Here is a 414,837-nt window from a genome sequence, read left to right as displayed (position 1 = left end):
TACATTTTCCCTGAATCTCCCTCCTAGATTAAGTGGGAGTGTGGTGATGCAAGGCTGGGTTAACGTGTGAGGGTAACAGGTCCTGAGGTCCAGGAAGATCTGAAACACAAAGTCGGAACAAACTTGGCGGAGAGTCGAACCAGTGTGCATGTTTGCTGAGTTTGTTGCTAGCCAAAGCGGCAATGAGAAGGGGCACACAGAGCAGAGCATGGTGGGAATGAGGCACAGGCTGGGAATCAGATGCACTGAGTGGAACAAGCCTGTGCATAAGAGAAAGTAGGATGGAGGTGCCTACAAAGACTTTACATGGGGCTTGAGGATAGCCATGGGAGCTTCTAATAGGACCACTGAGGCCCTATTCCTCATTGGTCACTTGGATGGAATTCCCCATTCCACTTGGATGGAATCAAAGTGGCTCAGGACATAGAGAATGCTTAAGGGCATTCATTCAGCCCGCAGTGGTTTTACACTTCCACCGAGCCAGGTGCAGGAGATAGAAAGAATTTAAGTCTTGTTTTTGGTACATTAGAGAGGTATTATTTGATATAACATAAACCTGTTTGGGTGAAAACAAAACTTAAAGCTTTTTAAGAACATCTTGTCTCTACACTTAACCTGGGACCCATAAAATGTCTTATTAAAAACGTGAAAATAGGAGCACCTGGGTGTCTCAGTTGGTTAAGTGTCTGCCTTGGACTCAGGTCATGGTCCTGGCATTGGGCCTGAGTCAGACACCCTGCTCAGCGGAGAGCCTGCTTCTCCCTCTGCTGCTCCCCCTGCTTGTGCTCTCCTTCTCTCTGTCAAATATATAAAATCTTTTTTTTAAATGTGAATATACTTATAGAAACTATTGTGAATTTTTGCAGCAAATATGGTTTCTTATTCCTTATATAAATCATTGAAATGCTTCTTCAATGGATAATTGCCCTTGACTAGAAAGAATAGATAAACTTTGACAAGTGGAGCACCTGGGCGGCTCAGTGGGTTAAAGCCTCTGGCTTCGGCTCAGGTCATGATCCCAGGGTCCTGCGATGGAGCTCAGCAGGGAGCCTGCTTCCCCCTCCCTCTCTCTGCCTGCCTCTCTGCCTACTTCTGTCTGTCAAATAAATAAATAAAATCTTAAAAAGAAAAACAACAACTTTGACTAAAGTAAGAACATGACAAGACAGGGGCATCTGGGTGGCTCAGTCATTACGCATCTGCCTACATACAGCTCAGGTCATAATCCCAGGAGTTTCTCCCTGCTCAGTGGGAAGCCTGCTTCTCCTTCTCCCACTCCCCTAGCTTGTGTTCCCTCTCTCGCTGTGTCTCTCTCTGTCAAATAAATAAAATCTTAAAAAGAAAACAAACAAACAAAACCATGGCAGGACATTTAGGGAAAGGTAACGTAAGCTGTGTGTATGTTGAAGGCATGTATTTATTATGGCCCAAAAAGGGATCTTAGAATTTTGTTGGTTTCCTAAAGCTATTAGTTCACACTTAGTATCCAGGAAGTTATTGGAAACCAAAAATAGAAATATAATCCTACCTGCTCTAAAACCATGTTACATCTTTACTTGAAATGTTTCATTTCAGGGGTGCCTGGGTGGCTCAGTGGGTTAAGCCGCTGCCTTCGGCTCAGGTCATGATCCCAGGGTCCTGGGATCAAGTCCCACATCAGGCTCCTTGCTCGGCAGGGAGCCTGCTTCTCCCTCTGCCTCTGCCTGCCATTCTGTCTGCCTGTGCTCGCTCTCTCTCCCTCTCTCTCTCTGACAAATAAATAAAATCTTAAAAAAAAAAAAAAAGAAATGTTTCATTTCAAATAAGACTATAGTGATCATGATCAAAAAAGGGAACCCAAACCGGACAGGAGATAAAGACAGATTTTTAAAAAAAAATTCTTGTTTACTTTAGAGAAAGAAAGATTTAAAAAGATGGATCTTAAGAAGCTAAAGCTGAGTACAAATACTGAATAAATTCCAAATACTAAAATTAGGCTGCATCTTTTAAAGTAAAAAGAGGTGAATTGTAGGATAAATGACTACTCCATAGCATTTGTTAATGTAGCTAGCTATTGCATTACAGCAATGTTTTATTTATTTATTTTTAGATTTTTATTTATTTATTTGAGAGAGAGCTAGAGCGAGACAGCACATAAGCAGGGGAAGGGGCAGAAAAAGAGGGAGAGGAAGACTCCCCACTGAGCAGGGAGCCTGACTCCACTGGAGGTTCCATCCCAGGACCCTGGGATCATGACCTGAGCTGTAGGAGACGCTTAACTGATTGAACCACCCAGGTACCCCTGCAGCAATGTTTTAAATCTCAATTATATGTTGTTATTTTACCTGATGTTAGTGCTGCCCAGATAACTGTTTTTCTGACTTGTACCTCTATAAAGAGTCATGGAATTCAATCATCATGGGCCCAATAAACAGTGCTGAATGACTAGCACAAAATGAAATTAAGTATAAATAAATAATTTCTGTATATCAAACTAAAAAGGAGACAATTCATTACAATCTCATGTTGAAGATTAAATGAACATTATTTTTAAAAATAGCACAAACTGGTTTATAGACATTCATTGACAAAATGAATTAGTCAACAAATACTTTTCATTAAACTCAGTGTATTATTCATTTGACTTTTAAGGATAAATAGAAAGGGCAGTGTTTTTATTTTTTTTTTATTAAGTATTATTTTTGTGTAATCTCTATGCCCATGGGCCTCAAATTCACGACCCTGAGATCAACAGTCCCATGGTCCACTGACTGAGCCAAACAGGCGCCCTAGAAGGGCAATGTTTTTAATTTTGGCCAATTCAGTCATTGAGATTTGTTACCAAGTTTGCATCTAGGTTTTAGGGTCAAAGTCAGCCCAGTTGATTCCACGAGTGATGCAATGTCGCCACCTACTGTGCAGAGTGTGGTAATAATAATGATAAAGGGAAAAATTAGTTAAAAGTTTCAAATAAACTATGAAGTACAAGCTCTATTACAAAGCTGCCATCATCAAGACAGCATGGTACTGGCACAAAAACAGACACATAGATCAATGGAACAGAATAGAGAGCCCAGAAATAGACCCTCAACTCTATGGTCAACTAATCCTTCGACAAAGCAGGAAAGAATGTCCAGTGGAAAAAAGACAGCCTCTTCAATAAATGGTATTGGGAAAATTGGACAGCCACATGCAGAAAAATGAAATTGGACCATTTCCTTACACCACACACAAAAATAGACTCAAATTGGATGGAGGACCTCAATGTGAGAAAGGAACCCATCAAAATCCTTGAGGAGAACACAGGCAGCAACCTCTTCAACCTCAGCCGCAGCAACATCTTCCTAGGAACATCGCCAAAGGCAAGGGAAGCAAGGGCAAAAATGAACTATTGGGATTTCATCAAGATCAGAAGCTTTTGCACAGCAAAGGAAACAGTTAACAAAACTAAAAGACAACTGACAGAATGGGAGAAGATATTTGCAAACAACATATCAGATAAAGGGCTAGTGTCCAAAATCTATAAAGAACTTAGCAAACTCAACACCCAAAGAACAAATAATCCAATCAAGAAATGGGCAGAGGACATGAACAGGCATTTCTGCAAAGAAGACATCCAGATGGCCAACAGACACATGAAAAAGTGCTCCATAACACTCGGCATCAGGGAAATACAAATCAAAACCACAATGAGATACCACCTCACACCAGTCAGAATGGCTAAAATTAACAAGTCAGGAAATGACAGATGCTGGCGAGGATGCGGAGAAAGGGGAACCCTCCTACACTGTTGGTGGGAATGCAAGCTGGTGCAACCACTCTGGAAAACAGCATGGAGGTTCCTCAAAATGTTGAAAATAGAACTACCCTATGACCCAGCAATTGCACTACTGGGTATTTACCCTAACGATACAAACGTAGTGATCCAAATATTTATAGCAGCAATGTCCACAATAGCCAAACTATGGAAAGAACCTAGATGTCCATCAACAGATGAATGGATAAAGAAGATGTGGTATATATATACAATGGAATACTATGCAGCCATCAAAAGAAATGAAATCTTGTCATTTGTGATGACGTGGATGGAACTAGAGGATATCATGCTTAGCGAAATAAGTCAATCGGAGAAAGACAACAATCATATGATCTCCCTGATATGAGGAAATGGAGATGCAACGTGGGGGGTTTGGGGGGTAGAAAAAGAATAAATGAAACAAGATGGGATTGGGAGGGAGACAAACCATAAGTGACTCTTAATCTCACAAAACAAACTGAGGGTTGCTGGGGGGAGGGGGGTTGGGAGAAGGGGGGTGGGGCTATGGACATTGGGGAGGGTATGTGCTATGGTGAGTGCTGTGAAGTGTGTAAACCTGGAGATTCACAGACCTGTACCCTGGGGATAAAAATATATTATATGTTTATAAAAAATTAAAAATTTTAAAAAATAAATTATGAAGTAAATATTAAGCTAATTTTTGGTGTAATGTAATTACACCACTGTTCAATTGTATTGCCAGTAAACTGCACTACACAGAATCAATCAGTTCTGCTAGGAGTCTCATCAAGCTAGGCCTTTTTTGTAGCTGTGGACTTTTAAGATAGATTTTCTGTCAGTACCTTTCCTTTTTTTTTTTTTTTAACTCAAGTACAGTTGACACAATGTTACATTAGTTTCAGGTATACAGTTTAGTGACTAGACAGGTTTATACATTATGTAACGTTCTTCACAAATGTAGCCACCATCTGGCCTGTTATATCACTGTTGTAATATCACAACTGTATTCCTTATGCTGAGGGTTTTATTCTCTTGATTTCTACTATTACTGTATCACAATCAATTTCTCTCTTTGTGTCCATTAATATTTGCTTTCTGTGTTTAGGCTCTCCAGTGTTGGGTGTGTAGATACTTAGAATTGTTATATTCTCTTGTTGGGTTCACTCCTTGTCATTATGTAAAAACTTTGTATCTTTTTACAGTCTGTTCTAAAGTCTGTTTTGTCACATACAGGTATTCTTATCCCAGTTGTTGTTGTTGTTGTTTCCCTTCCATTTGCCCAGCGAATATTTTTCCATCGCTTTCCTTTCAGACTGTTCTGGTCTGGTCTTTTAAAGTGGAGTGGGAGAGTGTGTCCCTGCGGCTCTTCGGTCCTTTAAAACCGAAGCTCTTTCCCCCCCACCCCATATCCCAGTGCTACCTGGGATGGTTTGTGGACCCTGGCTTGCTGGGATTATAAGCTTCCTGTGAAGACCAGACCTGGCAGTTAAAGCACTGGGACCTGCCAGTTATGGCATCCAGATCTGCCCATTATGGTGTCCAGACCCTCACTGGGGTGGGTTTAGGTGGGAACAGAAACTTTCGTTCTCCAATCCCCCTGACCTGATGAGTTTTCGGGTAGGTCCTCCACCTCTTGGTGAAGTTCTAGTGTTGTCTTTTTTATGTACTAACTGCTCTTTTAAACCACTGCTTTTGTTTTTCTGTGACCAAGGACAGAGGGATCTGTTTCCAACTCAGTACTAACCCTCCCCACTGCTGTTTGCGACATAAGGGGCAAGGGTTCCCCTTGTCACTGTGACTTGTTCTCTCTTGCTGTTCTATCTTTGGTTGTTCAGTAGCTGCTCAGTCAGCCCTCAGGTCTTCCTCAGGAGGAATTTTTCTATTACTGGGTGTATTTTGGTGAGTTCCATGGAGGAGGTGAGTTTTTCTTACATTGCCATCTTGGGCTAGAAATCCTTAATACCTTTAAAACACATACATACATGTGCACACACACAATTTCCTGAATTTGTGCATCTTTTTCTCTTTTCCAGCCCTTTTTTTTTTTAAGATTTTATTTATCCATTTGACAGAGAGCGATCACAAGTAGGCAGAGAGGCAGGCAGAGAGAGAGGAGGAAGCAGGCTCCCTGCCGAGCAGAGAGCCCGATGCAGGACTCGATCTCAGGACTCTGGGATCATGACCGGAGCCGAAGGCATCGGCTTAACCCACTGAGCCACCTTGACATGACCTTTTAACGTTATCGTTGTTTCCATTTATCCTTTACTTTTCCGTAAGTTGATTTCCAGTGTGATCTTTTTTCCAAACTGTCCATACAGTTTCTTTTTATTTTGTTAAGGATCCAATCTATCCAATTTGTGAGAGTTTAGTTTGAGATACATCTTATTTATTTATTTATTTGACAGAGAGAGAGAACAAGATCACAAGTAGGCATAGAGGGAGATACATCTTGTCAATTACAGTCAGAACCATTACCAACACCAAATTTGTTGGGCTAACTACCCTCCATTAGGCAACTAAAATACTTTAAATGTGTACATACCAAAATACTGTTGTTCTATTTAGCCAACACTTGGTATTTTTCTTTTGCCTATGTAGTCTGTTAATTATTTTCATAAATGACCACTTCCATCTGAATAGAACTCATTTGCAGACAGTTATTATATCATTTTCCTGCCCCTCCATCATCAACTCTTGCCCTACCACTTGTATTTTGCAAATAGTAGGCACCTAATGTCTACTATATAAATGTGAAAAAAACAATGTATCTGAAAGATGCTTTTATCCATTGTGAAGGAGAGGAGAAAATAAAGTAACACAAAGAAATGAAAAAAGCAGTAAGAATTTTATTGGATATTTGGGCACTTCTGTATTCTTTTCAGCCAGCTACGGGAGAACAGTGGTGAGGACTGGAAGGTGAGAGGAAGGAATTAGAGAGGTAAAGGACAAGTAATCAATCAAACATAGGGCCAGTCAAGTGTGTCTTAGCTCAGGCTGCTGTAACAAAATACCAACAAAATAGACTGGTGGTTTATAAACAACAGAAATTTCTTTCTTTCTTTTTTTTTTTTTTTAAGATTTTTATCTACTTATTTAACAGACAGAGATCACAAGTAGGCAGAGAGGCAGGCAGAGAGAGAGGAGAAAGCAGGCTCCCAGCTGAGCAGGGAGCCTGATGCGGGGCTCGATCCCAGGACCCTGGGATCACGACCCAAGCCGAAGGCAGAGGCTCTAACCCACTGAGCCACCCAGGCACCCCCAGAAATTTATTTCTCATAGTTCTGAAGGCTGGAAGTCTGGAATCAAGGTGTCATCATCATGTTCTGGTGAGGATCCTCTTCTGGGTTACAGAAGAGGATTGGGTTGAACATGGGTTGCCATGTTCTTGTGGTATCCTCATATGACAAAAAGACAGTGAGCTAGCTCTCTGGCTTCTTCTCTTATGGGCACTAATCTTATTCCTGAGGACTCCACTCTCATGACCTAGTTACCTTTCAAAGACCCCACTTGCAAGTATCATTCTATTATGGGTTAGATTTCAAAGTATGAATTTGGGGAGGGGAGCGCAAACATTCAGTCCTTAATGTAGTGTTTATAGTATTCTAAGTAATGGGATAGTTTCTTGGGAGGGGAACAGGAATTGAAAACCACACAGATCCTTATATTGTGCTCTTGGAGAGTTACAACTATCATACTCAATAGGTTAAAAGAACATTATGTGCTAAACAGTGCAGTGCTGACCATGTGTTCAGTAAACATTTCAGGGAAGTGGAAGGCCTATGGATTGGGACCAACAGAGGAATGCTTCTACAGAAGATGGGTTTTGAATCAGATCTTAAATTTCCAGATGTGAAACAAAAAGAGGCAAAAGATGAAGATGGGTAAAAGAAGAAAGCATGCATTTTTGGAAAGTGGAATATCATAAAGCACATGTAATACTAACAAAATACGCTTCTATTTCTCCTTCAACTGGTTTTCATGGTATTATCTAGTGCTGCTCTAATATACCAGTCACTGGCCACATGTGGCTATTTAAGTTAAAATTAATTTAAATAAAATAAAACTTAAAATTATTTTCTTTAAGCACTAGCCAATTTCAAGGGCTCCATCAGCCACAGGTGGCTAGTGGTTACTGTATTGAAGAGAGCAAATGTGAGACAGATCCATCATTGCAAAAAGTTCTTTTGTGCTTCAATAAGTGCTTTTGGGAACTTACTATATGAGAAGCTCTCATGATCCCATTTACTCTTTATAGCAAACTTAGGAAGTATATACTTACAGATAAGAAAACCAAGGTTCCTAGAACTTAAGTACTTTCCCAAAGTCACATAGTAATTGGCAGGGCTGTGACTTGAAGTTTCATCTGACTTCAAAAACTGATGCATTTAAGCCATGGAAAATAAGGTTCCTGGGTAAGGAAAAGTGAGTTCTTCAGCAGAGACAAGGACATTCTAGACTGCACTGTTTGTGGCAGGAAAAATCTGGTAGGTTCTTGAGTAAAGGAACAAAATCATAAAAATGGTGTTTCAGGATCATTAAATTGGCTTATGTGCAGGGCTAGGCTAGGCATATGATGTTTTTAGAAGAAAAAAAAAGATACTTTCTGGGAGAGATGCAACCTTATGGGCTTGTGACTTGATTAACAAAGCAGGAAGTAGATCCCAGCCCCCTTTGTATCCTCTACATTTGGTGCCCTTTCTCAACAAGAATTGGAAGGCATGGTGGAAACAACAGCCTGGGATATAATGGAAGCAATGGAAGGAAGAAAGGGGGAAGGGAAAGGTAAACAAATTTTGAAAAAGTTAAAAAATTAGGCTTAAAAAGTTGGAATAGCAGCAGATTTAGAGCGCACTTCAAGGTTTGTAGTACATTGGTCCAAAACACTGTGGTACTTATTCTCGAACAGAGGGAGGAAAAGATATAGTACAGTTTCTTCCAGTTTCTACTGTACCATCTAAGGAGTTTAGAAGCTGTTTCTTCCCAGAGTGGATAAAAATACAAAACTCCCCTATATGTTGACAAAAGGAGACTCATTTCAGACCTAAAAACATCTCTAAATTGAAAGTGAGATGAATAAAGAAATATTTATCATGCAAATGCATGTCAAAGGAAAACCAAGGTAGCAATACCTATATCAGACAATATAGAATGAATTTATTTATTTATTTATTTATTTTCCTAGTTTGTCTTTTTTTAAGATTTTGTCTTATTTATTTGAGAGACAGAGAGAGAGCCGGAACAGGGGAGAATCAGAGGGAGAGGGAGAAGAGACTCCCTGTTGAGCAGGGAGCCCAAAGCAGGGCTCAATCCCAGGATCCTGGGATCAGGACCTGACCCGAAGGCAGATGCTTAACTGACTGAGCCATCCGAGCACCCTTGTTTCAAGTTTTTATTTAAATTCTATTTAGTTAACATACAGTGTGATATTGGTTTCAGGAGTAGAATTTACTGATTCATCACTTACATATAACACCTAGTGTTCATCACAAGTGCCCTCCTTAATTCCCATCACCCATTTAGCTCATCCCCTACCCACCTCCCTTCCAGCAGCCCTCAGTTTATTTCCTATAGTTAAGAGTCTTGGAACTGGGCGCCTGGGTGGCTCAGTGGGTTAAGCTGCTGCCTTCGGCTCAGGTCATGATCTCAGGGTCCTGGGATCGAACCCCACATCGGGCTCTCTGCTCAGCAGGGAGCTTGCTTCCTCCTCTCTCTCTGCCTGCCTCTCTGCCTGCTTGTGATCTCTCTCTGTCAAATAAATAAATAAAATCTTTTTTAAAAAAAAGAGTCTTGGAACAAAATATACTTTAAAATAAAGACTGTAACAAGAGGCAAAGAATAATACCATATAATAATAAAGGGGACCATCCAACAAGAAGATATAACAACTGCAAATATTTATGGACCCCACCTGGGAACACCCAATACCAAAAACTGTTCATGACAAACATAAAGGAACTAATTAATAGCAATGCAATAATAGTAGGGGACTTTAATTTTTTTATTTAAATTCAATTAGCCAACATACATACATCATTAGTTTCAGATGTAATAGTAGGGGACTTTAACACCCCACTTACACTGATCATCCAAACAGAAAATCAACATGGGGAGAGTGGCTTGGAATGACACACTGGACCAGATGAATTTAATGGATATAATCAGAACATTCCATCCTAAAACAGCAGAATATACATTCTTTTCAAGTGCACATGGGACATTCTCCAGAATAGGCCACCTATTAGGCCAAAAAACAAGTCTCAACAAATTCAAAAAGATTGAAGTCATTCCAGGGATGGCTGGGTGGCTCAGTCGGTTAAGCTGCTCAGGTCATGATCCCAGGGTCCTGGGATTGAGTCCTGCATCAGGCTCCTTGCTCTGCAGGGAGCCTGCTTCTCTCTCTGCCTTTGCCTGCCACTCTGCCTGCTCACTCTCTCTCTCTCTCTGACAAATAAATAAATAAATAAAATCTTAAAAAAAAAGATTGAAGTCATTCCATACATCATTTCCAACCACACCAATATAAAACCAGAAATGAACCACCAGAAAAAAACTGGAAAGAGACCAATACATGGAGTTAGGAAAGATGCTACTAAACAATGAATGGGTCAATCAAGAAATCAAAAATTACATGGAAATACATGAAAATGAAAACACAATGATCCAAAATCTTTGGGATGCAGCAAAAGCAGATTTAAGAGGGAGTCTTACAGCAATACAGGTCTACCTCAAGAAGCAAAAAGCTCTCAAACTACCTAACCTTAAACCTCAAAGATCTAGAAAAAGAACAATACACAAAACCCCAAACCAGCAGAAGGAAGGAAATACTAAGACTAGAGCAAAATAAATGAAACAGAAACTAAAAATCAAAGGAACACATCAGTGAGACCAAAAGCTGGTTCTTTAAAAAGATCAAGAAAATTGATAAACCTCTACTCAGACCCAGAGAGAAAGAGAGGACTCAAATAAACAAAATCAGAAATGAAAGAAGAGAAATAACTGATATTACAGAAATACAAAGGATTATAAGAGAATATGATGAAAAATTATATGCTAACAAATTGGGCAACCTAGAAGAAATGGATACATTCCTAGATGTGTATAATATCCCAAAACTGAATCAGGAAGCAATAGAAAATTTGAACAGACATTACCAGCAATGAAATTCAATCAGCAATCAAAAAACTCCCAACAAGCAGAAGCCCAGGACCAGACTGCTTCACAGGTGAATTCTATCAAATATTTAAAGAAGAAGAAACCTATTGTTTTTGGACTATTCCAAAAAAAAAAAAAAAAAAGGAAAGCTTCCAAATTCATCCTATGAGGCCAGAATCACCCTTATACCAAAACCAGATAAAGACACCACAAAAAAAGAATTACAGGCCAACATCTCTGATGAACATAGATGCAAAAATCCTCAACAAGCTACTAGCAAACTAAATCCAACAATACATTTAAAACATCATTCACCACAATCAAGTGGAATTTATTCACAGGATGAGAGTTTGGTTCAATATTCTCAAATCAATCAACATGATACGTCTCATCATTAAAAGGCAGGATAAAAATGAAATGATCATTTTGAAAGATGTAGAAAAAGCATGTGACAAAGTACATCAATTCATGATTCAAAGAAAAAAACCCACTGTAGGGGGTGCCTGCCTGGTTCAGTTGGTAGAGCATGTGACTCTTGATCTTGGACTCCAGAACTCAAGTCCTCCTTTGGAAAGTAGAGCTTACTTAACAACAAAACAAAGAAAACAAACAAACAAACAAACAAGGGGCGCCTGGGTGGCTCAGTGGGTTAAGCCGCTGCCTTCGGCTCAGGTCATGATCTCAGGGTCCTGGGATCGAGTCCCGCATCGGGCTCTCTGCTCAGCAGGGAGCCTGCTTCCTCCTCTCTCTCTGCCTGCCTCTCTGCCTACTTGTGATCTCTCTCTGTCACATAAATAAATAAATTCTTAAAAAAAAATTTAAAAACAAACAAACAAACAAACAAAAGTCTCAATAAAATAGATTTAGAGGAGGCATACCTCAACATAATAAAGGCTATCGATGAAAAACCTATAGTAAACATCATAGTCAATGGGGGAAATCTGCAAGCTTTCTCCTAAGGCTAGGAACAAGATAAGGATGTTCACTCCCACCATTTTTATTCACTTTCTTCAACACAGTACTGGAAGTCCTAGCCACAGCAGTCAGACAAAAAAAAAAAAAAAAAGGCATTCAAATTGGTAAGGAAGAAGTAAATCTTTCACTATTTACAGATGACACGATACTACATACAGAAAACACTAAAGATTCTGCCAAAGAACTACTAGCACTGATAAATGAATTCAGTAAAGCTGCAGGACACAAAATCATTGTTCAGAAATCTGTTGTATTTCCACACACTAATAATGAAGCAGCAGAAGTTGAAATTAAGAAAACAATCCCCTTTGCGATTCCACCAAAAATAATAAAAAACCTAGAAAAAAATGTAACCGAAGAAGTGAAAGACTTGTATTCTGAAAGCTATAAAACAGTGAAAGAAATTGAAGATGACACAAAGAAATGGAAACAAATTCCATGCTTATGGATTGGAAGAACAGATATTGTAAGATGTCTATACTGCCCAAAGCAATCTACACTTTAATACAAGCCCTATCAAAACACCAACAGTGTTTCTCACAGAACTCGAGCAAATAATCCTAAAATTCATATGGAACCACAAAAGACCCTGAATAGCCAAAGCAATCTTGAAAAAGAAAAACAAAACTGGAGCTATTATCCAGACTTCAAGTTTTGAAACAGTACAAAACATTACAGTACTGGCACAAAGATAGACACACTGATCAATAGAACAGAACAGAAAACCCAGAAATAAACCCCAATTATATGATCAATTAATCTTCGGCAAAGGAGGAAAGAATATGTAGTGGGAAAAAGATACTCTCTTCAACAAATGCTATTGGGAAAACCAGGCAGCTATATGCAAAAGTATAAAGCTGGACCACTTTCTTATACCATACACAAAAATGAAGTCAAAATAGATTAAAGACCTAAATGTGAGACCTGAAACCATAAAAATCTTAGAAGAAAACATAGGCAGTAATTTCTCTGACATTAACTTTAAAAACATTTTTCTAGATATGTCTCCTGAGGCAAGGAAAACAAAAGCAAAAATAAGCTATTGGGACTACATCAAAATAAAAAGCTTCTTTCTGCACAGCAAAGAAAACAATCAACAAAACAAAAAGGCAGCCTACTCAATGGGAGAATATATTTACAAATGACATATCTGTTAAAGTGTTAGTATCCAAAATACATAGAAAAGTGATACAACTCAACACACACACACACAAAACAAATAATCCAATTCAAAAATGGGCAGAAGACATGAACAGACATTTCTCCAAAGAAGACATACAGATGGCCAATATAGACAAGAAAAGATGCTCAGCATCACTCATTATCAGGAAAATGCAAATCAAAACCACTGTGAAATATCACCTGACACCTGTCAGAATGGCTGGAATGAAAAGCACAAGAAACAACAAGTGTGGGCAATAATGTGGAGAAAAGGAACCCTAGTGCACTGTTTGTGGGAGCGCAAACTGGTGCAGCCACTATGGAAAACAGTATGACAATTCTTCAAAAAGTTAAAAATAGAACCAATGATCCAGTAATCACACTAGTATTTATCCAAAAAATACAAAAACACTAATTTAAAGGAAGACATGCACTCTCTGTTTATTGCAGTATTATTTACAATAGCCAAATTATGGAAGCAACCCAAATGTCCATTAGTAGATGCATGGATAAGTAAGATGTGGTGTACATATATACAATGGAATATTATGCAACCATAAAATCAATGAAATCTTCTATTTGCTACAACATAGGTGGATCTAGACAGTATAATGTTAAGTGAAATCAGTGAGTCAGAGAAAAACAAATACCATATGATTTCATTTATATGTGGAATTTAAGAAACAAAACAAACAAGCAAAGGATAGAGAGGGAGAGAAACCAAGAAACTGACTCTAACTATAGAGAACAAACTGATGGTTACCAGAGGGGAGATGCGTGAGGCAGGTGAAGGTGCTTAAGAATACACTAATCCTGATGCACTGAGTAATGCATGAACTGTTGAATCACTATGCTGTACTCCTGAAACTAAGATAACACTGTATGTTAACTATACTGGAATTAAAATTAAAAACTTAAAAAAAAAATTGTCACTCCCATCCACATGACAAGGGAAAAAAGCCGAGTTGAAAATCAGCAATTCTTAGATCCATCAGAGAACTGAGGACACAGGGTAAACAGCTTGCCTCAAAATTGGAGACAGATAAGCAGATATAAAGAATCACAACTTACTGGAGCAGAAATTAGGAAAACCGGTGCTAGGGTAGGGAAAGCTAATCTGTCACTGAGGAATTACTGGAAGCTCAATGTGGACAAATCTGAGGGTTAAAAACTTAAGAAGGAACCAGGCAATGGGGAAAGAGCACACATTTTTGTGTGTTACCTCCAGGAGGCCTACCATGTTCCCACAGTGAAAATATGACAAAATGCCCTGGTGTTTCTGGCTGGAGGAGGGGACATGTAGCTGTTATGAAAGAAGTCATGAACAAACATTCTCTTCTTAAGGAAGCCTGACCTGCAGAGAAACTATTTTATGAGAGCCTAATCAACTAGGGTTTTACAAAAGCCTACCTAACTGGGGGAAAGGGAAATACCCAAATACCCTCTAGCCTTCCTGTCTTACCTAGAGGGGAAGGGGCAAACCCATGAAGTTTGTGTGAAGGTCATAGGCCAGAAGCACAAGCTCAATAAAGACTGAGACCTAATCATAGGACTATAGAATTATTCTTGCCCAGGACCTCACATGAAGAGGGCTCCACTAAAACAGTGGGCTACAGTGGAAAGAACTACACACCTCAGACCTTATTTAAGAAGTCTTTGTGGGGGGCACCTGGGTAGCTCAGTCGGTTAAGCATCTGCCTTCAGCTCAGGTCATGATTTCAGAGTATGGGATCAAGCCCCATATTGGGTTTCCCTGCTCAGCAGGGAGTCTGTCTGCTTTTCCCTTTCCCTATGCCCCTCCTCCTTGTCCATGTTCTCTCTCTCTCTCTCTCTCTCCCCCTCTCAAATAAATAAATAAATTATATATATATTAAAAAAAGAAGTCTCTCAAACAAAACAAAACAAAACCGCTCAGGTGGTGGAGTGTTTGACTCCTGATTTCAGCTCAGGTCTTGATCACAGGGTCATGACTTCATGCCCTGCATTGGGCTCTACAATGGGTATAGAGCCTACTTTAAAGAAAATAAAAAAGAAGAGGAGGAAGTCTCTCAAGTCTCTCAAGTCCTTGCTTTCAAACTATATTACAAACCTATGGTATCAAAACACTATGGTATTAGCATAAAAGCAGACATATACCATCAATGGAATAGAATAAAGATATATATATATCTATAGATACCTATATATATAGATGTCTATATATTCAGAGAATAAAGAGTGCAGAAATAGACCCAAGCATATATGGTCAATTAATTTATGACAAAAGAGGTAAGAATATACAATGGGAAAAGGACAGTCTCATCAATAAATGGTACTGGGAAAACTGGACATCCACATGCAAAAGAATGAAACTGAACCACTATCTTACACCATATATAAAAATTGACTCAAAATGGATTAAACTCTTGAATTTAAGTCCAGAAACCATAAAACTCCTAGAAAAAGACTTAGGCAGAATGCTCCTCACATCACTCTTGGGATATTTTCTGGATCTGACTCTAAGGGAAATGGCAACAATAGCAAAAAAAAAAATCCAAATGGTACTGCATTGAACTAAAAAGCTTCTGCACAGTAAAGGAAACCATCAACAAAATAGAAAGGTAGTCTACTCAATGGGAGAAGATAATTACAAAGGAAATATCTGATAAGCGGTTAATACCCAAAAAACATATATACAATGAAATACTACTCAACCATATCTGATAAGCAGTTAATATCCAATATATATATATATATATATATATATATATATATACACAATGAAATACTACTCAGTCATAGAAACACAGCCACATGTTTGTGACGACATGGATGGACCTGTAGGGTATTACGCCAAGTGAAATAAGTCAGAAAGAGAAAGACAAATAGCACAGATTTTATTTAAACATGGGATCTAAAAAAGCAAAACAAACTAATATACAAAACAGAACTCAGAGAATAGATTGATTGGTAGTTGCAGGGGACAGGCAAGGTAGGGTGAAAGGGATCAAGAGGTATAAAATTCCCATTATACAATAGGTAAGTCATGGGGATGTAATATACAGCATGATGACTATAATCAATAATATTGTACTGTAAATTTGAAAACTACAAAGAAAGCAAATCTTAAAATATTTCTTGTCACAAAAAATGTTCTAAATTTGTATGGTGACAGATATTAACTAGATTTATTTATTTATTTATTTAAAAGATTTTATTTATTTATTTGACAGAGAGAGATCACAAGTAGGCAGAGAGGCAGGCAGAGAGAGAGGAAGGGAAGCAGGCCCCTTGCTGAGCAGAGAGCCCGATGCGGGGCTCGATCCCAGGTCCCTGAGATCATGACCTGAGCTGAAGGCAGCAGCCCAACCCACTGAGCCACCCAGGTGCCCCTTAACTAGATTTATTATGGTGACTGTTTTGCAATGTACACAGATGTGGAATCACTATGTTGTATACCTGAAACTAATATAATGTCATATGTCAATTATACATACATATATACATACATACACACATATATACATATCTAAAACTACTGATTCTATCAGGAACCCAAATACAATAGGGCAGACACAAGGACATTAGAGTAAATTTAGTCTCTGATACCTACAGTTACAGCCAACAGTAAACACAGCCTAACCCCTAGCTAGATAAACAGGCATCAGAACTAAACTCAGATATGGCAGGGATATTAGAATAATGATACCAGGATTTAAATTAATTATATTAATATACTAAAGGTGCTAATGGAAAAAGTGTACAACATGAAAGAACACATGGGAAATTAGATGGTAACTACACGTCTAGTGGTCAGCATTTTGTAATGGATATACAGTTGATCCTTTAACAACAAGAGTTGAACTGCACAGTTCCACTTACATGCAGACTTTTCTACAGTACTGTAAATGTATTTTCTTTTATGATTTTTTTAGAAGATTTTAGTTATTTATTTGAGAGAAAGAGAGTAAGTGTGAGAGAGAGAGCACAAGCCAAGAGGGAGAGGTGGAGGGAGAAGCAGACTCTCTGCTAAGCAGGGAGCCTGATATGGGGCTCAATCCCAGGATACTGGGACCATGACCTGAGCCAAAGGCAGATGCTTAACCAACTGGGCCACCCATGTGCCCATTTTCTTTATGATTTTATTAATAGCATTTTCTCTTCTCTAGCTTTATTGTCAGAATACAGTACATAATACATATAAAATTTAAAATGTGTTAACTGCTTATGTTATTGTTAAGGCTTTTGGTTAACAGTAGGTGATTAGCAGCTAAGTTTTGGAGGAGTCAAAAGTTATTTGTGGATTTTTGACTGTGCAGGGTGTTAGCACCCCCAATCCCCATGTTATTCAAGGGTCAACTGTAATTGTCAAATCACTGTATGTACACCTAAACCTAATATGTCATCGATACTTCAACTTAAAAAATATATAATGGGTAACTAATCAGAGAGATGGAAACCCTAAGAAAAAATCAAGAGGCAATACTAATTAATATTGAAAATACTGTAAAGGGGGCGCCTGGATGGCTCAGTGGATTAAGCCTCTGCCTTCAGCTCGGGTCATGATCCCAGGGTCCTGGGATCGAGCCCCGCATCGGGCTCTCTGCTCAGCAGGGAGCTTGCTTCCTCCCTCTCTCTCTGCCTGCCTCTCTGCTACTTGTGATCTCTCTCTGTCAAATAAATAAATAAAATCTTTTTTTAAAAAAAAGAAAATACTGTAAAGGAAATGAAGAATGTTTTTAACGCGTTCATCAGTGGACTGGACATGGCTGAAGAATCTGTGAGTTTAAGAAATGTCTGACATCTCTGCCATATCTGAGTCTGGTTACGATGCTTGCTCTTTCTGCTGTTTCATGTTGGTTTTTGTCTTTCAGTATGCCTTGTAATTATTGGTTGAAAGCCAGACATGATATGCTTAGTAAAAGAAAAACAACTGAAGAAAATAGGTATGTAGTGGGAGATTCTACATTTGACCAGTTAGGGGTTAGGCTGTGTTTTGCAAAAGACTTACTAAATAAGAAACTATAGAATGAGGTCCAGCAATTAGTGTTTTTAACAAACCCTCCCACTGGTTCTCGTGGATGTAAAATTTGAAAACTACTTCTGTACCATCATAATTACTAAGACCATGGTAAACTGGGGGAAAGTATAGTTAGAACGGCATGCACTGGCTTTTATAATAGCTCTAGCATTTGAGAAAGATAAGGACAATTCTAAGAACTGTAGAGTTGGTTGGTTGTTCCTAATTATTATTAATGTGTTACAGGAAGGAAATGACAAGCTCATGTTAGCCAGCTATCTACTCAAGGCATAACACAAAAGCTAGAAACCACCCATGGCAGCCTTTAAAGAGACTTTCAAAACCAAGGTTCCTTTGAGAAATGTTTCACTCTAAGACTGAGACAGAGAAAATACAAAGTGAGACTGAAGCATTATGATACCAGAAAGTGAAGAAATGCTCAAAAAAAAAAGAATAGGGGCATATCAAAGGGACATGGAAGGTAAAGCTTAATTCCCTCCCCTCCCTTTGAGGATGGCCTAGACTCTGTAACCTGCTTCCTTGAAGTAGGGAAAGGGAAAATATTAACTATGAAATGGAAGTGCTGAACAGTTACCATCACCAGAAATCAGGTGACTATCATGTACCCCCTACAATGACGTGATGAGGACACCTTCTTTCCAAACCCCATAACACCCATCAAAGCATGAGAAAGTCATCAGACAAATCTAGATTTGGGGACAGTCTATAGGGTATCTGATCAAGGCTATCAAGGTCATGAAAAACAAGACTAAGAAATTGCTACAAATCAGAGGAGACTAGGGAGACATGACAACTAAATGAAATGTACTACCTTGGGGGCGCCTGGGTGGCTCAGTGGGTTAAGCCGCTGCCTTCGGCTCAGGTCATGATCTCAGGGTCCTGGGATCGAGTCCCGCATCAGACTCTCTGCTCAGCAGGGAGCCTGCTTCCCTCTCTCTCTCTGCCTGCCTCTCCATCTACTTGTGATTTCTCTCTGTCAAATAAATAAATAAAATCTTAAAAAAAAAAAAGAAATGTATTACCTTGGTATGCAGAAAAGAGTTAACAGAAATGCCTGGGTGGCTTAGTCAGTTGGGCATCTGCCTTTGGCTCCAGTCATGACCCTGGGGTCCTCGGATCGAGTTCTGCATCAGACTCTTTGCCCAGTGTGGAGCCTACTTCTCCCTTTGCCCTTCCCCCAATCATGCCTGCTCTCTTTCTCACACACAAATAAATAAAATCTTTAAAAAAAGAGTTAACAAAGCAGTCTTGAGATTGCTGTCCTTGGAAAGGCCTGTTTGCAAGGCTGGCCCTTGACTGGTGTCTGGGAACTTAGATTTTGGGACAGTTCCCACAATTCCCTTATAAGAATGGTTCATGGTGCCTAAACTGTTCATGCAAACAATACAGTTCAGTAAAAAACACTTTTTTGCTTTTCCTCTGAGAGTCTAGAAATTTGGGTGCTTGTTAGCTAGAAGGTACCTGTGTGACTAGCTCTTGATAGAAATCCTAGGCACTGAATCTGCAGTGAGCGTACTGGCAGACAACGTTCTAGTTATCACAATTTGTTCCTAAAGAAATTAAACATGTCCTGTGTGACTTGACTGAGACAGGACTCTTGGAAGCTTGTACTTCTGAACTTTACCCCAGATTTTGCTGATTTTGTTTTGTATCCTTTCACTGTAATAAATCATAGTCATGAGGATGACTATATGCTGATTCCTGAGTCCTGGCAAATCATTAAACTTGGGGGTGGTCTCAGAGAACCTTGACACAGCTGGATTGGATCCCTGGGAAAAAAGAGGACGTAATGTAAACATTGGTAAAATCCAGATAAAGTTTGGAGTTTAGTTAATGGCAATGAGTCAATATTGGTTTTTTAGCTTTGCAAATATTTCATGGAACTATAAGATCTTTTTTTTTTTAAGATTTTATTTATTTATTTGACAGAGAGAGATCACAAGTAGGCAGAGAGGCAGGCAGAGAGAGAGAGGAGGAAGCAGGCTCCCTGCTGAGCAGAGAGCCCGATGCGGGACTCGATCCCAGGATCCTGAGATTATGACCTGAGCCGAAGGCAGCGGCTTAACCCACTGAGCCACCCAGGCGCCCGGAACTATAAGATCTTAACAATGGGAGAAACAGAGTGAGAACTCTCTGCACTATCTTTGTAACTTCTCTGTAAATCTAAAATTATTCCAAAATTAAAAAAAATAAAAAAACTCAAACAAAATGCTTTAGAAATTAATTTAAAAAAAGACTAAACCATTCATGTACCATTCATCAGAAAGAGAAAGAGAGATTATCTAAACTAAAACACAAAGGAAAAAATGAAAAAGCGAGAGAGAATGCAAGAGCTTTATTTACTGTAGCCACAGAGACAGATTATAGTTTAAACAAAAAGAAATCAAACTCAGGTCCTGACAGTGAGAGTAGTGAAATTAGAAGTTTGAATTCATAACCCACAGCATGTCTCCTAAATTGAAGTCAGGGCCGGGAAGGGAGAATCATGAGACCTTGAGATCTAGGATGGAGAAATCATGGTGGAAACTCTTGAGAACATTGAGCTGATAGGTTTACCTCAATCCTCTGGACAAGGTGCACTTGCCTTTGCTGTAGGATAGTGACCTCCCTTTGAAAACCATGCAGAAGTTTCACTGGAGAAGAATGCCTTCCAAGATGCTAGATTCCCTTAAGATTTGCCACAACTATCTCCAGTGTTTCTAAGCCAATAACTAGGGTCAACTTCCATCATGGCCTTACTGGGGAAGCACTGTCCCTGTTTTGGAATATAAAAGATTATTCACCAAACACATACTGGCAGAATTGGAAGAACATACCTGGCTGGGGATGGATCTTGGTATGTGTTTAGGGAATGCTCTGAGATAAGGATATTCTAGATCTGTTGAGTGTAAATCCAAAATAACCAAGAACTGAACTGAACTGAACTTGATAAGATTATTTTCTGTTATCAGGGAGCCCCTGTTATAGGGGCCCAAAAGATGTTGTATCACAGAAAAATATAAAAGCTATATTTCTTCACACGGCAGAATTTGTGAGCTGCCATTGACGTATCTTTTAATTCTTCAATAACTTCATCAGGGGAAGTTGCAATGAACAATCTCTGTATCCTCTGGTTTCTAACAGAATCTGGCTCTTAGGGACTATTAAGAAATTTGCTAATTGGACAAACTCACCAAGAGGCTGAGTACACACAGAGAAAAGTAAATACTTAGATTCTTGAGTATGCTTGGCATTCAAGGTGAGAAATGTCTTTAAAATGTGAATACTTGAGGCACCTGGGTGGCTCAGTGGGTTAAAGCCTCTGCCTTTGGCTCAGGTCATGATCTCAGGGTCCTGGGAAGGAGCCCCACATCCGGCTCTATGCTCAGCAGGGAACCTGCTCCCCGCCCCCACTCTCTCTGCCTGCCTCTCTGCCTACTTGTGATTTCTGTCTGTCAAATAAATAAAATAAAATCTTTAAAATGGGAATACCTTCCAAAGGCTAATCCTCAGCCTTTTGTTCTTAATACGCACTCTTCTACTATATCCCTTTTAATGGCTTTCAAGCGCTGCAATAACCTGCTAAACTGTTCTGAGATTCTGCTACTTCAGACACATGTGCCCACTGATGTCAGATTACTATCCAGATACTTTTTTTTCTTTTAAACTATGTTACTCTGCTGCTCAAAATCTTTAAATGAGTATTTAGGGCCTTATATACTGAAATTAAAATACTTTAGCTTCTTGAAAGCTCTTCCCAATCTGTTTCCTCTTTATTTAGTCCTGTTTTCCATTCCAACTCTAAGTCTTAATCCTAGGAAGTCTCCAAACGTAACTTTTTGAAAACCATTTCCCTTCACCTGCAAATCTTTCTCATTTGTGTACCAGCTTCATAAAACATGCAATCACCTTTCTGAACTATTTTATGTGCAAGGGATCTGTGGTTGCAAATGCTTTTATTTGACCCATTGTTAAAATGTGGAAATAATTCTTAACATTTACAAATTGTTGAAAAACTGTAAGTTCTCGTAGGGCCCACACTTCAGCAAATGACTCACGTTCACTAGCAGCTGCCACCTTTGGATATGTGTTGTTCAGTTGGACAGTCATAACTACACTGGGAAAGTATTTACTGAGCACCTACCACTTGCCAGACACTCCTTTGGATGCTGGAGATAAAGCAGTGAACAAAACTGGTCACGGAGTTTCTATGCTAACGAGGAGACAGAAAACATGACAGTTAAGTTTAGGAAGCGGTAACTGCTATAGATAAAGCAAGCAGGGGACGGGGTTAAAGGGGTAGGGAAGTTGTGGTTGGGAAGTGCACCTGCACTTCCTATTCACGTAAATAACTGGCTGGCTCCTACGGAAACTTCATTTGTGGTTCCTATCAGGATCGCTATACACGGTCTTGCTCATGCTACACTGGCCCTAAAGGACTGTCAGAACTTGAAGGTAGGAAGTATGTGCCTCATTCGTCTTTGGAACCCCAGAGTCGAGCAGTGTTTTCAGGGCGAAAACTGATGGAAAGCGAACAGTTAGGGAATCCCCACAGAGCGATAGTCACTTCGACCACTGCTTTCCAAGGGTGGTTATTCCAGCAGGGATTAGAAGCCGAGCCTCCATCCGTTCCCGGGGCAACGGGACTGTGACGCAACGCAGCCACTGGTCCGCCCTCGAGGGATTAGGCTGCGAGTTTAGGAACGAATTAAGTGAGCGAGAATTAGATCCTCTGAACGCGGAACACCCCGCACGACCGCGCCCCTTCAATGCCGCCGACCGCACGGTGGCTTCCGGGCTTTTAGGGTCGCCCAGTTCTAGGAACGACAACTTCCGGCCCCGAAGGCCCCCTGCTCCGTGGCTTGCCGGGGTCCTAGCGATGGAAAGGTGGCCGCGGCGGCCGCCTGACCCCTCACGGAACACGGCGACAAGGGCTGCTGCCTTTTCCCGGGAGGCGGCGGCGACAGGAGCGCTGAGAGGATCCGCACGCCGGCGGAGCTCGTCCGGGGAAGAGAATTAGGCTGGAACGCGGCGTGAAGTGCGGACCCGGAGTGGCCCGTCAGGCGGGAGCCGGGCAGGTGCTGGGGCGGAAGTGCGAAGACGCGGTCGGAGCGGAGCCGTCTAGGAAGCGCCGGCCGCGGGTCACCCAATCTGGAACGGCGGCCGCGCTACAGCCAGACCGCAGCGATTAGGGCTCGGGGCCGGCAAGATGCCTCTGTTCACCGCTAACCCCTTCGAGCAGGACGTGGGTAAGTGCTGGGCACGGGCTCGGTCCGCTGCCGCTGTTTGTTGTGCTAGAAAGTGGGCGGCGGCGACTCCGGGGACTGGAAAGCTGAGCTAAGGGAGGGAAGGGGGCGGCGCCGCTGTCTCGTCGCCCGGAGTTTTCGGGGGGATACCTTGACGCGTCGCTAGCGGCCTGGGGAATGCCTCTTGCACACCTGAGGTCGGAGACCCGGAAAGAAGATTCTTCCCCTCGCCAAGCGTAGAATAGGGAAGAGCCTGTGGCTCGCCGGGGACTGGACCAAGTAAGCAATCGCGGAGTTGATGATACAAACTTCCTGCTCCGTCTACAGTTGGTTCATCACACCACCACCCCCCAACTTGTGGATGATGCAGCGTAGAAAGACCCTCCTGTCTGAGGCCGCCCAACACGAGAGACCCCGACTTGCCTCCATTCGATAGGAAAACCCTCTTTCACCTCCCTCCTCTACAAACGCGTCCAAGCTCGGTTAGCTTCAGGATTTACTCACAATGGTTTGAAGTGTTACTCTCTATCCCTGGATGGCGCAAGTGCTCCGAGATGTTCTGTCTTAGGGTATGAAAAAGCTCTAGGATCTCAAAACAGTTTAAAACTGCTGTTTTATTTGTTGGAGTTATAAGAGCGATGATGTTTTGAGTGACTGTGGAACGAGAGAAAAGATGTTAGGGTATGCGAACTTACTTTGGGCACTAGAAGAACAGTAAAATAAACTGGCTTTCCCCTCAGTGATTCCTAAAGTCCCTGTATGGCGTAGTGGATCCCAGTTTAATATTACGGGAGGAAAGGAGGCACTGCTGTTCAAACAGAAAACACTGCCGTGTATGGATTATTTCATTGGCAATGCCACCAGTCACAGCTTCAAGTACTTGTTAGTTCAAGTGTGATTGAAGTCACTATCCAAAACACAGTTTGAGGATAAAAGAGCGAGTTTGATTGAGGCCCACCAGCAACAACAACAACATCATCTACTACTTTTTCTTCTTTTCCATGAAGGGAAGTGGGGAGAGAGAGAGACTATCTCAAGTAGGCTCTGTGCCCAACACGGCCTCGATCTCATGACTCTGAGATCATGACTTGAGCTGAAATCAAAAGTCAGATGCTCAACCAACTGAGCCATCCGGGTGCCCCCCACTAATAACTTCTTTTAGACATGTGAATGGGTGGCACCTAAGTGACTCAGTCAGATGGGCCTTCAGCTCAGGTCATGATTTCTGGGTCCTGGGTTCCAGCCCAGCATCCAGCTCCCCACTCAGTGGAAAGTCTGCTTCTTCCACTCCCGCTCCCTCCCCACTGCTCACTTGCTTTCTCTCTCAAATAAATAAATAAATATCTTTTTAAAAAATAGACACGTGAATGGGATTAATAGAAAAAGTGGAATGAAATTATATGGAGTTTAAATTGCCCTTAAATCCATATCACAGAAGAAAAGTTATATGTTAACGTTTTTCAGAACAGAAATTTCCTTTTAATTTGAAATAGTTAAGTAATATAAGCAATTTGTTATTTAACGTGAGATGTCTAGAGTATGTTCCTTTGCAGTGTCATTGCCTTTTCACTTACCCTTTTTGTTTCAGTCTGATTTTTATTACCATTGGAGTTTTTTCTGGTCATTCTTCTGTTCACTTTTCATTCAGAAAACATCATTGAATGATTAGTGTGTGTATCTGTATTGTGTTAATTTCTGGGGACACAAAAATTTAATAGACTGAATTCTTGCCCTCGAGGAACTCTTAGTCTAATGGAGGATACATACATATGTAAAATGATAATGTAATATAATGTAATAACTATATTGCTGGAAATACACAAGGTGCCTTACATTCTTTCTCTTTAAAAGTCATCTTCCCTTTAAAGACAACAAGGACTTTCAGGCACATGCTTTCTTTGTAAAGATGTTAACATTATCCTATCTCTCTCTCCCTCTCCTTTCTTGACAGTAATTCTGCCTGCAGGAAGTAACCACCTCTAACTATATGTATATGGTCATTTTATAATTAAGGGTTTTTAAAGATGAGCATTCCTTTTTTTTTTTTTATTTTAAAGATTTTATTTGTTTATTTGACAGTCAGAGATCACAAGTAGACAGAGAGGCAGGCAGAGAGAGAGAGAGAGGGAAGCAGGCTCCCCGCTGAGCAGAGAGCCCGATGCGGGACTCAATACCAGGACCCTGAGACCACGACCTGAGCCGAAGGCAGCGGCTCAACCCACTGAGCCACCCAGGCGCCCGAGCATTCCTTTTGTAGGTGCAGTTTCCCTGGAGGTCGAGCATTCTTGTCCTGACATCATTCATGTCAGAAAGAAATTCTTCCCTCAGACCTTGAGAAAAAGCTGTAGTGGGTCAAGATGTCTACAAAGGCATTCCTAAGTTGTTGATGGTATATGACTTGTCAAATGGAAGCAAGCCAAAGCCTAGGAAGTAAGGATCTCCAACAGGTTCCTGTTTTTTCTTGGAATCAGATCGTACAAACCCTGAAGGGTGTGTTAGCAATGTGAGCTCTTCAAGTATTTTATTTGAGTTCTTCAAATCTGGATTTTTGTTTTGTTCAGTAAAATTCCTTTGAAACTGTGTCAAGCAAAAAAAATAAAACATATTGGAGCACCTGGGTGGCTCAGTGGGTTAAAGCCCCTGCCTTCGGCTCAGGTCATGATCTCAGCGTCCTGGGATAGAGTCCTGCATCAGGCTCTCTGCTCAGCCAAGAGCCTGCTCCTCCACACCCCCCACCCCGGCTCCTGCCTGCCTCTGCCTACTTGTGATTTCACTCTGTCAAATAAATAAATAAAATCTTTAAAAAAAAATATCCACATACTTCCCACCATCCTCCCCTACCTCCACATCTTAAAGTGGTTGTATAGGGTTCTTGAGGTGGAGCTTGGTTGGGTCAGCCATTCTGAGAGATTTCAAGGGAAGGTGAAATAGGGACAGAGCTACAGTAAGAAGACTGAGAAGATAATATTAAAAAGGAAGATGTCATTTTCTTATATTTTATGCCAGTTTTTCCAGTGTCATTACATTGCTTCCCAGGTCACGACTTGGCTTTTCTCTCCCCTACTCTAGCTCAGTTGTGACTTGCACATCTTTTTTCTCCCTACTCAAGCCAGACAACCTTTTTTGCCGGGGGGAGGGGGTGGTATTTTCTGCCTTTGTGCCATTTTCTATTACTGATATCCTTTTTCTTTTTTTAACAACTTTAGTATTGCCTTCCTTATAGATATACTAACTTGTGCCCCACAAAGCTGAGCTCAGATTCTACCTCTATAAAACACTTAATGACACAGTGGATTGAAGTGTGAAGTTTTATCTTGAAAGGAGACTTCTTAAAAAAGAAAAGATTTATTTGAGTTTGTGAGAGCGGTGGGGGAGGGGCAGAGGGGGAGGGAGAGAGAGAGAACCCGAAGCAGTCTCCACACCCAGTGTGGAGCCCAGCTTAGGGGCTCAGTCTCACTACCTGAGATCATGACCTGAGCTGAAATCAAGAGTTGAATGCTTAACCAACTGAGCTACCCAGGTGTACCGAAAGACATTTTTTTTTTTTAAGATTTTATTTATTTATTTGACAGACCGAGATCACAAGTAGGCAGAGAGAGAGGGGGAAGCAGGTTCCCTGTTGAGCAGAGAGCTGGACGTGGGGCTCCATCCCAGGACCCTGGGATCATGACCTGAGCCAAAAGCAGAGGCTTTAACCCACTGAGCCACCCAGGCTCCCCTCTTAAGACAATTGTTGAACACAGTGAGGTTGCTGTAAATTTTGCAAAAAATTAGTAAATTTATGGATGAGAGTGATCTCTTATTTATTTATTTATTTGTCATAGAGAAGCGAGAGCAAGCATAGGCAGACAGAGTGGCAGGCAGAGGCAGAGGGAGAAGCAGGCTCCCCGCCAAGCAAGGAGCCCGATGTGGGACTCGATCCCAGGACGCTGGGATCATGACCTGAGCCGAAAGCAGCCGCTTAACCAACTGAGCCACCCAGGCGTCCCATGAGAGTGATGACTTTAATAGTTAATTTCTTTCTGTATTTTGTTTATAACCTTAAGTCTTCACATTCTTAACTAAAATTTTAATTGATGTATTTTATTTTATTTTTTTTAAAGATTTTATTCATTTATTTGATAGAGAGATCACAAGTAGGCAGAGAGGCAGGCAGAGAGAGAGGAAGGGAAGCAGGCTCCCGCTGAGCAGAGAGCCCGATGTGGGACTCGATCCCAGGACCCTGAGATCATGACCTGAGCCGAAGGCAGCGGCCCAACCCACTGAGCCACCCAGGCACCCTAATTGATGTATTTTAACATAAAGTACAGGATATGATATAAAGTCCTTTTCCTATTAGCCAACTCTGTCAAGCCTAACATTGCCACACTTTTTTTTTTTTTTTTTTAAGAAAACATTCAAGATAGGTTGAAATTCTTTGGAACATTTAGCAGCTATTCTTTTCCTGTTTTATTCCTAATCCTATTTTTTCTCCTCCTTTCTCAGTGTTAAACACTCTCCAAAAAGATAAAACTGTATTTTATAATAAAATTAACACATACACAAATACACTATATGTATTGTTTTACGTGTTTTTAAACTTCATAAAAAATAGTCATTCTTTGTCATTTGTATCTTGTCATTCAGCGTTTTTGTGAATTATTTCTGTTACTTGTAGCTCTGGTTCATTAATTTTAACAGTTGTGGTGTGGTATTCCACTGTATGAATATACCACATTATTTGTTAATTCTCTTATCGATAGACATTAAGTTTTTTTTTCCAGGTTTTTGCCATAGACAACAGTGTGTGAAAGTTCTTACCCAGGTTTTCTTGTTTACATGAGTGAGAGATTCCCTAGGAGTTATATCTTGAAGTAAAATTCCTTACTTAAAGGATAGATAATGCAGACTTGCAAATTATTAGTGCAGAACTGCCTTTCCAAGTGCTTGTGGGAGATTTTACTCCCACCAGCAGTGGCAGTAAAGTTCTTTCTTGTTCATCATCTTTATGAACACTGGGTGTCATATTTTTAAATCTATGTCAAGTTGATGAGTGTGAAATAGGGCAGTTTTCATTTCAGCTTCATTGCTAGTCAAGTTGAGCATCTTTTTACTTATTTCTTGGTTATTTTGTTTTCTTTTTCTGTACGTTACCTGCTTGTTACTTCTACTTATAACTCTGTTGGATTATTTTGTCTTACTGAATTTTAGAGTTCCGTGTACATTCTCTACTAATCTGTTGGTTGTGTGAATTGCAGATATGTATCAGTTTGTTGTTTTTTATTAAGAAATTTAAGATTTTTTAAAAATTTTTTTAAAGATTTTATTTATTTGCTAGAGAGAGACAGTGAGAGAGGGAACACAAGCAGGGGGAGTGGGAGAGGGAGAAGCAGGCTTCCCACTGAGCAGGGAGCCACCCAGGCGCCCCAAGAAATTTAAGATTTTTAAAAAAGATACCATTTAGGGGCGCCTGGGTGGCTCAGTGGGTTAAGCCTCTGCCTTCGGTTCAGGTCATGATCCCAGGGTCCTGGGATCGAGCCCCGCATCGGGCTCTCTACTCTGCAGGGAGCCTGCTTTCTCCTCTCTCTCTGCCTGCCTCTCTGCCTACTTGTGATCTCTGTCAGATAAAGAAAAAATCTTTAAAAAAAAAAAGATACCATTTATTCATTTGAGAGAGAGAGAGAGAGCGCGGGAGTGTGCAATACACGGGCTCATGCAGGGGTGCTGGAGGGGAGGCACAGAGGGAGAGGAAGAAGCTGACTCCCTGCTGAGCAAGTGGCACTCAGTTCCAGAACTGAGAGACCATGACCTGAGCTGAAGACAGACGCTTGAACAAGTAAGACACCCGGGCGTCCCAACAAAATTTAAGTTTTAATTCATTGATACCGTCTTTCTTGATTTCATTTTTCTCATTTCAAGAAAGCCTTCTCTGGCCACCTGGGTGGCTCAGTGGGTTAAGCCGCTGCCTTCGGCTCAGGTCATGATCTCAGGGTCCTGGGATCGAGTCCCACATCGGGCTCTCTGCTCGGCAGGGAGCCTGCTTCCTCTTCTCTCTCTCTGCTTGCCTCTCTGCCTACTTGTGATCTCTCTCTCTGTCAAATAAATAAATAAATAAATAAATCTTTAAAAAGAAAAGAAAAGAAAGAAAGCCTTCTCTACCCTGAAGTTATAAGGATCTTGTCATATTTTTTCTGAAAGATTTTTCATTTTGATTTTCACAGTTAGGTCTTTAATCCACCTGGACTTGATCTTTGTGCAAGGTCTGAGGAGGAATTTGATTAGATAATCAGCTGTAGTAGACAATAATTTATTGTCTAATCACTACCTACTGAATTGTCTGCCCTTTCCCGATGATTTTGGGACACTTTCATACAGTACATTCCTTATATGAAGCCTGTGTCTGTACTTTCGGTCCTTCTACACTGTTCTCTGTCTAGTCTGCCAACAATACCACATTTAATTGTCAGTGGCCTTGGACAAGTTCCCCTGTTTTTGTTTTCCTTCATTTTCATAGTCTTAGCTGTTTTTAGACTTTGTTCTTTCATACAGGTTTATGGATCAGAGTGGTATAATCATAAAAGGGAATCTCTTTTATGCTCTTTAAGCATTTAAGATAAAGGCATTGTAATTTATATTTTTGTTTCCTGTGAACTGATGATTTTGATAATTAAAAGTAGATGTTTTTATTCCTTTTAATAATAATTAGTTCTAAGCTTACTTAGATTATAGTTTGAAAATAAGGCAAGAGGGCAAGAGGATTATTTTTCTACAAGTAAATATGCAAAATAATACTGTAGCTGTGTTCTTGGGTGGATGCGTCTCTATGCTGCTTTTTTTTTGTTTGTTTAAATGAAAGAACCTTAAAGGAGTTCTGAGGGTTAAAAGAGTAGACTTTGCGGATGCCTGGGTGGCTCAGTTGGTTGGACTACTGCCTTCGGCTCAGGTCATGATCCCGGAGTCCCGGGATCGAGTCCCACATCGGGCTCCCAGCTCCATGGGAAGTCTGCTTCTCCCTCTGACCTTCTCCTCACTCATGCTCTCTCTCACTGTCTCTCTCTCAAATAAATAAAATCTTTAAAAAAAAAAAAAGAGTAGACCTTGTTTATAGTATGTAGTATAGAACATCAAACTCCAGTGACTTGACAACTTATAATTCTAACCATCATTTTTTTCTTTCCTTGGTTACCTTGCCTCCCCAGATCTAACCACCTCCTTCTCCCCTCCTTTTGGCTTTTCACTTTGTCTTTTACAAAGTTTTTTTTTTTTTTTAAAATTTTATTTATTTATTTGAGAGAGAGCATGAGAGGCGAGAAGGTCAGAGGGAGAAGCAGACTCCCCGTGGAGCTGGGAGCCTGTTGCAGGACTCGATCCCAGGTCTCGGGGATCACGACCTGAGCTGAAGGCAGTTGCGTAACCAACTGAGCCACCCAGGCACCGCCTTTTTTTTTTTTTTTTTTTAATTTTGTTTATTCCTTTGAGAGGGCACAAGTTGAGGGGAGGGGTAAAGGGAGGGGGATAAGCAAGCGGACTCCCCACTGAGCAGCTGCAGGGCTCAATCTTAGGACCTCGAGATCATGACCTGTGCCAAAGTCAGATGCTCAACCGACTGAGCCTCCCAGGTGCCCTGTCTTTCACAAAGTTTCTAAAAATATTTTTGCTCATAGTATGCCTTCCTGTATCGGTTATATGTCAAGCAGCAACATTTGTCAAACCCCCTTAGTGAGAATATTGTTTCTAGAAACCTGAGACATTTTGGTATTGCTCATCCTTTTCCCTTATCCTTTCCTTTTTAGGACTGAAGTTCACATTAGTTTATTGGCATCTTCAAGTCTTCTTTTGGAGTAATAAATCTTGCTCCCATCTTTTAGACTACCCTTAACGTTGTTATTTTTTAATTTTTTCAGTCAGTTAACATACAGTGCAATATTGGTTTCAGGAGTAGAATTCAGTGATTGATCACTTACATACCACACCCATTGCACATCCCAACAAGTGCCTCCTTAATACCCATCACCCGTCTTGCCTGAATCCTACCCACCTCCCTCTGTCAGCCCTCTGTTCTCTGTTAAGAGTCCCTTATAGTTTGTGTCCCTCTTTTTTCCCCTTTTCCCCCTTTCCATATGTTCATCTGTTTTTGTTTCTTAAATTCCGCATATGAGTGAAATCATATGGTATTTGTCTTTCTAACACTTTTTAATGGACCTATAACTGCTAATGTCTGAAGAATAAGCGCCTCTCCTACGACACTCTGTGGAACACTTAATAGTTCTTTACCATTGAAACTTGTTTGTGACAGCTATCACTGTTGCATTCAAAGATTTTCCTTAGAGTCCTCTAGTTAAAGAATGTTGAAAACTGAAAATCCCATGAAGTATTTACAGTTCTTTTTTTTTTTTTTTTAAGATTTTATTTATCTGGCAGAAACAGCAAGAGAGGGAACACAAGCAGGGGGAGTGGGAGAGGGAGAAGCAGGCTCCCCGCTGAGCAGGGAGCCGATCCCAAGATCCTGGAATCATGACCTGAGCCCAAGGCAGATGCTTAACAACTGAGCCACGCAGGTGCCCCGAAGTATTTACAGTTCTGACTGTCTTTTAATGCAACAGCAGAAGTTGTATTTAATAGGTCTTATATAAAAACATGAAGGGAAATGACAAAGAATTAAAAATTATTATGTACTGGGGCGCCTGGGTGGCTCAGTGGTTTAAAGCCTCTGCCTTCAGCTCAGATCATGATCCTGGGGTCCTGGGATCGAGCCCCACATCGGGCTCTTTGCTCAGCAGGGAGCCTGCTTCCTCCTCTCTCACTCTCTGCCTGCCTCTCTGCCTACTTGTGATCTGTCAAATAAATAAAATCTTCTTAAAAATTTATTATGTACTATATCCCTATTATAATTTTTAAATGATAGTAACATATAGGATGAAAAAATTTGCTAGTGAAATTTTTATTGCAACTAAAAACTTGGCAGACACTTTGGTCAGTAAATATTCTTTAATGAAGCATTTGTTTATTTTCACATGAAACATGAGAATTGTTTAGGCTCAGGATTTAGGTTATGTGAACTAAAAGGGATTTTTTTTACTGTTCTCTGAAGCAGATTCTTTTGCTTTTATGTGCCATGGGATGAAGTATCCTAACATTCTCTTCTAAAAGCTCTGCCTAAATCTAGCACTGCAGGTTTTGGTTTTCCTAGTAGTGCTATGCCCTTGAGGGTTGAAGGGAAAGTGTTTTGTTTTGTTTTGTTTTTTATGTTGTTGTCTTACTTGGCTCTGTTACTCCACTTGATAGTGAATAAATCTTTGTATTTAGTTTAGGGATTGAACCCAAGAAGGTCAGTGTGACATATATCAGACAACGCCCTCTGAAAATCAGTGTTCTGAAGTGTCCCACCCATCTACTTATTTTTAGCTCATATTGCTTCAATTTCATGTCAGGAATTTGTCAGTACCTAGTGCTATACTTTTAAGATTTTAGTTATTCTAGTGTTATCTCATTGTAGTTTTAATATGTATTTATTTGATGACTGTTGATGTTGGACACCTTTAAGTAAAGTTATTTGGGGGGCATCTGGCTGGCTTAGTCAGTGGAACACACAACTCTTGATCTTGGGGTTTTGAGTTCAAGCCCCGTGGTGGGTGTGGAGCTTGCTTACTTACAATCAGTCAGTCATTCAATCAATCATAAGCAAACGAATAACCTCTTTTTTGAAGTACCTAGTTTTAAGTGTTTCATCCATGTTTCTTTTCACTTAATTTTCACAACTCCTCTTTTAAGTATGGCAGCCATTTTAATCTCTCATAATCTGAGTCAAGGTGAACTATGTAGAGACCTTGGGCTAGTAAGTTAGTTTCAGAGCTGTATAGAAGTATAGAAGGCAGGTCTTCAGTGTTTAATGGGCGGTATGTGTACCTCACAGATGCATACAGAGTGTGCATGATGATTTCCTCAGTTTGCAGAGGTCATGTGATTGCCTGTCCAGTCTAATTGCTTTTGATTTTCCATCTTCGACATCTTAGCTACTTTGGAGATTTCATTTTTCCTTTTCTCCAGCTATCTTGCACATGAAGCTTCCTGATAGGTCTGTTACAATAAAAATTATGCTTACTACATTTTTGTTTCTTCCCTATTCCCCAGTGTAAGAGTGCAGAAATGAGCATGCCCATTTTGTGGAGTTGGGAGGGAGTTGGTGAAGCGTGGGTTTAGAGAGAGCATGTTGGGAGTATCAGCCAGGAAAAAAGTGAACTTGCAGAAATACAAAGGCTGCTCGTATACCTTTTGTCTTTTTAATAGGTGGTTTACAATATTGCAAAGCAGTAAAAGATGATTTTGATGTGGTTTTCCCCCTCCTTCCCAACTGTCCTACATGCCCCCCCAAATTCTAATAGTGATGTGTGAAATCAAAAGAGGGTCAGTCACTTTTCTGTATTCTACCAGATCAAGAAGCTCTTAAATAGATTATATTTTTAGATGATGTGGAGGTAGATTAGATGATCCTTTATTTATTTATTTATTTATTTATTTATTTGACACAGAGAGAGAGAGAGATCACAAGTAGGCAGAGTAGCAGGCAGAGAGAGGGGGGGAAGCAGTCTCCCTGCTAAGCAGAGAGCCTGATGTGGGGCTAGATCCCAGGACCCTGAGACCATGACCTGAGCTGAAGGCAGAGGCTTAACCCACTGAGCCACCCAGGTGCCCCCCGATCCTTTTCTTTTAGATAGGACTTGAATTTACATTTGTCCTATTCAGTATGTGTAAAATATTCGTACATAGGGAAACTGAAAACTAACTTGTTGGGAAGAGTTACTTAAGCAGTTTTGAACAAAAATTGCACTTAAGCAGCAGTTTGTCTAATACTCAAACTAGGGAGGAAACCCTGAATCAGATGTTCCACATTGAAGTCCCTGTTTAACTACTTATTAGTTGTATGTCCTTATGCTAGTTACTTTTCTGTGTCTGTTTCCTCATCTCTAAAATGGAGAATCCTTACTTCAGTTGATTGAAGTATAAGTGGTTTAGCATATATAAAATGTTTGAAGCTATTACTTACTGTTGTTCTTAAATTATTACCTACCATTCAGTACTCAGAGCTGTAAGTTGATTTTCATTTTAGAAGATAATGAACAGTATGAAAAAAAAGATAATGAACAGTGTATTTTAAGGTAGAATTTACATTACTGCTTTCCCCAGAGTAAACTGAAGATTCGCATCAATGAAATATACCCAAACAAACCAAAACATTAAATGATGAGGGAGGAGTAAATGAGAAAATGTACATTAAACCCAGATATTCTAGAATGCTAGAAGTTTGGTTGTTATTAAGTCATAGAAAGAGGTGAAATATTATCTATCGGGTTGAATTTTTAAAAGATTTTTTTTTTTATCTATTTATTTGATAGAGAGAGATCACAAGTAGGCAGAGAGGCAGGCAGAGAGGGGGAAGCAGGCTCCCCGCTGAGCAGAGAGCCCGATGCAGGGCTCTATCCCAGGACCCTGAGATCATGACCCGAGCCGAAGGCAGAAGCTTAAACCACTGAGCCACCCAGGCACTCCTTTGAATATAAATATTTTAGTCAAATTTACACAAAAGTTGTGTGACCTAGAAACTTAATAAGTATATATCATTATTTTTATTTATTTATTTTTAAAAGATTTTATTTATTTATTTGACAGACAGAGATCACAAGTAGGCAGAGAGAGAGAGGAAGGGAAGCAGGCTCCCTGCTGAGCAGAGAGCCTGATCCCAGGACCCTGGGATCATGACCCAAGCAGAAGGTAGAGGCTTTAACCCACTGAGGCACCCAGGCGCACCAGTATATATCATTATTTTAATCATTAAACACGTATGACTTACTTATAAACTAGAAAAATTTGACTCACCTACATTTTCAATAATTATTTAGTTCATAATGAATTGGTCCAAAGAAAGAACATTTTTATATCTTTAGTAAAAGCTGTCAGCTCTGGTTTCTTGTTAGATACCAAAAATGAATTCTATTTACTTACTTTCCATTTTCTAGTTTATTTCTGCTATTGAAAAAATTTTTTTTTCCGGTTTTCTCCTCTACTCCTACTATAATTTAAGGTATAAAAATAATTGGTGTTTTTCTTACTAATATATAAAAGACAGTTTTTCCTCTAAGATCTAAGCATTGCTTTAGTCATGTCTCAAGATATTGATATGTTGGGACACCTGGGTGGCTCATTCAGTTAAGCGTCTGCCTTTGGCTCAGGTCATGATCTCGGGATGCTGGGATTGAATCCCACATGGGGCTTCTTGGTCAGTGGGGAACTTGTTTCTCCCTCTGTCTGCTGCTTCCCCTGCTTGGGTGTACATGTGTGCTCTCTTTCTCTCTTATAAATAAATGAAATCTTTAAAAAAAAATTGAAAAGATACTTATATGTTGTATACTAATTACAACAAATTTGTATATTGCCCTCTGTTATAATCTTAATTATTTATATATCCCGACTGTGAATTTCCATGTGGTTGAGTATTATACTTGGTCTAATTAAAAACAAAACAAAACATTGTATGTATGTATTTTTTTAGAGATTTTTAAAAAAATTTATTTGACAGAGAGAGAGAGAGATCACAAGTAGGCAGAGAAGCAGGCAGAGAGAGAGGGGGACGCAGGCTCCCCACTGAGCAGAGAGCCTGATGCAGGGCTCAATCCCAGGACTCTGACACCATGACTTGAGCTGAAGGCAGAGGCTTAACCTTCTGAGCCACCCAGGCACCCCAAAAACATTGTATTTAGAGAATATACTGTGTATATTGTCCTGGATTATTTCCAGGTTTTGATAGTTCCATGCACATTTGAGGAAAGATTTAAACTCTGCTTTAATGTACAGATAGTCTTCTCTTTGTATAGTTCCAATTTATGTGAATTTAGTTACCATGTTTTAGTTAAGTAACACCAAACCCCCAATAAGAAGTCTTAGATTACTCTGAGCATAGAAACCAGCCAAGCATACCTGGATTTTAACTATAGGACTATGAGGTAATAATGGATGGTGTTTTAAACTACTAACTTGTAGTAATTTGTTACATAGCAAGTTTTTTAAAAGTTAGTATTACACTGAGACTCTCCAGTTAAAATTTTTTTGTTCTTCAAATTTGAGAATTGCTATTGATTTTTCTTTACATTCACTGTTTCTCCAGTCTCCGGTCTGTTTTTAAGCTCGTCTAGTGAATTTTTTTAGTTGATAATCTGACTTTTTAGTTCTAGAAATTGTAATTTTATAGTTTCCTTTTCTCTGCTGAGTACTCACCATCTACTTACTTATTATGATAGTCTTTTGCTTTAAGTTCCTGGTAATAACTGCTATAAAGTACCTTTTTTGTGTGTGTGTGCTAATTCTGATATTTGAAGTATGCTATTTTCTATCAATTACTTATATTTTACTGGTGATTTTTCATATTATGCTATTCATATGATTCTTTTTAAGGAGGCTAGATTATGTTGTCTTTGTTTTTTTGTTGTTTTTTGTTTGTTTGTTTTAATATTTTATTTATTCATTGGACAGAAAGAGATCACAAGTAGGCAGAGAGAGGAGGAAGCAGGCTCCCTGCCAAGCAGAGAGCCCAATGTGGGGCTCGATCCCAGGACCCTGGGATCATGACCCGAGCCGAAGACAGAGGCTTTAACCCACTGAGCCACCCAGGCGCCCCTCTGTTAGGTAATTTTGTTATGAGAGGATCTTTTAGGTTTTCATTAGGTTTGGTTTTCTTTGTGAGGCAGGCCTGTTTTGATCTTGAACTAAATTACGGGGACCCTTACTCACTTTTTGTGTTTCAGTTGAATGCCTGAAATGTTCTCTCTACTCTAGTTGGGTGAAGTATTAGTTCACTTGGGCTTCTATAACAAAAAACCTTGAACTAGGTGAATTCAACAACAAATTTTTCTTCTTATGGTTGTGGAGTCCAGGAGCAAGGTGCCAGCAGGGTTGGTGTCTGATTAAATGTCTCTTTCCTTGGGTTGCAGATGGCTGCCTTTTCACTGTGTGCTCACATAACCTCTTCTTTGTGCTTGTATGGAGAGATGGTGAGATATAGTAAGCTCCATGTTGTCTCTTCTTATTAGGATACTAATCCTCTTGAATCAGGGTTCCATCCCTGTGATCTCTTTTAACCTTTAGATAAAGGCTCAGTCTCCAAATATAACAACACTGTAGGTTGAGTCTTGAATATCTGAATTTTGTGGGGATATAACCGTTCAGTCCATAATAAGCAGGAACTCCAAAGACTTCCTGCACTGCCAAACCTTTCAGCCCCATAGTAGGTGATGATCTCTGCTAGACTTCATAGAGACTCAAGTAGCCCACCTCGCCCTTGACCAAGGACCCATGTCAAATCCCAGAACTTTGGTGCTCAGAAATATGGTCTTTTTATCCCAGCTGCTCTGCTTGGGCTAGCTTCCCTTGTGTTGGGACAGGAAAGTGTTCCCAAGCAAAAGCTTGGGCCATCATGGGGCCTTCATATTTCCCTTCCCTCAATGATCTCAGACCTGCACTACCTATTATTCATTTCCTGAGCACAGTTGCCTCATATATTGTGGCCTGTTTTGTACTTGTTTTTGGTAGAATAACAAACTGGTAGCAGATACTCTGCTGTGGTTGGAAGCAGATCAGTCATGACTTTTTATTTCCAAAGTAGGAGGAGAATTATAGATGTCTTATGAGCATTTTTCTTTTATATAATTAACTTTTAAAAATTACTGGCAGAGCCTATTTCATTAAAAGTTTTATGGGTAGACTTGAATTCTTTTTGAAGTTGTATGCTGAGCATAATCCGCTGTGTAGAGGGGGCGCCTTTTTGTGCTTTATAGGTACTGATGGACTGAATATGATATTGTTAGAGTCTTTGTGAAATATTTCAGTGTATTGAGTCTCTTTATATGCAGTAATCAAAACCTGGTGATGAGACGTTATGACTTACACCCACCAAACCCTGGAAATTAAGCATTTAGGCCCCAGGAGGGCTTTTTAAACTCTCCCCCTCCTCTATGCGTTTGACACAGCATAATGTGAGGTATGGCCCCAACACTGGGCAGAGTGACAATGCTGTACAAGAATGATTCCTTAATTATAATATTTAAAATTTTTTCCAGGATTTAAAATACTCCTAAGTACATAATTTAACTGTTATTTAGTTCACTTGAAAAATAAAATCCTTTTTGGCAGGCCATTATAAAGTCTTCAGATTTTACACTTTTTTAAAAGAGTAATTGCAAATCCTGTATTTGTAGAGCATAAACTATGCTGGATAGAGCATTCAAATCAGGATTTTTCCATTTTCTATAAAAATTAAATCAAGCAAAAAATATCATTTAAATGTTTTTCAAATTGTTGGAAGCATTTTTGGTATGTATTAAATAGGTTTCACATTTAATTGTATCACAGGCTGAAATCGAAAAAATAGTCATTAAAAGTTCAGTTTTATCAGTAATAGGTTATTAGATGGTCTAAAATCAGACTCAACTCTTTGTACTCATGCATATGGTGTTCTGAAAAAATTTGGTAAATGATTATGCTGGGTTCTGAGGTCAAAGAAGAAATGATAGATTCTTAAAATTGGAACTACTGACAAATAATTAGTAAAAATATTTTTCTGTCCCTACTTCATTCCATGTGCCAAATGAAATTCCAGAGAGACTAAAGATTTACCTATAAAAGAGAAATAATACATATACAAAAGATAATGTAGGTGAATATTTAATCTTCAGGTAGTTCTGAATACTGTACCAGATGAGACTATAGAAAGGATGATAGATCTGTACAGCAAAAACCAAGCCTTATCAAAAACAGGAAAAACTTCAAAGCAAAGAAAAGATGAGCCTAAAGTTGGCAAGTCATAGGTAATACACGGGATTGCTCTTCAGACTCTAGATCAAAGTTACCTATATATCACAGCACGGGAAGCCCTTTGCTTCCCTCTTGAGACATTCCCTCCCTGACTGACGACGTCTGTCTCTTGGTTGAGAGTCCCAAAGGTATCGTCATTCCTCTTCAGTAAACAAGCAGGGAACTGGAACCTCATAAAGCCCTCTAGTGCTATTGCCTTTTGTTGCCACATGATGTTGCTAGTGAAGTTGGATGCTGTGCAGCCCGTTTGGGTGTTTGCTTAGTAAACTTGTTGGTCCAGAAGCTCTTGCTGGTCCAAAACTTTGTACAGACTTTAGTGGGACTACATGGGGCATCGTTGTGCCCAGGGTAATAGGATATGGAGGAGTAACCATCATTCATTTATTCATCAAAGCACTGTTTGGTGAGTACCTGTGTGGTCCAGATACAGGTCTATGCACGAGAAATAATAGTAAACAAAACAAAAAATTCCTGCCTTCATGGAGCTTATGTTCATTCTGGGCATAGAGGAGAGAAAGAGAGGTGGGACAGAGACATTCAGTAGACAAAGTATTTATGCTATGCAACATCTGCAGAAGGGCCTCTGCATGAAATCCTGACCTCTTTTAATTATGTTACGTTTATTCTGTGGGGGCATCAATATGTATAATACCAGTGAGTATAACAGAGAGGCTGAGGGATTTAAAATCATGGTGTATTGATAACTTCACACTATCTTGTAGAGGTACTTTGTGGCTACTTTCTATATAATGGTACAGCAGCAGTTATTAAAAAGTATTGGTATAGGTATATATTTATGAACATAGATGGTTATGTAAGTGGAAATGCAGGTTAGCAAGTGATACATCTAGAATGATGACAAGTATTGGGGGAAATTTTTCTCTACCTCTGAGGTTTTCTTCTTGAGAAAGAAATTCTGTTAGTGTTACCCTGAGTCTGCTCTGGCTCCTTTAAATCACTTCATTTTTGATGTAATGACTTACATGATTGGTAAATTTGAGAGCATTTAGCACTACGGATGCACTTCATTGACATGTAGGAGCTAGCTCGTCTTTCCACAGCTGTTGAGTGATTTTCATCTCCTTCTCTATCTTGTAAGCTGCGCAGGGGCGGCTTACCTATGCAGGGAGAGGTCAGCCCCCATCTAGTGCTGAAGCATGTCCATGTTGGAAGTTCACTGTCAGCAAGCCCATTTGTCTAGTATACCTACTGCTTCTATTAGTAAGAGAAGTCATATTTTATTATTTGTTTCGTTTCTCAGTTTGTTCATAACTTTGGCAGAGAAGGAGTTAGCAGCTTTTGGGTGCTCTCTTTGGAGGTACCTCATATATGATTCTGTTTTATTTGGTTTTATATGTATTTTTAGTAGTTTTCCATATACATGTAGAAAAAAGTCTGGAAAGATAAGCATTATAGTTTCAAAAGAAGTTAGTAGAATTAGGAGTGGGGTTTTTTTTGTTGGTACTTTGGAATTCAATTAATTTATTAACGTGTAATTAAGATGTAGTTAAGTATTTTAAACCTGTAAAATATACAGTATAGTCTGGACTTCCGTGTAGAAGAATTGGGCATCTTTGTATAAGAGAAAAAGCTGGACCTGAGTAGATGTTTCCACCTCATAGCATGGCGCTTGAGTCTAGAACTTATGGTAGGCAAAAATATATTTCTTTTCTAAAATCTCTGGCTTGTCATTTCAACACATATGTCACAATAATTGCTTTCCATCCACTAATAGTTTGAAGCAATTTGCATGATTTTTAAAAGCAAGTTCTAGCATTTAACTGAGGTTAACTGGATTCTGTATTTCTCTTTCCTACTTGCAAAGTTTGCTAAGCCTTTTTATTTTGTGGCTTCTTTTATTATTCCTTGCTTTTAAAAAAGGAATAGCTCTAAATTTCTACCATCCTTCCTGCTTCTCAGTGTGATAGGCCTATATGAATATAATACTCAGATTTGGCCATATTTGAAATTATAAATTTATTAAAAAGGAAAAAGATTAAACAGTGTTTTTAAAGTGGTTTAAAAAAAGAAGTATTTCTTGACTTCAGAATTTTATAAAAGTTACTAGAGTAGAGTAGGGACATCTGGGTGGCTCAGTCAGTTAAGTGTCTGCTGTCAGCCCAGGTCATGATGCCAGAGTTGTGGAATTGAGTCCTGCATTGGACTCCCTGCTTAGCAGGCGGGGAACCTGCTTCTCCCTCTGCCTGTCACTCCCCCTGCTTGTGCTTGTTCTCTCTCTCTGACAAATAAATAAAATCTTAAAAAAAAGGGGGGGGGGAGAGGAAAAATGCAACATAACTTAGTCATTATAGTCTCATCATGCTTTTTTAAAAATTTACTTTTTAGTATTTATTTCAGTTAGGAAATATTTCAGACCACAAAAACATGCTGAGAATAAAGTAATCTCTAGATATTCCATGCCCAATGTAATAAAACAAAACTTTTTATAAATACAAGTAAGTCCCTGTATACCTCCATCCTACCTCCAATTTGATGTTTACCATTATTATGCATATATTATTTCTACTACCTATAAAAGTGTCATGAATATTGGGTATTTTTAAGTATTTTCAAACTTATTATGAAACATTAATATAGACTGAGAATGTAAAATGGAACAGCTGCTTTAGAAAACTGTTTGTCAGTTCCTGAAAAAATTAAGCATAGAATTACCACACATCTCAGCACTTTTCTTAGTTAGATATATACCAAAGAAAGAAGTGTGTAATTGTACAAAACTTGTACACAAATGTTCATAGCAGCATTGGATTATTCATATTAGCCAAAAAGTTAAAAAACGAAATAAAACCAAACAACAACCAAATGTTCAGCTGGTGAATGGATAAATAAAATGAGATGTATCTACAATAATATTCAGCGGTAAAATTAACTGAAGTACTGATACATGCGTGTGGATGAACTTGAAAACATTCTGCTAGATAAAAGAAGCTAGTCACAAAAAAACATATATTCTATGATTCTCTCTATATGAGAATTCCAGATTAGGAAAATTTATAGAAATAAAAAGCAGATTCATGGTTGTCTAGGGAAAGGGTTATGGGGGGGACATTGGGCTGTAACTGCCAGTGGGTATGGATTTCTTTTTAGGGTGATGAAATGTTCTAAAATTAGATAATGGTGGTAATTGTACAAGTATGTGAATATGCTAAAAAAAAGAATGAAATTGTACTTTAAATGGGTGAATTGAGGAAATGGTACACTTTAAATGGGTGAATTGTATTGGGATGTGAATTATATCAGTAAAGCTATTTAGCAAGTTTATGTGATTGTTTTATATTCTCCTATTAACTTTTTAAATTCAGTATAAGCCAAATCACTGTATTTTGCGATTTATATATTTTTGTACATTTAGTTCTGTATAACTCTTTTCACATTACACTGTATGAATTTACTGTATTTTATTAATCCTTTTCCTTTTTTGCCTTCAAAAGCAATGCTTTTGTGAACAGTCTAATCCATATTTCCTTATACGATGATATATTTTTATTTTATTTTATTTATTTATTTTTTTTAAGTTCAACACAGGGTTAAACTCAGAGCCCTGAGATCAGGACTTGAGCTGGTATCAAGAGTCAGACACTTAATTGACTGAGCCACCCAGGCGTTCCAGTGATGATACATTATTAAGGCTTTATTCCAAACTAGAATTTGGTAGGATTAAGGATGATTTGTAATTTATTTAGTGTTATTTAACTATTTAGAACATGTTTTATTGGTGTAACTTAGAATATTTAATTCATATAATAATAGTTCTACAGTTTAAAGTTGAAAGTAGTAAAAGTGCTCTGTCTTCTGAAGTTCTTCAATGGTTCTTTTGTATTTGGCAAAAGAAAAGGGCTTCTTAACTACTGTTCCCTTCTTGGTATTTTTTTTTTTAATCTTTAAGGATTTTTATTTATTTATTTGACAGACAGAGATCTGTCTCTGTAGGCAGAGAGGCAGGCAGAGAGAGAGTGGGGAAGCAGGCTCCCTGCTGAGCAGAGAGCCCGATGCGGGGCTCGATCCCAGGACCCTGGGATCATGACCTGAGCCGAAGGCAGAGGCTTTAACCCACTGAGCCACCCAGGCGCCTCAACCTTTCTTGGTATTTTACTGTTAAATACGACATGTCTTAATTTTTGTGTATGCTGATATTTTATAGAAAAAGCCACAAATGAGTACAACACTACAGAAGATTGGAGTCTTATCATGGACATATGTGACAAAGTTGGAAGCACTCCTAATGGGTAAGATTCCCAGCAATGCCCAGAACATGCCTAGGAGCTTAATAACCTGTGTCTCTTTTTCTGGTGTAACTTTGAAAGGAAAATGAAATTTTACTATTTACTTTTGGGGGACAAAAGTTAAGAGATCCTGGTGGCCAGATTTATGAGACAAGCCTTATCCTGAAAGAACTAGGGGGAAAGAGTTCAGCTGAAAACCTGAGATATCTAAAGCTTTGATGGAGGTGTGGACACATGTTAACAATGAAAAGACTAGGGCGCCTGGGTGGCTCAGTGGGTTAAGCCGCTGCCTTCGGCTCAGGTCATGATCTCAGGGTCCTGGGATCGAGTCCCACATCGGGCTCTCTGCTCAGCAGGGAGCCTGCTTCCTCCTCTCTCTCTCTGCTTGCCTCTCTGCCTACTTGTGATTTCTCTCTGTCAAATAAATAAATAAATAAATAACAATGAATAGACTAGTTATTTAGGGAATTCCCCTGTGACTTAGAAATGTATGGGAGCCTTTTAATAATGAAGTATATAAATATAATAATGTAGTACATAATAGACTGAAGAAGCCATTCAGTAATGAGTAGGTAAATATAATAACATCATTATGAAAAAGTGAATATAAAAAAAGGGTGCTTTGGGGGGAGAATGCAGCAATTAAGCTGAACTGTTTATACTTTAGTAGACTGGTAAAAGCATTTAATGTTACAACTTCTCAAGGTGCCTTCATCCATGTTTATACTACACCTTTGAAGACTATGACTATATATCTTGGGGGTTATGTTTTTAAGATAAGAATTTGCCATCTGTGAACACTAAACTTGTCTTGAAGAAACGAGAAGATAATTTATATGACATAATTTTTTGTGTTGATATTTTGGAAATTATTTGACTATTCTAAAAAAATTTTTTTAGAGTCAATTAATTAACATATAAGGTATTACTAATTAGTTTCAGAGGTAGAGGTCGGTGATTCATCTGTCTTACATAATACACAGTGCTCATTAATTATGAGCCCTCCTCAGTGTCCATCAACCAGTTACCCCATTCCTTCATCCGCTTCCCCTCCAGCAGCCCTTTTTTTTTTTAAAGGAAACTCCTTGTCTTTTATTATTTTTTTTAAGATTTTATTTATTTATTTGACAGACAGAGATCACAATAGGCAGAGAGGCAGGCAGAGAGAGAGGGAAGAAGCAGGCTCCCTGCTGAGCAGAAAGCCCGATGTGGGGCTCGATCCCAGGCCCCCGGGATCATGACTTGAGCCGAGGGCAGAGGCTTTAACTCACTGAGCTACCCAGGCGCCCTGCCTGTGTTCTCTTTTAAGGGAAATTATTTGGCTCTTGATTTTGGAATATACAATCTTTGCAACAAGCACCTCCTTTTTTTTTTTTTTTTTTTTTTTATGAGTTCCATAGTTCTATGAATCATTTTACAGATGTAGTCCTTTAATGATAGGAAGTTTGCAGGATTTTGTTCTTAAGTTTAAAGTTATTTGGTAATAGAATGCCTTATATTTTTAGTGTTTAAGTTGAAATTCTGAATAAATACTTAATATTCTTCGTTTTTTTTTTTCCCTTAGGGCAAAAGATTGCTTAAAGGCCATAATGAAGAGAGTAAATCATAAGGTTCCTCATGTTGCTCTGCAGGCATTAACTGTAAGTAAAAGTCATGTTATTATTTGACCCAAATTTTAAATGTGTATTTATTTTAGTAAGTTAAGTAAGATAATATCTCAACATTTGTATATTGATTTTTATTTTAATTAATAGCTTCTTGGGGCTTGTGTGGCAAACTGTGGAAAGATATTTCATTTAGAAGTATGTTCCCGTGATTTTGCAACAGAAGTACGTGCTGTGATAAAAAATAAGGTAAATTTTAAAAAGAGAAGAAATTTAAGTCATTAAAAAGTACATTTACTGTCTGTCATTTTAATCATTTTAACTATATATAGCATTAATGAAGTTGTATTATGAATGAAATCACTTTTAGCTAAGTTTGAGATGAAATAAATTTCCTGTTCTAAAATTTGGTATTTTCATTCATAGCACCAAAAACTGTTTTCCTTCGCAAAGCATATATACCAGTGATAATAGCTAATCTTTATTTAGAGTTAGTAAGCAGTCACTGCTTTTAAAATTCTACATATACCGTCTTGTTTAATGCCCTTAATAATCCTTAAAGGTTAGATTCTCTTACCATTCCTGATTTATAAATGCAGAAGCTGAGGCTTAGAGATAAGTTCAGTAACTTATCCCAGGTCATGCAGCTAGTAAATGGCACAGCTAAAGTTCAGATCCAGGTTTCTTGAACTTCAGAGTCCAAACCAACTACTAACCTGTACTGATTCACACTACAGATGGCAAGGAAAGAGAAACTTTATTTTAGAGCTGAGTTGGGGGGAGGTCTTCACAATAGAGTTTCTGGTGCTGATTTCTTTGGGACAGAAACTCTGAAGCTTCTTTTGCTATTAGTGGCAAAAATCCAGAAATTTTAGCTTAATTGATACAAAAAACTTAATCTAATATTGAGCATATTTTAAAAAAATAGAAGAAATAACTTCTGAGTATAAAAAGATCATCATTGTAGTGAAAGTTAGGAATTATTGTTTAAAAGGGTAATTTTATAAGAAACAACTCTATCTTATAATGAAAATAGGTATTTATGAAGCGCTCATCTAGGCTAGGGTTTGCTGAACTTTAGTTGATGTTTATATAATTAAAGAGAATTTTGGTGGTAATAATCTGTTAAATAATTCAAGTACTTACTTTAACCATTACCTTAACCACGGTTGTATTTCTTTCTTTGCATTGCCTTTAAAAGGCTCATCCTAAAGTATGTGAAAAACTGAAGTCTTTGATGGTAGAGTGGTCAGAAGAATTTCAGAAGGATCCTCAGTTTAGTCTAATATCTGCAACTATTAAATCTATGAAAGAAGAAGGAATTACTTTTCCTCCAGCAGGTTCTCAGGTAAGAGATTCATTTAGATACATGATTGACCTTACACTATTTTGAAGGTATATATTTTATATAAAAGCTAGGCAAGGTCTGTCTTAATCATCCTTTCCCACCTGTACTCTCCAGGTGCCTATCTGAGATAGTGCCTTACATTTAGTAGGTGTTCTAATTGTTGAGTGAATGTGTCTTCTATATATCAGAACTTTGAGAATTGAATCAGCCATAAATAATCTGTTTAATGCTGCTCTAAGTCTAGAGTCATGCAAAAGGCATAGATGTATGAGGGAGCCCTTATGTTTAAGAAATTTATAGTAAATTTGGAGGGTAGCTACATACATGTGAAAAATAAATTGTAAGTGACACATACAGGTGAGGGAGGGGTAACAAAAGACTAGATGTGAGAAGAGAGAGGTTAATACAGACTGGGATGGTAAAGAGGTTGAATTTTTAGACTGGAATGCATTTCAGTAGATAGGTGGGAAGAGGTCCTATTAGGGAAGGGATGTTGTGGACAAATTCATGGAATTGAGAAAGCTCAAGACCTGTTTGTTGAAGAGTGAATTTGCCTGGAGTGAACAGTTCGCATACAGATGAGTGGAACTATAAGACTTGAAATTTATTTTAGGAGATAGGGAAAAGCTTTAGTAGGACAGGGGTGTAGGTAGGGATAATGAATCACAGAGTGGGCTATTTAAGTATTAGAGAAGAACACTATCTTGAGTTTGCTTCAGTGCCTCTTGCCTTCCACTTAATATTAGGATATGGGCTAGGGAAAGAAACTAAGAGGAGGAGTACTGTATATTTTATTTTAATTTAGACTGTAGACTAAACAGAATCTTTAGAGTTGACCAGAACGGATTCAAGGGGGCATTTGGGGACAAAAATCTTACCTGTTATGAAAGCAAGCATTTTTCTGCTCTGTCTTCTGCATGTCAAAAACCTATGTCTAAAGAACTGGTTGATGGTTCAGAATCCTGGACATCTCTGTCTTCCATGCCTTTATTTATTTATTTATTTATTTTTAAATATTTTATCTATTTGAGAGAGAGAGCGCGCACACAGGAGCTGGGAGAGATGGAAAAGCAGACTTCCCACTGAGCAGGGAGCCCAACGCAGGGCTCGATCCCAGGAGTCTGGGATCATGACCTGAGTGGAAGACAGACACTTAACCAACTGACCCACCCAGGTGCTCCTCTTCCGTGCCTTTAAATTTAAGCGTGACCTTCCTAAGTCCTCTGCTGTTCCCAGAGAAGCACCATGGTTCAAGTACAATGAGTATTAAATAACAGCTTAACATGTATTCCTAGAATTGCACCTGTTGTCTCTGTCCACCATCTCTCTTCAGTAATTATCATGGCTTCTTGCTGCTGCTTCTCATGGAGCTTGATGCCCCTCCCTGAATAAAAGACCTTGGGCAGTTGAGATCAGGGAAGTACAGTTAGGAGAGATTCATATTTAAGTACTTTCTCTATGACATGTTCTGTGTTAGATATTAAGATGGAGGCAAAATGTAAGCCAGTCCATGCCTTTTGTGAGTTTATAGTGTTTTCTTGAGAACTCCGATGTTTTATTTTAGTATTTGAAAACTGCTACTTAAAATTTTTACAAAGAACTTCACTTTTAAAAGAAACTCATCAGTTTTTTAAAAATTAACATGTACGAGTAATTATAGAGCTTGTGTTTTCTTTGAAACGGTGGCTGTGTTCATTTTACTCATACATTACAGACTGTCTCAGCTGCTGCCAAGAATGGTACATCATCGAACAAAAACAAAGAAGATGAAGACATAGCTAAAGGTAAATGCTCAAGCATGTATAATTTAGTGTTGCTTAAAACATCCTTGTTAGAACAATTTATTTAAATAAAAATTATAATCAAACTGGGTATACTTTTAGTATTATACCTCAAATCTAGTAGGGTCTGAAAAGTAAGGAAAATAATCAATATGATAAAAGATTGATTTAATTCATAATCCCTGTCAGTAATATGTATTTAATGTCCTACCTTCGGAGAGATTTCATTTCACCTTTTCTTTAATGCCAAAGTTATGAGTCAAGCACAGAAATATGTTCACGGCTTGTCCTATATGGAAAGCTACCCATATTATAATGTCACAATCTGTTTGCTATAAAAATAATAGCTGCTGTATATGACAGACTGTGATAATATGGAATGAGCAAAAACTTTATTTTAAAAAATGTCATGATTTTCTGCCCTGCCCTCCCACATTCCAGGAAAGTTAACTGTGTAGAATTTAATTGGACAAATAAAATATTAACTTCATTTATTCTTATTAAGTATTACATTTTTAAATATTTATTTTTAAACTTTAAAAAATCAGAATTAATTCTGGCTCTCTTGTTTTTTACATTTCAATTTTTCAAATTAGCTATTGAATTATCATTGCAAGAGCAGAAGCAGCAGCATGCAGAAACAAAATCCTTATATCCCTCTGCAGAAATTCAGTTAAATAATAAAGTTGCAAGGAAAGTGAGAGCTTTATATGATTTTGAAGCCGTTGAGGACAATGAACTCACCTTTAAACATGGTGAAATTATTATTGTTTTGGATGACAGGTAAGTTTTATATCTTTATTTCTGGAATATTTTGAAGTTATTAAGTATAATATTCTTTAGAATCCTGGATATTCAGGTCTTTGACTTTGGTATATCTAAATCATAATAGAGCCTTTTCATACCTTAATTTTTTTTTCTAAAATAGAAGTTAGACTAGGTAATATGCGTTCTTTATTGTTTTATATCTTAGATAAAAGGTGTATTAAATAATATTGTTGCTTATCATAGTTGTGAAGCATAAATATTCAGTCATCTGAATCCCTTTACATTGGGAGTTGTGTATATTAAAATTACTGGCAAAGAAAACAACTTCAGGAAGAAATACACCCATATTACCCTTTTTTTTTTTTCCTTAAGTGCGGGAGAGAGAGGAGGGGCAGAGGGAAGAGAGCATGTGAGAATCTCAAGCAAACTCCATGCCCAGCTCAAACCCAGATGCCGGGCTTGAGTTCACAATCCCGGGGATCATGACATGAGCTGAAACCAAGAGCTGGATGTTTAACTTGACTGAGCTACCCAGGTGCCCCAGCTATATATTATCTGATAAAAGCAACCAAAAGCTATGCTCAGTTCTTCCCCAATTCTTAACGCTACTATACTCTCCCTCACAATTTCTCTATCATTTAAAGTTAGAGTAAAGAATAGAGGGCGCCTGGGTGGCTCAGTGGGTTGGGCCGCTGCCTTCGGCTCCGGTCATGATCTCAGGGTCCTGGGATCGAGTCCCACATCGGGCTCTCTGCTCAGCAGGGAGCCTGCTTCCCTCTCTCTCTCTCTCTGCCTGCCTCTCCATCTACTTGTGATTTCTGTCCGTCAAACAAATAAATAAAAATCTTTAAAAAAAAAAAAAAAAAAAAAAAGAATAGATCTGTGGGGCGCCTGGGTGGCTCAGTGGGTTAAAGCCTCTGCCTTCAGCTCGGGTCATAATCCCAGGGTCCTGGGATCAAGCCCCACATCGGGCTCTCTCCTCAGCAGGGAGCCTGCTTCCTCCTCTTTTTCTCTGCCTGCCTCCCTCTCTGCCTACCTGTGATCTCTGTCTGTCAAATAAATAAATAAAATCTTTAAAAAAAAAAAAAGAATAGATCTGTTTTACATCTGAAGCTAATATAATATTGTATGTCAACTACACTTCAACTTTTTTTTTTTTTTAAAGATTTTTTATTTATTTATTTGACAGAGAGAGAAATCACAAGCAGGCAGAGAGGCAGGCAGAGAGAGGTGGGGGAAGCAGGCTCCCTGCTGAGCAGAGAGCCCGATGCGGGACCTGATCCCATGACTCTGGGATCATGACCTGAGCGGAAGGCAGCGGCTTAACCCACTGAGCCACCCAGGCGCCCCAACTTTTTTTTTTTTTTAAAGATTTTATTTATTTGACAGTTAGAGATTGCAAGTAGGCAGAGAGGTAGGCAGAGAGAGAGGAGGAAGCAGGCTCCCTGCTGAGCAGAGAGCCCAATGTGAGGCTCGATCCCAGAACCCTGGGATCATGACCTGAGCCGAAGGCAGAGGCTTTAACCCACTGAGCAACCCAGTCGCCCCTACACTTCAACATTTATTTATTTATTTATTTATTTTTAAAGATTTTATTTATTTATTTGACAGAGATCACAAGTAGGCAGAGAGGCAGGCAGAGAGAGGAAGGGAAGCAGACTCCCTGCTGAGCAGAGAGCCAGATGTGGGGCTCGATCCCAGAACGCTGGGATAATGACCTGAGCCGAAGGCATAGGCTTTTACCCACTGAGCCACCCAGGCGCCCCACTTCAACTTTTAAAAAAGGATAGATCTGTCTCTATTGGGCCTAATTCTGTTTTTCACTTTACTTTTAAAAGAAGTTGCTGAAATTTAGCAAGGGTGATACCTAACAGCCTGTTACTATGAACAGAGATTGCAGATGCATTTGATGTCTGTTATAAATAACTTAGTAAGGATATATTAGTGTAATGCATTTTTAAATGAGTAGATATACAAAATGGTTTTACTTTCACACAGTAAATAGTTACTGAGAATATGTTATGTAATGGGCTCTATTTATATAAAAATTGAATGAGGACACAGTTGTGTCTTTTAAAATCTAGACTAATGGGAGTTAAAATCTCTATTGATGTTTGTATGAAATACAGATTGCAAATGCCATGAAAGAGGTAGTGTTGGGGTCCAGAAGAGAACAGCTTTGTACCAGGTACAAGCATCTGGGAAAGAAGGCTTAACCAGAGGGTTCATTTCAGGTGAACGTTGGTTTTGACAGGATAGGAAAAATTTTGCAAGAAATCAAGAATAGGAAAAGAAGGTCTCCTAGGCAGTCAAGAAAGTAATCATTTTTCTTCTTTAATTTTTTTTTCTTTTTAAATAATCATTTGGAGTGGAACACATGATTCCTGAATGAAAGTAAATAAATATTAAGGTGCAGAAGTAGTGTGGGCTCTGAACACAGTCTGAAAGGTCAGGCTTTTTAGCTTGTGTGTTTTAGTTGGAATATTTACAAAAGAACGTAGATTTATACTTCAGGTACTACTATATAACTAGAAATTAAATTTATAAAATAAATAGAGACTAAACTACAATACAAGTAGTTTTTGCTCTAAGATTCAAATTTTGAGTGTTTTATTTAGTGAGAAAATATTCTAAAATAAATTGCTGTTTGGGGCCCCTGGGTGGTGCAGTTGGTTGAGCATCTAATTCTTTTTTTTTTTTTTTTTTAAGATTTTATTTATTTATTTGACAGACAGAGATCACAAGTAGGCAGAGAGGCAGGCAGAGAGAGAGAGAGAGAGGAGGAAGCAGGCTCCCTGCCCAGCAGAGAGCCCGACGCGGGACTCGATCCCAGGACTCTGAGATCATGACCCGAGCCGAGCAGCGGCTTAACCCACTGAGCCACCCAGGCGCCTGAGCATCTAATTCTTGATTTCAGCACAGGTTGTGTTCTCAGGATCATGAGGTCTAGCCCCATGTCAGGCTCTGCTCCGTGGGAGTCTGCTTCAGATTTTTTCTTCCTCTCCCTCTGTCTCTCCCATTCATGTGCATGCTTGTTCCCTCTCACGCATGCACTCTTGTCTCTTTGAAATAAATAAGTCTTTAAAAAATAAATTGCTACTTACAAGGTAGAATACTAAGTAATGACACAGGTACTTTATCACTTATCTTCAGCAGGCCTGTACTACCCTGTGCTGTGATAACTCAGTTCTCTTTTTCTTTTGTGCCTGTTGTGAGTCTTTCATACAGGCCATATCCCTTGACATCACTGGATGTTCACGTGGCGTTACACTCTTATTGTAGTCTGTAGGCTTGCAGTGAGGGAAGGGTTATGTTGCTGGGCTGCATGTGTCTTTTCACACGTGTTGAAGCTCAAAGTCATTGAACAACTTAGACTCTTATAAAACTATTTTCAGTTGAGACTTAACACTGCAAAAGAGAATCTTTTTCTTTATAACTTCTAAGAGAATTCAACATGAATATACTAGAATATGTAGGTTGATTGCTGTCATTTTAATGATAGAATACCCTAATCTTAAAGTTGCTATAGACATGTTTATTAACACCTATAGGTTAAATGTTGTCATTCTAGGTGATGGATTATCACTGGCAAGATTTTTAAGCACAAATGCAAACTGGGATCCTAACATTAAATGGTAGTCTTCGGTTAAAAGGAGGTTCGTCTCGATGATCCTATTCATTGTTTTCATATTGCTGTGGAAATGAAAGCACAAATTAAAATTTTCATATATAGAACTTAAAGTGTCTGGAAGATACATCATTCTTGGACTTCAACTTAAGAAACAGCTAATAGAAAAGGGACGCATCTCTTATTTACAGGAGATACCAAAAAGAGGTGCCTGGGTGGCTTGGTGGGTTGGGGCCTCTGCCTTCGGCTCAGGTCATGGTCCTTGAGTTCTGGATCGAGCCCTGTATTGGGCTCTCTGCTTGGCGGGGAGCCTGCTTCCTCCTCTCTCTCTCTCTGTCTGCCTCTCTGCCTAGCTGTGATCTCTCTCTCTGTCAAATAAATAAATAAATAAAATCTTTAAAAAGAAGAAGAAGAAGAAGGAGAAGAAAATCTTTTCACTTTCCACATTTTTACCTTTATCTCACCACTTCTTATTTGTTCTGTATGTGCTCTTCCAAATAATCAAATAGGATTGGTTGCCTAAATTAAATAATAGGTATTTTAAGGAAATGACACCCCCCCCACACACAAGATTACCAAGATTTCCACATTTACTATTTGTATGTTTGTGGTTTTTTTCACATGACTGTCATATTCGTAAAAAAGGCATCAGTTATCTTTAGCCATTGTCATTATAAAAGTCAGCAAAGGGGCACCTGGGTGACTCAGTTGGTTAAGCATACAGTTCATGATTTCGGCTCAGGTCATGATCTCATGGGTCATGGTATTGAGTCCCATGTCAGGTTCCACACTTAGTGGGGAATCTACCTGGGATTCTCCCCCCTCCTTAGATAAATAAATCTTAAAAAACAAAAGTCAGCAAATAAGTTGTTTTATTTGAGAAGTTAATGGCCTAAAGGGGAGACTCAGGTTTTCATTTATTTTGAGACCTGAAATGAGCCAGGATAACTTAGTTTCTTTTTAGTGTGCAAAGTTTTCTGTTTATATTTTAATTTTCTTGTTCATTTATGATGGCAGCAGGGCAGATGTCATTTATATTTCCAAAGCCCTGATCTCCTTTGTTTCCTGGAAAATGCCTGTTTAATCCAAAACCCATGTAGACTTCACGTCTTCTGAGAAGCCTTTACTCTCTGTTACTAGTTTCCAGTAGTCAGGAGTTCTTTCTATGTGCTGCTATAGCTCCCTGAACATAATAGCATTGCTCATCCTGTACTGTAATCACATCTCTACATATGTCTCTCCGGCTACATGATTCTGAAGAGGGTCGGTACTTCCTTGGGTGGGAGGAAGGGGGAAGGAGAAAACAAATCCCAGAAGTTTAGTAAAGCAAAGTAACATGTTCTTAGTAACAGGAGGGTTGAAAAATACTGCACTAGATTTTCATTCTTGAAGGCAGAAACTCTCTCCATTAGCTTTGTAACTTCAGTGCTTAACCTGATTTACTTGTCCCTCTTTGGTAGGTTTTCATAAAGTGTTTGGTGTATAATCAATTAATTGATAGTAAAGTTTCTGTCTTTATCGTTTTTCACTCAGCTGTGATTTTTTTTCTTAATATAAAAAGCTCTAAGTGTAAATGCTGCATATAATTATCAAATGATTTATGTAAAACATAGTGCTGAATTACTTGATTTAGAAGTTTAAAATTGAACGGTATTTTGTGTCATTAACATTCCAAAGAATGAACAGATTGTCAGTGGAGGGAATATAGAGCTGAATTAGGGCTCGGTTGATTAGAGCTGAATTAGGGCTAGAACAGCCTTTGGTTGTTTTGCCTACTTTTATGCTTCATTAGAGAGTTTGTAGTAGTGGTTGGGAGGGAAATGATCCTACATTAGTAGGACCACTAGAGAAGGCTACACATAAAATTGTCGATAGGTTCAAATAAAATCCACATGTCCATTTCACAGGTTTGGCTTTTCTGGTTTTATATAAATTTTTCTCTGAGTTCAACTGTCCTTTTTAAAATGGGATGCTTAATTTAAAAAGCATGTAAGAGAATTCCTCATTTTATATAGACATCAGCAGACATGATAGATAACGTATTAGACATCTATATATTAGAATTGTCAGTACATCAGTTATTTTCTGATTTTAAGAATTTGGGTGATATATAGCTCACATCTTTGTGGTACTTTTTAAATGAAATGGTATTTCAGAGTCATAGGAGTTAATTCATCCTCAAGTTTCATTTTTAGGAATGTCTACTCAGTAAGTCAAATTTTGGAGAGGAATAGACAAAATTATCATTTCTACATTCTGTGATTGTTCATATAGAATGTTCAAGGAAATCAGTGGACAAATTATTAAAATTGGTAAGAGTTCATCAGGGTTGTTGGATATAAGCTCAACAAAAATCAGTGGGTACTTTAATCGCAGCTATTTAGAAATGTAATAGAAAAAAATTGCTATTCTCAATAGCAATAAAAATTATAAATGATCTAGGGCTAAATCTAATAAAGAAATGTGAGGACTTTATGGAGAAAGTTAAAAATTTCCTTGAAAGATATGAAGTTTAGAAGTTTAAAATTGAACGGTATTTTGTGTCATTAACATTCCAAAGAATGAACAGATTGTCAGTGGAGGGAATATAGAGCTGAATTAGGGCTAGGTTCTTTTTTTTTTTTTTAAGATTTATTTTTTTGAGAGAGAAAGAGAGAGCATGAGTTGGAGAGGTGGAGGGAAAGAGAGAGAAAATCCCAAGCAGTCTGTGCTGAGTGCAGAGCCCATTTCGAGACTTGATCCTGGGTCCCTGAGGTCACGACCTGAACTGAAACTGAGTCAGAGGCTCAACCAACTGTGCCACCCAGCCACCCCTATGACATATTAAATATAAATGGAGAGAAACACATATTCAGGGTAAAGAAAACTTTAATATTGTAAAGATTTCATTTTCCCCATATTAAGACATAAATTCAGTGCATTTGTAATTCAAATCCCAATAGGACTTTTTTCAGAGACCTTGAACATGTTTTAATTTTAACATTAATATGGAAATATGAAAGTAGGGTACTTTCCCTGCCAAGTATCAAGGCATATTAATAAGCTGTAGTAAATAAATATATAGATAGTTCAACAGAATGGAATCCAGATTCGTCTGCTCATGAACAGATAGCAGCCTGCTGTTTGAAAGATAGGATATCATAAATCAGTAGAAAAAACTATGAACTATGCAATAAATTTTGGGGATGAATGGCTGGGATGAATGGCTCTTTATAGAGTATAAATAAAACTGACTCAGTATCACATAGTACATATGGTTTCATTCCAAATGGATTAAAGAGTGGAGTGGGGTGCCTGGATTAAGCTTCCAGGTCTTGGATTCTGCTCAGGTCACAATCTCAGGATTGTGAGATCGCGTTCTGTCCATGCTCAGCTCAGAGTCTGCTTGAGATTCTCTCTCCCTCTCCTTCTGCCCCTCCCTGTACTTAACACACACTCTCTAAAATAAATTAATCTTTTTTTTTTAAGATTTTATTTATTTGACAGGGAGAAAGAATACAAACAGGCAGAAGGAGAGGGAGAAGCAGGCTCCCCATGGAGCAGGGAGCCCCATCTGGGGCTCAGATCCAGGACCCTGGGATCATGATCTGAGCTGAAGGCAGCCGCTTAACCGACCAAGCCACCAAGGCGTGCATAAAATAAGTGAATCTTTAAGGAAAAAAAAAAAAAAAAAAAGATTTAAACATAGGGAAGAGATAAAAAAGAAAACCAAAGCCACTAAGTGTATTGGAAAACAGATTTGGGAGTTCAGGGATAGAGAATGATTTCTTTTAAGAAAGCTATATAAACCATAAAAGATTGCTAAATTTGATTACATGGAACAAAAAACACCATGCAGTAAAAGAAACTATAAACATATGTTAAAAGACAAGTGACAGTTTGAGAGAAGGTATTTGCATAATTCAGACAAACAGTTGCTATTCAGAATATATAAAGAACTCCTACAGATCCATGAAAAGAAATAGCCCCATGGAAAAGAAAGGTAGACAGAAAAAATGAACCAGCAGTTTATAGAAGAGGCGGTCTAAATGGCCAGCAAAACGTGTGGATGCCCTGGAAGTGCAAATGAGCATAGCCTTGAGAGATGATTTCTCCCCTGTCTAATACCAAGTATGGCTTGGACAGTTAACAAGCGTGAGGGAAAATGACATTCTCACATGCTGCTGAGGGAAGGAGGATGGTGTATGGCCATAACCACTTAGGAGATTATTTGGCACTATTTGGTAAAATGGAAAATATTTTAATCCTGAGGCCCAGCAAGTCCACAGCTGTGGGTAGGCCTAAAGAATTGTTGCTTGTGTGCCCCAGAATCTAGAATGATCATTACACCAGTCTTTATAAGGTGAAAGAATTTAAGTATGGGGATGGATAAATCAAATATGCTGTATTCGGATGAGGGATCTTTAAAAGGGATAAACAAGATATGAAAGTATTAACATATAAAATGTAAAAATCTATAATGATTAATGTTTCTATAGACTTTTCTGTAGGTATATGTAAACAAAAAATACACTTGCAGGAAAACTACATACCAACTTTATGCTAACGGTTTGGTAGGCTGGATGTGGGGTTGGGACTTGGGGTTGTTGATAAAGGGGACTTGATTGTGACCTGTAATGTACTTAAAATGTAGAGGAACAAGTGACATTTTTGTACTATATTTTCAGTGATGCCAATTGGTGGAAAGGAGAAAATCACAGAGGAATAGGACTCTTCCCATCTAATTTTGTAACAACTAATTTAAACATAGAGTCTGAGGCAGGTAAGTTAAATTTTAGGGAAGGTTAAACCTATTGAAGTTTTTTACACTTGAGTTTAATCGTTCAGTTTATCTTTGTTGATTTTTAAGTTATTTCTGTGCCTATCTTAAGGCTCAAACTCACAATCCTGAGATCAAGAGTCATATGCTCTACCAACTGAGCCAACCAGCTGTGCTGGTTCAATTTTGAGTATAAAGTAGATTGACAGTTAACTTCATTTTAAATTATTTATAGATAATACAGTTTAATTTCTTACAAATTAAAGGGTTAACTTCAAGTCAATTCCATTATTTTTTAAAATCTGAGAATTAATGTACATAGTTACATATAAGGCATAAAATAATCTATGATGACCATGCAGATATTTAATTCAACCTGATTATGGTTTAAGAGGTAGTTTGTGTCTTTAGTATAAAGAATACTGATTTTATTCATCACTGAACCACAGTATCAAGGGGAGTAGGTGGCAGGGTGGGGGCTGGTTGACAAGTGCCAAGTATGATTACAAGGGTTAGGAGTACTCCTAAATTTTAAATTTTTCTTCACCTTGATTCTAGGGAACTTGAAGTAATAAAGCAGGGTAATTAAGACAGTGGGTTCCTGCTTCAGATCTTCTGCTGTCAACCATGCAGAGAAAGCTTCCATTTGTTAGGCAGGCAGGAAAATGGGGGTTGCTGAGTGTAAAGAACAGCTAATAGTATTACTAACAGAGCTCATGATCAGAAATAATGCAGTTCAGTGGTGTTTGAGTACTCATTTATCAGGTATTATGCAAAGTCAGTGGCTTGCACTATTTCATTTAATCCTCGTAACTCTGTTAGATAGGTACGTTTTTTACCCATTTACAGATAAGGAAACTGAAGCTGGGAGTTTATATGACTAGTAGGCGATAGAGCCATGATTCTGAAGTTAGCCAGTCTGCTCTTAGACGTACTGACACTGATTCACTGCAGGACATGTCCGTGCTAGATTGTATTATCAGTGTTAAAAGAAGAGCTTGAATTGTGAAGGCTGTGTGCATTATGTGTAACATCATCTTTGTATGAGTGGAGCAATGGCATTCCGTTAAAGTAAACTTGAGAGACTTGAAGACTCATGTAAAGACTAAGTACTTTCCCAGTATTTATACTTTTTATTCCTCTAGTCTGACTCTCTAAGTAGTTGTGAAACTTGAAGACGCCGTTTTTAATAATATCAGAAGACCATCCTTGGGGGATTCTGTATGGAAATTTCCCCTTGGCATAGGCTAGAGCACCTGAGCTGTAGTTTTAAAAATAAAAACTAATCTAGGTTTTCAGTGTATCTTTATGTTATGTTGAGGTTTGCTCCTTAGGCAGTGTTTGAAAGTTAGCCAAATATTTGAAACAAGTGGCTAATTGTTGGGACTTAAAAATCCTTTGGTTATAGAGATTTTTTTCTCTGAGGGGTGTGCATTTTATTGGGAATCATAAGTACTCTTCAGCCAGAACACAATGTCTTCATTCAAAGCTCTCACATGTCCTACATGAGATTTTTGGGTTAGAGGCAAGGTAGACTTTTATTGTAATTTTATTTTTATCAAAATTTACTTTATTAAAATATAGTTCATTACAGCAACACTCCAGTGAACATTTAAGTTGTGTTCTAGATGTATACATTTATAAATTATCTTTCAACCTTCTCATTATGAAAGGTAGGGGGGTTGTTTGTTTTCTTTGACTTTAAAACTTATCAAAGTTAGGTTGAAATTGAGTATTTCTTTGTTCATTTGGGAAATACATTTTTATAGCAAGGAAAGCATAGAAGGAGCTCATATAGTTAACTCTGAATTTAGCTGTTCAGATTACGCTCTACTGTCTTGTGTATTCAGCCTAGTGGTAACCCTCAGTTTTTCAGAAAATGCTTATAATAACAGTTCTCGTTAATATTGCTCACTTGTTCCACTAGAAGGTAAGTTCCATCAGGGCAGAGATTCTTGTCTGTTATACTCAACTGATGTATTTCCAATGCCTGGCTCATAGTAAGGGCTGAAAAATGTTTGTGGTATGAGTGAATGAACGTATGTAATAACCTGTATTAATTATGAGATGTGATGACTAAAGGGTTTCCTTTTTTTTCTTATGGATAATCACAGGCTACTTACATATTAGTGACTAAAATACCAAAGTACATGCTGAGGAACTTAAAGTTTACTTTGTTTCCATAGCAGCTGTGGACAAATTGAATGTAATTGATGATGAGGAGGAGGAAATTAAGAAATCAGAGCCTGAGCCTGTTTATATAGATGAGGTAGAGTTTTTCTTTCGTTTAATAGTTAAACTATCAATACTTTTAAAAAACCTGTCCTTGAAAATGCTTGGTAAGAGTAATTTCTATGTTCATTGAAATGAAAGCTTTTGAATTTCTAAATGTGCATTTACTTTTTTTAGGATAAGATGGATAGAGCCCTGCAGGTACTCCAGAGTATTGATCCAACAGATTCAAAACCAGACTCCCAAGACCTCTTGGATTTAGAAGGTACTTAGTGAGCGTTAGGGATTAATTTAATGTCTTTTCACTATTTTAGCAATTTATAATGTCTTAAATGTCTTCTGCCTTGTATTTGCTTCTAGAAATTAAGAGATCTCTGTTGGGAAGCAGACTAGTGTAATAAAATAGTAAACATATAACTTGGAAGATGTTGTTACAAACCTGCCTAACATGTTCAGGAGGGGAGCCTTTATTTTTCTCTAAGCCTGCTAGTGATACTGGCTGAAGAGAGTTGGAATTCAGAAAAGGACAGAATTAAAAATAAGACCATATTAAATTAATTGAGTCAAAGTTTTAGAAATTCTTATTTAGAATTCTCTTGATTTTAAAGGGCGAAATTATACGTGATCGGTATTAACTTTGTAATGTAGTCATTTGATGCCTGCTGATGTGTCTTTTTAATCCACAAGAAATTTGAAGTAAAAGAAATGTTTTTTCATGCCTTTTTTTTTTAAATCTTTTGGGAGAAAAATATCTGATAAATGGATAAATCTTAGGGTGCCTGGGTGGCTCAGTGGTTTAAGCCTCTGCCTTCAACTCGGGTCATGATCTCAGGGTCCTGGGATCGAGCCCCACATCGGGCTCTCTGCTCAGCAGGAAGCCTGCTTCCCCCTCTCTCTCTGCCTGCCTCTCTGCCTACTTGTGATCTGTCTCTGTCTACCAAATAAATAAATAAAAATCTTTATTAAAAAAATGGATAAATCTTAAATCTTTTTATAGAATAAACTCTGGTTATGAATATAGGATACTATGCTATCCACTTTATTCTGTGTTTACATTTAGAAATAACACAGAATGTTTAATTTTAAAATGGTTTAAGCACTTGAGAAATGTTCTTTTATAATCTGTACACAATTATGTATTTGATACACTGTGACTCAAGTTCATTTACTTGGCTAATAATTTTCTAGGTTTTGAGGTAGATCCAAATTTCACAGTTGTAAACTTAGTACTTCAGAGAACATGGTCAGATTTCTCTTTTGATTTTGATTTTGCCTTTGGTCAGATATATTAACATCGGTGCTGAGTATTATTAAAATTAAGTCTTTTTTTTTTTTTTTTAAAGATTTTATTTATTTATTTGACAGACAGATCACAAGCAGGCAGAGAGGCAGGCAGGCAGAGAGAGGAGGAAGCAGGCTCCCCGCTGAGCAGAGAGCCCGATGTGGGACTCGATCCCAGGACCCTGAGATCATGACCTGAGCCGAAGGCAGCGGCTTAACCCACTGAGCCACCCAGGCGCCCCAAAATTAAGTCTTTTATAGTCCTTCTTCTAGCATAAACTTCATTTTTGTGTATTATGCATGGTGTTGTGTATTGGTATGTTCCGTTGTTAAAAATTGTCGAAATTGATTTAAACTGGTTTAAGTTTTAAGGTTCAAAATTATTTTTGTGTTTACAGATATCTGCCAACAGATGGGTCCAATGATAGATGAAAAACTTGAGGAGATTGATAGGTGAGATTTTTTTGTGCAGGGAATAACATGTATGGTTTCCTTCCTTCCTTTCTTTCCTTCTTTTTTTTTTTCTTTGCTCTAAAATACATACTTTATTATTTTTTTCAAAAACCATACTTTTTTTTTTTTTTTAAGATTTTATTTATTTATTTATTTGACAGAGAGAAATCACAAGTAGACAGAGAGGCAGGCAGAGAGAGAGAGAGGGAAGCAGGCTCCCTGCTGAGCAGAGAGCCCGATGCGGGACTCGATCCCAGGACCCTGAGATCATGACCTGAGCCGAAGGCAGCGGCTTAACCCACTGAGCCACCCAGGCGCCCTCAAAAACCATACTTTTGAAAGATTCCTACAAGATGAAGTTAAGACAAATTACATTTTTTTGTGTATAAGCATTGGTTTAGGAAATGTGTTTAGAAACTGGTGACTTTGCATGGCTCTAAACAAGAAACATCATAATTCAGCCAATAAATAACCTTCTCATTCACAAATCTATGAATATTATTAAAATGCAGAGAATAGTAAAGTTCCATGTCACATTACTACTGAAAAAAAAAAAAAAAAAACTTGGGTTTCATTTCTAATATACTTTGGAATTTTTTTAGTAATGCCTGTCTTCCTTCCTTCCTTTCTTTCCTTCTTTCCTCCTAAGATTTTATTTACTTGTTTGAGAGAGAGCACGCACATGATCTGGAGGGAGAAGAAGGGAGAATCTGAGGCACACTCTATACTGAGCACAGAGCCTGACATAGGGCTCAGTCTTGCAACAGCAAGATCATGACCTGAGTTGAAACCAAGAGTCAGATGCTTAAGCCACCCAGGCACCCCAACAAGAATAGTTTTCTTGTGGATTACTTGTTTTTTGGCAAAACTTTAAAGAGTTTTGTGGAACTGTTCAGTCTGTTGAAATTGTCTCTCAGTTTCCAAAACTCTTACAAACGGATAACAAGCTGGTACTTTTTACTTTGGTAGCATTTTTTTCCCCTGTGGCAGTATGGTATTGCCTAGAATGATGGGCTCATGCTCTTATGGTACTAGTCTTCATTTTCTTACTTGGACTGGAACTGAGGAATAATGAGTACTGAGGATTAAGCTGAATAAAGCACAGAATGAAGACTGGGTCTTGTTAGGTGATTAGAAGTAGTATTTGTAAAACTTTCAAATGAAATTTCCCTTGTGTTTGTGAAGCTAAATCCAAACACATTCCTCTCCTTGTTTTTCTTCTTGTATTTCTGTATTTCTCTTGTCCTTTTAATTTCTTTATCCCACATAGTCTTACTCTCCTTAGAAAAAGCAGCAGCACTGAAGGATAGACTCAGCATTTTGAACTTTTCATTTCTTTTTGTCTTTTCTGGCTCTTCAGCTTTCTGTTTGAAGCCATAGTGAATGGAAGACAAGGAGAAGGCTTTAGTGTTCCATCATCATCCCTTTCTAGATTCTGTTTGTTGAACTACGGTATCAGACGTCACAAGAAGATGGAGCACCTGGGCGGCTCAGTCGGTTAAGCATTTGTGTTGGGCTCAGATTATGATCCTGGGGTCCTGGGATCAAGTTCTTCGTTGGTCTCCCTGCTCAGTGGGGAGCCTACTTCTCCCTCTCCTGCTTCTGTTCCCCCTGCTTGTTCTCTCTCTCTCTTGCACTCTGTCAAATAAAAGAAAATCTTTTAAAAAAATAAAAAAACAAAACCCTGCACGAGAAGAACAGGAATTACTTTACTTATCTGCCTTTATCAGAGAAGGGTAGGAACCTCCAGATTTTTTTCTAGTCACTGAAGATTATAACCTTTTTCCATAAGATGTTTTTTTATAAATCCCTTATATTTTCTACATAAATGAGAAACAAATCCCTATCCACAATTAATGAAATAGGATGGCTGGGTGGCTTAGTTGTTAAGCATCTGCCTTCAGCTCAGGTCGTGATCTTAGGGTCCTGAGATCAAGCCCCTCGTCGGGCTCCCTGCTCACAGGAAGCCTTGTTCTCCCTCTCCCACTTACCCTGCTGGTGTTCCTGCTATCACTGTCTGTCTCTCTGTCAAAAAAATAAATAAAATCTTTGGTCGGGGGAAGAATGTCAAGATGTTTTTTAAAAAAAATTAATGAAATGATGGTGGTAGTTTCATTTTTGTTCTTATTTTGGAGAAAGCATTAAATATCTATGTATCTATCTACTGTGGTTTCAGTGCAGGAATATTAATGGTCAGTGAGTATTCAAACTGGAAATGATTGGAAAGAAAAATGTCAGTATTACCTTAGGGCTAGGAGTACAATCACTATAAACCTTTCTATATCTTAAAAATAATCCATATACTTTAACCCAGCAAATCCAGGCCCATACTAAATATACAAGGATATATGCAAAGATTTACCTCTTAGACGATTCTTCTCAGTATTATTTATAACAACAAAATTGGATTTATAACAGCAAAGTTGGAAGTAACTAAAACATCTTTCAGTGTAAGATTGATTTCTAAAATAAAATTACACATCTATACATTGTACAGTAAAAAGCATTTCATTGATAAATGTCTGTTGACATGGAAAGGGTGCCTGGGTGGCTCAGTCGTTAAGCATTTGCCTTTGGCTTAGGTCATGATCCCAGGGTCCCGGGGATCCAGCCCCACAGGCTCCCTGCTCAGTGGGAGGCCTACTTCTCCTTCTTCCACTCCCCTGCTTGTATTCTCTCTATCACTGTCTTCTTTCTCTCTGTCAAATAAATAAAATCTTTTTAAAAATAATAATAATAATAGGGGCACCTGTCTGGCTCAGTGGGGTAAAGCCTCTGCCTTTGGCTGGGGTCATGGTCCCAGGGTTCTGGGATCGAGCCCCGAATCAGGCTCTCTGCTCAGCAGGGAGCCTGCTTCCTCCTCTCTCTCTCTCTGCCTGCTTTTTTTGCCTTCTTGTGATCTCTATCTGTCAAATAAATAAAATCTTTTAAAAAAATTAAAAAATAATTAAAAATAATAAAAATAAGTATTGACATGGAAAAATATCATACTATGTAATGCAAAAGCAGAGAATATTGGCAGTATAATCTTATTTTTGTTGATAAAAAGAGAATCTTCAAAGAAATAGATCTAGCACAGTTAAAAATCAGAGTGACCATTTCTGATATGAGTTTTTTGAGTCACCGCTCACCTGTTAGTTCAATTTCAGTTTCTGAATAGGCCAGTTGGCATTTTCTGTTCCATGGCCTCTGACTACAGATGCAGCTTCTATTCTGGAAAATACTTGCTGTTCTTCAACAAATTTTTATTGACTATTTACCTTTATCAGGCATTCAGAAATGAATAAAATACCATTTTTTTCCTTGAATGGATCATCATCAATTTGTTTTTCCTAGGCGTGCCTGGATGGCTCAGTCTGTTACTGTCTTTGGCTCAGGTCATGATCCCAGGGCCCTGGGATCAAACCCTGCATCAGGGTCCCTGCTCAGCGGGAAGCCTGTTTCTCCCTCTCCCACTCTCCCTGCTTGTGTTCCCTCTCTTGGTATCTCTCTGTCAAGTAAATAAATAAAATCTTTTAAAAAAATTTTGTTTTTCCTCAAACTGCGGGGTTTGAAGTGGCGGGGGGGTGGGAGGTTGGGGTACCGGGTGGTGGGTATTGTAGAGGGCACGGATTGCATGGAGCACTGGGTGTGGTGAAAAATAATGAATACTGTTTTTCTGAAAATAAATAAATTGAAAAAAAAATTTGTTTTTCCTAATAAGAAAAACAACTTTACTGTCAGAAAAAGAAATTTTACATTTTTTTTCTGCCATTGTTTGGAATGAGTTTTTTTTTAAAGATTTTATTTATTTATCTGAGAGAGAGCAAGAGAGAGCAGGAGCAGTGGGGAGGGGAAGGAGGAGAGGGAGAAGCAGGCACCCTGCTGAGCAGGGAGCCGGAGGAGGGGCTTAATCCCAGGACCTCGGGATCATGGCCCAAGCTGAAGGCAGATGCTTAACTGACTGAGCCACCCAGGTGCCCCTGGAATGAGATTTTTTTTTTTTTTTTAAGATTTTATTTATTTATTTGACAGACAGAGATCACAAGTAGGCAGAGAGGCAGGCAGAGAGAGAGAGGGGGGAAGCAGGCTTCCTGCTGAGCAGAGAGCCCGATGTGGGGCTCGATCCCAGGACCCTGAGATCATGACCTGAGCTGAAGGCAGAGGCTTTAACCCACTGAGCCACCCAGGTGCCCCTGGAATGAGATTTTTTAACATTTATCACACCAAGAAATTATACTGGGCAGACACGTAAATTGACTCCAAAAACGTTATATAGATGTACTGAAGAGTGATCCATGCATGGTCTGAATTTAACAATGTTCCAGATTAGATTACTCTTTTTTTTTTTTTTAGAGAGTTGCAGGACTGGATCTCACCATCCTGAGATCATGACCTGAGCCAAAATCAAGAGTCAGATGTTTAACCAATTGAGCCCTTGTTCTAGACTATTCTAAGCTTATTTCCTATTGCCCTCCAAAAATCGTTTTCTCCCACCTTGATTAAATTGCCCTTTTCATTCTTCCATTGTGTACCCTTCTCATTCCTTTTGCCTGTTTTTTTTTTTTTTTTTTTTAAGATTTTATTTATTTGTTAGAGAGAGAGAGAGCGTAAGTACAGGCAGACAGAGAGGCAGGCTAGAGACAGAGGGAGAAGCAGGCTCCCTGCCGAGCAAGGAGCCCGATGTGTGACTTGATCCCAGGACGCTGGGATCATGTCCTGAGCCGAAGGCAGCCACTTAAACAACTGAGCCACCCAGGTGTCCCTCCTTTTGCCTGTCTTAATTCACACTGTCTCACTGACCTGACCTACTCTTCCTTTTTGGCTTGGGCCTGTCTACCCTTCCTCAGGTACCAGTTTAAGTCCCAGCTTCTCCATAAAGACTTTTCAGTCTACCACTACCCAAATTAGTCTACTTTTCTAAACTCTTCTGTTCCTTACCTTTTTGAAGGTAAGGAAATTGAATTTTTAATTCAATTATATGCCATCTTACATTGCTTGCTATTTTCCATGTGCTTAGCTTTGTCCCCCCAATAGATTGTAGTCTCTTTGAAAGAGAAAACTACATCTTCTCCATTTTCTTTGTGCTAGTATTGTGTTTGGGCACAGTTAGTAAAAATTTTTTGTTTTGGGGTTGTGTCCCAAATCTTTGAAGGTGATTTCTATGTTCTTCTGGTGTTTCATCAGTATTCTGAGTTACGTGGACCAAATGCCTATGGTTAATTCTTAGTCACCCCTTTATCAGCATGGACACTAATTTCTGAAGCTTTCTGTGTGGCATACAAATGATACTCTGAAAATAGTTTGACTTGCTTTATATAGTCACACCGGCAAGAGAGGAAATAATACCTTTTTATTGGTTTCAGACATAACATTATAAAGGAAACATTATAGAGTAAAGGTGACAAGTCTTGATAAGATTCAGTCCAGGTCATTTATTTGGTAGTCCTGCGTCTGGTCATCCACCTCTGTTGCTTGTCTTTTGATCCTCTCTGTGCGTATATAAAAAGCTACATTTAATATACAGGCCGTGGGTGCCCCATGAAGTGCCCTCTAACTTGTATGAACTTGTCAGTTGCAGTGGAAGTTCTTTATTACTCCCCAGGGGAACAAACAAAATTATACCAAGTCAGAAGGGTTTGCACTGGGGTTCCTTTGGCAAATTTGAAAAATGCCGTTACCTGGATTGTTTATACAACAGAGTATCTGATTTCACTCACTTTCTCAAAAGAAACCAGCAAACAAGAGCAATAGGGACTAGTTTATATATACATTGTTTTTATTTGCATTTTCAAGGATAATTGTTAGATTTTTTTTTCATTTGATTCTCTATATAAGCAAATGAAAATCATTTGATTTTGTTCGTGTATGTGTTTTTATTTCAGTCATATCATACTACAAAACAGGCTACTGACTTGCCTTGAGTACTTCTTCTACTTCGATTTAATTAAGGCTTGGGTTCTTCCAAAATTGAGAAATTATTTTGTTTAGTAATTGAGTTTTAACAGAAGCCTATAACATGTGAAACAGAATTGTCCTAGCACCAAAATTACGAATTGAGTGAATTTTTATGAGGTATGGAACGGACTTTTCCTAATATTATGAAGTCCTATCAGCCTAGTTATTACAAGAATTAAGGAATTCCTCCTCCCATTTTCCCATGGTGAATATTCTTTCATTGTATATAAAGAATCTTTTAAAATATGAATAGAAAATGTGCTAAATTGACAAAGTAATTTATGTTCCTAAATACATGCTTAAAAGCATTGAAGAATATTCAAGTGCTTTTCTTCTCTATCAGGAAGCATTCAGAATTGTCTGAATTGAATGTAAAAGTCTTGGAAGCCCTGGAACTATATAACAAGTTGGTGAATGAAGCACCGGTATATCCAGTCTATTCAAAGCTCCATCCTCCGGCACATTACCCCCCTTCATCAACCGGGATTCCAATGCAGGTGAGCATATTTTTTAGAACATTTTTCAAAATTGGACAAAAGTTTTAAAGAAAATGTTTTAAAGTTTAGTATTAAAATTTCTATGGTCCATGTATAAAAATCATGAAATTCATCTTCGATGGTCCAAAAAGTATGGGCTAAACAGTTAGTGTTCGACAAATGAGATACAGGTATTTTATAACTAATTTTAGTTCTTATTTATTTATTTATTATTTATTTTCAGCATAACAGTATTCATTATTTTTGAACCACACCCAGCGCTCCATGCAATCTGTGCCCTCTATAATACCCACCACCTGGTTCCCCAACCTCCCACCCCCCCCCCGCCCCTTCAAAACCCTCAGATTGTTTTTCAGAGTCCATAGTCTCTCATGGTTTATTTTAACATGAACAAAGAGACCATTAAATAGATGATGGGAGTCCAGGTTCTTCATTTGCTTTTGTAAATGTAAAGCAAAAATCCCTTAAGTAAAAAGTTCAAGTCCTCTGATTTAGGACAATGCCTGACCTACCAGAAGTTCCCTAGCTGAGGCACCAATGCTGTTCCTGTTTCTCAAAAAGCAAGAGGTAACATTTCTTTAAAAAATTTCTCTCAAGGGGTGCCTGGGTGGCTCAGTGGGTTAAAGCCTCTGCCTTCGGCTCAGGTCATGATCACAGGGTCCTGGGATCGAGCCCCGCATCGGGCTTTCTGCTCAACAGAGAGCCTGCTTGCTCCTCTCTCTCTGCCTCTCTTTCTGCCTGCCTCTCTGCCTACTTGTGATCGCTCTGTCAAATAAATAAATAAAATCTTTTAAAAAAAAATTTCTCTCAAGATTTCTTTGATTTACATGATGAGTAAAAGGCTTATTAGTGAACTTCTTTTGTCCTCTGGTCATGCCGTATATTTTTTCTTTGATGCACAACTTAAATGTTAAAAAGTCACGCGCAGCAAGGACGTGATGTAAGCCTTTCAGTGTAAGGTCCAGAAGCCATTAATAAACAGCCTCTTCTCCCAGGACTGTACACCTTGTTGTGCTTCCTGCTGAATGAATACTTAATATTTATCTCTAGCAAGTATTCTGAAACCTTTTTTAAATTTCAGCCAGTTAGCAGTTGAATTCAGAATGGATTTGGATGAACAAAATTCATGTTAATTTATGAGAACTGATATATAAAGGAGCATGTGAAGGAGACACCAAGGAGAAAAGATAGAATGTGGGTGCATAAGCTAGATAACTTGACACGCCATAATTGTTAAGTAAAAATGAAGAGTTTCTATGGTAACTGTCACATCAGACAAGATGCATTTATCAAATATGCTATGTCCCGAACTTTTGAAAGTGGAGAAAAGAATCATTGCATATGAGGGTAGAAAGGATTTCTGGGTGCAAAAGATAGCTGGAGTTTATTCAGTATTGCTTCTGTTTTCAATGAGTTTATTTGCTGCTGCTGTGAAAGTGGAACAAAATAGAAGTATCTCCATCATTGTATGATAGAACTATGTTATATTTGCTTCTTTGTGTGTGTCTGAAGGGTTATTTATCATTCCTGTGTCAGGTTTTTCTGTTCAGTTGCATACTGTTTATAATCTGTTTTGGTAAGCATAACTCAGGTTTCTAAAAAGTTAGCTTTCTGTCTGTCTGATTCTTCACATCCCTTCTATCTATACAGTTCATGTATAATAGCACTTAAAATATTCAAAGGTCCTATTCTCATTAGAAAAAAATTTCTTACTGAAAATGTTGGAGTAACACACCATGAGTTAAATCTGTGAAGTCTACTCAGGAACCCTGCACTGCAGAAGAGGTCCGTTCCCAGGCTCAGCCTGTTGTCATTGGGTTGGTATGTGTTGGCCAAGGAGGTGATATGATTGCGGCTACATTAAAGTCGATTTGGCACTTCCAGCATGCTAAATTTTCATGTCCATGCTCTTTTTTTCTTTTCTTTTAAGATTTTATTTATTTATTTGCCAGAGAGAGAGAGAACACAAGCAGGGGGAGTGGCAGAGGGAGAGGGAGAAGCAGGCTTCCCACCGAGCAGGGAGCCCAACTTGGGGCTCCATCTTAGGACCCTGGGATCATGACCTGAGCTGAGGGCAGACACTTTAACTGACTGAGCCACCCAGGTGCCCTTCCATGGTCTTTGCTTTGCACATAGCTTTGTTTAAAACTGGAGTGATGATAGTTACTGTATGATACTTAAGTATGTGCACTATTATACTGGTAGGCAGATGGAGATATTACCAAAAGCATTAGGTAGGGCACATAAAATAATACAAAGAAATTTAGACCATTTTGCTGTTTCCTGAGGATACATCTCATTTACCTAAATATCTTCTTTACTTTTTTCCTATTTGTTGTGAAGGCAGAAAATAAAGGAGACATTGCCAGAGAGGGTCTGCGCCCTGCCCTGATACCATTTATTCTTACTCTCCCAAGTTTCATTCTTAGGAGTTGAATAAGTCATCCTGGGATAGGGGTGAAGAAGGTTGTCATTGGGTTGGTGACTTGAAGTGATAATGGGCTGTCCTTCAAGGGAGTATGTAGTTTCCTGGGGGCTCTGCAGCAAGACATGTTCTTGAGTAATAGGCAACCTGGATGGATTCCAGCCTGCTGCTTAAAAATATGTCATCTCCTGCAAAGTAAAAGAACAATCAATTAAATCATAAATTTCCATAGGTTTGGCACTGTGATTTGGAAGTTCTCCATTTTTTGTACTAGGGTGGATAGGTTGGTAGAACCAGATTGTGCTCTAAAGAACTATAACATTTTATTCCATTTAAGTCTTTTAAAGTATTAAATATATTGTTAGATAGATGTTTGGGAAATCAGTGAATCAACCTTTTCTCTTTGTTTAATAGACATACCCAGTTCAGTCACATGGTGGAAACTATATGGGTCAAGGCATTCACCAAGTCACTGTTCCCCAAAGCTATAGCATTGGACCAGATCAGATTGGTCCACTGAGATCTCTGCCTCCAAATGTCAATTCCTCGATGACAACACAGCCTGCACAGACTCCGTATTTAAGGTAAGTTTTTGGGACCTGTGTTAATTTTGTAATTGTATACGTAAATTTTCACAGAATTTCATAATGAGAATAAACTGATTTTTCTTTTTATAATAATAATAATTGAGATAAAGTTGTAGAACTGCTCATTCCTAATGCTGTGCAGTCAGAATGCTCTTAGCTTTACTACCCCTACTAAAATGGTTGCCCAGACATGGCTTATAGTCTGGGTCTCTGGGACAAACTAAAGCTAACTGTCCCTTACAAGGAGAAGTCCATGATATACTTAGCACTCTTGCTATAATCAGCCTAGTAGAGGCATATGTATCAGGCATATGTATCTGCATGCACTCCTGAATATCAGAAAGCTTTACTTTGACTCCCAAGTGCTTTTGAGCTGTGGAATTTGTGGTCTAATTTTTTTTTTTTGAGAGCAAGAGAGCATTAGAGGGGAGAGACAGAATCTCAGGCACACTCCATGCTGGACTTGTGGGCTTGGAGCCAAACGTGGGGCTCCATTTCATGACCCTGACCCCAAGATCATGACCTGACCTGATGCTTAACTGACAGAGCTACCCAGGCACTCCTGTGACCCAGTTATTTATACTAACACTTCTGTTAAGTTTGAAAATGATGTTTAAATATTGCTTTTTATTAACTGGTTAGCAATACGAAATGTTCCCTTCAGTGTAGTCATGACAGATGATATTTAAGGTCTCTTTCCACTCAAATTCCATGAATATAAATTTTAGGTAGTATCCAAAAACTAAGTAAACCTGTTCACATTGGTGTTTAGTTCAGTTAAAATGTAAAATTTTGTTACTCTGTTTGACGCTAGAAGTTATGCAGAAAAAAAATTGGAGGAGTATAGACATTAATTCTCATAATAAACAGTATATTTGGTATAATTTGAAATTAATGTCTTTTTCTAAAAAATGTATGTTTAGGGGCATCTGGATGGCTCAGTGGGTTAAAGCCTCTGCCTTCGGCTCAGGTCATAATCCCAGGGTCCTGGAATCAAGCCCCCCATCGGGCTCTCTGCTCAGCGGGGAGCCTGCTTCCTCCTCTCTCTCTGCCTGCCTCTCTCTGCCTACTTGTGATCTCTGTTTGTCAAATAAATAAATAAATAAATTTTTAAAGAAGTATATTATAGTAATTATAGGAATAAGCAGGATTTCTGCAATTTGGTGTGATTTTTCAATTCGTTTTTTTGTTTTGATCTAGCGTTAGTAAGTAAGCTGTATAGGTCAAGACTATCTTGAGGGTGGGGCGCCTGGGTGGCTCAGTGGGTTAAAGCCTCTGCCTTCGGCTCAGGTCATGGTCCCAGGGTCCTGGGATAGAGCCCCCCATCGGGCTCTCTGCTCAGCAGGGAGCCTGCTTCCCTCTCTCTCTGCCTGCCTCTCCGCCTACTTGTGATCTCTCTCTCTCTGTCAAATAAATAAATAAAATCTTTAAAAAAAAAAAAAAAAAAGACTATCTTGAGGGTAAATTCAGGGTCCTGTGTGGATTACACTGTTCTCCCTGCCTTTATTATTTTTATGTAGAGATTCAGGTTCAGTTACCAGGGACTTTGAAAGTGTCACTATCGAAGGAAAGTGTAGAGCATGTGAGGAAAAGAGGCGGTCTCCTCTGTGCTGGATTGAGAGCTAGGAGAAGGGAGAATATGGTCCACAGGTGTACTTTGGAGGTTTCTGTGCTCATTGTAGCTGGCCAAGGATACCCCTGTGAGAAACACAGTCTGCATCTCCTCAAAAGATTTTTAAATATTTGCAATAAGAGGTTTTGGAGAAAACAAAATTAAATAGGCCTTAGAATCTTACAATTTTTGTTTTGTTTTGTTTTATGATTTTATTTATTTATTTGAGAGAGAGAAAGGGAGCATGAGAGGAGAGAGATCAGCGGGAGAAGCAGACTCCCTGCCGAGCAGGGAGTCCGATGCGGGACTTGATCCCAGGACTCCAGGATCATGACCCGAGCCCAAGGCAGTCGCTCAACCAACTGAGCCACCCAGGCGCCCTGTTTTTTGTTTTTTTGAGTACTTTCTTCTTAGCAGATATAAAGATTATATTAACAGTGTTGGACAGTTGGAATAATTAAATTATAATCAGAACAGCAGTAATATAAACTTAAAAAGATAGAAAGGCATTTTTATTGTCTCATGATGATTGACCATGACCTAGATAGTACAAAGTAAATATGGTTTTCTTTTGAATATTTTGTTTGTAGCACTGGACAAGACACTGTTTCCAGCCCTGCTTACATGAACCAGAACTCGAACCTTCAGTCAGCTGCTGGTACTGCTGCTTACACACAGCAGATGGGGATGTCTGTGGATCTGTCGTCTTACCAGAATGCTGCTGCTTCCAGCTTGCCACACCTGGCCGGCTTTCCAGTGGCCGTTCCAGCTCATTCAGTTGCACAGCAGCAAACAAATTACCATCAGCAGCCTCTTCTTTAGAACAAACCAAGCATTTTCTTGAAAGCCTTCATATGTGTATTACTTGACCCTTGTGATTCTCATCTAAAAATATTTAAAAGAAAAAATTTTTTTTCTCAACTTAAAAAAACCATGAATAAATAAAGCACAAAAACTTATCTTACTGTGCTAGGCCATGAAGGGCTTTTTCAGTCCAATTTGTTTGAAGTGCAACTTCTGATCAGAGGCAGCTTCAGGTAGATTCCAGTTAATTTTGTCTTACTTTCAAATCTCTCTACGCAAACCTGGACGCCCAGTAAGTAGCCTTATGACACTAAATAGCATGAGCTAGGAGTATGAAGTTTTTGCTTTAAAGACACCACTGTTTATCCCTAAAACATCATGGTAACTGGGAGAGCACCAAAACCTTTGAGTATTTTATTTATTTATTTTTTTTGTCTGCTTATTTTTTTCAGCGTCCGCCACAAACCATTCTTTTAAAAAAGGCAAACTTCTTTTTGGGTGAGCATTTAGTTTGCCAGTATATTTCCCTTTGGTTCCTTAAATTGCAGTTGTGTTTGCAGTACTGTCAGTTTTGCTCTCTGTTCTGTTGAGTAATAATTAGCATATAATTGTCTATAGAAGCAAGAGCAATTTGGAAGGAACAAAAATGTTTTCTGTTATTAACGAGAAGACTGTAGAAATGCAGATGTGTGCGATAAAGCGTTTAGCTACTCCCCTGTCATGGCGGCTGTGGGCTAAGGAATGCCCCACAAAACATTTCCATTCCCCGAAGACAAACGTTTTTCTTACAAGGCTCCCTTGTATTTAGTATTGCCACTAATGACCTTCTAAAGTGACTTTGGCCATTCTCTAATGAAGATAATAAGGTTCCCTTGTTTTCCTTCCTGAAGTGTGGTGTGCAGAGATGCTGCATTTTCTTTTTACGGATTACTTGTCAATTTGACCCATGAGACATTCCTAGTAATTTGATGTGATCTATCCCAAGCATGAATAATAAGTGTGTTTTTATAGATGTGTTGTTCAAGTACCATTGCTGTGCCAGGCTATTGAGAAATTTGGCCATTCCTTTCAGAGATAATTCTAAGCCTGTGGGATTGATAGGGTAGCTATCAGGACAGTTTTTCTGAAGTCTGCATTTTATAAATTTGCAGTGCTAATAGATTCCATATACTATAGGAATTACGTAGTAAACCAGTAGGGATTGTTTTCTCCTAAAAATACATACACTACTGCATCATCTACCAACTTGTTAGATAACGCAAAATAGAAGATGGCGAATATATATGCTTACAGATACACGGTACTTAGACTGGGAGAAACAAAGGACATAAGTGAAGTTACTTGCCTGGGAGCAAGATTTCTAAATTGTTTTTTAAAGAGAACCCTTAATCTTTCTGCTAAGAATCCATTTGAAGACAGTGCTCTGAAAATTTTTGTCATTTATCTATTTACAGAAATTTAATTACAAGTATGTTCTTTTTCCAAAGAAACTGTGTCCTAGAATAAAATAGTCTATATACTACTTGGTCTACATTTAAAGGAAAAAACAACAGTATTTGAAAGCCCAGTTTCTATCATTGTCTTAGTTCAGATAAAAGTAACTGAGAAAGTTTTAACCTTGAATGTCTCATATTCTTTTTTTCACCCAGTATTTTCCTTCCGTGTGAATTCAATTATATATTTACAAAAAATGCTAAAAGGGTACCTTATTTTTTGGAAACAAATCTTCTGTTCTTTAAAGAAAAAACATAAAAAGCATTTATAAAGCTGCTCTTGATAATGTTGGCATATATATATCAAAAATCTTACATCTTTTCCTCCCAGTGTTTAATAAGGTTATTTTAATGTTTGTATAAATATTTCATGTATAATTGTGATCAGAATTGTAAAAGCTTAACTTGAGTAAGTCTTTGAACTAGTATAAATACTGTACACCCGCTAAATTGGGATCAGCCAATTAAGTTGACCAAATGTAGTTTTGGAATAATATAACATGCGACATGTATATAAATCGTGTATATTGGCATTTATCTGTGAAATTTTATACATCCAGAAGTTTCTTCTCCCTCTTAAATTAAAAACAATTTTATTTTGGCCACACTGTAATGAATTTTGTGTTGCAGGTTGTCAGTAGTATAAAATGTTATTAAATCTGTGTACTAAGATGGTATTTTTCGTGTTAATAGGAAATAACAGGGTTGTTATTTTTCTTTCTTTTCCATGATCTTATGGGTTGTATTTATTTTAAGACCTCTTTATAATTAAATGTTTTCTGCCAAAGGAATTGTCTAATATCAGATTTCTACACTGGGTTCATACTTGCTATTTTATAAAAAAAATAAAAATAACTTCTATTTCATATGAAATCTCGATACATTAGAAAAATTTTCTGAGAATTTATAATAAAATTACTTTTCATCAATGTAGAAAGAATTTCCCTTGGGTGTTAAAATACAGGAAGTGGATTATGGATTATCTTGTAGTTTGGAAAATGTACTGTCTGCCAGCATTGTCTTATAATTTGGTAATCTACAAAATTACCTGAACATTAAATAATTATACTACTTATCAATTAGGATTTGAAATTATTTGCAAATACATTGTCCTCTGATGTTATTTCAAGGAGTTGATACTTGACCACATGACAAATTTTCACTATGTTTTACAGAGGATTTATAAAGTTTCACCTTCCATATTTTTTAAACATTTATTTTGAATGTTCAAAATATTATGGCTTAGGTATTTTTAAAATTTCTCATAGAAATCGCAAGTGTCTAGTCTTTTGGCTTCTGGGGAGGATTTACTGAATTGTTATGAGAAAGCTCAAGTTATTTTTGTAAGTAATAAATTATAAATAATATAGCACCAATCTTTCATGCTTTGTTTCTGTGAGAAGACATTTTTCTTATTTACTTATATCAGTCTTAGTCAATAAATAAAAAGAGGACTCAATTCTAGAGATTTAATTTTTTTGTTGTTAGTACAATTTAGTTTCTTTTGGAGATTAAAGATTCAGATTTTTTTTCAAGTTTTTTTCCCAGAAGAATTATTCTAATTTTACCAAGCTAAATTTGAGTTAGAGTTTTCTAAAAACCTTACTGTGTCAAAAAGAGAAATTATGTTGCTTCTTACAAAGTGTAGTGGGAGGACGTGTGTCCCCCTCCCTCCAAAAAAATTCATGTTTGCCTAGTTTGTCAGGATGTGACCTTATTTGGGAAAAGACTTTGCAGATGTAATTAAGGATCTTGAGGTGAGATTATCCTAGATTTAAGGTGTCCTTTTAAAAGAGAAAGCATACAGATACACAGCAAGCGGGACCTGTAAAGATAGAGACAGAGCCTGGAGTGAAGGTGCCACAAATCAGAGATGGCTGGGGGCTACCAGAAGCTGGAAAAAGCGTGGAAGGATTCTCCTCTAGAGCCATCAGAGAGATCACAGCTTAGCTGATACCTTGATTTCAGATTTATGGCCTCTAAACATGAGAGAGAAGACATTGATGTTGTTTCAACCCTAGGAAACGAGTAAACGCGGATAAAAGTGTACAGCAAACTCCTGAGTACCAACGATTTCAAACTTTTATAAAATTGGTTAAATTTGTTACGAGAATTTGGAGACAAATGGCTATAGTCCAGAAGTAGCAGTCTTATCTTTTCTAAATTCTAATGAAATTGCATGGATTAATGAAAGATCCCTGGTGATTCCATTATCCCATTTTTACTTTTTTTTTTTTTTTATGATGTCACATCTCAGTAATTTCCTATGCCAGAGAAGTTAACAGGATGACAATTCATGCGTTTTCTATCCAGTCTTCTATCTTCTGTCTACCCACTTTTCTGTAGTGGGTATTGACTGGACTGAAGAAATGTTTAAAGGCAGGCAGAGGAACAGAAGAAACAAAACTGGTGGGTGGGTATTTGCAACAAAGGCTACCAAAGAATGGAGTTTGCTTTTCTTATTTTACACCATTTGCTGTCCTGATAAGGAAAATAAAGGCTTTCCAATATCTATTCAGCAGGTCTTTGACTTCTACTGATTACCTGTTGGTCTAGGGAGCTGGCTACCTTTTTTTAAATACTGAAGTGAACTCACATAAAACTAGCTGTTTTAAAGTGAACAACTCAGTAGCATTTATTATATTTACAATGTTGTACAACCACTACCTCTAGTTCCAAAATTGACCTTTTGTGTCTGCTCTGACTTACCATATATTTTTTGAGCTTTAACTCCACATATACCACAGTGTGTGTGTGTATGCCTTCGCATATGTGCATATTTCATATTACCACAGTTTATCCATTCATGTGTTGGATACTTGGGTTGTTTTCATCTTTTGGTTATGTGCATAGTATTGCTAGGAAGGTGTGTATATGTATTTGAGTACTAGTTTTCAGTTCCTTTGGCTATATATAAGGGTGGAATTAGTGGGTCAAATGACAATTCTATGTTTAATTTCTTGAGAAATTACCAAATCCCGCAGCTGAACCATTTTTATATTCCTGCCAACAGTGCAGAAAGATTCCAATTTATGTCCTCACCAGCACTTATTTCTAATTTTAAGAAATTCTAGCCATCTTTGTATATATGAAGTTGTACCTCATGATTTTTATTTCCATTTCCCTAGTGATAAATAATGTTGAGTGTTGTTCATGTGCCTTTTGGCCACTGTATATTTTGGAGAAATATCTGTGTAAATCCTTTGCTCATTTTTTAACTGGGTTGCCTTTTGTTGCACTGTAAGAATTCTTTATGTTCTGGATACTAGACCTTCAATAGATGCATGCCTTCAAATACATTCTCCCATTCTGTAGGTTGTCATTTCACTTTCTTGATGCTATTCTTTGATTAACAGAAGTTTTTAATTTTGATGATATCCAGTTTACCTATTTTTTCCTTTGTTGCTCCTGCTTTTGGTATCCTATCTAAGAGTCTGTTGCAAATCCAAGACATGAAGATTTTCTCCTGTTCTAAGAGTTCTATGGTTTTAACTCTTACAATTACGTCATTGATTGATTTTTTAGTTCATTTTTGTACATGGTATGAGGTTGGAATCTAGCTTCATTTTTTTTTTTCATATGGATATCCAGTTGTCCCAACACCATTTGTTGGAGAGACTGCTTTCACCAGCTGCTTTTGAACACCACTACAACCTACCCTATGGTCGTCAGTAGCCACAGCTGCAGTGCACCCCCTCCATAGCTAGAGAGTTTGCAGTCTAAAAAGTAACAGCCTTGTTCTCTTCTCTTGTCATATACCTAAAGAGGAGTCCATGCCATCTAGTTAGGATAGAGCTCCCCAAGGTGAACAGATAGGATAGGTGTCAATGTAGTGATGGTTTCTAGCTGTCAGAGACTCTTGTCCCTCCAAGTAACTTCAGACAACTATATGGAAAATGCATTGTCCAGATAGCAAAATGAGACTTAGAACCCCAGCCAAAAATAATCTTTATCATATTTCCTTTCTGGGAAACTCTCCCCTCACAATTTTCACCCATATGTTATTGGTCAGAAATGTCCCCAAAAGCCACCATTAGCAGCAAGTGAGTCTGGAAAGTGAGTATTTTGCTTTCTAGCCTCTAGAGAAGATAGGGGAGAAGATGATTGGGAATGAGTGTAGTGTGGGCTGTACTATAATCTGCCACAGGGACAGACATGTCCAAGTGTGTTTACAACCTGCTGTTACTATTTGTGTGCCTAGTAAATAAATTCAAAGTTAAGTTCGCCTGTTATTCCATGGTCAAATAAGCTCTTGTTAAGATTCTCTAATATGGGGCGCCTGGGTGGCTCAGTGGGTTAAAGCCTCTGCCTTTGGCTCAGGTCATGATCTCAGGGTCCTGGGATCGAGTCCCACATCAAGGCTCCCTGCTCATCAGGGAGCCTGCTTCTTCTCCCTCTCCCTCTGCCTGCTGCTCTGCCTACTTGTGCTCTCTCTCTGTCAAATAAATAAATAAATAAAATCTTAAAAAAAAAAAAGATTCTCTAATATGAGGGGCGCCTGGGTGGCTTAGTTGGTTGAGCATCTGCCTTCGGCTCCGGTCATGATCTTGGGGTCCTGGGATTGAGCACCCCCCCAGCAGAGAGTCTGCTTCCCTTTCTCCACCTGCTGCTCCCCCCCACACTTACACTCTAATAAATGGGTAGTCTTTAAACAGAATAAAGATTCTCTAATATGAGCATGTTAGGTCCCCAATGTTGGGTCCCCCAATAATGGGTCCGTGATTAAAAGAGCGAGATTGATACAAAGCGAAAGTCAAGCAAAGCTTTATTTCGCGCCAAACATCAAGAATCAAACGGACCGGTCAGGGCCACGCCTCTTACAGAGAGCGCAACCCCTCCCTGCCTCACAGACTAACTTTTATAGAGCAAAGGCCATGCGGTTGAGCCTGGCCACACACAGGTAGCCAGTGAGATTGCAACACACAGAGAAAGCTGCACAGTCATGCTAGGTCACACACGGGTGGCCAATTGAATTACAATTCACCCCATAGTAGCTATTTGAACTAGCCTATCACCTTAGTCAGAATGGGCGCCCAAAAGGTACACCAAGGGCGGGGCCCATACTTCTTGGTAGCTAGGAGACAGTTTGGGCCCCCACTGATTGAATGTCTCCACCTGACCTGACCCACCCTTGTGCTTTGTTACCTGGGATGGTTTCCTGGACTTGCTTTTAAGTTCCCCTGGTGGGGGCAGGGTCAATTTAAGTTTTACTGCATAAACAACAAAATGGCAGTTCAACCGGGGTGGGGCCGCTCTGGCTGAGTTGGTCCTTACAAGCATACCATAGTTTCAGTCAGTAAAGGCTAGATTTAATATATTTACATCTGGGGGCGCCTGGGTGGCTCAGTGTGTTAAGCCGCTGCCTTTGGCTCAGGTCATGATCTCAGGGTCCTGGGATCGAGTCCCGCATCGGGCTCTCTGCTGAGCAGAGAGCCTGCTTCCTCCTCTCTCTCTCTGCCTGCCTCTCTGCCTAATTGTGATCTCTCTCTGTCAAATAAATAAATAAAATCTTTAAAAAAAAAAAAAAAAATATATATATATATATATATATTTACATCTGTCCTAATGGTTAAAACTAGGACTTTTTTTCTAACCTCATGAGAGATTAAAAAAAAAAAAAGACCCTGGAAATGGGGATGGGGATAAAAGCTACAACTGCTCCTGTTTCTTCCGTTTAGAAACATGAAAAAATTAAAGATGTATTAGCATTCAATAACGTAATTATTATATGGTGGGGATGCTAGGACTTGAATTTCCAAGCCTGAATTGTATTTGTGGCTTCGCCATGCGCTAGTTGTATAATGTCAGACATTGCACTTTGGCTTGATTGAAAACCATTTTCATATACATGGTCACTGAATTTTAACACTCGTTAGGTAGAGCGGTAAGCGAAGAGGGTACGGTCACACAGCTAGTAGTGGCCAAGCTGGAATTATAAACCAGGTTGTATCTGATGCTCAAATATGTGCTTTTCTCCACTACATGGGTATGACTCATGCCTAGAAATAATTTGTGTGTTGTGTTTGTCAGGTAACAACTATAACAACTTCATTTCCCACACATTACTGAGATAGATGGGGTCCCAAGGGCTCACATGGTTACAAAATGCCTTCAGATGTGAGAATGCTCATGTGAGCAGCTGGATCTGTCTAATGTGTGCACTGTAGTACAATTAGTTCTGTCATAAGGGGAGGGGGTGTGGCTGATGAGACCAGAGCCTGATGTAAACAGACTGGCTCTTTACGAGACTCCGTGTGGAGGAGGGGTCAAACATGGGGGAAAGGAAGTGCACAGAGTTCTGTGGTTTCTTTTTCAAGATTTTATTTATTTATTTGACAGAGGGACAGTGAGAGAGGGAACACAAGCAGGGGTAGTGGGAGAGGGAGAAGCAGGCTTCCCGCTGAGCAGAGAGCCCCATGCTTGATCCCAGGACCTTGGGATCATGACCTGAGCCAAAGGCAGGTAATTAACGACTGAGCCACCCAGGCGTCCTGAGTTCTGTGTTTTCTGACCAGAAAAGAGCATAATCCAAGGGATTTCTAAGGAAAACAACAGGTGACAACTAGTTGAGGCTGATTTGAACAAGAGTGGTTCTGAGTTGAAGCCTAAAAACCCGGGAAGCCTAAAGCCCTCAAAACTGTCAGAATCCTAAAAACACAGACTGATTTCTCTAAGAACCAAAGTTACTGAGAGAAATCTTCAGCCTGAGCTTGGGTTTCAGTTACATTCTGTACAGGGCCAAACCTTTTTTTTTTTTTTTTTTTTTAAGATTTTATTTATTTATTTGAGAGAGAGAGAGAGAGAGCACAAGCCGGGGAGGGTCTGAGGGAGAGGGACAAGTAGCCTCCGCACTGAGCAGGGAGCCTAATGCAGGGCTCAATTCCAGGACCCATGAGGTCATGACTTGAGCCAAAACCAAGAGCCAGACACTTAACTGACAGAGATGCCCAGGCGCCCCAAGGCCAAATTCTTCAGAATCACATAACTAGGTAGGGCCTTCACGGTCTCACCCTTGACAGTCCTTCTAACCATTTCCACTTTCTTATATACACACTGGATTCCAACCCCCAAACCCTAAATTATTTGTGTGCCAATTTGGCTTTTTCATACCTGTGCTTGGCTCTGTTTCTCTGCCCGAAATTCTTTTGTCCATTGGATACTGTCATTTGGCTCATTCAACATGCATTCCCAACCACCCTCCTCTATATGGAAACCATATATTCCTCTACATGGGAGTCAGTAAACAAGATGCTTTCCAGAACAGCAAGCTCATTTCTCCAGCCTTAGCCCAAGGGGTTGCAGCAGAGGCAGAAGCATAGTGAACATTTCTTTCTGACTTGTGGCAGGAAAGTCTAGATCACAGACCCTTGCAATGGTCTGGAGGAAGGCCAAATGGTTGTGAAAAGTATTCAATAAGGGAGTCACCTAGAAAGGGGAAAGAAAGGTTACAGTCAGACTCTGGGGCAGGGGACATCAGCAAGAGACACTGCAAGACCATATGGAGATGAAAGAAAAAGCAAATTCTATGTGGGGTCCCAACAGTACAGGATATCTCAATCTCCATGTCCCACACTTCATATTTATACCAGTTGTGAGCCGCCACTGTAGGATTATTCAAGGTCTCTTCCGCCTTTAAGTGTCTGTAAGCCTATGTTCCTCACTGGGAACAGAATGTGAAGATTATTTGGAATCTGATTTACATCGTTCAATCCCTTTCTATGAACTTTAAAAAGAATTCTTCCTTTAAACATTATAGAAAGAATTAGCCTAATTTAAGCCATCAAAAATGTCAGAATGAAAATGAAGGACAGGGATCAGATTTTGTAACTGTCTTGTTAAGTTTCCTTCATGCAATGGCCTGTATTGTTTTTTTGTCTTTTTTTTTTTTAATTTGTTTTTTGATTGGGGGGGGGTGAAGGGCAGAGGGAGAGAGAGAATCTCAAGCAGGCTCCATGTCCAGGGCAGAGCCTGAGGCGTGGCTCAATCTCAGGACCCTGAGATCATAAGCTTAGCCGAAATCAAGAGTCAGACGCGTCACCCACCCAGGTGCTCCTGTTTGTTGGGTTTTTCTTCCCCTCCTTTCCTGTAAGAGAATTGGACATATCTATCTGTCCATGCCCTTGACTCTTAGAGTGTATTGTCCCCACTTGGTGATTTTCCTATTGATTTGGTCTTTGAATGATTAATTGATTTTTTTTATTTGTAAAAGATTTTATTTATTTATTTGACAGAGAAAGAGCACAAGCAGGGGGAACAGCAGGCAGAGGGAGAGGAAGGAAGAAGCAGACTCCCCACTGAGCAGGGAGACCGATGTGGGGCTCCATCCCAGGACCCTGGGATCAGGACCTGAGCCGAAGGCAGATGCTTAACTGACTGAGACAGCCGGGCACCTTTGGTCTTTGATTTAGAGTTCTTTTGGCTCTGCCGGCTTCTAGACTTTCCTTGTTTTTGATGACTTTGACAGTTTTGAGGAGTACCAGTCATATATTTTGTAGACTGTAGATTTGTATGGTGTCTTCTCATGATTAGTTAGAGGTTTGGGGGAGGAAGCTCACAAAGGTCAAGTACCCTTCTCACGTGGTATCAAGGGTATGAATTATCAACCAGACATCACTGTTGTTGTTCTTCTTAATCACGTGACTAAGGTAGTGTTTGTTAAGTTTCTCCAATTCCTCCATTTCATGCTGTACTCTTTGGAAGAAGTCCCTAATGTGCAGCCTACACTTAAGAAGGGGGAATTATGCTTTCCTTCCTTAAGTGTGGAATATCCACATAAATTATGTAGAATTCATCCACATGAGAACCTTGTCTCTTCTCTTTTATTTATTTATTCAGTCATTTACTTTTGTCACTAAGAGCTCATGGAAACTTATTTTACACTGGGATGTATTCCAATAGTACCTCATTCTGTTGCTCAAATTGTTCCAACTTTGGGCCTGGGGAGCCCTTTCAGTTTGTTCCTGTGTCCCCTTGACATCCCCCAGTCACTGCGCTTTTTGTTTTGTTTTGAAACATTCTTTACATTCTGGCAGTGTAAGATACTCTGGGCTAATCTTGTGTATTTCCTGTCCAGACTTAGAATCAGCCACTTCTTCAAGGTGCCCTGGTTGCTTTTATTAGAAGATGGTATTAGAGACCAAGACCTGAGTATTAGATGTATTTGTTGTTACTGACATGTTGTGATTTCTAGGTCCTGGCTGAGAGCAAGAAAATACGTCTGTAGACTAACCTGCACATATACACACAAATTTATAAATATTTCTCTGTGTAGCTACCTATATCTATATTAAGCTACACGTGAATTTATGCTGCTGTTTCTTTTTTAATCAGTTAATTAATTTTAAATTTAAATTCAATTAATTAGCATAGAATGTATTACTGGTTTCAGAGGTAGAGGTCAGAATTCCTCTGTCTTTTATAGCACCCAGTGCTCATTATATCACGTGCCCTCCTTAATGTCCAGCACCCAGCTATCCACTCCCCTCCAGCAACCCTCACACACTGATGTTTCTAACTCGAATCCATTACCACATGGGTCATCCTAGCCTTTTTGCCTTACCTCCCTGTAACTGTCCTCTCCAACAGTAGGAAACCTGGCTCCCACCATCTGCCATGGACGTAGTTAATTGTTCAATTCCAAGATACATGTATCTTGACTTCAGAATTGTTAATCCATACCTCAGGTAGCAACTTTATCAGAGGCCATAGAGTACTTATGTACAGTTCCTTTTGTCTTTAGTCACAGACCCCACTCATTTCTAAAGATAGTTAGGGGGCGTCTGGGTGGCTCAGTGCATTAAGCTTCTGCCTTTGGCACGGGTCATGATCTCAGGGGCCTGGGATTGAGCCCCACATCGGGCTCTCTGCTTGTCGGGGAGCCTGATTCTCTCTCTCTCTCTGCCTATGTCTCTGCCTACTTGTGATCTCTCTCTCTCTCTCTGTCAAATAAATAAACAAAATCTTTTTAAAAAATTAAAAAAAAATACTTAAGCCACCACCTTTTATCCCCCTCCAATCTCCTTCAGGGAGATAGTTTCCTATATCTGTAATAGAGTTACATGCTTTTGTTACATTCTGCATTCAATCCTGGAACCTCCCAACTTCCTATATGACTTTTTAAAGATTTGCACACATTAAGGCTTAAGTTTGTGCTGGAAAGTTCTACAGGTTTTAGCAGATGCATAGCATCATATATCCACCATTAGAGTATCATGCAGAATAATTTCACCACCCTAAAAAAAAAACCCTGCTATGCTTCACATAATCAACACTCCCCCTCCCGAACCTCTGACCTTTTACTGTTTTTACAGCTTTGACTCTTCTAGAATGTCACAAAAATGTAATCTTTTTTTTTTTTTAAAGATTTTATTTATTTATTTGACAGACAGAGATCACAAGTAGGCAGAGAGGCAGGCAGAGAGAGAGAGGAGGAAGCAGGCTCCCTGCTGAGCAGAGAGCCCGATGTGGGACTCGATCCCAGGACCCTGAGATCATGACCTGAGCCAAAGGCAGAGGCTTAATCCACTGAGCCACCCAGGCACCCACAAAAATGTAATCTTAAAGTATAGCTTTAAGTGACTGGCTTCCTTCACTTAGCAATATGCATTTAAGGTGTATCCATATCTTTTTTTTTTTTTTTAAGATTTATTTATTTGACAGAGAGAGATCACAAGTAGGCACAGAGAGAGAGAGAGAGTAGAGAGAAAGAATCAGGTTCCCTGCCGAGCAGAAAGCCTGATGCGGGACTTGATCCCAGAACTCTGAGATCACGACCTCAGCTGAAGGCAGAGACTTAACCCACTGAACCACCCAGGCACCCATGTATCTGTATCTTTTTATGGCTTGCTAACTCATTCTTTTTTCACTGAGTAGCATTCCATTGTACAATTATACCACACTGTATCCATTCACCTATTGAAGGACATCTTGGTTGCTAACAGTTTTGGGCAATTATGAATAAAACAAAATAAATATATAAATATATAAATTTATATAATGCATAAAAATACATAAAAATATAAATGTATACACATTTTGTGAGATGGTTTTTGGGTGGTGTAAGTTTTCACATCCATCATGTAAATACCTAGGACAATGATTGCTGGCTTGTATGGAAAGACTATGTGGTTTATTAAGAAACTGACCAGGGGCACCTGGGTGGCTCAGTAGGTTAAGCCTCTGCCTTCGGCTCGGGTTATGATGCCAGGGTTCTGGGATCGAGCCCCACATTGGGCTCTCTGCTCGGTGGGGAGCCTGCTTCTGCCTCTCTCTCTGTCTAGTTGTGATCTCTGTCATAAATAAATAAAATCTTAAAATAATAATAATAAATAAAATTTCAAAAATTTGGTCCTTTTTATTAAAAAAAAAAAAAAAAGAAAGAAACTGACCAACTGTCTTCCAAAATGGCTGTACCATTTAGAATTCCCATCACTAATGAATACGAATTTCTGTTGCTTCTAATACTAACAACTGGTATTGTCATCTTAAAAGAAAAACTTTTGCCATTCTGATAGGAGTGTAACAGTATCGTATTGTTTTATTTGTGCTCCCTTGATGATAAATGATGTTAAGCATCTTTTCACGTGTTTATTTGCTATCTAGGTGTCTGTTCAAACATTTTCTCAATTTTTAACTGGGTTGTTTTCTTATTGCTGAGTTTTGAGTTATTTTTATATTTTGTTCACAAGTTCTTTTTTTTTAAGTTTTTTTTTTTTTTTTTTTTTTTTTTTTTTTAAAGTAATCACTCTATCTAACATGGGGCTTGAACTCAGGATCCCAAGATCAAGTACTACACCCTCCACTGACTGGAGCCAGCCAGGTGCCCCTTTGTTTACAAGTTATTTATTTATGTATTTATTTATTTTTATTGTATTATGTTAGTCACATACATCATTAGTTTTTAATGTAGTATTCCAAGATTCATTGTTTACATATAACACCCAGTGTTCCAGGCAACACGTGCCCTCCTTAATACCTATCCCTGGGCCAACACATTATTCTCCCCTCCTCCTCCCCTCCAAAACCCTGTTTGTTTCTTGAAGTCCACAGTTTCTCATGGCTCCTCTCCCTCTCCTATTTCTCCCCACTTCAATTTTCTTTTCCTTCTCCTAATGTCCTCTATGTTATTCCTTATGTTCCACAAGTAAGTGAAACTGTATGATAATTGACTTTCTCTGCTTGACTTATTTCACTCAGCATAATCTCCTCTGTTTATAAGTTCCTTATCAGATTTGTGTCTTACAACTATTTTTCTTCCAGTCTATGATTTGTCTTGCATTATTTTCACAAAGTCTTTCACAGAGCAAAAATTTTAATTTTAGGGCGCCTGGGTGGCTCAGTGGGTTAGGCCGCTGCCTTCGGCTCAGGTCATGATCTCAGGGTCCTGGGATCGAGTCCCGCATCGGGCTCTCTGCTCAGCAGGAAGCCTGTTTCCTCCTCTCTCTCTCTGCCTGCCTCTCTGCCTACTTGTGATCTCTGTCTGTCAAATAAATAAATAAAATCTTTTAAAAAAAAATTTTAATTTTAATAAAGCCCAACATACCAGTTTTACTTTCTTGGATCATGCTTGCATCTAAAACCTCATCTCCAAATCCAAAGTCCTGTAGGTTTTCTCTGAGAAGTTTTTATAGTTTTGCATTTCACACATAGATTTATGATCCATTTTGAGTTACTTTTTTATAAGGTCTGAAGATTTTTTTAAAATAACAACTTTTTCCCCCCTCAAGTATAATTTAAATTTTCTGAAAAACTTCAAACATCCTTTGTAATTTTAAACAATATCCAAACATTTTAAGTATATAGGATAAAAATGCTTCTAATTAAGTGTTTTTCTTGGTGAAACATTTGTACTATATGGGCGCCTGGGTGGCTCAGTGGGTTAATCCTCTGCCTTTCGTTCAGGTCATGATCTCAGGGTTCTGCGACTGAGTCCTGCATTGTGCTCTCTGCTCAGCAGGGAGCTTGCTACCCTGCCCCCCACCCCTGCCTGCCTCTCTGCCTACTTGCAATCTCTCTCTGTCCAATAAATAAATGAAAATCTTAAAAAAAAGAAAAGAAAAGAAAAACATTTATGGGCACCTAGGTGGCTCAGTGTGTTAAGCCTCTGCCTTCGGCTCAGGTCAGGATGTCAGGATCCTGGGATAGAGCCCCGCATTGGGCCCTCTGCTCAGCAGGGAGCCTGCTTCCCTCCCTCTCTCTCTCTCTGTTTGCCTCTCTGCCTACTTGTGAGCTTTCTCTGTGTGTCAAATACATAAAATATTAAAAAAAAAGAAATATTTGTACTATATGAAAGTATATCAATTAAAATGTGCCCTCTCCCTACATATATAGAGTGTATGTGTATACACATACACATTATTTTACACAAATGTGATCATTGGTTATAAAACCATTTTTTTTCACTTAATATACTTTAGATGTCTAAATCTGTGCCTATACTCTCACCTCTCTTTAATAACCATGGATTTATTTAGTTATTTTTAAAAGTAAGTGGTAGACCTGGGAAATCAACTCCATTCACTTTATTTTGTAATTTTGTAATTTTTAAAAATTCCAATAGAGTTAACATACAGAATTAAATTAGTTTCAGGTGTACAATATAGTGATTGAACAGTTGTATAGGCTACTCGATGCTCATCATGGTAAGTGTACTCTTAATCCTCATCTCCTGGTTAACCCATTCCCTGCATCCATCTCCCCTCTAGTAACCATCTGTTTGTTCTCTTTTTTCCTTTTTCTTTTGTTTTGATTCTTCCACACATGGGTGAAATCATATGGTATTTGTCTTTCTCTGACTGGCTTATTTTGCTGAACATTATACTCTAGATCTATCTATATTGTTGCAGATAGTGATTTCGTATTTTTTTTAATGTCTGAATAATATCCCATTGCATATATACCACATTGTCTTTATCCACTCATTTATTTTTATTTATTTATTTAAAGATTTTTCTCCACATGCTTGACAACACCTGTTGTTTCTTGCGTTTTTAATTTTAGCCATTCTGGCAGGTGTGAGATGATATCTCATTGTAGTTTAAAAAAATTTTTTTTTTAAGATTTTATTTATTTATTTGAAAGACAGAGATCGCAAGTAGGCAGAGAGACAGGCAGAGGGAGAGAGAGGGAAGCAGGCTCCCTGCTGAGCAGAGAGCCCAATGCAGGACTCGATTCCAGGACCCTGGGATCATGACCTGAGCAAAAGGCAGAGGCTTTAACCCACTGAGCCACCCAGGCGCCCTCATTGTAGTTTTTGTTGGCATTTCCCTGATGATGAATGATGTTGAGCATCTTTTCATCTGTCTGTTGATCATCTGTATGTCTTCATTGGAAAAATGTCCATTCATGTTTTCTGCCCATTTAAAAATCTGATTATTATTATCATTATTTGATGTTGAGTTGTAAAAGTTCTTTATATATTTTGGATACTAATCCTTTATTGGATATAGCATTCGTAAATATTTTCTCCTATTCAGTAGATTATCTTTCAGTTTTGTTGATTGTTTCCTTTGCTGTGCAGAGCTTTTTATTTTGATGTAATCACAATAGTTTATCTTTGCTTTTGTTTCCCTTGCCTCAGGAGACATATCTAGAAAAATGTTGTTGCATCCAATGTAAGAGAAATTGCTGTCTGTGCTCTATTCTAGGATTTTTATGGTTTTACTTCTCCCATTTAGGTCCATATAAAAATAACAGCTTTATTGAGAGACTCCAAATACCATACAATTCATCCATTTAAAGTATACTCTTCAGTGGTTTTTAGCATATTCACAATATGTGCAACCATCACTATAATCAATTTTAGAACATTTTCTTCACCTCAAAAAGAAGCCTTGTATTTTTTTCCTTTTTTTTAACTTAAAATTTTTTTCTTTCTTCACCCCTCCTCCCCCCAAGTTTCTATTTCAATTCTAGTTAGTTAATGTATGGTATAATATTGGCTTCAGGAGTGAAATTTAGTGATTTCTCACTTCCATACAACACCCAGTGCTCATCACAAGAGCTCTCCTTTATACCCATCCCCCATCTAGCCCATCCCCCACCCACCTCCCTCCAGAAACCCTCAGTCTGAAGGAGCCCTGTACATTTAGTTATCACCTCAATAATTCCCAGCCTTCCTAGCCCTAAGAAGCTACTAATCTACTTTTAGTCTCTAAAGATATCCCCATTCTGGACATTGTATATAAGTGGAATCATATAATATATAACATTTTTTTTTAAAGATTTTATTTATTTATTTGACAGAGAGCGATCACAAGTAGGCAGAGAGACAGGCAGAGAGAGAGGAAGGGAAGCAGGCTCCCTGCTGAGCAGAGAGCCCGATGCGGGACTCGATCCAAGGACCCTGAGATCATGACCTGAGCCGAAGGCAGCGGCTTAACCCACTGAGCCACCCAGGCGCCCAATATATAACATTTTGTAACTGCTTTCCTTCACTTAGCATAATATTTTCAAGGCTCACCCATGTTGTAGCATGTACCGGTGCTTCATTCCTTTTTACTGAAGAACAATACTCCATTGATAGATATACCACACTTTTTTTTTTTAAGATTTTATTTATTTGATAGACAGAGATCACAACTAGGCAGAGAGGCAGGCAGAGAGAGGAGGAAGCAGGCTCCCTGCTGAGCAGAGAGCCCAATGCGGGGCTCAATCCCAGGACCCTGGGATCATGACCTGAGCTGAAGGCAGAGGCTTTAACCCACTGAGCCACCCAAGCGCCCCTGTACCACACTTTTTTAAAACCATTCATCAGCTGGTACACATTTGGGTTGCTTATGGTTTGGGCAATTATGAATAATGCTGAACATTCTTGTGCAAGTTTTTACATGGACATACTCATTGTCTTAGCTACACACCTGGAAGTAGCTTGTTGCATCATATGGTAACTCAGTGTTTTACTTTTTGAAGAACTGTCAAGTGTTTTCCACAGTGGCTGTACTGTTTCATAATCCCATCAGCAGTGTAATATAGTTCCAATTTCTTTGTGTCTTTGCCAACACTTGTTTTTGATTATAGCTATCCTAGTGGATGTAAAGTGGTATCTCATGATTTTGATTTTCATTCTCCTGATGACTAATGATGTCAAGCATCGTTTCATGAGCTTATCAGTCATTTGGATATCTTTTTTGGAGAAATGTTAATTCGGATTCTTTGCCGAAAGAATATTGACAGAGGGAGAGATCACAAGTAGGCAGAGAGGCAGGTGCCCCTGCCCATTCTTAATTAATTAATTAATTAGAGTGCTCAAGGGTATGGATGGGATGGTGTGGGGTAGGGGCAGGGGGGAGGGAGAGAAAAATTCTCCAGCAGACAATTAGCTGAGTGTAGAGGTCCATGCACGGCTTGATCCTACTACCCCAATATCATGACCTGAGCCAAAATCAAGACTCAGATGCTTAAATGACTAAGCCACCCAGCAGGCACCCTTCTTTGCCCATTTTTTTTTTAAAAGATTTTATTTATTTATTTGACAGAGAGAGAGATCACAAGCAGGCGGAGAGTCAGGCAGAGAGAGAGAGAGAGAAGCAGGCTCCCGCCAAGCAAAGAGCCCGATGTGGGGCTCGATCCCAGGACACTGAGATCATGACCTGAGCCGAAGGCAGTGGCTTAATCCACTGAGCCACCCAGGCGCCCCCTTTGCCCATTTTTAAAATCGGATTTTTTGGGCGCCTGGGTGGCTCAGTGGGTTAAGCCGCTGCCTTTGGCTCAGGTCGTGATCTCAGGGTCCTGGGATCGAGTCCCGCATCGGGCTCTCTGCTCAGCAGGAACCTGCTTCTCTTCCTCTCTCTCTGCCTGCTTCTCTGCCTACTTGTGATATCTCTCTGTCAAATAAATAAATAAAATCTTTAAAAAAAAAAATAAAATTGGATTTTTTAAATTACTGAGTTGTAAGATTTCCTTATATAATATTATAGATAGGAGTCCCTCATCTGATATCACTTTGCAAATATTTTCTCCCATTCTGTGGGTTGCCTTCACTTTCTTTTTTTTTTTCCCCCCAAAGATTTTATTTATTTATTTGACAGAGAGAGAGATCACAAGTAGGCAGAGAGGCAGGCAGAGAGAGAAGGGGAAGCAGGCTCCCTGCTGAGCAAGGAGCCCAATGCGGGGCTCGATCCCAGGACCCTGAGATCATGACCTGAGCCAAAGGCAGAGGCTTAACCCACTGAGCCACCCAAGCACCCCTGCCTTCACTTTCTTGATAGTGTTTTTAATTCTGGTGAAGTCCTATCTCTCTCTATCTATTTATTTATACTTTTGGTGTCATATCTAAGAATCCACTGCCAAATCTGAGTCATGAAGACTTACCCTTACATTTCCATCCAATAGTTTTACATTTTTACCTCTTTCATATCGATCCTTGGTCCATTTTGAGTTAATTCTTGTATGTATATAAAGTAAGGGTCTGGTGCTGGGAGCAGGGACAATGGTGTACCTCTCTTTGAGTGACACCCCCGCTTTAGGAGCTGAGCACTTGGTAGGGAGAGGCAAGAATCCCAGATCTCCAGGCTTGCCTCTATGTGAGTAGTCAGGGCCCCAGTGTTCTCAGTGGCACCATGCCAAAGTTAGAGCCTCCATCCCACGAGTGGGGGCTGGGCCAAAGCAGGGAGCCCATTCTCTCCACTGTATTTGATGGGAATTTAACCCCAGCAACAAGGATGTGGGATAGGATGATAAATGCTGATGTCCTGTCCCTCCAAGGAAGAGAACCCTCCCACTGGAGCTGATGGAAGAGGAAAGGCTGTGTTCCAGGGTGCACCAGTGTGGAATGGAGTTTCTCTGTCGCTTCTCTGTAGGAAGCAGGGGAGGAGGGAGTGGATCCTAGTCAAATACCACAGACTTTCACTTTTCTGCCTGAGTTTTAGTGAATTTTCTTGAATAAATGTTTTTTTATTTGTTGTGTACCCTTAGGAGCATTCCAGAGATTTAAATTAAAGAAAAATAGCCATCTCACCAGTGTTGCTGGAGGGTAGATGCAGAGAGCTCCTCACTGTCAAGCTGCTATAGGTTCTTTTTTCGTAACTCAAAGTCAGTGACTTTTGGCAGTGGAAAACGAGAAAACACAAATTTTGGTGCCCATATAATAACTCATTCTTTCTATATATTGAAGAAATATCAGCTATTAAAATGGCTCAGAGCTAAAAATGGACCGAGTCGATGGTAACTAAAGCAAGGAGTTCTGCATTGGCAGACATACCACTACTCATAAACTTGAGAAAATATCTACTATATGTAAGGTATAAAAATACAAGATAAAAAGCTAAACATCCATTTTGGAAATTAGGCGATTTTCATAAAAAGAGAATAAACCGAGGCAGTCTATACTAAATGTCCAGGGAATAAGTACTCCAGTTTTTCATAGGCATGGAAACTCTCCAGGACTGGAGTGATCAGAGTGGGTTTGTGTGTAGGAAGCGTCGGCAGGAATAAGTTTGGGGGAAAAGGTAGGATTCCACTGGGTGGGTGGCCTGGAGGGAGGACACATTCCAAGGCAGAAGCTCTGAAGTGGGATTGCATTTGGTTGCTGAAGTGGGATTGAATTTGGTCTGTTTGAGCAATAATGAGTAGACCTGCCTGCTTGCTGGAAGATCTGTACAAAGATTTAAGTGAGAAATGGAGTGGTGACCAGAAAAGCAGCGGGGAGAGGAGGGGCTTGGTTGTTGGACCCTGTCTTGTGGGCTGCTGACAGCAAGGAGTGCTTTTTAGAGAAAAATGACTTCAGCCAAGAGATTTTAAGAAAATGACTTTGCCTGTAGTGTGTAGTTGGAATGAAGTGTGTGTGGCAGAGCCACAGGGCAGAGCCCTGAGGCAAGAAGACTACTTATTAGACTGTTACAAAGAAATGAAGGTGTGGGGACGCCTGGGTGGCTCAGTTGGTTAAGCAGCTGCCTTCGGCTCAGGTCATGATCCCATCGTCCTGGGATCGAGTCCCACATCAGGCCCCTTGCTCTGCAGGGAGCCTGCTTCTCCCTCTGCCTCTGCCTGCCATTCTGTCTGCCTGTGCTCACTCTCTCCCCCCCACCCCTCTGATAAATAAAATCTTAAAAAAAAAAAAAATGAAGGTGTGGATTAAGTGAAAACGGCAGGAATGGAAAGTAAGTGGTGGGTGATAAAATATAAATCAGGGCCTGGATAAGCACCCAATTGTTAAGACAAACATGGCAGTTTCCATCAAAAATAATACTAGAATGTGAGGTGACATGGACTGATTTAGCAGTTTGAGATACTATGTACATTTTATTGACGGGTTTCCCATGCAATAACTATAAACGGGTCTCCTTAGTTTTGAATTCTCATATATTTTTCTTCCCTCTTCTTAGTACTTCAAATTCCTCTTCTCCACAGTTTGCATTTAATTTGACTTCAAATTAATCTCTTGTATGTGCGGGAGGAAACCAAGCTTTGCAACAATGGCACGGGTTGTGTACGGTTTTAAGGATGAGTTTCCTCCCTTGAAAACAGCTATCCGCGTAGAAATGGGAGGCACGTGGCCAACTCTTGCTTTTTAGCAGGTCGAACATGACCTTCAAAACTCCCTAGGACACGCTAATCTCCTGCCGGGCTGCATCTCCCTTCAGACTCAGGCTGGCAGGGTCTCCCGCGGCCGCCTGGATGTGTACGGCTCGGGAGTTGTGAAGCTATAGTTGACAAAACAATACAAAAACACGCACAGAAAACAAACCACAAACCCACATGCCTTACCACACTGGGCTGATGAGTGAAGTTGCGGAAGGAAGGTTCTGCTCTTGTCCTTTTAAAATTCCAGTGCACCAAACACACACGCGCTTATACACACAGACACACGGACATACGGACACACAAACACACACACACACACCCAGTCCGCGCATCCCACTCCCTGCCACACTGCACCAGCATCCCTCCCCAAGTCCTGATTCATGAACCGTGCCACCTTTGTCTCATCTGAAACTGTGCAGACTATTTTAATCCTCCCACCCCCATCCCAGATTTCCCCCCTCCCTTCATCCTCTAGAAAGCTCTGATGTAAGGCGCTCGCTGGGGGGGAGCGCTTCTCCGATCAGCGCCGGTAGGCGAGATCCCCACAAGCCCCCTCCGCGGGACCTCCGTCTGCGGGGGCCGCTGCTCGGGACCCCGCTGCGGAAGCGCCTAGGTCCCTTTAAGGTGTCGCGATCTCCGAAGTGAGCCGGCGCGGGTCCCGCAGCCCCGCGGAGAAGTCCTGCCGCCCTCCTCTCCTCCCGCTCGCGAGCCTCCGGGGCCTGCCCGCCCGCCGCGCACCGCCCACCGCCCACCGCCCACCGCCCCCAGCGCACCGCCCTCCGCGCACCGCGCGCCGTGCACCGACCCGCCATGCGGCCCTGAACCATGTCCTCCTCCTACGCCAAGAACGGGCCCGCGGACGCGCCGCACTCCCCCACTTCTCAGGTACCGCCCTCTCCTCCCCCCGCCCTCCTCCCCCCGCCCCGGCGGCCCGAGAGCGCCCCGCCTTTCAGCTGGCCGCGCGGGGCCCCCAGTCCTGGGAGTCTGTCGCCCCGCGCTGCCACCCCTCCTCCGCGTCCCTCTCTCCTCCAGCTCCTCCTCTGTCTTCTCCTCCCCTTCCTCCTCCTCCTCCTCCTCCTCCACCTCCTCACCTCGTCGGTCTCAGCCCTCCCGCTCTGGAGCCCGCAGCCTTCCCCAGCCGATGTCGGGGACTCGGACCCCGCACCCCAAGAGTCTTTGTTAATGGATGTGGTGGGTGCTCGCGGGCTGCTCTTCCCGGGCATCTTTTCAGCCGTCGAGGCTTGTGCTGGGTGGGTGGGGGTGGGGGCTGTATGTGGGGACCACGGAGGAGACCGGGGTGCGGGCTCTGGGAGACCCCGGCGAGCTGGTCCGCAGGCGGACTCTAGCCCGGGGTGCTCGCCCGGCTCCACGCTTCGGTCCTCACCGGCTTCTCTCTGGCCCCGTGTGTCGAGTCCAGGTGGCCCGAGGCACCACGACCCGGAGGAGCAGGTTGAAAAGATCCGATGGCAGCACCACTTCGACAAGCTTCATCCTCAGACAGGTAGGAGGCGGACTCGGGGCGGCGGCGGGGGGTGTGGGCAGGCTGGAGAGAAGGCCCGGTGCGCCGCGCTGGGGTCCGCTAGCCCAGCGCTGCCCCCACGAGCCGGAGCGGCGGGTCGCGTCCCTGCGCGCCTCTCTCCGGCCGGGGCGGCGCGCTGCCGCTGCGTCCTTCTCCAGCGGCCCCCCGCGCCCCAAGTCTTCGCGGCCGGGAGGCTCCGCGCCCCTCTGCAAGTTCGTGCGTGCGGACGCGAGTTGCTGGAGACCTGGCTTAGGGCAGGGATACTGAATTTGACTGAGAAGTGTTTCTAGTTGCACTTTCTGTGTGTGGAGACACGTCGTGTGCTTGAGTTTGAGTAACCAGAGCCCCCGGCGCCCGGCACACGGTTGACTGGGCGGACAGTCCGTGGTCTCTGCGATTTCTGCCCTATTTCGAGCACTTCTCTCTCTAGGTCTTGAGAGAGACCCGCGGGCTCTGGTCAAATGAAAGACACTTTGAGCACAAAGTTTGGTGTCACTTGGGACCTATTCTTGGCTTCGCTTAACTAGGCAAGGACTGCCCAGATCTGGTTAAATCAGAATAAGCCTAGGCAGGCACTCAGTCCCGGGGTCTGGGTGGTCCTACACTTCGTGTTTGTTTTCTTAGTGATGGTTTTCTTCCGCGTACTTCTGGGGAGTGTTCTGTGTGCTGACGATCGCCGCTTACACGGAATGCTTAGATCTCTTTCACCTTGACACAGGAGATGGGTCCTTAGTTTTTGTACTGCCCATGTGCTGTAAATGAAAGCATCTCTCCACAGCTGCTGGGTGCTAGCGAGATCTCGAAAAAGTGAATCACCTTGATCTTTCTTTGGAACAGAAACTGGAGGTGTGTGCTTTCCGGGTGACTTAGGAAACCTTAGGTCGTCGCCCCAAGACGCCTTTATCCCGGGCTGTGTTGTGGGCTGCTGGAGTGACCTTGGGAAGTTCTTTTCCCTCTAGGTCACTCAGAGCATTGTGTAATGTGTTCCTAACCAATGACGGCAGCAGTGGTGTGTTTCTTTAGTGAATATCATCAATTTAAACAGATTATCCATGACAGATGGGTTTTAGATTCAAAATTGGGCTCAGACTTCTCCTAAAGAGTTCCTAAAACCTATTTAGATAATATTTATTATGCAGATACTAATTTTCTGTAAACAAATTATTACTACTATTTAATTCAGTGAATACCAAGCATTTGCATTATTAAAATAAATATATTTTGAATCCTGAATTCATCCTAAAAGTGCATTCTATCCCCTTTGAAATGCTTGCTTCAGTCATTTGTGTATTTGATAAAGCAAAGACATTTCTCATCTTTAAAACATTTTTGACTTATGTGACTGAGATTTTGTTGATGTTTATTTTGTATGTGCCTATTTTTGGTAGTGAATTTTTTGTTGTGAATTCTTAGAAATACTAATTATACAGCAGTGTAGTCCCTGAACTGTCTGACTAAAACTTTTGAGTTCATCTACACTATCACTTCACTAATGCTTTACTCTTCTAACCACAAACAAAACAATCTATATATTTTTTAATATTTCTATTCTTTCCTCAATTTACTCTGATAAATGATTGAGATTAATGCATATATACGTTCTTGTTAAGAGTGTTGTTATTTATTGTCTTAAAAATGTAAAATATTGCATGTTAATAATTTTGGGAGTTATTAAAACAATGTAGATTTTTATTTTATTTTTATTTTTAATTTTTATTTTTAAAGATTTTATTTATTTATTTGATAGAGAGCACAAGCAGGGGGAGCTGTAGGCAGAGAGAGATGCAGGCTCCCCACTGATCAGGGAGCTGGATGTGGGGCTTGATCCTAGGACGCTGGGATCATGACTTGATCCAAAGGCAGATGATCCAAAGGCAGACACTTAATCAGCTTAACCTACTGAGCCACCAAGACACCCCAAACAATGTACATTTTTAGAATAAATATATTTCATTAGTTTTTCTGAAAGTGGGATTTGTTGATTTAATAGAATGGTCTAATTTAAATTCAGATGTTATCTGTATTTGCACATTATACACAACCTTCCTGTTTTTTTCTGTGTAAAAATAATGGATAATTTTTGTGAGCACTTACAGTTCAATAAGTATCTTACACATGATCTTGTTTAAATGGCATAATGTAGACTTCTCTAGTGGCTACAATAACTGGGATTTTTGTTTCTTTGACAAGAGACAAAAAGTTATTGCAATATTAGAATTTAACAGTATTTTTTGAAGTAAAATTGAAGAGTTTTTACCTGAGTGCCAAAAAAAATTTTTTTTTAAAAAGCACAACAGCGGGGTGCCTGGGTGGCTCAGTGGGTTAAATCCTCTGCCTTCGGCTCAAGTCATGATCCCAGGGTCCTGGGATTAAGCCCCACATCGGGCTCTCTGCTCCATGGGGAGCCTGCTTCCTCCTCCTCTCTCTCTGCCTATCTCTCTGCCTTACTTGTGATCTCTGTCTGTCAAATATATAAATAAAAAATGCTTAAAATGATCTCTGCCTACTTGTGATCTCTGTCTGTCAAATATATAAATAAAATATTTCCAAAAAATAAAAAAAATTTAAAAATTAAAAAAAAAAACGCTTAAAAAAAAAAGCACAACAGCTGTTTATGTTATTAGAGCCTCATTCCTCTAGAATGACCAGTGACTTATTGTTTCTGAATTCTTGATATACTGGAGTGATGGCATTTCTTGGTGATATTTTAGTCGGTGTGGTGCCTTCACACATGAAGAAGATAGTGGGAATGCCAGCAAAATAGTGCTGCTCATTTCTGGTGTCATATTATTTGTAAAATTAGGGGAAGTGTTCCCCTCACAAAAAAATATGTCACATCAGACGGGTAAGATGGGGCTGGTGGTGAAGAACAGGGGACAGTTGGCAAATTCACCTAGTAAAGCTGTTTTTTCTTTAAACTGACAAAAAGTTTTTGTGTTTGTGTGTGTGCACATGTGAGTTGACCTGAAGACAAGCAACCTGAGAAAACGAGCCTGCTGTCCTCTGTGGACTACTGCTCACAGAGCCCTTTAGGCGTCTTTGACCTTGTTTCGTGGGCTCCTAGATCGCTGGCCTCCACAATGAAGGAGGGATGGAGATTTTGGAATGAGTCCAGGGAACAACTACATGGTTTCTTTGAGGAAAGGTGAGAAGATGAGGTATTTTGCCACTGAAAGAATAGAGAGCTGGGTGACCCAGTAATGATCTTCAAAGTGTACACCAAAGGCATTCTTTGGAAATGTGACGGACGGCTCTCCGTCTCCACTGAGGATGAAACTCAAGAACTGCTACAGTCAGGAGAGGAATGATGTTTTACAGCACGGCTTTCTTAATTAAGAGGGTTGCTATCGTTGGAATGGCCTTCCAAATGAGCTTGTAGAATTTTCTCCTAGGAGATCACTTCTGACAGACTATTTGTGAGTGGACTATTTAGTCAGGTTTTCTTTATTTATTTGATTTTTTTTTTTTAAAGATTTTATTTATTTATTTGAGAGAAAGAGAGAGACAGAGAGAGAGAGCATGGAGCTGGGAGCCCGATGTGGGACTCGATCCCAGGACTCCGGGATCATGACCTGAGCCAAAGGCAATTGCTTAACCAACTGAGCCACCCAGGTGCCCCTGATTTATTTATTTATTTTTAAAATAATTATTTGAAAAAAAAAATAAATAAAATAATTATTTGAGAGAGAGAGAGTGAGCGAGCAAGTGAGAGAGCGAGCACGCACACAAGCAGGGGGCAGAGGGAGAAGCCAACGCCCCTGCTGAGCAAAGAGCCGGATTTGGGCTCGATCCCAGAGGACCCTGGGATCCTGACCTGAGCAGGAAAGCAGACACTTAACCGACTGAGCCACCCAGGGACCCCTATTTATTTATGTTTCAGAGTTTTAGGAAACATTTATTAAACCTTTGCTATGTGCCCAGCACTATGCTAGATACTATGCAAGAGGAATGAAAAGATGAATGAGACAGAGCCCCGAGACCCAGAGCATTTTGTAATCTACTTATGGAGACATAGGTGTGCACACATAATATAGTGAAATGTAGCAAGGAATGAGGGTGTGTGCGCTGCATATTGAAGTACTTTGGGTGTCATTGTACATAGAGTTTGTGTGATGGAGTCCTCCAGTTTACTCCCATTTTTTTTTTTGGAAAGATTTTATTTATTTGACAGAGATCACAAGTAGGCAGAGAGGCAGGCAGAGAGAGTGAGAGGGAAGCAGGCTCCCTGCTGAGCAGAGAGCCTGATGCGGGGCTCGATCCCAGGACCCTGGGATCGTGACCTGAGCTGAAGGCAGCGAGCGGCTTAACCCCCTGAGCCACCCAGGTGCCCCTTACTCCCATTTTTCAAAGTGATCAAAGTATGATTGGTTTGTTGATCTTTCCTTGTTAAGGCTGCCCTAATGACGACTGCAAGTCTTACAAGACCTGGACCCTCCTAGTTTCCAGCCTCATATTGAACCATGATCTTTTAGCTTTGGACATAGATCTTGAATACACCATCTTTCCTTCTGCCATAGGCTCTTTGCACATACTGAACCTTTTGTGTGGAGGGCTCTTGTTCTCTCGTCTGCCTACTTAACTTATAATCTTCCTTGAAACCTAAGTTTTGTCTTTACTTCTTTTTTTTTTTTTAAGTTTTTTTTTTTAATTTTTAAGTAATCTCTACACTCAAGGTTGGGCTCAAACTCACAACCCTGAGATCAAGAGTTGCATGCTCCACCAACTGAGCCTGCCAGACACCCCAAGTCTTTACTTATTTTTCTCATCTCTCTGATTATGCCAGTTCCTTAACCACCTACCTCATTCCAGAGTACATTTTGCCAGTTCTCAATAATTAGATTTCTGTTAATATCTGTCTCCTCATTCAGATAATAAGCAAGGCCAGTCTGCATTTGATCTCCTTTGTATCCTCAGCATTTAGCGTAGTAGGTGTTCAATAAGTATTTATTTGAATGAACGAAGGAACGGATGGATGGAGAACCAGCTTGATATTTTAGGCATGGGGTTCCGCTCTAACATTAAACTCTGTGTTTAAGGGGTAGAAATTGCCTTCTAACAAAACTTCCCCAAATTTAGCATCTTAAAGCAACAAGTTTTTTTTGTTTTGTTTTGTTGTTGTTGTTTTTTTTAATTTCAGTGTGCTGACCAGTGTGTGGTATTTTCCGGGCACTGGCATGGCTGAAAGATCTAAAATAGCCTCACACGTGTGGTTGGCAGTTGGTGCTGGCTGCTGGCTGAGAACTCAACTAGGGCTTTTGGCAGGGGGCTCAGTCTTCCTCCACCTGGGCTCCCAGCATGGTTGCTTGAACTTCCTTACAACATGGTGGCTGGGTTCCAAGAAGGGGCATCCCAGGAAGTAAAGGGTGAAGCTGCAGATTTTGTAAAACCTACTGTTAAAAGCTGCATGACGTTGCTTCTGCTACAGTCTCTAAATCAAAACAAAGAGCTAGCTCAGTTTCAAAGGGAGAGGAAATAGACTCTCTTTTGGTGGGGTGTAGCAAGGTCACCTTACAAAAGAGCATGTTATTGTAGTCATCTTTGGAACCATCTACTTTAGATCACAGAACCTTGGGCTTTTTTTAAGTATGCTAATCAAATGATCGTGATCATAATTCAGTAAACCCACACTGTGTTTAGAGATTGAAAACATATTTAGTTACTAAGTTGGTACTATAATAAAACAAGCTGGCAAAAAATTCTTTGGGTTATAATTCAGAGACACATTTCTCCAATAAAATGCAGATTCATCAACAGAAGGTGTATACTTTGTGCATAGTTCCAAGAATAATCATATGCTTAGAAGCGGGTATATATGCAAAATTCATCCATAAACTTAGAATTACAAAATTTTAGAACAGGAAGACATTGCAAAGGGAAAGTACGTCAGTTCCTCATTTTCAGATGAATGAGGAGACCCAAGGACATAAAGGCTGTACCGACATCACATCAGTAGTAATAGAACCAAGACAGGGGCAGGGGACCTTCCTCAGATTCTCCAGTTTTTCCATCACAACACACTTCATCCCTGAAATATCAAGACAGACATAAAAACACAGAAATGTGGACACATGAAAGGACATATGGAGCTTATTCCTCTTAGATCCTAGAAATAGAATTTATTTTATTTTATTTTTTTATTTTTTAAAGAGAGAGAGTATAGCACAGAGGAGCAGATGGAAGAGGAGAGAAAGGATCCCAAGCAGGCTCCACGTTCACTGAAGAGCCTGATGGAGGGCTCAGTGTCATGACCCTGAGATCACAACCCAAGCTGAACTGAAGAGTCTATCTTTTATTTATTTATTTATTTTTAAAAAAAGATTTTGATTTATTTATTTGACAGATAGAGATCACAAGTAGGCAGAGAGGCAGGCAGAAAGAGAGGAGGGTGGAAGCAGGCTCCCTGCTGAGCAGAGAGCCCGATGCGGGGCTCAATCTCAGGACCCTGAGATCAAGACTCGAGCCGAAGACAGAGGCTTTAACCCACTGACCCAGGCGCCCCATGAAGAGTCTATCCTTTAAGTGAGAGAGCCAACCAGGAGCCCCTGAACCTGGAAGTATTCTTTTTTTTTTTTTTTAAATTTTTATTTATTTATTTATTTGACAGTGAGAGAGAGAGAGAGAGACAGCGAGAGCAGGAACACAAGCAGAGGGAGTGGGAGAGGGAAAGCAGACTTCTTGCCGAGCAGGGAGCCTAATATGGGGCTCGATCCCAGGATTCTGGGATCATGACCTGAGCCAAAGGCAGGTGCTTAATGACTGACCCTGGCGCCCCCCTGGAAGTATTCTTAATTTATATGGTTACTGCGAAGAACAAAGCAACAACTAGAGAACCTTGAGATTGTAGTTTTCCCCCTCATTTTACCATGAGATGGAATTTTGGTTTGGATGGTTCATGGAAGTTTGTTTAGTAGTCATTATATTAGCCATGGTCTACCCAGGAAACAAAACTCCCTGGGATTTTACAACTGAGGGACTTGAATGTAGAGACATGTTAAACAGGTGATGGAAGCGTTTGGAAGCTAACCCTTTAGTTTAGCAACAGCTGGGAGCCACTGCGACCTCTAGGCTAGCAGGAAAAGGAAGCTGTTCTGGAGCCCAAGGGCCAGAGTCACCTGGTAGACGCTGGAGCCCTTGGTGTACTGTTTTGTGGGAGCAGGAAACACAGAGGACATCATCTTACACTTGTTAGGATGGCTACCATAAAAAAGAGAAGAAATAGCGTGTGTTCGTGAGGATGTAGAGAAATGGACACCCTGGCGCACTGTCGGTGGGAGTGGATGTTGGTGCAGCTACTGTTGAAAACAGCATAGAGATCCTCAAAAAATTAAAATTAGAACTATCATATGATTTATCAATCCCAGTTCTGGCTATTTATTTGAAGAAAATGAAAACACAAGCTTGAAAAGATATATGCAGCCCATGTTAATTGCAGCCAGTGTTTACAATAGCCAGGGCATGGCAAGAACCTAAGTGTTCGGGCGCCTGGGTGGCTCAGTGGGTTAAGCCGCTGCCTTCAGCTCGGGTCACGATCTCAGGGTCTTGGGATTGAGTCCCGCATCGGGCTCTCTGCTCAGCAGGGAGCCTGCTTCCCTCTCTCTCTCTGCCTGCCTCTCTGTCTACTTGTGATTTCTCTCTGTCAAATAAATAAATAAAATCTTTAAAAAAAAAAAAAAAAAGAACCTAAGTGTTCATTGACGGATGAGTGTATTAAGAAGTTGTGGGGTGTGTGTATAGAGGAGTGTTTGTGTGTGTGTGTGTGTGATTCAGCCATGAGAGAATGAAATCTTGCTATTTGTGATAACATAGATGGACCTTAAAAGCATTATGCTAAGTGAAAGAAATCAAATAATAAGATAAATACTGTATGATCTCACCTGCATGTGGAATCTAAAAACCCTCCCCAAACCAAAAAAAAGCCAAAAAACCCCACAAAAAAACAACCACCACCAACAACAAAAAAAACAAACCAAAAACAAAAATTGAGTTTATAGATACAGAGAACAGATTGATGGTTGCCAGATGCAGGCAGGGGTGCGGGAATAGGTGAAATGGGTGAAGGGGGGTCACAGGTACAAGCTTTCCGTATAAAATAAGTCATGGTGGGTGTAATGTACAGCAGGGGACTGGAGTTTATAATCTATTGTGTATTTGAAAGTTGGTTAGGGAATAGATCTTGAAAGTTCTCATCAAAAGAAAAAAAATACGTTACTACTTATGTTGATGGGTGTTAACTAGCCTTGTGATTATTTTGCAATATATGGAAATATTGAATTGTTACATTGTACACCCAAAACGAATATCATGATCTTTGTCAATTATACTTCAATTAAATAAAGAGAGAAAGAGAGACAGACAGGATACATAGCTTCCACTAAAGAAGCCACTTGAGGGCAGAGAAAGGGGAGGAATATTCTGCCCTCCCCATGCCCCCCGCCCAGCTAGTCCCCCAGTCTCCTGATGCACCAGCCCTTGGCGGAGCCCAGCTGGAAGCCGGCTGACTGGGAGCCTGGGAAGCAGCCTGCAGACCCTTAGCCCTCTTGAGATAGGGAGCAGCACAGAGGAAGGGGAGAATGATACTGAGGGAAGTGGGACAGGACCAGCACAACCATTATATTGTAGCTGCATGAGAATAGGAATGATTCGTTTTCATTAACAGAATCCGAAGTTGACTTGCTCTTTAAGTAAACTTCCTGGCTAAGTGGGATAATACAGTTACAGTGAACCTGAGGGGAAAGTTCACACCTGTTTCCTGTGTGAATTTTATCTGGAATGCGTCTTCGCAAATTGGGACCAAGAAAGAACTCTGCCTCTCGTGGCAAACTGCTTTGTTTTCGCTCTTGGGCTTGAATACATGGAACTGAATTTACGACGTTTCTTACTGAGAAATCCAGTTCCTGGGCAGCTAACCTGTGAACTAGTCCCTTGTGCTCTTCTCCAAGACCCTGTTCTTGGCGCACAGAGTTCCCTAAAGTCTCATTTTTGTGGAATAAAGAACTATTTATCCTTCAGTTTAGGATGGTGAGGTTTTATTGAAACTTAGAGGATTCTGATTGAAATTTTAATCTTTCTAGAAAGTTATAGGATGCGGTGTGGATCCTTAAGCTGGAAAGGACCTTGGTGTTACCGTGGCCTTCTCTCTTTAATGACTCCACTGCTGCCTCAAACACTGCTGTCCCTGGGTGTTAAGGAGCAGAGACTCCTTGTTCATTCATCAAGGGAAAAAGCAAGGGTGGCGCTGAAGAGAAGGTAGCTAAGTCACACCATGTGGTGTAGCTAGTTGTAGAAACCAGTCCCTCTGCTTCTGGGGAGTCAGTAGCTGAGCCCAGGCAATCTAGTTCTGAGCCATCTTTTCTGGCTGATGCTGTAGCATTAGCCCAACTCCTCACCTTCCTCCTAGTTTGGCCATTTCTTGGTGTTATTTCTGCAGCTCGGACTCCGAGAAGGCATCGGCCCTGACCAGGGACAGCAGGCTTGCAGTTCACTCACATTGACTGACGACTTGAAGAAGTGTCGGCAGGCACAGGCGCAGAGGGGCACGCAGGCCCCGTTCTGCTGTCTGGCCTCTGTGTGCTTTGTTTCAGGCAACACTTTGGAGCAGAGTGTTCCCTAGAACGGTGCCGTCCTCCGTGTCGCTTGCTCTTTGCTGGACCTTCCTTCCCAGCAGGCGTGTGTGCCCCGAGAATGGGTTACAGGCCTCAGCAACATGGGTCCTCGGAGTCTGTCCTTCAGCAGGGTGTGCCCCCCAGAGCCCCTGGATGGTTTGCACTCCCCTGGAGCCCAGGGCATTGCACCAGTATCTCCTCTGTGGGGCGGTGCAGAGCATTTCCTTCACCCTCCCCCGTCACACAGGGTCTTTACAGTACCTCTCCAGGTTCGAGTACAGCAAGGTGCTGAGTCCCAAGGGGAGCTAGGCTCTTAGCCCCAAAGAACCCCTACAGAAACCCATTCTGCCCTGCATCACAGTTGCCTGCCCTTGTCCTTCGTGACCCAGGAGAACGTTGAGGTAAAATACAGCACCCTTCATTCTAGAAGAGTTGTTCCGAACTTGATTACATAGCGACACATCAGCAATTGTACGTGGCTTTAACCACATAAACTGGGGCAGGGCGTGGGGGTGGGGCTAGAGCTAGAAGCCGAAATGAATGTCAAGGCAGAATTATTCAGTTTTCAGGGGGTACTTTTAGGGCTTTCAGGTAACAATAATGACAAGCTGTGAGCTATGGCAACCTGCTTTCAGAACCAGAGAAGGCTGATGTTTCAGGAACAGCTGGCTGGAGTATAGAGCAGGCTTTGAAATTCCTTGATGAAAGCTCTCATTTTCACTGGTGTAAACATGCCCGTCTGCAGGCTTCCCTACTTTCTTGAATGTGTTCTTTCTTGTTACACACATTCATGCACAGAGAAGAGGTGGTCCCTTGACTCTGAAGGAATGCCATTCAGGATTCGTGCTTTATGTCCCGAAAGCATTAATTAGACGGGGGCTGTACAGCTTCTGCGACATCCCCTGACTCTCTCTGGTCATTTCCCTGTAATCATTGGATGGCGGACAGGGCCGATTCTATTTCTCAGTTTATGTTCTTTGTTGGTGGAGGCATCTTTGTCCAGGGCTGCAGTTTAATAGCTGTGGTAGTAGTCTTTTTGTTTTGAGAGGAAATATTTTGTAAACGTAAACCCGAGAAGAATCTGCATTTTTCTGGGTTGTCAAAATCACGAGAAATGGTGACTTTTTTGTAGTGCTCACTATATCATATTATAATACTAATTTTAAACTCCTTAGGAAGACTTTTTTGCAATTTCTCTTTTAGCACTGGAAAGACCAGCAGTAATGGAAATTCATAGTAGCTTAACATGTAGATGGATTTATCATACCCTTCTACTTTCTTCTCAAATAGCCCAGTGCTGGTGTCAGCAACTCAACGTGCTGATTGTGTTTTCCAGTTACACAGGTGGGTAAAATGATCGCTGTTAGGGTTAGGGTGTTCAAAGGCATGACTTTCTTATTTGGCCTCTGTGTGTGTGTGTGTGTGTGTGTGTGTGTGTCTGTAACAGAGAGGAGGAAGTCATTTTTTCAGGAATTTAGAGGATGTACTCTGTTATCATCATAATCTCATTTTAGAACATTTTCATCACCCCCAAAAGAGACCTTTTACTCATTATCAGTCCTTCTCCACACTATTCCCCAATCTTAATCTACTAGTCTCTATGTCTATAGATTTGCTTATTCTGAACATTTCATATAACTAGAATAATACAATAAAATGTGATCTTTGTGATTTGCTTTAGTTTTTGTTTTTTGTTTTTTCATTTACTTATGCTCTACAGCAGGCTGAAGGTTTCAAGTTAGAGCCCCTGGTCCAGGGGCGCCTGGATGGCTCAGTGGGTTAAAGCCTCTGCCTTCAGCTCAGGTCATGGTCCCAGGGTCCTGGGATCGAGCTCCATATTGGGCTCTCGGCTTGGCGGGGAGCCTGCTTCCTCCTCTCTCTCCGCCTGCCTCTCTACCTACTTGTGATCTTGCTCTCTGTCAAATAAATAAATAAAATCTTAAAACAAGACAAAAAAAAATACAATAGAGCCCCTGGTCCACATGTGCAGCTGTTGGTCCATCTGTGTAAAGGGACTTGGCTTTCCTTAAGCCTGTGTTTTAGAGAGCTTTTCAAGTCATGGTAGAACATATTTATATTCATTAGAGCTACAGTCTTAGGTCATAAAGATGAATTTTGTGGGGAACCAAACTGTTTGACCCGCATGGAAGTCAAATCCCTGACCTTGGCCTCCTCGTCATCAGGATTGAACAAAATTGAGTGACTCTCATCTATAGAAGGGGCTTTCTATAATAGGATGAGATTCCTGGGATTAAAAAAGTGAGCAACAAAAGTAGTTATTGCCTTCATTTTCAATAATTTTTCATCATAGAAGTGTCTTAGATATTTATAATCCAAAGTACTTTAAAAAATTTTATCTAGATGCTTATAATAAATCAGCTCTGGTTATAATGTTTTTTTCCTTGGGAGATACAATTAAGAAGAAAGCAGAGTGCTCGAGTCCCAAGTTAAGTACAATATTTATGGGAATTACTGGGTATATAAAACTGAACTCTCTATGTGGCAGGTGCTGCTCAATTATATTTGAGCACTTCCCTGGGGGACAAAAGTCAATTATCAACACAGTCGTGTGGGAGAGAAATAGGTCAGCTGCAAATATTCTCTGCTAATTTCAGAAAGCTGGAGGGGTGATTTAGTTTGGGGAACATGTTTTTTTTGTTTGGTCTCTGTGCCATAGGGAGACCTTCTGGTAGGAAAGACTCAGTGTTTCATTTGGTGTTGGTTGCCATATTCATTTACTTTAGCATAAATATTTATTTTGGTCCTAGAAAATGAAAATTAAACCGAATAATATCAGTAAAAATGATGTCAAATACACACTGGAAGAGTAATTGTACTGTAGGTGTTATTATTACTATTGCTACATTAGTAGCTATCTTCAGGGTTTAAACTAACCCAATAAAATGCAGATTTCATATTTCCAAGTATTTTGTTTTCTATTTCTATATAAGAAGAGTAAATAATGTTAATTGTGGAAGAAAAAAAGAATAAGGAAGGACATTGGGTTTTTAAAAAATTATGCTTATTTATATTTTTATTGTGGTAAAATATACATAATGGGAAATTTACCATTTTAGCCAATCTTAAATGTATAATTTGGTGGCATTAAGTACTTTCACTAGTGTAATTTTTTTTTTTAGTGGATGTGCAGATTATTTAAAATGTAAGCAGACAAAACCTAAATATATCCAACTTATAAATGTGCTAAAAACATTCACCTGGATAGGCCTCCCACCACGACTGTGGCCTTGTTTAAAGTGCAGGCAGCAACAGAAAACAGCCCTTGGTGTTTCATGGAGCTCTGGCTTCTGAAGTTGAGAAGAACCAGGAAGCAGTCCAGAGGCAGGATGTGGCCTGGAAACTGCCTGGGGCCGTTGGGTGGGCTTAGGAAGCTGGGGCTGGGGCAAGGAGCCTGGGCAGGGTGGGAGGGTGGGGTTTTGCTCCTGAATACCTGTTTTTTTTGTTTTTGTTTTTTTGTGTTTTTTTAAATTTTTATTCTTTTTCTTTTCTTTTTCTTTCTCTCTCTCCTTTTCTTTCTTTCTTTTCTTTTTTCTTTTTTTTTTTTTTTTTGGGTTTTTATTCATTTGACAGAGATACAGCAAGAGAGGGGACATAAGCAGGGGGAGCAGGAGAGGGAGAAGCAGGCTTCATGCTGAGCAGGGAGTCTGATGAGGGGTTTGATTCCAGGATCCTGGGATCATGACCTGAGCTGAAGGCAGACACTTAACGACTAAAGCCACCCAGGCGCCCCCCCCAATCCTGTTTTAACACGCTTGAATGCTTTTCTTCTTCCTCTGAGGTCCAGTTTCAAATGATTTAGGTTAATGAGCTTCCTATTTGAAACACGTGCTTGTTCCCAGGAGTCTTCAGGGGCTCTAGTCATTCACACAGTATTGTAGCTTGACTTACTGTTTACAAACAGGCTCATCTTCCCATCCTTGAAAGGTGTGCCACTACAGAGTAGACATGCTCTCCAGTGATGACTTCCTGAGTCTGTCCTTTCTCACAGTCTCCCCCACTTTCCCATCTAAACTTGTCTCTTTCTGCCCTTGCTCCTAGCACACACCCCAGACTTGGACTCAAACCATGCTTTCTCCCCTCTGCCCATTCAGTCATGCCATTCCTTCTCCTTGAGGAAGGTCTCACCATTTTCCATGATGATGATCTTTCCATCTGTCAAACCCCTCTAGAACCTTTATCCACAAAGCTCTGTAATATGGCTCTAGATTGCCTTCTCTTGGAACTTTTTTTTTTTTAAGATTTTTATTTATTTATTCCAGAGTGTGAGTAAGGGAAGGGGTGGGGGGGGGAGAGAATCTTAAGCAGACTCCCTGTTGAGCATGGAGCCTGATGTAGGGCTCTGTCCCATGACCCGTGATATTATGACCTGAGCTGAAACCAAGAGTCAGATGCCTGACCAACTGGGCTACCCAGGTGCTCTTCGCTAGCCTTCTGTTTTGACCGTTCACCTATTAGATTCTACCTTTGGGTAAGCTGGATGTCCCTATACCCCACCAACCTGTGGTGCTGTATGGACAGGTACCACATGGGACAAAAGGAAGAAGGAGCCGAAGTTGTAAGGAATCAGCATTAATAATTCGCATTTCACTTGTTCACCTTCCTACCTGTAGGGAGACATAGGACCTCAACATCTGCCTCCTAATATCTTGTGCATTATTTCTTTGAGTCCAGTGGGTGCTCACAGCTCTGTCCCTCATTATGTCTGCTGTGACAGCTTTTGAAGAAGGCTTCTCCTGCTGCATTCACTCTGCCTCTTCTGTGAGAATACTGCTTTCTGCCAACTTAGGAAGCTCCTTCTCAGGCAAAACACACAAGGTGACACACAGCATTATGTTCTTGAGCCTCTCTGGATCAGCTGTATTGCAGACCTCCTCAGCTCTGGGTCACACTCTGTGTCCTGGGCACTTGAGTAGCACTTCCTGTGCCCTGAAGGTCCAAGAATCCCTTGTAAAGCCTGCATGCCTCTGTAGGGTCCTACAGGGGAACAAGCATTATTCTGAACCTGCCCCAGGACTGTACATGGAACTTGGTTCTGTAAGCAGCTCTCGTGCTTTGTTGACCTGTGCAAATTGTTGTACATGCAGACAAACTTCGAATCCCTTTTTAGGGTCTTCTATAACATACTCATAATAAGTGATGTAGTTTTCTTTATTTTTGCTTTATGAATTTGTATTTGAGGGTGAGTAGAAGGAGGAAGAAAGGGGAAGGTGATGTTGGGGACTGAGTGTCTTTGGGAGTTAGTGCAGGTCTGGGTAGGGTATCAGAATGGAGACCTTTGGAGAGAAGGAGGGTCCTGGGTGCCTGAGAAGAAAGACAGTGACCCATGGGAAAGGGTTTCGGAAAGGGAGGTGAATGGGGATCAAACTGGGTCGAATTTAAGCTTTGTTCTGGAATGTATCTGTTAGGACTCTTTCAGTCACAAATAAACAGGAACTCAGCACAAATTGGCCAAGGCAAAATACAGAATTATTGGCTCATGCAGTGAAAAGTCCAGGGGTGGGTATGACTGGCTTCATGTATGGCTTGTTCTAGAAGTTCATGACTTCCTCAGGACTCCCTTTCTTTGCAATTCTTCCAACACCGCATGCCTTTCTCTGCTCACCTCTCTGTGCTGGCTTGGACCTCAGCCTAGCCCCTGTTGTGGTGGCAGCAGGAGCTCAGGATCTCCCATCCACCCCTGCCCTGTTCAGAGGAGCAGAGAGCCTCTCTTAGGATAGCTCCAGCAGGAAGGAAAAGGGTTTTTGTTTGCTTGTTTTTTCAGAGCACCACCCTCCCCCTGAAACACGGCGCACAGCGTGTGCACACATACACGTTTTGTGAATCTTATTGGCCTGAAATAGCACATGAACTAACATTGTGGGCTGAAGTCAGTAGTTGGTACCTCCTAGGGATGAGATTGGGATTACCCCATCATGGCTAAGCACTGGAGACCAGTTTCCTAAGAGAATTTTGAGAGCTAGTGGTGGAGAGGAAGTTGGATACTGAAAAAACAATTAGCCAGACATTTACTCAAGGAAGGACTTTTTATGCAGACCCAGGCAAGATGATCTGAATTTCTTCCTTCTGCCCCTCCTTCCTCTTTTACCACATTTAACCATGTCATGGATTAAAATGGAATTTTAAAAAATTGTTGCATACATATAACCCTAAAATTTACCATATTAACCATTTTTCCATGTATGGTCCAGTGACTTTAAGAATATCCCCTTTGGGGGCACCTGGGTGGCTCAGTGGGTTAAGCCGCTGCCTTTGGCTCAGGTCATGATCTCAGGTCCTGGGATCGAGTCCCGCATCGGGCTCCCTGCTCAGCAGGGAGCGTGCTTCCCTCTCTCTCTCTGCCTGCCTCTCTGTCTACTGTGATCTCTCTCTGTCAAATAAATAAATAAATAAAATTAAAAAAAAAAAGAATCTCTCCTTTGTTGCCACCAGCTATCCTAAATACAATTTTGTAGGTAATCTGGAGTCTTTCTGTTGTAACATTGTTTCTTAATGAGAAAATATATACCAAGTTTCAAATAACTGACTCAACAGTGAATTTCTGGGACACAAGTATTAATTCAGGAATGACTACTAAATGAATATTTCCTAGTAACCCCATTTTTCTGTCTGCAAAATGGGGGTTTAAGTGGGGAGGGCTAGTGACCTCTGAGGTTCCTTTAAGCTCTAGTATTATTAGGACTTTATGCCTGTGTGTGCAGATGTGTGTGGTCAGCTCATACATTGTGCTAGACACCACTGTATTTTGTAGTTTTTGCATTTTTCCTGGGTCGCCTAGCTGCTGAGATGAACTCATAAAATGTAGGGTCATTTGATATCAAATATTATTGAAAGTATTAGATGACAATATCCTTTTTAGAGGGTAATAAAGAGATGATGTGGAGAAGCTTACAAGAAGAAAGATAATTTGGAATAGAGCTGGAATTTATAACTCTTTCAAGCATATGCATGAGGCATGAAAGAATATGTGGAGAATAGAGTGGGTTGTCAAGAATGAAGTATTTGTGTAATGTGGTAAGATGTTTGGCAGATGTGCATCCTGGAGGCTATTAAGAGGAAATCGGCTGAGCAGTGGGGTAGCTCCTGCTGCTGTGATTATTACAGCAACCAGGAAGAGCAAGTAGCTAATGGGGATTTAAATCTATAATAAAGAATAACAAAAGTTGCTATATTGAAACTTTGCTGAAGGTGAGTGGAACCGCAAGATTGATTTATATAGTTCGAAAACTGCATTAGGAGCTTTCAGTATCGACTTTCCTGCTTATCCCTCGTTTCTCGGGGGCATAGTCAGCTTAGGTTCCCATTTTCTGATAAATAAGACAGGAATGTCTGTTTTTAAGCGATATTAACTATTTAATAAGTAGATTACGGTGGATATTTTTATAACAGATCTCATGTGTTGAATTGCTTGGGTAAATTCCTGCACTTAACTATTTTCTTTCTCTTTTCCAGTCAGTGACACATGTTCTTTATTTATTATTTAAAGATATATTTATATCCTGCCTTGTTCTAGAAATGACTTACATTAGCTTATATGATATCACAAGCCAATAAAATCAATTAAGGAGAAAATAAGGGTAAGAATGTATGCTAAGTCCATAAAAAGTATGCCAAGAAAACTCCAGTCACTTACTAGTTGGGAGCCTCCGGTTTGACTCTGAACTTTCTGGGAACGGCCTAAAGAAGAGAGCAAGATCAGTTACAGGATTTACAATGCCTTACGGTAAAAATAAAGTTGTTCTTTAGGAAAAACGCACATACCTCCCGCACCGAGACTAGAGAAAGTTCTCCCATGTTCTCATAGAGTCAACACTGTAAGACAGTCAGTTAAGCCATGAAGTGATACTTGGTCATAATTCTGGAGCTGTTTGTTATAATTATCCTTCCGTGTAGAGATGATGTTCCTCATCACGCTGGAGGACCGTTCAATAAAAACAACTGTGTGGGAGCCATTGATATATGGTCCCCACATGTCTGTGATTCTCAGCCTTGGCTGCATATTAGGATCACCAGGTAAATATGTAAAAATCCATGGGCCGCAGCTGTACTCCAGCTTGATTAAATTAGAGTTTCAGAGGCATCGGTGTTTTTCCAAACTCCCCAGGTAATGGATGCTGCTCTCTGATTTCATGTAATCCAGGAGATTTTAGAGCAGCTGTTTTCAACCAGGATGTATTAATCAGGATAGGTCAGATGATGCTGCGGTAATAAAAACCTCCCCCACAGGGCTCCTGGGTGGCTCAGTGGGTTAAGCCTTTGCCTTCGGCTCAGGTCATGATCCCAGCATCCTGGGATAGAGCCCTGAATCAGGCTCTCTGCTCAGCAGGGAGCCAGCTTCCTCCTCTCTCTTTGCCTGCCTCTCCGCCTACTTGTGATCTCTGTCAAATAAATAAATAAATAAATAATAAAAAAACAAAACCAAAAAACCTCCCCTGAACAAAAACTACAGCAACAACACTTGTTGTGCACTCATACCCCATCTGTCTCCTGAGTTGGCTGGGGGCTTCCTTGCTGTTGTTCTCATTCCAGTAGAGCAGCCATTCCCTGGCACATTTCCGTTTGCTGCAGAAGAGGGAATGAGAGACATAGTGGATCATACATTGGCTGTTGCAGATGCTAAGCTCCTTTACCACTGAGACAAAAAATACAATGTATATTTCTTTGTCACTTACCAGTCCAGAGGTAGGTGGGCAGTTCAGAGTGGTAAATAGCTCTATTCTGAGAGATCATTGTTCCAAGGACCCAGGCTGGGGGGCAGGCTCTGTCATTCTCAACATCTAGATTTCATCTCTGGGTCCAGCATGACTGCTCCAGTCATCACTGTTTCCTCAGCAGCTCAAAGGGGAAAGAAGAGAATAAGCATTTCATTTTTAAAGGAATGACCTAGAAGTTAAACATATTTCTTGTGCTCCAAACCCATTGGCCTGAACTTTGTCGTGAGGCTACATCTGCCTTCAAAGGAGACTGAGAAATGTGGTCTCTAGCTGAGTAGCCATGTGAATGCTAAAAATTGTGATGGCTCTATTTCTGGTAGGAAAGAGAGGATGGGTATTGGGGCCAGTTAGGCAGACTCTGCCTTGTCACAATAGTGGTTTGCGAAGTTTGGCTTTAACATAAAGATTTCTTCAAATGAAATTGTGGATGTTATCTTTGGTGATGTAGTCAGCATACGTGAAGGTGCTTTGATGGGAGAGACTACATCTGGATCACCCTCCCAGTCTCCTCCTCGTGCCGTCTGCACAGTTCACCTGAAGGATGTATGGACGTCAGTCCTACAGATGAACCGATGGCTCACATGCGCTGCAGGCTGTCCCTCTGAAATGTTGTTCTTTTTTTTTTTTTTTTTAAATATTATTTATTTATTTATTTGACAGAGAGAGATCACAAATAGGCAGAGAGGCAGGCAGAGAGAGAGAGGAGGAAGCAGGCTCCCTGCTGAGCAGGGAGCCGGACACGGGACTCGATCCCAGGACCCTGAGATCTTGACCTGAGCCGAAGGCAGCGGTTTAACCCACTGAGCCACCCAGGCGCCCTGAAATATTGTTCTTCATGGAAGAATTTTGGGGTGATATTGAAATGGTGGGTCTGAATAGTTCTTGCAGTCAGTTCTAGCTCTGAAAGCCGCCACAAATCCATCCACTTCTCTCCATCTCTCTTGCCACCAGCCTAGTTTCTAGGGTGAGCCTCCAGCATCTCTCCTCTGGTCTGCTGGAAGTTTCCCTGCTTCCATTCAGCACCGCGTCCACTCTTCACACAACTTGCAGAGCTGTCCTTTCAAAAAGGACATCAGGTCATTCCCCTCTTTTAAACCCTCCAAATGGATTTCAGTTGTGTGAGAGTGTGATCTAAATTCTTATTGTCTGCAAGGCTCTGTAATGATAGAACTCCTGCCAGACTCCTGTTTAGCTGCCACACCCCTGCTTACTATCTCCACTCCCCCTGCAGCCCCTTCCCCCAGCCCAAGGCCTTCTTTATGTTCTTTGAATAAGCCAAGTTTTTTTTTTCTTTTTTAAGATTTTATTTATTTGACGGAGTGTGCGTGTGAGCACAAGCAGGTGGAGCAACGGGCAGAGGGAGAGGGAGAAGCAGATTCCTTGCTGAGCAAAGAGCCTGACATGGGGCTCAATCCCAGGACCCTAGGATCATGCTTTGAGACGAAGGCAGACGCTTAACTGACTGAGCCACCCAGGTGCCCCTGAATAAACCAGGGTTAATCCTGTCTCTGGGCCTTTACACCTCTGTCCTTTTTTGTCTTGGGATGCTTTTCCCCCAGCTCTGTACATGGCTGCTTCCTTCTCCCATCTGAACCCAAACGTGACGGTCTTAGACCTCCTCTGGCTGCTCATTGAAGGCAGGACCCCCCTCCCCCCTGTGCTCACTTGCTATCACATTCCTTTACTATCAGAAATCACCTTAGTTGCATCTTCTTTTTACTTATTCATTCCCATCAATCCTCATAGGAACATAAGCATCAAAAACGCGGGGAACTGCTATGTCCTTGTCATTGTGCATTCCACATAAACAGAATAGGCATCTGACCCAGTATGAGCATTTAATAAATACTGATTCGTAAATGAACAGAATGATAGTGATTTGGAGATTCAGTATCTGGCTAAGAACCAGAGTAGGGCCTAGTATTTGTTGTTCGTTAAATGAGACATTGTGCTAAGGATAGTCTTGGTGTTCTCTTTTAAGACTTGAGGTATCTAAGAAGAACATGTTCCTGAAAAGGAGGTCTAGAGAGGATCTGTGGACTGAGGGTCTTCTCAGAAAGTGGTTGGAAGTTTTCTCAAAAACACACAGACAGCTGTTTGTGGACCCACAGGGTCAAGCTAAAGACACAGCTGCAGTGTTTTTGGCTTGGAAAAAAAATTAAAGCAGGTGTGGTCCCGTGGCACCCCTACCATGGCACCCTGAGCTTCAGACTGTTCCCTTTCTAATCTCCTTCCCCAGTAGACTTTACAGCGAAATATATGCCCCGAGCACTGGATTGCAAGACTTGATGTCAGAGATATTGGTTACAATTTGGTGACACGCAGGTCAGCAACAGCTTTACTCTCTCGGTGGTTTCCTTTGGATGCTGCATCCTGAATTTGCTTCAGGACAGTTTCTGCCTGAATGGAGGGTATCGAAGAAGCCTCTTGATCAGCACCGACTGACGAGCACGTGGCTTCAGCAGTTCCTCACCTTGTGGCTGATGCTTTGGTCTGGGGCTGCAGACTGGATATGCCTGAGTCCTGCTGACCAGCCCTTTCATCCCAGACTTCCTCAGGGGGCAGCAGGATGTGCTGGACTCTAGAACTTGAGCCAGAGTTAGGAAAGCTGAGACAGGTGTCTGTGCATATGGCCGAGGGGGGTATGGCTCAGTGCCTGCAAAGAGACAAGCTGGCAGCGTGAGGGGAAGCTCTCAGTCAGGCCAGAGGTCAAATATGGGAAAATCAGCAGAGCCAGCAGGAGGGGTAAGTAAACACTGCGGCTGTCCTTCACATCTGCTAGCACTCCACGTGAATTGCTCTCCCCTCCACTGCTTTTTCTGGTGAACTCCTACTTCTATTCTTCACGGCTGCATAAATGTCACATCCTCTGTACAGTCTTCTCTTCCATCCCTGAGCAGAATTAGTTGTTTCCTCTCCTCCCCCTCCTCCTCCTCCTCCTCCTTTTCTCTTCTCCCTCCTCCTTCCCCTCCTTCTTCTTCCCTTCTTCCTCCTCTTCTTCTTCTTCTTCTTCAATATTTTACTTATCTATATATCAGAGAGAGAGCACATAAGCAGAGGGAACAGCAAGCCAAGGAAGAAGCAACCTCCCCACTAAGCAAGGAGCCCAATGCAGGACTTGATCCCAGGACCCTGGGATCATGACCAGAACCAAAAACAGATGCTTAACTGACTGAACCACCCAGGAGTCCCCAGAATTAGTTTCTTCCTCCCCTAGTACATTTGAAGCATTACTCATATTGTTTTGAAATGATGTGTTTACAGGCCACTACCAGTGAACCCCTTCAAGGACTTGACTCTATCGTAATTTTCTTCAGAGATGCAACCAGCAGAGCTGTTAACAGAATCAGCTGTGGAGTCAGGTGGACTGGAATGTGAGTCCAGGCTACATCGCCTTCTAGGCGTATGACCTTGGGCAAGTCGTATTGACTCTGAGGCTCATATTCCTCCCTCATGAAATGGGGACCACAGTATCTGCCTCATAGGGCGTTATGAGAATTTTGAGAAATGAGATAGTATAGGTGTATCTCGGGTACAAATTATTTCATTTAAAAGCACTACCTGGGGCACCTGGGTGGCTCAGTGGGTTGAGCCTCTGCCTTCAGCCCAGGTCATGATCCCAGGGTCCTGGGATCAAGCCCCGAGTCGGGCTCTCAGCTCAGCAGGGAGCCTGCTTCCCTTCCTCTCTCTCTCTGCCTGTCTCTCTACTTGTGATCTGTCTGTCAAATAAATAAATAAAATCTTAAAAAAAAATAAAATAAAAGCACTACCTACTGTAGCTGTTCTGCTTCTGAGGCAGGGTGGGGGCTGTAATTTGTATCAGTACTGCCCCCTTCTACTTTCAGAGACTGGTGAGGAAGGCTGACATTTCAGAGCCTCTACCTGTTCCTTTGTGGTTGTGAAGAGAACATCTTAGAGAGATGGTGGTTATGTGGATCGCAGGGCTCGTGGTGCTGATGGTGGCTGTGACAGTGGAGGTGGTGGTTCTGGCCATAAAATGGCAGTGTTGGTGCCGTAGGCATGGCCGGTGGTAGGGATGCTGCTAATTGTGATGGTGGTAGTGAGGATGCGTGGGTGGTGGTAGTTGTGGGGCTGAAGGTGGTCAGTGTAGGGAGCTCCGAGGGCTTTGGGAATGCGTTAGTTTCTGGCGCTTCCTCTGGGCTCCTCACTTCTGCTGCTCAGACAGCTCCTAGGGTGAGTGCCCACACAGCTTTGTGTTCTCTTGTCTTGTTGCCATTTTCTTCTGCCTGCCTGCTTTATTCTAACTCTGTCCACATGTGCGTTCTTGTGGTTCGTCACCTGGCTTAGCCCTTGACTCTCCCCATACACTAGCCTTGGGGTTGGTTTCCTGGATCTAGCGTAGACTCCCAACCTACCTGCCTCCACAGAATCTTGTCTTTGGTCCTACATCCCTGCTCTTCACCCTGGAGCCAGAGACATGCCCATAGTAGATTAGTCCTTTGAGTTGCTTGTCAAACGAGAGATTTTATTTTATTTATTTAAAAAGAGTTTATTTATTTATTTGACAGAGAGAGAGATCACAAGTAGGCAGAAAGGCAGGCAGAGAGAGAAGGGGGAAGCAGGCTCCCCACTAAGCAGAGAGCCCGACGTGGGACTCAATTCCAGGACCCTGAGATTACAACCTGAGCCGAAGGCAGAGGCTTAACCCACTGAGCCACCCAGTTGCCCCCAAATGAGAGATTTTAATGTTTGAAGACTACATTTCTTGGTGAAGGGGACATCCCAAGTTTTGGGAGCCCCCTGTTGGAGAATACAGCTGGTAATGGACTTTCTTTTAAACAGTGACAGCAGATTGACAAATATGCCCACAATTACCTCTTTTATTCTGTTTCAAAATGTATCTGTAATTATTTTCAGAGTTTCTATTATCCTGCACTACATTCTAATCTCTTTAACATTCTTTAACCTGTTTGCTTTTTAATCTTTTTAAATTATTTATTTTATTTTTAAAAAAGATTTTGTTTATTTATCTGACAGAGAGATCACAAGTAGGCAGAGAGGCAGGCAGAGAGAGAGGGGAAGCAGGCTTCCTGCTGAGCAGAGAGCCCAATGCGGGGCTCGATCCAAGGACCCTGAGATCATGACCTGAGCTGAAGGCAGAGGCTTAACCCACTGAGCCACCCAGGCGCCCCAACCTGTTTGCTTTTTTAGTTATATATTTAGCAATTCATTTGTTTACATTTCTGTATCAGCTTGTTCAAAATTCATAATAATCTCATTCTTCTGCTAATTTAATGCCAGACTTGGTGATGGCACTAGAATCTGGGGGCGGCGGCTGAATTCTCATGGAAACATAGTACAAGCATGATTGCCAGCTTACTACACTGGGAAAAGAAACAGCATTGAGCTAAGGTCCTCTCCACTTCAATGGAGAGGATACTTCCAAGTGTGTTGGATTTGGTGCAGGAGTAGGGGGTAAAGGGGTGGGGTGGGTGCATTTTTTGGACCTTCCATAACAAGAAGGAAGGTCACTTTCTTAAGGAAATCATTATGCGGACGTGATATTTGCATATACTGATGGCTGACATTCTCAGTTCTCCTGGCCTTACTCTTCTGCCAATTGCATGAAGAAGATACATACAGATTTCTTTCAAGGACCAATAATGTTTGTGATACATTGTTCTGTGAGCGCTTTTCCCTGTACTTTGTAAAAACCCTTAAACTGGCACAAAATTCTAGTCTAGTAGAAAGAGCACAATATTTACGGCAAAAGCCAAAGGACAAGGTCTAATTTAACCCTTTACTAGATCTAAGGTATGTCACTTAATCTTCCTTTAGTTTCCACCTCTATATAATGGAAGTAATAACTGCTGTACTTCTTCGCAAGACTTTGTAAACCTTAATGAGAGATATTATCTGTGAAAAAGGTTTACAGCATTAAAAAGTTTCTATTGCTATTTTTATATTTGACTTGTGATACTTATCATAAGGCAAAAATGTTCTTTAACCAGGAATTTTGCTGTTTAGGAAAACAAATTCACCTATCACAGATACTTATGAAGATAATTAGACTTTCAAATCAACTCACATACACACTTTCCCTAAAATTTCATATTCATTAAGCCCTTCTCATGACATTGGATTTCTCATGTTGTCTTGGAGCTGTGAAAGGAAATCCAGCTCGGTGACAGACACTCTCCAGATTTCTGCTACCACACTGTGCTCTCTTAGACTTGAATGTTGCTCCTGTTCCTGTTCCCCTGTGAAGGCTCAGCTCCAAAGTCTCATCTTTGGTGTCTTCATCTAATTGCTCCTGGCAGAAGGAGCCATTTCTATCATCTTAGGGCGTCTTGTTCTTATCACTAAACTGCCCCTCTGAGTTACTGTCCTCTGATTGTAAATTACACCTGTGCATGAGCTGCATTTTTGTCGCTCTTGACCACAGCGTGATTCCCAGCGTCTGCAAATGTGCTTGGCACACTTAGCGAGTGCTCAGCAAACCCTTACTGAATGAATAAATGGGTGAATGAATGAAGATAAGTCACCTCCTTCAGTCTCTTACAGACACGAACTGCTTTATGATAGTTCTTGTGTCTTCATCTCAGGCAGGGCTTCATGCCTACTAGGTTTACAAGTTGCTGTGGGAATAAATTTCTGAATTATGCACACATATCTAAAAAACAGAAGAGAAAGGCTAAATATTATAAGGTCCTAAAGATGTCGTTGTACCTTCACATCATAATTGTTTAAAGTGCCTAATTTTTGTTTTATAAAATCCTGTGAGCATTTTTAAAAAATCAAATTAACCAAATCATAGGCTTCCTTGGACTAGATTTTAATACACATTCTTAATTTTTTTCCCTAAGAAATGGTGTAAACATTAGCACAGAACATGCCAAAATATGTTTTACATTTTTGGTATTCTGATGTATGGATATTAATAGTTTCCCCTTAATGAGAATTACTGAAAATTCATGGTTAGTATCAAAATAATGATAGCCCAAATTTTTGCAAATGGCCCTTTGCCAGACTTTTTGTAGCTCCCTCCCCCCTACTGTGTTTGAGGAAGTCTTTCTCATAGTAAGGCTTTTAAAATTCTACTTACAAAATTTTATATCCTTTTCAGCAGATGGGCTGACCGGCTTACAGTCTCCATGGTAACAAGGTTTCTGTATTTTTTCCCCCCTTTTAAAATAGCCTAAAGTCACAGAAGGGAACTTAGATATTAATAGCATAAGAAATTTCAGTGTGAACAACAGTTATTAAATATGCAGCTTTTGATTACTTGTTTCTTGATCCAGAATCACTTATGATATATAGCAACTATGATTAAGCAGGTATGAATATAATTTTAATACTCATGCAGATTAGAATATGGCACTTGGTTTGCTGAGATAATTAACTGTTGGACAACCTGTTTAAATTAGCTTCTACGTCCCAATTTGCTTTTCCCTAGCCAAATGAGATTACATACTGTCCTCCAATTAGGAGTCAACAACATAGTAATAATGGATTAAATTATTTTAACATCCATGCAGAAGTCAAAACCAAGGCTCTTTTGTTGCTGTGCAGTTTCTGTGGACAGTCATTTTTGTGGTAAGCATATGTGTGCTGTTTATGCTAAATATAGAAAAAGCATGAATGGTTTCTGGGGCATAGCCCATGTTGGCTTGATTGGGTTTTGGTATCTTTGACTGACATGCAAAAAGCATTGCAGCCCCAAACCCAGCTAGTGCATAAATAATTCTCTAAGCCTAGTATACTAGAGAATCATGAAAAGATATATATATATATATATTTTTTAAGATTTTATTTATTTATTTGACAGACAGAGATCACAAGTAGGCAGAGAGGCAGGCAGAGAGAGGAGGAAGCAGGCTCCCTGCTGAGCAGAGAGCCCGATGTGGGGCTCAATCCCAGGACCCTGGGATCATGACCTGAGCCGAAGGCAGAAGGCTTTAACCCACTGAGCCACCCAGGAGCCCCATGAAAAGATATTTTTAAAAGAGGGGTATAATCAGCTTGCTGAAATTCTGGCTTTTTCCCAAGAAGTGCCCTATGTCTGATATAGCATGGTTGGGCCCTGCACAGAAACATTGATTCTTATTTTGGGGGCTACTGATAAGTATTTGTTTTTTGAGAAGTCATGACATATTCTTGCTTGTTTAGCTGCAGTTGTTGGCATAGATGGTTATTCTTTCAAAAGGAAGATCTAAAATAAAGGATACATTTTTCTCTAAAACAGCAGAAATGTATTAAGCATATCTAGAGCATATCTTTTTATTAAATTATTTGAGCTAAAATCCTATTACAAGAATGTCAGAGTTTCATTTAAGCATCCACTAAAACCTTCTCCCCCCTGTGTTCCACTGTCCTATCTCTGTACTCACTTTCTTTTCTGTAGCCAATCAGGCTGAGGTATAAAGGACCCTGTGTGGAGGGTATGTGTGTTAGTAGCGTTTGATCCCCCTGAAAAAGAAAAGAAGGATAGATAGAGATTCGGTGGGAGGTTGGTTCGAGGTGGGTACGTGCCCTCCTGAAGCAATTGGGTTTTGTTTTATCCAAAGTTCCTCTGAAGGCTTTGGTGCCCATGGTTTATCTGGGAAATGATTTCAGGGAGCAGGAATGGAGAGAGTGAAAGCCATTATCAGGATGTTTTCACACAATGACCAGTGCTAGGAGCAACTTGTGATTGATGACACCAAGCCCTCTTAAGGAGCCTTGTGAGATGCATGTCAGAGCTCTATGTCCTGGACAACAAAAGGGAGAAGCATTGCCAGCTTTTGCCCCTCCTTGATCCAGGGTGGCCCCTCTGGCGTTGGCTCTTTCCCCCTACCAGACTGCATGTGTGAGAGTTCAAATATCCTGCTCCTCATGGTCCAAGGAGCCCAGGGCCAGGAAGCTGAAGGCCCATGGACAGGGCGAGGCCAGGCCCTGTCAGATCACACTCATGGGAAGCGGGTCACAAGCCTGGGCAGAGCCGATCTCTGCAGTGGTGATGGGAGGAAGGGATGGCAACTAGAGGGGGTGAAGTGGCACCTTAAAGGCACCAGTGTGCATCCCCAAGATATTGGTTCATTTCTTACTGCCTTGGGGAAGGGAGACTTCTTTTCTATGCCTTCCCAGGAAGCATAGGTGGTGGGTTTTTCAGTCTCAAGAAGTGAGTTCATGTTCACAGTCTTACCTACCTGATTCTCCTGATCCGTTCCTCACTTTGGCTTCTCCACCTTATTCCCAGCAAGCTGCTGTCCTGTCCAAGCTTCCTGGCGCTCTTCCAGTTAGGATGTTGATGTCCTGGGGTCCTTGCGAGACCTTTGAAGCTGGAGTCGTAGGAGAGTGCTCCCATGTCAATCAGTTATTCTTTATCGAGCCTGGTATTTGGCACTCCCTGGTCTAAAACCCTTAGGATCCACTCCAAATTATCTTCCTCTGGCTCCTGCTGGTACATGTTGCTTTGATGAATGAGCAGTTTATTTCTACAACAGGAACTGTGTTTCCCTGCTTGGGCTGTGCTGAGATTGGATTCTTAAGTTATTGGTTCATAAGAGGCAAGGAGATGATGGGTCAGCAGATCTCCCAAAAAAGGACAAGAATTACCTTGTTGGGCACCTACCTTACTTGAGGACTTCGCAGGGTCTCCCGGGGCGGGGGGGGGCAGGGCGGGGCAGCTCTCCTCGTTCAGGTACCACAACTATGTCTCAGTTCAGTGCTTTGTAGTCCATCTGCACCTCATCCCAGTCCACCCCATGTGAGAGCCAGTAAGATGCTACTGCATGCCTGAGATTATCATCATCCTGCTTACCGCCCGCAGTGGGGTGAGTAATTGAGAGGGTCTGTTTCCAAGCCCACTTCCCTAGGAACACTTGTAGCTTAGATGCCCAAGAAAGCAGAGCCTGAGACAAATGCTTCTATGCACGTAATTTATTCAGGATGTGGTCCCATTTGGAGTAGAGGACCTAGGAAGGGAAAAGGAAAGCAGGGAAGCCAAAAGCAAGTAAACATTGTCAAGCTGACCACTGCTGTGGGCAGTAGGGTGCTTGATCCTTGGTGCTTTGAGGAGCCTTACAAAATGCATCTCAGAACTGTCTGCCTAGAGGCTGAAATGAAGAAGCATGTCCCATTGGCTTCTGTCCCTCTTGGGTCAAGAGTGGCCCAAAGGTGATGACTTTCCTGCAGGTGCATGGAGTTGGGTTGCATATGCATGAGTATGGAGTAGATCACCATGTGCCCCTAAGCCTTGGTCGGAATTAGAAAGCTTTGGAGCAGGAGGCGAAGGGTGTTTGGAGCAGGAGAGGAAGACAGAGGCTTGGTGCTATCATATAATACCTGCTTGAATCTGCTTGACTCTTGCATGGACCCGATCCCCTCAACAAGCACTGGAGTAAGATGTGGGGCTGAGACATTGAGAAGTGGTCAGTGAAGGAGCTGATAAAGGCTTTATCTCACTTGATTGATCCATTGACTAAATGGATTAATTTATTATGTTCATTAACAAAATCCATTTTCTTTTTATTTTCTATTTTTCTCATGTGAATATGTTTAACTTTTGTAATAGTGACTAATGTTACTTAAAATATTACTTCTTCTTAAAAAATAAAATATATATCATCAGGGCACCTGGGTGGCTCAGTGAGTTAAGCATCTGCCTCAGATTGAGTCCCGCATGAGGCTCCCTGCTCAGCAAGGGGTCTGCTTCTCCCTCTCCCTCTGCTTGCTGCTCCCCTGCTTGTTTTTTTCTCTCTCTCTGTTAAATAAATAAACAAAATGTTAAAATAAAATAAATACTGTAGTCTTAATGTGAGGATATGTAGGACTGCCTGGGGGAGAGGACAAGTGAAGAAAGGAGAGAATAAATTATGTCATTAAATTGTTGCATGCTGTTACTTCCCAAGTGGAATGTAAGGAAGTCAAACGTTATAGCAAAGAGCCTGAAAATTACAGTGTGTCAAGTCCTTGAAGACCTGGTCAGAACAGCTCATTGCTAAGACTCCGCTTTCTAGCACTCTCCCTTTCCCTCTTAGGAGGATTATCTGTGTGTTTTTAACAGACCTAACCAAACCTTCAAATACATGTTATCAGCCAACGAACTTAGCAGAAGTGAAACTCATGGAAAATCTGTAGATAACCCCTCTCAAAATTGTCACTATCTTGTGGATCAAGGTTGGAGGACAGATATGCAAGTCAAGAAAGTTTACTGCACAAGCAAGAGTGTACAGGAATTGTCTGCGCTGTGCTAGACAGCGGGCCCTGAAAGGAGAAGTAAAAATCAGCCCTTGCCCTGAGAGCAGTTCCTTCAGTTGGACCTGATTTCAGAAGAATGCTGCTGTGTAGCAGCTGACTGGGGACTGGAGAGTCAAGCTTTTTGGCTTAATATACAGTTTGTTTGTGAATTCCCTGTATGACCTATATGCTTATATAGACTGCATTTTTTGGATTTCATGACCATGTATATAGAAAGAATTTCTTGGATTTTATGATCTAGTTTCTTTGCGTTAGTATATTCTCAAGCCAGTGTTGGTGTAACTGTCATAGCCAATTATTATAAAGTTGTCTGTTTTTTTAATGCATATCTGTTATTTGAAGAATAGATTCATGTACTCCTTTAAAATTTATTATGAATGCTATAGTCCATAAATAAAAGTGTAACTTTAAAAGAATAAAGAGTAGAAATATAAATGCAAGTATTTTCTTCCTGCACCTCAATGGATGTTTTTCCACACCAGCTGGAGTGTCTAAAGTCCACTTTGGGGACCCTCAACTCAGATATCCGTGGCTTCATTCACATACTACACCAGGGATAAACCTTAGGAGTGTTTGCATTCATTTCCTTGCCAATAGACATAACCAGACCAAAACCAACCTGGGTATAGTTACATATTAAAGACTGTCTTCTTGGGGCACCTGGGTGGCTCAGTGGGTTAAGCCTCTGCCTTTGGCTCAGGTCATGATCTCAGGGTCCTGGGATTGAGCCCCGCTTTGGGCTCTCTGCCCAGCTAGGAGCCTGCTTTCCCCTCTCCCTCTGCCTGCCTCTGTGCCTACTTGTGCTCTCTCTCTCTCTCTGCCAAATAAATAAATAAAATCTTAAAAAAAAAAAAAAAGAAAGACTGTCTTCTTAACATTTCAGACTCTGCCATTAGAAGACCATGATTATATTGTCGGTTGAGAACTGCAGTGAATCTAGAACCGAAGGGGGAAGCCCAAGTTTGCAGGTGGGTTTTGTTTGGTTCATCATTCAGAGAAAAATAATTTTGAATGAGTGCCAAGATTTGAAAGTTGGAGAGATTTTGTACAAAAATCTGAATTTTCAACTTTTCTTTAAAAAAATACAAGAACCTGCAAAACGAGGTCTTTATTCTTCTGGGGAGATGATTGTCTGGGGATACTCCTTTAGGTAGGCATTTGTTCTCTTGGTCCTTACTAACTCCATCTCCCCACTTCCCACTGTCTAACACTTTGCATGCTTTACTCAGTTATGCCGTATGTCTTGTGTGGAATTTAAGTTGTTAATTTTGATCTAAATTTTGCAAATGGTTAACATTAACAAAGGTTTCTTGAAATTATACAATGAGCATAAAACCTATTCAAGCCTCATTCTGTAAGGAGAGCTGTAAGGTTTACTTGGTTTATGCCCTCAGAGCCCCAGAATTTGATTTTGTGCCCCAGTTGGAATTGGCTTGGTATAATGTGGTTTATTACAGTCTGCTGGTTACAGCACAGCCACTGGAATGAGACTGCCTGGGTTCCAGTTTTGGCTCTACTATTTCCTGAGAGCTCATGCATGTTGCTTAACCACCCCTGCCTCAGTTTCTTCATCTGTAAAATGGAGATAGTAACAAATGGACAGATGTCAAATAACTGGCTGGTAACATAGCTTAGCATGTAGTAAGTGTTGGTTGGCTGTTATAATATCTTTAATTTACCAATTCCTTTGATGATGATGAGGAGGCTTGTAATTGTCTGACAATATCTAAACTCATTGAGACTAACTAAAACTACAATGTGGAATTGTCTATATACAGTTTACTGAACAGTTAACTAATCATAAATATGTATGCACTAAATTCCCCATAGCATTCTGGTGTGTCTGATATTAAATCCAAACGCTTCTCAATGAATTCCTTATTGTGGAGTAGTTTGGACATTGTTTCTGTTCTGGTCCATCTGGAATGAGTCTCCACATATCTATAGATCCTCTCCCGGGTGGCTGGCTGGCCCGCACCCTCATGCTGATCTAAGTCCAAAGGGGCACTTCCTTGTCCCAAAGCAAATATGCTAATTTCAGAGAAGTGCCAGCCTTTCTGTCTAAAATTGCTCACAGTTCACACCTTGCGTCCTGCCTTCTGCTCTGTTTCCTCCCTAATTTGTCATTGCACAGGTCTGAGCAAAGCCAGACTTTAAGGAAGTTCTGTCTCCTCCCCTATGTCCTTTGCCAAATGCCTGCAGTGTGTCTTGCTATGCTGCTCCAAGTTCAGTGCTCCCTGAAGAGCCTCCTTCACTATTCAGTGATGAGGAGATGATCGATTCTGTGGCATGTCCAGTCCCACTTAGCCACAAGGGGTCTTCTGTTTCAGTGGCCCATTCTGGTTATGTACCACTATTGCTGGCTTCATGAATGCATGGATCTGTCAGAAACACTTTTTCTGAGTATTTCTTTGTTGTGCTTTAAACCGAACTACCCTCAACAGCTGATAATATAGATAAAGGGACTGGCTCAAAACTAAAGTAAAATGACTTGAAAGAGCGGTCAGCGAAGCACTGGTCAGTGGGGATCACAGCTCCACAGGGTTGTCAAGGCCTCTGGCTGGGTAGATGGGGACTTCGTGTGCCCTGCCCAGCATCTTTATTGCCTGAATACTGTTTTTCTTAGACTCTTGGTTTGGCTTTTTCTTTCCACTTGTCTTGATGCATTTAGAGTTCCATATAGTGGCCTGTGCTTATTTGCAGGACCAATGAATGGAATAGTTAACTAAAATTGTCAGAAGTTTTTCCAAATAAGACAACATGGAAAATGAATTTATCTGGTAGTCTTTGGTATTTGCTGAGAAAGAATTATAGTACTCAGGATATCAGAATATCTGCAAAACATTCTTGTTATTTTTGTGACCATTATTTGAGATGACCAGCAGCATCTGGAACCATTTATAACATTTGCTTTGGAAAGCAGAAACCCTAACCTCTACATCTGGCTCTTTTAATTTACTTCGTATATGACTTGAACAAGTCATTTAATATTTTTAAAATGGACTTAATAAGCTCTTTCTGCTGCATAAAGTTTTGGGAGGCTCAAATGAATCTGCTTATTTAAAATTGCTTTTAAAATTAAAGTGTGATAGATTATGTTGGGTGCTTTTATATTCCAGAATGTTAATTTAGCACATATTCGATTGGTAGTCCACATTTGCTAAGCTGGGATAACATTAATTGAGTCTCTTCTCTGCTTTTAAACACTTTTAAATATTTTAATTAAAAAGAAATACATGCTTGCTACAAAATATCTGAGAAAGAAAAGTATAAAGATCACCAATAGTGTAGTAACTGTTGGTATTAACATTTGGGGGTATATCCTTCCATGTTTCCTCTATATATGTATAGGTAAATATAGTCAAGTGCATTTTTTACAAAAATTTACATACATTTACCTACATATATTACATTACCTTTTTACAAACCTTTATATACATTGTTACTCTTCATACAAGACAACATTGTAGACTGTTTCTGAGCTAACAAATGAGATCTAGGTCATCTCTTTTAATGCCCTGTGCGAATGTGTCATGATTTACTTGCCCCTGTTGCTGCATGGTTGGCTTTCCAGTTTCTCACTTTAAAAAAAAATAATGCTGATGTTTTACTCTCTTATTCTAAATTTCTACACTTGCAATTTCTGAGTAATTTTTTTCTAAGCCCCAGATCTAACAAACTCCCCCATGAGTTATGGAATATCTAGTGATGTAGAACACATGTTTTTTTAAAAGAGCATTTAATTAATACACTTGAGCCCCACAGCATGCTCTAATACCGGATTTATCAGAGTAATAGTTTTTTCTTGAACCAATTTAAAGAGTTCTAGCTATTTGAAATATCTGAGGATCTTATTATAGTGTGTTTTACTTGTTGCCAAGCACAGTGGTTCTCTGATTTAATAATGCATTAGTAATTACTTTCAAATTTAGATCTTTTAGTGTAATGCTATGTAATGAATACACATTTAGCAAATATTTACTGAGTCCTCACTCTTTAATCAACTTTGTATAGTGCACGGGGGATGTAAAGATGAATGAAACTCAGTCACTTTTCTTGGAAAACTGAGTCTTGTGGGGGAGAAATACATGTACACAAATAACTATAAAACATCATATAAATTGTATTTTATTTATTATATTATACTATACCCTTAGAAAAATAAAGGGTCCTTTCTTTACCGCCTGCCTTAGGCAGGAATTAGGGAGAAAAAAGGTACCTTCTCAGTGTGCTTTGTTAGGACCTATCGGGGAAGATAATTTCAAAATCTCTTTCCTATGTGTGTGTATTTTAGATATTTATTATATAGTATTTAGATATTTATTATTTTATTATTTATATTTTTATTATATATTTTATATTTATCATATTATCATATTATTGTATTTAGATATTTATTTAGATAATTTGGATTGTTTTGCATGAGATAGAAGATGTCACGGAGGATGACGGGGAGAGGCTGAATAACTCAGTGGGGTGGCTAAATGATTGTTATAAACTAAGTGTCCAGTTTTCAGCTTTATTTTTTAGCATTTCTGTGATGTAGAGCCTCTCTGTCTTCTGAACCATGAGTTAAGTCTTCCATACACACAGCAATCCCCAGCTGAATGGGGCTGTTTATTTGTTAGGTTCTTGTGTTAGTTATCTGTTGTTGCATAAACAGCACACATTTGTTAGTCTTATTTTCAGGGGCTCGGGGAGTCTCGGCGTGGCTTAGCAGGGACCCCCGCTTTACCTGCATTGCAGGATCACTCAAGGTGTCTTCCAGGGCCAGGGTCTCATCTGAGGATTTGGTAGGCAAGGATCTGCTTCTGAGCTTATTTACATAGATGGTGGTAGATTCAGTTCCTCGCCATCTGTCACACTGAGGGTCTCAGTGGTTTGCTGCCTCTTGACTGGAGACTAACTCCAGTTCCTTGCCACATGGGCCTCTCTAGTCAGTGAAAGGGCGTCTGCTAGCAAGACCAAATTACAGTATTTTGTTACCCAATCACAAAGTGACACCCCTCCATGTTGTTCCATTCTACTGATTCGAAGCACTTTGCTCACGGAGAGTGAATTGTGCAAGACAGGGGTACCAGGGAGCAGGGATCATTAGTAGCCATCTAATGGGTTGCTTACCACACTTTTCAGTGGAAATCAGCAGGAGGAGTTGAGGTCCATATTTGTAGATGCAGGAAATCGTCACAAGACTCAGAGCCCAAACTGAGAACTCAGTGGAGATAAAAACAGAAGTGACAGGATCTGCAGGGATGGAACACCACTCTCCCTTATATTCTGGGAATTTCAGAAATCTTGGATGGGTATTAAATTTTCCACAGAATGTGAAATTGTGGTGCAAGCCAGTGGTAACTAGAGCATAAAGGGCAGGGTGAGTCCAGCTGCCATCTGGGTTATAATAATAATAGAATTATGAAGAAAATACTGAGCCTCTCACACAGGGTTACATCTGTTAATTGCCTGGTGAAGCTGGGAAGAATTCACCAGGGACACAACACCGTCTGGGTCTTCACTCAGGAGTAGGAGTCTGCTCTGTGGAGAAGGACGAATGTGCATATGAGAGCAAAGGAGGTTTTGGGGATCCAGTGGTTTTGGTAAATAGAGGAATTTCATAAGGTGTGAGTATGGGAAACCTGGGAGATCATTAGAGCCGATGAGCTGAGGAAGCATTTGGGAACCTGAAACTTCTGACTTCTGAGAATTTCTGATATCTGAAAACCCTCACACATATCAATGAGACAACTGATGTAATCAGATTTTTGAACAGGGCCCCTCTGGGTGTGGTGTGGTAGGTCATCAAAGGGGGTGGTGGTGAAAGTGAGTAATTATATCAGGACATGAGGCTTTAATTGCCCCTACCCTGCCATGTGCCTTGACTTCTCTTTGTCACTCTTTGCCCAGTTTCTGTTTCCTCCCTCCTTCCTCATCAGGGTTAGAGAATTTTAGAGGTTGGAGTTAATCAATAAAAATTATTTGTCTTTGTAACAACTTATTTTTTTTTAAAGATTATTTATTTATTTGACAGAGAGAGAGATCACAAGTAGGCAGAGAGGCAGGCAGAGAGATGGGGGGGGAAGCAGGCTCCCTGCTGAGCAGAAGGCCCAATGTGGGGCTTGATCCCAGGATCCTGAGATCATGACCTGAGCTGAAGGCAGAGGCTTAACCCACTGAGCCACCCAGGCGCCCCTGTAACAACTTCTTAATTGTCTTATCTGAGAATGGCAGTGGCAGGGGGTTGGGGGTGGGGATCCCCTTCCTTCCTACCCTTCACAGCTATTTTAAGTTGTAATTAAAAATTCTGTAAGCCCCCAGAAGTCTAAAAGCCCTACACAGATGCATGAGTGTTCCATAATAATCATAGTCATAATCAGAGAGCAGTAGGACTCAGTGGGGTACGAAAGCCCACTCATGTCTCGCTTTGCCTGTGGTCGGCTGTGACTGCATATGAGGGAGGTGGGCCAAGGAGAGGTCCTGCTGCTATAATGGAAACAAAATCAATGGTTGGGATTGAGCAACACAAGCTGAAAAAAACCTTATTTAAAAAGGAAGTGGATCTTACGATGTGACATCAAAGCACAAGTAACCAAAGAAAAAAAACAGATAATTCAGACTTCATCAAAATTAAGAACTTTTGTACTTCAAAGGACACTACCAAGAAAGTGAGAAAACAACACATTGAATGGAAGCAAATATTTGTAAATCATATATCTGATAAGGGACTTGTCTCTAGAATATAGGAAGAACCCTTTCAACTCAATAAGAAGATAATAACCTACTTCAAGATACACAAAGGATCTGAAAAAACATTTCTCCAAAAAAGTTGTATGAGTGGCCAATAATCACACAAATCAATACCATTAATCATTAGGGAAATAGGAATCAAAACTACAATGAGATACTGCTTTATACCCACCAGGATGGCTGTAATAAAAAAGATAATTTTTAGCAAGAATATAGAAAATAATGCGGAAAATGCTGGGAGGAAAGTAAAATGGTCTACCATCTCAGAAAATAGTTTGGTAGCTCTTTGAAAGGTTACGTTTAGAGTTAAATTTAGATTTACCTTATAACCCAGCAATTCCATTCCTAGCTGTCTACCTAAGAGAAATGAAAGCATATGTCCACACAAAAATCTATACAAGAATGTTTATTGCAGCCTTATTCCTAATAGCCAAAGTGTGGAAACAATCCAAACATCTGTCAGAGAGGAGGGAGAGAGAGGGCGAGTGAAATAAAATATGGTATGTGCATAAATGGAATGTTATGTGGCAATACAAAGGAATTAAGTATATATCCACGCTGCTGTATGAATGAACCTTGAGAACATTGTGTTACATGGAAGAAACCAGACAAGACCCTCCTCCCACCCCATATTTTGTCCGGTTCCATTTATGTGAAAAGTCCAGAATAGGCAACTCTACAGAGATGGAAGGATAAGTGGTGGCTCAGGGATGGGAGGGATGGGGGTCAGGGAGGGAGTGCTAAAGGGAATGGAGTTTCTTTTTGGGGCAGTGGAAACATTCTGCAGTGTGGTGATGGTTACCCAACTCTGGGAATATACTAAACCCACTGTATCGTACACTTTAAATGCATGACTTGAATGGCATGTGAATGACATCTCAATAAAGTTGTTACCAAAGGAAAAAAAAAGGAAAGAAAAAAAAAAAAAAAGTGGTAGTAGAAAGCCAGAGGGGGAGCTGGGAAGGCGCCGTTGAGTAGAGACAGGGGTGGTCAAAGGAAACGACTTTAGAAGGTAGACTTCTCAGCTGTCACGGGTCTTCACATCATGTGATTCTGTGTGCTTTTTAAAGAAGTGGATATGCCTGCAGTGTTCTTTTCCTCGCTGTGCTAGACCTGGCCTCATTTGCTTGTTAAAAGAGCACCGAGCATTGGTGGAGCCTCAACGGTCTGAATGATATTAACTTCCCATCTGGCTATTACTCTCCAGGAAGTCTCTTTTTGTTTGATTGTGGCTGATGAGAGGTTTTGTTCATGTTCCATTTGTGCTGATTTGCTCATTTAGAGTGAATCTAGTGTGTGGTGTGCCCTCCTCCCACTGTCCAGCATTCCAGAAGGCTCTCCCTCAGAGGCTGTGTTCTCTACATAAATAGCAAATGGTGCTCTCACTGATCAGCTCGTGTGGGATAAGGATTGGGGGAAGCTGAAGGTTGTAGCTGGGGGCGGGAGAGCCCTGGACCTTTCCTGGTGTCTGAATGCAGGGCAGCAGGCTCAGCACCGTGCGTCCCTTTGGAAAGTCACTTTCCTGGCTCGGCTGTATTTTACCAAGGAATCTGTGGCCTTCATCCAGCTTGCCCCATCCTGGAGTGGGACCCGCTCGGTCAAGATATGTCCACACAGCACAGGCAGGCTCCTACTGGGGTTCTGCAGGCCAGATTAAGAGAAATGAAGCCATAGTGCATCTTTGTATTGTGGCCTGGCCATGTCAGACACAACTGCCTTGCAGTCAAGTCGACACATTTGGCCTTCACCAGGAGCTCCTCACCTGAGGCTGATGACAGTCGTTTGTAAACATCGTCCAGACTCGAGTCCTATAAAAGGAAACACGATAAAGTTGGAACTTAGCAGGTGGAAGCTTCATCCTTCAGGACACGGTTTGACTTTCTTTCTATAGATCTGAATCTTTTGAGGAGATGGAATCTAGGGCTGTGGCTGGTAACCTACTTCCTTCTGATGAAGAAGGTCAGGGAGAGAGAGGGAGAAAGAGGGAAAGAGGGAGGGAGGGGAAGGAAAGGAAGGAGGTAGGGACAGAGAGGGTGAGAGAGAAGCAAGAGAGCCACAGGGAAAGAACCATCGCAAAGAGTAAACAGAAATGAAGGGACCTGAGTACAAAACAGGGAGAAAGAAGGAGAAATCAGCTTGTAAAATAAGAGGGAAAGGGAACGTAAATGGGGGAGAGAGGTTATAGAGTATGAACAGAACCAGTTAGGACAGGTAAACATGTAGGAAGTGCTGAAAAATACAAATATAAAAAAATATAATTATGTAAAATTTAGATACAAAAACTTGTATTTTTAAAAAAATTATTGAAAGATTTTTATTTATTTATTTGACAGAGAGAAGATCACAAGTAGAGGGAGCAGCAGGCAGAGAGAGAGAGAGGAGGAAGCAGGCTCCCTGCTGAGCAGAGAGCCGGATGCCGGACTCGATCCCAGGACCCTGAGATCATGACCTGAGCTAAAGGCAGAGGCTTTAACCCACTGAGCCACCCAGGTGCCCCTAAAACTTTTTATATAAAATATAACATATAAAAATATAAAATATAAAAATATAAAAAGCTACTTCCTATGACTTCTTCATGTCCTCAGAATTGCATCTGATTAGTGCTGGCCTTCGGCTCCCCAACTTTTCTTAAAAACTTAGCCCGTGCCTTCTCTTATGCATTCTGTGCTCTCATCTGAGAGGATTCTGTTGCTTTCTTGGCTGCTCTTCCTCTGTCTTCTACCTACCTACCCCATTCCTGTGCCCCTGCCCAAGCACTGGGCCCCTAAAATCATGTTCTAGATCTAGAAGTACCTTCAGAGAAGGTCTAAAAGATTTGGCTTTTTCATTTTACAGCTGAGGAAAAAGAAATTCAGAAAAATTAAATGACTTATCTAAGGTCACATAGTGATCTGGTTGCCAAGCTGAACTAGGATGCCTGCAGAGCTTCTATCCCATGGACACCTGGGAGCTCCGGGTGGGCCCCCTCTCTGTGCAGAGAGCTGTCTTCCTGTCGCTTCCGGGAAAGATCTGGTGGGCTCGGGAGAGGGTGGGAGAGAAGGCTGGCCGAGGAAGAGCTAGCTTTGTCAGCTTCTTTCATAGTTGGGAGACAGAGGTTATTTCTGGTTACTTCTTGTTCTCTTCTTTCCTTCATTGAGCTTGGACTTTGAAATGGAGACCTGTTGGTTTCCACTTGGACAAATTCTCACCCATTCTGCTTTGGGTCCAGCTTGGTGCCTGCTGATGGACCTTCCTGGACCTAACACATGGTCTCTGGAGTGGAAGGGGGTGGGGAAATGGAGAGGATTGTTCAGATTCAAGTTTCTGATGGTGGTGGGGGGGGCAGTGCCTGGAGACATTTTTGGTTTTCGCATCTAGAGGGTGCCACCCGTGTCTAGTGGGTAGAGGTCAGGAATCCAGCCGAGTATCCTACAATGCACGGATGACTCCCCACAGCAGTTACTTATCCGGCCCACAGGTTTAATAGTGCTGAGGTTGAGCAACTCTGCTTGACCTAATCTTTTCTTAACAGAAGCTCAATACCCAGGGCCCAGGATAGACAGAGACACTTTTCCTAACGGAGTGGAAGCACCTGGGGACAGTTTAGTCCAGATATCTGGGGGCTCGGGCAAGCTGCCTGAGATGTTAAGCTGACTAGCATTTCTGGGTTAATTAATTTAATTAAAAAAGTCAAGGTTTGATGAAAAGCAGGCAGAATTCTCATCTCCTTTTGAGATGCCTACAGCCCAGCAGGTGTATTTTAACTGTTCCCATCAGAGGCCTCTGCCCAGGGTGACATCTTAAAAAGGCAGAAATAAGGGCTCACTTAAGATGCAGGCCTCCGGTAGTGGAAGTGTGGCCCTGAATGGGCTTAGCTGACCGTCAAGAAGGGAAGCGAGGTAAGACTGAAATGTGAGAGACAGATTTTTCAAAGGGCAAAAGAGACTGTCCTGTTTACCATAGTCAAGTTGAAACCAGCTCTTGCTGAAGAAGTTGTGGAGGGAAGAGAATCCCATTAGCGATTGTTCTATGAGATTGCTCTAGGCCAAAAGTGTTTTTATGTAACTTAACTTCTTTTTACCTTGTTGAGCCACAGACTGTGTTTCTGTTCCTAACATCCCTTTGTCCTCTGGGAAGGAGTTGTTTCTGCCTGTGGTCAGAAACCCTGAGAAAATGGATGCCCGGTGACCTCACCTTCCCTGAATGGATAGGCAGACCCAGGGAAATAAGAAATAGACTGTCGCAGAATCCCTTTCCAGGTAGCAAGTTGCCTTTTTCCTTCTTGACAGCTCATTTCTTTTTCCATTTTATTAAAAACGCTAACTCAAGTTGATCCTAGTTACACAGGATTTATTTTTTCCCTGTCATGATAGAAGTTGTCACTAAAGAGTTTCCCATCCTTTCATTGATTCACAGTTCCTCTGGAGAACAAGACATGTTCATTCCTAACCTGTCTACATTCTAGTTGATTTATCAGAACCTTTTACCCCTCCTATTCCTCTGTTGCAAAAAAAAGAAAAAAAAAAATCCTTCCAACTGTTAATTACCTGTGGGTTGTATTTTTTTTTCCCCCTTTCCTGTAAATCTGCAAATGTTCAGTGAATCCCTGCTAACTGCAAGTCACTTCCATAGACTGCGGATCTTCCGTTATGAGGGCACCAATCCCGACTCTCTTGGAACCAGGAGGGAGAATTCCTGGGACCGGAGTTCTCAGAATGTGTTCCCATGGGGTGTGTGAAGGAGGGGGAAAGAGGTTACCTCTAAGTCTTTGAGCTTCACCTTGGATCCTCTTTCCCAATCCTTATCTTTTCTTATTGTAGTAAAATTTATGATTTTAACCATTCCTAAGTGTGCAATAAAGTGGCATCAAGCACATTCGCTTCGCTGTGCGACCGTCACCACCATCCCTTCCAACAGTGACTCTCCTGACCTCCTCCCTCAAGCTCCTGCTAACCACCGTTTACTCTCTGTCTCTGTGAATTTGACCTTTCTAGGTTCCCGGTGTGCGTGGACTTACACAATATTTGCCCTCGTGTGTCTGGTTTGTTTCACTTAGCGCAGTGTTTTCAAGTATTGTAACATGTATTAGAATTTTGTTCCTTTTTAAGGCGGAGCGGTTTCCCATGGTAGGTATCCGCCACATTTAGTTTATCCATCCATCTGCAGAGGGACATTGGGGTTCCCACCTTTTGGCTCTTGTGAGTAATGCTGCTATGAACATTAGTCGACTCCCAGTCCTTTTCTTTTAAAGCACATTAAATAAAACCTCATCTGCTCTGTTAAAGCACTGAAAAGAAGTTGGCAAATAATACCTCTCCAATATCCGTTTATATCCATATGTGTATCTAGTTATATGTTCTGGGAATAGTTACATGGTGGGAAATGATTTTTCTGGCCTGAAGTCCTGAGTTGGAATAATACCATTTCATACACTTGCTTCACATTCTTTCCTCTTTCTGCCATGTCCCTCCCTCCCTCTTTCCGCCACCATCTCTTCCCCCCGCCTTCCCCCCACGAGATTTTATTTACTTGTTAAGAGAGAGAGTGAGCACCCCCAGATGGAGGGTGGGAGGGAGAGGGAGGAGCAGGCTCCCTGCTGAGCAGGAAGTATGACCTGGGGCTCTATCCCAGGATGCTGGGCTCCTGACCTGAGCCAAAGACAGACGCTTAAACACTGAGCCACCCAGGTACCCTGCTCTCCATCTCTTCTTTCTCTTAATGCAGTTCCATTGAGCAAACTTGGTTTTTTTTTTAGCATGATTTTAAATATTTTATTCTAAGTAAATCTTACATTTGGTAGCCCAAAATGATGGGGTGTAAGTAAAGAGCCCAAATATTTATCTGATTAGAAATGGAAGACAATTTCTCTGGAGCTGAGATACCATGTAGAGGTCCATGAAGAAAACAACAAAACAATATAATATACAGTTTATATTTTAACATAATATATACCAATATAGCATGGGTAACTTGCTAAAGGCAGGTAACTTTAAGTCTAATATTACACATGTTTTCAGAGATAAAAATTTAGGTATTACAATATAAAATAGAACATTGAGCAGAACTGCATTCAGTGCTCCATCTTTATAATTTCTCTGAATGCTCCAAAGAAAGATTATTTCAAACTACTTGTTATCAGGCCATATTATATCTGTATAGTATCTTTGTATAATAATAAAAATTCTGAGAATAAAGACATAAATTAATTCTATATTTGAAGTTTCTCCTAATAAAATGTTAAAATCATTACATTATCAAGTACTACATCATCACCAAAATTACGTCCAATAAGGAGTTACCAAAACAAAAATCTCCTCAGAATCTCTTCTATTTTTTTTTTTTTTTTCCAACTCATGCGTTTGATTTTTGCTGATTAGCAGACTTTCATTATTGGGAACTTCATAGATGCAAGGTGTTCTGAGAATCTTGAAGAATAGAACTTCCCTTGGGTTGTTCCTAGTCTCTTACTGTAGACAAGGCCCACGATACCTAGGCTGTGAGCCAGGCCATGAGCCTGCTGTGGTGGCCAGGCTTTCCAGGGGCCGGCAGGCATGAAGGCAGATGGGTTCCTGCCAGAGGAAATGTCCAGAGCAAGGATGTGGGATGTAAGTGTTGGCAATGCTTCATTTGAAGTTGATTTTATTGTATGTGGCCTTTGCATGTTTTCCATTACTACAGTGTGCTTGTTCAGTCCTCTACCTGAGGGCGACACTGATTTCTTCTAAACACTGTGTGGTAGATTTGATACAGGAAGTGTCCCTTCAGTAATTTTGTTTTAAAAGGAGTGCATTTGTGTTTGATGTAATCTTAACAGATAGTCTCCATGGTTCAAAGAGAGGAGCACATTTTGTTTCTAGTATATTTTACATCAGTAATTTATTTTGATCTTCTCTCTACAGTTCTGTTGTTGCTCTTGTTTTTTAACATAAGTCTGATTGAATCCAATGTTTACAAATGGAAAAGGAGGCACCTCAATTTAATATTTGAAGAATGGATGTTGTTCAGTTGAACAGTTTAATATACTTTAATATTTGAAGAATAAAGAAATTTCTCTTGATTTATTTAATAAAAGAAACAAGTGATTTCTAGATATTTTTCCACATATATGCAAAAACCCCAGCTGTGTGTATTATCTTTATGACTATAAGTATATTCTATCAGAATATATGTACATACCATAAATATAAATGCGCACGCGCGCGCGCGCGCGCGCGCACACACACACACACACACACTTCATTCTAAGTGTGAAGCTGTAGAAATATTAACCACACTTTTTCAGCCAGAAGGAACAACCAAAGATGTAGAATACCATTTTTTTCTCCCTCTTAATCATCCTCCAGTGATTATCTGCTATTAGCAGATGGCCAACAATATGAGCAATAAATAACGTAGTAAATTTAGCTGGTGTTTCTGGTCGATAGTTCTGCCAGTCTAGCTCCTTGGACCTCAGCCTGACTTGGAAGAGTGAGTTTCTGGTCTGTAGGACTTAACTCAGGAAATCGGAGAGGTTGCAGGCCTTTCTCTAAGCAAATGGGTCTGAGAGATAAGAGTCTGGGGCTCTGGAAAACCACAGACATGTTTTCCCCCAGACAGGGCCTGGGGAGGAGCAGATGGGAGGAGAGGAAACAGAATTAGACAGCATTCCTATGGTTGTCAGGGAGCAGGAACAGATGCTGCTTGAGACCTTGTAGGTGACCCCAGAAGAAGTAGTAGGAGGATCCCAAAAGCATCTTTGCCTCACCACCCTAGCAGCAAGTAGTTTGGGAGCTTGTCTCTTACAGAGTCATCGACCCGGCTTTGGGTGTGGGGGAGATAGAGTGAGGCTTCTGGAAGCAGCAGCTGCTCCATCCATCCCTGTATTGGGGAGAGGTTTGGCTACAGGAGTGGTGCACTGAACAGATTACATAGATTACTCATTCATCCATGCATTCAGCTAATATTTATTGAGCACCTATTATGTGCCAGGCATTACTCCAAGTGCTGGCACGATGGAGTGATCAAGACAAAGGCTTTGTATGGACTTTATGTTCCCACAGATTTTTTAAATTTGATACATGTGTGTATTGTGAAATGATTACCACAATGAGGTTAGTTGACACACTCATCACCTCAGATAATTATAATATATATATTTTTTTATAAATGTTTGTGATAAGAACTTTAAGACTTACTCTTTTAGCAACTTCCAAGTATGTAACATAATATTGTTAATTATAGTCCCCATGCTGAATATTAGGTCCCTAAGACGTATTCATCTTTCTGATGGAATCAGTTGGAGAATTAATGGTAAGAGCTGGCCTTCTAACTTCTGGGTGAATATTCCTTCTGTTAACACTGGACAAAACACTATCTTTGAATCACTTGCAAAGTATCTACCTTTTTGATGGTGTTGGAGGAGCAAAGAGAAGTTCTACCCAGAGCTGTTTCTTGGTTCAGTCTTTTTCAGAAAATTAGAGGGTTTCTGAAGGGGAAGTATTTCCAGTGATAGATCTCTAAGCATTGTGGCCGTGGCCAGATTTGTCCAGATTTTTCTTTCTTTCTGCAGGGTCTCCATGGCCGTCCCCTATGCGAACCCTGACCTTTCATGATAGTGATTTTAGTAAAGTCTCTCAAATCCAGCAATAGATTCCCTGCTGCCCCACTCCGGCCAATTGCCTACATGTATGTTTCTCCCATTGTCACATTAATTCTGTTTTTTTGTTTTTTGTTTTGTTTTGTTTTTACTGGATTTAATCACTCGTGGCACATTTAAATAGAAATTTATAGTCCCCATTACAGACTGCCCTTTGCCTTATTCCAGAAATGTTTCCCTTGAGTATTCAGTTTATGCAGCTAGAAAATGATGATGTCTTATAAATTCAGGGTTTATTAAATAGGTTCTTGAACCTGGGAACACAAACATATCTGTGCACAGAGAATTCCGCAGCGAAGACTTCCAAAGGGGAAAAAAACAAAATAGTTTGGGCCTAGCTAATGAGACAGGGAAAAGTCACCTGTCTTTCTTAGGGTTTCGGAATCCTTATGTTGGATGCCAAGAGTTTGTTGAAAAACCAGAGGACTGTCTGTGAGGTTGAAATCCTTGTGCTCCTTTCATGGAGGTCACAGATTCTGCTCCAGCTGCCCCGGGGCCTCTACCCTGAAAGTCTGAGATCGGTGGTTGTCATCACCCCTCCACGGCCAGGGGTCTTTAGGACGTTACTGGAACAGACCACCATGGGGATTGGAGAGTAATGCAGTTTTGCTTATGTGGACATTTTCTCACTAGGAAATTGTCCTGCAAATCCCAGTTTGCTTTACAAAAAATATCAACTAGAGGTTAATTACCATCATTTGGTGATGGCAACGTGGCCATTTACGTGTGAAGAAAGGGCCCGATTCTTAGGTAAGATGGAAACATTTTCGAATCTTCAGAAGTTCATTCTAAATGTAATTAGCAGAAGGAAATATCCGTGAAATATGAGACCTCGGGTAGACATGGCGTCATAGGCTTTGGTTCCGTTCTCATCTGAGCCAGACTCAATTATAGGGATTTAAAAATTTGAAGGTTCTAGATGTTAGTGAGTTCTTTTTAAAATGTAGGAGTTAAATACCATGAAATAGGAAATTCGTGAACTTTCTGATAGAGCAGATATATAAAATTCTACTTTTTTACTAGTATATGGGTTAGACCTCTTGGTATTTTTGAGACTTAAAAAAATCTTTCAGCTAATTTATTCAGAATAACCCATAAATGAGAGACATAACCATTTAGCTGCAGTGAAAACGGGGAGGGGGTCATCATTTATTAGCCAGTGTAATTTTTGTAGAAATAGAATATGAAATTAGAATTCATTCACGGATAAAGTATATTCATTTCCCTAATACCATTAAGAGACTTTAATCTTTGTCAACAATTTATGCCCAAAGTTTGCACAAGCCTAAATATCTTCATTTTATTCTCTGTTCTTAATCCTTTATTTTAAATTCTTTTCCGAAATAGATGTTATTTTATATATCTTCAGGTTCAGCACTCACTTCACGTCTCCAGCTAGGTTTCTGAGGATTCATTTCGTTTTCTTTCCTCTGCTTTCAGAGCTCTTTCCAGAGCTTTCCTCTGCTTGCCCAGTGTCCTTTTTTTTAAAGATTTTATTTATTTATTTGACAGAGATCACAGTAGACAGAGAGGCAGGCAGAGAGAGAGAAAGAGGGAAGCAGGCTCCCTGCTGAGCAGGGAGCCCAGTGTGGGACTGGAGCCCAATGTGGGACTCGATCCCAGGACCCTGAGATCGTGACCCGAGCCGAAGGCAGTGGCTTAACCCACTGAGCCACCCAGGTGCCCCTGCTTGCCCAGTGTCCTAAAGGACTTTCTGGATCTCTGTGAGCAACCCTGGTCTCACTCTTCTCCCTTGCTCTACGTGCCTGCCATGGCCAGAGTTATCAATCAGATGTTTTCATTAAGAGATAGAAGCATAAAACAAAGCTATTCTCAGCGAAGAGCAAACAGTAACTTTGGAAAGGTAAGATAGAACCTGGGTAAAAACAATTAGGAATATCCTCGGGCCCTATATGTTCTTTGGCTAGTGAATAGAATGAAAAAGTGGAAGCTTTCTGTAAAAACTGGTCAAGGAAAGATTTGGGTTCAACATCAAGGAATAGTAAGTTTTTTAAATGGGTAGAGAAATAAAAAAAACTATGTTTCTTTTTTTTTTTTTTAAAGTTTTTTTAAATGCAAGACAACGTTAGCTTATACAGCTAAATCTTTAAAAAATGCGATTTAATTGCTCCCGTATAAACGAAATAAGAGACGTCCGTTCTGGATTGGCTTCTTATCTTCCCTCTGTACCTGTCCAGAGCTCTCACAAAGGCGCTGGCAAGGAGGCATCTCCAGGGAACTGTCATCGTGTTCTCTTGAGGTGGGGACATTGGGCCTGGCGAGAGACTGGGCGTTTCTTTCCTACCCTCGAGGGGGACAGAGGCAGGAGGCAGAGGCCTGGGCTGCTGTCTCTGTCTCCCACAGACACACCGTGTGACCTCTCAGGACCTCTGCGTCTGTCTGGGAGGCACCAAGCTCCCACCCTTCTACTCACATCACGTTCTATGAACCTTTGAAAATGACTGAACTTGCAGCCTGTCCTGTCTTTGATGGCCTGACTCTTTTGTGGAGAGAGATTCAGGGAGAAAGGAAAGCCTCAGCCTCTGATGTTAATTTGCTGCAGGAGACCCTGGTCAAAGGTCAAGGGCCAGGCAGAGGCAAGGGTGGCCTTCCCTCTCCTTTGTCTCTGGCTGCTCCCTCACCTCTCTCCACTTCCGTCTCCGAGTCAGATTCAGGTCCCGAGGTGGAAGTCCCAAGTGCTCATCACCTCTGCGAGTGCGCTCCCTCATTATCCGCAATCAGGCAGCGCTCCAGCTTCTCCCCGGCCATTAGCCAAACCCCTGTTGTCCTCAGGAGAAGCCAGATGGGGGATATGCGGTCTGAAGTTGGCACATTGGGTCAAAGGCAGACCGCAGAACTTGGAAAGGGGCTGGGAAGGACTGTTCCCCTATCCCCAGCGTGCACACGCTCTGGTGGGAGAATGAACAAACCCCAGGATTACAGGCCCACCAACCTCTTGTCTTATGTGGCTACTTCTTCTGTGTTCCCCCTGCAGGCGAACATCCTCGGTGTTTCAAAGAATTTAGGAGCTTTGCCCTCTGCAGGATTTATGCGAGCAGCCAGCCCCACCCCCCCAGCACAGCATGGTAGATCACAGTAGGTTCCTGACACGTGATTTTTTTGGGGTGGTGTTGGGGGGACCCCTCTGATCCTCCACACTTTTTCCTGCCAGCCTGAGCAATGAGCAGATTCCCTGGGCCCTGCATTTTGTCACAGCCTCTTTGGGGGTCATTGGCTTTCGCATCCACTGGGTAAAGCCAGACTCTGTCTTCCCTGCAGTTTGGGGTGCTGCCAGCTCCCTGCTGTAGCATTTGGCAGGGAGCTCCAAGGATGAGGGGCGAGCAGTGATACTGCAGGCCTCCTGAGGTCCTGGCTGCAGGGTGGCCTCTCTGGCTGACTTTCATCCAACGGAGAGAAGAAGAACCTCTCTGGCAAAGCACCTCCTCCCTTTAGGTCGCCAAGAGAAGCTATGGCCGGTCCCACAGCATTTCTTTCCCTTCCTGCCATCTCAAGAAAAGAAAGTCATCCTAAGTGCTGTGCCCTCACTTAGGAGGGGTGAGGTGCTTTTGGTCAAAGCAAGGACAATGAGAAGCATGTAGGTTCATGAGGAGTCAGAGGGTCACGTGGTGTTGTTCATGGATACTTGAAAACGTGTTAGCTGGTATTTCTTTTCTTGCTTTGAAATACCTAAATCAAGAAGTCATATATGCCAGCATTTGCAGAACTAGGCTTTATATGGACTCAAGAACAGCAGGATTCCTTGTAATGTCTGCAGATGTATTTCTTTAGCAAAGATTGAGGTTTGGGCCCAAGCAGGATTTATTTTTCTTGGAATGACAGTGGGACACAGTGGGATATTGTAGATCAGTGGGATACAGAATACCATGCAAGCACCTTCTCGGGTTCATACCTACAGGAGAGAGCCTCATTACGTTATTAGATATAGTGTTACTGCAAGATACATCTTAAGAGTGTTCTTCAAAGAGGGTGAAGAGGGTATTATTCTTATTCATGCCTGAACCAAGATTCTCAGACATGACTCATTGAGAAGATAACAGGATGGAAGCTCAGGGAAGAAGACCCTAAGTAGGCCCTGGGAAACCTACTCTTTGTCCCCCAAGAATTAAGTGGTCAGGGTTAGCAGGTGTGCAGGATGGTCTAGGAGCTCCATCTTGTGGTAAGGCTAGCATCACTGTTTTGAGATAGAACCACAAAAAAGGATTCTGCCCAGGTTCTTTAGTTTTTGTTTTGTTTTGCCTTTTTTTTTTTTTGCCAACAGTTAATGATAGTGGATTTTTTTTTAAAGCATCTATAGCAGTTCCTTGTGCACTAAGTTAATATTTGTCAAAAGCAACTTTTGATGGGATTTCTTATTGTGACCAAGGATACTTGCTCTATGTTGTAACTGAAGGCATAGCCAAGGCTCTGTTTGACGTTTTGCCTTTCAGCCGTGGTCAATCCATAGGCCACTGGGTCCACAATAAGCTAGAAACTCTAAACATGGTCTAAGTGGGCTAAAGTATCCTGGATTTATCACTTCCCGTGCTCCGGAAACTACTTCTAGAAGTTGACAACCTCATGAAATCTATCCTTCATCACATTTAACCTTATTTTCATTGATATGATGGGGTTGAAATATTTTCTGGAGAATTTGAAATACTCGAAGTTGTAAACGTAGAAATGCTTGAGGGAACAAGCTTGAGGGAACATTTTATTTTTCTTTTTAAAAATTGAGGTATAACTAAAATACAACGTTGTAGTAGTTTTAGGTCTACAACATAATGATTCGATATTTGCATATATTGCAAAATTATCAACACCATGAGTCTAGTTAACACCTGTCATCATACATCATCACATAATTTTTTTTCTTATCCTGAGCACTTGTAAGATTCACTCTCTTAGCAACTTTCAAATATTTAATACAGTATTAGTAACTATATTTGCTCTGCTGTACATTGCATCCCATTACTTTTTATTTTGTAAGTAGAAGTTTGTACTTTTTGGCCCCCTTCACCCGTTCCATATCACCCACTCCCCGCCTCTGGTAACTACCAACCTGTTCTCTATATCCATGAGCTTGGTTTTTTAAAAACTTTATTTTTATTTTTTAATAGATTCCACATATAAGTGGGGTCATATGATGTTTGTCTTTGATTTACTTCACTTAGCATAATGCCCTCGAGGTCTATCCATGTTGTTGCCAATGGCAAGATATCAACATTTCTTTCTTCATTCATCCATTGGTGCATGCTGAGGTTGGTTCTGTATCTTGGCTACTGTAAATAATGCTGCAATGAACCTGAGGGTTCAGAGGTCTTTTCCAGCCAGTCGTTTCCTTTTCTTCAGATAAATACCCAGATGTGGAATTGCTGAATGATACGGTAGTTGTGTTTTTAATTTTTTCAGGAACTTCCATACTGGGAATTTTTATTGATTAAGCTGAGGCAAAATAATCTTGTGATTTATCTCACAAAGATATTCTTTCTTTCTTTTTTTTTTTTAAAGATTTTATTTATTTATTTGAAAGAGAGGCAGTGAGAGAGAGCATGAGCGAGGAGAAGGTCAGAGGGAGAAGCAGACTCCCCGTGGAGCTGGGAGCCCGATGCGGAACTCGATCCCAGGACTCCAGGATCATGACCTGAGCCGAAAGCAGTCGTCCAACCAACTGAGCCACCCAGGCATCCCCAAAGATATTCTTTCTTTCTTTTTTTTTTTTTAACAAGGACAGTCTTAATCCGTATTAGATTCACTCTAACATTCTAGTATTTTGGGAATTCAGATAATTTTGGGGAGTAGGGGTACCTGGGTGTCTCAGTCGGTTAAGTGTCCGACTCTTGGTTTTGACTCAGATCATGATCTCAGGTTGGTGGGATCGCCCACATCAGGCTCCAGGCTCAGCCTGGAGTTGGCTTGAGAGTCTCTCCCTCTGCTCCTCCCACTGTGTGTGTGTGTGTGTGTGTGTGCATGTGCTTGTTCTAACATAAGTAAATCTTTAAAAAAATTTTTTTTGGAACAAGGACGGGAATAAATATACAAAATAAAGAGTCCATTTAAGAGCATTCTTGCCTCCCGTGAGACATTTGGACATTGCTTGTTGGTATGGTGGAGACAACGTTGGACATTGATTTCTCATTGGAAACGAGACTTCCCTTCTTCCTTCCCAGAGGTCTGGGATGTTAGAGGGCATTAGATTATAAAACAGACCAGTCAGTTTAGGGTTAGCTCGGGACGTGGGAAATTTGTTCATTTAACAACAGAGGGGCCATTTGTCAAGCACTGACAACATTTTGTCACTGCGTTCCCAGGACTTCCAGCCACCTAAGTGGTTCCTTGGGTCAGCTCCTCTGTCCTGGCCCTGCTGTCGATCCATTTAGGACAGGAAGTCAAAACGAGCTAGTCCCATTTCAGCAGCACCACGCAGTGGTTAGTAGACAATAAGAGGACCAGGGGGAACTCTTTTCCCCATATTCCCTTTCCCTTACTCTTGAAGGTTAGCTGTGTTTGGAAGGACGTTGTGCCAGCTCCATTGGAGAAAGCAGCAACTTTATATATGATGTGATCCCCTGGTCTTTCAAAGCAGACTGGGAACACCTAGAGAGCAAATATAAAGTCCACACCCTTCTACCTCATATGCAAAGCATTAAGTAAAAATAGGCATTTATGTGATGCTTTTCATGACAGGAGGCTTTTCTGTAGGGAGGCTGCCTGCGGTGGCCCCGTTTTTTTGGTCATGGGGCTTCAAATAACGGAGAGGGAAGGCCAGAGGAGGCTGGGAGGTCAGCTTGTTGTCCTTGCTCTCAGTTCCCCTGCAGGGTGGTCTCATCCCGTCCTTGGTGTCCCCACTGCTGCAGGCGCACGTGACTGCCCTGATGGAGGCTTCGGGAGTGTCCAGTCCATTGAGTGTTGCCGTCCCACTCTCCATTCCCACCTCCCCCGCAGAGCTCTGTTGCCCCGCGTGGACGTATTAAGACCTACTTTTTGGGTGACCTGACTTCTGTTGGGATTTTAATTTGAAACGAAACTTAAATGCACTGACCCTGTGCGTTCTCATAATTTCATAGCCCTGTTGGGGACAGTAATGACTCAGAATGTCACTCGGAGTCCATCTTGCTCCTAAGCCTGACAGGTTTTATTTGGAAGATCAGCCTCTTAGGGAGAGAGAAGTGCTTTTTTTTTTTTTTTTTTTTTTTTTTCCTTCCTGCTTAAGGAGCTGACGAACCTTATTTTTAATTCCAGGTGTAAGGAAACAGGAATTAAAAATAGTGTTTGACCCAGACACACTGAGCAATAAAAAGTTCTTGCTTCTCTCATGTTGCTGATTACCTGCACCTTGTGAATAAGGAAGAGAAGTTCTGTTACCTAAAAACAGAAGGAGTGAATAATTCTATTTGGGGAAGTTTGAAATATCAGAGGGATTAGAGTTCTTGCAAAAGGGCAAAAGCTTATACTTTTCATTTTTCTCCTTAATTCATGTGACTTTTGCCTTGAGGCCCTCCTCCCTACTTCCTTCCGCCCCCACTAGCTAAATGTTGTGTCAGATCATTTAGAACTTTCTAAATAGGGGAGGAAAAAAAAATGCTTCCAAGTTTGGCTCCTCTGTCCTTTGAGATTGTACCGTCTGTGGAGGAGAATTTATAAAAAGACGGGAGGTTTGGGTTCCTGTTACTTTTGGAAATGGTATTTACCCAGATCGCACTGAATCTGCCTCTCGCCCTGGATGGCAGATGCCGACAGGGAGCACCGTCACGTGCTGGGAAGGCAGCGGGAGGCTGTGCGAGGACCTCAGGAGACCCCAGAGACCTCCCCCCAGGGAGGCTGCCCTGCTCCTCAGGGTGTCCGGCCTCGCTCTCGGCACCCTCCCCCTTGTTCTCAGCCACTTTAAAGGGCCGGCAGCCCATCCGCAACACGTGGGGGGTGCAACCCCAGAGTGTGAGTGCACCGATGAGACATCTGCGTAGACATCTGCCCTTTTGCGAAAGCATTCGTCTGTGTCGCTCTTCATCCTCATTCCCTCCATTCTCCCCGGTTGTTATTTAACCAGCCACAGGGGCCCCTTTCTGGTCCTCAGACACACCCAGCTCCTCCCCTGCGTGGCCTGGTCTTTGCCTGGCTCCCTCCTCCTCATGTAAGCCTGAAGGAAAGGGGGCCTTTCTGCATCAGCCTTGCCAGTCATTTTTCTGTTTTCTGTCTTCATCGCATTTTCGGTTCCAGGAATGGTCTTAGCCTCCTGTAAGAGCAGACTGGCATCACGCCCCTCGGGTGTATCTCCGTGCTGCCGCTTACGTGCTGGATTTCTTCTGTGTGCCCTTCCCCATCTGGCTGCTGCTCTCCTCCACCTGGCCCCGGGCCCATCCCTGGGTTTCTCCCCTCTGGCCTGCCCGCTGTACTTGTGGTTGGGCCAGCCGGTCGGGGAGGCAGGAGGAGGGCAGAGGCCTTTGCAGAGCCTGGCTTTGTCCCTGGCTTGGCGCCTGCACCCCTCTCGGGAAGGCCATACCCTGCCGAGAGGTGCTGTCCATCAGCCATCCTCTCCGGCTCCTGCACTAGCCCCCTCAACTCACTCCCTCAGAGTGGAGTGGACCTGGCCTGCTCTGTGCCCTGGAGTTCTGCATTACCTTGCTGGTTTCCTTTAACCCTTCTCCTACCTATGAGAAAAGAACATTTATTAAACTCCCTTGGAATCACTCAGTTTGAGAATGCCATTTAGTTCCCAAAGAGGGGTATAACTTACAGCTATGTGAACGTGACGTAGTTAATTAACCTCTCTGCCTCAGTTGCTACATCAGTGAAATGCACCTACAATAGAACCTTCCTCATAGAGTCATTGTAGGATTAAATGGGTTAATACGTGCTAATGCTTAGTGCGGTGTCCTGACCGCAAATACCTAAATAGCAAATACCACAACCATTTGCTATTTTAATTGCCGTTGTTGTAATAATTGTAATTGTTATTTTGTGCTTGTTGACCATGTATTCCCTCCATTTTCCCTGCTAGAAGGCCTGGGGGCAGAGGCTGTGTCTTGCCGCCTTCCTGGGTTCTAGAACAATGCCTGCTTCATAAGGCATTCACATGTGTTTGTGTTTGTATGCTCTCTCTCTCCACAGAAATATGGATAGATCTGTTCTTAAACTGGCTGTCAGGTAACGACAAAGCTGTATTCCATAATAAAGTTCAAGTCAACTTGGCATCTGTCAAGTTTTATTATTATAAAAGTTAAAAATCAGTTACTGATTATAAATGAACTTTAACTGAATCCATAATCTTAAAAACTCTTTAAACACTTTTAAAGTATCAACTTTATGAATTTTAAATTTGTTAATTTTCAATTTAGTAAAAAATGCTTCCCAATTTATGCAAGTTTCTCAATGTCTTAATCAAACTTTTTATTTAGTCAGACTCTGGCCACCACCTTGGAAAAAATAAATAAAGCTAAAAGCATGTTTTTAGGGGGAAGGTTTCTCTTTGGGGTTTAACATAAACCCATCAATGAGGAAATACAACAACTTAAAAGGTTGTATCTGCCTTTGGCTCGGGTCATGATCTCAGGGTCCTGGGATCGAGCCCCACATCGGGCTCTCTGCTCAGCCGGAGTTCTGCTTCCTCCTCTCTCTCTGCCTGCCTCTCTGCCTACTTGTGATCTCTGTCTGTCAAATAAATAAATAAAATCTTAAAAACAAAAAACAAAATAGACACGCAGATCAATGGAACAGAATAGAGAACCCAGAAATGGACCCTCAACTCAGTGGTCAACTAATCTTCAGCAAAACAGGAGATAATATCCAATGGATAAAAGATAGTCTCTTGGGGTGCCTGGGTGGCTCAGTGGTTAAAGTCTCTGCCTTTAGTTCAGGTCACGATCCCAGGGTCCAGGGATGGAGCCCTGCATCAGCCTCTCTGCTCAGCGGGGAGCCCACTTCCTCCCCTTTCTCTGCCTGCCTCTCTGCCTACTTGTGATCTCTGCCTGTCAAACAAATAAATAAAATCTTTAAAAAAATTTCTTAAAAAAAAAAAAAGACAGTCTCTTTAACAAATGGTGTCAGGAAAATTGGACAGCAACATGCAGAAAAATGAAATTGGGCCACTTTCTTACACCATACACAAAAATAAATTCAAAATGGATGCAAGACCTAAATGTGGGACAGGAATCCATCAAAATCCTAGAGAACACAGGCAGCAACCTCTTTGACCTTGGCTGCAGCAACTTCTTTCTAGACACGTTGCCAGAAGCAAGGAAAACAAATGCAAAAATGAACTGTTGGGACTTTATCAAGATGAAAGGTTTTGCACAGCAAAGGAAACAATCAACGAAACTGAAAGGCAGCTGAAGGAATGGGAGAAGATATTTGCAAATGACATATCAGATAAAAGGCTAGTATCCAAAATCTATGAAGAACTTAACAAACTCAACACCCAAAAAACATAATCCAGTTAAGAAATGGGCAGATGACTTGAATAGACCCTTTTCCAAAGAAGACATGCAGATGTCTTTCATGTGTCCAACAGACACATGAAAAGATGCTCAACATCACTCATTATCAGGGAAGTACAAATCAAAACTACAATAAGATACCACCTCACACCAGTCAGAATGGCTAAAATCAACACAAGAAATAACAGGTGTTGGCGAAGATCGGGGAGAAAGGGGAACCCTTTTGCACTTTTGGTGGGAATGCAAACTGGTGCAGCCACTCTGGAAAACAGTGTGGAGGTTCCTCAAAAAGTTAAAAATAGAGCTACCCTATGACCTAGCAATTGCACTACTAGGTATTTACCCAAAGGATATAAAAATACAGATTCCAAAGTATACATGCACAGTAAGTAGCCAAACTATGGAAAGAGCCCAAATATCCATTGACGGATGACTGGATAAAGAGGTGATATATACATGCAGTTGCCATTTGCAACAATAGGGGTGGAGCTGGAGTGTATTATGCTAGTGAAATAAGTCAGAGAAAGACAGACACCAAATGATCTCTCCCATATGTAGACTTTTAGAAAGAAAACAGATGAACATGTGGGAAGAAGGGAAAGAAAAGGAGAGAGGGAAACAAACCATGAGTGACTCTTAATGGTAGGGAACAAACAGGGTTGGTGGAGGGAAGTGGGCAGGAGATTGGCTAGATCGGTGATGGGCATTCAGGAGGACACTAGCGATGAGCACTGGGTGTTGTACGTAAGTGAAGAATCCCTGAATTCTAGTCCTGAAACCAGTATTGCTCTGTGTTAACTGAAATTTTAAAAAGTAATACAATAAAAATCAGCTGAATTGCAAATTTTCAGAGAAGGGGCACCTAGCTGGCTCAGTCAAAAGAGCATGCAACTTTTGATCTTGAGGTCGTGAGTTCAAGCCCCACATTGGTAGAGAGATTACTTACAAATAAATACATGAATAAACTTAAAAAAAAAAAAAACCAGACACGCAAATTTTCAGAGGTTTTGATTGCTTTTGTGTTCTTTGAGCGTCTTGGTATCACTTAATGGCGGCGGCAATTGGATTACTTAGTAAAGGTACCCAATCAATCCTTAAAATTTGGGGGGCCCAAAAGCCCTCTTGGTATTTAGCAGGAGAAATAAGGCTTTCTTGGTTTTTGTCTAGAGCATTTACTGGACTGTGGAGTGTATGAGGAGAGGGGGTAAGAAGGGTGAAGAGGACCTGACCTGAAAGAAATAGGAACCACACAATCCTCCCTTCTAGCACTTCACCGTCTTGCCCTATATGTGCAAAAGGAAAAGGCTTGAGGCCATTGAGAGATGAGATGAATATTTAATATATATTCATATGTGTATATATGTCCTTCATATATGAATTCAGTCCGTTTATACAAGGCAACTGCAAAAAACCAGTACCTTACATTTGTTGTTTTTTTCTGGGGAGTTTATCTTAGGAAACATCATGGAGCCTGTGGTCGCAACACTGGTACTTCCTCCCACAGCGGTCAGTGCTCTGTTACACCAGGTTCAAAGAAACTCTGGGACTGCTTCCAGTGAAGACAAACTGACAAATTTCGTCCCCACCGTGGTCTCTTCAGCAGGATTTCTGTGTGACAGAAGGGGAGGCCGGCCCTGAAATCTTTCTCTGGTGGGATTTAGCGAAGCTGGGTAGTGCAACGGCTCCAGAACGAGCCTTCTAGGGTTCCCCCATCCAAGTGCCATCTCCTGCCATCTGTGCCTCTGTTTCCTCATCTGGAAAAGGGGGTGAGAGTGGCCCTTCCTCATGGGTTGGAAGGATTAAATGAATTAATAACGTGCCAGAGGGAGTTCTGTGCTTGCTGGTATTATTTGACCCGGTCATTAATCTTTCCACAGAAATACCAAAATCTTCTGGAGGTGGAAAGGTGGAAGGTCCATTGAGCTCATTGACGAGACCAAATTCATTAAGTGAAAAAAAAAAATGCTTAGATTTTAAAAATTCTCTGTAATGAAAAATGAGGTTTAAAAATTTTTTTAAATTAAAAAAAATATTGTATTTCAGTTAACATATAATGTATGATGGGTTTCAGAGGTACAGGTCTGTGGAAAAATGAAGTTTCATCAAGGCATCTCAGGAGTGTGTGATTAAACAAACCCTCGTCTTTATTTGCAGTCCCTGTAGCATTTGTAATTCATTACAGCATTCTTAAAATCACGACCCGCTGAGTTAGAAGTGCCATCTTTAGGCGTTGATGGGTTAAATGAGTTGCAAGTGTAGCAAGTCAGTGTTGGTCTCTGGGCGCTGCAAAGTACGCTCGGGCCCAGGGAGTCTTACGGGAAAGAAAGGTAAACTGAGCGTCGGGAAAGCTGGCTTCTGCCCCTTGCTGCCCGTGTGGTCTGAGTCCGTGCTCTCCCTCCCTCGGCGTATTCCTTAAATGTGACAAAGATCCCGGACTAGTGGAAAGAGGATTCCTTCCAGCTCTCACAGTGTTTGGATCTATATTTTGAAACCATCTGCTGGGCAGTTTGAACAGAATGACTGAAAAATCAGACTTGGTCGTGGGCCTCCCGTTCCATTTTCTTCTCCCGTCTTTGCCTCATTTTCTGCACCTTGAGGGATGCGGGTGCTTGAATCATCAAGGCTGTGCTGCGCTCTGCTCTTTCCTGCACATGAAATGAAGGAGCTGAACCTCCCCTAATTGAGTCTTAGTGAAAACACGGCTCGGGGTACAAAGCTTTAAGCCCCTGGCTTTGCAAGACTGTCTTCATGGGGTTTACCTTTTAGACTGCTGGATGTTGATAGAAAGGGCAGATTTTTAGTAATGGAGGGAGAGAGCCATTTTAAAAAATGGATGGTTATTGAGCATTCTTTTCCTTCCCTATGACCTTGTTCTCTGCCATTAGCCTCTTGTCTCCTTCAGGGTTTCCCATTCTCCACGGACTCTCCTCTAGCCCCTGGAAGGCTGGCAGGGCTGAAACCTGAGGACCGGGAGCCCCCGGGAAGGGCGGGTCGCAGGTGACAAGACCAGATAAGGAGACCTGGGCTTGTCTGTGAGCCGTCTCCTGCCCAGTTCCTTTGGGAAAGCGCTTGGTCGTCTCCCTCAGGTAAGGCGGTCCTGGAGGCCACACAGCGCACCTGTCTGTAGTGGGAGGTCACTTACCCTGCGTCCACTCTCATCCTCATTGTCCGGTGCTTCCAGTTTCTGGAGTGTCCTCCTACCATCCTGAAACGCACATCCCGTGTAACATAGGGCTGCGGTTTAAGTCACAGCTCACCCTTAGACTTGTACCCTGCCCTTACTTCATTGCCACGGGACCTTAGACTCATTATGTGCTTGGATTTAATCATTTGTGAAGTGTCCTTGATGGGGTGACCATCTTGGGGCCTTGGCGGTCCAGGACATGGGAGGGATATTAGTTGGCTAAAACCCGAGACAGTTCCAAGGCTGACCGGGGTGGTTGGTTATCCTTTCTTTAGGCTTTCTTTTTCTTTCTGGCAGTGGGTTTCTCAATACATAGTAATTTCTTCATCTTTAAATATCCTGTTACCCCGTGGTGATACCTTTCTGGTTCCTGGGGACTGCTACACCCTGTCTTCCCTCGTTACTCCCTCGTAGGGCCCAGACCTGAGACCTCACAGTGAATGAGCCGTCTTCCCCAGATGTTGTTCAACCCCAGTCTCAATCCCACAAGTTGTCTCTGAAAGAAAATGAGGCATCTTGAACTTAAACTTGGGTTTCAAGGATCTCTACCCTTTTCTGTGATTTCCTTTTTACCATGATATGTGCCTTTGCCGTCATGTGACCAATACAGTCCCTCTCCTCCGCCGTAATCTCTCCCTCTCAGATGGGATGTCCTCTCCCAGACAAGGTGGGTTTTTCTCCTCAAGGCTGCTTAGTGCCATCCTTTCTGAACAGGCAGCTTCCCTGGCTTCCCATCTCTAGCGCTCATGGGTGCGTTTTTATGTATTTATTTTTTTCTTACTGATACCCACTTGTGTGAGTTCCCTGTTGCTTATTAGAGTCTAAACACCAAATGCAGGGATCTGCTTTTTTCCCATGACTCCCCCAAAGCTCCCTGCAAGCTGTTCAACATGTGGTTGAGCATGAAATATTTTTGACCAACAGATTGCTCATTTGGTCTCGGTCTTGGTCAGATGCCAAGGAGATCCAATTAAAATAATACTCTGTAAAAAGACAAACAGAAATGATCTGGTTATCTGTATTGCATCATGGCCATGAAATGATTGCAATGATATCTGGAAATTACATAGGTTACATATTGAGGGGGCCGGTTGCAGTGAGGCTGATCTGTAGACCACGGGCCACCCTTGAACTGGTCAGGTTCAAGTACTTGTCCATTACGAAGTGCTTGTCCATTACCATTTATACGTTTTGATTGGCTTTAATTTTGTAATGCAGGTTTTCTGGTGGTGCTCTCTGATGATCTGAAGATTTTCATAACAGTTAACCTATCAGTAACTGTTTGGTTTAGCATTTGCCATGGGAATTCCTTAAATTCCCAGGCTTATCTGTTTTGGGGTTTGTTTTTGTTGTTGTTGTTTTACGTTTAAAGGGGATCATGTGCCATACCCTCATGTGCCCTTTGCTCATGCCCTCACTTGATGTGGGTCTCAGCTCAGAGGACCTATTTCTTATGATTGCACTGGTGGGGCAGGAGGATCCAAAATGTGGTTCTGATGTCAAAACTGGTGATGCCCCATTGATGATGCGTGAAGAGAAAGGAATTAATCACTCAACAAATGGTGGTCTCTGGGGGAGCAGGCAGGCTCCCAGGCAGGTCTGAAAATGGCTTAAGAGAGCAGGGAGGGGCAACTGGCTTTGGCTTTTACAGTGGTTAGAGGTTTGGGCTGAGGTGGGATGTGTGCCTTGGGTTTCCCAGCACAGTCAAAGGAGACAGCACATGGCTTTCCTACCCGCTTTACCTGAGGTGGGTCAAGAGGGGCAGGAGGAGGCATGGGACTTGAAAGCTTTCAGCACCCAAACACCAAAAATGGAGACAGCTCCTTTATTACAGCTCTTCTTAGAGAGGCTTTCTCTGATCACTACTTGACATACCTGATTTTATATTAAAAATTTATCTGATTGTTGTTTCCCCCGCTGGATATAAGGGCTTTTTGTCTGTCTGATTTGCTCAGTGCCCAACTCCTAGGAACAAGAACTGTGCCAAGCAGTGGGCAGCTTTCAATGTGTCTCTGCTGAAAGCAGGCTGTGGTGTGGACACATCCCACCCCTGGTGACTGGCCGTATCCCGGACCCTCCCTCTGTGGCATTCTTCTTTATTCCTGCCTGTCTGTGGCTCCAACTCATTAAGTGGCCTCTCCCTTCTCTCCTCAAGTTCATCTACATGGACTTCGTTGTCACAGTGACATGTGTTTCCCTAACGATTTGGAGAAGTGATTAATCTTGGGATTGGCAATTATCCTCACTGTCTTCTGGTGGTTAAGAGTCTACACTTTGGGATGATACATATTTGGGCTTATCTCTGGACTGCTTAATAATTGCACAATATTGACAGTTGTGTAACTCAACAATTCTGTGTTCTTTTTCTCACATGTAGCATAGAGACCAAAATAGAAGTTAGCTCTTAAGCTGGGTTTGAGGCTTAAGTAAGCTAATCCACGGAAGCTCATTATAGTGCCTGGTGTATGGAAAATACTTGGTAAATATTAATGATTATAATTATTGGTCTTCTTATTCGTTCATTCAATTCCTAATTATCAAGAGATTACTATAAGACAGGCATCATTCTAGGGGCTCCTGGGTCACTCAGTCAGTTAAGTGTCTGACTCTTGATTTCAGCTCAGGTCTTGATCTCAGGGTCATTCATTCAAAGAAAAAAAAAAAAGAGAAAAGAAAAGAAAAAGGTACCATTCTAGATGCTGGGGATCAGTCGGGAGTAAGCAAAATGGACCCAAATCCCTGCCCTCATGGAATTTAAATTCCAGTAGGAAAGACTGAAAATAAGTTAAATAGGAAAAACACATACTATGTTAGAATGTGGGAAATGCAACGAAGAAAAATCGAGTCAGAAAAATGCTGCAATTTTATATAGTGTTGTTAGGAAAAGACTTCAGTAAGATGACATTTAAGTAAAGACCCAAAGGAGATAAGAGTGTGTCTGGTGTGTTTGAGGAGCAAAAAGGGCAAGAAGCTTGTGATCTAAAAGGTCACAGGGAGCTGACTCTTGTTGTGCCCTGTCTTTTGCTCCTAGTGAGAGGGGAAGCTCTTGGGAAGTTGGGAGCAGCAAGTTACATGTCCTCTGGTATGGGTTTAACAGGATTTCTCAGGCTACTGATTTAAGAGTAGGTTTAAGGGGGGAAGAAAAGGGCAGAAGCGGAGACACCAGTCAGGAGGCCGTCGCAATAATTCAGGTAGGAGATGATGGTGGCTTGGACTGGGGAGGTAGAAGAGGTGAGAAGTGTCTGTATTCTGGGTGTATTTTGAAGGTAAAGTCAGTAGGATTTGCTGATGGATTGAATGTGGGGAGTGAGAAAAAGGAGTCTTATTTTTTTTTTAAACATTTTATTTATTTATTTGACAGACAGAGATCACAAGTAGGCAGAGAGGCAGGCAGAGAGAGAGAGGAAGAAGCAGGCTCCCCACTGAGCAGAGAGCCCTATGCGGGACTCGATCCCAGGACCCTGGGATCATGACCTGAGCCGAAGGCAGAGGCTTTAACCCACTGAGCCACCCAGGTGCCCCAAAAGGAATCTTATTTTGGATGACTGAAGGTTTTGGCCTGAGCAAGTGGAAGGATGGGGTTGCCCTTTTGGGAAGATTAGGAGAACAACAGTTTTGGTGGGGGAAGGGAGTATATCAGGAACTCTGTTTTGGACATGTTAGATGTGGGATGCCTATTAAAAATCCAAATTTGTTATGTGAGCCTGGAGTTTGGGGGAAGGTTAAGGATAGATATATACATTTTAGAGGCACTGAATGTGGCACCAACCTCAGGTACCAGTTGGCCCACCTTTCATGTCTGCCATTAGGCAGTCCCTGTGAGCTCAAACTCACCTCAAGTGCAAAGTGCCTGTCTTTCCACTTTCTGTTGCTTGGCGTTCTCTGAGCTTCACTGCAGCCCAGAAGTGCAAGGAAGTTAATGCCTCCAAGGAAACCCTCCATAAATGGGAAGTGAAGCGAGTAGATAAATGCTTTAGGATCCCAGGGGAGGGTGGTTCTATACACTTCTCAGGAGGCCCAGCAGAATCCAGGCCAGAACAGTGACTCTGAAAATGCACATTATATTGGCTTTTCCTTACCCATTCTCTTATTCTCCCTACTCCCTCAACTCCTAATTAATGGGATCATGTTCTAGATAACCTCCCTGCACCCAAGTCCTTGGCGTAGGCTCTGCTGTCAGATGAACTTTGAAAACTAAGAGATCAGTTTGTACAAAGTATTTAAAGTCATGAAACTGGATGATGAGATCTCCCAGACTAAGTGTGGACAGGAAGAGAAGTCTGGAAACTGAGCCTTGGGGCATTCTAGCATTTAGAGCAGTGATCCTCAGTCCTGGGAGAACATCTAAATTGCCTGGGGGCAATCTAAAAGCCCACCTGTGCCTGGGCATGGGGGGTGGGGGCTCCCCTGAATAATTATATCAGAATCACTAGGAGTGGGGCTCCGGCATCTATCTCATTCCTTAAAAAGCTTCCTGGGTGATTCCAATCTACAGGGAGGGTTGAGAGCCCCTGGTTTCTATAGAGGTTGGGGAGGTGAGGATCCAGCAAAGGAGACTAAGAAGTGGTCAGGAAAGTGGGGGAGATGCATGGAAGTGAAAGGAAGACAGCATTCCAAGGAGAAAGGAATGGTAGTTGTGTCAGATGTGGTTAGTGGGTCAACTTAGATGAGCCCGAGATTCACGGATGGATTTAATCACATGGAGGCCATTGGTAACCTCAATGAGACCAGTGTTGGTAGAGTGCTGGTCCAGAAAGCCTTACTAGAATGGATTCAACAAGGAGGGGAGTTTGTTACTGCAACTCTAGGAAACAAACTACAACTCCCATGTTTTTTGTGAAAATTAGTGGCAAACTAAAGTAGCCCCATAAAGACTAATGACACAGGAATGTCATCAATAAAGTTTTAAGCCACTTTAGCAAGCTGAGAATCATGGTTAACCAGAGATGGAGGGATGGATGGAGGCTGGGGAGGGAGAAAGAGAGAGAGAGAGTGGGAAGATAGGAGAGGGGCTTTAGTTAACATGAGCAACTCTTTCAGGGACTGTGGCAGGAAAAGGGAGTGGAGAAATGCGGAGTTACTTGCAGAGAGAAATGGGGCCAAGAGAGGGTTTTTATGATAGCGTGTTGCTATGTTGATGCTGGTGGGGAGAGTCCAGTGGCTGGTGCAGGAGAAAAGACACAATTGCTGGAGCCCTGTCCTTTGGTCAGACCCAGGGCATGACTGAAGGGGCTGGTTTTGTCAGGAGCTTGGGCAGTTTGTTCATCGTTGGAGAAGAGGCAAAGCACTTGACCCGTTGCAGTGGAAGTGTAGATGTGGAGGTTTGCTTCTGATGGCTCCTGGGAGTCTCTTCTGGGCAGTCTTGCCAAGGTTTGGCTCGTGGCGGACTGGCTGCGTCAGCACCTGCAGCGAGTGCCTTTCTCAAGTTCTAGCCTCACATCCTCCTCTTTACTAAGCAAGAGATAGATGGAACAAGCCTTCCTGCTCTAAACGCATGGATGTACATTTTTTCTGCAATGCTCTAGGCTCAGCTATGATCACATGAAAACTAGAAACCAAAGTGCACGTAAGAAAAATGCACCGTTTTGCAGGATAAGAAGTGTGACCAGTGAGACAGCGCTGACCATTTTCTGAAATCTTATTTAAAAAACCACATGGGGGCACAATTCCTTTAAAACGACAGTGTATCTGATTGTGATCATTGAAACCGTGGCCACTTTGCAGTTTAATTTCCTGAAGTTTATTTTCCTATTAAACAAGACACTCCCGTGTCTCAATAACAGAATGTTTTCTGCACGTCACAGAGCATTTGAAACGTCCCAGAGACCCAAATTTTTCATTTAATCTGGTCCTGGAGCAATCTTTCTTTTCCTGCTGCAGCCACTTCTCTCGCCCTGATGACTCAATGCCTGTTTTTCTCATTTCTGCTTTTTCCCCTTTTTTAACAATACAGGCTGCGGGCTGGGAACTAAACAGTTCATGATCATATCTGGAATAAGGTAGATTGAAGTAGACAGTTTGGGAGAACTTGGTGAGAAAGTCCTTGTCTCTCTGGGTTCCCACCTCACCATTCCTGGCTCTTTAGCTCTGTAGCTGCACTGTTGCACTTATGATGGTAGGAAAGAGAAAAGGTTTTTGAACCATTTCCTGTTTTCAGTGAAGTGAGCATTCCTAACTTGTACAAATGAAAGTCAAGATTTTGGAGGTGGGGTACGATTGAACAGTAAAAATCAGAGCTTGCTTACCTGTCTGGCAGCATAGGAGCTAATGGCTGCGAATAATTAGTGCAAATGACAAATTGACTAAAAGTTAATATTGGGTGTTAGATTTCTGGTTTTGTGATTTCTTTCCTTTTGACGATTTTATTTATTTGACAGAGAGAGAGAGACAGTGAGAGCAGGAACACAAGCAGGGGGAGTGAGAGGGGGAAAGCAGGCTTCCCGCCGAGCAGGGAACCTGACGTGGGGCTCGATCCCAGGACGCTGGGATCATGACCTGAGCTGAAGGCAGACACTTAATGACTGAGCCACCCAGAAGCCCCTGGTTTTGTGATTTTTAGATGAGCACTGCCTTGTGCTTTGCTCCCGTGACAGGGTGTGCAGTGTGCCGCACTCTGCAGGTGTGTAATGGTACGCCTGTGGGCAAAGACGCAACGACGCCTGTCATGGTTGGTATGCTCAATTAATAAGCAATGATGGAGGCAATATTTCTGACCTCTTTATTTCACAGTTCAAAGCTTAAAATAGCATATAATCTTTTAATGCCATTTTTAAGACTGTCCAAGAAGAAAATTGGAATGTTCCTTATGTAAAGACTTTATGGAAGTTGCTTAAATAGAAAATGGGCAAGAAAGTAGAAGTAGCTGTCATAAGCTATGTCATTACAAAACCCGTGTCTACAAATATTTGTTTTTAGCCATTTTGTGTTTTTCTCAATTTCCTTGAACTGGGAAGGAGTTGGTTCTTAAACTAGACATGTCAGCGCATTCCTGACATTTTATGTACAGCTGTCACGGTCCATCTTGACATCTTGGAGGTCACTTGTTACCATAGCAAACAGGTGTGTGTGTGTGTGTGTGTGTGTAGGGCAGTTTAACTTACCTGTGCTTTTTAAGGTTCTCTTCTTGGTTTTGTGATCACAGAAGTGCTTTCAGTTCTTTAAGTCGGACCCTTAGGTTGTTCTTTGGTACTGTTCTCCTTCCAGGCTTATAGTGGCCTTTATCTGGAGTCCATTGTCTTTTCATTTTTTTGGTCCAAACTTATTTTCTTGGACCTCCTCAGCATTTCCAGGTGTCAACACTGTCAACAGAAACTCAAGCAACCTCAAAACAGCCCTGAATTCCTTTGCCTTCATCACCTGGGTCTCAGTGATCACAGTGGTGAGGTCCGTACATGATTCAGTAGATGAGTCATGGAAACATGATTCAGTAGATGAGATGCTGTGGATCCCAACAGAGCATTGAGCTTTCTGTAATTCTTTGGCTTCATGCTACTCCGTTAAAGCAGAATCATACCAAATGTTGAATTGCATGGCTCTGTAAGGAGCCCTGAAGCAAAGGCAGAGGTTGCTCATCATTAGAACAAAGTCCATGCTTTCATAGCACAAGTCAAGCATACTAACAGAATACAGATCTGTGGCATGCTACCATTTCTTTAGAAAGGAATATTGCGGGGCGCCTGGGTGGCTCAGTGGGTTAAGCCGCTGCCTTCGGCTCAGGTCATGATCTCAGGGTCCTGGGATTGAGTCCCGCATCGGGCTCTCTGCTCAGCAGGGAGCCTGCTTCCCTCTCTCTCTCTCTGCCTGCCTCTCCATCTACTTGTGATTTCTCTCTGTCAAATAAATAAATAAAATCTTAAAAAAAAAAAAGAATAGAAAGGAATATTGCACTTCTTCTCTAACTTAATAAAACCAGGAGGTTTGGGGGAAAATTGTATATAGATATAATTCTTGATTACTGTTCATGTTTTTATATTGCATTTGGACGGAATTAACTGCTTTTTGCAAAGCACTCAAACACTTTGCTTTTGTATGATTTGAGCCACCGATTGTGCCCTTCGTAAAATAGTTATTGCTGTCAAACGTCCTCCGCCACTTCTCCATAATGCCTATGGACCATGCAGTTCATCTCCACCATTCCCTAAGTGTACCAGCGGGTGAAAGCTAACCTAACTGGGTTCATTAGTAGGAGTTAAAATAAGCGAGGCAATTTGAGTGGTGTCTATTGGGATGCAGAGGTGGTTAGAGGGGAGAGGAGCACATAATAATCAGATTGCCGAAGAGTTTGTCTGCGTTTTCTGCGGCGGGCTCATAGGTCACCACAGTTGCGAGGGAGCTTGTCCGTAATCGTGACGTGTTTTGGAACATTGTCCACTGGATCAAAATGATGTGCTTGAAGATAAGGAGCTTATACTTCTTGAATGTATACAACCTTAACTTTAAATCCATATCCTACTCGAGAGAATCTCTTCAGGAAGAAGACAAAATGTAAAAAGCCAGTGTTCAGTAAGGGAAGGGAATTAGCTGTATCTTTTCTTTAAAAGGTGAAAATTGAAGAAAGAGTAAGAAAGAAAATCAGGTCACTTTCAACTTTTTAGTTTTCTTTCTTTCAAGACTCAATGTAAAGTTCCATGTGAGTTGTCTCTAATTCTGTGAAGTCTTTAAAAAGAGTGATATTTTTACACTTGATAAAACATCACTGATTCATAAATGAATATATGAGAAGGGGAAATAGGCACTGTTTTAATATTTTAAAAGGGTGTCAAATATTCTCCTAAATTTTGACAACATTCTCAAAAGAACAGTATTTTCATATTAGGAGACTTTTTACCTTGCTTTTACTGATAGCCTTTTGACATTTCTAGATGAGTCAAATGTTAAGGGAGGATGGGTTGAAGCAATTAATACACTTTGGCTATCTGAAGGGTAACATTTCTCTTTTTTGAGCCCTTTAACCCTTTAACTACCAATCTAAATTTTATTTGAAGTCATTCTAAAATGGATTATGTATTTTTCCTCTTTCTTAAAAGAAGGTACAGAACATCATTTGGAAAACATTGTTTTAAGGTCTCAGAGTTATTTTGTGCATTTTGAGGATAAGCCACAAATGTAGGTGGTAGATTAAATCTATGCATTTATAGAAAACACATTTTAGGTGCCCCAGTTTGGGCTTTTGACTCCTTCCAGTACTATTTTAGACAAGGAAATACCCTATGCTTTCTTTCCCCAATTCATTCTACTTTCTCCAGAGTGTCTTTGGGGAGGCCAAAGACAGAATGGTCTGTTGATTTCATTACCCAAGAAATCACAACTCACTGGTCACTTAGAAGTGTCCTTCCAAACAAGACCATTTTCCTCTTTGAAACGGTTCTTGTTCAACAGGAAGCAGTGAGTGGTATTGAAACATTGTCACTGGGTGTTAGACATCATAGTGGCTAAGACTTGTGTCACTGGGTGTTACTAAGATATTTCATTGGCCAGAGTTCATCTTTTTACCTAGTTTCATTTTTCATGCCATATCCAAATGTTTTTCTTCTGATATTCTTTATTTCCCACCTTATTCCTGTGTGAGATTTGGAATCCCACTTGACCTCTTTGATAGCTCTTTCATTATTGCTCCTGGGTTAGGCCTCTTGTACAAGCTTCCATTGTCTCTAGTATAATGTATGTATTACGGCTTAACCTTTCTCTTTACTATTATACATAAAGGGAGGCACTCTGTTTTCTCCTTGCCTTTGGAATCAAGAGGAATATACACCAGGGGCAACCAGAATACTTATAACATTGGAAGGTTACAGTCACAAGGACAGTTTCTGGGGCCATTTTTAGCTTCTAGATTCTTATTAACTTTTCAAAACAATGGAGATATAGCTTGCTCTCTCTGTTCCTGAGTCCTGGCCAGTTCTTACCTGGGAGCCTCAAAGATGAGACACCATAGGAGGGGAAGAAAAATGCCACCACCATCGTGATTTTGCCAGAATCCAAATGGACGTAGAAATGCCTGTTAAGCTACCATGGCCCTGGCATCTTACATGAATGCTATTGGGTGCATTTCCGTCCGAAAAGGCTCTCCTTTTTCCGAAAGGGTGTGGGATTCAATTACTAAAACTAGGGCTTCTAAGCTCTAGAGACTTTAACTTGAGGATGGACATGAATCAGTACTCTGGGCTGCAGGAATAAGGATCTTGAGTTGAGACAAATAGAAGCACAGTGAGGAGTACCTCCATTCTTGCATAAGAGCATATACATATGTGCGTGCCCATATATTTGTGGTCATTTAACTATATTTGGTCCGCTTGTAATTTTAACCTTCTTAAACCATTATTAGCAATATTATTTTGCTGGGGAGATACAGTCTTTGTATTATCAGAAAAGCTCTTCATTCATTTATCTGTTTATCTGTTCATTCTTCCAAACACTCACCTATTTATTTATCCATCCCTCTATCCCTTTACTCCTTCATCCATCTTTCCCTTCATCCATTTCTATCTGTCTGTCCATCCATCTATCCTCTCATCAGTCTGTCTGTCCATCCATCCATCCATCCATCCACCTATCCATTCATCCGCCCATCCACTCATCCATCCATCCATTCATGCATTAAACATGTACTGAGGAACTATGTTATGTCATTGCTGCTAAATATAGGGAACTCAAAAATCTGAGAATAATTTTCCTTCATTTTGTTATCTCTCTTGTCTGCCTGTCTGCCGCACATATACATCTAACTTTTTGAATCAGTTCTAATTAGTCGTCAGGAGTAGAAGCGGAATAGAAAAGAAGCTTGTATATAAAATCATATTCCCAAAGCAATGAGATAGCCAGTATGATCTGAAATAACTTCTATCATCCAATTTTACTAAAGGAAAGGAGTCTGGTTGAAAATTACCATCTGGGTGAGTGTCCTGAAAAGCCTGCACTCTAGTAAGAAATACTCCTAAGTGCCAGTACTAACACAATACCAGTCTTTGTTCAAAACACACTGTGGTGTGTGTACCCCCCATCCGCCAAACCCAGGTCCTAATCACCAGCCAGCTCTTTTCCCCTTGGCTTCACTAACCCCCACCAATAAATTGCTTAACATCTTTCTAGCCCAACAGAAAGAGAATGGTCATGCCAGCTTTTAAGTACCCCTATTTTTACTTTCATTGGTTTTAAGTGGCAAGTTTCCTCAACTATTTGATATCATTGTCCTTTAAAAACAGTATACATTGGGACGCCTGGGTGGCTCAGTTGGTTGGACGACTGCCTTCGGCTCAGGGCGTGATCCTGGAGTCCCGGGATTGGGATCGAGTCCCACATCAGGCTTCCAGCTCCATGGGGAGTCTGCTTCGCTCTCTGACCTTCTCCCCTCTCATGCTCTCTCTCACTGTCTCTCTCTCTCAAATAAATAAATAAAATCTTTAAAAAAAACAAAACAAAACAAAACAAAAAAACAGTATACAGAAAGCATTAACTCCCCTTCCTTTTTGTTTTTGGATGACCGGACATCAGGAATATACATTTTTACCATGTTCTGAGAAACAGACCTTCCTCCAGAACACCAGTGCTCCCAAGCTTCTTTGAAGGTGCTTTAAACATTTCCCCCGCCTGTTCTTTGCTTCCTTTCTTTCTACCTGTCTTCATTCATTACTGCCAGTATTTCTGCCTTACTTTCCCTTTTATTTTTGCTTCTAATCTTCTCTGATCTTCAAACTAGGTAACTGTATGCTTTTTAGAAATAAATAGATTCTGATCAAAGTCTTGAGGAGAATGCTAAAGAATAAAGGACAAGAGATTTATTGTTTTAAGACTTTCATTTTTGGCTTTCCTATCCACAGAGGGGTTTTGTTGTTGTTGTTGTTTTGTTTTTGGTTTTTTATTCCTCCTTAAGGCAGTCTTCTGTTTCTCAGCTTTCCTCTCAGCAGGTGACGTTGCCTCATCTATCCTCAGCGGTTCCTCAGCTGAATTCAGTGAGGTCAGTGTTTTTCAAAGTGTGACCTGCAGAACACCTCCATCAGAATCACTAGGGATGCTATTAAAATGCAGGTGATTTGGTTCCACCCCCTGACATGTTGAATCAGAGTTTGGGGGGGGGTGCCCAAAAATATGCATTTTCATTAAGTTGCCCCAGCTAGTTGTATGCTCTATAGCTTGAGAGCTTTTGGAATGGGTACTATGCCTGTGTTCTTAACTTGAGCTAAGCTTGCCTTGTAGCTGCACGTTTCTGAGATGTTAGAGAAGCAGAAGAGCCTAGTGGTCAAAGTGCAGACTCTGGAGCCATTGTCCCTGGTCCCAGTTCTACCTCTAACCACTACATAATGTTGAGCAACCTCTGCAAATGGATTGTGCCTCAGTTTCCCTATCTATAAAAAGGAGGTGATAATGGTACCTACCTTATAAGGTTGTGACATTAATATAAAGATAGAATTAAAAACAGCACACAATAGGGGCACCTGGGTGGCTCAGTGGGTTAAAGCCTCTGCCTTCGGCTCAGGCCCTGATCCCAGGGTCCTGGGATCGACCCCTGCTTCTCCCTCTCCCTCTGCCTGCTGCTCTGCCTACTTGTACTCTCTATCTCTGTGTCAAATAAATAAAACCTTTTAAAAAAAGAGCACACAATAAATGTTAGCTATTGTTGCTACCCATTTTTGTCAAGTGGTTGTATCATAGCTTTTGTGGTTTTTCTGAAGCACATGATTGCTGCTCTACATAAAAATATTCTCCCTGTCCACCCTCGTGCCTGAACACACATACAGAGATGGGCATGCCTGGTACCAGCAATGATATATTATGACCTGGTTTCAAAGGGCGTAACTGTAGGTCACGGTCGTGTTGAGTTACTCTTCTTTCTTTGGAAGCAAAATATGTAAGTTTGAAGGAGTATCATTTTCATGCATCTTATTTTTTATAGATGGTTTAGCCTCAAATTGTGAGATTCATCTAAGGATTCAAACTGGAGTCGTGACTTTGTTTTAAGTTTAGTTGGTGAGTTGGGGTTCTTCTATGGGCACCAGATTATGCAGCAATGATGAAGGAGTCCCATCCAGAATTCCACTGGTTTCCGTGGCAACCTGAATTCAAAATAGGATCTTAGAATCCTCTTCAGTTTGGGAGGGGGGAGCAAGTTTCATTCCTTCTATAGTTATGGAGTATGTAGTTTGTGCAAAGCATTTGCTAAGTGGAACTTTTGTCTTTTTCCTTATTCTTGCCATTAGTAATTTTAATGTTGTTGTAGTACTACATTGCTAAATTCTTCTGGTGTCTTTGAATGGGAGTCTCAGGGCTCCCTAAAGTGCTCATTTTGCCAAGAATAACTGATGTTTTTCTTTGTTGCTCATGACAGATGCACGATGTATTTTTGACTTTTCTGACTAATACCGTAGTAATTAGTGAGAGGAGAGAGCGACTGTTACAGAGTTCCCAGGTTAGCAAGTCAACCTATTTTTAGTGGCAACTAAAAAGCTTTTGAGTAAATGCCTAATTTTTGAAAAAGACGCATTTTCGCAGGTGTCTGTCTCCACGATTCTAACATTGGAGCTCGCGATCACGATCACGAAGACCCGTGCCTTTGCAGGCGCCGACTAACTGATGTGGCAATTACCCATGTCGCGGGGAGGACCCACGCGCTTTGGCCGTGCTAATGGACACACCGCAGAGCCTCCGTGGCTTACGACAACAAGTGTTTCTTTCTCATTTGTGCTTCCTGCCCGTTGCAGGTTTGTTATAGTTCCTCTCTGCCCACTGCTCCCTACCGTCTTCGCCCTGGGAGCCGGGTTAGTACAGAACAGCCCCTATGTGGCACTTTGTCCATTCTGTGGTAGAGAGACAAGAGCATGGTCGCGCTTAAAGCTTCTATCCAGAAGCAACACACATTTTTGTTTACAACGTATTGTCTGGGCCTGAATCCGCAGGTTGGGGACACAGAATCCCTGTGCCCCACAGTGAATATGGTATCCCCTGTGGTAGTAAAATTCATCACACCAGGGACATCAGAGCTTGGCGATAATAGATTTTTTTTTTTTTTTTTTTTTAGGGGTGTTGATGGTGAGAGAGATAGGGTAATCACAGATATTTTGAGTGTGGTGAAATGATCTGAGAGGAATTTGTGACCTCCTGAAATCCTTGCAGCCATTCCATGGCTGAATGGACACTAAAACCAAGTCTCTCTGTGCCAAGTCTAGTCTTCTTTTCTCTCTAAAATGAGGAGATTTGGTTGCATGGTTTTGACGGATGAGCGCTTTGTCCCTGCTAGCAGTGTATTCAGCCTTGGGGTAAAGCACTTTCTCTTCCATTTGTTTTTGTCCTTTGGATTAATGTTACTTCGGATAATCAAATTAAATTAAACATTTTAATTTCTGATAGTGGAACCCAGCAACTGCATAAATGTTTTTGTAATTGGTTCCTGGAGGCATAGGACCTTTAAGAAGTGAAAATGGCCAGTAAGACATTTTTCCAGTAGTAGTTTTTCCATATTGATTTGGAATTATGATTCCTTGGGTTGCACCCAAATCATCAGAAAGAAGAAGGATCTGGAAAGAGACCTGTACTGGACCAAGAAGGACTTCTTTGAACCACAGGGCATTGCTTGTTGTCCTGTGTTTACTCTATACCTCATTACCATTGATGCCAAGGGGCGCTTGGCATCAATGAGACTGAGACTGAGCGTTAGGCTCACTGTTGACAGGAGGAATTGATGATGTTTGCCACATCCCATAGTCTCACAGGATAGCGTAGCGTTTTTCCACTGGTTAGGGAAGGTCTGGCTGGCTTAGCCAGTGAACTTACCTACAGAACAGATGGGGAGACACGTGGAAGGGAGTAGTGGCCCAGGAGGATTGAAGCAGTCTATAGTGCGAAGTCAGGAAGTCTGCAATAGTTCTGCTGTGAAGGTTCTGTCCTTTTGAAGGAAATAATCAGCCTATCCTGTAATGCATAATAGGAGGGCAAACCTCCTTGCTGCAGAGTTCTGAGTCTTTGTGATTACAGGCCGACATTTGCCACATTCTTGACGATTCCACACTAACAGTTGCATGAAGAGATTCAAAGATGATGTCTTCAGTATGCTGGGGGAAGTGTATGCTTTCCTGAGGGGCCTGGTGCTTGATAGGGTCTCCTCTTTAGGGCCTCTCTGGTATGTGACACTCCAGGAATTCCATCACGGCAGCTCACCAAGGCCTGTGCAAATGGACCCCTTCATGACTAGGCCTGAACACATTTCTCATGGTGCTTATTCTTTGCAGCCTGACACTTTTTTCTCACTGATTTATCTGTGGCACCTGCTGCTTGAGGACATTTAATATTCATAATGATGTCCTCCAAGGGCCGACAAAGACTTCAACACATTTGGTGTGAATTAGACATATTTTATGAAAACATGTAGTCCTTATACGGCCTGTGTATATTCTGTGTAAGCAGACTATATGGTAAAATTCTGTATCAGGGTAACTAAGTCCCAAGTTTTAGAGTTAGAAGGGATCTTAAAGTCTATCTGGAATTCTGTATCACTGTTCCTGTAGATCATTTGTGGCCTCTTGCCTGTTGGGATACAGACCTCACTGTTCCATGAGACAGTGACTCTTCTGAAATAATTCTGCATTCTTCTTTTTTTTTTGAACGTACATCTGTCTCCCTCTAGTTCTGGCCTTCTTTTGCCCTAGTGCTGCTTTCTTTGATCACCCAGAATGTCTATCCCCTTTCCTACACAGTAGTTCTTGAAATGTGTTTCCCTGCTTCAGGGCTGAGTTTCTTCTCTCACCATTTCTCACAGAAGATGTTTTAATTTCCCTTCTCTTTGGTTGCTGTCCTTGGGCTGTGTTCCCTTGGGTCCCTAGGCCCCATTTTACAGTGCAAGGTCTGGAATCAGTGTGGGATTCCAGCTGTGGCCAAACCAGTTGCCTGGGCAGAGTGATCCTAATGAAAACGGCATGAGCTCAGCCATCGGATGCCCTTGGGCTCAGAATCCAGCTCTGCCACACTCTGGCTTTGGGACCCGTGTGCCATATTCTGATCTTCGAGTCTTGAGTTTATCCATCTTGTTAAATGGAGACTATAATTCCATCATCCAAAGGGTACTGTGAACAATAAATGGATGACATATTCGAAGTATCGAACATCAGTGATGACATGTGATCTGTTTTTGTAAATGTTTTTCCCCCATTGTTTTGGGTATTATATTTTTATTAATTCAGGATAATACTGTCAGTTTTTTGATAGCCATATCATTCCAGTGCCACACTGAACTTACAATGATCACAAGTTCTTTTTTTTTTTTTAAGATTTTATTTATTTATTGAGGGATGAGAGAGAGAGAGAGAGAGAGAGAGCGCAAGCACACGCAGGGGGAGCGGCAGAGGGAGAGGGCAGCAGGCTCTCCCCTGAGCAGGGAGCCTGATGCAGGACATGACCCCATGACCCTGGGATCATGACCTGAGCTGAAGGCAGATGCTTAACCAACTGAGCCACCTAAGTGCCCATGTTATTTATTTTTTTAAAGTAAGCCCTACGCTCAATGTGGGGCTTGAACTCATGACCCTGAGATCAAGAGTCACATGTTTCTCCGACTGAGTCAGCCGGGCGCCCCATTGTGGCACATTATTTAAATATGGTATAGAGAAGAAATGTAATGTATCGGAATAATGTGTCATTTGTCATTGTACTAATTGGTTTACTGCAGATTGATTTTTTTTTTTTTTAAGATTCATTTATTTATTGTTGGGAAGGGCACAGAGGGAGTGGAAGAGAATCTCAAACAGACTCCTTTTGGAGTGCAAAGCCCCACATGGGGCTCCATCCCATGACCCTGAGATCATGACCTGAGAGGAAACCAAGAGTTCTAGGCTTAACCGACGAGCCACCCAGGCACCCCATACTGTGGATTGATTTTAATGGTGTTTACTTCCCTAAGGTCAGTATTTTGATATAAACAAAATATGACCTATTCAGTGAAGAAGCTTATTTGAGGAGTAGGAGAGAAAGAAGTCATTTCCCTAGAAAGAATAGAAAGGGTCGGTGCAGTGCCTGAACTTAGTAGCCCGTCAGGAAAACTTAGTTGCTGTGGCTCTTGACTTTAGTTACTGACTTGACATCAGTAGTTTCTTCTAATAATTGACATGACTGAGATTTTTCATCTCAAGAAAGCACATATCAACCCAGCAAAGGCAGATAAAATAGGGCTGGGATAGTTCTTAGTATGTACTATGTCCTGTCCCAGGCCCAGCAGAGAGGCGCTGGACCTCTGTCAGAGTCAAAGGCAAGCAGCTCCTGACTGTCCTTCCTCTGGGCTGTGAAGATGTCCTTTTGACAACGTAAGGCCGTGGAAGCTCCAGCAATCCCCTAATAGGAAATTAATGACACAAATGTTACTTCCTGTACTTCCGCAGCTGTCATTTTGATGCCCTGCTTATTCTCTGCTTCCCTCTTTTTTTTTGAATCATTGTGCTTTTCTTAATTGGCTCCCAAATAATAAAAACCTATTTAGTTGGGTTAGTTCTTCGTCTTCTCCCCCACCCCCACGTCTTTTCTCCCTCCCCTCTCTCCTCCTTCCTTCCTTTCAGTTCTTCACCCATTCCTGCTGGGAGCAACTTTTCATTAATTTCAGGACAGTTTTAAATTTGAATTCCTCTGATGCAGGAGACATTCAGGAGAGCGTTTTTAATTCTAAGTACTTAAGACTTTGGAAGGTATGCTTTTTCATGTATTTTTAATTTTGTTGCTCTGGCTGCCTCCCTCTTTTAAATAAATTTTATTTTATTTACTTATTTCTAAATATTTAATTGAGAGAGAGCATGTGAAAAGGGGGTAGTGGCAGAGGAAGAGGGAGAAACAGACTCCCCGCTGAGCAGGGAGCCCTGAGTGGGTCTCCATTTCAGGACCCTGGGATCATGACCTGAGCTGAAAGCAGACAGTTAACTGACTGAGCCACCCAGGCGCCCCTAAACTTTTTATTTTAGAGTAAGTAGTTTTAGATTTACAGAAGTGTGACGGTAGCACAGAGAATTCGCATATCCCCCACACCCCATTTCCCCTGTTAACTACCATCTTGCATTACTGTGGTTCATTTGTCACAATGTATCCATACATGATAATGAACTGAAGTCTGTACTTTATTCACATTTCTTTTTTTCTTCCCCCCAATGACCTTTCTCTGTCCCAGGATCCTACCCAGGATTGCACCTGCCATTTCATCATGTTTCCTTTGCTCCTCTTGGCTTTTGAGTTTTCTCTGCCCTATTTTTCAACCTGCTTTGAACTACTTTTCAAGAGATGTTCTTTCACAGTTGTGATCAGTGCTTGATGCTGAGTGTTAACGGGGCTGTTGATTTTCCTCATGAACCCCCCACCCAGGCAGCATACGTTTGTAAAGCACCAGCAGGATGGAACCTGTGGACAGAACGAAGGTCTGTTGCCTTCCCCTCCTCATAGTGAGGCTCCGCCCCTCATGTGCTTGGTAGGGGGCAGGGAGGCAGGAGATTGTGTTAAAATGCAGATTCTGGTTTGGTAGTTTCAGGGCACAGCCAGAGTGTCTTCGTTTTTAACTAGCTCCCAGGTGGGTCCATACCGCAGGGGATCACACTGGGAGGATCACGACCCAGACTCGTGCATAGAGAAATTGTCCCAGACAGTCTCTGCCACCAAGAAGCTTGTGATGCTGTGAGGGGGGAAAACATTAAGCCACAGAACGGAGCAAAAAGTAAAGTGCGAAGTGGAGATTACGGCGATAGATGGTAGACCCTTCACACCATTAAGGTGGCTACTGTGAGAAGAACCAACCAACCAACCTAAAACAACATGTGTTGAGGATATAAAGGAAATCTGTGTGTGTTGCCTGCGGGAATGCAAAATGGGGCAGCTGCTGTGGTAAACGGCATGGCAATTCCTCAAAAATTGACATGTAGAGTTGCCATATGATTCAGCAGTTCCACTGCTGGCCAGATATCCCAAAGAACTGAAAGCAGGGACTTGACCAGGTAGGGGTTTGTCCACCGGTGTTCACAGCTGCGTGGCTCACAACAGCTGGAAGGTGAAAGCAACCCAATTGTCTATCAACGGTTGGGCGGACAAACAAGATGTGGGGTGTACATACATGGGGACAGTAGTCAGCCTTCTAGAGGAAGACAGTTCCAACACATGCTATGACACACGTGAACTTTGAGGACATTATGCTCCATGAAATACGGCAGTCGTGAGAGGACAAATTCTACACGATTGCACTCGCAGGAGGTGCCTAGAGTAGCCAGATTCAGAGACAAAAAGTAGAGCCTGGGAATGAGGAGGGAATGGTGAGCTAGTGTTTCATGGGTACCGAGTTTCAGTTTGGGGAAGATGAAGAAGTTCCTGAAATAGGCGGTGGAGACGGTTGCACAACGGTGTGGATGTAATTAATGGCACCGACCTGTGTACTTAAAGTGGTGAGAAGCAGGGGTACGTGAGTGGTCCAGTGGGTTAAGCGTCTTCCTTCGGCTCGGGGTCCATCTCCCTGCTCAGCGGGGAGTCTGCCTCTCCCTCTCCCTCTGTGATCTCTCTTCCTCTCAAGCTCTCTCAAATAAATGAATAAATATATTTTTTAAAATGGTGACAAGAAAATGGTCAGAAGAAAAAAAATTGTAACTGTGTGGTGATGCATGTTATCTAGACTTTTTCTGATCATTTCACAGTATCTACAGATACTGAATCATTATGTTATAGGACTGAAACTGGTGTGTTACATGTCAATGATCTCTTAATTTTAAAAATGGTTAAAATGGGGACGCCTGGGTGGCTCAGTTGGTTGGACGACTGCCTTCGGCTCAGGGCGTGATCCTGGAGTCCCGGGATCGAGTCCCACATCGGGCTCCCAGCTCCATGGGGAGTCTGCTTCGCTCTCTGACCTTCTCCTCGCTCATGCTCTCTCTCACTGTCTCTCTCTCTCTCGAATAAATAAATAAAAAATCTTTAAAAAAAAAAAATAAAAAAATAAAAATGGTTAAAATGGTAAATGTTTATGTAATGTATATTTTACCATCATTTAAAAATTGTTGAGAGGGGCGCCAGGGTGGCTCAGTGGATTAAGCCTCTGCCTTCAGGTTGGGTCATGATCTCAGGGTTCTGGGATTGAGCCCCACATCGGGCTCTCTGCTTGGTGGGGAGCCTCCTCCCCTCCCCACCCCACCCCTCCCCCGCCTGTCTCTCTGCCTGCTTGTGATCTTTGTCTGTCAAATAAATAAATAAAATCTTCGGAAAAAAAAAATGTTGAGAAAAAGTCACATGCACCAGAAGCACACGAGGTGGTAGAGTTACCAGGTGGGAAAAACGAAGTGGTGACAGTAGGACCTCGTTTGTGGAGCACACGTTATGTGCCAGGTGCGAAGTACTTAGTCCTTTTGCCTACAACCACCACCGTAAGGAAGCTGATTAGCCCTCCTTATAGGTGTCAAAACAAAGAAAAGGAAGAGATTATTGAAGGCTATTTCAGTTAGGGAAGTCTCTTCAGTTAGGCTCTTCAGTTAGGGCCTGGAGGAGAGATAGGATTTTGGTGGAAAGAGTCTGGGAGGGAGCATTCTAGATAGATAATAGGAACCGGGTAAGGACAGATAGACTGGACAGGTATCCGGCCAGCCAGATTGTGACTGGCGTGAAGGGGTCATTGGAATAGAACATGACGAGAAGGGTAGACCACGAAAGGCCTTCATTTCTAGGATAAGAGATGTGGTCTTTCTTTTAGTTTTTGAGCAGGGGAACCAAACTGGGGTGTTTTCAGAGCCAGCAGCCAACATAAATGGGAGAAGTGGCTTAGTGCAAGGTGCCAGGGAGTGGTATAGACTGTGGCAAACTGAATAGACCACATCCCTGCCTAAGACATTCAGCTTTTGCACATAAACCCAGAGCAGTGAGGCACTTTTGGGCTTTCAGGCAGGTTCGTCCCCACATCCCTGCAGGTAGGAGGGGGATGTCAGGGACATGCAAGACCACATGATACTCCAGGCACATCTTTTTAGCTGAGTCAACAGTACTACAAGATTGTGGGTAAAAATTAATGCGGTTTTGTTAAGTGTTTAAAGATATTTTTATGTTATGACAAAGACAAATGGAATACATTAGAATACTAATGTAGCCAACCAATGGTTATGTTCCAAATATTTTTTTATGTTCCAAAATTTTTAAATATATTTTATCGATGAAAATAATGGGAAGCTAATACTAATTGAACACTTGCTATGTGGCAGGTGCCCTTCTGAGTACTTTGCATACATTATGTCCTTCCATCCTTGTCACAGACCACATGCTCAGTGTTGTTCTTACTCCTATTTACAGAAGAAGAAAGATAGAGGTGTGAAGAGGTGATTGTGGCAGAAATCTAGGACACAATGGTTGCCACAGTTGTACTTAAAATTAACTCTGAGTTTCCTCAAAGTTATCTTTGATTTCTTTTTCATGGCACTGTTGTCCGAGAGTAATTTACTTATGGACCACTAGATGTCACTAGCCGGCGCTCCTTAAAAAACAGACAAGGAACCCCGTGACTCCCCATGACTTGAAGAAAACAGAAAAAAAAAAAAAGAAAAGAAAAAAAAAAGCCACATAACCGCTGGTATTTGCGGTGTTCCTGTTGGAAACTGCTGACATGACCCAGTTGCCATGGCACCTCTGTTTCCTTCCCTCCTGCCCCCTCAGTCCAGCCCAGCTAGCTGGGTGCTGTGTATAATTTCAGGAAAGCAGAAGGGACTCTCACTTCATAAGTCAGTTGCCTCCTGTGTGAAGGGGGTGCAGGATGGGCTGGGAGGGTTTTGTTTTTTGTTGTTACTCTGTGTGTGTGTGTGTGTGTGTGTGTGTGTGCATGCACATCTGTAAGAGACAGAGAGAGACTGAGTTGTGTTTTTTCCCATTTTGAATAACTTGGGACTAGGGCTTTCAGTTATGACCTTCTCCACCACAGTGTTTGCACAGAGTAGAAGTGTGACAAACACCTGCTGTTAAAGGACACAGAAGGGTAGGAGTGGGGCTTGTGCACAAGCCACCAGCAAGTGAGAGGAGGATCTGGAGAGGGAATAGGGAGGGTCCAGGGCCTCTCGGGGGCAGTGAGTGCTGGAGGAGATGAGGGGAATGTGCCAGGGGCTCAGTCAGAGGGAAAGGAAGGGATGGAGTCAGGGCCACCATGCCTTCCTTGTAGGTGTCCAGCCAGCACGGATTCAGGATACAGCTACAGAACTTACACCTTCTTCGGTGCCTACAAAGATTTGCCAAGAATGAGCAAATTAGGGTCTCCTGGGTGGCTCAGTTGGTTGAGCATCTGACTCTTGGTCTCAGCTTGGGTCATGATCTGGGATCGTGGGAGTGAGCCCTGTGCGGGCTCTGTGCTCAGCTCGGAGTCTGCTTGTCCCTCTCCTCCCTCTGCCCCCCTCCCCAATAAATAAATAAATACATAAAATGTAAAAAAAAAAATGAGCAAATCAGATATGTAATATTTATTTTTAAAGTCTTTCTTCCTTGAACCCAGCATTCTTTAGCTAATTTTGAAGTCTTTCTTCTCTCCTGTAAACTTCTGGAGATTTCTCTGTATTTATATCTCAATACAGTTAATGGAATGATGAATTTCCTTTTTATCCCAGTTCATTTGAGGTGGGAAAATGAAGAGAAGCTTCTCTAAAACACAGTGTTTATATAAAAATAGAGCCGAGAAGGGGGAAAAACTGCTGGGAGAAAAATGTAAAGTTTGTACTGAAATGTGTCTCCTTTCTTTTGGAGAGGAGGTCAGAATATAATAGTCCCGTCAGGAGCTGTTTTGAAAAATGGGGCTGCATAAGTTATGAGAACAGCTGCGGAGATCTTTTAAAAAAAAATCTGGCTAATAAAGCAAATAGTACGGCTGATTGTCTTTAAATTATAGGAGGAGAATGTCATTATCATGCAGAACTTTATGTTTTATGTGGGTCCTGGAGGTTGAGGTTCATTTTCACAGAAATGGAAAGCATGTTCTGTATTATGGTCATTGATAAGATGTGTTTGGAAATTTTGGAACATAGGGACGCCTGGCTGGTTCAGTCAGTGGAGCGTGTGACTCTTGACTTGATCCCAGGGTTGTAAATTTGAGCCCCACATTGAGTGTAGAGATCACTTAAAAATAAATTAAAAAAAAAAAAACTAAAAATAATTTGGAACAAAATAATTGATGCTTTCAAGAAGCTTTTGCACCTTTTTTAATTCAACAGACTTCCTACTAATCACACAAAATATAAATGCTAATTTCTATCACATAGGAATACTATTGATTAGCCTTCCCTCTTTACTATATGTAACTGAAAATGCTTCTATGTGAGTCCTGAGTCATCACCAAAACCACACAGGACAGCCGCATGTTCATTTGGATGCTGCTACATTTATTTAATAATGGTAATAATTGCTATGCGACGCCTTTGAATCCCCCTTTATTGTACGTGGCAACATTTAATTCTTAGAGCATCCCTGTATGGTATGAGGTACACATTGTTAATTATATTTGATAGGTGATAGGTGAACAAACCATGGCTCAGAGAGGTTAATTAACTTGCCAAGGCTGCAATGAATGGGTTGCTTAGGTGATATAATTGTTTGCAGAAGAATTCTTACTAAAATAAATAGATCCCATTATTAGACTTGTGCTCTGGGGAAGTACCTGCCAAATCTTCCACGGCTGATATTTAGAGCATTGTCACGGTCTATGCTCGCTGTTATTTGTTGTGTATAGGTCCAGAGAAGAAGCCAAGCAGGTCCATCTTATTTCTGTCCACATTATAGGATGTTAAAAAAAAAAAATCGTCTTCCTAAAAGAAATCATATTTGTAATTTGTTGACTCAAGAAGTGCCATCTTTTTGCTTTGTTTTTAAGCAAAGGGAAGAGAGAGAAGCACTTTCATAGTGAAATACCTTCTCTTTAAAATATTGCTGCACTGGGAGTTAGCCACTTGGGAGACTGAAAGAGTTTTGTTCTTGAAGATTCCTGGGACTTGGAGAGAGTGAAGGTGTAGGCACGCCTGTGATGGTGGCTGAGGCAAGCAGAGAAAGGCGGTGGCCGTCCTGTGGCAGTGGCCCACAGTCTGTGCGGGCTTCAGTGCACCACGCACCCCTCCTTGGGGAGCGGGGCATTGGCAGTGTCTTTTAAGATCTTTGCCTGGCAGGACAGCACATGCCAACTTTCAAAAACACCTCTCACAAAGCTCCTTAGTATCTTTTGCATTGTCATTCCACCAGATTTGAAAAGCTCCCCGTGACCCTTTGCATGGGCTCACCTTCTCTTCCACAGCCCATCCCACGCTCTTTCCTTGAAATCTCAGCCTGATGCAAAATTCGTCCTCCACAAACACGTATACCGGTCTGACTCACTTTGTAACTGACTGGATACTGCCTTGCCTCATGATGGCTTTGTTCAGGAACATGCATGTTTCATCTCCCCGATGTGAGCGTCACATTCCAGAGGGCAGGAACTGGGTGTTGCAGCCCCTTCTTCCACCTCCTCCCGGCACCCAGCTCTGGGTCAGGTCCCATTTGCCGAGAGGAGGGCCTCTGGGGATCAAGGACACGTCCTCTGGGCCTGATTTCTTGGGTTTCGGTGCTGACTGATGCTTCCTGACTATAACCTTTGGCATCCCAGCCTCTTTCTCTAGAAAATGGAAATCTTAATGGTATCTACCTCGTGGGGTTGTTGAGAGGTTTCAGTGAGGTGTGGTGTGAAGAGTGCTTAGAACAGTACCTGGTGCCCCCAGTAAACAGGAGAGAAGCCTGTTACTGTTATTTTTTAGGAAATGTCTGCAGGTGGAAGACTGGAGGCCCATGAAGAAGCCTCCAGTGAGGAATGGAGGGGCTGGCTCTGGGCCTCATGCACCTTTCCCCACACTCTGCGTGGCCACAGGTGTCTGGCCCGCCTCAGCTCAGGCCCCTTCGCCACCACTGTCTTGCTAGGAGGGGAGAGTAGATAAAGCGTGCTGTTGCTGAGAGAGTTCCGAGGTAGAGCGGAAGGGAGCTGCTGCACACACGGGCAGATGTAGGGGAGGTATGAGGGGAGTCACACACCGGCAGATGTAGGGAAGGTACGAGGGGAGTTAAGGATGCCTTCCAGGTTTCCAGCTTGGATGTCAAGGTGGACGGTGATGTTACTCACTGAGAAAGGGATCTGGGAATGGAACTGATGAGAGCGGCAGGTGAGGAGCTCAGTTATGGACGTGCTGAGTCGGCAGTGTCTGGGGTGCACCCAGATGAAGCCACCCAATGGTAATGACGCCGTAATGACGCCGACAGATAATGGGCAGCAAAAGAATATTATGTTCCCCTGTCACAGTTCAAGCGCTTCACTGGTTCTAATCCACTTGGTCTCACAACCACGCTATGAAGGAGGTTCTGTTGTTATTCTCATTTAGCCACCGTTGTGCACAGAGCCTGTATCTGTTGTCTTAGAGGAAGATGAGTCCGGCCGTGTAGACGTGGTAAAGCCACAGCAGTGATGGTGCTGCTCAGAGGGAGACCGTCGAGTGAGGTGCGTGTTCGCTGACAGAAACGCATTTGCTGGCCTCAGTGAACATCATCTTAGAAGATACAGGATCAACATAAGGAATGACTGGGAGGAAAGGTCAAGTGACAGCATAACACTTGCTGTGGACTCAATGTTGGTGTCCCCCCAGAATCCATATGTTGAAGCCCTGACACCCAGTGGGAAGGTATTTAGAGATAAGGCCTTTGGGGGTGATGTCATGAGGGTGGAGCCCTCACGATGGGATTCGTACCCTTATGAGAAGAGACCGAGGAGAAAAGACCTCTCAGCTGTCGGAGGCCACAGCAAGAAGGCAGCTGTGCTTGAGCCAGAAGAGGGATCCCACCAGAGCCCTGATGGTGGACTTCTAGAATCCCGAACTGTGAGAAAGAAATGTTTGCTGTTTAAGTCACCCAGTCTGGTATTTTGTGGCAGCCTGAGCCAATACTTTTCTTAAAATCTCCAAGAAAAGGCTACAGGATTGATGACACAGTGATTTGATACAACACTGATGTTGCCCACGTCGGTCAACAAGGTTTGTTTGAACTGCTTTCAAATTCTGTAAATTAACCCTCTTGGGAAGGAAGTAAGTAATAAGTGTTATTATTGAGGGTACATGGGAAGAAATGCATATGGGAATAGAATCCTCGCTAGACACTCCCCACCAAGCATTTTATTTAACAAAGCACCCACTGAAAGAGGGTTTAGATTGCAAAGTACCGGTTTTGTCCTGGAGTTGGGTTAGCGATTTTCAATTAACGTTTAGGGTGGCATAGCCTGGTACCTAAACAAAATGGAGTGACTGCTAATGATTTATTTTGCATTTTACTTGCTGCCTTAATTACACCAAGAAGTTGAACTCCGTGGCTCTCAGCTCTGACTTTGCTTCAGAATCGCTGGAGGAGCTTTAAGAAACGATGCACTTGGGCCCCAGCCCTGTGAATTTTGGTTCAGTAAATCAGGGTGGGGTAGAGGAGCCGACTATGGCTTTTTAGTTTTGTTTGTTTTTTGGACCAGTGAGTTTCCAAAATAGGTGTGTGTTTGTTAAGATGATGAAGTGACTTAAGTATTGATTTCCTCTTTACCCCACAATCTCATTGAAATTATTGCCCCCAAAAAGATATAAAGGGAAAAAAGAGCCATTATAGAGCTGGCAAACAGGAAGGGGAGCAATCAGTGGCTCAGAAATGTTGAGGCTTTTCTGGAAGATACCAGCAGATGGGATTGGATTTAAAAGGGTAACAAAGTTGAAAACTCAAAAGGATCTGGAATGACTTGGTACGCCACAGGGCCCTGGAGCTGGGAAGAAATGCCACTGCGCCATCTAGTGGTGACCAGGGGCAGACCTTGGAGTGATTGATTGTCAAGGTAATTAATTAAGACACCAGCTTTCTCATGCTGAGCAGGTGGTGGCAGCGTTTGTCCCCAGGCTAGAGCTGCAAGAACAGTTCTCTGAATAAAAATCGGACCCTGTCTCGCGGTGAGCGTCCCCAGCATTGGCACTGAGGTGACAGAGAGAAGCAGAAGGTAACTGGACTTTGAGGGGAGCTCGTCCTCCTTTGGTGGAGGGGTTGGTCACTTGCTTTACTGCCCCACTCACACACCCAGTGGGGAGCCTGGCAGACGGCTTGTCTGCCCCCTTCGGTGCCGATTCTCGCAGACTCGGGTAGGCAGTGCAGGAATTCAGGGGAGAGGCCAGCTGTGCAAATAGATCTTCTGGGGTGTGTGCTGAATAAACCACATCCTCATCCGGATTTGGCACGAGCAGCCCTTGATTAGCCATATCCATCGCTGATTCTCTCAGATGATTCCTCAGTGCCTCCGTTTGCTTGTCTGCGGAGGGGAGATGACACAGGGAGAGAGGGGATAACGGGCCCTGTTGATTTCTACACAGTCCTCAGTTACCTTCACATCTACGATCTGAGCCTTAAAACAACTCAGGAGGTATTGGTACTTTTGTTCTTACATGACAAATAGGCAACTGAGGGTCAGAGGAATGAAGGGACTTTGGGACATTCATACAGATAATATGTGGCCGAGTTGGGGTACTAAAGTAAGTTTGGGGAATCAGGTTATGTTCTCTTTTCCCTTATCACATAGTTGCCAACTTACTTGATTTCAACTGCTTGGTAACCATTCCTTTCTAGAAGACAGACAGACTGAGGGGTCTGTAGGTAGTATTTGTCACATGCGGCAACATAATAGATTAATGAAGCAGTGAAATATTGAGACGTATTCTCAAATGATGGCTCTTATGGCAGTAGGGAAAGGACAGTTCCATATATTGAAAGAGGCATTCTGTAGTGATTTGATTGTAGATGGATAGAGTGTGTTTGAGTTTCCTGAAGCTGCTATAATGAATTACCACATACTTGGTGGCATAGATCTGTAGACATTTATTTTCTCACAAGTTCTGGAAGGCACAATCTGAAGTCAAGGTGTCGGGAGGGTCAACTTCCTGTGAAGGTTCTAGGGGAGATTGCATACCTTGGCTCTCCTAGCTCCTGGTGGCTGTTGGCACTCCTTGACTTCCTGTCTGCTGAGTCCATCACTCCAATCTCTGCCTCCATCTTCACATCACCTCCTCCCCTGTGTCTGTGTCTTCTTCTCTTCTCTTTCTTGTAAGGACACCTGTCACTGGATTTAGGTTCCCCCTGGATAAGCGAGAATGATCTCATCTGAACATCCTTAGCTTAATTGCATCTTCAAAGATCCTTTTCCAAATGAGGTCACATATAGAGAGTCCAGGGATTTGGATATGGACAGATCTTATGGGGAGGGGCACCATTTCAACCTACTACACAGTGTAAACATTTTACTTATCTATTTTTTTTTTTCCCTCAGTGAAGTCAAAATTCCTTGGTTTTTCATACCTGTGATGTATATTTATGCATCCATCAGAACACCTCACCTCTGGAGACGAGATCCGCTGCTATTTTTTTTCTTAAACATCAACAGGTAACAGCTGCCAGCTTGAAAGCCAGAGCTTTTCTTGAGCTGTGCCTGTTTGTCGTGACATTTCCTATGACTCTGTTCCTCCCTCTTTTTCTTTAGGCTCCTAGGCAAGATATTTGGGTTTTCAGTCTTGGAAACTGCTGTTCAAAAGAGAGGCAATCAAGCAAAAGAAAATAAGGAAACTGTTCCGTGATTTCTGTATTCTTTAGTGGTGGGATGGAATGGCAGCTTTACTCAGCTCCAGATTGGAAAGAAAGGTGAAAGCCTCCGGAAGGAAATGGATATCAGACTTTTTTTTTTTTTTGTCCCTCACATTCAGTTTGCAGAAGACAAAAACTGAAAGCCAGAAGGATTATATAAGGTCACTTGGCAAGTTGTAGGCTGACCCAGCATTAACACTTGGAGCTTCTGAGTTCTCTGCTCATATCCCCTGAATTGCAGTGCATCTCCTGGGGTTCTTATTCCATTAATCTTTGGTTGTCTGGCTAGTATATGAGGGTCTTGACGTTCACAGCCAAACACACACACACACACACGCACGCACACACGGGGAGCCAAGCCTTGAATTTGTTTTGTTTGAGCCTCTTTCAATAAATGGGTGGAAAAAACAAATGCTGTGATTGTATTGCTCAGACTCTGTCTAAACTGGCTAGAGGTATGGTGTCTGCAAGCAAATGGATTTTCCCCCCATACCAACATCTACCGTTCGCAATGCCTTCTTTGAATCCAAGGGAGTTGTCTGAAAGCTAACTTGGCTAGAGTCAGTCATTGTTTATATGGTTGTTTGAGAGAAGCAACAACAGAAGACAGCCTTTCTTCCTAATGAGGACTTACTCCAAGCGTTCATCTAAAAGCATATTTTCCCTTTGCAGACTTCAAACTGCTTTGAACTTGTTTGCAAGGTCAACCCTGCAACGATTTGGTAGAAACAAAGCTATTTGGGGAGCTGGAGTAAATGTTTAAGTAAACGGGGCCAAGGAAAAAACTTTGCTTCTTCTCAGGAGCAGTTAGTTGATAGCTCTAGCAGGTACTGGTGGGGGGTGTTAAAGGGCCCGAGTCCCAGGCCGTGTTGCTGGGCCCCACAGACTTGTAGATGACAGGCTTAAATGAAGCATCTCCATCAGTGGGGGTTGTGCTTTGAGTCATTTTGCCTATACATTTAGCACCTTGTTTTTCCTGCTAATTCTACTTCAGTCTACTGTGTTCAACACCTCTGAGGCTAAACACATTACTGAACAATTGCAAACCACAGATCACATACTCCAAAAGGTCACACATGATATGTTTTCTTTTGATCTTAAAAAGATGGCCTTGTGGTTTTTTTGTCATTGCCTGGGGGGAGTTTTCAAGGCATATTTTCCCCTGTGCCATCTAAAGGACAAGAACACGCCCGGTATGTACCTAAGGGGATTGGCATGTTGGTAGTTAACGTTGGTGTTTCTGCTTGCCAACCTTTTGGAGGTACTCAGTGGGCCAGTAATAATCTGGAATATGCCTTACTAAGTATAAACTGAAAATCTTGAAAACTAAAGTTTCTGCAATTTGTCTAATTCCTGGCTTGTTCAGCGTATGGGCCTCAAGTATAAGTTTGTTTTCTCTTTTCACTTGGGCGCAGAAGTCATTGCAAGAATTTGCAAGAATAGTGGAAATCAGTGGGCTAAAAGGAATCTGGCTTTGTATGTATGTATCCACTAGATAATAGGCTGCGCAGGCAATAACCCTAGAGTAAGGAGCCCATGGGGCATCTAGAAAAGGGACCCTTTTCCAGATTAGTAAATTTTTTTTTTTTAACCCAGATTAGTAAAAGTTAAACCTCAGTGTGAGGATTTTAGGCACATTAGACTGTTATTCTCCAAATGTGTGTCTTTGCATTTATCCATTTTAGCTTTAAATGTGGTCTCCGACCTCTGCCCCTTTATTCAGAGAGTGGCCACCGGAACTGTCCTGTCACCTCCTGTGGTTTGTTCGCCTCCCCTGGCCTGTAGATTTCTCCCTGCTGCATGATTTCATCCTTGCTTTGCCACTGCCGCCTTATGCTCCTGGTCTGGCTCAACTTTCATTGGCTCCCGTGAATATCATCTCTCCTGGGCCCCAGGCTCCTAGTTCCTGTCCCTGAAAGTAGGTCTGGGCTTCCTGGGTCAAACAAAAATGGTATCTACAAATTACTTTGTCTCCAAGAGTGTTTCTAGATATAGTTAGTGATCAAAAATGTTTCCTAACAAGAGGAAAGCTTGTGGGTAAAGCCTTGATAGTTAAAAAAGATGTTAAGGGGGGTGCCTGGGTGGCTCAGTCAGTGGAGCGTCTGACTCTTGATTTTAGCTCAAGTCATGATCTCAGGGTCGGTGATTTAGAACCCCATGTCGGGCTCTGTGCTCAGTACAGAGCCTGCTAGAGATTCTTTCCCCCTTCCTCTGCTCCTCTCCCTGCCTCTCTCTCTCTCTACCCCCCACCCCTGACCCCCCGCCAGGAAAAAAAAAAAAAAAGATGTTAAGGAAACATGGTTCACCATCTCTGACCCTGACCTTATCTGACATGTTTTCTTGTCCTTTCTTCCCATACCTCCCAAAAAAGGATACCAGAGTTCAGAACCTTGTGCGATCCACTCGGTTTCAGCCCTGTCAGTGGGTGCGAGGAAAACAATAATTACTGAATTTAGCAGCCTATGAAGGTGTCATTTTGACAGTACTGAGAACTGAAGTTTTCTGTTTGCATTGCTTGCAAAACCATTTGCAATTTAGGAAGTGGAATATTTCCAAAGCTTCTTTAGTGACATGGCTTGACCTTGATTTTGGAGGAGTAAAAGTCAGTGAGAGGATGTGAAATGCTCAGCTTGTGCTTAGACTGAGTGCACATAGCAGCAGGTTTTCTAGGGGTGGCAGAATGGGTCCCAGTTGAAATACGGGAAGAAAGGGGGTTAAGAGTTGCATCTTTGATTGATGCAGTGGCTAGGGTCTGGCTGTAACTTTATCGGAAACTTAAATTTGCTCCCCGGGGACCCAGTCTGCATTCACACCTGTCAAGGACTAACATAATGACATGTGAAACAACTATGCTGTTTACAGAAAAAGCTAGATGTTTGTGATGCTAAGTAAAAGCCCTCCAGAGTAGATATCCACCTAGTGGTTCCTGCCGAGGGGTTATTGTATTTTCTCTCCGTAGTTATGTACTTGACAATCTCCCAAGCAAAGTTGCCCTTACATTTCATTCTTAGTTACTTGTAAGATAAAACTAATAATGCAAGGAGGAAACACACACCGTTATTAATTAAAATTCCCAGGGAATGGGACAAATGAAGAGAAAGTGCTTTTTCAAAACAGTGTGGCTTGCCCCATTGCATAATGAATCTTAGACACACATATACTTAGAGCTGGTGCTTTGGGGGCCCTGTGCCACATCTCCTCTCTGCACCTCGGATTTCGGCTGCAGCTGTGGTGGACCGTCCTGGTGCACCATGCCTCAGGGCTTCCTTCTGAAGCCTCTGGAGTTGACTCAGTCCTTGCCACAGCTTGTGGTTACATGCAGGGGCGTTAACACCCTGTCAGGCAGTGGGTTAGAAGATTTGATGACTATTGTCCTAACTGTATATCTTCAGTGGAGCTGTTTGAAGGACGTTTTACTATGTTGCTTGGAAGCCCTCAGTGGGATTGAGCCCCAGTTACTTGAGGAATGTGTTGTTCTTCATCAGCTCTCTTCCTTCCCTGACTCAGTCTCCTGTCTTCCTCATTCCTCCTTCCTGAGACCACCTCCGAAAATCCTTTATCTTAGGTTTTCCTCTGGGGGAAGCCAGATTAAGATCGCCCTCACGGGATGATGAAGAAATCATTAGAAGCATCTCCTTTGGCATCTCCTTTTAAATCCCTGCTGATAAAGATTGTATTTCCTGATTTTTTTTTAGAATTTGGAAGCCAGAAAAATGGAAAGATGATTATTTGTTTGTTTGTTTGTTTGTATGTTTGTTTTTTATGGTCATGTCCAAAAAAGATTTTCAGATGCTCTGCATTCAGATGGGTATGACTTTAGAAAGTTAAAAGCACATTTTTCACATCCCCTTTCCAATTATTCTCATGTGATTTGGCACATTATAAGAGTTTGGCACCTAATGGCTGCTCCCAGAACCACATACATAGATTATAACATGAGATGAGGAAAAGTCATCTGGTCAACCCCTCTGCCTTCAGCCAGGACAGGAGTTAAACTCAGTTGTATTGTGAGAGACCAACATGAAAAGATACTTCACAGTGAGCTTAACAACCATGAAGACAAGCTTTTGGGAAGAGACATTCTCTTGGCTAGGTCTCAGCCAATCTGGAATTTTGGCCTAATTTGTTACTGATTATCACTATGATAAGGGCTAACTTGGGTCTCCAGCATAGATCCCTAAACTCATGGTCCTAAAGCTTAAATCAGAGCTGAACTCCAAGTTAGGAAGTGATGAGCAACTCTATCCCATTGCTCTTTCTAAAGGGATTTAGTCAATGCTATTTGGATGGGAGCATGTTAGAGATAATCTGGATTTCCTCACGAGCAGGGTTCTGTCAGATATTTTCTGGTATAACCAAATGCCTAAAGATACATAGGACTCAGACATGCAGTTTTTGAAAGAACCTTAGTATAATTTGCATCCCACATGTAATTCATTGCAAATATATTCCCCCTAGGTTATGTCATTTTATATAGCTATGCGATTTCCCAACTCCCAATTGCAAAACATCATTCTCAAATGACTGTTTAAACAAATATTAGCAAGATTGTAAATGGACTCACTTGTCATTTTATCAAACTAATTTTGGAGAAAATTCCCCTCACATCCTCTGTTATGTGTCTCTGCATACGGTCCTCTCTTTCCAGTGCTGTTGACTGACTACCTCCTTGTTAGCTTTCTCCATTGAAATGATGCCTTTGTCAGGATGAATGTCATGACGTTGGTGTTTTAGGTATAATCAGAGGGTCAAGGGGATTAGAATGTGTTTTCTTGAAACTCCCTGACCAGTGACAAGGTTGATCCCAGAATTTGTAGAACTTCCATATATTAAAAAAAATTGGGGAGCCCATTCTATCTAGTAGGCACTGTGGTAGAATCAACGGTGCAACATGGTCCAGTCCCTGTTTCTCCTGGAACACCTGTTCTCACCTGACTGTGGATGCTAAGTGCTGTGATGTGGTGGCACCTGGACCTGGAACATCTTGCAGCAGGGATCTTATAATCTGACCGGAGCAGAGTATGCAAGAGATAAGGCTGGTCACATCAGGTTGTGGTTTATATTTTACCCGTGAAAGATTTTGATTTCTATCCCAAAGAAAGGGAGGTGTTATCGATGTTGTTTAAGCAGAGCATCATAATATTTATAGAGTATTTTGGTATTAAAATGGAAAGATGTGGGACTTGAGAGGTGGGCACAGCTGGAGGCAGGAAGGCCAGTAAGGAGACTGTCACAATAATGCAGAGGAAAAATTAGGAGAGCCTGAACTCCTAGGGATTGAGAAAAGAGGAGGAATTCAAAAGGTGTTGGGAATAATAACAGAATATAGGATTCAGTGGACAGAGGGAAGGGAAGAGTCAAGGATGATCTTTAAATCTCTAAATCAGACAACTGGGGGCAGTACCGTTCTGTTTTATGGCGCAGGGACTTGGAACTCCAGAATTAAGTTTGACCTGAGCATACTTTTTTATGAATTATCGGAAGATGGGAGGTGGTTGAAGTGAAGGGAGAACTGGAGGTAGAATTCTGGAAAATTGGAGAGGTGGCCAGAGAGTTGCCAACAAAAGGGAGGTCTAAAGTGTCCAAGGTCATGAAAGATGAAATTCTTTTAGATACAGTGACGAAAAGGTCATTGCCGACCTTGGTGAGAACAGTTTGAGTCAGAGATGAGGATAAAGGGCAGATTTTGAAGACTGAATAGTGTAGGATAAATGAAGACCAAGAGTGTAGATATACTCTCTGAATGTCAGCTATGAAGGAAAAATGAAAACAGGTTGTAGTGGGGAGAGGCAAGGCGAGGGAAAGTTGTTCTTCACACCATTTGTGTGTTAGGGTAACAGCCAGGAGAGAGGTGTGGGTTGAAGTTACAGTCAAGAGAGTGTATGGAACCAGGTTCATAATAAGGCCTGAGAAATTGGGGTTCTGAGCGCAGATGAAGAGGTCAACCTTAGAAGGATTGGAATGGAAAGAGGTCCAGTTTGTGGGATGGAACAGGAAATTCAGGAATGTTGCTATATTCTCCTCCTGGGGAGTTAGGGTGTGAGATAATCTGTTAACAACAAAAGAAGAGGTATGAGGTAGGAGTTTCAGACTGATGAAGATTTGTGTGGACTGAGGAGAAACTGACGATAGTTACAGGAGTGCTGGACAGTTGTTACGGACCGAGTCTTTGTGTCCCCTACATATTCACATTTTGAAGCGCTAATTCCCAATGTGATGACATTTGGAGGTGGGGCTTCTAGAGGGTAGTTGGGTTTAGATGAGGTGATGAGAGTGGAGCCTCTGTGATGAGGTTAGTGCCCTTATAAGGAGAGGAAGAGACACCAGATCTTGCTCTCTTGGCCATGTGAGAATATGGCAAGGAGGTGCCATATACAATATGCAAATATATATGCAAACAAGGTGGAGGCTTCTCACCAGACACCAGATCTGCTGGCACCTTGATCTTTGATTTCTCACCCTCCAACACTATGAGAAATAAATGTTTGTTGTTTAAGCCACCCAATATATTGTATTTTGTTATAGCAGTCCAAGTGGACTAAAAGGTAGTGTTGAGAGACCAATGGAGGTCATAAGGCTGCATCTGCATAATTTTGACTTAAAAAAATCAGGGGCTCCTGGGTGGCTCTGTCGGTTAAGCCTCTGACTCTTGGTTTTGGCTCAGGTCATGATCTCAGGGTTGTGAGATAGAGCCCCAAGTTGGGCTCCGTGCTCTGCACAGAATCTGCTTGAGATTCTCTCTCTTCCCTCTGCCCTTCCCCTCCTCAAATAAATAAATAAATCTAAAAAAGAAAGAAAGAAAGAAAGATTAAAAAAAAAAAAACAACAGACCGTTGACCCACTCTGGTATAGGGTGGAGAAAGTTTTTAGATTCCACCCTGTGTAGGTGAAGTGAACCTAGGAAAGGCAGATAGACTGGGTGCAGTGTTCAGGGTGTAGAGAGCTCAGCAGGGCAGAGAGCAAGTAGATGTGAATAACGGAGAGATCACCTGTAGAGGAATAAACAGAAGAGGCAGTGTCCTTGGGGAGGGAGCCTGACTTGTCTGTCCCTTTGCTTTTGTTGTTCACTTTGACTTTTTTTTTTTTTTAAGAAAAAAAAGAGACAATGACATTAATTTATAGCCAGTCACTTACAACAATTTCCCAATCAGATTTTACTTTACTTTGATTTCTAGATTATTTTAACAGTGTATCCTCATCTCAAACGTAGGATCTTTTGAAAAAATTGTATTTGATTTGGTAGTAAATTATTTGGTAATAACAAGGGAATATGAAAATTATTTCATGAGATCAAGTTTTCAAGTGGGGGTACAATCTCTAATGAATATATGCAAAGACATTTTTCAGGCAAATTTATGCAGATGTATAAATTCCTCAAGAATGAACACCAGAAAAATGATATATAATGATTGAGATAGTATCACTGGCAGTGGAAATATACAAAAGGAAGACATTTAAATTGGTGGATCTCATGGAAACTGTGATTCACTCTCCTGTGCATAGATTCTAAGTTATCTGAGTTAACAGCATTTGTAATGGCACTAAATTTAGAAAAATTAAAAAAAAAATGAAGAGGAGGGAAAGTGCTGGCATGGTGATTTACAGTGACACACAGCTAAATGCCTAGGTGTGAACGTGTGACCTTGTGATTACACTTTTGTATATATGTCCTGGTTTTCTGATTCCAGTCACCAAGTTTAGTGCATTTGCTAATGCTTTTTTTCCCTTTTACATAGTTCAAAACATCAACAAAATCCCTTTATTTTGGATGCTTATTATATTCAGTGTCCTCCCAAGCTTTTCTGTCCTGAGGCTTTTTTGAGGGTGATGTCCATGGCAGGAACAATCCAAAGGCAGGCAAAAGAGCCCCTGGAGAGAGATGAACAGAATGAAACAGAGTGTTCCCTTTGCTTCTCCGAACTCAACCAAGCACCCCCCTGCGCTGCAGTAGTAAACCATAAAAAATATTCATTGCCATATAAAGATTTAATTTTTGAAGTTCAAATAGCCTATCCATCGTTGTCAATTAATTTGTACCAAGAGCCCAAGGTGGTTGGCATGATAATGCTGATACTTGGGGGAATTTATCTGTAGAACAGATAAAATAATTCATCTGGACTCATATTTTACCTAATTTTGAAAATCTGCCCGTTCCTTGTTTCAGAACATCAGAGTGAGTTTTCCACTTAAAGATTTGTCAAGGATATGAGTTTAGTCATCACATTCTTTTTTTTTTTTTTTTTAAAGATTTTATTTATTTACTTGACAGAGATCACAAGTAGGCAGAGAGGCAGGCAGAGAGAGAGGAAGGAAAGCAGGCTCCCTGCTGAGCAGAGAGCCCAATTCGGGGCTCAATCCCAGGACCCTGGGATCATGACCTGAGCCGAAAGCAGAGGCTTTAACCCACTGATCCACCCAGGTGCCCCTAGTCATCACATTCTGACCCAACAGAGTAAGTACTAGTTCTTAGCACTTTAGCTGGAGCTTCCCTTCCATCTCTTTCTTCCGGAATGGTCACTGTGTGGTGGTATGAGATGACCACTTTTAGCACCTATGAAGGAAAGAAAGAATCTCTGAAACAATTTTTTGAGAACTTCTTGTGCTGATGATTTATTACTGTTCAGTTTGGTATCCCCAGTAGGGGATTATGCTAAAGGTGACAACTGAGGTCCAGGCAATGCTAGGACAATCTGATTGGGCCGGGCTGTTCTTACACTAGTACATTCCAGCCAAATGAGAGTTACTAGAGTTGACACGGAGGGCACTTTTCTTTGTGACATCAAATCTTTTTTCCCCTCATATTTTCCCCCATGATAATTTTAGCTAACCTAGCTCTGAGAGTAAGATCAGGCACTTTCCAAGCCCAGGTTATATTAGGTTATGACTGTGGTTAGCCATGTGACACCAGTATCCATAGCCACAGACTCTCCCACTTTGGTGCTTAATAGTGTTCAAGGAGAGTAACTGGTTGTTTAGAGATGGTAGTGGAATTGGGAAAGGTCTAAGTATTAGCTGAGATTTCATATTTTGGTAAACATCACCATAAATCAATAAATAATATGAACCCTTATCCCTGGCGTGTAGAATACAGGCAGAAGCTCTCCTTGAGTTGGAAGAAGTGCCATTTTGGAAATACACACCAGCTGTTTATCCTGTCTACTGTGGAAATAACTTCTGCCAAGTGCTGGGTGTACAAACACAAGGTACATCAGTATTTAGATTACTTTCTTCTCATGCGAAACAAGATCATTCTTAGAAATAGAGAGTAAGAGATATGGGCAATGTTATGTCACCTAAAGTGGATGTCACAGAGTGGGTAGGTTGCTTTGTGGACGCAAGGTCAGCCCCACAGAATAAAATGATCGTATGGGGCATACACTCTTCCTCACGTGCCTGAAGAACTGCATGCAGTGGCTCATTTACTTGACAGGTGTGATATTTGTTGCTGTCCTAGTCTGGTGGCCCTCTCATTCAGTTGCCTACTAAAATGACAGAGGGACTTTTAGAAAGTATAGATGATGGAATCTCTACTGAGCTTGGGTTTCTAGAGTGAAATCCCACTGGTGATTCTGATCTTTTGCCGTTGCTGACAGCTCTTGCCCTTGATGTCATATTCCTAAGACTTTCCCAGAAGAAACTGGAGACAAGAACATCACAGTCTCTGTTTTTTTTTTTTTTTTAAGATTTTATTTATTTATTTGACAAAGATCACAAGTAGGCAGAGAGGCAGACAGAGGGAAAGGGGGATGCACAGGTTCCCTGCTGAGCAGAGATCCCAATGCAGGGCTCGATCCCAGGACCCTGAGATCATGACCTGAGCTGAAGGCAGAGACCTAACCCACTGAGCCACCCTGGCGCCCCATCACAGTCTCTGTTATTCAGAGGTGGAAATTCATCACTCAGAGAAAGTAGATTTGCTGTGCTTATAAAAATATGCAGTGTTGCTAAAATATTAGTTTATTAGCAAATATGTATCTTCATTAGTAAAAACTACAAATTAAAGTGGCAGTGAGATGCCACTTTTTGCACATTAAATTTAGATTTAAAAAATTAGACCCCTCGGTACCCACCCCCCTTGTTCCATGGCTAGTGATAGGGCTAAGAACTAGCATTTCACATTTAACTAATAGGTATGGAAATTGGTAGAAATCTTTCTGTACAACATTGGCATTGTGATCAGAAGGCTGAAATTGTTCATACACTCTGACCCAAGAATATCTGGGAGTCAGCCCAAGAAAATAATCTGAATTGCAGATGACTATAATTCCAACATTATTTATAAGAGCAAAACAGTAGGAACTGCGTATTATATTCATATGATGTAATACTATGTAATTGTAACAAATTATGAGGAGTTTTTGGGAACGTGGGAGAAAATATTTGTTTTGTTAAGAGAATACAAAAGGTTACATAGAATGTGTTTATTTATTTATTTATTTATTTATTTATTTATTTATTTGAGTGGGTGGGGAGGGGCAGAGGGGAAGGGAGATAAAGAGAGACTCTCCACCCAGAGTGGAGGCTGATACAGGGCCGGATCTCATAACCCTGAGATCATGACCTGAACTAAAATCAAGAGTAGGACACTTAACAAACAAAGCCACCCAGGCACCCTAGGAACATGTTTTATTTTTTATTTATTTATTTTTTTTCTGTTTTAGGAACATGCTTTAAATGTGAAGCAAAATGCATACAGAGAAAAACACTGAAATAATAATAGTAATCATATTTTAACAGTAAGACTACAGATTTTTCTTCTTGTCTTTGTACTTTTCTGAATTTTGTTACAAATTTTCTACAATATCACTTTCTAGAAGAGTATATTTACTCAGAAAAAACAAATATACTCTTTGGAAATGTTTGAAAAACAAAAATTTTTTGTTTGGCAGTGGAAGATCTGATCACAAAGTGGAGAGTTGATCTGTAAAGGGAAGATTTGTGGGAAATTTTAGTAGACTAGAAAAATGCTTAAGTTGTTTCAAGCATAAGAAGCTGGATCGTAAATGCATATTTTGGGGAAAGTGAGTGTGTGGATGAAATAATGCTCAAGCAAGGATAAGAAAGATATAGAGATGGCAGTAAACAAGAAGGTGGAGGGCAAATATAATGAAAAATATATTTATTCTCTTTGTTTATAGTTTCAGAGTTATGTGAAGTTAGGAAATTTCCCCATGATTTCTAACCCTTCAGATCATTCTGTTTGCTTTATATTCATCAATGTAAGGTTCAAAATGAAGTAAACAGAACCAACAAGAGTGGAATGTGGAGGTAAATAGATGACCTCTACTGCCTGATCATCCTTTCTCTTACTGGAACTTTCTGCTCCAACTTTTGGTAGTTGATTTGTTTGATGGTACCTAAGGTAATAATTTCCAAAATTGCTGTTGGTTAATGTCTTAATATTCTAAATATTCTAGTACATAATCTTTTTTTTAAAAGTAAACCTCTTTTAGCTGAGGCCCAAAGTTCGTCTGCCTGACATTGTCTTTTAGCTCAAGACTTCGATGGCAAGCTTTAAGGTTACCCTTTTTTTTTTTTTTTAATTTATTTGACAGAGACAGAGAGATCACAAGTAGTCTGAGAGGCAGGCAGAGAGAGAGGAGGAAGCAAGTTCCCTGCTGAGCAGAGAGCCGATGCAGGGCTCAATCCCAGGACCCTGAGATCATGACCCGAGCTGAAGGCAGCGGCTTAACTCACTGAGCCACCCAGGTGCTCCTTTAAAGTTACCTTGCAGGAAAAAGCTCATAACTTCTTATTAAGTTAGGCAAATCTGAACACTTAGTAATAGTACTCCTTCTCCTAATGCCTGTTGATAGTACTTTGAAAGCAATGTGTTTATGAACCAACCCCCTCCGTTTTCTGGAATCAACTGTTAGTGTCTATTTATATCTCTTTCGTTGTATGTTAACATACGCAACATTGTTGACAGTCCTTCTGTGTTTATGTGATCCATAGGTTTCAGTGGATAGTTAGAGGAGCCCAAGACACCCAGGAAACCTTATGATCTGACTTTATTTCCAGACCGACTATACTGGTTTACACCTTGTAGTGTTTTATATTTATTTAGAGCTGATTGGGTATTCAAGAGTAACTTAGAGGAACTATTAGGAATAATTTTTTTAAGCTACTCCTTATGAAAAATTGTAATATTATTGCCTTTCCCAGTTTAGGAGAACAGATTTCTGAGGTACACAAGACCAGAGGGTCAAATAGTATTTACAGCTTTGGTTGTTTACACATGCTTCAGAAATGCAGTGAGTTTCATGTGCTGTAATGTACATGGCACCTAAATATTTATTTAGATATTGCTAGTTTTTAAAGTTTAGATATTTACTTTTTTAGTAATCTCTGCACCCGACATGGGGCTCAAACTCATAACCCGAAGATTAAGAGTCCGATGCTCTTCCAGGCACCAACTAGGAAGCCTCCAGATATTGCTATTTTTAATTTTCAATCTATCTTTTCTAAATATTTGAGAAATCACCTTCTGTTATTAGGAAAAATACACGACCAAGCAACTTTGCAAAGGCCAGCAGTGTGTGTGTGTGTGTTTCTGAAGTCTTTATGCTTAGGTTCTTTATGCTTTTGGATTTTTGAGACATGCCTACAGATATAAGGAATTATTAGTTTTTTCATTCTCCTCAGTTTTCTATCAATACAAAGGTACATTCATTATTTTTGCTATTTGTCCCAAATTTATATTATTTTCTATGAAGATGACTGTTGTTTTTTTTTAAATAGTTGGTGTAAGAATCACTTCTGAGAATTGGAATTTAGATCAAGTAGCTCATCTTGTTTCCATTTGTGCCTCTTGGGGAAAGGCTTTTGACTTAGTGCTCCAACTAATTTTCCATCCAGTACTGCAAAGGAAATGACCAAACAGATTGGGAACTAAGAGAAATTATACTGAAAATTCAAATCTTCATGAGGAAATCTTTGTGGACTTTGCTAAAAGGTGGTGAATAATTTTCTCTTTGTATTGATATACTTGAATTCAAAAACTCAGTAAGACTAAAAAAATTTTTTTAAGATTTTATTTTTTGACAGAGATAAACAGAAAGAGAGCACAAGGGTTGGGGGGAGGGGCAGAGGGAGAAGCAGACCCCTTGATGAGCAGGGAGCCTGACTTGGGGCTTGATCCCAGGGTTCTGAGCAGAAGGTAGATGTTTAACTGACTGAGCCTCCCAGGCTCCCCAAGTTGAAAATTTTTAAAAAAATTATTTGGGCTTTGAAAAAGCAGTATGCGTTTTTTTGTTGTTGTTGTTTGTTTGTTTGCAATTTATGTGTATTTAGTTTACCAACATTTTGTTTTTGTCCCTAATCTTTGGTTTTAGAAAATAAATAGGCTTATTGTGGCTAAAAACTAATATAATAATGTTCTGGCTTTAATGGGGATGGAGGGAGTGGGTGGGATTTGTTGTAGTTGACCACCATTTTGGTTTTGTCAGCATTTTGTGAAAAAAGAGTTAGGAGAAATAACACAACCTAGTGACGTGCTTTTTTCTAAGCCCAGTTCTGGACATCTTTTTCTGGTTGCCTTGTTCCTGTTCTAGTAGCATCTATATTTTAGTTACTTTTGCACTTGGGATTAGGTAACCTAAACTGATTCAGCAAAGGGATCTCCAAGTAAAGATGCCTAAATAAGATGGAGGTGTCCTTCTCTTTCACCTCACAGTGCAGGAAAGCAGTCCAGGACAGCAGAGGTAGGACTCGTCACAGTTCTTAAACTGACTCAAGCTTCTCCAGCCTTATTACTCTCATCCTCCATCTGTGTGGTGGAAATTGGCTCACCAGCAGCACATCTAACGGAATGAGGAAGAAAGTACGTGGTGGACAATCAGTATCCTTTAAAGGACATGTGTAAGTTGTGATGTGTCAGAGTATGTGATGTATAAGTTGGGTGTGTTACTTTCACTTACATTCTGTTGGCAAGAACAGGATCACGTGTAGCTGGAAGAGACGCTGTGAAAGGTAGTTTCTCGTTGGAGAGTCCTATGCCTTGCTAAAATTGGGAGTGGAATGCGGTTAATTGCTAAAAGGAAGAGTTGGAGAATGGATACTATGGCTTTTAGTCATCTCGGTCCCATAGAGCAATAGAGAAGTCACCAGTGTGCAACAAAACCACCTTTCTTTCCTTACTGCTCACTGAGTAAGCTATTGACCTGAAGCCCAAGACCAGTCCACGGCCTGAGATAATCGTACTCAAGTCCAGCAGTATTTAAAAGTTCTAGGTCTGTTGCAGGTGGGGTCTAGAATGAGCATTGCTACTCTAAGCTTAGTATTTGGGTGTCAGTCAGATTTTCCTACTCCCGTGTATGTATGCTTAGTGTCTGAGGCTGCCTGAGGTATGATAGAACTTGAGACCATGGTCCCCTCAGGGCTATGTTGTATTGTGGAGGTCATCTTATATCATACTTGCTTACTCAGCTTTTTCCAGTGTAGTCACCGAACTTGTATTTTCCAGGTATTGTCGTAAGTACTGGATCAGACAGGGTTCTAACTCTTATTTACAAGATGAAAAAGACATAGTTCCTGCCCTTGAAAGATACATGGTCTGGCACTTTTTTCCCAGAGGAAAATGGGCATTTCTTCAAAAATATGTTCTGAAGCAACAAAGTTTTAGGAAATATCCCAGGACCTTGACACTACTATTCATCTGTCATACACCAATATCCCCTTTGCTGACCTAAGTCCAGCTCAGACCTGAGTTCCTGATTCTCCTTTCCATTTTTGTGGCTTGTTTTCTAAATCCACAACAGCCTTAAAATTGACCGCACAGATTCCTGGCTCATTCCCCTCTTTTTTGACTCCCTTAAGATCTCAAACATCTTCTTACCTAGGCTGCATCGTTATGATGGAGACCTTGTCATCAGCGCTCAAAATGAGGATTTTCTTTTCATGTGTTTTATTTAGTTCCTGCAACCAGTATTTATGGAGAATGTTTTATGGCATGAAGCATTTGGGTACAAAACTGAGTAAGGCATGGTTCTTGTTCTTTGGTTGTTCATCTTGTAGTGGAAGAAGCAGGTTTACTGGACAGAGTACACTGTCATGTTGTAGGCCCATTGGCAGAAGTAGAGGAGGACGGAGTATAGAGGAAGGAGTGTTTAATGTCTAAGGGAGTTGGGGAAGGTCTTCATGACATTTATATCAGATCTTAAAGAACGAATTCGCCAAATACAAAAAGTCGAGTGTGGGGTGTGGCATAGTGGAGGAGACCTCCCAGACTATGTGAGTATCATGTGCAAGGGTTTGAAGGTTTGAACGATCATGGAGTCTTTTCACCTTCACCTTCAGCTTCACCTTCACCTCCCACCCTCAGAGAATCAGCACATCGCAAACTGTTTTCTTTGAAATAAAGATGTCGTTAAAATAACACCTGTATGTCATACCTCGGTTATGTCGTGTGTAAGAATCTAAATCTGAACAGGACTGCTCTCCCAGTCAGGGCACGAAGACGATTTCGTGTGGACTCTAGGGATGCTCAGGTTCTGAGTTTTCTTACCTTCAGAAAATACTCAGAAGCAGCCAAGGACTTCAGGGCCATCCTGAATTATTCACATATTGATTGAAAACCATCTATGTACAAGGCTCTGTGCTAGGCAGTGAGAATCTGATGGTAAGTAGAAGCTGCATGATTCTTCTTTCCATGAATCTCCCATTCTGGAGAAAGGTATTAATTCATCAGTCTCACTAAATGCGTGTTCATGGAGGGCGAGGTGGGAGAAGGTGTAGGGTTTCAGGCAAAGGGCTCCGGATAGACAAAGCAGGGTGGTGGGAGGGAGTGTGATGTGTCCAGGAAGACCAGGCTGGCCATGGGGAAGACAGTGAAGGAGACGGGGTGCCAAATGAGGGATTCCAGAAGAGAAATTTCGAGGCTGGGCTAGACCAGGTTAAAGATTTGGGTCTTGGGGCACCTGGGTGGCTCAGTGGGTTCAAGCCTCTGCCTTCGGCTCCACTCATGGTCCCAGTGTCCTGGGATCTCTGCTCAGGCTCTCTGCTCGGGCTCCTCATCGGGCTCTGTGCTCAGTAGGGAGCCTGTTTCCTCCTCTCTCTGCCTGCCTCTCTGCCTACTACTACTACTCTGTCTGTCAAATAAATAAATAAAATCTTAAAAAAAAAAAAAAAGATTTGGGTCTTAAGGGCAACAGGAAGCCTTAAAAAATTTCAGATAGAATCTGACACAATCTGATTTTTGTTTGGAGGACATATTAGGGTATCCAGTATACATGTGTGGATGTTTATCCACACTCAACTAATGTTTACCCATATTGCAAATTAGGAACTGTAGGAAAGTGGTTTGCACAAGTCCGTGCAGTAGGTTGATGACTGATTGATTTCTCCCCTGCCGCATGGGTAAGATGGAGCCCGTCCTCCCCGCTTTTCTGCTTTCACCCCTGCCGGAGCTTTGCAGATAAAGGAATCAGATTACTGTCCAGCTATGATGGCAGCCATCTCCTTGGCTCAGTTTCTGTCTTCGGGACCTCTCGTATTGGTACGGCCCATCCCTCAGTCAGCTTCCGGAAGGATGCAGTCCTGTCCTGCTGATACTCCGGTTACCAGCTTTCCAGGAGTGGAGAGCAGGCAGCAGTTGGGAAGCTCTAATTGTGAAATTAGCATGAATAATATTAGCTAACTGATGTACTGGTGACAGTGAGGGACCAGCTGGACAGGTCTGCTCAGTTCGTTTTGGAGAAATGTGGAAGATAAAGTTATGTCACGTGAATGAAAATTGTGGCTATATGGAATGTTTTTGCCAAGAGATTGCCATTCTTTTTAACAGAAATTTTGGGAAGTGAGAGACCTCTGAGTAATATGCCCATCACAGGGAGGGATCTGTCACTTTCTGTCGAGGTTAATAGGCCAGGGGAATGTTCTACCTTACTTACGCTCACTCTTTTATGAATTATGAAGTATTATTTTTTTCCTGGAGCCATCAAGAATGGCAGGGAGGAAGGGAGCTAGTCTATATATTCATTCTTCCTTTGAGTGTCTCTTGGGTTTTCTGTCTCTGATTTTTTATCCCTGCTTCTCTCTGTGTGTCTTTCTCATGCTGGTTTTGCCTCCTTAGTAAAAACCACTAGGGGCATGGGTACAGGATTTTCATGGAGACCTTCTCTTGCAGTGGTCGGTGACAGCCTAAGGCAGTCCAAGAGTGGCTAGTTGGGGGGGATGGACGTGAGAATTCTAGTCTGGAAAGAGGCCAGGCTGTTGGGAAGGCCAGTGTGAGAGTGCTTCGTGTCCAGGAGTGTGGGTATCTCGTGGGCTGGGGCTCATGGGAAAAATGGGGAGTTCAGCGTGGCGGCCGAAGGGTCGAGGTGTTGTCAGGCTGACGAGGCCTGGGTGTGCGTGCCAGCTTCAGCATAAGGAGAAGGCAGCCTGGCCAGATGAAGCTGGTAGGCAGCCGGGAGGAGGCTGGCATGAAGTTAAGTAGGGCAACAGGAGGCAGGATGCTGATTTCAGCTCTGCTGGCTAAAACCAGGGACCCAGGTGGGGATAGAGAGGGCCAGGCCCGCATCCGGGGCCGGTGTGAGGAATCCCACCCCAGAGGCAAAGAGCACCAGGGCTTCAGGCCACGGCTTCAAGAAGCAGCTGATGCCCATGGGGTACCGAAGGTGCGCCGGCCCTGTCTGAGCACTGTCTTCTATCAAGGCTCCTAATCTGCATGATGACCTTAGGAGAACCCTCATTTAATAAATGGGGAAGTAGAGGCACAGATAGGCAACGAGCCTGCTGAGTGTTATCCAGCTGGGAAGTGGCATAGCAGGGACACATGGGCAGCCTGGCTTAGGAGTCCCTGCTCCTAGCCACCCTGTTCCAAAGCATTCGTCTAACACTCTGCTTGGGAATACTGTTCACACGAATGGCAGCGTGGCTGGAGGGCCTCGGAGCTAGGTGAGGTAGATGGCCTTGACTCCATACTACTTCTCTTAAAAAAAAAAAAAAAGGCCAATTTTTTCTGCCTTTTTATGTGCCAGGCACTTTCCATGTGCCCTTCATATATTACCTCATTAAGTTCTGAACTATTATTATCTCCATGTTAAAGATGAGGCTCAGAGAGACTCCAAGGTCTGCCTCCCTAGGTCGTAAAGTCTCAGTTCACTCTGAAAACTCCTAACAGGGAGATTGATTGTAGTGTTTAGTTTTATTTTGTTTTGTTTTCATTCCTTTGCTCTGCGGGTATCACCTGTCTGCAGCTCATCAGGGAGGAAAGAGGGGTTACAATATTAATACTCGCTTGCACTGCAGCACATTCTAGAGGCGAAGGAATGGATTTATACTTGCAGAGCAGAAGAGGGAGAAAATCATGCAGCACACTGTGTTCACTTAGTAAAAGTTAAATTATAAAAAGCAAACAACCCCAAGGCTCAACTGGCACATAAAGGCCTTGGGTTTGTGCTCTGGCCCATAGAGCCAGTGAGAATCTAGACCCCATTCCTTTGTCTTTTCCCTGACCTCTCAGAGTCCTGAGGTAGAACGTATAACTAATCTGCCTTAGAAGAGTTAAATTCTGGAGAAATCTGGATAGAAAACCTGAGAGCAAATTCCCTTTTGCTTCCAAATCTATGTTAGCTATCTTGATCATGGCTGTCTAGAACTCCAAGCTAATCCACACTGGCTCTTGGCTTTTCTCTCCCTCTTCCCCTCCCTTCCCAAACAAGGAGAAAGGAGAAATCCTTGTCCTTTGTGTTCCACTGCCAATTCCATGGGTTTGTTGGACCACAAAGACCAGCCAAGGTAAGGACAAGGAATTCTGTGTCCCTAAGTTTGAAACGAACAAAAAAAAAACCAAACTCTTCCCCTGAGATACCGAAGAGAGCTTTCCTAATTTTTTGAGGACAGTAACATTTTGTCCACTGTGGAGACATTTGTCAAGTTGTAAGAACTACCTCCATACCAAGAATCATGGGGACTTCACAAAATAGAATTAGACAGGCAATGCCTTTTCATAAGGTCTTTTGACTTTAAACTGTTGATGGTAATGAGAAGGGACTTGAATGGAATTGGGTGGGACGCACATTCAACAGAACAGCCTCAAAATGGAGACAGCCTTTTTGGGGGCTCTGCAGTTTTGGAAGCTCCTCAGTAGGAGAGGTAGGTGTGTTACTGGAAGCACCAACCCGAGATGAGCCGCAAGGTTCTCAGATTCGTTCTCACTGTAGCCTGATGTAGGAGAAGTAGACCGGGATGGGGTGGCTTCTCCTTTATCTGCTCCACCAGTCACTCAGCTGGAGATTCTTGAAGTCAAAACCAAGGGGGTGCCAGTCCCTCAGCTAGTTTTCACCCCTTTCTGCAGTGAGAATTGAAATTTAGCCCTCAGAACTTAGGCCTTCTGGAATCCTGAGGCCCTTTTATCAAAAGTTAGGGACTTGAGAGGATCTGAAACAGCCCAGGAGGCTCCCAGGGACCTCCCACTACTTCTCAGCTTCACAGATTCTCAGTTCAGAGAATCATGGACAGAGATGGTCCGTTCCAAATCCCCTTAGAGTTATGAGTTAATTTTTCTAGAAACTCCTCAGAGTGCCTAAATGAATCTCTCCACAGGGTTCCTCAGAACTCTGGGATTAGCCTGAGGACTGGTTGAAGCCTCGAAGTGACTTGCAGTTGCAGTGCTTCTTCTGTGTGGATCTAAATCCTAGGGGGCCGACTCCGAGTCTAGTACTGACTTTTCTCTTGTCAGTTTATGGGTGACCAAATGACTTGTGATGAGACCGTTTTTAGGAAGAAAGTAGGAAGAGATAGGGGTTTCCCATCAAAGTGACCTTCTGTTTTTACCAAATTCCTCCCGGGATCATGCCCACTGCTTCTCTTCTTCCCTTTTCTTGAAAACCCCATCAAGAAGGGAGTGGGGAGGGCCTCAAGAAGGGAATGGGGAAGGGCACCTGGCTGACTCAGTTGGTAGAGCTTGTGGCTCCTGATCTCGGGGTTGTAGGATTGAGCCCTACATTGAGTGTAGACATTACTTAAAAATAAAAATAAAATCTTTTTAAGAAAATTTTTATTTATTTGAGAGAGATAGAGATTGCTCACACGCATGAGCAGGGGTAGGAGGAGCAGACGGAGAGGGACAAGCAGACACCGCACTGAGTGTGGGGCTTGCATAACATGGGGCTCAGTCTCACAACTCTGAGATCATGACCTGACCTGAAACCAAGGGTTGGATGCTCAACTGACTGAGACGCCCAGTTGCCCCACAAAATCAATCAATCTTCCCTCTCTTCCTTCCTTCCTCCCTCCCCGCTCCATCCCCTCACTTCCTCCCTCCCTCCCTTCCTTCCTTCCTCCTTTCCTTCCTTCCTTCCTCTCTCTCTCACTCTCTCTTTCAATTTCATTTATTTATTTGAAAGAGACCAAGATAATGACAGGGATAGTGAGAGAGAGCATGAGCAGGGGGGAGAGGGAGAAGCAGGCTCCCCTCTGAGCAGGGAGGCCAATGCAGACTTGATCCCAAGACCCTGGGATCATGACCCAGGCCAAAGGCAGATGCTGAATTCACTGTGCCACTCATGTGCGCCCCCCCCCATAAAATCTTGGAAAAAAAAAAAAAGAAAGAAAGAAGGGAGGGGGAAGGAACACTCCAGTATAAAAAAATTATGGCTTTCAATGCAGTAATTTATCCATTCTGGGTGTTAAAATGAGGCCTGGATCAGGTGACCTCTGAGGTTCTCACAACTCTAATAGTTTTTGGTTCTGAGTCCAGCATTTTTTTTAGTGTCCTGGGCGGCAGACTAAGCCAGCCTGCAACTGTTTGACATCTGTTCTTAGTCCTGCAGGGGTTGGATTTAGGGTTGCAGGATTTAGGTTGCACTGTAGGATGCTCTGTTTTGTCCAGTGCCTCCCTCCTGATGTCTCACTTGCTTACTGCAGGTATTAGACTAACCCTGAATGAGCCTCTGCTCCTTAAAACCTTTCTTTGGACCCCCACATTAACTGCCAGGAGCACCCCATGGCCAAGAAATGGAGGAGAGGAAGGGAGCCGTGTCCAGGTTTCCCGGTAGGGAGCAATTTCTCTCATCTGGGTGAATTATAGAAGTGGTCTGCCTCTGGTCTTGCCCCTAATTTAGTTGCCTCTTTAAAGATATTCAGGAAATATCCACACTGTCAACTGACGTGGTAAAATAAGGAAACGATCTAGAAAATCTTTTCTTTTTTTTTTTAAGATTTTATTTATTTATTTGACAGAGAGAGATCACAAGTAGGCAGAGAGAGAGGAGGAAGCAGGCTCCCTCCTGAGCAGAGAGCCCAATGCGGGACTCGATCCCAAGACCCTGAGATCATGACCTGAGCCGAAGGCAGTGGCTTAACCCACTGAGCCACCCAGGCGCCCCCGGATCTAGAAAATCTTAAGGAGAGAAAAGACCCTCTTGCCTCAGTTTTCTAGAGATTCTGGCTAAAATATCATATGGCTATAGTTAATTATAATAACAGAATTTGATACAAGAATTTGAGGCTCCAGATCCTTTGACACAGCCCTCTGTTTTATGGAGGGGAGAGCTGAGGGTCCGCCTGGCAAGCGACGAGCTCCAGGACACACATGTGTCAGCAGGGAGCGCGGACGCTGGGTTTCTTTCTCTGGAATCCTGCCAGTTGCCCCCCCACCCTCCGCTGCTGTCCTCCCTCTGGGTAAGCACAGATGACCTCCTGTATGAATCCGACCATTTTGGGCTTCTGAAAGACAGATGAGTCCCTTTGCTATCTTTCATATTTCAAAGTGACTAAGTTTTGGTTCCGTTTGCAAGACGTGCAGCTGGGATTGAAAGACCTCATGGGGTCGGTGCAGACCTGGGAGAACTGTGCCCAGCAGTTGTAGCTCTTCTGTTGCTTTTTTGTGACTCAGGTGTCTTCCTTCCTATGCTTTTCAGAGGTACGAGCTAGAAGGACAGGCCCCATTTCCCAGGTCCGTGGCCAGCCGGTCACTCCCGGGCTGTGCTCCCGTGAACTGCAGCCGGTGCCTCCCACCTGACAAGGCAGGGTTGTCACTGATAAGTGTTTATGGCGCACGTTGGATTTCAAAGTTTTTTCTCGGAGTTATTTCCACCCCAGTTTGGCAGGTGAGGAAACCAAAGCCCGTAGAAGTGGTGACTCGTTCAGCATCATCCAGCCAACGAATGGTGAAGCGGATCCTGAGATTCAGAGCCCCTGAGTTTCCGGGTCGTTGCTTACCTCAGTGAGTCATGCAGCTTCCCTAGATGACGTTCTTTGCCCATCACCAACTTCTTTTTTCCACATCTAGCTGGCTTCTCGCAGCGTGAGCTCCCCTGTTTCAAAGCTGCAGAACCTTACTGGTTGGCCAGAAAGCGGTATTCAGGTACACTCCAGTGGGGGACCGGTCCTAAGTCAAACTGAGTCATAGTGTGGGGGGAGCAGAGGGAGAGGGTGGACTTTTTCTGCTTGGGTTTTGGGAAATGATCAGTGCTGTTTTAGGAACATTAAAGGTCTAAGTATTGGAAAGGGGATGAAGGCTTTAAGTGAAAACACTAGCTGTCACAGATTCAAAATGTCAAACTAAAAAGACAATAAATATATTGCATCTAAATAAAAGCCTTGGGGGTGCCTGGGTGGCTGAATGGGTTAAGCCTCTGCCTTCGGCTCGGGTCATGATCTCAGGGTCTTGGGATCGAGCCCCGCATAGGGCTGTCTGCTCGACGGGGAGCCTGCTTCCCCCCCTCTCTCTGCCTACTTGTGATTTTTGTCTCTCTCTGTCAAATAGATAAATAAAATATTTTAAAAATAAATAAATAAATAAAAGCCTTGGAGAGGCTTTGGGCTTCTTTTTCAAACTTCACTAGTTGGGTCACAGAGGTCTTTTCTTGCCGGTGGGGGCAGAGAGACTTCAGTGAGAACACTGAAAACTTTTACAGTAGAAATTCCCTCAAGAAATCTTACCATTTGTTTATCATATCCACTTTTCCTTTACCTTGGTGGGTTTCTTTCTTTCTTTTTTTTTTTTTAATGACTTATTGCCCGTTTGACTTGAGTTGCCTCTGTTAAGCACAGATGTTGAATGGAAGTTCGTACCTGTTTGCCTGTCTTTGTACAATATTCCCTGAAAATAAAATTTCTCCTTTGCCCCCCGCCCTCCCCCCCCACACCCATTGTGAATTTAATTAAGAAGGGTGAGCAGTTGTGTTTAACGTGTTGGAGAGTCTGCCTTCCCAGACCTTCCAGGCAGCCTGTCAGATCCTGGTAAGTGTGGATTGCAGAACCACACAGTGCCGGCGAGACAGGAAGCAGCGCTCGCTGGGTAGGATGCTCTGAGGCGCCCTCCACTCTCCGAGGGAACACTCTTCAGCTGACTGAAGCAGGGAAGGCGAGCCAATCACAGGCGGCTTTCCTAGCTCAGTCACCAGTCTGTGGCTGAGGAAGGGTTTTGCTTTTTTATGCTCTGTATTGGGAAGGCAGATAAAATGCCAGGGCTGGACTGCCTCTGGGGATAACCTCAGCCTGTGTGATGTGAATGAAGAGCCTCTTGCCTAGTAAATCCCCAGGAATTGATAAGGCAAGCGCTGTTCTTCCAACAGGCCTTTTCTATCTTTTAGCTGTAGCTGTGGCTTCTGTAGCAATTTTATTTTTGCCTTGAAAGAGGTGCTCTGGATTATCAGACCTCCATGTATGACAATTTGTACCTGCATGGAATTGAAGACTCGGAGGCTGTAAGTATTTTCAGAGGTAGCTCATTCCCTCTCCCCTCCTCTTCCTCCTCCCACTAACCCCCACCCCCCAACCCCATTTCTTAGGCAACGCAGGGAACATGGAGCTGAAAGCCAACATCATTCGGGGGCTTGCTGGCTGCTGTGTGAATGTTCTCTGTATAGTTCAGAGTGAACCGAAATTACGTTTTATTATATAATTTCTTGTCAAGCAAGAAGGAAATCAGGGTGCTAGCCGGGGCATCTAAGAGTATAAGCTGTTTGGGATCTATACCTTACTCAGTCCACGTTTGATCTCACAAGGGGTAACTGCTCCTTGTAGACCGGCTTAAACTCTGCGGAAAGTGTCTGTGTTTTCCAGTAGAAGGGTTCAGAGAAAAGGCTCATTCATTATATAATACACATTGTTGATGTAGCCGGCATGAATGGAAGTTGCTCAGCTATAGCTCTATTATGTGCTTTCTGGCCAAAGAGTGGAGCAGATCCTCTGCTTCTTTGTTAAGGAAATCAGATGCAAAGGTTGTGGTCATCTAACAGCCCAGTGCAGAGGCAGAGAGAGGCCAGCGTTTCTCTGCTCTACCCTGGAAGACCGAAGTAGGCTCACGTGTGTTTTGGCTGAGAAAACTGGACTCCTTTCCCTCCGTAGGTCAGGTTCATGTAATCTATTAAAATCGGGATGAAAATGGTTCTCCGAGATCCCTAAAATCATACCACCAGAATGTTAGCTTTGGAATATAGGGTCCAACTGATGACTTAGTCTTGTTCTCACTATGTGCTAGGGGTAGTTCCTGATTTGTCATCAATCATAGAGAAGCCTTGCAAGGTAAAATGATTCTGGGGTGGCTGATGGGACCTGCTGTGGGGAGTCTGAATTTTAGGAGTGCAGCGCCGTACACGCGGCTACATTTGAAACAGGAATGTGTTATATAAGATTCCCTGGCTGAATACTCAATAAACAGACTATAACGACAACAACAACAAAGCCCTAGGGTCCCCGTCAGTGCAGACGTATGCATCAAACAGTGCGCTCTCTATGAAAGGTAGAAATCCTCCGTTCTGATAAGGCATCCCGTTTTTCCTTCCCGTCTGTGGGTTAGCTCTGACTCTAACTCTGTTCTGCAAAGTCTCCCTGCGTGTTGCCCGGCGTGCTCGTAGATTATCACACGGCCAGCTGATTGCAAGGGACTGTAGTGTGAAACCCTGGTGGCTCCAATCGAGAAAGTCCACACTTGCGAGTGGGGTGGAAGAATGGAAAATGCAACTATAGGAGTTCAGTAAACCAGCTTCCCCGGTGGGGCTCTTCAGGAGGCCTGGTTGTTTCTCCTACCCCTTCTCTCCACACTCAGTGATGAAACGTGTGATGCTTTATTGAATTGCAACTTTTATTTGAGACCATTGATTTTCAGCTCGGGCACTGTATTGCACTTACGTGGATGGGAGAGATTTCCGAATCACCACCAGTTGTTTTAGAAACCGGGTGGCAAGAGCAGAGTTGGCTAGGAACTAATGTATCTAGCACCTTGTTCTCTAGAACTGTGTAAATTTCAGATGCACTGGTTCGGAGGGGAGCCATTATAAGTACGAAAAGATTTTTTTTTTTTCCTCCTTTTGGTCCAGCCTCCCAGGACGGCCGAGCTTCACCGTGGGGTGGGAAGTGCAGAGCGCAGTGCTTTGACTCGGGCGGTAGCTGATGGCGGGTTAGTGCTAGGTACTGCAGTGCTGTGCTCCTGGTGACTCAGTGGTGACCAGCAGCCTGGGATCCTCGGGGATCTGCGGAGGCCAGGAAGCTGGGCAAGCCAAGGGATTAAGAGCGGCGTCCGGCCGGTCCTTACTTGGAAGTACGGGAGGCTCTCGGTGGGGGTGGGATGCACAGTGCATCCCTGCAAGCTGAGGGGAAGGCAGAGGTGTTTGCAGGGGTGAACTGGCTCAGAATCCTCATTCGAGTTTATTTGTTTTTATAAGGAAGAATAATGTGATGTGTTACCCACGATGGTGTGACCAAAGCTTCAATCCAGTGGAGAAGACTAGGCCTAAATAGCTGACCCGGTGAAGTGACAGATAAAGCCACACCTGGAGTACCACATCCTCAGCAGTCTTTCTCAGTGCTAAGGCATTGATGGCTGTAAGTGTGGGGGCTCGCCCAGCCTGGAGCAGTGCTCCTGGAGCAGGGCTGCTGGAGAGGTGTGGAGAGGCTTTTCTCAGATGACCAGCTGCAGTCCAAGAATATACAGGCACTAAAAGCTGAGCACGGCACTTTCTCGGGGGGGTTGGGGTGCTGTCCGCCTATGTCCTACCGCCCTGTGCTGTTGTAAACGTCTCTGCGGGGTGTGTGGGGGTTTAACACGGGATAAGTGATTGTATTCAGCGTGTTCACACAGTAAGTCTGTAATAAGATCATCTTGCCGAGGGGCTGATGAAATTTTATTCTGAGTAAGGATAAAGTGTTATTATACACTGTTAGCACCTCATGTCCCCGCAGTAGGAGAGAGATTTGGGTCCTGTTATGCAAGGTTTTCCTTGAGATTCTGGTCCAGGGATAGATATTATCCTCCTAATAGTCCAGCTTTTCACTCGTCACCTTGGCATTTCACGCACTCTATGTATAAAGACGAGGGGCAAGGGCCATGGGGGAACACACCTGAGTCTGGGCGTTTTAGACTCTTGAGTTCTATGGAGCCTTTTGGGACAGGTCCATTCGCTTCTGCTCTGGTTTCTAGGAGAGTCGTTGATTGATTCAGGATGTAAGGCAGTGCAAGAGACGATTCAGTGCCCCACAGCAAGGCTCTGCATGGGAATGAGAGATTTCACGCAGAACATCACGTTACTCCTTTTGTTACCGGACATGTGGATTTTGGAATGTGTGCTTCTGAATGAATCCATACCCAGACCAGGCCAGGTGCTAGAGATGGTGCCCACAGACTCGTACTATGTTGTCTTCTGTGTAAAGCTTGCCTTATTCCATCTTCACTACCTGCCCTTGGTCTTAATACAGGTCCAGGTGGCCAAGATGCTTTTCAGTGACAGAGCCTCCAGGATATACTATGTGTTTGTTTGTCTGTTTTTTTTTTTTTTAATCTGATTCACGATAGATTTTGGTAGATCTCCTCCTTGGTATACATGTTTTACAAGTGGATTCATGGTATATATGTTAGCGTTTGTGAAATAACGAGTAGATTTCTTTTTTCATTCAGCAGGCTTATTACACAGGCCATAGCAGGGGTGTTTTTACGGGGAGAAGTGGAAGAAGCAGATAAGTAGAAAAAGTTACCTCAACATCCACCGCGGGATAATCACTGTTAACATACTGATTGTGTCTTTTCAGATTCTACCTGCACATCCATGTGAATATGTCATTCTAAGCCTGCCCCTGTGTATGGCATCCTGTGCTGTGAAATGGTGTTCTCAGCTGATCAAAGATGCCGCACACTAGAACCAGACTGGCCTGTGCAAGAGGTGCTTTGCACAACTTAAAGCTCCTGCATGGACCTTCTGGAGTTTCGAGTGATTTAAATGAAATACAGATTCCTAGAGTATTTTGCAAAGTGAAGCGCGGGCTGTTCGCACGTAGAATTAATCATTGATTTCTTTGACTCACTCGCTTCCATCTTCGATGCTTCCATCTAACGTGCTTCGAGGGAGGGACCTGATCTTTCTCAGTGAAAAAGAGAATCAGAGCATAACCCAAGGCATTTACTAGAGAGGAAGAGATATTCTTGGATGTGTTTCCAATCATAGAAAGGAGCCTAATGTATTTACTAATACTGTGAGAAATCTTATTGGTGTGAAAGTTAGAGTGAAGGTAAATTTTTAAAACTATTATGTGTATATAGGGGCGCCTGGGTGGCTCAGAGGGTTAAGCCTCTGCCTTCGGCTCAGGTCATGATCTCAGGGTCCTGCGATCGAGCCCCGCATCGGGCTCTCTGCTCAACGGGGAGCCTGCTTCCCTCTCTCTCTCTGCCTGCCTCTCCATCTACTTGTGATTTCTCTCTGTCAAATAAATAAGTAAAAAATCTTAAAAAAAAAAAAAACTATTATGTGTATATAGGGGCGCCTGGGTGGCTCAGAGGGTTAAGCCTCTGCCTTCGGCTCAGGTCATGATCTCAGGGTCCTGCGATCGAGCCCCGCATCGGGCTCTCTGCTCAACGGGGAGCCTGCTTCCCTCTCTCTCTCTGCCTGCCTCTCCATCTACTTGTGATTTCTCTCTGTCAAATAAATAAGTAAAAAATCTTAAAAAAAAAAAAAACTATTATGTGTATATAGGGGCGCCTGGGTGGCTCAGAGGGTTAAGCCGCTGCCTTTGGCTCAGGTCATGGTCTCAGGGTCCTGCGATCAAGCCCCGCATTGGGCTCTTTGCTCAGTGGGAAGCCTGCTTTCCCCTTTCTCTCTGCCAGCCTCTATGCCTACTTGTGATCTCTCTCTCTCTGTCAAATAAATATAATGTGTGTATAATATCTGTATGGGCATATAAAAGCACTTCTTTAAATTTATATGTATCTATATATTATTGTTTAAGCATAGCTATATGTTAATTGTCTAAACTATTCATTTTCTATAAGCTGCACAACTATGTACATTGACCTAAATGTCTGTGTACCCATAGTTGTACATCTACTTTGCACTCTGGTGCATTAATATATAGATATGCTCCATGCTTTGCTAATTGATGGTTAATGCTAAGTAGGAGATTTCTGCTGTATAGCTTTTGGAGGAGGAAAATTAGCTGCTTTTGACATAAAGGAAGATACCCAAGAGGGTTGAAAGAGACACATCCACAAGGGAATAAAGAATTGCTACTGTCAAAGATATATGTCAAAGATATAATGAAGTTTTTTTTTTGTTTGTTTTGTTTTGTTTTTTTTAAATATGAGGATATGTCCTTGTGCTTGCTAGGAAGGAGGATCAACTTCACACAGAAGGCTTTGTGGGTTTAGGGACCTTGGAAAAAACACTGTAGGGATACTAAGGTTTAGATTCCTTTTGGGAATGAGAAAACTGGAGGTTTTATGGTTTGGGAGATCAGAGGACCTTTTGGGGTCAGGAAAGTCTTTCTGGTCTATTTCTAGAGAACGAGACCTGTTCTGGTAAAGACTCCAAGGTCTGTTTGTTGGCATCGCTGGCCGGAGAGGAAAATCAAATGCTGCTCATGGTTTGTGTAAGCATTTGAGGAAATCCACTTGTTTGACTGCACTCAGTGATTCTGGTATTTGTTCAGACTCTCAGTGAATGCCGAACAGAAACTTCTGTACCATCAATTCCTAGCAATGACAGTTTTCTAAAATGTACATTGAAATGACTTCTAGATATAATTGTCATTGGGCTAAAGAGAGAAACTCCTTAAATCTGATCAGAACCATGAATTTCTCTCTCCAGTGTCATCAGTCTGGCTATTTTCTTTGTCATTTCCAGGTGACAGAGGGCTGTGTTAGGATCAGTTGCCCACCTTTTCTCTGGGACTTAGGCATCTTCTTTCCTGCTGGTGTTCTTCTCTCTGTTAGATTATGATGAGTCAGTCAGGATTTTAGAATATAGTCCTATGACTCCATATGTGCTTAGTGAACATTACATTTTTCTGTGGTACAAGATATTCTGTAGGAAGGTCAGCAATAACTAGGGTTATTTTGGGATAAAGGTGGGCAGGTATCCTTGCCTTAGACCTTCCGTTTCTATCAGAGTTCAGTGCAGACCTTATTTCTATGTGGGTGGTTCTCTCATTATTTTGATCACCAAATCCCTTTCGTATCCCTTACCTGGGGAAACTGAGCCACCGGAAGAACACAAGAAGACAGCTGTTCCCATTTTCCGTTCTCTCTCTTCCCTCCCCCACTAGTCCTTGACCGTGATCATCACATCATGAATGCAGATCTCCATGAAGCTGAGTTAAACATTAGATCAAGAAAGTTCTGTAGATGTAGACTCTGCAGCTGATGTAAATCAAGCTGATTTACTTGCCTTTTTACTGTGCTTGCATCAGGCCTCGTTGACTTCAAAAACAGCTCTAACCTGCCCCCTGCTAAGGACACCGGCATGTGATCTTACTTGAGACAGGGCCCCAGAGGCCACTGCTTAGTGTGTAAACTCAAGGGAGTTTGCAGTTCATAGAACATCATGGCAAGCGGAGTGGGAGTTGTAGATTTTTATGCCCTGGGCTTTGAACTTTTTAGGATTCTGAGCATGTGAGTCTAAGATAGAACGGTGCAGCCATTTTTACAGTACTTCTGGGTGTGCCAAAAAGACGGTGTCTCAGATGGCTCACACGAGAGTTTGCAAGAGCTAAATAGATCAGCACTTGGTCTTGCTCTACATTTGTGTATTCTTTTATAACATAAATGTATAGTTTTAGCAGTAAATATTTTTCTCTTGTTGTCTTAAATGGAGCCATTCTGTCAGTAATTCCTTTATCCCATATATATACATATATATATTTCCCCCCCTCTGCATCTGTTCCATAACTAGTCGGTGGAGCACGAGACTCTTGATCTTTGGATTGTGGGTGTGGGCCCCACCCTGGATATAGAGATTACTTAAAAATAAGAAAAAAAATTTTTTTTTAAAGAAACTGAAAAGTCTTTAAACTTAAAACGGGGTGTTTTGAATTTGTTCTCAGCCCTCTTGTTTAGGGGCACTGATGGAACGGGTACATCCTAACGTGAGTATTGGCAGCTGTCAGTTGCTCAGGAGCTTGACTGTGTAGTTTGGGAATAACTAAGTGTTAATCCTATTATTCCTATTTTAATCCTATTATTCTTGACTCTTTCTTCTCTTTTTAGCCTGAGCGTCATATAACATAAAATGATTCCGACCTTCTATGTTATTTCTCTATTAGCAGATTTGTTGAGTAGTCTGGTGAATTTAAAGGGGTTGTGGTTAAAATGGTTTCTCAATCTTTTTTGAAATTACTTTTTGTACTTTGTATTATGAAACGAAAATGTAGTGTAATAATGCTGGGATTTAAAGCAGAGACTCCACGCAAGGTTTCTGGGGATGATGTCCTGGCTCCCCACTTCCCAGTTTGTGGCTTTGGGTACATTTCTTAGACTTTGTGTGCCTCAGTTTCCACATTACTGAAGTGTTCATAATAATGAACCTACATCTTGGGTGGTTTTGAAGAGTACATAAAGTAATATGTGTAAAGCCCATAAAACATTTAAGTGTTTTCTGCTGTTATTATTATACATACCATGAATAACCTTATGTATTTGGCATGCTCCTTTCTCTGCAGGTTTGATATTCCCATCAAATCCTTTGGTTATTTTCAGAGCATTTGCATGGTTTTTGAGAGTGCTTTCCAAAAATATGATAGTGGTTGTCAAGTGAAAGAATGTACTGATGTCCTAAGGCCTTCTGATTAGTTTGTTGTATTTTGTTTCAGAGAAAGGGGCGGTAGACTCTAATTGAAAGAATGCCAGGTGTTGGAAGTCTTGGTCTTTGCCACTTATTAGTAGGGAACTTGGTCAAGTCATTTGATCCCTCCGATTCTCAATTTTCCCTCTTGTAAAATGAAAGCACTTGGTTAGATGATTTCTAAGGTTTCTCTACATCTAAAATTCTATTCTGTTTGTCGATAAGCTATTTCTTCAGTTTGGATACAAATGCCACCACATGCCATTTGCTTTTCGAAATGATCAGTTGCTGTGGTGTTTTGTGCACACTGAATAAGGTCTCCGTATTTGGTCCCTGAGTCTGAATGTTTGGCCTTTTCAGAATCTCTGAAGGAGGAAAGTGTGTATGGTGCATATCTTTGAGAGGACTAGATTTTTTAAAAGATTTTATTTATTTATTTGACACACAGAGAGAACACAAGCATGGGGAGCGGCAGGCAGAGGGAGAAGCAAACTCTCTATTGAGCAGGGAGCCCGATGTGGGACTCGATCCCAGGACCCTGAGATCATGACCTGAGCTGCTGGTGGATGCTCAACTAACTGAGCCACCCAGGTGCCCCAGGACTAGATTTTTTGAAAGGGGGGATTTTTATTTAAGATTTTTGACCCTAAAGCAAAAGGGATGCTTTGTCTATGGATCATTTGGTTGCCGATACCCACAGTACACTTCCAGCCCACAGTGATTTGAGCTGGAAGCACTTGAGTTTTATCTCTAAGAAGAAAAAATCAGAAGCAAATCCTTTCTGAGAAGTAAGCTTCTCCTAACTCTTATTGATAAGTGAGGAGAGATATTTCTGCTTTAAATGATCTCTATCTTTCCTTCTCGGCTAAGTTGTCTTAGCTATCACAAGGAGACGGTTGACAAGAAAAAAGTTTAAATAATTGTTTTATGATTGTTATGTTGCTTAATCATCAAGAATGTTTATTTATTTATTTATTTTTAAAGATTTTATTTATTTATTTGACAGACAGAGATCACAAGTAGGCAGAGAGGCAGGCAGAGAGAGAGAGAGGAAGGGAAGCAGGCTCCCTGCCAAGCAGAGAGCCCGATGCGGGGCTCAATCCCAGGACCCTGAGACCATGACCAGAGCCGGAGGCAGCGGCTTAACCCACTGAGCCACCCAGGTGCCCCATCAAGAATGTTATTGTTTGCTGTTTTCTTGCTTTACAAAATTTTCTTCAGCTCATCATTATTATCCTTTGTGGTGTACTAAAAACAATAATTAATTAGAAAACCCCAGGGATAAAATAAATTCTAGGACACATTCATTATTTTTTAAAAAGTTATTCAATACTTTTAAAGGAGTCACTGTGCCTGATCTGTTTAATTGTCTTCTCTGATAAAATGAAAGGCCAGAGGATAGAAGAAAAGGGGCAATCCTTACTGCAATCCAACCTCTCAAATATTCCCTTCAATATTGTTTGAACGAAATAAGACTTGGAAGCAAGTATCTATCATAAAGGTAGAAAAATGTGGTGAATATCATTGCTAAAATATCTGGAAAACAAATTAGTTTCCTGGTTTATTTCCAGAGTCATTATCAATAGCTTAATATCATTTAATTTTAATTCATATCCCAGAGATTAATGTCTTGGACTTATTTGATTCAATGGCTCTATTGATCCAAGGGAAAGAATTAAGAATTTATTTATCAGATTTTCAAATTATCTCACTTTTTAAAAAAGATTTTATTTTATTTATTTTTTTGAGAGAAAGAGAGAGGGAAAGAGTGGGGAGGAGGGGGAAGAAAAGAAAATGAAGAGGGACAAGCAGACGCCCCATTGAGCACAGAGCCAGATACAGAGCTCAATCTCATGACCCTGAGATCATGACCTGATCCGAAATCCCGAGTTGGACTCTTAACTGACGGAGCCCCCCCAGGCATCCCTAAGTCATCTCACATTTGATCTATTGTTAATGCTTAGAATGCAGGAATAGAATTAAGGTATAGTTGATAAGGTAGGGAGACACAGCACATGTCTTAGTTGCCATGCTGCACTTTTGTGAACGGCGAGGCCACTGCAAGGTAGAGTAAAGAATAAAACCAAACAGATCAAAAAGGGCGAGGTGGATAATTGATTTTAAAAAGAAAAGACCACTTTGATGGTCATGTTTAATTATTAGTGAACTGAAAACCAACAGTTTAGTATACAAAATCTCTTCCTAGATGTGCATCTTTCTAGAGTGCCTATGTTATTATTATTATTTTTTAAAGATTTTATTTGTTTATTTAACAGACAGAGATTACAAGTAGACAGAGAGGCAGGCAGGTTCCTGCAGGGAAGCAGGTTCCCTGCTGAGCAGAGAGCCTGATGTGGGACTCGATCCCAGGACCCTGGGATCATGATCTGAGTCGAAGGCAGCGGCTTAACCCACTGAGCCACCCAGGCGCCCCTGTTATTATTTTTTAAAATATTGTAAGAATTTCTCAAGTCTTACATTGCATTTTATTAATCCTAAGGCACACATTCCCCGCCTTCCACCCTCAACATTTTGCTATACCTAAAATGGGGCTACGTCGGATAGCTCTATTGGCAGTTTTCTCTCCTTAGTGGTACATAATCTAATGTTGATTTTTAAAATCATTGGTATCTTAAATTTAGTGAAATGAGGTTTTGGGGGAAATATGTAAATAATATAAAACCGTATAGGATGAAAAATTGGTTTTCCTTAACAAACTCCCAAGCTATTCCCTCTTCACAGATAGCTGTTTTTAACAATTCAGTGGGTATCCACTTAGAGTTTTTTTTCCTCTTCATTGACAAACATGGATATTTAGAAAAACTTACCTAAAAATGCACATCTCATATTTGTAATTTTAAAAAGCATGAATAAGAACATAATAAATACTGTCCTGTGACTTTTTTTTTCTTCACCAGAAAATGTACCACGCACGTTTTTTCCATATCAGTTTATTCTTTTTCACAAACTGGGTGACATAATGACTGTGTGGTGTAGATTTGCCATAACGAATTTAGCCCACTGATAGATAGAGAATATTTCCTGTTTTTCAATCCTGTAGATAAATGCTACAGTTAACATTCTTATATAGAAATCCACACATGGAGCATTTCTCCACAATAGCCTTCTGGAAGCGGAATTGCTGAGTTAAATGATTAGCCCATTTAAAAATATAAACATATATATGTATATATGATTTATATATTTATATGATGCATAAGATATATGTGTGTATGTGTGTATATATATATATATATATATATGGCTTGGTGTGTATTGTAAAATATTTAACATTAAAACAAACATCCTTTTGTGATTGAGACTAAAAGAAATTAGCTCAAAATGAAATATAAGACTTTGAGGAAGTTTCTTGTTGTGGGAAGCAGCTTTAGGCTATGGCCTCCAGGTTTCATAAGAAGAATTTTTTCTGCTCTCTGTTGTAAGAATTGGGTTTTTGAAAACCCACAAAAACTTGTGAAGTTCATCCCTCTTTATTTTATAAATGGAAAAACTGAGGCCCAAAGAGGTTAGGCAACTTGTGCAGAATGACCCAGATAATTTATGGTGGAACTGGCCCTAGAACCCTCCTCAGGTCTCTAAACAGAGCCCTGTTCTTTTCATGATGCCAAATGCAAGGGTTTATAACCTAAAAAACTGGAATAGCCCATTGAAGGCTGGTAGAGTTGTATTATTTGCATGACAGCTTACAAAGCAGTTGGGAGTTGGGAGAATTTCCAAAACAGGGAACAGATTGCTCTCTGACCCCAGTGGTGAGACCTTTATCTACTTGGAATCCAGATTAGAGTCACAATTTCTTTCAGGCTTTCTTGTTTGATATTGCTTTCTGGTATGGTTCAAAGTCCCCAGTTTGATGGATTGAAGTGACAACACATCCATAAAACTTAAAAGAACATAAAAGTTCAGTGAATGTCAGAAAGAGGTTTTGTGTTTTAGGGAAATATTAGAATTCTCATTCTTTGTATGCAGGTCTTGATGGCACTTGCACATGGTTGCTACATTTGGCCTTAGCCAAGAGTTCCGAAGTTCCATTTTTGTTGTTTTTCTCATTTTTAATTCATCTCCATGAGCTTCTAATTCAGGGAAACGTTTGTATGATTTAGTAGTGATATTTTTAAAAGTAAAAGGGATAGGAATATTTGAAAAAGGCCAGAAGGACTCCAAGTTATGAGTGGGGTTCCATCAGAATCAATCAGAAACCCTACAAAAAACAGCATCCTCAAATTAGGATAACTTGAGAGGTTTACCAAATAGCAGAGGTCGGGGCACCTGGGTGGCTCAGTGGGTTAAGCCTCTGCCTTCAGCTCAGGTCATGATCCCAGGGTCCTGGGATCGAGCCCAGCATCAGGCTCTCCACTCAGCAGGGAGCCTGCTTCCTCCTCTCTTTCTCTCTCTCTGCCTGCCTCTCTGCCTGCTTGTGATCTCTCTCTCTCTGTCAAATAACAACAACAAAAAAAATAATAAAATCTCTAAACTGCAGAGGTGTAGGTAGGGTAGAAGGAAGCCCCAAGGGATACCACAGGACTCCCAGGGCTGGTAACTGCAGAACTGTTACCACATTTAGGCCCAACAGGACCGGGAAAGGGCAAAGGCATGGTTATGGGAACCTGGGAGGGCTGAATTCTGTCAAGAAGGCTACCTTGAGATGGATGCAGTCTTCCTTGGGGGGAGCAATACAAGCAGCCCACAAGCATCCCATAGGAAGGAAGCCAAGAGATGTATATACTCCATTATCATTCTTTTCCCTTACTCTGATCTGTGCTAGGTTTCTAGTTGGCCAAGCACAACCAGAAGCCAGAGAGCAGAGCCTATAGGTCAGCAACATAGTGCAAAAGCAGAGTGGATTGGGTGGGGGATGACCTGGAGAGGTAAGTGGATGTTTGTTTCACCCACATCACTGATGGACCCCATCTGACTTATATTGGTGTCAGTAGATGATAGATGAACCCATGCAATATGAAGGCATTCCTAGAACACACTTCTGAAGATGTTAGTGAAGTTCTGAAGGAGCTGCTGTTGGTCATTTTCCACTGGGCATGTGTTAGCTTTCATATGTCACTAGTTCCACTACAAATAGTGACCTGGATTTTAATTCCTGTATTGTTTAAAATTTATTTATATATTTTTAGAGATTATTTGTTTGAGAGAGAGAGAGCGAGCAGGGAGAGGAACAGAGGGAGAGAGACAAGCAGAATCCACGCTGAGTGCAGAGCCTGATGAGGGGCTTAATCCAGTGATCCCAAAATTATGAGCTGAACCAAAATCAAGAGTTGGATGCTCAACTGATTGAACTACCCAGGTGCCCCTGTACTGTTTTTTAAAGTTATTATTAAGATTTGGAGTACTTCCACAAGGTCTAGAAATGGGATAAAATAAAGGGTTTAAATGTAAGTGTTGTGGAGAAAGCTTGAGAAGCTAAGCTATGTGGTCTTCCATGATTGTCTTCAAATATGCAAAGGTCTCTGCTGATACTGGGCAGGTAGAGAAGACCATATATCAGACCAGCCTGTGGCTCAGCTGTGCTCCACTGTCATGACCAGACTAAAATAATTCTTGGGATTTCTCCTAAAGTCATATAGTGATTCCCACTACAGAAAACAGTGGGAGGATTGGTGGGAGTAAGGATTAATGTCATGAGATTTTACAGTTCTGACAACAGCCTCCTTATTAAAAGATATATGGACGATGTGGGAGCAGGAAAGTCAAGAGGTGTGTCCCCTCTACAGTGTTGGAAGGAGAACTTGTTTTGGAAGGTGAGTGAAGCCCCTGGAAAAGATTAACTTGGAGGTTAGACCTTGCCATTTTTAGTAAAGCTAAGCAGACCTTGGGCGTTTCTGTTGAAAAGTCAGTGTTGACTGGTTGCTGGTTATACAATATGTAAAATTTGTAAGAATCCATTGAACTGTACACATAGGATATGTGCAAATTTCTGTATGTGTGTTCTATACTTCAATTCGAAATTTGGGGAGTCTCTTTTGGGAAAGGAAATGTTACTAGTGGGATTCTGGGAGCTGGGATTAAGATTAGGAAGGATATAATAAAGGTTCTCGCTTCTGATGGTTGGAACTTGCGAAGTGTAGAAGGCAGTAGATTCATACTCTGACTATGTGCTGGAGTCCTGAGTTAGAAAGAGCACTAATTCTTGACCAGTGGGCTAAGGATGGGACACATGTGTCGTCACTGGGAGGTGGGAAACCATATCCTTCCAGCGCCTGGACTGGAAGGCTCTCTCATTGGTTGATGCTCATCTTGGTCTTTTGCTACGTGCCCTCTCTGGGACAGGTCACTCTAGTGGTGATTACACACCTCTGTATGGCAGATACCTCATTTCTCTGTATACCATGATTTTTAAGGTGAGGAGGACTCTGAGAAGGAGATTTTCTACTCGCCTCTCTGCTGGGTCAGAGCCAAGCTGTTCTCAGGGGTGAGAGCTGGTCCTTCTGCTTGCAGAACCGTGCCAGTTCTGGTGACAGGGAATAAAATGATGATTGCTAGGAGTCTTGGTTGAGGTTTATTGACCTAAGGCTCAGATGTTTGCTCCTGGAAGACTGTGTTTTTGGTACGTGGATATACACAGTCAGTAGAGAAGTACTCAGTAAGTCTCTAAGTATATGGAAGGAGTGAGATTAAAGCCAAGCTAGCATACATATTATATGCACACTGCTTGAATGTTTTCATTTTCAAAATCTACCTGCTTACAAAATAACATATGTTATTTTTAGAGATTGGTTTCTTATATTATTTTTATAACTCTAATTCTAAATTATTATTAGCATGGAGCGCAGTCTTGCAAGAAGGGCAAGGTGGGTCTTATAACTGAAGTACACTATTACCATTTGTTGTTATAGATGCTTTCATTAGCGGTAATATGTGAACAGTGTGTGTGTTTGTGAAAGAGAGAGAGAGAGAGAGCTTGGATCAAAGCTATAATATAAAGAACTATGCAAGATAAAACTCTGAGGATTGAATAGTATATTGATAAATATGTGTTGTTTTGCCCTGGTTTTGAAATATATAGTGATATAAAGGTAACTAAAAAGAGGTTGTTCATGCTACATTCCAAACTTAGTATAAATTACCCAAGGATTGAACAGTATTAGGATTGAATTAGGATTGAATAGTATATTGATAAATATGTATTGTTTTGCCCTGGTTTTGAAATATACACTGATATCAAGGTAACTAAAAAGAGGTTGTTCATGCTACCTTCCAAACTTAGTATAAATTATCCAAAAAACATTTAAAAGAAGGAAAAATAGAGAAGAATATAAATAAGGTAGAAAAAGGACAAGGAAATGCATAGCCTAGATTCTGTGAAAGTTTTGATTCATATCCCTTTTAACTAAAATATGTTCTGGCTGTAAGATGCGCAACTAGTTGTTAGATTTTTCACTGGAGTGTTGCATTTACATAGAGAAGCTGGCTTTCCAACACCAGCCGGCAGCCAACTCAAATACTGAAGATTTGTCTAACTCAGTGACTAGTTGAGTAAGAAGATATCTTGAGGACGTTGAGGGGGAGGGCACACATCAGATACCTTGTTCTGGAAACTCAGCCAGAATTCCCTCAGTTGTGATCTATCTGATTCTTAGAGAAATATTTGAGTTTTCAGTTCTGAATCTAGGGTTTGCAAAGATGCTGTGAGCAAAGAACTTCACTTTTGCATACTTAATTGAAAATGGATAGTTGCAAAGCACCAGAATGACTTCCTGGAGGAAACTTGAGGATATTTAGTAGACTCTGGCTATAAACTATGAGCATTTCTGAGAAGTGTAAGAGGTGTCCATTATCCCATAAGTATTTAGGGAGAAATGTTCATGGAAACATTTCTTGATATACTGGTTGAACCTTCCTCTGGGTCCTGAGTCTCCAAGGAAGTTTTGGACCTTTCTGCTATACTGAGGACAGATCAGACACTGATAGGTATTCCTCCTCATTGTACCTATTTTTCAGTTTCAAGGAGCCCTTTTTTTTTTTTTTTTTTGGTAGTTCACACATGGTGTTTGGCAGAGCACAGTATGAGGGAAATTATTTGCAGTAGGTAATTAGGAGCTGTTGAAAGATTTTTAAACTGGAGTGGTGTGATCCGATACCTATCGGTCAGAGTGGAAGATGGATTTGAGGAGGGAGAATTCAGGCAGGGAGTCCAATTAGAAAGCTGTTGAAATAGTGCAGGTGTGAGGTGGCGTAGGCCTCAAGTAGGGCAGGAGCAGTGGGAATAGAGAGGAGGAGGTGAACTGAGAAATATTTAAGTCATCAATGCAGCAGGTTTCATGACTAATTAGCTTAGGAAGGGAAGGGAGTCTGGAACGAGCCCCTCCACGTCTGGCTTGGGTGGCGGACGGGGTGTTGGTGCCGCTGAGATTGGCAAACTAGGCCATTTCTTCTGATGTCTTTTGAACTGACCCAGGGGAGCTCGGGTTAGAAGCAGGGTCCAGGTGCTGAAGTTTTCAATCCTTCAGCTATTGGTCTTGATTCCTGGCTAAGAAAACTGCGGGCTTCATCCCAAGGTCATGAAGTAGTTTTGTTCTAGACAGCCTCGGTGACCCTCAGTGACAAGAAACTGGCTGTAGAATAATTACGTTCTAGCTCTATGCTTCCTGGCCTCGTACCCATCTTCCCGTACCCTACCATGCGTACTGGAAAACCATAGAGGAAACATGCTCTCTGTCTTGAGGAACTTTGCAGCAAAGAATCTTCAAATTGATTTTTAATCGTCCTTTTTCTCAATAAATGAGTATTTTTCCAAGTAGCAACTAGATTATAAAAAAGGGCATTTGGGATATTGCTTAGATTTTAATCAGAAAAAAAAACTATTAAAAAAATCTTATTGTCTTATATGGTTCTTTTTCTATTAAGGAGTAGAAGGTCATATTATATTTCCAGAGCATCTCTATCTTTTAATCTTGGTAGATGATTCCTAACCATTAATTAATTAATTTTTATTAACATATAATGTATTATTTGCCCCAGGGGTACAGGTCTGTGAATCATCAGGCTTACACATTTCACAGCACTCACCATAGCACATACCCTCCCCAGTGTCCATAACCCAGCCACCCACTCCCTAACCACCCCACCCCTCAGCAACCCTCTGTTTGTTTCATGAGATTAAGAGCCTCTTACGGTTTGTCTCCTTCCCAATCCCATCTTTCTAACCATTAATTTGATATGCCCCTTGATATATATGAAAAAAATGATCCCCTAAACAAATAAGTTTGGTAGTAACCACATTCTGTGTCCCTTTCTCAAAGATTCCCAGCACACAATAGAGCCCTAAAGTCTCTTAACATTTTGTAATAAAGAAACCAATTAAATTTCGTTTAACCCAAAGATATCATAAACTTACTGGATCTCAGAACCCATTTCCCCCACCTGCCCCACCCACCCCCGAGGAATACTTATTAACTTCTTGAAGAGCTAGCATGCTGCAGAATTCAGTGGAAGAAATGCTGTTCAGGTTTTTTATGTCAGCATTATTTCCTGGAAATATTCTCAGTCTTAAATTGGGTGGATTTTGTGGGCTGGAATGGACTTTACATTAGAAAAATATATGTTCCCAGGGCCTTTTCAGCGACTTTGATTCAATTGGTTTGGGATGGGGCTTAGGCTTTGCACGATCGCTCTGCCCTTGCAAGATGGTTTCCGTGTAGGTCTTTCAGCAGTTTGGTGACAGCACACAGTACTTACAGTGTCCGTTTTCTTTTAGGTCCCCATTAAATGTCCTGTTGCCTTCTGGAATGGCAAGCACTTGGAAGTAGGAATGACTTTCTTACTCATCTCCCTACCCTTGCATAGCTTTACGTACCGTGCATGCATGTCCCTAGACAGCACTCAATAAATAGTTGCTGGAATGAACGGAAATTCGATAACCTTAACTCCTCCAGAAATCGAGAGGGACCCAAGGAATGGTCAGAAATGATTGAACGTTATGTATTTGTCAGAGATTCCCAAGAGATATATGTAGATATACGTCTCTCTCTCTCTCTCTCTGTATCTGTATCTATATCTATGTAGCTATGTAGTTATAGTTATAGTAGTTATATATATCCATGATCAGCCACACTATGATTTCTTCTTTGAAAAGTAAAAGTAAATTTTTTTAAGATTTTATTTGAGAGAGAGGCAGTGACAGAGATCGTGAGAGAGAGTACAAACGCGGAGGAGAGGGAGAAGCAGGCTCCCACCGAGCAGGGAGCCCAACGGGGGACTCAATCCCAGGACCTTAGGATCATGATCTGAGCCGAAGGCAGATGCTTAACCGACTGAGCCACCCAGGCGCCCCAAAAGTAAATTTTAAAATGGAGGCTAGCCAACTTAGGAAATTAAAACATCTTTATATTTGAAAGAGGTGGAGTGTGATAAGGGAAACTCAATTTTCTCTCCTGATATTTCCAACAGGGCCATGTTGATTGTAAACACACTGGTGACACTAAGCCCCCTTCCCATGCTAGACTCCCTACATCCTCTTTCCTAGAGTTCACCTCCCTTGACAGTTTGCTTTTAAGTAACAACTTTATTCCCTAGGATCCAGCAATTGCACTATTAGGTATTTACACAAAGGATACAAAAATACAGATCCAAAGGGGCACAAGCATGCTGATGTTTATAATAGCATTATCAACAATAGCCAAACTATGGAAAGAGCCCAAGTGCCCACTGACAGAAAAATGGATAAAGAAGTTGTGGGATATATATATATATATATAGTCCATTATACATATATGTATATGTATATGTATAATGGACTATTACTCGGCCATCAAAAAGAACAAAATTTTACCCTCTGCAGTGACGTGGATGATGTGGATGGAGCTAGAGTGTATTATGCTAAGTGAAATAAGTCACAGAAAGACAGATACCATACGATCTCATTCATATGTGGAATTTAAGAAGGAAAACAAACATATGGGAAGGGGGGGAAAGGAGAGAGGGAAACAAACTGTAAGAGACTCTTAATGATAGAGAACAGACTGAGGGTTGATGGAGGGAGGTGGGGGCGGGGAATGGGCTGGAGGGGTGATGGGCATTAAAGAGGGCACTTGTGATGGGCACTGGGGGTTGTATATAAGTGAAGATTTGCTGAATTCTACTCCTGAAACCAATATTGCACTGTATGTTAGCTAAGTAAAATTTAAACTAAAAAGATAAGTAATAGCCTTATTGAGCTATAACTTACATGCCACACAGTTCACCCATTTAAAGTGTACAGTTCAGTGGTTTTAGTATATTTGCAGAATTGTGCCCAGTCAATTTCAGAACATTTTAATCACACCAGAGAGAAATCGCTCCCGCATTAGCAGTCATTCCCATTTCCCGCCAACATTCTCAGCCCTAGGCTGTCTCTGTGGATTGACCTGTTCTGGATATTTTGTACCTGTGGAATCCGTCATACAATATGTGGCCTTTTGTGACTGGCTTCTTTTGCTTAACATAGTGTTTTCAGGCTTCTGTTATAGCATGTATCAGCATTTTATTTCTTTTTATTGCCACATAATATTCTGTTGTATGGATATAACATTTTATTTATCTACCTGTTGGAGGAAATTTGGGTTGTTCTCACTTTCTGGCAGTTAGGAATAATGTTGCTATGAACATTGGTGACAAGTTTGTGTGTGTACATGGAGCTTAACAGTTTCTTGACCACCTTAAAATGTAAGCCATTTTTAATCATTTGAGATATACTAAAGATATATGGAAGAATCAAGGTATTACAGAATCCTCCTTCCCTGACCTAGATGGCCATATCTCAGCCACTTCCATGTCACCCTGCTGTAGTCAGAGTGATTCTCTCAGAGTTGTATGAGTGAACAGTGCTCGACCTCAAGTACAAGAACTGTGGACGCCATCCCCTCCTTTCGGAGAGCTCTTTTCTGCACCCCCCTTTACAGCTTTTGTACTGTACAAGGTCCAGCTCTTACTCTGCTTTGTGAGGCTGTTCCCAGCATTTCCAAATCTTCTGAATTCAAATAGCACCATCTACCCCGCTCACTGGGCATTAACCTCCTGGCACCGTGTATGGCTGGTTCACTGTTCCATGTGTCCGTGTCTTGTCTCGACAAACACAAAGTGCTGGAAGACTAGGACCAAGTCCCTTCATTCTTTTGTGCCTCCCTTGCTTTAGCCCCAGCTACACCAAGGGTAAGAGAGAAGTTGATACTGAATCAGTCAGTGGGTGCCATAGCTCAAAGCTTCCATGACATTGATGTTCTCAGTGCCTAGTAAAATAGGACTGGATTGCACCAACCAGTGAGGAAATGACGAGAGTCATCAATTAAACCAGGTGCAGCTCTGAAATAGTGAGGGGCTCATTGAAAGAGCTGCTGACTTGTCACAGAAAATGCTGAAAGGCATTCTGTGTAGAAATAATCCTGTCTGAACATCATATATTCTCTTCATTTCTTTGCAAGGACATGTTCACGGACATTGTCTTGAAAATAAGATCCTTGCAACTTCCTCTTTTTTATTTCCAAGCTCAGATCATAATTTAGCAACTCTATCATTATCAGAGCCATTATGTCTGTGATGGTCAAATCCAAAATTTCTATGACTTCACAAATGAGGTCAGTTGAGTGAGCACCACATAAAAGGACCTTCTTATGTTAATCTATAAACCCAAATGAAAACGAATAAAAGTTACAGGAAATCCGACAGAAAGTTAGAATAATTTTAAAAAGAACAAAGAGATTTTAGTTTTTCCTGTACTTGGCAATGAAAATTTGAACCATTTTCCTATAAAATCCACTCCTCAGGTATTTCTCTATAGGTGAGAGTATTAAACAAATTATCCTATTTCTTTTTTTACATGTTGATTATGAAAAGGTCCATGGAAGTAATTCTGTTGAAATAAAATGATACTATCAGTTCATAGCCTCATTTTTTGTGTGACATTGGCAAGAACTGTAGGGACTAGGGTGGCAGCTGTTGGTCATTGCTAACCTGGGACTTACTACTTTGGGCCATCCTAATTGAGGTGTAACAATGGTAGATTCCTTCAGCAGGATGTGTCCTTGGCTCCTCAGGCTCATTCATGTAAAGACAAGGTCATCTGGGCAACTAGCTTCCTTAAATTCTTACTGTGCAAAATTAAGGCATCACCTTAATCTTAGACCCATCTATCGGTGCCCTTTGTGCAGGGCCAGTAAGTAAATCAGAGTGTTACTAAAGAATTATTTACAGACATGCTTTTTTTGTGAGCATCTAAACAGAAGTAGTATCTATGCATATCTGACAGCATACTAGGGTAGTACCTCTTTTTTTTTTTTTTAAAGATTTTATTTATTTATTTATTTGACAGACAGAGATCACAAGTAGGCAGAGAGGCAGGCAGAGAGAGAGGAGGAAGCAGGCTCCCCTCTGAGCCGAGAGCTCAATGCAGGGCTTGATCCCAGGACCCTGGGAATATGACCTGAGCTGAAGGCAGAGGCTTTAACCGACTGAGCCACCCAGGTGCCCCAGGGTAGTACCTCTTGTTAGAGGAATAGAAATAGATTTGCCCAGTATGAAAATGCTTACTGAAGTCAAGAGGACCAGATTTATGTACATGAAACAACCAGGAGGGATCATAAAATAATGGGTTGAGCTTTATTTTTGCAAAAAGAATTGGATTAATCACAGTGGTTGCCATTTATAAACTGTTGGGATTTAGACAAATTGTTTACTTCCCTGAGTCTATCTCCTTATTCGTATGACGAGGATAATAATATCCTTACATGGCTATTGTGGTGATGAAATCAATTTGAAGAATTTTAAGAACATACGTAAAGATCTAATTAAAGTTCCTTGACACAGAGTAGCTTAATGAAGTTTAAATATTATTATTATTAGTTAGAAGACAGCTTAGGATAACTGAAATCAGGTTTAGGAGGTTTGGTTCAGAGTCTAAACCCAAAAAGAATTGGGAATCGTAGAAAGGCTTTGGAGGCGTGGGACTCATCTGTATAATTTCATAAAAGGGTTACTGTTTAAGTAGACCACTGTAACCATGATAATAGTTACCATGCGTTGTGGGCCAGAATTGTTCTAAGTGCTCTACATGGATTCCTTCCATTAATTTTCACAACTACCTTATGATGCAGATACTTTTGTCATTCATTTTCTAGGCATAGAAAATGTTCAGTGATTTGTCCAAGGTCATGGTAAATGGTAGAGCCAGGATTCAAATGCAAGTGTCTGACTCAGAGCCTCTTTCTGAAATGGGGAAGCGAGGGGTTAGGGTGGTTAGATTGATGTTTTGCAGGGGTGGGGGTCATGTAGATCAATGAGGAATCATAACAACACAAGGAAGAATAAGCAAGCACTGGCAGACCAATACGGAGAGAGACATGGTAGTGATTGGACATGGCCTTGGGACCCAGGCGTCCTGACTGATCTTAGGCAGCAGGGGGGTGGAGAGCTTCCTCAAGGAGAGTTTCCTGTGCTCCTGGAGGTGTCCTGGAAACATGGTGGTCTCACGCTGCTGCATCTCTAGGTTTGACTTCCTAGTGATGATGCCTGAGCCTCTTAATGTACATTTCCTGTGTCAGGACAGAATCTTTCATCTCAGCTGAGGCGTCTCTTCATTTTCTTAAGTTTAGGGCAAAAATTGCATTGCAGTACCCTGTGTAATATGCTCTAAACATACCCTGTCCTTTCTTCACGAGCCATGCATTCATTCAGCCATAGATGCGTTCAGCCAGGTCTGCAGCCTTGAAGACTGTGCTTGCAAAATGCTGAGCAAAGCCAGCAGCCGTTTTTCATCCTTCTCACACAATTCCCTGAAATTTACCCTCTATTCCTAGGAATATAAATGTTTCAAGTGTTTTTGAGAGCAATGCCAGAATGTGAATCAACTACATCACTAAACATGCTGTTAGCGCAGCTGACACCCACCCTCCCCATAGCAATCCTTTTTTCAATGAAGACATCAGGCATTGATTTGCATTCTGGTGCACACTCCTATCTCCTTTGGGGGCAGCCTTGAAGTCCTGGGCGAGCTGCTTTGGAGGTCCTTTTTTCCGGAGCAAATTATTAGTTTTAAATATACCTTGTGGGGCACCTGGGTGGCTCGGTGGGTTAAGCCTCTGCCTTCAGCTCAGGTCATGATCTCAGGGTTCTGGGATCAAGTCCCGCATCGGGCTCTCTGCTGGGCAGGGAGCCTGCTTCCTCCTCTCTCTCTCTCTCTCTGCCTGCCTCTCTGCCTACTTGTGATCTCTCTCTGTCAAATAAATAAATAAAACTTAAAAACAAATAAATATACCTCGTGCACATTTACACTTCCTATAGGCTTTCTTTTTAAGTGTCTGGGAAACAGGATCCTTTTTGCCATCCTCCCGGGAGATCACCTGTCTACAGAAGCGAGGTATGGTAAAGGGACAGGAGAGAGAGGAGGCTCCCAGGCAAGGGGGACCTTCAAAGATCTTTTTCATTTTCCAGCCCGTGCTTGCCCTCGTCTGGGTTACACTTAGAGCTGTATGAGGGGTGTGTGTTTTACAGAAACAGTGATGCCCAGAATCCTATTTCTACCTTCTTCTTCCAAAGAATGGTCACTTTTCCGTTGAAGGCTTACTATGAACCCTGGGTTATTTGAGGGCTGGTCCATGTGTTACTTGCATAGCACACAGACAGGGCCTACCTGGTGTCCATTCTGCTTGGATTGCTTATTTCAGTACTTATTCTGGTCAGCTGGCCTTGATATCATACCAGTCATCAAACAATTTGAATATCGCCCTGCACTTTCTGAATATGTCACATGATATTTGTCATTTCGTTCTCCCAAGAGCAGGTGAGATAGGTTTTATGATCCCTGTTTTACAGATGAAGAAACTGAGGCACAGAGAGAGGTAATAACTTCTGGCGGTCACACAGTATCCACATACGTAGCCAGAGCCTCTGGACCCTCCTAGTGTGCAGTGCTGTTTTCCAAGCTCTAGAAAGTCCTTTTTCAGTTCTCAGTGAGCCCAAGTCATGTGGTGCTGCTTTGTTTACTAGTCGAGGTCTCTCAGAATGCCTCCTTCCCGGAGGTGGGAGGAGGGAGGTTAATTGGCTTCCTTCAGCACGGCACCCCAGCTTCCTCACGAGTTTTTTCTCGTAGGGAGTAACAGAGGCACAGCCACAGCAGAAGCCAAACTGTAGTCCACAAGCATCTGTCGAGCCTCTCACTGCAGCCTGCTGCCCGTGATTCTGCAGTGGGGCTTAGCGTTCTTCCCTGGCGTGGACTTCATCTCGTTGTCCTGATTCGTGATACGCATTGCATTCTCTTTGACAATCAGATTCTGCCATTTGAAGGAGCAAACTGGAACCTGTGCTCGATGACCTCCCTGGTGCTGCCAGCTCCTCTGAAGTCTCAGCGTCCGTAGGAGAAATTGAAAAATTCGTCCCCTGTGCTGGGTGCCAGCTCCGGAGGGCCTGCTCCGGCCAACTCCAGCCTATAATGCTTTAGTCACCAGGAGACTGGTTAGAGGGGAAGAAGGTAGAAGAGGAGGGAGAGTGACACTGGGGCATTGGGTTCAAAACAGTTTTTAAAAATTGAGGTAAAATTCACGTACCATAAAATTTACCATTTTAAGGTGAACAATTCAGTGGCATGTAGTCCATTCATAATCTCACGGAACCACCACGTCTGTCTAGTTGCAGAGCATTGTCATCATTCCAGGGAAAACCTAGTATCCATCAAGCAATTCCTCCCCACTCCCCCTCCCTCTTCCCACCCTGAGCATCCAGTCTTTCTGTTCCTGTGGACCTACTTATTCAGATATGTTATCCGCATGGAGCCATGCAATAGGTGACCTGGTTTCTTTCACTTCGGCATACAGTTTCTGAGACTCATCCACATTATATCAGTATTTCGTTTTTATGGCTAAATAATATTCCATCGTATGGATATACCATGTTCATCTGTTGATGGACATTTGGGCAATTTGCCCCTTTTGTTGCTAGGAACATTTTCATGTAAGTATTTGTTTGAATGCCTCTTTTCAGTTCTAGATCCAGAAGTGGAATTGCTGGGTCAAAGGGTAGTTCTGTGTTTAGCTTTTGAGGAACTGCCAAGCTGTCTTCCACAGGGTCATTACTTTTGATGAGAACTTTAGGGAAGACATCATGAAGACAGAAAAGAACATATGACTCTGTCACTGCAGAAAGTCTGTGCATCTTAAAATCAGGCCAAAAACACGCAGTAGGATGTCTTCTAGAGATCAGTATTGAGCAATAAAAAATGTAACTGTATACCCATGGAATAGAGAGTTTCTTATGTCTCTGCAGTCCATCTCCCACTGGGATTATTGAGATGACCTCTTCCCTGGTTGCTCTCCCTCTGCTGTTGTCCATTTCCAGTCCTTCCCTTGGAATGGTGCGCTCTCAGAATTATCTGTTAAAATTCAAACCTCATTTGTTACTCACCTGGTTAAAATCCTTAAATGGTTCACCATGGCCTTCAGAATACATTGCAGATTCCCTTCCTGGGCACATCAGGACCTCGACCCACCAGCTCCTACTGGGGTCTTTAGCTTCAGCTTCCCCTTCCCTCCCACTTGGCCTTACACTTGGCCACACCCCCTACTTGTGGGTCCCCGAGTGGGCAAGCTCTCACATCACTTTTTGCCTACACACATGTTGTCTCCTTCGCCCGCAGGGCTAACGGTCAATTCTCCTCAACCTCAAACACCTTATCCTGCCAGAGTCCCTCATGACTCCTCAGTTTGAACTCTCCACTGTATTTTAATTGCTTCCTTAGGTATTTTACTAGGCTCTGCAAGGACAGGAACTGTTACTCTGTTTAGTTTATCATGTGTCTCAAACACCTGCAGCAGTGCTTGGCACGAATGAGCTCTCAAAATAGATGTCTGGACAAAACTAGGGAAGGCAGGGTGTTAGCTAGGTCACGGATGCCTAGCCTCAAAAAACTGCATTCATTTATTCTATAAATTTCAAACTTACTACATAAGAACATGTGCTTACATATTGCAGGGGGTCGTGAGCAGTAGGGAGGCTGGAGACATGAAGGGCTTCCGGTCTTGGAGTGAATGCCTCTCTGGTCTCACCCCATTCCATGCCCATTGTGCACTGTGGCCAGGGGGCAGAGGAACTGGTATTTTCCAAATCTCTGAAGGTACAAGACACTTGGCAGGAATAGCTGCTTTCATTAGTCCTATCATTTTTCATCTGTTTTTAGGACCTTTGGGTCAGAGCACATAAAGGAACATTCGAGATCAAAGTGGGAGTGGCTGTCCCCTGCTCAGCCTGAGCGTCTGCTCTTTGCTTACAAAGCACACATTACATAATTTGTACTTTGCAAGCAGCTGCTAGGTGATGCCGCTACCTTCTGGCTCTGCAGCCAGACAGGAAAGTCTCACTTAGGAAATGGTGGCGTGGGTCTAGGAAGGCTTTTTAATTTCAGGTATCTACAGAGAAAATGAGAGCAGGTTCATTCCTGATTTCTCATTAGGGACTTTTTTTTTTAAGATTTTCTTTATTTATTTGACAGACAGAGACCACAAGTAGGCAGAGAGGCAGAGAGAGAGGGGGAATCAGGCTCCCCACTGAGCAGAGAGCCCGATGTGGGGCTCGATCCCAGGACCCTGAGATCATGACCCGAGCCGAAGGCTTAAACCAGAGGCTTAACCCACTGAGCCACCCAGGTGCCCCATCTCATAAGGGACTTTTAAACAGCCAATCCAAATGTGATAAATGCACTAATGACACTATTATCCGTACCCACATTGTTTTTTATGTGTGCCCCGGACTGAAGGCCCAAGAAAGCCTCCTAGTGAACCACTCGTCTCCTAGAGGCCTGAGCTCCTAAGTGGAGCATGGGAATCCCTCACCCACCTCTGGCCTCCACAGCCAGGAAAGGACTCCTCCGTATACCACTTCTCTGCTTTCATTGGCCTCTTTTTTCCCTTTTAAGTCTACTGCTGCTTGTTTTTGTATATCAGGGACAAGTCAGCCAACAATTAGACATTCTTATAACGTGATTAAGATCTGATCTCCTGTGTCTCTCTGCTGGGCTATGTGTTGGGGCAGGTGTGTGGGGAAAGTGCAGGGTGGGCTCCGAGAAGGAGAGGAGAGCAGGCAAGTACTCACTCCCAGTTAGAAGCCTCTACTACCAGAGCCAGAAGACCTCATAACTTTTTGCAAATCGGAGAATCTTCACCTTAAGGGAGCCCTGCAGTAAATGTTTCCAGAAGCACCTTTGAAAAGTGCCATCAACATTTCGAGGCCACTCAGGAACCGTTTCTAAAGTTGTTTAGTTTATGTGTGACTCAGAACCCCTGCAGCAGTGATTCTTAAGGTCTGGTCCTCAAACCATAGTGGAATCACCTGGGAAGCTGGTTAGAAGGCAGCTTCTGGAACTCCATTCAGGATCCACTAGGGGCAGCAAGGAGCACCATCTTTAAAAAGCCCCAGAACCACAGTCTTCAGGTTTAGAGAGCAGCGCACATTCAAAGGCAAGCTCCAGGCATCTCTTGGCACACCTCCAGAGCTCCTTCCCTGTTGACTCACCTGGGTGACCCCGACAACCAGGATAACACGACCAGCAGCACAGCTCCTGCTGCCGGCTGTAGTGAGCACTTCTGGAGATCGGATTGAATCCATTCTTCTCAGCCGCATTGCTTTTTCAGATGACTGCTCTTTTCTTCACAATCAACCACACACACAGTGTTTTTCATCCAGTGTCTCTCTTTGGGGGATTGGACTGAAATCAAATCTCAGGCCGTGAGCACATGTCACACCAGGATTTGTGGCACGGGGCACCAGGCTTTATTTGGATTTTGTTTTCTCAAGGGCTCAGAATCACCACGGTCCTTCAGAGGCATAATCTCATTTTCCATAAGGATCCAGGGAAGGATGCTAAACTATGATAAAGTACCCTCCACCTAAGGATGGTTTCTGATAAAACAGAGAATGAGAAACAGCATATCTCTGGGGCTGTTGTCTTCGTTCTTTCTCTCCTCCTTGCTTGGCATGCCTGCCCCCTTTCTGGCTCCTTCTGCCCGCTGCCCGATGCCCTCCTAGAGCCCGAGTCTCCAGGATATCCCCTGAAGCTCCCATCTTTTTCTGACTGCTGATTGCCTATCAGAACTTACTATCCTGTGGCTACTGTTCTCAGCATTTGGCTAGCTAAGTCGAAGATCTAGTTGTAAAATGTTAAACAGTGCTGATGGTTTAAGCTGGCCCAGCCTCTCTCTGATGACATTTGCATCTTAGTAGCAAATCTCAGTGAAGTGAACTTGTAGCGATTTGAGGCCTGTTAGGTTGAGCCCATCCCAGTTTGCCTGGGATTAACCTGCAGGTCCCAGGCACATCGCAGGTGCGTCCCAGGCAAACCAGGAAGACTGGTCTCTGAAGCCTCATCGGGGAGCCGTTTTATAACAACAACAGCATTAGCAGTAATACTAGCTAATACTTATATGGCGCTTTGTGCCAGGTGCTAATTCTAAATTCTTCACCTGTATTAACTCATTTATTCCTTTTGACAAATCTATGGATGTAGACTATCATTATCCCCATTCTGCAGATGGGGAAACTGAGGTACAGACACATATACCGAAGTTCATTCAGGAGAGGAGACTTTCTTGAATTCCTTAAGTTCCTAGCCACATGTCTGCTTGCTTTATCTCTGCGGAAGGCCACCTATAAGAGGTAGTGCTTGGATAAAATTGCCTTTGAAACCTGAGTATTTTCTGTTAATTCTCAGTGCCTTTCCTTTTGATGAGTTTTCAGTTTGGTGGGAAAATTGAAAAATTGTTTGAACACGCAAATTCATCAAGGCCCCTGCAGAAAATTATGTGGTGCTTGCAGTCTGGGTTTCTCTGTTAGAAGAACTTTCAATAAATATTGAATTCAGCCTCAGCTTGTTGACCACGGAGCAGAAGCAAGATCTAAAGTAGGCCTGTGATGGGGTGCCTGGGTGGCTCAGTCAGTTAAGCTGCTGCCTTCAGCTCAGGTCATGATCCCAGGGTCCTGGGATCGAGTCCCGCATCAGGCTCCTTGCTCAGCAGGGAGCCTGCTTCTCTCTCTGACTCTGCCTGCTTGTGCACTCTCTCTCTCTTTCTGAGAAATAAATAAATAAAATCTTTTAAAAAATAATGAAGTAGGCCTGTGATCTGCTTGGCTTGTCATGATGAAATACCACTTAAACAAGGGAAGTTTATTTTCTTCCATTTCTAGAGGCTGAAGTCCAAAGTCAAGGTACCTTATTTGGTTGGTTGGTTTCTAGTTAGACTTCTCAGACTGGCTTATAAATAGCCACCTGCTCCCTGTGTCCTCACACGGCATTTTCTCTGTCCAGGGACATTACTGATCTGTCTTCTTCCTCTAAGGACACTAGTCCTGTTGGATTAAGGCTCCACACTTAGGGTTCAGTTAACCTTATTTCCCTCATTATTAAAGCCTTTCTCTCCAAATATATAAGGGGTTAGGGCTTCAACATGTGATTTGAGGGGGGCGCAACTCACTGCATAACAATCTCTAAGGCAGAACTTCTGACTCTAGGGTAACAGATCGTTACCTCACGAGTAACAGATCTAAAACTTCTTAAACTGTTGTTCTGTACACTGAGCAGATGAAATGTTTCTGTTCAGTGGAGAACATGGTATAGTCTAACTCGGGCTCATCTTGCTTATGCTTAGGGTCCTCAAATACAGAACTCAGACTCTGGGATGTTACTGTTGAGTACATATGTATTTGTCTAACTGGCGCTTACGGCCATCTGACATATAAAATGGTTATTGTGGACGAATATTCTATGGGGAGCAGAGGTATTGTAGAGTGACAGAATGGTTGGCTTGTCCACTGTAAACTGCTTCTTCCACTGCTGGTGGTCTTGGCACATCCGATCTTGGACCAAGAACAGCTGTGTTTGGCACAGCTGCCCCCCCTGCCCAGGATATCTTACTTCCTAGTTTTCATGACACACATTGTCCAGGGTCTCCTGCTCCTCTGGTCCCTCCTCTGTTACCTTTGCTCCCTTTTCTTCCACCGTGGAATCTCTTGCATTTACTCTTTCCTAAGATTTATTTTAGACCTTGATCTTTTCTCTTTCCTTGTTTTATTCCTGGAGGAGATCATCTGTTTCATAGCTTCAACCTTCATCTTCATTCTAATGTCTCCGGTCTTTAGCTCTGTCTGTGGTTTATCATCCAGTCTCTAGTATCACAGCTCCAACTGTCTACCAGATAGCTCCGCTTGAGTATCGTATCCCTTCAGTTCCAGTACCCCGAGTAAGCTTCGCCTTTACTCCATGTCTCATAAGTAGCTGGTGACTAAATCCTGGCAGCTTTCCATGCATTATGTAGTACCCCATTTCCTTCTTATTCTTGTTAATATTGACCCACTCTAGATCCTACAGGCTTACAGCTGGATTACTGCCACAACCCCATTTCTACCTGTGTGTGTGTGTGTTTTTTTTAAGGGAGGGATGTGGGTGGGGGAGGGGAAGAGGGAGAAAGACAATCCCAAGCAGGCTCCACACCCAGCTTGGAGCCTGATGCAGGGCTGGATCTCACATTCTTGGGATCATGACCTGAGCTAAAATCAAGATTTGGATGCTTCAGCACCTGAGCCACCCAGGCGCCCCCACCCCCCCACAGCCTCAGTTCTGATTTTCTGGATTCCAATGTTTCTCCTTTCCATTCTGTGTGCTCCTTCCTGTCTTCACATAGTGCTTTTACCATGTTTTCCAAGCTCCAAGCTCAGCATAGAGTCTGCATAAGTTTCTCTCTCCCTCTCCCTTTAAAATAAACAAACAGGTCTTTAAAAGAATAATTGTCCATTGGTCTTAGTTCTGCCCTTTTTTGGTCTACCTACCTTTAAGTATTTGCACATGGTTACCATATAGTGTCTAACCCAAATGATACATAGAGCAAAAATCCTTGGCCCTCCTGATTCTTTTCTGGAGGCTCTCCTGGTTGATGCTGTATCTCTTAATATGGGATGCTTAGAACTGAACCCTGTATTAGTTTTTGGGGGGGACTGACATGGTTAATATTAATTCAATAGTCAGCTAAAACCACAAACTCTTAATTATTTGTACTGTATTTAAGTCAGGCCTCTCATAACTGTACTTGGATAGGCTTCCATGCCCTGAATTAAATACATTTATCTGTATTAAATTTTATCTTGTCCAATGTGGCCTTCATTTCTGCCAGAAGAATTCTTTATGGATTTTCCATCTGTCATCCTATGTGTGAGTGTTCTCTCCCAGTCATAGTCAACCATAAATTTGATCATCAATGCCATTTATATCTCCAGCTAATTTTCTCATAATGACATTTTGGGCAGGACAGGTTTCAGAACCAGCAGCACAGTACTGGGAACCATGCTCCTGCCCGATATTTGAGATATTGGTAGGCATCCTGCATTCAGACACTTGCACTGTGTTTCTCCATATTTTGAGTTACTCTGTTCAGTGGCTTGATGAATCCCAAATAGCATTTCCTGTAGCTGTATCACAAAGGAAGAGCATGGATATTAGGGAGGATTCATTGCTATCCAGCATTCATGCCATACTCAGGGTGATTTAGGGGCCCTTTCAAAATTTTTTCTGCCTAAAAACTCTTCTCTTTTCACCTTTTCCTTATATTCATTATTCTCTCTTTCTTTCTTTCTTTTTTTTTTTTTTTTAAAGATTTTATTTATTTATTTGAGAGAGAGAGTGTGAGAGAGAGCATGAGCGAGGAGAAGGTCAGAGAGCGAAGCAGACTCCCCATGGAGCTGGGAGCCTGATGTGGGACTCGATCCCGGGACTCCAGGATCACGCCCTGAGCCGAAGGCAGTCGTCCAACCAACTGCGCCACCCAGGCGTCCCCATTATTCTCTCTTTCATGGCCAGAACAGTTCTACCCCCTCCAGGAAGCCAGCACTCATCTCCTTCTCATTAATTCCTGGCATTCATTTCAGCTCTGTAACACAATTTAACCCCTAAACTTAAGGTGCTTTGCACTGTGCATTTTGTGGTATTATATTTTATGCCCTCGAATCCTATACTTGGGAAGTATTTGTTGGATTAATGAAGGTTGTTTTTGTTGTCTTGATCAGACCCTAACCATAAACTTCTTTTAAAAAAAAAATTTTATTTACCTATTTAACAAGAGAGATCACAAGGAGGCAGAGAGAGAAGCAGGCTCCCTGCTGAGCAGAGAGCCCGATGTGGGACTCAGTCCCAGGACCCTGAGATCATGACCCAAGCTGAAGGCAGAGGCTTAACCCTCTGAGCCACCCAGGCACCCCCCCCTAACCATAAACTTCTTGAGGGGAGGTGCTAGTCTTATGATTCTTTTTCTCATTTTTTTTTCATTGAGGGAAAATTCACATAACATAAAATCAACCATTTTAAAGTGAACAATTTAGTGCTTCTTTGGGGCTGTCAAAATGGACTAGGAAGGAGGTTGAAGAAAGTCTCTTTCCAAATTGCTCCTGGTCTGGTTTCATTCATTTTATATATTTCTGTGGAGGTACTAAATGGAAACCTACTTTCTAAGTGCTAGTTGCTCATCCAGAAGAATTCTTTGTCTCTTAAATAATAGCATGGGAGAGCCTAATACTTTAAGAATAAGGCTTCCTTCAGTCCACAACTTAGAGTTTCCAAAAATAAAACACTGGCTATGTTTATAAATCCATTTCAGAGAATCTGGGTAATTACTCATTAGTCACTGCACACTTATGGAGGAAACCAATAGATTATTACATCAGGTTATTGTTAGCAAATGCCCTTTTGAGCATTTCTGTATGCCCAGTTCTGTGCCAAAAGATGGGTGGCTACCACTATGGAGACAATAATGAAATAATACCTTCACACATCCCTCTTTCTTCAGAATCATACTACCCTGAGAAACATAAGCATTTCGCAAAGGTGTTTTATCCCTACGTTAAATAGTTAATACCACAGAGCTCTCTCCTTGTCTTCTTTAATCTTTATAGTTGTCAAAAGGATTTCTACTATAAGGTTGAGTCGGATGGTAGTAGTGTTATGCCCATTTTACAGATGAAGAAATTGAGGCTCAGATAGGCTATCTTGCCTGAGGCCCAGTAGTTCGTAAATGCTGAACCTGAGACTTAAATTTCAGCCTGTACCTCTCAAATCTTTGGATGACCCGGAGATACTCCTACCAATTAGATTTGCCCCAAGTCCTAAAGAATCAGTGATCAGAAATCTGGCCCCGTACTCCAGAATCCTCTTTGGGGGAAGCAGTTAGCTGAGACTTTCCATTCCCTCAGCATTTATCCCTTTTCTGCCCTTTCACCCGTGTTCATGCCATTTCTCCCTTCCGGTCCCATTTATACATTTTCTATCTACATCCTACTCAAATTCAGAGGCTTCTTTTTGAAGAGATTCTTGAGATTCTAGAATCTGTGTCATACTGTATGGCTTGAGGTCAGCATCTCGTGTTTCACACCTCTTGTGTATAGCACAATGACTCAGAACACTATTTACTAATGTCACGTTAAATAGAAAGAGACAATCTTAGGAAGAAACTGGATTCTTTACTTATTAATTTGCTTTTTGCTTGTGCGTATATATATATATGTACACACACACACACATACACACAAACACCTTAATGATTGCCAGTCATGTAGATAAACTAGAAATCATTACTTGGGTAAATTTTATTAAGCTGTAACAATTTTTTTCCTGGATCGATTTTAAAACTAACAAGATTATAATTTAGGAGTAAGACATTACCTGATAGAAAAAAAATTTTTTTTTTTTTTGAAAATCAAAATTTTTTTTAGAAAATTTGATTTAATTCTCAGCTCAACTTATCTAAGAGGCTAGGCTTTTTTATTTTATTTATTTTTATTTTTTTGAAGATTTTATTTATTTATTTGACAGAGAAAGATCACAAGTAGGCAGAGAGGCAGGCAGAGAGAGAGAGAGGAAGAGAAACAGGTCTGCTGCTGAGCAGAGAGCCTGATGCAGGGCTCCATCCCAGGACCCTGAGATCATGACCTGAGTCGAAAGCAGAGGCTTTAACCCATTGAGCCACCCAGGCACCCCCTAGGCTTTTTTATTTTAAGGAATGAATTGACATGAATGAATTTTTTTACTTATTTGCTTAATATTTTTATGGTATTTTGAAATTAACATTATTGTTATTATTTTATGAAGAACTTCTATGTCATAACATGGTGAGTTTCACCATTGTCTTGACCCATCCATTTTTTGGGGGGTAGTGAAGGCTGCTGCTAAGTATCCTGGGCCACTGAGAAGAGGGGTATTCACACAGAGCAGTTTGGAAGGCTCTCAGCAAATTGTTGCTCATGCGTAGTCACTTTGGTGGGCTAATTCCCAGGTGAGGTGCCCACAGCTATGAATGGAAGTACCTCACATGCCAAGAGAAGAGTTCAGCCTAAGGGACCCACAGTGATGACATAACTGGTCATGAATAATCCCTTGCTGGAGACTTCCAGACTTGGTCATTCGTTGAAGGAAAGTCCTGGGCCCTCAGACCTAACCTCTTTCTCTGAGGCACTCTGCAGAAGCCTCAAGGTCATGCCCTGGCCTATCTCCCTCTCCCCACAACTCTCAAAATCCAGGTGACCATCATCTAGTTTCCTTTGGCCTACTCCTTGAATATCTTCCATTTGGTTCTCAAGGGTACTTAGTTCTCTCAGCCAAATCCACTGCTTCAAAGTAAGTGTTTTGGCTTTCAAAGCTCTTGTTTCTCCTGTAAATATTTTTAAAAATCTGTTTTTGAAGTCAGAAGTAAGGGTAGACTTTTTTGTTTTTTCCACTGCATTACTGCTCTTTGGATGCTAGTTTTAATTTTAATTCCCCTTGAAGCAATATGGAACCACTGAGGGAAAGGGCTCCAACGACCAAGGGCAAAAAATAAAAAAAAAGTTTAGTATCTTCTCATAATATATTAGATACGTTGGATTTTTTTTTCTTTCTTTCTTTCTTTCTTTCTTCCTTTTTGAAAGCGAGAGCAAGAGAGCACAAGCAAGGGGCAGGGAATTGCCAAGGAAGAGGGACAGAGAGCATCTCAGGGGGGCTCAGCACTCTGCGCAGAGCTGGACACCGGGCTCAATCTCACAACCCTGAGATGACCTGAGCCAAAATGTAGAGTCAAGTGCTCAACTGACTAAGCCACCCAGGCGCCCAAGGTGTTTTGGATTTTCTTAAGAGTAATGTTGGGAAGTATATAGGGAAAGTATTATGTCTGTTTTGTAGACAAAGAAATGAGGTGTGAGGAGATCTGACCAAAGTCTCAAAGTACAGCAAAGCTGAGAAAGAATCTGTTTCCTGGCCCCAGTCCAGCTTTTCTCTTACCAGAGAGCATTGCCAGTTCTAATCCTTGACTTTTTCCATTGTACTTACCATAGTGCTGGACATCTGAGGCTGTTGTTTATAATTAGGTCACTGTCCCTTCCTCCAGATTCTCCAGATGAAAGAGAATTCCAAATTATTCTTACTTTTGTGTGTGGGAGAGGAAGAGTTCAACTTTACTCATACTTCAAGTGTCTTTCCTAAAAAAGTCCTTTTATTTCACTGACATTCTGACATCCGAGTAAAATTCTGAAATGATAGGAAAGGTCTTAGTTATAGAAATCCAATGTAAAGTGAAAGTAAAAATGGATTAATTTCTAAGCACCGATGATACCCTTTGCCCATTCATACGTAAGGGGGCAGGTTCCATTCCTTGATAGCACTATCTCTGCACTCAGACATGACACCACTCGGAAAGACACGGGTGAAAGGAAAACTTTGTCCCAGAGGGTTTAGTATAACCAGTCAGAGGATGGTTAAGTTGGGTCCAAGATTTCAAAACGCTCTATCTTGTCGTCCTTCTAAAAAGAAGATGCAAATTAGGGCACCTGGGTGGCTCAGTTGGTTAAACATCTGACTCTTGGTTTCTGCTTAGGTCACGATCTCAGGGTCATGCGATGGAGCCGTGCAGTGGCTCCATACTCAGCGGAGGTCTGCTTCCCCTGTCCATCTGCCTTTATCCCTCCTCCACCTTGGGCACTCTCTCTCTTTCCTCTCTAAAATAAATAAGTAAAATCTTTAAAAAAATAAAAAGAAGATGCAAATATATAGCTACAAAAGAGGAAGTAAAGAGTTAAGAATGGTTTGAACAGCCTCCCCAAACTTTTCAGATAGGCAGGTGCATTCTGTATACCTATATCTGCAAAGTTGACCGAGTTGTTCAGGTCACCATATTAGCACATTAAGATACTTCAAGAGAGGACCTCAGACAAAACTTTCACTCTCCTTATGAACTCATATTTGCAGAGACTGTGCTAGAGTTTCTTTAAATCAAAGGCAGAATGTTTATTGTTCACCATTTCTGGTGCATCATGGATTCAGAGGACATGACAGCTGTCTTCAGATATTTGAATGACTGTCACATGTGTCTAGCTTGTTCTGTGGGAGCTCAGGTATTGGATTAGAATTCATGGGCAAAAATCTCAGGGAGGCAGATTTTTATAATATGTTAGAGTAAAATTTCAGAACTTTGTGAAAATCGAGCAGGTGTCCTCCCCAACCCTGCAGGTGTTCAAGCAGAGATTAAAAGACCATTTAGTATTTTTTTATTTTCATGGAATTTGATTCTTAAATTGTCAAGTGAACTAGATGCGCTCTAAGATGCCATCCAACTTTGAAATGAGGTGATCCTGTGTGTCAGTTGGAAGTTAGACTTTGACATTTGACCATTACATCAGGGGCCAATTAGCAATCATCAAGTATGGCACCGTGATGATATAAGATGCCATTGTTCATTGCAAATTCTGCAAGTCACCATATATCCACTGTCTGCAGAAAAGTGTACCATGAGCAACTCCTGACATAGCTTCCCCAGACCACAGATGCCAAGATGATGCATTGATTCCTTAGAAGACCGACAAGTTGTTTATTTTTTTCTGATTTCTGATTTGATACCATTCCATAATACCTTGTTTATCTCCTCCATACTGTGCAAAACTACATAGTCAATAGAAATTAGCTGAGAAAGTTTTCCTTCCTTTTGGGAGGACCTCACATCTCAGATACTTCTATTACCCTCCTCTTTCATCTCCACGTTCATAACCAACTCTTGGGTAGCTGGGAAGTGAGTTAATAGTTGAAAAGGCTTACTTAATGTAGCCTCCCAGAGGTCTTTGCATTTTTATAGGGACTGCTAGAAGATCAAGGCAAAATGGATCAAACCTCTAACACTTGAAAGAATAACTCACTAACAATGGAAATTATTCCTGGGACTGGCAGAAAGAGATTTTGTGGAGGGGGGAAGGACTGGAAGGGAGAATATCCTTCCTGTTAAGTAAGTCAGTATCCATCCTAGCCACTTACAAGGCCTGCTCTGATTGGAATTTACTGAAATGTGTTAATTTTAGTGAGTTCCAAATAGGAAACTCTATGTATGTGGAACGGAACTTATTCGTTGCTGAAATTGGGTTAAAAGATAATTTGTGCCTTTTTCATGCCCACCACATGTTTCCTTTGACAAGTCCTCTTCTGATCCCTACAAAGAAAACCTTATTCAATGAGACGTATAAAGACGCCAAATGCACTCTCATGAAATGACCTCCGTAAATCAACTGAAGCGTCTTCGGTGATTTATGCTTTGAGAGCCCAGAGAACATTTGTAATCTTGAAACACAGCAGGGCTTTCAGAGGTTTCTAGTGCCAGTTCTTCTGATTCATATTAGACCTCAGCGTATTTGCCCCCAGGAGGAGAACTAAATTCACACCTGATGATGTATTCGGCATCTTGTTTCCTAATGGGAGGTGGTCCAGGCCCTAAGGACTTCCCAACCACATATTACTCAGAGAAACAGATGGAAGGAGGAGAGGGCTTCACTTTTAAGTGTCAGACCTGCTCCCAGGAAGGCTGCTTTTCATCCCACAAGGAGGCAGTTGACACACAAATGACCACAGAATCAAATACCACAGGACGTCCCAGGCACAGAACACATTAATTCACTGAGCTGAAATTAAACAGCATGATTCATCTTTAATGGTTATTTTCACAGCAGGACCCAAAGCCTTTCACTATTCTTTGTGGAATGTGAACCACTTAAACAAGATCATTTGCACAAAATTTCTTTGGAGGTCAGACTACCATTTCATTTGTCTTTAGCCAAGGTCTGTGGCCAAGATGCCCTGAAGAAACAAACGAGCAGAAGCAGAATGCACTGTGATCCCTGAATGTCCATTAGAGCCTGAGCATGACTTCTATTGCTATGAAGCCACAGTCTTCTGTGTAATAAACAGAGTTGGCTGCTTCCCAGAATCCTTCAGTCAAAGTTTACTAACTGCATGCTGTCTGAACTTCCATCCTTTGCAAAATTAACGTGGGCTTTCTGGCATTCTGCAAAAGCTGTTTATGTGTCTGTTCAAAGAGCACAGAAAAACTCATGAATTGTACTTTATTCCACAACTTTAGTTTGTTATGGACCAGATTGTTTAATTGACCAAATTTGGGGAATCTTTATTTTTTAATTTTTGAAGTTTTTAATTTTATTTTAAAGATTGATTTATATATATTAGTGGGGGAGGAGCAGAGGGAGAGAGAGAATCTCAAGCAGACTCCCCACCGAGTGTGGAGTCTGACCTGGAGCTGATCTCCCAACTCTGAGATCATAACCAGAGCTGAAATCAAGAGTTGGACACTTAACCAACTGAGCCACCCAAACGCCCCAAATTTTGGGCATCTTAAGATGAAGCTGATATAGTTTTGATATTGTTTTGTTTTTCATAGATGGCTTAAGAGTTCACGCAATAGCATCTGTAAACTAAAAAATGGGGCTCGAAAGACTGTCTGTAACAGGAGGGATGATAACAATAAAACTGACAACCTCTCATGGGTTGTGATGGGGTTTATGTAAAATAATCCATGAAAAGCACAATGTTTAATAATTAGTAAGTCATCAAAAGTGCTAGCTATCATTATAGAACAAGATGGTCAGGTGTTTTCCTGTCTGATTGGAGACAACGTGTGACCACAGAGCAATCAGAGGATAAAATGCCGTTGACACCATGCTCCGTTGTGTTCATGTATACCAAGACAAACACTGAGACACTGAGATTTCTAAGTCACGTTGTTGGATACTACATTTGTTTCTCGGGGCTACCATGACAAAATACCACACAGTGAGTGGCTTAGACTAACAGAAATTTGATTGTGTTTGTAGTTCTGAGGGCCAGAAGTCTGAAATCTGTGATGCTTCCACACTAACATCTGTGGTATTTGTAATAACCACAGATTTAAATGGCAACAGGAAAAAGAAAAGGTGTATATATATATTTTTTCTTCTACAAAATTACCACATTTTAATTTGATTACCATTATAAAGATAATATTGCCAAAGAAAGTCTCATTCTGATCCACTGGAGTTTAGGGCCTCAGTCTATCTTTTTGGGAGGATGCAATTCAACCCATATCAGATATATATTCTCTAGGGTTATCTATAACCTTGAGCTCACTGGCACAGGTCCCTCACTGATGGTGTTATCGACTCTCATGAATTGGCTATTTCAGACTTGGAGTTCATGTCACACCTATAAAGTTATGTGTGGTAGAAATTTGTCATTCCCACAGATACTTTCAAGATGTATACTTGTTCAGTGGCCAATTTTACTTCATTTTATGATATTTTTCTCCTTTATTTCATAATTTTAAAAATTATGAAAGGAATATGTGCTTATTGTAACAACCCAGTGATGTATAGAAGTAGAAATTGGCCATCTCTCCCAACTTTCTTCCATTTTCACCATCTCTAATAGTAAAGTCGATATTAGTGGCTTAGTGTCTATCTTTCCATTTATTTCTTCACATTCAGTCACATACAATATACCTTGTCATTTTTTGGGTTGGATATACTTTTACGGAAAGTTAGATTGTGTCCTATTTACCATTTTACTTGCATCCAAATCGTAGAATGAAAGCTGTGTCTCTTTTTAACAGTTGCATAATATATGGGTATATTACAGGTTTTTTCCTGCTAATTTTTAAAATTTATTGATGGAAATTCAGATTGCCACCTCCCCCTTTAAATTGTAGGAAATGTTGAGGAGGGATGGAAACCATAACTTTGTCTCCCTACTGTGCAATCTGACAAACAATTATTATTTTTTTTTTTTTAGATTTTATTTTATTTTTTATTTGAGAGAGAGAGACAGTGAGAGAGAGAATGAGCGAGGGGAAGGTCAGAGAGCGAAGCAGACTCCCCATGGAGCTGGGAGCCTGATGTGGGACTCGATCCCGGGACTCCAGGATCACGCCCTGAGCCAGAGGCAGTCGTTTAACCAACTGCGCCACCCAGGCGTCCCCAAACAATTATTTTTTAAAGGAACAAAAACCCCCACAAAATCTCAGGTTTTATCAATATAGGAATACCTGTTTCATGCAGTGGTGAAACTCTTTGCCACTTTGTTGCCCTGTGCTTTCAGGAAAGTGACAAAGGGAGTGCCGGCCACCAATGGGGAAGTGTGAAATGTGATTTTGGAAACATCTTTGAGATTTGTAATTTAATGATGCCTGAGTTTCACAAGTTTGGTGCTGCTGTGTTCTTCTTGTGGCCTGAAAATAAGCCTTCATGTGTCACGTACTATGTATGTCATCACCAGCTAGACTGGACAGGCAGGCTCTTCAGGAAAATTAATTAGAAGCTGAAGCTGATGTCAACTGCCAGTTTAGGCCATCTCAAGGCTTAGTGTGTCCACAGAGTATCAGTCAGTATCGGGCTCCCAGACATTGTGTTTTAGTCACCAGTGAGCAAGATTCCTAAACTGGTTCCATTGTCAGAGCAACCAGATGCAGACCTCACAGCAGGTCCTGGTCGGTGGCCAACTCATATACTGCGCTGACCCAGGGTAACCTGAGAGTTCAACTGTAGCAAGTGACTTTATAGGTTTATATATTTTGACTGAGGAGGAGTAGAGCATGGCTGAAACGGGAAGGGTGAAGTATGGGGTGTTTGGATGTGGTACTGGCATGCTTTCGCCTTCTTTTTAAAAGCTCATGATAAAACAAACTCCAAATAGTACAGAAGAGTACGAAATGACAAGTAAAAAACCTGCGGTTCCATAATTTTAATTCCCAGAGGTGGCTGCTCACAATCTATATGTTTTGTTAAATATACACACACACACACACACACATATACACATATATATATCTCAAGATGAGTTGTGAAATGAAAAAAGCAAATTATAGAACAATGTATATAGTATTATGCTATCTGTCTTACATGATAAACTGTAATGTGACTATTACATACATTTATAGTGTATGTAAAGACATAAATTATATGCGTCATATTATATGTGTGTATGTATGTATATACATATGTATAGAATGTTCTGGGACTTTCTCTTCCACTAAATAATATACTTTTAACATATTTCCATGTCAGTACATCTAGACCCCCCCTTTCTCCTCACTTACTGCTTAGAAGTCCTTGGTTGGGTTGTGCCTGTAATGTCTTACCTCCTGATGAGCATTTATGCAGTTTTGAGCATTTTGATACTATATCCAGTACTACAAATAATACCCTTATAGTACTATCTTTGTGCAGTCACGTGTATTCCATTTTATGCTGACAGATCTATTAATTATTTTTATGACTTCTGAAATTTGGGTCATGCTTTAATACTCCTCACATGAAAAAAGTGTTAAAGTTGTATATACTTTATCCTAAAATTGTTTTAACTCAATTTTTTTACTGTTTAAGTCTTTGATCCATATGATATTTTAGGGGAATATGAATAATGCAAGAGTGCAATCTAACCACTTCCCTCAAAGCCAACCAGATATCCTAACATCTTTTTTTTTTGTTGTTTTATTTTTAAGTCATCTTTACACCCAACAATCGGGCTCAAAGAATTGCATGCTTTACTGACTGAGCCAGCCAGGTGCCCCCTAATATCATTTATTAATTAATCTACCACGTTTGCCCACCCCACCCCAGTTTTGGAGGACTCCATTTACTATGTACAAAACATCCATATACATTGAGGGCTTTTTCTGAACTCTGTATTTATGTATTTATTCAATATTGTCTTTGCTTGACAGTCTTTCTGGCATATCTCACAAGTTCATTTTTCCATGTGAATTTGGGGATGATTTTGTCAAATTCCTCTCTAAAGAGTTCCATTAGTGTTTTTAAAAAAGCTTTTATTTATTTATTTGAGAGAGACAGAGAGAGGAGGAGGAGGAACAAAAGGAGGGGAGAAGCAGATTCCACATTGAGCACAGGGCCCAGTGTGGGGCTCTATCCCATCACACTGAAATACTGACCTGAGCCAAAATCAAGGGTGGTAGGCTTAACCAACTGAGCCACCCAAGTGCCCCTTCTTTGTATTTTGATTATGATTACATTATATTTAGTGTAGGAAAAATTACATCTTCATAATTTGACTCTTTTCACCCCTGAGCAATTCATGCTCTTCTGTGTAATATTCTTACATGATCATTGCTGAAGATTTATCCTTTTCGTCAAATACGGCCTAGGCATTCTGTATTTTCCCCTAAGTATTGTACCTATTTTGTTTTTATCCTAAATGGGAAGTTTTTCTCTCTTTGTTATCTATTGGGGTATCATTTGTATAAAGGAGAACTATTATTTTTTATATTCTAATATAGTGACTAACAATTTACTCAACTTTCATTTTGTTCACACTAGTTTTTCTTTTTTTAAAATTTTATTTATTTATTTGACAGACAGAGATCACAAGTAGGCAGAGAAGCAGGCAGAGAGAGAGGAGGAAGCAGGCTCCCCAAGGAGTAGAGAGCCTGATGCAGGGCTCGATCCCAGGACCCTGGGATCACGACCCGAGTCGAAGGCAGAGGCTTTAACCCACTGAGCCACCCAGGCGCCCCCCACACTAGTTTTTTTAATTGATCCTCTTGAAGTTTTCAGGTATGCAATCATATTACCTGCAAATAATGGTAATTGTTGCCTCTTCCTTTCAACTGTGTAGCTTTATTTTCTTTCTTGATAAAAAATTACTTGTATGCTATTATGGAACAGAGATACAATAGTGTCTTTTGTTTTCTAATTCACATAGGTTAGTGTTTTCAAACTGTAGGTGACAAAGCATTTGTGGATCATTAAATCCATTTAGTATATTATGATGTGCACTTTTGAAACCAGAAATAAGAAAGAATAAGAATAGAAAACTATCTGAGAGTATTCTCTACAGTAAGAATTAAGGATCTGTGGGTTCATTTGCAGGTATGTACATGCACATGTTTACTGGACCGCAGTGAAATTAATATCTTACTATAGATTATGGGGAAAAAATGGGTGGGGATGCCTGGGTGGCTCAGTTGGTTAAGCGGCTGCCTTCAGCTCAGGTCATGATCCCAGGGTCCTGGGATTGAGTCCCACAGCGGGCTCCTTGCTCAGCAGGGAGCCTGCTTCTCCCTCTGCCTCTGCCTGCCTCTCTGTCTGCCTGTGCTCGCTCGTTCTTTCTCCCTCTGTCTCTGACAAATAAATAAATAAAATCTTAAAAAAAAAAATGGGTGAAATACTCCCATATAGCTAGCTACCAGAGGAAAAGTACGTGTAAGTTCTACAGAGAAAATCATTTGTATGTGCTGTGTCTCTTTTATAAATTGAAGGTTGGCGGCAGCCCTGCACTGAACAAGTCCATCAGCGCCATTTTTCCAACAGCATTTGCTCCCTTCGTGTGCTCTGTGTCACACTGTGGTAATTCTCACAGTGTTTCAAACTTTCTCTTTATTATTGTTATATTTGTTGTGGTGATATGTGATCCATGATCTTTGATGTTCCTACTGTAGTTGTGTTGGGGTGCCATGAATCATGCCCATGTAAGATGGGAAACTTAAGAAAAGTGTGTGTTCTGACTGCTCCGCCAACCTGCTCTTGCCTCAGGGCCACCCTATTCCCTGAGACACAACAGTAGTATGGTTAGGCCAATTAATGACCCTGTAAGCATTCTAAGCATTCAGGGGAAAGGAAGAGTCACATGCCTCTTAATTTAAATGAAAAACTAGAAATGATGAAGCTTTAGTGAGGAAGGCATTTCCAAAGTCAAGCTAGGCCAAAAGCTAGGACTCTTGTGTCAAACCATTAGCCAAGATGTGTCTGCAAAGAAGTTGTTCTTGGAGGAAATTACAGGGTTATTCCAGTGAACACACAAATGATAAGAAAGCAAAATTGCCTTATGGCTAATATGGAGAAAGTTTTAGTGGTGTAGATCTTCCGGATAGAAGATCAAACCAGCTATGACATTCCCTAAACTGCAAGCCTGATCCAGAACGAGGCCCAAACTCTCCTCAGTTCTGTGAAGGCTGAGAGAGATGAGGAAGCTACAGAAGAAGGTCTGTAGCTCGCAGAGGTTGGTTCATGATGTTTGCGGGAAGAAGTCATCTCCATAACATGAAAGTGCAAGATGAAGCAGTAGGAGCTGATGTAGAAGCTGCAGCAAGTTATCCAGAAGATCTAGCTTAGATAACCTATGGACGTGACCACAATAACAGGTTTTCAGTGTAGATGAAGCAGCCTTCTGTTGAGAGAAGATGCCATCTAGGATTTCCACAGCTAGAGAGGGGAAGTCAGCACCTGGCTTCAAAGGATAAGCTGACTCTTGTTTGGGGCTAATGCCGCTGGGGACTTTAGTTGAAACCACTGCTCATTGACTGTTCTGAAAATCCTAGAGTCCTTCAGAATCACGCTTACTCTGCTCTGCTTATGCCCTATAATTGGAGCAACCATTCTTACAACATGGTTTAAAGAATATTTTAAGCCCCTTGTTGAGACCTACTTCTCAGAAAAAAAGATTTCTTTCAAAATATTACTGCTCACTGATGGTGCAGCTCATCCAAGAGCTCTGATGGAGATGTGGGAGATTCAGCTTTTCATGGCCACTAACACAGCGTTCATTCTGTAGCCTGTGAATCAAGGAGTCATTTTGACTTAAAAGTCTTATTATTTAAGAAATACATTTCTTGCCCATGGAGACTGATTTCTCTGATGGATTTGGCAAGATTAATTGAAAATTTTCTGGAAAGGATTTGCCATTCTAGATGTCATTAAGAACATTTGTGGTTCATGGGAAGAGGTCAAAATATCAACATGGATGGGCATTTGGAAGAAGTTGACTCCAACCCTCATGGATCACGTTGAGGGGTTCAAGACTTAGCGAAGGAAGTAACTGCAGGTATGGTGGAAATAGCAAGAAAATTGGAAATAGATGTGACTGAATAAAAGTATTCCTATGATTTGGCAAATAAAGTGTAGGAATTGCAAATTCACACTTGATATTTCAGCTACCTGGCTGGCCACTTAGGCAACTCAGTTTCTCAAGGAGGCATAAATAACTGAGATAAAATCAGGGTGTATTCTGTAAGAGTCATCACAGCTACACATTTGTGGATTGCGTCCCAAGGACAATAGGATGTCCTAAGAGACGTGGGAATAAATGAGGTGTGGTTCCTGTCTTCACAGGACTGCTTTTGGTTCTCTTACATAGAAAGAGTCTGGAAGTTTTCCTTCTGCTTCAATTTTTTGAAACAGCTTCAGGAGAATAGGTGTTATTTCTTCTCTGAAGGTTTGGTAGAATTCCCCAGGGAATCCGTCAGGTCCTGGGCTCTTGTTTTTTGGGAGGTTTTTGATCACTGATTCAATCTCGTTATTAGATATCGGTCTATTCAGGTTGTCGATTTCTTCCTGGTTCAATTTGGTAGTTTATATTTTTCCAGGAATGCATCCATTTCATCTAGGTTGCTAAGCTTATTGGCATATAACTGTTGATAATAACTTCTGATGATTGTTTCTACTTCCTTGGTGTTAGTTGTGATCTCTCCCTTTTCATTCATTATAGTTATTCAGATACTTATATGTAGATATGTACAGTTCAGCCTACAACATAGAAAGGGATACAAAGGGGACATCAGGCAGATCTAATATTCCCATTTGTAATTTGAACATCGTTCAGTCATAAAAAGGTTCTTTTTAAAGATAGGTAATAAGTGGCTCTCATTTGCTTGTGTACCTTTTATCCAGGTAGCTGTGCATAGTATCTCTGATGTACTCAGGTTCTGTAGCAGGGACCTGTTCTGAGCAGGTCAGGCCCAGAGCAGTGGGGGCTGATACATCTCCACTCCATGCTCACCCCTTCACCTCACCAAGTCATCTTCTGCTATGGCAGACTCTGCTCCAGTTTCTGCTCCCTCAAGACTTGTGCCTCCTCATCGCCCTCTCCATGCCTCTCCACTGGACAGCCTTCCAGCTTCTGCTTCCGAGACCACCTGCCTGATAATTTCCTTTCTCTTGCGTTTGCCTCCCAGAAAAGCAGGAGACAGGAAAAGGCAGAAAGAGGAAGTGGGTGTGACTGGCCGCGTTCACCTCCTCTGTATCAGAGCTCTTCCTTTTCTAGCCATTGGCTACTCTCTGCAATCTTGCCCCTCTCCTGCTTTGTCTTGACTCGCACAACCTAGTGTATCTGACTCTCCAGCTACTCAGCACCTGCATCCCCATAGCTACGTGAGACTGGAGTAAAGCACACAGTTGGGATGACTCACTTGAAATTTGTCATCATTACCCTCAAGCAAGTCCTGATACTAGTCACCAGTCATACTGCATTGTATTAGTCCATTCAGTTTCCCACCCTTCTGGACAGTCATTTCATTTATACCTTCTGTTCCTTCCTCAAACCTCATGCACCTCCTCCCCTACCCCACTCTCAGCTGGTGACTTTGCTGCTCATTTTAATTCGATGATGAGAGCAATCAGAAGAGAGTTCCCGTAGAGTCTTGTTAGCATCTCTTCCCCTCTACCTGCTATTCACCCATATTCTCTGCCTTCTCTTCTGTAACTGCACAAGTAGCATATGTTCCCAGCTTGGGCTCACCCCTCCTCTTGTGAATTAGATCCAGCTCCTCTTGCCTACGCAGGAGCATTGCTTTAGCAGTGCACCCCCCCCCCGCATTGCCATTTCATCCCTTTCTATTGAATCATTCTCATCTGCAATGCAAATACCTTTATATTTCTCCATGTTAGAACATGCCCTTGATGCTTCCTCCCCCTCCTATTATTCATTTCTCCCTTCTATTTTCAGCAGGCATTCTTAACTTTTTGTGTTACGAATATGTTTAAAGGTCTGGTGAAGTCTATGGACTCCTCAGAATAATGTTTTTAAATGCTAAAAATAAAACAGGAATTCAAGAGAAACAAATTACATTGGAATATAGATATCAAAATAACTTTCGGTTCTTGTGAAATGGTAGCATGTTATTCTTTATTAGTTAGATAATACATTTAAAATATAGGCAAGCTAAAGTTTAATTTTGCTTTTTAAAGACATCTCGCTGCAAAGGTTCTCTTCAGTCATAGCTCTTGCATCTTGTACCTCTGTTACAAAAAGTTGTACTACTCCCTCTTACAGGAGTTAAGGATTTTCATTTCATCTGTCAAATTTCATCCTTTTGAAACAGTGTAAATCATTCATCTCCTTCCATGAATTGGCCAACAAGCAATTATGGATAGAAAAGGAATACTGAAAAGCAACAAAGTATCTGGGTCACCACTTGAGAATACATCCTTTCACTACCTGACTGCTGAACTTCTGGGCACGTTTGCTAAGGGTTGGCCAGCCGAGTTTGTAGGAACACTATTAGAGACCTAGCCGTGGGTCTAATACTTACAAGCATCTGAAATAGTGTTGATCATAATGTTTGGAGATATCTGTAACAACTGTAAATGTGATATGAAACTATCCATGAATTCTAGATGCGGTGACAAAGAAACAGACAATGCCGATTTTACATTAATAATCGAAGAAAATGAGAGTACAGCAAAATTCCCTTTCAGAGTTATCCTACTCTGCTTTCTACTTCTCATTCCCTTTTCCAAGTCTACTCCAGTCAGGCTTTTGCCCCCAGAATCCACTGAAATTGCTTTTATCAAGGTCACCAGTGACTTCTGTATTATTATAGTCAATGATCTTCCTTGCCCTATCAGCTGTATTTGAGACAATTGATCGTTATTTCTTCTTGCTATGCTTTTCTTCACTTGACTTCAAGGATATATACTTTCTTGGTTTTCTTCCTGCCTTTCTAACCAGTAGTTCTCTGATCTCTTTACTGGTTCCTCATCTCCTGCCTGCTTAATCTTGGCATGACTCCGCACATAATCCTTAGTTATCTTTTGTTTCTATCTGAAGGCATTATTTAGTTAATCTCATCCAGCTGTGAGCTGTAAATACTCATTGTGTTCTGGTGTTGCCATCTGACAGTGATGACTCCAGGCCTGACCTGTCTGCTGAAGTCTACCCTACTATTTCCAGTTGCCTACTCCGTATATCCACCTGGTTGCCTAATAGGCCAGCAAATACATTGTGTCCAAATCTGGGTTCCCGTGTTCTTCCCAAACCTACTTTTGCAGTCTTCTTATCTCAGCAATCAGTAGCTCCGTTCTTCTGGTTGCTTTGGTCAAACACCTTGGAATCCGGTTGAACACTTCTTTCAAAGCACAAAGCACAGTCTATCAGCAACTCTTGCCCCTTCTAACTTCACGGTATCCTGGGTGTTGCCATTTCCACTACCTCACTGTTGATGTCCTGACACAAGCTACCAAGGCCTTTCCCCTGGAACACTGTATTGTCTTCACCCTCTCCCCATTACTATTTTCTGCCCCTAAAGCTTGAAGTTCACAAATGTTACCAGCATCCCATTCACTCTACTCCTCTGAATTCAGAAGAAATATGCAGAGTTCCCTAACCATATTCAAAACTCATCTCAGTTTTAGGTATTGATAGTGTACACAGTTCCAAAATGATGGACATTCTCCCATGAGTGACTTACGGAATTTATTCAGCAGCAACATCATTAACCTGAAACAATGTTAAATGTAGCTCTGCAGGTTTGATATTAAGGCAGTTTAAAAAGCTTGGTACCTTAACTTTAGGAGTTCATTTTAAAAGGGTGTTCAGAAGGATGTGTAGGTGGCTCATTGTTAAGCATCGGACTCTTGGTTTCGGCTCAGGTCTCGGCTCAGGTCGTGATCTCAAGGTCGTGAGCATGAGACCCATGCTGGGCTCCACACTCATCAGAGTCTGCTTGAGATTCTTTCCCTCTTCCTCTCCCTCTCCCTCTCCTTGGGCCCCTCCCTCCACACTCTCACGCTCTCTCTCAAGTAAGTAAATAAATAAGTAAAATCTTTAAAATAAAAGGGTACTCAGAAATTGCTTCAAATGTTCAAATAAAATTATGACCTAGGTCCCCAAATTGTGTTATTTTTGTCATGTGACTGCTAAATACACAAAATGTGTTTGCTAAAAGCCACATTGCTCTAGTGTTCAGTCTCTGGAATATAATTAGAAAATAATAAAATGCCTCAGGTAGCTTGGAGTGCGGGTGAACTTTCTTAGCAATTTAGTCATTTGTTCAATAAATACTACTGAATGGCTTTTAGAGGCCAGGCAGTCCACTGGGTGCTGGGGATACCATTAGAGCCATCAACAACAAATGGGGGAGGCAAGGAGTAAACAGTAGGTACCGTGCAATGTGATAAGTACCATAATAGAGGTGATAGGTATTTCGTACAACAATAGCACAAAGGATGGAATGATCAGGTTTGTTTAAATCAGAAAGGAAGTTTCAATCCTGCGGCATTGTCTGGGATTCCTTAAAGAATGATAGGATCAATGCTGTTCTAGGGCTTAGAATTCTAAAGGTGAGGGGCGCCTGGGTGGCTCAGTGGGTTAAGCCGCTGCCTTCGGCTCAGGTCATGATCTCAGGGTCCTGGGATCGAGTCCCGCATCGGGCTCTCTGCTCAGCAGGGAGCCTGCTTCCTCCTCTCTCTCTCTCTCTGCCTGCTTGTGATCTCTCTCTGTCAAATAAATAAATAAAATCTTTAAAAAAAAAAAAAAGAATTCTAAAGGTGAAAGATGAATGTCGTATGTATTGGAAACACCTTAGGTTGGAGAAACGCCTGTCTGAAATGTTTGAGAAAGTGGGATGTATTGTGAAACCTCCTAAAGTAGGTATATTCCAGAACTTTCTCTTATTCATTCAAAGATTGGTAAAGCTTCTTGGAATTGCTACCTTATATGTAATTTACCTCCATCATGTTACAGCTTTTCTCCATGGGAAATATGTATGTGTTTGTGTGTGTGTGTAAATTTTAGGAGGTTTCAGAACAGATTTTACACACATACACACACATGCATATATATAAATTATATAATATGTAACTTTAAGTGTAAATGTGTTTATATGAACTAAATAGAAATATATCAGAGATTTATATTTAAAAACCAGTCCTCATGAGTAGAGATCAGATGGAAACTTAAGAAAAATTATTAGAGGGGTGCCTGGTAGCTCAGTGGGTTGAGCCTCTGCCTTCGGCTCAGGTTATGATCTCAGGGTCCTGGGATCGAGCCCTGCCTCGGGCTCTCTGCTCAGCAGGAGCCTGCTTCCCCCTCTGTCTCTGCCTGCCTCTCTGCCTACTTGTGATCTCTCTTTCTCTGTCAAATAAATAAATAAAATCTTTTAAAAGAGATTTGTTTAGAAAAAAAGAGAAATTATTAGAAATTTCAGAATTAAAACAGATGGCCTGCATTCAGTATTAAATTGTCACTTGCTCCCATCTTAGTTTACAAATAATGGGGTGCATTGAGCCAGGAATTAATCTCCTACTCCTCTTCATATCACATATAAGAAAAATAGAGGCCAATTTGGGGATGAGGAACTTTCCTAGAGTTACCCCAAGGATCTGTAAGAGCACTGGGGATAGAATCCAAGTAACCTGTCTCATTCCTGTGCTGCTGCTCCTGCTTTATTAATGTGATGAGATTGTCTGACACACAGAAGCTTTTCCCATCAAGATTCTGGTAGGCCAATCTGAGATTGTTTAGCCAAGTATAAATAGTTTGCACTTGAAGAATGGAATCAGCTAGAGGCCATCCACTGGCCTCCCATGAGTCTCCCCCTCACATAATGGGCACAACAGAAAGGGCACACCAATAGCTCTAAGCAGTCCACAGGCAAGGAAGGGGTCATACGGGATCAGCACAGGAACAAAGCACAGGAGAAGTTCAGGGTCTGAACAGCGACGCATCCCAAATCAGGTGAGCTCGCGAGAGATCCAAACTCCATACAGAAGAGCAAGATGAGATGTCAGAGTTTCTAAGGACAGGAAGGAGTTGGGAGGGCAAAGTAAGGTGAAGCTTTAATGGCAGAGCCATCAAATGGGTCCTCTGGACGTGTGGGAGTTGGACTAGGACTCAGAATGGAAACAGCCTCCACCAGGGAAAGCTATGGATTCCATAGATGACCTGCAGTGTGTTTGGTTGAGAATAATTATTTTTAAAAAATTACTTGCGAGGGGTGCCTGAGTGGCTCAGTGGGTTAAGCCTCTGCCTTGGGCTCAGATCATGATCTCAGGGTCTGGGATCTAGTCCCGCATTGGGCTCTCTGCTCAGCAGGGAGCCTGCTTCTCTCTCTGCCTGCCTCTCTGCCTACTTGTGATCTCTCTGTCAAAAAAATAAATAAAATCTTTAAAAAAAACATTACTTGCGATACTTTTAGGCAGATCACATGCTCTCCATCACCATAGTCCTAGCTGTTGTCTGTCTCACAGCCACATGGACAGGCACTTACTAAGCCTAGGTTGCTGTTTCTTTAGGGGTCCAGATACTGCACAGCTGGTTAGGGAGCAAGCGCCCGTTCCTTTACACAGTCTGACAATCTTCATAGGTTCACAAATAGGAAAGTGGAGAAATTCCAATGTGAATTTATTGACTAGACTCAGTCCTTAAAAATCAACTCAGTACTTTATGAAACTGACTTACATAGTTCAAAAGGTTTCAAAATAATGATATGAACATAGCACATAGAATTTACAACTGCCCTTGTAAAAGAAATTTTTTTTTTGAAAGTTCTTGATTGTCAGGAAACTCCAGATTGTATATGCCAAAGAGTCAATACCTGAAATGTCATGAATCTTAAAAACCCCTTCCCCACGCAGGGCAAATTTCATATAAACTCCTTGTGGGAGGTAGAACAGTCGCTGCTCAAAGATGTCCACATACTAATCCCCAGAAGCTGTGAATATGTTAGGGTACATGGCAAAGAAGAATTCAGGTAGCATATCAGCTAACCTTGAGATGAGGAGATTATCCTGGGTTATTCCAGCAGAATCAATGTAATCGCTAGGGTCCTTATAGGTGGAAGAAGGGTACAGAAGAGATACAATCAAGAGTTGACAGAACAAGAAGGGTTCAACCAGACATTATTCACTTGGAATATGAGCCAAGGAATATGGGTGGTCTTTAGAAGCTAGAAAAGGCAAGGAAATAGATTCTCCCCTAGCGCCTCTGCAATGGATTCTCCCCTTGGGCCTCTGCAGTGGATTCTCCTGTCAGGGCTCCAGGAGGAATGTTCCCTGGCCAGTACCTTCGTTTCAGGCCAGTGTGACCCATTGGTAATTCTGACCTCTAGAACTGTAAGATAATGAATTTGTGTTGGCTTAAGCTATGGAGTTTGTGGTCGTTTATTACAGGAGGAATATGAAACTAATACACTCTGGGATGAGAAAAGTGTAAATGAGAAATGACTAGATCTATGTGGCTCACCCACTATCATTTATGCTGTTTTAAACCAAGACTCACCATCTGATAGTTATGATTTGGCTTTTGCAACAAACATCATCCTTTGATGATGAAGCTGTGACTTGTTTCCAAAGGGCAGTGTTTGTGAAGCCCTTTCGCACTTCTAAACCAATCAAGTGAGTCTAAGTGGCAAAAGCTATAGATTCTAAGCCCGGTTCTCAAAATCTTGAAGACCTGTCATAACTAGCCACTTAGCATTGTTTCACTTGTCAGTTGTGATCGTTATCATAAAACATAGTTTTGTGTTTATTTAAAAAAAATTTTTTTAAAGATTTTATTTATTTGACAGAGATCACAAGTAGACAGAGAGGCAGGCAGAGAGAGGGGGGAAACAGGCTCCCTGCTGCACAGAGCGCCGGATGAGGGGCTCAATCCCAGGACCCTGGGATTATGACCTGAGCCGAAGGCAGAGGCTTTAACCCACTGAGCCACCCAGGCGCCCCTAGTTTCGTGTTTAGATGAAAATTCTTCTTTGGTAAGTAGAGAATGAAATCATAAATTACATTGGACTGGTAATATGTCTGAGCCTACTACAAAGACACTAGACGGGTAGAGTTAAAAAAAGGAATATGAAGTCTTTCTACAGTTATTCTATGAATTAATATTCACAAAAGAAGATGCATTAGATGCATTCTGACATCTAATAATTTCTAAATTGGTGTGATGCTTAATGAATTGCCATAAGACTACCAGACGTATAGGAAGACCTAGTTGCCAGGAATTCAATTTGGAAATCACAATCATTGCAAAATGGCTTTAAAGCTGGATTTGTTTGTCAGGACAGAAATAAAAATGAGTCAGGAATTCAGCCCTGTCTTGCCGGAACTTTTCAAGGTATATTCTGGTTTTTAGTTATATGAGGAAAAAATTCAGTCTGGGTAGTTTTTTGTTTGTTTGTTTGTTTTCCAGACTTAAGATGTGCCCCTATTATGGTAGATCTGGTCTTAATGTTTTCTTTAGGTCCTGGTTCTTCAAAGTATGCCTGGAGGACTGATGTACAAGTTAGGGAGGAAGCAAATGGGAAAGAGGAAGAAGGGAAGAGGTGAACGGTAAGCCAAGTAAGGAGCTTATGGTAAAAAATTTAAGGAGGTGCTTACTCTCTGTGCACATTGCCAACCTACACTTGCATGAACCTGAGGGTGGTACCTCCTTAAGCCAGAGGTGCCCGGGACACAAATGTAAGGAGGCACTCACTCTCCATATCATGCATATGCCAAGTTGGCACTTGCACCATTTTGACGGTGAGTGCCTCCTGACATTTTGCAACCAAGGTACCTCATTTGCCCCAGTCATCTCTCCCTAAAGGCGAGGGCATGGCCGATGATGGCTGCAATGATAGATATAAGCCTGTCTCTACTTGGAAGTCAGGTTTGTCCTGGGATTCTTCATGCATTCCAGACCACCCCTCTTTAGCAAAGCCTAAACTGCTAAGCAGAATTCCCAGAAGTCTTACCTTAGTATGGCCCCAGATCAATGCAGACGTGAGCATGATCTCCTTTGAACCAGACTTCTGAGGTTACCCTAGTTCAGGGTCTAGGATCACCTGTCAAGAGAGCTTGACCCTGCAGTTCGCTCCCATCTAAAATGCATCTTCCAGGTCTTACAGAACTTTAGGGAACAGGATTCATTCAGCTCTCTTAGATGCCTTTGGATTTCAGGAAACTCTTCAGTCAATGATTATTTGAACCTACTTTGTGCAAATAGAAATATTTTAAGTTTCATGAAATCTATACAAAGTTGGAGTGGTAAACTATAGATGTAGTTAACACGATGTTTACATCTCTGGACATGCCACCATTGACAATGCTGTCTTGTATGCAAGAGATCACTTGTAGGGATGCTGATAATACACAGTGAAGATACAATATGGGTTTTATTTAGAGAATAAATAATAAGCAGACTTAACAGAATGCATGCAATCCTTTGAACTCTCCTCCCACAGCTTAGGCCAGGTAGGAATGTCTGCAGGTGCCATAGCTCCGGTAGAGAGTGTTTTCTGTATGATAGGTTCAGTGGCGGGGGGCACATTCACGTGATTGTGAAACAGTGGAAGCTCTCTGGTCAGGGAAGTGACCTTATTAGAAAGGGAAAGTCTCTGGAGCCTAGTGGTTGGTATCAGCTTATTTTCTGTTGAGCTGAGCCAGCTTTCTGTGCAGCTGGCCAAAGAGGGAAGGAGATGAGTCTCTGAAGCCATCCATATTTGTCTCTTGCTAAGGTTTACTGTTCTCTTTGCCTGATCTTGAGCAGTTTGAGACAAAAGACAGAGTCATACAGATCTTTGCAACTCCCCCGGTGCCCTGCCTGTAGTTGAGTGCTTAATATATACTTATCGATGGAATGAATGAAATAATAGACTTTAGTCGATGCTGAATAAATGATGTATTAAAAAAAATAAATACGCACTTTTGTAGCAAATGAAAAGCACGCTGTGCCTCTCCAATGGCAAGCCACATATTTTGACAGGGAAAAAACTAGTACATATGGTTGGGGGTGGCTGTTGTATGTTCTTAATGTGGAAATTGGAAGCATTCTTTCTCCCCTAACCCTTTTCACTTTTGTTTCAAAATGTTTGTTTCTGCCGTATTGAGAGGAGGAGTTAAGACAAAAGATCTCTTTCAGTTGTCAGTGCACTGAAGTTTCCAGCCAGCTTTCTCTTTAATGCCCTTTTAGTCCTCACAGACAAGGCATATGGAGGGGACAAGTGTGGGGGTAAACAATAGCGTTCATTTTGGAAATGCTCATTCGGTATTCCTCATAACAGTGACAGTCATCTTTATTATCCTCATTCTAGCTCATGTACTTGTGAACATTTGCTCTGTGTTCTGCAGGGTGCTGACATGTAGTCCTTAGCACTCTGTGGTGGTTACTCGGGACTAAACCCATGACCAGCATGGACCATCCGAGTCCTTGCAGGGGGCTTGTTGTATAGTTATACTCCTTATACTCCAGCTGGAGCTGTCATGTTATAGGAACCCACTGCGATCCAGTCACATCGGTGTCGCTGCGTCTTTCCGAAGCCTTCCAAGTCAGCAGTTGTCTTTTCATCTGTGATGGTTTCATTCTTTTATAGGAGAGAGCTACATCCTCGTCTGGATATTCAAGGAACGTGTTCTCCAAACTCCAGCTTTATAAATATTGGCTCACTTTGTTACTAGTTTCCCTACATCCCACCTTTCCTCTCATTGAAATATTTATTGAAAAATGAAGCTGTAGTTGGTTGGCTGGTGGAGAGTTTTCCTGTTAATCAGAAAAACACAGGGGCCCTGAGTGGCTCAGTCAGTTGAGCGTCCAACTCTTGATTTTGGCTCAGGTGATAATCTCAGGTCGTGAGATCAAGCCCCACATCTGGCTTTGCGCTCAGCAGGGAGTCTCCCTTTCCCTCTGCCACTTACCCCTTACCCCCGCCTGTTCACACTCTCTCTCTCTGAAATAAATAAAGTCTTAAAAAAAAAAAAAAAAAAAAGAAAACATAAACATGTTTCTAAATATGTCTGCTTAATTTTGAAAAAATAAACTGGTCATTGAGGGCGGAGCTGATGATTCTAAGCCAGAGTTTCTTGATTTTAAAGAAAAGTGCATGGTTTGAAAGATTTGGACATAAACAAATACCCATGAAACAGTCACCACAATCAAGACCATAGACATATCACTCACCTCCAAAAGCTTCCTATTATCCTTTTGTAGTTTTTTTTTCCCTCCCTGTGGTAAAAACACTTAACATGAGACTACCCTTTTAAATTTTTTTAGCGTACAATACAGTACTCCTGTCAGCTGTAGGCACACCATAATATGGCAGATTTCTGTAACTTACTCATCTGAGAATAAACTGAAATTTTGTCTCTCTTGAGCCATTCCCATTTCCCCCTCCCCATCCCGGCTGTTGCAACCACCATTCTTTGTTTCTGTGAGTCTGACTATTTTAGATACCTCATATAAGTGGAATTAGGTCATATGTGCCCTTCTGTGTCTGGTTTATTTCCAGGTTTAACTATGTTGTTGCAAATAGCAGGATTTCCTTTTTTATATAAGGATCAGTAATATTCCACTACATGTATACACCACATCTTTTGTATCCATTTGTCTCTTGATGGACACAGGGGTGGGTCCCATATCTTGGCTGTTAGGAATAGTGCTGCAGTGAACCTGGAAGTGCAGGTATGTCTTTGAGAACCTAATTTCAGTTATTTTGGATAAATTCAGAAGTGGAATTGCTGGATGATATGGTAGCTCTATTTTTAATGTTTTGAGAAATATCCATATTGTTTTCTGTGGCACAAGCCAGAGTTTCTGAAGCTAAGCACTGTTGACATCTTGGAGCAGATAATTGTTTGCTGTGGGAGCCTGTCCTATTCCTCCTAAGAAGTTTCACAGCGTCCCTGGCTTCAAACCAGTAAATGTCAGTAGCAACCCTTTCCCCAAGAGTATGATGATCAAAATGATCTCTGGACATTACTAATTGTCCTCTGGGGGTGCAAAATACCCCCCATTGGGAACCATTGTTCTAAGCCCATAGTCAGAAAAGCTTGACCTTGCACCAGAACAGAAATCTGCTGTTTCCTCTTGAGGCTCTGTAGGCAGGTTGTATGCAGAGCAATATTTTAGCTTTCTTTGTTAGATATGAGCAGTCACTGAGGATTGCATATTCCTTAGATAAATATAAATGTGCCTAATTCATTCTCTTCAACAATTTATCATCAAAATAAGATTTAAGGGTTTTTTAGTTGACTGTTTTAAAACTAGTGGTAGATTCTCATGTTGAATGTTTTATTCCATAACAGGTCTTTTTCAATGGAAAGCTTTTAAAATAGGCTGAATAATTTTGTGCTTGAGGCGCTTTTGTTCTTCTAAGTGTTCATATAAATACAGAGTAAACTGGTTCAATTTATATCTTTCTTAATCTCTCATATTTCTGATTGTTTTTCTCTATAACAAAGAGGGGTTATATCAAGAAATCATGTAGGAGGCTCTTTTTATGCTTTCAAAAGGAAGTAAGAAAAGGTAATCATAGTAAGAGACCTGAAAACCTTAAAAAAAAAAAAAAAGACCAAGGAATAATTAAGTCAGGGTAAAACTTGGTTTTCTTTCTTCCTAAATATATCCAGCCATCATTTTTTAAGCATTAATATCTCTTCCCTTAAAAAAAAAAAACTTAACAAAACCCTTTATGGTGCCACTTTTGCTTTTTATATAATTAAAGAAAATGGGAAAATATATAAAATACAAATTTATTTAAGTAAAGTCTCAAAACTGTGAGGGAACTTGAGAAAATAGGGCACGAGATTTTATAGTCTGTGTCAGGAACTTAGTTCTGCACCTCATCACTCTTACCATCTTGATCAAAAAATGTGCTTTTATGTCTGACTTAAATCTCTCAGGTTGTAATGAGGCACGGTTCCTGCCACTCTGCCCTCACTGCAAAACTGCTTTTCTTCAGCCCTGGAGTTTGAGCCATTCACATTCTTAAAGCACATTATTTAAAATCTTCCCTTGGCTTTCTGTCTCCAGATTATTCAATCCAATTTTTGGAGGGGGGGGGCATCATCTGCCATTACCTACAACCCTCCACATGTTTCCTTCAGAATCTTCACTTTCCTTTGCCGTGCAGATCCTTGAAACCAGGCAGAGCTGACGATGCTAGGTAAGGTATCCTGACGGGCGTTAAGCTACTGCTCTGACTAGAATAGAATCCTCTCTTCTTTATCATCAAGCAAAAAGTTCAGGTTCTCTTTGCCTTAAAAATAGTCCCTGCGTGGTGTCTGCTTTCAAACTTTCCAAACTGCTCAAGTTCACCACCTCTACCTAAATATACTGCTCTCTATCTTATAAGGCCTGGGAACACGGAAATTAGCTGCAAATGAGCTCCTTATTTTCTGCCGTTAATGCCCTGTGGACCTTGAAAGCCCTCTTTGCTGAAATTGGGCTCTCCTCGTTCCTTTGTGCTTTTTCCTACTGTGCTCTTCCTCCCCGGCCTCCCTGCCAGGGTTTGGGTTTTGACAGCCACAAAGGCCCATCCCATCCGTGCGGTCTCTTAGTGAGGCTTTTGTCTAACCCCCGGCACCAAGGTAAGCCTCCAGACAAAAAAGCCTCTTGAAGAATATTTGAGAACTTTTGATCCACGTGTGATCCCTTTGAAAATCCAACTCAGGATGCTCTTTGTTACCAGTTATCTTCTTTGCTGTCATCTCTACGCTACCTCAGTTTCTTTTATTTAGAAACTGTGTGCTGACCTGATTGAAATATTCTTAGCCCACATGAGTGAACAGCTGCGTCCAGCAATTGAAGCAGGACAGCCCCTGCTGTGCTCTTCCTGGCTGAGAGCAGGGAGGGAGGCCGCCGGCCCGTCCGCCACACATGAGGTGGAGGAAACAGGAAGAAGGGCTATGATGTTTAATCAATCTTTGAAGCAGTTTTCCCTAGTCAAAATCAAGGTGATATATGATTTAGAAAAGTGTATACTAAATGGAGTATGGTATCCTGAATTGGATACTGGAAGAGAAAAAAAAAAAGACATTAGTGGGAAACTGGTAACATCTGATGATAGTTGGAGTTTTGTTAATGATGATGGACCAAGGTTAGCTTCTTGGTTTTGACAAAACAACCGCGGCTATAGAAGATGGTAATGTTAGGGGAACCTGGGTGAAGGGTATGTGAGCACTCTGTATACTATCTTTGCAACTTTTCTGTAAATCTGGAATTATTCCAAAATAAAAAGTGTATTTTAGAGGGCCACAGCTCAGCCCTAGACCCGCCTCATACCCTCACACTTTCATACACACTGGCTAGAGTTGAGGAAATCGAGGCAGGAGACCGACCACACTGTACTAGGACTCATAACAGTTTCCCTCGGCCACTTGGCATTCCCTTCCTACTAAGACCACTTTTATTTTTTGAGTCTTCCCATGAGTTAAAAATAATGAAATGGAGGGGCGGCTGGGTGGCTTTGTTGGTTAAGTGATGACTCTGGTTTCAGCTCAGGTCGTGAACTCACGGTTGTGAGATTGAGTCCTGCGTGGGGCCCTGTACTCTCCGGGGAGTCTGCTTGAGATTCTTTTTCTCCCTCTACCCATCCTCCTGCTCTCTCTCTCTCTCTCTTTCTCAAATAAAAAATAGATCTTTAAGGAATAAATGGGAAATTGTCATAAAAAGTTTATTTTTTCTTTTATCAACATTTTATTTTTTTTTATTAACATATAATGTATTATTTGTTTCAGGGGTATTGGTCTGTGATTCATCATTCTTATACAATACACAGCACTCAGAGCATACTTTTTTCAGGGCACCTGGGTGGCTCAGTCGGTTAAGCCTCTGACTCAGTTTCTGCTTTGGTCAAGATCTCAGGGTTGTGAGATCAAGCCCCACCCATCTCAGGTTCTAAAAGCAGGCACAGGGTCTGCTTGAGATTCTTTCCCTCGCCTTCTGCCCCTCCCCCTGCTCTCACTCAAATAAAAAAAAATCAATGAAAGCGTATTTTTCTCTAAAATAATATGGATTGTTTGCTTCTAATTCTTTGATGGGCAGTATATTAAGGACCCAATTCAAGAAAAAAATGTTAACATAAAATACAGCATTAGCATGCAGGAAAGAATTATAAAGGCTATAACTCATTCATATCCCTAATGAAAATATCTGATCATATATTAGTGGTCTTTCCTGCACTATTTTTCCCACCTTCTCTTCTCTGCTTATTGATAAATTACTCATTTGCTTGCTCTCTCGTTCAGTAAATACTTAAAAAACCAGGTACTGAGCTTAACCTTGAGGAAAAGAAAAAGCAGAAAAAAAGATGGTTCCTGCCTGTAAAGAATGGATAAGCTAGTGGGGAATAAACCTGCAGAGAGATAATTATTAAATGGTGTGGGTGCTTTGTATCTTCCCTTGATTTCCCATCAATTATAGTGGCTCAGGCATTTCCTGAAAATATGGCTAAACCTGAAGGAGCTGGTCTTGCCATGAAAGGAGTTGTTGGCTTTGTAGTTCAGAATTATTTTTCTTAGCGGCCTCCCCTCTACCCTACTAGCTGGAAACAGTGGTTTATTTTTAGTGTTTATGTAGATAATAATGCTCAATAATGATTGCACTTAAACAGTAATGTATAAGACAATTATTTTTATTTCTGAAAAAGTGAAAATCTTTTGCTTTTATTCATAGAGTAATCAGTGTCTTTGATTACTTCTTATTTTAAAAACTCATGTGATAAAATGGGAGAAATTATTGTTATTTTTTAAGTAGGCTCCACATCCAGCATGGAGCCCAACTCAGGGCTTGAACTCACAACCTTGAGATCAAGACCTGACCTGAGACCAAGAGTCCAACGCTTAACTGACTGAACCACACAGAAAGTTATCTAAGGCTTCTTTTTTTTTTTTTAAAGTTTTTTTTTTTTTTTAAATTTATTTATTTGACAGAGAGAGATGACAAGCAGGCAGAGAGGCAGGCAGAGAGAGAAGAGGAAGCAGGCTCCCCGCTGAGCAGAGAGCCCGATGCGGGGCTTCTTTTTAAAACGTTCTTGTATTGTGGATCACTGATTTGAATTGAAGATTTCTAAGAACAAAAATGTAGCTGAGTAGCTCTTTTTTGATACAGAGTCCCTAACCTTTCTGAGGAAGAAAGCCAATTTTTATATTCTGAATTTGTTGTAATTCCTGAAGGCTTTTGAGTAGGTAGATAATAGCATGGGGGGTGTGTGTGTGTGTAGAAACACTGAACAACGTAGTTGCTTATGCAGAGCTCGAAGGAAACCAAGGGAGGGTTTTGGCTAAACACTTTTTTTTCTTAAAGGGAATTTGGCTGTATGGAGTTTACACCCACTGAGTTGAGTATGAACTTGATCTAAGATGTTGAGTATTCCTTCTGTCTGTGAAGATTCATTATGTAATTACTTCAGACAGGAAGTGACCTGTTCTTGTTTCCAGTCCTCTGGAAGTCTAGCCCTTCCGGGACTGGACTTCTGGCTGCTTTCTTTGGATCTTCTAACCTCCATTTGATCACCTTTTTCTTGCTGAGTCTGTGTCAGTGGTTTTCCCTGGATGTGAAGAATATTTGTTGGCTAAAGCTGCCCTGATATAAGGCAGCTGATGTTTGAAGAGAGAAACTAAACCTGATACTTACTCTGTATCGCAGAGTACAGTGTAGAAATTTGTAGCCATTATATCCATTGTTGTTTTCTTTAGGTCTGTGAATTAAAGAGAGCAAGTCATCCCCCAAGACCTATAAACACTTGGCTTTGACAGACTGTCTACTTCTTAAGCCTATGAACTGGTCTTCTTTGCTGCAAACAGAGTTGCATTTTTAGCTTGGAAGATGTGTGTTAGGTGGAAATAAAGTGCATTTTGCATTGAAACTGTAAATTGATCAGACTGTGTATTAGCAAATGGAGTGTCAATGAGTGATAAACACTTGGCTGGTGAGAAGCCCAGTTTGGGGGAAGAAGCTGATGAGATATGGTGGCCTAGCTTTTTTCCTCCGTCTTTGGAGAATGGGTTGACTATTTTAGGTTCATCTGCAGGCCCATATTAAGTGGGTTCTATGATGTTTCCAATATGTATACATACATATATATTATATTACATTTAATAGCTCAGCATCCTGGCACCCTCTTGAACCATGCTGGGAGGCTGATAGCCAAAATGAGCTGGATCACGTTCCTACTTCATTGTATGATTGTAGACTATGAGGGAAAATGATAGTATTCTCCTTTTTCTTTTTGGAAAAGCCTGCATTACACTTTAGAATGTGTCATTTCCAGACACTGTCTAGATTTCAAGTGCAATCCCTGTCTTCCTACCCAGCTAGCAAATGGGAAGCTGAGGAAATCTATTTCCTTCAATTTCAGGTGTTAAGACGTTGCCTATTATGACTGTCTTTACGTTGAATGTCTCAGCGTTCAGTGATTTAGGGGGGATATCTGGATTTCTTTTTTTTTTTTTTCCCCCCACCTGGTCAGTGGAAGAAAACAGGAGACTGAATGGCATCATATTTATTAAGACCATAACAGGGGGGCAACTGGAGTTAACGTACTCCAGTTTGTAAATTACTCAGTTGTCTGTCAATAACGGACTGTTTATTACTCCATTTTGACTGGCTGAGGAGTAACAGTGGCTTCATTTCAGCAGATAAATACTGAGAATTTGAATCCTTAGTAAAATTAATGACAGCTGGAGGAATTCCCAGCTGTACATGTAACTGGAAATCTTAACTACCCAATTAATCATGAATGGATGGATTCAGTAGAACACAAAATACAATCTGTTTTTGCAGGCGTGGCTTTGAAAAATTGCAGGCAAGCATTTTTCTCTACCAAATGCAATTCTGAGTGCCTAGTTAAAAAAAAAAGAAAGAAAGAAAGAAAAAGGAAAGCCATACATTCTTTTTTAAAGAGCAATGCAAAGAAATGTCAGTCCCTTTCTCCCATTGCCCCTCCCTCTCTTTCTCCCTCCCTCGCTCTCTCTCTTCCTTTCTACCTACCTACAAATATTTGTTACACACCTGCCAAGTCCATGTTAGAGGCACAAAGACGAAAAAGATGCAGTACTGGCATTAATTATTGTCAAAAAGCTAAAACAGCAACACACAAACAATTATAACACAATGGATTGATGAAATGGAGTTTGCCACACGGACAGAAAAAAGGATCTTTTTTTTTTTTTTTTTTTTTTTAAAAAAAGGACCTTCTTGATTAAGAGTCAAGACCCTGTACAAGGCAAGTTGATCTCAGAGCACTTCCCGAACCTCCTTATTCAACAAGTATTTTCTGGTGCCTACCATGTGCCACATACTGTGAATGAAGTATGTCTGGAAAAACACGAGAAGCACATTATGACCAGAGCATGTTGGAGGAGAAGGATGAAAGATGAACCCGAGTGGTGGCAGGGACAATTTTAAGATACCGTTTTTAATAATGTTGCCCCAATTTTGTTACTTTTTGCAAAATAAATGAACAGGCATTTTGAAATTTCGTTTTGACTTGATGTTGATGAAATAAAGAGTAATGGTGCAAAGATGTTGAGTTGATTTAATATGCTTGTGCCCAATCTTAGTTAAATACAAAGAAACATACTATTGATGACTATAGTTAACAATACTGTATTGCTATTTGAAAGTTGCTGAGAGAGTACGTCTTAAAAGTCCTCGGCACAAGAAAAAAATTTAACTCTGTGGTGATAGATGTTAACTGGACTTATTATGGTGATCATTTTGCAACATATACAAATATTGAGCCATTATTTTGTATACCTGAAGCTAATATAATATTATATGTTGATTGTACCTCAATTTAAAGAAGGAAACGTACTGAATGAATCACAAATTCAGCATTCACAGGCAGAAGTAGGCCAACCCACAGAAGAGCAAACTGCTAATTTCTCACTTGGAAACTTCCAAATGGCTAGCAGGAACCTGGGCAGACAACAAGAGAGGAATTAAAAAACTTCCAGTCTGAAAAGAGACACTAGTAATAATTATTTTAATTAGATATCAGCCACCACGGGCTCAAAAGAAGTATCTTTGTACAAAATGGAGGCAAGTTTCACTAATCAGAAATGGTAGAATAAAATTTGGTGAAAATCATGGTAGGTTGTTTTTTTTGTTGTTTTTTTTTTTTTTTAATTCTACTCTCACCTCATTCTACAGTTTTTGAGATAACTTAAAAGAAATATAAAGCCAAAAAAAGTTAGTAAGCAAAGATTAGGGTCATTGAAGATACAAATTAAGAGATCTGTATTAAGAGGAAAGTTAGAACTTAAATCTGACTTCTGGTAGCTGAAGCAAAAACCAAAATATGATCAATTGTAGGCTTCTCATCCACCCAGAGAAAATATCTCAGCACAAATGAGGACTTAAATTTTATTGTCTAGAACCCAAGATTCTGGTATTTGTGAAGAACTGTTCTTCACGTAGTCATCTGAGGTGTAAGTTGCTCATAGACTCAGCCTCATATTTTTGGAGAGCATTTTCACTGGGAGAACTTTCCAGGGTATTGATAGGACATTCTTGCTGTGGGGTTTTTATGCAAGTGTAGATCAGCATCCTATCAACAGATGAGTGATCATGTTACCCCACTAAGAGTGCGGCCAACTTCAGCGACATCCAGTTTATTCTCAAGAGAACTACTCCTTGACAGTGCGTTGTGATTTATTTTCTAGTCAAGTTTAGGTGTTCTGCCGTGTGAGCTTCATTTTTTCTTCACATTCAGCATACTTTACAGCATTTTGTGCTAAATGGTAATGGGTTCTATTATGTTTCCAATTTAGAATGGAGTAATAGAATTTGCAGAAAAAATTGGTTATCGGGAATTCGTTCAGTAAAGCATTAAGATGGGAAAGGATTTTTTCTCAAATTCTTATTCTTGAAATTAAGGTAAGCCTCAGCCTCCACCCAGTAAGGCATTTTGCCTGTTTGTCATTGTTGATTTTTATGCTCTTTCATTACAAAGAACTCCTGGAATAAGGACAAAACAACATTTCAATAGCAATGTCCCAAACTCAATCCACATTCCTTTTTTAATCTTCGTGATCTTTTTTAGGAGGAAGGATTATTTACTGATTTTATAATATTGCCTTGAACCTGTACAGCTTAAGCTGGGAAACTTTTCACAAAATATGAAATGAAAAGTGAGGATTTATTGGTCCTATTAGACAAAGAGCTCAATATATTTTAAAACTTTCCCACCTCTACCACATTTTTTCTCTCTTATCAGCTCTGATTCTGTTTTTCCGTGTCTCTGCTGAACAGAAGATAGACAAAATGTTGACTGTTTGTTGATAGATAGAACACAGTTAAAAACAAACATTCAGTGAAAAATATTGGTCTTCAAGTTGAAAATGATTAAATTAAAAGATTTTTTTTTTCACCTCCTTTATCACCTTTAGGCAGCACTAAGACAGTGCCCGCTCATGCAAACTGGTCAGTAAATTGTATACTGCTGACCCTTGTAATTTCTTTATTGAATCTTTGTTCTTGCGCGATTTTGTTGTTGTTGCTGTTACTAATGAAGTAACATGCAAGCCAGCTTAAAACCGTATTTTTCCTGATTATATTTCTTCTTTTATAATTATTCATGAAGTGTTCTCTTGCTGTTTTTATTTACTATATGTAGCATTATATATATTTTTAACTTATTTAAATTAGTTAACATATAGTGTATCATTAGTTTCAGAGACAGAGTTCAGTAATTCATCAGTTGCATACAACACCCAGTGTTCTTTACATCACATGCTTTCCTTAATACCCATCACCCAGTTACCCCACCCCAGCATTTTAGATAATTAATAAATGTTTTAGAGAAGCTACAGTAAAAAAGAGCATGAAATTTGGAGCCAGATGAGTCTGTTTGCTTCTCCTATTTCACTTTTTAGCTGTGCAACTCTAGGAAAATGTATGAGTATAGCCAGTGTGTGTGTGTGTGTGTGTGTGTGTGTGTGTACATATATGAATATGTGTTTGTAGAAAGAGATTTCTCTGCCTAGTGGAAGGCACATCAGAATCACAGCCGTGGCTCTGTGGACATCTCCAGACTCCCAAATCCTCTGTCCTTTCTTCCTGGAAGGATCTCCAAGAAAGAATTCTTAACTTTTCAGACATCCGGAGCTTGCTGCAAAGAACTCAACAGCAAGAAGACTGGATTCATTGTAGAGAAACAAAGATTTCAAGGGTATTTGCTCAGTGGCCTTTGACTAAGTCTCTGATGGGTATCCTAAGGAGATAGGCCATTGAAACCAATTGTCTCCTGGAGGCAGACCATCTCATCAATCCCCTTGTTTACATAAAACCCAGAGATTTGAGGTATCCGCTCTCACAGAACCACCTCTTCCTTCAGAAAGAGGCCATCCCAGGGGAGAAGCCCATGGGGAGAAAGAAGCCTCCAAAGGGGGCTGAGACTCCTCCAGGGCCCTGGCCTCCGCACGGGGCCAGGACATCTCCAAGGACAAGTTCCACGTAGAGCTGAGCCTCCATGAAGAGCCTGGTACCCCATGGAAACAGAAGCCAGGCCAACCCCATCCTTATAACCTCACTTAATTTTAATTACTTCCATAAAGTCTCTATGGCTAAATACAGTCACTTTGGGGCTTGGGGCTTTACCATGTGGATTTTGCAGGAATTCAAACATATAATCTATAACAGCAAATTAATGTGTCCCTCTAAAACAGGCTTCCTTCACTTACTGAACAGTACGCTGACACAAACGTGATGAAGGCACTAGGTATCAAATAAGATGATTTTGAAAAGTTGCTGGAATAGAGGAGATAATCCATAGTACCTGTTATTTTTTATAATTTATTTTTTCATACATTTTTGGTAAAAATTTCCTATGCTGATGTTTACTCTTTAACCCGGAGATTTTTTAAAAAAGATTTTATTTATTTATTTGAGAGAGAGGGAGAGAGCATGAGCAGGGTGGGTGGAGGGGAAGCTGCTGAGGGGGAGGGAAAAGCAGATTCCCTGCAGATCAAAGAGCCTCAAAGAGACTCTGGCTAAGGGCAGATGCTCCACCCGCTGAGCCATCCAGGTGCCCCTGGGAGATTTGTTTTTAACTGAAATCTAGTTGACACACAGTGTGACGTCAGTTTCAGGTGTATGCCCTAGTGATTCCACAACTCTTTATGTCAGGCTCTGCTCACCACAGGGTAACTACCATGTGTCTAAACTGTTTTTAGAGTGTGTTCTTGGGAACGAGTTAGCTTGCCCTTTCCTGCGGCGTCATCCTGTCATCCCATCAGCCTCCTCCTGGGCAGGTCACCCCACTGCCGTCATCCGTCAGCCTCCCTGTCTCCCGACACAGTCTTTCACGCAGCCCCACCCATCTCTCCCCCCTGGGCACCCTTGTCCATTGGAAACTCCCACTCCAGGGCAGTGTGAGCCCCGTACTCACACCCTGTGAGCAAACACCTCCTTCCAGCTTCCCCAGCTTGCTGGGATCGACATTTATTTCACTCTACAGTTTTATTTCCAGATCCTTCTCAACATGAACCTCTAACTTCTCATTCCCCAACACTTGGGCTTTTGTTCACAATGCCTCTGCCTTTTCTTGAAGGCCTTGAAACATTTCCCTGACCCCAGCTGGTCCTTAAGATGCAGCAAACCCTGCCTTGTCCGTGAGGCCTCCTTGGCTCTGCCACCTCAGACCGACCTCTGCCTTCTTGCAACTCCAAAGTCAGTAGTCCTAATTGTTTGGGTTTGTCTAATAACATAGTTCTGGCACCAAATTACTCTATTTCATGAATGCATATCTCATCTCCTCAACTTGATTATCAACTGTTTAAGTGCAAGAAACATGCCTTTTATCCTGCACAACTCCCACCACAATACTGACTATGGCAGTTGTCACAATTCATTCTTCTCCCAAGATTTCCTTTATGTCCCTGCCCCTGGGCTTTGTTGTCTGCCCCATCTGGAATGCCCCGTCCTGATGTCTTTTGCTGTGCAGCCTATCCTGATGGCCCTGCTTAACACGGATCTTCTGTTCCCGCAAACAGGATTAATCTGCTGTCTCCTAGTCACAAATTGTATTTGTATGTTTGTTCTAGTCCTTCTCATGCTTTCCTCCATAATGTGCTCATTTGCATAACTGTCTTCCCTGTCTTATGAGCCCCTGTTATGCAAGGACCACATCTGATTCATCTTCATGCATCAGTTGCTCTTAGCACATGAGTCTTATATATACTGGTTTTTCAGCGAGTGCTTGTCACTCTGAATCCCATATTAGATGGTAGACAATCAGACATGACTTAGCATTGTTAGGGCCCCTGTGAGTATGGTTGGTGTATGAAGGGCCACTATCCTCTTGAGGTGCCCAGAACCTGGAGACAGTTACTAGTTAGATCCATCCGCTTCACGTAAATAGTTTTTAACGACATTTGAAAGGATTGTTTTGTTTGAAACTTAAGACCGTAAAATACTTACTATTAGTGACTAAAGCAAGTCTGTGAGGTTAGAACCAGGCAGTTAAGCATAATTTCACTACTGCGTGGGCAGCAGGAGTTTCTGCAAGGCTGTTGGGTACTCACCTCAGGCCCTTGTCGCTCGCTGGGCATTGGTAGCCCCCCTATGCTGGAGGATGTACGGAAAATATCTCTGGGCCCTCTTTTTTCCAGGGCCCGTGTGCATCATTGTTCACTGGCCCAGTGCTATTGTTTCTAGTGAAACAATGAAGGCCACCTTCACTGAAATATTCCTTTGACATCTGGAACCGTTTTTATTCAAGAGGCAGAGAACTCGTGGTGTATGGGTTTGCATTTGCCTTGAGTTCTCCATTAAGGGACCAAGTCTCCCTGAACTGATTTCTTGGACGTGTCCCTTCTCTTTCCACTACGCAGTGCGTAGGTGCACTCAGCACCGGAGAGATGGAAGTGCCTATCCCTTCCACATAAGCTCACCCGGCGCTGGCTGTGGGTCTCAGGGTCATCCTCTTCTGCACGGTGCATCTCTCTGAGCTTTGTTGTGGCCGCCGGGAAGGCGTCTCATGTCGCCTGCAGTAGTGGCAGGTTGGAGAAGAGCTTTCAGGATGAGCCCAGTAAGGAGAAGCCTTTCCCACGGATTGGACAGCCTGTCCCTGAGGTTTTGATGAGAATCCCCTACTTCTTGTCTCAGGCCTTGCCTTCACCTGGGCTTGGGTTCTGTTCTGTGACCACTGTTGCCCCTAACAACAGAGACTATAAGACTGTGGTACTCAGATGCTTGTTCATGTAGTTCACAGCCAGCAGTTTGAATTATGTATGTATATGGTTCATGAATTTTCCCCCATCTATTAAGATGCAGAATGAGAGTGAAAACAAAAGGCCTATTTTATTTTATTTTTAAGATTTTTGTTTATGTATTTGAGAGAGAGAGAGAGAAGACACAAGCGAGGAGGGGCAGAAGGAGAGGATGCAGGCTCCCCACTGAGCAGGAACCCCAACCCAGGGCTCCATCCCAGGACACTGGGATCATGACCTGAGCTGGAGAGCAGACGCTTAACCCACTGAGCCACCCACAAAAGGCCTATTTTAAATAAAATTACCACAGCTTTAAAATATAGCATATATTTCAAGGAGGCCAAAAGGGTGAGGAAATAGGGTTAAAAAAAAAAAAAGCAAAATGTAGTTACGGTAAAGCAGCTGCTGCCTTATATTCTTCAGTGAAATGACGGAAGGTCTGTTCTGTGGCCAGAGACTTTATATTCTGCTTTTGGAAGGGAGAAGAGTCCTATCTCTTGGAAGTAACTTGTTAAACCCATTTAGGAGTCTAAGTTTCTGATGGATTGGTTGCTTTTGTTGAGACGGCTGGCCCTGAAACCTGACGTGTGGGTGCCTTCGCAGAGGACAGAACTATGCTCTGTGACTGGTGACTGCCCCAGCCCCGGCCATCTTGACGTGGGTGCTGCAGTCTCAGGAAGGAGGAGGCCCCCACATCTGCCCAGCCAGTGGGCACATTGCTTGGAGCTGCCATGCGCTCGGAGTGGAGAGTGGGTCAAGGGCAACATTCCTACACACCAAGTCTCATCTTAGCCATGCTGCTCTCTGACAAAGACCCAAAACTATCTTCAGGTTATTCTCGAAGAGGGAAGGCCTCCGGAGTAAACACAGCTCTGGCAGGCAGAGAAAGTACGGAGGAATAAAACCAACCTGGTTTCTAAATTTCATTTTAGCCAACACCTTTGTTTCCATAGAAGTTCTTACTAGAGCATTTAATTCCTCCTTAGCTTGATTAATTGAAGCTTTCAATCGCTATCCATTTTTTATTAATGTATAATTACCGTGCAGTGTTCTGTTGGTTTCCGGTGTACAATATAAGGAGTCAACAATTCTCTCCATTACACAGTGCTCGTTGTGGTAAGTGTACTTATCCCCTGCATCTGGCTCACCCATCCCTTCACCCGCCTCCTCTCTGGCAGCCACTACTTAGTTCTCTGTATCGTAGATCTGATTCTTTGTTTGTCTCTGGTTCTTTGTTTGCTCTTTGTTGTGTTTCTTAAATTCCACGTGTAAGTGAAATCATATGGTATTTGTCTTTCTCTGTCTGACTTCTTTCACTTAGCGAAATACCCTTTAGGTCCATCCATTTTATTTATCCAAAGAAAACCAAAGCACTAATTTTAAAAGATACATGCACCCCTATATTTATTGCAGCATTATTTTCAACAGCCAAGATATGGAAGTAACCCAAGTGTTCAACAATAGATGGATAGATAAAGAAGATGTGAGACATCTATCCATCCATATCAATATAGATAGGTATATATATATATGTAATGGAATATTATCCAATCGTGAAAGAGAACGTAACCTTACCATTAGCAATCTATTTGCTAGAGAGGGGTTAAGAACTGCAAGTTGGGCTCACCCGAGAAACAAAGGGCCAGGATCAGTTTATCAACTGAAGTGCACTGGCTAACCTAAGCGATTACTCTGCAGAGTGCTTCCACTATTTGCACTATTATTATTTTGCATAATCCTCAAAGCAGGTGCATGAGTTAGGTTGATTTGCTGCTTTTCAGAAAGGAAGCCAAGCACAGAAGGATTAAATATCTTGTCCAGAAGCAAACATCTAGTGACTGGCTGCCTGAGAATTCCAACTGGGGCAGTTAAGCTTCAAAGCCAGGTCTGAACTGCTCTTTTCTATTCCAACTCTCATCTCAATAATCACCCCCCTCCTTGGGTTTCCTAATGAAAAATAAAAGCGATCAGGATATGGGGCGCCTGGGTGGCTCAGTGGGTTAAGCCTCTGCCTTCAGCTCAGGTCGTGATCTCAGGATCCTGGGATCGAGTCCCGCATCGGGCTTTCTGCTCAGCAGGGAGCCTGCTTCCTCCTCTCTCTCTCTCTCTCTCTCTCTCTCTTCCCCCGCCTGCCTCTCTACCTACTTGTGGTCTCTGTCTGTCAAATAAATAAATAAAATCTCTTAAAAAAAAAAGCAATCAGGATAAATTAAATGATAGTATCGCTCCCAGACTCCTTTTCATCAGTAATTTCATCTCTTAACTTGTTTTTTGTTTGTTGGTTAGTCCAAAAAAAGTTTCTAATAAAAAGGGAGCAGTTTTTCTCTCTAATCACTCTGGATATATTAATGAGCTAAAGGATAGGCCTGAAGGAGAATGAGAGAAAGCGCACAGGTTGGATGGTCACATCCTAAGTAATGGCTGATTATATGTATTCTGACGTCAATGCAAACGAACACTCCATCCCCAGTTACTTGAGGACCTGATGCCTGGCACTATAAAGATATCTTCAAGAACAGAGCTCAGAGGAATCTTAGCGGTCATTGAAGTGATGCTTTTGCATCTAAGGCGTCTTGGTCTCACTAGCTGATAGCTAGGTGACTTAGAGCGTGCAGCTTGACCTGCCAGGAAGGCCTCAAAAGAACTTTGGAGAGAAATCGAGATAATGTACTAGAGAGAACAGAACATTCTAGTAATTGTCAATTCATCTTAAATGCAGGATGTGAAAGAAATTGATTCCACTTTTCTTTGTGCCTCCAACCTGATGATCTGCTCACCCAGCAGTGCCTACCAGCACCTCAGCTGGGCCGAGTTATTAGCTATTAGCCCAGACTTTAGAGTCGGTCACACCAAAGTTTACCACATTTCACCAGTTGCACAAGCTTGGGCATGTTATCGCCTTGTTTACTTCGATGCAGAAAATGAACTCTGTCTCTTAAAGTTTTTATGCTGATTAAATTAGATAACATCTGTAAAGTGCTGTTTTATTCTGATTAAAGCCTCATTTCCTGGTTCCAAAGGTTAAACTAAGAATAAGTCTTTTTCCTCTACCTAATGGGCTCCAACTCAGAATTATCAGATGGGAGTCAAAAAACAAGCCTCGCTTTCCATCTCCTCCCACTCCTAATGTACTGAGGAGGAAGCGCACTACCCCAGGGGAAGGGTGTGAGCTCTGGCTACTCCACCTTCCAAATGGGGTTGGTCCACGTGGATGAGGAGGGTTGGGCCTATATAGTTGCTATCAAGGCCTCAAAGAGCAGAGGGACAGCAAGTGTGTAAGGAACATGGCGATCTAGCATACAAGGCTTGTGACATTAAGCTGCTGGAGGATTCCCTCTTTTGTGGAGGTAACCAGGGGTGGGCACAGCTCTGACCTAATCAGCCCCTGTCTTATAATCCAAAAATAGCATTTGTACTTACATTTCAACTACTCCCCTAAGTTACAGCAGGTTGTTTTTAACTTAAGACATACAGGCTTCACAAACTTAGGAGATGTGCTAGTAACCAAAGAGAAAAACTCATACCAGTCCAGCCTTTGCTGGGAGTTTTCCAAGAGATATTCCTGGAAATCTTAACCCTCACCATAGTACATATATATGGACATCATAAGTGCTTCATAAATGATAGTGGTTATAATTGTTTTTGATATTATAATGATTACTAATATTTAATGTTGCCTCTCCAAATTATCATTTAAGGTTAACGCACTCTTTCATCCAGTAAGTAGCTCTGAGCTCCTCTGGGGTACAAGGCTTTGTGCCGTGCACTCTGAGGACAACAAAAGCTGGTAAGACATGGTCCCTGCCTGAAATGAAGTAGATGCTTCACTCTGGCTTCCGTTACATCTGCAGGTCTCTGGGGGAAGCATTTCTGCTCCCAATGATACACCTGGATTCCCTTAGCCGTCAGTACACATTCGCTCAATGAGAAACTTAATGAATAAAAAATATCTCCAGCGAATGAAAGGTAATTTTTCATCAATTTCTGAGGCTCCAGAAATAATATACAGGTGAGGTATAAGTCCTTTCCACACTTGCTTCTTATCTTTTAAATCAACCTATATTATGCTTCCCCTTATATGCCAGAGGAAAGGTCTTTTTTTTTTTTTTTTCTTCTAAGATGTAAGTGATTGCCTGAAGCTACTTTTAGGAGAAACATATTTACTATCATTATTTCTAACATGACTCTCAAAAATCAACCACAAAAATCGTGTTTTGTGGGCTGCTTTTTGCAGACCAACTCTGAGGCATCATGAGAAGGAAGCACTTCTCAGCTGCTTTTCCAGAAGGGCCACGGAAGTCCACATTTACAAGAAACTATTAGTTCCCTCATCTCTATGCAGGTCTGCATCTATCAGCAGCGTATCCAGGATTTCCTGAGCAAATAATGTCATTTCCTTTTTAACATCTCAGCTGAAACTTGAATGAAGACTTGTGCCCTGCTTTCTGCTGACAGGGGCCAGGGCGGGAGAGGCACGGTGGAGGGGGTGGTCAGTCAGGTGTAGCAGCCAAGGCGCTCACCTGTGTATCACGTGGATTGGTCGGAAGCTCTCACCATGCTCTGACCAGGCAGGGCTGGTTCCTGGGGTGGCTGCTCATTGTCCCATGATGTAATTAAGCTCCATCATCTCATTGGACCTACCTTCAGGGTACAGTTTCCTACTGGGTGCAAAAAAACGAAACAAAATCTGGAAAACCCGATCGTGACATTTTCAACTTATATTTCCTCTCAGTCTCACAGAAGCATTTTGATTGACTGCTAATTGTGGTCACTGATGTCGCACTTCTTACCTGTTTGTACAAGATCCCGCACGGATTATCAGCCGTTTATGCCAGAGAGCATCCATATGAAGTAATGCCTGTCTTTTATTCTTCCCCCAGTATGTGAAGCAGAACCATAAGAAATTGTGGTTCTTAGAGTACCCCCAATATGAAAAGAGTCTGCCGCCTGGTTACCGCCATCACCAGTGATTAATTGCAAATCTGCTCTTAGCCCACATTTCACCTTCTTTCCCACAGCGCCTAATGGCTCTGGCTGATACAGACTTCCCGTCCATCTCCATCTGGGCCTTTTTGTCACTTCCCTCTTTGTGCTTGTGACGTCAGTTGACATTCTTTTGTTGTTAGTCTACCTCCATTAATGGGTCTTCTTGGCAACTGAAAGAAATAGCGGTCTGAAGTGAGGCAGATATGGCCATTGTCAAACTAGTCAACGTAACAAGAAGGGTGAGGCTGGTGAGGTTTTCTAAATGAATATTATTTCCTTTTAAATAAACTGTTATAAACAATGAATTTTGGAACACTGAAAAAAAATTTAAAAAAAGAAAAAAATAAAATGTTATGTAAAACAGTTATAATAGAACCCATTAATTTGGATTCCACTAATGAGATAATTCAGACAAAGCCGGCACTCTTAACTGTAAGGTTGTATACTATTATAATTTAATTATAAGAAATAGCCTATAAATAAGTAGTGCAAACATAATTGGAGGAGTGACCATTGAAGGTACTTCAAGGTACTGTGAGGTACCTTAAAATTTCCTACCAGTAACTAAAATGCTGTGTCAAAATCATATCATTAAAGCAGAAGCTCAGAGAAACCCACAAATCAAAACTTTGAGAATCCAGCAATACCGCACAGAGTTAGCAAGCATGTCTTTTGAAAAGCAGCCTGTAGTTCACATTTCATGATCTCAGATTGCGATTTCTTTACCTATATCCATCATTCCAAATTAGGGAAGTGTTAGTATATGATCAGTGTTAAACTATTATAGAATGTGGTTTTGCTTTACTGAAGGCAACTCAAATGTTTGACATAACTTTTTGCATCTGAGTTTGTAGAGGAAATTTTTTTTAAAAGATTCTACTCACACTCCTGCCCGTTGCATAGCGCCATGCGGTAATGGCATAGAGGAAGATTCTTACTGCCTACCTTGCGCTTTGGATGCCTCATCTGTAAAATGAGGATAATCATAACCTACTTCATAGGATTGATAGGATGATATAAAGTCCATAAGTTAATAACTCACATTGGTGCCAGGAAGGCTGGGTTCAAGGACTCAGAGAGGGATTCCCACAGGACCAGCCAAGAAGGTTCCTGGTTTCATGCAGGATGGAAATCAAATGGTGAGCCAGGAGGAAATGAAGGCAGAGTTGAAGATACAAACATAGAAAGAAAAATACAGACAGAGGATCCTGGGAGACTTGGAAAGGAAAGAAGCACAAGTCTCATCTTTGTTTGGGGTCTGGGTTTTTATCAGCACTGTGGTCTGGTGCGTGTGTCCTCTTAAGCATCCACGAACCGGCCAGGACAAGATCAGAGTCCAGGTGTCCTTTGTAAGTCACTCATTCCCTGAAGCCAGGGGTCTGGGTGTCAAGGTGTACGGAGTCAGTGGTCTTGGAGAATGTTTATTATGACCCTGCCTGGTCACTGCTTAGACCTTATCTATTGTACTGGAAGACTCTAAAGATAGCAAAATCTCTTTGTCCCTTCCCCGAAGGAAGTATGTCATTTGCATATGGGGGTGTGTGTGCAGGCCCTAGCAAGGATAGAAGGTGGAAAAGCAGTGAAGGAAAAAAAAAAAAACGCAAAGGTTCCCTTCACTTACCCTGTCCTGACATAAAAGGGTCGAACAAGCATTGATTCTCTTCCCTTTCCCTTAATGACCTTTTCTGAGCATACTGCTTTGCTGCCCTTGACTGCTCTTTGAAGCCCCCAAATGAAGGTTAGATTAATGGCTGGGGTTGACCTTCGTCTTCTGTCCAATAGAAGGGGGCCACAGAGCTCATGCCTCACCTCATTCTTTCACCCAGCCTCCTAATTACAAGAAATGGCACAAGGTACCTTCAAGCAGAGTTAAATTGTCATTTCTTTTTTTTTTTTTTTTTAAAGATTTTATTTATTTATTTGTCAGAGACAGAGGGAGAGAAAGCAAGCGAGCATAGGCAGACAAAGAGACAGGCAGAGGCAGAGGGAGAAGCAGCCTCCCCACCGAGCAAGGAGCCCAATGTGGGACTCGATCCCAGGACCCTGGGATCATGACCTGAGCCGAAGGCAGCTGCTTAACCAACTGAGCCACCCAGGCGTCCCTAAATTGTCATTTCTAAGGTATAGTTTCCTAAGTTCCTTGTTTGGCCAAAGTGCTGGGAATCCACACACTATTCAGTGCTCTGGATTAAGGCAATGAAAACCTCAATTTTTAAAACAAACAAACAACAAACTCATGTTTCAGAGCTGGGATTGGTAGCATTTAACATTACACACAGTAAGCACAAACCTTGGTCAGTTAACCAACCACCCTAGAACTTAAAATCATGGAATAAAGGACAGATAGATTTTGATGGGAGCAGGAGTGTCTTTCTTTCAACAAAACTGAGTGTCTGCACCAGACATTGCCTTGGAAACCAGCCTGGACCCTGCAGCATGGGTACCCTAACAAAAAGCTCTGGCATGTTAGGCGAAGGGGGTGAAGGAGAGGAAATTATCTGTAAGAAAGTGGGGCTGGACTTTAAACATAAAGATTGCCTACGAGCCCTTTTGCTTACGGCAGCCTTGTGAGTGGGCTATTCACCCATCTACCCTGGGAAATCTGGGACAATAATCAAGAAAGGGTTTGTTCCTTCTGCACTGTGGAAAAGGGCGTTGTTTAATCATTGCAACCTTGGTGGAGAGAAGCCTAAATCTATTGGGAGTGATATGTTTCTCTGGACATTCCATCATCACTTAGTCCACTTAGTGCAACTATTAATACCGAATTTAGGGTGCCTGGGTGGCTCATTCACGAAGCCACTGCCTTTGGCTCAGGTCATGATCCCAGGGTCCTGGGATCAAGCCCCGCAGCAGGCTCCCTGTTCCGAGGGAGGCCTGCTTCTCCGTCTCACACTCCCCCGCTTGTGTTCCCTCTCTCACTGTATATTTTATTTATAGCTTAAAATAAAATAAAATCTTTAAAAAAATAAAATAAAATACTACATTTACACCAAGTTGGACATTGACTTGAAGTGAAACTGACATTTGGAATGTCTGCTCCTGCACAGTTCAATATGGTAGCCACTAGTTATGTGTGGGCATTTAAATTTAAAATATTTGAAGTAAAATAAAATGTTAAGCTTTTGAACATTAGATGAAAAATTCAGTTCTTCCATCTCGCTAGTCACATTTCAAGTGCTCCATAGCCACCTGTGACTCGTGGCTACCATATTGAATTTCACCCATAAAGAGAATAGCCATCTCTTGGATGGCAGGGGTTTAGTATATGCCATTATCATGCTCGTACACTATGTTGTACTATGGTGTCTAATAATTCTCCTGAATAACCCTGAAGGGTTTCATTCCCATTTTTAGAATGAGGAAAGGCCCTCAGCTGGTTTAGCATTTTCCTCTCACGCAGTAGTCTCTGCAGGACCTTACCAGAAGTTAGTGTTCAGTGAGTGGACAGCTGAGCTAGCAAGTGAGAGGCCCAAGGCTGTCTGAGCCAGAAGCCCAAGAGTTCCAGCAAGACCAAGTTCTGTTCTGCTATTAATGCATCTTTAAAATCAAACACCTGGGGGCACCTGGGTGGCCCAGTCAGTTATCTGCCTGCAACTCGGGTCGTGATCCCAGAGTCTAGGATCGGGCCCTGTGTCTGGCTCTCTGCTCAGTGGGGCGTCTGCTTCTCCCTTTCCCTCTGCCTCTCTCCCTGGCTTGTGCTCTTCCTCTTGCTCCCTCTAATAAATAAATAAAATCTTAAAAATAAAGTAAAATAAATAAAACAAAACATTTGTGAACTCTCTCTTCTCCGTATTCTACTTTCATAATACTAAAATACTCACAAAACACAATAATAAAATACAAATACTAAAATACAAATAATGAAACACAAAAATAAAATACAAATAATACAAATACAAACACAAATAATACAAATAATAAAATACAAATACCAAAATTCCTTATAAAAAGAGAAAGTATATTCCAGTTTCAAAAGGACAAGTTCAGAAAGTGGATGGGCAGGTTGTGCAGTGGGATTAGACAGGGACTGGGGTTTGCATAGGTCTCTTTGGAGGTGGTAGAAATACTTTAATATTAGGTTGTGGTATAAATTGTGTTCTATAAGTTGTTAAAAATCATTAAATTGTACATTTAAAATGTGTAAATTTAATGGTATATAAATTATGCCTTGGTAATGCTGTTTAAAAAAAAAAAATGAAAAACAACAAGATGTAAATCCTAAAACCCTGAGACAGCCAAAAATTTAATGCTGACAAGCTGCCAGAATTTTAGTGAGTCAAAGATTAGTTGCTGGCATTCTCTGAATTTCCCTAATGGTGGTAAAAGGAGTGATGTTCCATCTCAAACCAAACACTGGGAAACTCTACAAGGTGAATATTATTATCCACATCTCTCAGCAGATGAAATGGAGACTCAGGAAGTTAAAATACTTTGCCCAGGATCCACAGCCTGGAAAAACTGGCCAGAGTGTCAAAAGCAGCACTGTGTGGCCCCCCCGCCCACGGCTGCTCTCTCCCCTGCGTCATGGCCCCTCTCTGGGAATGAGAAGAAGCCCCTCCATTTTGTTTGACTCGGCATCACTTTCCTTCTTCCAGGACAGTAGTAAACTGATTTTCCGGTGTTTCCATCAGTGTTTTGTATTTTGTACTCAAGATTCATGAAAGGCATGAATCTGTTTTCAGTATTGAAGAAAGGCAGAAAATGGGTCTGAGCCTTATGTTAGTGGAAAGATTTATGTTTCTTTTTTTTTTTTTTTTTTAAGATTTATTTATTTATTTTGACAGAGCATGAGTAAGGGGAGAGGAGCAACGGGGAGGGAGAGAATCCTCAAGCAGTCCCCTTGTTGAGCACAGAGCCCAGTGCGGGGCTCCATCTCAGGACCCCCTGATCATGACCTGAGCCGAAATCACCTAACCAACTGAGCCATCCAGGCATCCCTCTTTCTTTTGATGTTCACTGGGATGCACTATATATATATTTTTTATGTTTTGGTTTTTAAAATGATATCCCTGAGGGATGCCTGGGTGTCTCAGTCATTAAGCTTCTGCCTTGGGCTCAGGTCATAATCCCAGAGTCCCCTCATCAAGCCCTACATCTGACTCCCTGCTAAGCAGGGAGCTTCTCCCATTGCCCCTTACCCAGCCCTCATGCTCTCTCTTACTCTGTCTCCCTCAAATAAATAAATGAAATCTTTAAAAAAAAATGACATCCATGCATACACATACACATCTGTATATGCACATATGTACATAAATTATTATATTTAACATGAAGAGACTTGTAGCAGCTGCTTCCACTTCTCTCCTGATTTAGTTGGTTCATTGGAGACCAAGATGTGACTTGTCATGGTGTCTGCTTAGGAACTTTTGCAGCTAGCCTCTGTCATGCCTCTTGCAGGTTTGGCTCACCCGATAAGCTGGCTAGCTCACTCATCGCCCATTTTATGATGTAGAATTCCAGAAAAGGGAAAGCTGGTGGGGCTGCATTTTCCAGCTTTTGCCAGAGCTAGTAAACTTTGCATGTTCACTTATATCCTCTTGGCATCCTGCATTGTTCGTTTCTTGCCAGTTCCCTGTGCCAGATCATAAATGTGTAACCAGCTCTCTGGCAGCCCCCGTCCAGCCCTCAGTTTTACCAAGCCTGCTAATATAGCCCCTTCCCTTCCAGATCCTTCGTCCCGTCTGGCCCAGGCAGTCTCTTGCTGCTCTGTGGCTCTATTGTTCTCTTCTCTGAGCTCTTTGTATATATCCCAGGTCCTTTTTGTTTTCTTTTCCTTTTTTTTTTTTTTAAGATTTTATTTGTTTATTTGACAGAGAAAGATCACAAGTAGGCAGAGAGGCAGGCAGAGAGAGAAAGGAGGAAGCAGGCTCTCCGCAGAGCAGAGAGCCCGATGCGGGGCTCGATCCCAGGACCCTGGGATCATGACCTGAGCCGAAGGCAGAGGCTTTAACCCACTGAGCCACCCGGGCACCCTTTCTTTTCCTTCTTTCTCCTGGGATATGTCTATACTCTCTTTCACCCAGTTGAAACAAAACAAAACCAATAAATACAAACAAGAAACCATTTCTTTGCCAAGCCAGCAGAACATATCCATGAGCCAAACTGGGGCTCTTGATGGTACACTTGTGTTTCCCCCAGAACCCTGAAAGACAGTGATTTCCATATTCAAAGAAATGTAGATGGCATTGAAAAAAAGAAAGAAGAAGAAACACCAGAGTAAGTGCCAAAATGATGTAACCCTGGGATTATGAAAACAAACATCCTAGTGCTCTATCTTTCCCTCTACCCATATTCTTAAAACAGGAAAGTAAACAGAAGCTTCTGCTTTTCCATTTTGGCAGTAGTAGAACTTACTAAGTAATTTTGAAATATTCACAGAATCTTGTTCACATTTCAAAATCAAGTTCACTCGCAGGAATCCTTTGAGTTGCTTCTCATGTGCTGAGAGATGATGGAATGCCAGGATGAAAAGCCGTGAAGGTACTGTTGGGAAGGGGCCTCTCCTCGGGTCAACAGTAGACTGTCGTCTTTAGTCATTTGCCTCACTGCTCCCGCAGACAGCCTGCCTGCTTCTGAACTGCAGTCCTCAGCCTCCCCCCACATGTTTGCAAAACACAGCAAGTGCCTTCCTGACTTCATGCAGCACAGTCAAGTTCAATCCAGACCTCTTCACACGGCCAGTCCAGTATCTTGAAATGATCTGCAGCACTTACCACAGGCAGCAAAGCATTGCCGAGAACAAACCCAAAACTATTCTCATACATATTTTAGAAACATTGTTTTCTTTCCCTCTTACTCTGGTTTGTTTGCAGGAATACCTACATCTGGACAAAAGCTGTGTTCTGAGAGAACTCATTGAAAGGACTTCGAAGTCGCTTTTAGGACTTCGAAGTCACTTCTTCTTTCAGCAATGAGGGATCTGTAAATAGTCAGTTACCCTGCACTCATCCATTTTGTAGGTCCAGATTTTTCCCCAGTACTGTTGTTGCACATAGGAATTTGGTTATCGTTTGTTTAACAAACCCATTTCCTCTATAAAGGGCACTTCCAGAAGTGCCACTTAAGTGCATGGATTTGGGCACATTGCAGTTATCACACTTACAGTGTAATTATTTTGCAGTGTATACGTGCGTAAAATCAACAAATTGTACGCCTCAAACATACACTGTGTTATATAGGTCAATTATATCTCAGTAAAGCTGGGGGAAAAAACATAGTGATTTCTTGGCAACAAATACAATGAGAAAAATGGGTGTTTTTCGAGATGGGCTGTTGTGTATATATTTGAGTTGAACAAGTGATTAGAGTCTTTTTTTTTTATTTTTAAATCAATGTAAAGCTGTCAGGTCTAGGAAACAGGGATGCGAATGGCCACTTACTATGTGCTTACCATGTGCCACATCCCAGAGTAAATATTTTAATATCAAGTGCAGCTCGGTATAGGGTTTCAAGCTGCTAGTTCTAGGGTTAGACTGCCCAAGTTTGAATGGAAGCTTCTCCACTGTTCCCAGGATTCAGAGAGACGAGGTGTGCATAGCAGCTAGCTCTGTACTGGTACGATAGTGAGGACTAAGTCAATTAGCTGTTCATTATGTCTTATTCCATTTAATTCCTTGAAGTAAGCAGTGTCCCCATTGTGCATATGAAGAGACTTAGTCTGGAGTGGCGGAGGTAACTTGCATAGTTTTCTAAAGTAAGTTGAAGAGGAAGAATTAAGAACCAGGGTTCTGTTGGGTGTTCTGATAAAACCTCTCACCAGGAGTTACTGCCCTAGGCCACCAGGAAAATCTGTGCTAACCCTAACATTTCTAAGTTTAGGAAAATTTTCAAAGGATCCATTTCGGCAGTCAACCCTTCTTAGAGTTCTTTTCTGCAGTGGATAGTAGGTTCTCAGCTATATGGTTAGGTCTATGCTTTTTCAAAATTTGTGTGTGAGGTATGAAACATACCAAATACACAGTTCTATCAGTAACACTGCTGTGTAAATGTCATCATCTATGCAAATACCAACTTGTAATGCCAGCTTAAGGATATCATAAGGGCAATGTTCCTTTAGCAACCAGAGGGCGGACTTAAAGGACTTTTTTTTTTTTAAGATTTTATTTATTTATTTGACAGAGAGAGAGAGAGAGATCACAAGGCAGAGAGGCAGGCAGAGAGGTGGGAGGAAGCAAACTCCCCACCAAGCAGAGAGCCCAATGCGGGGCTCCATCCCAGGACCCCAATCATGACCCAAGCCAAAGGCAGAGGCTCAACCCTCTGAGCCACCCAGATGCCCCTTTTTTTTAACTTTTTAACTAGGTACTATAGTTTTCATCTCTTCTTACGCCGTGAATACTGAGTGATGCTGGGCACCCCCAGTACCTTGGCCACATCTGTCAGGCTAGATTTCAGTGTTGTTCAAATAGGTCTTCTAGGTGTGTGCTTCCATTGAGAACATCCTTGTTTTCATCTTTAAGGTTCATGGCTTGGTGGCCATAGTGACCAGGTGTGGCTATTGTGGGACAATGACTAAAGTTTTATTTTGTTTTGCTTTGAGAGAGAGAGAGAGGGGACAAGGGGCAGAGAAGATGGAGACAGAGAATCTTAAGTCCAGCCCCATGTGGAGCCCGATATGGGGCTCGATCTCACAACCCTGAGATCATGACATTAGCCAAAATCTCAGGTTGGACATTTAGCTGACTGAGCGCCAGGCATGCCAAGGACTGGAGTTTTAATAGTGAAAGATACTAGATGCTAGAATTAGAAACTCATTTACTAATGCAGGATTCTACTTTGCTGTGTTGAAATCTTAGATAAATCTGTCTTATGTAGCCCAAAATATGGGTAGATTTTAGCTCTTATCATAGGCTGAATCTCTTTTTCCTTTAGACGTATATATAAAGGGGAGAATGGAATGAAACTTCCGGTTCACAAATGAATAGGGGCTTACTATAAAGATAGCATAAAACAAGAAGCACTGGAACTGAATATCATATAATTTTCATGACGGTTCACTTCCTCGCACTTAATCTAGTCCAAATATTTTCCTTCACAGCATTGCTACCTTCTGAATTACTAACATGATTAACCATATTTTGCCGTCTGAACGTAAGTCTGCAGCAAAGGCGTAGGGTGCGTGCACCAAACCCTACGCAAATGAGAACTCACTCCGGGATGCTGGTATGGATAGGACGCTCGCAGGAGCTCCCCATCGCCACATTGAAACCACTCCGGGTTTTCCTTTCCAGGGTTCCGCGGATTCCTACACGAGCAGGCCGTCTGACTCCGATGTCTCTTTGGAAGAGGATCGGGAAGCAATTCGGCAGGAGAGAGAACAACAAGCCGCGATCCAGCTGGAGAGAGCAAAGGTGATTTTCTGGCCCCTCTTTGATTCCAAAGCGGCCTGTTGCTCAGCAGGCCTCAGCTGCTCGTCCCCTGCCGCAGATTTCTCTGGAACAATCATTTTATGATCATCCTGATAAGGCACCAGATTCTAAGGTTCCCTGACCCATTCACCCCCTAAGAGAGGTTAGTAACATTCCCGGGGCGGGGGGCATTTCCTGAGACCCTGACCCCTCACCCATTGCGTTAGGTTTGGTGGCGAATTATTGGGCATCTTCCGACTTCATGGTGGTGGCTGATTTTAAGCTTGCCCCTCCCAGTGCTGGCGGAGAGCCCCGTCGGGCACTGGTTGCTACCTGTTCCTGACCGCTCATTCTCTGGGCCATTAGCCTTCATTTCTGGCTGCACATGTTAGACTGTTGTTCCGTGGGATCTCTGTACAGCTCCCCATTTGGTTTCGGTCTCCTACCTCAAATTCAGCATGAAGTTTGGAGCTTTGAACAACTATTAGTATTTCAGCAAACATGAGCCATCAAAAGTGTTGCCAAAAATAGAACTTTAGATATTCCACCAGGGGCGAGCCCCCCCCCCCCCCCCCCCCCCCCCCCGCCACTTCAGGAATTTCTGTACCCACAGGAGGCAATAAAGAGCAAAAACTATATTTTTAAATCTTAGAACTGGAAGAGTCACTAGAAGTCTCCTGTTCTATGCCTTTCAAACTGTTTTTGTTTGTTTGTTTTAGCATAGACTCCTTTTGCCAAATGAAGTTCCATGTAAAATATAAGACGGGTTGTGGCCAGCCTCTGTTCCTTGCCCTCCAGGACAGACTCCTAAGGCATAATGATCCAGTCTTTCTAACTTTTAGAAGAAAAACTGAAGCTCAAGTGATATGAATTCCTAACTTTTTCTGGTTTTACAGTAAATTCATTGTGCGAGCAGTAAGAGGGAAATGATGCCAGTAACGAGGCATCTTCATTCGCTGTGACACGTGTTGTCTGTGCTCGGTGGGCTGGAGGGGCTGCGGGGCCGTGCTTGTGAAGGGACATGGCCAGGACTCTAACCAGGGTCTTGCCTCAACTCTTGCTCCCCAGTCATGTTCTCAGCACGAATAAATGAGCCACTAACAAAACAATCCAGGATTGCAGGAACCCTGTGTTCTCACTTTAGCTAATTTTTTTGTTGTTGTTTTTGTTTTCTTTCAGAGTGTTTTGTGGCCTTTGTGGTCACTCAGATGGCAGCCGCAGTACTGTTAGCTTAGGCTGCTGGTTTGCTTAGCCTCTGCAAGGACGCACCCACCCAAGAGCGCTTTGCTGGGGAGGAATTTACCTAAAAAGTTTCAGGAACGAGCTTTTGTTACTCAGGGAGATCGAGATGGTGCTCCTCCTTCTGGTCTGCCCCTAACTGACCTTTCTTTTTCCTGGCAGGACAAGTATTCATTTTGAGTAGGATTCCACAGGATTTCAGATCTGAGGCTATCTCAAAAAAATATTTATTTTGCTCCTGCCAACACCTTTTAATTTAAGACCTAGCACACATTTCCTGTATCCCAAGGGGTGTCTGTTATCATTTAAAATAACAAACATAAGTTTTAGGAGTAGAGGACAAAGCAGACAGCCCTCCCCCTGTCTTTCCGTCCCTCCCCAGCACTTTAGAGCAGGTTTCTTGGTTTGGGATGTTCGAAAGCAGCCCAGGAGGGGGAAATGTTTGGGGTGATTGGGTTGAATCATTTTAGAGTATTGCTGCAGATTTCTCTACGCAGCCAGGAACCGTGAAACCCATTTGAGACACCTCTTTGGAAAGTGGTTTCCCTTCCTGCCTGGTACTATCAATTATCTAATTGTATTTTCCAATATGAAAAATCCCACTCTGTCTCCTTCCTCCGTCCTTATGCTGTGTGTCTGCCCCTAGTCCAAGCCTGTAGCGTTTGCTGTGAAGACGAACGTGAGCTACTGTGGCGCCTTGGACGAGGATGTGCCTGTTCCGAGCACAGCCATCTCCTTCGACGCCAAGGACTTCCTCCACATTAAAGAGGTAAATGTAGGACTCTCTGCGTCCCTTAACCTGCCACTAGCCGAGAGCCGGGATCAGCTCTGAGCCAGACTGAACCGAGAGGAGCCCTGAGGAGCTGTCAGTGTGTTAGCTTATTTAATTTGCCAGGCTTTCCAAATCCATGCATTCTCACTGAGATTTAGAGGACTGAGATCATTGCTTGCATGATCACTCATTGAAAACATTGGATCACTGTCATCATAGGGTGGGTTTGGGACAGATCTCTGGTCCCCTGGTCACCTTCTAATCACCTTGCATGACTGCAGAACCACAGGTCTATGGATCCCACTTAGGGAAACGTGAATTTGGCTGCATGGCATCTACCCATGGCATCTACCCATGAGGGACCATTTACAAGGGATATTGTAATTATAAACATCTCTGCTCTAATCCTGTGGACCTTGACCTTGGAGGCAACGCTTGAGAATATAATTAATAATTAAAGTGTTAAAGCTACGAAGAGGGCAGAGGACTTTGGGAAACAGAAAGCTTAAGGGATCGAGAGGTACAGAGAAGACTTGAGGCCTTGCAACTTGTAAGGTGGAATGATGACACAGATATTTTCATTTAGTCAACCTGAATTGAAATTCTACTTCATCTCAGACATTGTGCTTGGCATCGAGAGATCAGGGATGAAGGCACACATTCCCCACTGCCAGGGAGCTCTGAGTCTGGTGGAAAACACTTGCAGGTGCCTAGTTTCTGCCCAGGATGACAAGTTCCGTAGTAGTAAAATTGAATAGGTATCATGAAGAAAAAGCAGGAAGGGCCACCTGGCTGGCCAAAGGAAGATGGGGGGTGGGGCAGGAGCTCTACAGAAATGGTGAAACCTGAGGGAGTTCAGGCTGGGTGGGTGTGGGGATGGATCTGCTGGAAGGGACAGGGAGGACCAGTACAGCGTGGCTGGAGGGCGGGAAGTAGGGAGTAGTTCAGGGGATGAGCCAGGTCACGGAGGCAAGGGCCTGATAAGAAAGGACCTTTTTGACCCTGACAAGAAGCCTGGACTTTATCACCAGGTAGTGGGCTGGAGAGGAATTTTAAATGATGGGCAGGTGCCACGAGGATTGTGTCTTAGCATACTGACTCTGATGGTCAGGTGAGTGTTGCAGAGGCTGGCCTGAGATTGCAACAGAGAGGCTGGAGAAACAGAGCAGCTTGGAGGGAGAGGGAAGAGGCAGACAGACAAGACTGGGAGATTTCATATGCTGGGGGTGATATTGGGGAAAGTGAAATAGAGAGAAAGGAAGGATGGAGAAAGGCCAGTTTCATAGCTCACTAGAAAGGGTAGAGGGTTGTGTCAGTTTTCAAAATAAAGAAGTCAGGGAAGCACTCTGGGGATGAGAGGATGGGTAGATGAAGAAGGCAGAGAGGGGAGAAGCTTTGTTGCAAGGTAGATGTGGTTGTGAATTGGCTTTCAGGTACACTGTGTCTGGGGTGCTGTGGAAGCCCCGTAAAGACACTTATTAGGCCTTTACCCACATAATCTGGAGGCTAGAGGAGAGGAATTGCAATATGCTCTTCCTAAAAGCTTTGAGTTGAAAACGAGAATGCATTCTAGCTGGGAAAAGGTAGTATAGAATGGAGGAAGTGTTTTTAAATTTTTATTTGCTTTTTTATTTTTTAAGATAGGAGAGATTTCAGCATGTTACCCATGTTGACATGTTGAACCTAGTGAACTCTATTGGAAGGATCGCTGATTGAGTGAAGGGCTGCGGTAGAGGGGAAGGATGGTATCTGGAGGATGGGCACAAGAATGGGGCCAAGTCAGGAGTACAGTCTTGCCTGCTTTGTTCTGCACAGAAGTTCCTGATGGGGCTGGAGGCACACACTGGCAGATAGGCCTGCCCCCATGCCCCTCAAAAAAAGAGAATGGGACAGTAAAGTGAGACCCGAAGCAGTGTGGTCAGTAAAAGCAATCACTGCACATCTCTGAAATACCTGCACTTATCCCCAGTCTAAAATGAGATGCATGTGGTAAATATACAGCAGTTTTGCAAATCATTGTCTTTGAAGCCCTGCAAGCTGCATTGGTATTAGTGACACCAAGACATATACAAAGGTTTAACACTTTAGCCACTTGATAGCAAGTAGGTCAAACATCTGGATGTCAGCAGATGTCTGTCTTTGCATTGTGCCCATGTGAGCTGGGTGAAGTTCTATCTACTGTGTTCCTTTGTTCAAGTACTCCTTCAAGATACCATTCTTGAACACTTGTGTTCAAGTTTGTGCCAGGCCGTGGCAGATGTTGTCTGATAGCTATAAACAAAGCAGACAGATTCTCTCCCCTCATGGACTGAAATTCTTGTGGGGAGACAGATCACGAACAAATAAATAATTCCAAATTGTGAATGCTTTGGGGGAAAAATGAAGCAGATGCTAAAAAATTTAAAACATAGGGATGAAGGTGTTATATATACTTTTAAATACGGGGTGATCAAACAAGGCCTTTTGAACAATGTGACCTTTAAGTAGACACCTGAAAGATGAAGAGGAGCCAACCTTAAAAAGAGCAAGAGGAGGTCTTCAAGGGAGAGGAAATACCATGTGCAAAGGCCTGGAGATAGGAGAAAAGCTTGGCATAATCAGTTAACTAGAGGAAGGCCATATGGCTATAATGCAGTGAGCCGGGGACCTAGTAGCAGGACACAGTCATAGAAGTAAGGAGGACACAGGTCAAAGAGGACCTTAAAGTGATGATGAGACTTTAGATTTTATTCTGAGTGTAATAAGAAGCCATTGAAGACTTTAAAAGCAAAGGAGTGGGATGAACTTATTATTTTTTTAAAGGCTGCTCTGATTGTTGTAGAGACCATGGATTGGGGTGGGATAAGTATGGAATCAGGGAGACCATTAGAACCATTCTGGTAGAATTGAGCCAGCATGGCAGCAGCAAGATGGAAAGAAGTAGACAAATTTGAGACCTATTGCACACTTTAGTGAAGAGCGGTGGTGGTGGACCAGGTCAAGAAACTAAGAGTGAGGGACGCCTGGGTGGCTCAGTTGGTTGGGCGGCTGCCTTCAGCCCAGGTCATGATCCCAGCGTCCTGGGATCGAGTCCCACATGGGGCTCCTTGCTTGGCAGGGAGCCTGCTTCTCCCTCTGCCTCTACCTGCCACTCTGTCTGCCTGTGCTCACTCTCGCTCCTCTCTCTCTGACAAATAAATAAATAAATAAAATATTTAAAAAAAAAATAAATAAACTAAGAGTGAGGGAGAAATCACACATGACCAGGGAGGTCAAGGTTTGTGAACTGAGCAGTGGAGATGGAGAAGACTAAGGTGGGAAAAGGACAAATGGAAGGGGACATCTCAAAGGACATATCAGGTAGAAGTTAGATATAAGAATCTGGAACTTTGAGGAAAGATGCCAAAGATGTCAATTTAGGTCATCAGTTTATGTGTGGCATTTAAAGCCGTGATAATGATCGATGTCACCTAAAGAGGGAGAAGAGAAGGCAACCTGTCATCAAACCTGAAGGAGTTCTATCCTGCAGAGTTGGGCTACATGAAGTGACTCAACAAATAAGGAGAGGGAACAGGAGAAACCTGAGATATAGGAGGAAAACCAGGACAGAGCGATGCGTGGCATCAAGAGAGGAGTGTGTCCCCAAGGAGGAAGCAATCAGCTGTGGCAAATGCTGTGACATGTCCCCTAAGATGAGCAGTGAGAAATGGACATTGGGTTGGCAACACGGTGGTCAATGGCACAGAAGTCATTGGGACCATTGTCTGGAAGCCAAGTGAAGGGGGGTGAGGAGAGAAGGGGAGTTAGGAATGTTTAGCAAGCATAGAGTATGCTTTCAAGGAGGTTGACACTGACCAGGTAGTAGACTGAGGAGGATATGAAGTCAAAGGTTTTCTTTTAAGACAGGAGCTTATGGAGCACCTGCACATGCTGATACTAACAGACGGAGAGCGGGAGCGGTTGATGCGAAAGGAAAGATAGGCAAAGGAATATAGTTTTTGAGTAGGCAAAAAGGGTGGGATCCAGACCCCCAAGTTGGTGGGGGTGAGATTTTTTATAGGAAGGGGACCACTTACTCATTGTAACATGCAGAGAGAGGATGGGTGCAGACACCCACGGTTCCGAGCCTTGCTAACAGGACGCTGGGGTAGTATCGACTTGATCATTTCCACGTTCTAAAAGTGCATGTGGTGAGGATATCCACATTTGCCTGGTGGGCAAGGACATGGAGCCTGAAGCATGTGTCCCACCATCTGAACGGTGAAGTGGATTATCTCACCGTTTTCATCAAAAATGACCAAACCCTATTCATTAATCGGTCACACCCATTGTTTCCAAGGAGAAGCAGAACTTTAAAAGGTAAGAGAAGCTCTCACATATTTTATGCACACCCCCTCACACCCACATTCCAGCCTTGCTGTATGTTATTGCTTTCCTCTATGCCATCAATATTCCCATCTTGTCCTCTTTGTTGCTTTTTGGTTTATACGTTCCTTGCTCAGTGACTTTCTCTTCAAGACCAGCAGTTGGATGTATGGAATTGAGCTAGTAACCCGGCATAGGTTAGAGTCACTTGTTTTCAGATCTTGAAATATCTGCTAAGAACACATCTTAGAAAGAGAAAGTGCTAGTCGTGTTAGGGAAATGGAATGAGAAGAAATGGAGCAACACTGAGGTGACCATCCCAGATCCCCTCGCTCACGCTTCTGGAGTGTTGCTCGAGGAACACACTTCTGTAGTCTTGTTGCCTCTCTCATCTGTCATCCAGATGACTATCTCTAATGCACGGCTTTAAGCACTTTTTCAGTAATGAGAAGCTTAAACGCAGAGGAAAAAACGGCAGCTCTGCTTATCAGATTCACCAAATGACACGTGCGTGGAGCTCTTGAATCTATGTGGCAACTTCCGGTGGCTCAGAGAACTTTTTCATTTATGTGGAGCCAGATACTCACTGAACTCGAGCTGCTTCCTACGAGGAAGCCAAAACAGACTGGCAAGTTGCCATGAACCATTTCTAGAAGCCCTTTGAGGTCGCTTGGGTACCGTTTAATAAATGAGTGTTCCCGCAGGCTAACTTACGGTTCAGGAAGTAACTTAAACCCTAGGACACTCTGACTCATAGCCTGCTTTGTCCCCACCATGCGAAGATTTACATTCCAGACCTGTGCACCAAAGATTCTAAAAGGGCCTCCTTGCCTTTTGTTGATTCCAGAATAAACAGGTCTATTATTTCAAGCTTGTTATCCTGAAATACAGAATGGAAAGATAGGAAAAACCAAGACTTTGATTGTGCAAGATTTTATATTAGGTCAACTCACATTTCTTTCTTTACTTTTCTTTTTTTAAGAATTTATTTATTTATTTGTCAGAGAGAGAGAGAGAGCACAAGCAGGGGAAGCAAGGGGAGTGGCAGCCTGAGGGAAAGGGAGAAGCAGGCTCCCTGCTGAGCAAGGAGAACTCCATCCCAGGACCCTGGGATCAGGACCTGAGCTGAAGGCAGATGCTAAACCCACTGAGCCGCCCAGGTGTCCCCCTCAACCCACATTCCTGAAATGCCGTCTCACACTATGTACCATGCATGCGTCATGCAGGAGCTGTGTGCATATAAAGGCCAGAGCCCTAAGCCACACCATTTTGCTTTTGAGTATGAGGCTGATGTTGCAAATTACTCACGGCTATGCAGAGTTTCATGCTGCAGTGAGTTAATGAAACCATCCATTTCTCCTTCACAATGTGTCAGCGTCATAAATTTCACTTTTCTCTGAGCTAAGCAAAGTGTACTACATATAGTTTTTCATTTTGAAAAATAAACCAGATACTTTTTGGATCAAACAGAGAGGGAGCCTTGCCCAACACAACACTGATGAAGACAAAGTTTTTGGCACCATCTCTGGAGGATATGAACAATAGGACTGATACCTGCTTTCTAAAAATCACCTACCTGAAACCTTCCCTTGAGGCAGGTGGCTTGGATTAAATATGCCTTCTGATCTAGGCTTTGGCAAATCCGTAATTACAAATACAACTTTGCTCACCCACTAAATAGGATCGTGTTCACAGAGCCTTACCTCATACTGATGGAAGCCTTTGCGTGGGTTAATTTTCTGATTTTACGTGTCGTGGAACTTTCCATGTAAATGGAAATCCTGGTGTTCCTAGTGGACTTCAGGCCATTTGGAGGTTATTTCCAAAACTCCACATATATACAATATGCTTAGCCTTTGTAAGAGTAGATTTCTTTTTTATCAGGTAATGAGATGGATCTGAATTTGTAAACCTATGTTTAGAAGATTACAGTTCTCCAATGAGAGTAGATTACAGACAATATCACAGAATCTTTACCTGAAAGCTTTTGACAATAACTGGCAGTTGAATGTATTTCATCTCAGATTTGCCTGTCTTGCTCTCCAGAGTTCCAATTACATTAGATGCATAGTTATCCCTCCAAAATCTGTTTCTTAAGAATTGGTTAGGGCTTCTTCATAAGGACTAAAGGAATCCAAAGGTTAGGACCCAACTTTAGTTCAGGGATTGTCAAACTGTTCTGATTCCAGCCTCAAGTCTTTTTTATAAAGAAAATGTTAGCTGAAACACAGCATGCTCACTTGCTCACGAATTATCTATGGCCTTGTGCATGTGACAATAGTAGACTTAAGAAGCTGCAACAGAGACCATGAGGCCTGAAAACCTAAAATATTTACTCTCTGGGCCTTTAGGTGAAAAGTTTGCAGACTTTGGCTTTAGTCTATGGACACTTAGACATATATAACATAGTATGATATAAATTGTGTTTATATGCAATATAGTATAATATAAACAGTGGCTCTTCTGGTCCTCAGAAATTAATTAATGGGATGTGAAGATAAGTGAATCACTGCTGATAGCAGTTTTATGTCTGCATTCCAGAAATACAACAATGATTGGTGGATAGGAAGGCTGGTGAAAGAGGGCTGTGAGATTGGCTTCATCCCTAGTCCGCTTAGACTGGAGAACATACGGATTCAGCAAGAACAAAAAAGGGGACGTTTTCACGGAGGGTAAGTCTCCTTCGTTTCTATGCACTTATTTGGGGGAGGTGGGTAAAAGAATAAGAGGATATTTTCAAGTTTGCTTATGAGCTTAAAAATGTATGCTTTCTGAGGAAAGGTGCTTTCCTGGGTATGAAATTGACACAGAGGAGTTTCAGAGAGTTCCCTCTGAAATGCTCGAGCCTCAAATCACGGGCATCAACATGAATTCCACAGTGAAGACTTTTCTGTGGCCTCAGCAAATCTTGCTTGGACATGAAGCTCTCCTCCATGAGAGTCATATGGGGCCTTGGTCAGTGCAGGTGGGAGCCTGGCCTGACCTGGCATCAGAGCCCTTCCTGGTTAACTCTCACAGAGACACCCCCACCCCCACCAAGTGGGCAAGGAATACAGTGGTACCCATGCTACTGTCCCAGGACTAGAAACCCTTTTCTCCACTCAGAGCATATGTCATCTCTTGGTAAAGGGATGGAGACACCATCTAACTTTGGATGAATCAACCTCTAGTGAACTAATGAAATAGCCACAAAAATCTCAGAGTGCTGGTGTTCGTAGGTCCCAGGGATACATGCAAAACCTGAGAAAAGAGAAATCAGAATCATACCTGATTCTCGTATACCAGAATATACAAGCCTGCGTATATGGTGAACCTACATTTGAAGCATGAATTTGACATGTGTTACCATTTTTTGAAAGGTCTAACATAGAAGCAGTTGTTTCTCTTGACTCTCAACTTCCTTTTTCTACTGGATCTTTTTCTGCTTCAGAAATTCCTCTGGTCTTTAGGGATTCTTTTGCCTTTGTCTTAAAGGGAACTTCTTAAACAGTGATAAGACGGCCCAAAAGTACAGTTAGCCCCACTTCTTTTTTATTTTAATTATTTTTTAATTTTTTTTAAGTGGGCTCCACACTCAGCATGGAGCCCAATGCGGGGCTTAAACTCATAACCCTGAGATTAAGACCTGAGCTGAGATCAAGAGACACTTAACTGACTGATCCATTCACGTGCCCTAGCCTAACTTTTAATTACCAATCTTTTTTAGTATATAACATGCCTACAATATTATTAATTATTAATTCCTCTTATTTCCTCCTCTTGACTGTTAATCTCTATTGCTGCTCCTTAAACAAATCAGGAACACACGTTCCTACCCCAGGACCTTTGCACTTTCTATTTTCTTCTTACTGGGACCTTTTTCTTCATATTTCCACCAGCTCCTTCATCTGCTTCTAATCTTTGTTAAATATCACCTTTCCAGCAACCATCTTTAAAATTGTACCCATTTCCCTTCCTTTACTTCCTATCTTTCTCCTGATTTAGTTTTCTCCTTTGCACTTATTATTTCTAGAAATACTACGTATTTACCTGTTCGTCTATTTGATAGTGATATCTCTTACTAAAATCTGTCTCTGTAAGGAAGGGATTTTGTCTTTTCCCCCACTGTTGTATTCCTGGATTTTAGAACAATAGATACTCAAAAAATATTTGTTGAATGAAATAATAAATGTATTATTTATTACATAAATGTACCATTTATATAATATAATAAATATAGTATAATAATAAATAAATAAATAGTATAAATAAATAATAAATAAACATATAATATATAAAATAATAATATTAATATTAATATTAATAATATATTAAATAAATAAATATAGTATAATATAAATGTACCATTTATTACCATTTCCAAAGTTGCTATTTTATTATTATTATTATTGTTATTGTTATTATTAATTTATAATGTTATTATATACTGGGGAGCCTGGGTGGCTCAGTCAGTTAAGTGTCTGACTCTTGATTTTGGCTCAGCTGATGATCGTGGGGTCGTGAGATCAAGGCCAGCATTGGGAGCCTGCTTGAGATTCTCTCTCTCCCTCTGCCCCTACCCCTGCTCCTGCTCTGTCTAAAATAAATGAATATAATATTTAAAAACAATAATGTTATTATGTACTCTTGAACTAAAAGAGTAAAACCAAGAGCTCACAGACATGTTCTTCTTTTTTCCTTATACTAACCCTATTAGGTGTAACTTCTATAGATAGGAAAACTAAGGCTCAAAGACATGAAATTTTATATGCCAAGGTCTCGCAACTAGTAAATGACAAAACCAGGATAAGAAATGAGATTGTTCTGACCTAGGGACCATACTCTCAAGCACAGAGGGAAGAACACTGGGGAAGTAGGAAGGTAGGCTCCCAAGGGCCTCTTTGGGTTCCTAGGAAGCTTCCAAAGCCACACAAGGAGACCAATGGAACACTCTTCCATTCTAGGTCACAAATAATATTATTATATTATTGCCATCTTTTTTAAATTCTGACTCCCATATAATCACTTTTTCAAAAAGAAATGCTTCTTCTGGCTCTTAAGCTTGTTTTGAACTATGTTTGATATCCAACTGGTGTAGCCAACTGGTGACCGGTATTAGTTAAGCATTGGTTCACGGGAGTGGTTGTACCCCTTGATTTTTCTGCCCAATTTCTGCACTGAAAAACTAAGAGAGATATTTTTGCAAAGTGTTTCTGGGTCTCAGTTAGTTCCCCACCTTCTCTGAGAAATAGGTCAAAGAAAACATTTGGACAGATTCTCGAAGTTCTTCTCCAAAGCAGGATTTGATGTGCTTTGAATTATTTAGTAGGATTTAGGCCAAAGAAAGCTTTGTAGTCTCAAGTTCTATTTGTAAGGAATCTGGGGAATGAGTCCTAAGTTCCTTTTCTATATCCCAGGAAATCCAGTGGAAACTCTTCTTCAAGTCTTGGAGAAATGGTATCAGGGACATTTCGAGCAACACCCACATCAACAGGTGAGGGTTTTGGTTTAACTCTTTTTAATGGAATGCTTTTCTTTCTTAGTATTTGAACATAGAGAAAGTATTTTTACCAATTTGGAAATGATTTTGAGTCTTGATTTAAAAGAGTCTTCTACTTAATATTTCATTGCTCATTTGCTTTCTATAGTAATTTGATTCTATTTAAAGGGTACTTATGATACTAAAAATTCAGATCATTATAATATAATTTTGAAAAATCTTATTTACCCCCCAGAGCCAGTAACTGTCCATTGTGCAATTTAATCTGAAGGATTTTCATTATTCCACCCAAGAACCCAACAGCAATTAAGATGGTGAAGGCCAATTAAAAAGGAAAAAAAAAAAGTTGTAGACTCTCAAGAAAATGCTCTGTTCCAGTCTTCACGGGGAACTTTAGGATGGTGCAGCCTGGGTTTTAGAGATTGGGAGGTTTGAAGCAGAGAATGGGCCTGGACGACCTCATTTCTATTTGGACAGCAGATAACCGAGCCCTGGAATTAATGGAAATGAAGGGACAGCGGTGACCCAGTCAGGAGTTGTTACATATTTAGTAATTAGGGAGGTATTCAAGCAGGTAGAATTTTTTTTCTACCATATTCCCTGACTCCTGTAGTCAAATTGATGCTGGCCCAGAATTGATGCCGCATTAGGGCATCTGGTATCACCAACTCAGAAGGACAAGTTCAAGGTCCATCCTGGCCTACCATAACTGCAGTGCACGTGATTGGCTCTGGGGTGTGGATCCTTCCTGATCTCCCAGTCTCTGAACCGAACTAGGTCTCTGGTTGTCCCCAAATGGACTGGACCTTCTTGGATGACCACAAAATTAGTTGAATCAGATATCAAAATATTTTGCCTCATCCCCATTCGTTGGACGTTTAGGTCATTGTAGCTTTGCACTATTACAAACAATAAAGAAGAGGAATAACCGGTTATAAATTTATTCAAAATTAACAACAACATAGTGGGAAAAATGTGTCAATATCCTAGAAAGTGGGCAGAAAATTTACAAACATATAAATGACTGCAAAATTTTCTCGTGGTTCATCAAAATGACAAATCCAAAAATAACTAGTTTTTAAAATGAGGATCATTTTTACCCAAGTTGTTATTTTTAGTTCCTTTTTATGAAATTTTATTTGTCCACGTTGTTCTCAGCTACAGTGTGCTGTGTCCAGCAGGGAACATCCTATGGCCCATGGCTGGCCCAGAAATTCCGGTGTTGTTATGAAGTCCACCCTCCACACCCAACATGAAATCAGGATATGAGATCATTTGTACAAGAAGGAATTGTCTCATTTTTTCTCATTTTTCTTCAAAATTGTCTTGTCCAGAATTAAATAATAGAGTAGTGCTCTGCAGAGTGGGTAATTGCGAGATGATGAGAATTACAGGGACAAATCGGTACATTCTTCCATCTTTTAAAATCATGTACTATCATTTACAGAGATTCCGTATTTTGATATGGCTCTCATTGTTGTCTTTTAGCAAAACAGAAGCAAAAAGTGGTAAGTTGTGTTTCCTTTTTAAATCTACTGCTAAGGTTTCTATCCATACATGCTTGTAATGCTCCATTTCAGTGACCGAAATGGCTATAGAATAAGGGATGAGCCTCCTTGGTGGGGACCTGCGGTAACCATTACTCGTTTGACCTGAGAATTATGAATGCTGTGGCTGTTGAGGAGGTGTGCTGAGCCTTACCTTGTCACACCCGTCAAATCATCTTTTTCAGACGGAGCACATTCCTCCTTACGATGTTGTGCCATCCATGCGTCCGGTGGTGTTGGTGGGGCCGTCACTGAAGGGTTATGAGGTACAAATACCAGTCTGTTATGCTTCAGTTGTTGACCAAGACACTAGGAGACAGCTGTTGGGCGCTTGGCCCTCCAGGGTCTGCTCACATAATGGTACTGAAGGAGGCAGCTCCCCTCGTGTGAAGATGGGTGGCGCAGTGTGGGGCTTTTGTGACCCTTCGCTCTTGCTTCCTTCTTTGGCACACTTCTCACCTTATATGTATCTTTTTTGTTTAGAAATATATCCCTTAAAATGTCTATAGTGGACAGTTCTGGTCAGCTGTTTGCCCTGCATTAAATTCAAACTGAAGGAAATTATCTGTCTCAACCATTCCCATTACTGTTAGAAATAACCAATTATGGGGGCACCTGGCTGGCTCAATAGTAGAGCATGCAACTCTTGATCTCAGGGTCATGAGTTCAAGCCCCACATTGGGCATAGAGCTTACTTTAAAAAAGTAAAAAACAAAGAAATAATGGAGTATAAAAATCAGAAGAGAACATGTGCTAGCAAACCTAAACCCCCAAAGCACCAACAAATCTCACCTTGCTGGGTGTTCAAGATGATGGTCTATCCCACAAAACATTTCTCTGCTTATTTATTTTAAGGACACAGAAGGAAAAAACCTCCACTGAAAGTATTAATGAACTTGTTTAGAGATTAAACATTACAACGTAAGAAGAAAAGAGTAAGGACTTAGATGCCTTATATTTCAGATGTTGCCATTCTGACTCTGCTAGCATAGATAAGAATAGGTACGGTGGAACATTAAAATCTGAAGGTGGGCAACCTCCAGGGTACCATTCCCACTGAGCTGGGACAATATCTGGCCCATAGTAGTTTCTTAATACTCACTGATGGAATGAATTAATGAATCTCTTTAAGGCAGATCTAAGAATCCAGTTCCTTCTCCCTCCCCCTGCCTGTCTCCCTCCCTCTTCTCTTTCCCTCTCAGTGGAGAACGTCAGAGGAAGAGTAGGAGAGTGATCTGTAGAAATGGAATATTTCTACCAGCAGTGGTGTGGTGGAGTCCAGGGCTGGTCAGAGTTGCTCTGCTCCACTCTGGAAGCAAGTGCCACTCAGGGGAGACAAGGACAAGGCAGCAAAGCCAACCCATTGTGGTCTCTTGGCTGCAGTTCTGTCACCTAAGAAGGGAAGGGGGTCAGCCTTGGGTCTAGTGAACACTGCTGGTTCATTCCTCAACACCCTAGAGGACAGCCATGGGGGAAATTTGAGTAACTGGAAGTGGTTAAGCATGAAAATACCTCCCACTGTAACCTATCCTTTGGAGACAACAGACTGTGTAAGGTCTTTGCTCAAGTGCCCTTCCCTTCCACCTCTCTCACCTTTGACTTCTCTCTCTCTGTCTCTGTCTCTGCGTGTGTTTGCCTCATTCTTTTTTTCTCACCTCTGCAAAGGTAACAGACATGATGCAGAAAGCCCTCTTTGATTTCCTGAAGCACAGGTTTGATGGGAGGTGAGACATACAGATGTTTTTGTATTTTTATTTTCCTTTAACTGAACATGTATGATATAAATTGATTTGTGGATCTGTTTCCAGTGATTGCAGAAGTTCTCTAATTAAAACTTAACTCAGTATTCAGGGAAGAATACAATGAAAGAATTCTGAAGATACGAAGTTATGAAGTATAGAATTGAATCCCCAAGGGAGAAAGGACCTTGAGAAGGAAAATAATCCATTTGTTTTATATTAAATGTATGTGTTTGTCTTTATTTCCTTGATTGTTAGTGAATTCATACTATACTTATTTTATGAAAAATATTAATGAAAATATAGACTATTTCTGATAAATGTGGTGGCTCACTGGTGAAGCTGGTAGTAATACTTGGGAACTGTGCCTGCATGTGTGTGTGTATGTGTGTGTGTGTGTGTGTGTGTTTGTGTGGGCGTGTGTGCGCATATGAAGGTATAAAGTACTGAGTTTCCTCACGAGAAAAGTGCAAGAAGTGTTTTCACCATAAGCTTCCCAGAGTGACTATTTGTAGGGAATAATACTTGTTTGGATGCTTAGTTCTAGGTTTATTTTACCAATAAATCACCTTGTATTTTATTGGTTTATTTTGTATGTACCGTATGATTAACACAGCTCAGTCTTTAGCCCTCCAATAATTTTATCATTTAAGTTTTGTGAAAAATGTCGGAAACAGTTTCTGTGTTTTGCAGAGAAATGGTAAAAAGCCCATCTTGACTCAATACTAAGTACTGAGCTCCTTCACAATGCAGAATGCACTCCTTGTAAAATAACCACATTGCAAATTCTGAAGACTTACTAGAAATGAAGAAAATGTACATAGTGTGTACTGAGAAGTATGAGTACATGCATCCAACTTACCAAATACTTTTAAAAATAGCTTCACATAGGTTTTTTAAAAATATGGTATTTTAAGGAGAAAAGTAAACCTAATAACGCTTTAAGCACAAACTGTATATATTTGTCAAAAGAAAAAAAAAAAAAGAAAAGCCTTCTGGGTAATTGTGTTTAAAATATTCATTAGTTTCTGGGACTACATACAAAGAAACTGAAATTTTGGTTCCAGCGGTTGAGATTTTAGTTCAAGGAATGAGAATGCTTCCGTGCCGTTATGTGAATGGCCGGGTACATTAGTAGAATGCCAGACTTCATAAATAGACCCCAAAATGTGTAATGATTCAGACACAGTGGGAGCTTAACTGTTGCTCATTTACCAGTTTGAAGCAGGCATTCCTCAGCTAGGCAGAGGGGGTTATACTCGGGAGGGGAAGATGGACAGAAAGTTTGTCCCACCCCTCATTTGGTGTCCTTGGCCTGAGGGTGGTCTCTCCAGTCAGCGGGTGGGAAGAGGTGAGCGCCAGCCTGGAGCTGACACACGGATCCTCACTTTTCACTGGTCAGAACCTGGTCATGTGGCCATGCTGAGTTGCAAAGGAAGCTGGGAAATGCAGTCTAACGATGTGGCCAGGAGGAGGAGGAAATAGATTTTGTTGAACAGTCTCTGCCACGTTCATCTAGTGGACACAAAGCACTTACTAAGAAAGCCATGGGTTTAACCTGTTCTTCCTCCCCCCGCCTTTTTTTTTAAAGAAAATAGGCAGAGGATGAAAGAGTTTCAAACGAAACAATAAAAAGCACTAAATATTAGAGTTGGAAGGAAATATAAGAGTTCTTTTATTGTAATCGCTTTTCTTTTTTTTAATTAACATAGAATGTATTATTTGCTCCAGGGGTACAAGTCTGTGATTCATCAGGCTTACACACCTCACAGCACTCCCCATAGCACATACCCTCCCCAGTGTCCATCACCCAGCCACCCTCTCCATTCCATCCCCTTCTCCTCCAGCAACGCTCAGTTTGTTTCCTGAGATTAAAAGTCTCTTACAGTTTGTCTCCCTCTCTGGTTTCATCTTGTTTCATTTTTTCCTCTCTTCCCCTATGATCCTCTGTCTTGTTTCTCAAATTCCTCATATCAGTGAGATCATATGTAATCTCTTTTCTTCAGCAACCACAAACAGATAGATAAACTGCTTTGGTTTGAGCATGTTTGGTAATTGGGGTTTCACTTCTTGAAAAAGCATTGCAAAGAACGGCTGAACTCCGATTCTTTAACTTGATAGGAGTAGCTTTGGTCTTGCTCGCTAATGACTGGGCCATAACCCTTCACGCAGCAATCTGTGCGTTAGAGGCAGCTAACATGCATGGCTTCATCTTATGTGTTACTGGCACAAACACACACACCACACACACACACACATACTTTATCTACCTATGCTTAAAGTTGTGTGGTTTTAACCTGTGGTATCTTTACCTCAGGAAGTTCTGAGCAGTGCCTCGTCAGGCGACCTTATTATAGCTCTCCAACTGAACAAATTCCTTCCCATAACACCGCCTGTTTGCATCACGTTGTTTCTGTCACCGCACAGCATCCTTATAAACAACAATATTTTTAACGGTCTGGAAGGTAGAACCTATGGAATAGAAGGAGGGAACTGTTAAAATTTAACAAAGAGAAAGTGAGTGGCTTGATTGTTTTCAAGAAAGAAGCATCTGAGGTTTTTCTTCAATTTTCAGGCCCAGAAAGAGGAAGTACATTTGATGGTAACAGGAGAGATTTGTTCTGAGTCGGCTAGAGTTGCTGCATCAAGCATTTACACATACTATTGAAGGCGGTTTTAATAGAAATAGAATTAAAATGTCAATGCCAAGTGTTCCATACGATCTGATGGCACAGCCGAAGATCTGGAGATAGGGGGAAGATTCAAACAGCCGCAAAAGGAATAGCCAGAGAGAGAGACTCGGCACTGGAGAGCTCTAATTTATGGCAGTGTTTGGAAAAGATAGATGGTAAAGTTGGGACTAGCAGAGTGGACTTGCTTTCAAATAATAAGAGGCCAGTGCAACAGAAAAAAGCAGTAATGAATTCATTAGCTGGGAGTATGTAGAGACTTTGATAAGGAAGAAGCAACAGGCTTGTAGCCTCACCCTCCCTCCAACACATCTGCTGTGTGGGAAATAACCTTACATTCTGAGCTATGACAATCTGCTGTATTATGTTTTACCAATTAATAAAGGGAGAGAAAACAACAAATAGTCTTTAACTGAAGTCAGCCAAGAGAACAATTACACAGAAGGCTTTAGCACAGTGATACAGCATAAACAGTATGTTCTGGTGGAAACCTACTCCATGTTTAACTGGCTATGATGGTTAGACCTAAGAGTGAAGGGAAAGTCTTATTTTTCAGAAAGAGCCAAAAAGGGATCCATTGGCTAAGAGGCTCTGTTCAGTACTGTTTTTCAGATCTTGGTTTGAAAATAAGTCAACAAATTGGATCCAAGTCCAACAGCTTAATGGTTACAAAATCATAAGCTTACCCTTTTTTTAAATACCTCAAATTATTTGAGTCTGTTGAGAGCTACTTATTACAGGTTTATTGCTGTAGCTGCTACTATAGGGCTTACCTGTGATATATGTAAGAAAAACGAAAAGCCTAGGACAAACTAGTGCCTAGGGGGACTTTGTCCATGTGGATATCCACACGTATTGGCAGTTCCTAGGCACAGTCATAAATTAGGTGAGCCTAACCAGCTGGCGCAGTGACGTCAGCTTGCTGAACACCCAGGACGCAACGTGACGTGGAGCTTTTCACTCTTCATTTTAGACCACCAGCATTCACGGGGGATCATCCTTCGGGAAGAGGTTTGTTCAGCTGGTTGAATATACCATTCATAGTCTGAACAACAGGCAATCAAACCAACTGCCATTTGTGGTTCTAGGCTAATCATTTCAAATTCCAAGGAAATTGTTGCTTTATGCATCTTGACTGCTAGGTCATCTCTGTGGCAGTTGTGCAACGCTTTGTAACAGACGTGATCATGGCCAAAAATCTTAAATGAATATCCGGTAGCCTGTATAGATAAGATCTAAAGTTAAAAGAAGTTGTTAGCCAAAGGCTATTCAAAGGAAAAAAAGGGTTTAAGAAGGAATTTGAAGAAACAGGCTGAGGATACAACTTCAGAGACTCAGAGGTAGTATTTATTTATAAACAGCAATGGGCACCCTTGATGGTATCACACAGCACCCAAGGCATGGCAGAATGAAAACAACTTGTAACTGCAGTCAACAAATGGAAAAAAACACCACAGCGCCTTCTGTTTCAAAATCAGTATCACCCTCTTATCATCTCCTTTTACCATTTTCTCTTTAAATGCAAACTCATCAGGGGTCAAACACTAGAGACATGTAATTGAACACTTGAATGCCAAACATGAATATTTAAATTAGCAGGTCGTGATTATAGCCTGTCTGACCTGATTCTCTCACCCCCAAAGTGTATATAAATTTCATGGATTCTGGGGATAGGCGAGTTCATGGTCAACTGCTAATTTCTAAGGATAGGATATAAAGAAACTGTCCTCTTCTAGTCTTTAAATCTCCAATAACTAGCTTATAAACATTATGTATGTGCCAATCAACATAGGACATTATGAATAATTATTTAGCAAAGCACTTTTATATATTACCTTGTTAGCTCCCACTGACAGTCCCATGAGAAAGTTTGGCAAAGCCGTCATCACCATTGTATTGATTAGGATACTGATGCTCGAAAGATGACATGACTTGTTTATGGTCACACACCCAGCAAGAAGAGCAAGATCTAGGGCGCCTGGGTGGCTCAGTGGGTTAAGCCTCTGCCTTTGGCTCAGGTCATGATCCCAGGGTCCTGGGATCAAGTCCCGCATCGGGCTCTCTGCTCATCGGGGAGCCTACTTACCCCTCTCTTCTGCCTGCCTTCTGCCTACTTGTGATTTCTCTCTCTGTGTGTCAAATAAATAAAATCTTTAAAAAAAAAAAAAAGGAGAAGAGAAGATCCAGGGAGAATACTCAGATCTGTGTAGTCTCTCCATCCCAATTCTCTTGACAGTGTACTGTTCTGTTCTTTGGCATGGTCTTCTCTATAAATACTAGCAGGTTTTTTTTTTTAAGATTTTATTTATTTATTTGACAGAGAGAGATCACAGGTAGGTAGAGAGGCTGGCAGAGAGAGAGAGAGAGAGAGAGCGAGGGAAGCAGGCTCCCTGCTGAGCAGAGAGCCGGATGCGGAACTCGATCCCAGGACCCTGAGATCATGACCTGAGCCGAAGGCAGCGGCTTAACCCACTGAGCCACCCAGGCGCCCCAGGTTTTTTTTTTTTTTAATTAATGCACTAGCAGCATTGCATATTAGATGTAGCAAAGATAGAGTACAGAAGGACCTGATAGCTGTTCTGAATGAACGTGGAAATACTAATTGTTTTTGAATGAATGAGTTACAACTAAAAGTAGCATCTTTCGCAGAAAACTAATACTCATTTGTCATAATAGACGACAGCAATTATGATGAATTCCGGAACAAAAATAAAGAATAAATGGGATTCAGATTTGCTTAGATTCAGAGAACAGTTTTTGCTAGTTTTCAGTGACATTTGCTACTACCAGTTCGCTGAGGAACTGAACTTCTGTTAGCGTTTATCTACCAGTCAGCAATCACTGACACTATGTCACGGAAAAGTTTCCTAGGGAACTTTTAAAAGACATATCTCAAATAAGATGCATGGAAGTACTGAAAGACTGGGGGGAATGAATACGGCAAGAAAAGAAGTAGAAAGGGCATTGTTCTAAGTAAAAAATAATAATAAGTTGGAGAGGATGTGGAGAAACGGGAACCCTCTTACACTGTTGGTGGGAATGCAAGTTGGTGCAGCCTCTTTGGAGAACAGTGTGGAGATTCCTCAAGAAATTAAAAATAGAGCTTCCCTATGACCCTGCAATTGCACTCCTGGGTATTTACCCCAAAGACATAGATGTCGTGAAAAGAAGGGCCATCTGTACCCCAATGTTTATAGCAGCAATGGCCACAGTCGCCAAACTATGGAAAGAACCAAGATGCCCTTCAACGGATGAATGGATAAGGAAGATGTGGTCCATATACACTATGGAGTATTATGCCTCCATCAGAAAGGATGAATACCCAACTTTTGTAGCAACATGGACGGGACTGGAAGAGATTATGCTGAGTGAAATAAGTCAAGCAGAGAGAGTCAATTATCATATGGTTTCACTTATTTGTGGAGCATAACAAATAGCATGGAGGACAAGGGGCGTTAGAGAGAAGGGAATTTGGGTAAATTGGAAGGGGAGGTGAACCATGAGAGACTATGGACTCTGAAAAACAATCTGAGGGGTTTGAAGTGGCGGGGGGTGGGAGGTTGGGGTACCAGGTGGTGGGTATTATAGAGGGCATGTATTGCATGGAGCACTGGGTGTGGTGAAAAAAATAATGAATACTGTTTTTCTGAAAATAAATAAATTGAAGAAAAAAAATAAAAGGCTGAAAATAATAATAATAATAAATATATAACTAGTATACAAAATATATTTTTAAAGTATATAAAACTAAAAAATCTATATAAACTTGAATTGTATTGCTAGGAAGCCTTTTACAAAAAATAGTTTGGATTTGGTGTCTGATTTTGGTTATAGTAAGCATCTTTGTATGGAAAATAGAAGCCTCTCTTTTCTCTTATTGAAAGGTTTCTGGGGCAGTGTCTGTCTTGTCCTGAGCTCTTTCATGCATGCATGTGTACTGTTACAAAGAAATAACTTGTAATAATACTTGCCAAGTGGCCAAATCTTGTTTTCTACTCAGGTTGTGATCTCAGTTGGGGTCTTGGGATTGAGCCCCGCAATGGGTTCCATGCTTGGTGGGAAATCCACTTGGGGATTCTCTCTCTCCCTCTCCCTGCCAGCCCCCCCAAAATAATAAAATAAATCTTTTTAAAAAAGATATTTGAGAAATAACTTAGATTAACAAATTTGCTGGCATTTTCTTGACAAATAAAACAAGAAAAAGAACCTTATTATCCATACCTTTTCCTATTTGTGAAATACACAAAGCAGTTTTTTTTTCTGTGTATGTGTGTATTATTGTTTGTTTGCCTGCTTTTTTGTAGAACTTGTAAAAACTTGTAAAACTGTGTGTGTTTGAAAATAGCTTCGTAAACATGTTTAAATTCCAGAAAAAATAAGAGTATGCACCTGTTTGGTAATCCTTTGAAATTTTAAGAAACAAAGGTTACTCTTTGGCTTATAGAGAACTAGCAAACTTGATCTCCCTTATGCAGAACAAACATTTTAGGCCCTCCAAAAGTCTTTATTCTAGAAAGTTGAATTCTGTTCCTAAATTAACCCACTTCTCTCCAGTCATAGATTTGATTTGCTCTGGAACTTGACTCCATGTTTCTAACCAGCAACTCTATTCTTAAAACAATAGACAAGCAGAAACGCAAAAATAAACAAGCAAACCCTATTCTGTAAATTAAAGAGCTGGGAGCACAGGACTGCCCGTGAGATTCCATACCTCAGGTTGCAAAAGCCAACTGAGTAATGGAGGCTGAGACATGAGATTCACTTGACTTTAACCTCACTGAAATCCTGACCACCTCTCTGCACATGGCCAAGGTCGACTGCGTCTGCTCTTGACGATTTGGCTTGCATCTGGGCATTCAGGGTTGCTAGAGAAGAAAACTGAAACTAAGAGACTTATGAGTCAGGTGACTAAGTGCTGCCTGGTGTTTGGGGGCCTGGGTTTTAGGCCTTCTTAGCCTCTCACTAATCATGTGGAACTTCCCCTCTGTGTTTCAGTTTTCTTGGCAAAATGAAGAAGTTGTACTTGGCCTGTGTTTTCCAATGTCTTTTAGCAGCTGAACAGCTTTTTACAATGAAATCATATATAAAGCCCCAAAGTAGAAAACAGAAAGGCAGAGGTGTTTGCCTGGCATGGGCAGAGGGAACTCTGGCCCTCTGCCAACTCAGCTTCCCTTCAGTGTTCGCAGTGACCTGGGGTATTTCACAGAGCCCTTGGTTTCTGCAGAAGATAATTTGAAGATGCCTCAAATAATTTATTAGTGCTTAAAAATTCTAAGAAATGTAAAAATTCAAAACGTACCATCTACAGCTTATAAATACAATATAATGACATGAGAAGGTGATTTGCGTTAAAATGACATCCGAACTTTTGTAGAGCCTGTTGCTTTAAACAAGCTATTTCCAGTCATTTGTGAAAAGGAGTATTCTAAATTTTCCTTAAGACTTTGGGTCACTGAAGTCAGGTAAAGAGTCTCCTAAGAGGGCTGATGGTATACCAAAACAGGTGTGAGATGACAGGGGGCTCAGCTATTGTTTACAACTCTCCCCTGCCCCAACCCCCAAAGGAATATAAAAACGAAGGAGAACGGCTGCACTGAGCACAAAGGGAAGGGACACTACTCTTTTGTCTCCTTTCCAGAACTCTGCCAAGCTCTGAAAATGAGAGTGGAGAAAGGTCCGTGGTGGCAGTGGTGGCTCAGAGTGGCATTCTTTGCATTCTCCAGACAGATAATCATCTGAAATTGATCAATGGCAGTTTAAAGTAAAGAACTGTAAAACTATAAATTCCAGAGATCCTTATGGGATCAATCATATGCAGATAGACGCCTCTTTTTTCATTTGTGGTGTCTGTGCTTTATTCTTTTGCGTAACTGCAGGAAACTTTCTGACTTACCAGAATCCTTGCACAATTCTCACATTGCCCTCAACTCGAGTGTCTCACAGTCCCCCACTTGATGCATTCAAAGTCTTAAGCAAATATACTGAAGAATCTTGTGCATGAAAATGAGAAACCATATTTTCCATATTCTTAGAAATGAAAGGTTTCTTTGGGCCTGGGGGGGAATGCTTCTTGTATCATGATGTAGCTGTTGAGCACCAGGAATGCAACATCATTACCAACTGGTTGAGTGTCGCTGATGAAAATGAAGCGGACTTTCCCCTTTGGCCAGCAGCATTGATATGCCTGGGTAGAACATTCGTAGTTCCTGGAGGTCTTGTTCAAGAGCAAATCAAACGTGAATTGAAAAAAAAAAACCTGTATTGCTGCCTCCCAAAAAGAGCATGGTTTATTCATATGTTTGATTCCCTCCTGGTATGGTGTGCATTATGAAGAGAATTTGGCAAGGTAGGTAATAGTGAAGGAAGAGTTGCATTTTTAACAACAGGCTTTTGTTTGGGTTTGGGTTTTGGTTAAATAGTCAAAACCTTCTTCCATTCTACCCAGCTTATATTTTAATACCTGCCAAAGCCTGTTTAAAATACTTGTGGCCAATGTTTATTATACTGTGGTTGTAGTGCCGTATGTAGAGTGGTTATTAAGTACTGTGGTGATAAATCACTTGAGAGCCCCACGACCTTTTTTACTGGCTTGTTCTGTTCTGTGTTCCTATTCATAGGATATCAATAACAAGAGTGACAGCTGACATTTCTCTTGCTAAGAGGTCTGTCCTAAATAATCCCAGCAAGAGAGCAATAATTGAACGTTCGAACACTCGGTCCAGCTTAGGTAAGATGTTCAAATGTGGTACTTGTCCAAGCTATACTTTCAGAGTGGGATGGCACATGTTTCGTTTGTGAATGTCCTTTCCAGTTTGCTCCCCATTCCGAATGGGGAAGTGCCGATTAACTGAAGAGAATGCTATCCATGGAAAAGAAGGGAACGGAGTCCTACAGCAGCCAGAGCCTCCGCTCTCAGCTCTAGTCAATTAGTTCATTAGTAGTCTGGTGGGAAGACTCCTCATTGGGCTCTCCTGGTGTGTTACTGCCTAACCACACAAAACCACTCACCTCCACTCTGTCTCAGCTTTTCAATGAGGCTAATGGTATCTGTCATAGCTGAGTCACATCTGACATGAAAAGAAATGAGATGTTCAACCTTCTTGGATCTTTAATAGAAAGCTAGATAATAGGGTCTTTGTGAATAATCCCTTCTTTAAGTGGAAATAGCCATGAGCATTAAATGTGTCTTTCCTGGAGCACAGTCAGAAAGTATTCTGAAATTCACCATGATGGAGAAGGGGAAAATGCCCTATTGTTACAAGATAGCAGGACGCTTGTCTCAAGGAGTCAGAGAATGAGTCTCCGAGATACAAAAGGGTGAAGTGAAAGTTTATTAAGTGAAGGTGAGAACAGAAAGGAGAGGGGAAAAACTCTTTAAAGGGAGAGAGGTCCCTAATGGGTTGCCACTGGGGGGTTTCAATGGTGGTCTTTTATTGAGAACTGACTAGGGAACTTGAATCTTGACGTCTCAATCACTGCTGGCACTGTTTACTTTTTCTTTGAATTTTGGTAATTTTCAGTGGCCCAGCTGTAGCTGTTACAGAGATATTTCTGACATTTAAGACAAATGAGGTAGACTCAATAGTCTTGTTATATTCCCTCATTTCTGGTTTTGTACGCCTCAGCATTTTCCACATCTGGGATTTCTGTGAGCCTGAACCCATAGCCCCCATGTGAGCCCAGTCACATATTCCCCTACCTATCTCTCCTTACCTAACCCCACCTGTCCCTTAGTATATGCTTAGCTACTTTATAAAGCCATGTGTGAATAGGGCAGTGGAAGATGGAATCACCATCCAGAGAAACAAGTCCATGCTGCTGGGGAATCACGACGTTCATCTCAAAGCCTGTGTTGTGCTTTTTGTGATTGCCAAGAGTGGTATAGTCCACTTGTAACTTTCTAGGAGTCTCTCTTGCATTCAGAGTCTGAGGGCAGTTTGTTTTACTCCCCTCTTCCTCATGGGCAGGGGTAGTAAAGATAGGGGTCTTCTGTGTTCACAACATCTTAAACTACTGAGATGATGATAGAAAACAAACAAAAAAATCCTGAATAGCTTGCACACCCAAACAACCCAAGAGTTTGTTGGAGCCTGAATCTTGACCCTGAGCCAAGAAGTGCACAGATTAGAAAGAGGCTACAAAGTATCATCTCTATATATTCCTGGCATGGGATTGGCACATGATAATTGTTCAATAAATATTTGTTGGCTGGTTGCTTTATGAAAGAATGTTAAACATACCAGTGAAATAGTTGTCAGTCCTTGTGAGGGCAGGATCCTGGACATCAATGGTTCCTTCCTTAGCTCAGCGTTTAGATCCATCACATACAGAGTAAAACACTCTTAAAGACACAGTATTTTGACCTTAACGAAGTAACAATGCAAGAGTTGATGATGATGAATCATATTAGGTGACTGACTAAAGTTAAATGTTGTGGGAGACAAGGATGCCAAATTAGATTGAAGATTTCTTAAACAAGCATCCACTGTCTGTTCTATCTTCCACTGTCCTTTTCACTCCACAAAGTGCCTTTGACTTTTAATTACTCCTTCCTCTGATGTATAATGAGAGGTTTAAAAACACTTAAGCATATATATGAGGTTGCTGACTCTAACCAGCTACCCTAACCAGGGGTCTCATGGATATTCCTAGAAGTCATTCGGCATAATCCAGTCACATGTTTGAGTCAGTGGAGTGGAGGTGGCGTAAATAGTGAGGACAAAACAAGGTGAATGTCAGTTTACTGACTTTTCCCTTTGCTTTGCAAATTCATATACCTACAACCATTAGAATTAATTTAATGGCAGTCTGTTATAATAACCACTTCGTGAGCCACCTATGTCCATTCACCTGCTTGTTAGTGCACATGTTTATTGTTATGTGCCACGCATTATGCTAGACTGTGGAAGTACAAACATAACTAAGAAAAAGTATCTTACCCATAAGCCACTGGGAAGAAGGGGCAGATAGCTAAATGCTGTTTGACAATGGAATTAGGAGCCAAGAGCTAGAGGTATAAAGAAAGAAGGGTAGAGAGTAAGAGGTGTCAGAGAAGACTTTAAAGAAGTTATATTTGAGCTGGTTCTTCAAGGCAGACAAGAATGTGCAAAGATGTCAGCATGTAAAAAACATTGCTGGATTGATAATCAAGTAGACTGTGCAGAGAATGCTTAGAAAAGGGGAGTGGGTACCATGGTTGGGGAGCAACAGGGGAAGAGACTGTAAACGTACGTTGAGGTCAGTGTGTTAGGGCTCTAAGTATGCCTTGCTAAAGAAACCTCCAAAGTAGACTCTATAAATGTGAATTGTCAAGGGTAGTAATAGTTGTTACATCCAAAATGTTTTCCATAGTCAAATTTGGAAATTTGGATTAAACAGTTGGCCATCTTTACTGCAAGACTTCTGAGAGCCATTAAAATAGAAAGGGCAGTGCATGTTTGAAATTCCAAAAGAAACTAATAGAGCCTGCGATATTTTGCAAAAAGCTAACTAATTAACTAACTAACTAAATAAAAATAAAATAAAAATCTCTTTTTCCCCTTAGGATATCTTAAGGGATTAGTGTTTGAGGATACTCACTTTGAGAAATATTGCCCTGAACTCAAAGGAGCCATTGGGGTAGTTTAAGCATTTGGATATAGGAAAAGTCACAGGTGGCAGAGATGCTGGAGAGAGATGGGTCATGGTCAAGTTATAGAAGTGTTCATTGAGGTTCTTCCAGCATCATAGTCCATGACTTCTCAGAGCCCCATTTGTCTGGAATAAGATCATGAGGAAATGGCCATTGGAACCCTCTGAGAATCAGCATGGGAAGTCAAGATTGCTGGGTTTGCTTAATTTTTTTTTTTTAAGAAAATGGGCTATGTAGATATAAATCTTGTTCTCTTTCTCAATCTATGTATTGAATTCCAAATATATATTATCCAAATATGGCCCCACTCTGGTATATAGTATGGCCTCTGCAGCCTTCTGGCTTGCTTGCCCAAGCACCTCTCCACTCATGCCAGAATGTCCATTGCCTAAGAGTTTTGTGTTGGCTAAGCCTTGGATGTGCTTGCCCTCTGCACAGGTCAAAAACCATGTTTACCTCATTGCTTATGCAGAGTAAATAAGGCTCAATATTTCTGTAGTATTTACACAGTGTGCCTCAAGTGTTCTTTGTACTAGAGCGGTCCATGTTGCCTCACTACCTTTTTGCTACTCCAGGAAACATTGTATTCAGATTTGAAACTTAAAGTAATGCAGACTTGTTCTACAACAGTCCTGGCCAGGAGTTAAACTAGTGGCAATTTAATGACAACAACAAATGGAGAACATGTTCCAACAGCCAGAGGCTGAAATCTGCTACACTACAAATATACTTTATTTACTGAGCTTCTCTCATAAGAAAAACCCTTTTTAACTGTTTTTGACACATGAGAAAAAAAAGGGAAAGGTATGTTATTATTTACAAATGTAGTGTGTGATTTCAGAAGAATTTTGCAAATGAGCCTAATTGTCCAAATTCTTTACATAAATGTCTTGGGAGCTAGTCACATTTCAAAGCAGTATAAAATCTTTCAGACCATTGGGATTGGATCATATGAAAAATAATAGCTATGTTCATTCTCGAAATTCCTATTTCTAATACAAATCGTGCATTAAACATCAGAGATTTTGTGGGAAGAATTTTAGGCTATTATGCAAAGCCCACGAAAGTAGAATTACAAGATAGTCTTGAGCATTCATACTCCTGCGCACCCTGTTATGGAAGGGAGGATTCTTTGGTGGATGACGTGAACTTGAATATATACTGGGTAAACAGAACAAATCGTGGCTTTCTGGTAGAAAACCTTTTCAATGAGTATATTTAGAACAACATCACCTCTTTCCTAGACCATATTTGAAGTGATGTATATTAGGTAACTTTGTCTACTCTGTGTAATTTTTTTTTTTAAGATTTTATTTATTTATTTGACAGAGAGAGATTACAAGTAGGCAGAGAGGCAGGTAGAGAGAGAAGGAGGAGGAAGCAGGCTCCCTGCTGAGCAGAGAGCGCGATGCGGGACTCGATTCCAGGACCCCAAGATCATGACCTGAGCCGAAGGCAGCGGCTTAACCCACTGAGCCACCCAGGCGCCCTACTCTGTGTAATTTAAACAAGATTATAACATTGCTAAGTCATGCCTATAATATATAAGCCAAAAATAAAGATAAGTAAAAAGCAAAACAAGATCATCTCTCTGAAAATTAAGTAGTCTAATTCAGACTTTGGACATGACCCAATAAATCAGATAATTTATAAAATATATAAGAAAAAGTTTCTTTCTGTTTTAGAAAGCCAAATTTTGTTTTTATCGATAATCTGCTTTGTTTTAAAAATGGCTGGATTGCTTCAGACATGGAGAATAACTAGATTTTTTTATTTGACCGGATTTGTGCAGGGATTCAGGTCACTTGGCCATTACAGATGGTTGGATTGATTTTCATTCTCAAGACATTTCAGCATTTATAATATAATTGCCTTAGTTTTTTTTTTCTTTAATACTGAAAATTATTCCCTAGAACAAGTATACCAGCCATATACTGAATTAAGGCATAGCAATATGTTAGTTGTAAGAGTAGACCCAACATTTAACCCTGGATGAAAAATATGCATGTCATTCAACACAGATGAGTTGTGGGATTTTTAAAAAACATAGTTACAGAATATTAATATATAAATTGTTGATTGGTTGAAATATTTCCATGTAATTGCTTTCCATGTGATGTTGCTCTACACATGTATTTCGAGTCTTTCCTAAATGTGGTTTCAGCTTTCATAGATAAAGTAAAAATTCTTTAGGGGTACCTGGGCAGCTGAGTGGGTTAAGCCTCTGCCTTCAGCTCAGGTCATGATCTCAGGGTCCTGTCATCAAGCCCGGCATTTGGCTTTCTGCTCAGCAGGGAGTCTGCTTCTCACCCCCACCTCTCTCTGCCTGCCTCTCTGCCTCTTTGTGATCTCTCTCTCTCTCTCTCTGTCAAATAAATAAATAAAATCTTAAAAAAAAAAAAAAGTAAAAGTTCTTTAGAGCAAAGCAATAGTCGTAAACAACCTAGCTATATAAATAGCTAAATTTCAGGGCAAGTGTAAGAAGTGAGTTAAGAGAGCCATCTCAATTTTTTTCACCAAATTTTTTGTTTTATGCAAAACTCAAAACTCAACCCATCGCTCTCTCTTTGGAAAAGATCTTAAGTGAATAGAAATATGAAATTCAAAACGTTCTGTTTTGCAATGTAGACAAATATCTGAAAGGGGTACTATGTTTTTAAATGTAAGAATTAATTAATAAAAATAACTATGTCCTGTTACATATTATTTCTCCTTTTAGCGGAAGTACAAAGTGAAATTGAAAGAATCTTTGAGTTGGCGAGATCTTTGCAACTGGTTGTTCTTGACGCAGACACCATCAATCACCCAGCGCAACTTATAAAGACTTCCTTAGCACCAATTATTGTTCATGTAAAAGTCTCATCTCCAAAGGTAATTAACTCATTTCTGCCTTACAGATTAGAAGCTCATTGACTTTGGAATATTCTTTGCTCTGTGCTTTGTTGTTAGTGGGTAAGGAGAATATCTTATTGAGATGCCTTTAATGGGCAGTTTTTAATTCCCACAGCCTGTCCAGGTTCTAGAAATTCTAAGATAGCAAATAAAGAATAGCCATTGTTTTAAAGAAGGTCACTCTCTATTGTGGTTCCCCAGACAGGCAGTTATGCAAGAATACAATAGAAATAAAAAATTCAGAAAGGTATGGAAAAGGAAGTATGGCTTTTCAGAGACTTTAGATTATATCTTAGTTAATTTCTTGGGCAATATTGATTCTTGTAGCACCTATATTCTCTCCCCGACTGAGCAAGTACATAGTTCAGGAAGGGTATATACATTTATCATATATAAAGCCAAACATCACTGTATAAAATCTCTTATGGAAAAATTATAGACATTATATATGTGCTCAGGTTGGGTCTCCAAGGAATAAGGTATTCTGTGATTAAACACAGTGGGATATCTGCCCTGTGTCTTTGTGCCACAAGTAGATAAAAATAAAAGTGAGACAGCCTCAAATTGGTCTCTTTTGATTAGGCTGTTCTTTCATTTTTAAGAAGTGATGATATTCTAAAAAGTTAATGTGAAATAGATATCCTAGGGAGGTGTTACCTTAATAATTAGTTTATTTTCAGTGCCTCTAAGAGTGCAGTTTAGCGCTATGTGTAATTCAACTTCCAACCAGAGCAGTAGTCGCCTCTCACAGATAGAGAATGTCTAAAGAAGCTGTGTCCTTCCCCAGCCCTCAGCCTTCCATCCTTGCAGGCACTCATTCTGCACGGGACGGACTAGGGAATCCTGACCAAACCAGGACCTTTTGGGAATCATTAGAATGGATTGAATCTGCCTTGACCACCTGGAGGTCTCTTTGGCCCCACACTGAGCGGGATTCAGATACCCTTCATTGCAGCGGAATAGATTTCAACCTCTTTTGCCTGCTGCCGCAGTCCCCACGGGGTCATTAAGTGTAGGAACAGGGGCTCCTGTGGACATACACGCTGAGGTGTCATAGAGCCTCACCGATCAGTACTATTTTGGGGTGAGGGCCCTATTTCAGCTTTAAGAAAAAATGGAAGACAGAGGGAGTATATGGCAAGTGTAGTTATAGCCATGCCTGAATAACACAGATAATCACTGGTTTATAGGTAGCAATATGCCAATGCAAATGTTTTGCCTAGATTTCTAAAGTGAAATCTTGTTAATGTAAACTGGAACACCTCAATAATTATCAGTGACCAAAAGGACCAGATATATAAATGACTGATATTTATCTGATATTGAGATAGTGATCTAAAATATTACTTCCCTGAATTTGGATACAAATGACCTGGTACAGACCAGTTCCTCCACTTTTGCAGGGCTCTAATTTCTCTGGGTAGGGGCACCTGGGTGGCTCAGTCAGTTAAGTGTCTGCCTTCAACTCAGGTCATGACCCCAGGGTCCTGGGATTGAGCCCCAGTGTCAGGCTCCCTGTTCAGTGCAGAGTCTGCTTTTCCCTTGCTCTCTCCCACTCCCCCTGCTGTGCTCTCTCTCTCTCTGTCAAATAAATAAATACACTCTTTAAAAAATGTTTAAAAGTAAATAAGTAAATAAATAAAATCTCTGGGTAAAATCTAGGGCAGGTACTTGAGATCCCTCCAGGACCCCACACGGAGAGAGAATAGGATGTAAATATCAAAGGCTCTGCAAGTGAGAGCCAGTGTAAGTGGGTGATGTCATTATAGAGTTTATATATATCATTTTTCATATTGTATTTCCTCTCTATTAATACTCGGGGCTAGCCAGACTATATTAAAAAGCCTTGGTTTATTCATTTTTCTTTTAACTCATTGATTCATGTCTTCTTCTATCAGGTTTTACAGCGGTTGATTAAGTCTAGAGGAAAGTCCCAAAGCAAACACTTAAATGTTCAACTGGTGGCAGCTGATAAACTTGCACAATGTCCCCCAGTAAGTACCATCATTTTTTTGCGTTTGTCATTCTTGCTGGGACAGGAGGGGCTGGCATGTTTTTTGTTTTCCCATTACCATTGTCATTTTGTTCTAGAATGATGGTGATGATCTGTTGTCATAAACACAAAGGGTTTTTCACACACACTGCGGCTGTCCTGTTGGCTACACTCAGGCATCCAGAACTGAGACATCAGTTCTGCCGTGTAAGAAGAACTGAACCTAGTGTCCAGTGTCCCATCGCGTGCATGCTACCTTGATGACCGTTCAAATACTCGGCAGACTACTTAATCCAGTCATGGGGACACGTTTATGAAAAGAGAAAAGCAAATAAAACATACTAATTTGACTTTCCTTTAATTTTTCTGCCAGAAAATTCCAGTAGGCAGAAAAGATGTGACCTTGAAGGTTGAGAATTTATGGGAACTAGAAGAGCCCTACGGTTATAGCAGATGAGGAGGTCAGGGTTAAGTAAGATGAAAAATTATATTATAGCAACGTATGTCCTGGTGCCATTGCCAGAAAGCAGCTACTGAGGTGGAAGCCAAGAAAATGGCAGGGATTTGGGTGGGGGGAGGTGCTGACTGTTCTCCCGTGGGTCACCAGTGGCTGATCTGTGTCTACCGCTCAGCTGATTTACTACTTCTGTGCCTATGTTTCTCTAAAGAAAATAACTGTCTTTCCTACTAATTTAATTTACTAGGTTTTTAAATATATACTTGTGTAAGGATCATTTATGCCCTGTGGCAGCATAAAATCTAATTCAGATGTTTAGAGAGACAATACAGCATAGCTGTTAAAAGCATGGACTCTGAAGCCAGATCGCCCATGTTCAGATCCACACTGGTTTTGTAATCTTGAGCAAGTACTTTCCTCACTGGGTTAGTGTAAGGTTTTAATGAGTGAATCTGCAGTAAAGCTCTTAGGACAGGGGCGCCTGGGTGGCTCAGTGGGTTAAAGCTACTCTGTCTTCAGCTCAGGTCATGATCCCCGGGTCCTGGGATCAAGCCCCACATTGGGCTCTCTGCTTGGCAGGGAGCCTGCTCCCCCCCCCACCACTGCCTATCTCTCTGCCTACTTGTGATCTCTGTCTCTCAAATAAAAAAATAAAATCTTAAACAAACAAACAAACAAGCTCTTAGGACAGAGCCTGGCATGGAATAAGCACCACCACAGGTGTTTCTGTTAAAATTACCAGATATACTTTGCATTCTGCCATGGCTAACCTGTCAGGCTCTGTAAGGATGTGTTCCTGTCTGGTTCACTGTTATATCTCAGTCCTTCATTATGATAGGCGCACAATAAATATTTATTGACTAAGTGAATGAGTTAAAGGCGGTAAGAGTAGGATGCATCCTTTTATCGGATGCTTATTAGGCCAGATGAGAAGCTAGATGCTTTACATAGCTTATCTCTAATCTTCACTGTTACCTAGTAAAGTAATTATCATTACTTTGTATTATCCCCATTTTGTAGATGAGGCTACTGAAGGGAGAGAGGTAAAATGAATTTCCTAAGGTCACACAGCAAATTAGAACTAGATTAGATGATTATCTGGCCCCAAAGCCAGTGTCCTGTCCTCACAGTCCCACCTACCTGTATACATACCTGGTTACCTGCCCCACAGATAATTTGGATAGACTGGAGCCTGGAGTGTTATGTTAAGAAGTCTAACTTCACTTCGCCTACGAAGTCCACTTACAAAATGGAATGTGTAATTCAAACCCTGTGTGTAAATACAAGAATGTCCTACCCAGCCCCTGACTCGACAGTCCTTACCAGCTAAAGGAAGTTAACCCTTACTGAGCAGATACCAAACACTAGGAGTATGCTATTGTTTCCAGTTTTTAGAAGAGTCTTTTTTTTTTTTTAAGATTTTATTTATTTGACAGAGATCACAAGTAGGCAGAGAGGCAGGCAGAGAGAGAAAGAGGGATGCAGGCTCCCTGCTAAGCAAAGAGTCCGATGCAGGGCTCTATCCCCAGACCCTGGGATCATGACCCGAGCCGAAGGCAGAGGCTTTAACCCACCGAGCCACCCAGGCGCCCCTAGAAGAGTCTTATAAAGAGAGCTGTGTCAGTTTGGGTCTTCTGGGAAGCAGACACCTAAATGGAATTAGAAGTGCAACTTCTTGGGGTGCCTGGGTGGCTCAGTGGGTTAAAGCCTCTACCTTCAGCTCAGGTCATGATCCCAGAGTCCTGGACTCTCTGCTCAGTGGGGAGCCTGCTTCCTTCTCTCTCTGTCTGCCTCTCTGCCTACTTGTGATCTCTGTCTGTTAAATAAATGAAATCTTAAAAAAAAAAAAAAAAGTGCAACTTATTGGAGAACATACCTATGAAAGACTAAACACAGAGAAAGAGGACAGAACAGGCTACTAGAGCCTTCCGACCAGACCAGACTAGCCTCATGAAAAGAAGGAGGAAGAAATGGATAGCAGGAGCCTCAGACTGATATGTAGTTTTTCTTATAAGTTTGTCACATGTTGGACAGAACTGTTCAGGCTCTAGTCCCCACGCTGCGCTCAGGCACTGGCTAGGAGCAGCCTGTGGAGAGGATGGCATTGGCTTGGACCAATGCTTCGGTCATTCCAGAAGATGCCACAGTACCCCCATCTCCGCGCACCAGGCTATCTGCTGACTGCACTCATGACTGTGGGTTTTCCAGGATATCTGATCATAGACCTCAATGAGCACCCTCATAGATAACATCATCCTTACTTCCTAGAAGGGAAAGCTAAGTCCCTGATTAGGAAAGTTGTTGGAGGTAACAATTAGGAAATGAGCCCCAGATTCAACCCTAGGTCTGTCAGACTCCAACAAACCTCCATGCGCTGTGCCCTTCCACCTCTACAGAGCTGGTGAGTCTCTGGCCCCCAACTTTGCTGTGAAGAGACATCTCCAGGACAGAACAAAGTCGTCAAATGGTAATGGGGGTTGTTAAGGAAATTGAGGGAGTTGAAGCCGAGAGTTCCAGTTCGGGCAACCATTGGCCAAGTCCATGTGGTCCTTTAGGATGGATGTTCTGCTGTATCAGACCTCATCTAGGGCAGAGAATCTTGGTAAGGCAGGAGACAGGGAAGTCCGGGCTTTCTGACCTTTGCAAGAGATTCCTTTCTTTTCTGTGTGGGAGGGAGAAAAGGTCTCTCCTTCCTCTTTTCCCCTCTTGTTTCTATTAATGGAACTTCCTATTTGCTTTTGTTATGTCTAAAAGCATCCCCACCTTCCTTTGTTTCCTGAGTCAGTTAGCAAAATCTCCTCAACCAATGTAGGCTTTTGGGAAACAAAACCCAGGAAGGGAAAGGGAGAGGGGCAATTTCCTGCCACAGCATGCCTCCCGGAAGCCCAGATCCTGCCACCAGCGTGAGTGGTAGGAAAGAAAGGGGGAAAATACAGATTAATATCTCGAAATTCGTTGGCACATCTGTCTTCACAGTTGGAGTGGGATCTACATCGCACATGCGGCCTAGTTCTGTGAAGTGCCTGAGGTGGCCACAAGATCTGTGGGAGTTTTGGGTGCGGATCTGGGTGGACTGGAGAGTAGTTAGGCCTGTCTGATTTCATTGGACAGAGTGAGCAGACTCACCCACCGGAGTGGGCTCTATGAGCAGTAGTTGGAGTTGTGGGAGGAATCTCCTCTGGTGAAGGCTGAAGGCTATGGTATCCGAGACCCTTCTCAACTATAAGACTGACTCTATCTAGATTTTGGGAGTGATCAGTGTAGAGATGTTGGTAAAATTATGAAGGCTGTGGAGCCCCAGGAAGAGGAAGGTATTAAAATAAAGCAGAAAATATATGAACTGATATCCTTATTGTTTCAAAATGTCCTAGGTGCTTCTAAGGAACGATCCATGGTCTTGGCTGGGGACATGGCATCCATGTCACTGTATGGTTAAATCAGAGAAACTCAAAATATCTGGTCATCTCAATGTTGTGTGGCTCACCTACAAGTACTAAAATACATTCAGCAAACATTATTTAAGTGTTAGGCCCGGGCTCCTGGGTGGCTCAGTTGGTTAGGCGTCTGCCTTCAGCCTAGTCATAATCTCAGGATCCTGGGATGGAGCTGCTTGATGGTGTCCCTGCTCAGCGGGGAGCCTGCTTCTCCCTCTCCCTCTGCTCCTCCCCCCTGGGGATTCAAAGACATGTTCCTGCCTTTGAGGATTGCATAATCTTTTTTTTTTTTCAAGATTTTATTTATTTATTTGACAGAGAGAGACAGTGAGAGAGGGAACACAAGCAAGGGGAGTGGGAGAGGGAGAGGTAGGCTTCCTCCTGAGCAGGGAACCCGACATGGGGCTTAATCCCAAGACCCTGGGATCATGACCTGAGCTAAGGCAGAACTTTAATGACTGAGCCACCCAAGCACCCCAGGACTGCATAATCTAAATAGAGTTAAACACAGAGAACCAACTAGTAGTTGTCAGAGGGGAGGTAGTTGAGGGGGCAGATGAAATAGGTGAAGGAGGTTAAGAGGTACAAACTTCCCTTTATAAATAAATAAGTCATGGGGATGAAAAGTACAGCCTAGGCAATATGGTCAATAATTTGTATAAAATTTTATCTGGTGAAAGATGGTAACTATGCTTTCGGTGAGAATTCTGTAATGTGTATAATTGTCGAATCAGTATGTATAGCCCCTGAAACTGATATAATATTATATGTCAATTATACTTCAGTTTTTCAAAAAAAAGATTATAGTTGGGTAAGTCAACTCTTTTTTTTTTTCTTAATTTTTTAAGATTTTATTTATTTATTTGACAGACAGAGATCACAAGTAGGCATAGAGGCGGGCGGAGGGTGGGGGAAGGTGGGGGGAGCAGGCTCCCTGCTGAGCAGAGAGCCTGATGCGGGGCTGGATCCCAGGACCCTGGGATCATGACCTGAGCCAAAGGCAGAGGCTTAACCCACTGAGCCACCCAGGCACCCGGCTAAGTCAACTCTTAGCAAACAATTTGGTAAATCCTAAATATGCTTACAGATATTACTTTATAAATCTCTTATAGTTTCAAAGAGTGGTTTAGATCAGGGTTTCTCTACTTCAGCACTATTGACATTTTGGGTTGGATAATTCTTTGTTATGGGAGCTTGTCCTATGTACTGTATGATGGTTAGCAACATCCCTGGCCAATGACAGCTTCCATATTGGAACAACGAAAAATGTCTCCAGACATTGCCAAATGTCCCCTAGGGGGAAAAGAATCAGTCCTGGTTTACTAGTTTAGGTTAATATAGACACACATTTTGGTAAATAACATTATAAGTCTTAAGTGATATCTTGAGATACATTTTAGGTGAATTAAACTTGTTTCTTTGATCTGTCTATAAGAATGAGTTTATTAACATTTTTTTCCTAATAATTATTAGATAAATTACTTGCAGCCTATTTAAATTGATGCATTTTAGCTGCTGAGAGAGTTGATAAGTGTAAATAATGTAACATGTTACCTCTGAAATAGCTGGAGCCAAGAAAATATATGTGCCTACTTAAATGCAAATAATACTGTGACATGTCAAGATTTATCCATATGTCAGGAATCTCCAAACAGCCTCATGCACTGGGAAGACAGCCTTGCTCTATTATATCTCAGCAGCAAATTCCTGCTTTATGTAATTGATCAGATAACTTGAAATATTAAACAAGCAGTCTGGATAAGTAAGGTTACTTTGTGTTTAATATTTTCTAAACACTGTTTACATTATTAAACATGTTCATTTGATATTGTTTGAATAGCATTTGCAATGTCAAGAAGGAATTTTATACTCTATGTTGGCACATGTGAAAAAATCCTTGGATTATAAAAACTAGTAGTAATCTAAAAATGTGCCTGCATTTGTCCCTGCTTTACTTTAAGACCATAATTATAATTGTCACTGAAAGACTGGTGATCACTGTGTCATTTTAGTTCCTCAGGGAGAATTTACAGCTTCCTTAATTGGCCACTGCATCTCCAATCTGAAAAGTCAGCAGATTATACTGGCAGAGTCACACATTGCTAAGAAATTAAAGGCAGCAGTCTTTAGAAAAGGAAATCTAAAAGAGTACTGAAAAAAGCTAGCTCTCTGCCACCAGAAAAAGGGAATCCAAGACCCAGGGATTGTTGAAGCCAAAAGGAACCCTGAAGAGCACCCAGTGTAGTATTTCCTGGAATGTGTTCTTCCCAGTATGGGCTCCATGTGATGCCAGCAGGTGCCATGGGGAGAGAGCTCTGATACCATCGTGTCTGAGAAAACACCATATACACACAGATAAACTGGTTTCTCTACTACAGGAGCCTTAATATGCTAATGAGCATTGTGTATCTCCATCAGGATAGTGGACAGTGTTTCCTAGGTTTTGTCTACAGAACCATTTTCCACAGAGCATCCTGTGGATATAGTGTTTCATGGAACACTTCTAGGGAAGGACTGACCCAGTCCAACCACCTCATTTTTCAAATGAGGGAACTGGGACCAAGAGAGGTGAACTGGCTTTCCAAAGAACATAAGCTTTGGCCAAAGTCAGCATAAGATGGTGAATGGCAGCAAACTGGTTATCATATATTCTGGAAAGAGAAGCATGGGTTTCATATGTAAAGCTTCTTTTAAGAGAAGGGTCAGCAGGGGCTCGTGGGTGGCTCAGTGGGTTAAAGCCTCTGCCTTTAACTCGGGTCATGATCTCGGGGTCCTGGGATCGAGCCCCGCATCAGGCTCTATGCTCAGTGGGGAGCCTGCTTCCTCCTCTCTCTCTGCCTGCCTCTCTGCCTACTTGTGATCTCTGTCTGTCAAATAAACAAATAAAATCTTTTGGGGGGGAAAAAAAAAAAGAAGGGTCAGCAAACTTTTTCAGTATGAGCCAGAAAGTAAATATTTTAGGTTTTGTGGGTCATGTGGTCTTCACAAGACTAACCAACTCCACTTTGGTCGCAGGAAAGCAGCCACACTCAATATGTAAGTGAATGGGAATGTTCCGGTCAAACTTCGTTTATAGGAGCTGGAGGAGAGCCCCATGTTGCCAGCCCACTAAAGTTGCCACCCTTGTTCTAGGACAAAGTTTTGGTTATCTGTGACTGTGCAATAAACTTCCCTCAAACTTAGTGACTCAGACAATGAGCACTTGGTGGTATTCGGCTGGTGGCTGACATGGTCACTTAGCAGGGATGACTGGAAGGCTGGGCGTAGCCAGCTCTTCTTTCTCTCCATGTGGTCTCAGGGCCTTTCCATGGCTTCTCTCTGACAGGGATTCAGACTTCTTAACATGGCAGCTCCCAGGGCTCCAAGAGCCAAGTATTCCAGTCTCTTAGGCTTAGATACTGGCCTTAGATAATGGTACAACATTCTGCTAGGCAGAGGAGTTCCAAGAACTCCCCAGATTCAAGGAGAGAGGACATAAACCCTCTATCTCAGGGGAAGGAATGTCAGAGAATCTGTGGCCATGTTTCATTTGCCACAGACAGTTGTATTCTGGAAGAGGGAAGACTTTGCTTCCTTGCCTGCTCTGGATTCACAGAAACAAAATGGGTGAGATGCAGACAGAAAAGGAGCCAAGGAGACTAGGACCCATTTTTTTAAAAAATAAGACCAGCCTAAATTTTTAATTGGAATATCCATCTATACAGTATATTGTGAGATTTCATGTTGCTTCTACCAGGTATTAGTACCCTTTTCCTTTTCAGAGAAATTGAAAATAGTACATTTTAAGAAGACCAACATTCATCAAATCGCCCCAGTACTGTGGTAATAAGAGCTTCATAATACATGGTGAGAAAAGCAGATGGGCAGACAATTGACTATATAAAGGAAATATAATCCCTTAATCCTACTTAGTTACAAGCTGGGTTGTGTTACCATAAGATGACCCTGTGGCTCTTTGGTCTGTATCATTTTTTTGAGCTTGCAAAATGACATTGATCGCTCTCTCTGCAAGAGGGGAACTCATCTCCTCACAGAGTCACACAAACCTCTAACATTACAGTAACCATAGGCGTTCTCTTCTGTCACCCTTTATTTTGCATTGCTGAATAGACTCAGATTTATTCTAGTAAACACAAGAACTCTGAAGTGAATGATAGTGCCCAGTATCCTTGACCATATAGCTATCACAGTAGTAATTTTCCATTGCTCTTTCCCAGCCGTTTTATGTAAATTATTTAGAACCGTGTGGATTCACTGGTCTATTTAAAGTAACTGTCTCCAGTGGTGCTTTCATTATTACAGGGCCTCTGGGCGTCCACAGTTTAATTCATAATAGTGCTTTTGAAAAAGAGAGTAATCAGTTTGAGAGGTTTTCCTCATGAAACAAGGCCGCATGGGATCTAGTTTCTCTCAATCCAAAGACTACTCTTGTGCGGGGATCTTAGCCACCCAACTTGGATAACACTGACTTGGGTCCCCACCAACTTAGCATTCCCACCAGGGCTATGACTTAAAGCATTGGGTTAATTTGAGCTTAATAAAAATACTGGGTGCCTCTTCTACAGACAGTAACACTGGGAGATGTTGTAGTTTTTGAAGAAGAAGAGTGGCCAGGATGGAGGGGTGTGGTGAGGAAATGTGCGTGGGTTTATGAGGAACCTCACAGATTGTTAAGAGAGAAACTACAAGGGATCAAAGTTACTGATACTCTTTGCTTTCATGTTTTGCCCCCGAAATTAGTGGCAGGAATTCTGGTTGTGTTTTCCCATTCAGCTTCTTGAAGTTGGAAACTGAGATGAGCTGCTAGAGCCTACAGTATTGATAGGCTTTCTTGTATCCCCTGTAAGACCTCCTAAGTCTTTCAAGATTCTTTTAATTTAGCATCTAGTTTCCCATCACTAGTTGACCAGTGAGTTAAGTAATCATGACTTCAAAAGCCTTAATAATATCAAGAATTCACTTGTGATATGAAAGAAATATCAGTTGGTTATTTTATAATTAACATTTCATATGTGCCATTTAGCCATTTTGTTTTCCTGAATCGTATCTGCTAGTCATTTTTTTTTTAACAGATTCAGGATCTCTGTATTCTAGGAGCAAAGAAATAAAAAGTGTACTTACTTACCCCTATTATTTCTTTTTTCCTCTTAGAAATAGGAAATAGGCACCACCTAAGGTTTTATCTATGCACAATAAATAGATGTAAAGTATTGCACATCCACGGGAGAGTTTATATGTATTTAATCCTATGCCTAGCAAGTCTTCTGTAATGCAACAACTTTTAAAAAAATTAAAATTAAATTGCAAAATTAATTTCTAAGTTTTATGAACTTTTTATTAGGAAATATTCAATGGCAGTATCCTAGATAAAACATATTACAAATTATATGTTAGGTTTCATGAGACCCTCCCCTCTATGCTAGAAAGAATGGATTTCATAGTCATAAAGAAAGACTTGTCCACTTTGTCTCAGCATCTCCCCGCGCAAAGAAATGTAAAAGAAATAAACGGAACCTACTCCAATTCTTGATATAGGAACTGAGAAGTGCTCTATCTTCGGTAAAAACTAGGATGACTAGCTGTCCCACTTCCCCTCAGATTGTGCAGATTCAGGCACTGATAGTTCCAAGCGCCCAAAAACACTCAGTCCCAGGCAGATCAGGATAGTTGCCTTGATTCAGGTACCTTCCCCGGGAAACTTTGTGTGGCTCTGTGAATGGACAACCGGACAGATCTTAATGTTAAATACTTAAGATTTTCTTGAAAGATATGTCAGATCTTCCTTTCCACTGAATTCGGCATTAGTCTTTGCTTTCTCTGGTTCCTGTCATCTCGTGCTCTGAACCACTGGATGAGCCGGAGGCCTGGTTTTCACTCTTCTTACATTTATAATGCTTTAGTATTTCATTTTCCCCAAAAAGCTTATGCAGAAATGGCACCTGCTGTGCCTTATTTTCCAAGAGTTTGTTTTGACTCCTCTGCTCATGGTGTATTTACTTCAGCAGCCACATTCTTTCTGCCCACCTCAGCTAAAGAAAAGATCCCATCACAGTATGCCAGAGGCGTCTGCTATGGAAGAACTTGGCAAACAGTTTTCTGTGTTACCCTATCTTAGGCATTCACCAAGGACATGGTATCATTGAGCGGGTCCCTCTTCACTGCCTGTGACTGTCCCCTTACCCACACCCTCTGCTGCTGATTAAATAGCTGTCTGAATCCATATCCCATGCCGGAAGTCTCACGTGTGGCACAGTAAGGAACTAATTAGACTTGAACCTTTAAATTTTTGAAAAATCAGCAAAGCTTATTTGCATAACTCATGGGGCTGCTTCTCTTTGAATTTCATGTATCATTTCTTTAAAAAGTGTATGCCCTCATACTCACATTCTAACACTCTGGTCTTATCAGCTGTGTTATTTCCTAAACAGTTGAAAAGAAAAATTGTCACAGATACACAGGCTGTGAAATTCTTCTTCATTGAAAATAAGACGCATATGTCAGGATTCATTCAGAAGCTGAAATTTGCTTTCCTTGGTGCTTTTGAAAGCATAAAAGCAGTTTCAAATCATCTTCATCATATAGCTGTCTTTTTAGCAGGTGCAAAAATACCGTTTCCTAGAAATGATTGAGGCTTGAGCAAACAGCCATGCGCTGATAGATACAAATTCTGTCCATTGGCAAACAGGAGTACTTTATTAAAATGACTTGTAATAAAGTGTATGTTTAATTTTATCTGCAGTGTGACAGTGTAACATGTGGAACAGTGAAGTGGATAGAAACCTTATTCAAATGATACCCTTTAGTGGGGGCTGCTTCCCTGTTTGTTTGTTTGTTTTTTCTTTCCAGGCTTAGTTGTCCTGACTTCCATAGTCTGGACCCTCAGTCCAGGCAGAAGGTGCTTTCACTTGGGACTTTATGAAAGCAAAAAAAAATGAGTTTTTGAGACCCCACGTTTTTGAGAACCCACCTTATAGAATGAGACCTATGTAAGTGAAGTAGACAGTAACGTAAATGAAATTATGCAAACCACAGACTCCAAATCACATACAGTTCAGAATTTGTGGACAGTTTTAGTGTACAGTGGCTGAGAGTAGACATTTGTTCCTGTGCTGCCCAGTGTCATCTTTCTTCCTGGGTCATCTTTCTGAGTCTGCGTGCACTCTTTGACGGTGGGGCAGGGGGCTATTCTCCTCCCTCTCAAGTTAGTGCGGCAGTGCTGTCCGAGAATGCAAGTTCGTATCAAAGCATTAGGGAAAGTTCTCAGACTTGACATTTGTACCTGCTGATGGGTTACGTTAATGGGAAGGGGGCTTTTGACAACCAGAGGCAGAAATTCCCTTGAGTTACTTTTGTGGAACGGGGCATTTATGGTAAGGATATATGTTGACTGACATTAGGAACCAGCTGTTTTCCTATTCTCATGGGCCACATGGTCTTTTTCTCCTGTTGATTCTTCTCTTTATCTCTTTTCTTCTCTTCCCTCTGCAGATAGAATTCTTTGACTTACTTGTAATTTCCCCTCCCTCAAAAGTTCAACTCTCACCTGTGTCTGTGGGCCTCATTCTAAATTCCGAACTTAAAGCTGCAGCTCTGAACATTCACTGGTTCATCTCTTTATTTTCTTTTTTTTTTTTTTTTTAAAGATTTTATTTATTTATTTGAGAGAGAGAGACAGTGAGAGAGAGCATGAGCGAGGAGAAGGTCAGAGAGCGAAGCAGACTCCCCATGGAGCTGGGAGCCTGATGTGGGACTTGATCCCGGGACTCCAGGATCACGCCCTGAGCCAAAGGCAGTCGTCCAACCAACTGAGCCACCCAGGCGTCCCTCATCTCTTTATTTTCTGAATGAAAGTCCCAGTATGACCCGGAGTATTATGGATTTTAATACTTGTGTCTCCCACTAGAAGAGGAGAGTTTCTTGAGCATAGGGATGATATCTGTATCCTTTGCCATTGGGTGCTTACAATGCCTAGCACAAAATAGGTTCTGAGTAAATATGTTATGAATAAATAAAATATGCAAAGAACTATCTGAAATTGACTAATAAGAGGAAAGTTTTCTTTTTTTGAGGGGGAAGGGCCAGAGGGGGAGAAAGAATCTTTTTTTTTTTCTTAAGATTTTTATTTATTTGAGAGAGAGTGAGAGAAAGAGAAAGAGCATGAGATGGGGGAGGGTCAGAGGGAGAAGCAGACTCCCTCCTAAACAGAGAGCCCAGTGTGGGACTTGATTCTAGGAGTCCAGGATCATGACCTGAGCTGAAGGCAGTTGCTTAACCAACTGAGCCACCCAGGTGCCCAAGAGAGAGAATCTTAAGCAGATTCCATGCCAGGTGCAGAGCCCGACATAGGGTTCAGTCTCATGACCCAGTGATCATGACCTGAGCTGAAATCAGGAGTCATTTATTTGCTCAGCTGACAGAGCCACGCAGGTACCTGGGGAAAGGTTTCTACATGAGCTGAATTGGCTGAGTCCTCTCAAACGCTAGTCGGTTTGGACTGAAGTCACCTATTCTTTGCCTAATTACTAAACATTTGCCACTGTTAAATATTTCTCCCTGACTTTCAAACTGCTCTGCAAATTAAGGTCAAAATGTTCAGTAGGGATCAATGTGATGAAAACAATCAAATAGTAAATGTTAAGAGATCGTTGCCATGGTGACTTCTGCTTGAGGGAAGCCTCGCATCAACCAGAGTGAGTCAGCTAACCTATCACCAACTCATAGTTGTCCAGTTGCCACGAACCTACAATCCAGCCACAGTATCTGTGCTGATGGCAGTAACCCTGTATTTGATTCATTAGTGGAAGGTTCTTATTTTGGCAAAATGAGCTTGTAAAAGTAGGTAGGTCGTGGCAGAGGTGGTGCGAGAGGGAAGGTGTGAATCCAGCTGTTGGAAGCTGGAAGTGTGTTTTCTCTAAGCTATGGGATGGCTTTTCTCCTTGCGAGGGGCCACGGTTTTCTGGCTGTCCGTCCTGTGTGTGTTCCCAGCCATACTGCTGTGATGCTGAAGTGCCATTTTGCTGCTTTGTGGGGGAAAACACTTCCTGATTAGAGGCTAGATGTGGGACAAAGCCCTTACTGACAGAAACACGGATACCAGACACTTCTTGTGTGACACTCCTTCCTCCCCACAATTAAATACTCGTGGGCCTTGTTCTTTTTTAATTGTTTCACACAACGATCTTTTGGTAGCAGAAACCACCCTCATGTGGTTTTCTGGCATTAATCCTAAACCTTCTTTCCATATTGTTTTATCATGAGACAGAAAATATTTTCACAGGCATTCTGAAGATTATCGTAGTCAATGTTACTCCCTTCAACATAGTTACTTTGGAAGATGAAATGTTTATTCCAATGATAGGGTCATTGCCCAGAATCTTTTAGAACTCCTCTTTCAATGCCATTAACTTGCTCCTCTTGTATTCTCAAGTAAGTGTCATTGAGCTCCTTAGGAATCTATGGATAGATATGAATGTGTTTTTGCTATATTCTACATATGACGCTGATACAGTCACCTCATCTTTTACTTCTAAACAGTGAAAGATCTGAACATTTAGTGAGCACTTCTGTTTTCTTGTCAATGTCCAAATTTGCACTTGGTTAACTGTGGAGCACCTCACTTGACTTTAATTTTAGAAACTGCCAGTCCAGCCCTTCAAAAGTGATATTTGCCCTTAGATGTTAGAAATGCTAGTATCTGGGGGTGCCTATGTGGCTCAGTCATTGGTCATCTGCCTGCAGCTCAGATCATGATCCCAGAATCCTGGGATCGAGCCCCACATTTGGCTCACTGCTCTGTGGGAAGCCTGGTTCTCCCTCTCCCACTCTCCCTGCTTGTGTTCCCTCCCTTGCTGTGTCTCTCTCTGTCAAATAAATAAATAAAATCTTTAAAAAAAAAAAAGAAGAAGAAATGCTATTATCTACATTAAGTGGAATTTTAGGTTTCATTGCCTAAAACCTGAAGCCTAAGTAGAATGGATTTTTTGTCTCACCATCTGCAGGAGATGTTTGATGTTATACTGGATGAAAATCAGTTGGAGGATGCGTGCGAACATCTGGGAGAGTACCTTGAAGCTTACTGGCGTGCTACCCACACTACCAGTAGCACCCCCATGACCCCTCTGCTCGGAAGGAATTTGGGCTCAACTGCGCTCTCACCATATCCCACAGCAATTTCCGGGTTACAGGTATTGTCACTTCCTACCCATGTTGTTTATAACCTTAGGTTGAAGATTCTACAGGGAACCTAATTGGGATGAAGACTGGATAATCGTTAATGTGAAGAGGGAAACATGGGTGGGCATTATATATATATATATATATATATATATATATATATATATATATAAAATATTACCTCACCATGGTCTACCCTAGGCCGAGTTACCCACAGTGGCCCTTTCCACAGAGCTTTGCTCTCTGTTAATGTGATAGCTTTTACTCAGACAAATTAATCCCTCCTGTGTCTAAGCTCTGCCAGGACACTCACTCCCTACTCAGTGCAACTGTCCATTACTTCTCCAGGTCACTTCTTAAAGATGATACATTGGTGGCAGGGTAAGGCACCATGGCAAGCTAAGTCAAGTGTTTTGGGACATTTGGGCGTTTTGTCTGCCCTTAATTAATCCTGCCTTCCCAGACTGCCAGGCCTGTCCCCAAGCTTGCTCAGTACAGAACGTGGACACGAGCAGAGCCACTCTGTTCAGAAACCGTGACAGATCCCTGAGTTTTCTTGGGGGTATGTGGGTGTCCATCTTGGCCAGTAGCGATGGCAGGTGTCCTTTAGGGAAGTTGGGGATAAGTGCAGGAGAAGGAAGTTTTTTCTTCTGCTCTTCTAGTGCTGCACTCAGGGCTGGGTGTGAAGAGCTAGAGACATTATGATACAAAGGGACTTTTGCCTTCTTACATCAATTATTATTCACCATTTATCAAGCACCTGCTGGAATGTAGCCTAACCCATAGCTGGCTAAGGAACTTGTAGTCTGTTGAGCCATCTTGTATCGTGACTAGTTTTATATCCATGGGTTATATTGATAATCATAACTGTAGATCACATAGACTTAACTCTGAGAGAACGGGCACTCTCTAAAATGCTATTCTAAACCGTATTACTTTGCTGCAAAATTTCATCTTTGTAAGCAAAAACCTGCCCTACAAATGAATAGTTTTTGAGGCTGGAAGTGAACATGGGAAATGTGCTCGTGTAATATGTGGTATATTTGTATGCACCAGGACTGTTTCTTGCCTGGTTTCACTGCCTCTTTGCTAATCCAAGTGCAGACATCTCCACTGACTAGTTTGGATTGGCTCTGAATTATACTCGGTGGGATGAGAAATGGATGCACAAAGCAATATGCTTCTGTAGTGTAGGTTAAGCAAAATGTGCTTTGTTTATGGACAGAACACTCCGGACTCCTCACCTCTAAGACATCCCCCTGCAGTGGTTCTCCCAGCTTCACTTGAATTAACATAGTACTCTTTATCCTGGACCCTATCTCTCTTAGTGACCAGGGGTATTTAATTGTTAGACTCTGGCTGGGGTTAAAGGCACAGGCTATGCCTGCTGAATGATTTTCCCACCGTGTGAAGGTGTCACTTAGAGGAACTGGATCTGGGTCCTTGGTCTCATCAGGATCCTGTTTCTTTTTTCTTTTTTTTTTTTAAAGATTTATATTTATTTATTTATTTGAGAGAGAGACAGTGAGAGAGAGCATGAGAGGGGAGAAGCAGACTCCCCATGGAGCTGGGACTCAATCCTGGGACTCAATCCTGGGACTCCAAGATCATGACCTGAGCCAAAGGCAGTTGCTTAACCAACTGAGCCACCCAGGTACCTGGGATTCTGTTTCTTAACTGAGGTGACCTAAATAGAGAGACACAGCTATGATACATGTTTTCCCGTGATTTGAAGAAAAGTGTTGAGTAACGGTTTCTGAGCCATCAAATAAGTGTTTGACAGTATCGATTTCAGTTAGTGGTATTAAAAGAATTTAGTTTATATCTGAAGGTAATTTTTGTGGGACATTTTAGTTGAGGAAGTGAGAATTGTAAATATTGGTTAGCCAGCTTTAGAATTGTATACGCCTTTGGAAAAAATATTGCTGAGAGCCTTAACATTTATGTATGATGAAGAAACAAACACATTAGTTTATGGACAGCACAAGTCCTAATTTCATGAAAAAATTTTTTAAAGGTAGGAGGAACATTCAGCTAGATAAAGGTGAAGTGTGTGACTTCAGGAGGAGAAGGATTTTATCAGTTCAAGAGAAATAAAATAGCAAATGCTATTCTGAACTTTAACTTATTTCCCAAGAGTAAAGTGATCCTCATTTTTGCAGTAGAAGCAGAGTTATTAGGACTTCCCAGATGCATTAAGTTCCATTCAGCAGTTAACTGTCAATTGTCTATTTTTAATAAGAAGCATAATCATATAGCATTACGTAATTAAATTCATAAACTATTTGCATTTTAGTATCTTTGCATGTTGTGCCCCAAATAAAACAGACCAGATCTTTTGACTAGATCATTTGTGCATCAAAATTTTTTATCAAATCAGTTAGCATGTTGTGCAGACCCTACTGCTATACGTACATTTACATCTTCTAGATGAATGAAATGGACATTATGTAATCAATGAACTATCTGCTATTTTTAGAGTCAGCGTATGAGGCACAGCAACCACTCCACGGAGAACTCTCCAATTGAGAGACGAAGTCTAATGACTGCTGATGAAAATTATCACAATGAAAGGGCTCGGAAGAGTAGGAACCGCTTGTCTTCCAGTTCCCAGCATAGCCGAGATCATTACCCTCTTGTGGAAGAAGATTATCCTGACTCATACCAGGACACTTACAAACCCCACAGGAACCGAGGATCGCCTGGGGGATATAGCCATGACTCCCGACATAGGCTTTGAGTCTGCAGAAGCAAACAAAAAATTCATCTGTTGACAATTTGCCATAGCACTGCTAGGATAAACCAATCATCTTAACTTGGCAAGTACAGCACAGTATTTACTGTGCTTATGGGCTGTTGTCATTTGAAGCTAAGTAAGGGGCAAAAAAAAAAAAAAAAGTACATGATGCCCTTAAGTCTAGATGGTTATTAGATGCCCAGTCATATAGATATTTTTAAGCTCAGCATTTACATAACAGTACCTTTTGTTTTCTTCGTTAGATTTAGACACATCGATTTGTAATTTTAGGGTACTTATCAAGGCACATATAAAATAATTTCCCATGCTGGAAATTCCAAATGACCAGTTCCAGTTGGAACCAATTTATAAACCAATTCCTGTTGGAATTTGGGCAAATCGACTAGAAAGTCTACTTGAGCATGTTGCAGTCAATTTAAAAATTTGAAAAAAAAAAAGCCACAAAAAAACCAAAAACCTAATTAATAAGAAAGTCAAAATACCAAAAGAAGCCAACACCAAGTATGGTATTTATTTGCTGGAAGCTAAATTTACACGCAAAGTTGGAATGTATAAACATTTTAACATATGTTAATGTTGACAGAATGGCTTTTCAAACTTACCAGAAGTATTGATAGTGCCAAAAAAAAAAGCCCACCTCAAATTAGTGCAGAAATTTTACACTCTCCTCATATTTTAATATTTTTGTTTCTTTCCTGGCACAGCTATTGTATTCAAAGTGTTTTGCCTTTTGTTTAGTCACCACTGTTAGCTTGTTTGAAGTTGGCAGAAAAAAAAAACTCAAAATTTCTTTAGCAGTGAGAGAGAATAATATAGAGAAACCCAATCATAGCTGGTCATGGGAAACGGAAAACCGGGTGTTGTTTCCCCTTTCCTCGCTCTGAGCACAACTATATACATCCAGGAATCTGGAGTCAGACAGTAAGGATGGGCGCAGATCCTCCCGAGTGCGAAGCTAAACATCTCCAGATGGGAATTCATCTTTCCAACTTCCCACAAACATGGGCCGGTATTTCCTGCCAGCACAATCGCATATCTTTCCATTGCTTCATTCAGTCTCTGTCTTTGAATATGTGAATGTTCTAGCCCTTCCCCAAATTCTTTATAGTCATGCTAAGAACTTTTGTTTTACATGGAAACACTCAATTTTGATATTGAAAGCTGCGTTTATGCAAAATGATGAAATGAAAAATGTGAAAACAAATGATGAATTTAAAAGCTTGCAATAAAAAATAAACTCAATAGATTCAGAGTATATTTGTTCACTAAAACTACAGCATCTTTATTTTCAAGTATTATAAAGAATTTGGAGACTGAGCTGCCTTATTTCTAATGAACACTCCTCTTCACCTGTTGAGTCTTGACAGTTTTTCCAGTGGCTAAAATTACAGAATTGGTGACCTTCTATCTTATATTATCAAGGAAACCTTAGATTCACTATGATCCAAGGAATTATTGAAATTGACCCTTTTATACAATACACAGATATCTTTCAGGAAAGACTTTTGTTTCTAAAAGTCCACAATGCGTGCATTTTTCTAAAGCCCCAGTAGGACAAGGCATAAAAATCCCTTTCTACCGGTACATGTCATGAAGCCTATATTTGGAAAATAATAATAATTGATTTCTATTACCTTATTTTCCTATCACGCCTTTCATTATTTAGGCTTTCAAAACATACACCCGTTAAATAATTTTCCTGACCATGAAAATAAATTCCATATTCTTGAATAGTTAAACATATTTTGAACCCCATCATGACCTCCCTCCCCTCCTGTTCCCTGTGCATACTCCATTATGAACCTGTTTAGCTATGACGAGGATGCCTATAATTATGTAAGTTATCGCACATATTTGATACAATTGAATATAGGGGCTCAGTAAATTCTAAAAGTTAACATGTGATACTGGCTTGTGAGTTTCTTTTGTCATCTAGTGAAGCTTACAGAACTTTCAGTTAAGACATTTAAAAGAGCTGTATCCATTAGACACTTTACTAAGCATTTAACCTGCCATTACTGAATACTTTGTTAGAGCACAGAAGAGCATTTTCCAGCAAATGAAAATATATTTATTACATGTACAGCACATATTTGCATGAGAAAGAGAACATTAGCCAAAACATTTTTCTATATGCTTTACTGGTTTCTTGTTTGTGCGCATTAAAGTATTTAATTGCAAAGAGTGCACCAAGGTGATAAATTTAGACTAGACAGCTGTTCAGCTTTTTCTGTAGTAGCATTAGCAATCTGGTCACTTAACTACTTTAAGATATTTACATTTTATGGCAGGTAGCTGCAACAGCATTTACATATATTTCCTAGTCAGCAAGATTACCATATTCTTTCAATTTTTAAAAATCACTTGTTTTTAAAGCCTCTCAAAGCCTTGTTTCTAAGTCTTCCATGTCATGCTGATAAAGAGAGGTCCATTCAGTATCTGTGCACAAAACCAATTGTCATTTACCATCAAGTGTCTGTACCTGTTTTGCTTTGCATTCTTATTCAAAAGCTAACAATCTTGGAAAGGGTATAATGTATATTTTCTTGATGGATATATTTAAAATTTTACTTTGATTTAGCATATTCTTTTCCATTCCTTTTGTAATAAGTTTGTCTTCACCAAGTAAATAAGAGATATACATTTTCCTTTTTTTTAAGTGTTAGAGTTTACTGTGTAAATGATACTAAAAATACAGATATATACTAAATGAAAGTTTTATTTTTGCCAAGCATATCAAGCAACTTTGAAAAATACGTATTCCACAAAATACTTTGTTTTTAACTGATTTTATTTCAAAATAGCAAATGATAAGCAGGAGAAACAAGTCTTACAATGTTTTGAGGCTGTTTTACCTTGTATAAATCACATTCTGTAACTTTAGTATATGTGATATCAGAATATGTAAATTACATATTCTGTAATTTCAGTCTGCGAACATGTAACACTGTAGACTCACGTGACAATGTGAAAATGTAGTTCTGGGAAAAAAGAAAATACAATTTGTCAGTCCTGATGTTAATTCTCAAGGCTATAAAGTGACTCCAGTATTATAATCAACAATGTTATCTTGTTTACTCCAATATTTAAAGCAACACTTGGAAATGTTTATAAATGACTGATGATTCTCTCTTATATTTATACAGTTCTATTGGAAAGCAAATTGAAATTAACAATTTGGACTGATAGTCTTTCCTAATAAGAGAGTCTTAATTATGTGACAATATGTCATTGCACTTAGTCCTTAATGAAATGAATTTTTTAAACATAAGACAAACTATAAGAAAAGTATTTGTTCCCTTTGAATAATTTGTTAATTACTTTAATTATTATTGTTGTTGTTTGCAAAATGTATTTTTGGAATGTTAACCTCTTTTCATACCTGCATACTTGAACTTGTCTTTTGTGTGGGGGCCTTAAAATTCATAATAGGAAGCTAGGGCACTGAAAGGGAGGGAGAGAAGGAAATTATGCCAAAAGATAGTTTGCAAATTTAAACCGTGAATGAACATATCATAAAATGTTGTTGAGACCCAGGATGTCAGTCAAGAATGTTTCTAGGTAACCTTAATTTGCATGCCAGTGTATTTTTTTAGTTACACAATTTTATTTTGGTATTTGCTAAAAAATAAAAATGATGTAATGCCACTGTAGGAATTGCCCTATATATTAATATTTATACTACCTCTTCTCTAGAGAAGACAATCGGTCTTTAAAGAGAAAAACACTTTTCAATAAGTAGTGATCAAATTTATTACTCTTACTGCTAACCTAGCTGCAAAACTAAATGCATAAATTCTTAAAATATACTTTCCCTTTAAATTTTAGACTGTTTCCAAAATACTCTTGTCACCCTTCATTTCTTCCATGTTAGTGAAGTTTTCTTTGAATTGGTTCACAGTTTATCAGGACACAAGGTTAATTTAAGAAATCAGTCATCATAGGAATGAAACAAATTGCAAGGGAGTTGTCTTTGTGTGCAATTTGTTATAATACCTAGCTCCAAGCCTAAAGAGTAGATCCAGAAACTTGATATTGCAGCGCAGCTGGTTTGAAAATTCAAATTTTATTGATCCTTAATGTCTCCTGTGGACAGTTAGCCATTTCCTACATAAGCATATGTATTATCTTGGAATCCCATGTCACTAAAGCAAACTTCATATAAACGTTCTAAATAAATGGGAATGTACCCCTTATTTCTTTTATATTTCTGCCTTTGTGTTTTATGACAATGTTGCATGTTGTTTTCTTTTTAATTATATAAAATTTATCTTTGAATGACTATATGAATGAAAACATTATAGCAAATTATGTAATAAAATTTGTTTTCTTAGTTCCTCATATCTTTAAATATTGTTAATACTCTGTTACTAAGTGTGTCCAAAGGTCAGAGAACAGGCCACCTCTTTTACATAATTATGATCAAACCAGTCAATACAATATTTGTCCTCAGACAACAAGGATAACTTTTTTGTTGTTAACTTAAACAGTTGAGTTAGTCAAATAGTAAAACTGGTTTATATGGGCAGAGAGCTACAGCAAAAATTACTTTTTAAAGTTTTCTTCTTTTATTAAAATGAACTTTCTCAAATGAAATACATCCTCTTATAGCAACTCTTTTTATCTACTTGTGGATGGTTTAATCCCAAATGCTTCCTGTAATTGAGGGACAGTATGAGAAGACTAGAAAATATCTCATCAGATAAGCTTGAACAAGGGCTGTAACTCCCACTTACCCTAAGAAACTTTACAAAGAAGAGTGAATAGCAAGAGTGTTGGAGAGTCATAGGTACATATGAAACTTTCCTTTGTTCCTTTTGAAGTATGTAAAATGTTTGCAGAAAGATGGTAGAAAATGTTACTAACAAATTTAGAGTGGTCTGGGGAGTATACTGATGCATCCTCTTTGAAAATTATAAGGAGTTAAAAGAAGAACTATGTAAGAACCCAAAGTGGCTGGCCTCCAGCTTTTCAATACTCTGTAAGTGTTCTTGGTTGTGTTTTGAACACTCAAATTTCTCAACAAATGGCTATGTCTTTATTTATGTATTGCCCTACTTGCATGCCATTTTCACACACTTTTACCTGAAGTCAGTGTGAATTCTGTATGCATAAGGGATGTATCGAAGATGCAGGATCATTAATGCTATATTGTTGCATACTATTTTTCATATGCCTTACGATATTTTCTGGGACGTTATTAAAATGAAAGCATTTTATTGCCAAAATAAATCTATGTTGTTACTTCTTATCTGCATTAGCAGTAGAAAAATAATGTAGCAAAACATATATTGTATAGTTCAAAATTATAAAAGATATATATTTTGCCAATAATATGAAAATAGATTGAGGAGAAAGAAGCACATTTGTTATAGCACAAACTTACAACAAAATCCACTGTTAAATTTGGCAGTCGTATTTTTTAAAAGTATATAGATTTAATTCTAAGTTTTATCAGATTTATTTCATCTACCATCTTTTTAACTTGCTGCTTGATACTTTTCCAGCAATTTACTTCATAGCCTTGCAATCTGTTGATGTAATTTATTTTACTTTAATTCCCTTGCATAAAACTTATTAAATGTTATTTTGTGATAAGACTCGTACTATATTTACTGTTCTTATTTCTGCTCCTTCAGTAACAACTACAAAAACTAATGGTACATGAGTTTATACGGCTCCTCTAAATTTTGGACATGTTTGAAATGGTTTATATTTTTCACAGCCTAAAGTCAGAATGATAAATAAAGATGTCCCAAAAACAACATAAAAATAAAGTATTTAGGGATTCTTTCACTTGTTTTGTACTGAATACTATTCTGAAACATAAGTTAAAGCTATTAGCTATTTTTTTTTTGAAGGGGTGGCGGGAGGGAAAACTGTAACTTTACTAATACTAAAAATAAATAAGGCAAGCTGATGTGAAAAGATTTTACCAGTTATTCTGAGGGCTGTTGATATCCCAAGCTATTGCTATATCTCCAGGCACAAAGTGGAAAAAAAATATTGCCTTTGTCAAATAATTTTTTCCTTTCTTTAAATTTTAGTTATTTATTTTAATAATTTATACCCTTTTATTTTTCTTATATAGGTAAATGTGTAGCATTCTACAAGGCATGCTGGGTAAAATATACTATGCAAATGTGTACAGTGCTGCATGTTTTGTTCTCCCTCTGCTTTAGTGGCTTTAAAGAAAAAAATGTGTTGTTATTTTTGTGAACAAAAACATTTAACAAAGAAAATGCAGAGTGCATGCATAGAGTATCCTAATTTCTATGGATTTGTTTTATGGAATTTAAATGTGTACAAACCAACTGCATTAATTTTTTCTTTTATATAATAAATGAGAAAATACCGAAACCAGCGTTATACTCTGCTTTATATTATTCTAGAGATAGTTATATTATTTTAGAGGTATGTTCCTATACCTCTTGAAGGGAAAAAAGTCTAAACATTTGCTCTCACAGCCCAGACTCAATTTAGTGATGATTTCCTGAATACTCTGATAGGTACTATGGATTATTGCAAAAGAGTATCATATTAGGAAGAGTGCGTAAATTAAAGACACACACCCAAAACAGAGTATCTTAAAATATATGTGCAAATAGGATCAAATATAATATATAAAAATAAGCTAGATAAACTAGAAATCCCTAAATGATGAATGTAGGAGTTATCAAATGTTTCCAAAAATATCCTGTATCCATAAGCATTCCATGGATGGCATAAAACTTATGACTTGGTATTTCATGTGCTCAGTGTCAGGTGACCATGCTATCACTTGATTGACATTTGACTTTTTTCTCACTGCAGTGCACAAGAAGTTCAAAAGAAACGTGTACTGTGTTGATTATTATCCTTGAATTAACATTATGCAGTGACTTTTTTTTTTTTAAGATTTTATTTATTTGAGAGAGAACATGAGCGAGGAGAAGGTCAGAAAGAGAAGCAGACTCCCCATGGAGCTGGGAGCCCGATACAGGACTGGATCCCGGGACTCCGGGATCATGACCTGAGCCGAAGGCAGGCGTCCCATGTGGTGACTTATTGCAGCCAAGTTATTTCACAAACATTATCTCATTTATTCCATCTGGCCATCCTGGAAGATAGGGCAGAGATTATTAGACCCAACTACAAATGAGGAAACCAAAGATCATTGTAACTTTTTTCTGCAAAGCACTTTTACCTAAAAATACATATATCCAATGCTTTTAAGCTGGCATATGAAACAATGCCGGGAATACAGTAAATGTTGACTGAATGAATGGTACTTTTGTTATTGGAGAAATATTATATAGGGCTGTCCTATCAAGGCATTTCAACCCACAATCCGAAACTCCCAAATGGAAGAATTGCAGCTCACTGCAAGGGATCCTTCAACCTGGCCATGTACCTGAAGCCACCTCTCTGGTCATCAACACTCCTCTTCTACTAGGATGGGTTGTGGAGAAACATCTTGTTATCCTGTCCTATAACATGCAGATTAGTATAGTGGTTAGACTGGAGGCTGTAGTTCTTGCCACTGTTCAAAGCCCAGAGCGGGCAGTAACCAGCTTTTAGCTTGGGGCAATCACTTAATTTGCCTGAACTTCAATCTGTTTTTGTAGAGCAATTTTCCTTGTGGTTACAGGTCACATTCTCTTGTTTCTTTGTATGTCCAGTAATTTTGTTACTGGATTCGCTATAATGTAAATTTTCCATTGTAGATGACTTGATCCCTAAAGAATGCTGGACTGATTTTAACAGGCAGTTGTAGATGGGTTTGAGCCTGTCACGATTTGTTTTGAAGCTCCTTTAGGACTGGTCTAGAGTAGGACTTTTTTCTTAGTCCCCTTCTAAGGTCTCTGGGCTATCTACTGAATGTCCCATATATGTAGTGCATACTCTTCACTCTGACTGAAGGGAACTCCAAATGACTCCTGGTACCTAATGAGCTCTAGAAATTATGATGTTTCACAACTCCCTGGTATTTATTTTTTCTTAGAAATTGCCATTGGCCAGCCTCATGAGGTTTCTGGACAGGTACAGGTTGATAGGCAGCCTAAGCCTCAATGGCTCAAACCAAGTGGGTTTCTGGAGCTTTTCTCTGTAGAGCTCCCTCCTCTCAGCTGCTCTGCTTCACAAATTCTAGCTACCTTGATCTCTTCCAGCACTGATTCAACTCATCGAGACTGCCCTGCTTGACTCAATTTGAGTTCCCACCCCTTCAGTCCTTGGCTAGGAATTGCCTCCAGGCAGAAAATCCAGGTAATGGCTAGACTAATCTAATGTGTGTCTCTTATCAGGGATCACAACCCTGTGCTCTGTGTTGTCCAATATCTGAAAACAATTGGTTTTTATATTTTATCCAGTTTCTTATTAGTGATAAGAGGGCAAGTCTAGACCATCTATTCTTGTACCTCGAAGCAGAAGTCTCTTTAATGACATTTTGTACACTACTATAATCATGGATAAATTAGTCCTTATAAAAATTTTTTTTATAAGTAGTTTATTTTCACAAATAGCTTTGTACCACTCAACAGACATTTCCAATTATTTCCATAGTAGTTCCATATTTGTATTCCATACATAGATTCTATACTTGGAAAATATTGCATTAGGCAAATTCCCCTTTTATTCTTTTACCTTTTTTTGAGAGACACTTAGAAAATAATCTGGGAGACCAAGCCCTAACTTTGCAAGTTAATATGGATATGACAACCATTTAATAAGTGGACAGAGATATGTGGGGAGTTTGCAAAATGTCTTAGAGCTGCTAAAATCACCACCTGCAGTGTACAGGAATGGAAATATTAAAGAGTTGATGTAAATTAGTTATGCAAACAATACCTTTGCTCTTCTAAAAGCCTAGAGAGTACTTTATTATGTAAATATAAACATAACATAAAATAGATTAATATAGTAATTTTCCTTCCCTTTATATGACCCCTCTAACTCTGGCTTTTCAACTGTAAGCCCCCCAAAATCAAAGGACTTTTTCTTGCACAGTTGTTCAAAAAGAAACACGTTTTAGTCATCAATATTGCCCTTTGCTTTACAGGTACAAATTTTCTAGTTCAGTTAAGAACTGGAGACTCTCAGGCCCTTACTCGTATTTTCTTGTATATCGAGATATTTTATGACTAGTAGATGTGGGGTGAAAAGATGTCAGCTTTTGAGGTCAGAGTGTCAGAACAATCCAAAATGCTTTTTACAGCTTCTCCACTTCTTTCTCTTTTTTACCAAGATTTAGGAGAATAGAAGGGATGGAGCTGTTCAGATTTCTTTGTGAAAGTGATGTGAACACCTTCCTTAGTCTTTCCCCGCCCACCTTTTGCCTTTAACAAGACTAGAGACTAATTATCAGATTATCAGATGACCTTGTCATCGGATGACCTAGAATCAAAGCAAGACCTTAGAGACAAACACACTGCTTCTCCATTTGCGTTAAAATAGAAGCACGGCATGGAAGTAGAACTCTGGTATCACGGAACCTAACGATTCACTGTTCTAGTTTTCAACTACATATCCCATAGCAGAAGGTTGATTAAATACACAGTGACACTTGCCTAGCATGGGACATAGCTATTCTAGGTGTACGGGTAAGAAGACTGGAAGGGCAAAGAGAGTATTTGACCAGGTGTTTAACCAGTTTGGAATAATGGAAATTGCAGCTGGAAAGGCTAGTTGGGGCCGTTTTCTGGAGAAAAAAGATTTTCTAAGGTATTTGGCCTCTTCTGCTCAAACAGTTTTAGTATTTTTTAATATAGGAGGACTTGATCAAAACCGTGGTTAGGGGCAAGAATGACTTGAAAGTGGAGGGCGATGGGAAAGGGAAGAACCCTGAGGTAGAGAGGCTTCCGTAAGGCCACTGCTCTAAGTGGTAGTGTAGATAACGCCACTGGCTTCAGCTGAGGTCAGCCACAGGCGGTCTGAGGCCGGTGAAGCTTCCCTCATAGAACCCCACCCCTTGCAGGACAAGAAGTGGAACTTCTGGTGTAGTAAGAAAGACGGTGGATGGGCATTAGGCACTCAACGTATTTACATTATGGCTCTATCGAGGAAATGCCGGGGAAAACAGAAAGCTGGCGAGGACGTTATAACAAGCAAGAGGGATCTGTAATAACCGCAGCCCGAACTACCTAGATCCCCGCGCTCACTCCCGCAGCCTACAGGTCACCTCGTTACACAAATACAAGAGACCTAGGCGGGCGCCGTTCCTCAGGCTCCGCCCCTCTGGCCGCGCGCCTGCGCCCTCGCGTCCCAGCCGTCTCGCCTCTCTCCTCCCCCGCCCGCGTGGTCGCCGCAGCCGCAGCCGCCCGAGAGGAGCTGGGGGAGGACGGTGGCCCGCGAGGCTCGTCGCAGACAACGCGGCGGCGATGTCCGCGAGCCAGGCGAGTGCCGCGGCGGCAGCGGCGGGGCCTCGCACGCGGCAGGGCGGCCTGAGCTTCGGCCTCCCTCCGGTTCCCAGGAAGCGAACTGGCGGCCAGCGCGGGAGCAGTAGCAGTAGCAGAGGCGGAGGCTCCGGCGCGTCTGCTGCCTCCCCTTCAGCCTGAGCCGGGGGAGGCCAGGCGGCCCGGGTGGCTGGAGGGGGGTCCGCTGCCCAAGAATGGGAATTCTCTTCACCAGGATATGGAGACTCTTCAATCACCAGGGTGAGAGGCGCGGGCCGAGGGCGTACGGGTGGGGGAGAGGGTCAGCCCTGGCTGGCGCGTTGTGTTTGGGGGGGGGGGGCGGGAGGGTCTCCGAATACTTCCGGATTGTGGGCGGTGCGGTCGCGCCCGGGGTCCGCGGAGGGTCGGGGCAGCGTGGATGCGGGCCCTGGGTCTGTTCAGTTCCCACTCCCGAGTTCGGGAATGGTTTTTGTTTGGTTTGGTTTGTTTTTATCTTAAGGGCTCTTATTGAAAAACCCATTCTGCAAATGCACCCATTGCTCCGATTTCGATTGGAGTCGAAAGGGTTTCTTGCCCCATGTCGGACGCCCCTGAGTGGAACGGCCTGTCCTGTCCTGTAGCTCTTTTTCCTCCAGCAGTTGGGTTTGGAAACCACGGAGAAATGCTGGCTCTCGGGTGAAGGTTATAGGTTATGGCCCGAGCCGCACCACTGAGCGACGGAGGGTTGCAGAATGCGGAAACCATGAGGAACCGCTCTTGTCGAATACACCTCAGTTTTATGATCCCTCCCTTCACCTCCATTCCCCCTTCTCCCCCCGCCACCCCGCTTTGGGGAGACTAATGCATCCTGATTGGTGATGGACCGCTCTCCTTTTTCCATGTTTATGTTTGTGTGTAAGGTTAAGCTTAAGGTTATATTTGTGTTGATTATTTAAGTAGAGGCAGTTTGGGGGGGCTGGATTAAAAATGTTGAAGTGTTAAACCGGAACCATTTGGAAACTTGCCATCTGAAATATTTGTTAATATAGGTAACTAGCAAGTCACCTATATTACATAGGGATGCTTAAGTTCATCAGATCTCAAACACTGCCTCAAAATGCCTATCAGGTTTATTAGAAGTTGTTACAAAATGAGTGTCTAGAACTGAGGAGAGAGGATAGAACTTTAACAGAAGACTCCATAGTCATTGAGATACAATATAGTTAGTCATGTCCATTTGTTTCTTTTTTAGTCAAGTTGGGTGATTTATCATTTTTGCTATGAGTAACTTAGTTTGCTTTTCTCTCAGGTAAGCAGGTACTGGTGTCACATCCCAAAGTTTTCCATAAAGACTTAAATGAGTGGTGGCATCTGTTATGTACAAGATATGCCCACTTTTCCTTCATGATCCAGCTGCTCCTATAAGGTGATGGGAGAGGAGCAGAACTAAACTTGTGTATGATTTAAAAAAAAAAAAAATAGTGTAGATCACATGATACTCCGTGGAAGAGCAGTATTTCAAATGATTTTTCTGATATGGAGATTTTTCATAGAGAAAACCAGTTTTAAATTGCACTGTCTCTGGCTAGCTTTTTTTGTTGGAAGAGGGGAAGTGAACCCCAGTCGTTTATTTGGGTCTAGATGTTCTCAATGTAGAACGCCAGGGATCTTGACTCAGTGGCTGTGGAGCCTACAGTCTTGAAAAGGTAATCTCTAGGTCTCAAGAATGAAAACCTAACATGGCTGTGAAATTGGCGGTGTGAATAGTAGATAGGATCTATTCTAGTTTTAAGCTCCATAATCTTTGTATTATTTGTAGCAAAGCTAGTATTTCAGTCTATCAAATTTATGAAATTTATATTGCTTGTCAATTGAACTCTAGTCCTGCAAGAAGAATGAGCTATCTCCACTTTCTGTTTCAAGTCAGTGATAAAATTATTTGTGTTTGTAACCTGAGACGGAATTAGAGCTTTGCCAAAAGCTCCATGTAGGTAGGTAAATAATGAGGATGTTATTGCATCGTTACTACTAAAAATTGGACACTTATATTAGTGTTGGGAAATAAATAGAGGAACTAATGGAGTTAAGTTTTAGAAATTTAGATGTCAAAATATTGTGAAAATGTGAATAAACGATTCTAAATGATGTGGTTGTCATCAGTAGGGTCACTTTTCAAAATATTCACTATTAAATCTTGGTGGTCTTTTGTTTCTTTTAACTTGGAAAACTCATCTATTTTATATATGTCATTTTATATATATATCTCATATATTTTATATATGTCAGATGTATCTTGGATGCTTTATTTTACCTTCGGAAGATACATAACACAATCCTATGTCCTTTTCACATAAACTCTTGGAAGGAAGAATTTAGAGGATTGCAGAATTGGCCATACTGATGAAACTTAAACCATACCATATCTCTTTTTTCTGAAACACCTTTAGAATAATTTTAGGTTTAGTGTAGCTTGGTCAAATGCACAGTGAAAGCTAATTGCATACTGCTCAATCTTGAAAAACCAGAGGTCACCTCTAGGTAATGTTTGAATTCAGTAGATTATAAACTTTGTCCTAGATGCTGTTATATGCATTATTTAAAGAAAAAAAAATGTTTCAGTGTTCTTAGTAGCTATTTTTTTCCCCTCAAAAGAGGAAAGTGAGGTTCTAATGATTTTTTTTCTGGGCCACATGCCTGGTAAATGCCAAATTAAAACACTGAAGAAACATGTTGCAGGTAATTGGTCTTATTAAAGAAGAGATTGGTGGGGCACCTGGGTGGTTGGGTTGGTTAAGTGTCTGACTCGTGATTTCAGCTCAGGTCAGGATCTCAGGGTTGTGAGATGGAGCCCAGTTTAGGGCTCTGCACCAGCTCTGTGCTGGACATGGAGCCTGCCTAAGATTCTCTCTCCTTCGGCCCCCTCCCCGAAAAAAAAAAATAGATTGGTATAACTTTTTTCTTCGATTCCCCGCCCCCCCGTTGTTTCTTGGTTACTAAACTCTAAGTCTTTATTACATTAGGGCTTTGAAGAGTTGCCAGTTGTATCTTTTATTTATTGATTGATTTAGAAATAATTTTTATTTATTTATAAATAATTTTTTATTTATAAATAACTTATTTATTTTAAAGATTTTATTTATCCGATAGCGAGCACAAGTAGGCAGAGCGATGGGCAGAGGAAGAGGGAGAAGCAGGCTCCCCACTGAGCAGAGGGCCAGATGTGGGGTTCTATCCCAAGACCCTGAGATCACGACCTGAGCAGAAGGCAGATGCTTAACCAACTGAGCCACCCAGGCACCCCACCACTCGTGTCTTTTAATATAAGGGCTTGTGATCTGTGGTTTATTAAATATTTTTGAGCACCTATCTGTGCCAGGAATTTTTGTAGGTGTTGAGGATAAAGCAGGGAACAAAACACACAAATCCTCCTTACCTTTATGGAGTGTTCATTCTAGTGTGGGGAGACAGAAAATAAGCTAACTTCAACTCTGTAGAAAATAATCGCTGACTTATGCATGGTTAGGGTCTAAGTGTTTTGCAGAGTTTAGTTGCTTTAGTCTTTACAACAACTGTATGAGAAAGATTTCTCCCCATTTTACAGAGACGAACTTTAGGTAACTTGTTTAAAGGCTCTGTAGTTAAAAGAGATAGACCTGGGATTTTAACGAAGTCATCTAGTGCCATAGTTAGTATTCTTTAATAACAAACAAACAAAAACTGTCTTTGTATGGAAAGGATTCACTTTAGCTAAGCTTAGGTGAACTATGAACAAGTTGTGAAATTTCCCCTTATTGATAGCTTGTATTATTCTTCTGACTGGTTCTTAGGAAGGGAGTAAGTTATAAATGAATGTTGATGAAGCTGTCTGTGCTGCTGGAGCCTGGGGCTGGGAAAGCCACTTCTGCTGCTGCTGTTTTTTTTATTGTATGGAGTTCAGATATGTCAGTAGCCGAAGGGATGGACTGTGACCATAAAATTTAGCTCCAGAATCATCCTTCTTGCATGCTCTGTGGATATGGAACTGGATCCCTCAAGTATTTTTCTGTTGCCAGCTGGCACAATATTAAGCTTTAAGAGTAGATGGCATTGGAGGGACATTGCAGGAGGAAAGAGTTTTTTTTTTTCTTCCTGGGTACAGTGCACTTTCAGCAGGTTCTGCCCTGCTTTAGGAGCATTGAACACCTTCTCTAGTGGCTGGCTCCTGCACTCGTAGTGGTTAGCAGCTGCCAGCAATTTCTAACACCCACTTCAGTTGAGTTCAGCAGGAGGCCCTCCAGTAAAATACCTCTCAACACCCTAGAGGGAGAATTTCCAGCGAGATCTACAGGCAAGTCCACACAGCTACTTCTTGCGCCATTCAGTGAGCCACAGCCAGGCCCCAACAAGGTCTGCATCTCAGTCTTGGGAGGTGGGGGGAAGCTCCATTTCAGCTGGATTCTCCTTGTATTTGTCAGTCTGATACTCTTTATTAGCCAATCCCTCATTACTTTGATCCTCTTTAATAATTTCTGTACATTGAACTTTGCAAGTTAAGATTATTGTGTGGTTTCTCTTTCCTGATTGCATCTCTAATTTTGTCATGTCATTGCTTTTCATTCAGCAACCTCTTAGTGCGAAAGAGTTGTTTTTTTCCTGAAACTTCACTGCCGTTGTTAAAAATAGCAAGTTAGTTTTCAGACTTTTTTGTTGATGATACTTTCAGATTTTGAAAATGGAATTTTTAATACAAAATGACTTGATCACATATTTCCTTCCCAATCTTTGTATCTTCCAGATCTGATTTATTTCTTCCTACTCTGTTAAGCACATGTTTTATTCCAGACTCTGCTAGGGACCGGGAGGATGATAGAGAACATGACGAATGGATTTTTTTGCTCTATGTAAGGTAAAATTAGGGTTTCGTATAGTTTGGATATGAGGTGAAAATCAAGAATCAGAATGGCTCTCAATTTCTTATCTGCCTTAGTATTTGTGGTTTTTGACTTTGGTGTGATTCACAGAGTTAGAAAACATCCAGGTTGACAGTGATATCTTTTCATTTAGTTTACTGACTGGTGGTTGGAGGAATATATATATTGACTTTTGGAACCTGGCAGTGAATGCAACTGGTGGGCTGCCTGGGTGAGTCAGAAATGAAACAGAGAAACAAGGAACATTTTCATGACAAAATAGTAAAGTATTGATTGGGAAACTGAAGCCTAAATAAGATAATTCAGAATTCTTTCTAAGCATTGTAACAGGGGGTAGTTGTTTGGCCTTATCTGAGTATAATTTTAAGAATGCTGTGGCATAGATAGTCTAAAAGAAAAATAATACTAAACACTAAACCTGTAATGAATCACATGCATCAAAGAATTGGAATAGCCGAAAGTTTGGTTACATTTGCCCCTAATAACATTATCTCTTAGTATGCATGTTCTATTTTAGGTTTTGTGGAGTATTTGTTTTGGAGTGCCTTGTAAGACTTTTTGGCTGCAAATTTAGGTTTTGTATAGAATTCTGTTCCATCATGGTAATGGGAGGAATAGGCTGGGGTGGTGAAGGAGCCTAAGGATTTCCAAAGGAAGTTGATACAGTATTAGAAAGTCGGAAAAATCTAACCCTGTTGTTGATAATAAACTGGCCTTTTTTTTTTTTTTTTAAGATTTTATTTATTTGACAGAGAGAGATCACAAGTAGGCAGAGAGGCAGGCAGAGAGAGAGGAAGGAAGCAGGCTCCCCGCTGAGCAGAGAGCCAGATGCAGGGCTGGATCCCAAGACCCTGAGATCATGACCTGAGCCGAAGGTACGGCTTAACCCACTGAGCCACCCAGGCGCCCCATAAACTGGTTTTTTAACATGAGGTTGGCACCTTTATCTTTGAGCCTATTACACACCTTAACTGACTGAGCCACGCAGGCTCCCCTCTTTCTTTTCTGTTAAAAATATTTTTAACTATTTTTAAAAACCTTATATGTTCGGTACATTAGTTTGCATTTCTTTGATGGACTGTACAGTGCCTAGAGTTCGGTGAAATATTTGCATGTTTATGCATTTTTGGTGACAAATGAATTTTATTGAATTTGTAAAATGAAATACAAGAAAGGTTTCCAGTTTGTAGAATGGTATGACCTGCTTTATTACTTCCCCTATCACCATCTTTGATCCTCTTTTCTCCTGTTTTCCAGCATGCCGACAATTCTCATCTTGTACCGTCCACCATACCTTTTCTCCCCAGTGTGCTTTCTTTATTTCTAGGCACTACTGAAGAAAGACTTAGAGCTCTTTAAATCTTTATCCATCACGGGTTATGTTACCTAATTTCAGCTTACTGGTTGTCTAGTTGATTCTATACAGTGGCTGTAAAAACCCCCTCCTGTCCTCAGCAGGCAACTAACTTGTGTTAATGAGAAAATGGAATCCTCTGGTATGAGCCTCTTCTGCCATGTGCTTTTTTTCCTCAGTTTGTCATGTCTGTGTGTTATCGCATAGTGGTTGTGTTCACAGCAGTTTTATCTTTTTTTTTTTTTAAAGATTTTATTTATTTGACAGAGAGAGATCACAAGTAGGCAGAGAGAGAGAGAGAGGAGGAAGCAGGCTCCCCACCCAACAGAGAGCCCGATGCGGGACTTGATCCCAGAACCCTGAGATCATGACTCGAGCTGAAGGCAGAGGCTTAACCCACTGAGCCACCCAGGTGCCCCAGTTTTATCTTGTTTATCCTATTCATCTTATGGTCAGATATGATAAAGACTCTTTCTGGGGTGCCTGGGTAACTCAGTCGGTTAAGCATCTGCCTTCTGCTCAGGTCATGATCTTAGGGTCCTAGGGCTGGAGCCCTGCATCAGGCTCCCTGCTCAGTGGTGAGTCTGCTTCTCCCCTCCCTATGCCTCCCCTCTCCCCATGCTTGCTCGAACCTGTGCACTCTCACTCTCCCTCTTCCTCTCTGTCAAATAAATAAATAAATAAATGATCTTTCTGTAGTTTTTTTTTGGGGGGGGGGGCGGTCCTAGTTACTCCTTCCTTATACAAGTAGAAGGAAAGTACTGTATTTGGAATCAGGAAGTAAGTCCTATCCGGGATGGCTAAACTATAAAAAACAAAACCAGGTAAGTTTTCACCTTAAAAGCTGTCATTTTAGAGGGCCAGAGAGTTTTTCTACTGTTATGTCCGCTTGACTCAAAATACATATTGAAACAGCTTTTAGAATTTCCTTAGAGACATCTTTAAATTGTTCTTATCATTTAGGGATCATACCTCATTTATCAGCAACAATATAGCACCTGTTTTTGCTTTTACTTTATTATGGCTAAAATAAAAATCAAGTGGCTCCGGTCTCCCTTTAAAATCAAAATCATCTTCAGCAGTTAAAGGGTTCTGCCACCACTGGGAATGCTCCAAAACAGTGTACCTCAGGCTCTGAAAGCAGTTACAAAAGAAGAGTAGCAAAATATTTTGAAAAATGGTAGCATAGTTAGAATAACAGTTTAACCTCTCTAAGTGATTAAGGACTTTGTAAGAGACAGTGTGCTTTTTTGTATTTGGGGTCTCTATATGTGTTATTTGTACACACAACATTTTTTAGTCACTCTTTATAGTTTTTTATCATGGGTTCTTGCCTATATTTGTATTGTTTATTTTTGCTCCTATTTTGTACATTTTAGAATGTTTTTTTCTTTTTAATTTTATTTATTTATTTATCAGAGAGAGTGAGTGCAAGCACAAGCAGGGGGAGTGGCAGGCAGAGAGAGGGAGAAGCGGGACTTTATTCCAGGACCCTAGGATCATGACCTGAGCCAAAGACAGTTGCTTAACTGACTGAGCCACCCAGACATCCCTAGAATGGAATTTCTCACATTGGTCAGAGTAATTGTATTTTCTTCCTGAGTGTTGGCAAGTTTGTCGAAATTTAGTCCTATAGCCAATACAAAGGGGGTTACAAAAGGTATTCCTGAAACTAAAAATAGCTGACATTTTGAGAATGATATATATATTTTTTAAAGATTTTATTTGACAGACAGAGATCACAAGTATGCAGAGAGGCAGGCAGAGAGAGAGAAAAGCAGGCTCCCCGCTGAGCAGAGAGCCCGATGCGGGGCTCGATCCCAGGACCCTGAGATCATGACCTGAGCTGAAGGCAGAGGCTTTAACCCACTGAGCCACCCAGGCGCCCTGAGAATGATACATTTTTTAAAGATTTACTTACTTGAGAGAGAGCCATGGTGAGGGGGCAGAGGGAGAAAATCTCAAACTGACTCCCCGCTGAGTGCCCCTGAAAATGATATTATTAAAAATTAGTATTCAAGTAGGAAGCTAAAAGCTTTTATCCAAGTCAGAGTTTAGGGTAGAGCATGATGTGAATTCTGCTTGATTAAAATGTTCATAGTGCTTATATTAATAGACCTGAAAAAGCGGTAGGCCATCAAAAGAAGAATGCTTAACTTGGGGACATAGAAAAATACAGAATTAAGAACTGCCATACGATTTGAAAAGTGGGCACCTGGTGGCTCCATCTCTTAAGCATCTGGCTTTTGATTTCAGCACAGGTCGTGATCTCAGGGTTGTGAAGTCCTGACTGAGCTCTGCAGTGGGCTCTGCGCTCAGCAGGGTCTCTGCTTGAGGATTCGTTCTCTCCCTCTCCCTCTGCCCCCACTCCCCTGTGTGCTTGTTCGTTGGCTCTATCTAAAATAAATAAGTAAGTCCTTTTTAAAAATAGATAAATAAATTAAAAATTTTCCAGGTGGAAAGATGCCTTGCTTTAAAAATTCAGTAGTCTTGGGGCACCTTGGTGGCTCATTCATTGTGTCTACCTTCGGCTCAGGTCCTAGGATCAAGCTGGGAGCCTGCTTCACCTTCTCCTTCCACCTGCTGCCCCCCCCCAACTTGTGCGCACTCTCTCTCTCTGTCAAATAAATAAATAAAATCTTTTAAAAAAAAAGAAAAAAAAAAGATTTCAGTAGTCTGGCCCTGATGCAAGTATGGCCCTAACGTGAAGATGGGCTTATCTACTCATTGTAGCGTCTAAAAGACTGCCTTTGATGGGATTCTGTGTTCTCGTAGGAGTCTGATTTTAATTCAGCCACTCTATTACTTTTTCTTAAACTGCACTTGTTAGGTAGTTGTAAACATTTGGTCTCATTGTATGTTACTCATTTTGGTGTTCTTGTTTACATATTAGTCACCTCTGTGAATTGCCTTCTCTGAGTCCTAACCCTCCAAGTAGCAGGGTTGAGTTTGTGGACCTGGGAGATGAAGGACCGTACACGAGGCAAATTCACCAGAGAAATGTCACCTGATGAGGCCTTTTGGTGGTTATTCAACTGAACTTACCTTAGCATGCCCTCTATATGTTATTAACCCTTTATTTAAAATAAGTATCGTCTTTGTATTTGATCATTTTCTCTGTTGCTTTACCCTAGTCATCTCTAAAGATTAAATAGTGGGACTTGCATTTTTTTTTTTAAGTCAGGAGAGGCTGCTTTATTTTTATTTTTTTTTTTTAAGATTTAAAAAATCTTTGAAAAAGATTTTATTTGACAGAGATCACAAGTATGCAGAGAGACAGGCAGAGATAGAGGGAGAAGCAGGCTCCCTGCCAAGCAGAGAGTTGGCTGTGGGGCTCAACCCCAGGACCCTGGGTCCATGACCTGAGCCAAAAGGCAGAGGCTTTAACCCACTTAGCCACCCAGGCACCCCAGGACCTGCATCTTTAAAATTATTTTTAAGTACTTATATGAGGGAAATGTGGTCATGTCCTTTAGAACCCTGCTGGTTGTAAGCTGCTTGCCCTTTCTTAGAAGAATGATTGGATAAAATGGACTGTATTAAAATTTTCTATTTACTTGATCTTCCTATTTTTGTATAATGGGAGGAATTCCCCTCTGTGGTAAGTGACAACTATTTGGAAAACCTCTACCATCTGATTGAAAAGGCTTTTCCTAATGATATCCTTACTGTGACAGGTTATAATCCTCAACTTATTTATTATTTATATTTATAATCCTCATTATTTTATAGGATGAACATGAATGAATTCAACATTTATTGAGTACCTTGTACCAGGAAAAGTTGTAGTTACTGGATTATAAAGATGATTAGCATGGGATCTGTACTCTTAATGAAGCTGTTTCATTAAGCTTTGAAGATTAGTGTATGTATGAATAATTATGACAAGTGCTATGTTAGAGGTATTGTGGAAAAGCATGAAAAAGTGATTTTTTGGTGAAAACTAAATTTAAAAGATTACTGGAATTCCCTAGAAGGAAAAGTAGAAAAGGTAATTCCAGCTCAGGGAAAAACTGAGTAGAGGTAGAAAAATGTTTGCTGTGAAGAAGATGTGTGGCTTATGTGGGGAGAATGGCTTGAATTTCAGCTTAGATACCTGCTGGTAGTGGTGAGAAGTGGTGAGAGATAAAGCTGAAGCCTGCTCATTTATGACTGTCTTATATTTACTAGGCTGAGAACCTGTGCCTTGTCTTCCTGTCAGAATGGAGAACTGTCATTTATTTTTTATTAGAAGAGAGGGCGTTTGCAATTTGGGGGATGTGGCAGAGGGAGAGAGAGAATCTTAAGCACAAGACTGGCTCCACAGGGGGCTCCATCTCATGACCCTGAGATCATGACCTGAGCTGAAATCAAGAGCCAGACACTTGAATTTACTGAACCACCCACACGTTCCCCCACAGAGCGATCATTTAACTAAAGTGGTGTTGACCAGCTTTGTATTCTAGAACAAATAGCAACAGTAGAAAGGTGGATTGGAGACAGTCCATCTAGGGAAGGTGTTTTTTTGTTTTTTGTTTTAAAGATTTTATTTATTTATTTGACAAACATCAGAAGTAGGCAGAGAGGCAGGCAGAGAGAGAGAGAGGAGGAAGCAGGCTCCCCTCGGAGCAGAGAGCCTGATTCGGGGCTCGATCCCAGGACCCCGGGATCATGACCTGAGCCGAAGGCAGAGGCTTAACCCACGGAGCCACCCAGGCGCCCCTAGGGAAGGTTTTATAGTAAGAAATGAGGACTACGGCTAGCACAGTCAGAAGGTTAAGGATATGTTTTTGAGGGGAATATATAGAACTTGGTGACAGATTAGATGTTGGGGTTGAGGGAAAGACTGGATAAACTCCAGGGCAGCTGAATTTGTGGTTATGCCATTAAATGAATTAGGTATGATACAATTAGAAAAAGATTTGAATGTTGGGTTTTGAATATGTTGAGTGGCACCATGTCTGTCCACTAGGTAGGTTCTCTGTGTAGGATGAGAGCGTTGAGGAGAGATTTGGAAACACGGATTAGGAACCGTCTTTCTTAGTGGTTGACACTGTGCACATAGGCTATCTTGATCATTATACAACATGGAAAGATAGGTATTGTTGTCCCTGTTTTATAGTGAGGAAACTTAGGGTTAGAGAAGTAAGTAAGTTTCCCAAAGTTACGTAATTACAGATATTTTTCCATAGTGCTGTGCTAACCACTGCTATGTAACAAACCACTCCTAAGTGTTGTGACTTAAAGCAATAATTTTTAATTATCTCATATGGTTCTATTATTTAATTGAGCTCAGCTAGGAAGTTCTAGTTTGGAATTCTCATTTGGTTGCAGTTGGCAGCTGGAACTAGAGTCATCTATAGCTTGACCTGGCTGCATATCCAAGATGGTTTCTTTGTGTGTCTGGCATCTCATCTGGAAAGGCTGGAACAGCTAGAGGCAACCATGGGGTGATCTCTCTCCACAAGGTCAGGCCACACAGTTAGTAGGCTTTCTCATCTATATAGTGGTTTGGGGATAGTAGGACTTGTTACATGGTATCTGGTTTACTCCAGAGGAAGTTGTCCAAGAGAGCCAGGCTGTAGCTGCAAGGTTTGTAATGATGTAGACTTGGAAGTCACACAGCATCACATCTGTTACATTCTGTTGGTTAAAAGTGAGTCACAGGACCCCTCACATTCACAGTGGGTCAGGAGCGAGGGAACACTGTACCAGGGGCATGAATATCCAGAGGCCATCTTTGGAAATGAACTTCTTCCACACAGTGCTATCTTTGGAATAGTGTTTAGATAGAGTGGAAATAGATGGGTCCTGAGAATGCCTTGCTAAAATGTGAAGAGAATGCAAGGAGACAGCTCTGGGAAACAAACTTTTTTTTTTTTTTTTTTGAAGATTTTATTTTTTTATTTGACAGAGATCACAAGTAGGCAGAGAGGCAGGCGGGGTGGGGGGAAGCAGGTTCCTTGCTGAGCAGAGAGCCCGATATGGGGCTCGATCCCAGGACCCTGGGATCATGACCTGAGCTGAAAGCAGAGGCTTTAACCCACTGAGCCACCCAGGCGCCCCACAAATGTTTTTGAAGAAAGACCCAAGGAAAAGGAGTCAGTGAGGGAAAAAAAATACCAAGAGATGGAGGGAGAGAATTTAGAGAAAGTGGTGCCATAGAGGCCAAGGAGGAGGATAGTCACTGCCACCGGGTTCCTACATCCTTAGATTTGGTTGTTATGTTAGAACAGCTATATTAAATGTACTCAGATAGTTTTTGATCACCTATGATGGGACCTGGCCTTCTGCTACCAGATTTAAAGGCTGACTTTTTTTTTTTTCTTTCTCATTTATCCCACCTCACATCTATACATATATGAGTTGATGCCTACATTTCATAGTTAGAACATAAATGGTGTAGTCTAGTGTAAAACATTTATACTTTCAGTCATTTGTAAATTGTGATTACATTTGGGATACTTTAGTGAGAGGAGACTTCCATATACTAGAAAGAATATAGTGGTTCTGGCTTCCTAGAGAAGTGAGAGTTCTCTGTGTAGGATGAGAGCGTAGGACAGTGAAATTAATGGCACACTTCTGCTGGTCTTGCTAGGATATTCTTTTGAGTTCCAGAAAGGTAAAAAGTGTCATGCACTGAACTATAACATAACTGGAAAGAACGGATAAAATAGGAAGTTTAAAAGTTTTAAGCTTTTAATTAATAAATGGCTGGTGTTTTCTTTATTTCAGAGCACAAAGTTATCATTGTTGGGCTGGATAATGCAGGGAAAACTACCATCCTTTACCAATTGTAAGTATTCACTACTTTGAAATTTTTATTTTATTGTTCACAGTTATTTTTTCTGCCTGGGTGATAACTTGATTAACAAAAGCAATAAAAAAGTTATGTGGAACCTAAATTAATTCTGTAAGAATGCAGTTTGGCTATAAACCAGGAGCCAGATTTAAGCAACTGTTTCAAGAGAACTAGGAATTTATATGACCTAGAGTATGTTCACTTTTTTTGCTTGTGGAAAGTAGAGAAATACTGTTGATGTAGTTTCTGGGAATGAATCTAGAATATTAAAGATAGTTCACTGCCTGGTCCCATCTCTCTTTAAACCCTTAACTCACGAGTTAGCAGAAAAGGGCTCTTTGGGTATAAAAAAGAAAAATTCATGCTCATTTAGCCCTTGATTGAAAAATGCTCAAACATTCTTGCCTCTTTGCTAATTGTAATATATTTGAACTTTTTTTCCCCTCAGTTCTATGAATGAAGTTGTACATACATCACCCACAATAGGAAGTAACGTAGAAGAAATAGTGATTAATAATACACGTTTTCTAATGTGGGATATTGGTGGCCAAGAATCTCTTCGGTCTTCTTGGAACACGTACTATACTAACACAGAGGTAATATTTCTTAATGTACTAAAGCTTCTAGGAGTGGAATGCTTGGGAAACAATATCTAGGTGTGAACTCTTAAGTTAATCTTTTTGAAATATCCTAGTATGGTAATAAAAGTTGAATTTAAACATAGTGGAATCTTTGATTTCCTGTTTCAGGGTTATTATATACCTACTGCCATTGAACTTCTGTAGGGAAAATTGGAATGAGGGGGGGTGATTGGTTAGTCTGATTATATATTGATCCCACAACTTATCTTAAGTAGTTGTTTTTACAATGAGTACCATCTCATAGTTCACCATTTCACTTCTCTCTCACTGTTTATTTTTGTAGACATAGAGAAAATCCTAGTTAAATGAGAGGGTACTGGAGGATTGAATTCTGGCCAAACTTGAACTGTGTATGTTCTTTAATGCAGCACAGTTGCACATGAAAGAATTCTTTTTCTTTTTGGTTATAAAGCAGTTTAGACATAATCATATGTTTTTATTTACATGTTATTTCCCAAGAGGAAATTTCAGATCTGTGACATTTGAGAGCTTTACTATATCGATCTTACAAATTGAAAGGCTCTGATAGTCGTTTCTGTAGCGTAGATTATAAGGTAATAAAACTCCAGATGTATATTAAGATGATTATTATGTCATTAAGACCTATTAAGTGTCTTTAATGAGTTGATCCCTTAAAACTTCACTAAGCCTTTGATCTGTTTTTTTGGAAAAGGAAAGATACATGTGGTTAGTACTTCTGTGTGTATTGCTGCAGGTATCAAACTTAGGACAACATCTTAAAAATTAAGTTTTATTAAAATGCCTTGGAATAGCACTGGTTTTATATTAAGCCACATATCAGTATCAAGTGAAAATAGAGGGAAGGTAACTGTTCTCATCTGCCATATCATTAATGAAATCTGAAGAGTAGAAAAGACCCTGAAAATTAACAGTGGTTTATCTGAAAAAGAAGAGCTAGCTCCGAAAAAGAAATAGTGCATGTTAATTTTAAGCAGTCAGAGTTAACTTGATGGCATCACTTGTGCCAACATAAAGTGACTGTTTCTGCTCCCTTTTCCCTTGTGGTTTTCGGTGCTCGTGGAGGGGAGGAAGAGGTGCAGTGTGGCTCAGTCCTGCCCAGCTCCATTAGGAGTCTCATTCTGACAGCGTTCCTATCATCAGTTCAGGAAAGAGTTGTGCTTGCAGGCAGCAGGTGCCATTTACATAAAGAAGAGAGCAGGGTTTTAGATACGGGTTTATTCTTTCCAATTTGTTGATTTTTAAAAATTGATGTAACTATCACATTACTCCTATATCATGCCCTTTTTTAGCATTTCAAATTGATATTGATAAATACCTGTAGAAATATTTAAAATTTAGCATCATAATGTATTTTTTTCATATTGACTTGGGTGCACGTAGATGGATGTAGGCTCATTACCATTCAGGATATTAATTTAGAAAGCAAACGTGTTATATATTTGTTAGACTATTAACAATACCCTAATAGAGTGTTACCATCGTATTCTCTTTTCTCTTATTTTCTCTTAAAAATTAGCAAATAATATTTGAATTGGAAATGGATCAAACCTTTAGGCTTCACAATGTATAGTAGATATCTCTGGTTTTCCAGTAATACCATACCATAAGATTCTAATTGCTTGATATTTGTGGTCTGTAAATCAAATAAGTACTTTACAAATTTTATAAATATTAAATTATGTAATCACTAATTTTTTTGTGATTATTTTAGTTTGTAATAGTTGTTGTGGACAGTACAGACAGAGAAAGGATTTCTGTAACTAGAGAAGAACTCTATAAAATGTTAGCCCATGAGGTAAGTAGGATTCCGGCTTCCATGTGTGTTGTGTTGGGAGGAGAGTGCTTCTTTCTTTCCTTTTTTCTCTTTTCTTTTCTTCTCTCCCTCCCTCCCTTCCTTCCTTCCGTCCTTTCAAAATTATTTATTTAAGTAACCTCTACACCCCGTGTGGAGCTTGAACTCAGAGCCCCAAGATCAAAAGTTGCACGTTCTTCCGACTGAGCACAGCCAGTTGTGCTCCTTTGTGTAGTATTTCTGTCACATTTGTTCTTTCTACTTTGTCATGACAGTACTACTCCAATTTTTGTTTATTTTTTAAATAAACTTTAATTTTGAAACAATATTTTTAAAGTACTCTGCCCAATATGGGGCTTAAATTCATGACCCCAAGATTAACAATCACATGTTCTACCAACTCAGCCAGCCAGGCACCCCTACTTCAAATTTTTAAAGAGTTACTTACCGGGGCGCCTGGGTGGCTCAGAGGGTTAAGCCTCTGCCTTCAGCTCAGGTCATGATCTCAGGGTCTTGGGATCGAGCCCTGCATCGGGCTCTCTGCTCAGTGGGGAGCCTGCTTCCTCCTCTCTCTCTGCCTGCCTCTCTGCCTACTTGTGATCTCTGTCCATCAAATAAATAAATAGAATCTTTAAAAAAAAAAAAAAAAAAAAGAGTTACTTACCTGCTTGCCATTCCTGCTTTATAATTTTGACGCTTGCCAAACTGGAAGTGTATTTGGAAACAACGGAAAGACTGGAATCAGGGGCGCCTGGGTGGCTCAGTGGGTTAAAGCCTCTGCCTTCGGCTCAGGTCATGATCTTAGGGTCCTGGGATCGAGGCTCTCTGCTCAGCGGGGAGCCTGCTTCCCTTCCTCTCTTTCTCTGCCTGCCTCTCTGCCTACTTGTGATCTCTCTCTGTCAAATAAATAAATAAAAATCTTTAACAACAAAAAAAAAAGACTGTGGAATCAATTGTAGAATTTTATTTCTTCTTTCCTGGATTAATTTGGTCTAGAAGGTTTTCTGGGTGAAAATACCTAAATTGGATTGCATTTTGCATTTTATATAGATTAATTATACAGAAGGTTATCACTGGAAATTAATTTTTAAGAAAAGATTTTATTTGTCAGAGAGAGAGAGTGCACACAAGCAGGTGGAGCAGCAGGCAGAGGGAGAAGCTGGCTTTCCCGCTGAGCAGGGAGCCCGATGTGGAACTAGATGCCAGCCCTGGGATCATGACCTGAGCCAAAGGCAGATGCTTAACCCACTGAGCACCCAGAGTCCCAGGAAGTGAGATTTTAAGATACTTTATTTGTTTGAGAAAGCGAGAGAGAAAAGAGAATCTGTGCACATGATGGAAGGAACAGTAGAGGGCAGGGGAGAGGGAGAAGCAAACTCCCTGCTGACATGGGGCTTGATCCCAGGATCCCAAGATCATGACCTGAGCGGAAAACAGATGCTTAACTGACTGAGTCACCCAGGTGCCCTGGAAATGAGATTTTAAAATCTCGTGGGCACTAAGGAAGTCTTGACTGTAACTCAGCTATCAGACTAATACTTAAATGTTGTTGCTCTTAGGTTTCTCTGATATTCTCCCTTTGATTAAAGAAAACTATTTGACTAGCCACATTTTCTTAGTCTTTGAGAAATATTACTGGTAGCATAATTTAAAAATTAAATAAACTAAATAATATAGTTGGTACTGATAATTTTAACTATAAAATCATAGAATACTGTGGTAGCAATTGATTTTTTTTGTATGCCTTTCGTTACAGGTGTTACTTTCTCAACTCATAGTGGAAATAGAAAAATTAGTATTTAGATATATATGTAATTTTTAATTTTAATGGAATTGTAACAAAGCTTAAGAAAATTGGGATATCTTTTTGGAGTGCCTGGGTGGCACATTCAGTTAAGCATCTGATGCTTGGTTTCTGCTCAGGTTATGATCTTTGGGTTGTGAGATTGAGCCCCATGTTGGGCTCTGTACTTGGTGTGGAGTCTGCTTAGGATTCTTTATCCCACTGCCCCGCCTCGCCCCCAAGTAAATAAATAAACCTGAAAAAAAAAAAAACTAGATATCTTTGTAATGACGTTTCCTTTTTTTTTTAAAGATTTTATTTATTCATTTATTTAAAAAAAAAAATAGAGGGAGAGCGTGAGTGTGTGAGTAGGGGAGAAGGGCAGAGAGAGAGGGTAAGAGAAAGCCCAAGCAGGCTCCAACTGTCAGCTTAGGCCTGATGTGGGCTTAATCTCATGATTTTGAGATTGTGACCTGACCCAAAATCAAGAGTTGATATCATAACCAGCTGAGCCACCCAGGCGCCCCTGAAGTTCCTGTTTTCTGTGCGGGGATCATGCCCACCGTGATGCAATGTCCCATTTTGGATTGATTCTGGCACCTGTATTAAACCCTTGGTGTGTTTTTGTTTTTGTTTTTGTTTTTTTTAAAGTACATGTTGCTAATCATGCATTTAAAAGTTTTGATTCTAGTTTGGGAAATAAAAAGCTATGAAATAGGTAGAAAACTAAGGATTTTTTTTTAAAATTTTCCCTTTGTATTTTACATAGAGGGGTTATTGTTGTGTACACCAAAGGGTTATTACTGTTTTATGAAGACTTATGAAAAAGCAAAATAAGACACAAATATATTTGTCTTTTGGCTGTTTTTTTACTACCTTAAACAGGTAGCCTCCGACTTTGATTCTTACTCTAATTTGCCAATATGTAGCAGGATCAAAGAGCCCAGTAGTAGGACTCAAACAAAGTCATTGAATTTTACTAGCTGGGGGTATTAACTTGAGCTGGTCACTTAATTTCATCTGTTAGGGATGTTACCCATGTTTTATGGATTAGTACACGGAGGCCCAGAAAATTAGTGGCTTGATTTTTAAGAGCCAAGAGCCAAGATTTGAATTTAGGCATTCTCATAATTCAGGCCCTTTGTTAAGAAATAAGGCCTCATTGGAAAGTGAGAGACTGAACGGGGAGGTTGCCAGAGAAGAAAGGAATTACGGACAAATTTGGGAGCTAGATTAAGCCACCTAATAAGGCCAGGAAGAGCCAGATCGGCAGTTTTGGAAGGGCAAATGGATCAAAGAATGAGAATGTGAGTGAAAAACAAATATTGAAAAAAAAAAAAGAAAAGAAAAACAAATATTGACATGGATTTAATCAGGTGTTTCATATGTATTGTAGTAACCAACAAATCTTACTATCATCACTAATAATGCTTTACATGTATTACTGGATATGAAACTATAAAATGATTTTAAATATTTCTGAATACTTCATTTTTTTAAAGATTTTATTTATTTATTGGAGCGAGCATGAGCACAAGTGTGGCAGGAGGGGTGCAGAGGGAGAAGCAGACTCCGCACTGAGCAGGGAACCCGATGCAGGGCCCCATTCCAGGACCCTGGGATCATTACCTGAGCTGAAGGCAGACTTTAACCCACCCAGGTGCCCCCTGAAAGCCTCATCTTAAAAAAAATGCAAAACTTTGAAGCTCATGAATTTTGAAATAGTCCCAAACACAAAAGTATAGATGAAGTTTTATTTGGAGTGACTCAGCCACTAGGAATTATCTTCACAAATGAAGCTTTGAGAAACGAACTGAAAATTGCATATGGCATATGGAAGATGCTAAGTAAATGTGTCTTGCATGTGCTGCTGTTCATCTTCTTGACTAAATGAAGAAATATTTTTAGACTCTTAACAATAATCTGTAATAGGTAGCAGAAAGTTCTTCAAAGTTTGGCTGATGTGTAAAAGTCACCACTGTTGGGACGCCTGGGTGGCGCAGTTGGTTAAACAACTGCCTCCGGCTCAGGGCGTGATCCTGGAGTCCCGGGATCGAGTCCCACATCAGGCTCCCAGCTCCATGGGGAGTCTGCTTCTCCCTCTGACCTTCTCCTCGCTCATGCTCTCTCTCACTGTCTCTCTCTCTCAAATAAATAAAATAAAATCTTAAAAAAATATATATAATAAAGGTCATATATGTGAATAAATATGATTACAGGTAAAGGAACGGGGAAAGATATACCATGCCAATACTAACCAAAAGAGAGTGAGAGTAGCTTCTCTCACTCAGCTTAATACCAAAAAAAAAAAAAAAAAGTCACCACTGTTGCCCTTGTACTTTGATCTCTTACTTAGTCAAGTTGATGAGCAGCCCTAATCTAGTATATCTTTTTTTTTTAATTTTTATTAACATACAATGTATTAATTGCCCCAAGGGTACAGGTCTGTGACTCATCAGGGTTACACACTTCACAGTGCTCACCATATAACATACAATCCAGTGTGTATCTTTTCTGTTGTTAAAATGATGGATAATTGGTCCTCAGGTTATTCAATAAAAAGTAAAAGAAGATTTTCATCCCTTCCTAAATACTCAGAAATGGGGAAAACAGCTATTTTTTTAAACAAGAACCCTAAATTTAAAAAATTAAGCCAGTGAAATATAGAAAAATTAGATACAGTATGGGTTTTATTTTGAGACCTTTCAATAAATAGCTTTATTTTTTATATTTTCCAATTTTCAGTCTAGGTGCTTCTCCAAATTTCATCACCAGGAGTGATTAGTATAGATTACATGCAAGTAAAATAGCATAAACAATGTGTTCTAACTTGTGCCAGGTATTTCTAATATCAGAAATGTGCTCTTTGAACATGCCAGCATTAGCCGACCTGACCTGTATAAGATTTCAGCATACTCTAGCAAGAGATACTGAAACCGGGAAGATAGGAAGATAGGAATTCCATTCCATGGAAAGTCCACCTACTCAGTGATTCAGCCACATATCAACTATTGATAAGTGTTCTGTTTCCCAGTTAGGATAGGAAAAAAGTATTTGATCCTTGATAATGAAATATAGTAGATGTACTGGCTATAGCCTATCTCCTCAACTTTTTACCTTTTATGTGGACAGATGAACTGAACAGAGGTGAAATAAATTTGAATACAAAATCTTAAAATTCTAGAGTATCCCTCTCTGACCATGCTTTTCAGGTAACTGTCATTAACTGTGGTAGCATAGCTGCCATCCTGCAGAGGGCGCTGTAACTAAAAATCTGTCTTGATTGTTATATAAGACATTTTGCATAATGCCTTTTAACCAAATAAAAAATTTATTATATTTTTATTGACATCAGAAAAAAAATCAAAAATTATTAAAGCTCTGTTCTCACAAAGTAAAATAATGTGGAGCAGTGTCAATTTATATATACTAAAGAATTTATTGTTTTAAACACATATACACATGATTGAAATAAAAATATTCTATAAAAATCCCTAAGAAGAATGATGTCATTCAACACAGTTGAGAAAACTTGCAAGCACAGCACTAAAACTTTAGTTTTCTCAGTATCCCTTTGTGTGTGTGTATGTATACAATTTTATGAAAGCTTAATCTACCAGTTGAATGTGTCCATCATGGGTTCTTAGTTCAGGATCCATGAATGGAATTTAGGGTATCTCTTAACACCCTTTAACATCATATATAAATCTTATATGTATCTTTTTTATGAGAAAAAGGTCCATAATTTTCAACAGATTATCCAGGAAGCCCCTGGCTTTAAAAATGGGAAAGGGGAAGTGCCTTGGTGGCTCAGTGGGTTAAAAATGGGAACGGGAAGGGTAGGGTAGAGTAAAAGGAGATGAATAACCATTGGACTGCTTTGTGAGTAAAACATTAAACCAGTCACTTTGGTAAAGATGACCCTCATTTTCCAGGCAGTAACTGAACTTTTACTGACTGTTTGTTACCCAAAGCCAGGTACTGACCTGGAGTGTTTTTCATGTTCATTCATTCAAACCATATCCCCAGGAGGTAGGTGGTGGTCTCAGGATTATATTATAAATGAGGGGCAGCAGTTATACTGGGAAAATCTCAGTTCAAACCTGGTTCTGTTATTCAGTAGCTATATGATCTTATATTAGTTACTCACTGTTGGGTCTTAGTTTTCCTCATCTGTTGGGTCTTAGATTCACTGTTGGGAATCTTATAGGCATCTTACTAGGATTTAAGAGATTTTGTTTAGAAAACGATTAATGTAATGGGTGTCTTACTCAGATTAGATAATAAACATTAGTTATGAGGAACAAATTCAGAAAAATTAAAGAATTTGCCTTAGAGGCAAAGCCTGGAAGTGTTAAAACTATCTAATTAGGAAACTTGATAAACTTAATGCCAATTCAAAAGGGCCCTACTGAATATTCAAATCTAAAAAATCTTCATGAATAAAGATAGAGGACCTAGGTCTCAGAAGAATAGGATGGGTTTAGGATAGCACCTTCCAGCTGAGAATTAAAGTCTAAGGCCCTCAGGCATATACTGTATAAAATGAATTAGTTTGTTTTCTATGCACCTGGAAGGTACTAGCTTTAGGTGTGGGTACCTAAAGAAAAGATTGAGGTAGAATTTTGAAAAACTCTTGAGTGCCATGCAAAAAAGTAGCTCTTAGCTATGGAAACTTAGTTTTGGGTTAGGGAGAGGGGTAAAAACATATTTGAAGATATGACTGTTAACTGTAGCACTTAGGATCATTAAAGAAAATGTAATTTAGGGCCGTAAGAAATATGTCAGTACTTAAAAATACAGAAGTGTGTATTTAAAGTGAGTTTAGTTTTAAGTTTACTGTTCATCAGCATAAGAGCCGTGAGATGCTTTTATGTCAAGTAGTTGTGGAATTCTAGGTTAAAAGATCAAAAGTATTCAGTTAATTAACTGAAATACTTAGTTGGAAAATCTATAAATAAAATGCACTGGCCTTTACAATTTTGTTTGCTCCTGTAGGACCTACGGAAAGCTGGATTGCTGATTTTTGCTAATAAACAAGATGTTAAAGAATGCATGACTGTAGCAGAAATCTCCCAGTTTTTGAAACTAACTTCTATTAAAGATCACCAGTGGCATATCCAGGCATGCTGTGCTCTTACTGGCGAGGGGTAAGAGGTCTTCTTTTTGGAAAACATATTTAGTTTAGAAACATGTATTTCTTTTTGAATGAATAAATATTTAAGGCTACCATGTATAAAACAATGTAAGGGAGAGATGTGACACATAGTCCTTACTTGTAATTAGAAAGTTTCTAGCTTGGTTCTGTAAAGAATAAAATAAAAAATGTATACGTAATACATGTAAACATACTGAACTAATCCATGTGAACAAATAGAGGAAGAATGGCTGTCGGAATTGAGAGGAACAGGAGTGTCACGGAGAGCTGGACAAGTCAGGAAACCGTTCTGGTACTGGTGGTGGATCTTAACACTGTCAGGTCCTGTGCCTTGAGTGCTTTCCATACAGTGTATCATTTAGTTGTGGTAGCAGTCCTGTGGACTGATTGGTTTTAATTTACATTTTATCCATAAAGAAGCTGAACTAGAAAAGGATTCAAGTGTGAGTCTAATTTGGGGATACTCATTTTACCACCAGTGTAGTCAGGAGGGGGGTTTTGCACTTTTAAAAAGGGGGCGGGGCTGAAATTGGAGAGAGTTTTGCACAGAAGTTCCTGCTTTGGGAGAGAAGGGTAGATGCCTGCAGTAGAATTTTGCCCTAGTCTAATGCTCAGAGATGAAAGGATTTCAAGAAAGAAGTGGTTTGTCAGTATTGTCAAATATAAGGTCAAGGATCAGGAGGAGGGAGAGAGGGCTATTAAGAGAGGGAATGAAGGAGGTTAGAAATAGGATAAAAAGCTGTAAAAGAGGTGAGCAAGTTAAGGTTTTCATTGTAGTTGTATTTCCAAAATATGGTGGATCTATGTATTTAAAAGCAATGAAAAATAATTAAATTGGAGATGAATATTCTAATTAGAGGTCTTGAATTTGATATAGGAAAGAGCAGAAGCTCGGGGCACAGATAGATAACTTTAGTAACTTATTATATTAGTTCACCTTCACCATGTTCTTGAGGAGGAGAATTTCTCCGGTCTCAGCTACCTCATCTGTTTCTGCCCCAAGCTTCTGGTCTTGCCTAACATCAGAAGAACCTCAACCCCAAACTTAAGACCTCTGTGAAGAATCCCTCATACATATATTTAAAAGCGGAGAAAAAAGAATTAAATTGGGGATGAAGCTGAATCTTAGTGAAATAGAAGTCTCTGTTACCTGATTACAGACATTTGATAGAACATAGTTAGAACCTCTAAAAAGCAAATATGTTGTTTTAAAAAAAAAAAGGTCACAGGTAATACCCATTGTCCACATACTCATTTAGGTAAAAATATCTTACCATTACATATCTTTGTCAAATAGTTGGATACATGTTGATATAGGTAGATCTTTATACGTTATACTTGTCTACCAAAGGCCTTTAAGCAAAAGCACTGATTTTAATACTAAATTAGATAAAAAAAAGATATGTAGGAATGGCAAAAGATTTGACTTAAATACTTGGAGTAATTGTGTGGAAATAGATCATTAGTTGGGATAGGTACAACCCCTGGCAGTTTCATTTTTTAAAAGAGATCAGTGGATTATGTTAATATCTTTCTAATTTTTTATTTATGTGGGCTTCCCTCTCCAGTAGTTATCAAGTGGAAATGTTTGGTTTTGGAGAAAATACTTCCCTTTTGCAGTTTGGCCACCTTGATCTAAGCTCTAGGTTTTAGTGTTGGTTGGCATTTTAACTCCCACTTCTGCCATTTGCAACTGTCTTTTAAGCCTGGATTCCCTCTTGTAGTATGGGAAGGCTTCTGCTTTCAGGATTGTAAAGATTAAGATCGTGGATATTAAGTGCTTAGCACAGTTTCTAGTTTGCTGTTAGGTAACTGCTGTTCATTTAACACTTCGTACTTAATTTATTTGCCTATTATTTTGCACCATTTCCTATCAGCAGTTTAAAAGTAAGGAATCTAGTAACAGGAGGGAAAGTATGAGCCAACATCAAAACAACTATTTCTTTACCTCATTGTCTTTTCTTCTTTTTCATCTTCTTTTACATTTTTAGATTCATACTGGCACAATAATCTGAGTTCTGGTGTTTTTTAATTAAATACTAGTATAGTTTATCATATCTATAAAAGTTCCTCATAGAGAATAGTTAATATTTTGTGACAGTCTTTTGTTTTGTTTTAATATGTACAACATTTTTCTCTCTCTAAACATTCAGTTTTGTTATCATAGTGAAATCCCTATGTTTTGTGCTATTCTTAATTACAAATTGTTCACTAGCAACTGGTATTAGTGATTAAGAGATTTTATTCCCTTCAAATTTGTAAAATACATAGATGTAACATACATATTATTATATGTATACTTTGTTTTACCACCTCAACTATATATTTGGTTTAACATTCTGCCACTTTTATTTCATTTATATCATGAACATTTTATTGTACTGTAAAATTGTCTTTGAAAGGAAGTTTTTAATATTTCATGATATCAGTGTTCTGTAATTTAATTTTTTTCTCTATTTCTGGGTGTTTAAATTTTACTTTTACCTATTAAAAATGCTTTGATGAACAGTCTTTTTTAAGTATTTCTGATACATATTGCCAAATTACTTTCTGTGGGTATTCATTATATAATTATTGAGTTCCTTAGGCAGTAGTCTAGGCCCTGGAGACATGACAAAACCCGAAAAGCATGGATGTACTACTCTGTATGAGAGTATGGCTTCACCACAATAACACCAGCATTGAATGTTACTGATTTCTTAATCTTTGTTGTTTAGGAAAATGAAAAATGATACTTTTTAGTTTGTTGTTCCTAGCTTTTTAGTTGAGAATTTAATCAGATGGTTTTATATTCTTCATAGATTATGCCAAGGACTTGAATGGATGATGTCACGACTTAAGATTAGATGATCTCTACTGACCTCTCCTCATAGACTTTGTATAAACCAAGTGCTGGACTTTACCTGAAAGCTGCAAAAATTAATGGTTTAGATATATTTATAATAAACTGATTTCAACTTTTTCTATCGGAAGAAAAATTAAGACCACTTATTTGAAAACAAAGATGAAGTCTCACTTTCCAATCTGCTTTCTCATTAGTTCCTTCCAAAGCAAGGTCTTTAAAGCTGTGATTGCCATTTTTCTCATAATGAATCCTCTCAGGACATTGTGTAGCCTGTGGTAAGTACAAAGGGAGAAGAAGACATTTTTCACTTTAAGAGCTTTATTATCAGTATAACCCTCCCTAGTTGAATGTGTATTCTCTTCGTGTTCCATTAAGTCAAAATACAAATCAGCACAGATACTCAGTTTCCAATACTTTAAAATGTAATGTTAATTATGAGAAGTATTTTGCATAAGGTTGTGTGTATTGTGTATATACCTCAAATTCAAGTTTATGGCTTTGATTATGTTCTAAAGAAAAGCAAAGAACGCAAAAAGTAATAATATCCTTAGTTAATGACCATAATGAGATGAGTACTGGCATCACTGTTCAGTGCCGTTTTGTGCTTTCCCCTTGTGTTCTCTGTATTGTACTAACCAACCCCCAGAATCATTGGGCTACTCTTAAAAAAAAGAAAAGAAAGAAAGGGAGAAAGCTCAACAGTGTGTACCTATTTTTTGTTGATCAAATTATATACATGAAAGCATGTAATCCAGCTGAGTGGAGTATCTGCAAATTTTTGGCTTAATATTATGAATGGACAGAATTACACATTGAGCAATTATCAGATTGGTTCCTTTATTGGATCTGTGCCATCTAAATTTCTGAGAAAATTGTTAATTCATTAATCAGTCAATCATTAATTGTGATTAAAATTATCAAGTGATTTTTTTTCCCCAACGTTAATGGGAAACTTGTGTAAAATGTCTGCCCAGAGAAGTATCGCTCTATAAATATTAATCAAATAGTTTACCTATAGTCTTCTTAAGTATTGAATTATATGTCAAGCATTTAAAGTGAGTTTGAGATGAAAAGTAAAGCTTATTTTCTAAGCAAGAAAGTTATTTCTTAATTTGAAAATTTCTCATTTTAGGAATTAGGGTAGTTTGAGATTTTTGTTTCTACATGTTTTCTTTTTATCTTCCTAACACCACATGAATGCATTGACAATTATAAAATACAGACTTTTATGCTTTTAAGAATTGGGTTTAAAAGTTGAACATGATACACATTTTTACAGAGAAGTGACTTGGCCCCAAATCTGTTTGCTTAGGATATTTTTTTTTTCACTGAAAATGGAAAAATACGATGGTTGAAGGTATTTCTGTTGTAATTTCTGTTGTATCCTAAATGTGTTCAAACGTATTTTTGGGTGCTCTCTTTGTATATGTTTCATGCCCTGAAAATCTGAAGGCTGATCCAAACTGGCATGTTGTAGAATATTGAAGAAAAGAAGTAACTACGTTTAATACCAGCCTTTTAGATTTCATGCAGAGTTTGATGAGGAATCATAGTATATATACCACAAGCATTGACAAAACTTGGAAAGTTTCTTTCTGTAATATATAATATACTCAATATCTAAATCCAAGTCAGGCATGAGAGATCAGTGTTTAACAGTGGATGTGTTGTGTGTTATATTACAATGTTCATAATGCAGGTATAACATTTTAATATTTGTCAACTTGCTTTTACAAAAGTAAATTCTAAATTACTAAGCTTTATTCATACGTTCTTACACTTTTTCAAATCACTATGAGTAATTACTTGTTTTGTATTAAAAACTCCCATAAAACCTAAATCTGTTTTGCAGATGTTGCATTTTCATCAGAGATAAATATTCTGTAAAGTAGTCCAGCAAATTCACATCTACCCTTTTTATCTTTTCATTTGAATAATCACTGCTTAGTCCCGTGGGTTGCTGCTGCCTACGTTCAGCACTATGTCAGCAAGCTCCCTTCTCAGCAGGGTGCTGGCTAGACTTTATTCTTAGTTGAATGTTTCAAGTGTGCACTACATTGTTAACAGTTGGTTTAGTGTGGGGGTGACTGACATGGCATCACGCGAATGCATGAAATCTTATACCACATGTATAAAACGTGATTTTTTTGTTACATTCTCTCTTTCGAGGTTAAACATTAGAAATAAGGTTGTCCCTATATACTTGTACATAAAACCAAAATTACAATGAGAAAAAAATTTTAATTCATGTATGACTATACATCAAGATAATTTTAACAGTATTATTTCCAAATACGATGGAGAGCCTCATGAGTAGTCATATTGGCGATTTATATGTAGTTTCAGTAGAATTAAGCAAAGAGCAGTGTTTTTGGTTTTTAATATGCTATTTTGGGTGCAAACAGTCATCTTATTTAGAGTCATTGTGCTCACCTCTGAAAAGAACAAAGCTTCATACCTCTATACTTGTGGCTGGATTCGAATATCCTTGTTTGTTACTAACTTTGAAACTCATATAATTATTCTTGATAATCTTGGTAAAAGTAACCATATGCTATAAGCATTTAAATATGTTTAATTTTGTGATAATAGCATTTACAAAGTATATCTTACACATTATATTGAGGAGTCTAGTTTGAAAATTTTCTGTTCTCTCTTCCTTGGCTCTTAAAATGGGCAAAGAATACAGTGAAGGAAGGTGGTTTGGGGGACAGTAGGAAGTGGGTATGACATTTTGCCTTACGAATAAAAAAAGTGCTTTAGCACTGCTGACTGGCATTTTTAATGCACATAGTTAAAGTGATTTTAGAAGTATGGTGTGAAATAGAAGAGTTTCTGTTTTCTGGCCTTTATGAAGTGCCTAATAGGTAATTAACAGAAAAGTACAGGGAGCTTGAGGAAAGGCAGGAAGTCCCTGAGATATTCTTTTCTTTTTTGTCTGAGTGTATAGAATTTAGATGCCTAGAAATTGGATTCTGTTGTCCTCTGTCTTGTAGGTAGTTACATTTCTTGGCTCTGACCACAGCAACCACATACAGTACAGACAACCTCAAAATCTGTTTGTATTAGTGTAAATACAAAAACTGTAAACAACTTTCTAGTTTTCTCTGCAGGCATTTTTGGGAATGTTATCTGTAGTGTGTTCTACTTTGTATCTAGAGGATAGCAGTACATCCAGATTTTTCTGTCGACTGTGGGGTGGTCATCTCTCAATTACCCAGTTGTATCCTGGCGTCAGTCCCTCTTTCATAGCTGGGTAGAGACCAGGTCTCTTTGCATGACTTATCTTTGACCCCTCCCAACTGTTCAGATATCTCGAACTTCTTGCTGCAGATCAGCTTTGCCATAGCTCAGCCATCCCTTGCTCCCATGTATCTTCATTCACCATCAGTGAAGGTACGTTACTCAGTCCTGGAGGTATTCTAAACTTTGCCTTATAGCTGTCATTCCCCAAACCACCAGTTTCTAAGTAGGTTCTCTAGTTCTTTGCTGTCTCCCCACCACTGGCTTGATTTATCAATTTGTACTTTGCTCGTTAAAGATTATTGTCAGGGTTTTTTGAGTACATCAGAAAACTGGCTTGTTGTGCATACAGCATATAAATGCCAGTAGTAAAATCCTTAATACTATATTTAACATTTTAATGCTTCTCAATTTTAGCTTCCTATGCTGAAAAGTAGATTCAGAAAGATAAAAGAGAACTACCTAGACTTTGCCAGCTCCTCAAGCTGCTAGTTAGGAATGAAAGGGGTGAAGTTATGTTTATGTTATCTTCCCATTACCAACAATGGATTATGTTTTGGAGGATACCTGTGTAAACAACATGAGTTAGAAAAAGATGCCAAACCAAATTTATATGTAGTGTTTACCCCAAAGACCTCCTTAAAACCTATAGCCCACTTTCTATTTTTTTCCTCATGTTTACTTAAAGAACACAAATAAACATTAATGTCTAAAGGAATTAGTAAGGAGAAGCCTATCTTTACAAAATAAACCTGTTGAAAGACCTCAAAATCATCAACCATCATGTGTTGATTCTGTATAGCTGTAGATACAATATAGACATTACTAATTTAAAGTTGCCTCATAACAGAAATAGAACTTCTATGTCATGCTTCCTCAAAGAATGTGTGATAGTTTTAAGACCATATTGGTGAAATATAGGAAAAAAAAATTTAAACTTTGGATGCTAAAAAATGACTATTTCTATTAAACCATAAAGTGTATAGAATTGTGAGGAAATTGTAACAGGATACAGTTGGGTTAATTATGCAATTTTTTAAAATCAATTGCCTAGTTGTTACGTATTCTTCTAAAAACTAACTTTATGGTCTTGCCTGCTGGATCTGCTTTTCTTTGAAGAAGATTCCCATAGTCTACACTCCAGAAGTGCCTAAAATTGATTTGTGTGGGATTTTTAGTCCATCTAATAAATTATATGTGTTTTCTGTTGTATTATATGTGCTTGGTATACTGATGACAAAGCACTGAGGATTTCTAAGTCACAGTTTGTGCTTTATTTGAGTAAAAAACAACAACAACAAAACTAGATAACAAACCATATTTTAAGAAACATGAGCAAAACCATTTTTTCTCTTTCCCAATAGAAATGTTCTGTTGCCCTTCTGCTAATGTAGAGGCTGGAAAACTGAACCCTATTTCTGTTTTTTTAAAAATAGCTTTCACTCACAGAAAATTACATTGTGTGTTTTAAAACCTTAGTGAAAGTTCATTGCTTATTTAAGAGTAGTCTCTTAACTCTCCTCATACTTAGTGGTTAATAAATTTGATCATATTGTTTAGATCTTGATCATTTCGTGTGTGTGCATGCCCAAATCCTTCCTCTTTATTTAGATTCTACTTATAAATGAAAATATTTGATAGACTTCTTTTATGTTTCTCATTTTTCCCCTTCTTCCCTCTCTCCCTCCCTCCTTTTTTTTTTCCAGTCATAGTGAGTGACTCTAAATTCTGGGGGCAGAGACTTGACTATATTTTCAGTGATTTATAATTATATTGTGTTTATATTTCAAATCATCTTGCATGGAAAGTGAAATGTGTACATGATTTTAAATAATTGTATACTATTCTCTTCTCCAAAATTTCTTATACAGATTTGGTGGTATACAGAATTCCTCTAATTATTTTTGCTTAAACTAGTCATTTAGATTGAAGTAGCCTTTACTTATATTATGGCCCTCTATGATTTTTTTGAGAGGAGGTGATACCTGCAGAGCACTTTTAAAAATTTTTTCTGGGTTAATGTTCAAGATAACATTGAGGAGGAAGCTATAATTATGTCTAAGCAGGGCTCTTTTGGTTGCTAGAGATGAGAAAAATGTATACTAATTTTGATTAGTGCTTAAAATACATTTAATTAACAGTATTGATTTTAAATATGACAGATTTTTATAGATCATCTTCCCTTCTTTAATGTATTTTCCTAGAGAAGCCTACATGAAAATGTGTTCCAACTCGTCTATTTGTGTAACTACCCCTCCCAAATTAACCTCTATGTGTATGGACATCATTGAAGCCACATTTAAAACAAAAAGGAATTAGAAAAACTTTCGGAAGTTTTAGGTTGGTTGTATTGGAATTTCTAATACGATAGAAGGTTTTAAGTCAAGCTTTGTATGCACGAAGAGGCAGAAAAATCTGTCTTCTATCTTTTTTAGAACTAATGTTTCTCTGTATCCTAAGAAAATTTTACACTCAAGGAATATTCCTAAAAGTGAGGATCTTGGAGCACTTGGGTGCTTTTATAGTTCATCGCTGCTCATGTGTTAGATACCTAGGGAAACAATGTTTCAGGTCTTTCTTGACAAGACAGCTTCATGGATGGCTGGAGGATATTCCTGGTTTTGCTGAGGTTCGGAGAGAATGGCAGATTGGAAGAGGGACCTCTCCATTGGTAAAGCGGTCTTATTAGCTGCTTTGCAGATGATATGTTACTTCGTTATACTTAAAACAGTGTTCTTATGTCCGTAACTCACTAAACTGTCAAGCTCCAGAAATGGAAGGCATTGGTCAGGTGACCAGTGGTAGGACCTTGTTTATTATGAAATTAAGGAATCCTGTCAAGATATGGTTGGGGGGGGAATGAAAAATAAGGTTTTATTGGTGAATTTCCATGTTTAATATGTATATTAACTTTTTTTTAAAGTTGCATGTTAATCTGGGATAAAGTGTTGTCTCTGCTTTATGCTTTCAGTAAAAAGGAAAAAAAAGAAGGGTTAAATTGTTACTATTATGTACTATTACATACACCTTTTCTTTTAGAAGGGGTTAATTATAATTATTATTCACACATCTGTGTTGTCAGTGTTTTTATTCTGATTTATTCTCTAAATGTGTTTAGACTTAGTAATTGTAGCTTTATTTACTGGCCAGGGCTGGGATGTGCTAGGGCAGTTGAAAAGACATGAAAGCTGCATTGTGCAAATGACAAAAAGATTGTCCTCACTTTCTTTTTTTTTTTTTTTTTCTCAATTTTAATTCTTTTTTTCCCCAATTTATTTATTTTCAGAAAAACAGTATTCATTATTTTTTCACTACACTCAGTGCTCCATGCAAGCCATGCCCTCTATAATACCCACCACCTGGTACCCCAACCTCCCACCCCCCCCCCCGCCACTTCAAACCCCTCAGATTGTTTTTCAGAGTCCATAGTCTCTCATGGTACACCTCCCCTTCCAATTTACCCAAAAGCACATACCCTCCCCAATGTCCATAACCCTATCCCCCTTCTCCCAACCCCCCTCCGCCCAGCAACCCACAGTTTGTTTCTTGAGATTAAGAGTCACTTATGGTTTGTCTCCCTCCCTATCCCATCTTGTTTCATGGATTCTTCTCCTATCCACTTAAGCCCCCATGTTGCATCACAGCTTCCTCATATCAAGGAGATCATATGATAGTTGTCTTTCTCCACTTGACTTATTTCGCTAAGCATGATACGCTCTAGTTCCATCCATGTTGTCGCAAATGGCAAGATTTCGTTTCTTTTGATGGCTGCATAGTATTCCATTGTGTATATATACCACATCTTCTTTATCCATTCATCTGTTGATGGACATCTAGGTTTGTCCTCACTTTCTTTAGGAACCTTTTTATGGAACTTAGATAATAAATATAGAGCTTTCTATCTTTTTCTTTTCTTTTCTTTTCTTTTTTTTAAGATTTTATTTATTTATTTGACAGATCACAAGCAGGCAGAGAGAGAGGAGGAAGCAGGCTCCCTGCCAAGCAGAGAGCCCGACTCGACTCGGGTCTTGATCCAGGACCTTGAGACTGTGACCCTAGCCAAAGGCAGAGGCTTTAACCCACTGAGCCATCCAAGTGCCCCTTTCTGTGTTTTTCTTCTGGATGTTTGAATTGGACATGAGCCAGTTAAATAGTGACCACTTTATGTAACTAATTTGTCTTAAAATCTGGGGAAAGTTCAGTCATTTAAAGTGAGTATTATTAGAGTAAACATTCATGTGAATGGTTGATAGTAAACAAGAAAAATTAAGAAAAAAAAGTTGGGAGAGAGGAATCACCCCTCTACGCACACTTACTTGAATATTGTCTGTCTCCCCTCCATTGGAATATAAGCTCCAGGATAGCCAGTGACTGTGTTGTGTTTACCAATTTTTCTCTCTCCGTGCTGAGCACAGTGCTGATTATGTAACAGGTGTTCCATTTATATGTGGTGTTAAATGAAAGAAAGAGAACTAATAATATTTTTGTGATACCCCCCCACCATGGATAGGTTTTTCGTAACTTACGTAATTCTAGCATTCTGACAAATTTAATTCTTTTTTTATTGTTATGTTAGTCACCATAAAATACATAATTAGTTTTTGATGCAGTGTTCTAAGACTCATTGTTTATGCACCACTCCCAGTGCTCCATGCAGTGTGTGCCCTCCTGAATACCCACCACCAGGCTCACCCATCCCCCCAAACCCTCCCCTCTAAAACCCTCAGTTTGGTTCTCAGAGTCCTTTAATTCTACCTTAGTTCAAAAAGGATTCAAGGTGACTGTGTTTTTCTTATAGTTCCTGTGGTAGAAATCAAGATTTATTTCCTTAAAAATGGCCTAAAAACATCATGCCATGCAATAAGTGGTGTATTCAAGTTTTTTTTATTTGAAATTTGTGTGGGTCTGCATCTAGGAATGTCAGGAACATACAGAGTTTATTGTAAGCATTTGTAGACATTGAAATGGTAAATGGTACAAAACTCTTTTGGAAAAAAATCTGTCATCATCTTGATCTTTATGCCCTTTTTTCATTTTTCGCATCTGGAATATCCCTCTTTTGCTACTAAAGTCACTTTTGTCCCATGAAAATAATGAGATTTTCACAACTTAAAATAGCCTCTGACATTCCTTTTAAGTGTGTCCCTTATGACTGGGACCAGCCTTTGTAATTCTGTGACTTTGACCTGCCTAAGTGACCATTTATTCACATCACTACATGCCCTGCATTTTAGCAAATCATTCTCTTTTAGCATGGATGAGATAATTTTGAGGCAGTCCCAATGTTTGGGTGCTTCCAGGTGTTGGATTCCCAAATAATATTTTACTATATTTTCATTTTTTTCTTGTACAAGGTACATTGTGAAGGACATAGTCTACTGAGAGCTTTTTTTTCATAGTTAAAGAGTATTTTTTTTAAAGGTTTTATTTATTTATTTGACAGAGATCACAAGTAGGCAGAGAGGCAGGCAGAGAGAGAGGAAGGGAAGCAGGCTCCCTGCTGAGCAGAGAGCCCGATGCGGGACTCCATCCCAGGACCCTAAGATCATGACCTGAGCCGAAGGCAGCGGCTTAACACACTGAGCCACCCAGGCGCCCAAGAGTATTTTTTTCATAGCAGTATTTCTTCAGGCTAGAATTTCAGAAGTGCAGCTTCTGGATTATGTATGTTGGGGTTTGAGAGAGTGCCTATTCATATTTAATATTTGGATTTTTTATAAACCCTTTTCACTTTAATAAGAGGGTAAATATTGTCCTATTTTGTACTTAATTGTTTATTGATACTGTCTTTCTATGTATTTTAGTTTCTTTTGCTTTGTTCACTTATTAGAATCTTAGTTTTTTTCTTATATATCTAATAGTAAATATATTAGTACTTAATGATGATTTTACAGACTTCCCAGGAAATTTGCCCCTTTAATTTTTATAATTATATTTTTTAGCATATAAGTGTTTATTAATGTAAAAAATTACATAGAGATACATATTTCTTTGAAAACCCAAAAAGAGTAATAAAAAGAAAATTAAAATCACCTATTGTCCCACCATTCTAAGAAGACCAACATTGATACTTTGGGATGGATATGTGTATGTATATTTGAGTGTATGTTTTCAATATAGAGTTCTAAATGCCCTATAGTTTTCCCACAATATACTGTAGACATTTTTCATATATAAAAATTACTTTAATGATGTATTTGCTGTTTGGGTTGTCCCAATTTATTTAGCCAGTCTTCTGTTGATAGACATTAACTTGTTACTTCTTTCTTTCTTTTTTTTTTTAAGATTTTATTCATTTATTTGACAGAGAGAGATCACAAGTAGGCAGAGAGGCAGGCAGAGAGAGAGAGAGGGAAGCAGGCTTCCCTGCTGAGCAGAGAGCCCGATGCGGGACTCCATCCCAGGACCCTGAGATCATGACCTGAGCCGAAGGCAGTGGCTTAACCCACTGAGCCACCCAGGTGCCCCTGTTACTTATTTCTTGCTATTAAAAACAATACTGCAATTAATACTTGAATTTACTTCTCATTCAGTCTACAAGTTGAATTTCTGCATCAGAGTGTATGTACTTTTAAAGAACATCCAATTGTCTTCCCCAAAGTTTCCCCACATTCTGGTCAGTTCTTCACTCACACACATGACCATCTTTATATTAAAACACTTTACACTACATTAACCTGTTCTCACTGTTCACAGGCTGCCACCACTTTACCCAGGCATTTCCAGGTTATGCGTGTATATTCACTGGTTTCCCCAGTCAGCAAAATGCAGGTTTCTATGATCTTTAGCCTTTAATCTGTTGTGCGAAGCTTACTTGTTAACCTCATCTTAATGTGTCCAATGTGTGCTAATCACTGATTCCTTTTTCGAATAATAGAAGGGAAAAAGCTATTAGAAAATACACTTCCAACTGACCTTTTTTTTTTTTTTTAAAGATTTTATTTATTTATTTGACAGAGAGAAATCACAAGTAGATGGAGAGGCAGGCAGAGAGAGAGAGGGAAGCAGGCTTCCTGCTGAGCAGACAGCCGGATGCGGGCCTCGATCCCAGGACCCTGAGATCCTGACCTGAGCCGAAGGCAGCGGCTTAACCCACTGAGCCACCCAGGCGCCCATGACCTTTTTTTAATATTAGGGAAAAATACTCTCCCACACTTCTTATCATCTAGCATTAGATGACCTGTCTTCCTCCTCAGTGATGTTTTCCCAAAAGGATGTTGTCTACAACTGTCAGCCTTCAATGCTAGTCCTTTTACTTTTCTGTTAAAGGTTCTTTGTCTTATAGAAAGTTTATATTCAGTTTAATAATACAGACTGTACTCTCTCTGAATTGTCACTGAATTCCCATTTCATCATTATCTTTGTAAGAAAATGGCTTTTGATCGACAAGATTTTAAGATTCAGGAGCACAACTTTGTATATTTCAAGTAATACCTGTTTCATTTTTTTAAGTTTCATCCCCGGGCGAAGAGTGATACCTCACCTGTATAATTACATTTCTTTGGTTACAACTGAGTTTGAACTCTTCGTGGATTTTTGGTCATTTTATTTTATCTAAAATTTTCAGTGTCCTTTGTACATTTTGCTACTGGCTATGTGAAAGTTTAAAGAATATTAATCTTTTGCTGTGTGTCATTAAACTTTTTATTTTGTTTTGTGGTATCTTAAGTTGGTCTCATGAGAAGTCAAAATTTTAGTTAAATATGTTAGCCTTTCTTTATGGTCTATGTTTCTTGCTCAAAATTTTTGTGTGGAGAAGATGGAAAATACCACAGCTGATGGTTGCAGGATATTTTTATCTATCCTCTGAGTGGATGATAGTGACTGCTTCTTTTTTCCCCTTAATAAACAGTTTACGGTTAACGTGATGGGATTGATAGAGAGCTGGTTGGCTATTTGAGCTGTTGGAATACATATCCTACATTTTGTTCACGTGTGTATAGATTTTGACTTTGTGCAGACCCTGCCTAAGCCCTACATTGAATACAGTTCGGATGTAAAAATAAGTGTTGGAAGTTTTCTGTTAAATCATTCAAAAAATATATTCAGTGTCCATCTGTTTGACCAACATGCTAAGGAATTTGTTAAATTTTATGATGAAACATGTGCCATTAAAATTTTTTTTACAAAGGGACTTTATTAATATGGGGAAATGATGATTGTGACGTGAAATGGGGGGGAGCATACAAACTTTTAAATCTAATATCTCAACTATGGAAAGTAGGTATAGAAAAAAGAAAGGAAGAAAATAACATTACAGATTGTTGTAAGCCAATAGCATTATGATTGATATTTTTCTGATCTTTTGTGCTTTTGTGTATGTAAATATTATCCATCAAGCATACTACATTAATAATTAGAAAACAGTGTTGGATATTTTTGTTTGTTTTTAGAATCATTTTAATTGGGAAGGAATACAAAAATGGTTTTTAATTTATGAGTAAATGAGATACTCTTGGGTTTTGTTTCTTGTTCCTCCTTTAATACTACATTTGGGGGCATTATGAAGAGAGATCAAGATGATTAATAAAAATCAATTAGCTAATGCAATGCCAGTTGCAAACTCAGTGCAAGGCTGATTTTGATAGGATTTTCATCAATCATTGTGATTGTAGAAAGATTAACTACTCTTCCAGTTTATTACTTGGTATTTGTTTTTGAAGAATGCTTGAACATATCTTTACTCATATGGTTATTTTGAAGAAGATACAAGCAAAATGCAGTAAGAATTAGAAGAAAGGTATCCTTTCCAGGAGGGTTCAAGAAGGCTTCATATAAACAGGATGGTATCATAAACTAGACCTGGACTGCACTTAAGCCTCGGTTGTAAGTGCAGTCCTGCTCCTATTGTATGCCTGGCTTTATGCATGTTGGCACGTTTTAAGACCTCAACTTCATCGGTTTTCAAAACCTTTTTAGCAATGAACCCTTTTTTCACAGGGTTCATTGTTCTGTGGAACCCTTGTGTAAAAAACAAAGTTGATGTTTTATTTCAGTGCAGTTTCTGTTAGATGCCATGATATTTACTGGTCAAAAACAAAAACAGTGTAATTAAAATTTAATTAAAAATTTACACATTTTTAAATTGATTAGTGTTTCACATCAATCAACTTTTGAAAGTCAGAAAATAATTGACAAAAAGATTGATTTCCTATAGATAGAAATGACCAATTTGAAGTTAATGGCTTACGGTGCATACTAGTGGTGCTAACATTTTAGCTTTATGTTAATAAAACTTTAACTGGTTTTTAGGGAAAGTGCTAGTCATTTTTTCAAGAAAATGTAAGATCTTTTTCAGATTACAAAATCACCTGCCTATTTTTGTACTTAAAAAGTTATTTACAGTTTAATGGATTACTTTACTAATATTTGTCAGATGAGAACCTTTAATAAAAGATGTGAGTTGATTTTCTACAACATGTTTTCCGTGGTGAACATGGCTCGCAGATATTTTCCTCTTTTCTTTTATTATTTGATTAAATAAGTCATTTGATTAGGCAAAATCATTTGTTACCCCTTAAAATGAATGTTAGAGCCTATCCATGAAAAAGCAAAATTGATCCATGAATAAAGGTCAGAAGGGAATGACACCAAATGGTTAACAGTGGCTTTTTTTTTTTTTTAAGATTTTATTTATTTATTTGACAGAGACACAGCAAGATAGAGAAGAGAAGCAGGGGGAGTGGGAGAGGGAGAAGCAGTCTTTCCACTGAGCAGGGAGCTGAATGTGGGGTTGGATTCCAGGATTGTGACCTGAACAGAAGGTAGATCCTTAACGACTGAGCCACCCAGGTGCCCGTAACAGTGGGTTTTCTAAGGAATGAGATTATGAGAACAGTCTGAGTTTTATACCAGGTCTAAAAATAACTTTGTTACAACAAATTTTTTAATTTAATTATTTGAATAGTTACAATTAGCATGAAATTAATTATAGTAAATAATATGTTAATTATATTATTGATAGTAAGTTGGGATGCAAAAGTATAAGAAATACAAGTATACCTAATGAATAATGAATATAAACAAATACAATTTTCTACTTAGTATCAAAATTAATACACTGAAAATTAGAATACAAGCTAACACTTTAAATGTTAATTGTAAATGTATTAAAACTGCTTTTACTTTAAAAGGGGATTCAGGTAATTCGTTATAAACTTTCTTTTGATTTTAAGCTGCCAACTGATACAGTGCAGAAGTGATAACTTTCTGAATACTGTTACTATAAACATCTTTTGGGTTCCTGCAATGTGAAAAGGAGCCAAATGTGATGATTGTGGTCTTATTCAAGGACAGAGTGCTGATGATATCATTTCCATAGACAGTACAATGCTGCAGCTGGCTCTTGTCAGTCTAGGAAGAGAGCTCACTTAAAAAAAGACCATGAAGTAATTTGCAATTCAGGGGCAATATTTTAAAGGAAGTGAGCTGGAAATCGACTTGTTAAAAAGAAACCTTGTAGAGTTTTGTTTTTTTTTTCTTTAGCATTTTTGTCTCTTTAAAGTGTAACCATACTAGTTTGCGTAGCTCATCTTAGGAATTCAGAAAAGGGGGACAGTGTTCAGAATTTTACTTTTTGGATGCATGGATGCATTTTGGATGCATTTTACTTTGTGGATGCATAGAGTAAGACCATGGAGGGGGGAGGTTATATAGGTGTTATTCAAACCAACATTGCTAATTTCATTTAAGAACTACATTTCAGAGATAGTTTTCTGTCCCCTCACAGTGTCAGGCTGACAAGTGTGTAAATACACAAGTCCCAGTGGCTTATAAGCAGAGTCAGTATTCTCACCTTACTTGGCTCAAGGGAAACACAAGTGAAGTAGCCCTCAGGGGACCTGGTCAAAAATCCTTTAAGTACATAGCTAATTTTCTTAGGACAATATTTTAGCTACAAATTATTTTTTGATACTGTATTGATCTTCTCACCCCCTTTTCTAGTGCCCCAAATTGTGTCCTTCGGCTTCCTATATACAATAGCAAAATAAAATTAAACAGATACCTGTACCTGTCATGTCTTAGAAACTGTACATCATGGACGTAGAGTATGAAATAATGTAAGTTCCAAGGTGGTTTATCTGGGTCGGGGGGTGGGGAGGGCGAGATCTGTGAATAAATGGCTTATGCAGTATTAGAAACTTAACAGATACAAGGATTTCTGCTTTTAGGCTTGAAATTTCCAAGTTATATACTCTTGGAATGGCGCAAAGACCTATAAGAAGCAAATCTGTTCCAGAGCATCTCTCCCTTTTATTAGCTGCTGAGCTAACAAGCTTGGTTTTTCCTGCGATATTTTTTCATATTTTGCCTACTGCCTTTTTCATCCCTGCATCGTGGGCATTTCTCAAGACATGCTGCCACTCTGCTGCTTGAAATCATCTAAGTTCTTAACCAAACCTCCTCCTCCATCCTTGACCTTTTGTTCTTTATTTAGACTTAGGTCACCTACTGGCTCATGTTCCCTATGTGGTTGTTCAGATGATGTCTGAAATGTGATGTGTACATAGAAAGAACTCACCATCCCTTACCAACCACCTCCTGTTTCCTTCTTCCCTCTTTCCCCAGATTGGAGCACCATTGATCTTCTCATCCTGCTGAGTAACAGCCTCCTTAAATGGAATGGCCTCTTCTTAATTGCCTCTTCCTTTCCTCCTGCAAACTTTGTTACCACTAAGTTTCTTTCCTTCTTTTAAAATCCCAACCAACAAAGTTTTGGAAGGCTTCTAAATTGAACTCATGAAACTACTCTTCAGTTTGCTCTCAAAATACCACTCAAGTTATTTAATCAGTTACAGTGTTAACAAAACTGCTGGTATAACACATACTTTTACTGACAGATTTAGTAGAACAATAGCAACATTCTTTCAAATGTATAATTTCTGGTAATTACACATTTAAGTTAATAATGTTCTGAATGCACATTTGCCTTGAATTCCCTGACCATTCAACAATAATGGGCTTAAAACAATTTTAAGGTGGTGTTTGAAAGTAAATGGATAGGGAACAGCTCTGAGTTAAACTTTTTAACATACATTTAGAGATTTTCTAGTCATCCAAACTTTTATTCTTTCCTCCTTCAAACACTGGAACAACCTAGGTGGCTCGGTTGTTAAAATTAAGCATCTGACTTCTGCTGGGGTCATGATCTCAGGGCCCGGGGATTGCCCTGCATTGGGTTCTGCACTCAGTGGGGAGTATGCTTGTCTCTCTCATTCTGCCCCCCTCCCCTGCTCATGCTTGCTCCCTCAAATATATCAACAAAATCTTTTTAAAAATTTTTTAGAATAACCTTAATGAGCTTATTGAATCTTTTTGTGTATAAGAACCAGAAATCCCATAAAAGGATCAGATGCTTCTGAATTCAACTAGCTAATTTTCCACAGATTTGCCTATAAACCAATTCTTTTATTTCTGGTATTCTTCTTAACAACTTCTCTTTACAACAAAAGAAGCTGGAGATTCCTTGAAGTTGTTTATTTTTCCCATAATTGTGCAGGGCAGGTGTTCCAGTTTGAAGGCCACGTCCTTCCCTTTTGTGGCTCCACCATCTGGAAGGTCTCCCTGTCACCTACATCAATCCTGAAGAAGACTAGAGAACATGGAGGAGACATGTTTGCTTCTTAAAGGGCTCAGCCCTAGAAGTAGAATGCCTCACTTCCTTTCACCTTCCATGAGCAAGAGCTGGCCATGTGGCCACTCCTGAGATGCAAGAGAGGCCGGGAAGTGGGGCATCCACTTCTTTGTTACCCCCGTATCAAAATGGGAAGTATGGGGTTTGGTTTGCTCTCCTATCTGGGACATTTGGACAAGATACTATGATTATAATACCACAGAGAATACCTCTAATTCAGGTAACTCCGAGTGGGGGACAGATCAAGAGAAGCTTTTGGGAGGAGACGGCATTTGAGCTGTCTTGAAAGAAGCATGTAAACTAACCAGATGAAGAAAAGGTAAGAGATTTTAGGTAGAGAAAACACATGGAAAAGGTAAGGAAGTATGAAGGAATATGGCCTAGTAGGGGGACAAAAGTAGTATAATGTAGGTGGGTTGTATCATGGAACCATGATAAAAATGTGAGCCAGGAGATGTGGCAAAGACTTTCTGAGTCCAAAGGCAAAAATGTATTCAAGAGATTTTTTTCTCTGCCTGCCTCTCTGCCTATTTGTAAAAAAAAAAAAGAGAGATTTTTTTCAGATGTATAATCCACAAGGTTTGGAATGAGATGTGACCTCAAAGGGGAGCAATAGGCAGGTCCCTAAGGGTCTAAAACACCACATGACAGGCAGAGGGAGTAGCAAGTACAAAGCCTCAGATGGGAGGGGGTTGGCATGTTGGAGGAAAACAAAGGCTTAAGGCCGAGGAGCATATGTGGAGGAGCTGAGGTCTGAGAGGTCAGAAGAGACCACATCACCAAGGGCCCTTGTAAACCATAAGAAAAGTTTGGATTTTCTTATAAATCCAGTAGAGAATTACTGGAAATTTTTTAGTTGGGAGTGAGCTCTTTGTATAATAAGCCTACGCTAAGGACACATGTCTTGATTCAGTCATAATGAATGTATTCTCCCCCAAAATAGAGTTTTCTAAGTGGTATATGTCAATGTAATGTACTAGTGTGGAACTAACAATTTTAGAATGCCATTGATAAGTTTATTTGAATTAATATTCTCAGCTGTCTCATGGTGAGAAAAACAAGTTCACATACAACAGGAATAGGCAAAGACAACAGGTATAGGGAGAGGAGGGAATGAGAAAATGCTGAATGTTGCTAATCTTTTTTTTTTTTTTTTAAACGAAGCATTTTGGGTATGGTTTTGCCAAAGCCAAGCCAAAATTCAGTGTTGGGGGAAGTCCCCTGCAGGAAAGTTTCCCTCATGTAAGAATGGCATCATTTCTCCCAAAGGCTGCACCCTGATTTTCTTGGTGATACACACAAACAAAACTCCTGCTTCTAAATAGGAATCTGGGACATGATAATCAGAAAATGCTCTTTTCACAAGCACCTTCATTAGACCCAAGGAATAGTTTTAGAAAAGGGGAAAGTGTCAGGTTCTAGAGCAAACTTTGACACAGTCACCTGTAGAATGGGATGTGAGGGGCATTTCTGCAAGGATTCCCCCATTCAACATGCCTCCCTGCAACCCCTCACTAATCCCAAGAACTTTCCAAAGGGCTTGGTATTAACAAGTCATTCTGTTGGTTGGGGTGAGATTTTTATCTCTTGGGGTACAGGGGGGATATCCTTACCTGACATGGTAGATACACTAGTAACCGAAGAATAGGAATCCCATCTGCAGTGTCTCCCAAGGCACTAACTCAGCACACCGGCAGTGCTCCTCATCCAAGTAGTGCAGCACTTGAGCGGACAAGTCAGGTCATCTCCACTTTCTCTTTCCATCCCCAGCAGACAAAACCCTGCCTCATAATGGGGGGGGAAAAAAAAGCTATGGGGTATGAACTTCTTGGTTTTCCTGCCCTCTTATCTACATATTTATCTTCCTCTGCCGGTTTTTGAGAATTTGTTTCCTCTGCTCATGGAGACTGATTCAAGGCTCCTTACATAACTGTACTCTTGGTTCCATATCCTCTTGCCTTAATTCTTTGTTTGCTTCCTTCATTCCAAAACATTTTCTTGAACACCTGATATGTGCTTGCCACTGTGCTCAATGCCGGGAATATATATGCGAAAAGATGGTCATGGTCAGTTTTAACAAGAGGAACCTTGATTGGATTTTAGATCTCTTTCTTTTAAATGGCACCATCTCTACAATCTAAAACCACAACTAATTCTCTTCCTATTACAAACAAATAGAAAAAAATTTAATGTCTCTTGACTTTATGCCCTCTTGTTACTACTTACCACTTTATCACTTTCCTCCCTTATCAGCCATGCTTCTCGAGAAAATACACTGTAGTTGTTTCTAAAATTTAAGTTCACATGAACTACTTTTTTTTTTAAGATTTTATTTATTTGAAAGAGAGAATGAGGGGGGGAAAGGTCAGGGGGAGAAGCAGACTCCCTGTGGAGCTGGAAGCCAGATGTGGGACTCCATCCCGGGACTCCAGGATCATGACCCGAGCCAAAGGCAGTCGCTCAACAAACTGAGCCACCCAGGTGCCCCTCACATGAACTACTTTTAAAGAAACTTGATTCATATTTGTACCCTATAAAAAAATGAATTCAAATGGGATATAGACCTACTTATAAAACTCAAAATACATGGGATATAGACCTAATTAAAACTCAAAATTGGATATAGACCTAACTATAAAACTTAAAACTGGGGCACTTGCTTGATTCAGTTGGTTAAGCATCTAACTTGGTTTCGGTTCAGGTCATGATTTCAAGCCCTGCATCAGGCTCTGCACTCAGCATGGAGTCTGTGTGAGAGATTCTCCCTCTCTCTCTGCTCCCCCCGCCCTTGCACTCTCATTCTCGGAAATAAACAAAATCTCTCTTTTTTTTTTTTTTAAAGAAAAAACTTACTAAAAGCCAGTGGATTGTATGATATGTGAATTATATCTCAATAAAGTTGTTTTAGAATTAGGTAATAAAAAATAAAAAAGAAAGAAAAAAACTTAAAACTATTGAACTTCATACAAAAACCCAGAAGAAAATCTTTGTGACCTTGAAATAGGCAAATATTTGTTAAATATACTAACAAAATATGTGGCACAAAAGAAAAAATTTTACAGGTTGGGCTTCATCAAAATGAAGAACTGTTCTTTGAAAGACACTGATAAGGAAAAGAAAGATAAGCCACATACTGGGGCATGATATTTGTAAATCACATATCTTATAAAGAACTTGTATCCTGAATACATAACTCAAAACTCAACAACAACAAAAATAAACAACTCAATTAACAAATAGGCAAAAGATCTGAACACCTTTCACTAAAGTAGACATACAGAATGACACGTAAACACATGAAAAGGTGTTCAACAGCATTAGTCATTAGGAAAACACAAAACCACAAGGAGTTCCCATTACATACCCACTAGAATTGCTAAAATTGAAAGGACTGACTAAACCAGGTGTTGGTAAGGATGAGGAAGAACTGGAACTCTTATATTGCTAGTGGGAATATAAAGTAGCACAACCACTTTGGAAAATAGTTGGTCCATTTCTCAGAAAGTCAACCCTACGCTTTATTATGACTTACCTATTTCACTACTAGGCATTTTACCCAAGTGAAAACAAATGAAACAAAACATATGCCCATACGAAGACTTGGACACAAATGTTCAGAGCAGCTTTATTTGTGAGAGTCCAAACCTGGAAACAACCCAAATGTCCCTCCTCAGATGCATGGATAAACAAACTGTGCTATAGCCATACAGTGGACTACTACTTGGCAAGAAAAAGGAATAAACTTGCTGCATAAACCAACAAGCATGGATCTCAAAATTATACTTGGTGTATGCCAGGCTAAAAAGAGTCCATGCTCTATGATTCCATTTCTATAAATGGTCAGTAGCTGTCTGGGACTGGAGGAGGTGTAGGAAGTGGGATTATAAAGGTGGGATTATAAGGAAGTAGGATTATAAAGTGGCATGAGGAGAACATCATGGATGGTGGATAAGTTCATTTTTCTAGTAATGACAGTTTCATGAGTGTACTGTACATATGTCAGAACTCATCAAATGTGTGTCCTTTAATATGTGTGATGCACTATATGTCAATTACACCTCAACAAAGATATTTTCTAAAAGACTACATAATGTTCAAATTCTACTAATACGATATTTTGCAAAAGCACAATTATAGGGACAAAAATTGGCATGGGGGACATTTTTGGAATGATGAAACTGTTCTACATTTTGATACTGTTGTCCGCATGACAATATGCGTTTGTCAGAATTCATAGGGTTGTACACGAAAGAGGGGAAATTTTACTCTATATAAATCATGCCTTAAATTTAAAAATAGAAAATGAAATAATTCAATGAACAAATGTTTTTATTAAAATTCCAGGTAGTAGTACACATTTAAATCAAGTATATTTTTATAAATGTTTATTTTTATACATTTAAACCAAAATATATGTATAAATAAAAATTTAAAAACTCAAGTCAATACACAAAACGTGGTATAGTGCATGCCCTAAAATAATAATAAATGTTGATATTATACGTCCTTGTCCTCCTATTACTGTCACCACCACCACAATCTTTGCTAGTATTTTTGCTTTCTATTTCCCATTAAGATTCAAGGATAGCCTTGCTTAATTGGAGGAGGTACTCCGAACTGTGACCTCACTTAAAATTCAAGAAATAGCCATGTGGCATAATTTCACCTGGGATCTCCATAGGCAATGATTGCTTTTTATTTAAAGTTAAGTGGAATAAATTTGAATGACTTACGAGCTCCTGGGCAAGCAGAATTTGTCCTTGATAGAAAAAAACGACTACCACATAATACTTAGGAGGAAAAATGGTACTGAATTGGTATGTATTTTTGGCCATACAGATTCCACAAAATTTGTTCTCTACTGAATCCCTAGTCATCTAGGTGAAAAGTGGATTTCCAATAAGGAGGGGAGTACGTAGTGGTGCTGTGTGGAGAAAAATGACCTTGACCTCAGACCTTGTCTTTGTAGGGGAGTCGTAGGCTGGTGGTGGCCAGCCAGCTTTCCAGCTGGACTGTGTTGAATCTTCATCCCTTACTGGTTGTACAACTGGGAACAGATTATTCTCTTAGCCAGCTCTCGTAGCTTTGCTTTTGTTCACAAATGGGAATAACATCTACTTTATATGAGGATTCAGTTAGGTCATACAGGTGTGGAGGAAAGAAAACGTGATTTAAAAACCTAATTTCAGATGCTCCTTCTGATGTATCCTTTTGATTAGGAACCGATGTTGATGGGCTCTTTACCTCTGAGAGGCAAAGCCGCACACCCATCTGGATGGGAGAGGGAGAGATTAAGTGGGTAGTAAAGGTAACCTGCTCTAAGTAGTGAAGTGTTGGGACTTTAAAATTTTCTCCCTGAAACCCAAGAAAAGGAGTTTGCACCCTGAAACTAGAGGGAAAAGATATGGGGGACAAGCCCAGAGTGCTCTTTGCAACAGGCAGAGTGGATCATCAAGTGAGGTTGGCTTTTTCTTTGGTTCTCTGACTTTTTGTTGCCCTTCCCCAGGTCGGTAACAAAGCTTTACAGCTTCCTTAGACTTGTATTAGCACTGCTTGGGGGACTTGAGAGAAGGTCATGTTCAGGGCAACCTGGGGTAGCCCACAGAATGGCAATAGACAAGTTCTAGAGCACGGAGCAGAAGCAAGAGGTGAGAGGAACCACCAGGAGAGTGGTCCTCAGACATGTTAAGGATGGAGCTAGACTCTCCTAGCTGTTAGTATATTTGTATTTTATCGTCTCTGTATTCCTGTGATCCCAGAGAGCCAAAGGACCTAGGGGAAAAAGAAGTGCACTCTCTCCTCCCCCCCTTAGTACAAGATCCTGCCAACTCAAGCCTGCACTATTGCTTTGCCTCTGAACTAGCTTCTCTGCATTTTCTGTTGTCCCTTCCAATCCATTCTTTATACAATTGCCAGAACATATTTAAGGCAAAGTGAATGAATCTTAAATGTTTTCATTGGCTTCCTAATTCTACCTTGACTCAAGTCACTGCTACTGCCTTTGACCTATGATGTCTGCATCCTTTGCCTCCACTTCCCTGAGCAGCCTCACATGATACCCAGCAGCCCCCTTCACTACCAGTGCTCTAGGACCCTCAGGGTGTGAACTTGCTCTTCTCTCTTCCTGAAGTCCTCCTCCTCCTCCTGTTCTGCACGTCTGGCTCACCCCACTTTCAGGTCCCAACACCGATGTCATGTCTTCAGTGAGAACTTTCCAGTTCACTCTAGATAAATAGATCTTACCCTCTGGCTCTGGTTATTGTGCAACACCTTGCCTGTTTCTTCATCACACTTAATCAGGTTTTGCAATTATTCATCTTTTTGCTTTTTCATTTACTGTCTTCATGAGGACAAAGGCTTTGATTTTTTCATAAACCCCCCAATACACCCAGCACCTGGTTTAGTACCTGACACTTAGTAAGCACTCAATAAATACTTAAAGGATGAATGAATGAACACGTATCCAAAGTAATGGTGTCCAATAGAAACACAACGTGAGCCACAACTGTAATTTCAAAGTGTAATTTCAAAGTGCCACATGAGAGCATGTAAAAAGAAACCATAAAATTAACAAAGCATTTTATTTACCCAGTATATGCAAAATCTTATCATTGCAACATGTAATCAATATCAAAATTATTAATGAGATATTTTACGTTTTTTCATACTAAGTTTTCAGAACCTGTTGTGTATTTTTACACTTACAGCACATCTCCATTTGAACTGGCCATATTTCAAGTGCTTAATAGCCAGATGTGGCCATTGGTCCTATATGGAAGGTGCAGGTCTCAAGCATGCTATCTCCTAATATATGGTAGCTGTTGGATAAAAATGATGCAGAGCTGCAGAGGAAGAAAGGCCTATTTTAAGAGCTGTGGGGAAGAGCTGTGCCCACTGGCCAAGTCGACAGGATGGGGCTCACTCACCTGCTAACGTCTGGAACTGCAGGGAGACTATGAGTGCCTGGATGGATGAGTAAGACAATGGATCCAGAGTGAAGTGGACATCTGTGCCAAAGCCCTTGCCTTCTAAGATACCCGTGGAGAGCAGAGGACAGCAAAAGAGCAACAGGCTTCTTGCATGAGTGGGAGGAGAGAGTGGGCAGCAGGCTTTGCTGGGAAGGCCTCCGCCAGTAGAATGTCTCAAGATGGAATCCCTCCAGACGCCATCAAAATCTAGCAGAAACATACTGTTCCTGGGATTTGTTGGTGGCAGAATATGTAACGTGGATTTTATTTTCTCCTACAAGATTCCTTCCACTAATTTGTGGCCAGCATGCTTCCAGTTAGGATGCTGGAACTAAATAACCAGGCTGTCTACTGAAAAGAGTTTTATCCAGGTTTCTGGGCAGGAAACTGTCCCCTACAAAGTAACTTTTAGATTTAAGCCGCTCACTAAATAATTCACCATCATATCTGCAGCATGGTGCTCTGGGAAGAAATCCGTTATGTATATTTAAAACTCAGTTTCGATACTGGGAGAGTAGAAGGTGTGTAGGGCAGAGAGATAAGCCACTTACTCTGGTATCGAAAGCAAAACCTGTCTCCCACTCATATTTGACTAATGATTCTGTCTCATCGCTCAGTCAGTGCCTTGTCTCCTGTCGCTGCGAATTCCTGGAGCAGAAGGACAAAAGAGCAATTACTGCCAAGCCACCAAACCCATCTCCTTGCTCTTGAGAAGCAATCTGAGTGGTGAATTCTGACTCATTTTGCAGGGAGAGTTCCCAGAAGCATCGGCGGAGCATCTGACAGCAGGGCTTTGTTTAGATATTTAAGGGAGAATTCCACACTGCAGATACAAGAATCCAGCCCGCAGCTCAGAGTGAACAACTTGAACATTTTGATTTCTCCAGAAAATGAAGACCCTCCCCCCAAATTTCAAAGAACATCTGTCAGTAATAATTTTGTTGGAGACCTATTACTTACAGAAGGTACAGTACTTCTGGTGAGAGATTTCCAAGGCAGGAGTGAGGAATGTAAGGTGTCCCCAGGAAGATTTCCCCAGCACCAAGATCACTGCTAACTTGATAAAATATCAGCTGTTATTTGACAACAAACAGAGACACAGCATGAAAACACAACTGTTCCTTTCAGACTGTATTAATAGAAAAATCGGGTAAACAAGAAAGATTAGTACAAGAATGTTCTACCAAGCAGATCCAATTTCTTGAAGGAAATGTTAATCCCTCTTCACTACAGGCTTTCACATTAAAATAAAACGAGTCATTATTGTATCACGGATTATTTTAAGAGATTTTATCAAGGTTAACAGGTGTAGAGTCAAATGAGTCTTTTAATTTTTTTTCCCCTTCAAATATTCCTAAAGAACATTACAGATAAATTTTTAATGAGATAAAACATTAAAATACACTTAAAGATTATTATGGGCTCCTCACCCATTTCATTCCTCTTTTTCCAGTAAACTTAAACTCTATTATTATGTCTCAGTTCCTTGCATGTTTTTCCACTTGCTATATATGTACATATCTATGGATGAAATACAGTATTGCTTTTGCATATTTTAAGTTTTAAATAAATGGTAGCCACTGCTAATAGCTTGTGTCTTGCAGAAATTTCTATGAATATATAAGCATGTACACACACACTCTCTCATTCCTGCACCTAGTGTTTTTCACTTAATGGATCTTAGGTAACTTTTGATATTCACCCAAATAGATCAGCTGTTGCTCTAAGTATCCCATATTAGATGTACCTTAATTTATTATCCCAATTTCTTATTGATGGGCACCCAAGTTGTTTACTTTCCTCTATTGCAAACAAGTGGCATCTAAGTTGTTTACTTTTCTCTGTTGTATTACAAATATTGCTGAAGATATTTCTATGTACTCATAAAAGTTTATCTGTGACCCAAATTTCAAAGGGTGTGTTCATTTTAAAGTTTGACAGACATAACTAATTTGCTCTTCAAAGCATGAGAGTGCTTATTTTCTTATATTCTGGGCTTTATCAAATGATTTAATGTTAGGCATTAAAAATGGCATTCTATTGCTTCAATTTGTACTTCCTTAACTATGTGTGAGATTATAAATTTTTTTCATTTATTGACCCTTTATGTATTTTTTTCCTTTGAACTGCCTATTCACAGCCTTTTCTCATTTTTTAACTGAATTTCTTTTTCAAATTGCTATGAGTGTTTTTGTATATTAGGGAAATTAACCCCAGTCTCATAAGTATTACACCCTTTTTTTTTAAACCAATTTATTTTCTTTTGACTTTGTTTATGGTGTTAAGTTACAAGGCCCTGCAGAATTTGATTCTTTTTAACATTTCTTTCCTTAATCTAGACCGAGCTCTTGCCACTCAAAGATTTCCTACTGAACAATGCGCAGCCAAAACAGGGCATTGCAAATAAACCTGCTTCATAACACTGAGGAATCCCAGACTCTGGCATGGTTCATACAGGTACCAGCGTTCATCTGACAGGAACGTTATGTGGAGGATAGGGAGATTGAATTAGAAGGTCCTAGAGTTCCTTCCAATTCTCAATAAGGTCCACAGTGTTGGGAAGTTTTTTGGAGTCCTAATTCAAAGTCTTTCAGAATGAGCATTTTTTAGTCCCCTTCATGGTCTGCGGTTTCTCATGTTTATTTTAGGGGAGTTTTCTTTTTTCGCTGTGATTTAAACCCATGTGACCCTCTGGAAAGAAAGAGGTTGGAGACGTAGCTTGGGCTATCGCCAACATCCCCCATTCCCAACACACACACACGCACACACACACATACCTGCCCTTGAAAGCCCCAACATCACCCCTGGTATAGGTGGGGAATGGGGAGGAAATTGGTATCATGTGTGAGGTGCTCGTAGGTGGTTGTGGGATCACCTGTTGACCAGCCGGAACACAGGGTAGCCCCCTTTGCAGCGCACATGCAGTGTGTTTGCCCACTGCTTCTTGAAGATGGACACGTCTCCTGCAGTTGTTTACACCATGACACTCAATAAATAGCAAATGGTGGTAGTCATTAGTGGGTGCCTCAAAAAACAACCTCTTGAGTGAAATCAGCATCAGGGGACTCCAAACAACTGTCACGTCTCAGGCGCCTCCGAGCAAGCTTGCTATTTGGTGGCCAATGACCTTTCAGTGAGAGCCCGCTCCTGAGTGTTACTGGAGGAGAACCAACCGCTTTCCCACAGTGCACAGGGGTGGCTTCGACAGCTGTGTTTGCCCAGCCGTTTGAGGTCACCTCTCTATTTAGTCCATGGACTAGATCTGAGAAAAGAAAACACAAAGCAACAAACTCTAAACTGTAACCATGACACAGCCATGAAAATGGCTTGTTTGGTTTGATATTAGGAATGCTCCATAGAGGCCAGGCTGGAGGCTGAAAAGGGTGGCTAAGCCGAAGATTTGGGGTACCCATTTCTAAATTAAGGCCTGCCTTCCAAAGTCTGAATTAGTTTAGCATGAAAATTCTTCAGACCTGGCCTTCCTCCGTGGGGCCGCTGACCAGTGGGAGGCTAATGACGGGAGTGAAGGTCTTCCAACATGCTGGTACAGTATAGCAATGTGGGATCCAGAGTGTTTCTGGAGAACAGCCTCCTAGTTCTGCCTCTACTCTGGCCAAGACATTTTATTTCTAGACTTAGTTTATGTCAGTTTGCCCATCTACATAATGGGAGCGTCAGACTTCATTAGATGACCCCTAACGCCTTTTCTGGCCTCTCATTTTAAGAGTTCCATTAATTTTGCAAAGTTAAATAAAGACCAGAGACTATCCAGGAGACCTTAACTTCTTCCATAAATAGGGCATATAAACATGGTTTGAAATGTCTTTTTGAATTTTATATAAATTTTTCCATTTGCTGAATCACATTTCCTAGACTTTGTACCCTGAAGAGAGTTAGGAAGATGATAGGATTTCATGATTCCATTCATTGGAGCAGAGAGAGTTTGACAAGTTGGAACCATAATAGATACTGATATCAGTGTTGTCACTGATAACAGAAATAAATATGTCTTGAATACTCACAATAACTGAGGAACTTAGTGTGCCAGGAACTTGGTTAAAGACAAAATCAGCTTTGAGATGCCTGGCTGGCTCACTCAGTAGAACAAGTGACTCTTGATCTCAAGGTCAAGCTCAAGGCATGATCTCAAGGTCATGAGTTCAAGCACCACATTGGGCATGGAGCATACATAAAATAAAATTTAAAAAAAAATTAAGAAACAAACAAACACAAAAATCAAAATCAGCCCAATAGGTTCTTTGTCACAGTAGAGGTAAATTTTAAATAACAAGGTGAAACAAAGAGGGATTAGTGTTGTGTGGATTTCAGTTGAAAATGGGATCAGATGCTTTGTGGATATGGAGAGCCCTGACAGGAGTCTTCTAAAAAAAAAAATTTTTTTTTAAAATGTATCTGTTTGTTTGTCAGAGGGGGCACAAGCAGGGGCAGCAGCAGGCAGAAGGAGAAGCAAGCTCCCTGCTGAGCAAGGAGCCTGAGGCAGGGCTTGATCCCAGGACCCCCAGGATCATGACCTGAGCCAAAGGCAAATGCTTAACGGACTGAGCCACCCAGGCGCTCCCTGACAGGCATCTGGAAGGAGACCTCAGTGCACTGAAGAGGATGTGGGAGCTGCTCCAAGTTAGAAGGACATGTTGAGTAATGGCACACAGTGCCATGTTTTTGAGACAGTGAGCAGATGAACTTCTAAAAGGCAGGACCAGTAAAAGCAAGTGGGACAGTAGTTTCAATCAGATGGGGTTCAAGATGTTGGCAGACACAGCTAGTTGCCTACCCTGATATCTTTTCTTCACTTCTTTTTTTTTTTTCTTCATTTCTTTCTTAGTAACCTAACCCAATTTTAGCTGAGCTTCTTGCTGCTCAGAATTAAAGATTACATGTTCCAACGTTTTGGCACTTAAGTGTGGTCACGTGGATGAGTTCTGGCCAATGAAATACAAGCAGAAAAGTTCTGGGGGACTCTGGGAAGGTACATGATTGAATTCCCCTTTCTTCCTGCGATTTGGAATGCAGATCAGATGGCTGGAGATCTAGCAGCCATCTTAAACCAGGAGGATGTCTTGAGAATGAATATCACATGTTGAAGTTTATAGAGAAGAAAAGGAGGAGGCTGGGTTATTAATAATCCTTGGAAGCTGTGTACTAGCCCAAAGCTGCTTATCTTTAGACTTGTTTTACATGAGAGAGAATTTCAAAGCACAGTTATGTGTTTTGTGTGTGTGTGTGTGTGTGTGTGTGTGTGTGTGTGTGTGTATCTCCTATTTGAAGAAGAACCAGATTGTGGTAAGTATAGGATTCCAGAAAAAATTGTTTGGATATAATCCTTTAGAAACTAGGAAACCCTATAGATTTTAAATCAATCTATAAACTATATTCTGCTCATCTAGTGTACATCAGACACTGTGCTAGATGTTGGAAGGATGTTGCACTGACTTTCTGAAGATCACAATACAGCAATGCTTTTGTTTATCTAAATTAAAGTACAGCTTCTACTGTAGTAAGGTACCAGTATACTTTGGCTCAGCAGATACCATTAGAAAAATAGCCTTGATTATGCTTTTACTGCCCAAGGGTCCCTAGAATATGCCAAATTCATGAGAATGTTCCGTTGAGGTGGGGATGCTGGAGCATTTGAAGCATTTAAGCATTAATATCTTGAACGGTTGCTTAAAAAATAAACTGGGAGCAAATTTAAGAACGACCCTGCAGCACCTGGGTAGCTCAGTGGGTTAAGACTCTGCCTTCGGCTCAGGTCATGATCTCAGGGTCCTGGAATAGAGCCCCACATCGGGCTCTCTGCTCAGCAGGGAGCCTGCTTCCTCCTCTCTCTCTGCCTGCCTCTCTGCCTACTTGTGATCTTTGTCTTTCAAAAAATGAATAAATAAAATCTTAAAAAAAAAAAAAAAAAGAATGGCCCTTACCTTTGCCTCAACACACATGCCCTAAGCACGGATCAAAAGTGGGGTTGCTGCCTCAAAGCTGATTTCCTAACTAGCTTTCGGGTGAGACCTATGCTGCCCACCCGCACGCCACACTTTCAATAGCAGGTGTCTAGAAAATGTAATTAACCCTATGGAGTGCTTTCATTCAGCTTCTCCTGGACCCTGTGCCTCTAGGATGATACCCAAGGCACAGTAAAGAAAACACTGCTGACCATGGACTCTTTGTGCTGCTCTAAGGCTAAGAGCAGCTGTGACAACTCCAGGATGGCAATCCATTCTATCTGTAACTACTCTTTGCAGTAGTGATTTGAATTTTTTAAAAACTTGGCTAGTTAATGTACAATACAGCATTAGTTTCCCATCTAGCACATAGTTTCAAATGACCAGCTCTATACATTTTGCTATGCTTACAAGTGTAAGTACCGTAGCACTTTCTAGTAAAGTTCATGATGAAGATGGTGTTAATGATGTTAGGAAAAATCATGATAACTAACTTTTTTTGAGTATTTACCATGTGCCAGATACCATGAAACATATTATCTAATTTAACGCTAGCAGTAAATCTGTACCCTAAGTACTTATAGTCTCCATATTTCACATGAGGAAACTGACTCCTGGAGAAATTCAGTGACTTTCCCAAGGTCACAGCAAAGTTCACAGTAACAATGGCAAATATTTCCCTGTTCCTTTAAGGTTAGTGAGTCGTCCCTATCACCTCGGCCAGGTGCAAACTGCATCAAGGGTGCTAAGCAGAGATTATTAGGCTAATGGGAGGATTTATCTGGCTATTTCAGAGAGAAGGACATCAATTTCGACTCCCTATTTTCCTCTATTTTCCCTCGGTTTTGAGGACATTTTGATGGTGCCCTTCAAGCTTGCTATCTGTAGTGATGTTCTTTTTAAATATATCTGAGAGAGAGAGCTAAAATGAGAATTACATGTAACTCACCTTTGAAAAGCAAACCTAAACTCCCTGTTTTAAATCCATCTTCTTTCTTAAAAGATTCAAAATGAGTGCATTTGGGATACGAAGATACAAGGATTCCTCCTGAACCACGGATGAGTCATAGTGACTTTAAGAACTGATGATTCAGGGGCGCCTGTGTGGCTCAGTGGGTTAAGCCGCTGCCTTCGGCTCAGGTCATGATCTCAGGGTCCTGGGATCGAGTCCCACATCGGGCTCTCTGCTCAGCAGGGAGCCTGCTTCCTCCTCTCTCTCTCTGCCTGCCTCTCTGCCTACTTGTAATCTCTCTCTGTCAAATAAATAAATAAAATCTTTAAAAAAAAAAAAAAGAACTGATGATTCAGCACAGTGATTCAACAAACGATGACAGTAAGTAAGTGAACCATTCAAGATGTCTTAGCGTCTTGGGATTGGAAGGCCCATGGAGAGCGGAGGTCCCCGCAGTGTTCCTAATCAGATGTTGTGCAGTCATCATCCGGGTTCTTTGAGCTACAAGACCTGCTTCCTCACCACGCAGGCTACTCCTTTTGCAGAACGCTCGTGATTGGAACGTCTCTCTCTCTCTATGAAGCCCAAATCACAGCCTCTGTACTCTCCTGCCCTCCCTTGAGCCTTATTCTGCCCTTGGGAGCCACTCAGTTCCTGTCTAATTCCCCTTCCGTATAAAACTAACATATGACTCTGTTTCCAAGTTCCAGCTTTGTGTTTTCAGCCTCTGATCAAAAAAATAACTCTGTGTGTGTGTGTGTGTGTGTGTGTGTGTCTGTGTCTGTGTGTGTTTGTGTCTGTTGTGTGTTGGGGAAAGGAAGGGGAATAGATGAAGTCAGGTGACTACTCCAGCAGCTTCTGGCTGACTCTGGCGCCTGCACATGCATGTTTGCATCCACCTTTGCTAAGTGCTAACTGGGCTTGTTCATTCTGAAGGCGGTTTTGCCCGGTGAGTTCCAGCCTAGAACATCAACCCTTCTTTCTGTTGCTGCTGAGTTATCACATGAGGGAGCACGAGAGTGACTCCTGGGAAAGGCAGGTACCTTTGAGTTTGTCTCAGTCTTTGGAACCCTCAGAGGATGGGCATCCAGACGAGCCATTGTTCCAGAAAGCACCCCCTACACCCACAGACTCCCTTAGCCCTCCAGCACGTGTACCCGAAACCCTGACTCAGAGGTAGGGCTCCTGCAGCAATGCTGATGAAGGAGACTCAGCAGCTTGTTAAGAATCTGGGGGGGGGGCCATGGACACATCCTCCAGTGACAGCAACAGCCAAAGAGAGGCCCGGAGGCCCCTAGAGGAAGTTCAGTGCTGCAGCCCAGCGGAGCATGTAGGAAAAGGGGCTCTGCAACTAACTAGCACAATTCCATACCTTCTCTGGTGGCCTGTGTCTCCATCTGTGGAATCTGAGTACGAATGCCGGCCCTGCAGCCTTTAGCACCTGAAGTTTGCTATGTAGCTCTTCCCTTCCTTCCCTTCTCAGCTCTCTCTGTGAATGCTGAGGCAGGAAACCACTTACTAAATATCATTTACTTGCAATTTCCCTTGCAGTCCTTTGGAAACAAAAGAAGGAGTGACGGAGACACAGAGAGAAACAGAAAGAAATCTCAGGTCTGAGAGAATGGGGGCCCCCGGACTATGTAGACCCAGACTCTGCTGCTAACTGGCTGTGTGGCCTTAGGGGAACCGTTCTACCTTTCTGGGCAGGCTCCTCATTTCTACCATGAATGTCACCAACAAGGAAGTAATCTCTGGTGTTTTATAGTACACAAAATTCTGACCCATTCTCACTCATTCAATATTACTGCATACCTTTCACATGCCAGGAACAACCCTGAGGTCCCTGCTTTCCAGGGGACTGTGTCCTGGGGAGAGATGATAAACAGACAAATCCATGGCAAAGGTCAGATGGGGATAAGCACCATGAAAGGAAACAAAGCCGGGCAATGTGATGGTGGCGGATGAGGCTGGTGGGTGCTGGCCACCGTGGGAGGCTAGTGCTGTTTGAGCAGAGAGCTTAATGACGGGAGGAAGGGAGCCCAGACTATCTGGGGGAAGAATGTTCCAGGCAGGAAGCCATAGCAGGTCTGAAGCCTAGAGCTTCCAGCAAGCAGGCCAAGGGATTGGAGCCCACTCAGTGCAGGAGAGGTGAGGGGGACAGGTGGAAGGCAGACGGATGAGATAGGAAGGCTTTCCTTCTGTGTCCATTCTCAGAACAGTAGTTCCGTCTGTGTGTGACCCACTTTCCCGGTGGTGAGAGGGGAGAGGTGGAGGTTGTCTGAGAGGAGGAAGGGCAAGCAGGCATAGTAGGGCTTCTTGGGGAACTTGGGGGCTCATGACTGAAGGAAGGAGGCTGGAAAGGGGACGCCTTCCAGTTCAGCTCATATTTTCAAACTCTGAACTCACGATGTAGAACAATGAGAGAAACCCTGAATTCCTGTGTATTTCCTCCCCGAGTGAGGACATAGAGATGATTGAGGTCAATGCCTCTGCGTTGCCTCTTGGCTTGCTTTTAAAATATTTGCAAAAGCTGAATGATTATGTATTGTGCAGAGATCGTTCTCATATTATCTTCCAAAACTGTTATTTGATAAAACTGTTTGAAAGCAAAGTAGAAGAAAAAGCCACGAGATTCCTGGCCTTGGTTGCTCCCGAGGGAAGGGTGGTGTGGCGTGGCCATGGGGGGTGGTATAAGTGGACATCTACTTTCCAGAAGAGGTACAGGCAAGTTCAAGTCCTCGAAAACAAATGAAAGAAATAATAAAAAGTAAAGTGATAAATGAATGAGAAGAGCCAGCCTGGGACTGGATCTCCGAGTGTAAAGCAAAGGGCAAATACAAATGGTCCACATTCCTCCTCTACTCCTCTCCAGCACATTCCTCGAAGTCTATCAGCGAGGGACGGCTCCAGAGGGTGAGCAGCAGGAAGGAGAGAAGCTGTCAGCAGACCAATCCCAACTCCCAAATTTGCCCCACAGAATCCGGGAGACTTGGATCACAACTTACTTCGAACAAGAAATAGTGGCCCTCTTGCCATCTCTCAAAAGTCTGCCGGGGGACACCCAGCCCAAACATCACAACGAAGATGCTTCCCAAAGTGACTGATGTGGACCGCATTACGCAGGGAACCTTCCAGATGCATAATGTAGACCAACAGGATCTGCTTTGGCCATGTATTCCTTTGTTGTTGTTGTTGTTGTTGTTTTAAGATATTATTTACTTATTAGAGAGAGAGAGAGAGAGCACAAGCAGGGGGGTACAGGGAGAGGGGAGAAACAGTCTCCCTGCTGAGCAACGTGGGGCTTGAACCCCAAACCCTGGGATCATGACCCAAGTCAAAGGCAGGTGCTTAACCAACATGCCCCCTGCCATGTATTCCTAGCCGGTTCCTTGCTGATCTCCTCTGTCTCTTCCTTTCAGCCTCCTTGGCTTGGCTTCTCCCATTCCTTGCTCAGGGCCTTTGCATTTGCTGTGTCCTCTGCCAAAAATGGTCTCCCTCAGATGCTCACATGGTCCACTCTCTCCTTTCACGGAGGGCGTGCTCCAACTTGACCTCATCGCAGAACTTCCGGGTCTCCCCCAGACAGCTGGCCTGGCAGCCCTTCCTGTTCCTGTTAGAAGGTTGACCTGGACCTAATAGGTTTCCCTCACTCAAATATAAACTCAGGAGGGCAGAAACTTCATCCTTTAGTCATTGTCACACCCATGTCACAGTTCCTAGCACAGAGGTGACACTTGATAAATATTTTCTGGATGAATGCTTTGAGTTGTGGGGCAGAGTCCTGCTTGCTGGCCCATCCAGTGTCTCAGTACAAGCTTGTTCCTGTGCCTACAAATACCATTTGGATTGACTGTAGCCCCTGTGTGTGTGTGTGTGTGTGTGTACACGCATGCATTTGAGTGTTGAGAAGAGTTCCAATAAATTGCTACTGTTTTTTAGACTTTTGAAAATTGTAAAAATTAGGCGTGATTGCAAGTCCAGCAGCCCATTTGGCCAGCAAATAGAGGAAAACTCTAAAATTTCAGCCTTGAAGGCTTGTGCTAGTGCTCAGGGAGGGAAGTTGGCATGTCTTCCTGCTGTCTCATCCTGCTGGCACATAGAGGGGCTGCTGTTTAGGACATGCCCGGCCTCTGGGCAGTGCTGAGGACAGATCGCAAAGAAATCCTGGTAGTAATGGCAGCTATGACACATTGACTCAGCTCTCTCTGGGGCCTTCATAACTCCCATGCAGCCCCAAGAGCTCTGTGGCTTCACTTACATTAGGTTGGGAGGGTTTGATTGCTTTTTCGTTTGGTTTCTCTCTTCATATGAAGTGTTTAAAGGTCATGAAAGGACCTCAAGTCCTCTGAGTTCTCTTCACCTGGCTTCCTCTCCCTTTCCTGGGGGGAGGAGCCCAGGCTGATGAAATCCCGGGAGGCATCATCAGGGGAGGGGCGGTACCTGTGTGGCATTCCTACAGCTCTCACTGAGGAGATCTTTGAGGTCCGGCTTGCACTCATAAGCACAGACATCATTTAGCACCTGCTATTCCAAATTGCACTAAAGCACATACATTTTGAATCCCTGAGGTCATTCAGTAACTCTTCACTGAATGCCTGCTATCATGCATTAAGACAGAAAATCAAATTCTGCCTTCCTTTTTCAAGAGCTAAATTCCAGTATGTAAAGGCGGGGGGAATGCGGCCTGTGGTAAGATGGTGCTGAGGGAACCCCCTGGGAACTCTACAACCACCGGGGTTCCAAAAGCCGAGGTCAGAAAATGTCTGGGCAAGAGTCATTTTAGATGTAAAGAAAAAAAAGAAAAGAAAAGAAAAGATCTAGATGAAGAGTTGATTTTAGGTAACATGCCTCTGGTTTTTTTTGTTTTTTAAAGATTTATTTATTTATTTATTTATTTATTTGAGAGAATGTGTGTGCGAGCAGGGGGAGGGGCAGAGGGAGAGGACCTCAAGCAGGCTCCTCACTGAGTGTGGAGCCCAGACACCAGGCTTGATGTAGGGGATGTGGGACTCCATGCGGGCTCATCCCAGCAACCTGAGATCATGACCTGAGCCAAAACCAAGAGTCAAAAAAAAAAAAAAAAACCAAGACTCAGAGGTTTAACTGACTGAGCCACCCAGGTGCCCCACATATCCACAATTTAAACCGGGCTGATCCTCTGGTAAACTACTGACATTCTCACTGCTTGGTGGGTAGACAGACTTGAGCGTTGACTGAGAGAAGAAGAATTAACACTCACCAAGTTTTGCATCTAAAACACTTGTGCACCCAAATATGCATCTAGGTGAGTCAGAGTCCTCTAAATTTTCTGGCATCATATTGTTCAAACCATAGTAGGCTATCACGATTCCGACCGTTGAACTTGAGGTATGTTTACTGTGATGTGGTCAGTTTAGACAGTGGCAGGAAATATTTTCTTTTTTGGCAACTGATTTGAAGGTTAGCTGCCCTGAGCGCTTGGGTTTTCTGGATCTTTTTCTCAGGCAATATGGGAAACAGATGGTGAGCACATAGTCATTCTCTTTCCCATCTGATCATCTGGGCAACTATTGAGTTTGACCGGATGGTTCTGATGTTCAAGTCACGATGCTTCTCTGTTAGAAATAACTTAATTTGCATCTAAAGATAAATAACAAAACACAACTTTTTCTAAGTGAGGTATAAATTGGATATCTTTGAAGTAAAACATTTTGAAGAATTTAAAGTGTCCAGCACTTCTGAAAACACATTACCTTTAATGAGTTGATTTTTGTTTCACCATTCTTTTCCTTTTGTTACAAATTCTGTCTTTATGTAACTGACATGCTTGATGATAATAACATGATTATTTCCAACCAGACAGATGCACATGCAATAATCATTGTAGTAGCCTCACTGGAAAGGTCATCATGCATAAATCAAATGGTGTTGACACCAACCTCAGAAATTTACACACATGTCCACACACATGTACATGTGTGTATGTGTTCACACATACGTGCGCTTAACGTATGGAGAGGGAGAAACACTAAATTATAGTTTACATCACCCAAACCTATACTTAACACTGAAGTGATACTCATTTTTAATTTTAAGGAGTTGTTTCCCAGGCAAATCAGTAAGGCATGCCCACTGTCTATAACTTACTTTTAAAAAAGACCCAAAGATGAGGGCGCCTGGGTGGCTCAGTGGGTTAAAGCCTCTGCCTTTGACTCAGGTCATGATCCCAAGGTCCTGGGATCAAGCCCGCATCAGGCTCTCTGCTCACCGGGGATCCCGTTTCCTCCTCTCTCTGCCTGCCTCTCTGCCTACTTGTGATCTCTGTCTGTCAAATAAATAAATAAAATCTTTAAAAAATAAAAAATAAAAAAAATAAAAAGACCCAAAGGCCAAGTGTGTAGCTCAGGGCTGCTCAGACATTAGGTAAAGGCTGTGTGTCCTAGGTCCCGCAGTGTCCTTCAGGCCCATTTGCCGTCCCCCTGGTTTCTCTCAGGTGGCACCTGGCACCTTTGCATACTCATGAAGTCAGAGAGTGGTTCAGTACTTGAGGGATGGAGTCTGGAGCTCAACCAGCAGGCAAATCCTAGAGGTTCTTTGAGATGGATTTGTTCATTCAAGCGAGCAATGATTGAGCAACTGCTGTATTCTGAGTTACAGGTGAATACGTACCACTGCTGTTCAGAGCCTAGTGAGGGAGGACACCAGCCAGGCCGGGGACCTTGTTCTCACAGAGGCTGTGGAAACAGAGGGAAGATCTAACCTGGTGTGATAGTTTCCTAGGGCTGCCGTAACAAATTACTACAAACCGGGTAGTTTAAAACAACAGAAATTTATTGTCTCCGGGTTCTGGAGGCTGGAGGTTGGATATCCCAGTGTGAACAGGACCGTGTTCCCTCTGAAACCTATAGGGGAGAATCCCGTCTTGCCTTTTGTTTGCTGGCAAGCTGCGGCTTTTGTGAGTTGTCGAGGCAGCCCTTGAGTCTCTGCATCTGTCTTCCTGGTGTCATCAACTCCTCTGTGTCTCTTTCACGCGGTGTTCTCCTTCAGGGGTCTCCTCTTCTCCGAAGGACACCAGTCACACCACATCGAGGGCCCGCCCTGTTCCGGGACCACATCATCTTCACTGATGACATCTTCAAGGACCCTAGTTCCAAATAAGGTCACTTTCTCTGCTCCAGGGAGTTAGGACTTCAACATACATTTTGGGGGGACATAATTCCACCCCAAACACTATTTCATTTTGAAAAATCAATATAAAGCCTCGGGAGATGACCACGCCTAGCCTGTTCCACTCTGTTCTTGGAAATTCCTGATCTATTAAAAAATAATTTTTAGGGGTGCCTGGGTGGCTCCGTCACTTAAGTGTCTGCCTTTGACTTAGGTCATGATCTTGGGGTCCTGGGATTGACCCTTGCATTGGACTCCCTGCTCAGTTGGAAGCATACCTCTCCCTCTGCCTGCTGCTCCCCCTGCTTGTGCTCTTTCTCTCTCTCTGTCAAATAAATAAAATCTTTTTAAAAAAATAATAATTTTTAGAAAATGTCGTAGCAGGATTGGCAACGTTATAAACCTGGTAGAAGACTGAATGTTTTCAGTCAACAAATGAATTTATAACACAAAGTAGAGTGTAATATAATTCTGTTATTCACAAGATGATGACAGAATTTACTTAAAAATCTTTATAGTGTATTCTGGAAAGTGTGATGCAGGTGTTAAGTTTCCTGATGAACCGTGGTTTATTTTAATCCCATCAGATTGTCTTGGTCAGCGATTTTGTAACCTCGTTAGACATAACTTCAGAAGCCTACTCTTGAGGCTTTCTCTCGACTGGGCCTTGACCTGGGGCTCCCCGTGGAAAGCATGCCCCGCCTTGGGAAAGGAGCCATGTTTTTCATTGAAGTGTGCCCAGTTCCTTCCCCTCTATCTGCTGAGCCACACTGCTCTGGCACAGCCCTGCTCACACCCTCGTGCCCCTGACTCACAGCTGAGCCTTCTGCTGGGTCCTGGTCTGCATCCTGCCTGCTCTTCGCCAGGGGCCCGACGTGTTCCGTCCTGCCTACAGGCGGCTGCTATCTGCAGCGGTCTCCTCCCTGGTCAACACTGTGCTGACCCCGGGTCCTAAGCCAGTTTGCTCTTGTTCAGTGACCCAAAGAAGGCTCAAGGGCTCAGGGAAATTTTCTTCTTTTTTTCCTTGTAAGATTTTATTTATTTGACAGAGAGAGAGAGAGAGCGAGAGAGAGAGAGAGGGAGACTGGGAACACAAGCAGGGGAAGTGGGAGAGGGAGAAGCAGACTCCCTACCAAGTAGGGAGCCTGATGCCGGGCTTGATCCCAGAACCCTGGGATCATGATCTGAGCCAAAGGCAGACGCTTAACGACTGAGCCACTCAGGTATCCCTCAAGACAATTTTCTAAGTGCGCAAGCATTCTCCCAGGACACTGTGATTGCTCCCATAATATATTCCCTACCTTTTGATGGAGAGGGATGGCTTTGCCCAACCACACTGCTGCTGCCCCAGAGAAATGGTAGTAATAACCAACAGTTATTGAACACTTCCCATGGATTAGGCACTGTGCGCAACTTTCCACATGAAGTCTCTCATTTAGCCAACACAAAACCTGAGGAGGCTGGTACAGGTATCAAACTCATGTTCTAGGTAAGGGATCCAAGGCACAAAATAGGTGGGCTACTTGCCCAAGATCACACTGTTGGTATCTTTGCAGACCCACTCTCATGCATGTGCTCTGACCCCAGGGACAAGACCATTTAGCAGTCTAGCCAGCTATGGAGAATGATGGATAGATGACCAGTGAATGGGTAGATGGATGGATGGACAACAGAGCGATAGACTGACCTCCGCTCAGTGAGCACAGCTGGCCTGCCCTTCAGATAATGACCTAAATCACAGACATGCTTGGAGGAGGTAGCACGCAGGGGTTGAGAGTTTGGGCTCTGGGGTGACACTAACTGTCTGTGAAGCCCAACTCCATCACTTTCAAGCTGTGTCACCACGGGCAAGTTTTTTCCATGTCCAATTGCCTCAGTTTTCTCTTACATAATAATGGGGAGATTATCACAGTATCTTTCTCATGGAGTGTTAAAAGGATTAAATAGAATGATGCCTGTTAAATGCTCAGGTTAGGGCCAGGTAAATAATAAATGCTCTCTAATGCTGGCTAATGTAACTCTTACAATTATTGAACAACAATACTTTTTTCTTGTACTTTGAGGCTTTCAAAGCTTATTAAAAGCGCTTTCTCGGGGCGCCTGGGTGGCTCAGTGGGTTAAGCCTCTGCCTTCGGCTCAGGTCATGATCCCAGGGTCCTGGGATTGAGCCCCGCATCGGGCTCTCTGCTCAGCAGGGAGCCTGCTTCCTCCTCTCTCTCTGCCTGTCTCTCTGCCTACTTGTGTTCTCTGTCTGTCAAATAAATAAATAAAACCTTTAAAAAAAAAGGCGCTTTCTCATTTGAGGGGCACCTGGCTGGCTCAGATGGAAGAGCGTGGGACTCTTGATCTTGCAGTTATGAGTTTGAGTCCCACATTGGCTACAGAAATTACTTAAATAAATAAGTGAACCTAAAAAAGAAATTTTTTTTCTCATTAGAACCTCCACCAGCCCTATTTGAGAGAGAAGGCAAACGTTTATCTCTAGTTCACAAGGAGAGAATTCATCTCAAAGAGTTAAGGTACATAAGAAATCCTAGAGCCAAAGATAATAAATGGAGGAAGGGCTGGAAGCCCCAAGGCCTGACTGGGCCCTGAGGGATAAGGCCTTCCCTCTTCTTTTCATTGATGAAGCCCTTGTACCTTTAGGCTCTAGATCCTCCAAGATTTGATGTTGCCTTGAAGGTTTTGCTTTATATTCCTGTGGGTTTTTTTAGATGAGCACTGGAGGGGCTGTGAAGATCCTTAGGGATGGACTTGTATGCGAGAGATTTCAGCCCTTGAGGGAATGAGTGGAGGGGAGGAGGCTCTAGCTTTCTTGGTGAGTCTGTGGTCTAGGAGAATTAGGCAGGCAGGTGCCTGTGTTCCCCAGTGGCCTTGCATGCAGATCCTAAGGCCCTCATATTTACATTTAGACGGCGGGCTGCCAGGGACGCATTTGAGGCGCTGGCGATGTGACAGATTTGCATTTTACATGTGCAAGTCTAGTGGCTGCTGGAGAACAAGTGGGAGGCCTGCAGCGGGGAGGCTGCATGGGTAATTCGGTGAGCAATGCTGACCGCAGGCAACAGAGGAGAACACAGGTCAGCTGGAACTGGTGCAAAGCACATGCCTCCAAATTGACCCAGTCGAGCTGGGAGGGAACTGGCATATTTGTAGAAAAATTCCCGAAGTCGGTGGTATCTGGTGACAGAGGTGGTGTGGTCACTCTAGGGCACTTCTGGTCTCAGCTTCCTGGGCAGTGTGGCTTTCCTTAGTCCTGATGAGAAGAGCCCCCAGCCCAGAGATGAAGATGCTGCTTTAGAAGTAGAATATAGTCAGAGGCAACGGGAGAGATTGGATCCCGACAGAACACCACCTCCAGCTAAAGACCGATTGCGGTCCTGATAAGGCTCCTGTTCCGCCCCTGTAGGCAACGTGGCAAAGCAAGAACCAGCCTTGCAATTCTGTGTTCATTTCCATCTAGCGCATCTGGGGAAGGAGAAAGTCAATAAGGTGAATTAGGTAGAATAGGAGGGAGTATTCCTTTGGTTTTCTAAGGATGCCAAGTATTTGGCCTTGGAGAATAGTACATTTTAGAGTTAATATTCGCGACCTATTCCTTTTTTTAAAAATTTTACTTATTTATTTGATAGGCAGAGATCACAAGTAGGCAGAGAGGCAGGCAGAGAGAGGAAGGGAAACAGAATCCCTGCTGAGCAGACAGCCTGATGTGGGGCTCGATCCCAGGACTCTGAGATCATGACCTGAGCCGAAGGCAGAGGCTTAACCCACTGAGCCACCCAGGCACCCCTATCTCTACCTGTTCCTTATATGTAGGACTATTCTTTTCCTTCTTCCTTCCTTTCTCCCTTC

The 414,837-nt window shown here is 41.0% G+C and overlaps 3 protein-coding genes across 6 annotated transcripts; all 3 read left to right on the top strand.

Annotated features, from left to right (window-relative positions):
• Window positions 1-23,153: 23,153 nt before the first annotated feature.
• STAM2 (signal transducing adaptor molecule 2) lies at window positions 23,154-76,047 on the top strand. Of its 2 annotated transcripts, none has more exons than XM_044242068.1 (14): window positions 23,154-23,293; window positions 43,293-43,377; window positions 44,939-45,014; window positions 45,129-45,227; window positions 46,180-46,326; window positions 48,041-48,110; window positions 48,704-48,890; window positions 57,171-57,265; window positions 59,452-59,531; window positions 59,672-59,759; window positions 61,174-61,228; window positions 67,509-67,662; window positions 70,502-70,671; window positions 72,877-76,047. In XM_044242068.1, exons 1-14 carry the CDS (start codon window positions 23,254-23,256, stop codon window positions 73,106-73,108), a joined length of 1,578 nt encoding a protein of 525 aa, XP_044098003.1. In that variant the 5' UTR covers window positions 23,154-23,253; the 3' UTR covers window positions 73,109-76,047. The 2 variants fall into 2 exon arrangements, with proteins under 2 accessions (XP_044098003.1, XP_044098002.1); XM_044242067.1 differs by having other exon boundaries at window positions 23,155-23,293; window positions 59,449-59,531.
• A 19,129-nt stretch (window positions 76,048-95,176) lies between these two features.
• On the top strand, window positions 95,177-344,844 carry CACNB4 (calcium voltage-gated channel auxiliary subunit beta 4). 2 transcript variants are annotated; one of them, XM_044242065.1, is made up of 14 exons: window positions 95,177-95,295; window positions 95,522-95,605; window positions 289,220-289,339; window positions 291,222-291,344; window positions 298,233-298,363; window positions 301,088-301,164; window positions 302,659-302,678; window positions 302,903-302,983; window positions 304,383-304,441; window positions 313,764-313,873; window positions 319,497-319,648; window positions 321,568-321,663; window positions 335,552-335,737; window positions 338,206-344,844. In XM_044242065.1, the coding sequence occupies exons 1-14, from the start codon at window positions 95,287-95,289 to the stop codon at window positions 338,464-338,466; spliced, it is 1,509 nt and encodes a 502-aa protein (XP_044098000.1). In that variant the 5' UTR covers window positions 95,177-95,286; the 3' UTR covers window positions 338,467-344,844. The 2 variants fall into 2 exon arrangements, with proteins under 2 accessions (XP_044098000.1, XP_044098001.1); XM_044242066.1 differs by lacking the exons at window positions 95,177-95,295; window positions 95,522-95,605 and adding an exon at window positions 206,305-206,390.
• Window positions 344,845-348,785: 3,941 nt separating this feature from the next.
• On the top strand, window positions 348,786-380,394 carry ARL5A (ADP ribosylation factor like GTPase 5A). 2 transcript variants are annotated; one of them, XM_044242062.1, is made up of 6 exons: window positions 348,789-349,118; window positions 361,815-361,875; window positions 362,330-362,477; window positions 364,216-364,299; window positions 371,078-371,229; window positions 374,039-380,394. In XM_044242062.1, the coding sequence occupies exons 1-6, from the start codon at window positions 349,073-349,075 to the stop codon at window positions 374,085-374,087; spliced, it is 540 nt and encodes a 179-aa protein (XP_044097997.1). In that variant the 5' UTR covers window positions 348,789-349,072; the 3' UTR covers window positions 374,088-380,394. The 2 variants fall into 2 exon arrangements, with proteins under 2 accessions (XP_044097999.1, XP_044097997.1); XM_044242064.1 differs by lacking the exon at window positions 364,216-364,299 and having other exon boundaries at window positions 348,786-349,118.
• Window positions 380,395-414,837: the final 34,443 nt, after the last annotated feature.

The sequence above is a fragment of the Neovison vison genome, chromosome 3 (assembly GCF_020171115.1).
Source record: "Neovison vison isolate M4711 chromosome 3, ASM_NN_V1, whole genome shotgun sequence".
NCBI lineage: Eukaryota > Metazoa > Chordata > Mammalia > Carnivora > Mustelidae > Neogale > Neogale vison.
The sequence above is the reverse complement of the archived record's forward strand: the minus strand, read 5'-3'. Positions and strand labels throughout refer to the sequence as shown.

Bases quoted from the DNA above. Each gene is read 5' to 3' on its own strand.
- STAM2 (XM_044242067.1), top strand. From the start codon at position 23,254: ATGCCTCTGTTCACCGCTAACCCCTTCGAGCAGGACGTGG. The intron at 48,111-48,703 runs GTAAATGCTCAA...TTTTCAAATTAG, and splicing joins AGATGAAGACATAGCTAAAG to CTATTGAATTATCATTGCAA. The intron at 59,760-61,173 runs GTACTTAGTGAG...TTGTGTTTACAG, and splicing joins AGACCTCTTGGATTTAGAAG to ATATCTGCCAACAGATGGGT.
- CACNB4 (XM_044242065.1), top strand. The intron at 291,345-298,232 runs GTAAATGTAGGA...TCTGCATTCCAG, and splicing joins ACTTCCTCCACATTAAAGAG to AAATACAACAATGATTGGTG. The intron at 304,442-313,763 runs GTGAGACATACA...TCCTATTCATAG, and splicing joins AAGCACAGGTTTGATGGGAG to GATATCAATAACAAGAGTGA.
- ARL5A (XM_044242062.1), top strand. From the start codon at position 349,073: ATGGGAATTCTCTTCACCAGGATATGGAGACTCTTCAATCACCAGG. The intron at 361,876-362,329 runs GTAAGTATTCAC...TTTTCCCCTCAG, and splicing joins ACTACCATCCTTTACCAATT to TTCTATGAATGAAGTTGTAC. The intron at 364,300-371,077 runs GTAAGTAGGATT...TTGCTCCTGTAG, and splicing joins ATAAAATGTTAGCCCATGAG to GACCTACGGAAAGCTGGATT.